At 43.7% G+C, this 474176-nt stretch overlaps 8 protein-coding genes and 2 pseudogenes across 28 annotated transcripts; 5 read left to right on the forward strand and 5 right to left on the reverse strand.

Annotated features, from left to right (window-relative positions):
• Positions 1-4952: 4952 nt before the first annotated feature.
• USP31 (ubiquitin specific peptidase 31) lies at positions 4953-101071 on the reverse strand. 3 transcript variants are annotated; one of them, XM_036916968.2, is made up of 16 exons: positions 100248-101070; positions 48078-48215; positions 46741-46826; positions 46560-46652; positions 45838-45973; positions 38473-38617; positions 32648-32825; positions 29912-30023; positions 29261-29355; positions 27717-27794; positions 27018-27147; positions 24479-24598; positions 21987-22212; positions 16932-17090; positions 15217-15369; positions 4953-13128 (listed from the first exon to the last, which is right to left on the reverse strand). In XM_036916968.2, exons 1-16 carry the CDS (start codon positions 100875-100877, stop codon positions 11558-11560), a joined length of 4050 nt encoding a protein of 1349 aa, XP_036772863.2. In that variant the 5' UTR covers positions 100878-101070; the 3' UTR covers positions 4953-11557. The 3 variants fall into 3 exon arrangements, with proteins under 3 accessions (XP_036772863.2, XP_036772864.2, XP_036772865.2); XM_036916969.2 differs by lacking the exon at positions 15217-15369 and having other exon boundaries at positions 100248-101071; XM_036916970.2 differs by lacking the exons at positions 29261-29355; positions 29912-30023.
• On the forward strand, positions 50737-57316 carry LOC130679144 (presenilins-associated rhomboid-like protein, mitochondrial; annotated as a pseudogene).
• Positions 101072-122037: 20966 nt separating the features above from the next.
• Positions 122038-147290, forward strand: SCNN1G (sodium channel epithelial 1 subunit gamma). 2 transcript variants are annotated; one of them, XM_036916966.2, is made up of 13 exons: positions 122038-122179; positions 125462-125808; positions 127566-127875; positions 129328-129518; positions 130464-130567; positions 131034-131197; positions 138597-138695; positions 140332-140449; positions 140991-141069; positions 141151-141208; positions 141396-141457; positions 143207-143282; positions 143580-147290. In XM_036916966.2, exons 1-13 carry the CDS (start codon positions 122102-122104, stop codon positions 143940-143942), a joined length of 2049 nt encoding a protein of 682 aa, XP_036772861.1. In that variant the 5' UTR covers positions 122038-122101; the 3' UTR covers positions 143943-147290. The 2 variants fall into 2 exon arrangements, with proteins under 2 accessions (XP_036772861.1, XP_036772862.1); XM_036916967.2 differs by lacking the exon at positions 143207-143282 and having other exon boundaries at positions 143580-143824.
• A 51886-nt stretch (positions 147291-199176) lies between these two features.
• Positions 199177-256976, forward strand: SCNN1B (sodium channel epithelial 1 subunit beta). 7 transcript variants are annotated; one of them, XM_057487031.1, is made up of 14 exons: positions 199723-199846; positions 220501-220651; positions 237565-237925; positions 239508-239769; positions 240791-240981; positions 248070-248173; positions 249897-250060; positions 250330-250437; positions 252553-252670; positions 253777-253852; positions 253928-253985; positions 254612-254673; positions 255777-255852; positions 256064-256976. In XM_057487031.1, exons 3-14 carry the CDS (start codon positions 237615-237617, stop codon positions 256442-256444), a joined length of 1911 nt encoding a protein of 636 aa, XP_057343014.1. In that variant the 5' UTR covers positions 199723-199846; positions 220501-220651; positions 237565-237614; the 3' UTR covers positions 256445-256976. The 7 variants fall into 7 exon arrangements, with proteins under 7 accessions (XP_036772860.2, XP_057343017.1, XP_057343018.1 ...); XM_036916965.2 differs by lacking the exons at positions 199723-199846; positions 220501-220651 and adding an exon at positions 199177-199194 and having other exon boundaries at positions 237607-237925; XM_057487035.1 differs by lacking the exon at positions 220501-220651 and having other exon boundaries at positions 199675-199846.
• Positions 256977-261155: 4179 nt separating this feature from the next.
• COG7 (component of oligomeric golgi complex 7) lies at positions 261156-340914 on the reverse strand. Of its 3 annotated transcripts, none has more exons than XM_036916946.2 (17): positions 340540-340914; positions 336667-336815; positions 336244-336360; positions 331471-331639; positions 307063-307145; positions 306206-306328; positions 296368-296566; positions 291155-291282; positions 290044-290198; positions 285850-285966; positions 283848-283913; positions 278386-278572; positions 276915-277055; positions 271950-272033; positions 268356-268416; positions 264124-264267; positions 261156-261563 (listed from the first exon to the last, which is right to left on the reverse strand). In XM_036916946.2, the coding sequence occupies exons 1-17, from the start codon at positions 340706-340708 to the stop codon at positions 261397-261399; spliced, it is 2259 nt and encodes a 752-aa protein (XP_036772841.2). In that variant the 5' UTR covers positions 340709-340914; the 3' UTR covers positions 261156-261396. The 3 variants fall into 3 exon arrangements, with proteins under 3 accessions (XP_036772841.2, XP_036772840.2, XP_036772842.2); XM_036916945.2 differs by having other exon boundaries at positions 268356-268470; positions 340540-340911; XM_036916947.2 differs by lacking the exon at positions 271950-272033 and having other exon boundaries at positions 268356-268470; positions 340540-340913.
• An 8895-nt stretch (positions 340915-349809) lies between these two features.
• GGA2 (golgi associated, gamma adaptin ear containing, ARF binding protein 2) lies at positions 349810-387364 on the reverse strand. Of its 4 annotated transcripts, none has more exons than XM_036916948.2 (17): positions 387214-387364; positions 379267-379351; positions 378352-378427; positions 377310-377408; positions 375749-375872; positions 374273-374376; positions 372827-372907; positions 372163-372300; positions 362199-362280; positions 358983-359108; positions 358122-358244; positions 357124-357152; positions 356605-356738; positions 355044-355201; positions 352491-352660; positions 351439-351549; positions 349810-350908 (listed from the first exon to the last, which is right to left on the reverse strand). In XM_036916948.2, the coding sequence occupies exons 1-17, from the start codon at positions 387314-387316 to the stop codon at positions 350798-350800; spliced, it is 1854 nt and encodes a 617-aa protein (XP_036772843.2). In that variant the 5' UTR covers positions 387317-387364; the 3' UTR covers positions 349810-350797. The 4 variants fall into 4 exon arrangements, with proteins under 4 accessions (XP_036772843.2, XP_036772845.2, XP_057343019.1 ...); XM_036916950.2 differs by lacking the exon at positions 387214-387364 and adding an exon at positions 384128-384239; XM_057487036.1 differs by lacking the exon at positions 387214-387364 and adding an exon at positions 384110-384239.
• A 7866-nt stretch (positions 387365-395230) lies between these two features.
• On the reverse strand, positions 395231-411533 carry EARS2 (glutamyl-tRNA synthetase 2, mitochondrial). Of its 2 annotated transcripts, XR_008992145.1 has the most exons (10): positions 411363-411533; positions 408774-408929; positions 405628-405817; positions 402949-403421; positions 401693-401801; positions 399221-399374; positions 398990-399120; positions 397308-397443; positions 396587-396846; positions 395231-395819 (listed from the first exon to the last, which is right to left on the reverse strand). XR_008992145.1 is itself a non-coding variant. In XM_036916953.2 (9 exons), the coding sequence occupies exons 1-9, from the start codon at positions 411499-411501 to the stop codon at positions 396763-396765; spliced, it is 1572 nt and encodes a 523-aa protein (XP_036772848.2). In that variant the 5' UTR covers positions 411502-411533; the 3' UTR covers positions 395231-396762. The 2 variants fall into 2 exon arrangements, 1 of the variants encoding a protein (XP_036772848.2); XM_036916953.2 differs by having other exon boundaries at positions 395231-396846.
• Positions 411534-411721: 188 nt separating this feature from the next.
• Positions 411722-430543, forward strand: UBFD1 (ubiquitin family domain containing 1). 6 transcript variants are annotated; one of them, XM_057487038.1, is made up of 8 exons: positions 411723-411929; positions 412107-412436; positions 413341-413549; positions 416068-416133; positions 416301-416406; positions 417677-417747; positions 420225-420307; positions 429694-430543. In XM_057487038.1, exons 1-7 carry the CDS (start codon positions 411905-411907, stop codon positions 420303-420305), a joined length of 888 nt encoding a protein of 295 aa, XP_057343021.1. In that variant the 5' UTR covers positions 411723-411904; the 3' UTR covers positions 420306-420307; positions 429694-430543. The 6 variants fall into 6 exon arrangements, 5 of the variants coding, with proteins under 5 accessions (XP_036772852.2, XP_057343021.1, XP_057343020.1 ...); XM_057487037.1 differs by lacking the exon at positions 429694-430543 and adding an exon at positions 422755-423139 and having other exon boundaries at positions 411725-411929; XR_008992146.1 differs by having other exon boundaries at positions 411727-411929; positions 417677-417727.
• A 5516-nt stretch (positions 430544-436059) lies between these two features.
• On the reverse strand, positions 436060-449427 carry LOC118928048 (CAP-Gly domain-containing linker protein 2-like; annotated as a pseudogene).
• Positions 449428-451936: 2509 nt separating this feature from the next.
• LOC118928084 (nuclear envelope pore membrane protein POM 121-like) lies at positions 451937-467668 on the forward strand. Its single transcript, XM_057487978.1, is given in 15 exon segments — positions 451937-452265; positions 453666-453904; positions 454200-454338; positions 455957-456037; positions 457570-457741; positions 459523-459611; positions 460224-460294; positions 460768-460958; positions 461020-461122; positions 461367-461555; positions 464350-464472; positions 464475-464578; positions 464581-464677; positions 466239-466361; positions 467283-467668. Coding segments are annotated over 15 exon segments (2088 nt in total). The 3' UTR covers positions 467321-467668.
• Positions 467669-474176: the final 6508 nt, after the last annotated feature.

Raw genomic sequence — 474176 nt, forward strand, 5'->3', positions numbered from 1 at the left:
GAAGTCTGTTATTAAAAAGTAGAAATTTCCTCACTTCCCATATTTATTGTAATAAGATTTACTCCCAGATTACAATGGACTTTGTACAATCTAGAAGGATTTATCCTTTAGCAAGTGTATTACTAAATGCAGTTGTATATATTGATTATTAAATTCCCTTATTTAACATAGTGCCGGGTATTGGAGTAATAATGTAAAAAAAACACGAGGTTTGAATTAATAGGCTTAGGTTCATACCTAAGGTCTATCACTTACTACCTGTGTAATTTTTAGGTAAGTTACTCTCTTTGAGCCTCAGTATACATAAAATTGAATATTTTCAATTCACATTTCAATTTTACATTGTATACTCAGTATACATGTATTACATGTATTGAATGTGAATTGAAAATACATGAATATTTTCAATTCACATTCAAATTTACATTGTATACTCAGTATATAGTGTGAAATTGAAATAACAAAGCCTTCTTTGGTTGGACATTTTGTACATTCTGGTGGGGAAGATGGATGATAAATTAGTGAAGAAATAAATAAGAATACCAGAGACTGAGACCCTTCATGAAAATAAAATGGTAATGGGATAAAGAATGACTGCAGAGTGGGAAGACACCATAGGATATGGGGTCCAAGAAGACCTCCTGAGGTTCCACTGAGATGAGAAAGGACTTGCCATATGAAAATCTATGTAGGAGAAGAGCATTCCTGGCAGAGGACACAGCAAGTGCCAAGGCCCTGTGGTCAAGACACTAAAAGGTGGCTTCTGTGGCTACAAGTGAAGAGAGAGTGATGAAAGACAGGGCTGGAGGAATGGGCAGAGTTAAGAGGCTGGTGTGTAAGTTCCATCAAGACTGTGGTGATTTGGACTTGTCAGTGGAAAGAAAGGGAAGTGAGCAGATTTCAGACATTACTGTGGAGCAGATCTGGACAGGGCTGCTGAATAGATCAGCCATAAGGATGAGGTTTAGGGAAAGAGCAGAGACGAGCCTGGATCTCTGGCTTCCAGACTGGGCAGCTGGGGTGATGCATTTACTGAGTCCTAGAAGAGGATGGAAAAATAGATCAGAAGCAATACATGAAGAGATAATGGCTGAAAAGTTCCCAAGTGTGATTAATGAAGCACAGGATAAAAACAAAAAAATCCACACCAAGGGCCATCATAATAAAGCGGTTGAAAAACAAAGGGAAGCACCTTCAAAGGCTTTAGGGACAAAAAAAAAAATACTTTCAAAAGAAGAGCTATAAGACTAATAACTGACTTACCAACAGAAATAATAAAAGGCAGATGACCATGGAATGAAAGTGAAAGAAAATGCCTTCCAATCTAAAATTCTATTCCCAGTGAAAATAACCTTCAAAAGTAAAAGGAAAATAAAGACATTTCCAATAAAATAAAAACCAAGAGAATGCTTCATTAGCACAAGCTTAAAAAAAAACAAAAAACACTAAGGGGAATTCTTCAGGCAAAAAGAAACATGACCGCAGAAGAAATACAGAAATGCAGGAAGGGAGGAAGGGAGGAAGAGCAATGGAAAGTAAATATACTGGTAAATCTAAGTGAATATTGACTTCCAACATTGACAATAACGTTATGTGAGCTATACATCTATGTGTGTTAAATATACATAGATTAGAATGCACAACAAATATCAAGTGGTGGAAAGGGTAAAATGGAATTAAAGTGTTCTGAGGCTCTCAACAGGTGAAAACTAATTTTTCTTAGACTTATTAATCAAGAATGTGTGTTGAAATCACATCTGAAAGAAGAGTAAAAGGATCAATAACAAACAAGCTAACAGAGGTGAGAAATTGGAATTTACAAAATGCTTGATGGATCTAAAAGAAAGGCAAGAAGAGAGAAAACAGGTGGGACACGTATCAAAGAAACAGTAAGAAGGTAGGTAAAACCAATACATTAGTAATTATATTAAATGTAAACCAACCAACCACCCCAATTAAGCCTCCCAACAATTATGAAGATTTTACATTTCACAGGTGAAGAATGTGAGGTTGTCCAGCGAGGAAGTCACACCACAAGAATCCAAATCTGGCAGCCTGCCTCTGGGGCCTGAGCACATCACCCTCCCCCAGGAGCTCTCCTCCTCTCTGTCCCCCAACACTGTTTTAGATCAGCCCTTCCGAAATTGCACCCGTATTCCCACAAGCTCCTAACGGGGGCTCGCTGGTGCCACACTGTTGTCGTGGTGACCACGATGAGGCACGAACTGCATGTCTCCTGAGTTAAAATCTTCCTGAATCCTTATTTACTTCAGGACAAATGTAGTTAAGTCATAAGAGGTCCTTCTAGATAAGGCCTCTACCAACATCCCCTCCCCCTTTATCCACTGCTTCCTGCCTTCCTAACCTGCATTCCAGAAGATTGGACTCTTGGGGTTTCCAGAAAGTGCAAGCCGTTTCCCTAGCTTGAAGGTGTGAGTTGTACTCCAATGCTTCTCCCACAAATCTCCATGCGGTCAGTCTCCATCCCCATCCCCATTATTATATGCTCACTGAGCACTTCCTCTGCGCTAGGCAGTGCTGAATGCTTTAAGAACATCATTCCCATATAATCCTCACAACTCCATGATGCAGGTACTGTTCTTCCTCATCTTCTAGATAGAGAGGTGACATAATGGTTAAGTGGATTACCCAGGCAAGCCCAATAAGTGTTAACAAACATTTATTAAGTAACAACCATGTGCCTGGCATTCTCCAAGGTCCTGTGAAGAAAGCAGTAAACAGGTCAACATTCCTGCCCTCCTATAAGTATATATATTCTGTATGTGTCTCGACTGTATGTTGCATGTATATTGCAGAGAGACTGTGGCAGTTGGTGATAAGTGATATGAAGAAAATTAAGAAGATAGAAGAATGTGAAATGGGTTGCAACATTTTTAAAGGGTGGTCAGGGATGGCCTGGCTGAGATGGTGACATTTGAGTAAAGACGTTAGAGGGGGTTAGGGAAAGAGCCCTGTGGGCATCTCAGAAACAAGCCTTCTAGGCAGAATTCCAGAAAGTAAGCTGGAAGTGGGATGGGAATGTGGTGATGCCTCAAGGGAAGAGCAATGAGTAAATGGCACAGCAGAGTGCACTGCAATGCTAATCATCTACCACTTGGCCCCCTGCTAGACACGAGCTAGCTCCTCAGGGTATGGTCATACCTCTAATGCTCAGGCACACAGGAGGCAGCACTACGTGAAGGAACTGGACTTCAACATTGAGTGCGACAGTAACTCACTCCCACCACCACTGCCCCCTGCCCCGGGCCTTCCCTTCCCCTCTCTGAAGGGATGACAAATCTGCCACGCTGTCCCTGAGTCTTGGGTACTGAATCTGTGTACAGTGGCCCTCCATGAATTCTTCCTACCCAAGGTGAAGGCAAGGTGCAGGAGAGCCTGCCGGTGGCTGATTCTGACTACACCACTGGTTAAGCTCATATCATCTTCCCACTTTCTTTAAGAAAAACTGAGCTGTTTGAAGTCCCAAGAGTAAGTCAAATAAATGTCACATCCCTGAACTCTAAGAAACACCAACCACTGGGTTACAAGGCATAATGCAAAAACCTATCCCTCTGGGAGAGGAGAGCCCTCATCCTTCCTGTGCAGCAGATGTTGGCTGAGGGTAAGAAACATGGCTAAGTTTGGGCCAAATCAAGACCAAATTCCAGAGGGTCCTACAATGAAGTAGACACATGCACCCAGAGAGGTGAAATCTAGCAGATGACCAGAGTGCAGATACCTGTGACACAGGATAGGGCTGCAAAAAGGACAACTACATCTATCTGGGGAAGAGAAAGGGCATGTTGGGGGTGGGGGACAGACTTTAAGCCACATCCTGTGGAGTTTCAGTGGCCTAGAACCACTCACCGGGCACAGATGGTGCAGGACGAGGGGCTTTATCATGCATTTGCTTTCTTCAGGGAGGTAACAGGGAAGTGTGCAGGGAAATACTGATGACTCAAATATTATCTTCCAAATTCTACGGAGACATACAAAATGACCCTTAAATATTTGCCTAACTATTAAATCTGTATTTTATGACATGCACACACTTTCAGGCATAATGAAACCTCTTGAATAATCAGTGTATGACACAGTTAAATTCTTTATAGAACCTAAAGCAATTTCACCATTTAAAATCAGAGGTTTGTAAGTACAGTACCTTGGGTCTTATAGCATGCGGTTCACACTTGTTGGTTAGGAACAGTATCCCTCCCCAGCCTTAACCATAATGCAGTACTTTAGGAAGCAAGCTCTGCTCTATCACCTGCACTTAATTTCTAGGAAAAATGGTGGCTTGTGGTATTCACCTAAAGTGAAACCCCTCTAACGCACTGATAATACACTCAACTCATGCTGAATAAGTACTTTGACAGAGAGACTAAGAAAATGCACACTGGGCTTTTAAAATCATTTGTTAATGGTGATCTCTAGTGCCCCCACGTGGTCATAAGGGATGTGACACCTTTAATAGGGAATCCTGTCCTGAGGGGCGGTAGACTGTGGGAAAAATATTGCCAGAACAAAATGGTTAAAAACGAAGAGAGTACCCAGAAAAGAATGGTTCCTTTTATACTATTTCTTCCACAAAGTTTGGTAGACGAGAGAAAAAATATGAAACATTGAAAGTCCGCTGGAATTGAGTCAGAATGGGAGTTCTCCAGTTCCAGTGCCCATTGCCTCTTGGAGAAAATGGGAATAATTAATCTGATTATGAAAATTAAATAAGCATGGATGTGATCTTTTTAAAAATTTCACACATAGAGTATCTGTATGTTTCCTTCTATATATAACTTTTCTTTTTCATTTAACACTAGCATTTTAAAGCATTAAAGCATTCTGTACAGATCGGTGTAGTACAAATACAACTTGTTTAATTTCCAAGGTTTGTCAACACTAAAAAGGTACAGGTTGGCAAGGAGGAGAAAGAGGAATATAGCTGGAAGAGGGCATCATGTAATAAATTTATTATATTTTGTTACATTTTTCACTTTCCTCTTAATTCCAACTGTATATACTATATAACCAACTGCGGTTCCAGAAATAAAACGTTTTAAACATAAAAATATAAATTCTGCTTCTTAAAAGTGCATACACCTTGAATAATAAAACATACAAATAAATAACAGAAGCCAGTGACACATCTCATGCACTTCATCTAAAATAATTTAAAACGTCCGACACACCTTTTTTCCAGCCTCAAGGAAAGACAACCTGCCTTCCATTACTACTGTATAACTAAGAAAATTATACAGAAATCACTATGAAATGGTACATGAACAATACCAAAGCATTTTGTGTACAGTGATACGACACACAGCTATTAAGACAGCTATAGAAATTCCAGTGTAAAAACTGAGGCATTCAATCAGAGTACTTTTGTAATGGGGCTGGAAATTCAATTTTAACCAGTGGTGAGAGGCACAGTTGGTGAGCAAGCCTATAGGGAACATAAATGCATTATCTGAAAGGCCTACAAAAGAGAACTTCAGCTTCAGAAATAACCTGTCTCCCTGTTTGGTATAATGACACCACACCATTTAAAATAGCACCTAGGAAGTTTCATATTGCATTTTCACCATTCTCACAGGTAACCCTGCTTTGAGTGGCCTTTCTAAAGAGCATTTTCCAATTTGGATTTTTACTTATTATCTTTATACCCTGAAATGTTGAAAACATCAGGTAAAAATGTGTTTCCTTTTTTTTGTAGGCAACATAATGCTCAACAGGATGAAACCACCTGAGCAGAACAGATTATTTTGAAGATGTTGTAGTGCATTCAGCTCACCACAGATTAAAACTAAATTTCATTTGCCTCCATAGCTAACATACTGCCAAATTTGGGGGTATTATTTGGTATTTTTAAATTACATGAAAAAAAATGTCAAAAAGGGTTACAAAAAAAAAAAAAAGACTCCAAATGAAATGCTTCACGCTCATTTTTAAACTAAAAATTATTCCTGAAACTACATTCAGGCTAAGTAGAGAATTAGCTAAATAGGAAATTCAGTGGCAGCCTGGGGCTTGCTATTGTAATTACCACAGAGGCAGTCCTCTATCAAAATCAGGGACAGGTTTTCCAAGGCCCTAGAAGGCTTTACTTCAGCATTTTCTAACTCAGGGTGACTTCCCTACTGCCCCATGGGTCTTGCCCCACAATAACACCCAGAGAAAGGCTCTGGGTAGGGTGCACACCCATGGGGCACTCTGCCTGCACCTGCAAACTGAAGGCCACAGAATCCCACCAGACTGGGAAGTGCTGGGCCACACACAAAATGCTCCAAGCTCCCAATTGCGCCTCAAATCAGAAAGTGCTCCCAACCCCTTACTTCAAACAAGAGGCTGATATCAGTAGTTCCCAATCTATTTTTGTCTTTCCTCTCCAGCATAACAGGGGAAACTGAGTCCCTCCTGAAAATTCACACGGCAGTGAGTCTCACTATAGTTCTCTGCAAGAGGAGGGGGCGCCTATCACAGTGATTCTCAATTCTGACTGCAAATTAGAAACACCAAGGAGCTTTAAAACATACAGCAATTCCTGGGACCCACCTCTACACTACTTAGACCTAAAGCTTGGAAGTGGGACCCAGGCATTTTTACAAGTTCCTTGGATGGCTCCAGTGAACACTGAGTCTGAGAATCTGAGCCAAGTCACTCCAAAGATGCTCCACATCTTGGGGAGAGTACAAGTGTGTGATTTCAAATAGCCTCCCAAGTCAGCGATGGATCTCCCTTTTCCCTAAAATTGGGGAACACCTGCTTTTAATGAATATGTAACCGATCTAGAACCTCATCCACTGCACAACTCTATCACAATGCCACGGGCTTAGTCTTATTGTGACCACTGGTTGGGAAGCTTCAAAAACTTTCTAAAACAGCTCTGTCTTTACAAAAGCATTGTAAAATTGTTAGCACTATTAGAAGCCACATTCTCTCCTTGTGACCATGATAGAACCCTGTAAGATATAAAAAAATTAAGATCTATAGAAAATGGCAGGTTATTTTTAGAACAACATACTTTAGGAAAGTCTTCAAGCTAAATACAGTGTATAAACCAGTGTGTGTTCAACATATCCAATTCTACTCCTGCTTGCAAAATATTATTTTACACACAATCTTGCCAATGATTAAAAAAATCAGCAGAGAAACATGTGCAAAGCAAATCAAGAATTCACATTCATGCTCCTCTATACTGATGATTAAGCCACATTTAAAAAATACAGATCCAAAAATAGAGCTCCACAATTTAAGAGTTGCCTTGTTTTTTGTTTTTGTTTTTTTCAATTTACATTTAGTGTAGTCTGTATTTATTAGTTGTTTGCATAGGTAATAAGAGCATGCTTTCTGGGTCAGATGGAAGCCATGCAAAATTATTTTCATTACTTGGGGAAAAAATTATTGGTCATGCTCCAAATACAGTTGCAAAACAAACACCTTGGGAGTTGATCTAAAGGTAGTGTGAAATACTGAGTGTTCATGTAAATAAAAGGATTTCTCCCCAAAATAGTCAGATTTAGCAAGAATGGATCCTTTGTGAAATTTAAGACAGCCTGCACAATAACAGCTACTTTTTGTGTTTATGATATAGGCACTGGTCAGAAAATTTTGCTCTCCTCAATTCCAAATAATGCAAGTTCAACACTCCTCACAGAATATGTTTTATTGAAACTGTGCTTATGATTTGCACACTCCCTCAAAGGTCCAACCCAGAAACACTAATTATCTTTGCATCCAGTAATTATAATAATCTACACAGGAAACAATAATTTCATTTGTTCAGTAATTTGTTAAGAGTGAAATGTAACATCAGATGTCAATCTACTTTTAAAAACATGTTTATTTGAAATAATGAGCTTTGTTCACAAGCTCTTCTCTGCTCCATTTTGCCTCAAGTCTGTCACTACTGTTTCCTTTACATATTGTTCCTATTTTTTTATGATAGTTATTTTAGAGGGATGACAATTTTTCTCCCCACCTCCCCAAAAAATCCCCACATCCATCTCATACAAACGTACAAGACCAAATTGTAATGAAAAGTGACTTTGCGATGGATTTTCAACCCCTAAGTAGTAGAAAGAGATAAGTCTGAAAAAAGTGGACATAAGAGTAAAATGTTTCCAGAGATGAGGAAGGGCACTTTTGGTTTTCAGAACAGACCAGACTTGCTGAAGAGGACCACAAGCATTAGCCGAGTCGCCAGGATCCGGCTGATCTTTTTGTTCAGAAGGACTGCCACTCCGTTTAGGTCATCACCAGCACCCCTGGTTCATGCACTGTGCTCCCAGGGCTCCTCAGCCACAGCAAATTCCTGAAGCTTTCAGCTCACCTTTGCAAGCAAAGCAGGCCCTCAACAAATGTTTGCAGAAGGAATGATGAAAGAACAGTCACAAAAGAGTCTAAGGCAGCCTCACAGGCAATTACAGTAATTTACCATACCACAAATATCCCCATGTCCATTTCTATTGGTCCAGCATAGTACTACTTTCAGTTAGGCTGCTTTTAGGATGAGAAAATACAAAAGGGGTGGGAGATGGTCATGAGATGACATGAGCCTAACAGTTTCTTTGTGCTTCCACATTATACAAGGGATTACAAAGGCAAGGTGTAGGCCTGTGTTTAGGAATGATATAGCCTCTGTGCACTGGCAGTTTTCAGGAAAAGAACTAAGAATAAGAAGTGTTTAAAAAGCAAACAAACATTATAGATGCACACCACTGTTGGTGATTACTTTGTGCCCCAGAGAATGACAGCTCTAATCAGACCCACCTGGCTGTCAACAAGAAACCCAGGCCAACCATCCTTAGCAGATGATTTTTAGCCCCAAAACACATATATGCTCATTATGCCAAACATCACCAGGAAACAAAGAAAAAACAAAACAAACACCAAGTCCCAAACCCTACCAAAGAATTGAGTTGAACCAAGTAATAATTTCCCCACAAGGTACTTCATACCTTAATGAACACCTTCAAATTTTTCAGCAAAATATCCTTTTCTAGTGGCTTAACAGTTGTACCTAGTAGTTAGAGATGTAATATTCACTGTTTACCAAGCATGGAAATATAATAGCTTAAAGATACCTAGAAATGCCATAATACTTCATGATTCTTTTTTCCATTTAAATCTGTACGAAGGACTAAGCTCCACAAACATAATTTATATATAATGAAATTTTATTTCTAGATCCCATGAAAAATTAAAGGAGTTTGTAGAGTTCTGGGTTTTTTTTAAGGACACCAAATGTAATGGAAAATCTGTCTCTGGAGGACTCAATAATAAAAATATTTACCACTGTGAAAATTAAAATAGTTTCTATTAATGCTTAACTGATTACAGCCCCCCAAAAGATTAAAACAGTTTGTGCAAACTACAATTCTAAGACTATTTCAGAGCTTCAAATAGAACATTTCAAATGAGATTTACCTATTAAAGACATATGAGAGGTTCAAATCAGACAAAAATTCAATTCCTGATATTGACCATCCCATATGTATTGCATCTTTTTCAGGAAAGAAAAGTGACAGAGGAAAACTAGTGGTGCTAAACACCCATCAGGCTGCCAATGTGCCATTGGAAGCAATAGTAATATCGAAGGCTGCTGGTCATCAGCAGGTGTACTACAGCAGGGGCAAGCCACAGTGCTTTGGGAAACCACAGATACCTGTACAGTGGGACGAGGACAGCCTAGTGAAGGTACAAGTACAGGACTGAGTGCAATGGGCAACAGGCTCATGTTGAATGAATTTCATACAGCACTACAGTAACTTTCACAAGGCTGAACACGTAAGTCTTAAACATTGCAAGGGCCTAAAATTCCAGCTATCCTCAACATAAATGGGCTCCAAACTTGCAAGTTACTGCTATTGCTCAGATCAGCAGCAAAATAAAGTTAACTAACCCACCGGAAACATTTCCCAAGTATTGACAGGAATAAAAAGAAAATTGAAAAGGCAGTGCAGAATTCACAGCTATGTACGGGTATGTTCTAGTCACTTCACACACAGCAATACTGAAAAGGGGGTGGTAAGTGGATCTGTGCACCAAGAGTTCAGGAAGAACTTGAAAAGTCTATGTTTAAAAAGAGAAAAAAAAAGTTAGTATTTAAAAACACATAAACCTAGCATGCTATATTTCATGGCAAAGTGACAAATGCTATGCAAAGAGAATCAGGACCCTGACACTCTTGGCTTAATTTAAAAAAAGAAAAATAGAGAAAAAAAGCTAAAAATTGCTAGGATACCTCCAAAAAGCTTGCGAAACTATCTATCTTGCTTACCTGTGAAAATTTAAGAGGTTCCTCAAAACAAGAAATACAATTTGCACTGACAATGCCAGATGGAACATGCTCTGATCCTGCTTGTGAGGTTCTTGGATAAGAGATTACATTTTTATGCACAAAGAAGAATAAATGAGTTACTGAATAGCAGACAGGCAGGAGCAGAGCATACATGTAATACTTTGTGTCACACATTGCTTCAACATAACATCACTGACTTTTGGCATTACGCAGCTTCTTTCCTCTCCAAGACGAGGAAATATGGACATGGACACACGGGGCGGCATGGAGCACTCAACTTCTAACAGAAAAAAGTAACACCAGAGAAGGAAAATGGTACAGATTCATGTATCCAGTTTAGAATCCATTTTTTCCCAGGAATCTTTCAAAGATATTAACTGCTCTACTCTATTTCAGGATTCAATGGCCTTTGCTAGAAAATTTAAAAGGAAAAAAATGTAACTACTAATGACTCGCTTTCTGGCTATCCAATTTGCCATCTCTTAGGATATATCCTAAGACTCAAGACAGCTTAAGATACACACATCTTTGCAGATATGAAGGTAGTGAAATACTACATGTCTACCTCTAAAAACTTCTGTGGCAGTAGGAAAAATGACAGCCACCCCTAGGCCACCTTCTCTTTAATCCTTTTACTGATGTGCATCCATTCTAGACTAGCTAAGTATATACCTGAGAAACATTAGTGTTAAAATATTGCCCTTTACAAAGACTGATGGATGGGGCCAAAGTGCAGAAAGCAAGTTTTCTCTCAGTTTGTTTCACTGTTAGTATCACAGTTTTTAGAGCTCCTGATGCCACACGACAATCAGCTGTGAGGACAAATCCTGCTCAGATGAAACCCAAGTCAAATAATTCATCCTTCTACAGCACACACTCATGAGAGCTTAACTGGTTCACAGGTTTCAAAACCCTAGTGTCCAAAGAAAAAGTCATTAGAGTTCTCTAGTAAGAAATATGTATAATTGCTAAAGAGACAATCCAGGGTATTGTCTATGATTATTCCAGTTAGCTTGGTATCAATGCTTTGCCTATGGCTGTTATTTGGTTCAATGGCAGAGTAAGGCGACGCTTTTAACAATTTGCAGTTGAATTCTATACACACATACACGCGTACACACACGTGTACACACACGCACACACACATCAGGCACGGAACCCAAAAGATACAAAACAAAAGCACAGAGGACATTGGTGGGAGAGAAGGGGTTCTAAATAAGTTAACATCTTTACAGATAAAACACTTGGATTGCAGAAATATCACTGAGGTTTTTGAGAAGGCCGTGCAGAGGTTTGCATGCTAGAAGATAACTTTTTTGAGGATTTCTCAGCGGACTGCCTGACACCAGGAGACAAGGGAGCTCCAGAGTCTAGCTGGGAAGACTTGGATTTGCGAGCAGACAGCAGAGAATGTTTAGCAGAAGAAGGGTCCTTGGAGACAAGCTGCTCCTTCCCAGCTGCATTTGCATTTGACTGCTGGGCACCAGGAGGCTGGTAGCCTTTCTCTGCCTTGTCATCCACAGCACTCTTACAGGCCGACTTGACAGAGCTCCCGCCGGCCTTCTTGGAGAGCAAGGCTGTCTTGCCAAGATCAGTTGACCTCCGAGTTTCCTTCTGTCTCAACGCTGACTTGAAGAAGGACAGCCCCTTGTCCTCTGACTTGCTGTCCCTCTTCAGACCAGCCTTTATGCTAGTGTTGGGGGACCGCAGGCTGGCCATGGAGGAGCTCCTGACATGTTTTCCGTCCCCTCGGCTCTCCCCCGCCCGGGCCTGGCTCACCCGAGGGGAGTTGGGTTTGGAGCTCGAGGTGACACTGGCTCTGTCAGAAGCCAGGCTTTGTCTGGAGCCCTCTCTACTTAAGCTCCTGTCTGAAGTCCTGCTCTTCCCAGGAGGGAAGGGGCCCCTCGTGGCAGGGCCTGAGGCTTTCCTGGCAGACGTGGAGGAAGCAGTGTAAGCAAGGGAAGAAGCTGACTTCTGCTTCTGGGGCAAAGGAGACAACAGGGAGTCCTGGGATTTGGGGGAGGACTCCTTCTTGGGTTGGGCAGGGGTAGGGGAGGAACGCCGTCCACTGGCTCTGGAAGAAGAATCTGCTTTGTTTCGAGAGCGGGACGGCTTTATAGAAACTTTTACAGGAACGGGAGAAGAAGGGGATGTACTTGAAAGAGATGATTCCTGGCTTGCCAAGACCGGCCTCCCTTTCCGCATACTTCTATCTGGCTCAAAAGTGCCTTTGGAGCCAGGGGATCTCTTGGTTGTGCTCTCTGGTTTCTTCAAGAGGGAGCTGGGGTGGTTTGAGAGTTTCACTTCTTTGACTGGAGAGCTGTCAACAGAATCACTCTGGTCCACATAAGCAATCTGGTTATTGTTATCAAATGGATCAGAGATAGGTGGCAAGTGATCCCCTTGTGCTGAGTTTTTGCTCTGTTTATCTACAACAGTGGAGCTCAATGTGCGGGTCTCTGATTCATCTTTGAATGCACCTTCCATGACAGCCAGAGGGGCCCGACCCATAGCCCTATGCTCACGTCGACTGTGACTATCACTTGGTTCCTGGTAACTGCTGGAAAGGTTCCTCAAGCTACCAAAACAAGAGATGGAGACCTTGTCATCAACTGCCTCCCCGATCTTCTCCAAAGTGGAGGCAGAGGTGTGAATTGGTGAGTCCCCTGAGAACCGGGAAGGAGAATTGGAGCGCATCTGCAGCTTAGCAGACAGGGACCAAGAAGGTCTAATACAATTTTCGTTAACGGCCAAAGGGCTGGTGACAGAAGATCTGGATGACAAGCTCTGACGCTGGACACTCCTCACAAATGGTCGAGTTGAGAAACCTCCTGGATGCAGTAAAGAGAACACTGTTAAGCTCAACCGACAAAACATCCCAGTAACATAGTAAGATACTGGAAGATGGAAGGAAGACAAGCTTCATGCAACGATAGGCATGTGGCCTCAGAGCCCACACATCTGGGTTCAGGAAGTAGCCATGTGACTTCAGCTTTCCTGAGCCCAGCTCCTTATTTATAAAATAGGGGCATTCTAACTCAGGGACCAGCAAACTATCTTTCTTGCTCTCCATCAGGGATCAAGACTCTTTCTGTAAAGGCCCACACAGTTAATATTTTAGGATGTGAAGGCCAGCTATTCAACTCTGCCACAGTAGCATGAAAGCAACCATGAATGACACAACAAATGGGTATGGCTACATTCCAATACAACCTTATCTCCAAGTAAAGGGAGGGGCTACAGTTGGCCAGTAGGCCCTAGTTTGTTGACCCCTAACTTACAGGGCTACTCTGACAATTAAATAAAACCTTCAAATTCCTGTGCCCTAGCAAGGCACATGGCATTCCACAGATGCTCAATAAATGTAAGCTACTAATACAGCTGTGTCATCTTACTGACACCCGGGGCTCACAGAGGTGAAGTCCTTGCCCAAGATTGCACAAATAATTAGAGGCAAAGTTAGTACAAGAACCACCCCACCACCACCCCCATCAATACCACATGTAGGCTGGCCTGTAATTATTGACTATAAAAGCAGATCAGTGGAAAGAAACAGATGATACACTCCCATCCTGAATGACTTAAAACTTCCAAAGAAAATATTCATAATTAGAAAAATATACTCATTTTCAGTGACTTAAAACTTCCAAAGAAAATATTCATAATTAAAAGCTACACATAACTGACACTGCAGCTGCGGTATTTACAAAACTCTATCTAGATAAGATCCCGAGAGAGGCTCTGTTCTGTGGACACCACCCAGCATCCCTGTACGATGATGAGGCTTACAAGGATATTGATTTCACCAACCACACTTTCAGAAAAGACTGGAGACAAACTACATCCAGGCTTATTGTTAAAATGACAGTGAATTCTAAGTTTAAAGGCGGCACTGAAAATAACCTTCACCTAAAAAAGCATCAAGATTCACTCATCAGTTTCTCATAAAAAGTCAGGAGCTTAGCGATTACAGCTCAATACTCTTATTTTACAAAATAAAGAAGCAACAAGCCAGAAAAGGTGGCAAAGCTGCAACCACGACACACATCTCCTAGCCTGGCTTTCTTCTTCCAACTACCTGCTTTTCCCTACACCTCACGTTCTCACAGTTATCCATGACCATCAGCAGGTTACAGTGATGGAAAGGCCGGCTGCAGAATGAGACCTATTGGAAGATGAGTCACCACCCTCATTACAGAAGCTGAGCTCACTGTCCCCTCCTTCCAGCTCTCAGCACTTTGCCTGCCTGATCCATCCCACACCACCTGGGGTCCCTGTTAGAGCTGAGCACTCTGCTGCCATCACTCAGCCACTAAGTGAGCGTAAAAAAAAAAACCAAAAAACAGAGTTCAGTTTGTATCAAATTTTCCAGGTTTTTGTATTATGACTATCTTCAGAATTCCTAAAAACTACCTTTATGCAGGGGCAACAGTTTTTATTCTAGATGTTTCTGAAGTAAAAAAAAAATACTACAAATTCCTCTATGGGAAGCAGTGTGGTACAAAGGTGAGAAGCTCAGAGAGTGGGGAGCCCCCCATCGAGCCCAGCACAGTGACTCCTCACCAGGTGGCCCTGGGCAAACCCAACCTCCCTAAGTCCCCTTGCAGCTCTTTTGAGGATTTCAAAAAGCACTTTGGAATAAGCATATACCTTATTGTACAAATTTAAAGTTAAAGCTCCAGCATCCACACTAGACCTCAAACGTGGAAAATAATGAAGTGGGAGGATAAAGTCCTGGGTCCCAGGGGAAAAGCCAATGACACACATGAGTTGTTACTGGAGACAGCAACCACAGCCAAGCAGCCCCACTCTCTGTGACCCTTGCACCTTCTCCCACTATCTGCTCAGGACTTAGAGGGACCCTATGCTGAGTCCATGAGTTGCCATTGTGGAAACTGGTCACCAAAACCTATACCCACCATCATCTTCACTCCTTTCCCCGGTCATCTCCACGGACTCAGACAGCGAGGCCAGGGAGGTGCGTCTGGAGGAAGCTGCAGAGGTCACGCTGGCTTGCTTGCTCCCTGGGAGCCGGCTGACCCAGTGTTCACACAAGGAAGAACTTGTGGAGCCTGCAGAAGAGGAAGCAGCTGCTGAGGTCAGGCCAGAGCTCCGGGCCAGCCTGTGGGGCACACACCCTCACAATGGTGTGTGTGCCCTCACTGCCCTCACTGCCGGGTGAGCATGAACTCCCAGGCCCCCACTGTGCCTTCTAGTGTCCTGTTAAGATGCAATGAATGGGGGCAGATTTCCACACGCATGTGTGATGATGAGATGCAAGTACAGGGATAGATACTTCATAGTGCAAAGTCCAAGTCTTAAGTGCTGGCAACAGAATGAAATACAGGCAATGGTTCATATAATCATTCACTTTACAAAGACTTATGAAGCACCTACATGTTAAACATTGTTCAAAGCACTGTTTAAAGCACAAGCAGTGAGATTTCTGACACAGAGAAAAGACAGTGGCAGTACACTGTTACTTTCTTAGCCTGTTTTGTGGAATTTTTAAATCATTTATATATTGTTAATGTACAAACACACACATACAAGGATGTAAGTCAATCTATCCTGTCCATTCCAAGGAAGACCTTAAATATACACCAGAGCAACAGAAATGGCTCTTGAAATTGAGAACATTTCTCAGGTAGGCCTCAAGAGGGTGTAAGTTCTGAGCATCTCTCAGACTCTGGAAAGCACTGAGGTGAGGCACGCACGGTAGCACTAGAGATACCACTTTCTATTAACTGAGTGACTACAGACAGATGGGTGTATGGGGTGGGGTCTGACACCAGCGGCAGGTCACTTTGTTTCAGCGATGCTTCCTTTTAGCAGCTTGAAACTTTGGCTTCACAAGCTTCAAGGGGAGTGGGAACTAACATTCCCTAACCTGATCACAGGTTACCAAGTCCTGTCCCAGCACATCTCTTATACTCTGCATTAACAAGCATGTATCACCTTGTTCAGATTGTATGTGGCTGCATCCATGCTGTGTGTGGGTACTGATTCCTGCATTTATTAAACACAGCAGACCAGATCCCATTAGGCTACGCCCAATCCATCTAACATAACATCTCATATTATTATAAACTTCAATCCTTCCCCTAACAGAACAGGCCCATCTCACTGAGAAAAAGAACTCTTTCTAATGGTGCTTTACCCTTTACAAAGGCTGTAATGTACATGCATCTGTGATGCATTCAGTGACCCCATGAGGTAGGTATTATTACATCCATATCACAGATGATAAGTGTGTATGTAGGATGGGATGTGGTCCAAGATAACCAAACCAAAATGTGGCAAAGACAAGTCTTAGTTCTATTCCCAAATCCCTCATTCCCTCTGCTTTCAGAGGAGCATGCCATCTGTTTTTTAGTTCACTGACTCCACGAGGAAACACCACGACTTCCACGCTGGGTTCTACTCCACCACCCTATGAACTGCTAGTTCATAGCTGCTCACACATTCCACCCTCATTCTCCGACTGCAGTCATTTTGGTCTTACTAAATGCTAACACAAGAATTTACAAGCAAATGGACAGAATCATCATGAGACCTTCTGGAGAAAGTCTCTGGACCTTTAATGTAATCTTCTACTCTAGAAAAAACCGCCCAGAAATAGAATTGGCCTTACCTGCCACCGAGCTGTTGGCTGACCACGACGGGATAGCGGTCCGCCGCTGGTAGAACAGGATGTAGGCTGTCTGTGTGCAGATCTCGTCTTCCGACAGCTGCTGCACCTCACTGTCATCGAAGCAGTACCACAGACCGTCCACAGAGTTCTTACAGTAGGCTGCCAAAGAGAGCCCACTGTCAGGACCAGGGCTGTGCCCCAGCTGCTCCACTCCACCCAGACACCATTTCTTTGACTCACAGAATTATTTCAAGTGACTTTTTTTAAGGCTGCACATAGTAACACAGGAAGAGGCAAAAAAATCCAAATTCTCTATCACACTCACACAATGTGTTTCAAGAAATTCCCAGCTATTCCAAATGGACAAAATTCTATTTAATCTTAGAAAGCACAATATATGCATTTATTTAAACCAGTGAGTCTCAACCAGAGACCATTTTGCCTCCTGGGGGCAATGGATGGATACGTTTTTGATTGACACAACTTGGGGGGAGGGTGCTGCTCGCATCTGGTGGGTAGAGACCAGGGAGATGCTACTCAACTGCCTACAGTGCCTAGGATGGCCCCACAACACAGAGTTAACCAGCCAAATCTTCAACAGTGCCAGGCTTGAGAAACCCCTATTTAAGCATGTTGCAATATTTTAGTATAGAACTAGAAATATTAAGAATAGCAGCAACTAGTATTTGTCTAGCACTTACTATGTGCTGAGCATCTCATTTAATCCAACGAGATTTTTTCTATTAGTATTCCCATTTTACAGGGGCTCAAAGAGATAACTAGCTTGCCAAGTCATGTAGCTGGTGAAGGACAGGACCCAACTCATTTCAGGCTTACCTAGTCTCTGGGCTTGCACCTAACCTCTACCCTACCCTGCTTCCCTCAGGAGTAGCGCAAACAATGCCCCATGAAGTCCGCTAGCAAGGCAAATCGAGCACCTGAGCTCATGAATGCATGCCCTGAGACAGAAATAAAGAGCACTCAAGCACCAGCAAGAACAGACAAGAACTTAGTGTTTGTGAAGCTGTATCATCCTGTAAGGGTGTATGAACGGTATAAGCTCAATCCAGAGGGGTGCATTCTTATTATACTTTCTAAAAATACCCACCTTTTTCGGGTGAGACTAAATAAGTGCTAGAATATTTAGCTGAACACTGGAACAGGTTCAGTTACGGTCCCAGGGGCAGGACTCAAAAGGTCCTGAGAGGAACCAGGAGCGACTCCCTAGATAACCACAACTACATCTGCAAGCATGGAACTCCAAGAGATGAAAGGGATCCAGGCGAGGAAGGGCTACATGAGACAGGTCCCCAAAAAGGAGAGCAGAGTAAGATCTATGATTGCAAGGCAGGAAGTCATTTACAGCCCTGGACTCACTAGAACCAGAAGGGGAGGGAAATGGAGACATAAGCAGCAAACGGCTCTAGTAAAACAGCAATTGTTTGCTCAGTGGTGTCAGGTCAGGCTTGAAGGATAAACGACCCAGTTAGTGAGGTGTCTGCTGTTCTGGAGCGGGAGTGGGGGTGGAAGTAAGACTGTAAGGGGAGATCAAGCCCAAGAGAAGCTGACAGTGACAGCGATAGCGACAGCAATGCTAGTTTCAGTCTGTTTCTCTTCAGGATGGTCTGTCTGTTCTCAGTCACAACATGGTAACTAAGGAGCACAGTGACTCAGAGGTTCAATGATGTATTTACAGAACAGTTCTACTTGCTTTTCCTCCTGCAAGCATTATTTTCTGGAGTATTTTCTAGACCAGGGCTACTCAAGTTGTTCATGGACTGGTGCTAGACCACAAGATAAGCACAAAAATGAGATAAGCATTTAAAAAAATTTTTTTACAGCGATCTGATACTGCTGTGATTATTTTTGCTATGTTTTTATAAAAGTATTGGTTCATGAAGGACTGGAAATTTTTTAAAAGGTTCATCATCACAGTTTGAGAAGCACTGTTCTAGAATCATACACGAAGTCAGCCATATGCATACCATGTAATTACAGCCAGAACTAGTGCAGAATAAAGAATACATTGAAATAAACTTTCCAAATGAAAACTTAAAAACAAAGCATCTTTAACTCAACAATGTTAAGGTATTTTAAATGTTCTCTAAACTAAGACTAAATGTTTTATATACCAAAAGCAGTGGTATGGCCTAAACATGGGAAAGGGGAAATAATACAAAAAAAAATCCCAGCTCCTTCAAGGAACAGGCCCCAATAGGCAGGCACAACCACTTCTGGCTCATTAATGCAGTTGCCAAGTTGGAATAAAGTTACTTGACTAAGGTCACAGAGCTAGGAAGAGAGGTGTCACTTCTAACACACTCCTTTCACTGGATTGTACTGCCTCCAAGGTAGTTGTGGGTTTCAAGCATTTGCCAAAGTCTATTCTACATAAAGAGCAACATGATAGGCTAAATTCTAGCACAGTCTTATTTTTCTTGACAATTTGTTGCTAGAACTGCATAAAAGCCCTTATTTTCCTGAGAAATGGTATTACAAATGGAAGATGCATTCTTTACCAAACCTGAAGCTGGATGAACACCAACCAGGGATGCTGGCAAAGGTGTTACGACACCAGCTAATCAGTGAAATTAAGTTACCTCTAGGTCCCCTCCAGTTCTAAGAGTCCACGAGCATACAACGACTCAGTATCAAAGAGCACAGGTATGCTCTTTGATAAAAATCCAACTAGACAAACATTTATTATATAAGTGGCCCCCAAAAAACAAAATATTCAATACAAAAAATATACTATCAGAATTTAAATTTGGTTTTAAGCATAATACAAGGTAAAATATATTTGAACATATAATTAATATAACTTTGTCTTCTAGGGACTTAAGCGTCTCTCCTTTTTCTCCTTCAAAGTGCTTCCCATGGCAAGTAGAGGCAATGCACACTGTTTCATGGAAGGTGCACTCGAAGTTGGGATCATTCCTCTCACAAATAACTGTGGCCTATAGCATCTAAATAGTGAAAGAACTTGAACTAAAAGGGCTTCAAGAATAAAAGATTGTTGTATCCAGTTACCTCCCCTGTCCCAGAGAAGTTAAGAGAGCTAAGTGTGCAGGGCTGAGGTGGGGGCCTGAGGCTCCTTTACTGTGCTGGTGGAAGTCTCCATGCTAAATGCTAGGGCACAGTCTCACATATTTTGCAATATCGAGCCCATCCTCCCCACCTCCCCCCACTTTTATGAATCACTATCACCCTGGGGTCTAGCTGGAGGAGCCACTGAACTGATGAAGAAAGTTAAGTCCCTGAGAAATAATGTATGTCAAGTATGTTGAGTGTGAAGGATGCAAAAATCCGAATTCTGGCCACCCATAAAGACAACCCAATTAACAGTGGTCCCCTCACATCAACTCGCATCCACAAAACACATACAGCAATGTCTAAGCAAGAAGCCCCCAAATCTGTACACCTCCCTGATGTTCATGCATGCCCTGAACCTAATAATTCCTTTTCTGAGGCTCAATCCCAAGAAAATACAGAACTAACTATAGAAAAGGCAAACATACACAAAGATGCTCATCAGTGTTATATTCAAAGTTGAAAACCAGAAACAATATATATATGTTCAATAATAGAAAATATAAAATTAGAGTTGTAGCAACAGAATATTCTGTGGTCACTAAAAATAGTGTTAATAAAAAAAAAAATTAAGCATCAACATCAGAACACTTGTTACAATGCTAACTATGTGACTGGAATGCAGAAATGCACACATACCACTCATACTTCACCTATTCTACTGCCCTGATTCTGGAGCTTACCGTCTTCCCCATAGGGCCCTGAAGTGCAGGCAGCAGGTGATTAAGCCAACAGCCCCTCCTGTCCCTGCAGCATGTTCTCGCCACTCTCTCCTCTGGCCCTCTGCTCTACCCACTGTTCACACTTCCACCACACAACCAATTACACTTACTGCTCTTTCATTTTATTTGTACCTATATACCCCCACTTGATTACATTCTTGGAAGATGATGGTTGGAACCTATTCATTTCTGATGTGCCTCTGGCATGATATAGCCCAGGGCAAGCCACACAGGAGGTGATCTGTAAATGTTCACCTAAATAGAACAAACCAGTATAATCTCAACAGTGTAAAATAATGGCCAAAAACTTCTAGAAAAACTCTGGAAAGAAACACCATACATTGAAATGCTACCTACATACAATGGTATATTATTCAGCCTTAAAAAGGAAGGAAATTCTGACACATGTTACAACATGAGTGAACCTTAAACACATTAGGCTAAATGAAATAAGATACAAAAGGACAAATACTGTATGATTCCACTTATGCAAGGTTCCTAGCATCTTCAAATTCAGAGACAGAAAGGATGGTGGTTTCCAGGGGACAGGGAAGTTATTATTTAATGGATGATGGAGCTTCAATTTGGGAAGATGAAAAACAGTCTGGAGATGGAGAGTGGAGATGGCTGCACAATGATGTGAATATACTTGAAACAGAAAACCATACAGTTTAAAGTGGTTAAAATGGTAAATCATGATAAAAATTTCATCAGTGTTTAAAAATGTTACCAATGGTTATTTTTGAGTGATAAGCCTATGGATGATGATACTGTTCTTTCTACCTCTATTCTCTAAATTTCATGTGATAAACATAGTTGCTTTTAAAAATGCAAAAACAAATTTGACTTCAAAAGATAAAGAAAAACCTTTCTAAGTCACTTTAAAGACACTATAATAGTGGTTCACAAACACTCCAAATAAGGGAGAGGCTAGAAGCTCAAAGAAGCAGAGCAAAACTTTAAATGGGGAATGTGGGTGAGACAAAGACGATACCGTCTGTCTGCATACCCCCTCCTCCAGTCAGGTCAGACAGGTACCAGATGACCCAGCTCAGGAAAAGGAAGTCGAATTTTCATTTATCTGTCCTTGGACAGAGATCCAGAGGAGGAAAACTGCCCTCAAAGTTGGCACTCTGCTGACTGGAAGAGAAAGTCAGGTTCTAAAGCAAAAGTAACCCTGTCACAAGCAAAACTCGTCTGAAGGAAACATGAGCACAGCCCGCCAGCTTGTCGCGCTGCAGACCTGTGTAGTGCCCCCCTTGCATGGTGCCATGATGATTGCACACAGCATACAGGTCATAGACGTAGTCCTCAGGGTCCCTCCCTAGTCCATAGGGCCGTCTCCATGGAGACCAATGAGATGGCAAACTCCAGCTGCTCTGGCTTCTCTTAACCACATGAGGTGTCATGTCCAGGCCAGTCAAGGGGAACTTGACCATATTCTGAAGTTTCATACGCCTGTCTCCATCCTGTTGCAAGAAGAAAAACAAAATCTAGTGATATTTTCATGCAAGCAGATGGTAGATCAGTTTAGCATGGAATGCAGACCCTATGAGCTGAGCTAGTGTGAGTTACCTATGGGATGTTTCCCGATCATGCAACACAAGGAAACAAACTAAGAGTTTTAACTTATCTGGAGGAATAGGTTTTAATATTACCCAGAGTGGAACAGGCAATGATCTACATTTATGGGGTAACGAGCCTCCCTTGTTTTCATTTCCTTATCTATTAAAGGGTTTTTAGGGCTTTGACTTAGAAAATGACAATTGCAGGTGGTTCATCCTGACACCTCTGTCAGAGAGGCATGGAAAGTTATGGAGCAGTAACACACATATAAGATGAAGCTCAGCGCTGACACGGAGCAGCCTTTCTGTATGCACTGCCTCCTTCCCCCCACCTCCCCCAGCAAGCACATTAAAAGTTAACACTGGCTTAGCTTACTATGTTCATTTAGCTGATAATCTTGGATAATCTTTTTTTCTATTAAGCCCATTGGGAAATCCTTTGAAATCCCACCATCAGCTGAATAGATATTTACTGAACATTTCCCATTTATTGGAGCTTTAAAAATTAATCAGGCATGGATAATGCTCATGTAAGGATCTATTCAGAGAAGAAAAATTTTGTAAGAGAAAAGTAGAAAGCACCCTGGATGGTCAGGAAGGTGAGGTAAAAGAATCTGGACTTTGTGTAGTCCAGAGGAAGTGCTGGGGTTTTTGGGGAGGAGGTGATGTCCTCAGAGGTGTGGGTGGACAGTGGGTGTGCACAGTACCTAAAACGTGGGAAGACAAGAAGCGCAGGTTAAAAGGCGCTACAACTGTAACCAGCTGGAAGGTATCAAAAGTCTGAACTGGCAGGGTGACAGCAAGAATGGGGAGAAGGGGACACACACAGGAGGCACAACCAAGCTAAAGGAGTGCCTGGATGAGAGGGACAAGAAAGAAAGCAAACACTATGGTTTGGGGTCTGGGGTGCTCTAAGGCTGATAACAGGCCTTCAAAGGATATGGAAAGCAAAAATCAATTGTGTGTGTGTGGAAGGAGAGGAGACAGAGAAGGCTGGGGTCCAAACCCTCCACCAGCTGGATCCCACCTGCAGATACCAATGGAAGATCAAGGCAAACGCCCACCCTTTACTACTACACAGTAAAGGGGGCCATGTACATGTCATCCCTTTCACTCCCTCTTCACCTGCACGTCCTAAGCATCTCAAATCTGTTTGGGTCTCTCCATCTCCCCTGCCATGGCTCTTTTCCGAGCCATTAGCACCCCTCCCCTGGATGACAGCCTCCTTCAGACCTCCCTCTCTTCCTTCTTGTAGCCTCTTATTCTCCACACAGCACAGAATGGTCTCTTCAAAACACAAATTTGGTCACACTGTTTCTGCTTAAAATCCTTCATCACAATCCCACTCTGCCTATAAGTCTCTGCTTGGATGACCAGCCTGACCCACCTCTTCCACCTCAACTCGCACCTTTCCCCACATGGCCTAGAGGCCCACAGCTGGCCTGCTTTCAGTCTTCTGCACATGCTACACTCCCTCAGGCCACAGGGCTTGGCACACACTGCTCCCTCTGTCTCTGTGTGTGAGCATGCCTGCTCCCAGCTCACCTGGAAAATGCCTACTCCTAACCTTTCAGATACAAACCTTCGTAAAGCCGGGTCTTAGTGTCTCTTGTGAGGTTTATCTCCCATTTACCTCTCTTACAATGGGGCTGCCCTGGACAACCCTAACCTTGGTGAACAGAAAGCCTTTTTGGAAAAACTGACTCACGGAGCAGTACAACTTAAAGCAGATTTTCTTTTCTTTGTATATATTTATGACTCATCTTCCCAACTAAATAATAGCTCCTTGGAAGGACAATACCCATTATTACTTTAGGTAAAAATAGAATTGTACCCACCTCCAAACAGGAGCCCTACTTTTTTTTTTATCCCAAAGTACACTTACCAAATTTACAGCACAACATTTACAAATCTAAAGCAAATCCTCAAGAATAAAAGTAAGATATCTGCAATATGATCTAAAACATTTAGGATTTAAAGGGTCATTAGGCGCTCAGATTTTGCTTTGGAAAAGAACAAAACATGAGCCTGAACCAGGGGCAGATGTGTTCGTGTAACAGACAGGATCACTACATCAAACAGGACACCACAGCATCCCACAAAGCCCACCAGTAGGGGGCAGCAGAAACTTGGTCACAGTTTTTCACCCTTTAACTGAGGATTTCCTTACCTGCCGAAATCTCTTCAGATGTATAATAAGCACATCAGGCAGAGTCCAGAGGCTTAAGGTAATGCTCCCCTGCTGCAGCTGCTTACAGTGTGGGCAACGCCAGGCGTCATCTGGGGCAAGCTGAAAGAAAGCATGACTTTGGTTAAGTGCCACCTTAAGGCAAGACTGCAGGAGACACACTTCCTGGCCAGGGCATAGGCTCTCTGGAAACTACACATGATGGGAGTCAATGGAAAAACAATCAAAAGTGGCACCGGGCCAGAGCTGGCACCAAACATTTGCTGAATAGATCATCTCTCAAAGATGATTGACTAAAAAGGTAAATACTTCTCTCTGCCATTTCTCATACCTATCTCCTCCTCTCCATTCCTACAAACATCACCTTAATTTAAAGTCCTCACTTACTTTCTTATCTGGACTTCAAGTCTCTTCATTCTTCTTTCTCCTCCAAGCACTGAACTGCTCCAAATAGTCCTCTCCCTTCCTGCTATCAACGGCTATATCTTTCTAAATGTCAATCTGAGGCCTCAAATCCACATATGTCATCTCTGCAAGCAAGGGTCAGGATGGGGACATATTAAGTTAGAAGTGCCAATAAGGTTTGTCTGGTGAGAGTTTTAAAATCTACTGTGGAGTTCAGATAATGCATCCACATGATGAGGTAAGGGAAGCCATGGGTGCCTGTTTTTAAGGGAAACAGAAAAGCTGAGAAACCACCAGAGAGACTGAGGATGCCTGGTAAGAAAAACAGGCAGATCAGAGCATTCCCTTCTATGCACACCATTAAGAGAGAAGGGCAACACCCCATGGAGAGGTCAAGTGTAGATTAAGCAAAGATCACTGAGCAAACTACGGGCCACCAAAATCTGATTCAAGTCACACAGATGACTAGAGGTTCGGGAAGGAGAGAGGGAGGGAAAAGAGCTAAACCGACTAATGGAGAAGTCAGGCAGAAAAGAGACAGACTCGCAAAGTAATTTGAGAGAGAAGCAGAACTGAGGGAATCCTTTTCATGACAGGGAGACCAATCATGTTTGTAGAGAAGATAGAAAAGGACAGAAGTTTGGATAGATGGAAGTGAATCAAAAATTTAGACTGAAGAGACCTAGCTGTCTTCTGGTAAGTGCACATCTCTGTGTGACACACTAACGGTCCACACAAGTGGCCACCCACCCCAGTGCTTGTGGTAAAGGAGCAGGTTGTTGTTTGTTTTTCAATTTCCAATACAGTACAATAGATACTTGAGATACATGAGATGCTTTTGCAAGATGCAATAACAATGTCATGACATCTAATAGGTATGACAGTTCCTAAAACACTTCCCCAAGTCCTGTGCTTACCATAAATTGTTAAGAAGAGCTCCTGCACCTGCAGAGCACACTTACAGCATTGCTGGTCCAGCTGATTCGGCCTAGTAAAGGGGGGCTACTTCAGGAGACAGCTATTCCATTCTCAGGGAGTCTGCTACAAAGTTCTTCCTCATATTAAGACAAAATCACTCTCCCTTTAATTTCCAATCTTAATTTAACGTCTGATTTTTAGATCAAATTAAACCCAATCCCTCATCCACACACAGGCCTTAAAATGCCTGAAAGTAAGTATCAGACGCCACTCAAGGCCTCCTTTGTCCAAACATATTCAGCCATGCCATGTGTGTAGGTGCACGGGTTCCCATCCACTCTCCCTAGTTGTGCCCTATTTTGTCAGTCTCTTAACAGGGAACATTTAAGGCAAGGAGAAGAAGGACACCACCGCCATCTGAGGCCTGGACACTGTTTCTAAAGCATCCTTAAGGCACATGACACTGACAGTGGCTGCCACCCACATGACATCACTGATCAATACTGAGCTTGCAGACAATGAATCCCAAAGTTACCGTCCCATGGCCTACTGCTGAGTCTCACCTTCTCCTCTTCCATATCTGCACTGTTTTTTTGGATCCAATGACTGAACTTCCCGAGTAACTCACATAAACATTCACTCAGTATAGATGTACTGAATGCTTTCTATGAGCTGGCACTGCTTTAGATGCTAAGGTTACTTTATGACCTGGACAGATTCTCTTAACTCTTTCCCTTACCCTCTGGGCTCAAGCCACATTGGCCTCATTCCTGTTTCTCAACCATGCGAAGTTCCCTTCTGCCCCAGGACCTTTGCTTCCTTTAGTTAGCTATCCCCACCAGACTCTAAACTACAACTACCAACAGCCTGAGGGCAGCTGAGAATCACTGTTCCAATTACTAAGGAAAATAATTTGAAATATCTAAACTGAAACAAAAAAATAAGTTTATTAGGAAAAAAAGAATGAACTACAAAGGTTCATTTCTAGACTGTTTCAGTTAATCAAGGTTTCCTAGAAATCTAAACCATTTTTTGTTAAAGTCCTGAAAAGAATAACACTAAGATGCCCATCACAAGTGCAAAACCTACATAATGCAAAAACCCTGCAGAGTTTTCTGGGGCATCATCTGTTTCTCCATGTCACCTTGCCATGCCCCGCTCCCTCCCTCTCACCACCACAAAATGCTGCTGGACTCACCCGTTCCTCTTTGGTGTAGAGTTGGAAACACTGGGATAAAGTGCAAGTTTGAGGCTGATGATGACGCTCCCTTTGCAGATGGACGCTTTCTGCATCAGGGATATACTCGTCTTCAGTATTTACAAACAAGCTGCAATTAGAGGGAAAAAAGCATTCATCAGAGAACATCTTGCAAAACTGACACAAAAATAACAATTTACTTCACAATGTGACTATAAATTCATAACCAAAAAGATCAATGTCTAAGAAAGCAAATGTGGTAATGTAACTTTTCTATGTTCCAAAAGTTATTTTCAAAATATAACTTGGAGTTGGTTTTTCTGGGACTGGCCATAAACTGTGCTGATTAATTTACATATTCATATCCTTTGTATTTAAGGGCATGCATTTGGCATTAACTTACTGGATTAATGGGCCTGTAATAAAAATCAAAGTAATTGGACCTACAGTATATATTAATGAAACTCCATCTCATCAGCAGCAAATAAATGTTCTAAGGTTTTGTATTTGTAATACAGACAACAGAATGTAATGGAAAGAAATAATAAATTGCTTAAATAAAGGATTAGCAACACAGTTGGATACTTAGCTAAAGAGCAGAGAGATATGTGTTTCAGCTAATTTGAACAATCAAAGGTATGCTATTAAAATTCTAATTAGACCAATGATTCTATAAACACGAAGTAAAAAAATACTCACAATTCTTTTGTCTCCTTGTCCCATTCTACCACTAATTTTACATGAGCAGTTCCACCTGGCCCACAAGATTTTAATGCCCTAAGAATAGGGAGGGGAAGGAAGAGAAGTCACATATTATTTTCTAAATAAATGGTTTTACTTAAATATTATTATGTCCTATCTGAAATTTGAAACCATATGTGATTACTGAAAATCTTCATCATTATTCCCCAACAGAACGAGTTTCTAGCCAGACCACTATAACCTCCCATTTTTAACTAGGTTACAGTTGGACTGAAAAATCCTTAAAATGTCCAATATAGAAATAAAGAGATTGGAAGAAATTTAGGATCACGTTATAAGGCTGTCCACGATCACTCATAAATATTCTTTATGACCTTTCCAACTTTTTGTCCAACTGCTCACCAATCCAAATAGAGACTGGACAAAAGACCCTCTGAGAACAAAGTCTGCTCCTGCCTCTCTCCACCTGCCCCCATAAGCCACACCCAGACCTTGGACTGGGTCCTAAACTGTGCCCTTTCTGCAAGGCACCACTCAGGTTCAACTTCCTTCCTGCGTAAAGCCCCACCCTGAGTTCCCAAGCTCATCGCCATTTCCTGGGAAACTTTTTCAGCATTAATAGTTAATATTTAGTCATCTAACATTTTTTATGCTCCACAATATTTTGGATGATTATCTATTAACTCATTTCTAAAACCAAACAGTAAGCTGCATTCAAACACAACCATGTTGTATACCTTTCTGGAATCCTGAAATGCAAACACTGTATTATTTGTTGAGACTATCATTGTAATAAAAACAATAATGTGAGTTTTTATGTATCTATATATGCATAGTGTCTACAAACACATACACACATCTTATTATTTCACTAGTACAGCAGAGTGTTGTAATAGGCCACCAGTATGCAGAAAGCACGTACATACTTGCATAGCAGAGTAGAGTGACTAATTCCACCAGGAAAGGGAAGGAGGGGCAGAGTACATAAAGGTGCCAAGAAAGCAATTACCAATAGAGGAAACCACATGCTAAGGCACACGCAGAACAGTATCATATATTCAAACAATCCTCAGGACTTCGACACTGCTGAGGGGTCAAGATGGCAGGGAGAAGAGCAAGGCCTGACAAAAGGGAAGTAATCAGGACTCAAACTGAGAAAAACCTCACACACTTGGAACTTGGGCTTTTTTCTTTTAGGCCACAGGCTACCATTTAAGGATTTCAAGGAGCAAGGCAGTGTGGTTAGAATTCTTCTTCGGAAAAATTCAATCTTGATAAATATGAAAGTGTAATTAATCTGTAGTATTAGGCCATACATTAATATGCTTCCTAACATGAGTACAAGTTTTGCAATTTCAAAAAAGATCATAAGACATATACTCAAATATGAATCAAAAGTAAACTAAGTACTTAATTTCTAAATGAGCTTAAAGAACCTACTACACTTATGTGGAAATTATACCAGACATCACTACATCACTAGAAGTTACACATGAACATAAATGAAACACTAGAAGGCGTTTTTTTTTTTTTTTTTTTACCTTTCTACTGTTGGGTGGCACAGGGGCTGCTCCTCCTGGGGCAGCAAGTATGTTATTCCAACAACACTGACCACACGCAAACTGAATGGACACACCTGCCATCAAATGTTAAAGGAGAATTAGTGTTGTCTCTATTGCAGAATTGCAAACTGTTTTGCAAAAATGCTTCTCTATAGTATTGTTAGGCTGTTGAGTCACTTTGACACACTTTAAATACAATCTACCCAAATGCAATTTACAGATCAGTGTTAGGCAAGAATAGTAATATGTTCCTTTAGCTGAACATTAACTTAACGTAAGTCTTCTATGGCTACCTTAACATTGTAATCATAATCTCAAAAATGTAGACAAAATGCTCTACAAAACCTCTCCAAGATGATCACGTGCTAACCTTTATTAGACAAATATTACAAAGGAGTATCCAGCAATTCAAGAAAAATCCTGTGGTGATCAGCTCCATTTAAAAAATAAGGGACAAGTCCTCAGTCTTGAAAATGTGAATACAGCTGCTACCTGGGGCTTCCCAATGGTCCAGCTCAGTATCTAGTCCTCCCTAAGCACAGAGGTCTGAATTTCAGACTCTACTGTAATACCCGTTTCTTCTCTGTGTATGCAAGGCATGCAGTACTGGATTTCAAAGTGCTTACACACCTGAATGCAAACCGTGGGCCTCAAGAAATACTTCATCTTCTCCAAGATTTCCTTTTGCAGAAGGTCCCATGCTACTGTCTTCTCTAAGTGCAGCACAAAGGGCAGTCCAAATCTACCACACATAAATACTGTAATTGCCTTAAAAGTATGGCAATTCCTTTAATACTGTAATTCTTTATTCATGATTTTTGTATATGGAATCACTAATAATTGGTTTGAGAACAGTTCTCAAAATAAAACAACAGGAAATTTAATAATAACTGTCTTAAGTGGATGAAAAGGTCACAAGAGAAGCTTGGGTTTCTATGTGAAACTTAACAGCTCATACACCAAAATGGCTTCTAGAGAAGGTATAAAGTAAGAGCAGGAAGAGTGGCGATGGTGAAGAAGCTGGGTGGGGGGACATGATGGACATGAGTTTGGCAATCTGCACGGGTCAAATATATAAGGAAGGGGCTAAGGGCCAGAGGAACAGACAGGGTCTGAAGGTAGCAGGAAGGCGGCAGTATCCTGGTGATCTGACAAGGGAGGCCCTGGCAAAACAAGTGTCACTGCGAGTCAGCTCCCAGCCTAGGGCAGAGGCTGATTCAGAAGTCAGAGAATCAGAAGCAGTGCTGTAGTTCTCAGCTTTGGCTGCACACTGAAATCACCAGAGGAGCATTAAACAACAGCGATGCCCAAGTGTAGCCCCCTAAGATCCTGTTGCAATCACTCTGATATGTGGCTTGAGATGTTCTAGGAGATCCCCAGGTGGTTCTGCAGCCAAGGTGGAGAACCACTGAACTAGCCTCACTCCCACAAGCCCCAGACATTCACACTTACCTGTATGCCCTGAATACGAACTACTCCCACCCCAGGCCTCTGTTCCCTCAGCCTGAATGTGCTTCCCACCTCTCTTCTAGGCTGCTGCCTACTCATCCCATCAAGACCCATAGCAGGGAGTGTGGGGGGACGGGGTGGGACTCCTCTCCAGGAAGCACCCTGCTGACTTGTTCTCTGTGCCATCTGCACCAAGATGCTCTGCCACAGATACTGTCTGTGTATTTTTTTGCCTCCACCAACAGACTAAGTCATTTGATAGCAGGAACTATGATACATTTCTCATAGTAGCCCCAACATCCAATGCCTAGAAAATAATAATCAGTGAATGAGCAAATAGATAAATCCTGACTCAGGCAGAATCAGAAGTGCTAAGACTACCAAGAAACCTGTTCCTAACAAGCACCGGTGTACTCACAGTGGAGCTCAACAGTGGACTTACCTGCCTAAGCAACTGTGGTGTGCAGTAAGCTACAGGCACGTGTAAATCAGTTGGCCATGCTTTCCATGACAATGGCTTTAAGAGACTACCATCACGGAGGGGATTCTACAAGCTCTTTGTTTCATACAAACACGGTAAGCTGCCTTTCCTTCTGTCCCTTAAACACACCAAGCTCCTTCTAGTCTTTGTACTCAAGTCCCTCTTCATGGAACCTTTTCCCCAGAGGCTCACAACTCTCCTCACTCAGGCTTGGCCCAGCTGCTGCCTCCCCAGGGACGCTCTTTTTAGTGCGGCTGGCCAGCCCCCGCCGGCACGCTCTATTATACCAGCCTGCTTTCGTGTCTTCAAAGTGGTAATGACTGCTTGAAGTTAAATGTGTTTGCTTGTTTATAGTCAGTCTGTCCTAACTAGGATGTAAGCTCCCTAAGAACACAAGTCTGTCTCCTTCACTGCTGCATCCTCAGTGCTTAGAAGAGTGTCCAAGACACTGTGAATACTGAGGTATTTGTTAATGAGTATCATAAATACAAAAACCAACACTTTTGCATTTGTTATTTACCATCCTTAAGTAAGGAATTTACTTCAAAGCAGCATTTTAAAAGGCTAATATAAATACTACCCTGACAAATATTAGAAACAGAGTCCTTTCTCTGAGAAACATATCCATATCTTGCCATTACTCAAGTTACATTCTATTGTGCTAAAGCTACTTTGAAAGATAGTCTAAAACTCCCATAACTTCTTACAAAGAAACAGACAGATTTGAAAGAGATTTCTGACTCCTAAATTTTTGCTTAAGCAGCTGAAGGTGCCATTTGCTGAGACAGGAAATACCGGAGGGCTGGGCTTTATAGGGAAAGACAATGAGTTTAGTTTGGGATGGAGGCACACATACCATTCAAGTACACATGTGAATTTAAAAAAAAGAAAGCTGTTACACATAATGTACGGGGGTCATGGGGCAGACAGTAAAGCACAGAGAAGACAAGTAGTGACTCTGTGGCATCTTACTATGCTGATGGACAGTGACTGCAATGGGGTATGTGGGGGGGACTTGATAATATGGGTGAATGTAGTAACCACAGCGTTGCTCATGTGAAACCTTCATAAGATTGTATATCAATGATACCTTATTTTTAAAAAAAAGAAAGAAAGAAAGCTGTTAAGAAAATAGCTGGATATAAGTCTACAGGTCCAGAGCCCCGAGAGGAGCCTGAGCTGAAAATAAACACAAGAGATGAGCCTTAAAAAACTAGTTGAGCTTGAAAAGCTTTTCTAACTCAGATTCTATCATCCCAATTTTGTATTCTCACCCTCCCAACTCCTCAAAATCAGGTCAACTTATATACATTCTTTCTAAATATCAGAATCAAAATTAACTATTAGAAGCATTTTTCTTCCACACTTTTTTAAATGTTTGAAAATACTAGACATTTAAAGTCTCATTACTCCCTGGAAAATAAGTAGGTGTTCACCTTTTCCCTTGCTGCCCCATGCAGGCTCGGTTGCATACTAACAGAACAATCTTGTCGCCTCCTGTTCTTGTCGGGGACAAGTCCATCTTCTCTTGCTTTGCTATTGTTTGTGTAGGTGACAGTCTGTGAGGATCCAAACCAAATTTCAAGTGGTTTAGATTGTTGTTTAAGTGGATTCCTGAAATAGAACACAAAACCAGCTTATATTACCTCTTCAAAATTATTTTCATTCATTCACTACAAAGAAATTTATCCAACAGAAGTATTAAGAAGTTGTCGTTATGTAATTTAAACTGCAACTGAAAGGAGAGATGATCATCTAGCCTCTGAAATAATTTCTTTACCACCCATTATTTCCTTTAGCCTTACCTATCCTAAAAACTGAAAATTAAAACTCTTCACTTCAGTGAGTACTAGCTAATAATTTACAAAGGGAAGTTTGCAGAGATAACCCACCAAGACAAATGCAAAGTAAGACCATCCAACCAGCAACCAAATAAAAAAATTTTTAATAAAAATAAAGACTAGTAAATGTGGAAAGACCTTCAACATTCCAATAATGGTTTCTTCTCCCTCATAAACAAGCCAGACTTATGAGAAACAAAGATAAACGACAGACTGTCATTAGGGGACATGTTGCCTTTAATATAATCACCTAAGCTAGGCCAACCTATATTTAAGTGAACAAAAATATTTGATAGGCCCAGCACTCATTGCTGAAAACCAGGTCTTCAGAAATGTCCCAAAACAGAGCACTCAGGCAATCAGATCTACTCAGCCAATTCAGCATCTAACAACACAATGCCCTGCATGTAGCAGGAACTCAATAAATCCTTAACTAAGTAATTTTTATTTTCATGGCATACTACTCAACCATTAAAAAGAATGAAACCTTGCCTTTGTAAAAACATGGGTGGACCTTGAGGGCATCATGCTAAATGAAGTCAGACAGAGAAAGACAGATACCGTATGATCTCACTTACACGTAGAATTTAATAAAACAAAATACCAAGTTCACAGATACAGAGGCAGCAGGGGGACAAAAGGGGTGATGAGAATCAAAAGGCATAAACTTCCAGGTATAAAATAAGTAAGTCATGGGGATATAATGTAAAGCTTGGTGACTGTAGTTAATAACACTATATTTCATATTTGAAAAATGCTAGGAGAGCAGATCTTAAAAGTCCTTATCACAAGAAAAAAAATTTTTGGTAACTATGGTGACAGCTGTTAAGATTTATTGGAGTAATCATTTTATAACATATACAAATATCAAATCATTATGATATACATCTGAAAGTAACATCAATTATACCTCAAAAAATAGTAAAATAATTGTCCATTTCTTCAATCCTTTGGAAGTACAACCTAACCAACTGGAGAACTAAAGAAGGAAGCCCTCTACCACCACGACTACCACGACCACCCACACACAAACAGTAATACTTATCCAGAAGAATAAAATAAAGTGGTTTACACAAAAATATTCATAGCAGAATCCTGGCAATAAACTGAATATTCAGCAACATGAGACTTGCCAAACCTATTAAGGTACATCAGCAATAGAGCAATTTAAAATTATTCCAGACGAATTAGAATTTTTAAAAAGAACACAGAATTTAGAAAAAAAGGAAAAATTTAATTTTCATTGAGCTATTAGAGGGAAGAAATCTTTTTTTTTATTTTTTGAGAGGGCATCTCTCATATTTATTGATCAAATGGTTGTTAACAGTTAACAACAATAAAATTCTGTACAGGGGACTCAATGCACAATCATTAATCCACCCCAAGCCTAATTCTCATCAGTCTCTGATGGGAAGAAATCTTTTTAAGCTTAAATACCATAAAGAAAACACAATAGGAAGAGCAGCAGATTTTACTTCACAACCATTTTAAACTCTGATATGAAAAAATGAAAACAAGAGAAGTCTGAATTTGAGACAATGCATGACCTCATTTCTCTGATTCTTGGCAGAGGTAAGGTTGAAAAGACCTTTCTGAAAGTGATCAGATCCCGACTGAGATAAGGGAAAACCACTCAACTGCAGAAATCAAGCTCTATGTCCAAAGTGCAGCCCATTTATTACTACCAGCTGTGGCACCAGGGCCATTACTTATCCTCCCCAAGTCACAGCTCCCTCATCTGTAAAGTAGTAGCCTTCCACATATCAAACAAAATATTTATAAGGTCTTTAGAACAGAAGCTAACACATATCCAGGAAGTGGAATACCGTTCCAACAAAGGTACTCTCTGGTTAAAATACGATAACCTTGGACCTCACCAAATTCACTTATAGACAGAAATTCAGTGTCAGCTATTAGCAGTCAGGGTGTGAAGAGAGACACTGAAAAATTTTAAGTTGGATGACCATTAGTGGGGCTTTTGCTGTTTATTAGGAACTACACTCAACTGCTGGGTACAAAAAGATAAAGCAAAACATAGTCCCAGCTGCACAGAACTTTACAGTGTGGTGGAAGGATAGAGGAGAAAACAGAACCATTTCCACACCACATGCTGGTGTCAGAAATTACCAGAAGCTATGAGTGGAGCACAGAAGGGCAGGAGTCAGCAAGCCTGAGGTGGGGGAAGTGAGGTAAGGCTTTCTGGACAAGTTGATGAATGGGTATTTGTTTCCATTAAAATTAGAAAACACTTTAAACAAACAAAAGCACTTGCATGAAAATGCAACTAGAAAACAAACAAAATGCTCCTAGGTCAAAAGAGAATGAAAACTCAAATAACAGACTAACTAGAAAACACTAATGTAAAGATGAGCAGACCAGAGAAAATTGAATTCTAAGCTGGCAGTGAAGAAAGCTGACCAAACCAATATACAGAATTACCAAAGGGTTTAGAATTATCAGAGGCACCAGAGACCTCTGGAAGTAGGAGGTGAAGGAAAAGAGGAATTAAAACAAGGACACCAAGACCATTCAATGAGGAAAGAATGGCCCTTCAACAAATGGCATTGGCAACAATTGAATATTTACATGCAAGAATAGAGTTCGACCCCTACCTCAAGCCACATACAAAATTAACTCAAAATAGATCAAAGACCTAAATGTAGGAGCTAAAACTATAAAACTCCTAGAAAAAAACACAGGGGTAAATCTTTATGGCCTTGAGTTTGGGAATGGATTCTTAGACATAACACCTAGAGCATTAGGAACAAAAGGGAAAAAAAGATAAAAAAGACTTCATTAAAATTAAGAACTTTTGTGCATCAAAAGACACTATCAAGAAAGTAAAAAGACAATCCACAGAATGGGAAAAAATATCTGCAGTCATATCTGATAAGGGTTTAATATTTGGCACATAAAAAAAACCTCTTATAATTCAACAACAAAAAGATAAACAACCCAATTTAAAAATGGGGAAATGACTTGAACAGACATTTTCTCTAAAGAGGATATACAAATGGCCAACACACACATGAAAAATGACAAACGTCACTTATCATTAGGGAAATGTAAATAAAAACTACAATGGCATAACACTTCACACCCACTAGGTTGGCTATAATCAAAAACAAAATAATACATGTTGGCAAAAATGCAGAGAAATTGCAACCCTTAGATATTGTTGGCAGGACAAAAAATGACATAGCTGCTCTGGTAAACAGTTTGACAATTTCTCAGAAAGTTATACATAGAACTGCCATAGGACCCAGCATTTCCACCCCTAGGTGTATATACTCCTAAAGAATTGAAAACTATATTCAAACAAATGCTTGAACATGAATGGTCATAGAAGCATCCTTTCACAATAGTCAAAAGGTGGTAACAACCCAAATGTCCATCAGTGGATGAATGAACAAAATGGTATACACATATAAAGGAATGAAGTACTGATCATGCCACAATGAGGATAGACACTGACACATCATGCTAAGTGAAAGAATCAAGTCACAAAAAGCCAGATATGACCTGACTCCATTCACATGAAAGTCCAGGACTAGGGAAATCTAAAGAGACATAAAACAGAACAGTGGTTGCTTAGGATGGGGTGGGAAGGGGAGATTGCAGGGAAATATACCTAGAGGAGACAAAGTAGTAACTAATGAGGCCGGAGCTGGAGAAAGTTCTCAGCAGAGCAAACAGTGGGAAAGTGAAAGCATGGGGCATGTTTGAGAACTAAAGAGTAACTTGGACAGGGAGCAAGGGGTAGGAGGTGGAATATAAGAGGGAGACCGGAAAAAAAGGCAAGTGCCTAATCATGAGGGGCCATGCATTCTTCCAAGGTGCTTAATCTTAGGAAAAAGGGAACCACTGCTAAGTCAAACAAGCATGATCAGAATTGTGTCAGAATAGGTGAGGTGGCACCATGGAGAAATAAATGAACAGGAGGAAGCACAGGGGATACTAGTGAGAGAGTTACCAGAAAAGTCCAGTTGAGACTGGCTGTCTTGCCAATGGGTTTCAGTCCCAGGCAAGTTCGCTATGGATTCAATGTGACCAAAGAAAATAACAGCAAACATTCTTTGGGATGAAAGGGTTTATTACCTGGCTTGTTCTCCTGTCAGCAGGTCGAGCACTAGCATCTCTGCCTCTGCCCAGAGCACTGGGCCGAGCTCTCTATATAGTGCAATAATACTTATTGCCTAAAGGTGTGGAAGCGGTAGCCTAGCAACAGGTCAGTTACATCATCAGGTGGTTTAAGTTCAGTGAGGATCCTGGCCATAGGAACCCCAACTTCCCCACACTGGCCTGAGTTGCATCAGTGGCAGTAAAATGAAGAAGGAACGGTGAGCAGTGTTCGATCAATTTTAAGTGAATTTTAAGGAAGAGGTCAAAATGTCAAGAAGAAGTGCTTGGATTCAGCCTGGGTGCAGAGAAGGACGGTGGTGCCATTATTCCACAGAAGAAATGCAGGAAGAGTCGGTCTAAGAAAGAAATGCTGAATGTAAAATGCCTGTAGGACTTCTAAACAGAGATTCAGTGAACAGCTGTAAGTCAGGGAATGGATCCAGAAGAAAAGTGGGGGCTAGTAAGGAAGTTTAGTTCTAAAAGCCACGGCAGTAGAAACACTGGTAAGGCTGGGTGGAGCAGAGCAGTTCATTGTACATCAGAATCACCTGTTCACAAGATTGCTAGGCTCCACCCCCATGTCTTCTCATTCAGTAGGTCTGAATTTCCAAGATTTTGCCTTTCTTACCAATTCCCAAGGACACTGTACTAACCACTGGAGTACAGCAAAAAACAGGAGCCCCAGAACCTTGAAGAACACTGAGGCTATGAACAAAGCCTGAATTGCCTGGCAACTCTTGAAATGAGAAAAAGCCCCCAAATCCTCCCAGCACAGTAGTGAGACAGGCTTAGTTATAAACCACAGCCCAAGTGGCAGGAAAAGAAACAGCATTATCCAGAGTTTTACTCTCTTTTGCCACCTATTAATGCACAGTTTTTCAAAGCAAGTAGCAAGAAAACAGTCCAAGGCAAAATAGAAATTAAGCATCAGAGACAGTAGCAAAATATAAAACAAAACCAAATTTTAAAAACGCTAAAGCCTAATATACCTTCCTGAGTGCTATTACAAGATGCCAAAGAGGTCACTTAAAGGAGGTCATAAGTCAGTCCTGAGCCTCACAGGAGGGCTGTCCCAAGTGCCAACAGGAAAAGACTAGAAATAAAGGAAATAGCTTTGCCTAAAACAGTAAGTCTGTCTTCCAGGGAAATATGTTACCATAAAATTTATACCATTACAAAAAAGTATTATGTGTATTTCACCACAACTAAAAAAAAATTAAACCATCATATAATAGACATGTAAAAGGGTAGTCACTTGTTAAACCTGTAAACTCTTAGGCCAACAGATGCTCATTTACCTCTTTGACTGAGAATTCCTTCAGGCCTAAAAATCTCTGGAGTCTCAAAGGCAAAAATGCAGTCACTTTCATGGACTGTTTCCAGGTCGTCTGTGTCACAAAAGGAACGGTGGAAACCATCATAGTACATTTCTGTTAATACAATCTAAAAATGGGAAAAATGAAAATAGTTGGATAACCAGAAAGTCAATACCAATTCATCTCCTAATTCTACTCTGGGCTTCTCCAGATGGTCAGGACTTGCAGTGATCTGGGAGGGCTCTGAAACATCTCAGATAGCCCATGTTCTTTGCCTTTAATAAGAGTCTTGGAAGTGTAACATCTACTGTAATTGTGTAACTATACACTCTGATTTCAGAATGCCATGGCATGAAAACCAGAGTTCCTCTAAGTTCTGGTGGAGAAGCAACCAGGAGACTATAAAGTCTAGCCCCCTTGATTCACAGGGGGAAGACTAAAGAGAGGTAGAGTGACCTGCCAAAGATTATTCAACTCTTCAGTCTCGTAGAGAGGAGTGAGTCCACATCTGATTCCAAGACTTTCTCCTCCATCACTGAATTTTCTTTACAAGTTAAAAAATGGGTTTTTGTATTTGGAAAAAAAAATGAAATCAACTCTAATGTCCAACAATAGGAACTGGTTAAATATATTACACCCCTACTGGAATTATAAAGCTATTATGAAGAATGAGCTGCACATATTTGGGCTATCATGGAAAGATCTCCTAAGTAAATAAGCAGAAAGGTTAAGAACAATGTGTGCAAATGATTCCATTTTTATAAAATAAATGTGGTATATGCACAGAAAAAAATAGGAATGAATATACAACAGAGTGTTAAAGTTAGCACCCCTTAGTTCTAAGATACTTAGGATGACATACTTTTTACTTTCTAAATTAAATTTCTGAAATGATCAAATATTTTACAATGAAACAGAAAAACAAAAGTTGGGGAAAAAACAATGGAGACATTTAGAGACTTCATTACATGTTCAGCAACACTGTCTAGAGAAAAAGAACCAGATTGAGAATGAGGAAGTTCCAGTCCCAGCCTGCCACCAACCAGCCTTGTGACCTTGAACAAGTCACATGGTTTCCCTGGGCCTCCTCCAAATGAGGGGGTTGGACTAGACCCCTAAAGTTCCCACTACTAAAGCCAACATACTACAAATTTATGAGGTGAAAGAGGCTGGTGGCATACTCTACAAACAGTCCAAGAAAAATATTCTTGACACATTTTTCTTCTAATGATTTTAATGACAATGTTGTTTTTCTGCAAGTTAACATGCAAGTGTAATTCACTTTCTCTAGCAAGCTAAGGTCAAAACCAGTCTTGTAATTACATCACCCCACTTAAACCACGTGCAAAAAGAGCCACACAGTGCTGAAGTTTTAACGATACAACCAGATTTGCCTTGGACCTTGGACACACTTAAGCCTCCCTCTCTCCCCTCATCCTGAAGGAAAAAAAAAGCAGCATTTCAGAGTAAGGAAGAGTATGTGCAAGAACTTGGCCTATGAACACATGAGATATTGGCTGCATTAGGGCAACACTGCTGCCTAATTTGTTTTACTGTGGGAACTTCCCAAAGGAGGCCATAGGATGCCAAAGCACAGAACACCTTTATTACTCAATTGATTATATAGCAGCTTCCAGGAACTATGCAGGGAAAAGCTCTTCCCCCACTGACTCATCTTTCCCTACTGAATCTAAAACAGGGAATGTTTTCCAAAATTAAATCATAAGAGTGAACTGAATAAAAGCTACATGCAAAAATATGTCAAGTACAAACAGATCAAAAGTATTTTGGAATCTCCAGGAATGAAAGAATATTAAGAGAACTGTGTGACGAATCCAAAAGGAACATTATTCGCATTATAGGGGTACCAGAAGAAGAAGAGAGAGAAAAAGGGATAGAAAGTGTCTTTGAAGAAATAATTGCTGAAAACTTTCCCAAACTGGGGAAGGAAATAGTCTCTCAGACCATGGAAGCACACAGAACTCCCAACAGAAGGACCCAAGGAGGACAACACCAAGACACATAATAATTAAAATGGCAAACATCAAGGACAAGGACAGAGTATTAAAGGCAGCCAGAGAGAGAAAAAAGGTCACCTATAAAGGAAAACCCATCAGGCTATCAAGACTCCTCAAAAGAAACCTGATAGGCCAGAAGAGAATGGCATGATACCTTTAATGCAATGAAACAGAAGGGCCTTGAACCAAGAATACTGCATACAGCATGATTATCATTTAAATATGAAGGAGGGATTAAACAATTCCCAGACAAGCAAAAGTTGAGGGAATTTGCCTCCCACAAACCACCTCTACAGGGTATTTTAGAAGGACTGCTCTAGATGGAAGCACTCCTAAGGCTAAATAGATGTCACCAGAGAAAATAAAATCACAGCAAAGAAAGCAGACGAACCAAATACTACCTAAAGGCAAAACAATAAAATCAACTACCCACAAAAGGAGTCAAAGGAAACACAAAAGAGCACAAAATAAAACACCTAACATATAAAGAATGGAGGAGAAAGAATAAGAAGGGAGAGAAATAAAGAATCTTCAGACTGTGTTTATAATAGCTTAATAAGTGAGTTAAGTTAGTTAGATAGTAAAGAAGCTTACCTTGAACCTTCGGTAACCACGAATCTAAAGCCTGCAATGGCAATAAGTACATATCTTTCAATAATCACCCTAAATGTAAACGGACTGAATGCACCAATCAAAAGACACAGAGTAATAGAATGGATAAAAAAGCAAGACCCATCTATATGCTGCTTACAAGACACTCACCTCAAACCCAAAGACATATACAGATGAAAAGTCAAGGGATGGAAAAAGATATTTCATGCAAACAATAGGGAGAAAAAAGCAGGTGTTGCAGTACTTGTATCAGGCAAAACAGACTGCAAAACAAAGAAAGTAACAAGAGATAAAGAAGGACATTACATAATGATAAAGGGGTCAGTCCAACAAGAGGATATAATCATTATAAATATATATGCACCGAGTACAGGACCACCAACAGATGTGAAACAAATACTGTGAGAATTAAAGGAGGAAACAGAATGCAATGCATTCATTTTGAGGGACTTCCAACACACCACTCACTCCAAAGGACAGACCCACTAGACAAAATAAGTAAGGACACAGAGGCACTGAACAACACACTAGAACAGATGGACCTAACAGACATCTACAGAACTCTACACCCAAAAGAAATAGGATACACATTCTTCTCAAGTACACATGGAATATTTTCCAGAATGGACCAAATACTAGGACACAAAAAGAGCCTCAGTAAATTCGAAAAGATTGAAATTCTACCAACCACTTCTCAGACCACAACGGTATAAAACTAGAAATAAATAGTACAAAGAAAGAAAAAGGCTCACAAACACATGGAGGCTTAACAGCATGCTCCAAAATAGTCAATGAATCAATGACCAAATTAAAATAGAGATCAAGCAATATATGGAGACAAATGACAGCAACAGCACAAAGCCCCAACTTCTGTGGGACGCAGCGAAGGCAGTTCTAAGAGGAAAGTACATAGTAATCCAGGCCTATTTAAAGAAGGAAGAACAATCCCAAATGAATAATCTAAAGTCACAATTATTGAAATTGTAAAGAGAAGAACAAATGCGGCCAAAAGTCAGCAAAAGGAGGGACATAATAAAGATCAGAGAAGAAATAAATAAAATTGAGATGAATAAAACAATAGAAAAAAAATCAATGAAACCAAGAGCTGGTTCTTTGAGAAACTGAACAAAATAGATAAGCCCCTCACCAGACTTATTAAGAGAAAAAGAGAATCTACACACATCAACAGAATCAGAAATGAAAAAGGAAATATCACTACGGGCTGCACAGAAATACAAAGAATCATTAGCCAATACTATAAAAATCTATATTATAACAAGCTGGAAAATCTAGAAGAAATGCAGAACTTCCTAGAAAAATACAACCTTCCAAGGCTGACCAAGGAAGAAACAGAAAGTCTAAACAGACCAATTACCAGCAACGAAATTGAAGCGGTAATCAAAAACCTACCCAAGAGCAAAATCCCAAGGCCAGATGGATTTACTGAGGAATTTTATCAGACATACAGGGAAGACATAATACCCATTCTCCTTAAAGTTTTCCAAAAAATAGAGGAGGAGGGGATACTCCCAAATTCATTCTATGAAGCCAACATCACCCTAATACCAAAACCAGGCAAAGACACCACAAGAAAAGAAAATGACAGACCAATATCTCTGATGAACGTAGATGCAAAAATACTCAACAAAATATTAGCAAACCGAATTCAAAAATACACCAAGAGGATCATACACCATGACCAAGTGGGATTCGTCTCAGGGATGCAAGGATGGTACAACATTAGAAAATCCATCAACATCATCCACCACATCAACAAAACAAAGGACAAAAATCACATGATCATCTCCATAGACGCTGAAAAAGCATTCGACAAAATTCAACATCCATTCATGATAAAAACTATCAACAAAATGGGTATAGAGGGCAAGTACCTCAACATAATAAAGGCCATATAGGATAAACCCACAGCCAACATCATACTGAACAGCTAGAAGCTGAAAGCTTTTCCTCTGAGATCTGGAACGAGACAGGGATGCCCACTCTCCCCACTGTTATTCAACATAGTATTGGAGGTCCTAGCCACAGCAATTAGACAAAACAAAGAAATACAAGGAATCCAGACTGGCAAAGAAGAAGTCAAAGTGTCACTATTTGCAGATGACATGATATTGTACATAAAAAACCCTAAAGACTCCACTCCAAAACTACTAGAACTAATATCTGAATTCAGCAAAGTTGCAGGACACAAAATCAGTACACAGAAATCTGTGGCTTTTCTATACACTAACAATGAACTAACAGAAAGAGAAATCAGGAAAACAAGTCCATTCACAATTGCATCAAAAAGAATAAAATACCTAGGAATAAACCTAACCAAGGAAGTGAAAGACCTATACCCTGAAAACTATAAGACACTCTTAAGAGAAATTAAAGAGGACACTAACAAATGGAAACTCATTCCATGCTCTTGATTAGGAAGAATTAATATCGTCAAAATGGCCATCCTGCCCAAAGCAATCTACAGATTTGATGCAATCCCTATCAAATTACTAACAGCATTCTTCAACGAACTAGAACAAATAGTTCTAAAATTCATATGGAACCACCAAAGACCCCAAATAGCCAAAGCAGTCCTGAGAAGGAAAAATAAAGTAGGGGGGATCTCACACCCCAACTTCAAGCTCTACTACAAAGCCACAGTAATCAAGACAATTTGGTACTGGCACAAGAACAGACCCACAGACTAGTGGAACAGAACAGAGACCCCAGAAATTAACCCAAACATATATGGTCCATTAATATATGATAAAGGAGCCATGGACATACAATGGAGAAATGACAGCCTCTTCAACAGTTGGTGTTGGGAAAACTGGACGGCTACATGTAAGAGAATGAAACTGGATCATTGTCTAACCCCATACACAAAAGTAAATTCGAAATGGATCAAAGACTTGAATATAAGTCATGAAACCATAAAACTCTTAGAAAGAAACATAGGCAAAAATCTCTTGGACATAAACATGAGCGACTTCTTCATGAACATATCTCCCCGGGCAAGGGAAACAAAGGCAAAAATGAACAAGTGGGACTATATCAAGCTGAAAAGCTTCTGTACAGCAAAGGACACCATCAATGAAACAAAAAGGCATCCTACAGTATGGCAGAATGTATTCATAAACGACAGATCCAATAAAGGGTTGACATCCAAAATATATAAAGAGCTCACCCATCTCAACAAACAAAAAGCAAATAATCCAATTAAAAAATGGGCAGAGGAGCTGAACACACAGTTCTCCAAAGAAGAAATTCAGATGGCCAACAGACACATGAAAAGATGCTCCTCATCACTAGTCATCAGAGAAATGCAAATTAAAACCACAATGAGATATCACCTCACACCAGTAAGGATCGCCAAAAAGACAAACAGCAACAAATGTTGGCGAGGTTGTAGAGAAAGGGGAACCCTCCTACACTGCTGGTAGGAATGTCAATTAGTTCAACCATTTTGGAAAGCAGTATGGAGGTTCCTCAAAAAGTTCAAAATAGAAATACCATTTGATCCAGGAATTCCACTTCTAGGAATTTACCCTAAGAATGCAGCAGCCCAGTTTGAAAAAGACAGGTGCACCCCTGTTTGTCGCAGCACTATTTACAATAGTGAAGAAATGGAAGCAACCTAAGTGTCCATCAGTAGATGAATGGATGAAGAAGATGTGGCACATTTACATAATGGAATATTATTCAGCCATGAGAAGAAAACAAATCCTACCATTTGCAACAACACGGATGGAGCTAGAGGGTATTATGCTCAGTGAAATAAGCCAGACGGAGAAAGACAAGTACCAAATGATTTCACTCATCTGTGGACTATTAAGAACAAAGAAAAATTGAAGGAACAAAACAGCAGCAGAATCACAGAACCCAAGAATGGACTAACAGTTACCAAAGGGAAAGGAACTGGGAAGGATGGGTGGGGGGGAGGGAAAAGGGCAGGGAAAAAGAAAGGGGGCATTACAATTAGCATGTATAATGTGGGGGGTTCATGGGGAGGGCTGAGCAACACAGAGAAGACAAGTAGTGATTCTACAGCATCTTACTATGCTGATGGACAATGACTCTAATGGGGTGTGGGGGGGTGACCTGGTGAAGAGGGGAGCCTAGTAAACATAATGTTCCTCGTGTAATTGTAGATTAATGATACATTAAAAAAACAGTATTTTGGGTCAATTTAAATAAAACTACTTGTCAAAAATTTACCCAAAAAGAAAGAAGCGGATATAACTTTCCTTTCTCTTACCTAAATGAAAGTGAGAGACTGTTCCAGCTTAATCAGAAAACAAAATGAGCAGAGCATCTATATGCACCATACTAGCAAGATGTCATCCTGGCCACCATAAACGGAAGGGGTTTTCAAGCACCACTAAGCCGAGTTTTCTAAGCTCCTCCACCCTTCCAACACCATAAGGATGCTCTACTGCCCACATAAGCAACTGTAAGAATGATTTAAAGAGGGGTTAAGTAATTATACTTTATGAACAAAACTAAAAGGTGTTGGTGTGAAGTCACAGCTTTATATGTATAATTAAATGAAGCATGAAAAGCTTTTGTGTGTGTTTTTCTCCTCTGGGTCTCAACATAGACTGAACTGGTTTCACATTTCTATCTAACCATATTGGGCACAGAACTGTTAAAAAATTCCAGAACAGAAAACAACACTTTTGTACTCATGTATAATCAGACTTAGCAGGCTTATTACCTGATCAGTGGGGATCTTTGTTTCCATAGACACTGCTTCCCGAAGTCTGGCGACAGTCCCAGACAGAGGCACAGACACACCAATCCTCATGCAGTGAGAACATTTCCCTTGATACACGACGGTAACATAGAGAGGCCTGTACAGATCAAAGTCAGGTCTTCTCATTAGTTGCTTACTTCAACTAAATACAGAAGCAAAACAAACCTGATCTGAAATCAACACAGAACTGAATCTAACCCACACCATTATTTGTAAGCCAAATAAAAAACTTTACTTGGACCTAAGTAGTACTACTAAATGATAATCAAGATATCTTTGGAAAAGGCAATAAAACAAAATATATATAGCATATCAATACTAGGTTCTGTGCTTTGTATTTTCTTTAAAACAGCAAAACTCCTTAAACTTCTGAGGAACAGTTCAAATAAAGTAACTCATTAAAAGTGCAATGTAAAGTCTGTAGAGAATCTAGAAGGCACTCAAGAACCTTCCCCCGCTCCCTACTGTCAAGGGATGACCAACTGATCTTACCCCATGTACCTACTCCCCATGAAAATTCAAGCAGGCATTTACAAATTTCTATAAGGTTTTAACAATGCCTGCACTCAATTTACAAGTAATCCCATTGTTTCTCTAATAAGTAAGAAGACCTAACAGGAGCCTACAAAGGAAAAGGAACACACAGGAATGTACAGTCTTAATTTTACTAAATCTGTTCTTACCTTGTGTGGGGTAGAGGAATTGGCAAAGAAATACAGAGGAAAGGGTCAAAAGTGTTGCTCTGCTTCTGACAATGAGGACATGTCAAAGAAGACCTTCAAGAACACAAACATAAGACACAGTAAGATCACCAAGAGCTATGTCAAGCAGACAACATAAGGGAACATTTTTATTTGCTCATACCTGTATTGGGCTTGAAAAAGTTCTTGTACAAAAGTGCTACAGCCAGGAAAAGATGGTCCCTCGGGCATATCAGTGTCCGAGGGTGGCTAAAAAAAAGTAAAGTAGAATTTCACAGACTAGAAGTACCAAATCTTGATTGAAAATGAACCTGAAAAGGTCATAAATGTCCTTGACTTCCTTACAAGCTATGTGTCAGGTCAAGGTGTTCGAGGGACACAGCTGCCAGGTCGCAGGGCACATGGACTCATCCCTACAGGCTTTCCCATGGACGTACAAATCCGTCTCTCCACCCCATCCAGGCAGTTGGGCAGTTTTCCTTTCCAAGGATGCCCCAATACCCCCCAACTCTCAAAGTTTCCCCACCAACCTCTTCCAGGGAATAATCCCAACCACTTCAAAAGTACTGATGCCTCCATGCCTAAATTCTCTTGCACCTACTAGCGGGCCCGCTCATTTTGGTGCTAGTCACTCTACTTCATATTTTACTTAACATCTTCATGTCCATCCTCCTAACAATTAGTTAATGAACATCTGGTACTATGTACAGAGAACACTGTAAGGGGCCTTAGGACACAAAAATAAGTAAGACAGTGCCTGACCTTAAGTATACCTGATGGGAGAGTCAGCCACAAGCATATAGTCACGTGACAGGTACAGAGTATTCAGGTACAAACAGGTTTTGAATCAGAATAATTTAACAATTTACCAAAACTAGAAATTTACATTTAAAGTATGGAAAAGAATTATTAAAAATGCTGGACTTTGAACTGTGAGAGGAAAGCAACTCTTTAGTCTTAACTATTTCCATTATATAAATTATTTTATCCATATTAAGGCTACATGCATAAAAATTGAGAATATTCTATGGATTCAGTTCCTATACTCAAATACAACTGTAACTGCAGAAACATCCACTGGTTTCCTTTTTAATTGTGTATTCATTCCAGTGACCCATAGGCTATGTGTCTCACTGGAGTAGAAGGCAAAGCTGATTTAAAAACAGCTTAGTGAAACAGAATCACTTTATTTTAGTGTAAAGCTAGGCATGCATGCATGTTCCTCCTCTCATTAAATTGTAAGTTCCTTAGAGATAGTGTTTCTTGTATTTCACACAGCCAACACAGTAGTAAACATGGGGAAAATCCTCTAAGTAGCCATGAACTTTATACTTACCAAGAGCTTAGTCAATTTCACTTTATTAACTCAATGTAAACTGCAATAACTCAGTAGAGGTCTGGGAGAAGAATCTACACTCTCTCCTTATTCCATTTACTAAACAGCCACTGAACACCCGGCTCACTGCTCCCTGGTTGCCCCGCCAAGATGTGTGCCCTCACCTTCAGAGGAGGCTGGCCGCTCTGTTTCACAGCATGATTGAGGTCTTCGTGAACTCGGTCCAAAAGCCACAGTAGAAACTCCTGGGCATCGTGCTGGGAACTTCCCCGATATTGTAGTGCATTCTTTGACACAATACTCTATAAATATAATTATTTATATTTTATATAATTAAATAAATTAAGTAAATAAATCAGCATGAGTAGTTTTGGGTTCCTGTCTTTAAAGATAAACTATTTATAATCCCAAAAGGGATACAAGATATCAAGAGTGTTAGAGAACACTTCCCAGAAAGGCAGCAATACAAAAACAGATGCTCAATATAAAAACCCCACCTCCAGAAACATGTATGGAAAACTTAAATGCACCTATCCACCAATCTTACTTTGAGGAATATATCTAAAGGAAACCATCAAAACATCATGCCAAGACTTCTAATTCATTCATCAGGCTTTATAAATAGCAAAAAATTGGTAAAAACTTAAACATCTTATAAATGAGAATTGGTTAAATAAGTAACATAAAATTGGATTATAAACCAAAGTATAAAATAAACAAGTCTGCATAACATAAATGAATGAGTGAATAAATACACGGGGGAAATAAATCTTCTTATAGAATAATTTCAAATAATTTACGTCTACCATCTCACCTCCGGGAGTTGGACTTTAACCCCCAATTATGAGTGTGGGCTGTGATAGAGACTTGTTTCCAAAGACAAGAGTATGCAAAGAGGAGCAGCCAGAGAAAGGCTGTAAGTGAACTGGTTAATTAAGATGACAGGCTCTGGAGGATGTAACCTGGCAAATCTCTGTCCACCACTATTTGTGAGGCCTGGGCCTACTCTCTTCCAAAGTAAAAAGGACAAAAATGATTTAGTGTGATGGTTACAGAAGAATGTATGCATAACATTTCACATGTAAACGAGATGTAATAAGCACTCAAATTCCAGATTTGAGTACCGGATTTAGAAATGGGGAGAAAAGAGGGGAGATAACTGCAAAGAGAGCAGTTAGGAGACAAATGAAATGATGAGGCAAGAAATACTGAGGGTCAAAGCTAAAGCAGTGAGGACAGAAATGTGAAGGCAGATTTGAGAGGCTCAGGAATTTAGGCAGGAGAACCAACAGGATATGTGACCTAATGAACGCAGTGAGTGGGGAAGGAGGCATTAATGTCACCCAGGTGTCTTGTTTGGATATGGGCAATTGGTAAGACCCTTCATCAAAACAAAATAAAAAAGGAAAAAGTCTAGGAAAGAGGGTGATGAGTCCCTTTCAAACCCATTGTATGTGAAGTTCTATGGAATCTCCAAGTAAAATTAAAACACACATCCAGGGCTCAATGGAAGAGTCTATGCTGAGGGCAAAGATTTGGGAATCAACAGATGGGTGATAATTAAAGTTATGAGGATAGCTGAGACTGTCCAGACATAATCATTAGAGATCAAGTCAGAGGACAGAATGCAGAGGACCTCTATATTTAGGGGGCTCTCAAAGGAGACTAAGAAGAGGCCATCAAAGATATGGCAAGAAAATAAAGCAGGAGAATGGAGTCCCAAAAGTCAAGAGAAGAGAATTAGGAAGATGAGGGTGGTCAATGTTGTTAAAACTGAAAACAAAAAAGTGGGTCAAAGAATGAAAATCTGTCCATTGTATTGTCCAATTAAGATAATGATAATAGGAGATGAAAAGAAGGGTTAGATTTATGATTTGATTACAAAGAAGAATGACCATAGCTTGATTAGATGTGAATTATAACAAAAAGATGATTTACAAAGACTAAAATTTAGGGAGGAAAAAAATGAAAGGGACACAAATGAGAGAATATGGAGGTGTTATTAGCAAAACTTAATAAACTAAAAGAAGTAGCAAGGCTGAGGATGGACCCTGACAACAAAGTTTCACGTGCCTGGAAGGGTACCTACCACTTGAATGTCATCTCCTAAACAAAAGGAGAAATGGGTGTGAAGTAGTCTTCACTATACTACAAAACTATCCACAGATGCTATTCAAATGACCAAATCCAATTTTTTTTTCTCAGTCTTCACCTTCTTCAATTTCCCTGTAGTATTTTATATGCTTGACATCTTTCTCCAACTTAAAATGGTTTGGCTTGTGGCTTATGTTCTCATTTAGAAGAATCAAAACCAGAGCCATTGGTATGGGCAGTGGAAGTGTGTGAGCTATAGAAGAAAGATTTCCTAGTAAAGAAAAATAAATCAATAAAAAACAGCACCAGGAATACTGCCAATGATGTGGCTGAGAGGATGGAAGAGAAACAGGTGGCTGGTGATACTGTATTTAAGGATATAAGAAATCAAAATCAGTATGACACCAAGGTTTTTAGCTTCTGACCTAGGTTGATAATAAAATCAGGAACAGAGGAAGAAACTGGGGACTGAAGAGCTTTGAACATGTTGAGTTTGAGGTATGGACAGGATCCCCAGTGAGGACAAGTCTGGTGCTCAGGAAAGAGCTCTGAGCTGGGAGGTCAAGTCAGAATGAGATACACCTAATCCTGTGAGCACAGAGGAAATAACCTAAGGAAATCCAATGAGAAAAGGAGGCAGCTTAGGACAGGATCTTGAAGAATGCTAGCACTGAAGGGACAAGTTACACACACACACTCACCCCCCAAAGAAAAGAGGTGGCAGCCAGAAGTGCCAGGAAGATGGAAGCAACGACATGAACTGCTGCAGAAAAGTCAACAGAGGCACTGAGACGGGCCTTTGGAATGACAAATTAAGAGGCTGACTGCCTGTGCAGTTTCAGAGAGAGTTAAAGAGAAGAAAAGGTAAGAAAACTGAATGATTGCAAGACCACCCTTCATACCCAAGCAACTCAGTCATAAAAGGGAGGAGGACAGAGGCTATGACTCTCTGGTTGGGGAGCCTACAGAGCAGAGGGGTGTATATGCTGAGGGAAGAAGCTGACAGAAAGGCAACACCTGAAGAAAGATGATTTTTCCCATAAGGGGAGGAGGAGGGATTCAGGAAACAGGTAGAACTGCCATAAAGAGGAGGTGAGAGAGGCAGAAGAGGAGGAGGTAAGGAGAGTTATGGATTCAGAGGATTAAAGACAGGAAGTCAGAGAACCTTTATTTGTGGAGGAAACAGAGGACAACGGCCAAGAGGAAGTGTTAGGTACAGAGGGACAGTGCCAAATCCCAAGGCAGGTCGCTGGGGCACACAAACTGCGGGAAGCATAGCAAGCATCTCTTCAGGAACCTTACCCCTTATTTACTCTCTATTGGGGGGGTGGGGAAGGGGGGCGGTTCTGAGCATATGCATCCTAAGACAGAAATTAGCTGAAATAAAATTTTCTTATGAGTAAGCAGATATTTTAGCACAGTGTCCCTCAAATTTCAGAATGGAGACAATACTCAATTCTTTACCAGAAATGCAATAAATCTGATTTATGATTCAGCCACTACACTTCAACTCACCCAGCATTTATCCACCAATCACTCTGTACAAGGCACTGTACTGAGGCTGCTCAACAAGATTTTTGTTGGGCACGACACAACAAGCAACAGAACTTTCAAAGCCCTTTGTAACTAGGGCAGAAACTGCTCTGGGTCAGCCCCACCCAAATCACTACATCACAAACTAAAGGAAATTTTATAGGAAACCTCACTGAACATACACAAACACAAAGCCTCCTTTTTCTGCCTCTTTTTCCCCCTTCATAATGGTGACTTCTTCCCACTGTAGGGACTATTTACTTCACTTCTTCCCCAGATAAAGCAAAGAAAGAAAAACTGTAGATAAAGAAACCTGGGCTCAAGCATGGCTCTGCCACAATTCACTGGTTATCCTCAGCAATCCATGGAACCTATGATGCCTGGGTTTATAAAACAGCTGAGTTGGGCCATTGATGAACCCCCCAACACCCCAAATCTTCACCGAGCTCTTTCCCTAGATCCCAACAACTGATTTGGTTTTTGTTTTGGGCCATATCAAAACTGCCTTGCTTGACCTTTCATGATTTTTTTTGTAATTAAACTTTAGTTATTTTTTAGTGTCCTAAAATTAATCCTTCTGTATTTTTGCAGTTTTAAAAAAAGTTGATTATCAGCTGCTCACTCTGGAGCATGCCCACACTCCCTCCTTGAGTGTGTACTTTGCTTTATTAAACTACTCTTGGCTTGTACCTGCTCGACCTGCTCATGACTTTTTTCTCAATCAGTCAAGGACCCTCCATGAGTTGAGGTCTCACACAGCATGCAGGGAGATCTCCCTAGATTGAATTGACAACATTTTGGGCAACCATCCATGAAGGCACACTTAACATGGTACTCACTAGTGCTCTAGGTTTAGCTTTCTTATTCAGCAAAAATGTGGATTCAGAAAAGCACCCAGGAAGGTTGAACCTTGAAGACCAGACACAAGAACAAGTGGTGAAGCACGTAAGAGAACTGCTTTGATTCCTCCTGTAGACAAAGCAGCCTTTTATCCTTCTATCCCATACTGACTCTTGTAAAGCCTTTGTTTTTATTGTTGGGTTTACAGGCTGTGCATTTGGGTCAGCTGACATTTGGAAAGATGAATCACTGAAATTCAGGGTCCAGAGTTATTTTGATGGTATAAAAGCTAACTGGTTGGATAGCGTAAGACCGCAAAAGGAAGGAGACTTCAGAAAGGAAGTTAACAAGTGGTGGAATATGCTCAGTGATGGCCAGCGGACTATGACAGCTGTCATAGCTGCAAATATTTTTATATTCTGTTTGGGGAGGGTATCTTCTCTGCAGTGGACGATGATCAGATATTTCACTTCCAACCCAGCCTCAAAGGTCCTTTGTTCTCCAGTGCTGCAGTCAACATTCAGTTGCTTCTCCTTGTTTCACATGGCAGCAAATATGTATGTTTTGTGGAGCTTCTCCTCCAGAACAGTGAACATTCTGGGTCAAGAGCAGTTCGTGGCAGTGTACTTACCTGCAGGCATTATTTCCAGTTTTGTCAGTTATGTGCACAAAGTTGCCACAGGAAGATATGGACCATCACTGGGTGCATCGGGCACAATCACGACCATCCCTGCTGCTGTCAGCACTAAGACCCCAGGGGAAGGCTCGCCATTAGCTTTCTTCCATGTACACATTCACAGCAGGGAATGCCCTAAAAGCCATTATTGCCACGGATGTAACAGGAAGGATCCTAGAATGGTAATTTTTTTATCATGCAGCACATCCTGGAGGAGCTCTCTTTGGAATATGGCATATTACTTATGGTCATGAACTCATTTGGGAGATCAGGCAGCCTCTAGTGAAACTTTGTCATGAACTGAGGACTAATGGCCCCCAAGGAGGAGGTGGCTCTAAGTAAAACTGAGTGTCTGGTCCATGCTGCCTCAAAGCCTTAGGAACATATCAGCCCTGGAGTGACCAATCTTTGCTCCTGCCTGGAAGACACCCAGCATCTAGCTATCCCAGTATTTTGAATTATGTTCCCAGTACATGTCTTACTAGAAAGTGAATTATGACAAAGTTGTGAAATAAAGGTTTATAGCTCTCAAAATAAAAGTTGACTATGACTACAATGACATCTGTAAAAAGCAGCACTGGTACAGTCTGAGACATTAAAATTTGTCACTTCTATGAATAATAGATTATGAATCTTCTTAAAACTAATCTACATATTTGTGTATTTTATAGAATTTGGGTGTGGTGTTTGGGAAAACATTAAACTGAGTCTGTTAGCTTAAATCTTGTATATCCTACTATAAATAAATTTAACCACTCCAATTTTCCCCTCAGAATGAGCCTTACATCTAGTTACTAAACAATAAAGTAAAAGTCAAAACACATGTATAGGGCTTTCGAATTTCATAAAATTTCTCTTTACCCTTCAAATAAAACTTAAAGGCCTACAGCAATAGAGAACTGTTTTCCCCTTAAAGAAAAAAAAAAAAAGAGTTGGAAAACATGGCCAAGAAAAGAAAAAGAATGGCATCTATCCAACTGGCACTATAAAATTAGACATGCGTTTCCGTAGAGCCCTAGCCCAGAAGCGGCGGAATCCTCGGCTCCAGGGAAAAAACGGTGACTGGCTCTGGACCCTGCTGACCTGCACCACAGAAGATGACAAGGCATGGCCACTGGTGATTTCCGCCCATGGGGACTGGACATGGCAGCAGTGGTCAGACCCAACTCAGCAGGAGTTGTGCTACTTTAGGGGAAAAGGTAGCTTGCCAAGATTCATCACACCAAACCTTCACCCACTTGCCTTGATTCTGTGCCATAACAAACACAGAATTTATTTCCAGTGATTCTGGGTAAGAAACTGAAGAACTTGGGAGGACATCGGTATCTATATTTTAAGAGAAAGATGAAACGTGAACAGCTGGATTCATAGATGGTACCTAATAGTGAAATTTGGTTTCTGGACTGTGATGGAAAGAACAGAATAAGCATGTGTCTTGAAAAAAGTTTCATCTTTTGAATCTGACTTTCTAGACAACTACAAAGTTGATGAAGAAAATCATTAACTAAAACATAGGGGATGAAACAGGTACAAATAGACGAACATTGTAAAAACAGATATGACCTATGAAAAGCAGTGGTAGAGAAAGTGTCCATATAACAGTATTCCATCTCGGTACAGAATGCAGCCATGCCTGAACACAGGCTCTCTGTGCCCTTCATCCACTCTGTCCTCCTCATCTTCACCTATGGTGGGGAAGTCTTTTCACATAACAGCACCAACAGGCTGAGAGGCCCTCAGTATTAGCCAGTAGGGCAACAACAGGCCTTTGAAAGCCTCCAGACTTTCACACATACTTTGCCTCTGACTGAAATGCCCTCCACTCCATCCATTCCCAAATGCACTCCCCCTCACTCTCCTTCTTCAGCAGGATAGAGCTGGAACCCTGGTGGGAGAGCAGAGAGAAAAGGAAGGAGGCAATGGGAATAGACCCTCCGTCCAGGATGGAAAGGCAACTCACTGAGGATAGTAAAGTGCAAGGCACAAACTGTCCACTAAATTCACATTTGGCCAAAAGGAAAAGTGAGCTATTTCTGGTACAGTAACCCATGATCCCTCCAGACAGAAGGACCTAATATAGGTAACCCAAGTACAGGTATCCCTTGTATCCAAATTTTCATGACCCAGATTCAGGAACTAAACAGATTTGAGTAGCAAGGGCTATTTGCACTGTCAGAAGATTAGCTTTGGACAGTAAACAAACTTCCATGTACCACAAACTTGGTGGCAGGACTCACTGCTGAAATAAAGACTAGGAAAGGGTATATATCTTGCCTAAGACAAAGCTGTAATAAAAAGGTTGAGAAACAGTGCATTTCAAGAAATTATAACTAAGGATGGAAACATGGTCAAGAGCTTTAGAGCTAGGATAAAAGGGAGAAAGATAAAAAGGAATATACCCCAAGTGATTCAGCTGCTGAACAATGAGCAAAGATTCCCCAACAGATCCTAAGACTGTAGGTAGAAAATATAGAGCAGGAGATGACCTCCAAGTATTTAAACAGTGGTTGGAAGATTCTGCTAGAAATGCAATGGATTCTTAATATCTGGGTTCAAGTCTTCTTTCCACCACCTTTCACTTAATGCATGTTTCCTCTGAGCCTTGGCTATCTTTTCTACAAAATGGGGACGATAACACTTTTCTGAAAGGATTACTGTGAGGCTTTGGTGAGAACACAAAAATATTTTATGAACGCTATACATCTGCTGTTGTATAAGTTTGAAAAGTCAAGAAAAAAGAAAGGAATTATTCTATGATACTATATAATCCTAGAAAATACCTAAAAGAAACAAAAGGAGAAAATACCTAATGCACTAGCTCTTGACCCTTGGCTGCACATGAGAATGGAGGAATTTTTAAAAAATAAAAGCCATGTCCTGACAGCAGCCCAGAGATGCTAATTTAATTTGTCTATTGTGGGGACCTGATCATCACTGATCTTTTTTCAAGTGTTTTTTTTTTTTAAACAATTCTATTTCTATTGTGAAGCCAAGACTGAGAAAGAATGTGGCCACACTGGAAAAGCTCTGAAGCCTCACCTCTAAGAGCACTAAGACTTATGGGAGGCTCTTTTGTCCTCACTGTATTGTATCACTTATTACACTGTATTTTATTCATATCAACCAGGACACAGAATCTCCTGTCTCCACCACTAGACAGTGACCAGGAATGCCTTATTTATTGCCCCAATACCTAGCAAATACTACACTTGACAAAGAGTAACAATAATAGTTAATATTTGAGTGCTTGTAATGTATCAGGCATTATACTAATTGTTATATATATTATTTCCTATAAAATTAATCCCTGGAAACTCCCTATGCTATTATTATTATTATTTACAGACCAAAAACCTGGGCTCAGAAAAGTGAACTTGTCTAAAATTACCACTATTCTCAACCTCATCTGATTAAAATAGCCAGAAAACATTTTACACATAATCCTTCAATAAATTATTTTTTTTCCTTATGATTCAGGATCATACAGGGCTTGAAATTCTTCATTCTGAATGTCAATTGCCATGCAGACATAAAATGTGTACTGGAGACTGAGCTACAGCAACACCAAGCCTGAGGCTTCTGGGAATTTATTTGCTTTTAAATAAATCCTTGTTAATCAGTATTTGTTTTGTCGTATTTGCATTTCTTCCTATGACTGAAACATGGCCCAGAAACAAAAATGCAGTTATCTAGTTGAGATGTTATTATTTGAGAAGTGAGGAGGAATTTGGACTATGTCAGAAGGATCAAGTTACAGCATGTGAAGAACTATGTGCTGCCTGAGCATCCCAGGATGTTGGAGAAAGCAAACAAATGAGACAATGGTCTGCCTTTAGAGAATTACACCTGTCTCTCATCCACAACTGTAAGGGGAGTGAGTGTTCTGCACCTTATAATGCTCAAGCCGCCATGATGGTGGAGATGAATTCTGATCCTGTCCATCCTTCCCAGCACACTCTTAAGTGGCCAAGCTCAGCTGACTCCAAGTTTAAAGTCAGCTCATGTCACCAAGATGTGTTTATGTATCCAACCAAGTAACTCAAGAGTGCCTTCTTTTTGGTCTCCTTGTCATTTTCCAGCATAATCTAAGATTCTTCCCAACTACAGTAAAATAAAACTTTTCTTTTAAAGGAAGGGGACATTTTTGGCTAACAACACAATCAAAAAAGGCAAACATCCAGCCCTGATGTAACTAAAAGGTCATCATATGGCAGTGTAATAATCTTCAGTAGTTAAAAGTCAAAACAGAAAAACCAGAAAAGCCATATAAATATCTAAGAAGTTATTATGTATGGCTTTTCTAGTTTTTGTTTGACTATACTATAACATTACAAATGTTTTGAGTTTTAGAAAACATGGAAAAATACATAGTGCAATTAAGTGGAAAGATGCAAAACTACATATGAACATAATTTCAAGCTCTTAAAATATATTTTTAAAGATCTTTTCATCTTTTATCCTAACTATACACAAAAGCAGGAACAGTCATTATCTTAGAGCGGCAGGTTTTAGGTGATTGAGCTTTCTTCTCCAGACAATTCTGTATTTTCCATGTTTTCTAAAATGAGTTTGTTGATAACGATAACCCAGTGATACTTAAGGGTGATCTTATGATAGCATACCCTGGTATTTTGGCCAGGGAATCCACACCTTATGCACAGAAGAGGAAGCTGGCAAAATAAAGAAATACACCTTATTTCTAGCAGAGGCCCGGACTGACTGGGAGAGCACACACAGCCTAGGAGTCAGCCTGGCTTGACAATCAAGCCCTGTTGGGTGTGGAGCAGTGATAATGGCAGGCCCATGGCTTGAAAGTATCTTCAGCAAGTACTCCCAATAAAACTTAACAAGAGTACTCTGGGTGTATTGCAATATGAATGCATAAGAGAGATTTGCTGGACCTCTATCTGTTTATGAGTAACATCTCTTGGTTACTACTAGCTAATGTTTCAGATATCAGAATGCAGTAACAGAATAATGCTTCAAGTCAAGATTACTCCAGAATATTTTGGATCCCTTTATAAAATTGGCTGTTTGGTCAAAATTATTTTATATCTATTTATCATCAAATACCAGTGTATCCAAAATCAAGAGGATGTATACTTTGTCTCTTCGTGTTTGTGTGGGTGTGTGTGTATCATTGGTGTGTGTACGTACACAAATGCACACACTGATTATACAAGAAGTATATGCACGTTTGGCCTAGAGATAGTTCACAGCCTAACCTCATGCCTCTCCCACTCCTTGACTTTCTCACCCTGTTTCACCATTCCAAGTATGTGTAGGTCACTTTACTTCCACCCCAAAGAGGAGTGCAACTCAACTGAGAACACTGATGGGCCCCTGTGTGCTTGTGAGTAGCACTCGGCTACGTTCACAAGCCAAGCCCACATACCCATTCTGCTTCTCTGCACTTATCAGGAAGCTAGTCCTGCTGTTCTTTTTTTTTTTCAGCTTGTTTCCTCTGCCAGTTCTCTCAACCCTCACCACAAGAATCAGGTAGCATAATACCAGCACAGGTACAAGCATCCAGCTCACCCTAGCTCCAGGCTTTTCCTAAGCAAAGGACAATTTAGAACCTTCTAGCCTAGGCCTGGTCTGGTCTGCTCCAATCTCAACCGATTCTAGTAGGTTCAGGTCTTGGTCATCTTCCTGGAGAATGTGAAGGCTAAATCCAACTGTGTGAATATACAGCAAACAAAGAGAACTCTATGAAATCAAACTAGGTTGACTCAGCAAATTACTGAAATATTACTACCAGATAGGTATATTCCTACTTTCACTAACAGATGAAGCTGTCCTACATCACCTTGAACACATGCAAATTTAAACAACAAAACACTGTTTTCCACTTATCAACTTAAAAGCTTTTAGTGAAGTACAACAGACATTTTTCCACAGTAAATGACACAATCCTTCTGTAAAATAAGGTAATATGACTTAAGAACTTTCAAAACAGATGACCACTGACCCAGGAATTACACTTCTATAGATCTTAAAGAAATCAAAAGTAACAGCAGTTTTCTTAGTGATTTTAAGAACTCACATATATTGCAAATGATAACCATTTTCTACTCCAAAAAAGTGAAAGATTTTTATGAAAAATATGTTCATCACAACGAGAAACCATCCTAAAATAGGTTTTCAAACCTTCACAATGACCTGAAGAAATTTTTTTTTCTTGGTATCATTAATCTACAATTACATGAGGAACATTATGTTTACTAGTCTCCCCCATCACCAAGTCTCCCCCACAAACTCCATTACACTCACTGTCCATCAGCGTAGTAAGATGCTGTAGAATCACTACTTGTCTTCTCTGTGCTGTACAGCTCTCCCCGTGCCCACCCACATTATACATGCTAATCATAATGCCCCCTTTCTTTTCATCCCCCCCTTATCCCTCCCTTCCCACCCATCTTCCCCAGTCCCTTTCCCTTTGGTAAATGTGAGTCCATTCTTGGGTTCTGTGATTCTGCTGCTGTTTTGTTCCTTCAGTTTTTTCTTTGTTCTTATACTCCACAGATGACTGAAATCATTTGGTACTTGTCTTTCTCTACCTGGCTTACTTCACTGAGCATAATACCCTCTAGCTCCATCCATGTTGTTGCAAATGGTAGGATTTGTTTTCTTCTTATGGCTGAATAATATTCCATTGTGTATATGTACCACATCTTCTTCATCCATTCATCTACTGATGGACACTTAGGTTGCTTCCATTTCTTGGCTATTGTAAATAGTGCTGAGATAAACAGAGGGGGGCATATTTCTTTTTCAAACTGGGCTGCTGCATTCTTAGGGTAAATTTCTAGAAGTGGAATTCCTGGGTCAAATGGTATTTCTATTTTGAGCTTTCTGAGGAACCTCCATACTGCTTTCCACAATGGTTGAACTACTTTACACTCCCACCAGCACTGTAGCTGCGTTCCCCTTTCTCCACAACCTCGCCAACATTTGTTGCTGTTTGTCTTTTGGATGGCGGCTATCCATACTGGTGAGAGGTAATATGTCACTGTGATTTTGATTTCCATTTCTCTGATGCCTAACGATGTGGAGCATCTTTTCATCTGTCTGCTGGCCATCTGAATTTCTTCTTTGGAGAACTGTCTGTTCAGCTCCTCTGCCCATTTTTTAATTGGCTTATTTGCTTTTTGTTTGTTGAGGTGCGTGAGCTCTTTATATATTTTGGATGTCAACCCTTTATTGGATCTGGCATTTATGAATATATTCTTCCATACTGTAGGATGCCTTTTTGTTCTATTGATGGTTTCCTTTACTGTACAGAAACTTTCAGCTTGATATAGTCCCACTTGTTCATTTTTGCTTTTGTTTCCCTTGCCCGGGGAGATACATTCATGAAGAAGTCACTCATGTTTATGTCCAAGAGATTTTTGCCTATGTTTTTTTCCAAGAGTTTATGGTTTCATGACTTACATTCAGGTCTTTGATCCATTTCAAATTTACTTTTGTGTATGGGGTTAGACAATGATCCAGTTTCATTCTCTTATATGTAGCTGTCCAGTTTTCCCAACACCAGTTGTTGAAGAGTCAGTCATTTCCCCATTGTATGTCCATGGCTCCTTTATTAATTGACCATATATGTTTGGGTTAATATCTGGACTCTCTATCCTGTTCCACTAGTCTGTGGGTCTGTTCTTGTGGCAGTACCAAATTGTCTTGATTACTGTGGCTTTGTAGTAGACCTTGAAGTTAGGAAGCAAGATCCCCCCTACTTTATTCTTCCTTCTCAGGATTGCTTTGGCTATTCCGGGTCTTTGGTGGTTCCATATGAATTTTAGAACTATTTGCTCTAATTCATTGAAGAATGCTGTGGGTATTTTGATAGGGATTGCACTGAATTTGCAGATTGCTTTAGGCAGGATGGCCATTTTGACAATATTAATTCTTCCTAGCCAAGAGCATGGGATGAGTTTCCATTTGTTAGTGCCCTCTTTAATTTCTCTTCAGAGTGTCTTGTAGTTTTCAGGGTACAGGTCTTTCACTTCCTTAGTTAGGTTTATTCCTAGGTATTTTATTCTTTTTGATGCAATTGTGAATGGAATTGTTTCCTGATTTCTCTATCTGCTAGTTCATCGATAGTGTATAGGAAAGCAACAGATTCCTGTGCATTAATTTTGTATCCTGCAACTTTGCTGTACTCAGATTAGTTCTAGTAGTTTTAGAGTGGAGTTTTTAGGGTTTTTTATGTACGATGTCATGTCATCCGCAAAGAGTGACAGTTTGACTTCTTCTCTACCAATCTGGATACCTTTTATTTCTTTGTTTTTGTCTGATTGCCGCGGCTAGGACCTCCAGTACTACGTTGAATAACTGTGGGGAGAGTGGGCAACCCTGTCTTGTTCCAGAACCCAGAGGAAAAGCTTTCAGATTCTCACTGTTAAGTATGATGTTGGCTGTTGGTTTGTCATATATGGCCTTTATTAACTTGAGGTCCTTGTCCTCTATACCCATTTTGTTGAGAGTTTTTATCATGAATGGATGTTGAATTTTGTCAAATGCTTTTTCAGCATCTATGGAGATGATCATGTGATTTTTGTCCTTTGTTTTGTTGATGTGGTGGATGATGTTGATGTATTTTCGAATGTTGTACCATTCTTGCGTCCCTGAGATGAATCCCACTTGGTCATGGTGTATGATCTGCTTGATGTATTTTTTAATTCGGTTTGCTAATATTTTGTTGAGTATTTTCGCATCTATGTTCATCAGGGATATTGGTCTGTAATTTTCTTTTTTGTGGGGTCTTTGCCTGGTTTTGGTATTAGGGTAATGCTGGCTTCATAGAATGAGTTTGGGAGTATTCGCTCCTCTTCTATTTTTTGGAAAACTTTAAGGAGAATGGGTATTATGTCTTCTCTGTGTGTCTGATAAAATTCCTCAGTAAATCCATCTGGCCTTGGGATTTTGCTCTTGGGTAGGTTTTTGATTAACGCTTCAATTTCGTTGCTGGTAATTGGTCTGTTTAGACTTTCTGTTTCTTCCTTGGTCAGCCTTGGAACGTTGTATTTTTCTAGGAAGTTCTGCATTTCTTCTAGATTTTCCAGCTTGTTATAATATAGATTTTTATAGTATTGGCTAATGATTCTTTGTATTTCTGTGCAGCCCGTAGTGATATTTCCTTTTTCATTTCTGATTCTGTTGATGTGTGTAGATTCTCTTTTTCTCTTAATAAGTCTGGTGAGGGGCTTATCTATTTTGTTCAGTTTCTCAAAGAACCAGCTCTTGGTTTCATTGATTTTTTTTCTATTGTTTTATTCATCTCAATTTTATTTATTTCTTCTTTGATCTTTATTATGTCCCTCCTTCTGCTGACTTTAGGACTCATTTGTTCTTCATTTTACAATCTCAATAATTGTGACTTTAGATTATTCATTTGAGATTGTTCTTTCTTCTTTAAATATGCCTGGATTGCTATATACTTTCCTTTAGAACTGCCTTCGCTGCGTCCCACAGAAGTTGGGGCTTTGTGCTGTTGCTGTCATTTGTCTCCATATATTGCTTGATCTCTATTTTAATTTGGTCATTGATCCATTGACTATTTTGGAGCATGCTGTTAAGCCTCCATGTGTTTGTGAGCCTTTTTCTTTCTTTGTACTATTTATTTCTAGTTTTATACCGTTGTGGTCTGAGAAGTGGTTGGTAGAATTTCAATCTTTTCGAATTTACTGAGGCTCTTTTTGTGTCCTAGTATTTGGTCCATTCTGGAAAATATTCCATGTGTACTTGAGAAGAATGTGTATCCTGTTTCTTTTGGGTGTAGAGTTCTGTAGATGTCTGTTAGGTCCATCTGTTCTAGTGTGTTGTTCAGTGCCTCTGTGTCCTTACTTATTTTGTCTAGTGGGTCTGTCCTTTGGAGTGAGTGGTGTGTTGGAAGTCCCTCAAAATGAATGCATTGCATTCTGTTTCCTCCTTTAATTCTCACAGTATTTGTTTCACATCTGTTGGTGGTCCTGTACTCGGTGCATATATATTTATAATGATTATATCCTCTTGTTGGACTGACCCCTTTATCATTATGTAATGTCCTTCTTTATCTCTTGTTACTTTCTTTGTTTTGCAGTCTGTTTTGCCTGATACAAGTACTGCAACACCTGCTTTTTTCTCCCTATTGTTTGCATGAAATATCTTTTTCCATCCCTTGACTTTTCATCTGTATATGTCTTTGGGTTTGAGGTGAGTCTCTTGTAAGCAGCATATAGATGGGTCTTGCTTTTTTATCCATTCTATTACTCTGTGTCTTTTGATTGGTGCATTCAGTCCGTTTACATTTAGGGTGATTATTGAAAGATATGTACTTATTGCCATTGCAGGCTTTAGATTCGTGGTTACCGAAGGTTCAAGGTAAGCTTCTTTACTATCTAACTAACTTAACTCACTTATTAAGCTATTATAAACACAGTCTGAAGATTCTTTATTTCTCTCTGTTCTTATTCCTTCTCCTCCATTCTTTACATGTTAAGTGTTTTATTCTGTGCTCTTTTGTGTTTCCTTTGACTGATTTTGTGAGTAGTTGATTTTATTTTTTTTGCCTTCAGTTAGTGTTTGGTTGGTCTGCTTTCTTTGCTGTGATTTTATTTTCTCTCGTGACATCTATTTAGCCTTAGGAGTGCTTCCATCTAGAGCAGTCCCTCTGAAATACCCTGTACAGGTGGTTTGTGGGAGGCAAATTCCCTCAACTTTTGCTTGTCTGGGAATTGTTTAATTCCTCCTTCCTATTTAAATGATAATCGTGCTGGATACAGTATCCTTGGTTCAAGGCCCTTCTGTTTCATTGCATTAAATATATCATGCCATTCTCTTCTGGACTGTAAGGTTTCTGTTGAGAAGTCTGATGATAGCCTGATGGTTTCTCCTTTGTAGGTGACCTTTTTCCTCTTTGTGGCTGCCTTTAATACTCTGCCCTTGTCCTTGATGTTTGCCATTTTAATTATTATGTGTCTTAGTGTTGTCTTCCTTGGGTCCCTTCTGTTGGGAGGTCTGTGTGCTTCCGTGGTCTGCTAGACTATTTCCTTCCCCAGTTTGAGGAAGTGTTCAGCAATTATTTCTTCAGAGACACTTTCTATCCCTTTTTCTCTCTCTTCTTCATCTGGTACCCCTATAATGCGAATATTGTTCCGTTTGGATTGGTCACACAGTTCTCTTAATATTCTTTCATTCCTGGAGGTCCTTTTCTCTCACTCTGCGTCAGCTTCTCTTTGTTCCTGTTTTCTGATTTCTATTCCATTAATGGCCTCTTGTATCTCATCCTTTCTGCTCTTAAGTCCTTTCAGAGACTGTTTTATTTCTGTATTCTCCCTCCCAACTTGATCCTTTAGCTCTTGCATATTTCTCTGCAGGACCATGAGCATGGTAATGACCTTTACTTTGAATTCTTTTTCGGGAAGATTAGCTAAATCTATCTCCCCAGGCTCCCTCTCAGGGGTTTTCTGGGTAATTCTGGTCTGGATCAAGTTCTTTTGCCTTTTCATGGCGATAGAGATAGTCGTAGGCACTTGGCATATGTGTCAGCTGGAAGAACAATGTCCCGCACACAGGGAGCAGCTTCTGATTTTATTTCCTGAGCTGCCACCATCAGGGCAGCCCAGAGCCCTGCGGGGAGAGGCAGGCGCACCGGGTGTGCTCTTCTGAGAGAATGGCGACCCTTCGTGCCCTGTCCCGGCTTCCTCTGTCTGTGCCGGGCAGCCACACTCCAGTGGGGCCTCTGAGTCTGGCCTGGGTGGCTGCGGAGGAGGCTCTGGGCAGCTGCCGTGTGTGCGGCTGCTCTCCGGTTGCTCCCCTGCTGTGGCCGGGCTATGTGGGAGGGGGAATGTACCGGAGGTTGTTTATAGCCATGAGGGGCTTCAGAGCTGCACTGCCGCCCAGGGGGTTAGGGCATCCAAAGTTCCCCAGGATTCCCAGCCTGCTGGGCCAAGTGTGCCGGGACACTTTTGTCCAGCTGTGAAGCCCCTGTCCTTCTAAGACTTTCAAAAAGCACTCGCTTTTTTTTGTCCCAGGGTCACCAGCTGTGGGGACCCACATGCTGGTTTTACTATTTCCCTAATATCCAGCACACCATTCACTGTGTGTCTGTGCCCCCGGTGCGGATAACTGGGGCTGGGTATTTAGCAGTCCTGGGTTCCCACTCCCTCCCCGCTCCAACTCCTCTCCTCCTGCCGACAGGCTTGGGTGGGCAGAGCCCTCAGGTCCCGCTGGGCCGCGGTTGTATCTTACCCCCTTCGTGAGGTACTGAGTTTTCTCAGATGTAGATGTAACCTGACTGTTGTACTGTATCTTTTGGTCTGTCTTTTAGGAATAGTAGTATTTGTTGTATTTTCAAAAATATATATGGTTTTGGGAGGGGATTTCCGCTGCCCTAGTCACACCGTCATCTTGGCTCCTCCCTCCCTGAAGAGTTTTGTGACAAAACTACCCTTAATACAATATGAAATGAAAATCATGCAATACAAAACTGCAAAGTTTGGTTAAAACATACACCAAAGAGTGAAAGAAAGTAATATGCCAAACAACTTTTATACATTTTCAATTTTCCTCTTTCAACTTTTACATGTTTTTCAAGTTTTCTACAATAATTTCAATACTACTCTTATCAAAATAGATGTTATTTCATAATGAATTTTAGCAAAGGAAACCAGATACAAAAGAATATACGCTTAATGCAAATCAAAACAACACTGAGATACCACTTCACACCCACTAGGATGGCAATAATAAAAGACAGACAATAATAAGTATTGACAATACTGTGGAGAAACTGGTGCAGCTGCTTGTGAAAAAGTTGAACAGTGGATAAAAAAGTTAAACACAGAATTACCATACAACCCAGCAACTCTACTCCTAGGAATATACCCAGGAGAAATGAAAACATATGTCCACACAAAAATTTGTGCATGAATGTTCATAGCAGGATTATTCTTAATAGCCAAAAGGGTGGAAATAACCCAAACGCTCCTCAATGGGTGAATGTAGTATGTTCATATTATGGAATATTTTTCAGCGAAAAATAGGAATGAAGTATGATACATGCTACATGATGAACCCTGAAAACATTATGCTAAGTTAAAGAAGCCAAATGCAAAAGACCACATGTTGCATGAAATGTTTAGAACAGGCAAATCTACAGAAACAAAAAGTAGATTAGTGGACTTCTACAACTGGGAGGTAATGGAGGAATGAGGAGTGACCACAAATGGGTGTGAGGGGTAATAAAAACTCTCTAAAGTTTACTGTGGTGATGGCTGCACAACTCTATGAACATACTAAAAACCATGGAGTTGTACACTTTAAATTGGTGAATTATATTTCAATAAAACTGCTTTTAAAAAGAATATAGACAAAGCTGAGGAGTCAAGATGGTGGCGGAAATCACCTCCAAAATCCATATATATTTTGGAAAATACAACAAATACAACTAGTCCTAAAAGAGAGACCAGAAGATATAGTACAACAACCAGGCTACATCGACATCTGTGAGAACCCAGCACCTCACGAAGGGGGTAAGATACAAGCTGCAGCCTTGCAGGACCCAAGCACCACCCCACCCTAGCTCCCTGGCGGGAGTAGAGGAATCGGAGCAGGGAGGGAGTGGAAGCACAAGACTGCTAAATACCCAGCCCTAGCCGTCCACACCGGGAGCAGAGACACACAGTGCGTGGTGTGCTGGAGACTAGGGAAACGGAACAGAAAAACTGGCAAGCGGGTCCCCAAAGCTGGCGCCCCTGGGAAAAAAGAAAAGCGAGTGCTATTTGAAAGTCTTAAAGGGACAGGAGCCTCACAGCTGGATGAAAGCATCCTGGCACACACAGCCCAGCAGCTGGGAACCCAGGGGAAATTCAGGTGCTCCGACCCCCTGGGAGGCTGCACAGTTCTGAGGCCCCTCACGGCAATAAACAGCCTCCCATGCATTCCCCCTCCAATGCAGCCCCGCCATAGGGGAGCAGGAGCCTGAGAGTGGCCACACCCACAGTAACCACGCAGAGCCGCCTCTGCAGCCACTCTAGCCAGACTTAGAGGCCCCATCGTCACGCAGTTGCCCAGCACAAGCCACAAGGGGTCACCAGTCCCATAAGAAAGGGAGAGGACCACAAGCAAGTACGGACTTTATTCTCCTAGCTCACACACGCGCCAACTGCCCCACGACAACCTCTACTGCCATGAAAAGGCAGAAGAATTTGATACAGTCTAAAATAGTCCAGACAACACCTGAGAGGAAACCTGGGGAAATAGATGTAATCAATCATCCTAAAAAAGAATTCAAAATAAAGATCATAACCATACTGATGGACTTGCAGAGAAAAATGCAAGAGCTAATGGATAAAGTTGGGAGGGAGAATACAGAAATAAAACAATCCCTGGAAGGGCTTAAAAGCAGAACAGAAGAGATGCAAGAGGCCATTAATGGAATAGAAATCAGACAACAGGAACACAGAGAAGCTGACGCAGAGGGAACACAGAGAAGCTGACGCAGAGAGAGATAAAAGGATCTCCAGAAATGAAAGAATATTAAGAGAACCGTGTGGCAAATCCAAACGGAACAATATCTGCATTATAGGGGTACCAGAAGAGGAGAGAGAAAAAAGGGATAGAAAGTGTCTTTGAAGAAATAATTGCTGAAAACTTCCCCAAACTGGGGAAGGAAATAGTCTCGCAGACCATGGAAACACACAGACCTCCCAACAGAAGGGACCCAAGGAGGACAACACTAAGACACATAATAATTAAAATGGCAAAGATCAAAGACAAGGACAGATTATTAAAGGCAGCCAAAAAGAGAAAAAAGGTCACCTATAAAGGAAAACCCATCAGGCTATCAACAGACTTCTCAACAGAAACCTTACAGGCCAGAAGAGAATGGCATGATATATTTAATGCAATGAAACAGAAAGGCCTTGAACCAAGGATACTGTATCCAGCACGATTATCATTTAAATAGGAAGGAGGGATTAAACAATTCCCAGACAAGCAAAAGTTGAGGGAATTTGCCTCCCACAAACCACCTGTACAGGGTATTTCAGAGGGACTGCTCTAGATGGAAGCACTTCTAAGGCTAAACAGATGTCACGAGAGAAAATAAAATCACAGCAAAGAAAGCAGACCAAACAAATACTAACTGAAGGCAAAAAATAAAATCACATGTTGCATGAACAGTCAAAGGAAACACAAAAGAGCACAGAATAAAACACGGAACATATAAAGAATGGAGGAGGAGGAATAAGAAGGAAGAGAAATAAAGAATCATCAGACTGTGTCTATAATAGCTTAATAATCATGAGTTAAGTTAGACAGTTAGATAGTAAAAAAGCTTACCTTGAACCTTTGGTAACCACGAATCTAAAGCCTGCAATGGCAATAAGTACATATCTTTCAATAATCACCCTAAATGTAAACGGACTGAATGCACCAATCAAAAGACACAGAGTAATAGAATGGATAAAAAAGCAAGACCCATCTATATGCTGCTTACAAGAGACTCACCTCAAACCCAAAGACATATACAGATGAAAAGTCAAGGGATGGAAAAAGATATTTCATGCAAACAATAGGGAGAAAAAAGCAGGTGTTGTAGTACTTGTATCAGGCAAAACAGACTGCAAAACAAAGAAAGTAACAAGAGATAAAGAAGGACATTACATAATGATAAAGGGGTCAGTCCAACAAGAGGATATAATCATTATAAATATATATGCACCGAATACAGGACCACCAACAGATGTGAAACAAATACTGTGAGAATTAAAGGAGGAAACAGAATGCAATGCATTCATTTTGAGGGACTTCAACACACCACTCACTCCAAAGGACAGACCCACCAGACAAAATAAGTAAGGACACAGAGGCACTGAACAACACACTAGAACAGATGGACCTAACAGACATCTACAGAACTCTACACCCAAAAGAAACAGGATACACATTCTTCTCAAGTACACATGGAATATTTTCCAGAATGGACCAAATACTAGGACACAAAAAGAGCCTCAGTAAATTCGAAAAGATTGAAATTCTACCAACCACTTCTCAGACCACAACGGTATAAAACTAGAAATAAATAGTACAAAGAAAGAAAAAGGCTCACAAACACATGGAGGCTTAACAGCATGCTCCAAAATAGTCAATGGATCAATGACCAAATTAAAATAGAGATCAAGCAATATATGGAGACAAATGACAGCAACAGCACAAAGCCCCAACTTCTGTGGGACGCAGCGAAGGCAGTTCTAAAGGAAAGTATATAGCAATCCAGGCATATTTAAAGAAGAAAGAACAATCTCAAATGAATAATCTAAAGTCACAATTATTGAGATTGTAAAATGAAGAACAAATGAGTCCTAAAGTCAGCAGAAGGAGGGACATAATAAAGATCAAAGAAGAAATAAATAAAATTGAGATGAATAAAACAATAGAAAAAAATCAATGAAACCAAGAGCTGGTTCTTTGAGAAACTAAACAAATAGATAAGCCCCTCGCCAGACTTATTAAGAGAAAAAGAGAATCAACACACATCCCCAGAATCAGAAATGAGAAAGGAAAAATCACAACAGACCCCACAGAAATAAAAAGAATTATCAGAGAATACTATGAAAATCTGTATGTTAACAAGCTAAAAGGCCTAGAAGAAATGCACAACTCCTAGAAAAATACAACCTTCCAAGATTCACCAAGGAAGAAACAGAAAGTTGAAACAGACCAAATACCAGCAACAAAATTGAAGTGGTAATCAAAAACCTACCCAAGAGCAAAATACCAAGGCCAGATGGATTTACTGAGGAATTTTATCTGACATACAGAGAAGACATAATACCCATTCTCCTTAAAGTTTTCCAAAAAATAGGAGAGGAGGGAATACTCCCAACCTCATTCTACGAAGCCAGCATTACCCTAATACCAAAACCAGGCAAAGACCCCACAAAAAAAGAAAATTACAGACCAATATCCCTGATGAACATAGATGCGAAAATACTCAACAAAATATTAGCAAACCGAATTCAAAAATACACCAAGAGGATCATACACCATGACCAAGTGGGATTCGTCTCAGGGATGCAAGGATGGTACAACATTCGAAAATCCATCAATATCATCCACTACATCAACAAAACAAAGGACAAAAACCACATGATCATCTCCATAGATGCTGAAAAAGCATTTCACTATATTCAACATCCATTCATGACAAAAACTCTCAACAAAATGGGTATAGAGGACAAGTACCTCAACATAATAAAGGCCATATAGGATAAACCCACAGCCAACATCATACTGAACAGAGAGAAGTTGAAAGCTTTTCCTGTGAGATCTGGAACAAGACAGGGATGCCCACTCTCCCCCCACTGCTATTCAACATAGTATTGGAGGTCCTAGCCACTGCAATTAGACAAAACAAAGAAATACAAGGAATTCAGATTGGTAAAGAAGAAGTCAAACTGTCACTATTTGCAGATGACATGATATTGTACATAAAAAACCCTAAAGACTCCACTCCAAAATTACTAGAACTAATATCTGAATTCATCAAAGTTGCAGGACACAAAATCAGTACACAGAAATCTGTGGCTTTCCTATACACTAACAATGAACTAACAGAAAGAGAAATCAAGAAAACAATTCCATTCACAATTGCATCAAAAAGGGTAAAATACCTAGGAATAAACTTAACCAAGGAAGTGAAAGACCTATACCCTGAAAACTACAAGACACTCTTAAGAGAAATTAAAGAGGACACTAACAAATGGTAACTCATCACATGCTCTTGGCTAGGAAGAATTAATGTTGTCAAAATGGCCGTCCTGCCCAAAGCAATCTACAGATTCATTGCAATCCCTATCAAAATACCCACAGCATTCTTCAATGAACTAGAGCAAATAGTTCTAAAATTCATATGAAACCACAAAAGACCCCAAATAGCCAAAGTAATCCTGAGAAAGAAGAATAAAGCAGGGGGAATTACGCTCCCTGACTTAAAGCTCTACTACAAACCCACAGCAATCAAAACAATTTGGTACTGGCACAAGAACCGACCCATAGACCAATGGAACAGACTAGAGAGCCCTGATATAAACCCAAGCATATATGGTCAATTAATATACAATAAAGGAGCCATTGATATACAATGGAGAAAGGACAGCCTCTTCAACAGCTGGTGTTGGCAAAACTGGACAGCTACATGTAAGAGAATGAAACTGGATTATTGTCTAACCCCATACACAAAAGTAAACTCATAATGGATCAAAGATCTGAATGTAAGTCATGAAACCATAAAACTCTGAGAAAAATACATAGGCAAAAATCTCTTGGACATAAACATGAGTGACTTCTTCATGAACATTATCTCCATGGGCAGGAGAAACAAAAGCGAAAGTGAACTAGTGGGACTATATCAAACTAAAAAGCTTCTGTACAGCAAAGGACACTATCAACAGAACAAAAAGGCATCCCACAGTATGGGAGAATATATGCATAAATGATATATCCGATAAGAGGTTGACATCCAAATTATATAGAGGGCTCACGCACCTCAACAAACAAAAAGCAAATGAGCCAATTAAAAAATGGGCAGAGGAGCTGAACAGACAGTTCTCCAAAGAAGAAATTCAGATGGCCAACAGACACATGAAAAGATGCTCTACATCACTAATCATCAGGGAAATGCAAATTAAAACCACAATGAGATATCACCTCACACCAGTTAGGATGGCCATCATCCAAAAGACAAACAACAACAAATGTTGGCAAGGTTGTGGAGAAAGGGGAACCCTCCTACACTGCTGGTGGGAATGTAAACTAGTTCAGCCATTGTGGAAAGCAGTATGGAGGTTCATCAAAATGCTCAAAACAGACTTACCATTTGACCCAGGAATTCCACTCCTAGGAATTTACCCTAAGAAGGCAGCAATCAAGTTTGAGAAAGACAGACGCACCCCTATGTTTATCACAGCACTATTTACAATAGCCAAGAATTGGAAACAACCTAAATGTCCATCGGTAGATGAATGGATAAAGAAGATGTGGTACATATACACAATGGAATACTACTCAGCCATAAGAAGAGGGCAAATCCTACCATTTGCAGCAACATGGATGGAGCTGGAGGGTATTATGCTAAGTGAAATAAGCCAAGCAGAGAAAGAGAAATACCAAATGATTTCACTCATCTGTGGAGTATAAGAACAAAGGAAAAACTGAAAGAACAAGGCAGCGGTGGAATCACAGAACCCAAGAATGGACTAACAGAGGACCAAAGCCTAATTTGCCTACCCAGAAAATGAACTAAGATATGATATGAAGAACTTCCAACATCAGCACTCTCTGGAAGAGCCATACCAGAAGATGATCATCAAAAAACCCCAACAAAGATCCAGGTGATGCTGCAGTTGTAGCTGCATTCATCCCACTGGTTCCTGGACTTGCCATTGGAATGAAGAAGGAGATATCTAGGCTGGCCTGTGCATACAGTAAAACAACAAATTTGACTGGATCTATACTGTTGGAACTCAACCAAGAATTAGGAGAAGTGCAAGTTGTAGCGCTCCAAAATCTTACAACTACAGACTATCTACTGTTAAAAGAACATAAGGGATGTGAACAGTTTTCAGGAATGGGCTGTTTTAATTTGTCTGATTTCTCTCAGACTGTTCAAGTACAGTTGGACAATATCCATCATATCACAGACAAATTTTCACAAATGCCTAGGATGCCTAACTGGTTTTCTTGGCTTCACTGGAGATGGCTGGTAATTATAGATCTGTTTTGGTTTTGTAACTGTATTCCTATTATGTTAATGTGTGTGTGCAATTTAATTAGTAGTTTAAAACCTATACATGCTTAAGTTACTCTACAAGAAGATACATCAAAGAAATAATCAATCTTCCCATGTTTTCTTCCATCTGCTACCTCTATAGCTTTTCTTCTTCCTTCCTAAGGGTATTACAACCCTTATATAGAATTCGTGCCTCATATCGAATTTACCGAGTATCATAATTCCTCCAAGTGGTAAAGATACCTCAAGACAAATGTTGGGCATAGAAGCCACAGGGCATAAATCTGCAAAGAAGTAAAAAGCTAACCTTTTCAAACAATAAGGCTTCTCTCTCACTTACCAACTTTACATTTCCCTGTATGGCCCCAGAAGATGACTGGTTAGCCAGAGACGGGTAAGATTCCTCAAGGGAGGAACAACCTAAGACAGGCACAGTTGCAGGGGGGCCATCAGGTGAGAAATTGGGGATCAACAGAGGTGAGGCTTAGAACCTCACCCCCCCTGTTTTGAGAGAAATCTTCTGCATCCGTGGATGTTTTATTGCCCTTGTCTAGCCTGGATCAACACATAGTCTACAGGCACACACCTGATCATCTACATTAGCTCTCTTACAACACTAAACTAAGTTTTCTACCTTTATCTTACATCTACCTACCACTTCAGCATTTTATTAAAAATAATAATAATAATAATAAAGGGAGAAATGTGGGATCCACATATAAATCAAGTATAAAAATCAAACGAATATTCATATTTGACCTGATTGTTTATAGTTCATAATGTGTGATCAAAACCGAAAGTTTCTGTGATGACTGCCCTTGTACTGTTCACCATGTAAGAACTTATTCACTATGTAAGAATTTGTTCACCATGTAAGAATTTGTTCGTTATGCTTCAGAAGATTGGAGACTGACAAGAATTAGGCTTGGGGTGGATTAATGATTGTGCATTGAGCATTGACTCCCCTGTACAGAATTCTATTGTTGTTAACAACCATTTGATCAATAAATATGAGAGATGCCCTCTCAAAAAAAAAAAAAAAGTTAAAAAGGGTTAGTTAGTTGACTTCAAAAGGGAAAAATACTTAAGTATCTTAATTTAGCCAGATTCTCAGGCCCTAACTCAGTTTATTTATAGAGCTGATTCTATTTATCCAGTTACTTAACTAGAAACAGACCAGAAACTGCAAAATATAAGAATGAGAAAGTAGGAGGTACAGGATGCCAGGATAAAACAAGAGAAAACTAAGGAAGGACCATGAGAGAAGATGGTAGGGAGTGAGAGGGTATCAGAAAAATCAGAAGTAAGAAATCAAACAAAATAGCAGCCCAGAGCCATTAATTAAGTCCTATAGGATTTTTATTCCCATTGGCCCCAAAGGAAACCTCTACATTAAGATAAGTACAATAGATTATGCTCCTAATACTCTAAATCACCAAGAAAAGAGGATTCTCTTCCTGGGAAAGTGAGTGTGTCAAATAAGCTATCCAACCATGTATCAAAAAAATTTTAAAGACTTGATACTCATATACATAATTACCTGAGGAGTAACTTATGTAAGAGATTTATTCCCCCTCAAAGGCCAGATGAATGATTACTGTGCTGCTCAAAAAGATGATACAATGACAACCCAATGGCGGAGAACATATCATACTGAGATACCCTGGAGGGACGGCGAGGCATCTAGCACACAGGAGATTTAAATACCATTCCTTCAAAAACAGCCTACAGTTCAAGAGCACATACGCATCAAAGAAGAGCTACAAAACAAGAGTTGCAAAGCGTCAGACCCAGAGATTTTGAGGCAGAACATTCTTCAGCACTTAACTACACTTGCCTTTGCAGGCTCCTCCACATCCTCTTCCTGGTAGGTTCCCTTTCCTATGTCCCAGATTTGCTCTTACATGCTGGTTCAGGGTGTGTGGGTTGGCTGTTTGGTTTTTCCTGCTAAAATGTTCCCACCAGTCAGGCTTAAAGGAACCAATGGTTGTTAAACACCATGATCCCTGAAGCTGGTATTATATGGCAATGAAAAGGAAAATAAGGAAACTGAGGCTTGGTGACCAGTCCAAGATCTCAGCTGTACAAGGATTCTGACTAACTTCAAAAGTAAGCATTCACAGATTGTCAAAAGGAGAGCAGACCTGCACCCTAGCTTCTACCAGCACTACCCTCTGAGGTGGAAATGGCACCAGCAGCCTGACAGAAAAGAGGGTTTCACCGGGAAGGAGGTGGGGGCAGTTACAAAAGCCTTACCAGCTGCCTGACATCACAAAAGCACCTCAAAGGGTGACAACAAACAGGTCTCCAACCCAACTAACCCTTCCTCCAACTGGATATAAGATAAGCAGTCAATGCTCCTTTCTCACCTGCCCACAGGAAAATGAGGCTTCTCTCCTCTTGCCTTCCTTCCTGTCACTATTAAAATCCTGAAATCATTAACTAGTAGCTATTTCCCATGAGCTGTTGTTTTTAAAGGAGTGTATTTTTTCTTTAGCTATCCTAGTTTATTATAACTTCTATGGAATAAAGACTCTAAAATGAGGGAGACTTACCAAGTTGTCACTGCACTCTTAAAATGGACACATTTTAGGCTAAGATTAAACAATGTTCCAAGTTAATATCTTTAAAATCACTGGACCACCTTCAGTCAGGAAAGGTGTTCTTACTATTATTCTTCTCCAGCTATAGAGAGCTATGTACCTCAAAGAAAAGGTTGAATTTCCTTCCCTACAAGTTAAAAACAGCCTTCTTCTGCTTCCATCATTGCTCAAAGTAAAGCAAAGTTAGTTTCCTATAAACAGAATCATATAATTAAGGGCCTGTAGAAATGCCTCTGTGTCTTCATCTGTAATAAAGAAATATGTATATCTAACAATGTTGTAAGGGATAAATAAAATAATCCACTGTGGTAAGCATTCATATGTTTGCTATAAGAACAAAGCAAGACGGGAGATTAAAGATGGTGGTGTGAGAGGTGAGACAGAGGCTTCCTCCTAAAATCATATACAGTTCGAAAATATCGTTGGTGCAACTAATCCTGAGAGAGCAACAGGTGCCAGACTGCATACACCTGGAGAAAAGAGCAGACCTCACAGAAGCTGTGGCCCGGTGAGACCCAAGCCCTTCCCCCACCCCAGCTCACCAGCCGGAGGAAGAGAAACAGAGCAGGGAGGGAGTGGAAGGCCTGGGACTCCTGAATACCTAGCTCCGGAGATCTGCTCTGGGAGCACAAACCTACATTTCATGGTGCTTTCATGACACTAGTGTGAGTACAGGGTTGGAAAGCTAATACATGCAGAGTTCCTGGAGAGACTGAGATTCCAGTCGCTTGTGGAAAGCAGGGATCCATATCCGGCTGCTCTGGGACAAAAGTTTATACCCATGTGCTTGGCCCACTGGTTCAGGCAGTGGAGACAGGCATAGAAGCCAGGAAGAAGGAAACAACTCTTTCCTTCCCCCAGGCACCAATACCACTCCCCTGCTATCCGTGACATTGCTTCAGGGGTTGAGCAGTCCAGAGAGTAGAGCTTCTGGACACTAGAGGGCGCCATATACAAATATGAAACACCAAAGGAACCTGGTCCAGAGTGAAATTAATATAACTCCGGAGAAACATTTAAACGACATGGACCTTATGACTCTTCCTGAAAGGGAGTTCAAAATAAAAATCATCAACATGCTAATGGGGTATGGAAAGACAGCCAAGAACTCATGAATGAATTCCGGTCGGAGAGCCAATCGTTGAAGAGCACAATGGAGGGTATTAAAAGCAGGTTGGATACGGTGGAGGAGACGATAAATGAAATAGAAACTAAAGAAGAGGAATACAAAGAAGCTGACGCACAGAGAGGAAAAAGGATCTCTAAGAATGAAAGAATATTGACAGAACTGTGTGACCGATCCAAACGGAACAATATTCGATTATAGGGATACCAGAAGAAGAAGAGAGAGAGAAAAAGGGATAGAAACGGTCTTTGAGGAGGTAGTTGCTGAAAACTTCCACAATATGGGGAAGGAGATAATCTCTCAAGCCATGTAGATCCACAGATCTCCCAACACAACGGACCCAAGGAAGACAACACCAAGACATACAGTAATAAAACTGGCAAAGATCAAGGATAAGGACAGACTATTAAAAGCAGTCAGAGAGAGAAATAAGATCACATACAGAGGAAAGCCCATCAGGCTAACATCAGACTTCTCAGCAGAAACCTTAGAGGCCAGAAGGGAGTGGCATGATGTATTTAATGCAATGAAGCAGAAGGGCCTGGAAACAAGATTACTTTACCCAGCAAGATTATCATTTACATTTGAAGGAGGGATTAAACAATTTCCAGATAAGCAAAAGCTGAGAGAACTTACCTCCCACAAACCATCTCGACAGTGTATTTTGGAGGGACTGCTATAGATGGAAGTGTTTCTAAGGTTTAATAGCTGTCACCAAAGTAAACCCACAGTAAAGAAAGTAGAACAGCTATTTACTAAGCAAATGCAAAATTATATAACTATCCCCAAAGTCAATCAAGGGATAGACAAAGAATACAGAATATGATACCTAATATATAAAGAATGGAAGAGGAAGAAAAAGGAGGAGATAAAGAAAAGAACCTTTAGATTGTGTTTGTAACAGCATATTAAGTGAGTTCAGTTAGACTCTTAGAGAGTAAGGAAGTTAACCTTGAACCTTTGGTAACCACGAATCTAAAGCCTGCAATGGCAATAAGTACATACCTATCGCTAATCACCCTAAATGTAAATGCACTGAATGCACCAATCAAAAGACAGAGAGTCACTGAATGGATAAAAAAACAAGACCCATCTATCTGCTGCCTACAAGAGACTCACTTTAAACCCAAAGACATACACAGACTAAAAGTGAAGGAATGGAAAAAGATATTTCATCCAACTAACAGAGAGAAAAAAGAAGGAGTTGTAGCACTTGTATCAGACAAAATAGACATCAAAACAAAGAAAGTCACAAGAGACAAAGAACGACATTACATAATGATAAAGGGGTCAATCCAACAAGAAGATAGAACCATTATAAATATCTACGCTCCCAACACAGGAGCACCCACATATGTGAAACAAATACTAACAGAATTAAAAGGGGAAATAGAATGCCATGTATTCATTCTAGGAGACTTCAACACTCCATTCACTCTGAAGGACAGATCAACTAGACAGATGATAAGTAAGGAGACAGAGGCACTGAACAACACAATAGAACAGATGAATCTAACAGACATCTACAGAACTCTATACCCAAAAGCAACAGAATACACATTCTTCTCAAGTGCACATGGAACATTTTCAAGAATAGACCAAATACTAGGCCACAAAAAGAGCCTCAGTAAATTCAAAAAGATTCAAATTGTACCAACCAGTTTCTCAGACCACAAAGGTATGAAACTAGAAATAAATTACGCAAAGAAAATGAAAAATCCCACAAACACATGTAGGCTTCACAACATGCTCCTAAATAACCAATGGATCAATGACCAAATAAAAACAGAGATTAAGCAATATATGAAGACAAATGGCGACAATAATTCAACACCGCAAAATCTGTGGGACGCAGCCAAAGCTGTGCTAAGAGGAAAGTATATTGCAATACAGGCCTACCTCAAGAAAGAAGAATCCCATATAAACAGTCTAAACTCATAATTAAGGAAACTAGAAAAAGAACAACAATGAGGCTCAAAGTCAGTAGTAGGAGGGACATAATAAACAGCAGAAATAAATAAAATCGAGAAGAATAAAACAATAGAAAGAGTCAATGAAAGCAAGAGCTGGTTCCTCGAGAAAATAAACAAAATAGATAAACCCCTAGCCAGACTTATCAAGAAAAAAAGAGTCTACTCACATAAACAGAATCAGAAATGAGAAAGGAAAAATCACTATGGACCCCACAGAAATACAAAGAATTATTAGAGAATACTATGAAAAATTTTATGCTAACAAACTGGATAACCTAGAAGAAATGGACAACTTTCTAGAAAAATACAACTTTCCAAGGCTGACCATGGAAGAAACAGAAAACCTGAACAGAACAATTACCAGCAACAAAATTGAACTGGTAATCAAAAACCTACCTAAGAACAAAATCCCTGGACCCATGACTTCACCGCTGAATTTTATCAAACATTTAGTGAAGACCTAATACCCATTCTCCTTAAAGTTTTCCAAAAACTAGAAGAGGAGGGAATACTTCCAAACTCATTCAATGAGGCCACCATCACTCTAATACCAAAACCAGGCAAAGACACCCAAAAAAAAGAAAATTACAGACCAATATCCCTGATGAACATAGATGCAAAAATACTCAACAAAATATTAGCAAACCAAATTCAAAAATACATCAAAAAGATCATATATCTTGATCAAGTGGGATACATCCCAGGGATGCAAGGATGGGACAACATTGAAAAATCTACCAACATTATCCACCACATCAACAAAAAAAAGGACAAAAACCACATAATCATCTCCACAGATGCTGAAAAAGCATTTGACAAAATTCAACATCCATTCATGATAAAAACTCTCAACAAAATGGGTATAGACGGCAAGTACCTCAACATAATTAAGGCTATATATGACAAACCCACAGCCAACATTATACTTAACAGCGAGAAGCTGAAAGCTTTTCCTTTAAGAAGGGGAACAAGACAAGGATGCTAACTCTCCCCACTTCTATTCAACATAGTTCTAGAGGTCCTAGCCACGGCAATCAAACAAAACAAAGAAATAAAAGGCATCTAGATTGGCAAGGAAGAAGTTAAACCGTCACTGTTTGCACATGACATGATATTGTACATAAAAAATCCCTAAAGAAGCCACTCCAAAACTACTAGATCTAATATCTGAATTCAGCAAAGTTGCGGCATACAAAAATTAATACACAGAAATCTGTTGCATTCCTATACACTAATGATGAACTAGCAAAGAGAGAAATCAGGAAAACAATTTCATTCACAATTGCATCTAAAAGAATAAAATACCTAGGAATAAACCTAACCAAGGAAGTGAAAGACCTATGCTCTGAAAACTACAAGACACTCATGAGAGAAATTAAAGAAGACATCAATAAATGGAAACACATCCCGTGCTCATGGATCGGTAGAATTAAAATTGTCAAAATGGCCATCCTGCCTAAAGCAATCTATAGATTTAATGCAATTTCTATCAAAATACCAACAGCATTCTTCAACGAACTAGAAAAAAACATCCTAAAATTCATATGGAACCACAAAAGACCTCGAATAGCCAAAGCAATCCTGAGAAGGAAGAATAAAGCAGGGGGATTTACGCTCCCCAACTTCAAGCTCTACTACAAAGCCACAGTAATCAAGACAATTTGGTACTGGCAAAAGAACAGACCCATAGACCAATGGAACAGACTAGGGAGCCCTGATATAAACCCAACCATATATGGTCAATTAATATATGATAAAGGAGCCATGGACATACAATGGGGAAATGACAGCCTCTTCAACAGCTGGTGTGGCAAAACTGGACAGCTACATGCAAGAGAATGAAACTGGATTACTGTTTAACTCCATACACAAAAATAAACTCAAAATGGATTAAAGACTTGAATGTAAGTCATGAAACCATAAAACTCCTAGAAGACAACATAGACAAACATCTCCTGAATATAAGCATGAGCAACTTCTTCCTGAACCCATCTCCTTGAGAAAGGAAAACAAAAGCAAAAATCAACTCATGGGTCTACATCAAACTAAAAAGTTTTTGTACGGCAAAGGACATCATCAACAAAACAAAAAGGCATCCTACAGTATGGGAGAATATATGTGTAAATGACATACCCAACAAGGGGTTAGCATCCAAAACATATAAAGAACTTACACACCTCAGCACCCAAAAAGCAAATAACCAGATTAAAAAATGGGCAGAAGATCTGAAGAGACAGTTCTCCAAAGAAGAAATTCAGATGGCCAACAGACACATGAAAAGATGCTCCACATCACTAATCATCAGGGAAATGCAAATTAAAACCACAGTGAGATATCACCTCGCACCAGTTAGGATGGCCACCATCCAAAAGACTAAGAACAACAAATGCTGGTGAGGATGCGGAGAGAGGGGAACCCTCCTACACTGCTGCTGGTGGGAATGTAAGCTAGTTCAACCACTGTGGAAAGCAATATGGAGGTTCCTCAAAAAACTAAAAATAGAAATACCATTTGACCCCAGAATCCCACTCCTTGGAATTTACCCAAAGAATACAACTTCTCAGACTCAAAAAGACATATGCACCCCTATGTTTATTGCAGCACTTTTTACAATAGCCAAGATATGGAAGCAACCTAAGTGTCCATCAGTAGATGAATGGATAAAGAAGAGGTGGTACATATACACAATGGAAGACTATTCAGCCATAAAAAAGAAACAAATCCTACCATTTGCAATAACATGGATGGAGCTGGAGGACATTATGCTCAGTGAAATAAGCCATGTGGAGTAAAACAAATGCCAAATTATTTCCCTCATTAGTGGAGTATAACAATGAAGAAAAACTGAAGGAACAAAATGGCAGCCAACTCAGAGACTCCAAGAATGAACTAGTGGTTACCAAAGGGGAGGGGTGTGGGAGGGCAGGTGGGGAGGGAGGGAGAAGGGGATTGAGGAGTATTATGTTTAGTACATATGGTGTGGGGGATCATGGGGAGAACAGTGTAGCACAGAGAAGGCACATAGTGGATCTGTTGCATCTTACTACACTGATGGACAATGACTGCATTGGGATATGGGTGGGGACTTGATAATATGGGTAAATGTAGTAACCACATTGTTTTTTCATGTGAAACCTTCATAAGAGTGTATATCAATCATACCTTAATAAAAAATAAAAAAATAAAAAGAACAAAGCAAGATAGAGAACATGTAGTGTGCTACCATTTATCTATAAGACGGAAAATATGAATACACATATACAAACTCTCACACATTTGCTTACATTAAAACAATTTAAAAATAAATCATAAAATTTAGGGTGAAAGAGAATAGAGTATAGGAATCAGAGACAGAAACTAGACTACTTTGAATAGATATTATTTTATAGATTTGACTTCAGGCCCTGTGTTTTATTTTTTACATAATTATACAACAAAATTAAATTTTAAAAAGCTCTCTCTCAAAAGCAACAACAACAAAAAATACTCAGTGACCTTAAAACACAGGAATTTGACTATACAGTCCTAGTAGGATATAGCCTATGAACAAACCAAAAAAAACAAAAATAAATCTTAAATATTTTCCAAATATTCATACTGTCATTATTCTGAGACTTAAGAATGTATTATGGTTTTCAAACAATAAGGCTTCTCTCTCACTTACCAACTTCACATTTCCCTGTATGGCCCCGGAAGATGACTGGTTAGCCAGAGACGGGTAAGATTCCTCAAGGGAGGAACAACCTAAGACAGGCACAGTCGCAGGGGGGCCATCAGGTGAGAAATTGGGGATCAACAGAGGTGAGGCTTAGAACCTCACCCCCCCGTTCTGAGAGAAATCTTCTGCATACGTGGATGTTTTATTGCCCTGGTCTAGCTGGGATATACACATAGTCTACAGGCACACACCTGATCATCTACATGTGCTCTCATACAACACTAAACTATGTTTTCTACCTTTATCTTGTATCTACCTACCACTTCAGCATTTTATTAAAAATAATAATAATAAAGAGAGAAATGTGGTATCCACATATAAATCAAGTATAAAAACCAAATCAGTATTCATATTTGAACTGACTGTTTAGAGTTCATAATGCATGAGCAAAACCGAAAGTTTCTGTGATGGCTGCCCTTGTACTGTTCACTATGTAACTTATTCATTATGTAAGAATTTGTTCTACATGTAAAAACTTGTTTGTTATGCCTCAGAAGATTGGAGACTGACAAAAATTAGGCTTGGGGTGGAATAATGATTGTGCATTGAGCATTGACTCCCCTATACAGAATTTTATTGTCGTTAACAACCATTTGATCAATAAATATGAGAGATGCCCTCACAAAAAAAAAAAAAAAAAAAAAAAAAAAAAAGGACAGACTTCCAATGGTAAAATAAATTAGTAACCGGGATGTAATGTATAGCATAAGGAATATAGTCAAGATATTGTAACAGCCTGGTAGGGTGATAGCTGGAACCTAGAATTATGTATATAAATGTTCTACCACTGTGTTGTACACTTGAAACTCATGTAATGTAATACTGTGTGTCAACTACCCTTCAATAAAAAATAATTATTATAAAAAAAAAAAAAAAAAAAAAAAAAAAAAAAGAATGTATTATGGGATAATACAAATGTGAATTTACACTGGTGTTAAGATTTTCAGCATGGGAGAAAGGAAAAATAAACATAAAATCAATGGGGTTATTAAGTAAATATGCTGAAATTCTGAATTGGAATCAGTATGAATTCATAGTTTATTATATCTTTTTTTTTTAATTAAAGTATCACTGATATGCAATCTTACGTTGGTTTCAAATACACAACACAGTGGTTCAACAGTTACCCATATTATTAAATCCAACCCCCTCTAATGCGTTTACTATCTATCCACGTAGTACAATGTTCCTGAATCATTAACTATATTCTCCATGCTGTACTACATGGCTTATTGTATTTTTAAAAGAAAAGTACACATTTGCTAGCTCTGTCTATTTAGAAGACATAGAAGCCACGTGCCCAGTGTGGCCTCTCAGCACCATTTGCCATCAAAACGAACCAGGGTCCCTTAAATGACTGATTCCAGATCTGAGGCAGGAAACATACTAAGATGAGCCTGGAACATCTTAACTTCCTTTATTTCTGATCTGACATCAACAGGCTACTAATATCATGTCAAAAGGACCTGGCAGCCAACTTGTCCCACTGACTAAAAATGGGACAATTTATAAGCATCAACAAAGTCAGTAACTATAATTGACTGAGACACATCAAATATGCATTGAAATCCATGAGCTTATATGGTTAACAACCGAAAACTCACTAACCACATTTGCAAATCAAGTAATTATTTTGAAAACTAAAACAAAGGGAAAAAAATCAAGCATTTATCTTGCCTTTCTTCTCCAAATTTACTCTGGGGTAACCACATAGTTGACAAAGGCAAGAGGCTCCCTAGATGTATTCCAGCTAATCAGTGAAGAAGGAATGCAAAAAATGTAACACCACCATTTTTCAACTCTTTAATGAACTAATGGATCAAGTAATAATCACTGGTGACAGCTAACATTACAGAGACACAACCGGGCACTACACGCTTCCTGGCGAAAGTTTACAACACTACCCACAACAAGTTTTACCAAAAAAAAAAAAAAAGGGTAAAAGAAAAAAAACACCACACACAAAACTCTCAACCCTGAATCTCATTAGGCCTCTAATCTAACTACCATTTTATAGGAAATACAGGGACAGAACAATTTTACTGCAACTACAGGAATATTAACAGGCAAAATCAGACCATGGGAAGCTCTGCAGTAGTGCCCTCCAACTATGTCCACAGACAGATACCCCATCTGCGAACTTTCTGTCACCAGTCCATGACATAAATACTACAGATATTGAGAGCAAATATTTAAAAATGTTTAGAGCAAATTAACAGTACATTTACCTCTACTGAATCTAAATTTTGTTAGGCTGGCTGGCTTTAGGTATGTTTTTTTATTTCATTTTTTCTGGAAAAGCTTAAATACCAAGCTAAGAAATTTACACATTTTGTACATAAAAGAAAAAAGGCAATTTTTATAAGAGAAATAATGTAATTATAGGTGAGCTTTAAGGTTAATCTGGCAACGATAAAAACTGTCAATTGGAATAGATTGAGTTTCGAAATAGGGAAACGGTGGTTGGGGGCAATAGACTTATCACCACCCACCATCTTTTGAATACTTACTCGATACAAGTTTCTGCACTATACTCTTACTTATATCTTCTCATTTACTCCTCATGAAAACCATGCATGGTTGGAGTCCTGGCTCTGCTACTTACTAGAACTAAATCCCAATATCCTAATTTTAAAATTGGAATAACAATGCCTCTTTCACAGTGCTGTTGTAAAGATTAAATGAAAAAAATTTGTATGAATGTACTCTATAAATGACCTGGCTCCACACAAATAAATGGTATTTTCATTATAATGTTTATTGCTTCTTAAAACTCCTGAGAATCAGACAGCTCTACTTTGCCTTTAAGGATTAGAAAAACAGGAGTTAAAGCATTTACTGAGCTGGTGATAAGCTTACAAAAGGTTCCAGTAGAAGCAACAAAGGCATTTCCTCACCAATCCCATGAAATCTTCTAAAGCATGAACCGTTTGTTTGTGGACACATTGTTCGCTACCATCCAAGCTCAACAACTGGAGGGAAGAAGCAACAGATGTTCAGCGACTGGCCAATTCCTCTAGGAACCGCCACAGACCATGGCATAAAACAATGATTTCTAAAAAGAGAAAGACAACAATCAAATGAAAGACAAGATAGCCTGCTGTGCTCTACCACAAAAATGTTGTTTGTTAAACATAAAAGGTCAGTTGAGGAATAGCCAATGAACAATTAATTGGCAGAGCAAACAAGAGTATTTTTGAAGGAAAAAGCTACAGAGAAAAGAACTTTAAATTACTCAGCTTTGAATGAATTTTTTTTCCACTACTATACATAAAAGGCTTTTTTGTGGAAAATATGAGGTCATTGTTTTCCAGAGTCTTTACTATAGGAAACAGCTGTGAGGAACTACACAAACAGAGAACATTGCCCTATTGAGCATCCCCTCATTGTGACAAGTGCATAGATGGAGACAGGAAAAATCCATCAAACCACACACTAATAACAAAACAACAGTGGCAGGGTCAAACTGAAAAGTTTAAGTCACAACAAAGACAAATGTGAAACAACTAGGTCAGGACAAGCATCTGTACTATTATATCTGTGTCTTAAGAGAGATTTTCAAGATCAGCCCCTTTCTACATGGGTCACTAAAAACTTAAATGATTCACTTTGCACAGTGCCTGGTATATAGAGACAATCAACAAACCTAACAACAACAAAAAAGTTTCCTAGGACTCTTATGTTCAAATATTATGTGACCTGTGTAAAACTGAACTCACTCACCCACTTCCAGAACTATTTTCCATCCCGTGCTTCCAGTTTTTAAGTGCACCAGCCCAAGACACCCTGTTTCAGTATCTGAAAGCTATTTTTATTTCCTCCTCCTTATTTACCTTTCAGATACACATAAAGCTGCCAAACACTGTCCATTTTGCTTCACATACATTCTGTATATGTTCAAAAGTCAGAGGAAAGGAGTAAGAGACAAGGAAAAGGAAAGAAAGAAATTGAATCCAGCCTAATCCCTATGGGGTATTGTAAGACTCTCCCTTACAAAATCACCCAAGCCCCTGCTTAAATTTGTCCAATGATAAAAAATACTATTACGTGAGGTGGCTCATTCCATTTTCAGACAACTCGCTCAAAAAATTCTGTTATACTGAGACCTACCACTCTTTTCCAATTTCTCCCCTCCTCTCTCAAAGCTTAAAGCCCAATAGCGTTCACAGTCAAGAGGTCGGTCCTGCATCCACAGCAGAAGTGGACCTCCATTTACAACTGAGGCTGGTATGCGAGCCATCCTTGCCTACAGCCTCTTCAGTTCAGACTAACCCACACATTATGCAAGAAACCAGCACTGAATAACACACTCACTGCCCTCAAGGGACTTCCAGGGGCATGGAGGAGACAGACAGGAACAGATTGAGGAAACAGGAGCCTCCTGCTTCCTGAGAGGAAATTTTTCTCTCTCTTAACAGTCATTTCAAATGGGGAGTATCTGATCCTTGCAAGAATGTATGAATAAATCCAGCCTGTTATCTTTTGGGGGAACACGCAGTTCTTTAATAAGTGTTTCAATTTCTTCCTCAGTTACCACTCAATTCAGGCTTTTTTACTGTAACATTGTTATCTGCTCACGCTTTGATGCAAGTTATTGATTTTACCAGTAACAAGCAAGCATCCAAATTAATGTAGATATTTAACAATAAAATTCATGCAATACTACTTTGTTCTTTGAAACCTGACAAAATGACTCTAAAATTTGTCTGGATAACTTTTAAAGATAGCTCGCCTCTTACCCAATGTACTTACAGTACTTTTCTGCATTGATCTTAATCCTGTTTAATACTACAAAGCAAAGATAAATGTTTTACAGTGGGAAAAAAAAGAGTAAGATGAAAAGAAGCAGCAGCAATCATGTCATGTGGTATGAAACAGAATAAAAAATTTAAAGACTCAGAAATAGACTATAAAACTATAAACAAGCCTTTTGTAAATCAACAGGCTAATAGTAAGGCTGGGGTAACAACACTGGTAACGTTCGCTTAGCACTGACAGCATGCCAGGCCCTCAGCCAGTTTTTCTCTTGTTTTTAAAACCAAGTGAGGTAGGTATACTTTCATCCTCATTTTAAAGACGAGGAAACTAAGCCCACAGAGGTAAGTGTCCAAGGGCCCATGGCTAAGAAGTAATGCAGCCATGATCTGAACACGGGCAGTCTAGCTGCCTTGCCCAGGTTTCAACCACTCATTATACAAGATGGGAAATCTCAAACCTTACAATAAATTCCCACTTTACACATGCATCAAAGTAAACTCCTAACTACTAAAAAGATAAATAGTTCATAACATAACAGAAAAACTAACAAAAAACAGAAAAATTATCCTACATTTAAGAATAACTTTCTCAGCTCTAGAGTAATTAATAAAAGCACTAAGACAAAGGGAACAGTTCAAAAATATAAATTAAAACTTTCTGTAATATACAAAAGTAACAAAACTAAAGGAATAAAACATGAGGGAATTATCTACCAAATGTATAGAAGGCTTAATGAAGTTGTTACCTTACACACATCTATATAAAGAGCTAACACAGAGTTTTTAAAAAAAGAAAAAAGAAGCTTCAAACTCCCAACAGATACCATGACCAAGTGGGATTTATTCCTGGAGTGAACTGAAGTTCAACACATGAAAATCAATCCATGCAATATACCACATTAACAGAATGAAGGGGAAAAAAACACAAAACATGACCATCTCACTTGACACAGAAAAGGCTTTTGACAAAACTCAACACCCTTTCATGATAAAAACACTCAACAACTAGGAATAGAAGGAAACTTTCTCAACAAGATAAAGGATGTATCTGAAAATTATACAGCTAACGTTAATACTCAATGGTGAAAAACTGAAAGATTTTCTCTAAGATCAAAAAACAAGACAAGGGTGCCCACTTTCACCACTTCTATTCAACATAGTTTTGGAAGTTCTAGCCAGAGTAACTAGTTAAAAAAGAGAAATAAAAAGCATCTTAATTGAAAATGAAGACATAAAAACTATCTGTTTGCAGATGACATGATCTAGGGATTCACAAAAAACTGCTACAGCTAGTAAATTAATTCAGCCACATTGCAGGGCATAATAACAACACACAAAATCCAGTTGTATTTCTATACATTAGCAATGCACAATCCAAAATAGAAATTAAGAGATAATTCCATTACAACAAAACCAGAAAGAATAAAATACTTAAGAATAAATTAAACCAAGCAGAGAAAAACTTGTACTACAAATCTCAGCTAAAGGATATTAAAGAAGACATTAATAAGTGGAAAGACATCCCATGTTCATGGATTGGAAGACTTAATATTAAGATGACAATGCTACCAAAGTGACCTAAAGATTCAGTTCAATCCTTATGAAAATCCTAAGAAGATTTTTTGCAGAAAAAGAAAAACCTGTTCTAAAATTCATATGGAAGTTCAAGGGACTCCAAAGCCAAAATAATCTTAAAAAAGAAGACTCAAGCTTCCTTATTTCAAAACTTACTAAACATATATAGTAATCAAAACAGTGGCACTGAAATAAAGACAAACATCTAGACCAATGAAATACAACAGAGAGCCCCAAACCCTTATTACATACATGGTCAACTTATTTTTGACAGCTGCACCAAGATCACTCAATGAGGAAAAAACACTCTTTTCAACAACAGAACTGGGAAAACTGGATATCCACATGTAAAGGAATGAAGTTGTACCCTTACCTTACACTATATACAAAAATTAATTCAAAATGGATCAAAGACCTAAACATAAGAGCTGAAACTACAGAACTCTTAGTAAAAAACATAGAGGGAAGACTTTATGACATTGGATTTCACAATGATTTCCTAGCTATGACACCAAAAGAAAAAGTTGACAAATTGTACTACATCAAAATTAAAAACTTTGTGCAGTATCAAGAGATACTAAGGACAATATCAAGAGGTACAAGAACACACAGAATGGGAGAAAACACTTGCTAATTATATATCTGATATTTATCCGGCATATATAAAAAGAACTCCTAAAGTATGAATGTAGTACAAGTTTTTCACCTCTTTAGTTAAATTTATTCCTAAGTATTTTATTCTTTTTGGTGCTGTTGTAAGTGGAATAGATTTCTTAACTTTCATCTTGGATTGTGCATTGCTAGTGTATAAAAATGAAACTGATTTTCATGTGTTGATTATTATATCCTGCAACACAGTTGAATTCATTTATTAGCTCTAGTAGTTTTTTGTGACTCTTTAAATCATGTCATCAAAAAATTACCAGGTTCAAAAATGGGCAAAGTACTCAGACATTTCTCCAAAGATACACAAATAGCCAATAGCACTTGAAAAGATAGTCAGTCCAAGACATAGTCAAAATAGTTAAGCCATTAATGACTAATAATCATTAGTCAATAGAGAAATGCAACTCAAAGCCACAATGAGATACCACTTCACATACACTAGGATGACTATTACAAAAAAAATAAAAAAGAAAAAGATGAACAATAACAAGTGTTGACAAAGATATGGAGAAACTGGAACCTTCATGCTTTGCTGGTAGGAATGTACAATGGTTCAGTCACCACGGAAAACAGTTCTAACAATTTCTCAAAAAGTTAAACAAAGAATTATCATATTCAAAAGAACTAAAAATGGACTCAAACAGATACTTGTACACCTATGTTTTTAGCATCATTACTCACAATAGCCAAAAAGAAGCAACCCAAGTGCCCATCAACAGATGAATGGATAAACAAAATGTGGTATATATACATGAAGGAATACTACTACTCAACCATAAGAAGAAATGAAATTTTGATATATGCTACAACATGGATGGACCCTGAAAACAGGACACTAAGTAAAATAAGCCAGACATAAAGGATTTTGTATATTGCAAAATTCCATTTATATGGGTACCAAGAATAGGCAAATTCATAGAAACAGAAAGTAGAATGGAGGTTACCAAGGACGAAAAGGGAGTTACTTCTAATGCACATAGAGTTTCTGTTCAAGATAATGAAAAACTCCTGGAAATAGAAGGTGGTGATAGCCGCACAACATTGTGATCGTACTTAATGCAACTGAGTTGCACTTTTTAAATGGTAAGTTTTATGTTATGTGTATTGTATCACAATTTTTTTTAAATTTGGGGAAAATGCAAACAGATAAATGAGCAAAGAATGAATATAAACTGACAACAACAAATTTAATTTATAAAACACAACTCGTTCTACAAATGAGTTTTGGGCATCCAACATGCACCATTCACTGGGCTGGGTGAAGTTAACGATCAAACTAGCAGCACTGTAATTTTTGTACTTCCTTGTTTTTGAAGAGTATTTTATAACACAAATAAGTTAAAAATATGTTGACAAGGTTTTCATGTTCTGAAGACATGTCTGGAAATTCATCCTAAATAAACAACATGGCAAAGCAAAGACTATACACATGGTTCATGTTCATTATATTGAAAAAAGAGGGTTGGGAGGTGGGGAGGATGCCCAATAAAAGAGAACTAGATTAATAAATCATCACTGAGCAATATGATACCATATAAATCATTAAACAGTATTATGAGCACCACTTATAAACATGGAAAAATGTTTTCCTGGCAAGGAAGATAGCAGCTACGTAAAATATATGTGTGTGTGGACAAAAAGTACAAAAATGTAAACTGATAGCAGTTTAAGGTAATGTGTTCAGTACAGTAAGAACATGAATGTTGTCATACACTGCCCTTAGCATTAAGTTTAAGCTTTGCCCTGCAGATGTGTAAAAACCAAATTAGGTGGAATCAAAATGACTGATTTATTACTAGTTTGTGTTAGAAAAATATTTTTTAAACCTCAGAATGGGGATTTTATAACAAATAAAAATCAATAGCCAAATCCACCAAATATTTCCCTCCATGCGTTACCATGGGACCTTAAATATAGTATCTAAAATAGACCTTAGCATTTTTGAAGTTCTAAGCTGCCTCAGTTTCCCAAATGTTACCAGTCTCAAAAAGGCTATATTCTTCTCCCTAAACCTGGTTGTCCCTGCCTCTCTCATCATCACCCCTTCTGTCCTCCATGCCCCTAGCCCCTGAAGAGATGATTGTTCTAGAAACAAAAGGAAAAGATGATCGTACCACATGCCTGTCCAAAATTCTCTGGTGGCTGTCCTCACAGGGTGCTATTCACTAACATGGCACTCAAGGACTTTGAGACCCAGCCCTGCCCAAAGCATCATTCAGTGGCCTCCTCCCCATCCCATCCACTCCAACCACCACCCTACCCTTCAGCTCCAACCACATGCACCTTGAAACTTTCTGAATAAGCCAAGTTGTTTGAGGTTCCAAGCCTTTGCCCTCAATAGGCTTTCTGTCCTGGAAAAGCCTTTCCCACCTCTTCCTGTCCACCTAGAGGATTCGTACCCAGTCCTTCAAGACACAATCCAGGGATCATCTCTTCAGGTCCCACAACCCTCCTAGCCCTCCGGTAGGTGATCTCTCTGCTGGGTTTGCACAGCACCTTTGTGTAAACCCTATCACAGCACTCAACTTAATCTAATGCAAATATTTCCTTATCCATCTTGTCTTCCCTTCTAGACCCTGAATTCCTTAAGGGCATGGACCACTTCACTCTTCATATCCCAGTGCCTTGTAACAAAGAACCAGCACAGGAAATGTGCTCAATAAACCTGTTAGCATAATAAATCCATATCCTGTCTGCCAAATACCAACCTGAATTTGATTTTTAATGGGTATAAACTGACACATCTGCAGCTCTACCCTGTATTCAGGGCTAAGAGCAGGCAGTCACACTGTAAAGTAAACCAAGTTTCATGACTCTCCCTGGTTTTACTCCCACCTCTCTCTGACTGCCTCTTCTCAACAGGCCCTCTCCTTCATCTTATCCTCTTATTTTCAGTTCCCCAAAGAGTACAGCCTTGGGCTTCAGATCTTTACACCCTATACTCCTTACTTCAATAATCACCTCTGTGCAGCTGAATCCAAGTGTACACAGCTAGTCCTAAATCGCACCATATTTCCATGTCTATTAAGACTCCCCATGACCCCCAACCCCACATGTTCAAATTAAATGCATGATCTTCTTCACCTCTTGTGCTCCACAAACCACCTTCCCTTTCTAACTACCCCATTTCTATCAGGAATTTCTATCCCCAGTATTTTCTCCATCACTCAGGTCTGAAAGCTCAGTGTCTCCTTTACCATTTCATCTCTTGAATTCTCCTTAATAATGTCACAATGTCCTCCAAAATGTCCCTTGAAGTCACCCTTTCCTCCTCCTTTTCCTCACTTCACACCAGTGATTGCCCTCTCCCTGCATTTACTTTCTCCTCCGTCTGATTCATTTTGGCTCACCGTCAGACCCATTTTTTCATTAAATCAGTGTCTACACGGCTCAAGAAGTCTCAACAGAATCTCTACTGATTACAGCCTCAAGGCTAAACTGTTGTGACAGACTTTCAAGGCCACCCATAATTTGGCCCCTCTCATCTCAGCCATCTACATTTATACCCCCTTCTCTCCAAATCAGTGGTTCTAGACTAGGGCAACTTTGCCCCTCCAGCAGACATTTGACAATGTCTGGAGAATAGGTTGGGGAAGGAGCGTGGGGAGAGGACAGGGAAGCCACTAAACACTCTACAATACCAGGACAGTGTCCCACAACAAAGAATTATCTGCCCAGTAATGCCATACAGATCAACAGAGTCCAGGTTGCTCCAAATGAAGCCTCCACAGCAGAAAAAGCCTGTGGTCTCCTGGTCCCTAGGCCATGTGCCGTCTCTATGCCTTTGGTCAGGATATTTCCCCAACAACCTGGAATATTGTCTCTCTTCCCCTTAGTTTATTTATCCCAGCCTTATTTATCTTCAGATCCCATTCTAAGCCATATCCCATGGCTTTAAACAGCATCTATAGACTGATCACTCCCAAATCTTTATCTCCAACCAGTCCCAATCTTCTGAACTCGAATCCCTTACCCAGCTGCCTACTAGACATTTAATGAGGGTGCTATTTAAAGCATCTGAAAGTGAATTCCTGATCCCTCCAAAACTACTACTCCTCAAGTAAGTATGTACACAGCACCAGTAATCACTCAGCTGCTCGAAACAAATACCTGGGAATTACTCTGGATATGCCCTTCTGTCTCAGAGCCTTCCCCAAACAATCCATTAGCAAGTTTTGTCAGGTCATCCACTTCTCCACCTCCATCCACCACCACTTTTACCTAATTGATCACAAAAGTCTCCTAACGGGCCTCCACTTCCATTCTACTCACTCCTTTAGCACTGTGAATGATCATTTCATATTTTAATGACATCATGCCAGAACTCTGCTTAGAACTTGCAACAACCCCCATTGCTCTTAGAATCAAATCTAAAGTGCTTATCTTGGCCACAGCCCTATATGATCTAGCCTCTGCCCACCTCACCTCCTTTCCAGTCTCATCTAACCCTCTCCTCCTAGCTCTTTAAGCTTCAGACAAGACCTCTCAGACTTTCAAATTTACCTCCAATCCTCTCCCACTGCAAACATTTTATTCCAGGCTCTTCTGTTTTCCTTCTTAGCTCTTATAATTTTAAATGTCATATTTCTAAGTGTTTAACATCTGCCTCCCTTCTAAAGAGACCATCAAAAATGACCTTGTACCATTTTTTTACCATTTGGTTTACTACTGTGACTAGCATGGCATGTGGCATGGAGTTAGGAGACCCATAAATTTGTAGATTAATTGCTGACAATGAATGAATGAATTGCCAACTTACACTTTAGCCCACAATGCCTCATCCTTCTCTGAACTGTCACTGAACTTTCCTAGTCAGTACAGTTTAAAATAGCTGCCTTAGAAGCAGGTAAGTTCTCTGAGGGCATGAACCAGTCCTAGTCTCTTCAAACTTAGTCCTCTATTCCCAACCCCTCCTCTAAACTAGTTCCTTTACACATAATAATTGCTTAGTAAATGTTTCTGAAGTCAGCAAACAGGGAGTTCCATAATTGTACTGTGAATTTTATTCCCTAATTATCCCCTTGGAAATTTCCTAATGCTTCCTTATGACCCCCACCACCACCACCGGTTAAGAAGCTACATACATCAGCTCAACACTTACTGAAAGGAGACCCATTCCTTTAAAAAGAGTGGAGAACAGGGATGCTTAGAGGAAACAAAATGACCTACATGAGAGAAAGTACTTTTAAATTTGTAAAATGAAGAACAGGGCAGGAACTAGTATGAGGAAGTACTCATCAGGGAGCTGGCCCCAGCAGGCACCAGGAATGGGTCAGAGAATCTTGTCCTATACAACCTTTTGCTGGGCAGTCTGGCAAGGTGTATCAACATTTTAAAGGCCTTTGACTCAGCAATGCCACTTCTAAGACTTCGTTCTTTAGAAAAGAAGACATGATGTGGGTTGAAGGACTGGCTATGATGGTTAAAAACTTTATACGACCTAAAGAGCCATCCGTGGGCTTCTATACAACCATTAAAAAGAAAGGAGTGGCCTTGGATATATCAACAACAACAAAAAAGAAAGCTATGCTACCCATGATACATTTTAAAGTCCAGGGTAGGTGGTTAGGGGAAAGCAAGTTAGGGAACTATGTAGGTAGAGTATGAGCCCACCAACATAAAAGATGTATCCATGTCTATATGTGCATTGAAATGGCCTGAAAGGATTCTTTTTTAAGGAAGACTTCCAGAAGTGCTTCAGCCTGCGGAACAATGGCACCCACTTAAAGCTAGCTGCAGCTGACCTGATTCTTACTAACATTCAGCACCACACTTGTAGAAGAAAAAAATGCTGCAAGTTTTAGCATGTCCACCCTGCCTGTTTATGTTTTATGTTGAGACCTGACATTTAAGGTGACCACACATGCAGGACTCAGCGTGTACATCAGCAGCCCAGCGGTGACAGAGAGTGGAAGCCAAGAACTCTGGTTCTGCTCCCTCGGCCTCGAGCCAGGAGGGAACCTGTTCCCTCATCCAGACAGGCCGGGGCCTACTCACATCTCACCCAAATCTCCTTCTAAATCTAAAGTTAGATGATTCTATCACCTCCTTGTTCCCTCAGAGATTTAAAACTTCACTCAAGAAAAAGTGACAACATTAGACAGACAAGGGAACTGACCAGGAAGGGACATACTTTCTATTTTATATTCCGCCTTAAATCTAAATGTGACCGACCCAGTTTTTTTTTTTTCTTCTGCTTTTCAAATGAATTCAAGGGACACTCTGAAGTCAGAGTACTTCTTGGAAACCACTGTGAAATATCAATGTACTAAATAGCTTCATACACACCGGGAAAATTTACATCACAGGTCTGCAGCATAAAATCAGAGCTCCCCAGCATGAGTCCATGAGAAAGGAAAGGGTGAAAGTGAGCCACTGTAAGCCCCTGATTGCTAGCCTGTCTGCCACTACTCACTTAGACATGTTTATTCCCATTGTAACCAGAGAACTCTTCCTAACAAATAAGCACTACCAGGTACCAAAGTTCAAGGAAAAAAAAATACGGGAGAGAAAATTCTAGTAATTAGTTACTTTCTGTTTTACTGCAAATTTGGGAGGATTCACCACAGTTCTCTTATCAGTAGATCACTCTGTTCTAGTTGTTCTTTGGGAACATGGTTTGAAAACTGCTGCTATAAAACTTAACTTGAAAGATGACCATCTGTCTTTTACTTACTGCAAAAGGGCACTGAGTATTAGAAATCAGAGAAGCTCTGTAAGGACTTGGAGCACCCAGGCCAGCACTAAAGTTTAGACAATAAGCTATTTCCGAAAACTGTATATTGAGTATCCAGGTTTCAAAATTATTTATTCACTCTCATTATTTTACTAAGATAATGATCCAAGCATCCTGCCAGTAAGGTTCAATGTCACTCTGGTGCTACTGTACACACACACAGAGAAGAAAAAGTAACAAGGAAACCATCCTAAAGGCTGGGGATATAAGAAATGCCCTATGGAGGCTCAAAACAATGCTTCAACAGTTTTTCAAGCTCAGCCCTACCAACACTTTGGGCTGGACAATCCTCTGAGGGGTCAGAGCTAGTAGCATCCCCACTCCAGGTGTGACAACCAAGTCTGTCTCCAGACACTGCCAAGTGTCCCCAGGCATAGTGGGTGGGAGAAGGCCAAGCACCCTGGTTGAGAACCAATGCTCTATGACCGGGAGAAAAACGCCTGAGTAAAAAGAGAAAAGGATGTAGCTGGCAGCTAGAGAAATTTCTTAAAGCATACCAAGGCTGGGCCAGTCGATCCATTCCATTCTGGGAAATAAAAATCCAACCTTAACAACCACCTCAGTCATCCAAAACCAAAAATCTGTTTACCTGGCAAGCTCTTAAACTCAATCAAGAAAGAATTCTAACTGAAAAACTTAGAAAGAAAACCATTAGTAACTTAAGGAACTTTTAAGATGATAAAGGCACATTCATAGTCATACTAAGTGCTTTTTTGAGACCTCAAGGCAAAAACTACCTTAAAATGGAAAATTGGTTTTATCTCTGCCAACTCCAATGAAATATTAGTGTCTGCCTGGAGCCCAGGTTCTGAGGCTGAATGTGAGCTCCAGAGTGTCTGCATCAAATACCAATGTATGCCACAAAACTGGGACAGTATGCCTTGCATCCACCTTCTCGGTGTTCAATTTTCTTTATGCTCAAAATAATACCCATCAAATTTGGATGTAATAAAACATTTTGAGGGGAAAAGAGTAATCCTCTACAGTACCACAAGCCTTATCTAACTGGAGGGAAAAAAGAAACTTAATCATTCTCAGACTTATAAATTGACTCTGGATTCTCAATTTCCAGAGAATAAAGTCCAAACCAGCACAGCTACAGTTCATCTACAACACACTTCTCCCAGACTTATTGCACCCCAATCACTCTCCACGGTATATGACGAGCCACCAAGTCCCCCAAAGCCACATGCCCTTTCATACCACCCTACTGCTTCTCTGCCTATCAATTTTCTATTCATCCTTCAGAACACTGCTTTTTGATGCTTTACTTTGCCTGCGAAATGTGGTTCCTGAACGAGCAGCATCAGTGCACCTGGGTTGTTAGAAATGCAGAACCTCAGGCCCCAGCCCAGCTCTACCAAATCCAAACCTACTTTGTAACAAGATGCCCAGGTGAATTAGGTGCACTTACGAGGTCCCAACAGATGCAGTTCTTCACCAGCAGGCAGTGTCTTCCCCAAATCAAAGTGCCTGGCACATTACAGATGAGGCACCTAGGTGGGCCACCTATGAAGACAACCTCTCCTTTACTCGTCTCTTCTACTAAGCCAGAAAAACCCAAATATCCACCTTCCAGACTCCATGGCAGCCAGGGACAGACAACTGACATAGCTATACAGTCAATGAGTTGTAAGCAGAAGCTTGCTGAGGGGGCTTCTGGAAGAACTTCTGTTCCCCCAATGACTTCCTGCCCTGACAAACATTAGGGACAAAAGTTCAGTAATAGCAAAGGTCAACAATGTGGAAACACAGAAATGGTCTGGGTCCTTGCTGGGTCCATCAAGCCACTGTACCACCTCAGAACGATCTCCCTACCTCCAGACTTACTGTGTGAGCAAATTCAACACTGTTATTGCTTAAGGCAGCATCCTTAGGGCTACCTCCTTTTTACGCTGAATGCATTCCTGTTATCAGTTCAATAAAGGGGAAAGTGAATGAATGAACGCAAAGTGAAATCTACTAAAGGTTCAGAGATTACATTGAAAAAAAAATAGGGCCTCTAAGAATCTGTTCAACTTTGCCAAAACATGACTGTAAATCAGTCTCTGCATTTCTAGAATTACTGGCCCATTTGTGTTCACAGCTTTTTAATGGATTAACAAATGAAAACAATCTCTTAAAAAGCAATGGAAATGTTCACATACAAAAATGCTGTAGAAATTGATTTTCACATATTGGAAAAGAGAAGAAAACCAAACTTAAAACACTGAGCTCCGGCCTTGAAAAGTTTACAATTGCTGTGGCTACTTACAGGCAGCTATAAGCCTAGAGAAAACAGACTTAGAGTAGTGGGTTGGTTGCCATTCTCTCTTTCCTGTTTTGAGATCTCTGTCATGGATCTCTTTTTCCCAGTACTTATCCCAGTCTAGTATTTCTATTCAAATAGCCAAGATCAAACAGCAACTGGGTTTTTCTTTTTTAGAAAAACAGAGTAGAACAACATAAATAAATATAAATAAAAGTGAAATGTATTAAAAGGGGATAGTGGGGGGCACCTGACAATGCTGTTCCTCAGAAAGAAAGTAGGTCCCCAACCAGTACTGACTCCTTAGGTATTTTACCATTTTATATTTCACACAAATCATTTATTTTTTATTTATATAAATGTATTTTAGAAAGACACTTTACAGCACCAATGGAAAGCTAGTACCATTTGCCACTAAGAGAAGACAAATGTAAAAAACAAATCCACTGAAAACAAAACTTTATTAAATTCTAGCTATTGTTGCCTGCCTAAGTGCCTCTAAACTTAAAGCTTGTTCTCTCTGTTTAAAGAAAAATGGTGGGGGAATGAGCAAGAGCAGGCTACTATGAAACTGAGACTTTCTCTAGGGCATAACTAGGACAGCAGAAGAACAGAAAAGGAATTAACTTTCTCACTGTGTGATCATATCCATGTCCCACCGGAAAGAATCCCTCACACAATCTTACATCATCTGCCCCTTTTGAGCACACTAAGAGCCCATTTTCTTAGTGCAGCCTAAATAGCCCTACACCATATGGCCCAGCACGCCAGGCAGCTTTCAGCTGCTCACTACACTTCTAGCTACACTAGCAGACAGCCAACAAGGACCCAAGGGCCATACCTAGCCCCCTGCCTGTTTTTGTACGGCCCATGAGCTAAGAATGGCTGGTAGAGATGAATGTAATCACTTTGTTGATAGGGAACCCTATTTTTGAATTCCAGTTAAACCGTCCAAAACAAGAACCCCATTCTTCTCATAAGCAGACCTGTATTACAAAATATTGTCCTCAATTAACATTAAACTCTTTGTCAAAAAATCTGTGGAAGTTTGTTTTCTCTTGTCATATTAGTACCTACAGAACATACTCCATTTTTGCGTATCGAGCATTTACTATCCAGCCCTTTCACAGAAAGGGTTTGCTGATCCCAGAGTTCACTGTTCCTCAAGGGCACCAAGCTCATTCCCATCTCCAGCTCTCACACTTTCCTTACACCCAGGAAGCGGCCCCCACTGACGCGCTCAAGGCTGCCTTTGCCTTTCCCTAAGGTTACTTAAGTTTCAGTTCCAATGTCACCCCTTTCAGGAAGCCACCCTAACCCTGCCTCCTCCCCATTTAAGGCAGCCTGCCGGCCCCATAAATCATACCACCAAGATGTACCTTCTTCAAACCACCACCTGGTATTACCTCCTTAACTTATCAAAGTCTAGTAATGAAAATGGTAACAGCAGCAAATACACATGGTACTATACACATTGGAAGCACTTTACCGACTAGGTTGAACCCTACGTAAGTGCCAATCAGTAAGTCAAAAATAGTCAAACGGGGTAACTGCATAGGGATCAACCTAACATATCAACTTGTTTGAAGCTCACAAACACCTTCTGAGGTAGGTACCAGAGGAGGAAAATGGCAGAGAGGTTGAGTAACTTGCCTGAGGTCACACTGATAGTAAGCGCCAGGAGGATTTGAACACAGGATCAACACTCCCACCTCCAAGAATGTAGGTTCCATGAAGACAGACGGTCACGTTCATTGTCACAGCCCTGTCCAGCGCCCATCGCTGGGCCTGGCACGTAGTAAGCCGTTGATAAATACAGGACCGAATGAATGGATGGATGCCTGCATGCATCTCCCTTACAATCAGTGGTATCTGTCCCAGACGCGGGCCCACACCTCTTCGGGCAGCCAGGCGTTTGCCCACCGGCCCGCCAAGGAGAGGAAGATTTGGGCAGATGGGTGCCCCAGGGACTCTGGGTATAGGGCCCCCTTCTGGGGATGGGGCGCCGCGGGGCTCACCTTGAAGTCGCGGCTGTGCTGCGGGGTGTACTCCAGGGTCCAGAGGGCCCGCACCAGGTGCGCCAGCTGCTCGGTGACCTCGCCCTGGCCCTGCGCGCCGCGGCCGACAGGCTGCTCGGGGTCAGGCGAGGGCTCGGGCTGCCCCGCCCGGTACTGGCCGAGCGCCAGGTACTCGGCGAAGAGTTCGGTGTTGCTGAGACACTGCAGCGTGGCGTTCATGAAGCACGTGTTCCCGTGGTTCCGGAGCCCCGCCACCCCCGGCACCGGCTCGGCAGCGCAGGCGGGCGGCGCGGGCGAGGCAGGCGGCGGCGGGCACGGCGGCGGCGTGGGCGCGGCGGCCGGCCCGGGCGGGAAGCAGCTGCGGAGGCCGCCGCGGTCCGGGGCGGCGCCCTCCGAGCTAAGGTGCGAGAGCGTGGACAGCGTCTTGAGGACGCGGCTCATGAAGCTGCCCACCGAGCGCGCCGAAGAGGGCGAGGAGGGCGCGGCCGACCCGGGGCTCCCGGGAGCCCCCGCGCCGCCGCCGCCCGCGCGGCCGCTCCGGAAAAGCCGCTTGCTGAAGGAGCGCTTCTCCTTCCCGCCCGCCACTGCCGCCACCGGCGGCCCGGGCTCGGGCGCCGTTACCTTGGACATGGCGGCAGCCGCCGTCGCTCATCACCGCGCCCACCCACCCGGCCCGCGGCCCCGCCACGGCCGCCGCCTCATCTCGCGGCGCCGCGCTTCACCGGCAGGGCCGGGGGCTCGACGCCCCACACACCTCAAGGAACTGCCGAGCCAGCGAGCTTAGCAAGCGGCGGCCGGCGGGGCGGGGGAGCGCGCGCGCGACCCGCCCAGCTGGGCCGCTCACGTGACCCGCCTCACGGCACCGCCCTCCCGGCGCTGAAGCCTCTGCGGTAGCCATGTTGACTGTGGGAACGGAGTCACCCCTCCAATCAGATGAGATGACTCGCTGCTCTGGGCGCGGTCGGCTGTGTGAAGCCTAAGAGAGGCCATGTCTAGTGTGGGCACTGTCCAGTCGCAGGGGAGAGCGGTAGGCAGGAGCCCGGCTGGAGCTCCGTCTTCGCTGCTCTAATGGAGGAGGCTTTCGGAAAGTGCATGATCAGAATGCCGCCCCGTACCAGATTCTGAAAGAGGTGATGGATATGGCCGTGGCCGGTTCTTGGCAAACTAGCTCCGCCCGTTTCCCGAGGAGCCCCGACAGCCTGCGTGCCCCCCCGAAAGCCGTAACAGAGCCTGGCATGTCCGGCGGACTTGTTTTCCAGGCGGCAGCTTGAAGTCGCAGTGAAACGGTGTAATCAAATCAAAATTACGTTCCTTTTCAGAACAGCCTTTACCATCATTCATTCAACAAACAGCTACTGCTTTGCGCCAGGCACTGTGCTAGGCGCTGAAAACAGGACAAAGTATGAAACTAACACGATTTCTGCCTGACCCTCCTGCAGCTTAAACTCCTAATGGATGCTAATAATATCTTCTGTGTTTCAAGCATTATGCTAAGCATGCAATATCTCTAATCTTCAACTCAATGCCTTTGAATTTGAGATAACTTACCACTTCAAACACAGGTTTGACTTGACTTCTAAACGAAACCCACACATATCACAGGTCGTATCAGTGAGCGAAGAATCCTGGTGTCATCATATTGACTTATTAATACCTCAAGTGGCTCTATTCTCAATGTTGGGGAGAATATAAGAAATAGGGACTATGGCAAAGTGCAAATCAACATTTTTCCAAAGTGGGTAGCTGCCAGTCAGCTCCAGCCAATGACTCCCATGCAGAAATGAGGACTTAGATCATCTGAGTTTTTAAGAAAAGGTGAAAATCCTATTTTTAAATGTTGGTTCAATTAAAAAAGAAAAAAATAGCACAGAAAAAAAAGTACATCTTTGGGCTGCCTTCAGCTCACAATCCACTGGTTTATGACCTCGTATATGTAGATTCTCCTCTTTACTAACCCTTAGTCTGAGCCTTGGTCACTGCAGAAGAGAGAAACTGGGAGGGGTTTTTAAACGCTTCCTCTTTTTAAAACATAAATCTCACCTTACAATATATTTCAAAGTAAATGGCTTTTGCCTCTGGCCTCCCATCCCAAGGTAAACATGGCTCTTATGATAACACCCCCTTACCCCCCTACTCTGCAGTGGCCCCCAAATCACTTCCATTCCCACCTCTAGTCAAAATATCCATTCCTCCCTGAATCTTGAGCTCATCTGGATTAGAAAGAAAGCAATCTGATCACTCATACTTAAGTGTGAATGCAGTGGTCCTCCGTCTTTGCAGGTTTGAATTTTTGAGGGATAAAATAAAGGAATAGCTTTTGGTGGAATTTCAAGTAGTTTGACAACATTTTATCACAATATCCAGTCATTATGTTAAAAGTTTATTTGTTTTTAGGAGGTAGGAAGGGTCTTGGGGCTGAGGTCTCCTATAATGCCATGTAAACTTGGAAATTAGCCCTCAAGACTAGCTTCCCTATGCTGCTTCTACCTTTTTTTTTTTTTAGCACTTCTCCATTTGGGACTCAGATGTTCATAGCACCCATCACAATTGTTCAAAATCTACAAAAGACTCAACATTTAAAGCAGAGGCTAGATCTGTTTTGCTGATCATAGATGCCCAGTACTGATCATGATTCTAATAAATGTTTGGTTGAATGAATAAACTAATTTAGAAGGAAATTGAGCATAGCAAAGGCTCTTCATCCACCATGACTTATGACCAGAGCCCATCTCTAATTTCAGCCAGCCACAGCTATAAACTGTGTAAGCTATTGCACTGTGACAGGCCCCCCAACACACACACTTCAATGCCTGCTGTTTATCTCTTTGCTTTTCTGTCTGAGGTTTCTCTCTAAAGCCAGAGAACTCACTTGTGGAGGAAATAGAAGAATTGAGTAACAACTCCCCACCCCTAAGAGGGGCAACTCTCAACCAGTGGGAAATACCAGCCAGTGAATAAACACCCAGTCTCCCATCCTTTGGATGGACAACCTGAGGTAGATCAAACTCTTCAGAGAGTCTCCAGGGAGACTGAGTCCCAGTTGCCCTCAGTTGTAACTGTGTTAGTAACACACCCTTTTCTGGATCTACTTCCCTGTGTCACTCTCCTGCTCCCCCACTCCTGCCTTCAGGATCACCTCCCCAAAAACGATCTGCACTCAAGTCTTTATCTCAGATTCTGATCTAAGAAGAACCCAAACAAAGACACTGAGCAATTTTAGTTAGGACTGGAGAAGTCAAACCCAAGAAAGATCGGGAATCAGTCAAAATCAGGTTTTTTCCTAGCTCTGTAAGCAATCTTTGGCCTTCTCTACCAACAGGCCTTCTCCATGTGACTATCCTGCTGGCTGCTTTCAGAACATCATTCCTTTCTTTCCTGGCATTTATGCCGGGCAAACAGTAGGTGCTAACAAATGTTCTTTTTAAATTTTATTTAACTAAGAGTCAAAGAGCAGGAGAAGTCTATCACCCTGCTTCTGTTCTTTGTACTGAAGCCTTAGCCTGAATATGACCCCATTGCCAGGGCCCTCCTCTGCAATCCAAGCCAACCACTTGGAACCCATTGCTGCCGTGTGCTTCAGAGAAATTAGGGCTGAGCCTATTACCCCAATCTGACTCCCTTGATTTAGCATCACAACAAGCCAGGATCACCACAACCCTTTGAACACTGCCCCCTCCCCTAGCCCAGTACCACTTAGTTGCCATGTCCACCTTTTCCCACCAGCATGTAGCCAAAATCCAAAATGTAATTGGTAGAGTTCAGCAGTAATCCAGAGGGTAGTTTCCTCTGTCACCAGAGCCCAGTAAAATATGATTCCCTCTGATCTCTCATCTGTAGTTGTCCTCCAGGCCCTATTTACAATCCAGCACCATGGAGTGTCTTATTCGTCACCCATGCCCTCAGGCACTTTGATCCAAATATACAGGACTTTTGCTCAAGCTGTTTCCTCTGTCCCAAAAACCTTTCCTTGAGCCTCTTGGCTTAGCTAATCTATCCTGTCCTTAAAGTCTCACCTTAGGTACCACCTGCTGCAGGAGGTGTCCCTTCCTCAGGCTCTCTCGGCACCTCCCAGTTATGTCACTAACTTTACTATACTGAAGGCAGCTTATAATCTGTCACCTGCCTTAGAATGTGGGCTGCAACCCAGCAGAGGCTCATCTTAACCATTATTGGATGCCTACTAAGGTAGCTATCACATAGCATATTGATTATTTGGCAGTAGTATATCCAAACAACATCTGAACTCCTCAGAGAGACACCTGAACTCCCCACACCTTTCCAGTCTGGCTCCTCCCACCATTCCAGGCTTATTGGTACTCACAGGGCCCATCCTTTCTCTGCTTGGCCAGAACAGAATCAGAAAAGAATCCCTGGTTGGAGCACTAATATAGTCATTCTTTAAGACCCACCCCAAACAAACTTCTGATGTCAATTTTCCACCATCCATCTCTGAACCCACCCATTATTACCCCTGAGGTAGGGACACACAAATTAGAAACAGCAGTGCAGTGAATAACATCAAGATCTAACTTGATCCATTCCTACAATTACATCTTGAAGCTGACACGTTGGATTAAAAGGTATGCACATTTCCTGTTTTAACACCTGTTGTCATACTGACCTCCCAAAACAATAAATGGCAAACACATGTTTCCCAGTCCCAAGACAGCATTGAGTTTTCCTGTCTTTTTCACATTGGTCAATTTGATGAATAAAAGATAGCACAATAACGTGCTTTTATTTGTAGGAATAAATTGAACATCATATGCTGGTCTTTCAGCTATCGAACATCTACGCAGACTCCCCATTTGGAAGGGATACTAAATTAGGCAGGACAACTCAACTCCTGTTAGGAAAACTGGACCAGGGGTAGGGGGCTAGCATTCTCCCCACCCCTCTAGAGCCCAGGAAGATAACCTAAGAAAGACCAATCAGTTGCTCCACCAGGACCTTGGTTCTGACAATACTGATAGTTGTCAGTTGGAGATAATGCAGCAAATCAGCAAACATAACAGCTCTATATTCAGAAAAAGGTCCACTAGTAGCAAATCAGCAAATATAACAGTTCTATATTCAAAAAAAAGGTCCACTAGTAGCAGTGCCAGGGATGGTAGCAGTGAATGTCCAGCTGGCAGGTCTAGTGGCAAGTTCTTACTGGCATCTGCCTCCCTAGGTTTCTCCCCAAGCCTGTTTCTCCAGCTCTGTTTATTTTGTGAGTTAATAGGCTTTCTATAAATTCCTTTACTGCTGAAACTAACCAGTGTCAGTTTCTGTTGTTTGCATTCAAGAAAATGACTAGTTATGCTTTTTTTTTAACTATTTGTATTTTTTATGGGTGTGATTTATCTGTACACATCATTTGCCCTTTTTTTCTTTTTATAAATGTTGGCTAGTGAAAGTACTTTGTGTATGAATTATATTATTCCTTGGTCTATACTACTTGGTTATTTACCTTTCACATTGTATTTACAAAGTTTTCATATCAGATAGAAAATTTTAATTATTTTATATAGCTTGGTTGATCAGTATTTTTCATAAAAATTTCTGATTTTTTTTACATGATTAGGCAAATAGCCTTTCCCCACTCCGAGATCATAGGAATACTCATCTATGTTTTCATTTAGTGCTGTGATGGTTTCTTTCTTTTCCCCCATACCTTTTAATGCTGGCTCCATCTGGAATTTATTTTTGTGTAAGAAATGAGGTAGGCTCTTGCCTTTTCCCCACTCTACATGGCTAGCCAGTTGTCCTATTACCATTTAAAAAAATAATTTAACCTTTTCCCACCACTTTAAAATGTCACTGTTTTATCACCTAGTAAACTCTACATGCACTTAGGGTTTGAAAAAATTCTGCTCTATCTCACTGACATAGCATCTCTATATTCTACAATAATATAGGTTTAGAATATATTGAAATGTTTGGTAGGGAATTACCTCCTAGTATTTTATTGGCTGCTTGTTTTTTCCCTCAGATGAATTTAATCCTTTGGGGGATTAATTTAAATAGATTAATTTAGGGAAAATTAGCATCATCACAATATTTATCTTTTTATATGAGAATAAAGTATGTCTTTTTTAAATTACACAAGGACTTTTAATGTCCCTCAGGGTATCATAGTTTTCTTCCATAGGTCTGTGTAATGTTAATAAGTTACTAGGAATAATTGGTTGTTATAATGAGTGGGATATTTTTATGCCATTATATTTTCTGTTGTTTGTCTCTGGGACAAAATTATTTTTGCAACCAGCCACCTCAATGTACTTTAGTTTCTTTCCCAGTTTTCAGTTTTTATCAGTTTCAGTTGATTCTCTTGGGTTTTTCAGGAATTTGTATCAATGCATGAGATAATAACCTGGCCTCTTCCTTTATAATATTTGTACTTCATCTTTTTTCTTTCTCTAGCCTAATTGCCCTTCCAGAATCCTGTTAAGTAATAATAATGAGAGTGGGAAAGGCTGCATTGTTCCTGACATTAATAGCAACCAGTGCTTTACCATTAAGCAAGATGGTTGCTTTTGGTTTGAGATATATATTATTTATTGCATAAAGTGGTATCCATTTATTCCTACTCCAGTAAGGGTTATTATCAGAAATGGACCTTGAATTTTATCAAGTGCCTTCTGGCATCAACAGAGATGACCATATGCTTTTCTTTTTTTTTATTTTTATTTCACCTGTATACCCATCATAGGTTCAGGATAGTGAACAACATAAACTACTCCTACCTAACTTAAGCAGAAAAGGAGTTTATTGGAAGAATGGATATCAAGCAGCTCACAGAACTGTCAGAAAAGCTTCAAAATCAGACTTAGGAAACTAAGAAAAGCAGTGCCTACCCAAGCCCCTGCTGCAGGAAATTCTGCTTAAGATGTCACTGTTGGCACTACCAGTAAAGCTGGACACCTGCTGCTGCTGTCAGGGCTGGCGTCACAATTAAACAGCAGCAGCCACATTGCTGGATGCTTAGTTCTGCCATAGCCACCACAAAAAATCTTGAATGATTTCTGATCATCCTTAAACTTTTACTATCACACCTTCAAACTCCTAAGCCCAAAATGAAAGAAGCATCCTTTTGTAGATCCTTTTGTAGAAGAAGAGCCTACATCTGGCCACTAGAAGCCAGGAAGTAGGGAAGGGACCCTATACAACTTCCAGAGTGGGGGACAGCTGCCTCCCATTTATCTTGAGATTCCTTCCAAAAGGAAGACTATTGAATATTGGGGAGCCAAAAATGACAAATGTCCAGTGCAACCTGTTTAGTGGAATGTCATATTGATAGTATTAAATGTGTGCTTTATCTACTTGTGAGCATTTGTTACAGAATTTTTAATCTATTTTTATAAGAAAGCCAGCTTGCAGTCTGTGTCAGATTTTAGCTTTACCAGCTTTTTAAAAACAACTGTGAAGTGTCCTTGTTTTCTTTAGGCTCTGGAACATTTTTAGTGGTGTATTTTCAAAGGTTATAAGAATTTCCTCAATGTAATCTCTGGATCTGGCAGGCAGGCAGTTGTTTGAAACATTTTGTAGTTTTCATCCATTAATATTGGTCTGCCTAAATTTTCTTTGTCCTCCTGAATTAATTTTAGTCATTTTATTTTGCTAAAAAATCACTCACGTTTTCCATTCACTTGGAAAATATTACAAAGAATTATCTTAAGATTCTATTTTCCTTTTTAGCTCAGGGCCATGGAAGTAAGTTAAATCTACTACACAATTTGAACTGTTACCATTGGTGTGTGGCAATGGCTCCCCCTTTCCCCTTGTCATTTCTTCTTTCCGAGGATGTTCACTAGGCTCCAGGCTGTAGCTGACCCTTTTGGTGTCCCATCCAGATCCCATGAGATCCTTTCGCCTTTTCTGTGTGCTCTGCTTCCAAAGGCTGCAGCTGAGGCTGTCTTCTAAATAACTGCCTTTGGGCTACCGGCTCTGCCTTGTCTGTACATAAAGATAGTGGGTAGCACCTAAGGTTTATATCTTCTGGGGGGCCCTTAGACAATGACTGTTGGGAGCAGCAGTATGGAAGCCAGCTACTCTGCCTCCAGGCAGGACAAATTCTGAGGTGTAACTTATGTTCCACAGCTCTCTGCAGGATTAGGCTAAAGGTACACTTTCTAAGACCTTGCCCAAATCCCATCCTTGCTCAATTTCTTTTCGGTGACCTGCTCCCCTCACCCCTTATGGGTTTCTTTTAAGAGCTCTTCCTTATTAATACATCACGTACCCATGAATTATCCTTCTTAGGGTCTAGTTCTAGGGAACTGGCCTCTGAAATCAGGCATGTCAGAATGGAGGGAGAGTCTGGTGACCCTTACTCATATGACAAAAGGCGGGGGCCATAAGTCTTCCTGGGAACTCTAAGAACACCACAGGCAGAAGCTAGGAACTGTGGAATGGAGGCCCACGGAGAGTTGCAGATCACTGAGTAACATCAGAACTTGATGGAAAGAAAAAATAAATAAATAAAACCTCTAACGTTGTTAAAGTAAGAGGATCGTGAGATTCATTCCAGTGTAAACATTCAACAAATATTGGAGTGCTCACTCTGTGCCAGGCAGCTGTTCTAGACGCTGGGGATGTAGCCAGTAAAAATACAAACTATTGTCCATTCTAGAGGGAGATGACAGAAAATAAGCAACTAAACAAATACATAATAAAATTTCAGCTATTGATAATTGCTTTGAAGGACACTAAAACCAAATAAGGGAAGAGTGAGTGAGGGGAGACACTGTTTTATGTAGAGCATTGAAGAAGAGGGACATTTGAACAGAGAACTGAATGAAGAGAGGGAATAAGCAGCTATGGTAAATCTGGGGAAAATTATTCCAGACAGACAGAAGAAGTAGTGCAAAACCCCTGCATTGGAAATGCGTTGGCATGTTGCAGGAAAAGCAAGAAGGTCAGGGTGCTTGCAGCGAACTGAGTAAAGCAGAAAATGTCTGCAGATGAGGTTGAGGAGATGGGCAAGAAGTCAGATAATGTAAGACCTTGTGGCCATGATAAGGAGTTCTAAAGTATAAAATTTGCATAAAAATGCAGAACATACTATTAGTTATAATTTGATATGATGCAGTGGATAGTGCATAATTGTCCAAATGATTCAGAACTTTGGGAATTTGAGGATAGAGAGATGTCTAGAAAAATGTTCAGATTAAACATATATTTTCCTCTGCTCAATATGGAAACATTACTAAGATGAGAGTTAAAGAATAAAAAGATGCAAATCTACAAAAGAGAGATCAGAGAAAAAGAATACAGCCAATGAAAGGTTGTATAAATCAAGTTCCATCAGAACAGGAACCACTCCATGTATTCTTGAGTAGTAACTGGGAAGTCAGAAGGCTGAGGAATGCCCGGCCGGCAAGTCAGTCACCAATCTCAGCCTGTTACATCAAAATAAATGAATCTCAGGAATAACCTGGAAGGACTGTGAATCCTAAGGGCAGGGCCAGCTATAGGGTGAGGCTAGTGAGGCAATTGCCTTACATACAAACTTTAAGAGGGCACCGAGACATTTATTGTGGGTAAAATTGCAATATTTCCAGAATCTCTCACCTGGCCTTAGTGCATCTCCATATCAATAGGTGTTTCCAAGAGGTGGATAGAGGTAGCCATCTCCATAGCAATAGGTGATTACAAGGGAGAGCCAGGGTGTATCTGGACCAGAGAGGTTGGGTGGGGTCCCTTTTTGCAGCCTGGTCGTGAGAGACAAGCGCAAGCAGAAGTGGATGTCTGCTTGTAGACAATAATCGGGTTTCTCCCACTTTATTTCTCCCTTTAACTGATTTCAGCTTCATAGGTAATTTGCCCTGGGCTGGGAACATATTTTCCCCCTGGAGTAACAGTTATGTATTAGGGTTCTTCAGAGAAAGAGACCAATAGTATGTTTTATAGAAATTTATAGAAATTAGCTTATGTGGTTATGGAGGCTGAGAACTCCCATAATGTGTAGTCTGTAAGCTAGAGAACCAGGAAAGCTGGTGGTATAATTCAGTCTGACTCCAAAGCCCTGCGAATCACAGGGCCAATGATGTAATTCCCAGTCTGAGCCTGAAGGCCCAAGAACTAGGGGTGTAAGGCAGGAGAAGATGAGTGTCCCAGTTTAAGCAAAAAAAAAAAAAATCAAATTCACACTTCCTCTGTCTTTTTGTTCTATTTAGGCCTTCGACAGATTGGATGATGCCCACCCACACTGGTGAAGGCCATCTTCCTTACTCAGTCTACCAATTCAAATCTCTCCCAGAAATAATGTCACAGTCACCCCCATAAATAAAGTCTTATGAGTTACCTGGCATCCCTTAGTACACTCAGATTCACACATAAAATTAACCATCACAATTCACTTACCCAAATAAAGAATATTTTAATGTAATAGTTTCAAAAAACATACTTAATGCACACAAAAAAAATCCATAGTGAACAAAGTGTCAAAATTTTAAATGAAAACAGAATGTGACCTTGCACTTGGACGGCCCTGCCTATTCACCTCACCCTAATCTTAGGCCTGCTCAAGAGCTCTGGGAGGCCCCACTGCCTTCTCAGGAACTCACAGCACTGAACAGAGTGATTTGAAGCAGACTGCCTGGAAGCTAATGAGAACTGCATGTCTGCTGTCTGCTCATCCATCTGCCCACAACTGCAGCCAGAGAATAACAATTTCTCTTCCAATCTCTTTGTGTGTACCTCTCATAAGCAAAACAGTAAGAGAGAGATTTTTGGAAATGTAATTCTAAGCTTCTTCCCTGTGCTGCAGAGGAAATTATAGAAGAAGGAGGTCATGCTGTCAAGTTAAGAACAGCTAATCCAGTATAGAGATGTCAAGATGTTTCAAAAGCTGGAAATCAGGTAAAAGATATTAACAGAACTGAGAATTGTAATATCAAATGCTTGCAGAGAAAAAGAAAACAACCAGCAAACCAAGTTGTAGGACCTCTAAAAGGTCAGTGTTGTGGGCTGACTTGTGTCCCCAGTCCAGTGAATATGCTGACGTCTTAACCCTCAATATTCAGAATGTGACTGTATTTGGAGACCCAGACTTTAAGAGGAAACTAAGTTAAAATGAGGTCCTTAGGGTAGGTCTTAATCCAATAAGTCTGATGTCCTTACAAAAAGAGGAGCTAAGGACACAGGCTGCACACAGAAGGAACATAATGTGAAGACCCAGAGAGAAGACGGGAGTCTACAAGCCAAGAGAGGCCTAAGAAAAAAATCAACCCAAGATCAATATCTCGATCTTGGACTTGTAGCCTTGAGAATTATGAGAATAAATGTCTGTGGCAGTTTGCTATAGCAGTCTGAGCAGACTAACGGAGTGAGGAATTAGAGACATCAGATACAGCATAAGACAGTGTTAAGGCATGGGGCATCAAATAGCGAGTCTAATTGAAAGTCTTACCTAGATCCTTAGGTACCCTCATTGACCACACACATTCAGGCACTGATGCCTCTAGCCCCACGTCCAGCACAAAGTATATTTGACACTTTAAACTAAAGAGGCTCCAAATTTGGAGAAACAAGACCTTGTAAAGGGCGGGGAAGAGGAACTATTCTGAAAACTTGGGAACCAAGTTAAGATTATCACCTAAAAACTGAGACACACCCCTGGCCCAACCCACTTTTGCCATTTGGTCCTTGACTGATGCAGAGAATAGTCTGTAGGAAACTGGCATTCATTTCTAGAGAAACAGACAGCGTTCTGATGAAGGTCTGCACACAGGGACATTCGGGGGTCTGGCACAAATGGCTGTAATTCTTCTGAACATCTTATATGGAAGCCCTCTGATGTGAAAAGTCACACTTCATATCCACAGCTTTTTAATATGTCACTGCTAAAGGTGAATAGTCAACTCAGGATCATCCAAAAGGTGACCAGTCAACTCAGGATCATCCAAAAGGTGAGGAAAGCCCCCAACTTTGAAAAGTAGGTACAGCAAGCAATCAGGAAAAAAGAAAAGAAAAAGAAACTTGGAGGAAATTGAAACAAAGCAGAGAGCTGAAGAAAACTTGTAAAAACTTCTAAGAAGCTTAGAATTACATTTCCAAGAATCTCTCTCTTAGTGTTTTGCTTATGAGAGTTAGCAAACTCTTAGTGTTTTTCTTATCTCTTAAATAGATAAGAAAAAATATTGCATCTATAAAATAAAAGCATGATATTTAAAAAATAAGAATATAAATGGCTTTTGGAAATCAAAGTTTTGATATAAGAAAGTTAAAATTAACAGAAACATTGGAAGATAAAGTTGCAGAATCTCCTAGAAAGTAGGATTAAAAAGAAAACAGATGGGAAAGAGAAAAGAAAGGACAATGAAAGTAGAGAATTAACTGATCAAAGTTCAATAATCAACTGACAGGTGTTCTATAAAGAGAACAGTAATTTCCACCAAGAAATAATAGAAGAAAATATCCAGGACTAAAGTGTATGAACACCTAGATTAAAAGTACCCAGCACAATGAATTTGAAAATGATCAGCACCATATAACTGGGAAATTTTAGAACACCAAAACAAAAATATCTTGAAACTTTCATCATGAAAACACAAACCACAGAGTCACAAGAAAGAGAGAAAAAGAGAAAAATGGAAATTATAAGCTCATCAGACTTTCAAAATCAACACAAGAAGCTAAACAAGGTGAAGTAATACCATCAAAATAATGGGGGGTTATTATTTCCAATCTATGCTACTTTCCCCAGAAACACCATATCAATCAAGTATAAGGACTGGATAAAGATGTTTTCATGCAATCCCTCAAAAAATATATTTCCCGTGACTTCTTTTTCAGGAGGCTATTGATAAATATAGTCTGTCAAAATGAGGGATTAAACCCTAAAGACTGATGGGACAACTAGGATGCAGAATGCCCAACACAGGGAGAGGCTAGAGAAAATTCCAGAATGCTTAGAAAAAAAAAAACAGTTCAGACACTGAGTACAATTACAGAAAGTTTCAGGAAGAATGTATCCAAAGGTAATAAGAAGGGAACTTGATGCATCTGACTGCATGAAAAAAATCTTTATGTGATCTTGCATTTTGTTAGAGAGTTTAAAAAGAATTAGACAGTGACATAGAAAATGAAGCAAACAAAAACAAGGAGCCGTAACTCCAAGGAGAACCTGTAAGTTGACCAAGAAAGGAAATGTAATCATAGTACATGACACATCAGTATGAAGTATTACTTACACAGTCAAAATAACATAAAACACTAAGCTAAATAAAAACTGTGACTTCAGACAAACCTTATCAAGAGGTTTGCAGGAGAACGTGGGGCTATGAAAGTGCTAAATCCTTTTCTACACTGAGGTTGTCATTGCTAGTGGCCCACCAAATATCTCTACTGCCCCCGTGATTTACCAAAAGAACTCTAATTTTGTTTAGGGCAGCAATATACTCAGCTTAAAAACTTCATTTTACCTCCCTGTATCTAGGAGTAGCCAGACACAGTTCTAATGACTGAAATGACACAGAAGTCTGTAGAGATATCTGGGAAAGATTTTCTGTTCTGATCGAGGTGTCATCCCTTCCACCTTGTCACTTGCTGCTGCTTCATGCCAGGAAAGCACTGTCCAGACCTGGGGGTGCAGCATCCATCTTGTGACTCTGAGATGCTAAGGGTGGTGGAGCAAAAAAACCCCAGCAGATTGCACCTGGATGACATCCTTGAGCAGTTGCACTAACTTCTGGGTACCAGCAACACATGAACAGGAAATGAAATTAAAAACACCAAATATAACAACACAGAAATCCATACACTACCTGGGAATAAATCTGTTAAGAAGCATAAGACCTCTTCATTGAAAGCTACAAAGTATTACTGAAAGAAATTAAGAAAACCTAAATTAATTAAAGGATACACCATGTTCATAGTTAAACACTCAATATTATAAAGACAATATTGTAATGCCTGTTCTCATAAAATTGGTCTACAGATTCAACTCATTGCCTATCAAAATCACAGCAAGCTTTTTTTGCAGAATTTGACAAGCTAACTTCTAAGTGTTTTAAGGTCACACAGAAGACCTAGAGTAACCAAAGTGATCTTGAAGAATGAAGACTTACACTGCCTGAGATCAAGACTATATAAATTACTTATCTTTATTACTTTGTTTATTATCTGCTCTTTATTATTTCTTTCTACTTCTTTGGGTTTAATTTGCTGTTCTTATTCTAGCTTCTTGAAGTGGAAACTTAGATTGTTGGTTTTCAAATATGCTTTAAAAATTTTTTTAGCTTTTTATTTTATACCCACAAGACGCACAAGGAGTTGCAAAATCAGGACACAGAGTTCCTTGAATCCTTCACCCAGCTTTTACCTATAATGACATCTTATAAAACTGAAGTATAATATCAAAATCAGGAAACTGACATGAGTACAACACAGTTAACTAGACTACAGATCTTATTTGTTTTTTACCAGTTTTAACATATATTCATTTGTGTGTGTGAGAGAGGAAGGAGTTTGGTGCAGTTTGGTCCCATGTATATGTTCACTCAACCAAACTGTAGTCAAGATACAGAATTGATCTATTGCTACAAAGGAACTCCCTCTGCTGCCCTTCTATATTCCCACTCATCCTCTCTTACTCCCATCCCTGTATCTTAGCAACCATCAACCCATTCTCTACCTTCATAGTTTTGTCCATTTGAGAATGTTACATCAATGAAATCATGTGTAAATGACCTTTAAAAATTGGTTCTTTTTGCATTAAGCATAATGCTCTTGAGATCCAGCCAAGATGTTGCATTTATCAATATTCATTCTCTTTTATTGCTGAGTAGTATTCCATTGTATGGATGTATCAATGTTTGTTTAACCATTCACCTACTGAAGAAGAACTTTTGGGTTATTCCCAGTTTTGAGCTATTACAAAGAATGCTGTTATGAACACTCATGTAGAGGTATTTCTTGGAACACAAGTTTTCATTTCTCTAGAATCATGCCCAAGGATGCAATCGCTAGATTTTATGGCAAGTGCATGTTTGGTTTTATAAAGAGCTGCCAAACTATTTTCTAGAGTACCAGTTTACATTTCCATCAGCACTGTATGAGAGATCCAGTTTCTCTGCATCCTTGCCAAGAAATATTCTTTTTAAATATATGCATTAGAGTTCTAAATCTCTACCTGAGCATTGCTTTAGTTTCATCCTCCACACTCAGTTGTTTAAAGCTTTGTTAAGCTGCAAATGGCATTTGGGAGAGGAGCTTCCTGTAAAAGGCCTGCTGCCCCAAGGATGGACCCACAACTGCATCCGTGGCTGCTGTCCACGGTGCTGATCACATCAGATCAGCTTCCTGCGAAAGAAAAGGCATCAGAAAAATCATAATGAAATTCACACAAGTGAATCTAAGGATCCTGCTCCCTACTCCCCAGCAATCAAGGAGAGTATTTTTCCCAAAAGACTGTGTTAAGTAGCACAAGGAGACGGCCTTGATCCCATCCTCATGGGGCAGCATATCATCAACAAGAACTGAGCCATAGGAATCCTGGAAACAGCCAAATTTTGGAGAAAACTTACTTATTACCACCTTTAAGGTGTTCCACACTCAGCCAATCTTGTACCACCAGGGCCTAAGCCCTAGTATCAGTTTAACCAAGCCTTCTATACCACTCTAGATCTCCTCTGACTCTCCAGAAGATTTAAGAGCTGCTATTTCTCATGACTGGCTTCCTGGGTCCCTGAGCCCTAACAGCAATCTAAAACCCAGAAACCCTACAGAGGCATTCCAAAAAATTCCATGATGTGTAACTAAATTTTAGAAAAAGTGATACAGTAGAGAAGCAAAGAGAAAAGAGTGCTTCACTGACATAATTATTAATTACAAGTGCCAAAGAAGGCAAAAGTAGGGAAATAATGGAGGCCTAGCTATTTTACAACCCAGAATTTACTCTGATTTTATGTCAGGGAAATCACCTCTTCCTCACTCTTAGCCCATGTGTTTTGGGTAAAGCTGAGGTTCTACTTAAAGGTGGAACATTAATCCAAATCTAAGCCAATCAGCACATTCCATTATTCTAATCATGGTGTTCAATTAGGGTTTGACACATGCCTTAAGCAAAGTAATGAAGCTCTATCAGGTTCATTCAGAACTAATCCTACAGTCTATGTTAAGCCACCAGTCCTACTGGACTCTGCTACATACACGCAGGGGTGGAGCTAATGCAGTCATCTTGTGACTACACTGGACAGAAAGGCATGAGCACTGAGAAAGTAGAACTAATACCTAAAGATAGAGAAACTAGGCCCTAGTGATATTTTTGAATCCAGGATTAAGCTAGTCCTGAAGTCAAACTCTCCAATACATGAAATAATAATTTGTTCCATTCTTAAACCTAAGCTTGTTCAGAGTTGTTTGTTTCTGATACTTGCTATATACATAGTGCTTGAATTAGAAATAAGTACTAGAAGTGGATGCGTGCTAAAATGTAGAATTGGCAAAGGTCGGTTAGGTGGGATATAAGACAGTGAAAGCCTTCTGACCACAGCTGGGAAGTTGGCAAGACTTTTCATGTGTGAGTATCACCCCATCTCAAAGAGAAGATAGGTTTTTATCCTCTATATTATTTGGGACTCTTTTGGTTTCTGGTGAGAGAAACTGAACACGAAGTGTCATAAGCAAAATGGCAAATATATTGGCCCACATGACTAAAAAATCCAGAAGGTAGACCCAGGTTAAGGTGGTGCTGGATCCAGAGATATACATTTTATCCTAGGTATGGAGTCCTCTCCATCTCTCAGCTGTTTTTCTTTGTGATGACTTCACTCCCAAGCCACATGTGATACTCCCTACAGCTCTTGGATCACACAGTGCTTTCTGCTAGCAGCCCAAAAGAAAGAGAAGTTCTCCTTTGCAGTCTTCCAGAAAATGTCTTGGGTGAGCCTGATTCTCACTAGATCGGGGCCCATGCCTACTCCTGAACAAAACACTGAAATCTGAGTGATAAGACAAGCTGATTGGCTAGACCTAGATAGAGCCAGAGTTGGGATCAACCCAACTTAAGCTACCTGGATTGAGGAAGGGGGATGAATGGTTCTCCAAAGGAAATTCAGCGATCTCTCCACAGTAAGAGGAAATGGATGTTGGTAGAAAACAGATGACCTCTATGTCGTTGCTTTTGGCAAGCAAATCTATAAAATTTGTGAATACTGACTTCCTAAGTGGCCTAGAGGTGGTACTGTTGACAACAAAGGGATGTGTTTGTTTACTGCCTTTAAAGGTTCCTTCCTCACTAATAGCCACATACTCTGAGAATTGCCCATCCACCCATAGTGGTGAACCTCTGCAGCCCTATTTGTTCTATGTGTTCCTATCCTCATGGTGCTACCTGCTTGGAACAGGGAAGAGGACACTGGACCCAAAGACACTAGCTCATTGGCAGGCCAGTGGCCAGTTAAATTCTTCCTGGGGATCCACTGAGATAGTGGGGTGGGAGGGTGGAAACTCAAGAAAGCCCACAAAAATCCTCCTCCTGAGAGATCTAGAACTTTCCTGATGCCCATTCTCTTGAGGTCTTATTTTTCTTTGGATTCTGTAAAAGATTCCTACCTGCATCCATTTAGTAATTTCTTGGTTTTGCTTACATTAGTTTGAGTCTGTTTCTGTTTCTTGAAACCAAATGAATTTACCAAGACTAGTTCCAGTCACATAGTTCCAGTAGTACTGAAGAAAGATTGGTGTTGAATGTAAGTGATTTTAATGTTACCTGAACTTCACTCCTGGTGGTTCCATCTCAGGGCTTATTACTGGCATTCACTCTGCCAGAACTACTGGGCTCTAAGCTCTTCTTTCAGTGGCTTGCTGCTGAGCCTGTCACTGGTCCCAGAAAGCCTGAAATGCTTGGGTCTTACAAGGCTTCAATTTGAGTGAAGTTGTATCAGTTACCAATTGCCACCGCAATGTTGCATGGCTGGGGCACCTGGAATCAGCTGAGGGGCTGGCTAGGCAATTCTGCTTATCTTGATTGGGCTTGCTATCAGGCCCCAGAGAAAAATAACACAGGACTGATCACATGGATAGGAAGTATTAGGAAGATAGGAAACATTGCAATTTTAAATAGGGTAGGCAGGGAAGTTCTAACCAATAGAATAACAATAAAGCAAAGATTTGAAGAAGGCAAAGGATGATCGGCATGATTATCTGGCTGTGTGCACACACACACGTGTGTGTGTGTGGAGTGGTTCTGGTAGAGTGAATGCCGGCAATGAATCCTGAGGCAGGATTGTCCCAGTTATATTCAAGGAAAAATATGGAGGCCAGTGAGAAAGAAGTAGAATGAGACAGAGTAAGAATGGTAGGAGATAAGAGAATGGTGATAATGTGATACAAGGTCACACAGGACCTTGTAGATGACCATAAGGACTTTTACTTTTACCCTGAATGAAGTAAGAAGCCATTGAATAGGTTTAAACAGAAGAATTACACAATTTGACCCTATTAGGATCCCTTTGACTACTGTATTGATAATAGGCTGTAGAGGACAGACTCGGCAAACTATGGCAATGATCCAGGTGAGAGATAATGATGGATTGGAGCATGGTGGTGGCCCCAGAGGTGGTAAGAAATTTTATAACTATGGACACTAATGCTTCCAGAGGAAAAAGAAGTTGCATACAGTCTAACGATGACAGAGGTGGTTCAGAGACAACACCCATTCAAAACCCAAGATAGTTCTTACAACTTTGATTCACTCTGACTTATGCAAGCCTCTTGATAGAAGGCTGTTGCCCTGTGGCCTAGGAAATGAGGGGCTTCTCTCCATTACTGAATGGCCCTGGTCTCCAAGAACTTTTTGTCATCCCTCCTGTGGGACCAGGAGGGATAATGGTTGGTCTCACTCACAGCAAGATTCTCATGCAGCTTGTGGATAAATGTGCAGGCTTTCTAGAAGAACAGGCCTGGATGGAAATTCTGGCTCTGCCACTTACTGGTAAACAAATGGTGAACTTAACGTCTCTGAGACTGAGTCCCCTCTTCTCTAAAACTGGCATAATAATACCTCAGTAACCAGAGGCAGTGATGGCATATGGAAAAACAAAAATCAGAATTGAATTAATGAAAGAAAACAGAACAAAAGAGTACATACCATGTGATGGCATTTATATGAAGCTTAAGAACCAAGAAAATGAATCTATTGTTATGTAACTCAGAACAGTGGTTACATGTGTGGGAATTGAGTAGAAAGGGGATGAGGGAACTTTCTGGGACAAGGTTCTATATGATGGTTACATGAGTGGATTCATTTACAGGTGAATGGAAACAGGATTAAGAAAAGCCTCTTTTAAAAATCTCAACCATTTTTTCCTAATGGTTACAGATGATGGTTACAGTTCAAGATGGTTACATGCATGTATACATCCATCAAAATTCATTTTGTACTCTTGAACTGTACTCTTGAAATCTGCATGTGTCACCGTATATAAATTTTAATGTGATTTTTAAAAAGAATCCAATCCAGCCTAAATTCATTCTATCCTATAGTGATATAGATCTGATTACAAATTTTATCATTGATTTCAGCCAGCTTGCCATCTTCTAAAAATATTCCTATTTTTATGGCACTGGTGATATGTGGTGATCACATTCATTACAGAAAAACAAGAAAGCACAGATGAGTAAAAATCACTTGTAAACCCACCCTCTTTTTAACCTCTTTTTAAATATTTTATATATATATATAACATATATATATATAACATATATATATGTATATAACCTCTTTTTAAATATTTTGATATACATCCATTATTCTATATATTGTTTTTTAGCTTACTTTTTTATTTTTATTTTTATTTATTTTGATATCATTAATGTACAATTACTTGAACATTATGGTTACTAGACTCCCCCTATTATCAAGTCCCCGCCACATACGCCATTACAGTCACTGTCCATCAGCATAGTAAGATGCTACAGAATCATTACTTGTCTTCTCTGTATATACTGCCTTTCCCATGTCCCCCCCATTGCTACATTATGTGTGCTAATCATAATGCCCCTTTTTCCCCCTTATCCCTCCCTTCCCACACATCCTCCCCAGTCCCTTTCCCTTTGGTAACTGTTAGTCCATTCTTGGGTTCTGTGAGTCTGTTGCTGTTTTGTTCCTTCAGTTTTTGCTTTGTTCTTAGACTCCATAGATGAGTGAAATCATTTGATACTTGTCTTTCTCCGCCTGGCTTATTTCACTGAACATAATACCCTCCAGCTCCATCCATGTTGTTGCAAATGGTAGGATTTGTTTTCTTCTTATAGCTGAATAGTATTGCATTGTGTATATGTACCACATCTCCTTTACCCATTCATCTACTGATGGACACTTAGGTTGCTTCCATATCTTGGCTATTGTAAATAGTGCTGTGATAAACATAGGGGTGCATATGTCTTTTTCAAACTGGGCTCCTGCATTATTAGGGTATATTCCTAGGAGTGAAATTCCTGGGTCAAATGGTATTTCTATTTTTAGTTTTTTGAGGAACCTCCATACTGCTTTCCACAATGGTTGAACTAGTTTACATTCCCACCAGCAGTGTAGGAGGGTTCCCCTTTCTCCACATCCTCACCAACTTTTTTAGCTTGCTTTTAACTGTTCTTTGTTGTGCCAATTAAACTGGGAAATTACATTGACAGGAAAAAAAAAAAAACAACCTATAGTAGGAATTTATCCCAAGGAAATAATCAGAGATGTACATGAAAATATTTTACAGAATAACTTATACTCATGAAAAATTAGATAATCTTAAAATATGTCAGTAGATTACATATAATATAAATATATATAAAATACAAATACATATAAACCATTTGGCTATTATTTGCCATATATATGTACATATACACATACGTATATTTATGACATGTTTATTTAGTGAGGGTTGCAGATTATGGAAAGAATTCCATTTTATCTTTATCCTTTGGATTCTTTACAGTGAGCATACATTGTTAGGAAAAAAATCGGTAAAATTTTTAAAAGATATTTTTCTTTAAATTGCGCTCCAAAATACAGAACCTGTTTCCATTCGGCTAGGTAAGTACTACCTGCATCCGTTTAAAATGTTTCGGCTAGGCAAGTACGGCACTTGGACCAGCAACAGAGTCACTACCTGGGAAGTTAGAAATGCAGATTCCCAAGCCCCATCCCATTCCTAGTGAATTGGAATCTGTATTTTAACACATTCCATGGGTGACCGCCTGCACATTAAAGTCTAAGTAGCTCTGAGCGAGCCCCTCTCTGGGCCTTTCTCTTCTCTGTTCAAAGAGGCTGTGACCACGATGTCTCTATGATCCCCCCTAGCTGCAATTTTCTAAGCTCATTTCTTACAGGTATCTGCATGAGTCGCTATAAAAAGGCAGCTGAAGGGACCGCAGGATGAGCCGCCTGGCTGAACAGCCCCTGAGGCCGACACAGCCTGACGCAGACGGGCACGGAGGCGAACTCCCGCTCCAGGTCAGGAGGGCGCACAGGGCAAGAGGCGGCCTGGGGTCTCCTGGTGTGGGGTTAGGAGGGCCCCCACTGGACTCGGGTGAGAGACCACAGTCAGTAATAGGGCCAAAGGAGGCGCGGCGAGGTGCATGGAGAAGGCGCCGCGCAGACCCAGGGGGAACGCAGGGAGCAGGGTGGCCTCCGGGCGGCAGCAGGCACTGCGCGGTGGCTCGGGATGGCACGGCGCGGGATGGACTGTGGCGCAGAGCGGGGTCTGGTCGGCAGGGGGCGCTGCGGCATCGTGGCCGGCTCCCGGCTGTAGCACTGCCTCCTCCGCCTGTGGAATATACCTGGGTAGGTGGGGGCGGGCTCCAGGGGGTGGGGCTCCAGGGGCGGGACCCAGGCCCGGTCCACAAGAGCAGGTGGCCACTGCGGCTGGGGGATGCTCGCGCTGCACCGGGAACAGCACAGGTGGTGCCGGGATCGCGTACTCGCAAGCCCCAGACCCTGCGGAACTGAGGTGAGCCCAGCCGGATCGCGTCGCACCAGCTCGGGGTTTCAGGCACCGGAGCGGCCGCGGCGCTCCGTAGCTTCCCAGACGCCGTCCCAGCGGTCGGTGGCCGCGCAGGCATCAGCTCGGGGCTGCCTCCCTGTGCCCGGGATGCTGGCGGCACCTTCCCGGGTCAACCCGGGTCCAGGTCTATGGCACCTGTCGCGCTGTGGACGGCGGCGCAGCAGGGGCGAGAGGCGTTTCTGAGCTGCCCAGGAACAGGGTCCGGGACCACGCTTCGCCTTGGCTATGCCCAGTACCTGTTCAGCCCCCTTCGAGGCCTTGGTGAGACGCGTGGACTTGACCACAATCGCTCCTTTTACCCTCTGGAATGTTTTCTCTGGGGTGACTGAAGCCGGCTGGTTGGATTCTCTCCGACTGCTTCAGCCGGGGCTGCCCTGGGGCAGACGTGGATCCGGTGGGCTGGGGCTGCACAGTCACACGGCCAAAGCCTGAGGCTTAGGTTCCTTCACTGGGATATGGGAGGTAACCAAGGTCTGGGCGGGCGGGAGGACGCAGTACACAATCACTGTCATGAGCCAGGACCCTGGAATTTGAAAGAATCTTTTGAATTCTTCCTGTGTGACCTTGGGCAAGTCACCAAACCTCTCTGCAGTTCAATTTTCTCCTCTGTGAAATGGGGATAGTACTAGTAGCTCAAGTCATTACAGTGAGGGTTAAGTAGCTACTGTGTAAAAAGAGCTGAGTAGGATGCCTCGGAGTAGAATAAGGGATCAATAAATGATAGGGGCTATCTATTACTGCCCTTGTTACTGTTGTCATTATTATTATTTGAGGAGCAGCATAACTCCTAGTTAAAGGCACGGACTCCTGAGTTCATGGACTCCTGAGTTCAAAGTTCAAACAACATTCTAGTGTGACCTTAGACAAGCTCTGTAACCTTTCAGTGTCTCTGTTTCATTTGTATAATGGGGGAACTGATGGTACCTGCCTTAGAAGAATATTGTGGAAATGAAATGAGTTAATACCTGTAAAATGCTTAGGACAGTGAGTGCTGTGAATTCTTCCATAAAAGCATCATGTTTAGTCAAGGAACTATAACCTCGCTTTGCTTTATAGTTGAAACACTGTTTGTATGTACATTTACTGGTTTCTTGATAAGCAAGATGGGTTCCGTTCTTTCACCTGTGGCTTCACTGACATTGATGGTTGACCTGTTAGGGTCAAGGTAGTCCTGGGGAAGGAGCTGATGGGGCAGAGGGACCCCAGGGGTTGTCTTCAGTGAGAAGAAGGAGGATTAGAGACAGGACCTCCCAGAATCCCAGTTTATTTTGAACATTCACTGAGGAGAAAATCTTCCCTGGGTTGCTATTTTATTTGACAGGAAATTGAACCCGGATCTAGGCTTTTAAAACAAACCAACTCTTGTTAACTTTTTTTGCTTTGGGATTGTAATGAGAGAGGAGGTGGAGGCGGGCAATATTTTAAAGGATAAGACAAAATAATTCCATTCCTCTTGTCAAGAGTCTAATAGAATGATTTTGAGGATTGAGATGATTTTCCTCCATCTCAGCCAGATCATATGTGGTTGTCTGGGGGTGGGAGCTGAGGGGTCTGGCTGCCTCTGGACATCTTATCTCCACCCCCACCACTCCATTTCCTTTGCATCAGAAACTTGAAGCCCACTAGCTCCATAAACTTGAAAGCCTGCCAGCTTTGCCACATCTCCATTTTGAACAATATCCTGTGGGTTCAGGGTGGAGAAAAAGTAACTCTTCAAGTACAAAATCCTGCCTGAAGAACTTGATGGGGCATCTAAAGTCTTTGTCCCAGACATAGGCCCTTTGGAGACATGGAGACCACCTAGTATATCCAACTCCAAATTAGAGTATGTCCTAATTGGCCTCTGTCACCTACATGAGGCAGAGGAGACAGAGTTTCCTTATAGCCCTCTCCCCTAGTACTGGTGCTCATAATACCAGCATTGGGAAGAGTCACATTTACTATGCAAAATTGGAAATTAAGTAGTTCCAGATCCCTTCAATTTCCACCATCCTTTAGTCCCAGCTGCTGTTATTAACTGCCTTGGGGGGTGGATAGCACCTAGCATAATGCCAGGCCCCTCAGAGACATATATTATGGTGGTGTGAAGGCTGCAAGGCTCCAGTCCAGCTCCTCCACTTACTAGCTGTGTGATCTTCCAAAAGTCACTCCACCTCTCTGAGCTCATTTTCCTCCTCTGCAACACGGAGATAATAATAGTATGCATACTTCACGGGCTTGTTGAAACATGAAATTACAAAAATATATATACACACACACACACACACACAGAGACTGTATATAAGATTCTATAGAATAGCCATGAGATGACCCTATATAACTATGTATATGTACACATACATATTAGTTTATTTCTAAAAAGAATGTTGTTTCACACTGTAAAGTTTTTGTGACTGAGATGCATCATGTACATTGATGAATGTGGTAATTTGCTTTCCAACACTCTCCTCCAAACAAAGCTGATATGAAATCAAATTGAATTCCCAAATCAGTGGCATCTTGGAATCAAGGAAATATGGCACAGTGCCTGGCAAATATTAAGTGGCAAATAGTTGTGGGCTATTGTTATACTAGGTACTCTAGAGGCACTAAGAGCTTGGCCGCAAAGAGAGTGAAACAGAAACTCTCCACTTGCAATAAAGCAACAGGGAAAGGACTGGGCGATATGGCTGGGAATGGACAGAATATGATCTAAAGTGGGTGCTGGGAAATTCTCTTGGCAGCTTTTTTTTACCTGTCAGAAACAACTCGCAGGGCGCTTGCTCTATGCCAGGCACTGAGTGAGGCACCAGGGGGCAGGATGGCATAGGAATGCTGCCCTCAGGGGGGCAGGCTAGTGGAAGCATGAGACAAAGGTGGCAAAATTCAAATCACTGCTGCGTGTAATAGAGGTGCAGAGGCTGATTAGGGTTGCTCAAAGGGCTCCTACTCCAGGCGCCCAGGGGGCAGGTACTGCAAACCTGTCCGGTGATCCACAGGTTAAACCTCACCCAGCACCCCCACACTCGGCCCCCATGAGGAGGCAGCTCTTTAGCAGCTGTGGTGGCCTCAAAACGTTCTGGAGAAGGGGCTAAGACCTCAGAATGAGGACTCTGTAGGCCACAGTAGGAAAGAGGAAGGCAGCCTCTGAGGGCGCGTGGGTTGGTGTGTCCCAGCGCCTGGCCTCCAGGAACGCACCAGCAGACTGGAACGTGTGAGCTCAGTTGCTTTTCTTCTCTACCCCTCCAGGTGCCTGTCCCTCAAAGTTGCACCCCTGCCATGGCTCCTGGAGAGAAAATCAAAGCCAAAATCAAGAAGAATCTGCCTGTGACAGGGCCTCAGGCACCTACCATTAAGGAGCTGATGCGGTGGTACTGCCTTAACACCAATACCCATGGCTGCCGCCGCATTGTGGTATCCCGGGGCCGCCTCCGGCGCCTACTCTGGATTCTGTTTACACTGACGGCCGTGGCCCTTATTTTCTGGCAGTGTGCCCTCCTCGTTTTCTCCTTCTATACCGTCTCTGTCTCCATCAAAATCCATTTCCAGAAGCTGGATTTTCCTGCTGTCACCATCTGCAACATCAACCCTTACAAGTAAGATGCAGGAGCAGGGATGGAGAATGGGTGTCATGCCCTTCCAGATGTCAGAGCCCCTCCCAAAGGTGACACACTCCAGCCTGCAGACATGCTTCTTAGAAATTTGAATTTGCTGCCAACATTGGAAAATGCCCTCTTTGGGTTCCTAAATCTATACCAAGTTTTAAGTTCATCAGCTACTTCTGAGGATAGGCTAGCTCAGAGAAGGCAGAGGGGAGACTGCAAGGATCAGTTTGGCTTGGAGTTTGGGCCTAGAATGAGCTAGCACCCTCCCACCCTCGCCACACACACACACATTAAGCCAAGCTTAACCACTTAACCCTGAGCCCCACCAGGCTCACACCCTCACTTTCCTCAGAATTTGAGCTGCAGGCTGACTCAGAAGTGATGCCCAGGTGACCTCTGGAAGCCTCTCAGCTGCCCCAAACCCTCATCTGAGTGAACCCAACCCCACTAATTGAGATCACCACACTGGGCAGGATCGGCACTGGATACTGCCCTGTAGTCTGCCACAGGACCTGTTCTAAATGGGTCATCAGAATCCTTCTCGGGATTATTGGAAACTGATCTGGGAGGCAGATCAGAACCTAGCAGAATTTGGCAGAGCAGGTGTTGGGGTGGGGAGATGGGAAGAGCAGGGGAGGAAGATTATCAAAGGGAACTAACTGGTCCAGAGTTACAAAATCAGAATCCAGTCTAATACTCACCTCCACCTCAAAGTCTTTCTTTTTTTTCCCTCCCTCCCTCCCTCCCTTCCTCCCTTCCATCCATTAGTTGTTCCATAATCACTTACTCATCATCTACAGTTTCACATATTGTCACACACCATGCTAGGTTCTCAAGAATATACACAGTCTTTGTCCTGGCGGAACTGATGTTGTAAGGAAAGCGTGAAATATTAACAAATATAATTACACTAATGAATTAGTAATAGTGACTGTTTCATTACACACACATGCATATATATATATATATATAATCATTGAATCTTCCGAATAACCCCATTTTACAGATGGGAAAACTGAGATACAGAGAGGCAAAATGACTTGTCCAAGATCACACGTCCAGACCCAGGATGGGGTACTGGGGCCTAGGTAGTCTGGTTCTGGAGTTTGTACATTCAGTCACTCTGCCATGTAGCCTGTGTACAGAGCAAGAAGGAGAGAGATGAGACAGGCAGAGTTAGGAGAGGTGCTGGGACTTTTTGATATGGTGAAGATGAAAAGATAGTGTTGATATGCTCCATGTGGTCAACTCTGTATTATTCTTCTGTGTTGTTGGGGATTGTCAAGGTCATAGTAGCACCTCCTCCATCCCAGCACTGGTTAGAGGAAAATCAGCAGGCAGGGACACGTGTGCTGGGTGGAGATGGAGCCTGTCCCCTGGGCAGACTCCCAGCAGCAGTTATTGTCCTCACTGTGGCTCGTTTATGGGAGGCACCTGACAGTCACTACTCCAGAAATGCTGGTTGGAGCAAACTCATCCCCACACCCTGAGAGCACGAAGACAGAGTGGTGGCAGAGAGGAAGCCACAGGAAGTCATACGAGAGTCACATGGAAGCCTCTCCCCATTTGTTTGAGCCAGTGGTCACTGTGGATGGGGCAAATTATAAAAGGCCTGGCTTCCTTGGCCAAGGGGGCAGGAGAGCTGGGCACAAGGCTGACACATGTTGCCAGAAAGCTGCACGGAGAAATGCCAGCATTCTGCCAGAGCTGCTTCTCCTCTTCCTGACTCCTCCTTCCCACCTTGGCAGGTACAGCGCTGTGCGAGACCTTCTAGCTGACTTGGAACAGGAGACCAGAGCAACCTTGAAGACCCTGTATGGCTTCTCAGAGATTAATTCTCGGAAACGCCGAGAGGCAGAATTCAGGAGTTTGGCCTCGGGGGGCACACAGCCCAAATTCCCCAACCTGGTCCCCCTGTTGGCCTTCAATCAAGATGAGGTCGGCAAAGCCAGGGACTTCTTCACAGGGCGGAAGCGGAAAGTCAGCGGGAGCATCATTCACAAGGCATCGGATGTCGTGCATGTCCACGAGTCCAAGGAGGTGGTGGGATTCCAACTGGTGAGATGCATGTCCTCAGAGTTGTGGGGCAGGAGATGGGCTGGAGATAGTCAGTCCAGGGAGGTTTCTCCTTTGCCATCAGCCCCTACAGTCCTGCTGGAAGAAATACACGCAGTTAGAGTTAATCTGCTGCAAGCAGCTGATACTGGCACAGGCAATCTTCAGCAGAAAAAATGGCTTAGAGTGGGACCAGGAGCTCATGCGGGGCTCTCAAAGACAGAAATTAAGGAAGATCCAGGAATCTAGGTAGCAAGAAATGGGGAAAACCATTTCAGATACTGCTGCTGGATTAAATAAGCTTCAATTATTTTCAGTCTTTTTGCTCACCCATAAAGGCAGATTCAAATCCCTTCTTGGGACTATGTGTCTGGCCAAGTTTGGGTCACCTGATGGCAATCAGAGGGTGGGGCATTGTGGGACAGTCTCACCAGACTGTATCCAAAGGGGGCAAAATTGAAATGCAGATGCCAGAAGGAAGAAAATAGATAAACAGCAGAAACACCCAAATTTCCCTGTGGTCCTTACCTTCGTGAGGTGTGATAGCCTGATTTCTTATCTCTCCTTCTTGGTCCCATTTGAGAGGCTCTGAAGAAGGAGCCATTCACCAAAACTAATTTCCATTAGTTTCTGGGGCAAACTCAGTCACTCTCCCTTCTCCAGGCCTCAGCGCCCCCTGCAAGACAAGAGCTACTTTTTTACCTTATAGCCTTCATTGCTGACTGTGAGACCTCAGGGCACCAGTCACAAATACTGAAAAATATAGCCCTTTCTGATAATCACTAAGACATTTCAAAGTCATTGTTGGTCCTTTCATAAGATACCCAAAAGGTTCTCCTTAATATCAAAATCAATCCTTTGATATCTGTCTTTAGGAGAGCTTCCAATCTGTGTGACAAGAACATCTAGAAAGCACCACAATTTCCCTACAAAGCTCTCATTATATATATATATATATTTTTTTTTCATTATTCTGTATTTTAACTGCTGATCCTCCCAGCTACTGTATGCGGTTCGGAAGGATGGCATTTTAGTCAACATTTTGTAGGTAATAAAGGAGACATGACGTCTTGCCCAAGACGCCACAGGAAGTCTGGCTGGGGTCTGGGCTAACACCCCCAGTTTCTGACTGTTGATCCAACTGGAAGTGGTAAGAGTTGTGCAGGAACTCAGTAGCAATAATCAGCCAAAGCATGGATGTCTGGGGCCCCCGAGGAAGCTGTTTTTGCTTCTCTCCTGGTAAGCAGCAGTAGGGAATCATGAAAGGGAGACTGTTTTTCCTTGCTCAGCACCTTGCTGGTCCTTGAGGCTTGAGGCTGATCCCTAGAAGTGAGAGGAAGCCCATTCTTGCCCCTGAGTATCTCGTCTAGAGTCTCAGCTCCTCAGCCTTACAGCCCTTCTCAAGGCCAGTGGCCGTGCTGATAGCTTCAGCCTTGTACCTCCTCTTATCCACAGTGTTCCAATGACACGTCCGAGTGTGCCGTCTACACCTTCAGCTCAGGGGTCAATGCCATCCAGGAGTGGTACAAGCTGCACTACATGAACATCATGGCACAAGTGCCTCTGGGGAAGAAAATCAACATGAGCTACTCTGCCGAGGAGCTACTGGTGACCTGCTCCTTTGATGGGAGGTCCTGTGATGCCAGGTCAGGAGGGGAAGGCTGCTCTCTCAGCTCTGAGGACTGGCGCTCTGAGCACTGGGCCCCTTGCATGCACCTGCAGCTCAGCTCTAGGTCTTTGGAGCGAAAGGTGCTCGTCTCCCTGACTCTGCCCTTTTGGAAACAGCTTACATGAGAGCTGAGCTCTAGTCAGTGAGAAAGGTGGTGATGGTGTAGAGTCAAAATATTACACTTAAAAACAGAGTAGTTGATATATATGTATGTATATGTATGTGTAACCTTGTGTATTACCATCATGCACATTGATGTTTGAGAACCACCAATCTAGTGCAGAGGAGGAAAGGAAGGACAGGAGGGGGGAAGGAGGGAGGAGGAAAGGCCTGCCTGCAGACGTGGGGGCTTTCAAAGCTTTCTGCCTTTAAGGTACCATCAGATCCATGTTGGTAACTGAGCATTCTAGAGTGTTTCTTCCTAGCTGGAGAGCTTACTTCCTTCTTTTTAAATACTAAGTTTTACTATGTATATAGATATATTAGTCCTTGAAAAAACTGATTGATTGGAATCAAGTCTCCCTAAGGGCTGAGTTATAAAGTCAGTGTAAGGACATATATGCTGGGATTCCTTCTCTGGGGACCATATCCTAGGAATTAGAATGGAAAAATGTCAAGTGCTGGCTGAGAAATTCAGATGTAGAGGAACTTGGGGCAGATATCTTGGCACAAGGAATGCCAGGTCAGGATGGACACAGAGGTGGGAAGTGTACGGGGGAGAACAGTAAGCAAAGGGCAGTTCTACATCAGTATGTATCCGGCTGGGTGAGGGCCTTGTGTGTCATTTATCAGAGGAAAGGTGGGAAAAGTGAGTCATGTCCATCATCCACTGGCCTTAAAAGATTTTTGGCCCCATTAGCACTGCCCCTCCAGACTTCAGCTCAGATGCCTACCCTTTCTGACCCATAGTCTTTCTCCACAGGAACTTCACGCTTTTCCACCACCCAATGCACGGGAATTGCTACACATTCAACAATAGAGAAAATGAGACTATCCTCAGCACCTCCATGGGGGGCAGTGAATATGGTAAGGAACTCTGCACCAAGGAGGTCCTGGGGCCCTCTAACAGCGAGCATGCTGGCAGCAAAACGTCCAGAAATGCAGGATCTCCCCACCTGGCCAGAAACCAGGCACACCATTTTTCCTTTTGCGGTGTTTCCACCAGCATCCGTGTTGGTTCCTCCTTTCCTTCCTATCAGCGCATTTTCTTCTTTGACATCTTCTCTTTACTTTTGAAAGAGCAACAAGGGCACCGTGGGGGTTCCTTCTTGTGAGAAACCACTCTGGTTTATGGGGTGAGCAATGCGGGGCAGTCAGCTTCCAGAGGCCCTTAAACCTAGATGTGCTGAAAGGGGAGATCAGGGAGGCAAACACACCTTTATTTTAAGATTACAGATTCTGGAGCCAGAACCCCAGTTCTGCCACTTACTATGTGACCACCAGGGGATGTTTTCCTAGCCTTTGACCACAGCAGGCTGCCTTCTCCTCCCAGGGCTGCAGGTCATCTTGTACATAAACGAAGAAGAGTATAACCCCTTCCTGGTGTCCTCGACTGGGGCTAAGGTGATTGTCCATCGGCAGGATGAATACCCCTTCATCGAGGATGTGGGAACAGAGATTGAGACAGCAATGGCCACCTCCATAGGGATGCACCTGGTAAGAGAACATGCTGATTTCTGTGGGCTTGGCAAGAAGAACAGATTTATTTCAAGGATAACCAGTGAGGTGTAGCTTATGGAAAAGGGTGTTGGTTTCAAAAGGAAGAATGGTCCTATATTTTCCAATGGTCATTCCAGTATCTTCTGCATGGATGAACAAGGACAAGATGCCCTTTGGGGAAAGAATTGAAAGAATCTTCCTTGTTCCAAAGGAAGACAGTAACATTTATGGAACCTGTGCTGGAAGCAAGGCATCAGACACTCACTATGTATTTGTCAGTAATATAAATAGAACTGATTAACAGCTTTCTTTCTGGGCCACCTAGAGGTCTATGAAGCATGTAAACCACTATTTAAAGACTAATGGAAAATCACTGGGCCATCAAAGCTCTGTGTAGCAAATCACACTTCCATCAATTTCACCTCATTTACCAAGAACCTGCTTCTCCTTCAAGTCTTTGACCTTCTATGACCTTACTGGGTGCTGAGAACACTCATACCTATCAACTGAAGTACATCTGGGCTGCAGGTTCCAGTCCCAGAGTCACTAAACCCAGTGGGAACAGAGGGCAAGGTGACGAGTGTACTCTGATGCCTTGGCCACTCGTTTGCTTATGCAGTTTTCCTGTTTGCAGGCCTGGTGTCTTTTTATGCCAGCCTCATTTTCTCTCTCTCTTTTCCACCCTCCTTCTCTGTCTCTTGCTTCTCTAATAGAACGACTATTAAGAATTTACTTAAAGGGAATATATGCACAAAATGAAAAGCCATATCAAGGAGGACACCATGTAGATGTGTCTCCCTTACATCCCTGACTTCCAGTACCTTCCTTCCTTCCTCCCCACGGAGACCATCACTGTTGCTTCTGTGTCTTGGCAGGGATGTTATAGTTTTCTTTGAACACATGTCTAGGTAGAAGTTATTGAAGCAATTCTCTGTCAATAGACACTAGGTTGTTTCTAGGCCCAACTAAAAGCAATGGTGCCATGTGATGTGTATTTGATTATTTCCTCCAAGTATGGCAAACAGTATATGTATTTGCCAAACTGCCCTCCAGTGAGGTGGTAGCCATTTGCAACCTCACCAGCAGTATGATAGCAATTCCCTCATGCTCTCTCCAACACGGGTATTATCCAATTTTAATCTTTGCTAATCTGTCAAGAGAAAAATGGTATCTGTTATCATTTTAATTGAGTGTCCTTCTTAGTGGTATTTTTTCACCTATTTGTGGGGGGAATATCTCCTTGTGGACTGTCTATGCACACCTTTGTTTATATCCAACCTTAATGTCCGAAATTAAACTTCTTAGTTTTTCTCCCTCACACACTTGACCTCCAGAGCAGTGGTTTCCAAACCTGGCATCAGACTCAGATCTACTGCATCAGCATCTCTGAAAGCTGAGCCCAGGAATCTGTATTTTTACCAGACTCTACTGGTTATTCCAAGAGACAGCAAACTCAAGAACCTTGACTCTGGGAAATTGAGTAGTTCAGAATGAGAGAAGCAAAGTGTGTCTTCCTAAGTAAAAGTAAAGCTTTAGCATGGCCATAAATGATGGTTTCATTTATAAAGTGATACAGTAGGCATTGCAACTTGCATATCCACCCATTATTTATCCATTTGACAAGCATGTCCTGAGCTCCTATGTGCTCGTTAATGGAACCACATCAGTATAGAAGACACTGCCCTGTCCTGTTGCAACTTAGAGTCCAGCAGAAAGGATCGATAAGGAGGAAAAAATTACACAAATGATGGATTATAATCATCATCTGTGCTAAGGAGAAGTGCAGAGTGCATGAGAGCCTACCTGACCTAGGGCTTTGTTTACTGGGGGGAAGGATTTTAAGAAGTACTTTCCTGAGAAAGTGATAATGAAACAGACAGCAGAGATGATGAGCTGGAATGGAGGTATTCCAGAGGAAATCTGTGGCTTCAGTGCCTCATGGTACTCCATCAACGGGTGGCCCTGGGTAAGAGAAACCATCAGGATGGTTGTCTGGAACCCGGGTACCCTTGGAAGGCCTGCCATTTAGGGGCTTTGTGCCAATGTGGGAGGTATGTTCCAACACGAGAAGTCCTGTATGCCAACTTGCACTGTGCGAAAGCTGATGGCCATGAAAAAATATTGAGCCTCAACCTGCTCAAACTGTGGCTTGAAAAGGCTTTGGTGTACCACTGAAGGAGCTGGGTCACTGATTCCTCTGTTCACAGGCAGACTGTGAAACTCCCAGATCAAACTATTGAACCTTTTGATTTCCTGTGGAATTGTATCTGTGCCCTGAGGCACCTGGGACATCCTTGCCTTATCATTTTGCTCTCTTGCTCGGGTCTGCCTCTCACAGTGTCTGCAGATGTGGAGGAGAGTCACAAGAGCTTGGAAAAGTGTAAGAACCGAGGAATTCTGCCTTCTGGTTTTCTTCTCTGAGCTTAGAAATGCCTACCACATGGTTAAGCAAATGTTTTCTTTACCAGTGATGGGTAAGCAAAGACATGGGTGGGTTTTCTGCTACACCTAATTTGAGATGAACAAAATCAAAGTCACAGAGCAGGGCCAGTCAGCTCTAGTTCTGATTTATGAGCATTTAGAACAACAGAAAGTAATCCTAGGGATTACTAAGAGGTCAGCAGGGGGTCACTAAGAATAAGTCCAAACAAACTAGATTGACTTCCTTTCTTATTTGTATTTATTTATTTATCTATTTTATTTATTTGCTTGTTTGTTCATTTATATATTTTTTATTTTGATAGGCATGGTAAGCTGGTAGACTCAGTCAGTTGGTTAGGCAACAATCTTGTTGTTTAATGAATCTTCATTCATTGAGAGATGGTGTGTCCAAAACGCTGGACATTCCAAGATGTGTACAACAGAGCACCTACTTTCAAAGATCTCATCTTTAAGAGAAGACAACACACCTTTGCAATACAGTTCTGTGAGAATAGGGGCCTTCTCTGTCTTATTTCCAGGCTTAGTTCTTAGAACATAGTAGATGGATCCATGGAAATAAGCCCAGACAGAAGCTGTTGGTGAAGGCTTTTTAGATGATGGGCTCTTGAAAGACAATTGTCAGGCAAATAGTGTCAGGAAGTCCAAAGTCATAGCAGTTACAGAGGGGTCACGGAAGGATTTTTAGCCATGTAGTGAAATTTCAAAAAATTGCTTTGGCTGAAGTATAATTAAGATACTGGAGTCAGCACATTTACAGTAATTCTAGGAAGAATGATAAGGACCTTAGCTGAGGCAGTGGCTGTCGGGTGAGCAGGAGTAAATGGATTTGAGGGGTATTACAGCCTAGAAGCAGCAGGGCTTGACAACCGAGGTCAGTGAGGAACGGCCGGGAGAAATAAAGTTGATATCTAGGTTTTAGCTCAGGCAGGGGGGTAGATGGAGGTGCCAGTCTCAGGATTAGGGTATACAAGAGGAGAGATAAGTTTAGGGGAAAAGATGACCACTTGAACTTGAGACATACCCAGGCTCTTGTGCCTTTGGGAAGTCAAGGTGAAAATGTCCAGTGAGTAGATGCTGTGAGTATGGAGCTCAGAAAATTCAGGGTTGAGAAGGGGGCCATCTAGTGTAATTCTAGAGTTGGGAATAAATACCATCACCTAAGACCTGAGACAGAATGCAAATATTTAAGGGCTGATTAGAAAGAAAATGCAGACACAGAGGTAGAAAAGTGGGAGTGGAAGCTGGAAAGGATCAGTGTCAAATAAATCAAGGTAGAGAGCATCTAAAAGAAGGTGTGAGCCCAAGTGCCAAACACAGCCGAGAGGTCAAGCAGGATAAAGGGCAAAAGGTCTCTGGGTTTGGCAGCCAAGAGGTTACTGGTATCACTGCCAGAACAGTTTTCAGTGGAAGGAGTGGAACAGAAACCAAAGTACAGTGGGTTGGATCATGAATGGGAGATGAGGAAGCAGGCAAGAATGGCAACTCACTAAGGGGGGTATGAAGCCAGGCCCTGGAGAAGGGGGACATTTCACTGCCATTGCAAAGCCTACTGTACAATTTTATCTTAAAGCACATGCATACTTTTTTTCACAAGCTTATGTGTAATAGAGATTAAGTGCTCAAACTCTGGAGCCAGACAGCGGAGGTTCAGACCCCAGCTTTGTAGGTTCAGACCCCAGCTTTGTACTTTGGTTGTATAATCTCAGTGTCTCAGCTACCACATCTGTAAAATGGGTATGATAATAATAATTACTTAATAGTTACAGTTACTTGTAATAGTTACTTCATAGGCCAGTGAGAATTCAGTGAGTTAATTCATGTGAAGCAGTTGGAACAGCACTTAGCATGTAGTAAGTGCTCCAAAAATATTGGCTGTTACTATACTTTTATTTTTTTAAGAAAAGAAATGTGAAGGGAAGGAAAAATAGGTTAGAAGCAAAAAGAGGAGTCTGGAATATTTGTCTTGTCCTTTTTGACACCCCCTTCCTTTATGAGTGAGACATCAATCTCTTCCTCATTTATATAGAGAGTACTAATGATTTGCCATATGTGTTGCAAACATCTTTCCCAGTTTGTGCTTTCCTTGTAGTTTTCTTTATGCTACTTTTTCACATGAGAAAACATCAAGTGTTTACATAGTCAAAACCTTTGTTTTCTTCTTTAGGCATTATGTTTATTGAGGATTTCCCCTCCTTGAAATGAGATACTGAGCTGAGTTTCCTTCCAGTTATTTCATTTCATACTTTAACCCACTTGAATTTTCTTTTTGCAGGATATGAATATAAGCTAGAATTTATTACTTCCTCCAAATATTTAACAAATAGTCCTAACTTCATATATTGAGTAATTCTTTTTTCTCCATTTATTAGAAGTGTAAACTTCACTATACACAAATAACTTGTATAATTTATTACAATATGAAACCAGAGCAAAAGAAAAAAAGAATTAAATCACCCATAATTCCATCATGCTGCCACCTGGTATTCTCCCTAGCATAGTTCATATCTTTGAAGAGGTGAGCTAAGGAGTCCTGATGAGTAACTGCCCTCCTCCCCCAGGATTCTCAGAAAGAAGCAGATAAAAATGAATCCTGTTTCTCACACATACACCCACATACACACATGTGCACAAACACACTTAATCACAGCTCCATGTACCCACACATGCACATACACACAGCACACTCCCACATATGCATGTATGCACAGACATGCATGCATATTCACACATATATACACATAACTCACACACATTCACATACACATATACATATTCTCATTATTGTGTCCTTAGGGGTCAGGACAGAAGCCAAACTGTTTCCCCACCCTGCACAGATCAACAGCTCTGGAAAGCTGACAGTGGAGTGTGGGGGTGGGCAGAGGGTGTGTGCTCTGCCCAAGTTCATCCAGCTGAGGCTTTGGGAAGCTAAAGACCTCTATTATAATCTAAAAAGTCCTTTTCCCCCATCTGCCCTCCCCCAGTTGGTTCAGGAAGCAACCTGAGTAACCCAGGAGCTCTAAGTTCAATAAGCATTTTTTCAGAGTAAAGAGCCACTGAGTATTCAAAAAGCATAATAATCAAAAGATGATTTCTCACAATTGGCTCCCTGCAAGTGGCCCATGGACTGGTTCTCAAAACAGAAAGAGCCCCAGCCACCTTTGCCAGCTACACACCACTTACCTGAGCACTTAACCTCTACCTAGATGCCTGGACACTATAATTTCCCCCAAGGCAGATAGAACCCCGAGCTGACCCTTGGGTCTCTGTGGACAGCTCAGCAGGACCCCAGGTCTCAAAGGGACATCTGCCAGCTGCTTGGAGAAACTTAGGGTGGCCCTGGATTCAGGTGCCCCTGAGGGAAGCCACTGCTCGGCCTCTTAGTAGCCCAGTGCCCAGCCCAGCCCTGGCATGTAGCAAAGGCTCTAAATCTGTTTGCTACCCAGCTATTAGAGGAATGAAGTCAGCCTGTTTATGCTGTCCTGACACAGAAAGATGCACACTCCTATTGTCAGTGAGAAGGGAAGGCTGCAGGGTGAAGGAAATGTGTGAGTGTCTGTCTGTCTGTCTGACATCGGGATCTGATCTCTTAGAGTAGGTACTCTGGGGAAGAGAGGAAACCAGATGTCTACTTTCCACTTTGCTTCTACAGTTCAAGTATTTTTAAATGATAACTATTAATTGCCCTTAAAGCACTCGCAGTTAATTGACTAGTGGATCAGCAGATGAATTATAATACAAACAGAAGGAGATGACAGCCACTTGAGATGTCTACATTTTCTACCTGCATCAAATTCCTTGATTCCTTTTTTCCCCTAGTTACCTTTCTCTTTATCCAGCTGCTTTTCCAATAATTTTCTTTCCTCCTGCAAATGTGCCATCCAGTTTCCCTTTGCTGTCACTCAAAAATAAATAAATAAATAAAACAAAACTGTGCACGCGCACACACACACACACACACACACACAAACGTGAACCCTGGAACCTAGATATAAGCTAGTTAAAATTTATATCCTAATATTGTTCCCCCTCGGGAGACATTATCCTTTATCTTCCTTCATTGACTTATTTGCAGTGACAATTATTAACCTAGAGCCAAACTTAGTAAACCACAATAAAATAATTTAATAAGGTTTTCGAGCTGTGAGTTATGATGCACTGTCCTCCTCTGATTACAGTATCCTTCTATGCTACTGGGCATTCCTTGGCCTTCTCTAAGAAAGCCAGTCTTTCCAACCCAGCCAGAAGACAAGAGAGGGGAAAATGGGCCCTTCACTGGCATAGAATCCCAGGCAGCTCATGGTCGCTGCTCATCTTTCTAATTCCTCCTCCTCCCTCCCAGTGGATTCTCCAGGGCCTTACTGCCATTCTCAAAACCAAATCCAAGTCCAAATTTCTCAGCATGGCATAGGAATCTGGCATGATTTGGCCTTGGCCTCCATCACTGACTTTATCTCCAGAATTTCTCCCCTTTTTCCATGTTGCAGCCACTTGGCCCTCTCCTGCCTCCAGCCCTTGGGCTCCCTCTGCCTAACCTTCTTCCTCCATTTCTTGGAAAGTCCAGCTCTTTCTTGCCATTCTATGTTGAGCCAACACACCCATTTGTAAAAGACATTTTCTATAATTACTCTATTATAAGACTGCCCCACTCCTTCCCACCCCTCCATTCTCCCTAACCAGTTTCATTGATTGCTATCCAAAATGATCTTATATATTTATTTGCTCTTTGACCATCTGTCTACCCTTGTGGAGCTAGAACATAAGCTCCACAAGAGCACATAACTTGTCTATTTTGATCATTGCTGAACAGTGCAGGACTTAGAAAGTGCTAGGCTCCTAGGAGGTGCTCAATAAGTATTTGTCAAATGAATGACTAAATGGCTACTCAGCTCCAAGGGGTGCCCCTGTCTGGGTCCTGGGTGAGGACTGGGCTGAATGTGTGCTGCTGTGATTACAGACGGAGTCCTTCAAGCTGAGTGAACCCTACAGCCAGTGCACGGAGGATGGGAGTGATGTGCCAATCAAGAACATTTACAATGCTGCATATTCTCTCCAGGTACAGGCTAGAGGAAACACCCAGCCCTGGGCTGTGGCCTGGATGCAGAAGAGTCATATATAGGCTGGGGTGTGTCTGGGACCAGGAACTCTGGTGAGACTCCCTGGGCTTCATCCAAAGACCTCAAGAACAAACGATACCAGCTGGTTCCAGTCCTCTCCAATCCATCTGTAACCAGAGCTTAATTGATCAATTGAGGTTTGCATAGAACTCGATGTACAGCCCAGACAGACTGGCTTCCTAGACGGGCTTTGGCCAAGTGAGGACAGGAGGGAAGCGGTCTGGCAGAGGCCCTGGCTGAGGGGTGCAGAGGTTGGCTTCCCCACCCACTTGTGCCCCTCAGTTGCTGACAGCCTTGGGCAAGTTGTGTTGTCCTCAGCAATCATAGTTGGAGGTTGATAGGATGGGGGCTGCTGATCGTCAGCTCCCAGGCCCATTCCCAGCTGCATACCTGGTTTTTCTGGCCTGGATGGTGTTTGAAATTCAGAGAATTTCACAAGCACTCAGATTTCCAGCTTCTCTTGAAAAACAGGATCTGGCAACATTGGGACCATATTCCTGCAGTACAAATGGTGGAGGGTGTTGCCCCAATAAAGGGGTATGTGTTCTCCAGTTCCCCACAGCCCCCACCACCCCCTGGTGTCTTACCTACATCCCTGGTCCCTGTTGCCATTTGCATTTTCAGTGCTCAAGTGCTGTCGTGTTGAGCCTCATCTCACGTACTGGGAGCCTGCAGTTTGCCTCCTACTGGGTTACCCAATCAATGGCCATCATCCCAGCAGAATAAGAGGACCAGGCCCTCCTCTGCACTGAGTCCTCTAGTTTTCATCAGAGCTGAGTTGAGAGGTAGTAGACACTGAATGAAAAGAGACTCAGAGAATGTCTACTTGTAAGAAATAGACATACAATCACACTGACTTCAAGACCAAAAAAGAGAAGGTTGGCTCATTGGAAAGACACTCCTGGATAATATTCAGTGAGAGGCTACCCTGTATAAACACTTTACATATATTCATTCATTTCATGCTCACAAGAACCTTGTGAAGTAGGTACTGTTGTACTTATTTCAAAGAGGAAGAAACCAAAGCAGCAGAGAGGTTAAATACTTTGCCTGAGGTACACAACTCGGAGGTGGCAAACACAGGACTTGAACTTAAGTAGCCTGACTTTTTTTTTTTCTAGAAACCCTGACATTAGCTTTTGTGATACAAGCTTCATAGATACTGCAGTAGCTTAGGTCCCCAAGGACCCACCATGGAGGGCTTGGATTTAACAACTGGAAAGCTGGGGCCGTGCTTGTTTCTCTCTGATTCTTGGCATCTATTGCAATTTGCCCACTTAGCTCTGTGTCGGTAGTCACATAATGGAAAATGACCACCTCAGCCCCAGCCCCAGCCCCAGCTGAGCCTGGTCTCCAAGTCTTAGTTAGTCCAAATTCTCAATATATTTTCTAGCTTGGTCCCCTTGGAGTCAGAAGACCACCCCTGGCCCAATCAGCTGCGACATGAGGGGCGCATGTATGCAGTCTGCCAAGGCAGAGGGAGGCTGAACCTCTGGATGAGGGATGTGTGGGGAGGCAGCTCTCTGGCATCCGTGTGCACAGAGGTTAAGGGAACCCCTGGGTTTCCTCTTTCAGATCTGCCTGCATTCATGCTTCCAGACAAAGATGGTAGAGAAATGTGGGTGTGCCCAGTACAGCCAGCCTTTACCCGCAGCGGCCAACTACTGCAATTACCAGCAGCACCCCAACTGGAGTGAGTGAGACCTGCCCCTGCCCTGTACACCCCAGGAGTGGCGTCAACCCAGCCATAGTGCCACCCACCCATGGCCTTTTGCCTGAGGGAGCTAGTAGGCAGATACTGACCAGAGTTTTAGTCCTCTGTCATCAAGCCCAGGTGGAATTATACTTTCTGATTAAGGACCAAATGCTACATCCCAGGCTGTGCTAAGGGCTTGACCACCTCTGCCAACTCTAGGAAGTGGGAGCTATTGATAGGACCTTTTTACGGAAAAGGCAACTAAAACTCAGAAAGGTTAAGCAATTTGTACAAGGTTGCATAGCTAGAGAGTGATAGAGCTAGACCCAAAGCAAAGGCTGCCAACCCCCAGCTCAAGTCCTTAAGCACAGCAGTACTGTCCCCCAAGGCCACAAAGCAGCACTGGTTTCCAGAGAACCAGTGTTTGTAGGAAGTGGGAGAAGAAATCATTAAAAGGAAATGATGGGGGCACTGCTGGAGACCCTCAGGAAGGACCCCGGGCCCCCACGCTCACACTGCCGTCTGCCTTGTCCCGCAGTGTACTGCTACTACCAGCTGCACCAAGCCTTCGTCCAGGAGGAGCTGGGCTGCCAGTCAGTTTGCCGGGAGGCCTGCAGGTGAGTGTGTCTGAGGGATGGGGAGGCAGGGCGGGGTGGGGCCAGGCCACCCATGCTCACTCCATGCCCTTCTCCCCTCAGCTTTAAGGAGTGGACACTGACCACCAGCCTGGCACAGTGGCCATCTGCAGTGTCCGAGGTAAGTTCTTCTGCCTTCCCTTCCCCCTCAAGTCCTCAGCCCGGAGCCTAAAGTCTTGCTATGTCCTTTGGCCTCAGGGGTGATCCACAGGGGAGGCCCCGGTCAGGGGGCTGGGCCTGAGAGGGAGGCACACAGGCTGGCCCTGGCCTCTCCAGACGCCCACATGCCACTTCTCTCTCCAACACAGAAATGGCTGCTGCCCGTTCTCACTTGGGACCAAGGCCGGCAAACACACAAAAAACTCAACAAGTAAGCAGACCTCCACCCTGTTGCTCTGCTCCTGCTGGCCCTCAGCCCCAGCCTCCTCGCTTGCTTCCTCATTACCAAACCCTCTCCTTTTCATTCATTCTTTCCTTTGCTCAACAAATACTCACTGAGCCCATCTCATAAGCCCAGGCCCTGCTCTAGGCTTGGTGCTTTCAAACATTTTGAGCATGACCCACAGAATGAAAAGACTTTCTCCACTGTAGCCCATTGAGCATATAACCAAAATAACAGTCTCACGAAACAGTACTTCCTTATAATGGACAACACGTTCAGGCTGATTTTCAGATGGTGCACACTAGGATGGCCCAGCCGGTTATTTATACCTATCCATTCCATTTGGTCACAGCATGGTTCTGGATCATTAGTGCCCACTTCCATTGATAAAAATTCTGACTATCTTTGTGGATGCAATCTGATGATTTCCTATTCTGCTTTACTTTGTAAAAAGCCCTGTTCATCGCTCAGTAGACTTATTTCATGGCTTCCTGATATTTCTAGACCCAGGTGGATAAATACACCTCTGAGCCGCACCTTCTAATTCCACTTAAATTTTCCACTTTGAAATTCACTTCCAAGGGAACTTTAACAATAAAATCAGCCAGGCCAGAGTTCAGGGACCTTAGGAGTTGGAGACAAAGCTGGGAGAGGGGAGGGGAATTGCATGTGAACTCACATCTTTCTGAGACATGACCATCTCCACCGTGTCCAACACTGGGCCGGCCTCAGTGGCAGCCAGTCTGGCCTCCAACATTTATTGAATATCTACCAGCTACCAGGTGCATGTGAGGCACTGAGGGTACCATGGTGACTGAGCAGACGTGATCCCTGCCCCCAGGGTACTTACAGTCTAGTGACCAAGGTAGACGGTGACTATGTGATCACAAATGGTAAACGGATGACCCCTAGATCAAATCTAGCTCCATAAAAGTGACCCACTATTTCTAGCTTTTCCTGAAAGATCAAAAGTTCAGGCAAGGGCCAACCTCCATTCTTGCATAGCACCAAGAGCTGAGTGATAGCTTCCCCTTTGGAATGTGCATGAACTTTCCAGCTTGCCACTGTCCTATCAGGAGGCAATTTAGTATAGTATTTAAGCGCATGGACTGTGAAGCCAGATCTATCCAGGTCTGAGTCCTGGCTCTGCCAGTTATGGACTGCGTAGTCTTGGACAAGTTACTTAACCAATTCATGTCTTAGTTTCCACATCTATAAAATGGGGATGGTTAAAACAACTACTTCACAGGGTTGTTGTGAGTGTTACATGAGTTGGTTCACATAAAGTTCTTGGAGCAGTGCTTGGCAAAACAGGAAGTGCTACAAATAAATGCTATTATTATGGTTATTATGATTATTACCTTATAACCAGCCTACTTTGCTCATTTACATGAACTGTCTGTCTCCTGTACATATTTGAGACTGCAATCAGACCATCATGATGTCAAGGTTTAATGAAGAAAGGTTGCTATGGGAGTATAGCTGGGTGGACTGATTCTGTCTGAAGGTTAGAAAATGGTTTTTGAGTGAATGAATAGCCTGAGAAACCAGGTCCAGGCTGGAGATGTGCTCTGGAGTGCAGAAGGAGCCCTGTGGTCCAGGTTCCAAGACACCCATGGAGCCTGGGCTGTGCTGGGGGCTGGACAGGAGGGAGGCAGCCATGCTGAAGGGCTAGTCATCTGGTAGACTGCAAAGGCACCCAGTTCACCTTGGCCCTGTCTGTTGGAATTTCTGCAGGACAGACTTGGCCAAACTCTTGATATTTTACAAAGACTTGAACCAGAGATCCATTGTGGAGAGCCCCGCCAACAGCGTGAGTGTCTTCTTACTGGGGCCTGTCCTGGGTCTGCAAATGTGCCCATCTGCCTGGCCTTGGGGAGCAGAGTCAGATCATGGGGATCCAGCCTGAACTGGGGAGACCACCATAGGCCAGCCAGGCCTCAGATCAGAGCAAGCAGAGAAAGAGGGGACAGGAAGCCTGCCCACTTCTTCCTCCAAACCTGTTCGGGGCCAGGGCTACCCAGGGGCTCCCTTGGGAATCACGATCTCTACATGAGGCCAGCTCGGGGGAGGGGTCCCACCTGATGATATGGCTTGGCTTCCCTTGCAGATTGAAATGCTTCTGTCCAACTTCGGTGGCCAGCTGGGCTTGTGGATGAGCTGTTCTGTCGTCTGCATCATTGAGATCATCGAGGTCTTCTTCATTGACTCCCTCTCTATTGTTGCCCGCCACCAATGGCAGAAAGCCAAGGGGTGGTGGGCCCAGAGACAGGCTCCCCCCAACCTTGGGGGCCAGGACAACCCATCCCTCCAGATAGATGATGACTTGCCCACTTTCACCTCTGCTTTGCGCTTGCCTCCAGCGCCAGGGGCACAGGTGCCTGGCACACCGCCCCCCAGATACAATACCTTGCGCTTGGAGAAGGCCTTCTCCGACCAGCTCACAGACACCCAGCTGCCAGCTGAGTCCTGAGGCAGTGTAGGGAAGGAAGATCTAGCCAGGACCACCAGCCATGGTCTCAGAATTTAGACCCTGTTTCCTTGCAAAGGGGACCCTCTGCACCACCCCTGGACTTTTCAGAGACATTGACTAAAAGTCTGCTTTGAATAAGATGGGGCCTGGGTGTGTGCAGGGGACCTGCGGGGCCCTGCCCAGCAACACTCACAGCCATCCAGGATGAGATAAATTCTGTGGCCCAAACCCTCAGTGCGTCTGCTGTGGAGAGAGATAGGGGCCGAGGAAATGGTGCCAGCCTAGACAAGGGTCAGAAGTGAAGCCTGGCAGAGTTCTTTACCACATCTTGAGAGATAAAGACTTCTCTGAAGCCCCAGACTGGGAGTTTCATCCTCTCCCCCCAGCCCGGGCTGGAGCCCATAGATGTGACCTTAGGTGTCAAGGCCAGAGAACTGCCACCTGGTGCCAAAGAGAGGAGGAAGCACCAGGTCAGGAGCTGGAGCTGTTTGTGCACAAACTGTTCTTAGTCATGACTTTGGGGCAAGGTCTCTGTGCCCTCAGGCAGGGAGCTGGCCCGAGATCCTTGGAGTGAGTTGTAGGGGAGGGGCCCCAGGGAGGGTGGTCTAGGGGTGTAACAGGAAGTCCTCACTGTAGGGCCATGTTCTGAGCAGCTAAGCCAAGGCCCTGGACCCTTTGCCCAAGTAGAGAAGAGCCAGGTAAAGGGCACTGCAAGGCACTCCTGCCCAGTGGTAGTCCGAGGCATAAAGTATTGTCTCCTGATAACCCACCTCAGCTGCTCTTCCTCTAAGCAAACCCTCCCACCACCAATGACCTCCCTCTCACTAACAAGCCAACCACAGCAGGCAACCACTTCCCACCATACTCACACCTTCCAACATGATCATAGCTGATGTTTTATGCACATAGTATGTGTTCAGTGTCCTCCTAAGAATGGTGTGCTGGGTGCTGTTCTAAGCACTTCCAGAGGTTATCGTAGCAGACTGCAGACTGCAACCCACAGGCCAAATATGGGTTTTGCCCATTTCCTAAGAATGTGTTTTTTTTTACTTCACTTTTAAATGGTTAAAAATATCAAAAGAAGGCCAACTTGTGATTCATGAAAATTATATGAGATTCAAATTCCAGTGTCCACAAATAAAGTTTTATTGGAACACAAGCACACCCATTCATTTAGGTATTGTCTAAGGCTGCATTTGTGCTATAATGACCTGCCCAGTTGAGCAGTCGCAACATAGACTATGGCCCACAAAGTCTAAGATATATTTATTCTCTGGCCCTTTACAGAAAAAAATCTACCAACCCCTGGATTAACACATTAAATAGGTAAGATTAGCCCATTGTAGGGATGAAGAAATTGAGACACAGACAGATTAAGTTACTCAACCAAGGTGACACAGCTAGGAAGTTGCAGAGCTGGGATTCAAACCCAGGCAGCCTGACTGCGGGGCCTGCACGCTTTATCACTCCATCACTTTGCGTCCAGTCAGTGCCTGTGCTTTTAAGGGTGAGGCTCATGTTAGTTTGGGTGGTAAGAAGGAAAGGCTGGACACCTGGCTGTAGGGCAGAAGGAAGTCCTTCATCCGTACGTGGGGAGAGGCCTGCATTTCAGGACTCCTTCCCACACCAGGATGGTGCTAGCAGAGGCAGGAGTTGGTAAAAGAGCAGGGGCTGTGTGACCCTTCCTGGACCCTGCCTGGGCCCTGCCTAGTGAAGAAACTATCTTCACAAACACAGTCGAGCCCCATGCAGCCCTATGGCTGCTACAGCCATCCCTGCCCCATGCGGTGGTTCCACGGGACTTCACAGGGTGGGGCGCTGCAGGGAGGCAGAGCAGGGAGGAGGCCGGCCTGACCTCAGGCTGGTTGGATCTCCCCTGAGGAGTGGGCTCAGAAGCCGGGGCTGGTGCAGGCAAGCGTCAGGTTACTAAGGGTGAGACTGGCTCCTGGCCCTGTCGGGCTGGGGTGGCTGCAGCCAGTGCCAACAGGGAACTGACAGTGGATTCCTACCTGGGCACTACCCAGAGAGAGGTTCCTCCTCCTCCTCCAAGGCAGGAGGGGTTGGGGCCTGGCCCTCAGATTCATGGAATTGACCAGCCTCGACATTATATCACAGGCAGGGACATTTTCAGCAAGGCTGGGCTTGCTGCCTGCTTTGTCAAAGGAGAGGCTGTGAGCACCTGTGGAGCGCACTGCCACCCATTTCTGCCCCAGGGAGGACACATACCCACACCCCATGGCTCCAGCTATCTCCCTCTGGGCTGTGTGCCTGCAATGCCAAATGCTGCCCTCTTCTCCTCCACTCATCCTTCCAAGCCAGGTACAAATGTCACCACCTCTTTAAAGCCTCCCCCTACCTTCCCTTGCTCCAAGAAGCTGGCACTTGCTCCATTATAGAATGTTCATCCCCTGATATAATTTTTTATCCATTTGTCTGCCTCATTAAATGGTGACCTCTTTGAGGGCAGGAATTGTGTCTTATCTCTTTGTACCCAGGCTAGGACAGGACTAAGTACAGTGATGACATTTAGGAAAAGTTTGTGAAGTTAATTAAAACAGTAACAACCATAATGATGGCTAATATTTATTGAGGACTTACTGTTTGCCAGGGATTCTGCTAAGCACTTCACACACATCAGCTCATGGGGTTCCCACAGCCAGATATTCTTGCAAACAAGGAAACTGAGGCACAGAGCATTCTTTTCATGGGCCCCTGGCTAGTAACTGGTGGACCCAGACCCTCCTCCAGAGCTCGCTTGCTTACCCACCATGCAAACTGCCTTTCAGATGGGAGCTTTTCCCCAGAGGCCAAGTCCACCTGGTCCTGAGGAAGTTCCACCGTCCCCCAGTCTACTCAGCCAAGGGGCTCTCCTGTGCCAGGAGCTGAGGACAGGGGAGAACCACCTCATTCCCAGGCCCTTTGGATAAGCAGCCACCATGGCCAGCAATTACTGACCCCAAGGACATATTCCATTTGTAGTCATGGGAATGTTTGCTCTTGATGCGGCCTTGCTTTCACAAGCTATCTAAGTTGTTGCCCTCACTGCCCTTCCGATTTCCCCTCCAGGCCCCTGGGTCCCAGACCCAAGTGTCCCATCACTCATGGTATGCCTCCCTGATGACAGAGACACCTCAAACTCAGCATGCAGTCTGAGTTTGGGCCTGCACCCCAAGGGGGGATATTGAATAATCACCCCAATCTCTCCTGGGATTGAAAACTGAGGTCTGGGCTGGACAGACATATGTGGGAAACCCATTTCTTGCCCTTTCTGTCCTCTAAAATGGCATTCCTTGGCTCCTGGCCCCTTCCTCCCCCTTCAGAGCTAGCAGACCAGCATCTTGCTTCCCTTACCACATTGCCTTCTTCTTCTGATGCAGCCAAGTCTCCTCTGCCTCCTCTTCCTAAGGATGCTTGTGTTAACTTTCAGGGCTCACCAGATAATCCAGGATAGCCTGCCCATCTCAAGATCCTTAATCACATTTGCAGAGTCTGCACTTATGCCCTAGAAGGTGACATGCACAGGTTCCAGGAATTAGGATGTGGCTATTTTGGGGGTCCATTAATCAGCCTCCCAGAAGTGGGTACTACAGACAAGCATGGCTATAGGAGTGGAGGCTGCATTTGTGAGTCAGGCAGACAAAACCCCTGCCCTCATGGAACTTACACATCACTTCAGGGAAAGACAGACACAAACCAGACAGTAAAAAGAATATGTAAATTACATAGCCTGTCAGAAGATGAGAAGTGTTACAGACAAAAGGAAATGCGAGGCAGGGTAAGGGAAACTGGGAGTCCGCAGAGGGGGCCAGGTGCAGTGCTATTTAGTCAAGGGAGACCTTCTTGCAACAGTGTTATCCAAATAGCTTGAGGGAGTCATTCACAGATATATTGGGGAGAATATTCCAGGCAGGGGGAAAAGTCAGTGGTAATTAATGAAAGAATTTCCTCTTAAAATAAATGTGTTTACAGGGGGCTCTCTTGTCCCCTCCTGGCGTGAGCCAGGAGCTCTGTCCTCTTGCTTTTTCTCTAAATAAAAATCACTGCCTTGCTCTCATAAAAAAAAATAATAATAATAATAATTAAATTAAAATAATGAAGAAGAAAAAAAGGGGAAAAAAATAAAATAAATGTGTTTACAATGGAATATTATTCAGCCTTAAAAAGGAATGAAGTACTAATAGATGCTACAACATGGATGAACCTTGAAACTTTATGCTAAGTGAAAAAAGTTGGATACAAATATTGTTATGATTCCATTTATATGAAATACTCAGAATACATAAATCCATAGAGACAAGAAGATTAGTAGTTGCCAGGGACTGTGGGGAGGGGAGAATGGGAAACAACTGCTTAATGGGTGTGGGGTCTCCTTTGGGGATGATGGAAATGTTCTGGAACTAGATAGACGTGAATGCCACTCAACTATCCACTTTAAAACGGTTAATTTCACCTTATGTGACTTTTTACCTCAATTTTTAAAAAATCAAAAATAAATCTATTTAAATGAAAAGAGTGAGTTAGCTTAAAGAAAAATGATAAGTGAAACTAAAAAAAAGCAAAATACCCTGATAATAGAAGTCAGAATAGAGGAAATTTCCTGAACGCAAGAGTTGAGGTAATCAAAGGTATAAAAACTGGCTGCAGATATTGATTTCATCTTAAATGGGGGTACAAACATGGGTGTTGGCTTTCCTGTTTTTATAAACCACATACACGTATTTCATGCACTCCTCTATAGAGCATGGTTTTGCACAATTAAAAAAAAATCTCAGAAAAAAAAAGAAAATAGTGAGTGGGCCATAACATAGGTAAGGTGTGGATATTAACAACTTCCTAAAAGCAATGTGGTGTCCCAGGAAATGCCCCCAAGGGGCAAATGTCATTGTGGCTCTGTCCCCTCCCTTCTCCATGGAGACAGCCCCGGGAGATAGCTGACCAGGTGTTCCCTAGGATGGGTGCCCCGGGAAGGTCCCTGGCCAGGCCCACGCAGCCAAGGCAGGGCCCAGCAAGCTGAAGAACCATTTCAGCTTCTTCTCTCCCAAGGCGAGAGCAGCCAGGTTGGAGAAGGGCCCTGGAGCAGCAGGATTCCTGAGACGTGCTCTGACTGCAGACTGGGGACTGAAGGAGCCTCACTGTGCTGAGCTGAAAGCTGGAAGGAGGAGGAGGAGGAGAAACTGAACTGATTGTTAAAATGCTCCTTCCACCTCTCCAGTGACATTCCTGGAGGACTCTTCCCAGCCTGTCTGCTCATATCTCCAGCCACGTGTTTGTTGGACAGACTGTTGTTTCACAGCTCTGTCTCCTGACCCTCTGCTTGTCCTCAGCCATCTGACAGTTGTCTTTTGTTCTTTTTTAATAGTGTCATTAAAAATACAAACTTGTATTTGTATTTATGCAAAATTGATACATAGTGTATTAGGAATCTTACCTGCAAGTGCCAAAAACCTAACTCATGCTGGATTAAGAAAATATTTCCACTCCCATAACCAGCTTTCGGTATGGTCAGATCCAGAGACCAAAACGCTAAGATCAGTGCTCTCACTTCCTGCCTCTCCTCTGCTTTCCTTTGTATGAGCTCCATTCTCAGACACACTAACCCTACACCGTGTCAAGATGCATGTTGGAAGCCCTGGCCATCTCAGCTCTGGCAAAAGAAAGAAGCTTCTATCTTAGAGGTCTTCCAAAAAACCAAAATTACCTAATGGGCTTGCGTTGGGTGTACTTGGGTCATGGGTCTTTCCTTGAACCATTCACTGTGGCCAAGGGATGAAACACTGTGATGGGCCAGGCCTGGATCATTTGCTTATTTCTGCACTGGGGGAGTAGCCTCTCCCCCCAGAATTACATTGGAAGAGAGTGGGGTAAGGGGTGATTGCCCGAGAGCCAGCAGGGTGCTGCCATCACAAGAAAGAAGAATGTATGCAGTTTCAGCATGATCAGACGCCTGCTACACATGGCAGGAAATTGGAAAATTTCAGAAAAGCACAGAAAAGAAAATAAGATCCCCCCCACAGCAGTATTCCTTGATAGGCCCTCCGGGTTATCTCTTCATGCATGAGGGAACTCAGTCAAGCTCACAGGATGCCCCAAATCAAGCAATGTGACATGAGAAAGAGAAGAAATGCAGAGGGAGCTTGGGCAAGACAGTGAGATGAGCCGAGCTATCGTGGTTCCATGCCAGCCTCCCACAGCCAGTGACCATGTCCTCCCAGCCTCAGAACAACTTCTGCGACCTTGAAAACCTCCAGTCACTCATCCATCCACCATCCACCCATCCTACCACCCCACCTATGCGATAAGCTCTGGTCTCAGGACCGGGTTCAAATCCAGGTCCCAACACTTGGCTGTGTGGCTTTGGGTGAATTACTTAACCATTCTGTGCCTCAGTTTCCTAATCTGTAAAGGGGAGCTAATAGTAGTTTCTACTGCATATGTATCTTTTGAGGACAAAATGAGATAAGGCAGGCAATAAGTGCTTAACTGAGAATCCGATTCACAAAAGAGCCACAGCAGAGTTTCTGGTGGTGGGTTTCTGTTGTTGTTTTTATAACATTAGGTATTTACCATGACCAGATACTAGCCAGCTGAATGAGCTAAAGTTGGACACACACTGCCAACTACAATTTTCCCTCTTTCCTTCCCTAGAGGCAGGTTCCAGCTAAAAGTACAATGAAGACAACAGGGAATTGTCTCTCCAGACTTACTGATAAAATAAGCTGCTGTAGTATGTAGGTTTCTTAACAAACTAAAGATAGAAATAACGTAGAATCCAGTAATTCCACTTCTGGGAATTTACCCAAAGAAAATGAAAGCACTAATTTGAAAAGATACATGCACTCCTGTATTTACTGCAGCATTATTTCCAGTGGGCAGGATATGGAAGTAACCTGAGTGTCCATCAATAGAAAAATGAATAAAGATGCGGTACATGTATACATTGGAATATTAGCCACAAAGAGGAAGAAATCTTGCCATTTGCAACAACATAAATGGACCTAGAGGGTATTATGCTAACTAAAATAAGTCAAACAGAGAAAGACAAATACCATATGATTTCACTTAAATGTGGAATCTAAAAAACAAAACAAATAAACAAACACATGAAACAGAGAGAGAATCATAAGCACAGAGAACAGATGGGTGGTTACCGTGATGGGGGAAGGGGGAGAGGGGACTGAAATAGGGGGAGGGGATAAAGAGGTACAAACTTCTAATTATAAAATAGTCATGGGGATGAAAGTACAGCATAAGGGATATAGTCAGTAATATTGTAACATCTTTGTATGTTGATTTGATGGAAACTGCACTTATCATGGTGAGCATATAGCAAGTCATATAATTGTCAAATCCCTATGTTGTACACCTGAAATGAATATAATATTGTGTATCAACTATATTTCAGTTTTTAAAAACAGCTGCTGTATCTTTAATTTTTTTTTTTAAAAAAAGCTACTCAGTATTTTCAACCCTGAAGGACCTCAAGCAGTTGTCTGGCCCTGGGATCTGCTCTTGCCAACTTGAACTTCCTGGCTCACAACTGGACCCCTGAAATCACCAGAGTGTACCATCAGGGGGCCTCCATTTTAATGCCAATCTGGAGAGTGGGACATATTAGTGCCAGCCCAGCCTTCATATGCTTGATGGACAGCTTATGGAAACAAACAGGTTTACAGACAGACTAGCTGTGGAGCTAAGGGGGTATCCTCATCTTCTTCCCCCTGGGGCAGAAATGTCAGGAGAGAGGGGAAGAACCACTAGCTGGTTCTCCAGATGGAAAATTAGATTGGGATTTCTGGGCCAGCACTTGAGATCTTGGAATAATGTTCCAGGCCCTCATGAGTAACGGATGTAGCTCATGATATAAGGTGGGGACATGTCCTGAACCAGCCGGCTTGCTTCACAGGCTTTACACTGAATCTGAATCAAAGACAGGAAAAGGACAGGATCAGGGCTTAACACAGGGCCTGAGTCCAGGGTCAACCCATGGCCAGAGGAGGGTCCAACCCACAGTCAGGGCCAGGGGTCAGTCTGTGGTCAGGATGAGGGTTCAACCCAGATTAGGGCCAGGGCCAATCAGTGACCAGGTCTCTGGTCCTAATGACCCTGCTTCGTTTATCAGGCTTTTTGTGGAGGCTACTTCTTTGCTCGAGGTGGTCTTGGCAATGTCCTGGACCCTCTCGGTCTTCCATGCCAGTCCTTACAGCCCTCCTCTTTTGCGGCTCCTGGCCCCTGACCTACCGCCGCATTCATCCTTGCCTACATCACCCACTACCATGCAGGACCCTGGCCTCCCCTGAAGATGTCAGCCCCTGCTGTCCTGTTTTCTTCTTGTATTCCAGCTTTCTCAGTTGTGGCAGATACCCTAGCTCACACTGGATCCAGCAAAGGAGGGGGTGGGGAGAATATTCTGTCTCCACTTAAATGCATCAAGCTTTCGGCATGGAGGGACTCAGGTGTTCACTCATCGGGCTTCATGCATCCTTCTCCCCCATTTTCCTGCTCTCCTTGCCTTTATTCTCAAGACCACTTTGCTCCATACAGAGGGAAGATGGCCTCTGACATCCACCGCCCCTGTCCCAAGCCTTTCACAGCTCGTTCATGTCAAAGGAAATGAGGGCCTTCTCTCCCCTGCCCCCACCCTCCTTCATACATATATCAAGGGGTTCTGAATGGTCCCGCTTGGGTCAATTTTTTTTTTTTTCCCCTTTGTGCATGCTAATCTTAATACTGCTTGGGTCAATTTGCCCAGCTCTGAACCAATCACTGTGGCCAAAGGATGGAGTACATACCCATCCCTGCTAAGGGTGAGTCCCCAAATCTCATGGATCCCCGAAGAGTGGTGGCTGAGCAAACAAGCATAGATCCTCACATTGAGCAAATTGAACTTGAATTGTGAAAGACTGTCAATCAGGAGACCATGCAATTCTTTGAGTGCCTCCATCTCAATAGCTTTCCCCTCTATTCCTCTGTAGCCACCCACTCCTAGGGCTATGCCTGGGATACCAGCACAACTCCCACCCCTCCACCTTTCCCTACTCTGTCACCCTCCACCCCTACTTCTTGACTGATTCTGAATCTCCAGACCTCTTTATCCTCCAGAGACTCCCAACCCATCAGCCCCCTCCTTATCTTCCCTCCATCCTAGACCTCCTGTTCAAACCTTTCAACCACCTTCTCTCCACCATCTTCTTTCCACCCTCCCAGTGCTGGTCAGTCCAAAGGGAGATTCTTCTTCCTGCAAGTGAGGTCACCAGTGGAGACAGTCACGTAATCATGCCAGTTGTACACGTTTACTTAACCATAATGCTTCTCAGCCTTAGATGTGTATAGGATTGATTCAGGGATCAAATTTAAAACACAGATGATGATTCCTCGGGTCTGGAGTGAGGCGTGCAGTTCAAACCAGCTTCCAGGGGGGGCCAGTGCTGCAGGTCCCTGGGGCACAGAGCAGCCAAGATTTAGCAATCCTTCACTTCTCTGTTCCTCCAACTTCCCTCTGGGGAAGAGCCACCTGGGGCACTAGTTAAATATAAGGATTATCAAGTCTCTTCCCTGGACTTTCTGATTGAATAGGTTTGGGTTGGAGGCCCAGAGACTCCGTGATTTTAACACATTCCAAGTGACTCTTATCTCCTGGGATGATTGGGAAATACTGCTGTCTCATGGTCATTTGGTTGAATGACTCATTTTGGCTTCTAGGCTTCTCTGTCATCAGTAAGCTCCACGCTTTCCCACGCCCCTCACCTCCAGCAGGTGAGCTGGCCCCTATCTCCCAGAGGAAACGCAAGTGGGTTGGATAAACTCTTTTGCCAGTAGGAGTTAGTTCCCTCCCCTCTTGCTTTTTTCATTTTCCATCTGTCTTGGGAAAAGAGGTACCTCCTCCAATTTAGCCTGTCCCACCTGCCTTCCTCAGCCCTTCACACCTCACCTTCAGCCCCTGCAAGCCTCCTCGCTCCTTCTCTGCCTGTGAAAGCTGTCCTAAAAATCTGTCCCTACTCATTCCCTATCTTCCTCTTCCCTTCACCACCCAGCATTTCTTGGGGGGATTGGGGGTCACGTCTACTTATATCCTGCAGTGCTGTGATGGAAAGGGGATATTTTTATATCAGCAAACCTCTTTTCAAACTTTTTAAAAAGTCTTTTAATTTTTAAATCATTCTAGATTTATAGATGAGTCACAAAATAGTACAGAGTGCCCATATGCCCTTCACTGCCTTCCCCTAATGTTCACACCCTACAGAACTACGTTACATTTGTCCAAACTAAGAAATTGACATTTGTACAATACTAAGAACTAAACTACAAACTTTATTTCATTTCACCAGTTTTTCCACTAATGTGCAAAACATATATATTTTTAGTTACACAAAGCCTACATTCATTATTCTTTTAAAAACTAACAAGTAAAAATATAAAGAGAAAAATATCATGGTCACTAAAATCCCTCCAGACACAACTACAGCTAACATTTTGTTGTTTCTCCTGCAATGCTTTACCCATATAATTCTTTTTTCTTTTTGCAAAAATATGTGCACCCTACCCTGCAATCAGCTTTTCTCACTAAATAAGTTATTATAAATGGCTTCCAGATCATAATTTTTATTTTACTAAAATTTTTAGTTTAACTTTTTGATAGACAATACATCCATGTGGCTCAAAATTCAAAAGGTAGGAAAGGGTATTTCGCAAAGCTAAAAATCTCCCTCCCAACCCCAATTCCCACTCACTCAACCCTTTCCTCTCTCAAATTATTGTGTAGATCAAAAAATGATAAAGGCTGACAGCAAATTCTGGAATGAATAGACTGTTATTTTTACTCTGTTGCCTATTACTGGCTACTTAGGTTGTTTCCACAAGTTAGCATTATAAGTGACGTTTTGATTTAACAACCTTATGTCTCCCCCTTTGCCCAGTTGTCCAATTATTTTCTTAGGATAAATTCCTCCTGGGGTGGCCAGGCCAAAGAGTTGACACTGGAGTGGGTGGGGGTGGGGAGCGGCTCTCTTGATTTCAAACTGCTTTCTGCAAAAATTATACGCCCAGGCCCACCCAAGCTATTAGACTGTTCCAATTGGAGGGGCCACCATGGTGTTTTAATCTGTATTTCTGTTGTCATCTGAGAGGTTGAGTCTTATTTATTCTGTATCTATGTACAGATGAATTTCTTGGAAGATGACCTCAGATGGCTGTCTCCACTTCTCCACTTTCCATTGATTCTCCATCTCCTCACAATCTGGGCTCCAACTCCATCCCTCCCCAGGACAGGCCAGCAAAGTCTGCCACATAAGCATGGGAACCAGAAGAGCCCTTTCCTTCCTTACCCTGTTTAATTTCCCTTTGTCATGGAACATGACAGACCAGCCCACCATTTAAAACAAAACAAACTGTGGTTGTTAGACTGAGCCTGTTGCTTTTAAATCCAGCTTTGTTTATCGAATTCACAATTTTATATGTACCTAATTCAAGTTTTGACTAACATATACAGTTGTGTAACCACCACCACGATCATAATACAGAATATTTCATCACTCCAAAAACGTCTCTTTGCATAATTCCCTTATGTCTCTTTGCAGTCAATTTCTCCCTACCCCCAGTCTCTGGCAACTACTAATTTGCTTTTTTATTCCTAGGGTTTTGCCTTTTCTGGAATTTATGTAAGTGGAATCATACAGTGTTTGGGTTTTTGTTTCTGGATTCTCTCATTTAGCATAATGCTTTTGAGATTCATCAATGTTATTGTATCAGTAAATCATTCTTTTTTATTCCATTGTATGGATATACCACAGTTTGTTTATCCATTCCCTAACTGATGGATTTGGGGGCTATTTCCAGTTTGGGGCTATTTTTGAATAAAGATGTTAACATTCAAGGACCAGTCTTTCTGAACATATTTTTCATTTCTCTTGGGTAAATTCCTATAAGTGGAATTGCTGGCACACATTGTAGATGTATATTTAACTTGATAAGAAACTACCAATCTGTGTCTGTACCCTTTTATAGTCCCACCAGCAGTGTATGAGAATCCCAGTTGCTCGCCATCTTCATCAGCATTTAGTATTGTCAGTCTTTATAATTTTAGCCTCACTAATAGACATGAGGTGATATCTTGTTATCTTGTTGTGGTTTTAATGTACATTAGTAGTGAATTTGAGCATCTTTTCTGTACTTATTTGCTACTTATATATCTTCCTTGGTTAAATTTTTCAATTAAAAGCCCACATGGTTTTGAAAAAAATTAAGAAGCACAAAAGGGAAAAATAAATCTCTTTCATATCTCTGATAACCTTGTGAAGGTGACAGCTAGGGAAACTAAGGCACAGGTAAGTAAGTTTCCCCTGGTTACATAGCTCAGAAGTGGTGGATCTGGAGTTTAAACCAAGGCAGTCTGGCTCCAAAGCCACATCTTTACATAATTTATGTAAATATAGATGTATTTTTCTTTTGCTTTCTGCATCTATATTTATATAAATCACAGCACATCATCTTCTAGTCAGATTCTGACTTTTTCACTTCAAATATCTTAGATATTTTTTGTTCCACATCAGTACTTACTGATCTTCCTTACTTGTTTTAACAAACTCCTATATTCCGCTGAATAAGGATGTGCCATTATTCATTTGGCAAGTCCCCTACTGATGGATGTTTAGGTTGTTTCCAAGCCTTTGGTCCAACAAATACTGCCACAGTGAACATCCCTGTATGAACCTCTCTGTATGCATGTATAACATATCCATCCACTGGATTCCTACAGGTGGAATTACTTGGCCAGACGGTGTATGCCTTTACTGTTTTAGAGTGCCTGTTTCCCCATATCCTCTCCAACACAGGGTTAAACTTTTCCATTCTTGCCAATCTGGTAGACTTTTTAAATGGTTTTCTTCTTCATTGTTTATTGTGCATTTCTTCCTTTGTGACTGAGGCTATGGTTTCATGTCTTTAAAATGTCTGTCAGTTGCCTTTCTTTTCCAGCAAATCAAAATTTTCCTTAAAATGCCTGGTTTTGTTCTTCTCTGATTTTTTTGTCCTCCCCGTCTTTTTGCTGACGTCCCGTCCTCAATTTTCCTCTCTCCACATGGAAATTCTCCATGGTTTTCCCCTTAGTCTTCTTCTCATCCTTCTTTAGGATTCTGGACTATTTTGTTCTTGCCCTGAGCAGCCATCATCCCTCCTTATTTATAATTCTGGTTCTAAATCTTTATGTAACTCTCTGGGAGCTCCAGATATACATTTCCAGTTGTCTTCTACTTGCTCCCACCTCAATGCCCTTCCAACACCTCAAAAGTCTCTATTTTCCAAACCAGACCTGGTCTCTTCTCTCCAAACCTGTTCATCTTCCCAAAAGGTCAGCTGGCAGGGTCTCCATCTACCCAGGGAGTCAGATACAAAAGCCTGGATGCCGTTCTGACCCCACTCCCAATCCAATGACTCACCAAGCCTGAAATGTTGGGCAGGCTTAAAAGGAGAGTTTCTCTAATGCACTGGGCCAGAGCTGTAACGTCGACATCTAAATTTGGGGACAGAGGTCATCAGTAGCTCTTTCAAGCCTCCTTTGGCCTACATTCTTATCCACTTGGTCCCAGGAAAGTGCTTATGTGTCTTTTTTCATGATACCCGGATAACTCCTTTTATCATAAGATGTTTTTACCATGATTATGTATAGTTATCGAGTGCTGAGATTTTTTACTTCCTTATGACAGCTTTAAACCTCATCTACAGATGCAGCACACTGGGGAAGACCCTAGCCACAGAGAAGTCAGGGATGGTGCAGGCCCAGGAAGGGGTCTTTTGATTGCTATTAGTTGACATGTATCTGTAGCTCTAAGAGACAGCTGAAGGCAGACTTCCATGCTGGGACAAAAGTTTTGCTCCTCCTGTCTTCCCCAGTTGTACTGCCAATAATAAAAGCAAGCCTAGATAATAATAATCATTGACATTGATTTAACCTTTACTATATACCAGACGCTGGGCTGATGTGGCATGGTCTCATTTAATCCTCATCATGGCCTATGAAATGGACACTAGTTGTATCCCTATTTTACAGAAAAGAAAACTAAGGCTGTGAGAACTTAAGTAACTTTCTTTGACTGCAAAGTCCATAGGTTTAAACATGTCACTATACTCCAGCACAGTGGCTCACTGGTGCAGAACTTTAGCCATGGAGAAAGCAGCCACAGACACACTGAGATTTCTTGTACAACATCAGAAGGTTTAGCCAGCTCCCAGCTGCCCTGTCTCACTCTTTACCTACAGAAAAAATTCCTGATGGCCACTGTCAGGCTGTTCTGACTGCAGGCCAACCTCAAGGCAGCAGCCCAGGTTGGAGAGTTTAGTTCTCTCTACTCTGGGACTTATCTTGCTTCCTGGAGCTGGGGTGAAGCCCCACCCACTAGTGTTCTTTCTGATCACCAGCTGCGGTCTCATGCCTGGTTCCCTGAAGCTGACCATTAAAATTCTTTCAGTGAATATTTACTAAATAATCTATGACAGGCACAGAGCAGAAGACAAAAGTGGTGCCTAGCACTGTGCCTCATACGTACTTGGCTCTCCATAAAGATTTTATGAATGAATGAATGAATAGGCACTGCCCATACTCTGTAGAATGTAGTCTACAGCAGGAGACAAATCAGTAAACACAGTTAGACTTCCAAGCAGTGAATTCTATGACAGGTGGAGCACAAGAAATTCTGAGAGCAAGCACAGGGTAGCTCCTTAGGGGGACTTCTCAGAACACTTCCTGGAGGAAGTGGGGTTTCAGCTGAGGCTTAGCCAAGGGTTCAGCGGGGTTAGCCAAGGGAAAGAGGATGAAGCAAAGGCAGAAAGAGGTTTATCATAAGAGGAAAAACTCCACCCCACAGATGGAAAACAGGGAAGGGTGCCATTTACAGTGGGCCAGAAACATTAAGGAATTTCTACAAAGATACACGGAACTTAAAGCAGATTGAGAGCAGGGACTGCCAAGCCATATTCATCCCAGGCAAGAGAAGACCCCATTCAAGGAGGAGGTGGAAGGGACCAAAAGATGCCCATGATCCTTGCTGGTTCTGAGTACACTGGCTCAGGACAACAGGGGTGCAGTCTGTGGGGCTGTAAGGGAGGGGATGAAAATTTGATTCTGCTAAAGAATCTACCAATGTTCCCCTAACCCAAGAGATAGACTAGATTAAGCAGGGTCACCTCCAAGGATGACCTCCAATAAGGCCAGCTGGGCTTGTTAAAGGAGGTGCCATTGCCCAGTTGAATCTGACTGCTATAACACACATGGAGATGGAAGAGATCATTCGGGACAAAGGTGAAGTCCCCTGGTGCATCTGCCCTGGGCTGAAGCTCCCTCCCTATCTCTACAGGTTCCTGACTCTTTAATAGCACAAAGTGAAGGCACAGTAAATACTAGCTTTTCCCTCGTCTCTTTATCTGAGCCAAAAATACTTCCACAGACTGCTTAGCCCATCTTAACACACAGTGTTGAACAAACATAGGCCTCCCTCTGTAAGAATAAGCAAGCAGAGAATAATGACTGGACATATACAGAGATCTAGCAGGTCAAAGGATACTGATGTGGGCAAATGATCCTGGAAAAAGCACCATGAGAGCCCAAAGGACAAAAATCTAAGGGGAAAAAAATTGCTAATGCATAACATTAAGATTAGAGGCTATTGAATCTCTTATACAATTCTTAATAACACTAGACCATAAAACTATTCTGGAGATGAAAAATGTATCTACTGAGTTTAAAAAATATATAGAGACAGTTAACAGAAGATTGGATGTTGCATAAAATCAGTGACTCTGAAGAATAAATTAAAAGGTTCTAAAACTCAGAGAGAAAGGATGAAAGAAAGCAAGATAGCAGATTGGAGAAAAGATTCAAGGGATAAATTCACATTTAACTGGATCCCCAGAAGAACAGAATAGAGAATAAGACTCAAAGGAATAACAGAAGAAACTGTTCCTGAAGAGAGGAAATACTTGAATCCAGGGAGTGTAAAAGGATTCCTTGATTATTGGGCAGAAATCAATGAAAAAAAAAAGGCTCTAAAATCTATATACAGCCTGGTGAAAATTTTTAAATTTCAAACATACAGAAAAATTCCTACAAGAACCCCAGTAGAAAAATCAGCTTCTGTTGGAGTTTCTTGGCAGACTTAGACATCACAGTAATGCTAGAAAAACATGCAGGCTTTTAGTGGGTGAGAGTGTGGCCCACTTATGTGCAAGTGCAACAGAAAAAAAAAATCTGGCATGCCAAAGTTCAGAAAAGTTACCACCTGTGTACCTTTCCAAAACCAATTTCATGAAGAATTTCTCTAGCCTAAGAAACAATTCTAAATAAAGATTCCAAGGACAGGAATGGCAGCAAAGAAAAACACTAGTAAAAGCAATAAGCAATCTGGACCTAAAAGAGGTCAGGTGATTTTAATAATGCCAATTGTGATACAAAACCTTTATTAATTTTCTATACCACCAGCTTTCCTGAGTTCCCAGCTTGCATGAGCCAATTCTTAAAAATAAACACACACACACACACACACACACACACACACACACACACACACATACACACATATATAATATATATCCTATTAGTTCTGTTTCTCTGGAGAACTCTAATACAATTAACTATTATATATTCATCAAAAGTACTGTAGTAGTGCCTCAACACCCAAAAAACAAATCACCCGATTAACAAATGGGCAGAGGATATGAAGAGACAGTTCTCCAAAGAAGAAATTCAGATGGCCAACAGACACATGAAAAGATGCTCCACATCACTAATCACGAGGAAAATGCAAATTAAAACCACAATGAGATATCACCTCACACCAGTAAGGATGGCCAGCATCGAAGACTAAGAACAACAAATGCTGGCAAGGATGCGGAGAAAGGGGAACCCTCCTACACTGCTGGTGGGAATGTAAGCTGGTTCAACCATTGTGGAAAGCAGTATGGAGGTTCCTCAAAAAACTAAAAATAGAAATACCATTTGACCTGGGAATCCCACTGCTGGGAATTTACCCAAAGAATGCAGCTTCTCAGGTTCAAAAAGACATATGCACCCCTATGTTTATCGCAGCACTTTTTACAATAGCCAAGATATGGAAGCAGCCTAAGTGTCCATCTGTAGATGAATGGATAAAGAGGTGGTACATATATACAATGGAATACTATTCAGCCATAAGAAAGAAACAAATCCTACCATTTACAACAACATGGATGGAGCTGGAGGACATTATGCTCAGTGAAATAAGCCAGGCAGAGAAAGACAAATGCCAAATGATTTCCCTCATGTGTGGAGTATAACAACAAAGCAAAACTGAAGGAACAAAATAGCAGCAGACTCAGAGACTCCAAGAAGGGACTAGTGGTTACCAAAGGGGTGGGGTGTGGGAGGGCAGGTGGGGAGGGAGGGAGAAGGGGATTGAGGGGTATTATGTTTAGTACACATGGTGTGGGGGATCATGGGGAGAACAGTGTAGCACAGAGAAGGCACATAGTGGATCTGTGGCATCTTACTACACTGATGGACAGTGACTGCATTGGGGTATGGGTGGGGACTTGATAATATGGGTTAATGTAGTAACCACATTGTTTTTTCATGTGAAACCTTCGTAAGAGTATATATCAATAATATCTTAATTAAAAAAAAATTTTTTTAAGTGCTGTAGTGGCAAGGGACAGAAACCTAATTCAAGACAGCAGCAGCTAAAAGCAGAATTTATTGTTTTATGTAACTGAAAAATCCAGAGATAATCATGCTGCCTTCAGGCAAGTCTTGATCCAGGGGCTCCAATGATCTTTTTAGGGCTGTATGTCTCTTTCAGTCCTTCAAAAAGGCTCTCTCAATTCTAGTGGACAAAATGGATTCAAGAAGTCCAATATTTATATCCTAAAATCTTAGCAGCCCTAGAATAAAGAGAGAATCTCTAGTACCTGAGTGCTGGGGAGAATTCTGATTGGTGAAATTGTGTCATACAGCACAACCACCTGAAGCAACCACCATAACAGGGTGGCAGAGAGCTCTGACCAGCTAGGTCGATGTGTGTAGTGTATTATTTTGAACTACATAAATGGTATTAGACCCACACATATGCCAGTTTTAAAATATGTACACAAATGCTTTGACACTCCCTCCTTTGAAAGGTGGAGCCTAATTCTTCATCTCTTAAATGTAGACAAACTTAGTGACTTATTCCTAAGGAATAAAATGTCACAGAAGTGAAGGTGTGTGACTTCCAAAGCTAGATTATAAAAGGTGTTGCTTCTGCCTTGCACTCTCTTGGATTGCTTGCTCTGGGGGGTGGTCAGCTGCCATTGTGTTACGATATCCACGCAGCCCCACAGAGTGATCGCTCCACAAGGGGAAGGAACTCATGCCTCTCACAAACAATCAGCATGAACTTGACAGTCAGATGAAGGATCCTCTGGACCCGACCAAGTCTTCAGATGACTATAACCCCACCTGACATCTTGATTATGACTTTATAAGAGACTCTGAAACAGAACCTTCCAGCTAAGCTACACTTGAATTCATGACTTCTAAAACTATGAAGATAATAAATGTTTATTGTGGTTTAAAGCCACTAAGTGTTGGGATAATTTGTTGTGTAACAATAGCCAATACACATATCATTCTACATCATGCTTTTTACACTCATTATTGTGTTCTTTAGTTTCTAGCCATATTGATGCATGGAGATCAGGTTATTTATTTTGACTGCCACAATGACATTTTATTCATCCATTCCCTTTTTGCCGGGCATCTAGGTTGTTTCCAGTTTTTTTGCTATTACAAGCCATGCTTCAATGAACAGCTTGTACATGCTTCCTTATGCATGTGTGTAAGAGCTTTTTAGGCAACAACACATTAAATTTTTCTGGAGGGGGCTAATTTGTTCTTCCAAGTAAATATCCCCAAAACAGTCTCCCATTCTCAGTTTTTGAGAGTGCTATTCCCCCACCATCACTGATAGCACTGGTACTGGCAGGCGTTCAAATGTTTTGCCACTCTGACAAGTGAAAAAAATGTCATTGTTCTAATTTGCACGTCCCTGATGACCAGTGAACAGGTCCACTCAGGACTCCACACTATCCTCCGGCCTCTTCTCCTGGGATTCAGGGCATACACTTGGGGCCAGAGTCCTCAACAACACTGAACATGGAGCTCATAGATGACTCCTGGGGACCTTCACCTCCCAGGGGATTCCTCATGATCCTCCCTCCCCAGGGCAAATCTGTCGCATGACTGAATACCTAAAAACATCTCCATCGGCCAGACATTTCCAGGAAGGAGGCAGTCTTCCGATTGCAGCCAGTTCCAGGACTGGGGGTGGGCTCCACCCCCTCCCTTCCCCTCAGGAAGGTTGGTAGCCTAAGGCAAGAGGCAGGAACCAGCCAGGCACTGAGCCAAAGTACAAAGTCTTCTATAAAATGCACTCAAGAATCCTGCCCACCGGAGGGTGACCAGTGGGCCAAAGAGGACCAGGGCAACAAGGCTTCCCAGGCACCTGGCTGGGCCCGTGTGCCTCTGCTTCTGCTCTGAGGACCTGGCCAGTGGAGACCCAGGAAAAAGGGCCTGGCCTCAAATTTCCCTCAGAGTCAGGCTGTTCTTACCAGGCCTCTACCAAGGTGGCATCTGACCCCGCTGATTTGCTCCCCTGCATCAGGAGTGCTGCCTAGTGTCTGCAGAAGGATGCACCACTTACCAGAGCTTAGTCATTGCAAAGCACCTCCACAGTTTTCATCATACCCACATGCTCCTGCACAATTATGTAACATCTACTGACTATTTTCCATTTAAACACATGCTTTGTAAAAGGAAGCGTTATATCCCAACCCAGCATTCACTGCCAAAAAGAAAAGGCAACTCTCGAACGTAATGTAAATAAACGATGTGAGTAAGCTTCATTAAATACCATCATCTGGTCTCTTTGTTAAAAGAAAAAGAGGCGAGCCAAAGTAGAGAAGTGTTAAAAACTGACTGCCCCCAAATTGATATTTTTCTCGGTAATTCAATATTACTGGTGTCTGTAAGCCATTTTGTGAAAAAGACCAGCAGATTTCCATCAAAATTCACTTTGCCTTCCTAGTAATAGGGGAGTGGCTGTCCTAGCCCTGCTGTGGTTTTGTTGTGGCCTGGCTCTGAGTAGAGTGTAAGTGGATGCCTCTTCTGAGGACTTCTAAGGCTGCAGGGGCCACCTCCTTGCTCTTTGCTCTTCCCGCTCACTGAGTTAGTGAAGCCACATATTGAAGATGACAGTCACCACTCTGACAGACTGCATGAGAAAGTCACCTCCACCTCGGGACAGCCACCAAAGACTGTTAAACGAGCAAGAAGCGGGCATTTTTATCTCACTCACGCCATTCCGTGTCTGGGTCTATTTATTTAGCTGTTTACAGCCTTTGCTCCTGACAATACCAATTCCACATAGGAAAGCAATGTATGGTGATGATGATAGGTACGGCAGTGGATGTCAACAGATCTGGATTCAAGCTCTGGCCCTGATGCTTACTACACGTGTGAACACAGGACAGTTACCCAACCTCCTTGAGCCTCACACTGTAAAATGGATCTAACGACCATATCTAACACGTAAAGTTTTTGTAAGAATTAAATAAGAAAGCGTCTTGTATTTACTTCATTTCTCAAGCACACCTTTACTCTGTTTGTTTGTAATGTTTCTGAAATCTGGGTGTGTCTTTTAAAAGATTAACACATTAAATATGGCAATGTTTTTCTTTTCCTTTTTTTTTCTTCTTCTCCTAGAAAGCTGTTTTTATATAAATGGTGTGGGTGGCATCTCAGAAGCAAGGAAATACAGTAGGTAAAGGTCCCAATAAGGTGCCTAATAAAGAGAAATTATTATTTTTATTATTATAGCTCCAGTAGACAGAGTGATTCATTCAACCATTAAACCAGAGGTTGCAAGCAGAAGACCTGTTGGCCAAATCTGGCCCAAGGGCATGTTGTGATTGGCCCATTTCATTTGAAGGAATTTCCAAAATGCCAAAACTGAAAGGCTTCCTAGAGCAATCTAGATTTCCAGTTTATTAAAAAATCTGGAAAATCTGACTTCACTGGCCTGCATTCCAGAATGGCATTAATCAGCTGGAGCTACAGGCCACTGCCCCCTGCAAACCAGTTCCCACAATCCCACCACTTCTTACCGTGATAACTGACCACCTCTCTCATGTATGTAACCGGCTTGGCTCCTGTAGGCATTTGACTGTGGGCCCCTGAGATAAACAGCACTTACTGAGTGGCTGTCATGTACACCTGCTCTTTCAGTAGAACTAGGCAGCAGTGTGCTGTGTGGCGGCAGGCAATGCACGTGCGTTGTATGCCTGAAGAGCCCAGGTACAGTGGGGAAGAGCCCAGGTACATTGCTAAGGAAAGAGGTAATGAAGAGGATGATCACAGGCTGAGCACAACTGTGTGACCAACACCCAGCAAAAAGAACATCACCTGCACCCCCAGAAATCTGTCTCAGAGCTCCCTTCAGTCATGGACATCACCTCCCCCCACCCTTCTCCCACCAGGAGTAACCAACCACTCAGGTGACTTTTAACAGCATCCACTGGTTTCCCCTGCTCTGTATTTTACATCCCGCATGGCTTCTTTTGCTTAACATTAGGTTTAAGATTCATACATGTTGTTGCATGCACTTGTAGGGAGTTAGCTATCATTGTTGACAGTGTTCCCATGTATGAATATACCACCATTTATTAATTATTATGTTGATAGGCATTTTGCAGCTACCAGTTTGGAGTTATAAATTATGCTGCTATGAATATTCTAGTGCACGTCTCTTGTGAAATAAATAAGTAGACACGCACATGTATATTTTTGTGTATATATTTTCCTTCACTGGGCATTTCTGCTGAAAGGAGAATTGCTGGCTCAGAGTGTACGCAGAAGCCCTTCTAGTCCTCATTCTCCTTACTGTATCCCAGCTTTTCTTTCCCCAGCTCTGGAATGGCAAGAGCAATGGCAACAGAGTGAGTGCTGAATTCTATATCTCGTTGGGATATTATTAATATGTAAGAAGAACCAAAAGACATTCTCAAATATGGAAGCACTCAGGTATTAGAGCACTAGGACTCATTCTGGAAAAGTCTGCTTGAGGACACAATGCAGCTACCTGCATGATGAGCAAAGTGAAGAACAAATGCATAGAGAATGTGTAGTGTGAAAGGACTAGTAGGGAATACCATACTCCTGAGAACACAGCGCTAAATCTAAAGAGGATTAAAGTAAGGACGTAATAACTGTAGTTACAAAAAATTAAATTAAGCAATTGTTATAAATATTGAAAGAGACATCCTTATGATAAGTATTTCATTTCATATAACTGGGAATATCACTTGCAAGATACATCAAACAAAATAGTTAATATTGTCAATATACAGAGTTCTTACAAATCAATGTGAAAACTATAAACAAATGAGGTCATTTGAGAAAAATGAAAACAACTAGAAAACATATCAAAGATGCTCAATCTTACTAATGATTAAATATTTGCAAGTCAAAACAAACAATAATTTTGTTAAACTTCACCTACTGAATTGGCAAGGAATAAAATTTGGTGATACCAGTGTTTGAGAGGATGTAGAGGATGTAGAGGATGACTGGCTGTTGATGGCTCTATTAATGGGCACAACCTTTGTAGAGGGCTCCTCACATTTTCTATTAAAACATAAAATAGACACAACAAGAGACTCTCCAGACATAACCAGCCCATGCCTACCAAATGAAGTTGCATTTTTAAAATATTCATCATACGATGACTACAATCCCCAACTCAGCCAGAGAGCAGAAGTGCAGTCTTCCGTACTCCCATTTCTGGCTGTCCAGAGAATGCTTAGAGGTTCCATTCTCACGTCACTCGCCACTTCCACTTAGCTTGCCTTGCTCTGAACTGCTGCTGATCAGGACTCTGTAGTTCACCTTGAGCCATCTGATCTGTGGCCCCCATACCATTTCAATCAGAGACACAGGCTTAATTAACCTTAGCCTTAAACTCATTTCAAAGCATAATGAAGGTGTTAAACCAAACTTAACTGAATGCTTGGGGAAAAACAGAAATACAACCCAGAAGTTGACTGGCATCGCTCCTCCATGTAATTGTTCTTGGAAACCAGAGCCCAAACCCAATCCTGGGGAATTTCTACTTTCCATCAGGCTTCCAGGAGTGAGGGCCAGCCCAACCCCCATTCAAGATTTCCAGTCCTCTCTCTTGAACAGAAGACAGTTCTTTTCCTGTCAATCCACAGTTAAATTTTTATGACAATAATGGTTTGCTTTATAATCAGAAAAACATGGACACATATGATAAAATGACATCAGAAAAAACTATCCAGGAATTCTAGGTGGATCCAACTAACAAATATAGTCAAGATTCTGGTGCAGAACAGCCTGTTCAGTTAAGGAACACCCCTCCTAGATTACTTCTTGTTCCTGTCTGGGTGTGCCAATAAATGTTTGTTGAATGAATAATTAATGCTGACTCCTCCCCCATCAGCTTATGAGATAAAGTCTAAACTCATTTGAATAGATTCCAAATCTTCACATCCTGGCCTTAAATACTAATCATTTTAGTTTTGTCACACTGCTGTATGCACCTGGCCTTTGCCCACACTATCTTAGTCTGCCCTTAAGGCCCAGGTCAAGTCCCACTTCCACCTGTGAAGTCTGATAGGCCTCAGACATCCAGATGCCCATATTGATCCCTCCTTCTGTGACCCTTATGCCTGCTTGCTTTCCATCTCATTTCATTTTCTGTATTAATTCTTTTCCTATACTTGTAAATCTTGACCCCTGAAGAAGATACATTCCAGAAGAGGGTCCTCCCCTGCTCCTGTTTCTTCCATGCAGTTGGTGATCAATAAATAGTTATTGATTTCTGAATTCAGTATTCTTCTTCTTCTGTTCATTGAGTCATGGACTCTTAGGCTAGGTACCACAGAAGCAGATCAGGGGACCTGAGGCCAGGATGTGTGTGCAGGTGACTTATTAGGAAGTGTTCTGGGGATAAAGGGTAGGGGAGTGGGGAAGCCGGGTGGGGAAAGGGAGAGAGCCAAGCAAGGATGTTAGCAAGTACAGTGCCACAGAGGGTGAAAGGTGGCTCAGTCCTCCAGGCAAGTTTTGGGGACAGTGGGGATCAGACCTTCAGGACAAAGGAGCTGAAGTGTCTTCCATCTCCCCTCAACAGTTAATCATTAAATAAGGGCTGCCCCCAGGCCATGAAAACTTCAGCAATTCTAGGTCTCCAGAGCATGCAGGAAAAGCAGGTTCTGGTAGCCTGAGGGCAGCCCTTCCACAAAGAGAAGAAGGGGAGCCTATAGAGCAGCACAAAACACATGGCAGAATAATCAAAAGGGTGTGGAAGAGCTGGCCACATCTCTGTGTTGTTTCAATAGACATTTGCAGAATCCCTATTAACTATAGACCCCGCATGGAAACTGTTGAGGCTCAACTGTAGCCTTCAGGGGGTCCAGTCCTGATGTCTGGAAGGGGTGAAAGTCACACATGATTCCGTCCTGTCCAGCTCCAGGAGGAGTGTGGGTTAAGCACAGGCAGGTGGGAGCCCAGGGAGGAGATAGACAAACTCGAAAGATTCCAGGCATGACTTCACATCTCAAAGAATGAGTAAGGGGAAGAGAGTATTCCTAGCCAAAGGAACAGCACGTACAAGGCAGAGAAAGAGAAGAACACGTTTGTTTGGAAATGGGGAGTAGTTTGCTGCGGCTGGAACACAGGGTGGGGAGAAAGGAAGCAAGCTGGGAGCTGAGGTTGTAAAGAGAGCCCAGGCGGGGCCAGGAAGAGGCTATCCTCCCCGCTAAGGAGACAATGAAATTTTAAGCCAAGTCTGGCCATGAATAGAGAGGGGTTTTAGGGAGAGGGTGGCCATATAAAGCATACAGTGGACCCTGTGTTTCCTGTCAGCCCAGCCCCTGAGACCCCAAGGAGAGCATCCCATTCTCTAGCCACCTGATCAATCAGGCAGAGGCGGTACATGGCCAAGTAGATGACAGATCCTTTATCAATAAATAAGCAACTCTACAATAAGTGAACTGTGCATTCAACTCAAGAAATTAGAAGTAAAACAAAATAAATTAGAAGGAGAAAGTGAACAGAATTATGAACAGAAGTTGGGGAAAGGAAAGGGCAAGAAAAGAGCAGAATTGGTAAAACCAAGAGCTGTTCATTTGAAAGGCCAGCCAATAAAACGATTTGAGCTTGTTTGTATGTGTGTGAGATTATGTTCACAAACTCCCTCTTTCTTTCCAACCCACTTTTTAAATTCCTGTATTTATCTACTTGTCATCTAACTCCTTTCTCTCTGCATTTAATTCTTCTAGTAATATGATGGCTAATATAATTATTATAACCAATTTAATAATGAAACACTGAAAGAAAAGCAAGGGATGAGGATGGGGGCATCAAGCCTGTAGGATAGGAGGGAAGGCTGAGCTCAGAAGAGCCAACAGAATCTCTTCAAGCACCGAACGATCTCTAGGACTTTGTAGTGTGATTAGTCCCCTTCTTGCCTCTTCTGGATATTTCATGAGATGGGGAAAGCGTGGCTAGTCTTTCCAAATGACTTAGGCCTGCCACAATACACTTCCAGATCGTAAAACTACTCCATATGGACCTCCAGGTGTATTTAGATTATATTTAAAGCAAGCTAAAAAGAAGAAAATATATGCATAGCTTTTGGAAAGAGAAAAGGGACATGCACAATGATGTAGCGATTAACACAACTTTTTAAAAATCACATATTTTATGCCGTTCATTTGAAAATATTGATGAAAAAGATAAAAATCAACTGAAGCTACAAATATACCTCAAGTAATTTGGAGAGAATAGACGACTTTACAATACCGAGTCTTCCCAACCAGGAACATGTGTTATCATACATTAAAGTCTTTCTCCAGATCCTTCTGTATAATTCTGGGGTTTTCTTCAAAAGGGTCCTTCACCATATTTTAAGTTTGTTCCTGGGTAGCAGAATAATAGAAGGAATCATTCACAATACCAACCCAAACTACAAAATACCTAGAAATTACCCCACTAGACTAGCCAAGACACTTTTGAAAAAAGAATATATTGGGAGCGATGCTGGTGGGCAGGAAACTCATCAACCAGATATCAGAAGCCACCTTAAAGCTGCAGCCCTTAACGCTGTGTTACAGCAGCTCTGCGTGGGACAGCCCCCCAGGGAACAGGCTCTGTAACAACAGGGAACACACTACTGAATCCCGCAACAACTCAGATGAATCGCAAAGACACTATGCCCAGTGATTAAAGTCAGTCTCCAGAGGTTACTCGCCCGTATGATTCCACTTACATGACGTTCTGGAATGACAAGACTGGGTCACAGGAGAACAGATCAGTGGCCACTTAATGAGGGGAAAGATCACGAAGGAGTGGCCTAAGGAAGTTTTTCAGGGTAATGGAGGTGTTTTCTATGCCTTCTGCGGTGGCAGTTACACAAACATGTACAAATAAAATCACAGAACTGTGTACCCCAAAAGGGCAATTTCACTATATGATAACTTTAAAAATAAAATAAGCAAAACAGGATAGTGGGCAGTACAGTTTTAAACAAAGAGATGAATGAAAACAGTACCAGTGTGTATGTGTGTGTGTGTGTATATACATATGTATGCACACATATACCATATACATGGTATATAGCATATTATATATTATATATTATAATTAATATAAATTATACACATAGTTCTATATTACATACATTTATTTATTTTTATACACACACACACACACACACACACCACATATGTGGTTACTGAAATCCAAAAATGGCTTTTCAGGAGACTGATCTCCCAGCAATGTGGATGTGTGCATGTACATAATGTTACTGACTGTACACTTAAAAATGGTAAAGATGATAAATTTTATATAATGTGCATTTTACCACAATTTTTTCAAAATTTGGCCCTCTGTGTACATGTTGAAGTGGAGAGATAGGTATTTGGGGGACTATTATACCATTATACTACTTAGGCATAATTTGATATTTTCCAGAATAATAAATTTTTTTCTTCAAAAAATAGCTCTTCATAACAGTGGAGAAATGCTGATAAATTCAGGGAGACATTTGGATATTTGTTTAGGAAAAAATAAGATCTCACCTTCAAATATTTTAAAAGATCAGTTAGATTTAAATTTTTCAGTAGGAAAAAAACCACAGAGGAACTAGAGGAAAGTGGAGGAAGTGATCATACGAGCCGGGAGGGAATAAAGTCTTGCAAAATCCAGAAGGAAACTCAGGGGAAAAAAAAAAAGGAGGAAAAAAATTGATGGATATGGTGACATAAAAATTCAAACTTACTGTGCATGGTTAAAAACATAAATAAACAAGGTCATTAAAAGCTAAGCTGTAAACTGGGAAAAACTTGTCACAGAAGCTCCTAGGTCCCACCACCAGCTAAGGCCCCTGAAGGCCTCTCAGTTTGCTTCCTGTGGCATAAACTTCCTTTCAAGCCTTTATCTTTGCTTTTCAAGTTTATACTTTGGGAGATAAGAGAGTTGATGATAATTAGGGATGGAAAAAAAACCAGACTAGCATATCGACAACACAAAGAGATATGTGCTGCCTGTTAATGACAGCGAGTGTGAACCCAGAAGGGCTGGGTCTCTTCCACGGAACCTCTCTGAGCCTCAGTTTCTCCATCTGTAAATGGGGTTAATGATGGAATTCCCTGTTAGCGTGCTAAGCCAGGTGCCTGGCAACCTAATAGGACCTAAAGGAACATTAGCTATTCATTTGGATGGGCGACAGGTTTATGGAGGATGCAGCGGTCTGGGTGAGAATTTATTTTGTTCTGTGTCACTTTCTAGGTTTCCTAAAGTGTCAGACAAAATTATGTATTACTGTTATAATCAAGAAAAGATTATTTACATTTTTGTCTTTTCTTCTTTGAAGAGGTGACTTAGAGTTTAACTCAGTCTCCGGAGGAGAGGTCAAAGGAAGAAAAAATTAAGATGCCTGGGCTAGTCCTTAATCTTTGGGAGTGTGGTTCCCTCCCCAAATTCCTTATCCCAGGTGGATGTGAGGCCTACCTGTGAGTGGTTCCACGTGGTATCAGAGACAGATGGGCAGGAAACTTAACACACAGTAATGAATGTCAGGATGCAGGTGAGTACAGAAAATCACAGTGGGTGACAGCTCTGACGAGAGTAGCTACAGGTCTTCCATAAGTGATGTTTGCACCAAATCCTGAAGGATGAGGAAGTGTTCCCCAAGTGTCCCGGAAGAGGGAACAGCAAAAGAAAATGCATGCAGACACAGCAGGGCATGGCCAAGTTGAGCTGAAGCTAGGCATCCAAATGGGTTCTCCCATAGGCAGGGGAGCTGGTGAGGCTGAGAGTCATGACCCACCCTAGAGCCAAAGGGCAGAGATAATGAGGTCAGATCCTCATTTTGGAAAGATCTCTCTGATGCAAAGCAGGAGATAGATTGGAGCAGAGAGACCTCTCGTTTCTTCGATTACACAAATATTTACTGAATGTGCCCTGTATTCCTTTCCTATGGCTCCTGTAACAAATCACCATAAACTCAGTGGCTTAAGATGCAGGTTTATTACTTTACAGTTCTCAACATCAGAAGTCTGAAATGAATTGCAACAGACCAAAGTGAACAGGACAGGGCTGTACTCCTTCTGGAGGTGCCGGAGGAGGATCCGTGCCCCTGCCTTTCCAGCTTCTAGAAGCCACCACAGGCCTGGCCCCAGGGCCCCTTCCTCCATCTTTAAAGTCAGCAGCATCAAGCTGAGTTCTCTCTGCCTCCCCCTTCCACACTGACGGACCCTTGTGATCACACTGGACCCACCCGGATGAACCAGAATCACCTCCCCATCTCAAGGTCAGCCAATTAGTAAACTCAATTCCACCTGCAACTTTAATTCCCCTTTGCCATGTAAGGTCTTAAATTCATAGGTTCTGGGGGCTGGATGGAGACATCTTTGGGGGGTCATAATTCTGTTTACCACACAGACCGGTCATGGTATAGTGTGGGAAGTGACTGCTTAAGGGCATGAATACCAGGAGGTGTAAATCATGGGGGCCTCCAGAATCCCCATTAGATTTCCATCTTGAGCACCTTGGTTGAGGATGGTGTAAGAAACACTACAGCCTGGGCTAAGACACTAGTGGAATTTAAAGCCCAGTTTGGTTTTCTAGTCATTTGTATGACATGGTCCCAGTGATCTGTCCCCATTTTCTTGTTTACCAGCTGGGCCAAGGTCCCCTCCAGAGGAAAATTCTCATAATGCTGGGGGAAGGGGTGGGAAAGTTCCGTTCCCGGAAGCTACGCCACCACCATCTGGTGCTTTCTCATTACACCCAGCTTCTTAAAACCAAGGACAACTGGGAAAGTTCTAATGTGACATTGCTCTTCCCATCCCTCCTAATCCCTTCCCCCCAGAGTGGGTAAACCCATCCTTTGTTCTGCACAGTGGACAAAACAAAATATGACGCAAAAAGCAGGTGGGAATTCAAGGAACAGCCGATGTTTGGGACAACTAAGGTGTGAGGTCTAAGGGCATCCGTTCAAGGTGACAGGCTCTGCGTGTCTGATTTCCCAACCTCATGCCACCCATAGTCTCTGTATGGGATGTGTCCTCATGCTGAGAGACCAAGGGAATGTTTTCCACAGTTACCCTCCATTTACATTGTATCTTCCAGCTGTATTTTCAACAGGAGGTTTCTGGTTATGCAATAAGCATCTTAGGATGTGGAAATGGGTCAGGCAGCAGGCAAGGATAGCTTAAGGTCATTTTAATGGTCAAAGTGGTTGCAGGCAACTTCTGGGCTATTTGGTCCACACTGGGGCTCCAGCTATCAAAAAAAATTTTTTTAAGAGATAAATCCAAGGATTCTTGAAGTGGGACTGTCTTCAATACACTCCTCTACCCCACTGCCAGTACCCTGGATCAATAGCCAAGACGTTTTACTTTAGTTCCATAAGTGACTCTGGAGTCTGTGTTTTCTCCATCTTCCTGAACTCCAGCAAGCCCCTCCCAGCTGGTGGCTTGGCATCCTCTCTGGCCCCTTCCAATCCACTTTTCTCACTGCAGCCTGAAGATCTTTTGAAAGCACGTGTCTGGTCATTATGCCTGCTCTTACTGCCCCCCCTACCACCCCTGCCCACTGACCCTGCTAAAATAATGCCTTTCCACTGTCTTTAATATAAACCGTAAATCTTCACATGGCCTACAAAACCCTTTATGGCTGAGCCCCTTTCTCCCTTGCTCTCTGCCTTTATTCACAGGGGCCTTCTGCAGCTCACACTCCACCCTACCCCTTACCCAGACCGCTTCTGTGCGCACTGCAGGCTTCCAGCTGCCAGTGCTTGATCTGTTCTGTCCCAGCGCTTCCTCTGGTCTCAGAAACTGCTTACCTGTCTCCTAACCCTAGCAGCCCTCATGCAATGACTGATGAGGGTTGGGGTGGAAATATCCGAGGCCCCTGCCCAGATGGATCATTCCACTGAGTGTTCCATGCTGCCTCCCAGTGTGCCCCTGCAGGATTAAACCCGCTGTTCCCAGTGGTCATTGGCTTGAGCCAATGTCATGATGGTTAATGTCATGTGTCCAGTTGGCTAGGCTATAGTACCCCATTATTCAATCAGATACTAAGCACAGTGTGGCTGTCAAGGTATTTGGTAGATGTGTTCGACATTTACAATCAGTTGACTTTTAGTAAAGGAGATTACTCTTAATAATAGGGATGGATTTTAATCAGTTAAAGACCTACAAAGCAGAAACTGATTTCCCAAAGAAATTCTGCCTCAACACTGCATCAACAACTACCTGAGTCTCTAGCCTGCCAGCATACCCTCCAGATCTCAGACTTGCTAGCCCCCATATTCATGTGAGTTAATTCCTTAATGTAAATATCTGTCCATCCATTCATCCATGTCTCTTTCTGTCTCTGTCTCTCCTATGGGCTCTGTTTCTCTGGAAAACACCACTGATACAAGAGTGTATCTCTATCAGCTGTCTCCCTTTCTCTGTCCTACTTCCCCAATCCCCTACTCTCCCATCTCCCAAATAAATTACTTGCACTTGAACTCTCTTCTCAGGGTCTGCTTCTGAGGGCCCTCATTCTAAGAACCTTCTTCAGTTTCTTGAAGGTGCCATGCAGGGTGATCAACTCATCCCAGTTTGCCCAGGGCTTTCCCAGTATTTTTAGCACCGAAAGGCCTGTGCCCCAGGACCCCAGATCCCCACCCCCAGTTCCTGAAAGACCAGGACAGTTTGTCCAGGACTGTCCTATTTTTTTAATTGAAAATCTGGCTCCCAGAACCCATCCCACCCACTGAGCTTCAGATAAGCCGGGGTGGCTGGTGACCCTACTTGCTGGCTCCAGCTGGGAGGCACCCAGGCCTTGGGTGACCCTACTCCCAGTCTGCTTTATTTCTGCCGATCATCCTTTCAGCTTTCAGCAACATGCCATTTCCTCAAGAACACCTCCTCTGGACCCACGCCTAGATCAGATCTCTCTATTAAAACGCTCTGAGCACCATCAACTTCTTCCTCATAGTTTCCTCACAATTATAATTTTACATCTGCCAGTATAATATCTTACCGATGTCTGTCTCATGCACTATAGTGTGCACTCCTGTGGAGGAAGTTTGTTCTAGGTCATTTTATGTGATGGTCAGTCAAGTGTGGCCACAGGAGGGAACACAGGAGAGGCTCTGGAGTACGAAGTTTATTATATCACAGGCCCTAGAAACAGGATGCATGCCACAGCACACAGGGCCACCTGGGGAAGCCTCAGCGTGGTCAGGAGGCAGAAAGCAGGAGCGAGGGGAAAGCCTGGCTAGGATTGGCTGTTTTGAATAATTTCAGTGGGCTCTTAGCTATAGGGGTGGTCCCTAGTTGCCTGGTAGCTGGCGCTGGGATGAATAAGGCCAAGGAATATTGCCTGTAGGGATATATGGACTGGTGGAACAGACATGGCTCTGGATTAGCTAGTCTGTATATCAAAGGCACACTCCAGTTGAGCCCTTTGCCATCTCTAAGAATTGGCTACACTGTGAAGGGCAGTCTTTCTCCAGCCACAAAGGCTTTTGAGATATCAAAACATCATAATATACAGAAAATAAAAAATACATGCAATACAAAGCTGCACTGGGGATTACTCTCCCTTGATTCCTGGACCATAGTAGGTCCAGAAAATAGTAGGCATGCAGAAAATACTTACTTGGTGAATGAATTTCCAGGACAGTAAAGGTCTATCCACATGCCTCCTTCCCATGGCTGTTTATAAACTGGGTGGAGAAATGGAGCTGAAGTAAACAACTAGGAAAGATCTCAGGAAGCAGAGGGGAGAAAGTTTGGATACCACTAAAGGGAGAAGTTGATTTTTTCTTAAAGTTTCATTGTTATACAGGTGATATATTCAGATAAACAAAAGAGAAATAAAAATCCCCTGTAATGTAAAAACTGGTAAAACCTGAATAATGTCTGTACCTGAGTTAAGAGTATTGTAATAGCATGTAAGATTTCATCATGGGGGAAGCTGGGGGAAGGGTACCTGGAATCCCCTTCTGCTATTTTTGCAATTTCTTGAGAGTCTCAAACTATTGCAACATTTAAAAGTTATAATAAGAAATCATTTGTAATCCTACCACCTCAAGATAACTATTGTTAACACTTTGTCATTTTCCTTCCAGACTTTTTTCTGCATATATATCATGTTTTATCAATTACATTGTACATGCTGTTTTAAATCAGCTTTTCTTTTAATTTTTTAATCAGTGATTCTTAACCCTGGCTACACATTAAGATCACCTGGTAATCCTTAAAAAGGTGCTAATGACTTACTTCTAAATGGTAGAGTAGAAGTCACTCTTTCTATTCCTCCCACAAAGAACAATTAAAAACTCTGGACATTACGTACAACACCAACTTTAGAAGACTGTGCCAGGTGGAGAGAAGAAAGCAGAAGGCTAGGGACATCAGGACCCAGGGGACACACAGTTTGAGTTCCTTGGATTTTCTGTGCACCCCAAATATTCTAGAGTTGGAGCAGAAGAACCTGGATCCAGAAAATGTGAACTGACACAGACCTGAAATGCCTTGACAATAAAAGCTTCCTCTCTCAAGCCAGAAGAACAGGAAAGTGGTAGTTGAGCAAGACAGAAAGCTTTTAGACAACAACCACGTTACAACAGCCAAACACCACAGAAAAGGCTGGGAACCCACCCATACTGACCCCAGCAAAGGCTGAGCAGGAAGCCAGGACTGTCACTCCCACCTGGCAGTAGTAAGGTGCTCAGTACCCTTGCCATCGAAGTGGGGTTAGAGGAGGCCCTGTGGAAAGCCAGGACTTTGACCATCACCCCGCAGTATCGAGGCCACCTCCACTGCAGTGTCAGTGGAGCCCCTGTTGGGGGGCCAGAACCTCCATTCCCACCCACCTCCACTCCCAGTGGGCAGAGGAGACCCCTTCACTTGGGTATCAATACGGGCTGAGTGGGATCTTCTCCCTGGACTATTACCCCCACCCTACAACAACGAGGGGGTCCCTACGCTTCGCTTCCCCTGCTGGATCAGTCAGAGAAAGCCAGCTAATAAAGAAGGTGTCAGTAGACCAGGGTCTCATAACACAATATACCGCAATATCTAGATTTCTGCTGGAAACCACCCTCCATACCATAAACCAGGGAGATCTCAAAACTGAATGAGAGAAATGACCAACAGACACAACACCAACATGACAAAGATGTTAGCATTACTTGAGGAAGACTGAAAAGCAGCCATGACAAAAATGCTTCGATAAAAGCAAAGAAAGGTTGGACAATCACACTGGTTTATGGGTATACTGGTTCCCAGACATTGGACAATGGAAGGTAGCATTACACTTTAAAATCCATGCTAATCTGGTAAATGAAAAATGTCCTTTGTGATGCTTTAATTTACACTTTTGAGGTAGATGTTTTCCTGCATTTATTAGCTATTTGTAATTATTTCTTTGTGAATTATCAGTTCACATGCTCTTCCCATTTTTCTATCAGATTGTACCTCTTTTTCCTATTTATTAAGAGCTCTTATAAGGAATAAAAAAAAGACATGTACCCTTTTCCGCCATTTACACTGAAAGTAGTTCCCCCAGGTTTTCAATAGCCATTTAGTTGTGATGACACTTTTTTACCATGAGGAAGTTTGTCATTTTTATGTAGGCAAATCTGTCCATCCTTCCCATCAGCATCCACGTGGAAACTTTTGTCTGGCTTACTAGCAATTATTGAACAGGACGAAATAATGCTTGGTGGAGAAACAATCCACTTTTCTGAATAGAAAGACAAGAATTGTTTAAAAAAATAAATAAGGTACAAACATAATGATAAATAAAACTCCAAAAGGATCCTTATTTTGGATCAGTAGTGATGCAGATTTGACCAAAGAATCAAAGTTCATCTGGAAGAACAAAAAGACAAGCATGGATTAGAATACTCTGAAAAATAAAAGTTGCCAAAGGGGCCTTTGCTCTTCCAGATGTAAAAACCTAATCCTAATATTAACTGCAATAATCAATTATGTGGTATTACTACAAAAATAAAAATTAGTGTAACAGAGCAGTTAGCCTAGAAAAGACACAAGTTGATTTAAGTATTTATTGTTGGCATTAAGAATCAGAGGAAAAGAAGATGTGAGATTATATATATATAATAGAATCTTAGCCACCCATGAGGAAGAAGGCAGTCCTGCTTTTTGCTTCAGCCTGGGTGGAACTTGAAGGGATTATGCTAAGTGAAATGAAACAGAGAAAGACACATACTGTATGATGTCACTCATATGTAGAATCTAAAAAGGACAAACTCAGAGAAACAGAGTTCTACTCCCATCGGTTGGTGGGTAAGGGAAATGGGGAGATGTTGGTCAATGGGTACAAACTTCCAATTAAAAGAGTAACAAGCTTTGGGATCTAACACACAGCACAATGATTATAGCTAATAATACAGTATCATATGTTTAAATGTTATTAAAAGAGCAGATCTTAAATGTTCTTACCAAAAAAAAAGAAATGGTAACTGTGTGATGGGATAGAGATGGTATCTAATACTATGGTGGTAATCATTTTGCAATTTATAAATTATCAAATCAACGTATTGTATGTCTTAAACTTATACAATGTTCTGTGTCAGTTATAGTTCCATAAAGCTGGGGAAAAAAACAGAAGAAAGGCAGAATTATTTAATAAATTATATTGAGGAAATTGGTTATCTAGTCAGGAGAAAACAAATTAGATTCTTACCTTATATCTTCTAAAATAAATTCCAGATAGGTTAAATATAACAAACAAAACCAGAAAATAGCTATTAAAAAATATGAGAAACGTATGTCTAATCTCAAGCTCAGGGTGGGGGGTGGAGCTTTTCTAAGTATTTCAGCAACAGTAAAATTGATAGATTTGACTATATAAAAAGTTAAATGTCCTGACATGCAAAGAAAAAGACATTATAAACAAATGGCAAATGTTTGCCATATATATAAAATGAGGCTTTATATTTTATTCTGTAGAAGTTTTTAGAAATCGATAAGAAAAAGATAAACACTCTATTAGAAAATAAGAGACTCAAGCAAGGGATATAGAAGCACTAAGGGTCACTAACTTATGGAAAAAAATGTTTAATCACAAAGAAATGCACATTAAAACAATAATATTTTACTTTTCACAGTGGAATTTCTTTATTTCAGTACCAAATGCTGGCAAGATTGCATGAAAGCACATTAATGAAAGTAGGTGATGTTTACTGAGCATTTACTTTGAGCCAGGAAATCTCACATATGTCTGGATTGTACATTATCACCATCTTTCCAGAGAACACTTAGAAAAATATATCTGAGTGAATTTTCTTTGATACTTTTTGACCCAGCAATTCCATTATAGAAATTTCTAAGGAAAAAATTCAGGAGGCAAATAAAACCTTATGTACACATATATTATTTACACTGTTTCTTATAATAATGCATAGTTGGAAAAAATCTAAGTAAAAAGAAATTCATTAAATACTTTATCCTGTAGCCTTTAGATGGATAATTTGAAACTATCAAAAACTGTTTTAGAATATCTAACGACATGAGGAATACTCACACTGATATTAAATTATTGGATTACAAAATACAATAAACATTTGTAAGAAAAAGTATGTATACCAAAAAAAAGAAATTATTTAAATACATATCAAAATGTTAAAAATAATTTTCTCTGGAAGTCGGGATTATACATGGTTTTCATATTCTTCTGCATGGCTTTCTGTATTTGTAATTTCCTACAATAAGCATGAGTTTATAACTATAAAATAGATTTTATTTCTTAAGGCTGAATATGCAAAGCAATAAAGACTAGAAATATATTGTTAATAAATGGTGTGATTTTTCTATGTAAACTTTGTATGTTCCAAATATTCTAATTTGCAACAACATGTCACTGTTATAGTCTGAAAATGGGCATGTTATTTAAAAATTAAAACAAATGCCCCCAAATACAGATGAGTTTTTGGACTGGTTTTAGTGTTACCCAGACTTAAAGCAGATGTCCTGGTTCATCCGAGTTGAGGAACTGAGGAGTCTTAAGAAGTGTGTGATAGTTGGAGGCATTATGAATAGCATCTTGAAACTGCCGAGTCCCTGGACCTGTGGCTGGGTGTTGACTCAGTTATAGAGAAATGCGGGGAACAGGGAGAAACAGACAAAACAAGGTACATATCTGGAGTGTCCGTGGTGATGCAGAAGGCCAGCATGTTGGCAGGACACAGTGGCCAGAATCCAAGAGACATGTGCCTCTTTAGATCCAAGGGGTACCTTTCATAATTCTATATAGTAGGAATAAGTATCTAATAAACACTATGATATGCTGGGCACTGAGCTAAGTGTTTTATATGCATTTCATCCTCGTATAGTAGCAGCTGTATGAAGTAAAGGTTATGATTACCACTTTTAACAGATGAAGAATGTGAGACTCAAAGAATTCTGGCGCCTTGTCTAAGTTCCCACAGCTAGTAATTGATGCCGCAATTTTGCTCCAGAGTGTACATTTCACACCACAGATCTGGTTGAGGCTGGCAAGTCCCTCTTCACTGGGGGCACCTCTGGGCCATGGCTCCTGGCCAGGCTGAGAAGCCTTGGGAGAGCTAAGCAACCCCTCAAGATCCATGGCAGGCTGGCCCTGGAATGCCTGTGACCCCTATTCATTGAGTGCTTGTCATAGATTGGGCATGGAGCTAAGAGCTTTGCAGACATGACCCTGTCCCAAAGTCATTCCTCACAGGCACCCTTTGAGGAAACTACTGCTACAGCCCAGAGAAGGAGGAAGTTGAGGTTCAGAGGGATTAAGGAACCCGTCCAGAGCCTCACAGTTGGAAATGGGTGGAGCCATATGGTAGCACAGGCCAGCCTTCCGGAGTCGGGTGTGTACCTTGTTGTCGTCTTCTGTGCTTCTCCTTAGCCTCCACAGTGAACATTTTGTGATTGTTGTGGTCTTGTCTTGTTTGGTAGGTTCTCTTGCACATGAACTTTCCCTCCTCATGTGATACCCACTTTCATGCCTGATTTTGCATAGAGTCACACATATAATCACATTGTACTTCTTTAGTGCAGCCTTTTCTTATTTTCTTGGCTCCCTCTCCCATTCCTCCTCTTCTCACAGGTCCCTCCCAGGTAACCTATAAAAACCAAGTGCGTGACCTGCCATATTTTTCTTCATTCTTATATAATCCTATTCCCTCTCTGCCCCCACCCCATGTCATAGCCCCTTCTCTGACTCTAACCCTTCTGCCCCCTTTTTATTTTTGTTTTTTTTAATTTTTATTTTATCATTAATCTACAATTATAGGCAGAACATTATGTTTACTAGGCTCCCCCCTTCACCAAGTCCCCACCACAATCCCCATTACAGTCACTGTCCATCAGCATAGTAAGATGCTGTAGAATCACTACTTGTCTTCTCTGTGTTGTACAGCCCTGCCCGTGCCTCCTCCCACATTATACATGCTAATCTTAATGCCCCTTTTCTTCTTTCCCCCCTTTTCCCTCCCTTCCCACCCATCCTTCCCAGTCCCTTTCCCTTTGGTAACTGTTAGTCCTTTCTTGGGTTCTGTGAGTCTGCTGCTGTTTTGTTCCTTCAGTTTTTGCTTTGTTCTTATACTCCACAGATGAGTGAAAATCATTTGGTACTTGTCTTTCTCCTCCTGGCTTATTTCACTAAGCATAATACCCTCTAGCTCCATCCATGTTGTTGCAAATGGTAGAATCTGTTTTCTTCTTATGGCTGAATAATATTCCATTATGTATATGTACCACATCTTCTTTATCCATTCATCTACTGATGGACCCTGCCCCCTTTTTTAAAGGACCCTTGGGATCCTATTGAGCCCACCCAGGTACTCCAGGATAACCTCCCCATCTCAAGGTCCTTCACTCAAGCACACCTTCAAAGTCCCTTTTGCACGGAAGTAACATATTTACAGATTCTGGGGATTGGGAAGTGGTTATCTGGGAGGCAGAGCCATTATTTAGCCAACCACATAGTACATACCTGTAAAAGAGGAACACCCCCCCAACTCCCAGGACTCTACTCCTCACCCCCAACCCCACACTGTTTCCAGTTTCTGATGTGTTTTTCTAAAGATGTTTTATGCAAACTCCAATGTACCTTTATCTTTTTTATTTTTCATAAATGAATGCACACTCTTGCCTGTCCCCGACTTACTTTCACTAACATCTTGGTGAATGGCCCCATTGCCAGAGCCTTGGCTCTTAACCAGGAAAGTAGCAGAACTTGAGAGGAAATCCAGCCCAGCAGACACAGACATGACATCCAGAAGACAGACGGCAGGCCTGAGAAAATCAGGTAATGTCAGGGATTCTGGCAGGTGGGTGGAGGCCCAGGCCTGGGAACTATGGCAACTTGGGAATTCCAGGAGGCAGGTCAGCTTCAAGAGCTGTGTCATCAGGGAGCCCCAGCTATTGGACTGGTTCAAAGTCAGGTCATGGTTGTTAGGAGAGGACTGGCAAGATGCAGGAGGAACTAGGAGGAATTCCAGTCCTGGGCAAGTCACCAAAATTGGCACTCAGGAGCAGAGAATTCAACAACCGCAAAACAATTGCACAAATATTTATTTAGTGGCTGTAACAAGCCAGGTGCTGTGCTGAATGCTAGTTTACACCCAGGATGAGACAGACATGGACTATCCCTGTCTTCCCACAGCCTCATAGACAGGTGAGAGGCTGTTTCTATGCAATATGGTCAGTGCTGAGGTGGGAGGTAAAGAATTCTATAGGACAAGGGGGTGGGAGAGGAAGAACAATTAACCCAAAGATATTTCTCAGGGTAGGCTAACTGCTATAACATGCAACCCTCAAATCTCAGTGACTTGATACAATAAAGTTTATTTCTCACTCATGTTACAATCAAACACTGGATGGGGAGAGGGCAGGGGGGCTTTGCTCCATACATTCACTCAGGGATCCAAGCTCTTTTTATCTAATGGCACCACTGCCCTCCTCTGGGGTGTCTGAGTCCTCCATGGGGATCCCTGCATCCACCTGGCAGAAGAGGGAGAGACTGGAGGATGACATGGGAGGCTTTTATTGGTTAGGACTTGAGTAGGTGTTTATTATTCAACCCACTTTCCATTGGGCAGAACTGAGTCACATGGCCCCACCCCTTGCATGGGAGCTTAGGACATGGAGTCTAGCTGTGAGCCCAGGAAGGAAAAGAACCAGACGTTGGGGAATACATAGCATCTCCTTTGGGAAATGGGGAAAACTTCCTGGAGGGGTTTTTTCTCAACTGATACCTGGAGGATACATAAGAGTTGCCCAATGAAGAGAGGCAGGAAAAAGTGGGAAGGGCAGTGCTGCAGACAGACATCAATATTAGCATGAATGCAAAGCACTGAAAATCATGTAGGTGGAGACAAAAGAGGTTCTGCTTGTCTAGAGGTCAGAAAGCAAGTCATGGCATGGGGGGAGCTGCCAGGGCTAGATCAGGCAGGGCATTACAAGCTGGGTTAAAGAATTTATCCCAAGAGTAATCAAAGCCATGGGAGGTTTTTCAACTGAGGATCAAACTTGTATTCTAGAAAAATCCCTCTGGCTTCTATGTGGAGAACAGATTGGAAGGGGACCAGAAAAGACACCACTAGAGCAGTTGTCTGAGAAAAGATGACCAACTGAACTGTGGGAGTGGCTATAGAGAGAAGCAGACAGCTCCTGATATCAGGAAGAGAGATTAATAGGATTTGTGCTAGATTAGATGTGCAACTAAGCAAAAAAGGTATATCAAGGGCAAAGGCTGGGGTTCCATGTTGGATGACTGGTTGGTTGGTGATTGCATTTGCCAAGGACAACCTTGGTGGTTTGGAGGCAGGGCTAATTTCACTTTGGACTTGCTGAGTTTGTGGTGCCTTTGGGACATTTAGAGAGAGATTCCCTGAAGTCAATTAATTATATTTAGGTTTAAAGATGAAGAAAGGATTGAGGCTGAGGATGTAGTTATAAGAGGCAATGAGCTCACTCCAAGAAGAGGAGAAAGGAGAGTCCAGAAGAAGGCTTTGGATGAAGCCCTGTAAAATGCCAACATTTAGGGGGAACACAGAGGAGTGGGGGGCTCATGCAGGCATCTGATACAGAACAGCCAGGTACATAGGCCACAAGAAAATGAGCACATGGCAGCATTAAAATCTGGAAAAAAAAAACAGTTTCATGAAAGTGTGAGTGGTCAATAGGGTAAAACTTGCAGAGGGGTAAAGTAAATTGAGGGCTTGGAACCATCCATCCATCTTATCAGGGAGGAATTGTGACAGCGGTCAGAGCCAGACTTCAGAGGATCACCAAAGAAGGAAGAGGAGGCGCAAGAGTAGGTGACTGTGAAGGAATTCAGGACCATGGCTGAGGGGGACTCAGTATATCAGCAGTAGGTGTTCTCCATTTTAAGGTAAAACAACACCTTTCCTTTGTATCTTGGTATTTTGTAAGCCCTTTAGAACTTAGACACCATCCTGGGGAAAAGAGTGAAAAACCCAAATTCGTTAATTTAAAATGTTTATTAAGTACTTACTATGTGACACGCAAGCACCTGCTGAGGTTTAGGCACAGAGGAATACAGCAGTGGCCCAACGTCCCCAGATCCCTGCCCCTGCTGAGCCTGTATTCTAATAGGGTAGTTCTGCTAAGACCCATTTGTATTCATACTTCTTACACCAAATGTGTGTAAGAATTTCCAAATTCTGTGGACACCAACTGTGTGTCCTATAATTCAATTCAGTTCTGACAGTATGTGGAGTTAGCCCAGCCCAGAGGACCCAATCCCAAAAGACCACCACCCTCTCTTCAGACGCTAGCCACAAGTACTGGGTGCCTAGGGCACTCACATTTCCGTCCAAGTTCGCTGCAGGTTCCCACAGCACCACCACAGGTCTGACAATGCGCTAGGAGGGCTCACAACTCAGGAAAACATTTTGTTTACATTTGCCCGTTTATTATAAAGGATACAACTCAGGAACAACTGAGAGGAAGAGATGCATAGGGTAGGTATGGGGGTGGGGTCATACAAAGACACTTTTATTGTGTTAAACGCCACCCTCCCAGCACCACTAAGTGTTCACCAACCCAGAACTTTCTAGACTCCATCATTTAGGAGTTTTTATGGAGGGTCCATTACTTAGGCCTGATTGATTAAAACATTGGCCACTGGTGATTAACTCAGTCTCCAGCCCCTCTCTCCTCCCAGGCGTCAGGGGGAGGGATAGGGCAGAAAGTTCTAGACCTCTAATTCTCTGGCAAACAACCCTCATCCTGAAACTACCTAAGGGCCCAGGGGAGAGTCACCTCGTTAGCATAAACTCTGGTTTGGTTGAAAGGGGCTAATTATGAATCACCTAAGACGCCTCTTACCACTGTGGCTCTGGAAATTCCAGAGCTGGAGGAAACTAAGAACAGAGAAGGGAGGAAAATTACCCTGCTCTGTTTGGGCTGATTGTTAATTTGAAGATGCCTAGTACTTCCAAGTGAGAATGTCAAGAAGATAGACAGATGTATGCTTGAATATCAGGGAAAATGCTAGAGGTGTTTGGATGTCTTTAGCATATAGCTCATCTTTAGACTTGGAATTGACTGATAATAAGCTTCTGCTTCCTGGAAGAGGAGGCCAGAAATAGAAATTACGTTTTTAGAGAAGCGTGAATGATTTTATGTATCACATATCCAGGTCTATGGAATGAAATCCATACCTTCTCCATTAGAACAGGTCGCAACTCTTTAAACCCATCTGGACTTGACTGATCTGGAGCCAGGCAGGGCTGGGTTTGCTGGGAGGGCGGAGGAATGCGCCAGAACTTCAGGCTTTCCCCAGGCTTCTATGCAGCTCCTGGAAAAAAACAGCCGACTTTGTGTCTTCAAAAACGATTTGTCTGCCTTGCCTACTAGCATTGTTTTCATCCTGCTAAGACTTGCCAGTTGAAAAGCCAGAAGGAACACATCTGGTTTGCTAGACCTGCAAAACTTTGCCAAACTAAGGAAGGCAGTATTTAGAGCAACCGTCTTCCTGTTGCTGGTCACGGGCAATTAACAACCATCAACAAATAATAGTAACAATTAATTTTAAGCCCTTCCTGTATGCCCAGCACTCTGCTAAGAGCTTTTCATTCATCATCCCATTCTGCCCTAATGTTAAGCCTGTGAGACAGGTACTATTATTGTTGTTAGCCCCCAGTTTACATGTATAAACACACACACAGAGCATAAATGATTTGTGTGAGGTCACACAGCAAGTAAATCAAGAAGTAGGAGGCAAACTCAAATATGTCTGACTCTAAAGCCCTGTGCTTTGGAGGAATAATCAGGAAATGTCAGAAACCTCCCATCCATCACTCTGCACTCAGTGACTAGAGAAGGTGTGTGGGTCTGGGTCCCCCAAGCCACTATGAGCTTCCTCACCAGCCCTTAGCACAAGGATTGGCATCTCCCAAGCTTGTTGAATGAATAAATGAATGAATGAACAAGCACACTAAAGAATGATTAGCACGTATCACATTACATTGTGCTTAGTAGTTAGCTAGCCTGTCTCTCCAGCTAGGCTGTGAGCCACTTGAGGGGAGAGACCCTTTTTATGTACTGTGACAATGTTTATATACAGGTTAAAGGGCATGGGCTCACTCAGGTTCAGATCATGCTTCCTCTTATGTCCCAGCTATGAGAACTTGAGCAAGTTATTCAAATCCTCTGTGCTTTGATTTCCTAATCAGGAAAATAGGAAGAATAGCAATATCTACACCTTAAAGATATTTATCGAGATTGAATATGTTAAGGCCTTGGTAATAGTAGGTGCTCAGTAAAACACCAGCTGTGCCTATGCAACCCTAGAGGAAGAAGTCCTTGGCTATCCCCTGGTAGGGTTACATACAGTTTGTACCCTGTAGCCTAGGATAAGACTAGGTAGCCCTTTTGAGCATTTATTTAATCCCAGGGACTAAGCTTAACACCTTGTATACATGATTGCATTTAATCCTTACAACAATAATAGGAGATGGGGGCACCATTATTATTCTGTTTTCCTGATAGGAGGACTGGGGCTAAGAGAGAGATTAAGTAATTTGCCAAGAGTCACCTAGCAAGTAAATGTAGATAAAGGAACCAGTAAGGGCTCTACAAGGTCAAGGGCCAGGTCTATCGTATCAGAAAAAACAGAAACCATTCTAGGTCTTTCAAACAGAGGGAGCTTCACACAAGGAGTTGATTACTCTCATGAGCCAGAAGCTGTGAAGCCAAATAGGCCATGGTGGAGCAACCCTGGGCCTAGCAACAGAGGGAAGCTGGGGCACAGGGACAAGGTGGTGTCCCCCCTGCAGCCATTAAGAAAGCACTAGAACCACAGCAGAGGCTGCCTAGTGAGAAGCTAAGCTTCAGCAGTGATGCAGCCTCTGCAGGACAATGCTCTCTCGACTTCGGAAGAGGAAGGCCCTGCCTCTTCCCTTTGTCCCACCAGTCAGTCTCCTGCCACTGTCTCTTCTGGGCTCAGCTTAGGTGGAAGCCAGCTGGCCAGTTGGCAGTGGAAATGTAGTTTGCAGAAGAAGAGGATCAGTGAATGGATTTAACATCAAACAGGCCAGTGACCCACAAATGTGTCTCAGTTGCTTTTGGAACCCAGCACTTCACACAGGGCATGTAGGAGACACTTCATAAATAGGAAGGAAAGACAGGAGGGAGGGGAGAGGGCAGGCAGACACCAAAATCTGCTTTTAACCTAAAGGGAGCAACCTCAAATGCCTATAGAAGCCACACGGCTTACGTAAAGGCATGGTACAAAAGGTCACAGGGAGTGGTGAGGATTGTGTCAAACTGGAGTGTGCACACCCTATCTAAATGGGGAGGCCCTACAAAGCTGTGGCCAATTTCTACCAAGCAGAAATTTCAGCAGTATTTGGTATTACCATTTCGGCTCACTTTGCAGGAAAAACTGAAAATCCTAACTTTCAAGTTAAATCTACTGCTTTTTAAATATTGGCAAAGAGATCAAATCCAGATGAACCTGGGGCACCTCACTGGGCCAGAAAGCAAAGGAGCATATCATGGGGTCAAGGTTGTGTCAAGAGGCTGTGTAGCCAGCCTGACAGGGCTCCCACTTGCTTACACTGGGACATTTTAAACATCAGAAAGAAAGAATGTATTCGTGATCCTAGAATGAATCCTGGAAAGCAAAAAAGATATTAGTAGAAAAACTAGCAACATCTAAATAAAGTCAGGAATTTAGTTAATAGTAATGTATCAATGTTGATTTCTTGGTTTTATTGAAGGAACCATGATAATGGAAGATAGTATCATAGGATAACTGGATGTATGCATACAGAACTCTCTGTGCTATCTTTACAAATTTAAGTTATCCAGAATAAGAAGTTTATTTTAAAAAGTAATGAATGCAAATGAATGAAACACTGCTTTTTATTAACACTATTATTTATTAACTCTGTTTTTAAAGGTCAATGAGTTTATAATGATACTCAGAGAGGGAGCAAGAGAACAAAAGAGAATGAACTAATTTGTCACCACTGGAGGCAGCTATTGCTTCAAATTCTTACTCTAAAATAGTAGTAATTAAAGGGAAGGAATTTATTCTGCCCTAATCAATGAGGGAAAGAAACTCTTCTTTATAGAAGAATGCCAGCTCATAAATGTTGAAGGAAGGACTGCATTAGAATTTTGCAATCCCAAATGAAATAACTGACTCAGACAATGATCACCAATGGATGCTGTAACTTTGAGGTGAAAGGTTCAAGGAAGACAGGTTATTCACAAGGTGCCAAATCATCAGCCCATGAGCACTCGTTATAAGAGAAGAAATAACTTTACAATGAAGGCATCAGGTTGTCAACACTCAAATCCACTGATCAATCTTAGCCTCACTAATGAGACAGTCAGTCATGACGAGCCTTCTGGTTTGATACAATAGGACACTACAGCACCACCTGGGAAGAATTCTTGCCAAAAATGGCCAAAATTCGATCAAACCTTTAGAACTAGCTTCTATAAGAAATACAGGAGATAGAGGCACACATTAAATACACCAAAAGGAAGCAATCAGACAAAGCCAAGAAGGTGGGGCATCCAATAAAACAATGGACTTCATTTCTTCACCACATCAGCAACCTGAAAAAAAAAGGAGGAGAAACAGGAGGAAAGGCGATTCTAAACTTTAAGAGACTTAATAGATATGATCAAGCACAATTTGTGGATCTTGATTGGGTCCTGGTTGAATCAAGTATAAAAGACATTTTGGGGGCAATTAGGGGAATGTGGATATGGAGAAATTCTATGATAATGAATGGATAATGATTTTGGATTTCATTTTGTTAGGTATTTATGGAATTGTGGCTAAGAAATGAAGTGTCTGATTTTTCTTTAAGGCTGCATGCTAAAGTATTTAGGAATGAAATGTCATGTTGACTACAAGTACTTTAAAATACATCAGCCTGAAAAGAAAAAGTCAATACATCAAATTATAGCAAAGTGTTCACAATTGGTAGAGCTAAGTGATGTGTATATGGGTGTTCATTATATGATTCTGCTTTACTGTATGTTTGAAATTATTTGAAATAAAGAACAAAAGACATGTGCAGGCTAAACAAACATTCATTATTCCACAACTATTTACTAAGCACATACTATGTGCCAGGCACTGATTTAGGCACTGGGCTATAGTAATTGAATATTTTTTTAGGGAGTCCTTGCCCTTCTGAAAATTGAATCCAGTTGGAGAAGGAAGACAATCATCAAGCCAAGCAAACTAAAGTATAATGTATCTCAAGTGATGAAAAATAATGACAAGAAAAATAGCTATATGGGGTAGACATTGCTATTTTAGATGGGATAATCAAGGAAGACCTCTCTGAGGGACTGACATTTAAACAAAGACCTAAAAGAAGTGAGAAAAACAGCCACTAGGATACTTGGCAGGGGAGCAAGAGTTTAAATCAGAGAGAAGAGCAAGTGCAAAGGCCCTGGGGTAGGAGCATCTGCAGAGTATTCAAGAAGCAACAAGGAGGCCAATGAAGGCCATGTGGAATGGTGCAGGGGAGCATGGTAGGAGATGACATCAGAGAAGTAGTGAAGGGGTTGGTGTTTTGAGGATGATGGGGAAACTTACAGGCCATTTCAGCTCTTACTCTAAGTGAAATGGAAAACATTAGAGGAGGGACATGATTTGCTTAGTTGGGTTTTTTTTCCAATTATTTTTACAGAAATTTCTAAAATGAAGAGAGGATACTATAATAAACACTCAAGTACCCATTATACAGCTTCAACACTGATTCATGGCTAATCTTATTTCATCTATCTTCCTCAACACCCTAATGGATTATTTTGAAGTAAATACCACCAAACTTCTTTTATCATTTCACCTCAAGATAGATTTGTATTATTTTTGAAATATAAGGTGTCTTTTAGAAAAGCCACAACAAAACCGTCATCACACCTAAAAAATTTATAACTCCTGAATATCATAAACTATTTAGGGTTCAAATGCCCCCACAGTCTCATAGTAATTTTCAAAGAGTTTATATGAATCAGCATCCAAGTAAGATTCATAAATAACAATTATTGAAATAACTTATTTTGATTTATGTTGAAATAAGCATTTTTTAATTTCTAGGAGTCTTTTTTCTTCTACTTTTATTGAGATACAATTAACATGCAGTACTGCATAAGTTTAAGGTGTACAACGTAATATATTGCAAAATTATTACCGTAAGTTTAGCTAACATCTATCATTTTATGTAGATTAAAAAAGAAAAAGAAAAAAATGAGTTTCTTTCTTGTAACAAAAACTTCTAGGATTTACTCTCTTAGCAAGTTTCGAATATACCGTACAGCTGCATTAACTGCAGTCACCATGTTGTACTGTATTATAGATCCTCAGTATTACTTACCTTACAACTGGACCTTTCTTTGTAACTTTTGACTACCTTTATCCAATTCCCCTGCCCTCTCCTTCTGCCTCTAGTAACCACAGATCTAATTTCTTTTTCTTTGAATTTGGTTTTATCTGTTTGCTTTTAGATTCCACATATAAGTGAAATACTTTTTTTTTGTTTGTTTGTTTTTTCTTTTTTCTTTTTTCTTTGTTTGTTTTTGTTTGTTTTTTTGTTTTCGTGTTTCTCTGACTTATTACATAGCCTAATGCTCTCAACATCCATCCTTGTTGCAAATGGCAGGATTGCCTTCTTTTTTATGGCTGAATAGTATCCCCTTGTGTATAGGTACCACAACTTCTTTATCCATTCATCTGTTGATGAACACTAAGGCTGTTTCCATGTCTCAGTTATTGTAAATAATGCTGCAATGAACATGGTGGTGCAGATATCTTTTCAAGTTAATGTTTTTGTTTCCTCAGATTTATACTCAGTAGCAAATTGCTGGATCATAGGTGATTCTATTTTTAATTTTTTGAGAACCTAGGATTCTTTTTGATCTCCACTGGTTTCTTTCAGTTTTTCTATTGAAAAAAGCTGGGTCATTTGTCCTATAGAGTTTCCCACCATCTGAATTTTGCTGGTTACATCCCTGTGGTATCATTTAACATGTTCCTCTGTTCCCTGGATTTCTTGCAAATTGTTAGTTACATCTAGACACCTGATCAGATTCAAGTTCACTTTTTTTTGGCAAGACTACTTCATAGATAATGTTGGGTAATTTCATTAGGAGATACTTAATGTTTGAGTGTCCCTCATCTCATTATATAAAATGGATCTTTGCCTAGATCCATTAATTCATTAGAGGTTTCAGTGTTGACATTTTGATTTTTCCTTCTTTTTATTAGCTAGAATATATATATGAAAGTTCTTGACATCAGCTATTTGATTACCTTGTATAGGGCAGGCAGAATACATGGTTGGCTCTTTCTATTTACTTGAAAGTTTTCAAAATAGTGAACTGATTTTCCTAGTCTGTTAGTTCTCTATTACCACATAACAAATTACCACACTTAGTGACTTAAAACAATACACATTATTTCACAGTTTCAGTGGGTCAGGAATGCCACATGGCTTAACTGAGTCCTCTGCTGCAGTCTCTCACGAGGCTGCAATCCAAGTTTTGTTCAGGGCTGCACGCTCATGGAAAAGCTCAACTGGGGAAAGATTTGCTTATGAGCTCACTCACATGGTTGGGGAGGGGATTACTCAGGAGTGTTCACACTAGGAGATGAACCTTTGGGGCTATCTTCCTGCCACACTTAACATCCACCAAAGATGACTGCTGAGTTTCATTTTTTCTTTATTTAGTATGACTTGGATTATTAAAAGATAAAAAAGATTATTCTGGCTGCGGCATGGAGACAATATGCCAGGGAGGCAAAGGTGAAAGCAAGCTGAGCTGCTGTAAGCATCCTCACAGCTTCATTGTTTGATTCTTCAAATCTGAAAATTTGAAAGCGGGGACTTGAAGAGATATTTGTAACCAATGTTCATTGTGGGTTGCAGTGAACAGTGTGATGCAATGACATATCTGAAGTAAAAAGGCAAGGGACACAATAGGAGGAAGCAACAGGCAATAGAGTTGGTCTCCAGAATATGCAGCTGGTACAAATCTGTGTATCTCCATTTCCTCCCTGTAAAACAAGAATTACAGTATCTACCTCACTTGACTATTGTGAGGACCAAATCAGTTAGTAGTATATACAAATTGTTTGGATCAGTGGCTGGCACAGCAAGTGCTACGTGTAAGTATAAGGGGTGCTGCTGTTATTTGTTACTTACTTGATTAAACTCTAATTTTTAAGGCCACATAGTTGCTGACTTCTCTAAGGCTTCCTGGCCCATTATGGGCTTGGGGTTCACACTAGTTAGAAAGGTTTTCTTTTTCAGTAGACTGAGCCACATGAAGATCTCCTATTTTCTTTCCCAGCATAAGCCAGTGATTGCAGTCCATGTTGGTAGCAATTAAATAGCTTCAAAAGTGAATCTGACTCATTAAACACCCATTGTTTGGGAGGACTTGGTCCTAAATTAAAGCCCTCCTAGTCTTTTTAAAGTGTAAACACTGTTTACTAGGACATTTGTGGCTTTAATTACATAAGTATATATGAGTATAGTCCTTTTTTTAAAGAAAAGAAAAGATAATACCTGTAAGGTTAAGATTGCCCTTGACCATCCCTTATCTCTATTTCCTCCTTTTCATTCTAGAGATAACCACAGTTAACAATCTGGTATGTATCCTTCTAGAACATTGTCTCTGCATTTACATAAGCATATATGTACTCATCAAATCATATATGTACTCATCAAAATGTATTATAATGCTTTATATGGTTTTGATGTTAACAATGTTATATTGCAGGCATTATTCTGCAACTTGCTTAAATAGCTTCAAAAGTGACTATGACTCATTAAACACCCAATTGTTTGGGAAGACTTGGTCCTAAATTCTCTCACACTCTATATCCAATCCCTCAGCAAATTATGTCAGCTATATCTGAAAAATATATCCAGAATCTAACCACATCTCACCACCTCCGTGTCACTCACCCTGGGCTCTGCTCCAGCCCTTGCTGCTCTGTGGGCCGTCCTCAAGAATTCTTAAAGAGTGAGTATTTTAACGAAAGCAGGGACTTGAAGAGGTATTTGTAACCCATGTTCATTGCAGCATTAGTCACAATAGCCAAAAATTGGAAGCAACACACGTGCTTATCAGCAAATAAATGGACAAAAAGAACACATTATATACACATACAATGGAACGTTACTCAGCTTTAAAGGGGAAGGAAGTTCTGTCACCTGCAACAACATGGGTCGACCTTGAAGCAATTATGCTGTGAAATAAGCCAGCCACAGAAAGGCAAATGCTGTATGAGTCCACTTAAGGTACCACGAGTAGTCAAATTCAGAGACAGAAAGTAGAGTATAGGTTACCAGGGGCTGGGGGGAGAAGGGACTGGTTATTTAGTGTTTAATGGAAATAGAGAGTTTCAGTTTGGGATGATGAAAAAGTTCTGGAGATGGGTGGTGGTAATGGTTGAGCAACAATGTGAATGTCCTTAATGACACTGAACTGTATATATACTTAAAAATGGTTAAAATGGTAACTTTACATTATACATCTTTTAGCACAATAAAGAAATACATACAAGGTTTTCAGTCAGGTTTCATCACTCCGGGCCCTCTGAAGGCCCTCCTCCTCACTCTGTTTCAAGACCGAAGCCCCTATGCCATGTTTTGTTCCCAACCCCCTCTTATTCTCTCCTCCTCCTTCACTTCCATTCCCCACTGGCCTCCTTACTGCTCCTCAAACACATGGGGCACACTCCCAGCCTCAGGGCCTTTGTACTTGCTGTTTCCTTTGCCTAGCACACTCTTCTCCCAGATTTCTGCAGCACTGGCATCCTCCCCCCCTTTAGGCTGACCATCTTATTTAGAATTCAACCTCCACCCCATCTCTTTGGCTTGCATTATTTATTCTTCACAGCAGTTATTACCATTTAGAAGATTCTTTACCATATTTCTTTATTGTCTGTCTTCCCTCACCAAACATAGGATTGTTACAGTGTCTTAAAGTCTCCAAGCCCTGACCTTTCTCAGGGTTCCAGATGTAACTGAAAACCTCAATAGCAAAGTTGTGATGTTTGTCCCCAGATCTTCTTCCCCAGGTCAACGCCCCAGGAGCTGATTAAATTTTTCCTCTGGGCCAGTAAGAAGAAAAAAATGGAAAGGTCTGCACTCCCAGTGACCTGGCGAGCCCTGAGTGCCATTCTGGCTGCGCCCTGTATGATCTGGGCTCTGTGGTTGGATTTCTGGGAATGAAGTGAAAAGTATCAGGCTTGGCAGTGGCCAAAGGCTTTTGTGGCTTTTGTGGAGGAGAAGGCTAAGCTGAGGCGGCCTGAATGTGCCAGGAGCAGAGGCCCCATACTGTGTGGACACTGCTCACTGTGAGAGTGGGGCTCACAGGCAGCCAGGCCCATTCAGCTGCCCCTCCCCTCCAGGCAATCCTGGGCTGAGCACAAATGGAAACTCCATATCACCAGATCTTCTGACTTCCAGAGAATCAGGAAGTTGATTTTTATGTACTATTTTTCCTGACTTTTCAACACTGGTCCAAAATTTTTTAAATATCATGTGATCCGACAGAACATGTTTGGAAATTAGATCTTCCCCACTCAACCTCCCCCTCCCCCCACAAAACTCCAGGACTACCAGTTCACAACTTTGCAGTTTAGCAAAATGTGTCAGAATACCAACTTTGGTTCCAGAGACCCCTGGCTTTGCAGCGTTTGGGCAAGTTCCTAGACATCTGCATCTCTTTCTTCATCTGTAAAGTGGGAAAAAAGGTAGGACCTACCTCATAAGATCATTTAGCAGGGTAAAGGAAACTTAGCACATGCCTGGCAAATAGTACAGCAGTTCAGTAGTAGTAGTTACAGTAATGTGGGGAGGAAGGAAGGAGCAAATGGCCTGGGGAATATTGGGAAGAGAAAGAGCAACAACTGGAAGGATAGACATGGTGTCAGCTGGTGCGCTGTGGTCCTAGGCAGCAGAGCACAACCTTGCTGTGGCCTGGCAGAATGAGACTGAAGATCCAGGGACCCGTCTTTGATCAAAGGACCCGCAGAAGGATTCTGTCAACCATGCCAGAGACCTAGCACCCCAGAGCCTCCGGACCTGCAGGTGGCGCTGCACCTCTAAGAACTTCCCTATGGCAGGGCTATAAGGTCCTCAGCCAGGGCTTCTCCACTGTGTACCTAAGCACGGCAGTTGTCTGTTTCTAGAAAACATGTTTTGTTTTGTTTTTTAAGTTAAATTTGTTCAAATTATCCATAGTTCTAAACACTTGGCCAAAGTCCCCGTAGACTCTCTCTGATGTCCTTCAGACCAGAATCTGGATCAAAAAAGAGTTCAGTCTTCACAAGCCAAGCCAACTCTGGGGGAACATGACTCTCTGCTCACAATTGCTTAAAATGCATCCCTTAAATTTGTTAGCCTAACATCATAGTTCATGAACTTCTCCAAAACTCCAGTTCCTCCACCTTGGAAATCACCCATCAGAGAAAGACATGTCATTTGTACAAAGCTGTTTACAGCAACACAGCTCCAGAGGAGAAGTACCCTAACAATGGCCAACAGCAGGGTCTGGCCAGGAAAACAGTGTGTGAACCAAAGGAAAACCCTACAAAATAACGTGCACTGGAGCCATGTGAAATTGCCCTAATAATAGTCAAACATAACGATTGCATTTGGTCAGAAAGGAACGTACAAGGGCAGTGGTTTTCAGACTCTGGTCCACGTACTCCTGGGGCCCAGGGGTCTCCCAAACACTCTTAGAAGAGGAACTTGAGGTCAAAATTATTTTCTTTATCATACTAAGGTGTTCTTTGCCTCTTTCACCATGTTGACATTCGCACTGACAAAAGCAATGGTGGGTAAAATTAAGTAAAACTGGATTTCCTTCATTTATTTTATCTGAACAACATATTGCAAAGACGGAATGCAGATATTAGTATGAGCTCTCATATTAAGCCAGACATTAAAGAGATTTGTACGAGTGATTCTATAGCAACTTACTACGCTGATGGACAGTGACTGTAATGGGGTATGTGGTGGGGATAATGGGGGGAATCTAGTAACCACAGTGTTGCTCATGTAATTGTACATTAATGATACAATTAAAATAAAATAAGTTTAAAAAAAGAGATTTGTAAAAATGCTAACCGATACCATTTTTCCTACGAATTTTTTGTTTTAAAAAATATTTTTCATAAAGGCATTTTACTTATGTTAATATGTAATGGGTTTGCTATTGTTCTATTTTAATGAACTAAAATATTTTTAAGTATCCTTTTTTAATTTCGAATGTGTTATATACATATCAATAGATCTAATCTATAGAAACAAAATTCCCTGAGGTCTTTAATAGTTTTTAAATATTCAAAGGATTCCTGAGACCAGGAACTTGGAGAACTCCTATATTAGGATAATCTAGAAAAACATTCGTGAAATGAAGTGAAAAAAATCAGACTAAGAAAACATATCTTTAAAAAAGGTGGAGACACCATTGAGTTATGAGACCAATTTTTAAAGATTGAATATTTTTGCAAAGAACATGAACTTTAAGGAAAGATTAATTTTTTAAATAGAGAAAAGTACAAAAAATAATGAAACAATCTCCCAGGGTCCCACCACCTAAAACTAAAAGTTAACATTTTATATTTGTTTTTAGTCTTTTTAAATTTTTTAATTACTTGATTAAACTTTCCATCTAAAATTAGAATCCCTTTTGGTCCCTATCCCATTGCCAAACTCTGTGGGGACACTATTATGAATTCTAGTGCTTTCCCTCCAGTATATATAAATTCCTTACAGTATATGTAATTGTTTTTATGTGCTTTAAAAAATGTACTTGAAATAATTCATACTCTACAAATTAATCTGCTGTGGTTAAGTGCACAGGCTCTGAATTAAGACTGCCTGGGTTCAAATCCTGACTCTGACACTTCCTAGTTTTGTAACCCCAAGCAAGTTACTCAACCTCCCTGTGCCAAAATAGGAATAATATTGGTACCTACCACCCGGTTGTTACGAGTTTTACTGTAAGTGCCTAGAGCAGTGTCTGCATGTCTGGTACAGAGTAGACACTATAGAAGTGTTTGCTGTCATTATTATTTTAATTTTCCTGCTTTTTTTTCACTCATGATTTTGAAGCCTATGAACATTCATATACAAAAGTAGAATACGTTCTTGGTAAGGGCTTCAGTGTCACATCAAACAGTCCATGTTTTATTTTATATTTGCCTCCTACAAATAATGACAACAATAAACTTCTTTCTATTTGGAAAGGTTTACAGACTTACAGTGCCAGGAATCTTCTGGTTGACTAATTTTTCTCCAGCAGGGTTCAGCCTCTGGGGTAAACAGAATAAAGGCCCTGCAAAGATGTCTATGTCCACATCCCCAGAACTTGTGAATGTAAGTTAAATTACATGGCCCAGTAGAATTGCCAGTAGAATTAAAGTTGGTAATCAGTTTACCTAGAAATTGAGAGATTCTCCTGCATTGTCCAGGTAGGCTAAATGTAATCACAAGGGTCCTCACTTGTGGAAGAGGGAAGCAAAAGAGAAAGAAGCAGAGATGTGGCATGTGAATAGACTTGGCCAACATTGCTGGCTCTTAAGCTAGAGAAAGGGGCTACAAGCCAAGGAATGCAGGCAGTTTCTAGAAGCTGGGAAAGGCAAGGAAATAGGTTCTCCCCTGAAGCCCCCAGAGAGAACACAGTTCTACCTACACTTTTTGATTTTAGTGGTGTCAGACTTCTGACCTCCAAAACTAAGGTGGTAAAGTTGTGTGTATTAAGGCAGTACATTTGTGGTTATTTGTCAACAACAGAAAAGGAATAGTCTCTAAGATGGAATGGAGAGGGCTGATGTTTGGGGTGTGCCATGCACGTGTGAAATGAAGACCCACGCCTTGAGGATATTGGCAAGAAAGTGGCTGAATGACAGTCATTGGAACCCTGACCTGCTAGGAAGAAAAGGGGGAAAGGAATGAGGAACAGCAGGACAGCAAGGGTCTGTCTGTGTGTGAGACTGAAGCTCGGAGCAGTGGGAGTCACTGGGAGGAAGCCAACCACCAGGAAGGTTGTTTGAATTTCTAATGCAGAGGTGGGGCCTTGGGGGGTGGCTGGGATCTCGAGTGACCTTGGAGAGGAGAAAGGAGAAGGTGGCTGGAAAGCAAAGGTGAGCCAATTTAGAGTTCAGGTGAGGTTCAGGAACCTTTGTGGGGAAATCAGTTGCTTAAGTCTATTCCTAAGCAACCTTCTTCAAGTCCCCACCTTGCCCAGAGGGCAACCTGTGCCTGCGAAGGGGTGTGGATGGTGTGGGGGTGCGGTTGTGAAGGTGCGTGTGATGTGTCTGGGTGAGGTGAGAGGGACAGGAACTCACCCAGGGTAGGACGGACTGCGTGTGTATGTGGCATGTGATGCGCAGTGGAAGGGACAATGGGGGACTGTCCGGGTGACACGCGGATGAAGGGGTCTGTGTCCAAATCTGTGGCATGTGTGGGTGTTGTGGATGTTCCGATGCGCGGAGGGAGAATGCGGCGGAATGTGCGCGCGTCAGGCGTCGGCGTGCGGAGTGCTGGGTGTCTCGGGACGTGGCCACGGGTTGGAGCGGGCTTGGCGGGGTGAGGATGAGAAAGGGGGTCGGGGAGCCGGAAGGTGCGGGGAGCCGGGCCGAGGCTCCGCCCGCGGGCGCTCCCGTTTTCCCCGCCCCCTCGCTGCTCCCTCCTCGGCGCTGTCGCCGGCGCGCTCCCGGCCCGACGCCACAGCCGCCCGGCCGCCGCCGCCGCCAGCAGCGCGCATCCTGGCCGCCCGGCCGCCGCGGGAAGCAGGTAGGACAGCACCCGGCGGGCGCAGAGGCGCCTCCCCTGCGCGCTGCGCGCCCCACCTCAGTTTCCCACAGAGGGCGGCGGGAATGTGAGGCGGGGGCGCGCCGAGGCCTCTGAGCGCTGGGACGCTTGAGATGTCGCTCCGAAAGTGAGAACCCCGAAACCTGGGAGCGCGGGCTGGGTGCTGGATGCCGGAAGGCGGAACGCTTTGCCGGACTGATCCGACTTCACCCACAGCATCCCTGCGCGGGTCGGGGGGCCCTTCTTGGCGCACCCATCTTATAGAGGGGGAAACTAAGGGCAGTCAGATGGGGGAGAAGCCTTCCTGAGTCCCAGTGACAAGTTGCTGAATCCAGGTTTGCAGCCCGAAGTCTGACCCCAGAGCCTCCCTCTCAGCCCGCCTCTGGGGGCTATAGGGGTCCTCCTTGGGGCTGTGCTGGGGAGGAGCCAGGTCCCCATGCCCTGCCGTCTGTACCACGAGAGGGTATGTCCGGAGAATGTTGTATCACTTCTGTATGCTGTGGACAGCGGGGAAGCTGGGGACAGAGTGTGCGTCAAAGAGTGTGGCCATCCGTCTTGAGCGTGGAGGGAGAAACTGAGGCACAGAGAAGTTTAGGGGGAAGACGGAGAGCTTATCCCATCCCCAGGAAGTACAACAGCTCTCTCGCCACATCCCCGCCAGGGATTTATCCCTGGCAGCCAGGTCCTCAGAGAGTCCATGGGGGACCTGTGTGAATTCTCCCCCAGGCCAAGCATCCCTGCAGCCCGACCTGACATCAAGGAGTGACCCCACCTACCTACTCACTGAACTGTGTGATCATGAGGAATTCATTAGGTCCATTCAATTTTGTCTGTAACCTTCCAAACCTTGCCCTCCTGGCACCTCAAAGGTAGCCACCTTCCTAACTTGGGGTGTTCTAGACCTTTCCTACACCTATGCAGTTATATATATATGCACACCCATAGAAAATATGTAGAATGCATATGATGTTGTGGGCAGATGTTTAATAAAAACGGTATAATCTGCCCATATAATTCTGCAGCTTGCTCTCCCCACACCCACACCGCCCCTAGTTTTCATGTCTCTGAGAGTTATCCATGTTGCTGCATGTAAGTCTAACTGAGTCATAAAAATTTAAGGACTGGTTTTTATTTCAGCCTCTTCTATAAATTGACATCTTTGCTTCAAATAAGATTTCTTCATTCTTTGTCCTAAACCAACTTCTAGGGTCTGAATTTGCGGGACAAACCCCCCTCTTCTCCATTGCACATGCACATGCATGCACACATAAGGCATACACCCATGCACATGTGCACACAGCACATACACGCAGGTACATTATACATATACATGTTCATGCAGGTCTACATGTTCATACATATGTGCACTACACACACAAGCACAAACACACACGCACATGCACAGGTGCACTGCACACACCTGTATCCTGCCTGTTGTGGCCAAGGACAAACACTATATCCCATCTCCTGTGGTCTCTGCAGAGCCCAAAGGCCTAGGACAAGCCAGGCTATAAGCTCTGCTGGTCCAAGCCCCAGTGGGTAGAGTTCCCAAAAGGGACCTCATCCAGGGGTTCTCTCTAGATGCTCCCCATAACACCTCCAGTCCACAATAGGCGACAGAGGAGTTAGGAACCATAGCTAATAGACTAGAGTGTCCAGGGTCCTATTTGTGTACCCCAAACTTTCCAGGTCCAAGCTGTGAGATGAGAGTGTGGTCACTCTGTAGTGTGTGCCAGGACCATCAACAGTTTGGTGGAATGCCTGAAAACAGCTGGTTGGGGAAAAAGCTGGAATCGGACATGCTTGCCTTACAATCCCATCTGCTCTACTTCCTGGCCTGGGCAGTTCCCATCTCCTGTCTGAGCCACAGTTTCAGTTTCATACCTGTAACATGATGATAACCTCCCAGAACTGTTGAGTGGATCAGGGGATGATGAAACAGAACACTTAGAGTACTGTCAGCACTCCGTAAGCAGAAAGTCTTGTCCTGGACGAGGGAGACCTAAAGATGGCCCCAGGGTGGGAGTGATGCTCAGAGCCACCATTTGGGACCTCGGTCCATACCCCAAGTGCAGGCTGGAGAATCCTCAATGCCTAGGGGGACCAAGGATGAGACTTCTGATTGTTGAGAGCCAAGCTTAGCTCACAGTGGAGTCCAGAAGTGTCACAGCATTTACACAGGGCTTACTGTGCACCTGGCCCTGAGGTAAGATGTAGAAATTAAATGAGCTGAGGTCCCCACCTGTGAGATACAGGACACAGAAGTTGCAGAGGAGGCCCATGGGCAGCTTTTGTGAGACCCATGCTCCTGTTTAAGTTTTAGATTACTCTCAAGATTTTAAAAAGTGGGAGTTGTCATATAAAACTCTGTATTTCTGGATCCTTTTGAGAAATCAGGAAAGCTGACACCTCTGGGTCCAGTACTCAGCTGCCCCTTAGATGGGGCAGGCACCCTGTAAGGGGGTTATGGTCCCCACCCGGCCCACCCCTCATTCATGAAGAACAGCGTAATATAAAAGTTGGTAGGAGACTCTGGCCAGTGTCTATATCCCAGCTCAGCCATGGGTTAATTGTGTGGTCTTAGGCCAATTATTTAGCATTTTTGTGACTCCATGTCCTCATATGTAAAAACAGGGTTCTTTTAGGTACAGTGCAATTTGTACTCAAAATGGTATTCTATGTAAAATGGTGTGGAAACACAAGTAAAGGAGGAAGAAAGGAAGGAAAGTAACACTTTCAGTTTCTTCTTCAAATAAGGTGCTGCAATCCTGATATTTTCTGCCCAAAGACAGGAAGCAGACATTTCAAGGAAAGATATAAAGAGAGGGGACTTCTAAGGTGGGCTTTGAAGGATGAACAGGAGTTTCTCTGGAGCCATAGCATGAAAAAGGCATTTCCACACAGAGGAAACAGGCTTTGGAAAGGCCTGGGGGCATGATCAAGTGCATTGTGTTTAGAAAGTGACAAGTAGTCCAACATGGCTTTGAGGTAAGATATCTCAAAGGATAGGGAGAGGCAAGATGATGAGCCTGGGGAGCCATAAAAGGACCTTCAGATCATGATGGGGCTTGTGGCAGGGAAGGGGATGAACATTCCTTGTGTACCTACTGTGTGCAGGTGCTCTTATAATCACTACCTCTGTAGTCCTCTAATGCCTCTGGGAATCAAGTTTTTGTGATCCCCATTTACTAATGAGTTAGACAGAGGGCCCCCCACCCTCAGGGTGCATGGGTGTATGCCTTATGTGTGCGTACATGTTACTTGCCCAAGAACACACACAGTGGGTCAGCAGCAAAGCTGGGGTCAGACCCCAGATCTGGGGATTTAAAGCCTGTGCACCCTCTCTGAGCCTCAGGTTTCTCATTGTAAAGTGGAGACAGTGCTAATAAAATGTACTGCCTCAGTTGTTGTGAGGATTAGATGAGAATGAATGTACAAGCCTTACTTAGCACAGGACCTGGCATATAGCAGTTGCTGTGTTATTTTGATCAGAACAAAGCTGCTCTTCCTCCAGGCCTCTCAGCCTAACTCATCCCACAGCCCCGTCTGAGATAGGATACCCCAGGGAGTGAATGACGGGACCAGTCGGTGTATCAGCACCGGAAGTATCAGCACCACCAGCTTGTTAGAAATGCAGGTTCTCAGACCTACCCCAGATTCTGGAGGAGGGGCCTAGCTATTTGTATTTTAACAAGCCCTCCAGGTGATTTTGATGCAGGCCGAATTTCCAAATCACTGTCTTAAAGAACAACTTCAAATGAGATCCCCTCCAGCCACCTGCATCTACCTCCTACTGGAAGAACAGGTAGATGGTGAGAACTCTAACCTCAGTGGAGAACAAAGCTGGAGGGTCTGTCCTAAGCCAGGGCATGTCCTCCTGGGGCTGGAAAGTGCCAAGGGGCCTACTGGAGTTCCCAGGGGTTCACCTTCTTAGTCTTGGAGACTCCAGTCTGCCCACCTTGAGGGCCTGGAGCAAGATTTTAGTTTGGGAGGAGCTGAAAGTGAGGGATGCCCCAGGCAACTGAGGACCCACCCATCCACATTAAAAGCCTGTTATTAGAGACCCCACTCTGCCCCAGGGGCCCTGTGGGCATTCCCTTCTCCCTTGAGCCCTATGAGTACGTGGGTCTGGGCAGTCCTCAGTAGTGGGAAAGTGATCCCATGACTCTGCAGAGAGGACCTTTAAGGAGGTCCCAGGCCAAGTGACAAGGAGGTGAATCCAGGATGGGGGCAGTAACATCCCGCAGAGGCCCTCCAGTTGACCTCTCCACCTGTCCCCTTGAAAGTACACATCTAGAGTGGGGAGGCAGTACTGCCTAATGGGTAGAAGCATGGGCCTTGCCTTAAAGATCAACATTGCTGGGTCTGCATCTGTACAATTTAATGTTTTCTTCATGACCAAAAACAAAAGCACCCATAAGCCCGGGCATGTTAAACTAGTAAAAATTCTTGCCACTTTTATGACAAAGAGTTAATTTCATGGATAAAGAACTCCTGCAAATCAATCACCCCATCCACAAAAGAAAAAAGAAAAGAGTAAAGGACATGATTCGGCTGTTTACATAAAAAGAAGTACAGATTGAAGTTAAACAGATGAAAAAGAGAGTCTCATTCCAAAAAAGAGAAATGCACAGCAAAACCAAGCTGATTCTGTTGTCCCCCGGCCAGATCCCTGGGTAACAGTGGTGGTGGAGATGTGAAACCAGCACTCTCAAAGCATGCTGGTGGGAGTAGCCACTGGGGCAGCCTCAGGGTGAATTAGGAAAACTGTCAGCATTTAAGATGTGCATGCCCTGGAACTCTACAATTTCACCTCTAGGAATTCACCCAGTGGATATCTTGGCATCAGACACAACATGTTAGAACAAAGATAGTTAGGTCGTGTGTAAGAGTAAACCATTGGAAACTATCTGAACATGCGTCAGAAAGGAACTAAGTCCTGTGCATGTTGCAACAGCCACAAGAGAACAGGATGCAGCCATTCCAAAGAAAGCGGTAGCTCTTGACGAAAGTATATGAAATCATCTCCCAGATGTACTGCTAAAAGAAAAATGCAAGGTATAGAACAAACAGTACATGGTATTCTGCCATCTGTGTGTGTGTGTGTGTGTGTGTGTGTGTGTTTTAAAGGGACTAGATAGGAATACATACATGTATATTTGTATATGCATATTATAATCTGGGGGGACATGGTGGAATCTGGCAATAGTGGTTGACTTTGGGGAGGGAAACAGGATCTTCACTGAGAAGGAGACTTACTCTCCGTTGCATACCTTAGGCACTCTTGAGAAGTTTATTCCCCCATGTTTTTATTAAGTTATAGTTATAAAATCTAGCCACACCCATCTTCCTTCTCCTTATTTACAAGCATAACATTAGAAATAACGAGTATTCCTCCTTTGACCACTACCCAAATTATGTATCACATTTTCAAATAAAAAATGAATTAAAAGTTATTAAAAGTAGGATCTTTGATCACAAAAGAACAAATATTGTTTGATTCCACTTACATGAGGCACCTAGAAAAGGCAAATTCAGAGAGAAAGTAGGACAGAGGTTACCAGGCTGCAGAGAGCCGGAGTGGGGAGTTAGCGTTTAATGGATAAAGAGTTTCATTCTCTCTGGGATGATGAAAAAGTTCTGGAAGTGGATAGTGGCTACACCACCATGTAAATGTCTGTAATGCCACTGAATGTGCACTTAAATATAGTTAAAATGATACATTTTATGTTACATATTTTGCCACAATAAAAAAAATTAGAGATGACTGTAAAAAATAAAAAGTAGGGACTGTGATAACATATTGCAGGGATGTAGTCCTGGGTTCCACCACTTAGCTGTGTTTACTTGATCAAGTGTGTGCACTTCTCTAAGCCTCATTTTACCCACTTGCAAAATGGGGCAGTCCGAGAATACCTAGCCCACAGGAATCCTTCAAAGATTAAGTGTCTTTTTCTACACAGAGCACTTGCTGTGCATCTCTGGAACTATTATAGGAGGTCAGGATTAGGAAAGTAGGGAGGCTAGGATCAGCCACTGGACCAAATATTAATTAAAACTAGTAGACTCAGATGGGGAGAGTGCCTAGAGAGTTTGTCTATATTTTCACATCACTTCGTATTTTCAAAATAAAAAGGTGATGTGTTTCCATAATGTAAATTATGAAATATGGAGTCAAACAAATTCATCTTGGCTGGTGGGAATACACAAAAGATGTAGCAACTTTTAAACTGGGGCCTGTCAGTATAACATAGAGAAGACAAGTAGTGACTCTGATAGACAGTGACTATAATGGGGTATGTGGTGGGGACTTGCTAATGGGGGGAATCTAGTAACCACAGTATTGCTCTTTTGATTGTACATTAATGATACCTAAATAAATAAATAAAAATTGCACCACCTTCAAAAAAAAAACCTGAGGCCTGCTAGCCTTCTGAGAACTGAATCCTGGCTCTGCCACTTACTCAGCCGTGTGACCTCAGGCAAGTTATTTAACCTTTCTGTGCCTCACTGTTCTCATCTGTAAACTGGAGATGATAATAAGTCTCACCTCATTGGGGATATTATGAGGATTAAATGTCTCAAGTGCTTAGAACAGTGCCTAGCACTAAATAAGCATTTGTTAAGTAGATTAATGAACTTGAAATAAGCCTAAAAGCCTTTTTGTTTTTAAAAGAGGAATTAATTTTTTACACTGAGGAAGTGGTGTCCTAACCAAGATACAGCCATGGGGCCCAGCTGAACCTGGAGGAGTTCCCTGGAGTGGGATTGCTGGGAGGTGGCTTGGAGAAGCCAACATAAGATAAAGGGGTGCCCCGCAGATGGGGCAATAAGAGACCAAGGTTCAGGGATTTGCCCAAAAGGCCACATGGTGGTAGAACAGCACCCAGATTCAGCCTCAGCTTTGTCCTCCTCGCCAGTGCCTCCCTGGCAGGGCGTGTCTTGAGGACTGGGTGGCTAGCTGGAGGCCACTGGCAGCCCTACGGCAAACATGGCCCTTCCCTGCAGACCTCCCAGTCACGCCAGGCAGCTTTGCTTCCTCCTGATGTGCCAGGGAGCTTGGTCCCAAACTGAGGTCTGGAGGGAGGGCTAAGATCTGGGAAGCCTGGTGCACCCCTCTTCAGGACCTGTGCCAGACCTGGCTTCATCAGCGACCTCAGGGAGGGGCTGGATTGTGCCCTCCCCAAGCCAGCTGCCCCCGACCTGCGAGCCGATTCCTGAAATTCCACTGTGGGTCTCATCTGTCTCTGTGTGTGGAATTTGCTGATTTGCCTGGTTGAAGGGCATGGTCTCCACCCCAGGAGGGCTCCCAGTGCCCTTTCTCAGTGGTTGGCTCCACAGTGAGGTGTCCGACGGAGGCTTTGGGGAGCTTGCTTAGTGAGAGACCAAAGAATCTTTGGGGGCTGAGGCCTTGGGCTGGAAGGCAGCCTTGGAAGGACGGTTTTAGAGATGGTCGGGGGGATGTGTAGAAGTGTGCTTGGCACATGGTCGGTGCTCCCTAGTGGAAGGAGGGGCCATTCCCGCCCCCACCCCCCCGAGGAGTCCTGGCTTACCGCAGGCTGCTTGGGGAGACAATTCCTGTCCTCAAAGCATCACCACCAAAGTTGGGTGTTGAAATCCCCAGACTCCTTACTTCTCTTCCTCGGATATGCAGGTGTGTTAAGAGTTTGGAAGTCAGACAGGCTGGAGGTAGAGCTCAGCCCTGTGCAATCTTGGGCAAGATACTTAACCTCTGAACCCCAACCCTGGCCCAGTAGACTGGGTACAAGCGTATGTCCCTCAGGGGCCCTTGTGAAGCATCAGCAAGCTAAGTGCTCAGCACCATAGTTCAGGGGCAGCAGGTAACTGACCCCCAGTCACCACCTTGCCCTTCTCCCCGCTCAGGTTAACTCCAGAAATGCTGTGCCATTCTTGCACTGCTTCAAGGAGGGATGAGGGTGGGGCAGGAAGGGGAGAGGCCTGGGCTGAAAAGCCAGAAACACCTCCACCTGCAGAATTCAGGGAAAGTTGAAAGATAAGAATCTGGGCCTGGGTGTGTGTGTGGAGGGAGGGATGTGTTCAAGTGGAGAGCAGACTGCTTGGTTGCAACTTGATGGCTGTTGGAGCAGGAGCTGGTTTAACCCCTCTAACACCAGATGACAATGGGTGACAGCCCGGCCATGGGAGGATGGGCCCACTGAGCAGATCCCCCCTGACACGCACGCGGAGGGCAGAACCCAGAGGAGCAGGGTGGCAGCCGGTCAGAGGCAATGTATTTCCCAGCATTCAGGGAGTGCTTCCTAACTACTGCAACACTAGTTCACAGGGATTTAAACTTCCAGAGCGCAAGTTTTTGTCTGTTTTTTTCATTGCTTTGCTACTGAAGTCCTAGCTCCCAGTTGATGATCAATGAATATTTGCTAAATGAATGAAGGATAGATGAATGGCTACTGGCAGTGAGCTAGGCACTGGAGATACCGTGGTGAGCAAGATGCATCTCACCCCCAGAAGACTCCTCAGCCCCCTAACCCATGAGCCCCTCTTCATTCTCATTCCAACTCCTGAATTCCCACTGGGGCCCACCAGTGGCAGCTGGACCTGAGATGGGTGGGGTGGTTTCTTATTGGATCTTATGATCTAGTTGGCTAAGAACCCCACCTTGAAGACCCCTCCTCACCCCCCAGATGGCTCCTTGTGACTAAAAAGCATCGTAGTCATTCAAGGAGGTGTGGCCACTCTGTCTGGGAACCATGTTGTTTTGTTTGCCCTATGCACAGGGTTGAACTGGCTTCAGTTTCTCTTTCAACCCATGATACGGTTTGTCAAATAAACACTGATGTGGCCCATGTGATGTTCTCTTCTGCAGCAATAATAATAACAATAGGCAGTGTCTTCTAAGTATATACTACATGCCAGACACATGAGACATTTCATGGAATTCTCTTAGGAACCATAAAGGTAGGTAGAGATATTCTCCCCCATTTGACACCTGGAGAAATTGTGCTCTCCCACTGCATGATCTCATTGTATCCTTCCAACAGTTCAGTGAAACAGGTTGTGTAATTTGCATTTTGTAGATTAGAAAACAGGCTCAGAGAGGTTAAGTAACTTGTCTAAGGTCACACAGAACTAGCTAATGCTGGGGCTGGGAGTCAAACCCAAGTAGTCTGACCGCAGAGCCCACTTTGCTGTCCCCACCCTGCCTCTCCTCGGCTTTCAGGTGTCATCTGAGAGGTTAGTGTGGAGGAGGAGTGGAAATTTTTACTCTCGGACATAGCTCTTGAAGTCCTTGGTTCAGCTGCAGCCAAGTATAGGTATAAGATTTCAGCTGCTCACTCCGCCAGGAACTACCCTGAGTCACTGTGTGGGTGACGATCCTAATCTCCCCTAGCAGAGAGAGCCCAGCTTGCATGTGGCTGTGGTTCTTGGACACCAGATTCTCAGCCTCCAAATCTCCCTGGGCCTGGCTTCTTCTGCTAGATGGCCAGCCAGGGGCACCGGAAGCCCTGTCTCCCAGGGACTGGGTTCCAAAATCTGAGCCCAGGTCTGGAAAAGCCAAGCGGGGTGTCAGAGGTTAGCAGGAAATGGAGACTGAGCAGGATACAGGAGGAGCCAAGGGGGAAAGATGTCACCCCTTTTTCCCTCTTCTGTGTCTGCTTCATGCCTTCATCTCATGTGTGAGGAGGAAAGTGTTTATTTCATAAACTCCAGTGCAGTGGAACCCACTCCGGAGATCTAGGGCACAGGGAGCCCAGCTGACCCAACCCTTACAGAATGCTTACTCTAGAACAGGCCTGGTGAGCTATGTTCTGCTTGCATTGCCTCATTTAATCTACACAATTATCATATCCTGCTCACCATCCCCATCACTACTTCATCTCCATCACCCTACATCCCATCCCCATCCCCACCCCCACCCGAGCCCCCGCCCCCGCCCTGTCCCCACCTCCATCCTATTCCAACCCGTCCCCACCACCATCCCCACCCCTGCCCCATCCCTGCCCCCAACCGCACCCCGTCCCTGTCCCCCACCGCTGTCCGTGTCCCCATCCCCACACCCGCCACCATCCCCACCCTGCCCCCAACCCCTCCCCATCCCCATCCCCACCTCTGTCCCATCCCCACCACCACCACCACCCCAATCCCTGTCCCCATCCTGCCCCCAACTCCACCCCTCCCCATCCCCACCTCTGTCCCATCCCATCCCCATCCAGTCCCCACCCTGCCCCCAACCCCACCCTCGTCCCCACCCCGTCCACATCCATCCCCTCCCTATCCCCACCTCCATCCCATCCCCATCCCCATCCCCACCTCCGTCAGTCATCCCTGTCATCACCCCCAGCTCCATCACCATTGTCACTGTCATCCCCATCATCAGTCATCACCATCACCTCTACCAACATCATGGTCACCCACGTGGCTTTCCAGGCCCAAGACTCAACATGCATATGGGGAAACAAACCCAGAGGATGTGACACATACATGCCCTAGAAATATTGTTAAGAATTTGGCTCTGAAACTTTCTCACTGTGTGATGTTGGGCAAATGACCTAACCTCTCTGAACCTTAGAATCCTTGTCTGTAAAATGAGGATGATCACAGTACCTGCCCCCACAGGGTTGTGATGAGGGTCACGTGGGCCACTGCATGTAAAGCATCCGCCCAGAGCCTGGCTGAAATCTTAAAAAAAACAAACACAGGAAGACACTGTGGGGAGCAGGCAGTGGTTAAGGGGAGAGGTTGGGGAATTTAACAGGGAGCTCTCAGCAGCCCTGATGGCAAGGGGGAGGTGCTGCCCAGCATGAGAACAGGTGTGGGAGGGCCAGCACAGGGCATCTTGGGAGCAGGCCTGGAGAAACCACTCAAGGGCCCTTCTTTCTTCCCAAGGAGCCAGGGTGTGGAAGGATGAGAAGAGAAGCCCTCCCTTGGATCAGGGCTCAGAGTTCAGAGCTGGAGCTGCAGCCAGTCAGTAACTGACCTACACATAGGGGGGTAGCTCTATGAGCTTCCTTCTTCCTGGAGAGGGTGCAGAATCTAACTTGGATGCCTCATATCTGGCTACAGTTTAAAGCAGAAAAGATTGAGTGGCATCTGGATGCCGGCCAAGGTGCAGAGAGCCCAGGTTGGTTGCCTGCCTCAGGCTTGTTCTTGAGAAGGCTGTGTCTGGGCATTGTAGTGACTGGTGATGGCGATAGATTATTGTCCTTAACATAGATTATTGAGAGGCAATATGGCAAAGCCGTTATAAAAGCAGTTCTCTGGAGTCTGACAGACTGAGGTTCAATTCTGCTCCACTACTCTCACTGTGTGACTTTGGGCAAATCACCTGATTTCTCTGTGCCTAGGTTTTCTCGTCTAAAAAAATGAGTATATAATAATACACATGAGTATATACTTGTTCTCCTTTCTTGCAGAGTCGCCATGAGAAGATGATGATGGTAAAACTCTCAGCACAGTGCCTGTCACATAGTTAAGTGGTCACTACATGTTAAGGATCAATTATAGTGTCAGCCGGGGAGGTGGGGCTTTGAGATGCCCATTGGAAGGCAGCTCCCTGAAAATCCGCCACAGTGATGAAAGATTTGGGGCCCAATCTGAAGTCTTTGTCCCAGAGCCAGATCAAGTCAATACTTGATCGGACCTCATCAACATAACCTTTTTATTCTTGGGTAGTTTTTTGATTACTGATTCAATTTCATTGCTGGTAATTGGTCTGTTTAGATTTTCTGTTTCTTTCTTGGTCAGTATTGGAAGGTTGTATTTTTCTAGGAAGTTGTCCATTTCTTCTAGGTTTTCCAGCTTGTTAGCATATAGATTCTCATAGTATTCTCTAATAATTCTTTGTATTTCTCTGGAGTCTGTCGTGATTTTTCCTTTCTCATTTCTGATTCTGTTTATGTGTGTAGATTCTCTTTTTCTCTTAATAAGTCTGGTGAGGGACTTATCTATTTTGTTTATTTTTCTCAAAGAACCAGCTCTTGGATTCATTGATTTTTTTCTATTGTTTTATTCTTCTCAATTTTATTTATTTCTTCTCTGATTTTTATTATGTCCCTCCTTCCGCTAACTTTGGGCCTCATTTGTTCTTCTTTTTCCAATCTCAATAATTGTGACTTTAGACTATTCATTTGGGATTGTTCTTCCTTCTTTAAATAGGCCTGGATTGCTATATACTTTCCTCTTAGAACTGCCTTCGCTGCATCCCACAGAAGTTGGGGCTTTGTGTTGTTTTTGTCATTTGTTTCCATATATTGCTTGATCTCTATTTTGATTTAGTCATTGATCCATTGATTATTTAGGAGCATTTTCTTAAGCCTCCATGTGTTTGTGAGCCTTTTTGTTTTCTTTGTACAATTTATTTCTAGTTTTATACCTTTGTGGTCTGAGAAGTTGGGGTAGAATTTCAATCTTTTTGAATTTACTGAGGCTCTTTTTGTGGTGTAGTATGTGGTCTATTCTGGAAAATGTTCCATGTGCACTTGAGAAGAATGTGTATCCTGTTGCTTTTGGGTGTAGAGTTCTGTAGATGTCTATTAGGTCCATCTGTTCTAGTGTGTTGTTCAGTGCCTCTGTGTCCTTACTTATTTTCTGTCTGGTGGATCTGTCCTTTGGAGTGAGTGGTGTGTTAAAATCTCCCAGAATGAATGCATTGCATCCTATTTCCTCCTTTAATTCTGTTAGTATTTGTGTCACATATGTTGGCGCTCCTGTATTGGGTGATATATATTTATAATGGTTATATCCTCTTGTTGGACTGACTGCTTTATCGTTATATAATGTCCTTCTTTATCTCTTGTTACTTTCTTTGTTTTGAAGTCTATTTTGTCTGATACTAGTACTGCAACACCTGCTTTTTTCTCCCTATTGTTTGCATGAAATATCTTTTTCCATCCCTTGACTTTTAGTCTGTGTGTGTCTTTGAGTTTGAGGTGAGTCTCTTGTAAGCAGCATATAGATGGGTCTTGCTTTTTTATCCATTCTATTACTCTGTGTCTTTTGATTGGTGCATTTGGTCCATTTACATTTAGGGTGATTATTGAAAGATATGTACTTATTGCCATTGCAGGCTTTAGATTCATGGTTACCAAAGGTTCAAGGGTAGCTTCTTTACTATCTAATAGTCTAGCTTAACTCACTTGTTAAGCTATTATAAATACAGTCTGATGATTCTTTATTTCTCTCCCTTCTTATTCTTCCTCCTCCATTCTTTACATGTTAGGTGTTTGAATCTGTATTCTTTTGTGTTTCCTTTGACTGCTTTTGTGAGTAGTTGATTTTATTTTTTGCCTTTAGTTAGTATTTGTTGGTCTGCTTTCTTTGCTGTGATTTTATTTTCTCTGGTGACATCTATTTAGCCTTAGGAGTGCTTCCATCTAGAGCAGTTCCTTTAAGATATCCTGTAGAGGTGGTTTGTGGGTGGCAAATTCCCTCAACTTTTGCTTGTCTGGAATTGTTTAATCCCTCCTTCATATTTAAATGATAATCATGCTGTATGCAGTATTCTTGGTTCAAGGCCCTTCTGTTTCATTGCATTAAATATATCATGCTGTTCTCTTCTGGCCTGTAAGGTTTCTGTTGAGAAGTCTGATGATAGCCTGATGGGTTTTCCTTTATAGGTGACCTTTTTTCTCTCTCTGGCTGCCTTTAATACTCTGTCTTTGTCTTTGTTCTTTGCCATTTTAATTATTATATGTCTTGGTGTTGTCCTCCATGGGTCCCTTGTGCTGGGAGTTCTGTGGGCTTCCATGGTCTGAGAGACTATTTCCTTCCCTAGTTTGGGGAAGTTTTCAGCAATTATTTCTTCAAAGACACTTTCTATCCCTTTTTCTCTCTCTTCTTCTTCTGGTACCCCTATAATGTGAATATTGTTCTGTTTGGATTGGTCACACAGTTCTCTTAATATTGTTTCATTCCTGGAGATCCTTTTATCTCTCTCTGCGTCAGCTTCTCTGTGTTCCTGTTCTCTGATTTCTATTCCATCAATGGCCTCTTGCACCTCTTCCAGTCTGCTCTTAAGTCCTTCCAGAGATTGTTTTATTTCTGTATTCTTCCTCCCAACTCGATCCTTTAGCCCTTGCATATTTCTCTGCAGGTCCATCAGCATGGTTATGACCTTTATTTTGAATTCTTTTTCAGGAAGATTGGTTAAATCAGTCTCCCCAGGGCCTGTCTCAGGGGCTGTCTGGGTGATTCTGGACTGGACCAAATTCTTCTGCCTTTTCATGGTGATAGAGGTAGTCGTAGGCAGGTAGCACATGTGTTAGCTGGGAAAACAAAGTCCCTTCCTGCTTGTTGGTCACCTTGCCCTTCTCTGCTGCCTGTGCCGGTTACCTGCACACCGGGAACAGGCTCTGGGTTAATTTCCTGAGCCGAGGTGGGCAGGGCAGCCCAGAGCCCTGCGGGGAGAGGCAGGCGCATCGGGTGTGCTCTCCTGCAAGAATGGAGCCCTTTCGTGCCCTGCCCCAGTTTCCTCTGCCTGTGCCAGGCAGCTGTGCACTGGCAGCAGCCCCGGGTCTGGCCCGGGTGGCTGCGCGCTGGGAGGAGGCTCTGGGCAGCTGTTGTGGGTGCAGCTGCTCCCATCCTGCTCAGCAGGGTCCATGCGGGAGGGGGAATGAATGGCAGGCTGCTTATTGCTGTGAGGGGCTTCAGGGCTGCATTGCCTCCGAGGGAGCTGGGGTGCCTGGAGTTCCCCAGGATTCCCAGCTGCTGGGCAGAGTGTGCTGGAACGCTTCTGTCCAGCTGTGAGGCCCCTGTCCCTTTAAGCCTTTCAAAAAGCACTCGCTTTTCTTTTGTTCCGGGGGAGCTGGCTCACAGATTTTACTTTTCCGTTTCCCTAGTATCCAGCACACCATGCACTGTGTGTCTGTGCTCCTGGTGCAGATCACTAGGGCTGGGTGTTTAGCAGTCCTGGGCTTCCACTCCCTCCCCACTCCGACTCCTCTCCTCCCACCGGTGGGCTGGGGTGGGGGAGCACTCGGGTCCCGCCAGGCCACAGCTTGTATCTTACCCCCTTCATGAGGTGCTGAGTTCTCGCAGATGTAGCTGTAGCCTGGCTGTTGTACTGTATCCTCTGGTCTCTCTGTTAGGCGTAGTTTTATTTGTTGTATTTTCAAAAATATACATGGTTTTGGGAGGATATTTCTGCTGCCCTACTCATGCCGCCATCTTCCCAAAATCCAACATAATCTTTTTATAATCAAGTGCTGCTAAGGTTTCAGAGATTGTGTAGGGGAGGTTGTACAGAAAAATACTGGGAAGGAGAAGGCCCACAGTCCAGACCTTCATTCCCTCAATTCATTCCTTTAGCTCAGGGGTCAGTGAACTACACCCCAAAGCCAAGCTCGGTCCAGCATCTCTTTTGTGCAGCCTGTGAGCTAAGAATGGTTTTTCTGTGGTTGAAAAAAAAAGAGAAAAATAGTATTTCATGACACGTGCAAATTAAATGAAATTCATAATTCAGTGTTCATAAATAAAGTATTATTTATATGAACACAGCTATGCTCAATCATCTTGTATGGCTGCTTTCACACTACCATGGCAGCAATGACCAGCTGGGACAGAGACTGTAGGAACCACAAAGCCTAAATTATAACTGTCTGTCCCTTTATTTTTTATTTTTTTAATTTTATCAAATGCACATCACAGTGGTTCAACAGTCCCTCTCCCTCCCCATCCCCAGCCACTCTCCTCTCCCTCAGTAACCACTGGTCACTTCTCAGTGTCTATGAGTCTAATGCTGTTTTGTTCCTTCCATTTTGCTTTGTTTTCATACTCCACAAATAAGTGAAATCATATGTATTTGTCTTTCTCCACCTGGCTAATTTCAATAAGCATAATACCCTCTAGATCCATCCATGTTGTTGCAAATGGCAGAATAACCGTCTGTCCCTTTATTGAAGAAGTTTGCTGACCCCTGCTCTAGCCTGGGACTCCCAAATTCTGCTGCACTTTGGACTTGCCTGCAGAGCTTTTTAAAAGCTTGATGCTCAAGTCACGCCTCAGGCCAACTAAATCAAACTGTCTGGTGAGGGAGTCAGGCATCAGTACTTTTAAAGACCTACAGTTAATTTCATTATGCAGCCAAGTTTGAGAACCTCTGTCCCAGCCCCTCTTGAATCCCTCCTGTGTGCTTCTTGCCATATCTGGGAGGTGGGTCCCAAGCTCAGAAAGCTTGTCCAGAGCTTAAGGCACCTTTCCTGCCCATAGTCTCATGAGCAGTGTTGCCAGCTCATGCCCCACTGGCTTATTTTGTGTGTCCCACACAATAATTTTTAAATTGGTAGGTTTCTTTTTTTTTTTTAACTGGGCACCTGGGTGTCCAGATTCTCTTGAAAAATTGGAAGATCTCTTCTCCTCTGAGCCCACATTTCCAAATGGCAGTACTCAGCTGGATCTGAGTTGGCTTCATTTTTTTAACATCCCCTGCTTGGTCCCTGAAAGCATGTGAATTTGAGACCCCCCTGACTTAATGGTAAGAAACTCTAGGCCAGCATGTCTCGAATTTTAATGTGCGCACGAGCTGCCTGGATCGTGGTAAGTACAGATTCAGATTCAGTTGGTCACATGGAGTCACATGTGAGTGGTGGCTCCTAGATACGACAGAGAAGGTTATTCTCTGTTATTGGGGTAAATCTTGGACTGAGAGATGCCCAGTGCCTTTCTGAGAAGCAGCATTTGAGCTGAGGCTTTGGACTTTGGAGATGCCATTCCTATGGAGATCTACAGTGGTGGTCCTCAACCCTGCCTGAGCATCTGACTGTGCTGCAGACGCTTTAAAAAAATACACAAATATCTCTAACAAGCTGCTAGATGCTCCTCTGCTGGTCTTGGTGCAATACTTTGAGTAGTAAGGCTGTAGGCCTTGTACTCAAACTTGAGCGTGGCCCACATCTCCTGGCAGGATGTCCAAACCCAGATTGCTATTCAGACCCTGAGTTTCTGATTTGGGAGGTCTGGGGTGGCCTAAGGATCTACCTCTCTTGCAGTCCCCTGGTAATGCTGCTGCAGCTTGTCAGGGACCAGAGTTTGCTCTGGGCTATGTGGTGTGTGCTTGACCCTTTGGCTTCCACCTAGGGTGGGGGAGCTCTGAGGTCCTCCAGATGGCATGATTTTTGTTCCAGCTGGGGTCAGATTCTTGACACCTGTTGCTAAGGGAATCAGGTCTTTGTTGGCTTCTTAGGCCGACTGTCTCTTTGACCAGAGCCAAGCGGTTTTCTCAAGTTCAAACCCAATTTAATGACATAATGGGAACCCAGAGACAGCAGAACTTTCCGTACGAGCGTTGCAAACCTCTTCCCCATTCTGAGGGGTTCTGATCCTCATATCTTACAACAAAGGACCTCCGAGAAGGTCTCACATTAGATACCCCAGGGAGCCCCAATCAAGCAGAACTGAGCCCCAGACATAGGGTCTTGGGTGGGCCCAAGCCTGCAGCTGCGGGCCTATAGCTGCAAGGTGGGAGGAGGCCATACCCCGCAGACAGCTGTGGCTGCTGAGCTCCACTGACACGGTCAGGGCCTTCTCACGTGTCCAGCTGGGCCCAGCGCCATCCGCCACAACTGCCTTGAACAAGAATGACCACCTGGGCCAGGACTGGTTCCCCGAGTCCTTGATCTTGAGAGGGCAGGCAGCCGACCTGGATGGGTGAGTTTAAGGAGATCAGAGATTATGATTTAATTCTCCTCCTGGCCCCTTGAGAGCAGGGTGTTGCTGCCTCTTGGGGGCTCTCTGTTGGCTTCAGAATTCTCTGCCCATGGTAAAGCCCCTGGGGTGGGCAAGTGTATTGAGGAGGCTTGCACAGCCCTTGCGTGGACCCCGGCTCTCCACTCACTGGCTGGGTGACCTTGGTGCAGCCCGCTGTGCTAGAGAAGCAGTGATTCCGTGCAAGAGAGACTCGAGGATTAAATGAGATGATGTTAGAAAATGCCATGACAGCTCCTAGCACACATTAAGTGTTCCACAAACGGTGACTACTACCATCAGCACAATAATAGATATCGACTGTGATTACTTAGTTGTGTAAACTGCTGTACCACATCTCCCTGCCCATTCTCTTGCAGCCTGGCAGACAGAACATCTTGCTTATGCTCAGAAAAAACACCTATCTGTAGCAACTGTATTCTTTCCAATATTCAGCTCATATTTAACTGCCTGCTGTGTGCCAGCCAGGGTTTTAGGTCAGCATGGCCCAATCTAAATATACCACAAGCCACGTATCTGCGACACATAAGCAACTCACAATTTTCTAATAGCCGTATTTTAAAAAGCATAAAAAGAAAAAAGAAACGGGAAATTAATTTTTATAATATTTTATTGAACCCATATATTCTAAATATTGCCACTTAAACGTGTAATGAATATTAAAAATTATAAGTGAATTTTTTATGTTCAAAATGTCTTTAAAATTTTTAAGTGTGTTAAAAAAACACATGCCATAAAATTTACCATCTTAACCATTTCTAAGTGCTAGGTATATTCACATTGTTGTGCAGCTTATCTCCAGAACTCTTCATCTTGCACAATATTACTGTTTTATCTCTTTTCTTCATATGATTTCTTTGAAATTCAGGTTGTGTTTTACACTGACAGCACATCTCAGCTTGACTAGCAGCATTTCCAGCACTCAAGGGTTGCCACATGTGAGTGGTGGCTCCTAGACAGGACAGAGAAGGTTATTCACTGTTATTGGGGTGAATCTGGGACTGAGATGCCCAGTGCCTTTCTGAGAAGCATCATTTGAGCTGAGGCTTTGGACTTTGGAGACACATCCCTATGAGATCTACAGTGGTGGTCCTCAACCTTGCCTGAGCATCTGACTGTGCTGTGGACGTTTTAAAAAAATACACAAATACCAGACCCCGCCTCCACCTGCAGAGTCAGAGTGGCTGTGTGTGAAGTCCTGGCACGTGTGTTTTTTAAGAGCTCGCCTGAGTGATCTGGATGCCCGGCCAGGAGAGCTGGGGAGGCTGCTGGGGACAGATGATCTGGGGGGCCCTGTGCCACTCAGTGGGAACAAGTGCAAAGGACCTGAGGTCAAATGATCTGGGCACGTTTGAGCAGCAGAAGTGAGGAAGGGAGACAGAGTAGGAGGTGAGCCTCCCTGCCCTCAAGACCACAGTAAGGAGTCTGGGTTTTGGTTTAATTGCAGTGGGAAACCATTGCTGGGCTGTCACAGGAAAACCCAGTGCCCTTTAGCCAAAAGCTCTGGACACTCTGTCTCTGCCTAAGTGAAAAAAAAAATAGAAAAGAAAAAGGTTTAAGGTACTACCTGTTGCCCTTAACCTAGAAGGAAGGACTTCTGAGGTTAAATAGGGGAGTGCGGTCCCATGGAAGGCTCTGTCATCCTTGGCTGAGGGGAAATAAATAGATTCACCCCTAAGCGGGAGTCTCTCTTACTTGGGAGCAGGGGGATGGATTACTGGCCTGATCATCTCAGTCCTACTCAGGAAGGAGTCTGCCAGATGCCTCTCTCCTCACCTGTGCTGGTTCCTGCTCTTTTTCACTGCATTTACTAATCCGCTAGGCCTGCTATAACAAAACACCAGAGGCCGCCTTCCCACTGTGTCCTTGCAAGGTCTTTCCTGCAAGGGTGTGTCTCTTTCAAATTTCCTCTTTTATAAGGAGGCCAGTCGGATTGGATTAAGGCCCACCCTATGAGCCTCTTCTTAACTTAGTCACTTACTTAAAGACTGTATCTCCAAATGCCATCACACTCTAAGGTGCTGGGTATCAGGGCTTCAACATAAGAATTTGGAGGAAGCATACATCCGCCTCTAATGTAGGTCAAAGGGGCTGGGGGATGGAGAGAGACAAGGTGCATCCCCCTACAATCCCACCCTACACACACAAGTTGTGCTATTTGGAGGTGAAAGTCACTTGCCAACTGGAAGGGTTTTCAGCCATAAACAACCTTTGCAACCAAATCAGGGCATAGCAGCTGATTGTCAACCCTGCCCCCCAGCCCAGAAGTCCGGGAATATTTCTTGAGCACCTACTATGTGCACAGTTTCAAGCTCATGCATTGGGGAGTCAGTCCACAGATGTCTGGACCCAGTAGGGTAGATTGAAGAGGATATAACTAGCCATGAGATGAGGTAGATGGAGCAAATAAAACAGGAGGGGTCGCTCGGCAGAAGATATTAGAGTGACAGGGAAGATGGCATCCATTCAGTGGGGACAGGGAAACTCCTTGGAAGAGGTGGCACTGGAGCCAGGCCTGGCTGAAGGCACTCTGGGAGGGAAGCAGCATGAGTGGACACGTGCTGGTGGGACTATCCAGAGTCGTGGGATTCGGTGTGTGGTCTGATCGCCGTGGCTGTGAGAAGGCCAAGAGAAGTCGACACAGACAGGCATCCCTCTGAATGGGGCAGACACTTTGCAGGGTGTTTTGCATTTACAATTTAATCTTCACACCAACCTAATGAAGGAAGGACTAGTTTCCCCTCATTTTACACATGGGAAAACCAGGTCACAGAGAGGGTAAACCAATTCCACGAGGTCACACAGCGAGTAAGTAACAGAACTGGGATTCGAACCCAAGCCCTTAACCCCTACTCCATGTTGAAGGGAAGTGAGGGGGATAAAATGAGACATGTAGGCTGGGGCCATATGGTAAGGCATCTTGAAAGCCAGCTAAGGATTTGGCCTTTATTCTGCAGACACCTGGAGCTGCTGAAAATTTCTGACAGGAATGTGACAGTGACAGCTGAGCCTTTGGGAAGTACAGTCCAAAAACTGAATCATTTGCTTATCGAGCTGGGAAAATCCCCTTCCAGCACCTGACGTTTTCTAAAGCAGCCTTGCAGACAGGTATGTAAACGTAGCAGCCACCTACATGTTTTCATTTTTTTTTCTCCTAATAATATTAGCCAACATTTATTCTCAACACTGTGCGAGTGTGTTACGTGGATTATTTCATTTTAATCATCACTGAAAATAAAAGCCCAGGGAGGGCAGCACTACTGCTGGCTCCATTTACAGATGAGACAGCTGAGGCTGGCAGGGGGGTTGTGATGGGTCCAAGATGCCTCCCAAGTCTGTCAGACTCCAAAGCTCACATTTTTAATAATAGTAGAATAATTTGTGTTTACCAATGGGAAACAGAAAATGAGGCTGTACAGCTGGAACTACGATGTGAGCCTCAAAATGTTATCTGGTTGACATTATTTTTCTGACCCTAGTCAGGGACACTGCAACTTTAACCCAGTGGAATAACCACCTGCCTCCTCCGCCGTTCCCCCAACACATCTGGCATCTTCCAAGGCTTGGCTTCAACTTGCCACCAGCTTTGACAGGGAGGGAAGTAACGAGTAAATGAAACTGACTATATTCTTCCCTGCTGGCTGGCAACACACACCACCCATCCCGGGTGAGTGGCCGCCTGCATGGCTGAGAAGGGCAGGGCTGCAGGCTTGTGTGCTTGCCATTGGCACCTGCAAGTCATCTGCCCCACTTCGGACTCAGTGGCTCCTGGCATCTGGCTTGGTAGGCGAGGTGTTTTCTCATGTACTTGTGATTGTTCAGGATAAAGCCTGGGGTAGCCGAGTCCTCAGTAATGAAGAAAGCAAACACAGCATTAGGACTCTGTCAACAAGAGTTTGAAAGAAGGGAACCATCCAGGAAATACAAGTTCACATGCCGTCATCTCCTCTGAAATCCATCTTTGGCTCACTCTGTCCCCAAGAGGAAAGGGAAAGTCCTTCTGCATCAATTATGGAAAGAATTGTCAGGCTCCCAGCAACCCCAGGCAGATTTTCTAGTTGACTGAACACCCTTCCCTTCTGCTTTTTCTTTTTTAATTAAAAAAAAACTATAAAAGCAACAGAACATTTTTGGAAAACAGTTACAAATATTAGAACACAAGCTGAAGAGTACATTCCATTTGAACTTCTTTTACAAGTCCCCGTACTGCCAAGTAGTAGACACTTAATCCCAACCAATCCAGCATCCTCCTCCCCTTTCTCCAGAGTTAAATCTAAATTCTAGAAAGACTAATTTAAAAAAAAATCCCCTTATAAGTCCCACTTCCCCAACAACTATTTTTCCTGGCAATCAATTTGTCCATATACATATGGTGCCAGACATGATGGTTCAATTTAGGATCTTTCCACTTTATGATGGTGTGAAAGCAATGTGCACTCAGTAGAAACCATACTTCGAATTTTGAGTTTGGACTTTTTCCCAGGGCAGTGCTGTGCTGTATAATACTCTCTCATGATGCTGGGCATGGAACCCCAGCTCCCAGTCAGCTCTGCAATCTCCGGGGTTGACTACCAATACACTGACCACCACTCTGCACCCATACAACCACTCTGTTTTTCAATTTACATGAGGTATTCAGAAGTTACATGAGATATTCAACAGTTTATTATAAAATAGGCTTTGTGTAAGGTAGTTTTGACCAATTGTAGGCTAATATAAGCATTCTGAGCATGTTTAAGGTAAGCAAGCCTAAGTTATTATGTTCAGTAGGTTAGGCATATTAAACTCATTTTTAATTTACAATATTTTAAATTTACAATGGGGTAAATCTTTAGAGGAAGTTCTGTCATTATAATCTTGCTTTTATCCAGTAACATTCTATCATAAGCTTTTTTCCATGCTGCTATAAAAAAGTCATTTTCTCGGTGACTTCCCAGCCTGTAATGGCCAGACCACAAAACATCACCCAAGAATTTGCGTTCAAATAAACTACCTGACCCTTTAAAAAAAAAATCATTTTCTCACTTACTGTTTTTTATTATACAAGCAATATGTATTCACTGGAGGAAAGTTACAAACTCAGATAAACTAAAAACAATTCTCTTAATAACCCAAGATCCTTCTACCCAAACATACACACTATAAACATTTTGATTAATCCCATCCACATTTTTTTCCCAGTGCACATAGTTATCTATAAATCTGTAGTTTTTTTTTAAACAAAAATAACCCCATCCTTCTTAACCCCATGCATCATGTGGCTGTGTCCCAGTTTTTTGCATCCTTCTGCTCTGCTGTGTTTTTAGGTTTTCTTACCCTGGGCATCTGTGCCTATGCAGAGAAGCCAGGCAGTGAGGGTTTTATCACCACAAGCTGCAGGTACCTTTCATACCCACCTGTGATACTTGGCCATCAGGTGAACAAGGAAATGACAAACAGGACCCCTCTGGTCCCATGACAAGACATGTCCTCCAAAGCTTTGCATGTGGGCCAAAGGCCAGGTGCAGGCTTGTTACTTCTTTTAAAGGCCATTGAAAAAAAAAAGTGCTCTTCTGGCAGCTACGGCCACATCTGAGGTCTTGGAGTTTGGAGCCTTCCAGGTGAGCTGGCAGGACATGTGTCAGGCTACTCCTGGGACAGAGACTGAGATAATCCTAGACCCAGTAGTGGAGAAACCAACAGAACGGGTTTTGTAAGCACTGCCGTGCACAGCAGCTGGGGGCCGGAGGGTCAGTTCGGCAGGTTGTCTTTGAGCTGCAAGAGGTATTTTATCTAATCTGGTGAGTTTATGAGACAAGTGAAGATATTTGCTGAATCTCTCTCCTTGTGCAGTAGAGATGGTTTTTAGATGGTGCTCAGACAAATGTCTTTCATCTCATTGGTAATTATTTATGTTGAGGTATATTAGAAAATATATATAATTAGTAACATCAAACCTGTGATTTTACAGGCATTCTTGCTTAGGAGAAAACTAAAGTAAGTATTTAAGTAAAAATGAGAGTGAGTCAATGTAAAGAAGGCTATTAAGTCAATAAAAGTATAATTGGTACCCAGATGCAGCCTGAATCATAAAGGCAGCATTCAAGGTCAGCCATTGTGTGTCAAGCAGTTTCTGCTCCCACAGAGTAGAAAGCCAGCCAACCAGACATCTTCAGCTCCAATCCTTGACCTGCCTTCACTACAAAAAGCCTCTGTCTTCAAAGGCAGCTTCTCAGAGCTTCTTCATCACTCTAGTGTGAGTTGGATCAAGAATCCAGAAGGTACTGGACACAAAGAGTCAGCACAGACATTCCATCTGAGTTCCTAAAACCTGGAAGCTGGTCTGGTCTGGTCACTTTTCAACATGGAAGTCCTGTCCTGCAACATTGTAGTAAATGCCTCTGAACTGTGGACCATGGTTTCACCATCGGAGCCATAACTTTGAGTACTTGAGTGTCTATTTTTGAAGTGACATTTTTTAACAGATCTGTGTTTTTGATATTTTCTTTAGACTTTGCATTATCAGGTTGGCATATAAAGGGGTCCAAGGGGTCTTCCAACTATTGTTAATGATCCTGTTTATGTATGTGTGAGTCTTAAAAAGTAAAATAATTCTAGGCTTTTGACTCTAAGCTTTTGACTGGAGCTGGTAAAAGTGACTTTTAAGAAGTAAGTGAGGACAATCACCAGGATCCTCATCCATCTATGCCCTCCAGATGTACCCAAGTTCAAGGGAAGTGCAGAATGAAGTTCCTTATCCCTGTGGCCATTTTGTCTTAGTGATCTTTATAACTTTTACTGTCAAAAAAATGAATTCCCTTATCATTTGTATATCACCACCTAAGAGTTGAGTGTCATTTGTCTGCTTGGTATTATGTTGCATACATCTATTTAAGTAACAGTTCTGTTCATTTTAAATGCTGTGGTTTTCTTTTTGTATTTGGAAAATAAGAATTCATTTTCACTTGCATGGGCCCTTGAAAGTATAAATGCCACTAAGAGCTGATGCACATATGTTGTTATGAACCACACATTGTTCTAAACATCCTCAGAGATACGTGTAATATTGTCCCCAGTATTCAGATGAAGAAATGGAGGCACAAGGATACCAGGTAACTTGCCCAGGGTTGCACAGCACACTTGGATTCAAACCCAAAGCTTGGCTCCAGCACTTAAGTCCCGAGCCACTTCCCTATACAAGGAGTCATGGGTAAGCCTTTCCTGCAAACTCTGTCTTTATAGTATTTTTTTCCTGTCTTGGGGGAATTTTACCCCCACATTCCAGCCAAGAGATAGAAGACCCTTTCTTTGACAATATGGCCCAGCTCAGCCAAATGTTGGTGGCTTGGCTCCAGGCAGAAGCAGGTGTTTGGCAGGACCCTCCTGTAGCCCAGATGACACCTTCGAGTGAATTAGAAAAATGTGTCCCTCTGTGTGGCTGCAGCCCCTGGGGCCCACCACTGGGCAAGGAGATCATGGGCTGGACTTCAGCTTCTACCCTTCTACTCTAACGCCCCACCTACACAGTTACTCTTGGTACCCCCACACACACCGCCCACCATGGTTAGGGAGAAAAGCAGATGTCAACAGCCATGCCTGGGGCCACAGGTGCCTTGTTACCACTGGGAGCATCAGCCCACCGTGAGGTGTTGACAGAGCATCTCCTCCCAAATGCCTCTCTTTTGGACCCTGCAACCTGCTTTTTGTGTAGTGCCTGAGGGGCGAGGGTGTCTGATGTGCTGAGCTCTGAGCAACAGGGCCCCCTGTACTCCAGGCCTCCAGGAAACTGGAGGTGGTGGGAAGCTCAGTTATGGCTTCATGTCTGGAGACCAGACTAAGTTTTCCAAGGACTGTGGGACATATTCTCTGCAAGGTGCAGCATGTACTTTATGTCCAGCAGCAGCTCTAAGAGCTCACCTGGCATCCCAGGACCAGCCAGACTGGCACAGCAGGGCTGCTTCAAGCTGGCAGGTGGGCAGGATCAAGGCTGGCGTAGAGTTGGGGTGAAGATGGTGGTAGATCTCTGCTCCACGTGCTTTGCCCAAATGGCACTCTGGCTTCTGCCAGGGTCACTGCTCTGTTTTTAGCTCTCAGGGGTCATGTTCAGTGCCTGCAATGCTGACCCACCAGGTTCCCCTCCTTTCCCAACACCCCAGATCACAAAGTTCATGTCCTAATTGACCTCTGCAGGAAAAATGGTTTCATTTCACCTGGGGATGAAGGGAGAATGCTGGCACCTGAGTCATCTGCAGGATGTTCTGGGTTTTAAAGAAGGTGCAGGGAGGAGAGTGCATGCGGTGGGGTCCTCGGCCCCCCAGCCTTCCACAGGGAGCCCACACCCCTTCTTTCCCAGGAGTTTACAGTTAGCACAGAAGGAAGGGATTCTGTACTCCAGATCCACGTTCTGCCCTCTCCTCCTGCATCTGTGAGGGCTGGCACAGCTGTGCGGGGCTGTGGGGTAAACCTATAGCACCACAAGGTCTGGTTAAGGAACGGGCTTTATAGGGAAACCCACAAGCCAGAGTCAGCAACACAGAGATGTTTCTGATCTCCCAGGCTGCCCATCACCCTGCAGACAGATATGCAGGGGCCAGGGCACCTGCTGAGGTGGTGAGGGCTTCATTCTAGGGCAAGGACCCCCAGACCATTGGGTCTTCCTTCATATGGGGCAGGAATGGAAAATGGCCTTGTCAGTGGGCAGCATACACAGGATGTGTACATGGCTGCTGGTGCCAGGCAGGCTGGGTTTAGGTGCAGCTCTTTATAGAAGTTGTCTGGGAGGGCCAGTTGCCAGCTATTGGGGATCTTGGAGACTGTGGGATTTCCCTGCCAGAGAAGGACTTAGTCCCACAATAATGACAAGTCATTTCTGCATGAATGACAGTCCCAACACACCAGGATCATCGTAAATAACTCTGTTCCTTGCATAAAATAGTAATAGCAGCCACCATTTAGCAAGACTTACTGTGTGTCAGGCACTGTGCAGGGTGCTTCCCATGCATTACCTCATTGAATCCTGACAATAAGCTATCGGGCAAGTACTACATCCCCATTTTACAGATGAGAAAATTAAGACTTGGAGGGGCTAGGCTATTACTGTCATGGACTGAGGCCCTCCCCTAAGGAAATAGCAAAACCACAACTTGAGTGGAGTCTGGATCCCAAGCCCTGTGCCATCCATCCTCTGATGGGAATGTAAGTCACTTCTGTGTCATTAAGGTCAGACACCCTGGTGACCTATTGACAGCCGTGGGATGCACTCGCCTGTGCTGTGGATGGGAATTCCTCATCACCCTCTGAGTGGGCTTCCTGCCCCATAGAATGAAAGGGTGAGTCCATCATCGCCCCACCACAGAGTGAAACAGCGAGACACCTACCAACATATCCCCACGTTGCCCTGACACCCCCAAAATATGGAGCAGTGACCCCAAAGGACATCTCCATGGGGTGCAGCGTGCCACCACAGGGACAGAGGAGGATGACCCATCCATGGCCCTGCCACTGAGAACTCAGAGGTGACCTCAGCATGACATTGCCATAAGTTCTTAGCAGGTTGGGGCCGGAACAAACGTTCAGGCCCTTCTAAACCAGTCCGACCTTTCTCCTGTCTTGGTGGACAGAGAATGGGCTTATTTGTATCATGCACTACAACAAAGGGACAGAATGGCTTGCGGCTGACAGCAGTGGGGGCGGGTGCTGCCCCCACCCAGCCTGGACACCCAAAGGCCAATATCATTAACACCTGGGCTCACCTCACCCACTCCAGGCACCCCTGTCGGGACTGCTCTGTTCCAAATGCCAACAGCAGGCCTGCCACGCGGCTGCTATTGATTTGCCTCTGTGCTCTTGTGTCCATCCTCCGCACAGCAGCCTTTTGTTCCAGGCCGTGAAGTGGTTTCCAGTTCCTTACTGTGCGCGCATGTGCGCGCGCGCACACACACACACACACACACACACACACACACACACACACATGCGTGCAAGCCCATGCAGGTGAGAAGTGGAACTGTTCAGTCAGAGATGTTCCATTTTAAACGCAATAGGAATTGCCAGGTTACCTTCCAAATGATGGTACCAACTTAAACCATCCCCAAAGCTTGTCCAATACCTGGTGTTACAAACCGTTTTAATCTCTGTGTATCAGATTCTTTTTTGGCCTAACTCTAATCAGCATACATTTTCAAATGTAATTGCTCTTTTTCATATTTTTTTTTCTCTCTCCTAAAGGGCATGTAAGCAACACAAAGGCTGGGGTTTCTTTCTTTTTTTAAAAAATTTACTGATGGATGGTCAGCCCCTAGGACAGTGCTGAGTACACAGTCAGTGCTTAATAAATATTGACTGACTGGGTAAATGAATAGATTAAACTTTAATATGGTCCAAAGATGCAAAGGGAGTAATAAATTTTTTAAGTCTCCTTCTTTGCTTGTGCCCCCAGCTACCGAGTTCTCCCTCTTAATGTTAACTCATGTTCCCACTTTCTAGTGTAACCTTTTGGAGACAGGCCATGTACGCATGACTAAATATTTCTACAGTTGACCCTTGAACAACACAGGGGTTAAGCCTCTCACCCACAAACACTGTACAGTCAAAAACCCACATATAACTTTTGACTCTCCCAAAACTGAACTATTAATAGCCTGCTATTGGCAGGAAGCCTTACCCAGAAGGTAAGCAGTCGAGTAACATCTCTTTTGTATATGTATTATATACTGTATCCTTACAGTAAAGTAGAAAATGTTTTTTTAATTGTTCCAAATCTCCAAAACTTTCTCCAGGATATTTATTGAAAAATATCCACATATAAGTGGACCCATGCAGTTCAAACCCTGTTCCCCTGCTTTTTTTCACACAAATGCATGCAAACTTCATATATTGTTGTGACCTTTCTTTTCTCTCACTTAATGTCTACTTTGGCAGGCTTCCCTGTCTCTGATCAGCTCGAGTAAGACCATTGTGTCTCCCTTCCTAGAGGCCTCTAGGAGGAAATACCTTTTTTATTGCTTCCATTAGTCACACTGAGTTTGGCTTTATGAGAGGACCTTTAGATGTCAGGGAACCACAGCCTTGGACAAATAAGGTGCATATGTGCACATAGAGGAGGCAGCCAGTCCCATTGCTACACAGCAGATTTCTCCAACACCCACTAGAATGGGTACAAGAGATGAGATGTCCTATCAAGTGGGTGGGTGAGAGGTGGCTGGAAGCCAGGTGACATGGTTTCTATTTCCAGATCTGCCTCTGCCTCACTGTGACCCTGGGTAAGTCCCTGTTCTCTAGTTTTGTTCTCCATGAAATGCGTATCCTGCAGATACATGTGGAAAGGCTTGGAAGAAATGATATGCTTCACCCAGGTAGAAAACTTCTTTTTTAATTGAAATATCATTATACAGTCTTAGTGGTTTCAAGTAAACAACACAGTGGTTCAACAGCTCCCCATATGATTAAATCCTCCCACCACTAGTACATTACAATCTGTCAACATAGGAAGATGTTACAGAATCTGGCTATATTCTCCATGCTGTACTACTATCCCTGTGACCATCTTACATTATGATTGAGATTTTTGTGCCCTTTTATCCCCCTCATCCTCCCCATCCACCCATCCCAAACCACCCCACCATGGTAACCACCAGTCACTTCTCAGTGTCTATGAGTCTACTGCTATTTTATTCATTTTGCTTTGTTTTGTTTTTATATTCCACAAATAAGAGGGTCGTATTTGTCTTTCTCTGCCTGGCTTATTTCACTGAACATAATACCCTCCAGGTCTGTCCATGTTGTTGCAAATGGCAAGATATCTTTTTTATGGCTAAATAATATTCCATTGTGTATAAGTACCACATCTTCTTTATCCATTCATCTATTGTTAGACCCTGTGGTTGCTTCTATGTCTTGGCTATTGTAAATAATGTGGCAATAAATGTAGGCACGCATATATCTTTTTAGATCAGGGATTATGTTTTCTTTGGGCTAATTCCTAGAAGTGGAATTACTGGGTCATATGATATTGCTATTTTTAGTTTTTTTGAGGAACCAGTTAGAAAACATTTAACAGAGAATTTCCTGAAAAGTGATAAGCAAGATGATTTTAAGGTCCTCTTTTAGGAGGAACCCTTTTTAAAATAGTGACATTATTTTAAAAACAGGAAAAAATGGCTTAGCACAGATATGGAAGCAACCTAACTGTCCATCAGTAGATGAATGGATAAAGAAGATGTGGTACATATACACAATGGAATATTACTCAGCTATAAGAAAAAAACAGATCCTACCATTTGCAACAACATGGATGGAGCTAGAGGGTATTATGCTCAGTGAAATAAGCCAGGCGGAGAAAGACAAGTACCAAATGATTTCACTCATATGTGGAGTATAAGAACAAAAGAAAACTGAAGGAACAAAACAGCAGCAGAAGCACAGAACCCAAGAATGGACTAACAGTTACCAAAGGGAAAGGGACTGGGGAGGACAGGTGGGAAGGGAGGGATAAGGGTGGGAAAAAAGAAAGGGGGCATTATGATTAGCATGTATAGTGTGGGGGGGGCACGGGGAGGGCTGTGCAACACAGAGAAGACAAGTAGTGATTTTACAGCATCTTACTATGTTGATGGACAGTGACTGTGAACGGATATGTGGGGGGGACTTGGTGAAGGGGAGAGCCTAGAAAACATAATGTCCTTCATGTTATTGTAGATTAATGATACCAAAATAAAACTAATTTAAAAAAAATGGCTTAGCACATCAGACTTATTCACAGCATAGTGTTGTTTAGTATCCATTGTATTGCATGGGACAAGGCTGAATTGTTTTTAAGCAAAAACAGTGAGCTGAGGTGGTGTTGTTACATGTAATGTATAATGATACAATGCTCCACAAGTTTATCAAAAATTGTGAAAGTGATGTGAAAATGGTTCATGTTTGGGAAACATTGAGTTAATTCATATTTGGGGGTATTTTTTTTTCTTTTTTACAACTCTTTAAAAACACACAAACCATTCTTAGCTTGAGGGTCATACAAAAACATGACAGCCTGGCTTTTGCACTGAAATTTGTAGACCTGCAGTAAATAAAGGAGTGTATTGAACATGATAGCTGCCAGGGCCCCCCAAATGGCAGGCAAACTGACCTGAACAGGACCCATTTACTAATAACATTAATATTCTACTGACTCGTTCCCTTTTTTTTGTGTTATTGTGAACTGATGGATTTTTTTTATGCACTTAATATTTCTATTAATTAAAAAATTTTTTTAAGATTCTCAAATTGTCCCATCTTTGCCAGTGAGCACCCCTTCAAGGAATCCTTTAGACCAACCCCAGTGATCTTTGATACCTTCCTTTGCTTTCTGGTGTAAGATATCCCAGGCTCATCTTGTACATTTCCTGCACCAAAATTTGTATCAGCCATTTTTCTAAGAAGGCCTGGATCCTTTTAGTCAGGATTGATATTGAGAGACCAAACTCTGAGTGCCTGATATTCACATAATATTTCCATTTAAATAGAAATAATGTCCAGTGTATGCCCTGGCTGCTGCAAAGATTCTGACTGCTCCCCAAAAACTGTCCTTCACCATTTCCAGCCTGGTACAGTGAGCCCCAACCATGACTCTGACCCTGCTGATATGCACAGGAACAGAAAGTCCATCATGTTCTGGGGCTGCCCTAGCAAAAACAAACATGAAAGATTTTTCAATAACCAGAGTCAAATCCATTTTCAGGTTAACCTTCAATTAACTATAAAAATCCAGCTACCCTGAGCTCTTATTCCCTGATAACCTTGGATAATTAAGATTTTACTGCAAAAATAAAACAGGGGATATTAAAGAAAGCATCTGACCTACAATTTACAGGGGGTCACAAGGTAGGATGGCCGCATAACCAAAGCAAGGAATAAAAAAATGAGCAAAGTGGGCTGAGTGTAAGAAAATAAGGAATGGGGAGAATTGAGGTGGACTGGGGAACACATGCTCCATCCAGTTCTAGCAGGATGTTGCCATGAGGTGCAACTGTCAGATGGTTCTGGTTTTTTCAAAAGATGAAGAAAATCTAGATTTTTAAATGTGAACTCTCAAAGTTTTGAAATGGCAGTGGATTTAAGCATTTTATTAAAACTTTATTTAGATGTAATTACACACAATGAAATACCTCCATTTTAAGTACAGCATTTGATGAGTTTTTACAAAAGTACACATCCAGTTAACCACCATCTCACTCAAGATATAAACTATTTTCATCACCTCCAAAAGATTCCCTTGTGTACCTTTCTAATCAATCCACTGTTCACTCCAGGCCCAGGGAAGCACGGATCTGCTTTCTGTTGCTATAGATTAGTATGTCTTTTCTAGAACTTCGTTTACATGGAATCATATAGTAGTATTTACTCTTCTGTGTCTAACCTCTTTTACTCAGCATGATGTTTTTCATACCTATCTGTGTTGTTGTATCGATAGCTGGTTCCTTTTTTATTTCTGAATAGGTATTCCACTGTATGGATATGCCACAATTTGTTTATTTACTCACCTGTAGGTAGACATTTGAATTGTTTCCAGCTTGGGATTATTAATGAATAAGACTGCTGTGAATATAGAGCTACAAGTCTTTGTGTGAATGTATGTTTTCACTTCTCTTGGATAAATAAAAGTGAAATTGCTACGTCATGTGATGTGTCCATTTAACTTTATGAAAAACTGCCTAACTGTTTTCCAAAGTGACCTTACCATTTTGCATTCCAGCCAGTCATGTAGGAGAGTTCTGATGCTCCGCCTCCTCACAAACTCTGGGGACTGTCAGTCCTTCCAGTGGGTGAGAAATGGTCTCACTGTGGTTTTGATTTGCACTTCCCCAGTGACTAATGATATTAAGCATCTTTTCATGTGCTTATGGACCATTCATATCTCTTCTTTTATGAAGTATCTTTTAAAATCTTTTGCCCATTTTTTTGTTGGATTGTACATGTTATTATTTATTGTAGAATATATAAAGGATATATTCTGTGTACAATTCTGTGTCAGATATAGCATTACAGGTAATTTCTCCTAATGACTTGCTCTTTCATTTTCTTACCAGTGTGTTTGGAAGAGCAGATTTTAATTTTTATGAAGTACAGTTTTTAAGTTTTTTTCTTCTATGATTCCTGACTTTAGTGTCCTATCTAAAAGACATTTGTTTACCACAAGATTGCACAGATTTCCTCCTATCCTTCTGAATGTTTTACCGTTTAGCTCTTGTGGTTACATCTCTGATTCATTTCAAGTTAATTTTTGTGTGTAGTGTGGGGTAGGAGTTGAGATTCACTTTTTCTTATAGGGACATCCATTCCTTCCAGCATCTTTTGTTGAAAAGACTATCCTTCCTGTGTTGAATTAGCTTGGCACAGTTGAAGGTCTATTTATGGACTCTCTCCTATTTCATTGGTTAATATGTCTATAATTACAACTGTAGTACACTGTCCTGATTATTGTACTTTTTATAATAAGTCTTGATATCAGATAATATATGCCTTTCAACTTTGTTCTTCTTTTTCATAAGTGGGTTTTTTTTTCTGTTTTAGTTCTTTTGCTTTTCTTTATAAAGTTGAGAATCAGCTTGCTGATTTTGAACCATCTGCTGGGCTTTTGATTGGGATTGAATTAATTCTAGAGATTAATTTGGGATTGACATTATTAGCAATACTGAGTCTTCTGACCCATGAACATGGTATATCTTTCCATTACTTAGGTTTTCTTGAATTTAAGTAATATTTTTTTAAACAATCACTAAGGGTACCAAGACAACTAAATGGGGAAAGAATAGTCCTGGCATTGGGACAAGTGGATATCCACATGCAAAAGGATGAAGTTGATCCCCTATGTCACACCACATACAAAAATTATTTCAGACTTGATCTAAGACCTAAATATACAAGCTAAAATTATAAAACTCTAAGAATAAATCTTTACGATCTCAGATTAGGCAATAGATTCTTAGATATGACACCATAGAACCAGGAACAAAAGAAACATAGATAAATTGGGCATCATCAAAATTAAGAACTTCTGTGCTTCAAAGGACACCATGAGGAATGTGAAAGACCCACAGGATAGAAGAACATTTTTGAAAATTCTGTATGTGATAAGGGACTTACATAGATTATATAAACAACTCTTACAACTTAATAATAAAAGACAACCGAATTAAAATATGAGCAAAAGCCTGAATAGCTGTTTCTCCAAAGAAGATATATTGGCTATATAATTAATCTATTGGCCAGTAGTACCCGAAGAGATGGTCAACATCATTGGCTATCAGGAAAGTGTAAATCAAAACTAGAATAAGATACTATTTCACACCCACCAGGATGGCTATAATAATTTTTATAAAGGAAAATGGAAGAGGATGTGGAGAAATTGGAAGCCTTATACACTGCTGGTAGAATTGTAAAGTAGTGTAGCCATTTGGAAAATAGTCTGTCAGTTCTTCAAAAGGTTCAACATAGGATTACCATATGACTCAGTGGGTACATCCACTCCTAGGTATATACCCAAGAGAAATGAGAACATATATCCAACACAAAAATTTGTACAAGACTATTCATAGCAGTATTACTAAAAATTGCCAAAAAGTAAAAACAACTGATGGATGGATAAATTAATGTGGTATATCCATACTGTGGAATATTTTTCAGCAATAAAAAGAAATGAAGCACTGATACATGCTACACCATGGATGAACCTTGCAAACATTATGCTAAGTGAAAGAGACCAGTCACAAAAGACCACATAATGTATGGTTCCATTTATTTGAAATGTCCAGATAGGCAAATCTATAGAGACAGAAAATACATCAGTGGTTTCCTGAGGCTGGGGAGGGCAGAGGTAGGAATGGGGAGTGAATGCTAATAGACAGAGTTTTTTGGGGGGAAGGTGAAAATGTTTTAAGCTGATCATAGTGATGGTTGAACAACTCTGTGATTATAATAAAATCCACTGAATTCTATACTTCATATGGATGAGTTGTATGGTGTGTGAATTACATGTCAATAAAGCTGTTATTTTTTAAAGGGAATTATAAAAAAAATACTGTGCTAACAAAGAAAAAAACTTTTGAAAACCCAAAACAACTCCTGGGTCAACTTCTTATTCCAAAGGTTCAGAAAACTGACCATATGGATAACACTCATATGTCTTCTGTCAAACTAGTAAGCAGAGACATGTACTGGCTTCCCAATTATCCTTCCACCAGGAAACTGTGTCAAATCTCAAGAAAAATTTTTCTCTGAAAGTTTCTCTTATAAGAAAACAGAAGCAGCTGTATGTATACAATTATTGTTTTGCATTTGCTAAAGGGAACATGTACTGCAAGCTTGAGGCCAAGGTGTGGATGGCATACATGGATCCCATCTCCACTTTGCTTCTTGAGGTTGGGTTAAGCTGTAAACTTTTCTACACAAGCTGTGTGTCCCTTCTGAACAGAGACCATCTGTCACATGGGGGTGAAATCTGACAGGAACAACATAAAATTGTTTGTAGCATTTATTGATTTTTACTTGGCTAATGGCCCAAGGGAACAAACGAGTTACGAGTTAAGTCGGTACTCAACAAACTTCTGTCATTTGCCTATCATTGGCATAGTTTTTGCTGCATGTAATACTGTTGTTTCCTGAATATTTTTCTTTAAGTGTATGTCTCTCTCTTTTTTTTACCTAAGTATATTTATGAACCTAAATCAAAAGCCAGAATCCCTTGGCATAGGTAGAAGACCCCTCTTAAAAATAAACCCAGTGAAAACAGAATCCTGTTTATTCATTCTAACTAAATACTATTGCCTGGCAAGGCTCTGTGTCTAAGGCCTCATTTTTAAACTAGATTAGGAGGAGTTAAATAGACATTAAGGACTTGTTCTTACCAAGTTGATATTTCTCCTTGACAGAAGCAGAATGATTAAATGAGAATGGAAAATGGTAGGCATCAGAGAGGCCCTCTGTCTGTTTGTTCCACAGCTAGTCCTTGTTGCCTCCTGTGCTCTTCACCTATTAGGTCTTGGGATGTTGGACTACACAAGAGAGAGGAAGTCCCAGTTCTTTCCAAGTTTCTAGTTGTGGATAATAATGTATAAGAACGAAATAATATATGAAGCACCTTGCAGTACCTGAATCATGGTAAACATGCAGTACTTTGATGTTGCTCTTATCACTATTATTACTTTATGATCCCAGAGCAGGGAATGGGCCCTCTGGAGAAAGATGGGAGTTGGGTTAGTCTGGGAACATCTGTCTTACAGCCATGATGTCCTGGGCAGGTAGGTGCACTGAGCTTGATTTCCGTCAGAGATCAGAGACATTGGAGTTAGAGGGGAAAGCCTTTAATGCTCTGGCCAGGAAGGTGAGGGATGTGACTATCAGAAAATTAGGTCAGGAGTGAACATCCTTGGGCAAATTTAAGATCTCTGTTTAGATAAAGGTCTGGCATTATTCGTTTCACTGTTCAGACAAGTTTCAGGCATTGTGTGGGCTTGTGGGAGACACAGAGCTGCTACCCTCAGAGGGCATATGATCTCACGGGAGTGAGAAGCTGCAGGCAGAAGTATGACACAGGATACAAGGTGAATTATTTTTCTGTTAAGATTCTAATGTTTGCAAATGACAGACACCCAGTTTGGATCAGCATAAGTAAGAAAGAAAATGTGTTAGTTCCCATATCTGATGAGCCCAGGAATAACTGACTTCGGAAATGGCTGGATCCAGGTGTTCAAATGATGTCAGAAATCTCTCTCTCTATCTTACCACCCTATCTTCCTCTGTGTTGGCTTTATTCTCAGGCAGTCTCCCCATTTGTGGTACCAAATACCTCCAGCTTAGTAGTCGTAGCCAAAAGGAAGTCTTCCTCAATTATTCTAGCATAAAGTAACAGAATTGAATCCCAATAGTCCAAACTGGGGTCATGTGAGCATCCCCAGACTGAGGTGGAGGTCAGTCTGGCAATTTATACCCACTGAGATGGAGAGAGGGGCAGTTCACCCAAGGAAACATCAGAGCCAGGGAGATGACTCTTAAGTGCCAGCATTAACTCACACTCTACATATTTTCATTCAGTCTTCACCACAAGCAGGAGAGGCTGTTATTATTCCCATTTTACAGATGAGGAAATTGAGGCACAGAGAAAGTGGTATGCTCAAAGTCACACAGCTAGAAAGTGGAAGAGCTGAGATTCAAAATCAGACATTTCAGCTCCAGTGTCCTTATTCTTAACCAGCAGCCTTTACTGCCTCTGAGGTCTCAAAGGACAAAGTCCTAGTCCTTCTTATCACATTTTGTAGCTATGCATTTTTGATGGGTCATTTGATTATCATCTGTCTCACTCTCTTACAGCTTGTGATAATGGTTGCTAACATACTGAGCACTCAATCTGTGCTAGGCACTGTATTTAAAACTTTTTACTCATCACCTAATTTCACCTTCTCGCCAACTCTGTAAACTAGATACAATTATCCCCATTTTACAGGTGGAGTACCTAAGGAGTTGTGAGTTTAAGTAACTTGTCCACTAGACTGGAAATTCCCAGAGGGCAGAAACCTTGTTTGTTTTGTTCATTATTGAGTCCATAGGGATTAATTCAGTGCCTGGCATCCAGTAGGTACTCAGTAAATGCTTGTGGTTGGATGGATGGATGGATGGATGGATGGATGGATGGATGGATGGATGGATTGATGGATTGATGGATGGATGGATGGATGGATGGATGATAGATGGATGGTTGGATGGATGATAGATGGATGATGGAAGAATGGATGCATGGATGGATGATGGATGCATGCATGGATGAATGGATAATGGATGGATGATGGATGATGGATGGATGATAGATGGATGATGGGTGGATGGATGAATGGATGGATGGATGGATGGATGATGGATGGGTGATGGATGGATGGATGGATGGATGGATGGATGGATAATGGATGAATGAATGATGGCAGGAAGGGAGAGAAGGAAGGAGAGCCAGGGTGGGCAGCCCTGTCGCCAAGGCCCATGCTCTGCCATGACTGGGTCATCCTGGGCTGCAGGGCTGCTGTCATACCTGGTGCAGCTTTCCTGGGTCTGTGCAGGTGCCAGGATGCAAGTGAAGAAGTACCTGCTGAAGTGCCTGCACCGGCTGCAGAAGGGCCCCGGCTACACCTACAAGGAGCTGCTGGTGTGGTACTGCAACAACACAAACACCCACGGCCCCAAGCGCATTATCTGCGAGGGGCCCAAGAAGAAGGCCATGTGGTTCGTGCTCACCCTGCTCTTCGCCGCCCTCGTCTGCTGGCAGTGGGGAGTCTTCATCAGGACCTACCTGAACTGGGAGGTCAGCGTCTCCCTGTCTATCGGCTTCAAGACCATGGACTTCCCGGCCGTCACTATCTGCAACGCCAGCCCCTTCCGGTGGGTGGTCCCTGCAGCGCTCCGCCGCCCTCCGCGGTGTGGCTTCTCTTCTGCTGTTATTTTCCTTCTTGCCGCTTTTCCTTTCCTTCCTCCCTCTCCTTCCCTTCTTCCTTTCTCCTTCTCTTTTTCTTTTCCTCTTTGCTTTCATCCCTTTTCAGCAAGTGAGATACAAAATTCATAAACTTGAAGGTTTAAAGAGAACCTAAGAAATATCTGGCAGTCCTGCCTTCTGACACCCCCGTGCCTATTATTGTGTCAACGTGTATTCATTGAGCACCTGCTATGTACCAGGCTCTATGTACCAGTGCAGGCACTTCAGCAGGAATACATCAGTGAATAAAACAAAGTCCCTCTCCTCTTCACAGCCTACCAGAAAAAAATAGACAGTAATCTTTTTTTCTGTAAGTATTAAATTAATTATAATTGTGATGATAAAAAATATATAGCAACCATGCATTGAGTGCTTATAAATTGCCAGGCAGTGGGTTGAATGTCCTTTGGGAGATTTATGTAATTCTTATCCACACAACCACCCTAGAGGTGGATGCTACTGTAGTAGCCTGAATTTATAGATCAGGAAACAGATTCGGATTGATGAGGGAACTTGCCCAGAGGCATGCAGTGAGCAACTGTGGGATTTGAACACAGGCCTGGTCTGAGTTGCTACTGTTTAACCACTTGATGCAAGGCCCATGAAGGGAACACATCAGGGCACCTAACTAAGGGTTGAGGAGAGGCATGGGGTCAGTCAGAAAAAATGCCCCAAGGAATGGGTAGAATTTAGCCAGGCGAAATAAAGAGAATGCCTCAAGTGGAGGACACAGCGTGTGCGAAGGCCCTGGGGTGAGATTGGACTTGACCCATTCAAGGAATTGAAAGAAGGGCCAGTGTGCCTGAATCACAGAGAACATTCTTGTACAAAAGAAATTCCCTGAAGGGAAATCATACTTCATGGTTACATTTCCACTGATCAGAAATTCCCATTTTTCTAGTAATAGGGCTCCTGTTTGTGCAGGTGGGTGCTTGGAGCTACTCAAGAAAACCCTTAATAATTACAGCAACAACATTCTGTCCAGGCACTACTCCAAGTGCTTATCAGCAACACCTCATAGAACCCTCCAAACAAGTCCCTAAGTAAATATTTTAATCCCCCCATTTTATAGATAAGAGAAGAGAACCTGAGGCATTAACTTGCCTAAGGTCATACTGCTGTTAAGCATCATGTCAAGATTCAACCCCAGAGCCCATGCAATGACCCACCAAGCTTGACAGTAGCTAGAATTTCATTTTTCTTAAGGAAAGAGACCCGGTCTGTCTTGTTTGCTATTATATCCTCTGTGCCTTGCACAGTAGCTGGCACATAGCAGATGCTCACTAAACATTTGGTAAATGAATGAGTGAGTGGGTGGGTGGAAGGATGCATGGAGGCCTGGGTGGGTGGGTAGAGAAGTGGATGCTTGGGCAGGGCATTCTTCTCACAAGCGGTGGCAGCCATGCTAGAGTAGGAGGGGATCCCAGACTGCCAGTTGCTCTGCCTCACAGCTGCCCCTCGCCCACATGACTGGCCCTGCCTCCCACCCAGGTATTCCAAAGTCAAGCATCTGCTGAAGGACCTGGATGAACTGATGGACGCGGTCCTAGAGAGGATCTTGTCTCCTGAGTCAAGCCATGCCAATGCCACCAGTGCCCTGAACTTCACCATCTGGAGCCACACGCCCCTGGTCCTTATCAATGAGCAGAACCCCCACCACCCAGTGGTCCTTGACCTCTTTGGGGACAACCACAATGGTTCATCAAGCAGAAGGACCTGCAGTACCCAGGGGTGCAAAGTAGCCATGAAACTAGTAAGTGGGGCCCAACACATGTCAAGCACTGGGCCCTATCCAGTGAGGCTGAAGGGAGTAATAATCTGAGTCTTGCTGGAGGAAAGGCAAGCTAGAAGCCAGTGCTTAATTTTGTATGTTTTCAAAGCTTTTTTAAAAAATAGAAATAACTAGTATGTTAGTCAAGACACTCTTGGATGTCAGTGACCCAGTTCACAGTAACTTAAGCAATACAAGGAATTCATTGGCTCATATACAGAAAAGTCCAGGAAGACACTGGACTCAGGTATGACTGTCATCAGGGCTCCCTCTCTCTTTCCATTTTGGTTCAGCTTTTCTCTTGACTGACTTCACTCTCTGGCAGGTTCTTTCCATGCAGAGGGTCCTGCAATGCCAGACACCACTCCCACCCCACCCTAGCTCAGCACTTTTCCCAGAAACAGAGCTCCTCTTTCCTGTAGCCTGTGCAAAAGTCCTGGGACTGACTCATCAGGTCACATGCTCATCCCTTAACCAATCACTGTGGGCTGGAGGATGGCTCTCAAGATTGGCCAGTCCTGAGCTGCAGGCTCAGAAGTCAGGAAGTTGGAGGGCCCGAGTGTGTCTGTACATGTGCCCACGTAAGCAGGAGTGTGGTGTTACTTGATGAGTCTAGGTATGTGGGCTTGGGGGCATGTGGGTATGCATGTGCATATTTGTGACCATGACATCATATAGCTGTGGGTGTCTGAGTGTGTACATGTGCATGTATTTGTATACTTGTGTGTGCATGGGCGTATGCACCCCTGCATACGGGGGTGGCTGGTGGCTGTATGTGTGAGTCCTTGTGATCCTGCAGCTGTGTGTGAGGCAACAGCCTCTGAACATTGTGAGTGTGAGTGTAAGCTGTTCCCCACCTGCCCAGCCCCTGGCAGACCCAACACCAAGGTACAGCCAGAGGAAGGATGGCTGGTGGGGAACTCACTGCTCTTGCCCTTGGGGCAGTGGCTGGGGCCCTGCCAGCTGTCCCTGCACCCACAAGAACCCCTCTCGGCTCCTCCAGTGCAGCCTCAATGGGACTGTGTGCACCTTCCGGAACTTCACCAGTATCACCCAGGCAGTGACAGAGTGGTACCTGCTGCAGGCCACCAACATCTTCTCCCAGGTGCCATCCCAGGAGTTGGTGAAGATGGGCTACCCGGCTGAGCAGCTGATCCTGGCCTGCTTGTTCGGGGCAGAGCCCTGCAGCTACAGGTGAGAGCCGCCCCAGGCCCACAGGCTTGCCAGGGTACACAGCCCAGGCCAGTCGCTTGCCAGCCACCTGCCCCACAGTTTTCTGTGCCTCTGTCTCTGAACAGTTTCCTGGAGGCAGAGACAGGGATGTGTTAAAGGCCCATGTCCTTCAGAATTACTTTAGGAAAAGTCTGTAAGGAAAGCAGGGAGGAAAGACCTATGCATCTCACTCAGGTGACGTCTAGACCCAGCCTGATCCTGGGGGCATCTGGAGCCTACACTGCACTCCGGGCCAGCCCCCAGTGCTCACTCATTGGCTATGTGCCACCTCAGGAGGGTGGCGAAGGGTCCCCTAACTTCCCAGACAAGGGGGGTGGAGAAAGGGTAGCTGTGAGCTGTTCGCCTCCAGCACCCAGAGGCTGGGGAGTCTGGATGGGCACCCCAGTATCTGCTGCCCTGTTTTCTCCTCCTTCATCACGCGGGCCTCCCAGAGGACTCAGAAGGGTAACTGACCTGCCCCTGTCAACACTTAGGACAGGGCCCAGCAGGTGTTCGCTGTGATAGTGTTTTTCCTAAAAACCCCAATGTTGAGAAGATGGCAGAATGAGAATAACATTACCCCAAAAGTCTGGGTTCCCTTACAGTGGGCCCTCAGACCCCCACTTCCTTCACCTCCCCAGTTCCTGACAATCCAAGGCCCGGGCCTGAGAGCCAAGCTCCAGCCCCATCTCGGGGGTAGCCAGTGGGGGGCTGCAGGCTCAGGTGGCAGGACCATGCAGGAGCAGGGGCTGGGCTCAGGCAGAGCTGCTGAGGCCCCAGGGCCCCTCCAGGGCCTCGCGGCTGGGCCTCCAGGTGTGGGGGGGCCACACCACCTTGCCCCTGCAGGCTTCCCCCAGTCCTGTGTGCCAGAAATGCCCTGTGCTCCCCATCTGGGGGTTTCACATTCTTCTACTTCAGGCCTCTGGAGAACAAGGCATTTTCTGAGTCTTTCCACCTTAGACAAACAGGCTTCTAGTTTCACCCTCCCAGGGACTGTGGCCTCAGCCCAGCTGTCTCAATTCATGAAACTTCAAGAAGCTCTACTGAGAATCTGCTGGAAGGTGTGAACTCTCTGCCCCACAAAAGGCCCTGGTGTGCATGGGCAGGCATTTTGCAGGTAGTGTCAGGGTATCAAGGCCCACCAGGCAGGCAAAGCTGCACACCTGGCCCCACTCTGTGAATCAGAATAGGACAGCCAACAGGAGGAAGAATTACAAGGTTCACACAGCTCCATACTCCTCATTCCCACAGCTGACTGCTCATCTGCCTTCCTGAGTCAGCCTCAGACACAGAGCCAGAGGACACGTGCCTCTCTCTGCCCTCCCCATCTGGGCTCCAACACTATAGCCCCTGATGCCTCACTCTCCTTCTAAATCTATCCTCCCTCCTTGGACGTTGTAAATGCTCAAGAAGCAGCCTTAGTATTAGGAAATATGAGCCACATTTGGATCCTGACACCAAAATGCCTGGATTTGGTTGCCAGCTCTGTGTGTTGTTCTTTACATACTTAACCTTTCTGTGCCTTAGCTTTCTCATCTCAAAAATGGGATAGTGAAACGGTCTCATAGGACTATAATGGGGATTACAATATTAACATATACAAAGTGCTTAGAACAGTGCCTGTTCTTGCCACATGGGAAATATTATATGAGCATTTTTAAGAATAAACTCTTTGTAGTGGAATAATTTTAGAGTCACAGAAAAGTTGCAAGGGTAGCACACAGAGTTCCCTTATACCCCACATCCAGTTTCCCCCACTGTTAACGTCTTACATTACCATAGTAATTTGTCAAAATTAAGAAACCAACCCTGGCACATTACTATTAACTAAACTCCCCACTTTATTTGGATTTCACCAGTTGTTCCCAGTGACCTTTTCCTGTTCCAGGATTCCATCCAGGAGTCCCTACTGTGTTTGTCATGTCCTGAGTCTTCTCGGGGTAGGACAGTTTCACGGACTTCCTTGTTTTGGATCACCGTGACAGTTCAGAGTACCAGTCAGGTGTTTTACGGAAAGCCCTCAATTTGGGTTTACACAGATTAGATGGGCTTGGGGGAAGAAGTCCACCGAGGTGAGCTGTCCTCCTCACTGCCTTGTATTGGGGTTGCACGTTAGCCACGGGACACCTTCCTCACGTGGGTAAGGTGCTGTGTGCAGGCGTCTCCGTTGTAAGGGAACCACTTTCTCGTTCCATGCTCTGGACCATGGAAGTGAGTCACTACATTCAGCTTCCGCTCAGACCTGGGGGTGACTGGGGGAATGAAGCCCCACCTCCCCTGGAGAGGGGAATATATACTATTTGAAATGCTTTTGTTGGGAGGAATTTATTTATTTCTCCATTTATTTATTCAATAATTTATTTATACCTGTATGGACTCATACATATTTGGATTGTAATCCAATACCACATTATTTATTTTCTTACTCAAATTCTTCCAGCTTTGGCCACTGGGAACTCCTTCCTTTGCCTCCTGTGTCCCTCCACATGCCCCTATCCACTTACTTGTTTTTTTGAATACTTCCTTAACTTCTGGCATTACACAATGCCCCAGCCCTAGAATCAGCCATTTCTGTGAGGAACCCTGCTTTTTTTAATGGGAGAATGGTATTTAGAAACCAAGATCTAGGCATATGTAAGCATTATTATTATTATTATTGCTTCAGGGATTAGCTAGCTCTTTCTGCCCTGAGAAGCCTTCCTGACCCCGACCACACAGTACTACTGCTGTTACACTGCTTCCTGCTAGGATGCTGACTTTCCCAGTCTCTCTGGAGGCTTGCTGGCCTCTGTCTGCATGTCTTGCCCCTGTCCCAGGATATGTTTTTGGAGGGGAACACCTGGCTCTGGAGTCAGAGGTAGCCAGTGCTGGGAGCAGCCTTCTGAGTAAAGAGCATTATCAACAAGCAAATAGTTGGCACGTAGGGCTAGACCAAGAGCACAGCCCTGGCAGGAGGGTATCCAGCCACGCCCTGCTTGTGGGCTGCAGATGGCCCGGACAGTTTCTTGGGAACACTGTGTCCCTATGCCCCTGGGGCGGGGTCTCTCCCTGCAGAGCAGGGCCTGGCTTCAGCTGGTTTACCCTGCTGTGCTCCCTTCCTGCCCTGTGGCCACAGCCCTGCTCCCTGCACGCATGGAGGCAGACTCCACAGTGCCTGCTCGAAACTGTTCTTCCCTCTAGACCTTTCCCTATGCTGTGCCCCCCGCCTGCTGTGCCCTCTCTCCCCTCCACCCCCTAGGCTCAGCCTTCTCTCACTCAGCCTGAAAAATCTCAGCTCTGGCCTCACCTTCTCCATGAACCCTTCCCTGATCCCCCAACCCCCACTCCCAGGGGGAATTAGGTGTTACTCCTCTCTGCTTATCTCTGTTGATGTCCTTATCACATATAATTTCTCCAACAAATATTTACTGAGTGTCTACTGTGTGCCAGGCTCTGAGGATCGAGTGGTGAGCAGTAGCAGCTAACATTCGTGGAGTATTTCAGTAGGCTCAGAATCCAGTGCTCACCTTAGGCCTTTTGGGAAGCTGAGCTCACTATCCCAGGGTCACAGGCAGGGAAAGGGAGGCACAGAGAGGCAAAGTCACTTCCCCAAGCTCACGGCTAGACAGTGACAGGTCAGAATTTGTATTCAGGCAGGCTGGTTCCTGGACATGAGATCTTAGCCTCTAAATTCTTTCTCCTTCAAGACAAAAACTGCCCTCACTGGGCTTACCTTCTAAAGCCAGATGCAGCTGATAAACAAGCAGTTAAATAAAGAGGATGATGTCAGATTTGGATGCATTCTATCAAGGGAATAAGCAGGTGGCAAGGATGCAGTAACCGGGCAGGGAAGTGACTTTGCCTGGGGAGGTCAGAGGAGATCTCGGGGCAGATGAAAGCTGAAAGATGAAGAGCAGCCACTTCTTTGGTGAGCTGATCAGAGAATATTCCAAGCAGGCAGCACAAAGGCATAAAAGCCTTGAATTCGGAAACATCTTGTGGAGTGTTGCAGAAATGTAGTGAACGAGAGGGAGCAAGACCAAGATAGGGAGTTTGCATTTGAATCTGTGAGCAGCCAGGAGCCTCCAGAGGATTCTAGGCAGGGGCGACCATGGTCTGATTCTCAATTTAAACAATTGCCCTGACTGCTATGCAGGAGAATGACTATAAGGGAGCAAGAGAGGAAGCAGAGACTCCTGCAGGAATCCAGGTGCTGGTGCCAATGGCTTGGACCTGGGTGGAAGCCTTAGAGATGGACAGAGGTGGGAAGGCCAGAGGCACATTTTGAAGGGGGAGTGGGGTTGCCACACTGCTCTGTGTCCTCTGCCATATAAGCTTTGCAGGCAGGACTCTCCTTAGTTCACCTCAGTTGTCCCCAACCTAGTTCCTGTCTCAACATTTGTTGGTGAAGAAATGTGGTTTCTTCCTGATTTCCCTTTCACCTTGAGGACACCAAAGCCCAGAGGTGAGTAAACAGCTCAAATCTGTCAGGCTGGGTCAGCTCCCAGATCAGATTTCACAGCTTTCCCCACACCCACCTCATTCTGCAGCTTAGAGGGCAAGGCAAAAAATAGAGGAAATGGCTTTCTAATCTGAACATAGGGACAAGCAAAGGCTAACCTCATGGGTTATTTTGAGGATTAAATGGGAGAATGTATACAGAAATATTCAGCATGGGCCTGGCCTATAAAAGTTGCCCAGGAAAATTTGCTGTAGAATATAAGGCTCAGGAGACAATACTGAACTTCAGTTGATGTTCCTGCAATATTTGATGTACTTAGCTCCATTCCTCCCTGTCTTTAACAAAGTAAGACAAGAAAGGTCAAAACACCCAAAGACATTTTAAAAGCTATTTCTTATAGAGACTTGGCCAGTCATGTTTCATCTCTGCCCACATAGATGATGAACTCACATGGACCCAGCAGCCAGGTCCAACACCTGTGACTCAATTCCCCTCCTATGCTAATCTCAGATGCTGTATTCTTTCTTTCTTAAAGAGTTCAGAATATATCTATAGAAGAGAATGTTTATTTTTAATAATCCAACCTGAAAACAAATCAACAATAATTCTTCAACACTATCAACTATCTGGTTGTGTTCACACCCGTAAATGTCATCTTCTTTGTTTGCTTGCTTGAATCAGGATCCAGTTAAAGTCTGCACAGTGTGACTGTAAGCCAAGTCTTTGAAATTTCTTTTAACCCATAGGTTGTCTCCTTTTCCCTCTCTCAGAATTTATTTGTTGAAGAAACTGGGTTGTTTTTCCTGTTGAGTTCCCCAAGGTCTGGATTTTGCAGACTGACTCTCTGTGGTATCTTTGAACCTGTTCCTCTGTCTCCAGTATTTCCTGGAGATAGTAGAGACAGATGCTTGATCTTGTTCCAGGCTGACATTTTTTGGCAAGGCCACCTCCCCAAGCCTGTGCTCTTCCACCAGGACACACACAGTAATGGTGCGACCACTGGCACACATTGCCCAAAGCCCAAAGCATTATCAACAAGCAAATAGTTCAGCAGGGGTACAAAGTGATGGTCTTCTAATGGTCCCATTCCCTCTTCCATTGTTAGCTGGATCACACCAGAACTTTTTTAACAGCTATGTTGCAAGACAAAAAAAAAGCCAGACTGAGGGAGCCAACCAATCCCATATTAACATCATTTGGATCCCAATGTAAACAAATACATTGTAAAAACTAGGCTGACATTTATGAGACAATTGGAACTTAAATAGTTAATAACATTAAGGAATTTTTTTAGTTATGTTAACATGGTAATAATATTATTTTGTGAATCCTTACTTTTAGAGATACATATGGAAATGATTACAAATAAAATTATGATGTCTGAGATTTTCTTCAAAATAATAGGGAAGGGAGAATAGGGGGCGTGGGTAGAGATGAAACATGACTGGCTATGTGGTAATGATTGTTGAAGGTGGTGGTGGGCTTCGTTCTCTAGACTTTTTAATATTCAAAATGTTTCATATCAAAATCACTTTTATAACTAAGTTCTTTGAAACTACATTATACTGTTGCTAAGTCACAAGCATCTTTGTGGAAATCTTTCTTGATGTTGTTGACTTCCTTCCTTAGGAAACATCGCCCTGGCGTAAGGGAGAGCCCTGCATAAGGCTCCTCGTGCTTCATTTTGAAGTTCTTTCCCTCCTCGGCCTCTGCTTGCACCCTCCCCTGACCCACTCCCCTCTCTGACCCTCCACCTCAGTCCGCTTCCTCTTTGTCCAAGTGCCTGGTGGCCAGATTCTGCCAGCTCCGTGGAGCGAACCTGCCTGGCGCCGCTCCCTCCCTCACTCATGATCTGTATTTGTTTCCCGGGGCTGCCATAACAAAGTGCCACAAACGGGGGGAGGGGGGGATTACAATAGCAGAAATTTATTCTTTCACAGAGAAGGCCAAAAATGGGAAATCAAGGTGTTGGCAGGACTGGCCCCCCCTCTAAATACTCTAGGGAAGAATGTTTCCTTGCCTCGCCAGCTTCTCCTGGGCCCAGGCAGGGCCTGACTTATGTCTGCATAACTCCAGTTTCTGCCTTGTCTGCATGTGGCCTCTCCTCTCTATCTGGGTCTCCTCCTCTTCTTTCTCTTACAAGGACACTTGTGGCATTTAGGGCCCATCAAGACAATCCAGGCAGACCTCATCTCAAGATCTTTAACTGCATCTGCAAAGACCCTTTTCCCAAATAAGACACATTCTCAGGTCCCTGGGGTTAGGAAGTCAACACACCTTTCTGGAGCCACCATTCAACCCCCAAATGTTATAGGACCTATAAATGAGACAGATGAAAACTCAAATTTATTTTTCTTAGTTCATGGCTAAGCCAGAGAGCCTGAGCCCCAATCCCAGAGAGACTCCCTCAGCTGCTAGGGAGTCGGGGAATCTCCTCTCTGGCTTGTGCATGGGTGCAGGAGGATGGACGCAGTGTCCTGTTGCTCACCCCTCCCTCCTGAACCTCTCTGGGTAGTAAATGAAGGGCAGGGAGCAGCTGCCAGCCCCCTTCTGCCATGAGCCCTGGACAGCAGTCAGAACTGGCACTGGCTGCAGTGGGCCCAGCCCTCCAGCTGATGGTTTCTTTTAGGAACTTCACGCCCATCTTCCATCCTGATTATGGTAACTGCTACATCTTCAACTGGGGCATGACAGAGAAGGCCCTCCCTTCCGCCAACCCTGGAGCTGAGTTTGGTAAGTCTTGGTTTGCTCTGGGGCCAGAGCCATGAAGCTTTAAATCCCTGTGGTGTGGGGCCCCAAGACCACCTTACCAACAGCTGTTGGGGAGCAGGACCTGGGTGAGATGGAGGCTCAACAAGAGGCGCCATGGAGACTGAACCTCCCCAGATGCCTTCTCAGCCACTCCATTATCCAATGTTCATAAATCCTGGGATAGGGACTGTGTTCCCATTTTTCCGGTGAGCAAAGCAAGGACTCAGGAGCAGCACTGCTTATTGACCCAGAGCTCAAGCTCCTATGCTCTGGTGAAATCCCTCTCCACCATTTACCCCCTGGGTGGTCCTAAGCTCAAGAGGTAACTAACTTCTTGAAGCATTGGTTTTTCCACTGGAACATGGTATATAGTAGCGGAGCATATCGTATATGCCTCATTAAATTGCTGTGATGCAATGCGGGTAAACTATAAATGTAAATAAGGTAGTAAATGCTCCATATATGCAATATTCTGAGAAGTGTGTCCAGATGCCCCAGGGAGCAGGCACCAGAGCCCTTACTCTTAGCCTTCTTGCTTTGTCTCCCTTAGGAGAGGCAGAGAGAGGGCGAAGGGGCCAGTAGGAAGAAGAAAGTGAGAAGCGGCTGGCGGTGGCAGCCGCTGCACTGACCTGCCTTTGGGGGAAGGCCGGTGGCCTTGGGATGGCTGCAGGTCTCGGGCTGTGAGCCAGGCACACAGGGGAGTGAATCCTCCCTCACTCCTCACATTCTGACCTCCCCAGCCACCAAGAGGCAGTTGCCATTCAGTCACTATCAGGGCTGTTGGTCAAGAGGCACAAAGGTGGGCAGCCCACCCTTCACGCAGTCCCTGTATCCCTGAAAACATGGTGCATGACAGACGTGCCAGTCAGCTACTTTGGGGACAGGTAATTAAGGTCAAGAAGCCCAGCTGCTGTATGAGAACCCCAGGAACCCCACTTTCTCACTGGTGACCTTGGGCAAGTCCCCTCACCTTTCTGTACCTCAGTTTCCTCGTCTGTAAAATGGAGATAATGACAGTACCTTTGCTCTTGTGAGCACCAGTGAGATCACATATAACAAAGCTCTTAGCCCAGCACTCAGTGTGCAGCAAGTGCTCCAGACACGCTCACATTTGTGCCCTATGGGGCACAAAATATTGGGTCTGGTCTCTGCCATCATGAAGGGAACAGTCAAGTGGGGAAGGAACATAGACAATAAAGGAAGGACCACCCCAGTGAGTCCTGAAGTCCCAGAGCTGAGAGGAAAGTCTCAGAGACCCTGAGACCTAGTCCAGGGACTCAGGGAAGGCTTCTGGAGGGAGTGGACACTCGGGCTGAGATCTGAAGGAAGAGGAGGGGTTTCCAGGTGAAGGGTGAGGGCGGGGGTGCGCATTCCAGAGTGAGGGGGCAGCATCTGCAGAGGCCCCGCAGCAGGAGGGACCTCAGAGCTAAGGGGGATCCGACAGAGAGAGTGAGGCCCAGGCGGAGGAGAGACTGTGGCAGGGAGGGAGGGGCTGGGGGAGCCCGAGTCAGAGCCAAGGGCAGCTTAGACTAGCATGGGGGCCTCGGAGAGGCAGGAAGCCTGGCTTTCCACAAAGCGGAGCCAGCCTCCTGGGAAGGCCCTGGGGGTCCCCTTGTCTGGTGGGAGCTCGGGCAGGTGGGTGGTGAGTCTCCCCTGGGCCTTGGGGAGTGAGCTCAGGCAGCCCTCGGCCCCACCTTCCCCACAGGCCTGAAGCTGATCCTGGACATTGGTCAGGAAGACTACGTGCCCTTCCTCACGTCCACGGCTGGCGCCCGGCTGATGCTTCACGAGCAGAGGTCGTACCCCTTCATCAAAGACGAGGGCATCTACGCCATGTCGGGAACGGAGACATCCATCGGCGTGCTGGTGGTATGTCCGCCACCCAAGGGCAGTCTGGGGGACTGTGGGCGGAAGCCCGCACACCCGCCCAGGGCCCACCTCCCGTGGCCTGCGAGGAGGGGGCCAGGCCTCCCCAAGCCCTGGCCCACCCTCACCGCCCTCTTCAGGCTGGAGTCCCGCCAGAGCAGCCACAGTCCAGGGGAGGATGAGCCCTACCACCCCCGTGCTTGACGGGAGGGAGGGAGAGAGGTGGCTCCCGAGGGGGTCCGGGGCCCCACGAGCAACCTGTCTGCACCCAGGACAAGCTGGAGCGCAAGGGGCAGCCCTACAGCCAGTGCACCGCGAACGGCTCCAACGTCCCCGTCCGGAACCTCTACAGCAACTACACAACCACCTACTCCATCCAGGTGGGAGTCCCGCCCAGGCCTTGTGACCCTGGGGCCCCGTGCACACCAGCAGGACCGAGGCCCCTGGTCCCTGGGATGGCCCATCCCAGCAAGGGGACCCCAGGCTGGTTTGGTGGGCTTCGTGACCCTGGGGGCTCTGGGGCCAGTCCAGGGTCAGGAGTCTCACCGTCCCCACTCAGCAGTGCGCCCTTGGTGATGCCCAGGATTAGAGGGATCTTCTGGGGTGTCCCAAGAATTCCTGTGTGTGAGATGCTGAGCTAAGGGCTTGTGTGTGTTACATCATCATTTGATCCTCTCAATATGTTTATATATTCTATAAATTACATTCCTATATTATATAAATAATTTCTATGCTGGTAAGTATTTATATATTATCTCAATTATATATTTTATAATATTAAGAGATAACATTAATAGATAATATATAGTAATGATAGCACTTATTATATATGCTGTTTAGTATACATGCTTATTAATATACTAAGCTAGCCGGCTAGTTCCACTGTTCCAAGTGGTTTACATACATTAACTCACTTAATTCTCACAAAGCCAAGATGTAGATACTGTTACTAGGAATGAGGAGGTTGGAATTTACAGACCCCAGTCCTCATCAGTTTACCTGAGAAGTCTCTGGACCGAATTCCTCTTGCTGCACCTGGGGGCTCCCCTTTTGTCCTGATCTCCAGGGTCAGCCCCTGAGGCCCGTCCCCAGTCCTAGCCCCAGTGGACAGGACAGTCTGAATCTTTGCACAGGCCACAAAAGGGACCAGACGCCGATGTTTCCTAACCCAGCCCAGGCACTTCTAACAAGGGGACAGCCCAGTGCCCACCTCCATGCCTGAGGGACTTCTTCCTGTGAGGGAGAACTTGGGGACTCTTCCGAGCTTCTGGAGGGTGGGCACACAGACAAGGCAGCATGTGTTGGTGGGGAGCATGGAGGCATCAGGCCCCAGCCTTGGAGACCTCATTCCAGAAGAACCTGAGTTCTTGCTTCATCTAGTGCAGAGGCCCCACTGGCCAGAGACCTTGGCAAAGCCCCAGGCCCTGGGCCTGTGCTCTGCCCACCCAGCCCCGCCACAGCCTCAGTCACGGGGCCTGGAGAGGACTCCCACTTGCCAGGTGAGACAGCGAGGTCTGGGGGAATGGACACCTGCCCAATGTCAGAGTGCAGCCGCCCCCACTGCCCACCCCCTGCCTGGCCCCACACCCCCTCCTCCCAGCCACCCCGTCTCCTGCCCTCGTGGACTGGTGAAGGCCTCCTGGTGGGCAGGGCAGGCAGAACTGGGAGAGGTGGAGAGGGCCAGCAAGGGCTGGTGCAAGGAGTCCTCTGTAGTCAGGACTTAGGAAACTGGACAAGCCCAGAGACACGAGTAGTGGCTGCTTCCATTCACTGAGCGCCTGCTAAGTGCCGGTGCCAGGTGGAGCCAGCAGGTGTGATAGTTGCCCTGTTCCACCCACAGTGAAAGGGGCTCAGAGGCTGAGAACTGGCCCCAGGATGGACACACAGCTGGTCTCTGAGCAGAACCTGGGAGCTGGGCAGAGTGATCTGCAAAACCAGTGTGGTAGGCCTAGTGGGGAGACATTCCTCACCTCGGCCCACCCACCTCCGCCAGGAGACATTCTGCTCACTGCCTCTACCGCTAGTCTGAGCACTCCAAGTTCATTCTTCTCTTGCCCCCCCTGTGCCTTTCCCTCCAGGAAGAAGCACAGAGAGAGGCTGCCTGTCTTCCTCAGGGCTGCCCTTCTGCATCCTTCCATGCAGAGACCTTAGAAGGCCACTGGCAGCCTTGTCATAAGAGCTAGCTCAGTGTTAGTGTTTGTGTTTGGAATAAGCCACACTTCCCCATGCCATCTGTGGGGTCCTAGTTCTGAAAGGTGGTGGGAGCCATCCTCAGAGAGCTGGGGTGGGTCTGAGTCCCTCTGCAGGGTCCGAGGCGGGAAGGACAGCCACTCTGACCATGGCGTCAGAAAGTGCAGCGTGGCCACCCCACCACCACGCCTCAGCCAGCCTGGCTCCCCAGCTCCCTTGGGCTGGGCACTAACTTCCTCAGGCCCCTTTCCCCTGGGGCTGGAGTGAGACATCACTGGTGCTGTCTGTGTCCCCCATGCTCTCAGGCCTGTATTCGCTCCTGCTTCCAAGACCAGATGATACAAAACTGCAGTTGCGCCCACTACCTATACCCGCTGCCCCCAGGGGAGAAATACTGCAACAACCAGGAGTTCCCAGACTGGGGTGAGTAGGGAACCCTGGGTCATCAGAGCTGCAGCCGCCTGGGCCACCGCCCAAGAAGGCTCTGACCACAGGTGGGGGCAAAGTTCCATGTCTGCCACCACTGCAGGCCACAGCACCTCCCTCCCCAGCCACCCTCCCAGCTCCCCTCCACTCCTCTGTCCTGTGACGTGCACCCTTGAAACGTGTGCATGTGTGAGTGTGTCCTGGGCTGTTTCTGTATGCTGTGTAAACACCATACATACAGGAGCCCATGTGCACAGCCCCCGGCGAGTGCACATGTGCGCGTTCACATTTTCACATGTACATGTGAGAGGGCATTGGGTGTTTGTGTCTCAATGAACAGGAGCACTCAGGGCTGCAGTGCATGTGTGCACGTGTGTTCATGCACAGGACTGAATCACTTCCAGGGTTTGCATTTGTGCACGCTGTTTTGTATGCACATGTATGTGTGTGTGTGCATGAATGCATAAGGCCACGTGGATTAGCTCAGCATGTGTGTCCGTGTCTGTGTGGGCTCCCTGGGTACTGTCTGTGGGGTGCTGGGGTGCGAGGGGAGAGTGAGGTGGCCTCCTGGGCTTTGCAAGAGGCACAGTCTTAGCTCACTCTGCACCGGCATCCAGGCCTGGAGCCCTGGTGACCTGAAGACAACACCAGTGGATGTTGTCAGTAGCAGAGAGAGTCCCACATGCTCTGAAAACCAACAAAATGTGTAGAAAAGAGGGGAAGCCTTCATCCCTTCCAACCACTCATCCCTTTGACATGGCCCATCACCAGGGCCCCCAGCCAGGAATGGGGTGACAACAGGAGGGAAAGCTGCCCTGATTTTGCCGGGCTGGGTCTGGAGTGTTTGGGGAGAGGATCCCCTGGGCCAGGCTTGGTCACAATGGCTGGAGATGGGGGCGAGGTGGGGAGGGATAACTTTCCCTGGTGGGAGAGTTTGGATAGAGAAAACTCCCCACTCCCACCTAACCCCAGGTCTTAGGTGGCCCAGGGCCAGCAGGGAAGAGGGTAGCCAGAGGCTCAAAAAGGGGGAAAAAAGCACCTAGGAACCCCCTACCCCCAGCTCAAAGTCTCTCGCCCTCTCCCCCGACCCGTGTCCTGCCCAGCCTATTGCTACACGGAGCTGCGCATGAGCGTGGCCAAGCGGGAGACCTGCATCAGCATGTGCAAGGAGTCCTGCAAGTGAGTGCGCGGGGGCTGGTGGCGCGGGGGCGACGCGGAGGGGCATACTGGCCATGACTGCCCTCTCTCTTCCAGTGACACCCAGTACAAGATGACCATCTCCATGGCCGACTGGCCTTCTGAGTCCTCTGAGGTGAGATGGTGGAGTGGCCACCCTTGGGCAGGGGACAGATCTGGGCAGAGGTCTGAGGGCGGTTTTGGACTTTGGAGAGGGAGCTGCCTCCCCCTGGCACTGTGCTGGGCGTGCAGCGGTGAATGAGACATTGCCCTTTGCCCTTTTGGAGCTCACATTCTGGTGGGAGAGATGGGCAATATACAGAAACCAGATCATTTCAAAGTGTGAGAATGTTAGGAAGTAAAAAGGGCAATGAGAGAGTGACTGGGGGAGACCACTCTAGATAAGGTGGACAAGGAAGTCTTCCCTCAAAAGGTGACATCTGAACTAAAACTGGAGGACAGAGCTAAGCCAGCCTGGGCAGTGCTGGGAGGAAGTCCAAGCAGAGGAAGAGCAAGTGCGAGGGTGGAGGCGAGAAAGAGCTGGCCCAGGATGGCGGGGCCTCTGGGGAAGAGCCAAGAGCCAAGTGCCTCCAGCCATCCCAGTGGCCACAGCAGGCCTGGTCACCCCCTCCTCCCCGTGCCAGCGCACGGTCTCCAGGGCACTTCAGGAGATACAGGGCTGCACCTCCCACGAGCAGGGCCCGTGATTGGGATGGGGGGCTGCAGTTGCCATGTTTTCTCAGTTGCCTTTTTGGGTTCCAGGACTGGATTTTCCATATCTTATCTCAGGAGCGGGACCAAAGCACCAATATCACCTTGAGCAGGTGAGCCTGGAGTCTGGGTAGGACAGGGGAAGGAAGGAAAGAGGAGGACCAGAGCCTCTGCGGCGAGGGGTTTGGACGTGGCAGCTCCTCAGACACCTCACACTGTTCAAATCCAGGAGGAGTCCTGGAGGAAGAAGCACTGGGAATGAGAGGGGCCAGCCAAGGAGGCTCAGAGTCTCCCACTTCCTGGAGGATAGCCTGTTCCTCCATTTGTCATCTGTTCATCTACCACTTCACCCAGTCACCCATCCATCCACCTAGCCACCCACCCACTCCCCGATTCATCCATCCATCCATCCATCCATCCATCCATCCATCCACCCATCCACCCTCCACTGACTCCAACATTTAACCATCCATTCAACACAAACATGCACTGAGCACAAGAAAGACACAAGGTCCACACTCTCAGGAAGCTCCATTCTAGAGGACCATGCAAACAGAGCTTATGGTGATGAGATCTGTACAAGACCCTTCCTTTGTGAGAGCCCCAGAGAAGAGGCCTCCTGTGTCTTGGAGACAAGGGAGGTCTGTATCCAGAGGGGACACTTGAGCTAACTCTCCAGGGAGCAGGAGCTGTTCAGACAAGTAGAAAAGGCAAAAATGTGCAGGTAAATGCCTGGGCATGTGGGAGCATAGCACGTGAGACGACCTTCCGGTGTAAAGAGGGAGCTCACTTGGCCAGGTCCCCTGATAAAGAAGTAAGCTTAGGACTCCATGCAGAGTGTACTGTGCATCCGCTGAGCCTCTGTGGAATGGGACGGGGAGCTCAGAGCCAACCTCAGAGCTGTCTCCGGCCAGAGTGCCCTTTAGGAAACTTGTTCAGAGAGGGGCGCACAGTATGGGTGCTGAGCAGAGATGCCCTTTGTGGCCCCAAGGCCCAGAGCGGCTGAGAGGGACAACACTTTGGCTCTTGTCTGGACTTCACCACTCATGGGAGAGGGCATGCAAGAAGTTCAAGCCACGGGAGGGCTGGGACAGCCTCTCAGCTGACTTTTCTGTGAGTGCGTGCATGCATGCGTGCGTGTGTGTGTGTGTGCGTGTGTGTGTGTGAGAGAGAGAGAGAGAGAGCGGGCACCAGCTCTTCTTGCCGCCTCCTGTAGGGAGGGAATTGTCAAGCTCAACATCTACTTCCAAGAATTCAACTATCGCACCATTGAAGAGTCAGCAGCCAATAACGTGAGTTTGGGGATTCCTGACACCTCAGCCCTGCCCTGCCACCCCTCCACCCTGCACTCTGAGGGTGGGGAGAGTCCTGAGCCCAACGGGGGAATTAGAAAGGTCCCAAATTCTCTTCCCGGGCTGTGATGATCACCCTTTCCCTCTTCCTAACCAATAACCGACCTCGAGGCAGGAATTTGGCCCGACTCCTAACCCCTGCTCCCCACAGATCGTGTGGCTGCTCTCAAATCTGGGTGGCCAGTTTGGCTTCTGGATGGGGGGCTCAGTGCTGTGCCTCATTGAGTTTGGAGAGATCATCATCGACTTTGTGTGGATCACCATCATCAAGCTGGTGGCCTTCAGCAGGAGCCTGCGGCAGAGGCGGACCCAGGCTCGCTACGACGGCCCGCCACCCACTGTGGCTCAGCTGGTGGAGGCTCACACCAACTTTGGCTTCCAGCCTGACATGGCCAGCCACAGCCCTGACCCAGCTGCCTACCCCAATGAACAGACCCTACCCATCCCTGGCACCCCACCCCCCAACTACGACTCCCTGCGTCTACAGCCACTGGATGTTGTTGAGTCTGACAGTGAAGGTGATGCCATCTAGACTCTGACCCCGCCCACACCAGGCAACCCCAGAACTCAGACCTGAAAAGCCAAGATCGCTGTCCAGAGCCTCATCCTGTGGTGCTCTCTCCAAAAAGCTGGGTTGATGGGTGTCCAAGGCCAGAGTCTGTGTCGCTCTACAGAGGCCAGCAGCTCCCGACCAGTCCCAGACCAAGGGCTCTGTAGGGCACTGGTACGGAGTCAGGAATCATGTACTCATTTGGTTCCTGCTCCCACCTCCAACCTGACCTGGTCCTTGGCCTGGGATGTGCCCAGCCTGCTCCAGGCACCCCAGAACACCCTCCCCTGCGAGCAGGCCAACTTCCTCCTGCTGCCAGTCACTGTCTGCTCCAGAGCTGAACAGGCAGGCATGCCATGCTGTCTGCCTGGGAACCAGCAGCCTTGCTCTTTCTGGCCTTGACTGGCCTCTGTGAATGGTTCAGTGAAGGCAGCAGCTGTGGAGAGCAGGAGGGGCATCAGGCGCAGGAGGACCTGCCAGGTGCCACATGTTTTGTTCTAAAAAATAAAAGTAGTAGAAAACTTGTTGATCTTTCTTCTTCATCCAATGGGCAGCTGTAGTGGAAGGGAATCCGTATGGGCTTGAGAGCAAAGGCCTGGCCCAGGAAAGTGCCCTCTCCCCACCAGGCAGGTGTTGTAAAATCTCTTTCCTGGTGTCCCTGAAGCAGTGGCCTTATGATTTTTTTTCAATGCCATTTAATTTACTCATTTGTATGTAAGAATAGATAGAGGGGGGAGGAAGGGAGGGAGAAACTGACGTAAGAAAAAGGATCTCCAGCAGCTCAAGTGATGTCTCAGTTTCTCTCAGCTTTCCCAATAGGCCCTCCTTACATAGCAGCCAAAAAGGCCATCAGCAACCCCAAACCCATCTCTCCAGCTCAGCAAACAGCTAGGAGAAACTACCTGTCCCCTCATTATCACTGCAAGTTCCCAAGCTCATTCTCACTGATCACTTATTGGGTCATATGCCTCTGAACCAGTCAGTGTGAACAGCTGGGTAGGCTGCTCAGATTGGTCAGACCCTGCCCAGATGGCCCCCCACAGCACTACATGGTCCAGGGAGTGGTAGAGACACGGCTCCCAGGATTGCCAGATAAACACAGACCCCAAGTCAAATATGAATTTCAGATAATGAGTTAAGCTTTTAGTACAAGTCTATCCATGTAATATTTGGGACATAGTATACCAATAAATCATTTGTTGTTTTTCTGAAATTGAAATTTAACTGAGTGTCGTGTATTTTTAAGTGCTAAATATGGCAACCCTAAGGGTGCCCCAAAGAGAGATCAGAGCTGTTACCAAAGAAGGCGCTGCTGTCACCTGCTGGACCCCAGTGGTGAAGGCGCTCTGGCTTTAGTGCCTGGGTGTCTGAGGGCCCAGCCCTGCTGCCCTAGAGCACCTGGGTTCTTGGCTTGGAAGACTGGACTCCCATGAAATGCCCACAGAGGCCCCTGTGAAGGAAGGAGGTGCCACAGACTTGGTGCCACTCCAGCCAAAGGTAGCATTGCTAGGGGTTGAGTGGGAGCGACTGGGGGAAGCAGGTTTCCCAGCTCAGGCCTGGTGAGTCTGCAGGCTGGAGTCATGGTTCTTGGTGGTTACCACACTTACTGCTATGAAAACTACTTTACTATTAACAACAGTCATTGTCACCACACTATTATTACTTGTTGTTGCCATTAAACAATGGCCACATTGTATCAGACATTTAGCACAGGCCAGGCACCAAGCCAAGTACTTTGCAAGCCTTACTTCATTTAATTCGCATAACCACTAGGAAATATTACCATACCATTTCGCAGGTTTGAGACTCAGAAAGGTGGAGTAAGTACCCAAGATCAGTATTCTAATAACTGACAAAGGTGAGACTCCAGCCTCATCTCTTGCTAGCAGTGGTCGTAAGAGTACCAGTCCCATGCAGCAGACCAGACTTCTCATACTTACTGTCTCATCCGATGCTATGCGGCGGGCAGAACGGTGATTATCATCTAGCTCTTTTTGCCAGCTCTTCGCTCACAATTTGACCAGACTTAAGCTAAAAAAGGGAATTCATTGGTTCTTGTAATAAAAGCCCAAGGATTTCAAGCATGGCTGTATCCAGGCATTCATCTAGATGTTGACTTCTCTAGTTTTTGGCTTTTTCTTTTTTGTATTTCTTTAATTTAGTCTTCTGCATCGACATTCCCCTCAAATAGGTTCCTTGGTACTCTTTCCCCCACAGCCCCAGGCTCCATTCACTCAGCTCAGCAACCAGAGTGGGAAGAAAGCTCCTCCTTCCCAGTGTCCCAACAAAAGCCCCAGACTGAGGCCCATGGGATCAGCCTGGGCCACACGTTCATCCTGAGCCATCACAGGCTCTCTTCACAGACATCATGAAGCAGGAGTGGGAAGGGTGCTCCTGCCCGCAGAGCCACCTGTAGGCGTGGGAGAGCAGGACCAGGCAGACAGTGTGCATAGGTGCCCTCCCTGAGGGCCAGGGTGGAGATGGCCAATGGCCCCAAGTCGGAAAGCAGCCTTAGTCGGACAGGCAAGCCTCCATCTCATCCCTGCAGATCTAGAGGAGAGAAGTGCTGACTGGTCCTCCCCTGGCGCCGCATCAGAGCATTTCAGGGCTGAAACACTAGGCTGGCAGGACCCAAATTGCCCAGAAAATGGTACTCTGTGATTCCTACCTCTCTCAAAAGGGAAGGTTGGTTACAGACACAGGCAGACTATACAACTAACATTGCTTGTGCACTTGCTCCATGCTGTTGCCCCTGCTGTGTCTCAATGGCTCTTCAAATAACCCTATGAGTAAGTACCAATATGACTCTCATTTTTCAGACTAGGAAATGAGGCTCAGTGAGGTGAAGTGACTTTACCAAGGTCATACAGCTGGAGGTAGTGAAGCTGGGAATAAAACCCAAGCCTGTTCCCTCACAACCCAATGGTTCTCAGGGACTCTGGCACAAAGGTCACCTCAGAGAAGCTTCTACTTCACAGTGGCACATTTTGCCTAAAGGTTTCTGGCTCTCACTTCTTCAAGGTGAGAGCCAGGCTCCATCCCTGAGAGGGACAGTCTATGATCCACCACACATGAGAAACCAAAATATTTTTCTTGGTACAGGTCCCAAGCTGATGTTCTTCAAGGCCAGCAAAACTGGTTCCAAGGATATGAGGACAGACATGTGGGAATCCCTGGGTGACAGACCCAGCAGACACTGGCCCTGGCAGCCTGGGGGGCTGTTCCCGAGAGGCCATGGGTGTCATGCTGCCATGTGCAGGCTGACCCAGCGGGATGAGGTGTCACACTGCATGCCTCCCACCCCAGTGGCAGGAGTGCAGGTACCACCCCCCCTGGCTCGCACTGAGGCCCAGCCCTGCTGTGTGGTGGCTGAGTGAGCCCAAACAAGGCCCTCGAACCTCTCCAAGCCTCAGTTCCTCTGTGTGTAAAATGGGGGTAATCCCTGCCTCCAAGGCGGTTGCAAGGCATAGGGAAAGAGCTTAGCCAGCCCTGGGGACACAGAACATGCCCAATTCCAGTAAGGACCCTGAGAGACCACACTGCCTTCCCCCTTCTCTGCCAACAGGAACCCAGTTTGTTCAGGGCCACAATAAACCCAGCCCAGGCAATAAATCCTGGTAGATCTAAGCCAGGGCTTCTCTACTGGAGATTATTTTGCCCCGTGGGTGATGTCTGGGGACATTTTTGGTTTTCCCAACTAGAGGAGTGCTGCCAGCATCCAGGGGGCAGAGGTCGGGGCTGCTGCTGAACATCTGACAGGACGACTCACAGTAAGTGCTGTCCCGGCCGAAACGACAGTAATGCCAAGGCTGAAAAACCCTGGCTGCAGCCAGTATCACTCCCCACATTCCCACCTGCCTTGCAGTTGCGGGGATGCCTGGTGACCAGAAAATGGCCAATGAGGCCCAGAGGAGAACAGGCAGGGGGCTCAGGCAAGGCCTTTGCCTCCACGGTGGAGGGCACAGGACTGTGGCTTGACCGTGCCCGCTCCGCTTTCTTCCCCACTAAGCGCGGACGCAGGCGGCACCCTGTGCAGATGAGGTGCGCAGCACGCGGACAAAGGTCGAGATCACGGTTGTGCTTCCAGTCCTGACTCCATCCAGCCACTAACCCAGTGCCCGCAGCCACCACCATGTGACTTCTTGTTATTGAGAAAAGTCAATTCCTATTTGTTTAAGTCACTCCAATTACATTTTTCTATTACTGGCAGACAATTACAAACTTAACAGATACAGAAGCTACTGGCAAAAGAAACTGATGGAATCCATACCATCCCGTAAGTTTAAAAAAGGACAAAGTAAAAGCGGAAGTCCTCCCATGGCCTATAGGACCCTCTGAGATCCGGCCCCCACTTCCTCTCTGATCGTGCTTCCTGCCTGCGCGCCGCTGACCCCGGACAGGCCCCAGGGCTGGTCCACAGACCCGCTGCCGGAAACCCCCTCAGCAGCTCTGCTGTGCGTGTCTCTCACCCCGTGGGTCTTGGGGCTGCCCGCCCACCTTTTCCACGGCCGCCTTCCACCCTGACGCCCTCGCCCTCCTCTCCCGCGAGCTCTAACATCTCAAATGACGCGCTCCCTCGGTTTCCCTGCTATTTCTCTCTCCCATTAGGTCTTTGCCCCCGACAGCTTACAGCGCTGCACATGGGAATATATTCACCCCAAATATTCACTGAGGACAGAAGAAGACGGCCATCTTGCATTTTACACAGTATTTATTAATTCCATTTTCAAGGTAGGTTCATTTTGAAAAATCACCTGAAAACTCCTCTCTAATAATACACCTCTAATTTACAACCTTTTTTTTGGATTATACAAATGTATCAGGTCTTTTTACAACAAATCCTGCCTAATCCAAAGCAGAGCAAATCCATCCTGGAGTGATGCTGTGACCCCAGGAGGCCCACCCGGAGCCTGTCCTCGGCCGGGCCGTGGTGCTCAGCAGTCCACACTCCGCATGGCAGCCACCGTGGCGGCCAGGCGACGGGGCAGGCCTTTGCTGGCCTGTCTGTACTCCTCGGGTTTGGTCTTCAGGAGCGTCACAATATTCCGGAGGGTGCGGGACGGCTGCAGGCCCAGGGCGTCCATCACGTTGATCAGGTAGTCTGGGGGGGCAAGAAGCAGACAGACCCAGCTCGGAGGACTAAGAACCAAGCACTACAGGCCTTCCCTGAGTGAGCAGCAGAGATGTCCCGCCGACCCTCAATGGCAGGGTGCTGTTCTGCCCTCCACAGCAGCCTTGAGCCTGGGCTTCTTCCCACAGGATCAGCCTGACGGAGCCTGGCCTGAGGCCTGGCATCGCATTTCAGAAAGGACCAGCCCACATCGCCGCCATCCCCGCCCCGCCCCCGCCCCCTCGGCTCTCCAGCTGGACGGCTGACCGCACCAGCGGACTAGTGGTCTCACCGGGGGCCGCCGGGCTCCCAGCCCCGCCCCCCGGCGGACCCCACCGACGCCCGGGAGAACCCAAGGAGTCCGGAGTCAAGGGCTCCTCTGGGCAGCCACTGGAGACTTCCCAGCAGAAGCCTCCCCACAGTGAAGACAAGGACAGCGTCGGGTGGCGGTTGGGGGTGGGCTGGTACCCTGCAGATCCCCCCAGTTCCTAGATAACCCCTTGGGTTACTAAAGACAGATTCCTGAGCCCACCCTGACCAAGGATGAGCCTGCCCAAGGGCAGGTTCAAGGACTCTGTCCTAGAAAGCAGCCGCATGAGTCTAACCACGAGGCAAGCTAGGGCGACACTGACGGAGTGGGGGAGAAACCTGGGATTTCCAAGGTCAGGACGACCTCAGTGAAGTCCCTCGGCCTCTGCCGCCCCTGCTTCCACCTGCCGAAGCTGCTGTTCAGAAAGTGAACCAGGACAATGGCCCTGAAAGCACGTGGTGTGTTGTGGGTGGTCAACGACTGGGTGCTGCCTTTCCTTCCTCCTTCCTCCGGGGCGACCTGAACCTGAGGGTGGCATTCCACAGCATTCCAGGCTCTGCCCTCTTCCTGCTCTAAACCTTGGAAGTCCACACCACCCGGCAGATCCCCGCTTACTTTCTGATCACTGCCCGGGTTCACCAATCTCCCTGACTGGACTACAGCTCCAGGTGTGGCCTGCGTTTTCCCTTGGGTCTTCTTTGGGAGGAGGGAAGCTCAGAGCAGGGCCCATAGGAGGTGCCTGCTCCGTCCTGGCTGGCTGGCTGACTCAAGTCAACTCAGGAGAGCTGCTTCCCAGGAGGGGTGCCAGCAATCGGCGAAGCACCTACCTCCTGCACAAGTTTATCCTCAAAACTGAGCTCTACTCAGCTGTCAGCCAGCAGCTGCAAAGTGGGGACCATTGGTCCACTACAACATTCTCTGTTTGGCCAACACAGTGCTTTGGTTTGGCTTGGTTTTGAGTAATCTGAATGTCTTTAAGGTGGCCATGCATTGTCACAGACCTCACTGCTCTCTACTGTATTACCACGTGGCAACTTCTCCATCAGCTTTGTCTCCCAGGATCCTGACCACATGCCCTAGTGTGAGCTCTAAGCACAGGAACTGTTTTGGTCTTGTACTCATTCCCTGGCACCCCGGCCGGCACATAACAGCGGCCCAGTCAATGCTGAAGGAGTGAGCAGATGGTTCCAGACAGGGAGAAACAACGTGGACAACTGATGTCCTGGAGCAAGGCCCTGGTGGCACTCATTCAACTCCCAGTGGACTCTCTGCTCACTGCTCTGTCTATACCATCAACCGCCCAGGAGCACAGGCGTGTCCGCAGCTCTCTCCTCTGAGCACTGCCCAGGGAAGTGAAGGACAGCTGGCTGCTCCTCTGTGCCTGCTGAGCTGCCTACCGAGTGAGCACAGGGAACCAGGGCAGCTGCACTCGATCCAGCTCCCAGCATTGGCGCTGGGACCCAGAGGGGTGCACCTCCCTTCTATTTCTCCTTCCACAAGAGGCTGGCTTGGCCCTGTGGTCACCCAGGTCAAGCTCTGGCTGGGACCTCAAGGGGCTGATCGTTAAGGCTCTTGCCACCTTCCCAAAAGCTGCCTCAAGTGAAGAATGGGAAGTCAATGGAACAACACCAAGAGACCAGGAGCCTCCTCTGCCACCCACCCACAGCACCCCCACCCGAGGGGGACCCCCAGTGACACACACCACCAGGAGCAGGTGGGCACATGCCCCTCCGACTTGGGAAGCAGTCAGGTATGCTAGCGGCCCCATCGTGCAACTGCTCTGTGCCTCAGTTTCCTCATCAGCGTGACTGGAGGCAAGAGCAGCAGCCTCACAGGGGAGCTCCAAAGATTGCCTAAGATGGCGGGCATGAGTGTCTGGCTCGGTGCCTGGCGGGTAGTGAGGATGTAGTCCACCTTAGGCTGGGTGATAGTTACATTAGCGGAGCAGACACTGAGGCAGGGCAAGGCAGTGTTCCCACTCCTCTCCTCGAAGCTCTACAGGGGTTGGCAGCTGCGGCAGCCTATCAGAATCTGCCCTGCACATTTTCCAAACTACCACTGTCTGGGCTTCAGCCCAGACTTAATCAAGTCAGAATTTATGGGGGCGGGGCCTGGAGAATCTGCATATTTAACAAGCTTCCCAGACAAATCCAGAGTTGAAGTTATGAGATTCCTGGCACGGAGGGGGACCAGCATGGACTGGGCCACAGCTGTCCCTCCCACCCCATTCAGGTCACCCACCGATGTCGGTGGCCAGCTGCTTGGTGGAGTGCGGGGTCAGCTCGGGGATCTGCAGGATCACGTCACAGTAGGTCTGCATTGTGGCTCTGGCAATCGAGCCCAGCCAGTTGTCAGCCATGTTGTCCAGCTCAGGCAGTTCATCCCCTGGAAAGGGAAATACATGAGTGTTCACTGTGTGATTCTTTCCAATTTTCTGTAGGTTTGAAAATTTTCATAATAAAATGTTGAGAGAGAGGGAAAAAAAAAAAAACCAAATCCAGATTGGCTCGCTGTTAGGTTTTTGACCACTGCTACAATTTTACTTTACAGCTAGAATTTTTTCCTTCTTAACAAAGCCCAACCCTGATGCTTAGCACATCATAAGCAATTAATAAACCTTTCTTAAGTGAATGAATGAGTGAAGGAAAACAACTGCATGCGCACTAACTGGATATGCATTTACTTATAGGGGAACAATAAGACATTATGCTTTTCCTGGTGTGATGCAATAGATGGTAGACACAGCACCACAGTTTTCTCATCAAAGAACTTAACTTTGAACTTAGTCCTTATTAACAGAGACATATAATGGACTATTTGTGGGTGAAATAATGTGACGCCTGGGACTTGATTTAAATACTCTTGCAAAAGAAAATATATATGAATATCTGAAACAAGGAGCTATTCTTGCAGCCAGATGATGAGTACCTTCATTGTACTAGTCTCACTAATTCTGTGTATGTTTGTATGTGAAAATTTCTATGAAAAAAAATTTTCACTTAAAAAGTATATGAGAAAGTAGATGAAAATAAAAATCACTTCCATAACCTCACGGCTGTGATCAATAAAACTATCAACATTTTCATGTAAATGTATTTTTACACACAAGAGAAACATATTCACAAAGTTTTCAGACAATACAGAAATATAGTGACTAAAATATAAACATCTGTCATACCCTTCCTCCTAGTTTGGTTATGTATCCACGAACCTGTTTTCAATGCTTTTACTTGGATATGTACATGTACATACACAGGGTTGGGTCTTTTCCAAAACGTAAGTAATTTTGCATCTTGTCTTTTGGCTTAATAAGATCAATATTGTTGAAAGTCTTACCTGTAAGTACAAATAGTTTGACATTTTATCTTATAAAGAAAATTATTTTTTTGAATGTATACATTCTGTAAGCATCACAATATACTTAACTACTCCCCAGATAATAGACATTTGGGTTGTCTGTAATTTTTTGCTATTACAAACAATTCTGCCTTGAACCTCCTCACATGCACCTCCGTGGGCACATAAACCTGGATTTCTCTAGAATGGACATCTAGGAGAGGAAACTGCTTGGTCAACAAGGATGGGTTTATTTTGACTCTTGATAGAGACCATCCTCCAGACAGCCTTTATCAATTTATTCTCCCATCGGCAGGGTCTCATCTTTGGTTTTGTTTAAATCATGAGATACATTGTACATATGGTAGAACATCACGTTTTAGAGAACAATGCCCATGCAACCACCTCCCTGGTCAGGAAAAAGGCCACTGCCGGTACCCAGAAGCCCCCGCCTGCCCCTCCAAGCCCATGCAGCGGGCGGCCACCAGCCAGACGCCACCCAATCCCAGAACCTAGTCCCGCCCGGCCCTGAAGCTTCCCCTAACACTTGCACCTCCGGCGGCTCTAGCTTTGACTATAGAGATTCTTTGTCTTATTTTTTTTGCTCAATAATGTCACTGTGAGAATCATTCATGTCATTATGTATAATTATAGCTCATTGATTTTTAATATTCTTTTCTCTTTCATCGTATGGCTTTTTCATCGCATGACAGTCTTATAATGTAGGTATCTGTTTTACTGCTAATGGACATTGGGGTTGCTTCCAGACTGGGGCTATTACCAAGTTGCCATGAATATTCTGATAGATGTGTGTAGAGGCATGTATGCAAGAGGGTCTAGGACATACACCTAGAGTAAAACTGATGGGCCAAAAGGTATGCACACTGTAACTTATACTGTAAAATGCCAAACTGTGTCCAAGTGGAGATACCAATTTACAGTGGTGATGGAAGTTCCCTAGTCTTTCTTGCATTGATATGCACAGTTTTTAAAATGGGCTCATACTGCATATAGTATTGAACAACCATTCTTCACACTTAATATGCTGAGAATATCTGTGTAAGTCATTAACTATTCTTTTTAATATCACTTTAATAGCTGCATAGTATTTCACTATATGGTTACCAAAATTTTTTCACCAATCTCTAAAGTCCCACCTTTTCTTTTCAGTGTTTGGCTTTTATAAAGAATGTTTGGATTACTATTCATAGTGCTATTATGATTATTTTACAAGTTCATGATTATTTTATTAGCATAACTGTCCAGAAATCCTGATCTAACAAGTATGCAACATCTCAAAGGCTTCTGATCTTATGTCAAACAGCCCTCCAGCTGAGCTGTTTGCTAAGATTTGTGCATTTTATTGTATGTACCTCAAAAAAAAAAACCCAGCACTCTATAAATTCAAACTGTACAATTAAACTGTTTTTCTCCACTCTTGCCAATATTTAGTGTAAATGCTTAAAAACGTGTCTCTATACAGATATAGATAAAGGCTATATAGTCAATTTGGTAAGTTATTAAATGATATCCTACTTTCATTCACATCTATTAGAGGCTTATTGAAGTTAAGCATTTCTTTCTATATTCTTAGGTTATCTGACTGCCTTCAGGTTATTAATTTATTTTTCTGTGGGGTATTCATCTTTTCTTACTGATTTTTAAGAACTTTTATAAAATGAGGATAATAAGCACTGCCTACCATTTATGTGGCTGTTTTACTAGTTTATCATCTACCTTTTGATTTCCTTCAGAGTTTCTAGCTTTCATTTCAAAAAGCCTTCCCTTCCCGACCGCTAAGATTAATTAATATTGACTCCTCGATTTTAGCTTAGCAGATGCCACGTTTTAAAATTTAAATATAATTATTTCTCTTTTCAAAAAATTATATGGATACCCTTCATGTTTATGATATCATGAAACTTATGGAGGTTTTATGTATATCATTTTCACAAACAATTTATGAACACTTGACAATAAATAATGCCTGTTCTCTGTAGGACAAAGGTGCGGTGTGTTGATTTAATGAAGCTCGCTGATTCTATCGAATAATTCCTCCTTTATCCTCATTTGTTTCCCTTTTTGATCTGTTAAAACGTAAAAGGGAGGTAATGATTTTCTCAGTACAAACATGGTTCTGCCAAATCCTCATGCTATGTCCAACGGCTCCTTCTCTCTCTCAGCGCCGTGTTATTTGACACACAGGGCACGGGGCTCTTCTGGGCTCACTGTAGAATCCACCTTTCATCAACATGAACCATCACTTTGGTCTCATTTATTATCTTTTGGTTTAATTCAACTTCATCTAATAGCAAAGCATCGGCCCTGCTTTCTCTTTCTTTGCTTTTATGTGGGCTCCTGTTGGCACCCCTTTATTTTTAACCTTGCACTCTGATTTTACTTTCTGTGTGGCTCCTTCTCCTAAGCTGCTCAATCTTCTACAGACCAAGCAATTTTTTTCCCTGTTTGCTCAACCTTACAGAGGGAGGCCTATAATGCCCGATATGAGTATAAGGTTATTTTTGATAAGAGTATGTGGTCCCTGTTCAAATCGGTCAGGCCCAGATAATGAGAAAAAGGAAAGGGTTAGTTTTTTGTATTTTCACTGTGTTAGTTTAGGGACCCAGAAGCCACAGGGAGCTGGGAGTTAGCTACAGCCTGAAGCATCTGAACAGGAAATGTCACTTCTATGCTTGTCCTAACAAGCAAAACTGCTCTTACGAGGTGTCACTTTTCTTGGCACAAGGCGCCATAGAGGGGCTCGCACTCGCTCACTGGCACCGTTGCCACTTGACTCGCTCCCACCACCATCCAGTGCCTGAGCACCAGGCCCTCCTCCCGCTGGCCCCCAGCTCAGGGGCACTGGAGCATCCCCGGAGGCCTCTCCGCAATCCTCCCAGGGACACTCTGCCTAAGGCGAGACAAAGTGAGGGCAGCTCTTTCCCTCACCCACTCTGTCCTGCACAAGTTCCTCGGAGGCTGCAAGAGGTGGCTCCGATCTTTCTCTGTCACTGTTTTCCACTTTCACAATTCCAGGGGGAGTTGGGGGACATGTGTGTGGGGAGGGGATAGGGGGATGAAATGAGCATGCAGTTGCCTCTTGAGCCTCTCACCCCTTTCCTGCGGGTGCCCCTCACCTTGCTCAGGAGGAAACGGCAGCTTCCCGGCGTGCAGCGCCAGCTCTAAAGCAGAGTCCTCCTGAGTCACAAATGGGTCAAGATTCAGGGGGAGGGACATGATGTACTGCCCGATCTGAAACGAAAGAAAATACCTGCAGCCCGACATCGATGCACACAGGCCATGACTTCATGCAGTACATTCCTGAGAAGGCAGACAGACAGGACTCCTCCTCCTGGGCCAACCCCAGGCCTGAGCAAGCCGGTGTGTGGTGACACTCGTGATGACAGCACCTCAAAAAAATCAACCGTAGCTTGCCTGCAGATTATAGATTCACCCTTCTCACTAATGGCCCCAATATGTTTGGAATACGTTCATGCAATCTCTAACTCAAAAGACACAGTGGATACCAAAGTGCTTTGTAAAACCCAAAGCCCATGTGTAAATATAAGTTATTGTTACTGTTTAGGATGAAAAACCAGGAAGATGCTAAAATGTCAACAGTGCAGAGCCAAACAAGAACTCAAATGCTGTCTTCTGGATCTGGATTTCTCCCTTGTAGGCAATTTAACCAAGAGAAGGAAGGAATTTTGTTGGAAAAAAGCCACTTATAATTGTAAATTAACATGGAGGAAAACTATGTTATTTCATAATACAATCTCTAGAAAATAAAGAGCAACAAAGCCTTCTTGCTGGTGGGGAATGGCAAAAGGTAAGGTTACAACACATTTGGGATGAGCCCACAAATGATACACTATTCATCAGATACACCTGACTGGCACCATGGGTGTAATTTAGACACCAATTTCTATTACAACTCGTAAGTGTCTTGGATTTTAAAGTAAGTCTATGTTTTGTTTCAAAATAAGGTTGGTTTTCAGGTTATGACAACATGTTTTTTTTTAAAGGTCTTTGAGCCTGTTGTGGCTTTTTGGGGCTCTATATTCATTCCATACATTCATCTCAACTTAGAGTTGACCTGATTCTGCAAGTTCAAGTCTGAGGACTGTCAAAGTAAGATCTTGTCAATCAGCCTAGCACACATCTACAAAATGACAGGTACCACATAGAACACGGTGTCCAGAAGTTAATGCAGACTTCAAGATCTACCCAGCCCAGAACTACAGGATGACTACACCCTCATTTCCAAACACTTAATATAGACAGGCTGTAGTAGGTCTCAGTATCATGCTAACAAAAAACTGTTAGTTTGGCCTCCCTTTCAAGATGTACACAGATGGTAAAATAAGTTAAATCAGTTTTTCCTTTCATACTCACTACCATCTTTCACTCAAACTAGGCAAGTGGCCACTCACCTCACTAATAACAACCACCACTGCATATTTCCTCTCAAAAATGGCAACAAATTCATTATTTTCCCACAAGGCTGGAGGAAGGGAAGGATGCTGATTTCTGGGGTTGGAATTTCTCCATTCCAATGCCACTCAGCAGGCACTTCCTGGACACCTATTATGTGCAAAGACCCAAGGCGCTTTCCTGTATTTGGTACGCCTTTCATCTGTAACTACAACCTTTTGGCTGAGTTCACAGGCCCAGTTTTATTTGGAAAAAAAGCATCACCATCTTTATACCTTGCGTCCATGCTGCTTCTAATCGTTCAAATCATTTTCTCCTGTTTCATCCCCTTCAATGCCCACATGGCTGTGTGTGCACAGGGCATTCACCAACAAGGCAAAGTGTCCTTTGGGTGCAAAAGTTCAATAATCTAACATCTCAAACTTAAGTTAATTGGCCTTAGCTGGTAGGGACTGCTGTGGTTCCTCAACAGGTTCCTTGACTCCAGGTCTCTCTTAGGAACCATGTTTATTTTTTGGAAATCAGCATGGAAAGGGAGACTTATCATTGAACCTGTGGGTATCTGTCTACTATTCTCACATGTTCAATAAACATTCCTTGACATCCTGTTTGGGTAAGCCCAGTGACTAGGGAAAAATTAAAAGCAATGTGGTCAGATGGACTTGAGTTTGAGCTCTGGCCCTACCACCATGTGACCTGGGGCAGCTTACTTTGTCTGTCGGGGCCCTGCTTCCACATCTCTGAAATAAGGAGGACCTCATCCTTATGTCACAGGGCTGTGGCAGGGATGAAATGAATATCGTGTGATACATACATGAGCAGGTGGCACCCTAACAGACTAGCCGCTGGATAAATGGCTTCCCAGCCCCACTCCTATTCCCCAGAGCCTGGGTGCTTGCCTGTGAAACACCGCCACCAACCAGCTCACAGAGTTGTTGTTAAGATAATGTTCCATCCAGAGCACGCACTATCTCTCGGCACTGATAAAAGCCAAGCACTGTCCTGGCACATGGTGCATGTTCAATAAATGCTCGTTTCCCAGGTTCAGATCATCAGCCCCTAGGTACAACCTAGAGCTCACGAGGGCCACAGAAGCTGGAAAGGACCCTGGCCTGGAAATGCTCTTCCTTGCTCCTCTACATCTCAGTTTCTTCAGCTTTAAAATCAATTTACTAACTTCTCAGGTCTCTTCTGGCATCATGTCCTGAATTAATTTAGATTGTAATGCACAGCATCTCAATTTTAAAAATAATACTATTCCCAGTGATTGTAAAGGCCAACCCACATCTTAACAGTTTCACCTATACAGGATATTGGGTAATGCCCTGGGAGAACAGAAGGAGATGATCCCCATTTTGAACTTGACACTGATCCCAATGAACAGAGAGCAGAATGCCATCCTCCTTGCTACTGCCAGCAGGCTCACCACACACTTCTTTGAACTGTACAATATTTACTTTTAAAATTCCTTTGGCTCTATTACAGTAGAGTCATAACTTATATAGGGGTGAGTTCTAAAGTGAGAGCATAAGGCAGACATCACCTATCTCAAAATCACCCTTGAGAATCCCAGAAATCCCGGAGGGCAAGGCACACATGGCTCCGGTATCGTACTCCTATCTAGTGTTCTGTTTGCACACGGATAGTTAAGAGCCTCGGAGTCAGGCTACAGGAAGGAATGAAGGAAAGGCCATGTGTGGATGCCTGGTGACCATCAGCTCCCAGGGCCAGGTGCGTAGGAGGGAAGGACTCCAAATGCCCAGCTTCCCTGCAGGGCTGCTTCTGTTTTTTTTAAATAGCCTCTATCACTGCAATCCTTGTTAAGAGACTTCTTTCCTGCTGTGAACTTAAACATGAGCACATTTAGCACAAGGCTCAGCACAGAGTAGGTGCTCATTAAACTTCATTACATTTGAATTCAGAGCTACATACACTCAGTTCTTCTGAAAAGTCATAGAGAATTTGGCCACCTGCTTCATGTCTTCCCAAGCCAGAATATCCTACTGGACTCACACTCTGATGCCCTCAGGAACTAGTCACACCTTATACTGGGAAGAAAGGAAGAGAGGTAGGAATGGGTTAGGTTCTGAAATCAGCAAGTGCTTTGGCAGCTGACTTAATAAGGAAATCTGCTGCATTTCCTTAAAGTCCTGAACATGGATGGACACTACCCAGAAGCAAAGGTCCAGAAAGCACTGATGTGATACTTTACCCAAAAGGGCCAGAATCAAAAGACAAGGTAAGGTCTGAAATGGAATGCTATAAACCACCCAGGAGAAAAGCATGGAAGCTCTTACGTTGCTGATGTACTCGAGGGGGGTGAGGCTGAAGGTGGGCAGGTCATCCGTCAGGGTTTCTCTGATGCCAACTGTGTTCCAGCTCTAGGGCAGGAAGGACAGAAAGCTATCATGTCACAGTAAACGAGCAGTGTGGGAAATTTCGTGCCATGAGCTGGAAAATACTGGAAGAATGCAGCATTTCCCATAGGCATCATCTTTGCTCAGAGCTGGCCTTGGGAACCATTACCACTCTCAGATTAGTGGTTTCTCTTTAAATCGGCACCCTGAAGCCCACCATAGAAAAAGGATCCTTTCTCTCTCTGCATTCCTGCATATCCATTAGACAGGAACTCCTGCTTTTCCAACTGAACTCTTCTGTAGGAATCAGTCCCTTCTGTTCATCTCACTCAGAATGGGGAATGAAGAGTTGGGTATCCTGAGGTCCACTGGGTGGGCTCAACAGGCTAAAAGCCAGCCTATTGCTCCCGGGTATTCAGCACACTGAGGAGACTAGAACCCCCTAAAATCCTCCAGAAACCACACATAAATCCCATATCTTGGGAAGGAGGCTTGGAAAGCCCTTTCCAGCTGCAGGAATATCCACACCACATTCACCAATACTACTTTACTAAGTTAGGGCTGCTGTTTTTATTTCTACCTGCCTTCTGCATCTATTTATTAAATGACTTGGAACTCAGAGGGAAAGAGATGCAAAAGAACCTCCAATCGCCACCAGCTACCCTTTTGTCTTCTTCGTGACCCCTCTGTCTAGGAAGATCCCTCAGCACCAACATGTCATTGTCATTTAAAACGGAATGTCTATAGTATCACTGCGTGAGCCTTCTCAGAGTCCTCTACAGAGGTGGGCAAATTACCAGCACACATGTGGTTACAGAGTTCACCTTGGCACACACAGAAATCTAGTTTCTTAATTCCAACCTGAGTCACCCTAAAGCCAGCCTGGAAAACAAGGCGCTTTCTGGCTGTACTCCTGGAGTGACTCTCGAGGTCATGTTGTAGCTGCTCTCTGCAGCCACCTGATGCCCGATCTGGTTGCTTGATCCTTTAAGTAGCAGCGTACCGGGAATGTAATGACCATGTCCACTCCCGGGCTCCCGGCCCAGGCTAAACCTCAGCCCTCCTCCCTATGCTCTCTAGCACCAACTCAGTTCGTCTGATTTTTTTTGCTCTCAACACATTTTCTTCCTTACCCCTGCAGTTCTCTTAACTCCTTGTTCTTGCTTGAGAATCCTGGTCTGTTTCAAAACATCCTACTTTTTTTCAGTTAACTCCCACCCCACTGAGAAGGAACACTCCACTCACACCATGGGCCAAGTCCCTGTGATGCACAGGGCCCTGTCCTAGGCTTTGGAGAGAGGAGACAAAGAGACGTTAAGACTCGGTCCTCGCGTTCCAGAAGCTCCCTGGGGAACCAAGGTGCCCTGACACAACCCCACCCTTTATCCCCTACACCTCCCCCTGCACACACACTCACACACACACACACACACACACGCAGGCTTGCACAACAAGAGTCCTCAGAGGCAGAAGCAAGGTTTGAGACAGTAAGAGCTCAGAGGGGCAGGAGCTCAGGGATATTCAAAAAGCAGTGGCCACAGGAGGCATGAGGTGCAGAGAAGGAAGGCTGGAAAGAGAAAGCTTGAGCATAAGGCCAAGAAAAGGTTTTACCTTCAACAAACAAATTGAAAGGGAGAGAAAGAAGGTCACAAGGGTAACCTGTAGTTCCAGAGACAAAAGACATATCGACCAATCCCCATGTGCAGAAGTAACCTGGATCTGATTCAGTTATATTACAACATTTATAAGACAATTAGAAAGCTGAACACTGATTGATGATATTAAGGAATTATTTTTAACTTTCTTTTCAGGGGCGATTATGGCATTGTGATTATTCTTAAGAGTTCTAGTGGTTTTGGTAAGGGGGTATATATGAGACAAACAGTGAGGAGCTGATCATGTTGAAGCAGGGTGATAAGGACATGGAGTTCCTTATACTCTTGTCTCTACTCTTGTGTATGTGTGAACATTTCCATAATCAGAAGTTTTAAAAAATAGAGTACCATGCTGGCCTGGGGAACCAGGTGAGGGTTTGGCTGGGAAGAGACAAAATCAGCAATGCTTTATGAAAATTAACGCATCAACTCAAGAGGATGGAGGGTTGTGAGGCAGATAAAAAGCTCAAGAAACAGTTTGGAGAGGATGAGAATCTGAGCTAGGGCAGCGACCCCATGGAAATAGATGGCAGACAGCTCTAAAAAGATGGAACAATACAAATGGTGGTAAAGTCCCTGGCAAAGAGGGCTGCAGCGAGGGACAGCGATGGTGAAGGTCAGAAGCAGAGAGGTCAGGGGAGCATTGGCTCCCAGGAGGCCAGGAGCAACGTCCTGGCAAGACAGGGACAAGGGCTTAGTTGTGAGGAAAGACCAGCGCCACCAAAGCACCCCCAGAGCACAGCCCTGGGAAAGGCTTCAGGGAGGAGCAGCATCCGAGAGTGACTGGCTGGAGGGCAGAGGAAAGAAGAGCCAGAGCAGAAAATGGTTTGGAGGAGGAGTGGGCTGAATTAGCAGGGGGCTTACAGAGCAGGCAGAGAAGGTGGACTCACAGAGGGTAACAGGGAAATGGATTCGTTCTTAATTGTTCAAAATATATTTGGAATCTCCCTCCTTTTCTATCCATCACCAGTTAATGTAGGTCAACATCAATAATCTATTTTGAAATGGAATATAGTGTTGTTTTATACTATTGTAACATAAAAGGGTAATATAACTTACCAGCAAATGTCAAAAACAAACATTTAATAACCAAGGTTTAGTTTTCAAATCCTTAAGGCTGAAGTGTTTGCCTCTGTATGTCGGAGAGCCCCTCCTGGCCTCCCGGCTGCCACCCTCCTTCCCCAGCAACAAGGGACCGCGTCCCCAGGATGAGCTCTGGAGGCCAGAAGTAGAGGGGAAAGGCCAGGCGAGGGGCACCAAACCCATTTCAGTGCCAACCCGAGAACAAATAACTGGGAGAATTAAGGCTTCAGAACTGAAGGTCAAGATTTTAAGCTTTGACCAAAAAATGAATTAATTGACTGATTGATTGATGGATTGATTAATAATAAAAGCCACCACATCTGGAGGATAAGGGAAATAAGAGACTATATAGGAAGGCTGATCCCCTCATCTTTCAGAGCAGTTGAAGTAATATCAGTATTACCCAAAATGGAAACGTGATTAGCAAGAAACAATGACTCCAATTTCTTAATAGTTGTCATAATCTTTTTTTTCATAACTTTGGAAGCTAATACCATTTGTGGTGAAGAAACCATTATCTCTAGTTCAACAATTCCTTTGGTTTCATTTAGCTTATCTTCTTTTTCTAGTTAAATTAAATAAATTTATCTTGTATACATTTTGCTTTTTTAAAAAAATTGCATGGGTAGTACAATTCCATTTCTTCCTACACATCTCTCTCTCCACGGATGCTGGTCCAGCCCAACCTGTGAGTGGACAGGAAGAGATGTCTGGGTTGAGAAGCACTGATTTCTATGTGGTGGGATTGATTGCTTTTTTTCTTTGGGCTTTCTTATACTGCTTGAACTTCTCAAAGTATATATTTGCAGTTTTTATTTTAAAAGATTGTCATTCTTCTTTAAAAATGAAAATCATAGAAAGGAAGGAAACCATCATTTACTAACCATCCACCCTGTGGCAACTAACCAGATATAATGGTAAATTATATCATATACAAAATCTCATTTAGTCCTCACACATCTGTATGGAGAGAAACACCACATCCCATTCTAACGATGGGATGAGGCTCACAGAGGAAGCAACAGCCTCAGTCACCGTGTGCCGCCAGTGCCCGGGCACAGCCCTGGGTCACCACATCACTTGTGCTACACTGTGACAGTGGTGGTCCTCCCCCAGTTTTACCCATCCCCACCCATGATAGAAGTACAAAATCTGGTTGGACTAGATCCCAGGACATTTTGCATGAAAAAATCATAAAGAAAGAAAATCACAGAATTCTAGGGTAGAAAGAACCTCAAAGCCATGTAGTCCAACCATGCCTCATTTCATGGATGGGGATTCTGAGATCCAGAGAGGGGCTGAGACTTGGCCCAGGTCATACTATGAATGAGTGTGTGGCCCGTGACTCCCGGCCCGGCATGCTTTCCAGAGGACAGCAGCAAGCAGAGAGCTTGTAATCATGCCACAGCAGTTCTTGTTGCTTCCTACAGGGATCTCCGGTTTACTAAAAGGCCGGACCTGGGTCTTTCCTAAAATACCATCTTTTTAAGAGACTCAGTGAGAAAGATTGCCCAGGGGACTGCTCAGGAACCCAAAAGGCACGCAGTGAGATCTGGGCCCGGGGCGGTCAGGGCCAGGGGAGAAGACAGGACTGACAGGCCGTTCCCTGAAAAGGAGTCACGACTACCAGAAAGGAGAAGAGGCTGCGAGGCAGGAAAGTGAGACACTCCAGGGATAACCAAAGAGAAAAGCTGTCAAGGACAGAAAAGAGCAGAATCCTTCAACCCTCCCCTAAAAACATCAGATCAAATCTGGTGAGACCCTCTCCTGAGTATAGTTCCAGAGCCAATTCTCCCAAGATATTTGTGGCATGAAAACAATTCAGTCTCACAAGACAATTAGCTCCTCAGACCTGCTCTAACCTATCCAGTGGCACATAACTTCCCTTCCTTCTCCCTGAGAAGACACCGCTGTGCTGCTCCAAATGGCAAACGTTCATCAAGCAACAGCAACAGTTTCAATAAACAGTCTGAAAATACAACATCACAGTGACTACAATCAAGAAACTTGTGCCAATCAATAGCTGCCGTGTACACTGGCTCTGCCCAGCAGGACCTCTGGCCTAGGAGAGGCAAAGTGGGCTCCTCCAAAGCTCCCGGGTTAAGCCCATGCTCAAATCACTTGGGAAGGAGGCAGGCCTGGAGGGGGGTCTCTGCAGGGAACTCACATCCATCTTGGAAACGAGCAGTAGCTGCTGTTTGATGCGCAGGAAAACGGAATCAAAAGCCAGCTGGTGGGCCTGCTGGTTAAGCCGAGTCAGAGCTGCTCGAGATGCCAACAGTAGGTTGTGATTACTTGACCCTTTTTCCTAAGACAAGAAAATGCAAAAGGCAGTTTGTTAGGCCCTGAACCCAACCAAGGTTATTAGCTAGTTAAACATTTTGAAAAGCCACTAAGAGGCAAATAGTGCGGGGAGGGCAGGTTTCTATACAATAGTGGTTCCCAACCTGGCTGTGCCCCAGGACCCCTTGGGGAACATGCTGAATCACAGATACACAGGCTCTGCCCCAGAACTACTGAACTGGATGGAATCAGGGGGGTTCTGGAACCCAGGAATTTGTATTTTGAATTCATTTTCCCAGGTGATTTTGATGCATCTGAGCTAACACAAGCCCATGGACTGACAGTTTAGGAAAAATTAACCTGTGCCTGTTCCTCAGGGAGAGAGGAGGGGGGAAAAACTATCAGTAGTGTCACATTTAAACAAGAGTGACAGACAGAGCCCTGATTCCCAGAGAGGTCAGGTCAATTACCCTGGGCTGTGTGCCAGAGTATGCACAACCTGTGTGAGTCTCAAGAAATTCCAAACAGCCTGAGAAAATACAGAGATGGAAAATGAAACCTTAGTTTTGCTATTATAAATGAACCGGTAACAACCAACAGACATAAATCAGATTAGCAATAAAGATAAACACAGTGGCTTTCACCTAATCACAGAAGCATGGATGAATGAACCGGCAGAATTGCTTTAAGAAGAATTTGTCAGGTTCAGCTGCAGCCAGTTGGTGGGCCAAAGCATGAAGATGGGGCAGACCAGCAGGGCAACACGGAAGCCCAGGGCCCAACTGGACAGTGTTAATGTCTCTTCTGCCTGTTATCAAGAGAGTGAGACCACAACAGCGGGTGGGAGGATGGTTCTAGAAAGGATGTTGTGCCCTCATAGAACCCCAGGGCCATTCCCAGGAAGCTGTGTGGCTCACTCCACTTGGCAAGTTCTGCTTCCCCACTGCTGGGCTCTGCCCGACAGCAGGCAGTTCACGTGCTGGTTCCCTCTGGGTCATTCAGTAACAGGGGGCTGGGCCTGCTTGGGGGCCACAGCTGTTCAGCTTTGCCCATCCTATTGACAATTTTAACTCTGGAGAAAAGTACAGCAAGCCCATTCGTACATCTCTGACCTACCTTTTGTCAGTAATGGAGCTCCATTTATCTGACTTCTACCCCTTCTTTCAATTGGTTTCAACCCAGTTGAGTTTATTAGCTTCCTTAAAACTCCAACATAAATGATACAGATGAGGGACAGCGAGGCACGCCACAGACCAGGGCCACACACATGGAGCCAGGAGGCCTCGATCAGGGAGCGGGTGAGGGACGGGGGAAGAGCTTTCATTTGCAAGAATGCCATCAGTCTGGTCTCATACCTTGAGGGTATAAAGTATTTCCATTAAACTGGCATATTCGGCAGAGTCATCTTTCTGGAGGTAATTATATTCTTGCCATGGGTTCTTGGCAGAGCTCTTCTTGTCTGTCAAGATGCTATCCTGAAAACCGGTCAGGCTTCGAGGGCTATAGAAGTCAGAGAGATACTTCCCAGCTGTGGACAAAATCCTGTAATGTAAGCGATGGCCATTATGCCCCAAGCTATTTGTATGGTATTTTCTTCTTGGGGCATTCAGGCTGCTCCTTACTAAATCCCAGGATATCCTCAATAGGCAGATTGGTTAAGGGTCCATTTTCTAAGGAAATATAGACATCCTCCATTGTTTGGAGGTGAGCTGGATCTCAGGTGCACAAGAAACACCTGGTCTTTCAATTTCCTATTTAACACTCAGTCCACCAGAATAAGCCATCTTCCAAACAGGACACAGGGCCAACACAGGGCAGCTGTTGGCTCAATACAATCTGGGATACTGTGCTTCATACATAAAAAACATAGAAAGGTCCACTTTTTATGTAGACCTTTCTTGTTATAGGAGCATCAGTGGGAATAAAAGCCTATAAAAGTCAAAGCCATGGGGCTCCACCAGCCCCTCCCAGAGGCACTAGAGACAGGAGTGGCAGAGCTGGGCCCTGGAGAGGGTGACAGCTGCTCATTGTTTACCTCTGCTCACTGGACTCACTGCCACACACACTAAGCTTGTGTGGAGTTTGTGTCATTGGCACCGCAAAGTTTACATTTGTGGTTTGGGTACTATGGAGAGATCTACTGAGAGAAGCGGGCACTCTCCACTTTCTCTGAGAAAGAAAAACGCCTCAGGAAGATCTGTCATGATGATCAGCCTCTAATCCTGCTGGGAAGCTGCACCTCTATCTCAACAAGGATGACCTCCCTGCCCCCCATGGATGCTGAACTCAGCCCAGACTTACCACTCAGACTAAACATTTGAATGTGCACAGCATTATAGGAACAGATGTAACCAGAACAGACATTATAATACATCCCAAGTGTGGCTAATTCCCCAACCCCTCCTTTGTCATAATCTCTTGGGAAAAAAATTGCTTTGATATGACAGCTTTTAGGCTGCACTTAGTTTTTTCACAAACAAATCCCATGAGGCTGTCAAGGAATGTCCATGCCTACGAACTGGGGACAGGAAGCCAAGTGCCAACACACAGCTACCTGCTTCCGCCATCAAGATCAAGTTCCAGTCTTCCCTTGTGCTTAAGCCTACACAGAACTTTGGTTGGGCCTTATGTCTGCCAAACTGTGGCCTGTCCCTGCCACCACCTTACTTCCAAACCTTCACTATTTCTTGTCTGGATCTTAGCAGCCTTCCCCTCCTCTAGCTCTTCCACTCTCCACCTACTCTGTCCTCCTTAAGACTAACAGAATGATCTTTTAAAAAGGCAAATCTGATCCTTCATTTGTGGAGTATAACAATGAAGCAAAACTGAAGGAACAAAATGGCAGCAGACTCACAGACTCCAAGAGTGAACTAGTGGTTACCAAAGGGGAGGGGTGTGGGAGGGCGGGTGAGGAGGGAGGGAGAAGGACCGAGAGGTATAATGTTTAGTACACATGGTGTGGGGGATCATGGGGAGAACAGTGTATAACAGAGAATGGACATAGTGGATCTCTGGCAACTTGCTGCACTGATGGACAGTGACTGCATTGGGGTATGGGTGGGGACTTGATGATGTGGTGAATGTAGTATGTAGTAACCACATTGTTTTATCATGTAAAACCTTCGTAAGAGTGTGTATCAATCATACCTTAATAAAAAATTTTTTTTAAAAAGGCAAATCTGATTTTGCCTTTTTCCCAAAGACCCCTCAGTGTCCCCAGGATAAAACTGTAAATGCCTGGGCATGCCATGCAGGGCCCTCCATTGCTAGAGACCTCATACCCTTACAAACACTCCCTCTGCTCTCACTGACTGCCCCCACCGAATCCTGCACACCATCCTTCCCACGTGTGCATGCCTTACGCACACGCTTGCTCGATCTGAAATGTTCTCCCCTCCTCTGCGTGCCTGGGAAAATCCTAATTCTTCAAGGACTGATTCTGGGGACTCCTTTTCTAACAAGTCTCTCCTAATGCCCAGCCCCTGTCCCCATTCCTGGCACTCACTCAGCCTTCTGCTCCCATCAGCCTCCCACCTCTCTGATGGCATCCATCGCATCATCTCATTTCCCTCCCTCTAGCTGGTGAGGACAAACAGTCTGCTCTTCATCTCTGAACCCTGAGCACCATGCACAGCACTTGGCACAGGGCAGGTGCTCAGTAATTAGCTGTTAAACTGTAAGTGGCCCTGGGTCTGTGGGCAGGGAGCTGAGAGCTGAGAGCTGAGCTTTTGTCTTTGCCCTTTGGAGCATCCCCCATGCAGGGTTCCTGTGCTATGTTTCAGTCTCAATCACCCAGGGGACCTGGCAACAGTCTGCCATCTGAGTTGAAGAAAAATAGGTATGTCAGGAATGTTGTAAGTAATAAAGATTACAATTTCTAATGTCAGAAGAGTGTGCTCTGCAATAAAACCCAAATTAATTTTTAACGGAATTGGCATAAATATAGCTCCGAACCCAAAGAACTAATGTATCTTTCCTAGTCTCCTCTTCACCCAGACAGACACCATTAGATGACCTAATCATTTGAATCCGATTTGCTAGTATTGTGAACCAACTACATGGAAGTGAATACTTGATTTCTTCATCAACAAAAAACATTTTCTCATCGTTGTAATGGGCCCTAAGCTAGGTCTGTAGGGATATCAGACGATTACACACAGTCTTTGCCCTCAAGAAACTCAGATTAATGGGGGGTCCAATATGTGCCAATGTGCTAACCACCACGCCAGGAGAACGTGGTATGCACAGAAGGGGACTAACATACAATCCCATCTGTTTACTCAACTCATTTCCTTTCATGAAAAGTTGTTACCTGCTTCTTGTAGTTTTATAATGGAGTCCCCAAACCCGATGGTCCTATTGAGCTGCCCTTCTAAGACCTTATCCTGGTGAAAACGCCACTGTTCCAAAATAAGTGGTGGGTACCACGGAAGCCCAGAGGAGCAATGGCATCTCCCAGCATCTCACTCAGCTTGCCCGGGACAAGAGAGACCCCACAGGTGACACCAGCTCAGCCCAACTTTACTCAGCCCGTAAATCACAAAATGATCTCCCTCTGCGTGGAGGCGACCTTAAGAGCCCAGTCGCCAATGTCATTCATGTGGAGTGTTCAGAGCTATTGCCTCCACCACCCGGGGGAGTGGTCCTTGGTCGAGTCTGGGTTCCACAGTGATTGCTGGGGAGATAAGATAAGCCTTACAGGTGCCTGCCACACACGTGGCCTCCCTAATGGGAACACAGATGGCGACTGTTGCCCTTTTCCCGTTCTAGGCTCAATGCTTCCAGAATGACGTCACCTCTTATAGAGGCTCCCGCAGTTACGACCAGTCTGCCCTTATCTCCTGCTGAAGCTCAGGCCAGCCTGTCGGCCTCTCTGGGCTGCAAGATGAAGTTAGAGGCTCATCCTTATCTACCATGTCCATGTTCAGTTTCCTAACCAGATCCTTCCTCACCCTTTAAAATGTAGCATTTGCCCTCATGAAAAGATTAAGGAGAACCTGTGTGTCCTGATATGGAAAGACACCTGCTATATATATGCAGAGAAACCCAAGTCTAAGGAGAGACACTAATCTGTGAGAAAGGACAGTGTGGGGGTGACGCTCACATGCTCTGGTTCACTCAGCTGGTGTCCAGGCTCAAATCACTGCCTGGTGGGTGTACCAGCTCAGACATAGCTATTCCACAAATAATTTCTTCTACTTAAAAAGTGGTTACCTGTGTCAAATTCTATGCTTTAATGTCTCTATCTGTAAAAATGGGGGTAAGAATAGTACCTATCTCTTTGGCCACTGAGAGAATTAATGAGTTAATTCATGTAAAGGCCTTAATGTCAGAGCTCAATAAACATAATAAGGATGGGAGAGACTGTTAACAAAGTCTCTTCTGGAGAGAAGGGTTTTTAAGATGAGTAGATTTTCAGTTTTTATTTTGTATACTTGTGAACTGTTTTAATTTCTGCACTGAGCTGAGGCCAGGCTGCAATCACTATTGTAATTACGAAAATAATAAGTCACATGCTTTTCTTTGAAACACATGTATGTTAAATCTTCAGCTCTTCTTAGGAGTCTGAGAGCCAGACCTATCTGCCCTCCACTGCAGGCTCCTCTCACTGTGTACATGTGTGGCCATGTGAACCAGAAGGAGTGCGAGGTGGGGGCTGGGGGCGTCTACGTCATTTATGTTATTTATGCACACTCCATTTAAGTCCTGTGGTGCTTGGATTTTATTAAATCCAGGAAATCACATAATTTTAATTTCTGTGCTGGGCCGCTGGGGAGTTATGAACAGCGACAGCTGTCCATTTTATTCTCCTGCAAGACATTTCCCAAAACAAGAACTCATCATGAGAAATCTTGGGACTTGAAGACAATCTGTGGATTCAGAAATGAAGGAAGACAAACATATTTAGGGAGAAGGAAGAAGAAGCAACTGCCAGCATAGAGCCCTGACTCCATGGCCAGTCTGACCCCATTTCCTCGGAAACCCAGCCCCATGTCCCACCCAGCCCTCATGGCCTCAGCTTTCTTTTTACTTTGTACCACTGCCAGAAATTCCTTCGTGCAGAGGTTACTGTAAGACATTAAAGAATTATCTGAGAAAGGTGAAGGGACAGACAGCTGCCAGGCCCTCACACAGCCGTATGGAACAGACTTCTTTCCCCAACTCCTGGAGAAGAGAGAAATCTGCTGTCCTCAGAAATGAGACATATCGCTGAAGGGAAGAAAGTGCGAAGGGAATCTGGGAGGCTGGGGCCCTTTGAGGGGAAAACTGGTCTGAATGGGGCAACTTTGGGGCAATGAAAAGTCCAGGCAGATATCAGAATAGAGAAAAATGGGGCAGAAGGGACTCCTGAGAAATCTCCCTTTGAAACACACCTCCTTAGCAAGTCAGAATTCTGCAGCAGAACCCAGAAGGCAGGCTGGCTGGGTGAACCCAATCTTGCAGGCTAGCCCAGGAGAATTCCACCACTTATAACCCTGTATCTATGAGGAAGTTTCTTTTGAGTCCCAGTAACTGACTTACAAACAGCAGTGAGAACCTCGCCCATTCCTAATTTAGAGATAACACGCTCTATTTCCTCATCTAGGCTGAAACTTCCATATCCAACTAAAACTATGTGACCATTGTCAAGTACATCAGAGCCTTGCCCTTTTTAGGTGCTTGGTAAATGTTTGATAATGACAATAATGACACCCTGTTAGGTACAGACAGTCCGTGAGCTCTGCGGATTTGACCATATGTCACTGTTCCTATGCTGTGTGCCATATCAAGTTCTTCCCAACCAGAAATCCCGGGACCACCCACAGCTCTCTCCTACCTGTTGGCTAGCTGCTGCTCGAAGTCCCCACACTGCCTCAAGAGTTCTCCACAGGTGGCTATTATCCTAAACAAAACAAAAAGCACTTCAAGATCAAGTATCTGGAATGATGATATTTACAGGACATTGGCTCATTCATAAAAATTCTAACTATTCACTCCTTTTGGTGATGTGTTGGTGATGTGATGGAAAGAGCAGTTAACCATTTGAGGGCCTACCTGAAATGCTTCCAAAATGCTAGGCCCTTCTCATAGCCTCAGAGACCTTCTCACCGGCCACTTTGCTATGAATTACAATTCTATCAACACAGTCTCAAACAATTTTACACTTCCAAAATTCTGAGGTGCCTCTGGCTTTTGTCCTTGAGAAAACGGGTTGGAAATACTTCAAAAATTTTAAAACTGAAATTCATTATTTAGTATCTGTTAGATCCTGCTATCTGCCAGGCATAGAGGAACTGTTTTGATACTAGAAGTATCTTTCTCTGATCACATGAAAGGCAGATGAAGATTAATTCTCAGAGATAAGCCTGAATGATATCTGTACTTAATAATTCTTTCATTTTCAAGTAATTTTATCCTAGGCCTCAAACTCCACCTACTGGGTCCTTCAACACAAAACTATAATATCAGGACAAATCCAAGGATTAAAAACATCTTAAGTCTAGTTAACTTTTAACTTTCTCTAAAAGTGCCTATCATCACCAGTGTATCTAGGCATTCCATCGTAAGAAAGGTTTATGAGAAAGTGAAATATTCCACTTGCCTCAGGTACACAGAACCACCTTGTGCATATTATCTGGTATACTAAGAAAGCAAAAAATTTCCTTTCATCAAAAAAAGTCCAGATCAGAGCCCATAAGGCGATGCTCCAATGGCCCTGGAGGGTCCTATATCCACTCTGACTACAAAGGGTCTGCATCTGTTCTGCATGGGCCATCGCACTGACACCTACATGTGTTATGGGCACCCTGCACACACCACCTTGGCCAGGGGTTGGGTGCAATATTTAAGTGGGTGAAGAGCAGCCTCTCTTTTCAGAATATATATCCATGAAGAATGGTTTTAAGGAAAAAAGAAATTTCTAGATCACTTAATCTCAGCCTAATAGAATAAATGTTAGACCACATGGGAGTAGGAGAATCAAGACACGAGAGGGAACATATGCCTGTCAGGGACTTCGGCCACCAGTCCCCCACGGGTCATGGTCCTGTGACACTGCAGGCCCAGTGCTTCCAGCACTTACCATTTTTAGGTGACATTAGAAATCTGGATTGTGTTAAATTTGGTTTTTAAATGTTGGCGACTCAGCCAAATTTTTTAAGTGCTGTGATCAAACAAAACAGGTTTGTAGGTCAGATGTGGACACAGGCCAGCAGTCTGCACTCTGACTGGACAAATCAAGGGCCAAACTTCTCCAGCCACTGCTGAGTACACTCCCACCAGACCTCAGGGCTCCGGCAACAGGGTGTCCTGGGCCACCAGTCACACAGGCTACCCCAGAATTCGACTGTCAGCAACAACTTGGGAAAGTCGCCTCAATGCCTTTCACAGAATTCTCCCATTGCCCTTTCCAAGGCCAAACTGCGTGGCCTTGCTGTTTAGTATTATGGTATGGCACTGAGGTCCAAGAAAAGGACCCACTGAGCTGTGCATTTTCTAAAACATAAGCCCTAAGTTATTTTAGATCTGTAAAAACTGTAGGCTGTGGGGAGCAGGGGCAGGAATCTCAAACCAAATATAAAAAAAAAAAAACTTCCAAAGGAGATGAGGCACTCATAATTTCTTAAAATATTTTAAGAACAAGAGGGGTCTTTTTTGGTATTTGGTTTGGTTTTTTTCTTATTGGCTCATTTTTGGAGTCTAGAGTATTTGCTTTTAGAAAAAAAGGGAAAGGAAAAAAATGAACCCCTTAAAAAAACATTTATCATTTGTATGTAGTATATTATGCATGTGTGTGATCAGTACACTAGGCACATGCTTGACTATAGCCCCCATTTTACCTAACGGAGTTCTGAAAAGCTGTCCAATCTTCTTGAAAGAGGGAATTGGGAGGAATATCATCCAGTTTGCACTTCTTTCGTATTGACTGGAGAGTGGTGGTAAAATCAGACACATACCTATGGAGAGGAAAGCAAATGACAGGGGTGTCGTCATAAACTCCTCAGACCTAAAGACGCCTCCAATTACACAGCCTGGCATGAACTGCTAATGACCTTGAGAGCATCTGTAGAAGCTCCCACCAAAAAGCAAGACTTACCAACTCTGACCATATACAGGTCTTGTCTGTGCAGCAAGACCATCTTTATCACTTGGCAGAGGCAGCTTTAAGAAAGCTGCTCAAGAAGAGAAGGGGAGAGGCACTAAGACCAAGATTCCAGGACCAGTCTGGTGAGAGATGATGCTGGTACATCACTCCCTCACTGTAACATGTGCATTTCTTTAGCCACCTGGAAGAACTGTGTGAACCATCCTGGCTTCGCTATAATACCACTGGCACCTGGGACACTGTAAGGCAGTTCACAGCACCTCACACAAGTCTAATTAAATAGCTTATTTCATGTGTGTGTTAAATGTTTATTGCTGTCACTAGATAAGAAGCTCTACAAAGGGACTATCCTTTCGTAAGCTCATAATCATATCCCCAGAATTAGCACAGGGCTGGGCATGAAGGAAACATCCAGAAATAGTTACTGAATGAATGAAAGTCTTGAACTGCAGTCTTGCACGAGTACCTAGATGTCTCTGGGCATTAGTTGCCTTATCTTTAAAAAGGTTTAATGATGTCTTCTATAATGGCTCACACAGTTTTGATGATAAAAAAAATGAAGGAAAATACACAAAAGTTCTCTGAAAAGTATAAAATGAATGCTGATGTGTGGTGGTATTGCTTTTCAGGATGCATAGTTCTTGGGACATGAACAATAGATGCATTTTCTTGGAAGGGTGTGATGAGGACAAACATGGTGGGAGGGCAAGGGGGTCACAGTCTCTGGAAGCCAAGAGGCTCCCAGTAAACCTATGACATTTGTGTGCATCACGAGAAGACCACTTCTCTCCCTTCCCACACCAGCAGCTATAAGTGAGAAAAGTGGAGTGTGATGACCCAGGGCACAACCCTGCAGAATACACTTTTTTTTGTGTGGTAGACAGGAAAGCCTATCAAAAAACCAAGTGGCAGAAAGGCTTGGGGCCACTCCACTAACTATAAACGACGCTGCTGCTCCCTTTGCACTGGCCATGAGCTTACAAGTTGAAGGCTATAGAATCCAAGCGCCACCGACTGCACCTTCCCGTGCGCCAAAAGAGGTTACACCTTCCTTGGGGAGTTGGTCCTGGTGGGGACAGGGATGGGCCTCCAACTGATAGCAGCATGTGGAGGAACATAATAGTTAGCACATAGCTATAGGGGGTCAAATGGCTGTCACCACCTTACAACTCTGACAAATATGCAGAAGAAAATGCCACCCAACAATGCACGCGCTCTGCAGAAGCTCCTTACAGAGGCCCTGGAATGGTGAGCAGCGCAGAGCACCTGGGGACAGTGGTTCTGTTTACCCACCATGTGTATCACAGGGGATGTGTGTCTTACACCACATTTTTATCGCATTTATCCCCCAAACCTTACAATTCTGTCTTACAATGAACACGTCCAAGTGTGGGAGCTGCTATATTAGGGGATTTAATTACATGCTGTCACTCAATGTTCACAAACAGTAGGGAAAAGGGATGTCGTCATCAATTTACTCAGAGAAAACATACCAAGCTTCAGAGAGGAGCACTAACCCACCCAAGGTCCCTGCTAGTAAGTGTCAGAGCCGGGACCAAGCCCAGGCAGCTCCAGCTCCAGCTGGCAGTGATGGAGGGCAAGGTTCAAGGGCCCTCGGAGCTCACAGCGGCATGCTCAGTATTTCTTGAACGATAAGAGCTCCCCAGACTTACTACAGCAAGTGTTCAGTTCAACAAAGGGAATTTTTTGAGACTCAGAACAACTTCATTCTAGAACAAGCTATCAGGGGAAGGTCTCTTGAAGAGAATGTGTTTGTATTGCCATACAAACTTACAGACTGGAGTGTCAGCCTTGTGAGGGTCCCAACTCTTCAACAACACAGGTCAGACACTCCAACCTTGAACTGCTTGTTTTCTTTCTCTAACCTAACAATGTTAATTTCCACTTTTCTTTCTTTCTTTTAACAGCTTTACTGCGGTATCATTCATATCCCACACAACTCATCCATTTAAAGAGTAAAATCCGATGGGCTTTAGCGTAGTCAGAGTCGTGCGACCTTGACCACAGCCCACTTCAGAACACTTCCATCACCCCAGAAGGACAGCCTGCTCTCCAAAGGCCCACCCCGGCCCTGGGCGATCACTAGCCTGTTTCCTGTTTCTGCAGCTTTACCTATTCTGGACTCTTCACCAGGATGGAATCATGTAACATGTGATCTTTTGTGACTGACTTCTTTCACTTAACTTGATATCTATTTATATTTTTAATTACATAAGAAATGTGTGATTGTATGCTCCTTTTTAAAAATTCAGAAAATAACAAATGAAGCTAACTCTGCTATGGCTCCCACCCCTAGTCCATCCCCATCTCCCCAAAGATAACCCATGCTTTGAGTCTGTTGCCCAGCTCTCCCCTTCAGGGCTCAGCAAACTTCTTCCATTAAGGCCCAGGTTTTTTAGGCTTTAAGAGTAGAAAGGTCTCTGTCCTACTACTCAACTCTACTTTATCATGTGGAGTCACAGGCCATAGGGAAGTGAATGGGTATGGCTGTGTTCCAATAAAACTTTATTTTATAAAAACATGGCAATGGCCCGTTAGATGACTGGTTAGCCAGAGACAGGTAAGATTCCTCAAGGGAGGAACAACCTAAGACAGGCACAGTCACAGGGGGGCCATCAGGTGAGAAATTGGGGATCAACAGAGGTGAGGCTTAGAACCTCACCCCCCGTTTTGAGAGAAATCTTCTGCATCCGTGGATGTTTTGTTGCCCTTGTCTAGCTTGGATTAATACTTAGTCTACAGGCACACACCTGATCATCTACATTTGCCCTCTTACAGCACTAAACTATGTTTTCTACCTTTATTTTGCATCTACCTACCACTTCAGCATTTTATTAAAAATAATAATAATAATAATAATAATAATAATAATAATAAGGGAGAAATGTGGGATTCACATATAAATCAAGTATAAAAATCAAACGAATAATCATAATTGACCTGATTGTTTATAGTTCATGATGCATGATCAAAACCAAAAGTTTCTGTGATGACTGCCCTTGCACTGTTCACCATGTAAGAACTTACTCACTATGTAAGAACTTGTTCACCATATAAAAACTTGTTCATTATGCTTCAGAAGATTGGAGACTATTGAGAATTAGGCTTGGGGTTGATTAATGATTGTGCATTGAGTCCCCTATACAGAATTTTATTGTTGTTAACAACCATATGATCAATAAATATGAGAGATGCCCTCTCAAAAAAAAAAAACAAAAAAACAATGGCAATGGCAAGCCACGTGAGCTGGACTTTGCTGACCCCTAGTCTACAGGAATATATAATACATTTTAATATATAAGAAAGATCCAGAACAGGGGTTGGCATACCTGGTTTTTTGTAAGTAAAATTTTATTGGAACACAGCCACACCTGTTCATTTATGTGTTGCCTATGGCTGCTTTTGTGCTACGAAGGCAGAGTGCTTCAAAAGTCCCTGTTGACCGTAAGGCCCACAAAGCCGAAAATACTTACCATCTGAACTTTTGCAGAAAAAGCTTGTTGAACCCTGATATAGAAAATATACCCTATTTTTTGTATATTCTTTTTACATAGTATATTTGACGCTATATATTATTCTGCAACTTGATTTTTTTCACTTAACAGTATGTTTTTCAGATCTACCCATGCTGATATGCATAGATCTAATTAATACCTTAGTGGCTACATAGAGTTCTAGTGTATGAACATACTATATCTTATTTAGCCATTGCCAAATTGACGGACATTTAGGTTGCTTCAAATGTCAAATCCTCAAGAATGCCCCCTTTGGATTCAGGAGCAAGCGTTTCTCCTGAAAGGTATTCCTGCAATGGTTCACAGCAGGACTACAGAACACATGCATTTTTAAATGGCACAGACAGCACCCTCCGATGTGGCCAGCCCTGTCCCCACTCCCCCAGCCTTACTTGGCAAAGAGGGACTTCAGGGCTGTCAGTAGGCCACAGGTGCCCAGGCCATTGGTGAATCTGATGCATCTGTCAACGGCTGCAGATGCCAGACCAAACAGCTTGTTCACAGAGTGGCTCAACTCCTGCACACAGTCAATAACTTCCCCGTGCTCCTGGTCGGCAAATATGGACAAACAAAAGCAGCCTCAGGATTGAGAACAAATGAACAGACAACATTAAGATGGAGGAGACCTCCAAGCCTCTTCTACCCATGGCCACTTCACAGGGACACTGGATATAGAGTCTCACACTGTGGCAGCTCTTCAAGAGCCTGATCCAGGGGAAGGACAGTTCCAGAGGCCAAGGAGAGCACAGAAACTAACTCCTGACAGAAAAGCATGACCAAGTCCTTATAGTCATCCTTATATTTTTCATCTCTTTACTCTTTTTTTTAAGATGTAAAGATTTTTTAAGATTAAGATGGCATCTCTCCCTCTGGCTGTCAAGCTAGGATTCAAATTTTCCATATCAGACATTCCAAAAGAATGCAGCAAAGGGAAAATGCTTCCTTCAGGGGCAAGAACGCAACTGATGTGGAACAGACTTTCTAGGTACGTCTCTAGAAAATGGAAAAACGACAAGCAGCAGCAGATTTTAACTACTGGAAGATCTGCTCTTAAATGTCAACTCACCTCATGCTAGATAATCTTAATATTTGCAATGGAAATGACCTCTATTCCCCTCTGGTGCCCACACGGGGAACCTGCCCCTAGAGCACCACTCATGAATGCTTGGCTCTTTTGCATACCCTCCTTAAACAAAACGACTATTGTAAAAGAAATTATAAATTGAGGAGATAATCAACTTATCCTCAAGATTTAAGCCTCTTATCTTGCTAGACCTTTGGGGAGGTTTTAAATAGAAATTTGGTAGCCCATCTGTGGTCTCGTTTTCCATTTAGATTGCAAGAGTCCGTGAGGCACTTAGAGCCCATTTTTTCATACCTGTTCCTACCTTTTTGCACATCTGACGTGCCACCTCACCCTTTCTCTAGTGCATCCCACACCCAGTCCTATGCCTGGCAAACAGAATGATCCCTACATGGCCACTGGCAGTATCACAACATTACCAAAGGCACCGCACTGATTTGGATGAGGAGGTTCTTCTCTTCCATGTCACCATACTTCAGCTGGTAGGGTTTGTAAGGACCATACACAGCGTCCACCAGGTCCATGACTTTTACCAGGTTGTGTTCATCTTCAGGGAACCAAAAATTAAAAAGCAATAATAAACAATTAATCAGAAATTGTTGGAAAACAACAGGTGATGGTACTCTACTGAAATTTTCCGTTTCATCTTAGAAGTGACTCTATTTTGTCAATCTGCTTTTACAGTTCATGGAATTTGCAGCAATCACTTCTGTAAATGTTTTGATAAATTTGGGCTTTTTGTATTATTTGTCTAAAGCACTATTAGACCCTTTAGTCCCCCAAGCTATCATGATTAAGAATCCCTTCAAATGATAATTCTTGCCAAGGCAAAGTTCAGGAACTGCTACAGAGAAAAGAGTCTGCGGAAAGCATATTTTCCCATTGTGAGCCTATCCCAGAAACAGGATGCCCATACACTAAGCCTTCCAAAAATTCCCATAACTACATAAAAATTAAAAACATGTTTGTATCAAAAATCTTTCATGGGCATAGTCTAAGACACAGCAATTCACTGATAAGTTGAAAATTCACCCAGTGACTTTAGCATCCATTGATAATCTTTGCTGGAATAAACTTATACTGCTGATTCTAAAATGGTGATTCCCTAACTCTCTCATTCCTTCTACACCTACTTGCTGCCAATCTTTTGTAAAGAAGAGATTTTCCTTTCTTCCCCTCTAATATCACTATGAGCTCACGAATTCTCTCTCTACTCATTGGGTTATGATCCATTACTGTCATTCTTCATTTTGATGCTCAAATTACTTCAAATTTGGTCAGTGGTTACCCCTTCAGGCTGTCTCCAGTATCTTTTTGGGATATGTGCACATCAGTCTTTGAGTATTTTCTTACTTTTCAGCACAGACTGTCCCAAGAACATGTACTTTCCCTGCCTCAGACCTAGAATCAGCCATTTGCCCAAGGAACCTAGTTTCTTCTAAAGGAAAGTGATATTCAGAAACCAAGGTCTGGAGATCAGGGGTACTCATTGTTGCTGGGCTATTATTACTTCTAGCACCTTTTGGTGAGCAGAGCTAGGAAATACATGTTTGGAACTGTTAAGTTCCAAATCAAATCCAAAATCACAAGGGTTTTATTTCTTGCCATTCCCAGTTGCAATTCTCTTCTCCTACAGTAAGCATGCTGGTTCATAACTGCATATGTATTTATATATACATGTGCAATTCTTTCTCATGACTGCATTATGCATAGGTTAAGTGTATATAATTCATTCATTCAACTACAAATGGTCTAGTAGGGGAGTGCTGGGTATTGACGATGGTATGTTGAGTAAACACAGTCCCTGTTCTCATACAATACATATGCCAGCGAGAGATAACCAGATAATCAGAATGTATAATTACTAAGTGACATGTGTGCTTTAAAGAAAAGTAAAATGGTTCTAAGAGAGGATATATACAAAAATGACTGAGACCAGCCAACTTGAGCTGAGTAATGAAGGAAGACTAGGAGTTAACTAGACAAAAAGAATAGGGAAGAAAATGGTCCTTTCAGCCTGGTGAACATGTGGTCAACATGTGACCAGAAGGGAGCCTGGTGCTTTGGAGGAACCCAGAGAAGACTGGAGGCTAGGAGAATTGTGAAGGGGGCTGGGGCTGTAGAAGTCATGGCAAAAAGAGCTGGCATTTATTAAGTGCTTATGACCACATGCAACACACATTATTTTTGTAATATTATTACTAGTAATACACATTTTAGTAATATACACTAAAGCCTTATAAAATTGATGCCATTATTAATTTCATTTTGTTGTTAAGGAACAGGCATTAAAAAGTCATTTGCATGCAGTCACATAACTAGGAAGCAGTGGAGCTTTGATAGAAGAGCCTTTGCTCTTCATTACCGCCCTCTTTCACATTCTGAGGTCAGACGGTATGGGGCCTTGTAGCCCATAGAAAAGATCTGGGGTTTCCAACTGAAGCACTCAAAGGTTGATAGGGACATACCAAAAAGATACAGGTGCCAGCCTAAAGGGGTAATTTTAAATAATTAAGCATCAAAACAAATGACAAAAATGGATCATAACCCAGTGAATAAAAAAATAGCAGTATTAGAGAGGAAGAAAGGAAAATCTCTTATTTACAAAAGAATGGCAGCAAATAGATATAAAAAGGAATGAGAGAATTAGAGAATCACTGTTTTATAATCAGCAATGTAAAAGTTTATTCAGGCAAGGATTATCAATGGATGCTAAAGTGACTGGGTGAACGTTTCTTGAAGATTAGCATATTCCTATGGGCTTAAAGTATCACCCCATGAACTGTTCATTAATTACAAAGAGAAAAGGTAATTTTACAATGGAGAAATCTGACAGATACGTTTCCCAAGTGATTTAGCAACCCATCACCAATAATTGGATATTACATGTGTCCTGACATGATGCCACAGGAAATACACATCATCAAGGCAGTGTTGCTGCCAAAAATGTTTGATCCAAATTTAATCATGAGGAAACAATCAGACAATTGCAGAATATGGGACGTTCTACCTGTGTCCTTCAAAGATGTCAATGTCATGAGACAAAAGAAAGACGAGATGACTTTTAGATTAGGAGATTAAAGAGACAGGTAAACCACATATAATGTATGTACACTGATTGGATCTTAATGGGGAAAGAGGCAGGGAAGCAGCTATAAAGACCTGAGGAACAACTGGGAAAATCTGTGTATTAGGTGACAGACAATATTGAGTCAATATTAACTTTTTGCTTCATAATGATAAAAAAATATTCTGTTAGAAACACACTTAAGTATATGGATACACACACACACATACACACACAAAATCCACACACAGTTATAATTCAAAATACTATTTCTAGTTGGTAGGTTGAGGATGATCTTTTTCTTTCCTTGTATTTTCTGGGTTTTTCTATAATGAATATATATTGCTTATTAATTATAAAATCAACTTAAATTTCAAAAATTTACTTTCTATTGCATAATCCTTTATATATTTTCAACTATACCATGTATATGTATTAATAATTAAACTACAAAAAAATGTTAAAGGCAAAATATTAAGTTAAAAAACATATCTGAAACATACTTGATAAACAATGAGAAAAAGTCCTTACTACATGTGGATATTTTGGGAATATATGTCAAATTTTTAACAGAGGTTATTTCTAGCAAGAGAAATTATAGGACACTTTCATTTTGTGTTATGAATTTCAATATCATGAATTTTTATTGCACATACCTCGTTGTTCTTTATATGTAATGATGTATTATTTTAAATAAATTGTTCTTACAAACTAACCAGAAATAGATTAAGCCCTCAAAAAGAGAAAGAGGCAAAATAAGCACTTCAAAAAAGGAAAATATGTAATTTTTCATAATATAAATTTCAAACTTGCTAGTCAAAGAAACAGAAAAGTAAAATGAAATATCATTACTTGTTTAAGAACCTAGCAGTGATTGGGGGGAAATAAAGCTAGTCTAGTGCTGGTAAGGGCCTGGGGGAACAGGTTCACTATTGACAGACACAAAAAGAGGTAGAAACTTTCTAAAGAGCAAAGTATGACAAACATCTTTAAAATATTCCTATCTTAGCTACCCATAATTATTACATTTGTCCTAGTGAATAATCAGAATTAGGCTCAAAATTTAATGTGTGAGACTGTTTATAATAATTTTATTTATAACTGTATAAAAAACTTTAAGCCATCAAATGGTTATCAAGTGGTCACTAAAACAAGTGGTCTTAGGAAAACATTTAATGATATAAGAAAATGCTCATTATATTATTTTGAGCAAAAAAAAAGAAAATATAAGATTGTATACAACCAGTACTTTTAAATATGTATGTATATAAGTATATTTATGTACAGGTTTATATATCCATAATTTTTTTGAAAATGTACATTTATATTTGAATTGCTGGGAGGAAATAAAACAGAATGTGTGATCAGGGGCTGTCTCTGGGTGATAAGGTTATGGATCATTTTTCTTCTATTTTTATTTTTATGTGTGTTTCTCAAGTATCTTTAAATCAAAGAAAAAAACATATTGAAAACCTCAGCGAGAATCACTAGAAATTGAAACTTCCATGGCTGCCTCACAAAGCATTTCTATATCTGATTCTCTGCAGGTAGCACTCTCTTCACCAAGAATGCCCATAGCCAGGAGGAAGAAGGCAACCGCTCCTCGCCCTACCTGCATTCCATTCCGCTCCAGCAGGATGCGCAGCCTAAACACGCTTCAGCCACTTGACTACGCCATCCCAGTCCCCTGTAAGCTGCCCACATCCCCTGAGCCTCTCCCACAACCAAGGCCTGACCAGTGAGTGAGCCAAAAACACCCATGAATCATCAAGAACCCGAACAATAAACACACTCCCTGGAATGTACAAGGTAATTATACACAAATGTAATTAAAGAGAACAACTATTAGATAAACCAAAGTAGTGATACACAGCAGGTGAATGGCAGAACAAGGCCTTCCTGAAGCGACTTCCTGATGTGACAGCAGCTTACATCACCTGGTCTGTGTTACTTAGAAGTTTACAATGCTTTTAGCATAGAAGGGAAACAGCTGAGAAAATGTAACCCACTGTGCGTTGTTTGGCCAAATGGGAATAGGGAGTGCTCTGCTCAGAGGCAGCTGGGGAAAGCCCATTTTTTTTCCCCATGGCCACTCTGAGTCCTAATACACATCCCTGCCTTGAAAACTTGCTGTTGCCCCATCCAAAAGCTCCTCTCACCCATCTGTCCTCTTAAACTTACATTTGAGGTTGAACTGTCTGAGGTTTTATGACGACTTGAAAGGAAGAGGACACTGCTTCCCAATGTAACCTGCTACCAACTCATTGCCCCTGATGCCTGCCTGCGTCTTGGATATCCTGAGTCCCTGCAGAAGCGCCCGCCACTGCCCAAGGGCATGTAAAGCACCCAGGCAGCACTGGTGCTAGGTAAACATATTAAGCAACAATTATTCCATAATGGCTGTTTTCATGGAAAAGACTTCCGTATCTGTTGAGAAGGAAAACACTGATCCCTTCCATTTCTGTAAAATCAGTCACCTGAAAAATGCAAACAAACCCAGGCCCCAGAAATTTCTAAAAGAGCAAGTAAAGACAAGCCAGAGAGCTGGGAGGAAGGAATGTTTACGTGGGTGGGAGAGCAGTGCCATCTCCAGGGCCTTGGCAAAGTGGGTGGTGGCATCGTAGAACTCCAGCAGTTTGATGAGCTCCAGCTCGGGCCCTGCTCTCTCCACACCGGAGCTGAGGCAGAAGGGCAGAGAGGGCACCAAGGACCCCAGGGTCTGAATCAGCAGCACGGTCACCACCTCATGCGGGTTCTTGAAAACCTGCAGTGGGGGAGAGGTACGTGTGTTAGCACACAGGACGAACCGGGGGCACACCTTTTAAAGAAGCAGTCTCCTGGCTGACTCAAAGCAATCTCCCAATAGCTGGAAAGCAGTCTATAATCCCCACGATTTCCTTGCTGCAAACATGAACAACGCTCAGAAAGACAAGTAAACTGGCAGAACTTGCAACTTGTCCAGACAACTGGCTACTTCATGTCTGTCACTGGCCCCAAGTGCCTAATGATTTTTAAATCTATCAAACTTAGTATTTAGATGGTCACCAAAGATTGGATAGAGAGAGGCCAGGGAAGATGATAATGCAGAAATTGGGAGGGTGTGGGAGGTGGGGAACAAAATAGAATTAAAGAAGAACGATTCACTGAATTCCAGAGTTGGGGGACCTTTAAGAAGATTTGCAGACCAGTCCATGACCACCTCTCCCCTCAACACAGACCTCCAGTAAAGATGGATTTATCTTTCATTGTAAGGGCCAGCAGGAATACTGTATCCAGAGCCTTTTAGATTATAGATTCACTTACTCATTAAGAATCTTTTTTTCTATTTCATATACCATAGCTCTCTTGGGCAAAACTTGAAAAATGTACACAGTACATTTAGAGGGCTGTTCTCACAGAACCCCCCAGGGTTGATTAAATGCTTTTTTATATTATAATGTAATGTAAATATGCACAAACATGAAACCAAATATAAGACTTTTTATGCAATTTTCTAAGGCCAAGAAAAGTGTAAGTTTAGAACTATAAATCAATAAATTCAAATTTTTATTAGAAAATACCTTGAGATGAATGAAAATGGAACCAAAGTGTACTCAAACATGGGATTCAGCAAAAGCAGTGTTAAGACATACATATGTAAGACATACATACATTAAAAAAGAACTATCACAAATCAATAACCTAACTGTACACATTAAGAAACTAGAAAAAGAAAGAAGAAATGAAACCCAAAGCTGGCAGAAGGAAATAATAAAGATAAGAATAGAGATAGAGAAAATTGACAAAGAAAATTAACAAAACTAGAAGTTGTTCTCTGAAAGGATTGACAAAATTGATTAACTTTACCTAGACTGACTAAAAAAGAGCGAAGACTCAAATTATTAAAATCCTATATGGCATATAAAAGTGTAGGCAAAGGGTCTGTTTGCGTTTATACAGAAGATCAAAGCCTAATTGGGCTACCCCAAAAATGAACTAAGATATGATATGAAAGAGAACTTCCAACATCAGCACTCTCTGGAAGACTCATGCCAGAAGATGATCATCAAAAAACCCCAACAAAGATCCACGCACTGCTACAGCTGTAGATGCACTCATCCCACCAGTTCCTGGACTTGCCATGGGAATGAAGGAGATATCTAAGCTGGCCTGTGCATACAGTAAAACAACAAATTTGACTGGATCTATACTGTTGGAACTCAACCAAGAATTAGGAGAAGTGCAAATTGTAGCGCTCCAAAATCTTACAACTACAGACTATTTACTGTTAAAAGAACATAAGGGATGTGAACATTCCCCAGGAATGGGTTGTTTTAATTTGTCTGATTTCTCTCAGACTGTTCAAGTTCAGTTGGACAATATCCACCAAATCATAGATAAGTTTTCACAAATGCCTAAGGTGCCTAACTGGTTTTCTTGGTTTCACTGGAGATGGCTGGTAATTACAGATATGCTTTGGTTATGTAACTATACTCCTATTATGTTAATGTGTGTGTGCAATTTAAGTAGTAGCTTAAAACCTATCCATGCTGAAGTTACTCTACAAGAAGATATGTCAAAGAAATAATCAATCTTCCCATGTTTTCTTCTGCCTGCTACTTCTATAGCTTTTCTTCTTCCTTCCTAATTACAACCCTTAAATAGAATTCGTGCCTCATATCAAATTTACCGAGTATCATAATTCTTCCAAGTGGTAAAGATACCTCAAGACAAATGCTGGGCATAGAAGCTACAGGGCATAAATATGCAAAGAAATAAAAAGCTAACCATTTCAAACAATAAGGCTTCTCTCTCACTTACCAACTTTACATTTCCCTGTATGGCCCCGGAAGATGACTGGTTAGCCAGAGACGGGTAAGATTCCTCAAGGGAGGAACAACCTAAGACAGGCACAGTCGCAGGGGGGTCATCAGGTGAGAAATTGGGGATCAACAGAGGTGAGGCTTAGAACCTCACCACCCCATTCTGAGAGAAATCTTCTGCATACATGGATGTTTTATTGCCCTTGTCTAGCTTGGATTAACACATAGTCTACAGGCACACACCTGATCATCTACATTTGCTCTCTTACAACACTAAACTATGTTTTCTACCTTTATCTTGTATCTACCTACCACTTCAGCATTTTATTAAAAATAATAATAATAAAGAGAGAAATGTGGTATCCACATATAAATCAAGTATAAAAATCAAATGAATATTCATATTTGAACTGACTGTTTATAGTTCATAATGCATGAGCAAAACCGAAAGTTTCTGTGATGACTGCCCTTGTACTGTTCACTATGTAACTTATTCATTATGTAAGAATTTGTTCTCCATGTAAGAACTTGTTTGTTATGCCTCAGAAGATTGGAGACTGATGAAAACTAGGCTTGGGGTGGATTAATGATTGTGCATTGAGCACTGACTCCCCTATACAGAATTTTATTGTCGTTAACAACCATTTGATCAATAAATATGAGAGATGCCCTCACAAAAAAAAAAAAAAAAAGGACAGACTTCCAATGGTAAAATAAATAAGTAACCGGGATGTAATGTATAGCATAAGGAATATAGTCAAGATATTGTAACAGCTTGGTAGGGTGATAGCTGGAACCTAGAATTATGTATATAAATGTTTTATCACTGTGTTGTACACTTGAAACTAATGTAATGTAATACTGTGCGTCAACTACCCTTCAATAAAAAATAATTATCTAAAAAAAAAAAAAAATCCTATATGAAGGTGAGGACATTTGCTACCAACTTTACTGAAATAAAAAGGATTATAAGAGAATATTATGAAAAAGTACATGCCAACCAATTACATACCTTGATGAAATGGACAAATTCCTAGAAATACAAGCAGAACAATTAGGCAAGAAAAAGAAATAAAAAGCTTTCAAAAAGGAAAGGAAGTAAAATTATCTTTGGAAAAAATTGAAGAGAAGGGAGCATGTTAAACTCTGAACTGTGTCTTCCAAAAATCCTTATGCTGAAGTCCAAACCCCCCAGTACCTCAGAATGTGACTATACTTGGACACAGGGCATTTAAAGAAAGGTAAAATGAGGTCATCTGGGTGGGCCTTAATCCAACCTGATGGTGTCCTTATAAGAAAAGGACACAACACCTATAAAAGAAGATAACAGTTAAGACAGCACACATTTAGAAGAAAAATAGAGGGAAGATGGCCATCTACAAGCCAAGGAAAGAGGCTTAGAAGAAATCAACCCTGATAACACCTTGACCTTAGACTTCCAGTCTCCAGAACCATGAGAAAATGAATTTCTACCATTTAAACTACCCAATCTGTGGTACTTTGTCATAGCAGCCCTAGCAAACTAATAAAGAATACTTTCTAACTCATTCTATGAGGCCAGCATTGGCCTGATATCAAAGCCAGACCGACACTAAAAAAGAAAACTACACCAATACCCCTTAAACATGAACATACAAAAATACTCAACAAAATACTAGTAAACTGAACTCAGCAGCATATTAATGGGAATTACACACCCTGACCCAGTGAGATTGATCTTCACAAGGAAGAATGGTTCAACATACAAAAATAAACCAATGTAATATACCCTATCAACAGAATGAAGGGGAAAATAAAACACACAATCATCTCAGTTAATGTAGAAAACGCATTTGACAAAATTCAACACCCTTTCTTGATCAAACAAAATCACTCAACAAAGTAGGAATAAAAAGGAGCTTCCTCAACATGGTAAAGGCCATTTAAAAAAGTCAACGGTTAACATCATACTCAATGGTGAAAAACTGTAAGCTTTTCCCCTAAGGCCATGAATAAGACAAGGATGCCCACTCTTGCCACTCTATTCAACATAGTATTGGAAGTTTCAGCAGAACAACTGAACAAGAAAAAGAAATAAAAGGCATCTAAATTGGAAAGGAAGATGTAAAGTTATCTTTGTTCACAAATGATATGATCTTATATGTAGAAAACTCCAAAAGAAAACACAAAAAACTGTTAAGAGTCAATAAACAAATTCAGTAAAGCTAGAAAATATAAATTCAACAGCAAAAACTAGCTGCATTTCCACACACTAGCAATGAATGATACAAAAAGGGAATTAAGAAAACAATTCCATTTACAATTGCATCAAAAAGAATAAAACACTTAGAAGTAAATGCAATCAAGGAGCTGAAAGACTTGTACACTGAAAACAACAAAACACTGCTAAAAGAAATGAAAGAAGATGCAAATAAATGGAAAAACATCCCATGTTCATGGGGACTTAGTATTGTTAAGATGGTAATATTATCCAAAGCCATCTACAGATTCAGTGCAATCTCTATCAAAACCCCAGCGCTATTTTCTGGAGAAAAAGAAAAACCTAAAACTCATATGGAATTTCAGAGAACCCCAAATAGCCAAAACAATTTTGAAAAAGGACAACACTGGTAGTCTCACACTTCCTTATTTCAAAACTTACTACAAAGCTGTCAGTCAAAACAGTATGGTATTGGCCTAAGGGTAGACACAAAGTCCATTGAAACAGAAAGAAAGCCCAGAAATAAACCCTCATATACATGGTCAAATGACTTTCAACAAGAGTGCCAAAACCATTCAAAGGGTAAAGGACAGTCTTTCAACAAACGGTGCTGGGAAAACTGGATATCCATTTGCAAAAGAAAGTAGTTGGATCCTTACCTTAAACCATATACAAAAAATAACTCAAAATTAACCAGACCCAAGCATTAAGAGTAAACTATAAAAGTCCTAAAAGAAAACAGAGGAAAATCCTCATGACCTTGGATTTAGCAATAGTTTCTTAAGTATGAGACCAAAACCATAGATAACAAAATAAAAAATTGATAAATTGGACTATATCAAAATTTAAAACTTATGCATCAACGAATACTACAACTGAGTGAAAAGACAACCCATTGGACGGGGAGAAAATATTTGCAAATGATACATCTATTTGATAAGGGATTAATATCCTGAATATATAAAGAATTCCTACAACTCTACAACATACAACCAAACAATCCAACTCAAAACTGGGCAAAAGACTCTAATAGACATTTCTCCAAAAATGATAAGACAAATGGCTAATAAGCACATGAAAAGACATTTAACATCATTAGTTATTAGAGAAATACAAATCAAAATCACTATGAGATACCACTTCACACCCACTAGAATGGCTATTATCAAAAAAATAAATCATCAAGTGTTGATGAGGATGTAGAGAAATTGGAACCTTCATGCACTGCTGATGGGAATGTAAAATGGCACAGCTATGGAAAACAGTTTGGCAGTGTCACAAAATGTTAAATATAGAGTTATGATATGATCCAGCAATTCCATTCCTAAGTATAAACTCAAAAGAACTGAAAACAGGAACCCAGAGATATTTGTACACCCATGCTCATAGCAGCATTACTCACAATAGAGAAAAGGCAGAAGCAATCCAAGTGTTTTATCAATAGATGAATGGATAAACAAAATGTGGTAAGTACATACAGTAGAATATGATTCAGCCATGAAAAAGGAATGAACATTCTGATACATGAAACATGTTGAAAACATTTTGCTAAATAAAATAAGCCAGACACCAAAGGACAAATATTATATGATTTCACTTATAAGATGTACCTGAAATAGAAAAATTTATAGAGATAGTAGAACAGAGGTTATCAAGAGATGAGGAAGAGGGGAATGGAGAGTTACTGCTTAATGTTTGAGATGATGAAAAAGTTCTGGGAATAGATTAGTGGTGTTAGTTAATCAACAATGTGGATGTACTTAATATCACTTAACTCTACACGTAACGATGGTTAAAATGGTAAATTTTATGTTATGTATATTTCGCCACAATGAAAAAATTTTTGACTATAAAACCAAAAATATTTAAAGTACTAGGACAGATGAAGATGATTTTCTACTGCAATTAAGCTTTTTCAGCATTAATTTGCTCCAACTGCTACAGCACAGGTTCTTCTGAGGGTGGCCTGCCTACACTAACTTGTGGTGTGATAAGAATTCTCACACTACTAGCTCTATTCAAACCACGAACTACTAAGAAAACATCAAGTTGGCTACAGCAATAAACAACACTCATTTGCCAACAGCACTTACATCATCTAAGTATTGAGTCTATCTCTTTCTTTTCTCATTAGCCCCCAAGAGAAGAGGGATACCAATGTGACTATCAACACAAATCCACCCACTGAAATCCCACGCCAATGGTTAGAAGGCGTGGTCATGTATAAGATACAAAATATGTTGGGGTTTTCTCAGATCATTACCAAAATGGAAAACAGAATTCTAAATCCTCACAGAGAATTCACAATACTTCAGTGTTAAACCTGTTTGATAAACCTCCTTGTTGGATTCTGAGAGAAAGAGACGGGCAAAAACAAACAAACTCAGCAAATAACAAAAGAGCCAAACTACTGGTAACTTTCCAGTTGTGTTTCCTGAGCAAGTCTCACAACCATCTATTGATGTCACTGTTAAGCTGAGTCAGTTTCACTGGGAATTTAAAGGTGTCTAAAATTGGAATTCATTTTTTCCCACTGGCCTCCCCAGACCTGTTTCTCTTAACTTCCTTATTTCTGTCAGTAGTATCTTCACTCAATAAAAATGAAAATTTCACTTTTGACTTTCCTTTCTGTCAGTCCCTTTATCAGTTATCAGGTCCCAACAATTGTTCATTCTTCTTGAACCAGATACCTTTTACATTGTCATCACCGTCCTGCACCAGACAGAGTTCCCTAGCTTGTCACCAGTCTTTCCTCATCAATTCACCCTCGACACCACCACCAAACTGCTTATTTTTAAAATGTACTTACATTTTAGATGTTTAAATATTGCAAAATTCATTGATTATTAACATTTTGTTACATCTGCTTTATTTCTAACTTCTCTAAGCCACTGGAGAGGTAATCACAGACATTTTGACATGTCTGTCACCTCAACATGAATCTCTAAAAACCAAGGACATCGTCTTACATGACAACACTACAACTGATCAAACTTAATCTTGATGTAATACCTTTACCTACGATAATCAAAGTTCAAACTTCCCCAACCATTCTGTTAATGTTCCTGATAGCTTTTTGTCATCATGCAGAATCCAATCAAGGATCTTGCAGTTACATTTAATTGCCAATTATTTTTCTCCTTTAATATAAAAACAATTCCTCAACTTCTTTCTTTCATGACATTGACATTTTTTAAGAGTCCAGGATAGCTGTTTTTCAAAATGGTCTTTAATTTGTATTTGCATGGTTCCTCGTGATAGCATTAAGGTTAAGCCTTTTTTGGCAGGGAAATTACATAGGTGACTTTTTGATACCAAACTCATTCTTAAAACAGCAATGCCATCATTCACTTGCTTGGTCCAGACTCTATCTTCTGAAAAGCCAAACTCCTGTCCTGAATTCAGATTTCCTCCATTGTCTGGTTCCACTACCTATACACGCAGTTGCCCCAATTCAAACCCTATTCTGTCTCCAGCCAGTGCAGGCCCTCCCTTTCCCCAAACCTGATGACATAAAGAGAACCACAAAGACCTCTAGATAACACCCCGTCCAACTTCGTCATTTGACAGAAGAAACATTTTGCTACAAGAAAGGAAGGGTCCAAGGGACTAAAGAAAACTGTTCTCATCTAGAAAAAGAAATCCTGACTCCTTTATGTCTTAAGAGCAAGGACTCATCAATGAGTATCTATTTGCTCTAATCTCCTACTTAACTGGGGAATTAGCAGAAGAATTCGACTAAATCACTCAATTCCAAAGAGTTCTAATTGGTTGGTCAGCTGAAATGATAAAGACTGGAAAATGAGAGAACTTTCTGGGATGATGGTAATGTTCTGTGTATCTTGATAAGGGGATTAGGCTATACAGCATTTGTCAAAACTAATCAAATGGCATATTCAAGATTGTTGCATTTCACAATTTTAGCTCAAATTTTAAAAAACCACAGCAAATAATGAACTCCAGTTAATGAAACGTATGTTCTGAAATAAATGGTACTTGCAACTTACTTTGAAGTGAATCACAAGAATAAGATGGGTCGATGAACATGTAACACACGGGAAGATGGACAGATTTATGATAACACAAACACAGTGAAATGTTCATTGGAGAACAAGGAGATGGGAACGAGGGTGTTCACTGTACAATTCTTTCAACTTATTTATGTTGGAAATTTTTCATATTAAAATACTGGGGGAAAAATCTGAAAGAAACCCTTGCCCCCAGTGCCGCTGATTTTCTTTCACACTCCCCTGAGCATCAGGAGATGACAGTGACATACCATGCTTATGGTCTGAAAAGAAAAGGGGCCATGGGCCAAAGGAATCAATCATCATTAAACCCATGTCTTACAAAATTTAGGATGAGGCCCGAGTACAAGTCTGAGAAGTTAACTCCTGTTTCATGGATGATGAAGGGCATTTGCACATATGGACATGAACTGGTCACAACCTCATGACACAAGAAGCAGTAGACCCAGGACACAATAAGTGAGAGTGGGTAGACAGGGTCACTGAAAACTGAGCATTTCATACAAACTCAAACTTCCACAGTAAGTTGTTTTCCTTTCTTTCTTTCTTTTTTTTTGTTGTTGTTTACCTAAGTCTGAATTAGGTTGGTTCAAGGAGAAAGAAATGAGATGGAGCAGAATGCTCCCAACCACCTTGCATGACATGACCCTATATGAGGAATTCTCTCCCACTACAGTGGAGCTCATTCCAGCTGGTGATAGATGAACATCTGAAGAATGATTCACAACTAATTTTGAAAAAAAAAAAAAATAGATAACAAGCCACACCATAAATGGGCCCAGGAAGTCACTGCTCAGAAGATGGCTTTCTTCCTTCTAAAAGAGGATCAGGTGCACTGCCTGGCATCAAGACAGGGAGATTTGGGGAAAGTAAGTGATGGAAAGTTTCCACTTGAAATGAAGCTCCTCTGTCTCACCTTGCCCCGCAGTCAAAGGATGCCTTCAAAATCATACACCAACTCTTGGCAGATTGTGAGAACAAGGGAAACTAACTTAAGGCCAGGTAAATTTTACCCAAAGTTGAGATAAAAAAAAACAATCTTGTTCACTGGAACACCACCTGACTAAGGGCCTCCTGCCTCTAGATGAAAGATAATGGCCTTCAGGAATTCTACAGGCTCCCTTGCTGAACAAGCAACACTGTCACATTAGATTCTACTTAAGATATAGATAAGAATGGTAAGAGTTTTCACAGAGACCTACAGACTTTTCTGCTTTCCATTTCAAAGCTTATCCTTTAACCCTTTGGGGATGGCAGTGAACAGGGAGGTTCCTCAGCAGTACCCGGCAGCTGAGAAAGACCACTCCCGAGGCAGCCACCCATTTCCCTGGTCACCACGGCTGGTTCCCCCTAAAGCACCAAAGAGCTGTTACCTGCATGGCCCACTGGGTTTGCGTGTGCCAAGCACCCAGCAGGGCGTCGTACAGTCCAGTGAGCTGCCGCTCCAGGGGTAGGTCACTCTGGCACAGCTCTTGCCAGGTTGCCAGAAGCTGTACCTGCAGAGGCGAGACAAAGGGGGCCTTACTGGGAGCACCAGGACACACTGCCTGTTAAAGCCACCCTGCTCTCCTACCATGGCAGGTGATTCAGCGCTGCCCCTCTCCTGAGCAGTCAGGGACCTACTGATGACCTTTGCTTCAAAAAAGGGCAGGGAAAAAAACTCACCTGTTCTGATTATCCATCAAGGCTTGAATCTGTTACCCCTGAAGTGATCCTTTCTTTCATCTTGCCCCAAAAGCATGCCAGTACTTCCATTCAGCTTGCTACCACTCTTCTGAATGGACCTGGGAGGTGTGCGTGAGTGTGTGTTTTAGCTTCATGTCCTAACACCACTGCTTAAAAAATACATGAGCATTGGACTTGAAGAAATCAAGTCAGCCCAGGAAACTATGTTTTTCAGTTTCAACAGCCCTAGAAAACATGATACAATTCTTATGGCTTGCCAAGGGCATAATAAAGCTTAAGACACAAACCTCCCTTAAAAGACAAAAATGGAAAAAATTAGAACAACTTTTCAGTCTGTAAATGAAATGCAGCTATAGGTTCCAGAGAGACTGAAAACCAGTGTTTTTTAATGACTTCACAGGCTGGACCAAGAGCACCCCCTACCGGCTAAGAAGAAAAGGCCAGAAGGCAACAAGGCCAGTATTTTTACTTTGCACATGAAACTGGGGTCCTGTAGCCCAGTGTTATAAATATCCCACAATCGTAATTACCCCCAGTTTCTCACCTTGTGACATTTGTAGTAGTATGCAAGAAGTTGGGGCATCCGGTCAATTTCAGTAAACACCTTCACAAACACTTTGGACTGATCTAAAGGAGAATGACATAAAATGTATATATGCTGTTTTCTGCTGCAACCAAAAAAAAAATTCATCAGGATAAATGTGGGCACATGTAAGCAGGTATTCAGAAATTCCCACCTCAACGATGAATTAACTCATGCATGAAGATCACAATATGAAAAACAAATCAAGTCAAGGGCAGAGTATGTGACACAACTGGATGCTGCAACCCTTGGCTTGTTTAAAATAGTGCATTGATAAGTGTCAATATAGTTAGGATTATGTACCTGCAAAGTAATTGTTACATGTGAACAGTGAAATGAGCTTCAATCAGAGCCAGGATGGAGTCGCAGCGTAGGTGAGTCCAGGCTCTAAACTGAAGGAGACTCTCACTCAAAGGGCTGTGCAAGGGCAAGGGATGAGCATCCATAAATTTTGTGCTTTAGGCAGTTCACCTGCCTCACCTCCTCCTTGCCTTGACTAGAATCATAAAATGTCAGGACAGAAAGGTATCTAAAATAACCATCAATTGACATCATTTGACAAGCAGGAAACTGAGGCCCAGAGAACAGGTCAATGGCAGGACTGCTAAACTGCAGTACAGGCTGAACTACACGAAACCATTTTGACGTATAAAAACAGCAATTTCATGTAACTCAATATAGTATTTATATGAACTAAAAAATGCTAACATGAGCAGAACTTCTGTCAGGTGCCAAGAACAAATCATGATCTTTACTGCCCCGCGGACCTTTGCACTCACTATGTATAGGATGATCTGGCTCTCCACACAGCTCAGGCCTCATCACAAGGGCCTTTCCCAATCAGCCAACCTAAATTAAGGTTCCTCTAGCTATTCCCTTTCATATCTTCCCCTTTATGGAGTAATCACGATCTACATTATTATTATTTAGTTACTTGTATAGCAGCATACTGCCTTTGTCACTCTTCGAGATACAAGCTCCATGAGGGCTGTGACGTTTTCCCTATTCTGTTTCACTCTTCCTACAAATTAGCACCATGTGCTGGTAGGCACTCAAAAAATGTAGTAAATTAATAATTGTTTTAAATACCATTGTTTTTCAGCAATAAGCAGCATGGTGGAAATAAGCAGTTCATGGTGGAAAAATGGAAAACAGAAAATAAGTAAGAAAAAACTGCCTATAATCCTATCACACTGTTAAACATTTTGGTATATTCAAAGAATGGTTTCAGAAAGAAAACTGCTACAATGCTTACTGGTCTAAATATATAACTACAAATTTGAAAATGTCTACCCAATAGAGTAGAATTTGTCATTTCTTGAAACAAATAAAGTAGAATTTGATTGTGCACCTGTTGTCTCACTTAATCCTCCCAAGAATCATGTGATGTATATTTCATACTCATTTTATGGAGGAAGAAATTGAGGTCTCATTGCTAATATACAGCAGTCCAAAGATTTAAAACCAGGTCTGTCCATCTCCAAAGTCAACTCCCCTTCCACTCTGCCACACTCCTCCGTAGACCAACAAATTTTTAATAGTGATAAAATTATTCCTTGAATAGAAATTCCTTTATCTGTCTAAGGCGAACTATCCTCTGTCTGCAACTTTCCCTTCCAGGCTCACCTCTGACCATTTCCAACATTCACTTCACTAAAATAGGTTTAATCATTATTCCCAAAATAGTCCCTGAGTTTTCCCATTTCTCTACCATCCAAATATATGTGGTTCCCTCAGGCCTAATTGCTTCTCCCCACCTACCAAAATCTTATACCCAGGGGGAAACACTCATGCTATATTACCAACTGGGGACAAAACCCCCACAAAATTGTACATAATCAATGTACATAACTATCCTTAAAAAATATAGGTACATAAAAAATATATATATAGGTACATAAAGGAAAAAAACTGGAAGAAAATACTAATAGTCATCTCTGGGTGGTAAGTTTACTACTAATAAATCACTTTCTTTTTTATATTTTCTGTACTTCTCAAGTTTTCAATAACCTATATATGTATTGCTTTAATAATCAGAAACAATTTTTAAAATTGCTTAACATTCATCTGCCTTTTGGTCCTGCACATACACTGGCTCTTTTATAAAAGCTTCTTAGATTTTCCTGGATCCTAGGGATGCCTAAGGCAATTTTCACATTCCATCTTACAATAAGACTGTGTACTTGCTCTCTCCCAGGCTCACCCTCAACCAAGCTGAAGGTCCCTGAAGGTTGCTATCCTTTTTTCCTTCCATTTTCCCCCACCCTTGAAGAGAAATGTCTATAACTGGTATCCCATTCCTGTCCCCCCACTGTATTTTATACTACATGATTTGTTTCTTGAGTTGCACAGGTTCACAGATGGCTATCTTATTCATCTTTACATTCCCTGCTATGCCTCACTTAATATTTTTAAATAATGTTTACAAGTGAGATATCCCTTTGAAAATCTCTACTTTGGTTATACCGGATGGGAAGTGTAAAAATACAAACTGAACTCCAAAACGTTCAGAGATTTGGTGGCCTGAGCAATAAGTAAATAATTTGGTGAACATCGGCATTCCACACATAGTAGTGACTGGAAGAGTCCATTGAATGGGTTTAATATCAAGTAGCTTCTTACATACTTCCCTACAGGCAGAGGAAATGACTAAACAAAGCACTTGCTTCCAGGCTTCCTGCTCAAAGACAGGAGGAGGTGGACCAAGAGGCTGCACAACCATCTCTTGCTCTCATCTGCCCTCTGCTGGCCAAAGCACAGATGCCACAGTTTTGGAATTAAAAAGAAGGAAAGGGAAAAAAAAACTGAGCTAAGAGGTCCCTAACCTTTTACATCCACTGTTCCCCTTTATCTCTGGGAAACACCAAAAAACTGAGAAGGAAAATCTGCAATAGCAAACAGTGTGGAGATAACCCTACTAAACTCCAGAGACCTGCCAGTAGGTCTCATGTTAACAGACAGGAATCCATGAGTTAGAAAATGACTGTGTGTCTTTACAATTTTTATTGTTTTCATAAGATCACTTAAATAAATGAATCTTCCTGCCACATGTAAAATTATGGTACAAAAAGTTTCTTCAACTTAATTGAATTCACTGGTTATACAAAATGAAGTAGGCATGTATACTTTGAAACTGTCACTCTCGGGGAGAAGGAAACAAGTAATGTGTTGGGGATGTACTAATTTATGAGATTTCCCTTTAAAAATTGTTAGATAAAGAAGCAACTTAGCCTTCCAGGAAAGATGGCTGATTAAAAGCACATTATCTTGGGCAGGGGGAAACCCTTCCTGGTACTCACCAAAATTAGCCATCAGAAGAGTAATACACCATTTCATCTGTGTTGAAGCCAGAAAAATATCTGTAACCACAAACTTCAGAGAATGCCATCACATAGTTACTCATTTTGGCCCCAGATGAGTGGGGATGCTGGCAGAACTCTGAATGTAACTACGGAGCAGCATGGAATGAAGAGGCAAGCACAGGAAGCAAAGGGAGGTCCAGGCAAGGTGTGGGAAGAAGGCCTGTTTCCACCTCAGTCCAGCTGAGGTGACAGCCTGCAGGGCTGAAAAGTGTCATCTCCTCCTTCTGAACTGGCATCCTGCCTACAAAGAGTTGGATCTGAAATCCAGGCTGGTTCAAATTTATGAACAAAAGCTGTTAAAAACAGCTTACCCTCAAAACCAAAGCCCATGATCCTGACCCAGAGGGCATCATTCAAAGCTGCTTCCAGCTCCAAAAAGCAACTTACTCAGAAGGAAAGGGAAACCACTTAAATTCATGCAGCCACCCCACATCCACCCTAACTCCTACTTCCCCAACCCCACATAACTGGACATACACCCCAACCACACAAATGTGCTCCATGGATCTGTAGTTCCAACAAATTTATCATGAGAAAATGCAAGGAACAAAGCTGCCAGATGGTGACTTTCCAAAGGCCCAAGTCCAGCCTTAGAATCCTGCTAAGGAGGAAAAGACTCAAATGGGTAAGACATAGAACGAAAAGGCTGGAGATGAATACTGAGTTCCATTCTCTTTAGGCAACTAAAAAGCACAATAGAGAATGTAGCCTTCAACTCAAGAGCAAGAGGAAAGCTCTCAACAAAGCCCAGGTAAATAAGGAGGGGCTTCCAAGGAAATCCCATGCACACTATTTCAGTAAATAGCAGGCCCAGAAAAAAGCACCCACATACAAATATGAATAAGCAGAAACAAAAACAAAAAAAACTCCATGATGGTACTATGCAAAAGTACCACAGGGAGAGAAAAAAGAAAAGGAACCAGAGCACGCAGAAAGTACATCAAGAGAGCACCTCAAGAAAAACTAGAGATTAAGAATGCAGCAGCCCAGTTTGAAAAAGACATATGCCCCCCTATGTTTATCGCAGCACTATTTACAATAGCCAAGACATGGAAGCAACCTAAGTGTCCATCAGTAGATGAATGGATAAAGAAGAGGTGGCACATATACACAATGGAATATTATTCAGCCACAAGAAGAAAACAAATCCTACCATTTGCAACAACATGGATGGAGCTACAGGGTATTATGCTCAGTGAAATAAGCCAGGTGGAAAAAGACAAGTATCAAATGATTTCACTAATCTGTGGAGTATAAGAACAAAGAAAAAAACTGAAGGAACAAAACAGCAGCAGAGTCACAGAACCCAAGAATGGACTAACAGTTACCAAAGGGAAAGGGACTGTGGAGGATGGGTGGGAAGGGAGGGATAAGGGGAAAAAGCGGCATTACGATTAGCAGACATAATGTAGGGTGTCACGGGGAGGGCTGTACAACACAGAGAAGACAAGTAGTGATTCTGTAGCATCTTACTATGCTGATGGACAGTGACTATAATGGGGTATGTGGCGGGAACTTGATGATGGGGGGAGTCTAGTAACCATAATGTTGCTCATGTAATTGTAGGATGATACCAAAAGAAAAAAAGAAAAACCAGAGAGAAGACAATAAGGAAGTAGAGGACTTGAACACCACTATAAACCAATTAGACCTAACAGACATCTACAGAACACTCCACCCAATGACAGCATTTCTCTCACATGCCCACTGAACATTCTCCAGGAAAGACCATATTTTAGTCCAGAAAACAAGGCTAAATCAAGTTTAAAAGACTGGAATCATATAATACAGTATGTTTTCCAGTCACAATGGAATAAAACTAGAAATCAACAGAAGAAAGAAAAGTGGAAAATTTACAAATACATCAAAATTAGACAACACACTCTTAACAACCAATAACTCAAAGAAGACACCACAGGGGAAATTAGAAAATATGTTAGGATGAGTGAAACAAAAGCATGACATAACAAAACTTATGGGATGCCACAAGGGCAGGGCTAAGATCTAATTTATAGCTGTAAATGTGTACACTTGAAAAGAAGATCTCAAATCAACAATCTAACCTCTTCATCTTAAAGAGTGAGAGGAAAAAAAAAGAACAAGCTAAACCCAAAGCTGGCACAGGGAGGAAATAATAAAGGTAAGAACAGAGATAAATAATATAGAGAATGCACAGAAACAAAAGAGAAAAATCAAATCAAGTGTTGGTTCTTTGAAAAGATGGACAAAATTGGCAAACTTTTACATTCCCTAAGGAAATAAGAGAAGACTCAGAGACATAAAATCAGAAATGAGAGGGGACAGTACTACTGATTTTACAGATAAAAGGATAAGAAAATACTATGAACAATTATATACCAACAAATTGGATAAACCAGATGAAACGGACAAATTCTTAGAAACACAACCTACCCACACTGAATCATGAGGAAACAGGTAAGAACTCTGAATAGTCCTAAATCTAATAAGGAGATTGAATCAGTAATCAAAAACCTCTCAAAAAAGAAAAGCACACCAGATGGTTTCACTGATGAATTCTATCACTTAAAGAAGAATTAATATCAGTATTTCTCAAACTCTTCCAAAAAATTGAAGAGGAGGGAACATTTCCTAACTTATATTCTATGAGTCCAGCAGTACTTTGTTACCAAAGCTGGACAAAGACATTATAAGAAAAGAAACTTATAGACCAATATCCCTGATGAATACTAATACAAAAACCTTCAACAAAATATAAGCAAACCAAGTTCAACAGCACATTAGAAGGACAATACACCATGACAAAGTATAAGATTTGTGGCTGAGATGCAAGCATAGTTCAACATATGCAAATCAATCAATGTAATATACCTCATTAACAGAATACAGGAAAAAATCTACATGATCATCTCAAATGATGCAGAAAAGTATCTGATAAAATTTAACACTCTTTCATGATATAATTCAACAAATTAGGAATAGAAACAAACTGCCTCAACGTAATAATGGCTATATATGAAAAGCCCCCAGCTAACATAATACTCAGTGGTGAAAGACCATTTCTCTATTTCCTCTGAGATCAGGAATGAGACAAGGATGCCTGTTTTTGCCCCCCTCTATTCAACTTAGTATTGGAAGTCCTAGCCAGAGCAATTAGGCAAGAAAAAATAAATAAAAAGCATCCAAATAGGAAAGGAAGAAGTGAAAGTATCTTTGTTTGCAGATGATAAGATCTTATATATAGAAAGCCCTAAAACCTGTATATATAGAAACTCCACAGAAACCTGTCAAAACTGAACAAATTCAGCAAAGCTCCAGGATACAAAATCAACAAGCAAAAATCAATTATGTTTCTATATACAAACAATATGAAAAGGAAATTAAGAAAACAATTTCATTGGAGGACTAAAGATGGCGGTGTGAGAAGTGAGACAGAGGCTTCTTCCTAAAACCACATATAATATGAAAATATTATTAAAAAAACTAATCCTGAACAGAAACAGGAAAGAGGACTGTGCCAGACTGCATACACCTGGAGAAAAGAGCAGACCTCACGGAACAGGGTAACGTAACAAAGCTGTGGCCCGGCAGGACCCAAGCCCTTCCTCCACCCTAGCTCACTGGTGGGAGGAAGAGAAACTGAGTGGGGAAGAAGTGGAGGCCTGAAACTGCTGAATACCTAACTCCAGAGATTTGCTCTGGGATCACAAATCTACATTTCATGGTACATTCATGATACTCTCGTGATTAGGGGACTGGAAAGCTAAGACAGGCAGAATTCCTGGAGAGACTGAGATTCCAGCCGCTTGAGGAAAGCAGAGATCCATATCCAGCTGCTCTGGGACAAAAGAAAGGTGGGCAGTTTGAGAGACTTCCTAACAAGGAAGCCCTTGGCAACAAGGCTGCTGAAGGGGCAAGGACTGCACAGAGCTTACTGCTCAGGAGAAAGGACAGGTTGACAAAATTGTCCAGGTGCACTCTGCCCAGCAGGTTGAGATCTTTCACGATTTTCAGGTGCTCCAGCTCCCTGGCTGGCTACACAGCTCCAAGGACCCCTTCCATGATACGCAGCCTACTGTGCCTTTCTCCCAGCCAGCCCACACATGGCATGCAAACCAACAAACCCTACTCTGGCATTAGGCCAGCCAGAGAGAAGACCTGTCTACACCAACTACAAACGCAAAGCATAGAGGCTTATAACTGTGTGCTTGGCCCACTGGTACAGGCAGTGGAGACAGGTATAGCAGCCGGGAAGCAGGAAACAGCTCTTCCCTCCCCCCAGGCATCAATATCACTCCCCTACAACCCCCGACATTGCTTCAGGGGCTGAGCAGCTCCAGAGAAAAGAGCTTCTGGGCACTAGAGTATGACATATACAAATATGAAATGCCAAAGGAACCTGGTTCAGAGTAAAATTATTAATACAACTCCTGAGAAAGATTTAAATGAAATCGACCTCATGAATCTTCCTGAAAGGGAGTTCAAAATAAAAATCATTAACATGCTCATGGAGGTATTGAAAGACATTCAAGAATTCAGGAATGAATTCAGGTCGGAGATCCAATCGTTGAAGAGCACAATGGGGGTATTAAAAGCAGATTAGATATGGTGGAGGAGACAATAAATGAAATAGAAATTAGACAAGAGGAATACAAAGAAGCTGAGGCACAGAGAGAAAAAAGGATCTCTAAGAATGAAAGAATATTGAGAGAACTGTGTGACCAATCCAAACAGAACAATATTCACATTATAGGGACACCAGAAGAAGAGAAAAAGGGATAGAAGGGGTCTTTGAGGAGATGCTTGCTGAAAACTTCTCCAATATGGGTAAGGAGACAGTCTCTCTCAGGCCATGGAGGTGCACAGATCTTCAAACACAAGGGACCGAAGGAAGACAACACCAAGACATATACTAATTAAAATCGCAAAGATTAAGGATAAGGAAAGACTACTAAAAGCAGCCAGACAGAGAAATAAGATCACATAAAAGGAAAGTCCATCAGGCTATTATTAGACTTCTCAACAGAAACCTTACAGGCCAGAAGGGAGTGACATGATGTATTTAATACAATTAAGCAGAAGAGCCTTAAATCAAGATTACTTTACCCAGCAAGATTATCATTTAAATTTGAAGGAGGAATTAAACAATTTCCAGATACCTAAAAGTTGAGAGAATTTACCTCCCACAAACCATCTCTACAGTCTATTTTGGAGGGACTGCTATAGATGGAAGTGTTCCTAAGGTTTAATAGCTGTCACCAGAGGTAATAAAACCACAGTAAAGAAAGTACAACAGCTAATTACAAGCAAATACAAAATTAAATTAACTATCCCCAGAGTCAATCAAAGGATAGAAAAAGAGTAGTACAGAATATGATACCTAATATAAAAAGAATGGAAGAGGAAGAAAAAGGAAGAGTGAAAAAAAAAAGAACCTTTAGTTGTATTTGTAATAGCATATTAAGTGAGTTAAGTTGGACTCTTACGTAGTAAGGAAATTAACCTTGACCCGCTGGTAACCATGAATCTAAAGTCTGCAATAGCAATAAGTACATACCTATCAATAATCACCCTAAATGTAAATGGACTGAATGCACCAATCAAAAGACATAGAGTCACTGAATGGATAAAAAAACAAGACCCATCTATCTGCTGCCTACAAGAGACTCACTTTAAGCCCAAAGACATACACAGACTAAAAGTGAAGGGATGGAAAAAGATATTTCATGCAACTACTAGAGAGAAAAAAGCAGGAGTTGCAGTACTTGTATCAGACAAAATAGACTTCAAGACTTCAAAGCAAAGAAATTCACAAGAGACAAAGAAGGACATTACATAATAATAAAGGGGTCAATCCAACAAGAAGATATAACCATTATAAATATCTCTGCTCCCAACATAGGAGCACCTACATATGTGAAACAAATACTAACTGAATTAAAAGGAGAAATAGAATGCAATGCAGTCATTCTACGAGACATCAACACTCAACTCACTCTGAAGGACAGATCAACCAGACAGAAAATAAGTAAGGACACAGAGGCACTGAACAACATATAAGAAGACATGGACCTAACAGACATCTATAGAACTCTACACCCAAACGTAGCAGAATACACATTCTTCTCAAGTGCACATGGAACATTTTCAAGAATAGATCATACACGAGGCCACAAAAAGAGCCTCAGTAAATTCAAAAAGATTGAAATTGTACCAACCAGTTTCTGAGACCACAAAAGTATGAAACCAAAAATAAATAATGCCAAGAAAATGAAAAAGCTCACAAACACATGGAGGCTTCACAACATGCTCCTAAATAACCAATGGATCAATGACCAAATAAAAACAGAGATCAAGCAATATATGGAGACAAATAACAATAATTCAACACCAAAACATCTGTGGGAAGCAGCCAGGGCCATGCTAAGAGGAAAGTATATTGCAATACAGGCCTACCTCAGGAAAGAAGAACAATCCCATATAAGCAGTCTAAACTCACAATTAAGGAAACTAGAAAAAGAAGAACAAATGAGGCCCAAAGTCAGTAGAAGGAGGGACATAATAAAGATTAGAGCAGAAATAAATAATATCGAGAAGAATAAAACAATAGAAAGAATCAATGAAAGCAAGAGCTGGTTCTTCGAGAAAATTAACAAAAGAGATAAACTCCTAGCCAAACTTATCAAGAAAAAAAAGAGAGTCTACACACATAAACAGAATCAGAAATGAGAAAGGAAAAATCACTACAGACACCACAGAAATACAAAGAATTATTAGAGGATACTATGAACAATTTGCATGCTAACAAACTGGATAACCTAGAAGAAATGGACAACTTTCTAGAAAAATACAACCTTCCAAGGCTGACCAAGGAAGAAACAAAAAATCTGAACATACCAATTACCAGCAACAAAATCGAACTGGTAATCAAAAAACTACCTAAGAACAAAGCCCCAGGACTAGATGGCTTCACCGCTGAATTTTATCAAACATTAAGTGAAGAGCTAATACCCATCCTCCTTTAAGTTTTCCAAAGAGTAGAAGAAGAGGGAATACTTCCAAACTCATTATATGAGGCCAGCATTACTCTAACACCAAAACTAGGCAAAGACCCCACAAAAAAAGAAAATTACAGGCCAATATCCCTGATGAACATAGACGCAAAAGTACTCAACAAAATACTAGCAAACTGAATTCAAAAATACATCAAAAATATCATCAATCATGATCAAGTTGGATTTATGCCAGGGATGCAAAGATTGTACAACATTCAAAAATCCATCAACATAATCCACCACATCAACAAAAAGGACAAAAACCACATGATCATCTACATAGATGCTGAAAAAGCATTTGACAAAAATCAACATCTATTCATGATAAAATCTGTCAATAAAATGGGTACAGAGGGCAAGTACCTCAACATAATAAAGGCCATATATAACAAACCCACAGCCAACATTATACTTAACAGCAAGAAACTGAAAGCTTTTCCTTTAAGATCAGAAACAAGACAAGGATGCCCACTTTCCCCACTTCTATTCAACATAGTTATGGAGGTCCTAGCCATAGCAATCAGACAACACAAAGAAATAAAAGGTATCCACACTAAACTATGTTTTCTACCTTTATCTTGTATCTACCTACCACTTCAGCATTTTATTAAAAATAATAATAATAAAGAGAGAAATGTGGTATCCACATATAAATCAAGTATAAAAACCAAATGAGTATTCATATTTGAACTGACTGTTTAGAGTTCATAATGCATGAGCAAAACCGAAAGTTTCTGTGATGACTGCCCTTGTACTGTTCACTATGTAACTTATTCATTATGTAAGAATTTGTTCTCCATGTAAGAACTTGTTTGTTATGCCTCAGAAGATTGGAGACTGATGAAAATTAGGCTTGGGGTGGATTAATGATTGTGCATTGAGCATTGACTCCCCTATACAGAATTTTATTGTCGTTAACAACCATTTGATCAATAAATATGAGAGATGCCCTCACAAAAAAAAAAAAAAAAAAGAAATAAAAGGTATCCAGATTGGCAAGGAAGAAGTTAAACTTGTCCCTGTTTGCAGATGACATGATATTGTGCACAAAAACCCGAAGGAATCCACTCCAAAACTACTACAACTAATATCTGAATTCAGCAAAATTGCAGGATACAAAATTAATACACAGAAATCTGTGGCATTCCTATACACTAACAATGAACTAGCAGAGAGAAAAATCAGGAAAAAAATTCCATTCGCAGTTGCATCAAAAAGAATAAAATACCTAGGAATAAATCTAACCAAGGAAGTGAAAGACCTATGCCCTGAAAACTACAAGACACTCATGAGAGAAATCAAAGAAGTTACCAATAAATGGAAACACATCCCATGCTCATGGATAGGAAGAATTAATATTGTCAAAATGGCCATCCTGCCTAAAGCAATCTACAGATTCAAAGCAATTCCTATCAAAATACCAATAGCATTCTTCAAAGAACTAGAGAAAACTGTTCTAAAATTCATATGGAACCACAAAAGACCCTGAATAGCCAAAGTAATCCTCAGAAGGAAGAATAAAGCTAGGGAATTATGCTCCCCAACTTCAAGCCACAGTAATCAAAGACAATTTGGTACTGGAACAAGAACAGACCCATAGACCAATGGAACAGACTAGAGAGCCCTGATATAAACCCAACCATATATGGTCAGTTAATAAATGATAAAGGAGCCATGGACATACAATGGGGAAATGACAGCCTCTTCAACAACTGATGTTGGCAAAACCGGACAGCTACATGCAAGAGAATGAAACTAGATTATTGTTTAACGCCATACCCAAAAGTAAACCCGAAATGGATTAAAGACCTGAATGTACCTCATGAAGCCATAAAACTCTTAGAAGACAACATAGGCAAACATCTCCTGAATATAAGCATGAGCAACTTCTTCCTGAACTCATCTCCTTAAGAAAAGGAAAGAAAAGCAAAAATGAAACTCATGGGACTACATCAAACCAAAAAGTTTCTGTACAGCAAAGGACACCATCAATAGAACAAAAAGGCATCCTACAGTATGGGAGAATATATTTGTAAATGACATATCCAACAAGGGGTTAACATCCAAAACATAAAGAACTTACACGCCTCAACACCCCAAAAGTAAATAACCTGATTAACAAATGGGCAGAGGATACGAAGAGACAGTTCGCCAAAGAAGAAATTCAGAAGGCCAACAGACACATGAAAAGATGCTCCACATCACTAATCATCAGGGAAATGCAAATTAAAACCACAATGAGATATCACCTCACACTAGTAAGGATGGCCAGCATCGAAAAGATTAAGAACAACAAATGCTGGTGAGGATGTGGAGAAAGGGGAACCCTCCTACACTGCTGGTGGGAAAGTAAGCTAGTTCAACCATTGTGGAAAGCAATATGGAGGATCCTCAAAAAACTAAAAATAGAAATACCATTTGACCAGGGAATCCCACTCCTTGAAATTTACCCAAAGAATACAACTTCTCAGACTCAAGAAGACATATAGGGGAGAAGCCAAGATGGCAGCGTGAGTAGGGCAGTGGAAATCTCCTCCCAAAACCATATATATTTTTGAAAATACAACAAATACAACTATTCCTAAAAGAGAAAGCAGAAGATACAGTACAACAGCCAGGCTACATCTACATCTGCAATAACTCAGCGCTTCACGAAGGGGGTAAGATACAAACCGCGGCCCGGAGGGACCCGAGCGCACCCCCCCACCCCAGCTCCCGGGCTGGAGGAGAGGAGTTGGAGTGGGAAGGGAGTGGAATCCCAGGACTGCTAAATACCCAGCCCTAGCCATCCGCACTGGGAGCGCAGACACACACTGCATGGTGTGCTGGATATTAGGGAAATTGAACAGTAAAATCTGCGAGCGGGTCCCCACAGTCAGCGCCCCTGGGACAAAAGAAAAGCGAGTGCTTTTTGAAAGTTTAAATGGACAGGGACTTCACAGCTGGACAGAAGCATCCCAGCACACTCAGCCTAGGAGCTGGGAATCCCGGGGAACTCCAGGTGCCCCAGCCCCCTGGGTGGCAGCACAGCTCTGAAGCCCCTCACGGCAATAAACAATCTCCAGCCCATTCCCACTCCAGCGCGGCCCTGCCATAGCAGGGGAGCAGTCTGAGAGTGGCCACGACCACAGCAGCCACCCAGAGCCTCCTCCGCAGCTGCCCAGACAAGACTCAGAGGCCCTGCTGGCCCACAGAGACAGAGGACACCAGGAAAAGGCGCTGAGAGTTGCCATTCTCACAGCAGAGCATACCTGGTGGGCCTGCCACTCCATGCAGGGCTCTGGGCTGCCCCGACAGCTGCCCCGCCCACAGCAGCTCAGGAAATATAACCGGAAGCTGCTCCCCAGGTGCGGGTAACCAGCAGAGGCAGCGAGGAGGGCAAGGCGACCAGCAAACAGGAAGAAACTTTGTTCTCCCAGCTAACACACATGCCAACTGCCCATGACTACCTCTATAGCCATGAAAAGGCAGAAGAATCTGATCAAGTCCAGATTCCCCCAGACAACCCTTGAAAGGGAGCCTGGGGAGATAGATTTCATCAATCTTCATAAAAAAGAACTCAAAACAAAGGTCATAACCATGCTGATGGACCTACAGAGATATATGCAAGAGCTAAAGGATCAAGTTAGGATGGAGGATACAGAAATAAAACAATCTCTGGAAGGACTTAAAAGCAGAATGGATGAGGTGCAAGAGACTGTTAATGGAACAGAAATCAGAGAACAGAAATACAGAGAAGCTGAGGCAGAGAGAGAGAAAAGGATCTCCAGGAATGAAAGAATATTAAGAGAACTGTGTGACCAATCCAAAAGGAACAAAATCTGCATTATATGGGTACCAGAAGAAGAGTGAGAAAAAGGGATAGAAAGTGTCTTTGAAGAAATAATTGCTGAGAACTTCCCCAAACTGGGGGAGGATATAGTTGCTAAGACTACGAAAGAACACAGAACTCCCAACAGAAGGGACCCAAAGAGGACAACACCAAGACACATAATAATTAAATGGCAAAGATCAAGGACAAGGACAGAGTATTAAAGGCAGCCAGAGAGAGAAAAAAGATCACCTATAAAGGAAAACCCATCAGGCTATCATCAGACTTCTCAACAGAAACCTTACAGGCCAGAAGAGAATGGCATGATATATTTAATGCAATGAAACAGAAGGGCCTTGAACCAAGAATACTGCATACAGCATGATTATCATTTAAATATGAAGGAGGGATTAAACAATTCCCAGACAAGCAAAAGTTGAGGGAATTTGCCTCCTACAAACCACCTCTACAGGGTATTTTAAAGGGACTGCTCTAGATGGGAGCACTCCTAAGGCCAAATAGATGTCACCAGAGAAAATAAAATCACAGCAAAGAAAGGAGACCAACCAAATACTAACTAAAGGCAAAAAAAAAAAATCAACTACTCACAAAAGCAGTCAAAAGAAACACAAAAGAGCACAGAATAAAACACCTAAAATATAAAGAATGGAGGAGGAAGAATAAGAAGGGAGAGAAATAAAGAATCATCAGACTGTGTATATAATAGCTTAATAAGCAAGTCAAGTTAGACGGTTAGACAGTAAAGAACCTACCCTTGACCCTTTGGTAACCTCGAATCTAAAGCGTGCAATGGCAATAAATATGTATCTTTCAATAATCACCCTAAATGTAAATGGACTGAATGCACTAATCAAAAGACACAGAGTAACAGAATGGATAAAAAAGCAAGACCCATCTATATGCTGCTTACAAGAGACTCACCTCAAACCTAAAGACATACACGGACTAAAGTCAAGGGGTGGAAAAAGATATTTCATACAAACAATAGGGAGAAAAAAGCAGGTGTTGCAGTACTAGTATCAGAAAAAATAGACTTCAAAACAAGAAACTAACAAGAGATAAAGAAGGATATTACATAATGATAAAGTGATCAGTCCAACAAGAGGATACAACCATTATAAACATATATACACCCAATACAGGAGCACAAACATATGTGAAACAAATACTAACAGAATTAAAGGAGGAAATAGAATGCAATGCATTCATTTTAGGGGACTTCAACACACCACTCACTCCAAAAGATAGATCCACCAGACAGAAAATAAGTAAGGACATAGAGGCACTGAACAACATGCTAGAATAGATGGACCAAACAGAACTCTACACCCAAAAGCAGCAGGATACACATTCTTCTCAAGTGCACATGGAACATCTTCCAGAATAGACCACATAATAGGCCACAAAAAGAACCTCAGTAAATTCAAAAAGATTGAAATTCTACCAACCAACTTCTCAGACCACAAAGGTATAAAACTAGAAATAAATTGTACAAAGAAAGAAAAAGGTTCACAAACACATGGAGGCTTAACAACATGCTCCTAAGTAATCAATGTATCAATGACCAAATTAAAATAGAGATCAAGCAATATATGGAGACAAATGACAACAATAGTACAAAGTCCCAACTTCTGTGGGATGCAGCAAAAGCAGTTCTAAGAGGAAAGTATATAGCAATCCAGGACTATTTAAAGAAGGAAGAACAATCCCAAATGAAAAGTCTAACATCACAATTATTGAAATTGGAAAAAGAAGAACAAATGAGGCCCAAAGTCAGCAGAAGGAGGGACTTAATAAAGATCAGAGAAGAAATACATAAAATTGAGAAAAATAAAACAATAGAAAAAAATCAATGAAACCAAGAGCTGGTTCTTTGAGAAAATAAACAAAATAGATAAACCCTTAGCCAGACTTTTTAAGAGAAAAAGAGAATCAACACACATCAACAGAATTAGAAATGAAAAAGGAAAAATCACGATGGATTCCACAGAAATACAAAGAATCATTAGAGAATGCTATGAGAATCTATATGCTAACAAGCTGGAAAACCTAGAAGAAATGGACAACTTTCCAGAAAAATACAACCTTCCAAGACTGACCAAGGAAGAATCAGAAAATCTAAACAGACCAATTACCAGCAACGAAATTGAAGTGGTAATCAAAAAACTACCCAAGAGCAAAACCCGCAGGCCAGAAGGATTTACTGTGGAATTTTATCAGACATACAGAGAAGACATAATACCCATTCTCCTTAAAGTTTTCCAAAAAATAGAACAGAAGAGAATACTTCCCAACTCATTCTATGAAGCCAGCATCACCCTAATACCAAAACCAGGTAAAGACACCAGAAAAAAAAGAAAATTACAGACCAATATCCCTGATGAACATAGATGCAAAAATACTCAACAAAATATTAGCAAACCAAATTCAAAACTACATCGAAAGGATCATACACCATAACCAAGTGGGATTCATCTCAGGATGCAAGGATGGTACAACATTCAAAAATCCATTAACATCATACACCACATCAACAAAAGAAAGACAAAAATCACATGATCATCTCCATAGATGCTGAAAAAGCAGTTGACAATGTTCAACATCCATTCATGATAAAAACTATCAACAAAATGGGTATAGAGGGCAAGTACCTCCACATAGTAAACGCCATATACTATAAACCCACAGCCAACATCATACTGAACAGCGAGAAGCTGAAAGCTTTTCCTCTGGGTTCTGGAACAAGACAGGGATGCCCAATCTCCCCACTGTTATTCAACATAGTGCTGGAGGTCCTAGCCATGGCAATCAGACAAAACAAAGAAATACAAGGAATCCAGATTGGTAAAGAAGAAGTCAAACTGTCACTATTTGCAGATGACATGATATTGTACATAAAAAACCCTAAAGACTCCACTCCAAAACTACCAGAACTGATATCGGAAAACAGCAAAGTTGCAGGATACAAAATTAATACACAGAAGTCTGTTGCTTTCTTATACACTAACAATGAACTAGCAGAAAGAGAAATCAGGAAAACAATTCCATTCACAATTGCATCAAAAGAATAAAATATCTAAGAATAAACCTAACTAAGGAAGTGAAAGACCTATACCCTGAAAACTACAAGACACTCTGAAGAGAAATTAAAGAGGACACTAACGAATGGAAACTCATCCCACGCTCCTGGCTAGGAAGAATTAATATAGTCAAAATGGCCATCCTGCCTAAAGCAATCTACAGACGCAATCCCTATCAAAATACCAACAGCATTCTTCAGCGAACTGGAACAAATAGTTCTAAAATTCATATGGAATGACCAAAGACCCTGAATAGCCAAAGCAATCCTGAGAAGGAAGAATAAAGTGGGGGGCATCTCGCTCCCCAACTTCAAGTTCTACTACAAAGCCAAAGTAAACAAGACAATTTGGTACTGGCACAAGAACAGAGCCACAGACCAGTGGAACAGAATAGAGACTCCAGACATTAACCCAAGCATATATGGTCAATTAATATATGATAAAGGAGCCATGGACATACAATGGGGAAATGACAGCCTCTTCAACAGCTGGTGTTTGCAAAACTGGACAGCTACATGTAAGAGAATGAAACTGGATCATTGTCTAACCCCATTCACAAAAGTAAACTCGAAATGGATCAAAGACCAGAATGTAAGCCATGAAATCATAAAACTCTGAGAAAAAAACATAGGCAAAAATCTCTTGGACATGAACATGAGCGACTTCTCCATGAACATATCTCCCCAGGCAAGGGAAACAAAAGCAAAAATGAACAAGTGGGACTACATCAAGCTAAAAAGCTTCTGTACAGCAAAGGACACCACCAATAGAACAAAAAGGTATCCTACAGTATGGGAGAATATATTCATAAATGACAGATCCAATAAAGGGTTGACATCCAAAATATATAAAGAGCTCACACACCCCAACAAACATAAAGCAAATAATCCAATTAAAATATGGGCAGAGGAGCTGAACAGACAGTTCTCCAAAGAAGAAATTCAGATAGCTAACATACACATGGAAAGATGTTCCACATCACTAGTCATCAGAGAAATGCAAATTAAAATGAGATAGCACCTCACACCAGTAAGGATCGCCACCATCCAAAAGACAAACAACAACAAATGTTGGCGAGGTTGTGGAGAAAGGGGAACCCTCCTACAATGCTGGTGGGAATGTAAACTAGTTCAACCATTGTGGAAAGCAGTGTGGAGGTTCCTCAAAAATCTCAAAATAGAAATACCATTTGACCCAGAATTCCACTTCTTGGAATTTACCCTAAGAATGCAGCAGCCCTGTTTGAAAAAGATATATGCACCCCTATGTTTATCGCAACAGTATTTACAATAGCCAAGAAATGGAAGCAACCTAAGTGTCCATCAGTACATGAACAGATAAAGAAGATGTGGTGCATATACACAATGGAATACTATTTAGCCATAAGAAGAAAACAAATCCTACCATTTGCAACAACATGGATCGAGCTAGAGGGTATTATGCTCAGTGAAATAAGCCAGGTGGAGAAAGACAAGTACCAAATGATTTCACTCATACGTGGAGTATAAAAACAAAGAAAAAACTGAAGGAACAAAAGAACACCAGAAACAAAGAACCCAAGAATGGACTAACAGTTACCAAAGGGAAAGGGACATATGAGTGAAATCATTTGGTACTTGTCTTTCTCCGCCTGGCTTATTTCACTGAGCATAATACCCTCTAGCTCGATCCATGTTGTTGCAAAGGGTAGGACTTGTGTTCTTCTTATGGCTGAATAATATTCCATTGTGTATATGTACCACATCTTCTTTATCCGTTCATGTACTGATGGACATTTAGGTTGCTTCCATTTCTTAACTATTATAAACAGTGCTGCAATAAACATAGGGTGCATATGTCTTTTTCAAACTGGGCTGCTGCATTCTTAGGGTAAATTCCTAGAAGTGGAATTCTGGGTCAAATGGTATTTCTATTTTGAGCTTTTTGAGAAACCTCCATATTGCTTTCCACAATGGTTGAACTAATTTACATTCCCACCAGCAGTGTAGGAGGGTTCCCCTTTCTCCACAACCTTGCCAACATTTGTTGTTGTTTGTCTTTTGGATGGTGGCGATCCTTACTGGTGTGAGGTGATATCTCAACCCCTGTTTACTGTAGCACTTTTTACAGTAGCCAAGATATGGAAGCAACCTAAGTGTCCATCAGTAGATGAATGGATAAAGAAGATGTGGTACATATACACAATGGAATACTATTCAGCCATAAGGAAGAAACAAATCCTACCATTTGCAACAACATGGATGGAGCTGGAGGACATTATGCTCAGTGAAATAAGCCAGCAGAGAAAGACAGGTGCCAAATGATTTCCCTCATTTGTGGAATATAACAACAAAACAAAACTGAAGGAACAAAATAGCAGCAGACTCAGAGACTCCAAGAAGGAACTAGTGGTTACCAAAGGGTAGTGGCGTGGTAGGGTGTGTGGGGAGGGAGGGAGAAGGGAATTGAGGGGTAGTATGTTTAGTACACATGGTGTGGGGGATCACGTGGAAAATAGAGTAGTAGAGAGAAGGCAAATAGTGAATCTGTGGCATCTTACTACACTGATGGACAGTGATTGCATTGGGGTATGGGTGGGGACTTGATAATATGGGTAAATGTAGTAACCACATTGTTTTTTCATGTGAAACCTTCGTAAGAGGGTATATCAATAATACTTTAATAAAGAATTAAAAAAAGAAAACAATTCCACTTTACAATTGCATAAAAAAAGAACAAAATACTTAGGAATAAATGTAACCAACGAGCTGAAAGACTCCTACACTGAAAACAACAAAACACTCCTCAAAAAAATTAAAGAAGATGCATATAAATAGACATCCCATGTTCATGCATTAGAAGATTTAATATTAAGATGATAATACTATGCACAGCAATCTACAGGGTCAATGCAATCCCGATCAAAAACCCAGTGGTGTTTCCCCAAGAAACCAAAAAAAAAAAACCATCCTAAAAGACATATAGAATTTTAAGAGACCCAAATAGCCAAAACAATCTTGAAAATGGATGACATTGGTGGTCTCACACTTCCCGATTTCCAAACTTACTACAAAGATACAGTAATAAAAATAGTGTGGTACTGGCATAAGAACAGACATAAGGATGAATGGAAGAAAAGAGAGAACCAGAAATAAGCCTTCACATATATGGTCAAACGACTTTCAAATAGAGTGCCAAAACCATTCAATGGGAAAAATAGTCTTTTCAACAAAGAGTTCTGGGAAAACTGGATATCCATATACAAACAGAGAAGTTGTACTCTTACCTTACATCATATACAAAAATTTATTTAAAATGGATCAAAGACCTAAATGTAAAAGCTAAAACTATAAAACCTTTATAAGAAAATGGGAAAATCCTCATGACATTGGATTTGGCAATAGTTTATTAAGTATGATGCCAAAAGCACAGGCAATAAAAGAAAAACTGAAAAGCTGGACTATATAAAAATAAAAAGCTTGTGCATCAAAGGATGCATAAACTGAGAAGACAACCCACAGAATGGGAAAAAAATATATATAAATTTTAAAATCATATATCCAATCAAGGATTAATATCCAGCATAGTGAACTCCTACAACCCAACAATAAAAAACAAATAACCTGATTTTAAAGTGGGCAAAGGATTTGAACAGACATTTCTCCAAAGATATATAGATGACCAGTGAGATAGAAAATATATTCAACTTCATTAATTATGGAAATGCAAATCAAAATCACAATGAGATACCACTACACACCCATTAGGATGGCTAGTACAAAAAAAAACAGAACAACATGTGTTGGGAAGGATATGGAGAAATTGTTATTCCTGTACATTGCTGGTAGGCATGGGAAATGGTGTAACTTCTATGGAAAACATTATAATGGAGCCTCAAAAAATTACAAGTAGATTTATGATCCAGGAATTCTACTTCTTGGTATATACCCAAAAGAACTGAAAGCTGGGACTCAAACAAGTACTTGTACACTCATGTTCACAGCAACATTATTCATGACAATCAAATGGTGGAAACAACTCAAGTGACCAATGATGGGTGAATGGGTAAACAAATGGTGGGGTATACATAAATGGAATATTACTCAGCCTTAAAAAGGAAGGGAATTCTGACACATGCTACAACATGGATGAACCTTGAAGATACATGCCAGGTATAATAAGTAATCACAAAATGACAAATACTGTGTGATTTCACTTGTATGAAATACCTGCATCGTCAAATTCATAGAGACAGAAAGTGGAATGATGGCTGCCAGGAGCTAGTGGGAAGAAGGAACAGGCAGTTAATGTTTAATGAGTATAGAATTTCAGCTGAGGAAGATGAAGAGCATTCTGGCAATGGAGGGGGTGATGGCTGCACAACAATATGAATGTACTTAATGCCACTGAACTGTATACTTAAAAACAGTTAGAATGGTAAATTTTTATGTTATGTGTATTTTACCACAATTTAAAAAAACTTATTTTAAAAGAGAGAGCACTTCAAAGATTTACCCTAGGGAAGAGAAGAAAGTTTTAGGCTACAACTGCTTCACACTCTAAAGGAAATTACACAAGGTATATATGTTTTCTTTAACAGGACCCAAAGCATCACAATGAGATATAAAGGCAGGCTGGGAGAGCTAAGGAAAATAAATTAGGAAGCAAATAATGCTATTACAAAAATTAAAAATTAATTAGAAAAATAAAGAGCAGAATACTTTAGAAAGTGCTATTGGTGAATGGAAGGCAACCTTTTGAAAAACAGACTATGAGAAGAGTTAACAAATAGGCAAAGTAGATCAGACAGAACATGAAATACATGGAGAGGAAAAGGAGAGCCAGTGCACAGAGAGATGGCTGATGTTCTCAGAGACAGAAAACAAAACAAGTGGAACAGAAAAAATTTTTAAAGAAATTTTTTAGAAATGAAGAGAGATATGAATCAGCAATAAAAAGAGCTTGTGCTATGTTCCAGAAAAAGTTTTAAATTTTCAAAACTGAAAAATAACCTAGTGAAATAACTAAACTGCCAGGTAAAAGAATCTTATGAGCTAGGAGGCCAAATTGCCAGCTGCTTTTGTAATAAAGTTTTACTGGGACACAGTGAAGCCCATTCATTTACATAAGGGCTGCCATGTGACAACTGCAGTTAAGTATTTGTGATAGAAACTATATGGCCCACAAAGCCCATTATTTACCAACTGGCCTTTTAGAGAAAATGTTTGCCAACCTCTGTTTTGACTATTCAAGGAAAAGAAATCAACTACCTATAGCAGAAAAACTAAGCAGGCTAGTCTCACACTCATCAGCAGAATATAGTTGGCAGAAGACAAGGAAGCAAGGTTTCTAGAATTCTGAAGGAAAAATAGCATGATCCAAGAATTCCAAAAGAATTGTAGTTTTCTCTAAGTAAAAGCAATAGAAAGACATTCTTTACTATATAAATACTATAGATACATATATATAATACCCATGCCCTTCCTGAGAAAAAATAATCTACTTGGAAACAATCTTGCTAATGAAGAGAAGCCTTAAAATGAACAATTAACAGATGGGGAAGATGTGGGATGAAAGTTCAGAAGTGTATATTGAATCCATTTAAACATGATATTAAGCATAAATAGCCATGGCAATTATTGGTTATAAAACAGTTATGTAAAAGTAAAATATAAAACACAAAAAAATCTTATAATGCCTAAAATTTTAGAGAGAAAAGCTATGTGATAAAAAAATGAATAATTTGATAGTATACCGTAATAAAAATTCTGGACTACACAATATTCTAGAATGTGGCAGGGGGAGAGGGAAGGATAGGGACAGAAAGAGGAGTTTAAATACACTATTCAAAGGGAGTCAGATATTGTTTCACTTTTGAGGTTGATAAATTAAGAAGTTTAGTTTATTATTTGAAGTCATAAATCACTAAAAAAGCTAAAATCAAGTTAAATTTCTTCCAAATCATCTGTGAGAAAAAAACACAAAGAAAACATATATGTGTAGCAAAATATAGTGGTCAAAAGAAACAGAAACACAAAGCAGAAAATATAAAAATAGAAACATACAAGACTGAAAATTTCTGTTAAAAAGTCAAAATTCAACCATATGCCACCTCCAATAGACAAGTCAAAAATAAAACAGCTCAGAAAGTTTGAAGGTGAAAAGGAAATGGACAAAGACTAAAGCAAATACAGACAAAAAAAAAGGCAGAGGTCATAATAATCCAAATTGAACTGTAGACAGGAAGCATTCAATGGAGCCATGGCAATATTTGATAAAAATGTTACTTAAATCCTAATAGAGTAGTAAGAAAGAATGAAATCTCCCCAATTACTTTTGTGAAGCCAACACAATCATGATAACAAAAGCTGACAAAGATACTTGCTAATGGTATCTCAATAAAAAAATTTCAAATAAAATATCAGCAAATATCCAATAGTACATTCTCACACACACACACACACACACACACACACACACACACACACACACACACACACAGACACCCTGCAAATAAGTGGGGCTTGTTCTTGAATTGCAAGAATAATACACAATCTTAGGAACGCTATTAATATGATTTGGTCCTACTAGTAGTCAGAGGAAATAAAAATAACAGTTGGTAAGGATCAAAACTCAACAAATGATACATTTGTACATTTCCCTAAATGTGCATTTCACCTAAAACAAAATGCATTATAAACAAATACTGAACTCTAGTTACTGATATGAATGGTAAAGTGTTTAGGAGTGAAATGTACTGATGTGTACAAGTTAGTTTGAAATACATCAAAAACATAAAAGGGATGGATGTAGAAATGGACAGATGAGTAGATACGGGATAAAACAAATGTGGAAAATGCAAAATGCTAATACTAGGATCTAGATGGTGTGTTACTTCTACAGTTATTTCAACTTTTCAGTATGTTTGAAAATTTTCATATAAAATACTGAAAAAAAGGCAATCGTTATAAAGTTTACAGATTTACTTCCATCTACATAATTTAATTCTGAAGACTGAAGACTCAGAAAGCCTTATCTTTGTGAAGAGGTATACACAGAAATGAGAAACAGCCAGCACTCACCTACAGACTGAGAGGTGAATGCTGCAACAATCTGGGTGCTGGCCAAGGTCTCCAGCCTGTTCTTCAATGCCTCCAAGTGCACACACTTTTCAGTGTAATCCAGTGTATCAACAAGCATGGTTAAGCTGTTCTGCATACCTGTTAGCTTGGCAGAAATCACAGCTATGTCCTATAAGAAGACCAGAATAGAGGATATTTATTTTCAAAGACCCCTCAGCTCCTTCAATTAAGAATGGACAAAACACAAGAAAAGGCAATTCATAAAATAAGAAAATGGCCCATAAACATATTATGTTCAATATTATTAGTACTCAAATAAATGCAAATTAAAACAAGAAAGTGCCATTTTCCTCCTAAAAAATTAGAAAAACTTTTGGAAAATTATAATAGCTATTGTTGGTGAGGGTGTGAAGAAAAAAGTCTGTCTGGATTCATAAATGTATACTGTCTTTCTGGAAGGCAATTCAGCAGTATGCATCAAGAGCCTTAAAAATAATCACATCTTCTGACTTGCTATTTCCTCTTCTAGAAATTTCTCCTAAGGAAATAATCAGAGGGACACAGAGATATTAATGCATTATAATTTGCTAATGTGATTTTAGTGTTGTAATAGCAAACACCTGGAAGCAACCTTAATCTTCCATAATAATAAATAAAATATAAATCATGGATCACTCATAATGACATGTGGGATATTGTACAGCCATTCAAAATCATGCTTTTGAAAAGTATTATCACATAGCAAAATACTTACAATTTACTATTAAAATAAACAAGATAAAAAACACATAGACACTAGAATATATATGAATGTCTATATATTTGTAATACATGCATAGGTACAAAATATGTAAGTACAAATACATAGAAAAATACCTATAGACATAAAAAACCACATTAGTAGGGCATAGGAATCAGAATCATTTGTTCTCCCCCTTGCATTTTCCTGAACTTTACAAGTCTTCTAAGACACAGAGACTTTCAGCTTATAATTAGAAAAACAAATGCTATTTTAAAAAATGAATTATCAAAAAACCCCAACAAAGATCCACGCACTGCTACAGCTGTAGATGCACTCATCCCACCAGCTCCTGGACTTGCCATGGGAATGAAGGAGATATCTAAGCTGGCCTGTGCATACAGTAAAACAACAAATTTGACTGGATCTATACTGTTGGAACTCAACCAAGAATTAGGAGAAGTGCAAATTGTAGCGCTCCAAAATCTTACAACTACAGACTATTTACTGTTAAAAGAACATAAGGGATGTGAAAATTCCCCAGGAATGGGTTGTTTTAATTTGTCTGATTTCTCTCAGACTGTTCAAGTTCGGTTGGACAATATCCACCATATCATAGATAAGTTTTCACAAATGCCTAAGGTGCCTAACTGGTTTTCTTGGTTTCACTGGAGATGGCTGGTAATTACAGATATGCTTTGGTTATGTAACTATACTCCTATTATGTTAATGTGTGTGCACAATTTAAGTAGTAGCTTAAAACCTATACATGCTGAAGTTACTCTACAAGAAGATATGTCAAAGAAATAATCAATCTTCCCATGTTTTCTTCTGCCTGCTACTTCTATAGCTTTTCTTCTTCCTTCCTAATTACAACCCTTAAATAGAATTTGTGCCTCATATCAAATTTACCGAGTATCATAATTCTTCCAAGTGGTAAAGATACCTCAAGACAAATGCTCGGCATAGAAGCTACAGGGCATAAATATGCAAAGAAATAAAAAGCTAACCATTTCAAACAATAAGGCTTCTCTCTCACTTTACATTTCCCTGTATGGCCCCGGAAGATGACTGGTTAGCCAGAGACGGGTAAGATTCCTCAAGGGAGGAACAACCTAAGACAGGCACAGTCGCAGGGGGGTCATCAGGTGAGAAATTGGGGATCAACAGAGGTGAGGCTTAGAACCTCACCACCCCTGTTCTGAGAGAAATCTTCTGCATACGTGGATGTTTTATTGCCCTTGTCTAGCTTGGATTAACACATAGTCTACAGGCACACACCTGATCATCTACATTTGCTCCCTTACAACACTAAACTATGTTTTCTACCTTTATCTTGTATCTATCTACCACTTCAGCATTTTATTAAAAATAATAATAATAAAGAGAGAAATGTGGTATCCACATATAAATCAAGTATAAAAATCAAATGAGTATTCATATTTGAACTGACTGTTTATAGTTCATAATGCATGAGCAAAACTGAAAGTTTCTGTGATGACTGCCCTTGTACTGTTCACTATGTAACTTATTCACTATGTAAGAATTTGTTCTCCATGTAAGAACTTGTTTGTTATGCCTCAGAAGATTGGAGACTGATGAAAATTAGGCTTGGGGTGGATTAATGATTGTGTATTGAGCATTGACTCCCCTATACAGAATTTTATTGTTGTTAACAACCATTTGATCAATAAATATGAGAGATGCCCTCACAAAAAAAAAAAAAAAAGTACACACTTCCAATGGTAAAATAAATAAGTAACCGGGATGTAATGTATAGCATAAGGAATATAGTCAAGATATTGTAACAGCTTGGTATGGTGATAGCTGGTACCTAGAATTGTCATGTATATAAATGTTGAATCACTATGTTGTACACCTGAAACTAATGTAATGTAATACTGTGTGTCAACTACCCTTCAATAAAAAATAATTATCTACAAAAAAAAAAAAAAAAAAGAATTAAAAATGTAGTGCTAACTGTACTTCATCTCAGCATCTAATAGGTGTCAATGACATAGCAAACCTTGCATTAGATCTCTGAGACACAAAGACAAGGAAGGTCACATTGAAGCCCCTGAGCTCACAAGGTACTGGGACAGAAAGATCACAACACAACTGAAGAAGCAGGAACACAAGTGAGGGGGTGATTTATTTTGCCTACAAGAGGTGTGGAGCCAGCAGGGGGGAGCTGTGAGAGGTGGTGACACTGCTGGACTTGAGGGGCAGTAGGGGTTACTCTGCCGTAAGCAAAGGAGAGGAAAGATAGTACAGGCAGAGAACTAAGGCAGGAAATGACATCTGGGGCAGCCACAAGCTGGAAATCACACAGAGGCAGCAGCAGAGAAAACACTGAGAAGGAAGGCTGCATGGAGCCCTGCTGTGGAAAATGGGCTGCACAACTTAGTAGTGGGCTTAGAATTTCATCCAGCAGAAAATGGGAATCGTTAAGATAAAATGGGGCGTGTGGGGAAGGGACAGGGAAATGACATGTGCCAATCAATGCTTTACAAGGTCCCCTGGTCACATGTGGAAGATCAATTGAGGGCAGAACGGACTCGGTGGCAAGGAGACCGACAGATGTTTGCTGCAAAGGCCTAGGAGCACTATGACTAGAAAGCACAAATAGAGAGGTGGCAGGGGGCTAAAGGACAGACACCTCAAGGGGAAGATGGGAAGGATGTGGAGAGGGAGTGGGTAGGGACTGCAGAGGTTCCTAGCCTAGACACTTGAATGGAAAAATGCTACCATTAACTAAGATAGGAAGGACAAGTGGGGAGTGGCTTTAGACAGAAATAATGAATTCAGTATTCGAAGTGCCCAGGGGGAGTTCAGCTGGATACATTCGGTCTCATGGGCAGTTAGTTCTGAATATCAGGATAGCTGGGAGGAGAAAAACAAGATTTAGAACTTTCAGCTGATTAACTTTAGTAGTATACTACTATTAAAACCAGAGACCGTATTTAAATAGATTCTCTCTCATACACATGTGCCAGGGACTCAGTAAGATTTGCAGCTTACATCTATGAAGCCTGGATCCATTACCTTGTCAAGCACCCTGATGGGCTCTGAAACAGAATGGGAATGAGTGTGGCTCTACTGTACTTAAAGATAATGATAACTGACATACAATAACAGGTTGTTGTGTGAAAAAACAACGCACAGCAGCGTTTGCAACGTGCTACCATTTGTAGGACAAAAGGGCAGGGAACCTATATATGTATGTTTCTGGAAGAACAGGCATACAGTTGATAACAGGGTTTGAATTTAGAAGGAAATTAGAGGATTGAGGGCTGGGAGGGGAGGGTTAGGGTTAAAAGAAAGACATTTTTCACTGTTTTCACATGTTTATTCCTGTTCACTACATTTTTTCCCACATTATATTGATAACTTTTAAAGAAACTTTTAGGAGTTTTTAAAACTAGCAAAAGAGATGATAGTTCATTTTGCTTCACAACTGAAAAAACTTTTCATAAAACATCTCGTAATATCTTTGTATGTTGATAGTAACTATACTTACTGTATAATAAATACTATAAATACTATAAATACTGTGTGAGCATTTAATAATGTAGATGACTGTCAAATCACTATGCTGTGTACACCAGAAATATAATACTGTATATCAACTATACCTCAATTAACAAAAAAAGACATCATCTCACTTCATCCCTACAGCCAGGTATCAAAAGTATTGTCATCTTCCCCTGGAGCCAGGTACAATTAAATAACTAACCAAGGTCCCACAATGTATGACCCATGTCCGATGTTCTCATTTATTCCATTTTCTCTGCCTTTCTTATTGAGGCTTCTCCTGAATGCTCTCTGTGGCTAAAGGCTCCAGTCAAGCACAGAGTGCAAACTTAAGAAGGTGGAAATACAGCAATTTCAGATCTCCCCTACCTCAGCCTGAAGGTTTCCACAATTTTTACTATCCCTTATGGTTTCGAGTAAATGGTTCTGGCATTTGTTTCTCTAAACCTCAAGTTCCTGCCTAACCAGACAGCAGAACATCCCCTAAACAAGAAACCTACTTGAGTCTTAAATGTCTCCTCAATATCTGCACTCAGGGTGCTCCACTTGTCAGCTTCTTGAAGTGACTCTGCAGCAAGCTGCATTCTGGACTTCACCTGGTCAATTTCCACCAACACCTAAAAGAGAAAAGAGATCCCAAGCTAAGCACACGGCAGCTCCTTTTTCTCTACCTCCCACCAGTGATTTGAAACCTAAGCACCATGTAGCAAGCTTCTGTCCTTATGGAGCTTCTGTCCCCCTTACCACATCAATCACGTGACTAAATTGTTCAACGGGTGCTGAAATGAGATGCCTAAACTAAGGGAACCAAGCAAAGGGTATTCAAGTGCTGGGTAGAATTTTGGTTAGAGTCAGCCTCCCGCTCTGAGAGTAAACACCTTTCCAAATACAAGCATCAACATTTAGGCCAGTAGCCAAAATACCTGCATTGACTGAGATGTGTTCTGTTCAAATTTTTTAATGTCTTCCTTGACAAGAATCATTTGTTCTTTCAGAAAAGATGCCTCCTGTTTAAGAGCTTCGACGTCACGGAGCACTTTGGGCATGTTCTGAAGAGCCTGGTGACTTGTTTCTGTAGCAAGAACCCAAGAAAAAAAGATGAACAATCAGACCAGTCACCATGAACAATGTGAACACATCAGATGACAGGAAGGAAATCTCCCCCACAGTACTACCAGCCACACGGTTTCTTGAGCCTGTGGCAAGTGGAGTATGAGGTGGGGCAGCCTCTTCCAGGGCCATGTCCTCCAGAGGGATGGGTGAGAACCATGTGAATTAACAAGGAATAACCATCAACCCGACCCATCATCAACAGTGTTCCCCCACTGAGTTAGACTGTAACTCCCTTTGTGAGGCAGAAAAATGGTGTGAATGCCAGCTATGTGCTAGGCGCTTTTACATACAATATTTGACTTAATGTCCATAGTAATCATTAGCAGCCACCTCTTAGAAATTAGAAAACTGAGGCTCAAAGAGATTGAGTAACCTACCCAAGATTTCACAGAGCTGAAACCAAGCCTTACGTAAGTCTGGTCCCAACATCTGTTTCTGTGGTCTTTTCAAAATAAAGTTGGCCAACCACCAGCACCAGCTGGAGTGAGTTAAAATGCAGGTGTGTTCTTTGTCTTCTTAATCTTAGAACGTTACCTTCCTGAAGTACATGTTGAAGACTTACGGTTCTAGTCAGTGCTCTGGTAAAGCAGAAGACTCTGGACCTCTTTGAACCATCAGCCTGACCATCAACCCAAATGGGGGTTTCTCATTTATTGAGTCTAGTAGATCTAGTGATGCAAGAAATCTGAATTTTTAAAAAAGATATCCTAAGTATAGAATAAAATTTGAACATCTTCACAAACCATGATATGTTATGCGGAATTGGGAGAGTTAACAGCATAACCTTGCAACCCTTTAAAGAGCAATTCACTGGGGAATCAAAGAGGTCCAGTCTTCAGCTCCACCAGTGCAATGAATGGAACCTTAATGTCTGTGACATGTACTTCAGGAAGGTGAAGTTCTAAGATTAAGGAAACAAAGAACACACAAAGATTTCTTCCATGCACAGGGGCTTCACTGTCTTCCAGCAGTGCTGTTAAGGCCCCAGCCTGGTCTCCCACCCATAACACCAGAGTCACTCTGCAGGTCCTGCTGTTCCCTGTGTATCTCATTTTCCCTCTCCAGAGCTCCCCAAAATTTAGTGCACTCTTGAATCCATTTTAAAGCTATCACTTGCAGTGGTTGCCTCTAGGACGGTAATGGTCAGATTTCATTACAAAGGAGCTGGGGACACTTTCCTGGATGATGGCAATATTCTGTATCTTGATAGAGGTTTGAGTTATACTAGCTGCATACATTTGTCAAAACTCATCCAAATCACAGGTAAGATCCCATTTCACCTTATGTAACTTCTATCTAGTAAAAAAAGAGCTGTAAACAAGTATCAAACTCTACAATGTTTAGGGTTTTAACTGAAATGTTAGGGGGAAAGTGTACTAATGTCTGCAACTTACTTTAAAATAAGTCAAAAAATAAGATGAATGGATAGATGGAGGGAGGGATAAGTGGACAGATGTATAATAAAGCAAGAACAGTAAATTGTTAACTGTAGAATCTCAGCAACAAATCCTCTCAAACATTACTGTACATTTGGCACCTCCATCCAAGGGGCTTAGTTCAAGAATCTGCATCATTCTTGATTTTCTCCCCATCTCATCTTTCATTCCAATCCATCATCTTACTCATAAAAATATCTTAAATCTACTCATTTCTCACCATATCCACTGCCATAACCCTAGCTGAAGCCACTGTGAGGACAGTAGCCTCCTGAATGGGGACATATCAAACCATGTCACTCCCCTACTTAAAAATCCTCCAATACTTTCCATTATGCTCATTTTAAGTCAAATCCAAACTCTTTAAAGTGACATTAAAATCCCTGCATGTTCTGGCCTCTACCAACCTCTAAAACTTAAGACTGAGTCTTACACAGCACTGTATCTCTGGAACCTGGAAAACAGTCTGTGCCCTATAAATATCTGTTGACTGAAAGAATGAACAAATCAGTCCTCTAATTTGGGGCCCTCCACATCTCCTGCTTGTACCTCTGCAATAATTTATCTTCACTGCAGACCTGAGCCCTTGTCTCATCTTCCATAAAAATAAAGCTTCAAACCTTCAAAGGCTTCCATTGCTTAAGAGATGAAATCCAAACGCAGTGGGATGGCCAAAAAAGACTTTCACGGTTTGATCCCAGTCTACCTTTCTGCCTTATCTCCAGCAGAAGATTCCCCCCATCAAAGTGTGGTCTTCCAATAATAATACTACTGGTAACTAATATTTACTGATGCTTCTGCTGAAGCTCTGAACTTCTCACCTGTCTCTGCACAGGCCTTTTTATATCCATGTGTCTGTGCAACGTGTTGTTCCCTCTCCCTTTAATTGCAGAGGTAGCCACATACTATCGAATACAGAGCCTGGGATCTGCACCCAACTGTCCGGGTGGAAATCCAGACTACCCCGTTTGTTAGCAACATGATGCTGGGCAATTTACTTCTCTCAGCCATAGCTGCTACAACCATAAGGTGGAAAAATAACTGCACCTACCTCTAAGGATTACTGTCAGGTTTAAATTAGATAATCATGCTAAAAGGGGGCATTATTACCATTTTAGCTGGGACATTTCTTCATTGTGCAGGACTGTCCCAAGCACTGCAGGAATTCTAAGCGTCACTGGGTGTTTAAATGTCTTTCATCATGACATTCCCCACTATCCCAAAAATTAAAACAACTCCCACCAACTCCCAAATACTCTGGGGGTCCAGAGGGTGGGGAGGGCTGGCACTACCACCGCTGGTTTGAGAACCACTTAGTTAATACATATAAAACACTTCAAGCAGTGCCTGACACATACCAAGGGCTTAAATATTTGCTATTATATTATTATTAATGTCCTCTGCCTCTTTGCCATGAGAAGTCCTCCTTCAAGGCCCTTTTTGATTCTCCCAGACAAGAGATGACTGCACAGTTCTTTCACCTCTCATGGCTCCTGGTTCTCATTAAAGACCCCACCTTCACTGTTTACATATCTTCCCCACAAGGCAGCAAGCTCTAGAAAGGTAAACTTGTCATCCCCAGGGCCCATTTCTTGACACATGCATAAGTAGTAGAAATGCAAACTACAATAAAAAATCTACAGTGAAGTAAAGCCCCCATCCGACTTTTTCTTAGACACTGGACACATCTATTAAGCAAAATTGTATTTCCTGATCATAAGCTTCCAGTGGGCAGGCAGTTTGATACGATTTTCCCAGAAAGCCTCGCAGAGAGAGAGGCGTGCACTATGTACTGAATAACGTATACTGAATAAAAATCAAGTCGAGGAGTTAATGAAATGGGTGCTAGTGTGTATTATTTTATATAATTAACTATCCTTAAAAGATGTTAGTCTCCATTCAGGCCAGCCCATCTTCCTCGCTGACAGGAAGAGCCACTAAAACATTTCCCGCATTTGTAGCATTCCCATGCACCTTTAGTACGCTTTTGCCAAATAAAAGGATCAGCTATTACTTAATAGACTTTAAAGTTCACTCTTTTACGTTTTAAAAGGAACTTGATAGCACCGCCACAGGTGGAAAACCAAGATCCAAAATCAACAAGTGTTGAAGACAGACAGCAGCAAGCTGAGACCAGAATTCTAGATGCACCCGTAGGGCTGAAGGACGACCCGGGGCTCGCTGTCTCATCACCCGGATCGCGCACCACCCGGGGGCCCCAGGCTCCGCGGAGCCAGTGCAGCTCACCCTCCACGGCGTGGTTCACCTCCTGGATGAACAGCTGCAGCTTCATCACCAAGGTGGCTGCGTGGCCGTCCACCTTCCCGGCCGCCGCCTCCTTGGGGACGGTCCTGAAGGCCGCGTTGATCCACTCCTTCACGTCGAAGTCCTCCTCCAGGAACTTGGAGAAGTCCATGGCCGCACCGCCTCGGTCGTGGCGTCCAAGCCTTACGAGCTGGCCCCGGGCGGCCACGAGGCTGCAGACGCGGGAGGCCCTGCGAGAGCAGCCCGGCCGGCCTGGGAGGCACAAGCCGGAATCTACAGCACCGCACCTTGGCCCCTCCCGAGTACACGGCTGGGAATGACCCTCGCCGCGCGCCGTACTTCTTCCGGAAGTAGGCTGCCGCTCCCACAGAGACAGCGGGCTCTCCGAACCAGCTGCTCTCAGCCGGGCTCGTTTCCTCTGCATTCAGCTCTCCCGGGTGCCTTTGTACCTTTTGAACATTAAATTCAGCAGTTCTAGAATGTATGTGCGTGTGCATTTCCCCTGGATTTGTCTGCATGACATCCGTGAATGCACTTTTCCTTTTATTCCTCTCCAGTATGGATTCTTTCTTCCCTCCCTCCTTCACTGGTTAGAATGTTCAGTACAAGTGGAACAGAAGTGGCGAGGGCAAACATCATTGCCTTATTCCAGATCTTAAGCATCTGCCTTTAGCATTCTGTCTTTAACCACTAAGTATGATGTTAGCTGTAAGCTTTTCGTAGATGCCCTTTTTCAAGTTGAGCATGTTTTCTGGGCCTGCTGAGGTAATTGAGTGGTTTTTTAACCTTGTATTCATGTATTGTATAGTAACTTATTTGGGGATGCATTCTTGGGATATATTCCTTTATTATTTTGAAATCTAATTTCCTGTGTCTAGCTAGCAGCAGTAAATGATCAAACTAAAGTTGTGCTAAAAATTTCAAGCCAGTAAGGCTTCTGTCCTGTCACTTTATCTGTGCGTGGGTGTCCACTAATATGTCCCTCCTACAGAACTGGGACAAGGGAGAGGCTCGGAGCAGCCCCAGGGAAGCATGACAGACTACAAATTTTTTATCCAAACTTCAGTAGCCTTTGAAGCACAGACACTTCTCAGATCATCATCTACCTTTTATTTCCCAAACATTGAAGTGGTTATTACTGTCAGATTTGTCCAGCTCTGTAGTTGCTTTCTGGAGAGAGGATTTGCAGACATCTTACTACATCACTACCCAAACACTTTTTGAGACATGCTGAACCATGAGTGCCCTTCCCTGCATGGACCTAATGCATGTCCAGGTCACCCAGATGGGCTTCATGTCGGACAGTTTTGCTTCTTACCACACCTGCCCATGAGGAACTCTTCCGTGAACATTTAAGAAGGGCTGTTGGGAGTGGAAGCAGAATTAAAAGATCTAGGATAATCATACCAGCTCTAGTTTTACTGCTTCTGGGTTCTTGAATCTGGTTAATACATTTCCTTGCTACCCCATATGTAGTAGGTATGTATGGGAGGTATGCTGGTACATCGTAAGATGGTACAAACCGTAATAGTCACTGCCAGAGGTATATTGTTGTCTAGCCAAGTGTCTGTCCCATGAGCAGAGCACAGGAACTTGAAAGAAACGGCTAAAAAATTGACAGGATCTGAGGAAAATGCCCAGAAACCAGAATCAAGCAGCAGCTGCACGCCTGGGTCTTCACATAAACCAGGTTTTCCAAAAGATACTGTGCTTTCATCCTCAGAACCAAGATGCATGGAAGCCCTCTTCATTTCTGCTAGACAGACTCATGTCAGGGAAGAGTCCAGATTGGCTGGAGCATAGGATCCACCCATCCATGTGAAGGAATAGAGCACTAGATTCCTTATGTTTACAGACTAACAGATTAAAACTTGCACTCTCTTAACATTTCTATTTTAGTCCTCACAGGCTTTGGAGTTAAGGCAGGTATTATTTCTATTTCAAAAAAGTAGCTAGGTTCAGAAGACGCCAAGATTGGATGAGGCTATGCTGTGGAGAACCTTGAATCCTAGGAAAATTGGTTTAACTTGATCCAAAAAGATAGGCAGAAATGATCAAAAGCTGGTGATAGACAAGTAGTAGGGTCAGATTTGTACCTTAGGGAGATCAAGTATGGAAGATGGTTGAGGATCAAATATTTAGTGAATGTCTGCTTGGAAATTTAGAGGAAAAAAAAAGAGAACAGGGTAAAAACCAGACATGTCAGAAAATCACAAGACAAGAAAGCATTAGAACTAGAGAGACACTAGTTATCTCCTGATGTTTGTTCTCCCCGGGTGGTCCATAGCCTCTCAGAACAGAAATTTCCAGTGTTCTTTAAAGTTAGGTGTGTCCATGTGACCATGTGACTTAGCTGTGGTCATCAGGATGTGGGAAGTTGCATGTGGGACTTCAAGTAGGTATTCTTTAAAGGATGGAGTATAACCTACTACCTTTCCTGCCTGCTGGAATATGGACAGGATGGCTACAGTTGTAACTGCCATCTTGACCCATGAGGTGTTCTTGGAAATAGAATTCACTCATGGCAGAGAAACAAGATCGAAGGCGTCTAGGTGCCTGACTCCATGGGCTGCATACCAGCCAGTCTCACTAACTCCAGAGTTCTTGAATTTGAGGGTTATGAATTGAATCATGGGCCTCCACACACCATCAAAAAGAAGTCCTAACCGCATCCCTTAGAACGTGATGTTATTTGGCAATAGCATCACTACAGATAGAAGTAACTAGTTAAAATAAGGTCACATGAAGTAGGGTGGGCCCTTAATCCAATATGGCATGTCCTCATAAAATGATCGCCACATGACAATGAAAGCAGAGATTGGAGTTATGCACCTGCAAGCCAAAGAATGCTAAAGACTGCTGCAAATCACCAGGACTCTGCTACAGGTTTCAGAGAAAGCACAGCTGGATTTCACAGTTCCAGCCTCCAGAACTACCAATGAATTTGTTCTCTTAAGTCACCCAACTTGTGATGCTGTTACAAAAGTTCCAGGAAACTAGGAGTCATATCTTTTAAGCCACTGTTACTTTGAGTGGTTTTCCATTTCTTGCAGCTGATCATAATCTTAACAGAGGGGATGGTCAGATTTTATCAAAAGTATCAAACTTTTTTGCTGCATCTGCAAATACTAGGCTATCAGTATCCTTAGCAAAATTTCATTGGTTCCCATAAGAGCAGGAGGTTGTGAAAGGATCAAAATGAACTGGAAATCACCAGTTAAGCTGGTAACTTTTAAAAAGGAGAAATCTCAGGTAAGGCAATCTGAGAAGTAATAGTTTCCACATTTATAGGCTATCTACTGTGTTTGGTATTTTGTGGACCTCATTAACTCTTGACCAGAAACCTATGAAGTAGATTTTTAAAAATATTTTTACCACTTAAGAATATAAAAACACTAAGGCCCAGAGTTAAGTGACTTACCCAAGATGCTACAGGGAACCAAAAACTAGCAAGTGAACCTGACTCCACAGCCCATCCTGCTTCACTCTGCCATGCAGGGCTTCCAGATGAGGCGGGACGGAGAGGGCTGCTGGGGAGAGGGCTCGAGTTTTAATACAGAGCACTCTCCACATATGAATGACTGTTTCTGCTGTCATGAGAGAGGAACGCAGGGGCTGTTTTTCTTCCTATTAAGCAGTTTATACCCATAGTGTCAGTATCCCCAAACTATCTAAACTGTATATTAGTACACAAGAAAACACAAAGTACAGAACAGTTCATTTTCTTAAACATGCCTAGAGTATCTCCAAGGACAGATAAGGAACTAGTAACATTGTTCCTCAAGGATGATCGAGTGGGTGGGAGGGAAATATTTCTACCTTTCATCTTTTATTTGCAAGACACTGACGTGAAGTTTTTTCAGCTTAGAAATTTTAGAAAATGCAGATAAAATTCAGGAAAACTAATCTGTAATTCTGGGACCCAAAGATTACCACCGTTACTCGTGCAAATTATCTGAGTTGTTTGGTTTTAAAACTAGGGTCACATGACAAATAGGAAAACATGTCAGGCTTTATTTAGCTTTTCTTCCCCAATAGACTGCCCACAGTAGCTTATGGTAGACAGCTAACTTATTACAATACCTAGTCTCCCCTTACTTGGCCAAAACCCAATTTAACAGAGTGTAACATTGAATGTAAACATAATTTATCAGCCTTCTTTCACTTAGGTGTGGCCATGTTACTAAACAGACAATATGCAAATGCAAATAACATGGGAAACTTCCAAGAAACCTTAAGAATGTCAGTTTTCCTTTATTTCTTCATATGGCTTAGAATGTCAGCAGTTAAAGCCATCATCTTGTAACATGAAGTCGAGAAGCTTATCTTCAGGTGGTGATTTAGGGCAGGTTGGAGCCTGGGTACTTAATGACTCTGGGAGGCTTATACCAGAAATGGTTCTAAACTATTAATGGCCTTCTTCTAAATGAAAAAAATAAACCTTTGTGTTTAGGCCACTGTAGTATTTCCTTGTTAAACATGAACACTACGTTTATTAGAAATAAACAATGAATGCGATAAAATACTTTTTCTACATCTATTGAGATAAAATAATCCATTTGAGCTATTACTGTGATTAACTGTATTTCCAGAAAATGCTCTGTATATTCTTTCAACATGCTACTGGCTTAAAACTAGTGTTTTGTCTACACATTTAAAAACAAGAGTAGACTTAGACTAACTTTATCTGCCTCAGATTTGGTGTCAGGGGTTATGAATTTTAGAATGCATTGCTTTGTCTACAAAATTAACTGAATGTTTTATAGAAACTAAGGATAAGCACGTTTCCTATGTTCTGTTAAGATTCCTGCTTTTGAATAGATTTAGGAATGTAATTTCAAAATGGCTAGGATATTTTGTTAGTGACTAGATTTAAGAGTGCATTTTCCAATTACTCTGTTATCCTCATATCCCTGATGTTTACTGTGTCTCATTAATTTGAACCTCCCCCAAATTTTAAATATTTGCTTTTGTTTATGAGATAAACTTCAATTAGTAACGGATCAGTCAAGTCTGTTCTCATACTGGAAGTCAGATGGACAGGCAAACAGCAAATAAATGAAGACTCTGAGCTAAGTATCAGGCAGTATTGTAGTTACTTTACATGTATCAACTCACTTAATTCTCCAAACAGTCCTATTATCCAATTTTCAGGAATCTGTAGAGGATAACTTGCCCGAGGTCACATGGATAGAGGCAATAGTGAAGCTAAACAACCTTATTACAACTAAGGGTTGACATTTATTTTGAATTGTTGAGGCTTCAGAAGACCTGAAACTTTAAAAGCCTATGTATTTAGGGCCTGTAACACTGCAGTATGCTTTTTCTATTTCAACTTTTAAAAACCACAGCATTAACTCTGTAAGAGGGACGAAATATTCAACAACAAAAAAAGTTTACTCTTTCAAAATGCAAGCTTTCTCAGAATGAATATGTATCATTGGGAATGCACTGGGTGATGGGAGAAAAAGGCCTGGAGTTTTTCATTCCTGCTGACATTAAACGTGTATAAGGGCTCTGGCCCTTAGGTGCCTTAACTACAGAAGGCCTGACTCATCTTATCTGACTTATCCTATGTCCTACTAGGCTCCATCTCTTTCCAGAAATATGTCAGTCTGTGCCTTTAAAAAATAATAAACCATGGCTAGCAACCCAGGATACTCTCCTACTGTTTTAATCCAGAAGAAAAAACCCACCAACTACTTGATAGAATTTTAAATTTTTGGTCTGGGTAAACATCTTCTATATTGGGTAGATTTAAAGAATTTGTGATTTACAATGTAGTAGTCAAGTACTATTTGTATTTTAGAACATCACCTTTGCTTTCTACCAACCTTTAAGTTTGATCTCTGAATTTAACCCGTTTCATTTTTAATGGTTGATATTCATGTTATTTGGTCATTAAACCATTTATCCTGTTTTCTACATTTACTATGTCCATCACCTACATATGCCCAAAGAGTGGCTCCAGGTAAAGTAGCTAAAATTTAGCCTAGTCTTAAATTCACAGAAGAGATAAAAGGACAGGAGCTAACTGCAGGTATAGCCAAAGGGATGTGAAAAACCACAGCATCATCATAACATCAAAGAACTTTTCCTGTGGCTGTAGTCAAGGGTGCTCTTCTTTAGGCAAAGATGCCAGAAGGTAGGGCATGTTACAGCAGGGCACTCACTGGATGTGTGTAAGCAACTTGACTTGAATTTGATTCATAGGTTTTTAGAACATTAGGATGTCAGAGTTTTTCAGCAGAGGATCAAGTGCCCAGATTTGATAGAGAATTCTAGTGGTGGCAAGTATAATTGCTCAGAGGAAAAGCAGCAGGATACTAAACCATCAAAACAAAACAAAACAAAAAGCCAAATCAGGGCTCTAACAATGTGAATGCAGGGGAGGACAAGATGAGGTACCATTTAGAAACAGACTAGATGAGACAAAAGTACTGAGTGGTTACAGATGGAGCAGGAATCAAAGAATAAAGAATCTATGAAGGCTCAGATAGGTGCTTTCAAATAAGAGAATATATGGGGGGCGGGGGAGGAGAAGGCTGGGTTCCACTCTAAGCATTTGGAGTTTGAGGCCAGTGGAACCTTCAGAAAAAGATATCCACTGACACAGCTTGGAATTTGGATCTGAAGTCAGCGGAAGAGCTGAAAGAGAGAGGTCTCTGACCTATCTAGTGGTTAATTAACAAGATGTGCTTAGAAGGGGAGGGAGGGAGGGAGGGAGGAAGGAAGGAAGGAAGGAAATAGGTTGGGCCTTAAGTTGTCACTGGTAATATAAGCCAGGGCCACTTTCAGAGCACATCCCCTACCCCTTTATTATGTCCAACTCCACCTAAGCAGAGCACCACTGAGAGCTTGTCTCCCAGAACACAGACAATGTTCAGACACAAGTTCACCTTTGAACTATGAGATCAAAGTCTTCTCATTTGTAAGTCTCACCCATTTTCATGGTAGACATCATTATTATGATAAGTATCTCAAAGACTGTATGAAATAGCCATAGCCTATAAAAGCTATATAGGACGTTTGAACATGTAATTTGAGATTAAAATGAATCTTATGTGAATTATGCCAAATGAAGAAATCACTCCATCATTTGAGTTTTCATATTCCCTTAAAATTTAGCATACCCTCTAACCCCATACACAAAAGTAAATTCAAAATGGATCAAAGACCTGAATGTAAGTCATGAAACCATAAAACTCTTAGAAAAAAACATAAGGCAAAAATCTCTTGGACATAAACATGAGCAACTTATTCATGAACACACCTCCCCAGGCAAGGGAAACAAAAGCAACAAGTGGGACTATATCAAGCTGAAGAGCTTCTGTACAGCAAAGGGCACCACCAACAGAACAAAAAGGCATCCTACAGTATGGGAGAATATGTTCCTAAACGACAGATTTGATAAGGGGTTGACATCCAAAATATATTAAGAGCTCACACACCTCAACAAAAAGCAAATAATCCAATTAAAAAATGGACACAGGAGAGGGATAAGGGCGAGGAAGAAGAAAGGGGGCATTACGATTAGCTTGTATAATGTGGGGGAAGGCATGGGGAGAGCTGTGCAACACAGAGAAGACAAGTAGTGATTCTACATCTTACTACGCTGAAGTGACTGTAATGGGGTTTGTGGGGGGGACTTAGTGAAGGGGGGAGCCTAGTAAACAATGTTCTTCATGTAATTGTAGATTAATGATAACAAAATAAAAATAAATAAATGGATGGATAGATTAGATAGATAGTAGATTAGATAGATAGATTAGATAGATGAGATTAGAGATTAGATAGATGAGTAAAATGGGCAGAGGAGCTGAACAGACAGTTCTCCAAAGAAATTCAGATGGCCAACAAACACATGAAAAGATGCTCCACATCGCTAGTCATCAGAGAAATGCAAATTAAAACCACATTGAGATATCACCTCACACCAGTAAGGATCCCCACCATCCAAAAGACAAACAACAAATGTTGGTGAGGTTATGGAGAAAGAGGAACCCTCCTACACTGCTGGTGGGAATGTAAATTAGTTCAACCATTGTGGAAAGCAATATGGAGGTTCCTCAAAGAGCTCAAAATGGAAATACCATTTGACCCAGGAATCCTACTTCTAGGAATTTACCCTAAGAATGCAGCAGCCCAGTTTGAAAAAGACATATGCACCCCTATGTTTATCACAGCACTATTTACAATAGCCAAGAAATGGAAGCGACCTAAGTGCCCATCAGTAGATGAATGGATAAAGAAGATGTGGTACATATACACAATGGAATATTATTCAGCCATAAGAAGAAAACAAATCCTATCATTTGGAACAACATGGATAGAGCCAGAGGGTATTATGCTCAGTGAAATAAGCTAGGTGGAGAAAGACAAGTACCAAATGATTTTACTTATATGTGGAGTATAAGAACAAAAGAAAACTGAAGGAACAAAACAGTGGCAGAATCACAGAACCCAAGAATGGACTAACAGTTAACAAAGGGAAAGGGACTGGGGAGAATGGATGGGAAGGGAGGGATAAGGGGAGGGGGAAGAAAGGGGGCATTATGATTAGCATGTATCATGTGGGGGGGGTGCACGGGGAGGGCTGTGCAACACAGAGAAGACAAGTAGTGACTCTACAGCATCTTACTACACTGATGGACAGTGACTGTAATGGGGTTGGGGGGGGGGCTTGGTGATGGGGGGAGTCTAGTAAACAATGTTCCTCATGTAACTGTCGATTAATGATATCAAAATAAATAAAAAAATAAATATTTAGCATGCCCTGAAGCTCCCATTCCCACCAATTAGTGTTGGTGGACCTCCTATATGTAGAAGTTGGAAGATCAGACTGTGAAATACGAGACTCTGTGATAAAGAGCCCCAAACAGAGCCTTCCAGTTTCAGAGGTAAACTCTTACCCAGACAGGTGAGCTGCTCGGATTGCAAGGTGAGTTGCAGGCCATTTCAGTCAGGCTCAGCTTTCTCCTCCTACTCAACAGGCAAAGCAGGACTTGTAAAACATACACAGGCTGCCTAGCATATAGTAGGAGCTAAGTACTGACTGTTAACCTGAATGTGTCCTTCAAACCATAAATATAACAGAAATCCACCTCTCTTTCCTAGCTTTGTTCAGCAACTCCGGGCCTCTGCGTCCACTGAGGCAATCCCTAAGGTCCCACATTCTCCATGAAGTCTTCCTTACTTCCTCGTACTGCAATGGGCTTTGTGTGTCCTACTTATTCAATACTCCACAAAGTGTACTTGCTACATGAGATTTTATTCAATGACTGTCTATGTTTAGTTGCCACTTAGATCACTGCTAAGCTCTTTTCACATCTATTTGCATCAGTTTTTCTTCCTGGATTGTGAAGTCAACAGGCAAGGGTGAGCCTGTTCAGTATTATTACAGTGGCTGGCATGGTGTCACAGTCAGAGAGTTCAGTAAATGCTTGTGGACAGAGGTGAGGATGGAGATAAGGGCCCAGACAGGCTGCCCAGCCCACGGAACCCGATGCCTGAGGAAGGCCTGGGATCTGCTTCCCCTCTGCCCAAGAAGGTCCATCTATTGGTGATTCTAAGGCACAGTGGTGAAGGACATGATTGGCCCACTAAGTGTGGTCCTCTGGTCTAGCGGCAGCCCCTTGCCTGGTAAACAGTGCAACAAGCATTCCATTTAGAAGATCTCAAACACACGCAAGCAGCATTTGCAAATGGAAAATGGAGACAAGGTCTTTCTTGGAAGAGAGGGCCCCACAAGACACTCTCTGCCCCAAGACCAACCAGGTCCCTTTTCAGGTCCCTGAGAACAGCAGCCTGGGAGCAACCTAGAGTTTCAAAGGCTGACAAGGCACAGAGTGGATGAATGAAAAGATGACAATACATGGAAACAGCTTTGGCTTATAAAACCTCCAACCTGAGGAGGGACATGTACCCACCAACAGGCAGAAACAGCATGACTGTAGCAGATGGCTCTCAGGAATGCTCAGCATTTCTCACGCTGCCCACATCCCACGCCGTTTTTTATTCCCCTCAATGCCCCACCCCCACGACACCACACACACACACACACACTCTCCTCTCTCTCTCTCTCTCTCTCTCTCTCCAGAATAAGTCACAGGTTGGAATCCAGAGCCTGATGTCAGGATAGGACTCTTGGCACTCTGCACAAAATCATTGTGATTAGTCCCATCTGGACAGCAAAAGCAATGCTGCCCTAAGCTTGAATAGCAGGGTCTGCCATGAAAAGTTAGGCTGCACCCAATACCGCCAGGTCAGGAAAGTCTTTCACTTCTCCAACTTCACTGAAAGGCTGTCCGCCTTGGTTGAATGTCAGCTTATACCGTAACCGGATGGGCTCCTGGACAAAGACATGAGGTATTAATAGTGTGGAGCAACACAGAGACCAGTCCAGAGTAATAAGCCCTTACCCACCCAGCAGTCACCAAGGAATAGTCTATGTACACTAACTCCATCCAAGTGAGTGTGTCAAACTATATGACAGAACCCCCTGACCTTGCCCCTCTGGGACCGCAGACACATGGGGAGCCAGGCGAACACCTGGGAGTCCTCCCACACTTCTGCAGGCCTGATCGGGGCCACAACTCAGACCAGCTAAAGAAGACAGACAGGCTTCACTCTTTCTGAAGACGCCATGGTACTGGGGAGAGTTTGTGCCACCCCTTCAGCTCCCAGCTATGGCAATCTGGTCACAGAGATTGTTTCAATAAGCTCCAAAGGAAAACAGACTCTAGCAGGGGATAGACCACTACCACCTCCAAACCAGAGACAACAGGGCAAGAGCTCAATGTAACTCTCTCTACCTACCAGGCTGCCTCCCTAGAGGTCAGGGGCCCCCATTTCCCTGACATCAAAGGTACCAGAACATACTTTGTGTGGATTGTCAAGCAGCAGCATCTGAGAGATCACAGCTGGAGGCAGCAAGGGGCTGAAGGCAGGAAGCTTGGAACTGGATGCTGGCTGCAGCTTCACTCTCATTGACTGTCGAGGGAAAATACACCGTAACTCATTCCTAATAAACTACAGCTTCAAGGAGGGAGATCAGGCCAACAGGAAAGCTTGACCTCTACTCCACCAATAGACCAAAGGATCCAAACAACCTTCCTTCCATATGTAGAATGTATCTGCAGTTGTGTGGTCAAAGGCTGGCTTCTGAGAGGCAGCGAAGAATTAGGGCACATCTTGGGTGGAATTCTAACTGCCTGTTACTAGCTCTCTGACTATGAGTATAACATTTAACCTTTCTGAGTCTTACACTGGTAATTCATAAAACAGACATACTAGTACATGCTCTATAACACTACCATGAGGATTAGAAAAGCATCTCTTTGTCTGCCTTGATCTTTCCTTTCAGGGCTTGCTCCTTCCCTATTTCTTGTGATCCTGGTATGGCTGTTAATCAGTGGGGCCTATTTCTCTTGAAAAGGGGTAGACATGATACCCAAATTGGCCAGAGTACCTCACAGTGAACACAAGTTATTGGTCCAAGGTAAGCAAGTAACACAAACAAGGCCAATCCTAGCCCTCTCCTGGGTAATCAGTATGTATGCCTCATGCCAGGTGGGTTTCTCCCTGAGCTAAAAGGGTTAAGGACCATGTAACTCTGGAGCTACGGTAGCCAAGGCACTTTTCCTGCTTTGTGAAGAGTGTCTGGTTCCAAAGAGGAAAGCAGTTAAGAGACGGAAAGGGGCAGACTCTTAAGGAACCACTTACAAATCTACCTGGATCCAGCCACATCTGACGTCAGATACTCAGGAACCCCCAGTTAAACAAGTCAATTAAATTCCCATTTTATCTTGAAGTACTCTGAGGGACGATTCCATCCCTTAAATCTAATACACATTGTCCCAGCAAAGGACCTCTTGCTCAAAAATAATAACCTTTATTGAAAACGCAAAGGAGCTGGCCAGCACAGTACTCACCTTGGGCACAGCCACCTGAAACATAATGTCCCAGACAGGCTGGGCGGCAGTGCTCATCATGGTCAGCAGCAGCACCTGCACCTCTGGGCAGCCAGGGGCCCCCGTCTGGGAGAAGTGGAGCAGGATCCGGAACCCATTGCGGTCGTACACGGTCACAGGAGGCAGGCTGCCTGGGGAGAAGGACCCGACCAGAGGGGTGACACCACCGCCAGCTCCTGACAGCCGCGCCCGGACGGCACGTGCACATCATCACCTGACACCGCCCCTCCCCCACCGCCTTCCTGCGCCCCGTAAACTAAGTCCTCATCCCTTCCAGCTGGACTGTGATGAACCCTCCAAACGGATCTCTCCCCACCAGCTACCATCCCACCATCCCAAGCACATTACCAGTTTTTTTTTTCCCTCAGGGAGGTATGATTATGATTCAAATAACATCTGAGGGCCATAGAAAATACAAGCTACTACCATAAAGAATCAAACAAAACACTCCATTTACCCTTTATGATACCCAAAGTAAGCCTTCCATTCATTTGGGCCTATTTCCTTCTGTTCACTTTTCTGTGACTGTATACAAGCTTACCTCTTATATTCAATTTTACAAAACTAAAGACAGCAGAACTCTTCAAATGAATAGGTTTAAGGACATTCCAGTGGAAATCCTGAAGGGATTGTTTTAATTTAGTTAAGCAATGATTCTAAAGTTAAATTTGGGGAAAAAAAAGAGACTAACCATAAAAAGAAGAGAGGTAGGGCTATTTTCATTAACAAATACTTATTTCCAATTCAAGCCAAGGAGTATAAAACAGAGCATGCAGAACAGACAAATATGAAAATTTAACATGTTAAGAACACATTTCAAAATCAGTGGCTGGTCTACTAAATGACAGACAACTGGCTAATCATGTGGAAAAAATTTTAATGAAGATCCTTATCTCATGCCAAACATTACTTATCAAGATGCTCATTATAAAATATAGTCTAACAATTAAACTATCAAAGACTTTTAAAAGACTGAAAATACCCCTGAGGGATGTATGGGGACGGGGGTGTGGGGAAAAAGGCAACCACTCTAGAAGGGAACTTGGTGTTGGAGATCAAAATTTAAATGTCTATAACCAACATTTCCACTTTTAAGAATACATCCTAAAGGGGGGAAAGGGGCCATTACGATTAGCAGGCGGTGGGAGGCACGGGGAGGGCTGTTCAACACAGAGAAGAACAGTAGTGATTCTACAGCTTCTTACTACGCTGATGGACAGTGACTGTAATGGGGACTTGATCATGGGGGGAGTCTAGTAACCATAATGTCGCTCATGTAACTGTATATTAATGATACAAAAAAAAAATAAAGAATACATCCTAAAGAAATAATCAGAAAGTTTAAAAAATGTGTGTCAAAGATGTTCAGTGTAGCACTATTTTTAACAATAAACAACTGGAAACAAATTATCCTTCAGAGAGAAACTGAATAAATGAATCATGGTAAAACTGTTTAATGTAATATATATATACGGTATATATGGATTCATTAAGAAACAAAAATCAAGGTTCTGAACAATTAAGAGCATGAAAAAATGTATGGCTTCTAATAGTAAATAAATCAGGATATAAAACAGTCTATATATATTATACTGCAAGTTATTAAAAAAATATATATGTACATGGATAAGACAAGAAAATACATTGATAGAACATCTCTGGATGGTAATGGCACACTGATTTTAATTCTGTTCTTTTCAAAAACTTCTACAATGAATATGCCTTCTTTGCTCTTAATTTTGTTTTACTTTCTTTTTGTAATAATTGAAGATTTATAAAAAGCTACAAAACACAAAAATTTCCCATATTTTTCTCACCCAGCTTACTCAAATGTTAAGCTTTTACATAGCCTCAGGACAATTACTGAAACCAGGAAATTAACAGTGAACATGTTTATGTTTACATAAAAAATTCAAGCATGCAAAGGGTTCCCACTGCTTCCTGACAGTTTAAATTCCTCTGCCTGGTTACAGGACCCTATGCAAGCTGACCTTGCCACACCAAGACACAGGAGGGCCCCGTGTCCAGAGAAAAGGGCCCCAGATCTAAAGAACCCACTTCTTCCTGTTCACATGCTGGTGTACTGACTGTGGGCCATCCCCTTACTTGGCTGGGTCTCCAGTTACCCTGTAAGAGAGGTTAATACCTACTTTCCTGCTTTAATGAGGATCTCTAGAGGAAGTGGCACACCAGCCAGATTCTTCCTTTCCTTCTAAATCCAACTCTTCTGAGTTATTTCAGGCCACACTGAACATTCCCTTCTTGAATTCCAAGTAGACTCAAGCCCCTTAATTAAACTCTGCCTGCCAATATACTCAGTGTCAAACCCAAGATTGAAAGCTTCAAGAAAAATATTAGGTAAGAGACTATAAAGCCAGCTCCGTATCCTCTGTCTCCAGGCAAACCTCCACCACTCATCTTCCCCGGCTTAAGAGGCACCCCTACCAATCCAGCGTGGATAAAGCTGGCCATCTAACAGACAGAAAGAAAGAAAAGGGTTGAAACAGTACTTACTGGGCTTAACAGACTCCAAAGGGACAAACACTTGAGCCAGAGGTGTATTCTGGGAAGATGGGGAAGAAGTCAACGGGCCAGCTTCCCAGGACCAACCTGGAGAGGACTTAGTACCTGGTGGCACATCCTTCGGGATACTTTTCTGTGGAATGTAATTCCTGCAAGGAAATAAATATGAAGACTAGCAAACATTGTAGAGAATTCCATGAATCTGTGATTAGGCTTTCTGAAAAACAGGGAAAAGGAAAAAAAAAAGGTAAATATTTCTGTATGTGTGTGTATGTAGTTTAGAGGTCTATGGTTTTAGATGAGTAATCTAACCATTTCCTAGTACTCTCATCTGTAAAATGGTAATGGTCTAGTACCTACCTCACATAATTGTTTTAAAAAATTTAATAAGAAAATGTCTGAAAAGCACTTAGTAGAGTGTGTGCACATAATAAGGACAAAATAAACTAGAGCTATTACTACAGTAACTAATATTAAAAGTCGTCAGGAAACCTTTGATGACAAGTAGATCAGTCAGGTTATGTTCCCCACACATGATCACCAGAGTGACGTCAGCTAGAAAGATAAACCACGCTGACCACTTCATTCATACTTCATGATTTTTCCATTGGGAATATAAACTGGGAAACATTTTTGGAAAACTCAAGTCCAGACAGAAACAACCCATCAAAATTAAAATTAGGATGATTACTGGCTCCCTGCTGAGTGGTCAGAAAGAGTTAACTGGAAAGCAACCCCAGTGGGAGCAAACAAGAACACCTCCCCGCACACCTCCATCTCCCCCAGCCTGTGGTCTGTGCCTGGGACATGGGCACTCTCATACGGGTTGGGGGAAGGCAACCTGCTTCAGTCTTTCCAGAGGCAAAGGGACAGGATCGATGAAAATGTGTTTATATTCTATCTTAGGCATCTCTACTTTTTAAGAATCTGCACTATAGGAATGCTCCCCCAAGTGCCTCCAAACTGGAAGCTATGTAAATATCCACAATAAGGGAAATGACTAAATGTATGTATATGAATTATTATATGACTAGAAAGAATGAGGTAAATTTATATAGAGTGATATGGAAGTATAAATTAAATTTTTTTGTGATATGAAAAAAACACAGTGCAATACAGTTTATAAATTAGGATCCATTTGCATAAAAATTAACCACAGCAACACATTACTACATGTACAGCAAAAAAAAAGCATGAGAGGAAGCATTCAACATTTTCTTTAGGTAGTTATACTTGGGACTTTCCGTGATTATCTACTTCTCTAGTGACCAAATTTTGCTTAATTTCAAATAACACTGTAACTTTTCAAAAACATCATCTTCATTTACTGCTGCTACTCCTTAAACCCCTTTTCAGAGAGAGGTCCTGGCCAAAGCTTATACTTCCCTCTGACTCAGGGTGGGGAGTAAAAGGAGAAGAGGGGAGCACATACTGAACTCTGGGTAGAAAGAAACCCCTCCAGAGTGCCATCCCGGCCCCTCTGCCCAGCCCTCATGCAATGAGCATGAACTGCACATGGAGCCACTCCTACTTCCTTGCCCACAAGACTCACAGAGGGCCCCGAGAAGGCTGCCGGGAGTCGAGATCCAGCAAGTTCCGTTCTGCAGAAGGGCTCTGAACACCACCACGTGGCAGTGCACTGGCAGTGGGATTCCTCTTTTCCTTACAGCAATTCTGACTGGCAACCTGTCACACCAGGAATGGCTAAAATGAGGCCTGGGTATGAACAACTACGAGCCTGACTAACACCAGAGCACAGCTCTCCTGACCCCTCCAAAGCCACCACAGCCCAAGGTTAGGACATTTTCTGGGGAAGGAGGAGAAAAAAAGGGTTACAAGCACCTCCTGAGCAGACTTTCAGTAAGCAGGAGCTAGAAGGTGGGGGTGCAAAGAGAGGAAATCTGGGGCTCGAGCCAGACAGGACAGTGAAGACGTTTTGGACCTCCAGGTCCACAAGTTCCACCAGGCGGTTCTGTAGCCTCCTCCCCCCGACAGAGAGCTGCCCTCATGGAGGTAGGTTTGAGCAACGCTCCCCATCCCGCTCCCCAGCCCCTGGGAAAAGCTTCCTCACCTTGTTGGTAACTGGAACATCGCTGAGTCCTGCAAGGAAGACGAGACTGAGATGCACACCAGTAACTCTACCTGATACAAACTGAAGGTTAATACCATGCTCACCCTTTCTAGAACATTTAAAAAGCCCAGACAAAGTGAACTACCCACAGTCATTCAACTCATTCATGGTAACCCTGAGGCTAAATGCAAAGAGGACTTCTCAGAACTTTCCATACATTCCAAGATCCTCAGTGGGATCTATCCACCTGAAATGGCATAGTACCGAACCCTCTGTATACTACATTTTTCTTATACATACATACATACCTATGATAAAAGTTAATTTGTAATTAGGCATAGGAAGAGAGTAACAATAATAAAAAACGGAATTATAACAATATGCTACAATAAAAGATACATGAACATAGTCTCCCTCTCAAAATAAATCATTTACTGCATTCAGCCATGGTCATGGGATAAAGTGCCTCCATGATGACAGTACTAAACCCTACGTGTATGTAAGTGTGTGTGTGTGTGTGTGTGTGTGTGTGTATATACACACACACACATAGTTTTTTCCTATACATACATTCCTGTTATAAAGTTTAACTTAAAAATTAAGCCCAGTAAGAGATTAACATCAATAACTAATAATAAAATAGAACAATTATAACAATATACTGTAATAAAGTTATGTGAATGCAGTCTCCCTCTCGCTAAGTACCTCATTTCCTGCACTCACCCGTATTGTGATCATGCAAGATAATAAAGTGCCTACATGAGGGGAGGAAGTGATGTGAGTGACGTGGCTGCTGGGACGTAGTGTTAGGCTACTACTGACTTTTCCAGACCTGGTTGAACATGGGTAACTGAAACCTCAGAAAGCCAAACTGCTTTTAAGGGAGGATCACTGTATATCTAATTCCTTTTAAAGGCAGGAATCCTCTCCCTGAGGGGAAGCAGCCTGCTCACCCTCCCTGGGAGTCTGGGCTGTTCTCCGAAAACACCCACCCTCACCTAAGGCCGCCAGGTCCTGATGGAGTAAAGATGGTGCCCCAGTCCCAGCCTGCTCAGATCCGTTGTCCTCCTCCAAGTCAATCAGGGAGCAGCTCTTCATGCTGCCTGTTGGATTCTGAAAGACTAGAAATCAGAGTTAGGAAAACAAGTCAGTCAGAATGAGAGCAAAGTTTCCACATAAAAGCCTGTCACCTTTCCTCAGGCCTCCTCCCAATCAACAGACATCACATCGCCCCCACCCTCAACATACCCCCAAAGAACCTTCTACCTCAGTTAATGGTTTGAAGGATAAAGCCTGGAATCTGAGGTGGCCAGACGACTGCCTTCCACCCCCGCAGGCACAGAGTCCTTCTCCAATGGTCCATTCAACTTGGGACAGCAGCAGAGCAGACTTCAACTCAAAGACCTTTTGAGGCTTCTAAGAATCATCTGGAGTGCTTGATAAAAATGCAGATCCCCAAGCCTAGCTCCAAGCAGTCTTGACTTGGAAGGTCCAAGCTAAAGACCTGCAAGACTGCACTGTAACCAGTACTCCGGAGGATTCTATGCAGCTAGCCTGTCACTAGGAACCACTGAAGATGATCATTTTTTGGTCTCTAGCTCCCATAAGTAAGCGCTCATGAGAAGAGGAACCCAAACCTGGGCACAAGAAAGCCATCTACTTCTGTTTATTGCCAAAGCTAGGGTCCAGTCTGACAGTTAATTTGTGATGGTACACATGGCAGAAGCTGGCTACACACACACACACACATATATGTATGTATATAAAACCAGATCTCAAAGGAAAGGGGAAATGGGGAAGTTCTCTCATCTCTCTACCATCACACGGAATGTTCTGAGGATCCATGTCTTTGCACACACCTCTGGAGACAGGTATGTCTCCCACCAAGCTGGTCACTGTGTTTCCAAAGATGACGCGGCCCTCCATCACCTGTTTATACAGGAGGACTCCCTGGGTAAGGAGGTCATTTGCCTGGAGAATCTCCGCTGAAGAATGAGAGAAAAATCAGAACCCCCTGCTTTAGCTACCAACAATCTCAGTCTTTTTTTTTTTTTTAATACCCCTCAGTCCCCTTTTCTCCCTCCCTCCCGACCCACCCTCCCACACCCCTCCCCTCCCCTTTGGTAACCACTAGTTCATTCTTGGAGTCTCTGAGTCTGCTGCCATTTTGTTCCTTCAGTTTTGCTTCATTGTTATACTCCACAAATGAGGGAAATCATCTGGTATTTGTCTTTCTCTGCCTGGCTTATTTCACTGAGTGTAATGTCCTCCAGCTCCATCCATGTTGTTGCAAATGGTAGGATTTGTTTTTCTTATGGCTGAATAGTATTCCATTGTATATATGTACCACATCTCCTTTATCCATTCATCTACAGATGGACCCTTAGGTTGCTTCCATATCTTGGCTATTGTAAAAAGTGCTGCAATGAACATAGGGGTGCATGTCTTTTTGAATCTGAGAAGCTGTATTCTTTGGGTATATTCCTAGAAGTGGGATTCCTGGGTCAAATGGTATTTCCATTTTGAGATCTTTGAGGAACCTCCATACTGCTTTCCACAATGGTTGAACTAGCTTACATTCCCACCAGCAGTGTAGGGCAATGTAGGAGGGTTGCCCTTTCTCCACATCCTCGCCAGCATTTGTTGTTCTTCTTAAGTCTTTCCGATGCTGGCCATCCTTACTGGTGTGAGGTGATATCTCATTGTGGTTTTAATTTCCATTTCCCTGATGATTAGTGATGTGGAGCATCTTTTCATGTGTCTGTTGGCCACCTGAATTTCTTCTTTGGAGAACCATCTCTTCATATCCTCTGCCCATTTGTTAATCGGGTTATTTGATTTTTGGGTGTTGAGGTGTGTAAGTTCTTTATATATTTTGGTGTTAACACCTTGTCAGATATGTCACTTACAAATATATTCTCCCATACTGTAGGATGCCTTTTTGTTTTGTTGATGTCCTTTGCTGTACAAAAACTTTTTAGTTTGATGTAGTCCCATGAGTTCATTTTTGCTTTTGTTTCCCTTTCTCGAGGAGATGGGTTCAGGAAGAAGTTGCTCATGGTTATATTCAGGAGATGTTTGCCTGTGTTGTCTTCTAAGAGTTTTATGGTTTCATGACTTACATTCAAGTCTTTAATCCATTTCAAAATCTCAGTCTGTTTTAAGTCATTCTACAAAGCAGCTGTCACCTGGCTCCATCAGGTTCATGCCTACTGCTGCCAGACCATGCGATCAGGCCCATGTCAGATCTAGTCACTCAATCCCTGATGAGTTCTCAGAATGTGGGAGGAACAAACCTTTTCATTTTCCATGCCTGGACTGTCCAACATGATGGCCAACACTTGAAGCAGGACTCCTCTAACTGAGGAAGTAAAACTTTCATTTTAATTACAAATTAAACTAAAAGCTGTTTTGTCAATGTGGATAAGAATATTAAAATAATGTTTTGGTACTTTATTCAGTTATTGGGAAGCTTTTAAGAGTGCAGGGAACACATCGGTACAAAATAATGTTTTGGTACTTTATTCAGTTATTGGGAAGCTTTTAAGAGTGCAGGGAACACATCGGTACATGAATCTTTTTCACCTATAAATTTATTGTAACATCTAGATATGGATCAAGTATCCATGATGAATTTGGTATCCAAATTGAAATGTCCTGTATAAAATAAGCACTGGATTACAGAAAAATTCATGAGCATCTCAGTCTGGTTAACCAGCAAAAAAATATCTCCTAGGAAAGAGACACAGAATAGCTACAGGGCCAGGGGCTATCTGGAACACTGCCGGCCAGAGAGCTAGGAGATTACTTCCCAGGAGTGACCAACTACTGATTTCCTGCTGATTTTTAAACTGCAGATGGAGGTTGTCAACTGACAGCATGGAGTTGAACTCACCTGGCAAACTGTTTTATTCGGCACATGTAAATTGTTAAAAAATGTAAATCTGATTACCTCTGCCCTCATTACAAGTAGAGAAAATAATGGATTTAGACAACAGTCACCAAAAGAGACAACCAGATACCATGGGCCTCCTGAACACCACCTATGAAGTATTCTTGCTCCCCCACCTTTACCCCAATTGAACCTGAATCTGATCAAGCCCTGACTCAATTAATAACTATCAGGAATGCATAAGAACTATCTGAAACAGAAACATACCATAGGAGATACCATCAGAAAATTGAGACCAAGAAAAACTCTGCAAGTCAAAGGACAAGTTTCCCACGTAAGAAAAAGAGATAAATAACACAGGGCTATCCATTAAAAGAAGGTTAAGAAATATCAACCAAATAAAATGTGGCTTTTCTTTCAGTCTGATTCAGAACAAATTCTTTAAAATAAAAAGAGATCACAAGGGTGGTTACCAAGACATGTTTACAGACAGAATGTTCAGGGAAATCTGAACACTGACTGAACTATTTCATTACTTTCAAATATTTGGAATTTGCTTCAAAATAGAATGAGGGGAAGTAAGAGGAGAGACAAATACAGAAAAACAAGTTCAAAATCTTGGCCACAAGTTAGTAATTGCTAACAATAGGTGAAGAGTACATAGGATTTATTCTCCTAGTTCCCTTTATATGTTTTGAGATTTTCCATAATAAAAAGCTTAAAATGCTTCTTTGCCTATGTACAGGTACTGAACTCTCTGTTGTGCCTCCTGCTGTGACTTCCATTCCTCATCTGCCTGCCCCATCCAGGCCACCCAGCCCCTGAAGGCCCTTAACTTAGTGAAACCCTCAAGGAAACCACTTAGAGGTGTTTCTTAGCCCTCTGTGGATGTTCAGAACACTCTTCAAGCCTTCAGCTGTACCTTCTTTCTTCTCTTCCCTCATACCCAGTCTACATGGTAAATATCCATCCCTTTCTATGCTTTTGACCTGCTGATTTCTTGCTCAAGCCCAGATTCTTCTGGAAATCAGTTCTAAGTAAACTCAGACCATGCCTTCCCAAGCCCAATCACCACAAAATCTGAAGCAATCTGTCTTGTCTCTGGCACCAGAGCAGCACAAAGGGAGGAAGTCAGGCCCGCGTCTGTTGTGTCCTCAATCCTGAAGAAGCAAAAGCACATTACCGAGCGCGTCGTCGTCGTCAGCAGTGTCACTCGCCAGCCGGAACAGGGTGGGCCGCAGCTTCTCACACCTTTCATACACGACCTGAGAAAACACAGCTAGTTTCACAGTCTACTCCTAAGGCCCACAGCAAGGTCCCAGGTGCCCAATACACGTCAGCAGTCTGAGCTTCAGGAGAGCTGTATGTCCCAAATTATGACTACAGGTTCCAAGGAGAATGGCAGTTACAGCTTCAGAAAAAACTAGGGCTACAATGATATGTTTTTTTAAATAATAGTTAAGAAGGGGACAAAAGACCTTAGCTCAGAAAAGAATCCATGATCTCAGGGTGCACCTCATTATCTCTTCTTCAAGCTCCTTTCCCCTGTCCCTCTAGAGCAGCTGCAACAATGGCATTGCCCCACATGGAAGCCTGCAGCGACCACCCTGCTTTAAAACTAACCCAAACTTCCCAAGCGATTGCTGTCTGATGCCAGTGGTCCCTTTACAACAACACTCACCAACCTCCCACCAGAGGCTCTCCCAGAACTAAACCTCATTCCCCCACAACATCAGGAAAATCCCATTTTTCTCATTTTATCAACAGGGCTATGAACAATTTCACCCTCCACATATTGTTAAGGCGGATGTACAGAACCTGTACATCTTAGGCTTACTTCCAAGCCTAAGGGAGCTCAATTAATTAACACCCCAGGCCTCCTCTGAGGACCTCAATTAATTACTCTAATACCCTGGGCCTCCCTCTAACTGTATCTGCCCCCCTTACCCATGGCTGATGAAAGGATATATCTAATTGGTGAGTCTGGGACAGGAAGCAGGAAGGAGCCTCTTCCTCCCATTTTGCTGGAGAGGCACCAGCCATTACTGTAGACCATGTACAGCTCTGCTCCTACCTGCTCTAGGTTTTACAGAAGGAAGCTACTAGTGGGAAAAACAGCCTGCTGGCACCATCTTAGGGGGTACGTCAATCTGCCTGATCCTAGGATTCAGTATTAGGAAGCCACTTGCCAATACTGAAGAGCTATGTTTCCCAAAGTCAGCTTTATCCATTATAAATATGAAGTTTTGTCTTCTGCCTCATTTTTCCTGTCTCACAGTTGGTTATTTTGGGTGTCGAAAAGTTGTGCTGCTTACAAGCCCCAATGTGCTGACCTTCCTGCTGGAACCTCACCACAGAAGACCAGCTTTGGAGTCACCTTGGCCCAAGCCCACCCACACCTGAGGTCTGTCCTGCCCAGCCACATGAAGCAGCCAGCGTGATCTTCTCTGTTCTCTACACAATCACATGCACAGCTGACTGACCTGGGCTAGAGTCATGAGCCAAGCCAGCCAAACAGATTTTTCTCTCAGGACTTTGGAACTGGGAAAGACACTAGTTCGTTTCTGTTAACCCTGTGAAATGTAAGGATAGGTAAACAAAGGAACTATGGGAAGGCCACAGCCTTCCTGTTCAGAGAAGGATAAAAAGCTGGAATGCAGAGAAGACGAAAGGGAACAGAGCTCCAAGGACAGACTACAAACAGCTGCCTAAGATGGCATGTCAGTGCCCCTGCCACCTCTCTGTACCAGGCAGGAGGGACTTACATAGGACACCAAAGGAGCAGCAACAAAATTAAAAATTAGGGAAATTGAACTTCAAAATTAAAACTTTTGCTTCACAAGACACTGTCAAGAGAGTGAAAAAACAAGACACAGAATGGGAGAAATCTAAGGGACCTGTATCCAGGATATTTAATGAATTCTTACAACTCAAAAACAAAGAGGCAACCGAATTCTAAAATTAAGCAAAAGATTTGAAAGGACATTTCTCCAGAGGTGGTACACAACTGGCCAACAAACAGAGAAGAGACAGCTCAACTTAAGCCTTCAGGGAAATATATATCAAACCACAGTGAGGTATCACTTCACACTCATTAGGATGGCTATCATAAAAAAAAAACAATAACTGTTGGCAGAATATGGAAAACTGGAACTCTCATACATTTCTAGTGGGATTATAAAATGATGCAATGATGTGGTGAACAATTTGGCAGTAGCTCAGAAAGTTAAACAGAGAAGCTATAAGATCCTGCAACTCCACTTCTAGACACACATCAGAGAGAATTGAAAGTTAACATTCATACAAACTTGTACACAAATATTCATAGCATTATTCATAATGTCCAAAAAGTGGAAACAATCCAAATGCCCAACTGATGAATGGATAAACAAAATATGATGTAGCCATATAGGAGTGTTAATCAGGCATCAATAGCAAGCTACAAGATGGATGAACCTTGAAAACATTATGCTAAGTCAAAGAAGCCAGACTCAAAAGACCACATGTTGTATGACTCCAATTATATAAAATGTCCAAACAGGCAAACCTATACACACAGAAATTAGAGTAGTGGTTCCAAGGAGCTGGAGGGTGCAAGTGGAAGTGACTACTAGTGGGTAGAAGATTTCTTTTAATGGTGATAAAAATGTTCTACTTAGTAGATGAATGGATAAAAAAGATGTGGTACACAGACACAATAGATTATTCACCCATAAGAAGAAAACAAATCCCACCATTTCCAACAACATGGATGGAGCTGGAAGGTATTATGCTCAGTGAAATAAGCCAGGCAGAAAAAGACAAGTATCAAATGATTTCACTCATCTGTGGACCATAAGAACAAAGAAGAAACTGAAGGAACAAAACAGCAGCAGACTCACAGAACCCAAGAATGGACTAACAGTTACCAAAGGGAAAGGGACTGTGGAAGATGGGTGGGAAGGGAGGGATAAAGGGAAAAAGTGGCATTACAATTAGCAGACATAATGTAGGGGGGCATGGGGAGGGCTGTAAAACACAGAGAAGACAAGTAGTGATTCTGCAGCATCTTACTACACTGATGGACTGATGGACAGTGACTGCAATGTGGTATGTGGGGGACTTGATAATAGGGGGAGTCTAGTAACAATAATGTTTCAGTAATTGTACATTATTGATACCAAAATTTAAAAATTTTAAAAAAGGACCTAAAAAATAATAACACAAAAATAAAACCCCATCACTCCAAAAAAAAAAAAAAAAAGAAAGTTCTACTTAGATAGTGATGATGGTTGTTTATGTTATGTGGATTCTCAATACAGATGTTATTAAGAAAAAAGACCTCATGATATGTAAGATGTGGAGAAACTGGAACTCTTGATACACTGTTACGAACACAAAATGATACAACCACTTGAGAAAATAGTTTTGACAGTCTTAAAAAGTTAACTATATGGGTGGGGCCAAGATGGCGGATTGAGTAGAGCAGTGGAAATCTCCTCCCAAAACCATATATATTTTTTAAAATACATCAAATTCAACTATTCCTAAAAGAGAGACCAGAAAACACAGGACAACAGCCCGACTACATCCACACCTGTGAGAACCCAGCGCCTCCCGAAGCAGGTAAGATACGAGCCGCAGCCCAGCAGGACCCAAGCGTCCCTCACCCCATCTCCCGGCGGGAGGAGAGGAGTCGGAGCGGGGAGGGAGAGGGAGCACAGGACTGCTAAACAGCCAGCCACAGCCATCCACACCAGAGTACAGACACAGTGCGTGGCGTGCTGGATACTAGGGAAACAGGACAGTAAGACCTGTGAGCGGGTCCCCGCAGCTGGGGCATCCGGGACAAAGAAGAGCAAGTGCTTTTTGAAAGTCTTAAGGGGACAGGGACCCCACAGCTGGACAGAAGCGTCCCCGGGTCACTTAGCCCAGTGGCTGGGAATCCCAGGGAACACCAGGCACCCTAACCCCCTGGGCAGAACCACAGCTCAGAGGCCCCTCACGGCAATAAACAGCCTCCTGCCTGACTCCCCTCCAACGAGGCTCCACCATATAGATCAGCCATGCACATAGCAACCACGGAGATTAACTCCACAGCAACCATCAAACTTAACTCCACAGCGACGAGTCAAGAATCAGAGGCCCTGAGTGCACGAAGCTGCCCACCACAAGCTGCTAGAGGTCGCTATCCTCCCAGGAGAGGAAGGCCACAAACCAGCAAGAAGGGACGTTCTCCCAGCCAACACACAGCGCCAGCCCCGCACAACTGCCTCTACTGCCATGAAAAGGCAAAAGAATCTGATACAGACCAAAATCACAGAGCCAACTCCCGAGAAGGAGATAGACCTAACTGGTCTTCCTAAAAAACAATTCGAAAAAAGGTCATAACCATGCTGACGGAGCTGAAGAGAAATATACAAGAGCTAAGGGATGACGTCCGGAGGAAGATTACAGAAATGAAACAATCTCTGGAAGGATTTATAAGCAGAATGGATAAGATGCAAGAGGCCATTGATGGAATAGAAACCAGAGAATAGGAACACATAGAAGCTGATGCAGAGAGAGATAAAAGGATCTCCAGGAATTAAAGAATATTAAGAGAACAGTGTGACCAATCCAAAAGGAACAATATCCACATTATAGGGGTACCAGAAGAAGAACAGAAAGAAAAAGGGATAGAAAGTATCTTTGAAGAAATAATGACTGAAAACTTCCCCAAACTGGGGGAGGAAATAATCGATCAGACCACAGAAGTACACAGAACTCCAAACAGAAGGGACCCAAAGAGGACAACACCAAGACACATAATAATTAAAATGGCAAAGATCAACGACAAGGACAGAATTTTAAAGGCAGCTACAGAGAGGAAAAAGGTCACCTACAAATGAAAACCCATCAGGCTATCATCAGACTTCTCAACAGAAACCTTACAGGCCAATAGAGAATGGCATGATATATTTAATGCAATGAAACAGAAGGGCCTTGAACAAAGAATACTGTATCCAGCATGATTATCATTTAAATATGAAGAAGGGATTAAACAATTCCCAGACAAGCAAAAGTTGAGGGAATTTGCCTCACACAAACCACCTCTACAGGGTATTCTAGAGGGACTATTCTAGACGGGAGCACTCCTAAGACTAAACAGATGTCACCAGAGAACATAAAATCATAGCAAAGAAAGCAGACCAACCAAATACTAACTAAAGGCAAGAAATAAAATCAACTACCCACAAAAGCAGTTAAAGGAAACACAAAAGAGCACAGAATAAAACAACCAACATATAAAGAATGGACGAGGAGGAATAAGAATGGAGAGAAATAAAGAATCACCAGACAGTGTTTATAACAGCTCAATAAGCGAGTTAACTAAGACAGTAAGATACTAAAGAAGATAACCTTGAACCTTTGGTAACTAAGAATCTAAAGCCTGCAGTGGCAATAAGTACATATCTTTCAATAATCACCCTAAATGTAAATGGACTGAATGCACCAATCAAAAGACACAGAGTAACAGAATGGATAAAAAAGCAAGACCCATCTATATACTGCTTATAAGAAACTCAAACCTAAAGCCATGCACAGACTGAAAGTCAAGGGATGGAAAAAGATATTTCATGCAAACAACAGGGAGGAAAAAGCAGGTGTTGCAGTACTAGTATCAGACAAAATAGACTTCAAAACAAAGAAAGTAACAAGAGATAAAGAAGGACATTACATAATGATAAAGGGGTCAGTCAGTCCAACAAGAGGATATAACCTTTATAAATATACATGCACCTAACACAGGAGCACCAGTATCTGTGAAACAAATACTAATAGAACTAGAGGAGGAAATAGATGCAACGCATTCATTTTAGGAGACTACAACACTCCACTCACTCCAAAGGACAGATCCACCGGACAGAAAATAATTAAGGACATGGAGGCACTGAACAACACACTAGAACAGATGGACGTAATAGACATCTATAGAATTCTACATCCAAAAGCAACAGGATACACATTCTTCTCAAGTGCACATGGAAAACATTCTCCAGAATAGACCACATACTGGGCCACAAAAAGAGCCTCAGTAAATTCCAAAATACTGAAATCCTACCAACCAACTTTTCAGACCACAAAGGTATAAAACTAGAAATAAATTGTACAAAGAAAACAAAAAGGCTCACAAACACATGGAGGCTTAACCACATGCTCCTAAATAATCAATGGATCAATGAACAAATTAAAATAGAAATCAAGGAATATATGGAAACAAATCACAACAACACAAAGCCCCAAGTTTTGTGGGACGCAGCAAAAACAGTCCTAAGAGGAAAGTATATAGCAATCCAGGCATACTTAAAGAAGAACAATCCCAAATGAATAGTCTAACATCACAATTACTTAAACTGGAAAAAGAACAAATGAGGCGTAAAGTCAGCAGAAGGAGGGACATAATAACGATCAGAGAAGAAATAAACAAAATTGAGAAGAATAAAACAATAGAAAAAAATCAATGAAACCAAGAGTTGGTTCTTTGAGAAAATAAACAAAATAGATAAGCCTCTAACCAAACTTATTAAGAGAAAAAGAGAATCAACACACATCAACAGAATCAGAAACAAGAAAGGAAAAATCAAAACGGACCCCAGAGAAATACAAAGAATTATTAGATAATACTATGAAAACCTATATGCTAAAAAGCTGGAAAACCTAGAAGAAATGGACAACTTCCTAGAAAAATACAACCTTCCAAGACTGACCAAGGAAGAAACACAAAATTTAAACAAACCAATTACCAGCAAAGAAATTGAAGCAGTAATCAAAAAACTACCCAAGAAAAAAAAACCCAGGGCCAGGTAGATTTACCTCAGAATTTTATCAGACATACAGAGAAGATATAATACCCATTCTCCTTAAAGTTTTCTGAAAAATAGAAGGGAGTACTCCCAAACTCATTCTATGAAGCCAACATCACCCTAATACCAAAACCAGGCAAAGACCCCACCAAAAAAGAAAACTACAGACCAATATCCCTGATGAACGTAGATGCAAAAATACTCAACAAAATATTAGCAAACCGAATTAAAAAATGTATCAAAAGGATCATACACCACAACCAAGTGGGATTCATCCCAGGGATGCAAGGATGGTACAACATTCGTAAATCCATCAACATCATCCACCACATCAACAAAAAGAAGGATAAAAACCACATGATCATCTCCATAGATGCTGAAAAAGCATTTGACAAAATTCAACATCCATTCACGATAAAAACTCTCAGCAAAATGGGTATAGAGGGCAACTACCTCAACATAATAAAGGCCATATATGATAAACCCACAGCCAACATCATACTGAACAGCGAGAAGCTGAAAGCTTTTCCTCTGAGATCGGGAACAAGACAGGGATGCCCACTCTGCCCACTGTTATTTAACATAGTACTGGAGGTCCTAGCCACAGCAATTAGACAAAACAAAGAAATACAAGGAATCCAGATTGGTAAAGAAGAAATCAAACTGTCACTATTTGCAGATGACATGTCATTGTACATAAAAAACCCTAAAGACTCCACTCCAAAACTACTAGAACTGATATCGGAATACAGCAAAGTTGTAGGATACAAAATTAACACACAGAAATCTGTGGCTTTCCTAAACACTAACAATGAACCAATAGAAAAAGAAATCAGGAAAACAATTCCATTCACAATTGCATCAAAAAGAATAAAATACCTAGGAATAAACCTAACCAAAGAAGTGAAAGAGCTATAACCCTGAAAACTATAAGACACTCTTAAGAGAAATTAAAGAGGACACTAACAAATGGAAACTCATCCCATGCTCTTGGCTAGAAGAATTAATATCGTCAAAATGGCCATCCTACCCAAAGCAATATACAGATTTGATGCAATCCCTATCAAATTACCAACACCATTCTTCAATGAACTGGAACAAATAGTTCAAAAATTCATATGGAAACACCAAGGACCCCAAACAGCTAAAGCAATCCTGAGAAGGAAGAATGAAGTGGGGGGGATTTCACTCCCCAACTTCAAGCTCTACTACAAAGCCATAGTAATCAAGACAATTTGGTACTGGCACAAGAACAGACCCACAGACCAGTGAAACAGAATAGAGACTCCAGACATTAACCCAAACATATATGGTCAATTAATATACGATAAAGGAGCCATGGACATACAATGGGGAAATGACAGTCTCTTCAACAGATGGTGCTGGCAAAACTGGACAGCTACATGTAAGAGAATGAAACTGGATCACTGTCTATCCCCATACACAAAAATAAATTCCAAATGGATCAAAGACCTGAATGTAAGTAATGAAACCATAGAACTCTTAGAAAAAACATAGACAAAAATCTTTTGGACATAAACATGAGGGACTTCTTCATGAATAGATCTCCCAGGGCAAGGAAAACAAAAGCAAAAATGAACAAGTGGGACTATATCAAGCTGAAAAGCTTCTGGACAGCAAAGGACACTATCAATAGAACAAAAAGGTACCCTACAGTATGGGAGAATATATTCATAAATGACAGGTTCGATAAAGGCTTGACATCCAAAATACATAAAGAGCTCACACACCTCAACAAGCAAAAACAAATAATCCAATTAAAAACTGGGCAGAGGAGATGAGCAGTTCTCCAAAGAAGAAATTCAGATGGCCAACAGACACATGAAAAGATGCTCCACATCGCTAGTCATCAGAGAAATGCAAATTAAAACCACAATGAGGTATCACCTCACACCAGTAAGGATCCCCACCATCCAAAAGACAAACAACAACAAATGTTGGCGAGGTTGTGGAGAAAGGGGAACCCTCCTACACTGCTGGTGGGAATGTAAACTAGTTCAACCACTGTGGAAAGCAGTATGGAGGTTCCTCAAAATGCTCAAAATAGACATACCATTTGACCCAGGAATTCCCCTTCTAGGAACTTACCCTAAGAATGCAGCACCCCAGTTTGAAAAACATAGATGCACCCCTATGTTTATCGCAGCACTATTTACAATAGCCAAGAAATGGAAGCAACCTAAGTGTCCATCAGTAGATGAATGGATAAAGAAGATGTGGTACATATACACAATGGAATATTATTCAGCCATAAGAAGAAAACACATCCTACCATTTGCAACAACAGGGATGGAGCTAGAGGGTATTATGCTCAGTGAAATAAGCGAAGTGGAGAAAGACAAATACCAGATGATTTCACTCATAAGAACAAAGAAAAACTGAAGGAACAAAACAGCAGCAGAATCACAGAACCCAAGAATGGATTAACAGTTACCAAAGGGAAAAGGACTGGGGAGAATGGGAGGGAAGGGAGGGATGAGGGCAGGGAAGAAGGAAGGGGGTATTAGGATTAGCATGCATAATGTCGCATGGGGGGAGGAATGGGGAGGGCTGTGCAACACAGAGAAGACAAGTAGTGATTCTAAAGCATCTTACTACGCTGATGGACAGTGACTGTAACGGGGGTTGTGGGGGGGACTTAGTGAAGGAGGGACCCTAGTAAACATGATGTTCTTCATGTAATTGTAGATTAATGATAACAAAATTTTTTTTTAAAAGTTCACTATACAGTTTGTGTATGACACAGCAATCCCACACCTAGGTAATACCCAAGAAAGGTAGACATATGTTCACACAAAGTCCTATACCCAACTGTTTTATAGCAGCTTAATTCATAACCACCCAAAGCTGGAAACAATCCAAATATCCATCAACAGATGTATATGGTGGTACCTTGTAACATAATACCACTCAGCAGTAAAAAGGAATGATAGACACAAGATGAATGGATTTCAAATAATTACACAATGGGGGAGAAGTCAGACCAAAAAAAAGGAAGGGGGTACATATTGTATTATTCCATTCATACAGAAGTCTAGGAAATACAAAATCATCAGAGCAGAGAGCAAGTCAGTGGCTCCTTGGAGACAGGAAGACAGGGAGGAAAGGGAGGAAGGGATGACCAAGGGACTTGAAATTCTGGGGGGTGAGGGACACATATCTACCATCTTGTTGGTGATGGTGGCTTCATAGACATGTACATGCCAAAACCTATCAAATGTGCTGTAAATATGTGCAATTTTTAGTATGTCAGTTATATTCAGTGATGCCTGAATTTTTTTTTTTTTTTTCGAGGAGTACCTGCAAGGCCTCCTGGTCTGGCGGGGCCTGGCCTGGCCTGCGGTACATGGCTAGCATTTCCTGTAGCACCTCCACATGGCTCCGTACTTCCTCCACAGCACTGACTCTCTTGGACACCTTCTCTGATTTTTCTTGTTCCTTTTGGGAGAAAGGAGAGGATAACATTGAGGGAGCAGATTCCCTAGATCAAGCCTGAACAAGGGATGGGAAAGGAGCCCCACGCTGCAGAGAGCTCGGGGAAGGCCCTAACAGAGCGCCAGGAGTGCTCACTCAGTGGTGAGGACAGTACCTGAAGCCCAGCAGTCCTGGGGAAACCACAATTTTGGGACCTGGTGATCTACTCCTTTGCAGCACCACCCTTAAAATCCCTCTGAAGACCAGATTCCCAACCTGAACCAGTCCTGCCCCAAGGACAGCAACTGGTGTCCATGAAAAGCTTTGAGCTTCTGGGCAGAAGTCTTGGGGAAGCACACAGAGTGGTTTCTGCTTCCAGTCTCCATTTTGCTGCCCTTCGGGAAGCCCACACTGTTCCCCAGTTGCTAAACCAGGAGGCCAGCCCTCCTCCCAGCAAACTGTGTATCAACACTCACAAGCACATACACATACACACTGTCCCCTCCCTAGCAAATGCTGGTTCCGCAGAAACCACTAGAAAAAAGCCCACCTCCTTGACCAAATTCTTGATCAGCCGGTTTGCAGCCTGAAGATCCTCAGGGTGGTTGCTCTTCAGAAGCCTTGTCAGAAGCTGAAGAGTTAACAGGAGGGTAAGTGAGACTCATTTCCTCTGTGTCTAATGTCAGCAGAAGAATTAACACTAATAGCAGCTCCCACATTTTGCCATGCATTACCTTACCAAATCCTCATGACAATGTAGGTGTTACGGCCACCCCCACATACCACTGGTTTTCAGTGGCGTGGGGAGTTGGAGAAATATCTACCCCAGGGGACATCTGGCAAAGTCATGTTGGTCATCACATGTTACTGACATCTAATGGGCAGAGGCCAAGGGTACTATAAACAACATCCCACAGTGCACAGGACAGGTCCCGGCAAGAAAATTATCTGGCCCAAACTGTCCATAGTGCTGGGGTTGTCCTGGACCACGTACTCTGTGATGTGACAGACGTTGCTAATCTTGTTCACCAAATTCCCAGTGCCTAGCACACAGCAATCACATGGTCTTTGCTGGATGCCTGGCAGAGAAGATGGGTACCCTGAGCCCCCGAGAGCATAAGTAGCTTGCCAAGGTGACACAGGATTCCATCTTCCCCAAAAGTCCATGCCATCCCTCCTCCCTAGCTGCAGCTGTAAGGCACCAGGAGGAGCGGAGCCAGAAAGGCAACCCAGAATCTGGTGTAGCCCTGCTCGTTCTGCCTACAGGGACCCCATGGCCACCAAGCATCTAGATTCAAGGGACAGGTTGCTGCAAGGTGCAGTTGAAGGCAGAGCGTATCAGAGAGGTGCACACACAGCTGGAGCGCTCCCGCTCCTACACTGACCAGACCACGTGAGTGGCTGAGAGCAGTAAGCGCCAAGGCACTGCCGCATTTGTCCTTGGGGCCCTCCCACTCCATAGGCTCTCTGGAGTGATCCCTGGGGCTCTCGGCCTGGGCTGTGACTGGCCTCCTTCTCCCTTCCCTCTCTTGACTAATGTCTGAGGAGCAACAATTCTGAGAGGCAACAGTGGAAGGAAATGTGGGAGATCAGGCTCCCTGGCACTAAGAAAGACCTGAGCCGACATACAACCCGTTCTTTCCTTTCCACCACTCTCTCCCAATACCACACATACTCTGGGTATGACCGACCATCTGCATTACCCGCTTGGTTGTCCTTCTGTACCTTTCTCCCCTTGGGAGCACTTCTGCAGATAAGGTAGACAGTACCAAACCATGGCATTTATTACTTGGCCCGTCAATGAAGAAAACACCCTGACCTTATGCTCCCTCACTCAACAGAACCTGCTCCAGAGAGAACACACTAAGCCACCTGCCCACGTCCTCCCACACTCCAGTTCAGGGAATGAAGGACGTTCCAAGGCACATTTCAGATCTCTATGAGGGGTCGGATCAGATTCCAGGTAGGCCACTGAGGTCAGGGAGATGCTCCTTACCTTTGACTTTTCTTCATCAGCATCAAAGATGGAGCTCTTGGGCCAGGGAGAAGGTGGGGGCAAGATTTTATCCACTGGTAGTTTAGGGTCTTGCTTTATGATTCCTAAGACATGCAATTCATGAAGGTACTGATGTGGTTATCCACTGACTTCAGCAGGAACCAGTATAAAGTCCAAAAACCCCTGGTTCCTGATGTCCCACTAGGAAAATATTGTCAACTGCCTTAAAGGGATCCACCCAGAGTATGATCAAGGCTCTGCATCCCTCCCCCGCCACCCCTGGGAGAATCCAAGGAACCAGCACAAAGACTAGAACATCAGGGCCAACTAAGAGCAGAACCGACCCAAAGGCTAGTCTGTGGGCCTTCTGCTATAAAAATACTCATCAACCTCCCAGGGCCCAGAATAATTATTACTGTAGGATTCCTGACACTCCTAAAAATCCTGAGTGCACTGACAGGGAAAAACAGTCCATCCTGAATCCAGGTTCCTTATGCTACAGAGCCCACGAGGAAAGGAATAGGGCTCCCACCTTCCACACAGGACGCAGAAAGGCACGAGCTGCAGCACCCCAGCCCTGACGACAACAGCCCTGCACGACCTACACATTCACTACTTTCCTTCCATCTGTCAGAAAGCTGAGATCGCAGGGCAATAAGAAAACAGAAATCCAGACAATGCCTCCAAGGAGAGATGGGAGGCAACACCAATATGAATAATTCAGCTAAAAAAATTTTTTAATTGCTTACAGGTCAGCACAAACTAGCAAGAGAACACAAAACCTCTGGAGTCCCAACACAAGAGGGAGAGGCTCTTCTCTAAGGCCTCACCAGGTGATCACACTGAGAGAATGGATGGGAAAGGTGTGATGTCCTATCTAAATCCTCCCCCCATCTCCAGAACAAAGGCCTTAAACTGCTGGGGGAAGGACAACAATTCCTGGAGTCCTTAGAACAGCAGTGACAACCTACTGCAGCTAGAGAAAAGGCACAGAAAAGTGCCCCTGGGGGAGGCCAGGAAGATATCTCAGGCCCAGACTTACATCGGGGTGGGGCAGAATCATGAATAGGTCCTAAGGAGACCCAGGGACACAGTATCTACCTAAGACTGAGGCTTAGAACACAGAAGGCTGACTCCCCGCCCTCAGGCTAACCAGCATTGAGTAACAGGTAATAATGTCTACTGTTAGGAAGGCAGTGGAAACTCTAATGAATCAGTCCCCACCCAAAACATAAGCTAGCATTAAAGGAATGTGAAACCTGAACAGCAAGGGTGACTAGCAACAACAATCTCAAACCCCACTCAATTCCTGCCTACCAGATGGAAAGGTCTGCTCCTTTCCAGGGATTAAAAATTATCTGTCCTAGTCTAGATTGTCTGATGCAAGATGCCCAGCTTTCACCAAAAAACTACAAAGCATGTAAGCAAGAAGGAACAGCTACTGTGAAAAGGGAACCTAAGAAATGGAAATCAGACCCTGTTTCTTCAGCATCTGATAAGCATCTCGGATCTTGATGTCTTCTGGAAACCAGACCGTCCAACTAAAGAGTATTTCAATGATTCTTCCTTTAACCTTTTCTGTGGTCCAGGATCCTAGGTACTGAAAATAAAAAGAAAAGAGAATTATATAGAGCTGGAAGGGACTTAAAAGACCACCCAGCCCACACTACCACAAGAGAGAAGTGAGCTGCCCAAGGCTGGTTGAGGGGAGGCACAGCTAGAGGCCAAATTATCTGGCACCCAGTCCCTGGGCTCCTTCTGGGTTTCAAGGAGTCAACCACCAAAACTCCTAAAATTAAAAACCCTCTATATTGGCCTAGGTTGGAGCCACTGGGGACACTCATTTGACTGGGATAAGTTTGTTATAATTAAAGAATATATTGGTCTTTGTCCCCAGTTCTTGGCAGTTTCAAAAACCCTTGGAAATTCCTGATAGACTCTCTCTTACTATTCACAACAAGCCCCCTAGGGCCACACCTGAGTTGATGCTAACTGCTCAAGGTGGGCTGTTAGTACAAGGGAGGACCTGACCACTCCAGGAAGTCCGAACACATGATTAGATGGTTGGAATTTTCAGCCCCTGCTCAACCCCTCAGAGGGAGGACAGAGGTCAATCACATGGCCAATGATTTAATCTTACAAAACTCCAGATAAAAACTCTGAAACGAGGTTCAGAGAGCTCCCTGATTGACCACCTGAATGTGCTGGGAGGGCTGTATGTCTGGGTTCCACAAGGAGAGTGTGTGAAAGCTCTGTTCTACTTCCCCCCAAAGACCTGGTCAATGTATCTCTTTCATTTATATCCTTTATGATAAATAGTAAGCAGAACGTTTTCCTGTGCTCTCTGAGTCTCTCTAGTGAATTATGGACTCTGGTGGAAGGGGTAACGGGAACCTGTGTATGCACAGCTGGTCAGGCAGAAGAGCAGGTAGCGTGGGGATACCTGAGACTGCTGGCTCGTGTCTTAAGTAGGCGTAGTCTAGGTAGAAGTGAGCCCTTCAAGCAGAGGGTCTGTACTGACTTTGGGTAGTCAGTGCCAGAACTAAATTAAGTTGTAAGACACAGTTGGTATCAAGGAATTATTGGGAATCAGCAAAGGAAGCTTCTGTCAATGTCAGTTGCCTGAGAATGTTGTTACTAAGCTAAGTGCCAGGTGGAAAGGTGCCAAGGAAAAGGCAAGAAGTGATATAAAACTTAAAAGCCACACTTGTTGTCTCTTGACCTTTACAAGGAAACCTGTTCTACAAGCTAGTTCCACACCCCTTGAGGCCACCCACCCCCACGGCCATTTTTAAAGGGAGAATTTGAAAATGCTGACAAATTAGTGGGCAGCGATCAGCTGTTGAGCATGACCCTACCCTAGACCTTGGAGAGGAAAGCTTTCCCATGCAGGACTTCCACCTCTGCTCTCTCACAAACCTGAGGCGCGCTGCACGTTCTGTCGTAAGCAGGCCCACCTCCACCCAGGAGGGCAACAGGAGTTTGCAGGCTGGGGACCGGCACAATACAGTAACAGGGCCAGGCCCAGGGGACTCACCTTCGGGGACAATACTTTGATCAGCTCATTCAGGAAGCGGAACTTGGCCACCTCGTTGTGGAACTTCTCTCCACAGTGGTTCACACACATCTCAAGCACCTGCCCAGACACAGGACCCCCATGAGAAGGGAAAACCACTGGCTCCAGCGCTCTTCTCAGATCTGATGAGCATTGGCTGGATGGAACCACCCTAGGGGTTTCTTCACAACTATAAGGACACTGAAGTTTTGCAGAAAGAATGAGATTTTTCAGATTAAGAAAAAAATGCCACCTGTTTGACCTTGATATCACTGTGCTGAGGAAAATAGTTCAGTGGGAGTGTGTACCCTGAGATCACCCTACCTTTCACCCTACCTATGGGCAGGTGGAACTGGTCAGGGAATCAATTCCTCTTCAGAGGTAGAAATATGATACATAATGCCAAAGAACTGTTAAACCAGAGGTTACGTGCTGGCACTCAAATGACAAGCTAGGCCTGCCCACTTTTCTTTCCACAGCTGCCCTCTGAGGCATTCGCTTTCCGGGTTGTCGGTCCTCACCCAGCCACTCACTGATTTGTTACAGGTCTGGCTTGGTAGGCACTTGACCTTGTCAGCCCTGGCCTAATGAAGATAAAGAACATAAAACCTTCCTCTGGGGAGGGCTGTGCAACACAGAGAAGACAAGTAGTGATTCTACAGCATCTTACTACGCTGATGGACAGTGACTGTAATGGGGGTTGTAGGGGTGGGATTTGGTGAAGGGGAGAGCCTAGTGAACATAATGTTCCTCATGTAATTGTAGATTAATGATACCAAAATAAAATAAATAAATAAAAATAAAATAAAATAAATAACCTTCCTCTCCTTCTCCCAATTGCTGCTCCCTAGCAACAGATCTAGGATGGGGCAATCTGAGCCCGGAACTCCCTGCAGCCTGCTCTCCCAAGGCTGATCAAGATGAACCTCCCAGGGGCTCTCCAGCACATTGAAATGGGACAAGGGGCCAGCACTCTCTAGTGTCAGCACAGGAGCACTTAGGCTAAGCGGCACGCTGAACTCACCGTTAAGGCATAAAGAGCTTCTTTCTCCTGTGGAGACTGGATCTTGTGGGCCAGGAGCCAGGGTGCTTGGGTTGGGCTACAGGAAAACAAAGAGACCTGCATGCTGGGTTGAAAAAACTTACCGTCTGGGCATAGTATGCTCAGTAAAGTCACCTCTCCTCCAAGAGCTCAGGTCCCCAAGCAGAAGTGGAGAGTGAATGGCACATAGCCCATGCCGAGCCTCTGCAGGATGCTCCCACCCAGCCTTTGGACAGCTGCAGCAACCAAGGTCCTCCCCCTGTCATCTTACTAAGGTCACCCCCCCAGCCCCCCCACAGCCAATCCACCCCGACAACTCCAAGCTAAGCAGTCGGGGCCCAGACCTATGTGTAAACAGGTCCTGACAGTGCACACCTTGTCATATGATAAATGCTCAGCAAACAAAGAAGGAGGAGGTGTGATCCGACTCTTTGCTCATTTCAAAGGCTGAATATTCAGCAACATGCAATTTAAACATGTGAATGACTGACTTGATTCTTTGGTTCCTACCCAGATGCTCTGGAAACAGAATTCAACAAGAACGTACCTTTTTCTTAATGATTACATTTAAATTATGGCAAACACGTTGATCTCTTTCACACTGCTATGTAACCTAGCTACATTCTATCTGTAAGGTCAGGCCTCCTCAGCATTAGTGTTTTGTAACACTATTTCAAATTTTTTAAAGTAATGTCTAGTTGCAAACTGTCTGTGCTGTTTAAAAAAAAAATACATGAATTTGCTATCTCTAGAAAAATAATGTTCTTAGTAGATTGTGGAGATTTAAAAAAAAAAAGAAAAGAAAGCCTAGCTGTGAAAAACAGGCCCACGAGACAAAAGCACGCACTTAGTCTGAGGCATCCCCAGAGTAAAGCACGTGTGCGAAGGTCACCTTACCCATTGGGATCGGTGTTCACCTGGTCACAGAAATTCTGGATAGCGGACCAATCCTGTTCCAACATGCTTGGGTCTGTGGCTTTATCTGTCAAGGAAATAAAACTAAAATGAAAGATGGCATAACAAAAGAAACAGACACCTCTCCCTACTCCAAAACATATGACAGCCAAGGACTGTGACATCACACACCCAGGGGCTCAGACCCAGCAGGCAGAGCTGAAAGGGACAGGACCCTGCCTGGGCTGCAGCGTCTGGCATACAATATGCCTAAACGCATATTTGCTGACTGACTGAATGAGCAAATTAGTCAACAAGCTATTGTCCTGAGAGGGACCCCATTTCCAGAGCAGGGGTTGGCCTATGTGCTCCTTCTTCATGCCCCTGATCAAGACTTTCCCACTGTGGCCCTGCAATGAGGATGGGCATGTAAGTGTCTTAGCCACGTGACAGGAAGACTAGAACATTCTATAGGCTCTAGGTGCCTCTACTTGGTCATCCACCATGTCCTCAAAAGCAACACCTCTCAATATAAGCCTCAGTTAGTGAAATCCTCTCTGACCATCCTTTGCAAGCAGTTCCTCCATGTGTCCACAGCTTGTGCAGTCTGACAAAAGCACCTCCTCAAAACGCTGTCCTCCAGTCCTCCAAATCCTGGTCCTTTCTTAACCTTATACATTCCCAGGGAACTCGGATCCAATCATGCTAGGGTCTCCGTCTCCCCCACTGGAATAGTCCTATCTGGATGAAATGTGAAGTCACTTAGCACCAAAGGGCATCAGGGCACAGTGGGGGACAGGAGATACCTGGAGAAAGGGAGATTTTCAGAAGGCCTGAGCCCTAGCTCCCTGAGGGGAGGGGCAACCTTGACCTTCCTGGGACAAGGGGCTGTTTTCCTGGTGCTAGATGGGAGCGGTTTCTTCCCCTCTTTCCGCAATCCCTGATGCCTACAATCCCTGTCCAATCCCCAATAAGGATGCCCACTCCACCCCCAGCCTGAACCAGGCCACTCTCTCACAAAAGTGTTGCTGAGACTCTTTGTCTTGCCCTTTTGTAACACCTTCCCTACTCCCCACTGTCCAGCCCATCCCAGCCCATCCACATCTCCACTGAGACATCTTTCTGGTCCTGACAAAGCAGCTCTTTCAAACTCTGCAAATAAGCTAATTCTCAGGGTCATATTTTGGTATTATTCCTCTTGCCTCAATGTCCACTCTCATCCTCTCAAAATCCTATCTATTCTTTAGGGCCCATCTGAATATCTCTCTCTTCCCAAAAACCTCCTCCCACTGCTCCAGCACCTCCGAGTTTTCCTCCCTCCTGATTACTTAGATTCCACAGTCAGCTAGTTTAACCTTCCTGACTGCAGTCACATTTATGTCACATGGAAGTCATGTGCCTCCTCAACTCAGTGAGAGGCAAAGGATAGGTAATCACCCATCTTCCCACCCACCAAATCCATTCTCAGTGAAAAAAAGATGACAAAGGAAAGCAAAGGATTCTGATTATCAATTCCAATATATCCCTCACCTTTTTCCTCAAGGTTCTTGCCCTATGTTCCACTTCTCAACATCCTATCCACCCTTCAAATCCCAATTCAAATGCCACCTCTTCATAAAGACCCCCATGTCCACACAACAGAAGCCATCTCTTCCTTCTCAGAAGGCCTATATTCTACCTGCTTCTTTTATGATGGAGACCTCTAGCTCCATCTGTCATTATAAGTTATTGGGCTCCCAGAGCTTCAGTTTCCTTAGCCATAAAATAAGGAAAACAGTACCTTCCTCAGGGGATAGTCATGCGATTTAAAGGAGATAGTGCTTAGAATTCTCCGTACAACAGCAAATATTAAGTAATCAATAAAGGATAGCTAATCTTACTGTTTATTATAACACCATCTACTTTCTACTTTAAAAATACAAATGCATGCCTTATTACACCTAAAAAAACTAAACTCTAGAAGGCAAAAGCCATATATTCCCTACAGTGCTTACTACACTGCCTTTCCCATAATAAAAAAATTATCACTCGTGAAACAAATTATTTAAAGCAGCAATTCTTAGAGATTCGAATTAAGGAAATCTGACTCATGGAAAATAAGTCTACATTATTTAAGTTTCATGAGGTTTCAGTTCACTTCCAGGTCAAGGGTGACACCTAGACTCGAGGGGACCTAGAGGCGGCTCCAGCTAACCCCAAGGGCAGAATCCAGCCCTCACCCTCCTCTCCTGCCACCAAGCACCAGCCTTTCCAAGGAATGAAGAAAAAACCTCTATGAGGTTGAGTCATGTTCAGCTCTTGACCAAGGCAAAGCAGCAAGATCTATAAAGTGTAAGGAGTTTAACTGTATCATGAGGATTCACTCAAGGTTAATTATGGCCCCAAAATAACAGCAATAATAGTATTAGTTACCTCTTTTTTTTATTTTAATGAAGTTATTATGGGCCAGACACCATGCTGAGTGCTTCCTCCAAGCATCCCCTCCCTTCATGTCTCAGAGGGGCTGAGGCTGGTACTATTATTACCTTGTCAATTCACAAGTGAAGAAACCTTCCCAACCACAAAGCTAGAAAATGACAAGCACAAAAGTTCAGCCCCAGGTCTGCCTGACTCCAGGGCCCAATCATTTCAGCTACTTGACAAAGACAGGGCTTCTTCTAGAAATAGTTTCTTTGACTTTATTGCCACTCAGATACCAGCTGCCTAAGGCAGGAAGGTCTTTCTCGTTCACCCTCACACGCTCTAGCACCTAGCATAGTCCTTAGCACTGATAAAAAGGCCCAAGACCCACTGTAGGAATGAACGAATGATTCATCTTTTGCTTTGCAGTTTGGCCAATTGACTGGACATGCTGCTGACTCCAGAAGGTTATTCTTCCCTGAACACATAATCCCAGCCTGCCAACTATTTCAGAGGCCCTCAGAGCTCTTGAGGACCAGCAGCTGGGCTCAACCAGACCACAGCAACCAGACTCCAATCTGCCCTATGGAGTGGCTAGTGACCAGACCAGGGCAGGGCCAGGGGAAAACTCAAAGAACCCCTTCTCTGCCTTCTCATGATCATCACAGCTCTGTCAAGGCACTGGGAATGGCTGTCACAGGCATTAAAGTGGTTTATTTAGCTGGCACTTGGGTAGGACATGTAACAGGACTGCTATATATTTGCTTAATAAAATGAACATTTATGTGCACTTCAAGCCTGCTACAGGCTGAGCGGTATTAAAACAGCTGAGACCTCCAGCTGTGGGTGAAAAGGCTCCTCTAAGTGACTAATTCAGAAGCCAAATCATCTCACACCAGCTGCCAGCCATCCACCAGGGTCATGGCTCTGGTGCTAGGTGCAGCCTGTTCCGGTAACCAGAGTCTTGAGTCTGTGGGGAAGCAGTCACCTCGAGGAACACTTAGAATTCAATCCTTCAATAGCATTCACTGCACAGGGGAATCCATCTATAGGAGATATGACCCTCATAATCCAGCAGTCATTCAATTAAGAATGTGCTAAAAGCCCAAGACCCACCACAGGAATGTCCTATCCTAGGCTCCAAGTAAAGAGTGAGCTCAGCCCTCAGAAGCTCAGGATATAAATAGATTGCAATCAAGACTGCTCCCAACCCCCAAAGGAGGCATAAAGTGTGGCTGGAAGATAGGACAGATCACCTGCATGTAGGTCCAGGGGGAAGGAAGAAAGGAATTTACTCAGCACCTGCCACAGCTACTGCCTCCATGACAGCACTACCAAAGCTAGAATCCCAGAGACTGAGAGGACCCAGTGCTTCTAACAGCACATGACTAGCAACACCTTGAAATGCCCACTAACAGGGAACTGGTTAGAGGACATCTGTACCAAGGGACACATGAGCAGCCATACATGCAGTCATGTGAACAATGACCAAAATAAACTAGGGGGGAAGGGGAAGCTGCAGAATGTACAGAAGCTGCTGTGTGTATTTTTAAAGCATGAGCTTCTGAGCTGTTCCTTGGGGAACTACCCCTCCTTGGTTCTAGGTTCAATGTTTTTCCTGTTTTTCTGGTAAGCCAATAGGAGTGTTTCCTGCAACTGGCAACTAAAAAGACTAATGACAATTACAGCTAACACTGTGTGCCAGCCACTATTTTAAGGGTTTTGCATCTATTTATTCTTTTGATCCTAAGAGGGAGGGGGTAGTACTATATGCATCATAGAGACAGAGCCGCCTTGCTTGATGAGGCAAAGATCTCAATGACCTGAGCTTGGCAGTCATCAGACCCTACGCAAAATTACTTCGATCCCCATTCAGCCTCGGCTCACAGTGCATTCCTTCAACTACACTCCTGTCCTTGCTGAACGTCAAACCCTCTACCCAATGTCCTTCTATTGTTATCTCCTCCATTGTGCCCCACCTCCTACCTCCCTGCAAATCTGGTTTAAACCACAGTTCACCTTCTCTGTTCCTATGCAGCAGGGAATCACACAACTACAAAGATTAAATAAAAGACATTTCTGATGTCCAATCAACACTCCGAAGTTCAAACTCAGAAGATCTCAGGTGGCTGGCAGAGAGGTGATCCTGTCCCTCTCCCCAGGGGCCATCTCACAAGGCCTGGAGACATTTAGGTTGTCATGACTGGGAACAGCATCTGCTATTGGTGTTTACTGGGTTGAGGCAGGGATTCTACTAAACATAATGCACAGGACAGGTCCCTGCAACACAGAACTACTGAGTTCAAAATATCAGCACTTCTCAAGTGTCCAGGTGGGCTCTCTCGTTTCTCTTACCAGCCATTCCCAAACTTTCCTACCCCTAAACCCCGTTCCCCTCAGCCCTGAATAGTTAATGGGGAGTGGTAATAGTGACAAACTTATTTACATGTGCAATTTTCTGTACCTCCTTCCCAGACTTTCAGAAAAACCAAAGGTGCCCTTCCTCTCTGCAAAGCCAAGTCACCCCTTTCTGTTCCCGCTGTGACCTCCGCCAGCACCATTAAGCCTCTCTCCAGTGGCTTCAACACTGGACCTAGAATGAAGGGGGGATAGTTAGCTCCCCAAAGGAACACCAGTGTGAAAGAGGGGCTCACAGGGTCCCTCTCTCCTTTGAAGATCACTCTCAATTAAAAAGAAAGCTGGTAGCCAGGGGCTACGTACCCTCCCCACAGATTAACTGGCCCATACAGACAAACTTTATAGTTCAGAGTAGCTGCCCATTTTTAAAAATTTAAGCGATTTCACATAAAAATACAGGTTCTAGCCCTACCTGAAAAACTGGAATATCTAGAAGTTGGGACCACATGGCCTACAGCTGGTGCTGAAAAACTCCAAACCTGAGCAGCCACAGTTCCTCTTATCTTCTCCACTCAGTCAGCTGCTAGCTGTCCTCTAACCCAGCCCACTTGACTTTTTTTCCATCTCCAGTCTAAGCCTACTGTTCTCCATTGCCTGCTAATCAACTTTCTGACCCCACCATTTAACTCAAGAGATATTTCATTAATAACCTTTTAGCTGCCCACTTCAAAGTTCCCCTTCTCCTTCCTCATCCTACTCCGTATTTCAGCAGCAAAACTACCTTCCAACTATACCCCTTCTCTGAGATCTATGGCTCCCCATCCTCCCAGCTCTCCCCCTGCCTGTGTTTGCTCAGTCTTTTCCCCATTGTCAGGCCTCTTTTCCCATCTGCTTCTTTAATGTCGAGGTTCTCCGTATTCCATTTGCAAACCTCTGCTTTTCTTAAGATACACCGCCTGCCTGGACAAGCTCATGGCCAGTGAAATGAAGACTCCCACTCTGACCTCCAGCTCTGACCCACCCTGGAGCTAGCCAATTGCCTAAAGAGCACCTCTTTTCCGACTGCCACAAGCACCTTAAACTCCACAATTCAACTATCTGTTGCTGAGACAGGTGAAGCATCTCCAACCAACCAGTTACCCAGCCTGAAACCTGGGATCCATCTTGGACTCCTCCTCTTACCCTCCATTCTACAGCACAGCGTTTGTTATCCAACCTCTAAGCACTACCGAGTATCTACTCTGCCTGCCTGGTCTCACCTCCCTAACCAACTCGACCTCACGTGGCTGCACGTGTAATGCTTTCAACAGGTGTACTTGATCAGATTCTTTGGTTGAAAAACTCCACCCCTCCCCAACCTCCAATCACGGGATGAAATATAAACGCCTTTCTGCAGCAGACAAACCCCTTGAACATCTTGCCCAGCAAGACCTGGAGTCTGTTTTTCAGACTCCTTGCTCTCAAGGCTTTGCACCGCAGACTACCAATCTACCTGTTCCCAAAATGCTCCACACTCTCCCATTTCCCAGCTTTTTTGCACTTGCAGATTTCTTTGCCTGAAATGTTGCCTATACTGTCCACTCAAATGCCATGCCCGCCGTGACAATCCCCAGGTAAACAAATCAACTCCTACTGATGCCAGGGTTCTTGTTCACCAAGCCAAAGAATGAGCTTCACAAACACTCAAGGTAGGAGAGCAAGGGACAGGCTTTTATTTAGAGATAAAGTGAATAGACAGAGCTCCCGACTCACGCCAGGAGGGGACAAGAGAATCCGTGGTGGTGCGTTGTCTAAGGGTTTTATAGGCAGTTGAGGATATCTGGGAACGTGGAAAAAAGCTTAGGGGTGTGGCTTTGTTAAGTGGTCCCTGAATATTAAACATTAAGTTAACATAAAGAATTTCCTGCCTTAATTTCTCTCTGGGATACCGGTGTCTTGGTTTGGGAGCATATCAAAAGGCTTCCTGCTCAGCCCCCAAGGTGGGCTGATGTATTGTCTATTTGCTAAAGAATCCTGCCTCTGGAACTTCCTGGGTATTAAAATGCAATCTTATCTTTAAGATGGAATTCTTCCTGCCTTTTACCTTGTTGTCTACAGCTGGATCTGCATGCTAAATTAGTTGCTCAGTTTGCAAATCACTTGTCAGAACCGAAGGAGGAAAGACAGCACAGAGGCCTGGGCCTTTTAGTATGCTAAAGTGAATCTTACATATGCTTACAAATGATTAGCATAATAAAACATGTGCTACTCTTCTTTATCTGGGGAACATTAACTGATCTCACTGAAGAATTCTAGAGCTTAACGTTCAACGTAAAAGTTTTAGTAGGGGGGGGTTTCCTTGCATGTAGTTACATTGCTGACTGCAAGTATCTTGCTTTGCTTTTTCCGGAGGCCCTCACCCTACTCTGACTACATCAACCGCCCGTCTCACTACTACATGTTAAATGCGCCCCCCTGCCCAACTAACGTTAACTGTAACAAGGTGCTGTTATTGTCCATTTGTACCCGCTAAAAAATGTCTGTGCGCAAGGATTTTGTGTTAACGCATGTTAGTACTCCCAGTACCCGGCAGAGCTCAATGCAATAAGCATATATCCTCTTGAGTCTCAAGTCCTCATTGGTAACACAGGGACAAAAACAATCACTACCCCCAAGACCGTCGTGAAGCTTACGGAAGACAATACACGTAAGAAATACAGCCAGGATAAACATGCACTTAAGGTCGGAAAGCTTGTTTCGACATTAAAGACAGTGGCCAAGAGAGAGATCTTCCCCAAATGCAGAGAGACCGCAAGAGGCTGCTTATGTTGCACGACCGAGCCTCAAGTCCAAACGTCCCCAGCTCTAAAACGGAGTTAACAGAAGCTGTTCCTAAACGACAGCTGCAATGGTTTTAGCACAGTGCCTGACACAAAAGAAAAGCTCGACAAACGTTAGCCGTTAGGTTAATGCTACTAGGGAGTGGAGGTTGGCAGTGGGGGAGCAGGGAACCCACGCTCTGCCCGCAGCCCCAATGGATTCCGGAATCCTCCCAGGGGCGATCCTCCCACCCGCGTCGGGCCCAGCTCTCCCCCGGGCGCCGCCCCCACGGCCACCTGCTCGCCCGCCGGCCTCAGAAAGGCCCAGGGAGGCGGGAAGCCAGGCTTCACGTGCGGCGCTGGGCCCGCGCCCAAGGGCGGCCCTGCTACTCACTGAGCCACAGTTCCAGCGCCGCTGCCGCCCCCGGGGGCCCTTCGGCCGCCTCGGCCCCCGCCCCCGCCCCCGCCGTCACTGCGGTCGTCGTCGCCGCCGCCATGGGCCCGTCCTCCAGCCACAGCTGCTGCCCGGCGCGCTCCGGGATGCAGACGCGCCGGGTACGTGACAGGGCGGGGCGGGGCGGGGCTGTCCCGCCCCCGGGGCCCCGCCTCCGCACCGCCCTGGGCGGGGGGCGTTGCCTGCAGACCCCGCCACGCCCCGCTAAAACCCCACGTCTGGATCTTAACAGACCAGCGCCCTGGTCCAAAGCACATCAAGCCAAACTTGCAAGGCCTGCGCCCTCCCGTCCTTCAGAAGTAGGCTTGCCAAATAAAATGCAGGACGCCCAGTTAAATTTGAATTTCAGATAAACAACAAAAATTTTTTAGCATTTTATGGTCTCTCCCCTCGTTTCTCTAAAATTACACGCTCCACGTACCTCCATACTATTTTCTCCATAACACATTACACCATTTACGTACTAGATATTTACTTATTTTAAGTGATAATTTTCCCCCAAGAAATCATGATTCTCATACACTGAAATGAACACGTGTTGAATATTTTTACTCTTAACGACAACAAAGCAGATGTTTTTAAAAGGTCAAATTTATACAGGTGTGGGTAAAATTGTAGTATTTCCAGAATAACTCGCCTGGCTTTAGTATATCTGCATATCAATAGGCGTTCAGAGGTGAAAACTAGTATGGCTTTAGTTCATTTGCATCATTCCTCAGAGAAGTTCATCTCCATATCAATGGGTAACGGAGGGCTTATCTGTACCTGAGAGGTGAGGGGAAGGGCCAAGAGAGAAGGGCCCAGGCTGCAGTTTGTAAGCAATAAACGTGTTTTAAACTTTATTTCTCCCTTTGACTGATTTCAGTTTTTAGAGGTATTTTGCCCCAGGATTTGCTTTCCCCGGACTTACAACAGAATAAAGAAACGTTGGGAGAGATGCACAAATGGACATAAAACTAGCTTTTCTACCAGCAGTGAGGGTTGACCGTCCAGAGAGCTAAATTCATTAGTATGTTTATAGGCAAGAATAATTTGCATTGCTATCAGTTATCAATAACTACGAGTTGTAAAACATCTCTGGAGACAAAGAAAGGCTGAGAACTGGAAGGGTTGTGCTGTCTAGACAATGCATAATTTTCGTTTGAAGCACAAATTCTGGTCTATTCTCGACTACCTGTCTCACCCTAATATAAACAGGGGCTTTGCTCTGTACACTGCTATACCCCCAGTTCCTAGGATAATATCTGGCATACTAGTGCCAGCAAATAATTATTAGATGGCTAGATGAGCAATAGAAACAATAGAGGTAGCTATGAGACATTAGGCCCCATCTATAGTCCAAATAAACACACAGCCTAAGTGCATTTGCTGTGTTATCTCAACTCTATTAATTTAAGTCTAGCCACAGATGGTTCCCTCTGAGGGATCACTGCCCGTACACACCCTTCTATATGGAAATTATTTATTTTCCTGCTGAATGACAAGTGACTGATCTGCTCACTGTGTGCTAGGTTTCTAAACTAAACCTTGACAATTGTTCATCTGTCTTCTTAAACTTGGGCTCCTATAACAAAGTACCACAGGCTGGGTGGCCTCAACAACAAATGTCTATTTCTCGCAGGTCTGAAGGCTGGAAGTCCAAGATCAAGGTGCTGCAGATTGGGTTCCCAATGAGAACCCCCAACTCCTTGTTTGCAGAGGGATATTTCCTTACTATGTGCTCACCCGCGGAGAGAGAGAAAGCTCTGGTCTCCCTCTTATGTAAGGGCGTAATCCCACTATCAGAGCCCACCCTCCCGAAGCATCTAAACCTAATTACCTCCCAAAGCCCCCACCTCCCAAAGCTCCCAATGCCATCACATTGGTGGGGGTTAGAGCTTCAATATTTGAACTTTAAAAGGACACATTCAGTCTGTAACATTATTCAGGTAGAGGACATTCTGTATTTCAATGGAAACTATACGTTGTCTCTGGCACACTCTTTATGTTATCTGATTTTGGTTCTTTGGGAATTATTTTACATCTCCGTAAACTTTAGATAACTGAAAGCAATGGAAAATTATTCTTACCTAGAGACAAGCAAATGACTTCTGTCCTGGGACCACACTACCCCTCTTCCTGTGGTAAAGCCTCCATCTGCACTTTCATTTCAATATTCCTGATCTATAAATGTTTCTGTTCTTTGGATTCTCCTTTGAACTGGTTGTAACATCTCACCAGTGTCTTCATGAATGAGTTAAGTAATATCTTTAACACATGTTCATCTCTTGCATATTCTAAACATCTGGGTCCCTCATTACAACAAATATGTAGAGCTGACTAGAAACTACTCCCTGTAGAGGGGACAGGGGCTCTCCATTTTGCCATCACTTCCTAAATGTTTCTAATACCTGGCTTACATTTCTTATTTTAAGCACCTACACACATTTAACATTTTGACTTGTAGGCAGTACAGTCACCTGGAGGGCTTGTTAAAACACAGAATGCATGCCTTGATTCACAGTTTCTGATTGGGTAGTTCTGGGATAAGGCCCAAGAAGTTCTTTCTAATTAGTCTCCAGTGTTGATGCTGCTGGTCTGTGACCACATTGAAAGGTTAAGGCATAAATGGGCAGTGAGGAATTGGGCTGGGAGTTTGGTCTAGTGGTTGGATGCATAGACTTTGGCTTTAGACAGAACTATGTTGTCAGTCACGCCCTGGAGGCCTTCCTGCCCAAGTCCCCTTTGCTTTCCGTTTATGTCATGTATGGCCTGTGGTCTGTCTCCCCTTTCTGGACAATGAGCTTTCATGGATGCAGGGGCCACATCTAATTCACTAAACTTCTGGCCCTTAGTAGGCCAAAATAATTATTGGTAGTACTAGAATCCTCTGGCATTCCTACCTAGCTCTCAGCACCAGAAGGGAGCTAACTGTACCTTGATTCCTTCTTTCCCCACTGCGTACCTTTGCATATTCTCAGCCTGAAACATGTTCTCTGTTGTGTCAAACTACCTCAGGGTTGGATTGCCAGATTTAGCCAATAAAAATATAGGCAGCCCATTTAAATCTGAATTTCAGACAAACAACAAAAACATTTTAGCACAAGTATATCCCAAATTTTCCATGGGATATACATATGCTAAAAAATTATTTACTGTTTTTATGAAATTAAAATTAAAAAGCAACAACACAACTCCTTCTTAAGAAAGCATTCCCCAACTGGCTTTCCCCCAACCAAAGATTGCCATATCCCTGAATGGCTTTGCCTGCCTCTCCACCACCATCTCCACATTTCTATTATTGTAATTGTCAGCCTCCCATGATTCTTTGACCCACCGGAGAAAGGGTATTATCTTTTGTTCATTTGTTTGCTTTTTTAATTTTTAAAGGCTTACATACAATTAATAAATGGGTGACAAACATCTGTGGACTGAACATCCACAATGAATGAGGCCTTGTTTTATTTCTCTCCATACCCCCAGGCCTACCAGGGCCTGGCACACAGCAGGTGTTTGCCAAATGAATGACTGAAGCCAGGACTGAATGGACTCAGTCCAGAGAGGTTCTCAAGATAGAGAGGCCTTCCCCTCTCCCTTGGCTGGGCTATCCTACTGCAGTCAGGACTGGGGGAACCATGGAAGAGGCGAGAACTGAGGGGACTCTGACCTGGAGGGAAAAGCTGTGACCCTAACATTCTGCTCAGCTATGAAGGAAAAGTTGGGAGATCCCAGGGCATGATGACAAGCATGAATGCCTTCTAAGTTAAAACATTTGTCCTGTGATTCATCAATGAAAACAGTAACCACAAATGATGTGCAGTTCCTGGAACACTGCAGAATAGTACCCTAACTAAACACAGTGACACTGGTGAAGTGAGTATCTATGTGCTTGACTGCCACCCTACCATCTGACCCAGTCAGATGTATAGCTGGTCTTTCACTCAACATTTATTGAGCACCTACTATGTGAACAGGTGCTACTCTCAGCACTGAGGGTACAGCACCAAACAAGACAGATGAGGTCCCTGTTCTCAAGGACTTTACAATCTGACAGTGACAAGTAACTGCAGAACTAGCTCACACAGTTATTTAACAGCCAATTCCAACTGAGGGCTATGGAGAAGCACGGGGTGCTGATGACTAACGACAGAGGATAGAACCCTTCCGGGAGGAAGTCAGAGGCATCCCTGAGATCTGACCATGGAGCTCAGTTTTAAAGGCTAAGAAAGAGGTGACGGGGCAAAGGGGGAGAAGAGCGGATGAAGAATAATATTCCAGACAGAGAGAACAGCACTACAAAGGCAGGAAGGAGACTTGTCCATGGAAGCTTATGAGCTTTCATAGGCAGGGGCCACATCTAATTCACTGAATATCTCAAAATTATTATTGGTGAGCCTCAGGAAGGCTTACATGGCTAGAGACCAGAGAAGTGAACAAGTGTTACGTGGGTGAAGTGCAGCTGGAAAGACAGACCCAGGCCAGGCCATGAGGAGGAAACATGGCTTTATCATGACAACAGCTCTCCTTCAAGCCTCATTTTCCAGTCATTTCCTCCCAGCACTCCCTGCTTCTGGTCTGTTCTGCTCAACGCTCTCTTCAGCAGAGCTGCCAGAATGATCCTTCAAAAACACACAAATCTGATCACGTCTCCTCACCTTCTATCTCATGAAGGCCCAACTCATGTCTTCACTAAATGAATCCCCACTTTATCAGGCACCCACTACTCTGCAGCCCAGCCAGGTACCACAGGGAAGAGCTGGCCCTGACCCCAGCCCTGGGTCTGACTGATCCAGGGGACTCCACTCCTACTTCACAGTAGCGAAGTGGTCAAGAATGGGAAGTCAGCTGGGGGAGGATGCTTGAAGAGCAGCTGCCTTGCTTTTAGGGAGAGCGCTGCAGAACGACCAGACACATGGGAGAAGTGCAGCTAACTGTGGGCAGGGCAACCAAGCCAAGGCTGTTGCAGTTGCTGGGGCCGTGGAGCACAGAGAGGGAGAGTCCCTGGGTCCTCACTGACATCACTGAATGCTTCATTAACTGACCCCAGAGCCTGCCCCTTACCCTTGGAATTTCTGTTACATGAATGCAAAATCTTGTTTAAGTAGGTTTGAATCTGGATTTTTTGTTAATTGGATCAGACTGCACACTGATAATGTTAGCCTGGCAAAGAAGGGCCATTTGGATTTCCCCTGTGCCTGGTTTCTCAGCCACTTCTACCATGCCCTCAACTCCTACCCTTGATTCCCAATCCCAACGTCTGAGTCATACCTCTACTTAGAATGCCTTTCCAACCTCCACGGACCTGGGAAACTCCTACTCATCTCTCAGAACCCAGTCCAAAGGACACTTCATTTGTGTCAGGAAGCCCTCAGACACTCCTGAACAGATGAAAACTTCCCCTCCTTAGATGCTGCTATCACCCGGAGGGCCCTCGTTTTCTAAGTGCTCATTACTCGGGTACCTGGGAAGGTAGGAATTTTGTCATTAAGACAAAAATATTAACTGATGAATAGATGACTTCAAATTTTCATCCCCATTAAACATTCCTCTATATTGAATTATTTCATCTGTTCCCACCCTTTACTTCACAGACTTTGATAAAGGTCAGTCCTTCACATATAGCTGGATTCAATACAAATGACAGGCAACCAGACTCCTAACTACAATGGCAAAACTTGCCAAAGGACAAGATTTCCCATGGTCAATGAATGCGATACAAAGAAACCTGGAATTGGTGGGTAGACCACTTCATGATTGCCACTTCTGAAGAAGCTGATCTGACTGATGGGTCCCCAAACATTTTTTTTTAACATGATATCTTTACTTGACTCCCTGCTATGTTGTCAAGCAATAGCCAGGTGCTGTGGTTATAACCCAAGAATAAAACAAAATGTCCTACTTGTCTTAAGCTTGTATTTTAAGAGTAAGATTGACAGTAAGCATGTACAAATTACACTACATAACTTCACACAGTAGTAAGTATTATGAAGAAAAAAGTAGAATAAAGGCAGTAGGAATGAGATTCCAAATTTGGCGACAGAACAATAGCAATTTTCTGGAAAGAATACTCTGTTAACAACACTGAAAGAGAATCTGCTGAGGGGAAGGAAAGCTCTCTCCCCACTCACTAGAATGGGTCTCCTGCAGCCATGATCATATTACATGACTCCATCCCACTGGCCACAGTGGATTGGACCAAGGATAGTCAGCTGACCCAAGCTAGGCCAATGAGATTCTGTCCTGGGAATTTGTACAAGGACTAATAGTTTGGTACTTGGTAGTGTAGAAATGATTGAGCTTTAGGGCTGGAGCAGTTGTTGGGCAAGTACAGAGATAAAGAGAAAGCCAGCCTGCAGAGGGAAGACAAGGGGAGCAGACATATACATAGAGACAAATGTTAGACACTGTGTGGTCTTGGAACAGAAGTGAGAGCCTTGGGTCCTAATGGGTTTCCAGGTACAGATTCCAGTCTCCTGTAAAGTTCAGCTAGAAGTCCTGCCCTCTGGATCTATAAAGTCCTTTCATGGTTTAAGTCAGTCTGAGTGTATTTCTATGCCTTGCAACCAAGATCACCATTTCTAAAAATGAAAGTACCAGTAATGATGATGGTGGTGGTAATAGAAAACATTTGTTAAGTGTGAGGCACCATCTTCATAACTTTACATACGGCATCTTTTGTAATCCTTACAACTCTTTGAGACAGGTACAACTGTTATCCCCACTTTACAGATGAGGAAACTGAGGTACAGAAGTTACACACTTACAGAGTAAGTGGTAGAACTGGTTTCTAAGTCTAGACAGTTAGCCTCCATGACCTTTACCACATCAGTCCAAAACACTTAGGGATGCACTTGAGGTTATTTAAAATGTGTTAAATCCCTTCATATACTCCTACTGATCCTGAACAAAAGCCCCCAGCCCAGAGATGTATGCTGCTTTTTAGATAGCTCACTTCAACTGAGGAAGTGATAGCAGCTTAATCAACTCAGCATTTTGATCACCCATTTTGTTAAAACATTCCCTGACCACAAACAGGGTTTCTTCTGACCCTTCTTAAGATCTCAGAAGCAAAGGCTCTGATGTCACTCAAGGAGTTAAGGTTTGAGCTTGGACTCTCGATTGCCATAAGCCTGAGTTTAAATCCTCACTTTGTCTCAAACTATAATCTTAGAAGAGTTCAATGACTCTCCTGAGCCTCAGTTTCCCTCCTTATAACATAGAAATAATAATACTGCTTGCATGGGTTCATGAAGATTTAATGAGATGATGGACTCAAGTGTTTGCCAGCAGAGTCTCAAACCCAGCAGTGCATGAGGCTCCTGTAAGTGCACAATGAATCACAAGTATTGTTTGGCATCCCCTTCTTGTGGTCAATACCTGTTGTTTCTGCCTTTATCCCTTCTTCTAGAAAAAGCTCTCTAGTTTTCCTTGTGAACAACTTTTCCTCCACTAGGTAGAGTCACTGAGGGACTACCTATTCCTGGCTAGGGAATGCAACATAACCTCAGCCCAAATGAACACTCTCAGAATGGAAATCTTTAGCTGCGTCATCCAAAACCGAAGGGGAAAATTCCAACAGGGAAACAAACAACACCAACAGGGAACAGTTGGAGGTGATGTGTCCCCACTGTAGAATGCAGACAAGACTGGCCATTACCTCCTGTTGCCTCAATAACCAGAGATTCCCTGGTTCCTGTCTTTCCCAAAATCTGATTCTTTGAATATCCTATAGATTCTTTGACTCTCTCACAAACTTAAATTTCCATAAACTTAACTCTCCACAAACTTAAGAGTCTCCAGTAAACTTAAGTTAGGCAGAATTGGTTTCTATTGCTTGCAACCAAAGAACCTATTTTTCAAGCAAAAACTAGGACTCTTAAAGCATAATGAAAGTCTTTAATCCCCTTTCCCTACTCCTACGGGCAAAGGAAGTGCATTAGCTATACACCGATGGGTAATAAAATATCACCAAACCAAGTGGCTTTAAACAATAAACATTTATTATCTTATAACGTGTGTGTCTGAAATTTGGGAGCAACCTGGCTGAGTGGTTCTGGCTCAGGATCTCTCAGGAAGGCTGCAGTCATCTGAAGGCTTGGCTGGGGCTGGAAGATATGCTTCCAAGATAGCTCACTCATGCAGCTTTTGGCAGGAGGCCTCAGTTCCTTGTTACACGGACCTCTCAATAAGGTACAGATGTTGCCTTACGTGCCTGCAAGATGTGGAACCTGGCCTCCCACAGAGTAAGGGATCCAAGAGAACAAGATGGAAGCTAAGATGCCTCACCAGTCAGCCCTCTTCAATGTGAATACCAGGAGGCAGAGATGACAAAGGGACATCTAGAGGCTGGCTGCCACATAGGGGCAGCCTAGAAGCTCTGTCAGAGGTCTTTTTAGCCAACCACTATATTTTCACTTTAGTATTCCTATTCGCCCCAAAAAGAACATCTCATTTCAGAAACCTGCAATAACTTACAAGTAATGGGTGGAAAGAAGAGGTAGACATGAAGAAAAAGCTGCAATAAAGGTAGGGTGAAGGTGTCCAATCCAAGAACCAGGTCTGGAGAACTGGAAAAGAGGAACAGATGATCTTTAGGGAAGGGAAACACAGGCTTCCCCAAGTCCAAAGATGAATAGTAGTATAAAACATAAGTGTTCAACCTCACCAGATGCCTATCTCTTGCCCTTACAACCCCCAAAGAAAGCCTGACGTCCACTTCTGTCCTGCTTGAGTGAATTACCCTTTATTGCTCCAAATCCAAACTGGGCATGAGAACTGGGATCTGTGAGTCAAGGATTCTGCTGAGCTGTTAAAGGCAGACCTGTGTCCCCCTACCCGCCAAATTCATACGTTAAGCCTAACTCCTTGTACTTCAGAATGTGACTGTATTTGGAGATAGGGCCTTTAAAGTAATTAAGTTAAAATGAGCCATTAGGGTGGGCCCTTCTCCAATCTGACTGATATCCTTACAAGAGGAGATTTGGACATGCAGAGAGATGCCAAGGGCACACACAGAGGAAAGGCCATGTGAGGACACAGTGGGAAGGCAGTCATCTGCAAGCCTAGGACAGAGGCCTTTGGGGAAACCTACCAACACCTTGATCTTGGACTTGCAGTCCAAAAAATGTGAGAAAATAATTTTCTGTTGTTTCAGCCACCTGTCTGTGGCACTTTGTTATGGCTTTCCAAGCAGAATAAAACACAAGCCTTCTGGACTGTTCTGTGGGCCAGCTCCTAACCTCTGCTGTGCAATGTGGTGTCAGAACCAGACACGAGGGCTTCCTTTCCAGAGTCACAGAGGTGAGATAGGATGGGGCTTCCATGGCTAACTCACAAGGATGGGCCTGCATGGAGCCATACATGCACTGGTGTACACCCAAAGACTGCTTCCGCTCTTGGTTCCTTCTGCAAGCTTCGTGAGGGGCTCAGGCCTCCTCCTCCTCCCCGATGAATGTAGTTTCCATGTGTACAGGTTCCCAGGGCCACCTCCACTGTCCTGCACATCTTCCTCTAGCTGGAAAGCACCTTCTGTATTCGTTCCCGGACTTCCTTTGCTCCCAAGGACACCATCATCTCAGCCACGGGAGGTCCTTGCTGAAACCAGAAAGAGAAAACAGTGCCTTGTTGCCTCACATTGCCTAAGGAACTCTTGCCCAGCTTCAGTCTGCATAAGTTATGTCTCAAGCCAACCCCAACACTGCTACCTGCATCCCAAGGGGCAGAGTTTGCATTGTATTGTCTCTAATTTCTGCAGCTGAGGGTGGGTCCCAGGAGTCTGTTTTTCCCTTATGTCAATTGCCCCAACTCAACCACCAGCTCCATAAAGGCAGGGAGTGTGCGTGTTTCATTCATACTGGATCCACTGCACCCAGCATGGGGTTGGCACATAGGAGATACTCAATAAATATTGTCTGTTGAATGACTGAATAAGGGAAGTTACCACGTTGCATTCATTTTTGTATTCCCAACACTGAGCTTAGTACCTCTGATGACTGTTAGCTGGACAGACAAATGAGGGGCTCCAGGGAATAGTCCAGCCCATCTACCCGCCTCACCAGCTGTCCACTGAGAGCCACTCGGAGCAGTTTCATCACGCTACTGTGTTTGGTGTCTTCCAGACCTTCTGACAGTTTCTTCAGTTCTCTATTCAGCACGTCCTGAGTTAAGTTCGTACCAAGTCCTTCTAGAAGCCTAGAAAAGGGCCAGTCTATAAGAAGCCTGCATGAGCCAATGGCAAATGGGTGGGAAGGAGAACTTTAGAAGATTATCGATTAGCTACAATATGAGTGGCACAAACAGAATTCAAGTGTGCTTGGGAGGAGGGGAGGAGAGGAGTATCTGTTACCCCATCTGCATCCAAGCTGGGGAAAGAAAAACCACCAGGGGACAACATACACAGATAATCCAAGCAAGTGGGCATAATGTACGGAAAATAAGAGGTACCATAATAGGAGGATTTACTAATTGGCTACTTCTGTGTCATGTAATCCATAGGCCTCAATTTTCTCACTTGTAAAGTGCACCTCACAGGGCTATGGTGGGGCTAAGTTAAAACTTGTAGAGCACAGGGTACACCGCCTGAACAGATTGTAAGTATTCCAGAGTATTAGATCTTATATTTCAGTAAAAAGCTAAATATTAGTTGATCTTTTTATTATAACCAAGAGCTCAGAGACATTGCAAGAGCATCTAAAAAGAAACTCAGGAATGGGTTAGACATTAGGATGGAAGAAGGAAGCTCTCTGGGAAATTATCTGAAACATAGCTTCAAAATTGGTGGGAGGGAGACTTTTGGGGAGATATGGCAAAGAACAGCAGAAGGAAAGAAATCAGGAGACCCCAGCTCCAGTAAGGGCACTGCCACCAACTTGCTACAACCATTCTTTGCCCACAAACTGAAACATTTAATGAGATCCTCTCCCAAAAGAGTGTCTGAGTTTCAGAGAAATTCCCAATTCCACAGAAGAGCTGGACTTGGAAAAACTTTGTCCCAGCCCTGACTCTAAGTAAGGGACGGGAGCTGAATCAGGTGAGTCTAGCCCACAGCCCCTTCCCAGTTCCCTCAGTTATTACTGGAGACGCTAAATGGAAAATGTTCAGAAGGGGCAGAAGCTGGAGGGCACCCCTGGTGCAGATGACATGCAGGCCAACCTTGATGCTTCTTGCCCACTCTAGGGTCTAGATATCCCCACTCCCCAGGTGAGCTCAGTGTGGAGTGCCACTGGCTCAGGGAATTGAGTTACTAAGTAATTGAAGAGGCAGTCTTTCAGTGCAGATTTCCTTACTAACTCTAATACTTGAGCAACTTGAGTTTCAGCTTGAAGACAAAAGTAACTTCCTTACTGAGTCATTAACTGGGCCACGTGATTACTGTTATCTATGAAATTAAGGGGACAAAATATTGAAAATGTAAAACATGATGTGGGAAAAAAGTAGACACTCTCCTCAGTGTCATTGTGGGGAAGCTCACAAGTAGCTGGTAGTGGAACTGGGTGCATACCTGGCAGCACTGGGATGGAATGCAGGTGGGCTCAACCCCAGAGCCAGACACTGCCTCTGGACTCCTCTGGATAAGCCCTGCTACCAGTGACAGCAGGTGAGTGATCCCCTCACCAGGAGTCTGTCACGGCCCTGGGGCTGCGCTGCGGGCCCCACAGATGAGCCCTGGAGTAACAGAGCCCTGGGAGGGACAGGGAAGAAGGGTGCAGAGCCCTGAGTTCGGCCTGCAGGAACTCACCCCAGCACACGCCTGGCAATCACGTCCACCTTCTCTGAGATGGCACCCAGCTGTGCTTGGCCCACAACAGGGCGAGTCCATAGATAGGAGTGTGCTGGGGAGACCAAATCTTGCAGGCGGCAAAAGTGACCCTGGGGGAAGAGGCAGTCACTGACTGCACTGGGGACACCAGAAATGGAGGGCCAGGGGCACCACCCACTCCCTCAGTCTCCGAGCTCCCCAGCCCCATACCTGTCTCAGCAGGACAATCCTCTCCAGGTAGGCAGGGTCTAGAACAGCCCTGTCTTGCAGCTGGTTCCCGTACTCCTCCTCCACCAGGGCCTGCAGCTTCCCCACCAGCTGGCGTCTCTGGGTCTCACTGCTCACCAGCCGACACAGGTGCAGCCTGTAAGAGAAGCCAAGGGATCCTCCTGGTGCTGGCATCTCCAAGCCAACCCAAACCCTCTCTCCCTAAGGGACAAATTGTATGGGCTGTCCCTCCCGCAGCCTAGAGGTGGGCTAATGAAGGAAGGGGAGCTGGCCAAGGTCTGAAACAGCCTGGGCACCCCAAGCAGCCCAGAGAAATGGTCTTTTCAGTGTCTTTAAAATAGGAGGTAACATTTTAAAAGAGGAAGAAATCACATAAACATAGAGATTTCTGGTTTCTCTTGGGAAATCAGAAGACCTGGCTGCAAAGGGCCCTTATTCCCCATGCTTCAGCTGGCTGGGTGCTTACATGAGACCAACAGAGCTCCAGTTTGCCAGTCCCTCAGCTCCCTGGCATCTCTCACCTAGACTGCTCTGCCCCTGTGCTACCTGGCTGGCCTCTACATGCCCCTGTGTTTACAAAGCAGAAGCTGAAGTGTCTGCCTCCTTACATAGCTTGAAGCATGGGGCTCTGGCAAAAAGGGACAGAGTTTAAGAATATGGATTTCTAGGTTTCAGAACCATGGGACAGTCCAGAGGGCAGAGTTTCTTGTATTCAGGGCTTACAGTTAAAAAGTTCAGGTTGTCTTGTCAGCTCAAATCTTCTCCTTTCCAAAATTCTTCTGTTTGTTTCCTCCTTTGGAAGCAGCAAAGCCTCTAAGAGTCCAACCCTCCAACCAGGCCCTGTCAGTCCTCAGCCTCTAGGCTGTCCTTAACCTGTCCCCGGCTGGATTAGAGGGACCCAAGAGAGTGAGTGGTGCAGGACCTCCCTCACAGGGCATTTGTGCAGATTAAATGAGGGACTATCTATAAAACACTGAGCACAAGGCCTGCATTACTGCCACATCCGGGAGCTGGAGACAGGCAGGGAGTCTGAACAGAAGCTCAGACATGTCAGAGGGTGGAAGGATGAGGCCCTCTGGGAAGCTAAGTAGACACACACTGGCCAAAAACGTAATGTGTCTTTTTTTTAGGAATTAAGAAAAACCACATGAAATAGGTACAGAAATGATCATTATTTCTAGGCCCTCCTTAGGTACACAAGACAGTAGAAAGAAAGAAAGAAGTCAGAAGAGCCTGGTGGCCATGCTTGAGACCATCTGTGTGAGGTCCAGGGCTTGAGGCATGGTAAGTGCTAGATAAATGCCAATCACTGTCACACCTCCACCCCATCACTAATACCGCCGTGACTACTACTATTACCATCTTTACTACTGTCACTGAAATAATCATGGCAGTGGCTTAATGACAGAAGAATCTAAAGATCACAGCTTCGGCTGCACTACACTTGCGGGCATTAGCCCCTATGCTGGATCGCCTCCCTGACTTACTTTAAGTAAAAAACTCACCTCCATCTTTCCCTGGCTACCTGTCATACTTTGGGGAGGCCTGAAATGGGTTACCAAGTATATCCCCTGTCCTGACTGCACTTCCTCGAGAGACTGCCTTCTCTATAAGAAAGGTAGTGTAAAAGTTGCTTTCACTTTTGAATGCCCCTTTCAAGAGATGCCCACTGTTTACTGTGTGAGCCTGGGCTAGTTATTTAACTTCTCCACGTCTTGGTTTCCTCATATGAAAGATAGAGCAGAATCATACAACTTACTTCATAGGTCTGATGGCAAAAGTAAATGAAGTAACATCCTTAAAACACCTGCAGTCAATGGAAATTCTCTGGATTCATGTAAGTAAAGTGATGAGAAGAGCCTGTCTCCAAACCAGTGCTCAAGGGAAGGCATTGAGCCCCTCGCCCACTAAGCACAAATCCATCTGCTGGCTTTACCACTAACACCCTTAGATTGCAACATGTCAACAGTGATCTGAACAGTAATTGCATTCTGGGGTTTCAGAGTGAAGAATTACTTGAGACTTGACACATCTGCCCTGAGACAGTGCTCCTTCACTGTGCTGGCTGTGGAGGGGAGGGGAGGATTCCAAAATGAAGATGCTCATTTCCAGGTGTGGGTGTCAATAGAATCCATCAAAGGGGTGGGCAGGCACAATGGCGATGATAAAAACAATTCCTACCTCTAACGAATACTTTCTATGTGCCAGGGATGTGCACAACACTTTGATGCAACATTTAATTTAATTCAACTCTTAAAACAACTGCACAAGGTGGGGACTGTTATTAACTCCATTTTAGAGAAGGGGAGACAGAGGGTCATGAGGTTAGGTAACCTACATGTGGTCACATTAGACACCTGAGCCCATAGTCAAAATCTGGTCTGTGTGACTCCAGAGCTCACTACATCATCTGGCATGGGGACCCACCAGGAGTCCACCAGGTTCCCCACTCACCTGTTGAATTCCGGGAGCTTGTCCAGGTCCAGCAGGGCTGAGCGGCAGGTGATGCGGGTGAGGTCAAACTGCGTTATCAGCTCTGGCAAGGTCCTGCCTATCTGGTTCTCTGTAATAGAGGCATGCCCAGCCACTTAGCAAGCTTCCTCCCTCCACTTTCAATCACATGGAGGCTGAGGGAGCATGCTTGGAACTCCCCATTCCAGTTTGACCAAAGGGATTCAACTTCTAGCTGTTTTATATATCAAGGGCCTGAATGAGCTTTCACTTGCAGAAAGGGTCCTGTCACCAACGAAAAAAGATGTTTATATCAATCAGGCTAAACCAATCCCCACTGCCCTCAAAGACATGAGCTGCAACAATAAATTTCTCATAGCCTGGCTGTACCCCAGAGATTCTGAACCTGTTGTTTTTTGGATGGGGTCTGAGCATCAGTATATTTCACAAACGTCCTGGGTGTTTCCAAAGTGCAGCCAGAGTTGAGAACCCCTGTGCTGGGAATCACTTCTCACGAGCAGCAGCTCCAGCCCACACAGTTAGTAAGCACCGTGGTCAGGCAGAGCCCTAATATGAGCATCTGCCACGTCCCCTTCTATATTACTCAACCTCGCTGGGCCTCTCAATCTTCTTAGAAACAGTGGGGAAATAAATACTTCTCAAGGATCTTTTAAGGATTGAATAAGAGCAAAAAAACAGTAAGCAAACTATTACTGCTACATTTTCGAAAATCCCCTCCACCAACAGGTCATCCTACTTGGTGCTTCTTTAAAATCTTGGGCTATAAGTCTTGGGCCAAGGACAGGGGCAAAGCTTGGAATAAACTAAGGTCACAGTAATCTGTGCAATATTGTTAGAGTATCTACTTGCAGTTGTGGTGATAATATTACTGTAATCATCACAGGACCTGTAATTTTGTGGTTATTGTGTAACAGATACTGCACTGGGTGCCTCCTGCTCATGAACTCAGTGAATCCTAACTTAACCCTACAAGGGAGACACTTAGCCCCATTCTACAGATGAGGCAACTGAGGCTCAGAGACCATAAGCTTCTTGATTACACCTATCTTGTTCACTATTGTAGTCCCAGCACTTAACACAGTGTCTGGCTCAATAACCGTTTGGAGTAAGAGAATGAACTGTTGCAAGATCATGCAGCCGGCCGGTGGCATAGCTGGGACCAAAGACTAGGTGGGCCTGAACCAAAGACCCAGCTCCTCACGTCTATAGTCCCACTGACCTGTCAGATGGGTGGGTACCTGCAAATCCTGAGCCACTGTTGGTGATAATGTCAAGCAAGGCATCCGGCAGGAAGCCAGCAGCCACAAAATGCTCCAGGAAAATGTCCCCTTGCCTCTTGGAGAGCTTGCTGCCATCCCTGTTGAGCAGCAGGGGGAGGTGGGCAAAGCAAGGAGGCTGCCAGCCCAGGGCCTGATAGAGGAGCAGGTGCTTGGAGGTGGAGACCAGCCACTCTGAGCCCCGCAGCACGTGGCTGATGCCCATGTGGTGGTCATCCACCACGCAAGCCAGGTGGTACGTTGGGAAGCCATCGCTCTTCAGGATGACTGGGTCCCCCTCCACACTGGCCACTTCATGCCGATTCCAGCCATACACCAGGTCCTGGAAGGCTGGCGCCTCCTCCTTCAGGCGGAAGCGGATGGCGGGCTTGGGGCCTGTGGCCAGCTTCTGGGCCACCTGTCCCTGGCTCAGGTTCCGGCATCGGTTGTCGTACCTGTTGGGAAGCAAAACAGTATAGCAGCCAAGTGTGCTGGTGATAGGCATGAGCCCTGTCTGTCTCTGACAGGTGGATGACCTTGGCAAGTCATTTACCTCTCCAAGCTCTTCCTTCAGTCCTGAATGGGGATGAGGAGGAGGTTGGTGAAACCAAGTGTGGCAGATGTAAGTGTGTCTCCCTTCTTCCTTGCTAATGAGGAAATGACGAAATGTCTAGTCCCAGGGGCTGAATCATGACTGGTGTAGCTAATCATGCAACCCCATACCTCTGTGCCAATGACCGGTCTGGGTAAGAACGTTCTACTCATTCTAAAGAAAAGTACATGTGGGGGTCGGGAAGGGCTAAGGTTCTGGGAAAGATTTCCTCTTCAAGCAAGAACAAGAGAGCCACAAGAGGAAAATGCCTCTTTATTCCCCACCTGCCCCTATCTGTACTCTTCAGATGTTGTCCTCTGAGGACACAATGCTTGGAGCTGCCTCATCCTCTTATAACTGATGGGGTGGTAGGTGGTAAGGAGGCAGCAAGAAGCCAAAACAGAACCTTGATGTCTTGAAGCTATGGGTTTTATCCTGGGGTCCCCCACCACCAGACTTCTGCAGAGTAAGACAACTGTGTGGTTTGTGTTCTGGTTATACAAAGTGTGGTTAGATCTCCAGCATCAGCCTCACCTGGGAGCTTGTGGGAAATTCAGTATAGCAGGCCTCACCCCAGACCCACTGAATCAGAATCTGCATGTTAACTAGATGCCCAGGTGATTCATTAAAATATGATAAGCTCTGGTTTGTCCCTTTTAAATGGGGTAGTCTTTTACTTGCTGACAGAAGCATCTTGACAGCCAAATGTAAAGCCTGTAAGCACAGTCCTTGCCATGGAGCTAAGTGTTCACTCAGTAAATGGCTGCATGGATTCCAGGGTAATTGACGGTAATTACTTTTCAGAAAAAAAGTAACCGTCTGTCAATGGACAAGCAGAATGTTTATAATAAAAAAGCAGTGCTGCAGAGAATGTCATGACCTTGTCCAAACATTCAAACCCTTGTCCAAATAGTTCACATAAGCTGGAACTCCAATGCTATATGCTGAAACCCCGTAAAGGGCCACTGGGCAGTATCTATCAAAGCTACAAAGGGACTGGCCAAGTCCACATCTAGGAATGGCTCCAACACACACTGCACATGCACAAAATGATGGTGGTCAATGTTACTTGTCACAGCTCTATTTTACAACAAAATACAAGAAATGACATAGCAGTCCATTAGTAAGGAGCTGATTAAGTGACTGATGGTATATCCATAGGATGGAATACTATGCAAGCATAAAGAAAAATTAAGGACCAATAAGACTGATCCTCAGTAAGTGGATGGGAAGTTGCACAATACACATACTGTGCATGAGCATTTGAATGGGGGAGAAGAGAAAGAATATGCATTTATCAGTGTAGGTATTGAATGTCTGTGGAGGTGTCATAAGAAAATTCTAACACCAGCTGTTTCTGGGAAACTGAGTAGCCAGAGTCAGGGTTGGGAGAGATCTTTTCATATATGACTTTCTGGATATGAAAAAATTTTACTTACTCAAAATAAATAATTGAAATTACTTTATATGTTACTGCCTGAGACCCAATGTGGCACCAGTTCTAACAAGGCCCCAGTGATCCTCACTTCCTAGTGTTTCTGCCCTAATGTCCTCCCCTCCCCTGGTGTGGACTGGACTTAGTGATTTCCTTCTGATCAACAGAATATGACAAAAGTCAGGAGAACATGACAAAAGCACTTAGCCCAAGCCAGAAGCCTCGATTAGGTTACCAAAAGACTCTAGCTTCCATCTTGCCTGCTCTCTTTGGCTCTCTCCTGGCTCACTCAGGAAAGCCAGCTGCCATGCTATGAGCCACCCTATGGAGAGGCCCACATGGCAAGGGCCCGACGTCTCCAGGCAACAGCCAGCGTGGCCTGAGTTCTCATGAGAGAAACAGAAGCACGTCTTCCGTGAGTCCAGCCTTGAGGTAACTGCCAACCTGGTCAAGACCTCAGCTGCAGCTCTGAAAGAAACCCTGAGGCCAAGGGACCCATATAAGCTGTGCCCAGACACCTAACTCACAGTCAAGTCATCAGAAAATAAAAACTTGGGGGTAATTCATTAGGCAGCAATAGTCAATGAACACACCCAACTTTGGGGAGGCGCCCAGGACAGCCTGGAGACCCTACCGGGGTGTCTGATGGTTCCTCAGGGCCTCCTTCTTCAGGAGCTCAAGCCGCTGGGGTGAGCAGAAACAGGGGTAAGCAGTGCCTGTCTTCAGCAGAGCTTCTGTGGCCTGAGCATACAGCTCGAGTCGCTGAGACTGCCGGTAGGGCCCGGCAGGACCTCCCCGGCAAGGGCTCTCGTCAGGGGGGATGCCTGGAAGCCAGAAGGGGAGACTCGTTACCCAACGATGGTGACTAAGACACCCTGCCATGGTTTCATATACTTTACACGTATAATAAAGCTTTTAATCCTCACAACCATTCACGAGGTCTCTACCATTACAATTTCCCTTTTACTGATGCAAAGCTAAACTTCAGAGAGGTCAAGTGTTCAAGGTCACATGACCTGGTAGATAAGGAATCAAGTGGAGGAGTATTGGCTCCATATCCATGCTCTCAAGTGCACATACTCTCCCTCCATCCTTTCCCTAGGGAGAGAGAAACAGCCCAGGCCTGAAACAGCTGACTCAGGAGAAAGAAGCATGGTTCAGGGCACAGCACATCAGGCCCTGGCTGGACTCCTGCCTCTGCCCAGCCAGCTGTGACAAGAGATCCTGAAGATGTGCATGTGTTGAAGTGCCAAGCACTGGCCAGGCTGCGTTATGATTTGTGATCTACATTAGGCCTGAGAATCACCCTTCCAGGCATGTGCTAAGCACTGACTGAGTTTGGGCTGTGAGTATTACTAGTATTATTTAGCTCCCTCTACCACTGGGCCTCTGTTTCTTCATTCATTAGAACAGTGGGTTGAGTTAGGTATATTTGGGGGCCCCTTTCTAATCTATCTAACCTTAATGTGTTCAGCATTTGGTATGTTCCAGGTTTTAAGGGTGATTCCATTACAGGAACTGAATACATATGTTCACATAAAACTGGTGAGGAAGTTTGTAGCAGTTTTATTCATAATAGCCACAAAGTAGAAATAGTCTAAATGCCATTTCCACTGATGAACAGATAAACAAAATGTGATATTTCCATACAATGAGTATTATTAGGTCATAAAAGGGAGTGAAGTACAGATGACCTTTGAACAACACAGGAATTAGGGGCACCAATTCCCTGCACAGGCAAAAATCTGAGTGTAATTTTTAACTCCCACAAAATTTAACTACTAATAGCCTACTGTTGACTGGAAGCCTTACTGATAAATTGCCCATTAACACATATTTTTTATGTTATGCGTATTATATGCTGTATCTTTACAATAAAATAAGCTAGGGAGAAGAAAAATTTTTTTCAAACTGTCTCAAATCTCCAAAAATTTTTCAATATATTTATTGAAAAAATCTGTATAGTAGCCCCACACAGTTCAAACCCATGACAAGTTCAAGGCTCCACTGTACTGATACATGCTACAATACAGGTGAACCTTATGGTAAGTAAAGGCCACTCATAAAAAGTCACAGGTTGCATGATTCCACTTATATGAAATGTCCAGAACAGGCAAACCAGAGACAGAAAGCAGATTAGTGATTGCCAGCAGCTGGTGGGACAGGTGAATGGAGAGTGACTGCTAATGAGTGCAGGGTTTCATTTTGGCATGATGCAAATGTTCTGGAATTAGACAGTGGTAAGGTTGCACAACACTGTGAATGTACCAAAAACCAGTGAAATGCACATTTTGAAATGGTGAATTTCATACCTTGTGATTATGTATCAGTTAAAAAAAAGAAAGTGTCTCTGGAAGCAAGAAGCTCCAGAAGTGCGGCCTGGATTGCCCTCTACCTCACCAAAATCCTGGAAGGGGTGCTCCACTGAGGGCAGCAGGCCTCACTCACACCATTGTGCTGCACTGGGGGCTCCATGAGGGCAGGACTTGCCCCTCATCCTACCCTTCGTGCCTTGTACAGTGCACACAGGCACGCCATGAAATTGAAGTTCTCATCTTGGCTGCGTGGCACTACCAGATTTGGCTCCTACCAACTTCTCTGCCCTCATAGCTCTCGACACTCTGTTTTGCTCACTGTGCATGGACCACACTGGCCTCCCGGCTGCTCCCCTAATACACTCAGCACTTTCCTTTTGCAAGGCCTCGCATCGGCTATTCCCTCTGCTTTGAATATTTTTGCCTAGGTAACCACGGAGTTGGGCTGTCACTTTGTCCAAGTCTCTGCCCTAATGTTACATTCTTAGAGAAGGCCACCCTATCTAAAAGGCACCCCTCCCCACTGGTTCCCTAACCTGTTACCCTTTTCTCCATAGCACTTATCAATACTTCATATCATAGTAAGAATGTATTAACGTTTATCTGTCTTCCCCTACTTACCAAGTATAAGGTTTTTGTTCAAAGCTGAAGAGTATGTGAATCACAGTAAGTCATCTTGGCAAATGAATTCCTTTATTCAACTAATCTCAACAGAGATTCTGATATTTTATTTATAATAGAGGATAGAAATGAAATTTCTGCCCTTTAGGAACCAAGTATAGTTAATAATTTACCTGAAATTGGTATACATATCTCAAAACAGTCTTGGTGCTATTTTTCCTTGGGGACCTTAACTAGTCATACCTGTCCCCACAGGTAGGCAACTGTTGACCCAGGGAACACAAACATACTCCTCCTTGTCCTCTCTGAGCTTAGTGTCCTCAGAATTAAGTTTCCTACAAGATCAAATTCAGAGGCTGCACACATTTTGTTTGGCTCATACAGTGTTGTTAAAAAAAATATAAATCTGAGCTCAGGTTTAACAATGGGAAGTATTCATTAAGGAAAAAACAAAACAAAACCTTAGATTTCTGGCTCCTCTTGGAAATCAGAAGACTTGACAAACTGAACCAGCACTCCCACTTGGGAACAAGGGGCTGGAGCTTTCTCCTGCTCACCAGAGGCCTAGGCTCTCCAGTTTCATCTTGTGCTTCGCCTGTGTTTCCCGCCTGCTCTGAGATTCTGAGAAAAGAACACGAAACTCAGGACAGCCTCGGTGCTTTCCTTCAGGAAGATTTTAGGTGGTATCTGCCGCCCCAGGAACCACAAATGTATACATCTCTCCAGGAACTCCCATTCTCCATCTCAGGTGCCATGAGAAAACCTAGAGGCTCCTTTCTCCACTCCCCCTTCCCCCTTAGGGAAAGAGGGAGAACCTACAGGGCGCTTTCCCTGCCAGCCTCACCTGCCCACTCCAGCATGTCCTCAATATTCTCTGCTGCCCCAGGCACAAGGCGGGTCTGATCCGTGTCCTCCAGCCTCAGAATGAAGCTCCCTTGGTGCTTCTTGGCAAAGATGTAATTGTACAAGGCAGTGCGGAGGCCACCCAAGTGCAGGAAGCCTGGTGAGAAAAGAGAACAGCTCAGACAAGAGAGAGAAGATAAGCTGATTGACCTCAGCTGAGAGGCAAACAAGCTCTGCTTGTAACAAGAGTGTCCCAAGAATATCACAGCCCAAGAAACAGCTGCCCCATCCCATCTCTCCAGCTAGCACGCAGACTCCCAGAGAAAAGGACTGGGACAGCTGAATCATTTAGCCCCTCATGTTGGAAGTAGAAGACCACCCATGTTTTGGAGCATGTCATTTTGTAAATCAGCTCCAACTCTCCCCACTGTTCTCTTTGAGGATTGCCTCAAGGTCAAGTTGCACCCAAATGAGCAGCACAGGATCATTCACTTAACTCATATCACAATTTAATTTATGCAAATTTAATGATGTGCTTTGGCAAAATAAAACTAATTACAAATTTAACATACTGTAAATTACATTTTGCATACACCTTCCTATGCACCATCATAACTATCCACATCATACCTTTTGATTCTACTTTCCATTTCCACCTTAAATTCTAGCTTTAAACACTTAACCAAAAGTAATATTCGATTCTGTTATGTTTCTCTTTATCTGCACTTCAACTCCTAATATTTACTTTTTCATCATTCCTGATGGAAAGCAAAATTAAGTTTTCCCAGGGCTGTCATTCCCTCTTCTCTAACCTTTTTTGGTCCAGTCTACTGCCCTGTCTCCACAGAGCTCATCTGCATCTCCAGGCAGAGGAGGCCACACAGGCTATGAAAGGCTCCTCTGGGGTCAGGCAGGCTCCAATTCAACAATGATTATGTGTATGACCTTCAGCTAGTTATTGCACAGCGAACACAAAACCAAACGAAAAAAACAACAGCAAAAAAATAGAAGACAGGAGTCCAGTAATTGAAAGCAAGACCTCCTGAATCAAATAAACTTGGATTCAAATTCTGCATTCACCATTCACTACTTGCTGACCCCTGGGCACTCTAAACCTTGTTATAGGATTACTGTGAGGCATACATACTAACCAAAGTACCCCCTTCAATGTTAGCTTTTGTAACGATCTATATTTCTTGATGATTCTTTTATCTGCCTGTAGCCCATAAGCCTTTCCCATAAGGGCTGTTCCCACAAATTAGCAAGGAAACTAGTAGTATAATCACCATAATAGAGACCACTGTTTAATTGCTCTCTATAACCTTAAGTGTCTCAGTTGCATGAACTCAAACCTGTAAGGCAGGTACTACTACCAGCCCTTTTGACAGATGGGAAAACTAAGAGGCTCAGAGGGGTTAAGTCATTTGTCCAAGTCACACAGCCAGGAAGTGGCAAAGACAGAAATTTGAACCCAGACAATCCCAGGCCTTGGCACTCAACTTCTACATGAGTGCTTCTCAAAGGGAGGTGCAGAACGGTGCTGGTCTGCAAATTGCTATCAGTTTACAACCAAGTAAGTACAGAGATTGAGAGTAAATGTTTAGACGTTTAGAGCAATTTGACAGAGTAATTTTTTACCTGTTGAATCCAATAAAAGACTCATATTTTGCATGCTTTTAAGATTTTAATTTTTCTAGTAATTTATTTACACTAGTTTTATGAAAAGTATTAATCCATAATCAACTGGAAATTAAAAACCAATCCTTTCACCATGGATGGTTTAAGTACACTCTACACTATACTGCCTGTCAAGAAAGCTCCTGTCACTCTGTGCAGCTGGGATCTTGCCACAAAGGCATCCTAAGTAGAACCCGGTGTTAAGAATGGGAGTCATGCTGCGTTTGGAGAGAGCAGAAGGCATCTGAGTGAGAAAAAAATTTGTTAGGGTGGGGAGGCCCTATTTAATAGGATCTTCACTACAGTATATAATGAGAACCTGTCCCATTCTCTGGCTTGATAAGCTCCACCACCAGTAACCACAGGACCTTGGTACCTGTGGTACAAAGGATTTTCTCTACCCAAAACGTTACTCCTATAGGCTTCACACAGCTAGGTCTTTCCTTGTCTGTTGGTTCTCAGCTCGGAGGCCACATCTTTAACAAGGCCTTCTTGAGCCTCCTACCTAACCCAAATCCCCTATTGCTTCATTTCCCGCATGACACATGCGACTGCCTAAAGTCAGTTATTTTGATACGTGTTTCTCCGTGGTCATTAACATGCAGGCTTCTTGTGAGCAAGAACCCTATTTCTGTATGACCACTGTATCCCAGCGCCTAGAACAGTACCTGGCACACAGTTTGTACTTAATACACGTTTATTGAATACACGAAAAAAGAAACAGATGGTACAATAAACACCAAGAAATTCCTGGCAATGCGAATAATTTCCGCTCAAGAACCTGTTTCCGCCTCTCTAAAACAGGGTCCCGCTGCCTGACCAGTCTGCTCCACCGGAAGGACTTCGGGAACGTTCGCTAGGCGGGCACCGGACGGTGGGCCTCGGTCTGCAGCGTCACGTCCGCCAAGGTTACCTGTGGGGCTGGGGGCGAACCGCACTCGCACAGCAGCCCCAGTATCAGTGACTAGGCTGGCCTCATGCCGTCCCACCGTGCGGCCCAAGGCCGTCTGGGGCCCTCGAGACTGCAAGAACCTCCTCAGAAGCATCGCCATGTGGGAGTGGAACCGCACACGTGAGCTTCCCTGGGCATCACTTCCGGAGACTCCTTCCAGCCAATCCGCTTCCGCCACAGCTGGTGGAGCCCCGCCCCTTAAAGGCGCAGGCCTCCTAGCCTGCAAGCCCACGCCCCCCTGCACGGGTTGCGGCCCCACTCAACCTCTAGGGGGCAGAGCCCATCGAACGGGCGATTTTCTGTACCCGCCCCCCTCGGCTCGCGAAAGCTAAAGCGTGGCAGGGGCCGGGCCGGGGAAGCGGAGGAGGCGGGTCTCCATAGAAACCTCCACCTGTTTCCGGCCAGGCTGTGCAAGATTAGGGGCTGCTGCGGGGGCCAATCTCAGCCAGCTAGCCTTTTCCCGGCGGCCTCTGCGGGAGTGGTGGGTGTTGTACACAATCATCATGGCGGCGGCCGGAGCCCCGGATGGTGAGTGTGGCTGGGGAGGCGGGCACCCGGGTTGGCCCAGGTGCAGCGGGTGCTGCGCGGGGATGCGGCTTGATTTGGTGGGGGAGTAGCCTGGCTTGGGAGCGGTGGTCCAGCAACGCCCAGAGTTCGAACCCAGGCCCAGCTCGCGGCGAGCGCCCACCCCTAACCCCCTTGCAGGCATGGAGGAACCTGGCATGGACACGGAGTCCGAGACGGTGGCGACCGAGGCGCCCGCGCGGCCCCTCAACTGCGTGGAGGCTGAAGCCTTGGCGGGGGCGGCGGTCGAGGACTCTTGTGCGGCGCGAGGCAGCCTGCAGCCGGCCCCTCGCCAGCTCCCTGGGGACCCCACGGCCCAGGCCTCGGTCAGCAACGGCGAGGATGCGGGTGGTGGCGCGGGCAGGGAGCTGGTGGACCTCAAGATCATCTGGAACAAGACTAAGCACGATGTGAAGTTCCCCTTGGACAGCACAGGCTCCGAACTAAAACAGAAAATTCACTCGATTACAGGTAATCGCCGTGGCGCTAATAGCAACAGCCAGCCTTCCCTTCCTAATGCTTACACTGTTAGGTACTGCGCTGGCTACCTTCCTTGCACCAGCCCCCACATTGCTCACAACAGCTCTCCACAGTGTGTGCTGGTATGTCCGTCATTCGGATTGGGAAAATGAGACCCAAGATCCTAGAGCTAGTAAGTGACTAAGCTGGGATTCAGGTCCAAGTCTTTTAGGCCCAAGCTTCTAAGTAAGTGCTGCCTGAACATCTATAATAAAAACCACCTGAAGCACTTGCTGAATTTACAGCTTGTATGCACTTTCCCCTGGAGATTTTGATTGAGTGGGTCTGGAATGTGGCCAAGAATTTATTTTTAGCAGATATTTTAGGTAGTTCTCATAAGGGAAGTTTGGGAAACACTGCTTTTGACTATCATGCTGGCGCCTTTACAGATCTCATATTACTTAATTTTATCTCATTTACAGCGCTTTACCAACTGAAATGATTTCTTTTTTAAACTTCCTTCATGTAGCCTGTAAGCTCCATAACAACAGGAACTTTGTTCTTACTAGTTTTTGTGTCCCTGAGGCCTGCGGACTGTCACTTAATATTGGAGTGATTGGAAGGTTGAGGAATGACTTGGAATGAGTGATGGCTAATGTATATTGTACAGTTACTGAAAATCAGGCACTGGGCTTAATGCTCTACGTTTGCCCTCTCTCTTAATTCTTAAAACAGGTCCATACAGAAGAAAGTACTGAATTGCAATTATTAAATTCTGGCAACAGGCTCAGAGAAGTTGTGAATTCCCTGAGCACCCAAAGGTGGTGGAGCAGTATTCACTTCTGGGTCTGTTGCTGAAGGGCTCTGGTTCAAGAATGTTTTTCGATCCTTTGACTGTCTGCTACCTTTTCCCAAGGTCTCCCTCCTGCCATGCAGAAAGTCATGTATAAGGGACTCGTCCCTGAGGATAAGACACTGAGAGAAATAAAAGTGACCAGTGGAGCGAAGATCATGGTGGTTGGCTCCACGATAAATGATGTTTTAGCAGTAAATACGCCCAAAGATGCTGCGCAGCAGGATGCAAAGGCCGAAGAGAACAAGAAGGAGCCTCTCTGCAGGCAGAAAGTGAGTCTGTCATGTGACTGTGAGTCCTGGGAGGTCTGAAGCTTTGTCCTCTGGAGCCTTGGCTCGTTATATTCGCCCTAGAATAAGCTCCTTTTTGGACAGGGCCCATGATGGAAATTTATGGCAGCAGTTGGGTGCGGCTGGCTGTTGAGTGGAGGTGACAACTACCTGAGATTTGCAACTTTGTCTCATCTGGCGGGTCAGTGTGTCTCAAGTCTACTTACTTTAGGATAAGGCCTTTGTAAAGACAGGCTTTAGACCAGGTATTGAAAGGAATCAGATGTGGGTTTTCCCTAATTTAGTGCTGGAGAAAAATGCTACCACTAGAATTAACTGCTCCCACTCCACATGCCCACCCATTTTGTACAAGTGCTTACGTTTGTTTTTGGTTTGTGGCGTCACCCAAGTCAACAAACCCAGTTCTGGAGAGGCATGGAAATCAGTAGCTTTTAGAGGTTCCCCTCTATAATGGAACATTTCAGAAAGCCAAATGAAGCTGACTAAGGAAGGTTACTACACTTGTCCTCCTGATCCATGAAATGGGGGCCTGATTTTTCACATTCTCTGTTGATCATTTTGGATGAAAGAGATCCAGCCTGGTGCTCCTTATAGCCATTAAAATTCTTTCTGTAAGTAGGAAAAGTGAGAGCATCTCAAGTGGTTGGAAGAACCATCTCTTGGGCTCTTACCATCCAGTGAACCTTGGTCCTTGTTATGTGGCCTCTTGGCTACTCTCAGGAGTGTCCCAGGAAAATAGGTCTTCTCAGCTTAACCGGTATCTGCAGTAGAAAAGACCAGCTTGAACCAGCATCGCTTTTAGTGACCATAGGCACTGAGGCATATGGCCAACAGTGTGAGAAAGACAAAATTTTGTGTTACAGGCCCATAATGTGTGCCTCCAAAACCCAGAGTCTGAAAAACCAAAAATTTTTAGAAACTTTGCAGTACCACCTGGCCAGAATTAGTGTGAATATTCATGGTGTGCTGTAGAAGCATTAATGTGTTTGGTGACAAGGTGCTGCTCCAGATTCCATGGAGGATATTATGTAATGTATTTTAGAACTATAAAGTCCCTAAAATTTGTGGACTTTATAAAGGGTTTCAAGTAAGGTTAACATCTAAAAGGTGTTTATTTGGACACTTTTACCCCCAGATATGGAGTTGGGATATCTTGTTACCAAATGAGTTAATTTCCATTTTTCTGTCTTACTCTGCCATGTATCTGAAGTCATCAAATATGAGCATGTCAGACGTGAGTGAGCCTTCCCACTGGTCACACCCTGGAGCATAACATGCCTTTTAAATATAGGTCTTGAGTTACTAATGGTAGCTTAAGAGGCTTAAAACTATACTCCACAATGCAGGGAAATTTTTTCAAAAAGGTGTTTGTGAGGTATGAGTCAAATTAAGGTAATCTGTGCTGCTCTGTTTCATTGGTGCCAGTTACAAGGTGTAACATGGCCTAATGAGAGGGACTGATTCTCCTGGCTTTTTATTAGGAATCTGAGGCTGGCATACAGGGTGACCCTTTGCTAGCAGCCTGGTAGTATTGAGAAACCAGAGGTTTTCTGCCATATCAGTGAGGGTTTGAGCTGGCTCATGGCTTCATTTTGATGCTGGTGCTTAATTTTGATGAATGTTTTATCCTCATTCACTACCCCTAGTTCTACTTTACTAAACAGTGACTGTATCTATAAAGCCACAGTGGAGAGGAAACGAGACTTGGGCATGTGGGTCAGTCAAGAGCTGTTGTAGAGGGCCATGAGCCTAGTGAGAACCTGTAATGAGCTGCCTCAAACTCCTGGGGAGGCAGTGGGGCTAGAGACTTCTTAATGTCAGGCTGTAGAGTAACCTGCCTTTCTCTTTGGAAATGTGGCTCTTCAGGCCTCTTTAGCAGGGGTTGAGGGTGGGGCAGTGGGGAGACTCCTGCAATAGGTCAAGTCTTCACTTTTTGAAGAAATGCTCCCTTCTAGGCAGTTAGGCTGATTACCAGCATCCTAATGGGTTTTCTTGGAAGTTAAAATTGACAGAAATGGCTGTCATTTTTGTACGTGCCAAGGAAACAACACTCTTTGTGGTTCTGTTTAGCTTAATGTTCATTCCTTTCAGTGGTGATTTTGTGTGGTGGGTGAGGGGAATACAGTGTATTTGAATCAGTAATCTGGAAATCATGGTTACTCTAGAACTTTGATGTCTAATATGTCAGCAACATAAAACTGATTAAAACTCAATAAAGTTAAGAATTTGATTCCTCAGTTAAACTAGCCACATTTCCAAGTGCTTAATAGCCACAGGTGGCTCGTGGCTACTGTTTTGGACAGATACAGAACAGTTCTATCCTTACAGACATTTCTGCTGAGCACAATGCTCTATAGTATCAAGGACCTGTAATGTGTAGAAATTGAAAGCTTCTGAGCCAAAACATTAAGGCCACCTTCCTCTTTTTTAGAAAGGTAGTAACACAACTAGAATGCAGTCAACTGTTTCATATAATTATCTCTTCTGACTTATGTTATAGCAACACAGAAAAGTGTTGGATAAAGGGAAACCTGAAGACGTGATGCCATCTGTTAAGGGTGCCCAGGTAAGCCAGCTCATTGGTGAGCATTCTGAGGGTGAACCAGGCCCACCTTCTGACTCGCTGGGGTGCCTGTGGCCATATCCTCACATCCCGTCAGTTGTCCTTTTTCTGTCTGTGTTTGTTTCTGATCCCTCCCTCTCTTACTATGCTCTTCACTCTTGTGCCTCCAGGAGCGCCTGCCAGCGGTACCCTTATCTGGCATGTACAATAAGTCGGGAGGAAAAGTGAGACTCACCTTTAAGCTAGAGCAAGACCAGCTGTGGATCGGCACTAAAGGTATGTCACTGCTCTTATCCTCTTCCTGCTCCTTGCCTCAGGCGCTCAGCAGCACTTGGGCTTGGGTGCCATGCTGCTCCTCATTCTCAAATCTCTCTCTTCACTGTGCTTTGCATGCTCCTGCCTTTTTTACACTCACCTTCTGTTTGGGCTCTGTTCCCTCTTTAATTTCAGTCTGATGTCAGGCCCACTCCACAAACAGTGGCTCTTTGGTTGCATGCAAAACCTGACGTCCCAGCTGTGTGACCTGAGGGCCAGGTCTGGTCCTCAGACAAGGATTTTATGGTTTTATACACAATCCATAAAAATCAGGAGATTTCACTTGGTATGGTTTTTTTTTCTTGGCTTCTCTTGAAAAAAATAAAAAGATTTGTGCCTTCTGGACCTGCATTTTTCACATGGTAGTGACCAATAGGGGCAGTTTCGGGTGGGTCGTGCTGCAGTCATCAGTGTCCCATTTGTTTTCCATGTAGCCAGCTTTGTTCTTCTGTCACCTGCCTGGCTCCGGTAGGTCAGGGTTTGCCCCTCACAAGGTGCAGTTTTCCTTGTACTAGGAACCTGCCCTTCCTTGCCCACCTGGCTGCCCCCTGCCTGCCCTGCGTGTGCGCTGTGGGTCAGGCTCTCTCTTGGCTGGGAAGTGTCTGCCTTTCTTCCCTCTTCTTCCCCCCAGTGGTTCAGTCTTGTCAGTCACCCTCCAGAATTATGTGTTTCTTTCTCTGCCACTGCTGTGCCAGTTAAGATTGCTAGCATCTTTAGACTTGGTGTGTTAAAGCAAGCTAACCTGTTTCACTGCCCCATCTGTGTTCTCCTCCATCCCACCTGTCTTCCATACTGTTTTTTCCTTACTGGTTCCTGTGCTCAAAAATATTCAGCTCTTTAAGGCCAAGTTCAAATGCCTAAATATAGTGACCAGTGTTCCCAACAATGGGGCCCCAGTTTAAAGTTTTGATCCAGCTCCTTACCCTGCTATACCCTACATATATCCCCTGTTATACCCCTACGTAAATCAGCAGTTTCACTCTCTGAACCTCCCACCATGCTTTGCACAGCTCCCTGTCTTTGCTTATGCTGTACCCTTACCTGGAATGCCTTCTCCCCATTCCTTGTTATTAATAAATTTCCAAGGTCCTACTTAAATGTCCTCTCCAGTGAAGCCTTCCCTGATACTTCCCGACCTTCCAGATGAATTGCTGTTGCTTCTGTTCCTAGAGCACTCCATTTATATCCCCAGAGCACTCATTACTCTCTGACTTGTCTGTCCCCCTGTTAGATTCCTGGAGGGAACCGAACATGCCTAATTCACCTGTTTCTGACCAGCACTGTAGGTATTCAGTGTTCGAGGTAAATGCTAAAGAGAAGTATAGGGGGTTCCCATCTCTGAGGTTAATTGGTTTCAGGGACAGGCCATTTAGTACAACTCTGCTTAAAATGGGACCAAAATTTTGTGGAAAATAATCGGGGCAGGGTGATGGGGAGGGCGATTTTTATCATTCAGTATGCAAACATAAGTTTTTATTTGTCATCCTCTCCTGGTTCTTAAAATGGACAAAGACTGAAATACCAAAAATGCTTGAGTTTTCTAACAATTTTTTGATAACTTGCTAGATTCTTCATTCCATATCTGATTCTAACTGCATGTTCAAAGCAAGTTGTACAAAATTAATTAAGTGCTTCCCCAGTTTTTCACGGGGCCTTTGACTCTTTAGTAGGTCAGAGCCTGTCACATCATTGTCAGTTTTCTTTACTTTTGAGCCACCCTGCCTCTGTCAGGTCCTCGCTTAACTAAGGTCTTTGCATGAGATTCTGCTTAGCCCTCCACTATTGCATTACCTTTGCTGAAATCCTGCCTCGTCCTAGACTTCTACTTTCACTTCTGGGCAGCCTAGTTGAAGGCAGTTGCTGAAGCTGATGCAGAAAGTCACGGGTGGTGGGAGGATGGGTGCAGGCAGTGAGTCTGGAATAAGTCTGTAACTTAAGTGCTTGATGGAGCCTCGTGAATATTTTTGTGATATGAAGTTGTGTGGAAGTATGTCATAACTGCAGGGACCAATGAGGACTTCCTGTGCCTGGGTTGGGGCTTATAGGAACAGCAGCCTTCCTGCTGTAGCATGAAGGAGAGCTCTAGAAGAATCTTGATGGATTTGGTCGTCCAGAGCTATTGAAAGCGTACTTACTCACCAGTCCGATGGAAGGGCATGGCCATGAACCACTTGTGTCTTCAAGGGTTTGTCAGGACTGAGTTTTCATTCCCACCCAGGCCATTGTGCAATGGACCTTAGTGAGGCCCAAGGGCCCTGTCCCCTGAGTGTCATCTGCACTGTCCCAGGAGGACAGCTGCTCTGGGAGTTGGCTTCCTCTCTGGAGGCGCGATGTTGTTGTGGAATGGCCCATCCCTGTGGCTAGTTGGCCTTTCTCAGCAGGGTGCTTTACTGAGGGATGCTCAGGGCTGCTGTTTGCGGCTTAAACACTTTCTCTGCAGCCTGTGTAGGTGGCAGCACTGACAGCCTCAGGCCCCACAGACCTAGAAGAACAAGCTCCAAGCAGGAAACGGGAGCGGGTCTGGCTGCCCCGGGGAACATGGCCTTGCTTGGTTGGGGGAATCCGGTCTGATCCATCTGACTACTGTCACTCAGGAATGTGGGCTCAGCATTTTTAAATCTTCTGAGTTTTCAGGAGAAGCCAGAAATCCATTTTTGTGTGAAATCTCTGGACATCTCATGATGGCTGGTGTTTTAAAAAGTTCTTTAGAATCTTTAAGCAGTTCCACACTGCTCAGCAGGTTCTGCCTGTGGGTCACTGTTGTAGAGCCAAGGAAAGTCAAAACCTGAATGAATTTCTCCACCCCCACTTATCAGAGACCAAGGCCCACTAATGGAAATAAAAGTTTCAGCTAGGCTAGTTCCCAGGTCTCTTAAATTCCTGGTCTTTGTTGTGAATTTACCTATTTTCAGATTCTACTTTTTCCATATTTTTCTTTCTGCAAAGACTATAAAATGGTTTTCTTTTTTTCCAACTTGGTTTAACTGCTTGCTAACTTCGCCCCATCCCCGAGGGATCTGTCACTTCTGGGTGGTGGTTTCCTGCTGCCCAGGCACCCCACACCTCTCCTGCCATCCCCTGTCCTGCTGTACTTGTCATCTCACTCCAGGCATCCCTTGCTGCTTCCTTTTTCTTACCTGCCATCCTTAAAGTTGCTGCAAAGTGTCTTCTGACCCCATGTGTTAAGTGGTATCTTGCGTGTTAATGCTGAGAGGTTATTAATGTTTTAAGAGAGCTGCTTCAAGCATGTTTATATGGAGAGGTGGGGCCCAGGGGAGGGAATGGGGGTGGGAGGGCAAGTGAGCAGGATCAGGGGATAGAAACTGATCTGAAACTCCCGGGCATCCCCTGTTCCCGTGCAAGCCACAGGGGCACGCTGTTGCCTCTGTTCTCAGTCCTCTTGACATTCCCATCCCATTGGCCAATGCTGGGCTTGGGCAATAAGGGTGCTTTGAAGTTTCTTGAGGATTTGTTAATTGTCAGACCTTTAGAAGTTTCTCGAGGATTTATTAATTGTCAGACCAGAAAAGATAAAACATCTTCTCTCAGATACCTTTACCATTGCCAAGTCCTGTTCCCCACTCAGTCCTAATAAGTTGCCAACACCTAAGTTGGGCTCTGGGTGCATTGATCAGAAGAGCCTGTCCATTGTCCCTAGCTGGCATGGGTGACTTGACATTATAGTAGATCCCAAAGCCACCAGCCCTGACAAGGGACTGCTGAGTCACAAGTAGAGCAGGAGGGCCTTTGAATAATCACTGTCATCCCTCTCAATTTAGAGCGGACTGAGAAATTGCCCATGGGCTCCATTAAAAATGTGGTCAGTGAACCGATTGAAGGACACGAAGACTACCACATGATGGTGAGTACCCCGGTGCGGTTCAGCCCCTAGCTGCTCCTTCTTCTGCTCCTGCTCACCTGTCTGAGAGCTGAGCTTTTTTGACTGAAGAGAAAACTGTTCGAAAGATGCACGGTTTTAAGATCCTCGCATTTTTATCTGTTTAGAACTTAATCTATGACCTAAATCCTAGTTCTTTTTGCAGCCTCCCTCCCCAGCAGTTTAAAGGGATGTTTTATATCTTTGCCTCCCTCTTATTTGTAATATTTTTGTTTTTAGACCAGGAAAATAAACACAAAGAGGAGGAGGAATGGTTTGTTTTCATTTCAACTTTTGCATATAAAACAAAATCTCCCACTACCCTTGGCATTTGCAATAATACCACGTAGTCCCCTCTGTCATGGTGTTGCTCCTACTAGGCTGCAGCCATCAAATCGCCAAGGACACCATGGGGAGGGTGGACATCCTGTGTTGAGGTCTACTCTGCAGAGAGCAGGCTGTACTTTGCCGAGACAGGATGTTTGGAGGCTTTCCCCAGGTCTGTGCAGAACAAAGCCAAGAATCAGTAATGAGATTAATTGAGCCCCATAGGCAAACCCCTTCTGTTTTCCCAGCACTGTTGGGAGGGGCCACTTCAGAAATGAAGTTTGGCTGCCTGAACTGTGAAGGTGCTGTGATAGGGTCTTGACTTGAGCAGTCATAGGGTGGAGTGGGCTGCATGCCATTCTCCATTCCAGGAGGCAGCATTTTCAGCATCCAGCTAACAGTGATAAAGCTGTGTCAGCCCTTTCTCAGGGAGAAGGAACAGCAAGTGGTTGGTGTTAAAAAGTCCAGGGCAGAAGGAGATGTTAGAAGATCCCGAGAGAAATGAGGATCTGGCAGTATAACAGTTCTCTCTGGGCAGGTGGCAGATCTCCTGGCTATAGGAGAAGTCAGTTGTGTCCCCTCTCCCGCCCTGTCCGTGCGTCTCTGCTCTGAGGTGCTGATGCAAGGCCTTGGTTGGGATTGCCATCCCTGGGGTGCAGAGCTCCTAGGATGCCCCGTGGGAGTGACAGTGTTGTCACTGGGGCTTCCTGTTGGGCCCTCTGGCAGCCCGTCCAGCTTTGGCTATCTGTAGTCTCTCAAGATTGCTGGTGGATTTGTTTCACCAATTATTTTATTTTCTGTTTTAAAAGTTGGTTTTAATATTTCCAGCTGGGCCTCTTTGCTCCCTTCTGAAACATTGATCTTAGCAGTGTGGCCCTATAGGGTTTTTTACCCTAGCTTCCAAGCAGCCTGGTAAGAGAGATTTCAGATGAGTGGCCCGTTTTGGACATCATTTAAGGAACAGGTTTGGATCGAGTCTAAATGCTCATTTCTCTCTGGATGCATTTCTGATGGAGGGCGGTTCTAATAGCCCCTCTCTTATCCGGACACCTAGCACCTTTACCTTTGTCTTACTGGAAGTATTTATGTCCCTCTTTGCAGGTGCCATCTCACTGGTTAGATTACCGTATTTCTGTTCACATTAGAAGAGGGTGGCTGTGCTTTTTCACTGGTAGATAAATGTTAAGCAGTACAGAACAGAATACAATAACAAGCCCATCTATCTATCCATCACCAAGAAATGACTATTGTAAATATCCTGTAACTTGCTTTAAGTCTTTTTTTTTTAAATAAAAGAAAACTTACCAACAGTGAATAAGTCCCCATTGTCTTCCCCTGCCTCATTACCAGTGTAATGATTTACCATGTGGATCCTTCCTGTCCACCTGTGCTTTTATTTTCATATATATCCATGAACAAGATACACTATTGTTTTGTGTTTTTTCCATTTCCATAAATGGTATCATGGTATGTATTATTCTGCAGCTTGCTTTTTTTGGTTTGCCATTATAATCCATCTGTATTAACTATAGATCCAGTTCATACCTCTGAAAAGTAATCCATTGTTCATCAGAGTAAGCCATGTCACTTTTAATTTTGTGTTCCCTTACTGATGGATGTATAGGTTTGCACGTTTTTATCATTTCTGACAGCTGCTTTGAGCATTCATATCTGTTTTCTGGTACGTGTGTGATGGTTTTTCTAGGGCAATGGTTCTCAAACTGGTCTCTGGGTTAGCAGCATTACCGTACCTGGGAACTTGTCAGGCAGGAAGGCTGTCAGTCCCTCTCCCTCCAAGCCTCCCAATCAGAAACTTTAAGGGGTGGGCCCACCAATCTGTTCTAACAAGCCCTCCAGATGGTTCTGATGCACCCTCGGGTTTGGGAACCACTGCCTTGGGGTTGGCTGTGCATAACTCTCCCCTTTTTCCTCCTCTTCCTTTTTTTTTTTTTTTTTGGACAGAATGTACCCCATGTACACAGTTTCCTTCACCCTTCCCTTCTGATTAATTGACTTCATGTCTCAGCCCTCCTTGGGGGTGTTTTGCTGCCTGCTCAGTTTCCCGACCTCTGAAGTACCACTTGGTTTTCGTTTTTCCCTTCCAGGCATTTCAGTTGGGCCCCACGGAAGCCTCTTACTACTGGGTGTATTGGGTTCCAACTCAATATGTGGATGCAATCAAAGACACTGTGCTGGGGAAATGGCAGTATTTTTGAAAGCACTTTCACCTCTGGCCCAGGAAACTGACCCAAAGTGAAGGACATTTGCTGGGAGAGGCCTGCAGCAGCCCTGGATTTCAGAGTTCTGGAACTTTGTTGAAAAAAAAAAATCTATATCCAATCTAAGGCGATGTGGTGACTGAAGCCAGAGGTGATGTACTTTCACCATTAGCTTAATTTTAACTTAAAATCACTAGTTCCCTTTCTTGCAGTCAGCTTCATACCATTTTTGAAGTCCATACGGTGGAAATCAATAAATCTGAATTCTGAACATGTTGTGTGGAATACTCTTAAGTGTGTTTGAGAGTAGCTCTGCCAATTTTGTTTAGAAAGGAATGATCAAAAGCTTTCTGGTTTCTTCTTTTTTTCTTTTTGAGTGATTTCAACAAATATTTTCATAAATTTTTGGTTGTGGACATTTGGACTGCGTTGTGATGGATTGGGGTAAATTTTTTTTTTCATATAAAATTGTATGCAAAATGGGGGGGGTTAGTAAGCCATACTTTTCTGTCCATTGGTTTAGATTTAATTCTTTCCCTGTTTTATTTTCTCACTTCCTAGATTTGAGTTTTTGTTTTAAAAACCCAAAGATGTCAGTTCCGCTCTTTGTACCTCATCAATGCGTCCGTTCCTGGCCTCCCTCCCACGGTGCTGCTGCTCATGAACGTGCAGTGAGAGAGGGAGAGCTGGTGGCCTAGGGCAGGGAGTTCTCACACTTGCTGTGGTGTTTGCTAGGCAGCAGAGTATTTCACAGTGGCTCCTGTCTAAACGTCTTGCCCTTTGGCTCCTGATCTCTGCGGCATTCCACTGCCAGGGGGCTGGTGGCCTGCAGTTGTCACTGATCTGGCTTTGAGGCCCAGCCTGGCATGGGTGTGCCTGAGCTGAGCTGCTGAAAAGCCACAGCTCCCAGGCTGACAAAGGCCTCTTGGAGGAAGAGCCAGGAGAAGACGGTTTATACAGCCATTTAGCCACAGACCCAAGTCCTTCTTTCTTTAGAAGTTTCAAGAACTTCTTAAGAAGTCTAATGATTATTTCAGTTACGCTTCTCCATTTGGTCCTTCTGCTCATGTATTATGTTCAAGTGTCCTTCATCCCAAGTTTAGAGATGCTGCCTTTCTTCAGAAGACATTTGACCTAATGGGTTGGCTGATGTAGTTAAACATCGAAAATGGGATTGCTGTTGTGATTAGCTCACTCTCTTCTGGTTTTCACCCTCCTGCTCATTGTACCCATGAACTTCTTTTGTCCCTTATGGCTTTGATTGACTCTGAACTGAGGGACCATCTCTTGGTGAATGGTCCTCTCATGCTGTTTGCTGTTTCTCTGCTGCTGTCTGTGCAATCCTGCTTTCACTGGCTGCAGGCTCTCAAAGTAAGGTTTGGCGAGAGATTTTCCAAACTTCACATTTTGGATTCTAGGCTGTTACCCCTCATCCTGTGAAATGTATTAGCATGTGTTCGCCTAAGGTGACTATTCTTTGTGAGCCAGTTAATGACGATATTCTATGCCCTTCCCTTCTAAGCTGTAGTTCAGGAATCCAGCCCATATAGCCAGACTCATGCTTTTCATGGTGTAGTCAATGCCAAGTTAAGCATCTAGGCAGGAAAATCTAATCTTGCTTGCTTTGGGGGCATATGTGAAGTGAAGCACCCAAGAAACTGTGTGTATTCATCATCCCTTGACGAAGGAGCAGTAGCCACAGCTTTTCTGTCCTTGTTGGCCTGCGGTTCCCAGAGAGACCACCTCTGTGCTCCTTGCTGCCCCTCTCTGCAGCTGGCAGGTCTCCAGGGGAAACGATCAGGTAGGAAGCAGAGCGCAATCTCAATTTGAACACTGCCCTTTGTGTTGGCCAATGTCCCTGTCCTGGAGACTTGTCCTGACTATGGCACACCCACTTTTGTTCTTGAAGTAGGTGTCTGTCTCCAGACTGGCCTCGCAGTGCTGCACAGGGAGGCCCTTCCCACGAGGTCTCCTTGTCTGCCCTGTTTGCGTGGCTGTCTGCTCCACCTGAACCCCTTCCCTCCCAGTGAGAGCTTGCGCTCCATTGTCTCCCTGCTCCCCAAGGGCCACACTGCTTCTCTCTTAGGCTGGTGTCATTTCAAGACAGGACCAAAGCCTGTGTGAGCCTTTTTATTTTAAGTAAAATGGTGCTTTTTTCCTTACTTCAAGATACTATATATTAATAATGTAAATGACATCTTTTCGTACAAGCTGTTTAAGTATTGCTTTACAGAGCTCGCTAAATCTGCTAGCACAATCGAGAGCTCTGGCTGCTGGCCCTGTCTGCATGGAGACCTTGCTGGGAGCCTTCGGGAGAACAAAGGTGGACAGTGCCAGAAGCCACTGGCAGAAGTGTTTGCTTACATCCTTGTCTGGGTCACAGTAGTATTCACTATTTTGTTGAGCAGTCTTTTCCTAATTCTCTTACGGTCTAGAATGTACTGATGATATCTGTGTTGTTAGCAAACTGAAACACGCTTCCCCTTTAGGAAAGCATTTAGTGTTAATTTTTTCCTCAGAATAATTTCTGTACAGGTCCTTCCCTGTTGGAGGAGCCTGGTTCTTTCCCTGGGGTCATGACCTTCCCTCACTGTGGCAAGGAAGAGCAGGTTCCCAGAGGGGCTCCAGCGTGCAGGGGATAGGCAGGGGGCTCGCCTTCTTTTGTACCAGAAGCCTGTCTGAACCTCCTGCTGGGCTGCTTTCTCTTCTAGAACTTGCACTGGTGGGCTGCCTGCCTGTCTTTGCTTGCAGACAGCATGCCTTTCTTTCCCTCCCTGAGGCGACTTGGCAGATTGATGACCAGGTCATCCCTGCTGAGCCCCAGTCCCTCTCAGCCCTGTTTCAGTCAGTCTGGTCAAAGAACTTGACTCACGAGTTGCTCGAACTCTTCGGTATTAAGTTAATTGAAGATGGACCTTCTGCAAGTAGTGTTAGCTCTTTTTAAATGTGGTTGAACTGAGCTAAGGATGCACTTTCCTATGATCCTGTGGACACAGGAGGGGCCGGAGAGGCCTGAGTAGGCTCCTCAGTTGCTGCTTTACCTTACCAGGGCCAAAGAGACTGACTCTGCCACATTGCCACATCTCTGAAAAGTTGCCATATTTCAGCCAGAATGGACTTGCTTTCCCCTTGTACTTGAACCATATGCCTGGAGGAGCTGTCCTGGGCTCTTGCACTTGGCCCACCCTGTCTTGACCAGGGGCAGATGAGGGGACGGGGTAGACCGGGCATGCCGAGGGCCATGCAAGGCAGGCTTGCTTTCCACCCCATCTTCTGAGGGAGAGCGCTTTCTCTCCTTGCCTCTGTTCATGCCTGTTGTCTTGGAAAAGGATGGTCCCTTTGTCTTAAGGCTTGTCATAAAGTCATCTCCAGTTAAGATTGGCCCATTTCCTTCTTAACAGGGCATGCTGGCCTTTCTGAAGCTGCAGGTAGTCAGGAGCCCTACAATGTACAGAATATCTGGTACATACACCTGCCAGGCTGGGTGGTTCTACTGCTTTCTAAATGTCTAAGAACCTCTTTCTTTGCTCTCTTAGAGAGTTCCACAGAATTATTTGACAATATACGTAAGTACCATGTTTCCTTGTGGTGTACACTCTGTTCTGGGTTTTGTTTTTCAGTCAAATGCCTGTTTGGGAGGAGATGAACGTATTTAGTCTATTAGATTTGTGCTGCTGGATTTTTTTTTTTTTTTAGTGTAATCTTGACTAGCTGTCTTATTGTTTATTCTGTAAGATTAGTCTTTCAATTAAAGTTTGATAATTAATTGTGTCTCTCTTTCATTCCAATTTTTCATGCGCCTGACCCATACTGGGGATTAACCATATTTGGAACTAGGCCCAGAGCTGGTCTTTTTGCCAGCTGTGGTCTACCATTTTTGTCTTTTAAGTATGCCCAGCTTTGTGCCTGCTGCAAACAGCTGGTGAAGCAGTCGCACCATATTCACTCCATATTAGACAAAGCAGCCAACTTGGCTGTTAGCACGCTTCTGTTAGGGCAGCCTCCTTGCCTGCTCTGGCCCTGGTGTTGGAGGGGAAGCTCCCTCATTCTTATGCCTCCTGACTAGTGCCTTGGGGACTTCACCCAGCCATTTAGCCTTTGAAAACAAGTTTAGTAAAACACTGAGACGAAGTTAACAGCTCTCACCACAAGTTGCAAAAACCCAGTATGGAGGAAGAAGATCCTTTATCACAAATGGAAAAAAAAACCAGAAACCTTGGTGTGAAGAGTGATTATAGTTAGAAAACTGGTTTTGACCCAGCACACCCATTGGACCCTCTCTCCTCTTCCCTCTACTTTGTACATGTTCCTGAAGGTTCTGGTCTCCGTGCCCCCTCCTGGCTCTTCTTTCTGTTTTCTCTATGTCTCATAATCCTGAAGCCACGATGTTAGATTCTTAAGGCTCTGGCTGTTACGTGGAAGTGTGGGGTGGGGTGGGGTGGGGCTAAGCCTCATGCTGTACATTGGCTGTTGCCCACTTAGGGAATCTTCTGTCTGCACAGGGAGGACTTTAGGGATTTTTATTCCAGTTCTGAATAGTTGTGTCAGTCACCTTAAAACTAATAGGATTGCCTCTCCTCAGGTGGATAATGAGTAACTCTAGGCTGAGTATCTCACCATACCTTCTGGGGAGATGTCCGGCATTTTCTCAACTCACAGTAACTCACCAGGTGTCCCACAAACCACACAGATGTTAGGGCAACAAGCAATGAGTTCTTCCTGCTTTTGCACAGGAGGTGGTCTGCATAGCCCATCTGTATGTAGGAAGTTCAGGTGCTTCCTACCTGGGAGCCCTCAGCCTACACCTCATGGGTGCACTCAGCCAGATTAACCCCCTCTGGCTTCTAGTTTATCAAGGCTGTTTCATTCTGAAGCCTTGTTAGCCAATCTTACTCTCCTGAAAACTTTCCTACCGTTCACCCATTTTATAACTCCTGATTTTCAAGCTTCTTGCTTCCGTTTTAACCTCTCCCCCTAATTTTAATCCCTTGCTGTTACTTCCTTTTTTGTTTTGGAAATTTTCAAGCCTATAGGAGGTTGAAATATGCTCTAGTGACCACTAAAACTTTTCATCCAGGTTCACCAGCTGTTAAAATATTAAGCACATTTGCTTTCTCTGCTCTAGACACACATGCACTTTATTTTGCTGAAACATTTGACACGCAGACATCATAACATGTCATCTGTGGATAACTGAGCACCCATCTCTTAATGATGATGTACCTTGACACAATGCCATCCCACCTAAGAAAATTAATACCCAGTAATGTCTAATACAGATCAAAATATCTTCTGGAGCTATTTCTTTCCAATCCATAATCTAGGAAATCCTATTCCAAGTCTTTAAAAAATATGTTTCTTAAATAGCCTTTTAACTTTTCTGTTGTTACATTGGCTTTTCTCTCTCACCTTAAAAAAGAACTAATTTTCCCCCAGGTGTTTTTTTAATCTTAACTTTGACCCCTGATCTCTTCCCTTCTCATGATGAGTCTTGTCCTCTACGTTGTGGGTTCACCTCTGTCTGCCCATCACTCTGGCCCTCACGTGCAAGTCTAAGACTGAGACACCAGGGCTCTGTGACTCAGGACTCTGGGTTCTTGGTGACAAACCCAGGTCACATGACTTAGGCAAAGGGATTTGGCTTGTGTAACTGGGAAACCTGGAGTCTCAGACCTAGGCCAGTGCGGGTGCTCGAGTTGGGTCTTCAGGTGTCCGCCCCTCTCTCCCCCAACTCTGCTTTGCTAGATCAGGCTTTTATTGGCCTTAACCTCTGCCCTCCACAAACAAACACACCTTAATATTTAAGACATGTGCTAGTTTACTTGCACTCATTGTGAGGTGGGGCCTTTCAGCTAAATAGTCCGGACTGTGGAAAACAGAGCAGCTTTGGCAGGCCTTTTGCTCTGTGCTAGGTAAATGCTACGTGGAAAAGACCTAGCGTAGGGTTTCAGCAGTGGGGGAAGAACAGGTACTCTCTCAGTGCTCAATCCATGAGGGACTCGCTCCAAACACCACCGTCAAGTCCTGTGATATCAGCTCCCTCAGAGTCTAACCATGCATCAGGCAGTGGGGCAGATTGTGTTGTCAACACTACCACGTTCCTCATCACCTCCGCTTTACCCACTAGAGGAACCTTAGGCTCAGAGAAGCTGTGACTTAGCCAAGGTCATATGCCTGTCAACAACTGAGGCTATGATTCGGAACCCAGATTGGCCTGATGCTGAGGTCTGTTTTCTTAGAAAACTTACTGTTGCGAACTTAGGAAAGAACTCGGCTTTTTTTTTTTGCTTTTGTATTTTTCTTTTCTTTCACTGATTAAGCTATATTTCTTAAGAGCAACTTGTGTTTGTGAGTTGCTTTTTTAAATTTTGAGCCTTGACATCTGTCAGTTAACTGGCTACCATTTAAAACATTAAAGTAGTAACACGTACTTGATTTTTTAAAATTTCAAGTGACAAGTCAGTCTCTCAGTTGTCCTAGTTTCTTAAGTCTGATTCATCCCTGAAGGAAGTAGAATTAGAAGTAGAACTTAAAGTTAGGTTTAGACTTATAAGGGTCCATCCCTGAAGCAGACCAGTCATTCCCACGTAACTCCCTTATGGGATGGGGCATAGGATTCCTCAATGGGAATTTAGCAGGAAGGAACTAACACAGGGAAGCACCTTCCAGACACGCAGACTCCAGCCCCAGGGCTCCAATTCAGCTTTTTTCTTGAGGTCTTGCTCACTATCTGTCACCTTCATGGGTATCCCATAAACAAATCCAGCATGTCCCAAACTGAAATACTATCCCCCTTCGATCTGACCCTCTGTTTTCCTGTTGCAGGCAGCACCAGTAACCTAAGCCATCAACAGTGACTCCCTTCTTCATCTGACCAAGTGCTGCTATTTTTTTTCCCAGAATGTCTTTCCAATCCATCTCTTTTTGTCCCAACTGCCAGATCTGCATTTTTCTCATGGGCTCTTCCAGTAATCACCATGCTCATATCCTTTGGTTCACCCTTTGCATAGCCACCCCTGACTGAGTTTAAGAATGCCTCTCCCCAACAGAAAGCCCTGTCAGTACCCACTGCAGGTTCCTTAACCAGACTATGAAGGGCCCTCCTTTGTGACCTGATCCCAGCCACATCATTAACCACGGGCAGCCCCGCCTAGGAACTCAGGCTCTAGCAACATCTCAGACTGAATGATGTCCCACCTCCTGCCCTGTACACGAGGTGCTTCCTGCCTGGAATCCAGATCTCCTGCCCTTTCTGCCTGGCTAACCCCGGCAGAGCTTGAGAAACCGCTCCGGCGTCGCTGCCCTTGAACACCTTTGCCAGGCATCAGCTCTGCAGCTTCTGAACGGCTTCATTTCCACATGCTGCTGAAGACTTTTGTTTTTCATTTATTACACAATACATGGTCTTTATAATTTAGAATACACTTGATTAGCAAAAGACAATGTATTCCTGCCATATCAAAGTAATCATTAACATCGTGGTATGTGTTTTATAGAAATGGAATCTGCTGTTTATAATGTATTTTTTTAAATGTTATTTGATTTTTACCACAACTGAAATTTTTAAAAAATGTATTCATTTACCCACTGCCAAGCACAAATCTAGTGCAGTTGCTGAAATGGTTCTTGGTATTTTTTTCCTCCTTTTTTTTTTTCTATTAAACGGTTGATTGCACCAGTTGATTTTTTTCCCTGAAATTAACTGAACAAATAAAAATAGCCGATGATCACATATCATTATTTAATGAAGATGCCTAATACAGTTTAATGTTAATAATAACAACTCATACTCCTCCCATGTGGAAATGTAATTATAATGAAAATTTTTTTGGAAAAATGTAAAAATTACATAACATGAAATTATTTCAACGAGGCATTCAGTGGCATACAGTACATTACCCAGCTCTATCTAGTTCCAAGAGATTTCCATCACTCTGAAATAAACCTCATATTCATTAAGCCATTGCTCCTCATTCCCTCTCCCCCTTAGACTTAGACCTTCCCCCAACAAACAGCAGGCTATTTTCTGTCTCTGTGTATTTATCTATTCTTGGCATTTCATATAAATGGAATCATACAACATATGACCATTTGTTTCTGGCTTCTTTCACTTAGCATAACATTTTGGAGGTTTATCCACACTGTAGCATGTATTGGTACATCATTCCTTTTGATGGCCAAATAATATTCCGTTGTATGGATCTCTGCATTTTGTTTATCCATTCATCAATTGATGGACATTCATGTTGTTTCCACTGTTTGGTTATTATGAATAATGCCACTAGGAACATTTGTGTACAAGTTTTTGTGTGTACATATTTAAACTTATCTTGGGTATATACCTAGGAGTAAAATTGCTGGGCCATATGGTAACTCTATGTTTCACATTTTGAGGAACTGCCAAACCATTTTCCAAAGTGGCTGGACCATTTTAATTTCCCACTAGTGATGTATGAGAGTTCCAACTTCTTCACATCCTTGTCAACACTTACTAGTGTCTGCGTTTTATTTTAGCCCTGCTGGTAGGTGTGAAGTGGTATCTCACTGAGGCTTTGATATGCATTTCCCTAATGACTAGTGATGCTGAGCATTTTTTCATGTGCTTATTGGACATTTATGGATGTTCTCTGGAAAATGTCTATTCAGATCCTTTGCCTATTTTTTCACTGGGTTGGCTTTTAATTGTTGAGTTGTAAGAGTTCCTTATGTATTTTGGGTACTAGATCTTTATCAGATACATGATTTGCAAACATCTTCCCACATTTGATGGGTTTCCTTTGATACAAAAATTTTAAATTTTGATGAAGTTCAGTTTATCTATTTTTCCCCTCTTGGTTGCTTGTGCTTTAGGTTCATATATTAGTGGCTGATTCCAGGGCTGCAGCAGGGAAAACACAAGATGAGCTTGGAGCATGTTGTAGGAATACGGAAGTGCTTAAAATACAGAAGGGTAGAGGCATGTCAGAGCAAAAGGGGAGCCAACTGAAAGTGCTTGCGGTGATCAGGGTAGAAGAACTCGAACAACAAAGTAAAGAGAGAGAGTACTGTATAACAACACAAAGTATAAAATAAATACCTGTGAGTCCATATTGATATAAAGAAATAACTGGGAAATAAGTTAATGAGGGAGAAGAGACTACTCTTCTTTACAGAAGAATTTCAGTGAATAAAGGGAGAGAGTGAAGGAATTAGAAAATCCCTATTCAAATTTCACAGTAATAATTGCCACAGGCAAGATCCAAGGATGGATGCAAAGATCAGTGGGGAAAGTTTAACGAAAAACCGGATATTTGCACAATACCAGGGTATCTCCTCCAAAATAGCTGTGAATTACAAAGGGAAAAGGAGTAACTCCCTGTGGAGAACCCTGGTGTACATCAAATCACCCTAATCAAGCGATCAGGGTGACCATCACCCATAAAAGGACATAACGAGATCAGGTGCCTCCTGACATTGGTGCAGAAGGGACAGCACCTCTGTGCTCAATCTAATCACGAGAAAACACCAGACCAACCCAAACTAAGAGGCATTGGACAAAATAACTCTTCAGTGCTCTTCAAATGTGTCAGGGTTATGAAAGATCAGGAAAGTCTGAGAAACTGTGGCAGATCAGAGATTAAGGAGACATGACGTGCCTGATAAATGCACATGGGATCGTTGACAGGATTCTGGAACAGAAAGAGGGCATTAGAGGAAAACTGGTGCAACCCGAATAAAGTCTTTCCTGCAGTCAATAGTCTGCCAATGTCAATGTTCTAGTTTGCAGCATCCTGCAGGTGGGCAAGGTGGGTATGAGAGGGGAAGCTGGGGAAGGGCACATTGGGAATCCTACTATTCTTGCAGTTCTTCTCTAAGTCTGAAATTATCTCAAAATTTACAGGTTCGAAAAGAAAAGTCAGCACAGGCCTGGTCTAGAGCTCCCAGCCCCCTGCTCCATACCCCTGACAAGGCTGGGCCCAGGGGCTGCTGCTCCTGCAGCTTCAACACAGGGATGCCTGTGGCTGTGCTGAGTTTGAGTTTTGGGGCTCCTTTGCCCTGTGTGAGCAATCTGCCAGCCCCTAAACTGGATGGCCAAGGGGCCCACCAACTAGGGGTGGGGATAGGGCCCTCAGGGACCTGCAGATAGAGAAGGAGCAACTCCCCCCTAGGCTGGGCCAGTGGAAGAAACAACCGAGTGGAGCCTTTAACCGAGGTCTCCTTCAGGGTCTCATTGAGACCCGCCAGAGCATGAGATTGGTTTTATTTTCTCCACAGATGAGGAAACTGAGGCTCAGTAAGAGGAGTAATGGGGCAGCCCACATACCTGGAGGGTGGTGGGCTGGGCTGCACCCCAGGAACACACTTTCTGGGTGGTCCCTCCATCACAGAGCAGAAACCATCGTGGTGTTCGCTAAGTCTTGAGAGGAAAGAATCTTATCTGCAGTAGCTCTTTGAATTTCAATATGCTGGGCTGGTAAGTTGTGGAAGGACAAAAGACATTTATATGAGGCAGCAGATGCCCAGAGAATAGGTGCTGTTTGCACCTATCTCAGATCTGTCTTGTGATGGACACTGTGTTGATTGCTCTCCATCCCTCCCCACCCCTCAGACCCACTCTGCACACCCCTGCATCCTGGCTGTGCCCCGAGGGCTGGTCTGTATGCCCCCTGGTCCTCCAGCAGGCTCCTTGGCCTTGACTTCGGGTTGGGTTCAGCCAATGGGGGGGCTGCAGGAGCAAGGTGGGGCTGTTTACTCCAGTTCCTTCTCTGCTGGACCACTCCACCTGCTGGGGCCCTCTCACCACTGCTGCTTCTGCCTGGTTCTATCGTTTTGCCCCTTTGGGGTAGCAGTGGCTTCCCAGAGTCCCCTGTGCATTCCCTTAACCCTGTCCACACCAGTGCACACAGCCCTTTCCTAAACTCTTGCTCGCCCCTGGGTGGCCCCACTGCTTCCTCCAGGCCTCTGCTGATACAGCACCTGAGAAAGGGTACAAAGCTCCCAGACACATTCAGCTTGTAACCTCCATTACCTTGTTCAGTCTCCCAGGGAGGCAACCTTCAACTGCAAAGCCTATAAAATGACCACGAAGCTTGCAGAACGTTGACTGTTCATTTGATCTACAGAAAGCTTGCCGCAGGAGATAGCTTCAGCTCCCCGAAGTGCTAAGTGTTCTCACCAGACTCATCAAACTTGTGTGAGCTGGTCTGTCACTACTTTGTGCATTGGGGAAATCCATTTTCTCCTGTGGGCCCACTCACACCTCTTAACAGATCCAGACACAAATGCCTCTCCCGGCCCACCCCACCGCTGCCCCATCTCTGATTTTCTACCTGTTCCCACTGAATGCCCTCTGCGTGGGCAATGCAGCTCAGCTCTGGACTTTGATGAGTAAGGAATTAGCTGACACCCACGTGAAACGGGATTGAGACCAACTCCTGGCACCGAGATGCCTGCATCTGGGAGCCCAGGATGCCCACAGAAAGAAGCAGAGAACTGCAGGAGTCCTGGACCTCAGTCACAAGCTTTATTGTCTCGAGCACAGACTCTCCACACTTCAACAATTCCACTTTGGGGAGAGGAAGGGCCCAGGAGGACTTGGGGAGGAGATGTGGCTGAGCCCACAAGGGGCAGGCAGATCTGCTCACGAGGATAGAGCTTCTCTGCCACCGGCCATCTGCAAGCTCACCCTGGGGCTCAGTCGCTCCTGATGTGGGCCTTTGGCTATTAGTAGATGAATCAGCGCCTCCTGTGGGTGGGCAAGATGCCTGATTTTGCCTGAAAGAGTAGTATTTGACTCTGCTTTAGGGCTCTAAAGTATCGCTTGTAGACTGCTGTTAATAAAACCACCTGCGAGAGCTACCGAAAGCCACTGGGGAGAGGGGAGGGGGCCGGTGAGGCTAACTGGCTGCCCCCAGGGCAGACTGCATGCTGGTCCTGGTGTATGTCAGAGCCCCACAATGGGGCATCAGGCTGCCCCCTTCATCCCTGGCAGGGGAGGCTCCAAGTGGAGGCCAGCCCTCTGCAGGGGTGCTGGGCACAGGTCAGTAACCTTTCAGCCCTCCAGCTCTAGAGGTGGGGGCTGCTGGGCCAGTGCTGGCTTTCCTGCCACACACAGGCCTGGAGTAACTCAGGAGCACTTGAGAGGAAGGAGGAGAGGCAGTTTGATTTTTCTTGCTGCCAACAACCCTTGGGAGCTTTTCCTGGCTACAGGAGATGGGGCTTAAAAAGCTCTGGGCAGATACCTGATGAGACCAAAAGGGGCCTGTTGGCACATGTGCGTTCTGACGAGTGTGCGCAGTACACACATTCCTCAACACTCACCCACGTGTACCTGGGTATGTGCACAGTTAGGCTGCCCCACGTGTACCTAGCAGGTCTGAGGCTCAGTCCTGGGACCCAAGTGTGAGCTTTGGTGTGGCCTGAGTGTGGCTGGCTGCAAATGCCTTCCCCACGTGGCCGTGTGTGCACGCATGACCCCTGAGTGTGCATGTGCCAAGGGTCCGCGAATGCCTATGTCAGAGCTTCACAGGCACATCTGCAGGTGGGAGGCCCAGTCTGGAACACCCAGTCAGCCCAGGGGTCACCATATTACTGACCAGCCAAGACATGCCTAAAGCCCTGGCTCTGGGCTTCCCCGGGGCCACCCGACCCCAGCTCCAAGCCAGGTCAGTAGTGGCAGTAAGGAGAGGGGCTTCCAAACTTTCCCAGTACTGCAGCTTCTGGCCTTGGTGACCACTCTGTGGCCAGCAGCTTGGAGCTGTGTGTGTGTGTTGGTGTTGGGGTGTGGGGGAAGAAGGACCTCGCCTCCCAAACCCTGAACTTGGGGCCCCACTGGGCAGACAGGCTGAGGGGAACCTGTACCACTGCTTGGAGGAGGCTCAGTATATGGGGACAAGAAGCCCTGGGGACAGCCTTGGCCTGGAAGTAGCTGCAGAGAAGGGGGTCTCCACTGGGCTCCTGAGGGCTGGGCTTCTCTCCTCAGTACCTGCATGAAGCCGGGCCTCCTGTGACCCTTTCCCAGAACAGTGACTCTCTAGGGTCTGAGGGGGACCGAGGTGGAGGAGGGGAAGAAAGGGCGGGCAGGGACACGTCCAGGTACCAAGATGGTCCCCAGACAGCCCTAGGGCCTGGCCATATCACCTCACCTCCCAGAACAAACTCCAGAAACTGCCAGGGCGTCCAGGGTGTCCCAGCTGAAGGCCCAGGGCCAGGCTAGGGCTGTACCACTCTCTGTGGAGGGTCGTGCTTGAGGAAGCCTCCTGGTCTGGCAGGGGGTCTGAGGCAGGGGATTGTCTGCAGCAGTGGGTGCATCATTGTTATGAACACTGTGGTCTCCAAAGTGACAGTCCTGGCCCCTGCCTGGAGGGGGCACTGCTGGGGCAAGCCGGAGGGGCACTGGTGTGGACTGGCCGCTCCACAGCGTCCCTCGGGGTCAGGGCTTTTCCTGGAGAGAGCAAGGGACTGATCAGCAGAGCCTCTAAGTGGCAGAGAGGGGTCAGGCAGGAAGTGGGGTGGGACACTTGGGGGTGGAAAGCGCACCTGCCCCAGGGAGAAGGACAAGTGTGTGCCAAGGCCCTGGGGCAGAAAGAGTCTCTGCCATGTGTCTGGGTCATGGTGAGACCAGAGGGAAGGAGCACTCTAGGGGAAGTTGAGGGAAAGAGGCAAGAGTCGGTGGGTTTTACAAAGGCACTGAGTTACCTGTGTGGGGGACTGGGTGGGAGGAAATGTGAGCCAGAGCTGAGGCTCCCAGCCTGGGTTTTCAAGTCTGTAAACTGGGATGACCCCATATACCTCACAGGGTTGCTGGGAGGACAAAGCCACAAAAGGTATGGACAGCAGGTCCTGGGGGATACCTCACGTACGGCAGCTGCTTGGCACACACAACCTTGCCACCTCCCCTGCTGCCCTGCATGCAGGTCCGGTACAGGGTCCTGCCCTCACCCATGGGCCTGGCCCTTGGCTGACTGTGTGGCCAAGCTTCTCCTGTCTCTAGGTGAGCACCGTGGCTAGGAGCCCCAAAGTCCGAGTTGGAAGGATGAGGGCTTCCTCCCCTGTTCCTGCCTCCCTTGCCCAGGGTCACTCAGAGAGTACTGTGGCCAGGGACAGAGCTGGTACAGGGCTCCTCCCACCTGATCGGGCTGGCATATGGGAACCAAGCGGGTGCCTATAACCCTGAGTGAATGCCAGGGGTAAACTTTGGGGTGGAGGCCACCAAGCACTGCCTTAAAACATAACAGCCAAGCAAAGATACAGCTATCACAGGCGTCCTGGGCACCCTTCAGGCCCATGAAGTTCTAGAAAACCAATGTTATACCCACAGTTTTATAAAATGTAGGATTTACAGAGATTGCTTAAGGAGGAGAGAAAATGCTTATGTTTAAAATATTCAGTGAAAAAAAAAGGAAGGGAAATTGAATATACTGTATGATACCTACTCTATTTAAATGATGTAAGTGCCACTTTGCAACCATCACAGTAAAGACTGGCTCAGGTAAGAGTCACCAACAGATGATCAGTCCAGGGGGCAGCTTTGGGGAGGAGCAGAGGGTTCACATGGTCTTAGGGTTTCTCCACAGACTGCTCATTAGGAAAAAACCAGTAACTTATACACAGTGGAGAAATCAGACTCCTTGACTAGGTGATCAAAATTCGCAACAGTAACGAAGGGCAGATGGACATTATGTTCCCCGGCTGTGGTGTCGGGAGAAGGGCAAGACACAGACAAGGTGCTCCTGCCTGGAAGGTATAACCTGGCTCTAATCAAGAGGAACCATCAGACAAACCCAAAAATAAGGAATCTTCTATTAAAAAAAGGAGGGGGGACTTATTTCAAAAATGCCATGTCATAAAAATGGAAGAGAAATAGAGGAAATGTCCCAGATTAAAAGAGACTAAAGACTTACAACCACTGACTGCAGTAAATAATAACTAAATGCAGTAACCCTCAGGCTGGATCCTGAACTGGGGGGAAAGAGCCATGGAAGGAGAAGGAGCCCCCAGGTAAACTGAAGAAAGCGAGCATGGTGAGTGATTAGATAAAATCCTCACACAGACATTACATTGGCTGCATTGATGACTGCACTGTGGTTATGTAAAACCACGTCCTTTTTCTCAGGAAATATGGCCTCAAGTATTTAGGGCCATCTAATTATACTCAAAACGGTTCTGAAAACAACTTACATGTATTATTATACACACATCCACACACAGTGCAAAACTAGAGGAAATGGGGCAAAATATTAATGGAAGTGATGGGGGCAAAGGGCATATGATGTTCTAGGTACTATTTTATTCTTGCAACTTTTGTGTAAGAAATTATTTTCAAGTAAAAAGTTAATGTATATACACATATACCTATATAAACATACAAATCTAACGATCCCCGTTATTTGCAGCAGGCATGCACTACCCAGTCATGTGAATGCTGAATTAGTGAATATTGAGTCACTGCTTCTAGTGGAAATTCAGGGCCGGGTTCCTGTGAACCTCTGGTCACGGCATTTCCATAAAGTGATGGATACGGAACCATGCTTTATGTGTGCTTCTGTTTCCTGCGACCATATTTAATACAGATTGTTGACTCATTGACCATGAAGTCAAGGCCAACAGCACTGTACCTCCTGCCTCAGTGGAGCTTTTCTAAAGCACTTTCTCCACCAGGCACACCGCAACCTTCTCACCCTTAGGAACAGTAGATGGTACTTCAGCACTGGGCTCGGGGGTCATTTTAAACAGCGAAACCACCACGCAAAGCATGGAGATGCAAAAAAATGCAGCACTATGCAGACTGTGAAAAGGATGCTTGTTTACAATGTGAAAGCTGAAACAAGAAGACAGCACATCACTTTGGCCAACCTCATCTGGGAACACGTACGTTGATGCAAATTTTTCTCTTTTCCGCTCATGTTGATGAATGGCCATGAGAGTGCCGTGAGGATTGATTTTGGGGTTATAAATACATTTGACCAAGTAGATTAAATTTGCAAATATAGAATCTGTGAATAATGAGGGTTGACCATATGTGAATACACACACACACGCATAGGAAGCTTCAGGAATAGCACCTAAAAATGCTAACCGTGGTCAACTCTGGCTGGGAGGACTACTTGTATTTCCTTCTTTATGAAATTTGTAGGTTTCTTTTTTCCAAGTTTCCTGATAGGCATGTATTATTTTATAATAAAAGTTTTTTTTCTTTTTTAAGAGAAGCAAAGTTAAAAATAAAAGACCAGGATGATAACTGAATGAAGCTTGACTTCCCTGTTCCCACTCCTGGAGGGACTCTATTGTAAAGCCTCTTGCATAAGGAATTCTTGTATTTTCGGTGGCTTTTCAGGGTTTTTTCCTACAAAGGAGTCGGCCTGTGCTGGAGGGATGTGGGTGGCGCAGGGCGCCTCCCTGGGGCCAGGCAGCCCTTACCTCTTGTTTGTGGGCTTTGTCTTGCTGGTGGATGCCGCTTGCAGATCTGGAATTGCTGACGGCCCCGTAAGAGCCATGGGCAGACGCTGAGCCAGGCCTGCCAGGCAGCAGCAGTTCCACGTTTGTCCACTAGATGGCAAGGTCTTCCTGACGGAACCAGCTGAGGCTCCAAACTGACCAGAGCTCCTCAGAATGGGGATCTCCCAGGACCCCCGGGGACCACGGAGACCAAGGTTCTCAGGGCAAGGCTGCATCTCCCCCTGTAGTCTGAGCTCCGCGGGATGAAGCCATGTTGCCCCCGGGCAGAGTTCAGACCAGACTTCCCTGGCCATGCTCCCCGCCTCGGGGCTCCCCACCTAGTCAGCTCAGCCCTGCCCCCGCTCACCTGGGCCTTGTCGGGGCAGCTCCTCATGGCCTCCATGAGCTTCTCCACCTGCTGAGCCTAGTCCAGGGCGTCCCGCAGCGCGTCCTCCGTGCTCATCTGCTGGTGCTGCAGCGCAGGAGCTCGGGCGCCGATGCGAGGGAGTAGCGCCTCTGACCCGACAGGGACTTATCCTTGTCCTGGGAGCAGCAGGAGAGAGGAAGATGTGAGGGTGAGCCTGGGGCAGGGAGGCCTCTGCTCCAGGCTGCAAACTCCCCTGGCCCGCCTCACCTCTGGGCCAGGCCTGAGCACCTCAGGGCGTCACTTCAGGCTTCCTCCCGACCCGAGGACCCCACCGAGGCATCTCCTTTGTCCCCTGCCTGCCTTCCCAGCCTGTCAGATGCTCCACATTCTCCAAGTCCTGAAATCCATGACCCCCCTTCCCTTCCTGTGTGTGCCTCCCCAACCCCCTTCCCTCTACTTTATGGGGGTCCCTTCTCCTCAGTCCCAGACCCCAGCCTCACCACCTTTTACCCTCGGGCCCAAATGAACCCTCCCTCCCCATGCCCAACAGCGCACTCAGTACCAGTGGCTCAAGCCCCCCAACAGCGGCCCCTTGGCCAGGGGCTTCTAGGTCCTTCTGCTCTGCCCCTCCATCCAAAGCTTCCTCTCCACCCAACCTTCTTCACTTCTGGAAGTTTCTAACCACAAAGCCCTTCCCTGGATCTCCCACAGCACTGGGGACAGTGCAGGGAGACAAGGGAGTGGCTGCCCTCGGGTGGTTTTGACCAGCTTGTGCCCCCAGAGGTGAGTCAGTGCCACATTGCCACCCCCCCACCCCCCATGGCTCTGGAGAAGTCTCAGGGAATCCACGCTCCCAAGTCCCCTGGGCCTGTCTTCCCCCACGGTGTGCCCAGACAGGCCACAGAGGCCCTGGGACTGGCCCTGTTGGCCAGACCCACCTGGACTGGGAAGGCCACAGGGTGGCTGGGCCCAGCAGCCTGCACACCCACAATCTGGGTGTGTAGCCAGAGTGACCCCCCTTATCCCTTAACCCTGCAGGCCCAGGGCCTGCTCCCATGGCTGCGGGGGATCTTGTCCCAGCCTCCTGCCCAAGGCCTCTTCCATCACCTCCAGTACAGTTAAGCCCATATGGCTGGGCTGGAGGGCAGTGAGGGGCTTTGGAACAGCCTCCCAGGTCGGTCCTCCCAGATCTTATGATCCCATCCACACCCCAGAGTTGACCAGGCCCAGCAAGTGGCCATGGGGCTGTCCTCAGGGCCGACTGCAGGGGACAGGGTGCGGAAGGGTTTGTCCTGCTACCGGTGTCCCCACCTACCCCAGCCCCACCTCTGGGGACTCAGCTCCCCCAGGTTCCTGTTCCTGATGGTGAAGGAGTTTCACTCCCAGAGCCTCAGGGCCAGGGGAGGCTCTCAAGGTGCCTTCCTGAGACTGATGTGTGAATCCCCACTGCAGGACCCCAAACGAGGAGCTGGTTTCTGGCTGATTATGTCCCTGGAGGGGGAGCTCACACACCACCTCAGGATGGGCTGGATTCCTAGGAAGTCTTCCTTAGAACAGCATCACCAAGCCAGCCACGATACCTGCAAAGGGCTGCTTGTGGCCCCCACCAGCTACATTGCTGGCCCTGCTTGTGGTTCTAGGGGGTTTTGAACCCTCAATGTGATGTGGCTGTCCCTGGGGGTGGCTCCAGGAAGTCACCAGTCCCCATGGTCTGATAGCAGGTAGCCCAGCCCACCCTGGCATTCCCCATCCCCAGCCACCCCTTCCCCAAGGACTAGCCCGGTCAGCTTTTCACGCAGGCCCGGATGTCATCCTTGAGTTTTTGCTCCTTGATCCACCACTCGGCCTTGTGAACCTTGCAGCTCAGGTCCCTCCCAGGCCCTGGGGAGTGGCGACTGGCCTCCAGCAGCAACACTCGAAGTTCATTCAGGCTCCTGATGGGGGCACAGAGCATAACAGTCAGCCCTGGCCTCTCCGTCCCCACCCCCCAGCTATTTTCCAGGAGCCTGGGGACTGCCACCCTGAAGGGGACATTGGCTGTTAGGATGACATCTAGGTGCCAGCAGGGCCAGAGTGGAAATATGAGGCATGGAACAACTTGACTATAGCCCCAGAGGGGCCAGGGTTTGGGGATAGGATGGTCAAGAGGACTTGGCCTTTCCGGGAATGTCTTAAAGGCTTTAAGAAAGAGTATACAGTATTTGTTTAACTAAAAATTAAACAAAACAAGGCATTCATTCAAGAGAGCCTGTGCAGCAAAACATTTTAAAGGCCTCATGTCAAATGGATTTAATTTCCCATGTCAGCTCTTCACCAACTGGCAGTAGCCTGCCTGGGATACCGTGATGAGAATGGTTCTGAGGCTGTGTCTGGGCTCTGCAGAAAAGAGGGCAGTGATCAGTTAGCACTGTCTTCCATGGGCCCAGGATGGAAGAAGACACACCCCTTCTAAGCCTTTTTCTTGCCTGCATCTACTATAGAAGAAAGAATTCCTTGACTAGGTGGCCATGGGTAACTGAGAACCAAGTGGGCATCTGCTGACACTGCCCCTTCTCTTTTCTCCTTCTCCCTGCTATAAATATGATGATGGCTGGAGCTTCAGCAGCCACCTTACAACCATGAGGAAGAGTCTAAGGGAAACACAAATGTGTTGGTACTGGTATCTTGAGCCATAGCTAATTGCCAGCCACGCTGCTTCCAGATTTCTTGTTACATGAGCAAAATAAATCTCTACAAGTTTAATCTGCCAACAAATTCCTAGCTGATCTCCCACCAACATCCTGAGTGCCATGGGAGCATGGAGGGACTCGGGGTGGCCTATACCAACAAAGGAAGGCTGTAAGGGAAAGCTGAGCTGTGAGGAAACCTTAAATAGTGTACTAGATTTGGTAAAGTGACCAAAAAGAAGGTATTCTGGGAAGTGGAAATTGCATGAGTGATAACAGACATAGGCAGGAATGAGCCTGTTGGTAGCAGAAAGACAGACTCCTCAGAGGAGGTGAGACTGGGCTGAACACAGACGATAAACTATCCAAGTTGGATGGGGGAGGGGATGAGGAGCAAGACAGCGGTGGAGCCCTGGCGGTGGCAGCTGCTGGCTCACCGATGCTAGGGAGGGAATATTCCCAGTAGCCTGTTGCATCTGTTTAACTCCCTCCTAGGCTGGGCCGTGTTCTCCAGAGAATGTCATAGTAACCCCAAAGTGTGTATCACACTTACAGAGGGGAGGAGACAGCATTTCCTTTATAAAAAGACGCTCGTACTCTAATGAGATTCCTTTAACTTGGGTTGAACCTCAAGTAGTTACAGGGGCGGGGGAATCATGTCCACGAAGTAGGTGTGAGAGAAATAATGAAGGCAAGTGGGGGACGGAGGAGGCCCAGAGGACCCACGCCCATTGAAAGGAGACAAGTGTTCCCCAGCGACGGCTGGTTGTTGCCCGGCTGGAAGTCAGCCTACTGTTGTCAGACCTTCCAATTTTTTAAGGGAATCTGGAGAAACCTGGATTTTATAGGAAATCTACCAATTTTTAAATGCTAGCCTGTTTTTTTCAAAGCCTCATACAGGTCACACAAACCATGTCATTGACTGTAACCCAGAGGTTCTCAAAATATGGTCTGGGGACCCCTCAGGGGTCTCTAAAACCCTTCCAGGGGGTCCACAGGTCACAACTTTTTTCATAATAATCACGGAACTTTCCACAGTCATTTCTCATGAGTGTACAATGAATTTTTCCTGTGACTGCATAGCATATTAATAATTATCTGAAAAGGATATTAAAACATTTCTCCCTTTCCCAACTACATATTTCTGTAAGGCTACATTCTCATAATATCCTTCAACCAAAATAACAAGTTGCAATGATTAAATGCAGACGAAGAGAGGAGACTCCCGCTGTCTGCTACTAAGCCCAACGCTCAAGAAATCTGCAAAAATGTGAAGCAATGCCATTGTTCCGACTAAACCATGTTTGTTTCAGAAAGCACTTTTCCCCCAAAGCGTATTGTTTATGTTACATGCAATTATTAGTATTATTATTTTTAAATGGCTTAATAGCTATTTAAAAAATCCTCAGTTTTAATTTACAATATAAGTATAGAATAAATAAACAAAAACTATTTGGAAATACCCAATAACTTTTAAGAGTTAAAAAAAAACTCTTATAATCTTTTTAAAGGGCCCCCTGAGACCAAGAAGTTTGGGAACCACTAATCTTTCCTATAATCTCTCCTGGGGGTTTCCTATAAACTCTCTTGTGTTAAGAAGGATTCTGAGGCTTCATCGGCACTTAGGCGACCATTGGTCATGCCAACTACCTGTACGATGTGGCCCTTCCCCCTTGCTCTGGGAAAGACTGGCTAATGTCAGGTGGAGTGAGGGGCAGGGCCGGCAAGCGTGACCACAGAGCCCACGGCTGACTCACCACTCCTTCCTGAGCAGCTCCTGGCTGACGAGGACCAGCTGGCCTGATGCATCGTGGGTCTTCCGGGACACGGCCTCTAGCTCTGCCTCCAAGCGCCACTTCTTCTGCAGGGTGTCCACCTTCTTCTCTCCTGACTTGCACATGCTCTCCAGTGCTGAGGGTCAGCCAGCAGGGAAAGCAGAGAGAGGGCAGAACGGTCATGGGAGTCTGTCCCACCAGAGGGCCAAACCTGGGCAGGGGGCCTGTTTTCCCAGGGGTCACAGTGACACACTCCACGGAGTGCATCTCTCTCGTCCTGCAGAACCAGGCAGCCAGGGGCCAAGGGAAGAGCTACAAAAGCAGACCTGAGCCCCCCAGCACAGCAGCCCAGGCCCTCAGGGGCAGGGGAAGCAGTCCACCCTCCCCGAGACGGGACCGGCGCCTACACTGCTCCTGGACAAGGAAAAGCTAAATCTTCACCTTCGCCTCCGATGAGTTTGAGGCCAACTACCTTTGACAGGACCAGTTATGCCATGCGAACATGATGGGAACGGGAGAGGAGTGGGGGTGGGAACCAGTTCCCAGGATGGGGGTTGTCTCATGGACACTACCACTGGCATTCTGGTGAACAAGAAGCAGGGCCAGTTTGTCACAAAGTCGCACATTCCAGACCCCCGCCTGTCCCCAGGCTCCCCCTCTGTCCTCATCTCCCGTGTCTTGCTTTCTGCTGCTGTGAGCATCCGTCCCTCCAGTTCTGAAATCCTGGTATTTCTTCTAGGGGCTGGGGGCTGATACCCTATCAAGGTGACCTAGAGAACCCAAAAAGTCTTCAAGACCAAACAGAAATGGTGAGGGAATTTCAGAGGAGAGGGAACACAGAGCTGGCTCTGGGGAAAGAAGCCGGCTCAAGGCCCTGATTATATGATGGATGTGTATCATATCCATCCTGCTCCCCACTCACTGCAGCCCAGGCCCAGGTCACCTTCTCCTCAAGGCAGCGTGGAGAGGGTGCCCTTACCCAGGTGCCAGTGCACCCCACACCTGACTGCCACATGGCCCCAGTGAAAGCCCCTCCATCTGTCCTGCACAGGAGAGACTTACCACTAACTTGGGTCCTGAGCATCTCGGTCTGGGACATCAAGGCTGTCACCTCTTTGTCCCTCTGGTTTAGCTTGTCCTGAAGGCCTGGAGAAGGGAGAGACAAAGGGCCATCAGCGTTCTAGGTCAGTGGGCGAGGGGATGATCTGCAGGAACCCTAAAACGCAGCTACACATGGGCTCATTGGTCCAAACTGGTCCAAATTCATTCTCACACCAGCCCTCTCTGGGTAACACACTCTGAACAAAAGGCTGCAATACTGTGTAGTCTTGGGCAACTTATCTCAAAGTGTCAGCTTCCTTGAGTGGGAAGTTAGGATAATAAAAATGGTGCCCATGTCACAAAGTCTTGTGTATTCAGTACTGACGGCCTCAAAACAGTCATAAAAAAGATAATGCATGGTCAGTGCTGGAAACATACTAACTTTCCACAAGTTAACCTACCAATATAACATAATGCCAACAAGATTTTAATTTTTGTGTAACTAGATAAGCTGATTCTAAAATCACATGGAAAAATAAGCAAGGAGAAACAAGAGAGCTGGGCAAAAACTTGAAAAAGTTAAACATAGAATTGCCACATGACCTAGCAATTTCACTCCTGGGTATACACCCCAAAGAACACCAAAGAGGCACTTGACAAATACCTGTACATGCACACTAAAAACATGCATGTTTTCAGCAGCCAAAGATGTGGAAACAGTTCAGATGTCATCCACAGGTGGATGGATAAACAAACTGTGGCATGTGCATGCGATGGACTATTACTCAGCCCTAAACAGGAATGATGCACTGACATTGCTACACCATGGAAGAACCTTCACTATATTATGCTAAGTAAAAGAAGCCACACAGAAAAAGCCACCTATTATATGATGCTCTTTATATGAAAATGTGTAGAATCAGCAAATCCATAGAAACAGAAAGCAGCGAAGGCATCCTGGCCCTGCTGGAGTGGACATAGCCCACGCACCCAGGGCCTCAGCCTTCTGGATTTGGGGCAAAACTGGTACTAGTGGGAGCAGCCTCTCTGGCCACCCACCTCCAGCCTTCCAGAGCCCACTCTGGGGATGCCCACACTCTGAGGAAGTGGCTGCTGGACTGTTGCTCAGTCTCATTAGTACTGCCAGAAAGGGCGCCACCTCCAAGCACTTGTGCTGGAGACAGGCCCCCTGGGAATGCACGGGGCTCGCCCTCCACAGGAAGTCATCTGGGTGAATCAGGGACTCGGGGAGTGGGAGAAACCCATTCTCGGTGCCAACGTGTTCTTCTCTGCAGCCTGGCCTGTGAGGTCCCAGCCTGGTCTGATCAGACCACCTTGGGACCCCAGTCACCAGGCCCAGCTGCCCTTCTGACTGACAGAGGGACGAGGGGCTCTCCTCTGAGCCGGATGCCGTCTGATCTCCCCCGGGTGTGCACCTGGGGACAAGGAGAATGCCTCCCCAGAATGGGACAGAGTGGCCAGTAGACACCCAGGCCCTCCGCAGCTGGACCCTCACACGCAGCCCGTGGGCTCCCCTACCCCAACCCAGCAGCATGGGTGGCTGCTTATGTTGGTGTTCTGGGACAAGCACAGGGACTCGAGAGCCTGGAGTCTGTTTTCGGCGACCAGAAGCTTCTCCCACAGCCTCTCAGCTTCCTGCTTGCTCTGGGCTTTAGACCGCTGCAGCACCTCGTAATCCAGCATCTTCCTGTCAGCCAGGGAGATCTGTTCCTTGAGGAACTCGATGGCCTGTGCCCACTGCCCGTACTCCACATCCAGCTTCTCCAGCTCATGCACCCACAGCTGGCATCGCGGCACTGCTCCCAGGCCTCTGGCAGCTCTATCTGGTGCTGGCTGGCCTGCACCTCCAGCTGGGCCTGCCAGTGCTGCTGCAGCCTGGCCAGCTCATTCTGGGTCTCCTGCAGCTTCTGCCACAGGCCCTCCTTCTCCTTCACATGCATGGCTGTCTCGATGTTGTGCTTGGCCTGCAGGTTGCCCAGCTCCAGCTGGTCCTCCATCTTGGTGCCCTCCATCACAGCCTTCAGCTCTCTGATCTCCTTCTGCTGGGCACCCGGGCCTGAGTTCAGGGTGGCCTTGAGGTCCTCCAGGAACTTCTGGTGGTCCGAGGCCAGTGAGTCCAGCTTGGACTTCCAGTTGTCCATGAGCCCCATGTTCTCACTGATGGTCTGCTGGACCTTGGCCTTGAGGTCCACCACCTCCTGCGTGTACTTCTCGTTGGCCACCCGGAGCTTTTCCACCTCTGCCTGGTAGGCCCTCAGGGCTTTCTGTCCTGCAGCACCCCTCTCTGCTCTCCCTCTGGTGCTCCTTGCTGGCCGACAGCAGCCACTCCCACAGCCGCAGCGTCTCGGCAGCCTCGGGGTGGTTGGCAGGCCCAAGTGCAGCAAGCTTCATCAATCTCGCTGCATCACAGGGTCAACTCCTCCTCCAGCTGCAGCACCCGTGACTTCTCGGCCACTGTGGTCAGCCACCAGGGAGAGAGGGAGGCTGGGGTCAGTGGGCTGTCTGGGGACTCAACAGGGGCAAGGCAGGGCCTCCCCCATCAAGGGCCCCAGCCCCAGTGAGGGACGGCCACAGGAAGGGAAGGGCGCTCAACTCCACCTGAGTGCCGGCTGTCTGTGGCCCTGCCAGCCACAGCCTCCAGGAAGACTTCCCTGGCTTGTACCCCAGTGATTCAAGGAATCACCTTTCCCTGCCACCCGAGGTACCTTGGACAAACCAGGAGTTATGGCTTTCTCTAGGTTCATACTATTTTTAAAGAGCAGAGGTGATGGAATTTTGCATTGTCCTGCTCTTGGAAGGTCCCCAGACAATCGGGGTTGAATCAGAGGGGCTGATTCACGTCTGGAGGGCGTGGCCAAGGAAGGGTTTAATGCCTAAAGCACAACAAAATTCGTGCTCCCAGACCCACCTTCTGATGGAAAACCCTGAGATCAGAAGCTTCATCCTCTAAAACCCCATCCAGACCATGTCAATGGCCATAGATTTGGAAGCAATATATTTAAAAGTTTTAAATCTTTTACAAGCTTAAAAAATTTTGTTTCTGAAAGTGACCCTTAGAGTTCAGTAAACCTGTTTTTGTTTTTGTAATCGGGTTGAACCCTAGCCCAAGATGTCCTGTGAGGAGGGCTAACGCCTGCCCACCACCACTCAGTTTCTGCAAGCAGCCTTCATGCACACACTTGCCTACTGCATGACACACTACTGCAGGCCCAAGAGGTCACCCAGCAATGGCCAGTGCATGCAAAGGGACCCAGATGCCAGTGCATACACCATTCGTGGGCTAAGGCTGACCTACAGAAACTGACTGCTGCCCACCTCCCAGGCACATGCTGTTTGTGGTGGTTTTTACCAATCACTGCTTGCTGGCTGTTTAGTTGCTTTGCCAAGACAACTACAGCGCGGCTATGTGCTGGGTGCGGCTGGCCAGCTGTTTGGATGTATGTGCCTGCACAGGGGGCCTGCCCTGACACATGAAGGGGTCAGCTGGGCCCAGAGCCTGGACTCAATACCAGGCCCTGGCTTAGCAGGACCTCACCCCCAAGCAGAGCTTCCCTGGCCTATGACCCATGCCCTGACCCACTGTATCTTAACAGCCTGACCCTAGGGCTGACACAGAGCCCCATGTCCTTCAGGCTGGCCCCTCCTACCACCATATTTAAGACCCCCTGGGCTAGAGAGACCTGGGTCTGCGGTCCCTGACTTCCCAGCCTGGGGAGAAGGCAGGTGTGGACAGGCTGTCCCCGTGCCTGCCCACATTTGGGGCAGAATGTGCCCAAGAGGCAATCGATTTCTGGCCATACACAAAGCCCATCGAGGCAATGGATGGGGAGGGAGGAAGGGAAGGGTCTCACAGGACAGTCCCAGCCAGTGGGACCATGAGCTGGCCAGTGAAGACCCCTCCCCCCAACAAGTACTATGTGGCAGTGAAGCCTGAGCACGTCCCTAACCCTCTACCTCCCTCCTGGAAGCGGCGCAAAAGGAGAAAACAATGAGGAGAGCAGACAAAGACAGAAAACAATAAAACAGAGAGGCCGAAGGGATGTGACGGGGCCAAGGCAGTGGCGGGCAGCGGCAGCATGTCACCCTGTTGTCGCTAATTCTCGGAGCAGCCGCTCGACCTGGTCTTCTCCAGTAGCAGGCTCTGCTCCAGCTCGCCAGTGCGCGCGAGCCCCAGCTGCGTCTGGGTCTGGTGCGCCCGGGGCGGTGGGAGGTGGGGGCGGGGGAGAGGGGCACACACAGGGTGCGGAAGCCGGAGAGACAGAGGCGGAGTCATTTTTCGTGAACTAGACCAGAGAGCAGGTCCAGGAGAGGAGGTGGCTCAGGAAAGAGGAGGCCCTGGAGTGTGGCGGGCGGGGCCTGTCACCTGCGCTGGGTCCTGGCTAGGTTTGCTGGGCCGGGAGAGGGTGACAAAGGGCAGCTGGGTCCCTTCTGTCTCACTCAGGCGGCCCTGCGCCCCATCAGGGAGCCTTCGGGCTGTTTCTCATTTTGGGTACGGGATCTGCACTCAGGAGTCCCCCCAGGATGGATGGATGAGTGCACGCACCCAGGGTTCCTGGCTCCCAGGACTGCGCTAAACGAGGAAAAAAAGACACCATCACTATTCTCCCGGCCTGGCCTCCTTGGTGAAGGCCCGGCTGTGCGTCCACCACCCTGCCCCAGGCCCACAGCAGCACAAGGACACTTTTGTCCCAGCTTCACGACACCCACTTCACTGGCTAACAGAGCCCGTTGTGCTCAGGGCATCTGGACTGGCATTTGGGTTCCCATAACGGCTTGGCGAGGGCAGCTGGGAACTGAGGGCTGGAGACCATGTTCCTCATGGGGAGTGCCAGAGGAGCCTCCTCGGCCTCCTGCGGTCCTGTCCCCACCCAGGAGAAACAAGCTGAAAGCAAATCCGTGTGGCAGTTCTGAAGGGGCAGACTGAGCCCCACGGCACGTGTGAGACAGGGACACACACACTGCCCCAGCGTTAACGAGGGCGACGGTGGCGGGGTTAGCCCGTCAGAGAAATGCTCCTGGAGTTCAAAAGAGCTGGACAGGTGTTTATGTCCTTTAGCCTATGATCTTGTTTCTGTGAATCTTCCTGAAGGAGCAACTAGAAAGGTTCTCATGTCTCTCTCGAGGGCAGCATCCAGTGGTGTTAGCCAACAGCCCTGCAATAGGAGCTTGGGGGAGAAAGCCATAAGGTTAGATTTTAGGTGGATGGGCAACTTGGCCTTCCTCTCTGGGTGTGTGGAGTGGGGGCCACCACACTCCTGTTTCTCATTGTCGGGAACCCGGAGTTAATGTTCATAAAAACATGCTCAAGGTGCTCAGGGCATCATAAGGGTGGATATAATTTTTGTCCTATGCACTGACATTGGAACTCCCACAAGAGGGGTGAGGACTGAGTCGCAAGTCCCAAAATTCCATTTATGCGCCTTCTCCTCCCGTAAGGGAAACAAAAGCAACAGTGGACAAATGTGACTACATCAAGCTACAGCAAAGGACATCATCAGTAGAACAAAAAGGCACCCAGAATATGGGAGAATATATTTGTAAACAACATATCCAATAAAGCATTAACATCCAAAATATATAAAGAACTCACATGCCTCAACAAACAAAAAGCAAATAACACAATTAAAAAATGGGCAGAGGATCTGAACAGACACTTCTCCAAAGAAGAGATTCAGATGGCCAACAGGCATGTGAAAAGATGCCTCACATTACTAATTATCAGGGAAATGCAAATTAAAACCACAAAGAGATATCACATCACACCACTTAGGATGGCCAACCTCAAAAAGGCTAGCAACAACAAATGCTAGTGAGGATGCGGAGAAAGGGGAACCCTACTACACTGACACTGGGAATGTAAATTAGTTCAACCATTCTGGAAAGCAACATGGGGGTTCCTCAAAAAACAAAATAGAAATACCATTTGACCAAGGAATTCCACTCCTAGGAATTTACCCAAAGAAACAAGATCCCAGACTCAAAAAGACATATGCACCCCTATGTTTATTGCAGCATTATTTACAATAGCAAGATATGGAAGCAACATAAGTGTCCATCAGTAGATGAATGGATAAAGAAGAGGTGGTACATAATGCAAAATGGAACATTATTCAGCCATAAGAAAAAAACAAATACTGCCATTTGCAACAACATGGGTGGAGCTAGAGGGTATTATGCTCAGTGAAATAAGCCAAGCAGAGAAAGACAAGTACCAAATGATTTTCCTCATTTGTGGAGTATAACAACAAAGCAAATCTGAAGGAACAAAACAGCAGCAGACTCACAGACTCCGAGAAGGACCTAGGGGTTACCAAAGGGGAGGGGTATGGGAGGGAGAAGGGGATTCAGGGGTATTATGATTGGTGCACATGGTGTGTGTGGAGTCATGGGGAAGACAGTACAGCTCAGAGAAGACAAGTAGGGACTCCGTGGCATCATGCTACGCTGGTGGACAGCGACTGCAATGGGGTATGGGGGAGACTCGATAATATGGGTGAATGTAGTAACTACATTGTTTCTCTTGTGAAACCTTCAGAGCAGTGTATATCAATAAAAAATAAAAAAAGAAAAAAAGTTCACATTATACCAATTGACTTTTATGAAGGACTTAAATGCTTTTCTTTTCCTTTTTTTCTGTCTCGCCAATGGGTCTCGTGCTGTGTACCTGGTGCCTACAACGGCCGCTCTGGCCGAGCTGGCTGGGGGGCTACCGCGGCCTGGGGGGGCCACTGAGCCGCGAGCCCCGAGATGGCATTCGCGCGCCGTCTCCCGGCAACTTTGGAATGCGCGCCGCCAACGCATATCGCTCGCCTCGCCTCTGGCCCAGGCGGGCTGGCGAAGGGAGTCTGGTAGAGCTGCTGACGCCGTTCAACGGACCGACCCGCCGCACTCTCTTAATGGGAAGTTTTCTCAGCAAGCTCCGCCCCCCGCAGCCGGCCCTCCTCCCGGAGGCCAGGACCCGGCGGAGAGGGCGTGACCGCCGCCCGGCCTTCCTCGCAGGCCGCGCTCGCCCCGCAAGCCCCGCCCCGCCGGCTCCCTCGGCCCGCCGCGATCCCATTCAGCCCTCAGTCCCCACTCCTTTCCTCGAGTCCCCTTGGAGGCCTTCCCGCCGGTAAGACTCGCTGACCTCCCCAGACCGAGGACTTGACTTTGAAATCTTTTTTTTTCTGAAGTCCTAAGTGGGTTCTATGCAGTTTTCACCTATTTAAACACCTTGGTGCGCGCGTGTCCTGCCTCTCTTCAGCCTTTGCTATGAGATGTGCTGCCAGAACTGTTCCCTTCTTTCAGTTCTTTTTTTTTTTTTTTGGTCATTTTTCTATTCCTTTTATTTTGTTTTTATTTTTTTAATTTTTTTTGGTATCATTAGTGTACAGTTACATGAGCAACACTGTGGTTACTAGACTCCCCCTGTTATAAAGTCCCCCCTCATACCCCATTACAGTCAGTCCATCAGCGTAGGGAGATGCTATATAGTCACTACTTGTCTTCTCTGTGTGCTATACTGCCCTCCCCGTGCCCACCCCTTACATCATGTACGTTGATCCTAATGCCCCTCATTCCCCTTCTCCCTCCCTTCCCACCCACCCTTCCCAGTCCCTTTCCCTTTGGTATCTGTTAGTCCATTCTCGGGTTCTGTGAGTCTGCTGCTGTTTTGTTCCTTCAGCTTTTGCTTTGTTCTTATACTCCACAGATGAGTGAAATCATCTGATACTTGCCTTTCTCCACCTGGCTTATTTCACTGAGCATGATACCCTCTAGCCCCATCCACGTTGTTGCAAATCCTTCTTTCAGTTCTTAAAGCTCTGAACTTTAATACAGTATGGGGTTAGCAGAATACTTGGTAAATCACTTGAAATATCCCTACTTCAGGTGAAAATATCTTCTGTCTTTAAAGCATAGTACTATAATAGGTTTTGTTACTTTTTTGTTTGGACCAATACATTGTTATCAGCTGAGCTCCAAGAGGTGTACCCAGGAAACCTCCTTGATGGATATAACTTGGCTGATAAAGATGGTTAGATTAAAAAGATTTGTGTTTTCATTTAGTCCCAGTAGCTGAGTGATAACAACAAAATTCAAAACTTTGGTGACAACACTAGATTCTTGATAAGTACATTTATTTGAAAAGGTGAACATTCAGGTTTTTAAAACGTTTGACTTTGGGTGTATATTTCTGATGACTTAGCGTAAAAGATTGAAGGATTCTTGTAAAATTTCTCCCTGCACGTCCTTACACACACTTTTCTTCCACTGTAGTTTTACTTGTGTGGACAGGTTTTCAATTTCCCCCTCAAAGTTGAATCCATTGGAGGCACAGCTGTTAAGTAGCTGCCACTTTCTGCCCTTAGATGGAATGGGGGAAAGTTGCTATAAAAATGCTGTGTTTTGTGTTGCTTAGAGGCTGAAGCTCTCTGGAAAATAACTGAACCCACAGGGTTTGTAAGTGATTTAAATTTTCTGTCATTCTTCTAAGCTGCTTTGATTCCATAATGTGTCTCCCATTCTCCACAGGGTCTGTGGTACTTCACCACACCACTTTGGCATAACACCTCCAAGACGATACCCAGTCCAGCAGGCCCAGTATTCCTGTGTGCTTCCCACGCTGTGCTGGAATGGCGGTCACAGGAAGCGTGTGCTGTCTCCTGGTGATTCCAGAGTGGAGTGCAGGCCTTCGACAGTGAGGATCGCTCCTCCTGGGAGCAACCTGGCTAATTTTCCAATGTGAGCATTGCTGAAGGAGAAGACTCCCAGTGTGTCCACTTTATTCTCCTACAGTTGTTCATCTGACAGAATAACTGTAACTCAAAGGAAAGGAATAAGCTCCTTATATGAAGGAGAAATCTCAAGTTCTAGTTATTGAGCAGTTTTTAATTTTTTTAGTTTTTCCCAAGACTGTAGCTTTAACAGCTAAGAGCAATTTGTGTGAGTGTATAAATTACCCTTTTGCTTGTTGGATAGCTTCTGATTTCCAGCACCTGAAGTCCATGCTCTGTAGCATGATAATCAGAATATCTTAATGCTAGAATCCTGTTTTCTGTTACAGAGCAGCGCAGATCCATAATGCCCCAGACCCGTGGTCAAAGGAGGCTGTTCTGCATGCCCTCGAACATTGGAAGAGGAAGAGAAGGACAGTGGAGGAGGAGGAAGACCAAAGATCTGCTGCTGCTCAGGAGGATAAAAGAAGGTAACATGCCCCACAGAGTACTCAGCGTGCCTCCCACACGGGCTCCTGGGATTTGTTGAAAGAGAGATCACTCCCCAAAAGAATCAGAGGCCACCTCCTGTGTGTGAACAGCAGGTCCCCTTCTTTGGCTTTCATGGAAGAGTTGGTAACAACTCATTAGGCACAGGTTACATACATTTTGTAATATACCTTTTCCATAAGTTCTAGAGAAAAGCTGACAGTTACTGGCCACATGAGCTTCATACTTTTGATATAAATGTGTTAAATTTTATTTTGAGAGAATGCTGAAAGTCTTCCCCTTGTGGTGGTCAGTTATTTGGGTGACCATCAGCTTAGGTGTCATGTTTGTGCTGAAGGAAATACTTAGCAAAGAACAGTGAAGACTGGAGTATGGTAGCTTTATGAGTAATGAGAGTGAAACCAGTTTCATTATTTGGTTTTTGAAAATGTAACAAAAATAGAGGAAGCAGTCTGTTTCCTCGATGGAAAGAGAGGAAGCTGAAGGTGCTGAGAAAGCTGCAGAACTGCTTGTGGCTTTCCAAGGAGTCAGTTAAGAATTTTTCTTGTAACTCAACAAATTCCAAGACCCACCATGTGCCAGAGCCTACTCCAGATACTGTGGATAGAGCAGTGAGCAAGCAAAGGTCTCCTGGGACTTGGGTAATCAATGAAACAGGGTAATTATAGATTGTAAGTATATAAAGATTTTTAAAAAGCAGTGCTATAAAAGGGTCATGAGAAAGGGGGATCTCTGTATATAAGGTGGTCAAGGAAACATGCTCTGAGGAGACAGTGGGCCCTGCATTTGAGAAATAGAACCATTGTCCTCATCAGTTACACCAGGTTGGCCATAACCTGCAGGTTCACAGCTGCCTATCTTTGATACTGTAGATGGCAAAATTAGGTAAGGAAATACTAATAAATGCAAGTGTGCTCATTGGAAGATTGATTGGAAGTAATGTTGGAAGATCAGGTTATGAATACTAGGGATATGCTTTACAAGTGAGCAGTCTGAGCTCATGTCAGCCAACTAAGCAGGAGTGGCAGAGGGAGATGGTGTGTTGGAGGTCAGAGAGAAAATAACTATTCTTATGGTCAAAACAGGTTTCTCATGTTCTCCGGGTTGGTAATTTGTCTAGACCCCAGTGAGCCTATAACTGAGGGCTCTGTATTGTCTTTCCCATAATTAGAATAAGCAGTGATTATGTGCACCATGCGCAGGCCCCTCTCTGTGACCTGTGAAGTTCTTCTCTTACAGACTGAACTAAGTGAGAGCACTGGGGGATGTGTGTAGGTGGGTCGCTGAAGTGTTTTTTGTCTTTAGTTTACGGATGGTAGGATATTAAATTTGTGATTGAAGTGCTTTGGTGAGAAGTTAGCAAATAATCAGTACATCTGAATAGTTCAAAAGGTCTTGATGCATTTTTATACTTTTCTTATTAGATTAGTACAGTCCTAGAATAAATTGACATTCCTGAATCTTTGAGATCTGAAGCAAACTTTTCTTGTCTAGCATGAACCTATGTTCTGTAGAAAGAGTATAAGATCCCAGGAATATGAAAGTATGCTTTAAAGGAGAAGTTGTATCATCTAACTGAGGGTTTGCGATTTGTCACAGGTGCCATGACAGCAGTGGGAGTGGTCATTCAGCTTTAAAGCCTGTGGTGGCCAACGGAGTCCCTGCTGCTTTTGTGCCTAAGTAAGTGAGAAACCATCTGGGTGAGGTTTTCTGTTAGGGAAAACGTCATTGTCAGACTTATTGACCTGTAAGTTTTCCTCTTTGAACTCAGAGAGGAACATTTTGAGTAACTTGCCACAATAACTATTTTGTCTAATTCTTTTTACTATTTTTCATTAATATGAATAATGTATGCTAAAGCTAAGAGGGTTTGTAGATACATTGAATAACCAAGTATGTAACAAAAAGATCACAAGGTTTGTGCAATGGATAGAATGCAGCAGTACGAAATTTAAGAAAAATGTGAGATTTCTGCCTTTGCGCTTAGTTATATTTGAGGAATAATTGGCTGGGAGGGAAAGAGGCTGGAAATGTGTGTGAAAAGGCTTGGGGTAAGTTACATTTTTAAATTGAGTCAGCACTGTGATATGGCTGCCAAAAAAGCTTAACATGCTCCTACTCTGGGCTGATAGCAGAACAAAGACTAGGAGTAGGCAGGTCAGTGGTGGTCCTGAATGCCTTAGTCTTGCTCTCCACAGAGTGCTGCTGTTTGGCTGTGCAGCCCTGCAAGAGGAGGCAGACACAAACTGAAATTCTCTGCGAGAGAGTGAAGCAACTCAAGATGTCACAGGGTGAGGGGGTTCTAAAGGTACATAAGCACTAGCCCAGAGGAGAAAAACCTCAGGGGTGTAAAGAAATGAGGGAGGGAAGGATAATGGCCTGCAAAAATCTGAAGGACTATCACATGAAAGGAGGACAATTGGCTTGGCTTGGCTCCTGATGGGGATCCATAGGTGAAGTAAGTGAAAGAGAAAGTATGTTTGCATCCAGTGTAGGAATAAACTGGTCTGTGGTTGGCATTCATCAGCCAGGAGACAGTGAGCCGTCTGAGCTGTCACAAAGGTTGGATGACTATTTCATAAGAAAGATGTTTAGGGAATTTCTGTTTCAGTTTGAATCTTAGAAAAAGTGGTTGATTCCTCCTAATTTTTTTAAACATGTTTTTTGAGGTATAATTGACATAAATAAACTGTGCCTCTTTGAAGTGTACCATTTGATCAATTTTGACATGTATCCTTATCAGAATTATTGTCCTATAAATTTTCCTCTTTGAAATCAGAGAGGAACATTTTGAGTAACTTGCCACAATAACTTTTGTCTAAATTTCACACCCATGAAACCATCACCACAGTCAAGATAATGAACATCACCATTACTGCCAGAAGTTTCCCCATGCCCCTTGGTGAAGCCTTAAAACCTCCATCTCATCCTGCCCCTGTTGCCAGGCATCCATTGGTCCCCATTCTGTCACTATAGATTTGTGTGCGTTTCCTAGAGCATATATAAGTAGAATCATACATTTAATTTTTAAAATACTGAGCTTTTCCCTTTCTGACTTTGTGAGACATGTTTAGCTGAATTAACAGTAAAATTAACAACATTATCCTTTTTCATTACGTTAGAACAATTTTGTGACCGTGGATGAAGCCTTAAAACAGTGTTGGTGCCTTTCAGTAGCACATCTGTGTTTTACCCTTTTATTTCCCTGTTAGGCCTGGGCCTCTGAAGAGAGGCCTCAGTTCCCAGAGCTCAGATGGTGAGCTGCGTAAGAGACCCCTCACCTCTGCTGTGAGCTCCTTGACAAGCACGTGCACATGTGGCGTCTGTATGTCCAGCCGCAGTGCCATTACCAGTTCCTACACTTCCACTGGAGGCATCTCTCAGGTACACGCACCTGGTGGTGTGGCAGAAGTGGGTTCTTTGCATTCAGGTTTTGAGCATTACAGGTATTTAATTTAATATATGTAACAAAAAATCTGAAGGTTAGGTTGTACACTTATGGAAATAATGATTTTGACCTACTTCATAAGATAGTTGTGAGGCAGTACATGTAAAGTGTCCAAGAGTCAACATTGTCCATAGTAAACATTAAAGAAGTGCCACCAATTACTATTATTTTAAATAAGTACTGTCATTTACATTTCAGGGTACTTAATTCACACTCAGAGCTTCAGACTTAGCATTTATACAAGGCTGTATCTGATGGCCTAACAAGCAGGCAGGGTAAAAATCATCTTGAACTTTTTAACAGGCCTGAGCGGAGCGAGGATGCTGGGAGCGCTGCGCCGGGAGCGGGGCGAGTGTCGCGCCCCCCGCCGCCCGCTGGTCCCCCGGGGGCAGAGGTCGCGTTCCCACTGCCGGCCGAACAGCCCAGCGGGTAGCAGCCCCCCGGGTCGCGGCTGCTGCGGGGACAGCCGCGGGAGGAGCGCGTGCCCTGGGGCCTCCGCCTCCCTGGGCGCGCTTCTCAGGCCAGCCGGCGGGCTCGGCGAGCTCCCCGCGGTGGCAGAACCCCTCCGCGGTCCTGGGGGCGCGCCAGACACACCCCCGGGGCGCACGGGCCCCACCAGGACGCCGGCTTCACCTGTTGCGGGGCCCGGCTCCCAGCGCCTTGGCTCCCCACCTCCCCCGAGGAGCCGCAGGTGGCCGTTTGCCGGCCTGACAACACCGCCTACCCAGGCGCTCGGGCCCCGTGCGGCCGGCGCCTCCTGGCGGCCTCCAGCTGTCAGGCTCCCGGCGCGGGAGCCGAGGGCGCGCTGCCCGGCTGCCGCCGCCACCGCCGCAGGCGCGAAGCACACGGGCTGGGGCGGCGGCCGCGCGCCCTCCCCCGCGGCGGGGATGTCGGGCCTCTCTTAGACTCCTAATCTATGGTACTATCACTACGCTTTTTCTTGCTTTTGAAAAGTATGAGTCATTATGTTCTATAGAATTTACTACATTCTGGATTTTGTTTTCATCGTCATGGCGCCATTTTGACGTGTACTCTATCCCTATTTTCCCGGTAAATGGGCAGTTGGCTCCTGAGGCTTGATTAGTTTCAAATTCAGTGATTTGGGCAGAGGTGCTGCTGTGCACTTCTGATCGCATCACATAGGGAGCACGTGCTGTGTGGTTGCCTCCCACTGGGCTCAGGTGTCAGTCTGATCCTTTCATTTATTGTTCCTATGAGCTTTTCACCTGATTTTAGCGGCCGTATATCACCTTTGTCTATGTCCATTGTGGCAAAATGGTGATGTTCTAATTCTGTCCTTCCCTCTGCATTTGTTAACTGAAGGTCTGTGTAATTCTAGATAGAAAAACAAGCCCTACCTATAGGAGTGGCAGGATAATAAGCAGGCACTGATGCCGTAGCTAACTGCAAAGGTGACCAGTGAGGTTCTTGCTGTGTTATCATTATGAACTGATGATATTTTATAAACATTTCATGATCCTCAGCATAGTGTAGCTGCTCTTTCTGATGCAACTTTTCTGACTTTGGCCAATGACAGCCCTTTCAAATACTGGCAATTGACTCACTTTTCAGAAGCCCCATTTCACAAAGAAATGTTTTTTAGTCACTTGAAAAGTAGGCTTTATATACAGTGATGGATTAGAGCCACAGAATGATGTTGAAGGTCGGATCCTACGTTATTCCCTAGGGTCAGTCACGTTACTTGTTTGACTTTTAGCTCCGGAAGAGGCGTCCCAGTGCCTCAACATTCTCCAGCCCAGCCTCATCCTGCTCGCAGACACCAGAGAGGCCAGCAAAGAAAATAAGGTAATCGGTGATATGCTGTGTGGATTAATGAGAGGGTGGGAAAGGAGGGAAATTTACTTGGTTCTTAGGCTTTCTGAGTCTCCGATTTGGAGAATCAAAGCGGTTCACATCTAAAGGGCAGAGATGGTGCCACCCTGAATCGCTCTCGTCTCTTGCAGTCATCACACAGTGACCACACCGGCCTCTGCTTCCCCTCATGCTGCAGCGTGAGGGGCTGGGACGTAAGGGGAAGGGCTTGCACGGGACAGAGTGAACAGAGTGACTGATGGGAGTGGGCAGCAGGCTTCACATTCTAGACCCCAGCTGACTCCCTAGGGCCCAACTAGAATGCCATTTTCTTAGAGATGGAGGTGTGACTAGGACTCTCAGAAACTTGGCAGGTTGTATGTAAGGTTCTGAAGATTGTTTTCTGCTTGTTTTAAGACAAAGGTGTCTCTGTGGCTTCTGTGAACTGCCTCCCTTCATTTCTTTAGGGATTTGCTTCTTTTTTGTTGTCTTGACACACTGAGATCTTAGTCATGATTGTTTAAACTTTGGTCAGTTGGTAGTTAGGAGGGTATAAGAAGTTATCCAGTACTTTTCTAAACTTAATTGTGCCTCTTCCTCCTACAGAGAAGAGGATGTTTCTCAGGAATCTGGCTCTTCTGCTCCGCTGGTAGACAAGGAGTCCCAGGGAGAACAGGGTAAGTTGATGAATGCGTGGCATGTGTTGGTGGTAGTGTGTATGGAGGGCGCATGGACCACGACCCACTGCAAACACGTACTGAGCCTTGATTTGTGTGGGCCTTGGTAGTTACAGAGAGAGACATTCCTGTCCTTTGGGCTTTACGGTCTGGTAAGGGTGTGGCCCAGACTCGTATAGCATAACCCAGGCCACCTGGGAGGTTTGGGGTAAGGTAAGCCTAGGTGGGGGAATCTGAGCCGTCCAGGCAATTTCTGTCCAGTAAGCAACCATGTGCACGCATTTGGAGCAATTACCACTTCACATCATCTTGACTGTTAGAAATAATCTTGCCAACACCATCCAAGAGCCCAAACCGTGGAAGATAGAATCTCAGAGACACCTAGTGAAAGTTCAGTATTAAAAACTAGGCTGGATAGACAAACCTCTCCGTTTCTGGAAGAGAGGAGGAAGAAAGTAAGTCTGATACTTTAGTTGCAGATACAACCACATGTAGGGAGCAGAACTCCTGGGATTCTCCAGCGACACCCAGCAGCTCCCAGCCACGCAGACGCAAGTTTCCCCTGGTGCCCTCCAGGCGAGGGATCCCGCTGATCTTGGTATGGTCTGTCCACCCACCCCTGCCCACCCCAGCTTGGCTCCCCTGCATCTCAGGAATGGAAGGGTCACTATAGGTTTCTTTCACTGCCTTCTGACTGGCTTGGCTTCTCCTTTTTCTCTTGGTAGCCTCCAGCTCCCTTGCCCGGCCACTCAATCACGACCGAAGATTATGACCGGCAGAAGCAAGCTCAGTCACAGTGGCTGAAGAGGGACTTCGAGGATAAGACTGGTAAGGAATGTGGGTTAATTTCACACTCCAGAGATGGTTCCCTTTGGTTTTATTTTGGTCTTTCTCCTCTGAGAAATCCACTCCTTGGGTTCTCAGTGGACTCCGAGCACAGTGAGCACTGAGATTGAGAGGAAGCATTTCTACACGAGTTCCCCCGAATCCCTGAGCCTCCCCGTGCTCTGTGATGCCCTTGGAAAGAATTCTCCTACAAGGGAGGACAATCCTTTCTTTCTTTCTTCCTTAGAAACTGCCTCGAACTCTGACAGTGTGAACCCACCTGCCACTCCACCGGCTTCTACTCTCGCCCTGCCTGCTGCTGGGACTGCTGCTTCCTCAGCCTCCCCCCAAGCCCCAATGACTAACCCACTGTTTCTCCCCAAGTACATCATCTTCCTGAAGAAGCCAAACCCCCTGGGCCTACCATCTTTCCCAGGTGAGTGGGAGAGCTTTCTTTGGAGCACACAGTGCCATCAGCCTCTGGTTAGGCTAACGTGAAAGCAGCATGCCTGTCAGTCGCTAAAAAGGTTGAACCTGCTCTGGTTTAGCACACCTGAGCTGATGCAGGCCTGATGGCTTCAGAACCATCTCATCAGGAACAGATTGTAGGGAAGGGCCTACCGCCCTTAAAGCTGGAGAAGGCAGCCCCGTTTTGGTAGTCAGATGGCTGCTGGTTTGCAGCCCCATTCCTTAGCTGCTCTGAGCCATGCTTGAGTTCAGATGATTGGATTTTCCTCATGTCCACACATTTAACTCCTGCTAGGCCAAGTTTTATCCCCTGCTGTCTGTCTTATTATCTGTGAAGGGTAGAAATAAGGAGCACTTCCTTGATTTTGAGGAATGAATACTTTAAGAACCTGTGGTATCGATTAGTCATATTTGTTGACTCCTGAATCCCTGGCCCAGCAAGGCTTCTGGAGCACCAAATACCATCACGTTTGAGATACCATAGTTGACATTTTCTGTTCTTCTTCCTAGAATCTGCTGCAGTGGCAATGTTGGGGGGAGGCATTGTGTATTTTCCTCCATTCTTGTCACTGCCGTGACAAAGAATTGAAGGGCAGAGACACAGTAGTGAATCAGAGTAAAAGTTTTATTTAAAGTTACTTAGTGAGAAAGAAGTGCAGGTGACCTCAGAGAGAGAGGAGCACCCTGAAAGGTTGGAGAGAAGGATTTTAAGATTAAAAGGTCACACACTTAGAAAGTGTGGGCGACTTCAGAGAGAGGAGTGCCCTGAAAGGTTGGGAAGAGTTGAAGTTATGCACCTAGGAAGTGCAGGCGACCTCAGAGAGAGGAGCACAGCACCCTGAAAGGTTGAAAAGAGGGAGTTTAAAATCAAAAGGTTATGCACTTAGAAAGTGCGGGTGACCTCACATAGGAGCACAGTGAAAGGTTGGGGGTTCCCCCTTTTAAAGATTTTTCAGGAATGTGACAGAGGGCTAGGGTGTGGGCTTGTTAAGTGGTCTCAAGTATCTTTGATGAGACATTAAGCTACTCATCAGTCCTCTAGGTAATTCTTCAGAATTAGCCTATCAAGACTGTCTGCCTTTCCTCCAAGGTGGGCAGAGTTATTTGTTTGCTAAAGAGTATGTTAAGAATCTTTCTTCTGAAACTTCTTGGTTTTTTTTTCAAAATACAATTTTGGCTTTAAGGTGGGATCTCCTTGTCTTTACTTTGCTGTTTATAGGTGGGCCTTTTAGCAGGCTAGAGTAAATCATACAATGATCTAATTGACAACAATGAAGACATGGGCTGTGCTCAGATACTTTTATCTGGGGACTATTCAAACCTTCAAGGCCAAGTTTCTCTTGATCTTTTGAGCTTTAACTGATTAACTCACTAACTCTGAGTCTTTTCTGGATTTCTAGATTTAACTGGTTAACCAAGTCCTTTCTAGGGGGCTTTACTGACCCTGTACTCTTTCCACCCCACTCATATGTATTTTCCTGTCAGCCACCCCCACAGCCCATTTGCCCCTGCAGACACCTGGCCTTCTGGGCCCTCTTGGCTCTTCACAGCCAGGGCCCCTCCCCGGCTCCTCCTCAGACTCCAGATCCACTGCCCCTTTCTCAGGGCTGACCCCTGCCTCTCCTGCAATACAAGCCAGTGATGCCACCAAGTCACCTCCAGCCTCTCAGGCTGAGACATCTGCCAAAGCCCATGTCCCGCCTGCCCCAGGCCTCACCCTGAAGCCCAGTGTTCTGTTTGGAATGCTGAACAGCCCAACTGCTAACCCTGCTGTGTCTTCAGCATGTTCAAGCCCATCTTTGTGGCTCCACCTAAAAGTGGTAATGAGGGTCCTGTGCCATCCAGCCGTTCCCATGTCACAACTGCTGCATCTTCCAGCTCTGCCCACACCCCGACTACCAGCAGCCTGCCCCTCACTTTCAGTCCTGTTTTTAGCAGCACAGGCCTATCTACATCTGTGCCCTTGTCAACTCCTTCCTCCTTCAGTCAGACAACTACTTCAGGCACTAGCACGAATGCCCCTCTGTTCCCTGGCCTGGCTAATGTCACTGTCCCCTCAGCAGCGGCTTGGGGGACCACCACCGGCACAGCCGCAGACTCCGCCCCGAAGCCTGTCTTTGGCTTTGGTGTGAGCAGTGTGACCAGCACTGTGAGCAGCATGACCAGCCCCACTGCGTCCACTGCCCAGCCTGTCCTCTTTGGGTCCCCCCTTGCCTCTGCTGCCAGCTCTGCCCAGCCATGGGCTCCATACTCCAGTTTGGCAGGCTCTGGCCACGCCTGCTCCAACAACAGCCATCACCTTCGGCCAGTCCCTGCCCGGCACCGTCCAGACAGCTGCTGGCAGCAGCACCGGCAGTTTTGGTGGCTTCAGTGGCACCCTCACAACCTCCACCTCCATCACCCCGAGCCAGCCTGGACGCCTGCACTGACATTTAGCAGCACCACCACCGCAGCCTTCAACATTCCCTTTGGTTCTGGCACCAGGCCCCCCGTCCCTTCCTATACTGGAGTCACCCCACAGCTCATGTTCGGGGCCACTGAAAGAGAGCAGATGGCAGCTGCCAAACCAACCTGGGCCCCCAGCTTCAGCAGCTCCTTTCCTTTTGGAAGCTCAGCAGCCCCGGCCCCACCCCAGTCGGCCTTTGGCAGCACTGTGTGGTCAGGTTTTCATGGCTTGAAACCCGCAGCCTTTCTCTTTGGCAGCCCCTCCAGCACCCATCCAGCCTTTGGCAGCACCACAGCTGTTTCCTCCTTTTTTGCAGCCACCACCTCACGCTTTGGAGCTACGACCCAGACCACCAGCAGCGGGACCAGTAGTTCAGTGTTTGGCGGCAGCACCATCTCATCGTCCTTCATATCTGGGGTGTCAGCAGGCCCCGCTGGCAGTGGGGCTTTGGGATGAGCGTGGCTGCCCCCCACAGCAGCTCCACCACTGGGGCATTTGGCTTTGGGGCAGGACAGAGTGGGACCACTGGCAGCATGGCCCCTTTTGAGGAGGCTTGAGTGAGAACTTCCTGGGTGCAGCTGGCCAGAGCACACCCTTTGCCTGCCACGTGGCCAGCATGCCTCAGAACACATCTGTGTTTTCAGGTCAGATTTGGAATGGGCTCGGTCTACAGTGCCAGATGCTGTTTTAAGTGCCGACACAGTCTCTGCCTTGGAGCTATACGCTGTGGTGAAGAGACAGATGTTATCACAGATGTTATCTGTAAACAGCATTAGGTAGCAGTGTAACTCATGACCTGAGGAGCTATTTAGGTAGTCAGCGGCAGCCTTTCTGAGACAATAGCAAACTGAGGTCATGGCTGTAGTTCCAGAGTTGGGAGCAGGGACAGTGGCTGGGGGTGAGGGCATTGCAAACACAGAAGCAAAGGCCCGAAGGCAGAGACGAGCTTATGTTTTCATGAGCAGAGAAGAGCCAGGTGTGGCTAGAGTTTAAAAGGGAAAGTGGGATAAAATGACATTAAGAGATAAGCACAAAGGAAGATCATTTATGGCCTTTTTAAATGTTTTTGTTAAAGTACTAATGGAAGTCACTGTGGAATTTCAGGCAGAAGGAAGTGATTTTATTTGCCATGTGGAAGATGCATGATAAGGAGTTTTGACCCTGACAGCTTCCATTTTCTTCACTGAATATAAAAGCTCCTTGGCGCGGGTTAGGGGGAGATGTGTACCAAGGAGGGCCTCTCTCAGTAGTCATTTTGGAGAGGGGGAGAAAACGACGTGTGAGAGCTGTGCCGGGCAGTTCTGAAGTCTGGAAAATTGTGGTTAGGAATTTGAAGCAAGGCCAGTCAGCACAGTTGTGTCTGCCCAGCAACATTCAGTCTTGAGGTGTGGACCTAAAATCAGTGGATAGAGAGTAAACTCAACTTGGTTAAATAGCACAGGGAGCAGGAGGGGCAGGGGGCTGACTACAGGCCCTGATGAGGCAGAGAATCCGGAGTGGGTGCAGTCAGCATGGGGAGCAGAGACAGCACTGTGCTCGCAGCCAAGATCTGGGGGCAAGAGCAGTTCTGGGTTGTGATAAGGTGTGACCCCCCAGAGGTCGGGTTGGGGGGAAGATTATGTGCAAGGTCAGAACCTCAGGGGGCACCCACCCCACCTCAGGCCTAGACAGATACAGATACATGTGAGAGGATCTTCCCAGAGAGCCGCTGTGGAGGGTAGCCCAGCACTGGGCAGGAGACTCCATGAGGGCAAGCGTGTGTAGGAGACTGAGCCTGTGGGAGGATGGGGGCTGACTGTGGGGTGGGGCTGCAGTGAAGTAGAGGAGAGGGGGCAGGTAAATGGGGAGTAGACATAACATTAGTCTTGAGAGAAGGGAGGTCCATTCAGTGTCCCCTCTGCTGTGCCTTGGTGGCCAAGGGAGTGCAAAGGTTCTCCCCAGGTGGCCAAAGGGCAGCTCAGGGGCTTGTGCTCTGCTGCCACTGGTGGTGGGGGGTGTGCTCCAGCTCACCTGGAGCACAGGGGTTAGGACCTAGTCACCCCGTGTGCTTCCTTACCGAGGGGTGAGCTGGACAGTGGTGCAGGCTAAGGGATCCTGTGGGGATGCGCTTGCAAGCAGACCTTCCCCCAGTTCATTACTGCCTGCTTTGACACCATCTGCTTCTGGGCCTAGTTGTCACAGTTCTTTGCGGTCTCTCCATTCCAGGCACATCCACACCCACCTTTGGTCAGAACACCCCTGACCCTGGGGTGGGTGCATCGGGCAGCAACCTCTCCTCTGCGGCGTCCTCAGCACCTGCCCAGGGCTTTGCTAGACCTGGAACCTTTGGTAAGCCGCAAGTCTCTGAGGTCAGGCTGACCTGTATATTCCTTGAAGATGGGGTGGGGTTGTTGAGGGGAGTGTTGTGTATTTTCCTTGGTCCTTGTCCCCAGGGCAAAAAAAGAATTGAAAGGCAGAGACACAGTAGTGAAGCAGAGGAAAAGTTTTATTTAAAGTTACTTAGAGAAAAAGTGCAGGCGACCTCAGAGAGCAGCACCCTGAAAGGTTGAAAAGATAGAGTTTAAAGTGAAAAGGTTACGCACTTAGAAAGTGTGGGCGACCTCAGGGAGGGAGCACCCCAAGAGGTTGGGGGTTCCCCCTTTTAAGGATTCTTCAGGAATGTAACTAAGGGCTGGGGGTGCAGACCTGTTAGGTGGTCTTTGAATAATACTTAGAACTAACTTAACACAAGCAACTTCCTGCTGTGATTTCTCCCTGGGAGCCCAGCCTTCTTGGTCTGGGAGCATATCAAACAAGACTGCCTGCCCGGCCCCCAAGGTGGGCTGAGTTATTGTCTGTTTGCTAAAGAGTAAGTTAAGAATCTTACTTCTTAACTTCCTGCTTATTAAAATGCAATCTTATTTTTAAGATGGAATCCTTACTGCCTGTGACTATGTTCTTTATGCTGGGTTTGCTTGCCATTGTTAATCGCCCAGATTTCAAACTACTTGATTAGGGCCGAAGGAGAAAAAAAAACAGCATGTAGGTAAAAGTTAAAAAAACAAGCTGGGCCTGCATGATTAACACAATAAAGCCATGGGCTATGCTGAGGTACCCTCCTTTCTTTCTGGGGAATATTCAAACATTCCAGGCCAAGTTGCTCCTGGCTTTTTGAGCTTTAACTGATTCACTCTGGGTCATTTTTAGTGGGCTTTTTTTCTGGCCTTATTCTCTTTCCATCCCACTCATATCTATTTTCCTGCCTAACAGGGTGCGGTCCCTTCCTATCTGGGAAAAGAAGAGGCTAATAAGCACAAGAAAGATGTGACCTCACTGGCAGTCAGGCGCTGCTGAGGAGCCATTTCTGGCAGAACTTCTCCCAAGCCTCTGGAAAGCCAGGTGGCCTCCTGCCTCCCAAGGAACCCAGCCTGGGAAGCCCTGTTGAAGCACCCAGGGTTCTGTTGGCCTGGCCCTCCACAGGTTATGGCACCCAGAGAAGCAGTCTCTGGTGGTAGTCTCCATGATGAGGTCCTTTTCCATTGGTGCAGGATCAGAGACCCCAGAATTCCAACAGAAAATGCAAGCGATGAGTACATTGGCAAAAGTAGCCTATGTCCCTTGCCCCCACCCCGGACCCCGTACCCGGGTATGTAGACTTTGTCTCCTGCTGGGAAGAGCCTCTGACCTGTTCCATAAAGCAAACTGACTGCAACAGATCTCTGGCTTCAGCCTGCAGGGAGGGAGGGGCAGCCCTGGAGGCCATTGCCCTCTCCTGGAGGAAGCAGAGTCTCAGGCTTTTTGCAGGAGGGGAGGCAGGATGTGGCAGAGCAGAAGCCTGATCGATACCTTTCTTTACTTGAACACTTCCACTGGTGAGGCTGGACAGAATGAAGAAACATCTGGAGCACCAGCTGAAAACATGGCGGCATGAGAGGTGAGACAGAGGCTTCCTCCTAAAGCCGCATATAATATGAAAATATAACTAATACAACTAATCCTAAAAGAGCAACAGGAAAGAGGACTGTGCCGAACTGCATACACCTGGAGAAAAGAATAAATCTCACAGAGCAAAGTACCAAAGCCGTGGCCCGGCAGGATCCAAGCCCTTCCCTCACCCCAGTTCTCCAGGGGAAGGAAGATAAACAGAGCAGGGAGGGAGTGGAGGCTGGGACTGCTGAATACCTAACTCTGGAGATCTGATCTGGGAGCACAAACCTACATTTCATGGTGTTTTCATGGTACTCTCATGATTAGGGGGTTGGAAAGCTAAGACTGGCAGAATACCTGGAGAGACTGAGATTCCAGCTGCTTGTGGAAAGTAGGGATCCATATCCGGCTGCTCTGGGACGAAAGAAAGGTGGGCAGTCTGAGAGACTTCCTAACAGCAAGAGGGCTGCTAAAGGGCCAAGGATTGCACAGAGCTTATTGCTCAGGAGAAAGGAGAGGCAGACAAAATTGTCCTAGTGTACTCAGCCCAGGAGGTTGGGAACTTTCACGATCTTCAGTAACTCCAGCTCCCTGGCTGGCTACACAGCTCCAAGGATCACCTCCATGATAAGCAGCCTACTGCACCTTTCTCCCAGCCAGCCCCACCTGGCTTGCAAACCGGCAAACCCAACCCTGGCATTAGGCCAGCCAGAGGGAAGCCCTGTCTACAGCAACTACAAACACAAAGCATAGAGCCTTATACCTGTGTGCTCAGTGAGCCCACTGGCTCAGGCAGTGGAGACAGGCACAGCAGCCGGGAAGCAGGAAACAGCTCTTTCCTCCCCCCAGGCACCAATACCACTCCCCTATGACCCCCGACATTGCTTCAGGGGCTCAGCAGCTCCAGAGAGTAGAGCTTCTGAGCACTAGAGGGCACCATATACAAATATGAAACACCAAAGGAACCTGGTTGAGAGTAAAATTATGAATATGAATACAGCCCCTGAGAAAGACTCAAATGAAATCAACCTCATGAATCGGCCTGAAAGGGATTTCAAAATAAAAATCATTAACATGCTAATGGAGGTACAGAAAAATATTCAAGAACTCAGGGAGGAATTCCAGTTGGAGATCCAATCATTACGGGACACAGTACCAGAAATTAAACATAAAATGGAAAGTTTTAAAAGCAGATTAGATACGGTAGAGGAGATGATAAATGAAATACAAATCAGAGGAATACAAAAAGCTGAGGCACAGAGAGAAAAAAGGATCTCTAAGAATGAAAGAATATTGAGAGAACTGTGTGACCAATCCAAATGGAACAATATTTGCATTATAGGGGTACCATAAGAAGAACAGAGAGAAAAACGGATAGCAAGTGTCTTTGAGGAGGTGATTGCTGAGAAGTTCCCCAATCTGGGGGAGGAGATAGTCTTTCAGGCCATGGAGGTGCACAGATCTCCCAACACAGGGGACCCAAGGAAGACAACACCAAGATATATAGTAATTAAAATGGCAAAGATCAAGGGTAAGGACAGACTATTAAACGCAGCCAGAAAGAGAAATAAGATCACATACAAAGGAAAGCCCATCAGGCTATCATGAGACTTCTCAGCAGAAACCTTACAGGCCAGAAGGGAGTGGCATGATGTATTTAATGCAACGAAGCAGAAGGGCCTTGAACCAAGAGTTCTTTATCTGGCAAGATTATCATTTAAATTTGAAGGAGGGATTAAACAATTTTCAGATAAGCAAAAGCTGAGAGAATTTACCTCCCACAAACTCTCTACAGTGTATTTTGGAGGGACTGCTATAGATGGAAGGGTTCCTAAGGTGTAATAGCTGTCATCAGAGGTGGTAAAACCACAGTAAAGAAAGTAGAACAGTTAATGACTAGGCAACTTGCAAGATTAAATGAACTATCCCCAAAGTCAATCAAGGGATAGACAAAGAGTACAGAATATGATACCTAATATATAAAGAATGGAGGAGGAAGAAAAAGGAGGAGAAAAAGAAAACTTTTAGACTGTGTTTGTAATAGCATATTAAGTGAGTTAAGTTAGACCCTTAGATAGTAAGGAAGTTACCCTTGAACCTCTGGTAACCACAAATCTAAAGCCTGCAATGGCAATAAGTACATATCTACCGATAATCACCCTCAATGTAAATGGCCTGAATGCACCCATAAAAAGACATAGAGTCACTGAATGGATAAAAAACAAGACCCATCTCTATGCTGCCTACAAGAGACTCACTTTAAACCCAAAGATATACACAGACTAAAAGTGAAGGGATGGAAAAAGATATTTCATGCAACTAATAGAAAAAAGCAGGAGTTGCAGTACTTGTATCAGACAAAATCGACTTCAAAACAAAGAAAGTCACAAGAGACAAAGATGGACATTACATAATGATAAAGGGGTCAATCCAAAAAGAAGATATAACCATTATTAAATATCTATGCACTCAACACAGGAGAACCTACATATGTGAAACAAATACTAACAGAATTAAAAGATGAAATAGAATGTAATGCATTCATTCTACAAGACGTCAACACTCCACTCACTCCAAAGGACAGATCAACCAGACAGAAAATAAGTAAGGCGAAAGAAGCACTGAATAACACATTAGAACAGATGGACCTGACATCTACAGAACTCTACACCCGAAAGCAGCAGAATACACATTCTTCTCAAGTGCACATGGAACATTTTCAAGAATGGACCATATCATAGGCCACAAAAAGAGCCTCGCTAAATTCAAAAAGATTAAATTGTACCAACCAGTTTCTCAGACCAGAAAGGTATGAAACTAGAAATAAATTATGCAAAGAAAATGAAAAATCCCACAAACCATGGAGGCTTCACAACATGCTCCTAAATAACCAATGGATCAATGACCAAATAAAAACAGAGATCAAGCAATATATGGAGACAAATGATGACAATGATTCAACATCGCAAAATCTGTGGGACTCAGCCAAGGCTGTGCTAAGAGGAAAGTATATTGCAATACAGGCCTACCTCAGAAAAGAAGAAGAATCCCATAAGAACAGTCTAAACTCGCAATTAATGAAACTAGAAAAAGAAGAACAATTGAGGCCCAAAGTCAGTAGAAAGAGGGACATAATAAAGATTAGAGCAGAATTAAATAAAATTGAGAAGAATAAAACAAAAGAAAGAATCAATGAAAGCAGAAGCTGGTTCTTTGAGAAAATAAACAAAATAGATAAACCCCTAGCTAGACTTATCAAGAAAAAAAGAGGGTCTACACACATAAACAGAATCAGAAATGAGAGAGGAAAAATCACTATGGACACCACAGAAATACAAAGCATTATTAGAGAACACTATGAAAAATTATATACTAACAAACTGAATAAGCTAGAGTAAATGGACAGCTTTCTAGAAAAATACAACCTTTCAAAGCTGACCCAGAAACAGAAAATCTGAACAGACCAATTACCAGCAATGAAATTAAATCAGTAATAAAAAAACTACCTAAGAACAAAACCCCTGTTCCAGATGGCTTTACCGCCGAATGTTATCAAACATTTAGTGAAGACATAATACCCAACCTCCTTAGTTTTCCAAAAAGTAGAAGAGGAGGGAATACTCCCAAACTCATTCAATGAGGCCAAAATCACTCTAATAACAAAACCAGGCAAAGACACCACAAAAAAAGAAAATTACAGACCAATATCCCTGTTGAACATAGATGCAAAAATACTCAACAAAATATTAGCAAACCGAATTCAAAAATACATCAAAAAGATCATCCATCAGCATCAAGTGGGAATCATCCCAGGGATGCAAGGATGGTACAACATTCAAAAATTTCCATCCACATCATCTACTACATCAACAAAAAGGACGAAAACCACATGATCATCTCCATAGATGCTGAAAAAGCATTCAACAAAATTCAACATCCATTCATAATAAAAAATCAACAAAATGGGTATAGAGGGCAAGTAGCTCAACATAATAAAGGCCATATATTACAAACCCACAGCCAACATTATACTTAACAGCGAGAAGCTGAAAGCTTTTCCTTTAAGATTGGGAACAAGACAAGCATGTCTACTCTCCCCACTTTTATTCAACATAGTTCTGGAGGTCCTAGCTACGGCAATCAGACAACACAAAGAAACAAAAGGTATCCAGATTACTTCAAGCTCTACTACAAAGCCACAGTAATCAAGACAATTTGGTACTGGTACAAGAACAGACCCACAGACCAGTGGAACAGAATTGAGAGTCCAGATATTAACCCAAACATATATGGTCAATTAATATACAATAAAGGAGCCATGGACATACAATGGGGAAATGACAGCCTCTGCAACAGCTGGTGTTGGCAAAACTGGACAGCTACATGCAAGAGAATGAAACTGGATCATTGTCTAACCCCATACACAAAAGTAAATTCGAAATGGGTCAAAGACCTGAATGTAAGCCATGAAACCACAATACTCTTAGAAAAAAAACATAGGCAAAAATCTCTTGGGACATAAACATGAGCAACTTTTTCATGAACATATTTCCCCGGGCAAGGGAAACAAAAGCAAAAATGAACAAGTGGAACTACATCAAGCTGCAGAGCTTCTGTACAGCAAAGGACACCATCAATAGAACAAAAATGCATCCTACAGTATGGGAGAATATATTCATAAATGACAGATGCACTAAGGGGTTGACATAAAAAATATATAAAGAGCTCACGCACCTCAAGAAACAAAAAGCAAATAATCCAATTAAAAAATGGGCACAGGATCTGAACAGACACTTCTCCAAAGAAGAAATTCAGATGGCCAACAGAAACATGAAAAGATGCTTCACATCCCTAATCATCAGAGAAATGCAAATTAAAACCACAATGAGGTATCACCTCACACCAGTAAGGATTGTCAACATTCAAAAGACAAACAACAACAAATGTTGATGAGGTTGTGGAGAAATGGGAACCTTCCTACACTGCTGGTGGGAATGTAAATTAGTTCAACCATTGTGGAAAGCAGTATGGAGGTTCCTCAAAAAACTCAAAATAGAAATACCACTTAACCCAGGAATTCCACTTCTAGGAATTTACCCTAAGAATGCAGCAGCCCAGTTTGAGAAAGACAGATGCACCCCTATGTTTATCGCAGCACTATTTACAATAGCCAAGAAATGGAAGCAATCTAAGTGTCCATAAGTAGATGAATGGATAAAGAAGATGTGGTACATATACACAGTAGAATACTATTCAGCCAAAAGAAGAAAACAAACCCTACCATTTACAACAACATGGATGGAGCTAGAGAGTATTATGCTCAGTGAAATAAGCCAGGCAGAGAAAGCCAAGTATCAAATGATTTCACTCATCTGTAGAGTGTAAGAACAAAGTAAAAACTGAAGGAGCAAAACAGCAGACTCACAGAACCCAAGAATGGACGAACAATTACAAAAGGGAAAGGGACTGGGGAGGTTGGGTGGGAAGGGAGGGATAAGGGAGGGAGAAAAGAAAGGGGGCATTATGATTAGCATGTATAATGTCGGGGGGGGGGCATGGGGAGGGCTGGGAAAAACAGAGAAGACAAGTAGTGACTCTACAGCATCTTACTACGCTGATGGACTGACTGTAGTGGGGGTACTTGGTGAATGTGAGGTCCTAGTCAACATATGTTCCTCATGTAATTGTAGATCAATGATACAAAAAAAAATATGAAGGCAGTTCTGATACGTGCTACAAAATGAATGAACATGAGGACATGATGATGAGTGAAATAAGCCAGTTACAAAAGGACAGATACTGTGTGAGCCCACCTGCATGAGGTATCTGGAGTAATTAAAGTCACAGACAGAGCAGAATGGTGGGTGCCAGGGGCTGGGGGCGCATGTGTTTAGAGAGTACAGACTTTCAGTTTTCTAAGATGAAAACATTCTAGAGATCTGTGGCAAAAGAATATGAATATACTTAGTGCTACTGAACCGTACATTTTAAAATGGTTAAGATGGTCACATTCAAAACACCAATCTTTTCATGTCATTGCATAAAATTGTTTCTACTTAGCCAAGCACATGTTGTTGGATACCCAGTTGTATGCCATCAATGTTTTGTTATATGTATCATGGTGAATTTTCTTTTGACAAATTTCAAACAGTATAGTTGAAAAAATAGTACAATGAACACGCATATACATGTCACCTAATCACCATTTGTTAAAATTTTGGCGGTTTCTCCATTTTC

The sequence above is a fragment of the Manis pentadactyla genome, chromosome 10 (assembly GCF_030020395.1).
Source record: "Manis pentadactyla isolate mManPen7 chromosome 10, mManPen7.hap1, whole genome shotgun sequence".
Classification (NCBI taxonomy): Eukaryota; Metazoa; Chordata; class Mammalia; order Pholidota; family Manidae; genus Manis; species Manis pentadactyla.

What these genes read in the sequence shown, in the direction of transcription:
- USP31 (XM_036916968.2), bottom strand. Translation starts at nt 100,877, where the DNA reads ATGTCCAAGGTAACGGCGCCCGAGCCCGGGCCGCCGGTGGCGGCAGTG. An exon ending in GCGGCCAGCCTCCTCTGAAG is followed by an intron (nt 46,827 to 48,077) that starts GTGAGGGCACAC and finishes ACTTTTTTTTAG; the next exon opens with CCACCCTCGGACACTGATAT. An exon ending in AGCCAACAGCTCGGTGGCAG is followed by an intron (nt 15,370 to 16,931) that starts GTAAGGCCAATT and finishes CCTCTTCTGCAG; the next exon opens with GCTCCACAAGTTCTTCCTTG.
- SCNN1G (XM_036916966.2), top strand. Translation starts at nt 122,102, where the DNA reads ATGCTCGCGCTGCACCGGGAACAGCACAGGTGGTGCCGGGATCGCGTA. An exon ending in TGCAACATCAACCCTTACAA is followed by an intron (nt 125,809 to 127,565) that starts GTAAGATGCAGG and finishes CCACCTTGGCAG; the next exon opens with GTACAGCGCTGTGCGAGACC. An exon ending in GTTTGCCGGGAGGCCTGCAG is followed by an intron (nt 141,070 to 141,150) that starts GTGAGTGTGTCT and finishes TTCTCCCCTCAG; the next exon opens with CTTTAAGGAGTGGACACTGA.
- SCNN1B (XM_036916963.2), top strand. Translation starts at nt 204,880, where the DNA reads ATGAAATCATCTCCCAGATGTACTGCTAAAAGAAAAATGCAAG. An exon ending in GCAAAGTAGCCATGAAACTA is followed by an intron (nt 239,770 to 240,790) that starts GTAAGTGGGGCC and finishes CGGCTCCTCCAG; the next exon opens with TGCAGCCTCAATGGGACTGT. An exon ending in GCAGAGCCCTGCAGCTACAG is followed by an intron (nt 240,982 to 248,069) that starts GTGAGAGCCGCC and finishes GGTTTCTTTTAG; the next exon opens with GAACTTCACGCCCATCTTCC.
- COG7 (XM_036916945.2), bottom strand. Translation starts at nt 340,708, where the DNA reads ATGGACTTCTCCAAGTTCCTGGAGGAGGACTTCGACGTGAAGGAGTGG. An exon ending in GGTGAACCACGCCGTGGAGG is followed by an intron (nt 336,816 to 340,539) that starts GTGAGCTGCACT and finishes TTCTTGCTACAG; the next exon opens with AAACAAGTCACCAGGCTCTT. An exon ending in ACACATCTCAGTCAATGCAG is followed by an intron (nt 336,361 to 336,666) that starts GTATTTTGGCTA and finishes TTTCTCTTTTAG; the next exon opens with GTGTTGGTGGAAATTGACCA.
- GGA2 (XM_057487036.1), bottom strand. Translation starts at nt 384,224, where the DNA reads ATGGTGCTGGCGGAGGTCACAGCGGGAACAGAAAGGGGTGACTTGGCT. An exon ending in AGGTACAGAAAATTGCACAT is followed by an intron (nt 379,352 to 384,109) that starts GTAAATAAGTTT and finishes TTTCCTTGACAG; the next exon opens with ATAAAGCCACAGACCCAAGC. An exon ending in CAGACCAGGAGGCCTTGCAG is followed by an intron (nt 362,281 to 372,162) that starts GTACTCCTCGAA and finishes GTGTTTTCTCAG; the next exon opens with GTCGTGTATGAAAGGTGTGA.
- EARS2 (XM_036916953.2), bottom strand. Translation starts at nt 411,501, where the DNA reads ATGGCGATGCTTCTGAGGAGGTTCTTGCAGTCTCGAGGGCCCCAGACG. An exon ending in CAGTGGCTCAGGATTTGCAG is followed by an intron (nt 401,802 to 402,948) that starts GTACCCACCCAT and finishes CCTCTATTACAG; the next exon opens with AGAACCAGATAGGCAGGACC. An exon ending in AAGCTCCCGGAATTCAACAG is followed by an intron (nt 399,375 to 401,692) that starts GTGAGTGGGGAA and finishes CTTCTCTTACAG; the next exon opens with GCTGCACCTGTGTCGGCTGG.
- UBFD1 (XM_036916955.2), top strand. Translation starts at nt 411,905, where the DNA reads ATGGCGGCGGCCGGAGCCCCGGATG. An exon ending in GAAAATTCACTCGATTACAG is followed by an intron (nt 412,437 to 413,340) that starts GTAATCGCCGTG and finishes CCTTTTCCCAAG; the next exon opens with GTCTCCCTCCTGCCATGCAG. An exon ending in ACGAAGACTACCACATGATG is followed by an intron (nt 420,308 to 422,754) that starts GTGAGTACCCCG and finishes TTTCCCTTCCAG; the next exon opens with GCATTTCAGTTGGGCCCCAC.